This window comes from Delphinus delphis, chromosome 18 (assembly GCF_949987515.2).
Source record: "Delphinus delphis chromosome 18, mDelDel1.2, whole genome shotgun sequence".
Taxonomy (NCBI): domain Eukaryota; kingdom Metazoa; phylum Chordata; class Mammalia; order Artiodactyla; family Delphinidae; genus Delphinus; species Delphinus delphis.
The window spans coordinates 24,317,864-24,894,579 of NC_082700.1; the positions used below are offsets into that span (position 1 = coordinate 24,317,864).

Consider the following 576,716-nt stretch of genomic DNA (forward strand, 5'->3'; position numbering starts at 1 on the left):
ATGGGGAGAATGACACGGAATTTCTGACTTGCTCCAGTTTTAAAAACTGCATTCAAGACCTAACCACAGTCTGCGGCCTACTTCTGGTAATTGGGTCACAGATTTGATTTTCCATGTGGGAGTTTTGTCTTTTTTTTACCAGTACCCCAGTCCCTAAAGAGCAAAGACTCTGCTTTGCTCTTGTCTAGACTAAAACTGCCTGCAGAATTGAGGAGGCAGGAAGAAGAGAAAAAACCTCAAAGTTAAAAGTTATGAAAATCATGGACTAATTAGGTGAGACTGACCACACACACACACACACACACACACACACACACACACACACACACCCCTCTCTGGACCAAAAACAGGAGGAATTTACAAGCATCTCACTGAAACTTGTAGAGGGAAGAAATTCTTAAAAGTTTCTACTTAGCAAAAAGTGATAAATACAAAAAGCAGACTGCCAATTATTGCTAATATGATGTGTAGAATATCAACGTTATTGTATGTGGTACACTGCTTGCATTAAGTTAGGGAATATAAAAAATATCTATGAGGTTTTTAAACATTTATTCTCAAATTCAGTCCTCATCATCTTTTTTTCCATAAAATCGTGAAGTTGTTAACTGGAGTCAGTGGAGTTTTTCAGGGATCTCTCCAATTCCTACAGTCAGAAGGGACTAATACACGGTAAGTCTACCTGGGGAAGGTAGTGGCATTTTCTGGTGGCAGTTGTGCCTGAGATGTGTCTTGAGTGTGAAGAATAGAGTTTGTCCATCTGACCAGATAAGAGGGGATCTCTAGGCAAGGAAACATCGTGGACAAAAGTACGTAAGCCTAAAAGAGCAACCTGTGTTCAGGAACTGCAAGCAGATAAGCATTGTTGGAACATAAAATAGAAGGGGCAGTGTATTCGGTATCTATTGTGTAACAAACTACTCTAAGTTTAGTGGCGTAAAGCAACACCCATTTATCAGCTCACAGTTTCTGTTTTTTAAGAGTCTGGCGTGTTTCACCTGGGTCCTCCACCTGGGGTCTCCTGAGACTAAAATCAGGGTGTTGGCTGGCTGTAACTTCACCTGGAGGCTTGGCTAGGGAAAGATCTGTTTCCATGTTCCCTCAGGTTGTTGGCACTTGTAGGACTTGAGGTTATAGGACAAGGTCCCTGCTTTCTTGCTGGCTCTTGGCCGGGGACCGCTCTCAGCTCTTAGAGGCTACTGTCAGGTCCTTGCCATGTGGCCCTTCCATTTCAGCAGTAGAGAACCCCCCTCACAGTGGATCCCTCTCTTGCCTTGAATCTTTCTAACTACTACTTCTGCAAATAGAAGGAGAAAACTCATTGCTTTTAAAGGGTTTGTGTGATTAGGTTAGGCTAACTTGGATAATGTTACTTTCAACTTACTAGTGACCTTAATTCCAACTGCCATCTTAGAATTCCGCCTAGCACAGGCAGAATCTGGGGAAATGACGTTGAACAAGCCATAGTTCTGGATGTTTCATTTTGAATGGATATTGACCACCTAATGGATGTCTAAAGGAAAGCAAACTGGATGATAAAGGACTGGAAAACCACCTAAAATAAAGTCTCTTGCTTCAGCATAACTGAGGTGCTTTGCCTCAAGAGGAGGAGACCAAGTCAAATTTTGAAAGGCTGTTCAAAGAAGATGGCTTGGATTTATCTATGCAGCAGCTGACTGTGGGTGGAAATCACAGGTAGAACTAGTGCAGTGGAATACAAAGAAGAACTTGTATTCTCTGCATTCTTGTATTTTTTTAAGGCTCTTAAAAATATTGATCCTGGGACTCCATCCAAATCTGTGGATCCAGAAAATCTGAGAGTAGAGCAGATGATCTTTACCCAGAGTCAAAATTGCCTCTTTTTTTCATGCCTTTTCCTGTTTATTATATACTTAGCCCACCACCACCACTAACACTGTTTTGTTCCTTTGGGTTTCTCTTAAAGGGGGACTCAAATCATACCCCACGCAAACTTTCTGAAGCCCCTTTGAAGTAAAGTGATATGAAATGTTGTATAGACATGAAAAGTTTAAGTGAATGTGGCTGCCTTTTTTTCAGCTACCAAATGGGAGATTGTAGGCACATGTTATAGCATAGATAAACCTTGAAGACTTTATGCTAAGTGAAATAAGCTAGTCACAGAAGGACAGATACTGCATGACTTGACGTATAGGAAGTACCTAGAGTAGTCAAATTCATAGACAGAAGGGGATGGGGACTTGTTTAATGGCGACAGAGTTTCAGCTTTGCAAGATGAAGTGTTCTGTGGATGGATGGTGGTGTTGGTTGTACGACCATGTGAATGTACTTAATACCCCTGAACTGTACACTTAAACGTGGCTAAGATGGAAAATTCTATGTTACGCATATTTTACCACAATGTTAAAAAATTTTTTTTAAAAACAGAGATTGTATCAGTGAAAAGGTCGGAGAGTTCCTTAGTGAGTGTCTTTCCCTGGTGATTCCTACTGTATCCTCACAGAACTAAAGCATTTTCATGGAAAAAATTTTCCCAACTCAATGTAATGATTTTTTTTAAATTGAAGTATAGTTGATTAACAATGTTGTGGCAATCTCAATTTAATGATTTTTAAGAATGCTGAACTTCAGCCGTAGGCTGGCTACATATTGGAAAGGAGCATAGCTCTCTGAATACAGACGATTTTAATATATTTGATTTATTTTATTTGTCTGGTACATATTGTTAAACAACCACTTGACTAGATTGTGATATAGAGAGAAAACACAAACACCAGGACTTGTTTCCAACAGGCAAGTCTTCACAGAGTGATAATAGGTTATCTATAATAAGACCTCCTCTTCCTCTAAAATATGTGTACAAATAAGTAAATATTAGGGTTCCAAATTCCACCTACCTTCATATTCATGTCTAGTTGCTGAATATGCCTTGTTCTAAATATAGACCAGGCAAGAATCAAATGCTAAACATGATCAAGACCTGTCTAGAAATAAATGCTATTAGGAACATACAATGCTAACCATTATTTTTCCACTTCTAGGAGAGTTCCTATTTTACAGTCTATTTCTAAACTATAGATTAATCTCCCTCGTTGCAAATTCCTTCTTTCTTAAATTTTCATATATAATATTCGATTTTAAAATTTCTACCCCTGAAGGAATTTTTTAATTTGGCATTAGCATAGTATTTGAGGTTTCATTCTTTCAGAAGCCATCATATACGTAATTAAACATACTGAAATTCCCCATACCCTGCTTCCCATGCTGATTTTTACAACACTCAGAAAGGTTTTAAAGTAAAGAATCTCATCTCAATGGGTTACATATTTTCTATAGCAGCCTCTGTCTTTTATGATAGTGATGAAATAACACCAGCATTTTGTTGCAAACAATGAACAGATCTGAAAATGAGGAATATTTTGTACTCTTCCTTGGGGACTTAGATGTAAACTCCCCATTAAAAGGCAATTAAAAGTTTATGTAAAATTATACATTATTATATATATGTATACATATATAATTACATAAAATTGTTTATATATCATGGTAATGCTCAACACTCATTTGTTTATTTCTGAAGGCAGGGATTTGGAGTCACATAATTTCTAATTACTTAGGCTAATGTCTAACTCTGTTGTAGAGGCTACTGATTCTCCACCCGTGAGTCAGAGAGACTGGCGTCTAGGAGTTAAATATGACATAGGGTTAATTGCAAAATGCTTACAGCGCTACAGAAGGCACCCCCTTTTTGTGCCCAATCTGTCGACACCCACGGGCCCATGTTGTGGGGTTTGAGGCCACGGCCTCCACCGCTTCTCCAGTGTCATCATGACGCTAGCCATATTTGGCACTTATCTCTATTGGGTGTTTCATCACCATGACTCTGCATGCGAATGTGTGTACATGATACAAAATTAGTCCAGGCTGGAGGCACTTGAGAATGTTCTGTTCACTGACCACAAATTTTAATGAAGCATATAATCTGAACTTGGGCTCTGTTCAATTATTTGACTCCTTGAAATTGTTTACCTTTGTGGAAAATTGTCAGCAGTTACAATCCAATACTTTTTTCTTTTTTTTTTTCCCCCTTGGCTATAGACCTAAGCTACTGAATTTCTTTTCAGTTCACCATGGTGGCCATGCGATCACAGTCTAGCTTTTTTTTTTTTCCTGGTTGTGGCATTCTTTTAAAAAATTCTTCTCCTTTTTAATATATTCTATATACTACTAAATTTAACTTTTTTTCATTATATTATATTCTTTCCTTAAATATGTACACACTTGTCTTCCTCTTTTTAAATAAACCAAACTCTTCCTTATTCAAAAGCTCTGCCATGTATTAAAACTAAAACATTGTTTTTCTTCATTAATCTATATGAATAACAAATTGCATTATGGTTTTCTTGTTAAATGGAAATGGTTTGTATAAATAAATTTCAAAGAGGAAAGGTGAAAGGAATCACTTAGAGGCTCACTAAACTGCTAACACAGCATTATACTGTTTACATTTCACACTTAACTCAATCTGATAAGCTTGGTTAGATAACATAGCTAGAGTTTAACATAAGAAATAGAGTAGGTTAGCATTTTTCCAAGAGTGTTCCATAGACCCTGGCTCCATAACATGTTCATTGCCATTATGCCTGCAATGGTTTTTTTATCCAAAAAATTGGGGAAGCAATGGTTTAAATAAAGTCAAACAAGCTTATTTACTGAATAACTTTTAAGCACACAGCATAACCTTTAACATACCAATGTGCACTGTATAGCTGTAAGATTTGGATACAACAAGTAGCATTTCCAGCATGAGTGTCCCTGTTTAAGAACATCGATAAAACACACTCTGAGTAATACTGAAATACTGATGAATTCTTGGTGATTCGTGAATAGTCTGGTATGGTATATGGTTAGTTGAAGCAATGCTCTAAAATATTTTAGTAGTTTCTAAGAATCACATTGAAAAAACTGCATAAAAAGTCTTGAGGGCTTCCCTGGTGGCGCAGTGGTTGAGAGTCCGCCTGCCGATGCAGGGGACACGGGTTTGTGCCCCAGTCCGGGAGGATCCCACATGTCGTGGAGCGGCTGGGCCCATGAGCCATGGCTGCTGAGCCTGTGCTCCGCAATGGGAGAGGCCACAGCAGTGAGAGGCCCGCGTACCGCAAAAAAAAAAAAAAAAGTCTTTAGGTCCTCCACTGTCATTTAAGTAGTTAGCTTCATGTTATTATTTACACAGAGACAGGTGAGGCATGAGGTGTGTGGCTAGGACATGAAGTGAGTAGACAGCAGTCCACTAGAGCAGCTGCTGCCAGGGGAATGTCTAACAATCCCACTCCGGAGATGTCACTGTAACGCCTGATGGAGAATCTGTTTCCAGCTTGGACCAAATGGAAAGTTAAAATTACTTCCCCCCAACCTCCGCTAACACACACACACACCAGTGAACGCAGGAGGCACTGGTGGGAGGGAGCTCCGTGCAAGTTTGCAGGTGTGCCTTTTCTCCTTCTTCCTTTGCACACAATGCAGACCTGTGGCTGAGAAGTGCAGCAACCAGAAGGTGACTGTGGGATACCTGAGAATAGAAGCTGATGGGCTAAGGAGGGCAGGGCAAAAAGGAGGAGAGAGAGCCTCCTAGAACCAGTGCACAGGCCCTGGACTGTGGCGTCTGAGTGTTTTGTCACAAGACGCAAATGAAGTCCTATTTGTTTAAGCTACTGTTAGTCAGGCTTCATGTTATCTGTAGCTGGAACACCTTTGTAACCAAACCAATATTCTTTCTTGGCCGGGAAAGGACCGCTGTGGCTATAATACATCTGTAGAACAGGTAAACGGGAAGTCAGATGAGGCTGAGCATATCTGACAAAACAGTGGGATGAGCCTTCTGGAAGCACAGTTTCCTGAGCTCTGAAAGGCCTCTTGGGAGGAACTTGTCCTGTAGAAAGCAGATGCTAGACATTGTGAGACTGACTGGGTAAGAAAGCTTTGGTTGTTGGAGGAGGAGGGAGTATTATGGACACAGCACTGATATTCAATTATCGATCTCAGGTATCAAATACTGATGCTTAAATGTGTTTCCCGACCCAGGACTCACTGGACTTCTGTTGGGTTATTAGGAGGAGGGTATCCATAAAAGAAAACTTAAAGGAGACCCTTACCTCCATGGAACCTCAGCACAAGCTTGGCTCCCTTCTGCTTTAAGAGCGTAACACGGAAGAGACACCCTCCTCTGCTTTGGAACACAACACTGAGACGCTCTGACGCCTTAAAAGCTCTGATGCGTCATCAGCTGCTTCGGGAGATGCTGACGCTCCAGCAAGTGGGTAGACGCCAGGTGTGCTTTGGGGGTACCCAGTGAAGAGAGGAAATTTGTTTGCAGGGACATATAAGATATTGTCTGGGGACTCCCAGAAGTATCTGGAGGAGTGTTTGCAGGGGAGTTCCTCCTCCGGGTAAGCTGGATGGGGCAGAAGTCCATTTACCCAAAGGTAAATTCTAGTAACATAATCCCATCTATATCCATAGGCTGGTGAAACCTAAGGTGATTTACGTTACAGCAGCTGCAGAAGTGTTAAGCCACATACTTGGCTTCATCCCTTCCTTTCAGCCCCTCGGGGAAGACCTCTTCAGGGCTGAGGGCCATAACACCTAGCTGGAGGACTGACAGGATTATAAACCCATCTTTCCCTCTCCTTTCTCTGTGCTCTCTCTCTTGCAGAAGAAGGCATGGGCTGTATGTGTCAGCTTAGGCAACATCTTTTTTTTTTTTTTTTTTTGCGGTACGCGGGCCTCTCACTGTTGTGGCCTCTCCCGTTGCGGAGCACAGGCTCCGGACGCGCAGGCTCAGCGGCCATGGCTCACGGGCCCAGCCGCTCCGCGGCATGTGGGATCTTCCCGGACTGGGGCACGAACCCGTGTCCCCTGCATCGGCAGGCGGACTCTCAACCACTGCACCACCAGGGAAGCCCAGGCAACATCTTTGATTCTGGCATTTTAGGAGGAAACCAGGTGAGGCTAAAGAGAGGAGAATGTAGAAGTTGGCTGCTTAGTGTTGGCCACAGGCTTAGGAAGAGGACACACCGAAGGTTACAGTGTCTGTGCTCTCCAGCTCATTCAATAGGACAGAAAAGCAGACAAAGATGCAGAGAAGAAATTCTAGGAGAGTATGCATGTGGCTGGAATAATTCTCTGTATTTTATTTCTTATAAATCATAGCCCAGCAATAAGCAATAAGCAGGATTCAGGTACACCTAAGTGGAGAAACTCAGTAATACATACTTGGAGACTAAATGGGGGCAACACTGAAATGAGTTCATTTCTCCCTCCTTCTTAGTGAGCATGTGTAATCACACACACACACACACACACACACACACACACACACACACACACACACACGGCATCCCTGAGCATTCCTCTGCCCTACCCAGTAGTTGAACTTCTTCAAAAAGAGGGAGGGGACAGAATTTGGGAGGAAGGCAAAGAGATAGATACATAGAAAAGACCACAGACCTGATTCTTGGTTTTGCACTTGCTAACCATCAAATTGTGGGTAAGTCATATACTGTCTTGAATTCTTAGTTTCATCGCTTGTAAAATACTGTACTATCTACCTCAGAAGAGTATTGTCAGGAAAATAAAAGATATGTGTAATAAAGCACTTTGTAAGCAGTGAAGTGATATGTGGATGTTCCTTACTTGTGTCGTGTGTTCAGAATGTGGTGGCATCCGAACAGGGTGTGCAGAAGAGGCCAGAACTTGGAGTGCTGCAGGGTGATTCCAGCAGGGATCCTGATCAAAAAGGTCAGAGAAATATGCAAGATTGGAAAGATTATCTGGATAGTGAGAATCAGGAAAGCTAAACGTTGAGTACAGGGCAGGAATGTCCAGATGTATTTCAAAGATTTTCATTTGGCCGGAATCATTCACTCTTTTACCTCCCAAAATTGTATAGGTCCAACAAAAAGAGAAATACTGTACAATTCCACTTATACAAGGTACCTAGAATAGGCAAACCCATAGAGACAGAAAGTAGAATAGAGGTTACCAGGAGCTAGGGAGACAGGGAATGGAAAGTTATTGTTTAATGGGTACAGATTTCCTGTTTGGGTTGATGAAAAAGTTCTGGAGATGGCTAGTAATGATGTTTGCACAACATTGTGAATATAATTAATGACACTGAATTGTACATTTAACAATGATTTAAAATGGTAAATTTTAAGTTATGCATATTTTAACCACAGAAAAAGATATTGGTTCAGTCTCCAAGATTTCAAAGCGTTCTAACACAGAAGAGCAGTAACAGCATGCTAATTTCAAGCCAAGGCCATGGAAATACACACACTTGGGTTGAAAACCAGGCTTTTTCACCTAATAGCTACGTGAGGGGCCTTATCTGTAAAATGGGGATACTAACAGATCCTGCCTCACGATGTTGTTTGAGAGTTAGCAGAGACAATGTAGAAATGTACTTAGCAGAATGCTCAGAACATAATAGGTGCTCAATAAAGGTTCACGCGTGGCAGCAGTGGTAGTGAACAGGAGACCCTGCTCACACTTATGTGCTGTGTGTGAGCAGAAAAGACTCACAAGTCTGGGCTTGCCCCAGATGAACAGGAAGAGTTTAAAATACGCAAATGAATCCTCACTACAGAGGGAGCAGTGGGGATAGAATTCCTAAGATGCTCTTGGAGAAGGAAATGGAAAGAGGATGGTTGATGATTGGGGTTGGGAGTCAGGATAATAGTGATTTTATCCTAAGTAGGGGGGGATTTAAGTTGCTAAAAGACAAGGAGGGCATCTTGTCCCATTTCTTCTAGTCTTGTACTTCAGGCAATGTTGGATACCTTATGGAAGGAAGAGAGGGAGAGAGGGAGGGAGGGAGGGAGGGAGGGAGGAAGGAAGGAATTAAGTCATCTTGAGGCTTCCTTGCTTCGGCTTCCATTTGTTGACACATTCGTTGACACATGCTCACACATTTTCCCAACCCCGCTAAGACAGCAGCCCTGCCGGGAGTGTAGGCTCCACTCTCTTTGATTTTATTTTCTCTGAAAACACCTGTACACAGTACACAAAAACTTCTGCTGCAGGAGGGCAACTGGAGCTAATGTGGAGAACTTAGGCTGGGAATTGGAAATGAATTTAGTATTTTTAAATTTTTCCCCCCAGAAATAGAATGAAATCTGGGCTTTTGGTTCCCCTCTGATCTACTAAATAAAAGCTTTCCTTTTCCTTTAGCTGATTTCTATCTCTAGAACTCACATATGATCCCGGGATTTAGAAGATGCACTTGACTTGCTAAATAAAAAGAATTTGAAGAGCCACACTTCTCCCTACACCTTCCTGGGAGCTGCCGCTCTCACGTCTTGCTCAGTCAATGGAAGTGGCCTGTTTAACTTTTGAGAAATAGTCAAACTGTCTTCCAAAGTGGCTGTACCATTTTACATTTCTACCAGCAATGTACGAAAGTTCTAATTTCATGATATCCTTGCTAAGACTTGTTATGGTTGTCTTTTTTATTATAGCCATCCATGTGTGAAGTGGTATCTCATTCTGGTTTTGATTTACATTTCTCTAGTGACTAATTATGTTGATATGTTTTTTTTGTTTTTTGTTTTTTTTCAGTACGTGGGCCTCTCACTGTTGTGGCCTCTCCCGTTGCAGAGCACAGGCTCTGGACGCACAGGCTCAGCGGCCACGGCTCACGGGCCCAGCCTCTCCGCGGCATATGGGATCTTCCCGGACCAGGGCACGAACCCATGTCCCCTGCATCGGCAAGCGGACTCTCAACCACTGTGCTACCAGAGAAGCCTCTCTTTTCATGTTTTTACTGTACTTTAACATACCTTCTTTGGAAAAATGTCTCTTCAAATCCTTTGCCTATTTTTAAATTGTATTATTTGTTTGGTTTTTGTCCTTAAGTTGTAAGAATTCTTCATATGTTCTGGATACAAGTCTCATATCAGATATATGATCCGCAAATATATTATCCTTTCTGTGGGGTTGTCTTTTCACTTTCTGGAAAGTGTCCTTTGAAACAAGAATTGAGTATAAAAGCAAAAGAAACCATCGACAAAATGAGAAAAGGCAACCTAGGGAATGGGACAAAATATTTGAAAATCATCTATCTGATTAGAGGTCAATATCCAAAGTACATAAAGAATTCATAAAACTCAATAGCAAAAAAAAAAAACAAAACAAAACTGTTTAAAACAATGAGCAGAGACTCTGAATAGACACTTTTCCAGAGAAGACATACAGATAGCCATCAGGTACATGACAAGGTGTTCAACCTCACTATCATCAGGAAATTGCAAATCAACCCAATGAGATATCACTTCCTACATTTTAGAATGGCTATTATCAAAAAGACAAGAAATAAGAAGTGCTGGTAAGGATGTGGAGAAAGGGAATTCTTGTGCACTGTTGGTGGGCATGTAAATTGGTGCAGCCACTATGAAAAACACTATGGAAGCTTCCCCCCAAATTAAAAATAGAACTACCATATGATCCAGCAATTCCACTTCTGGGTATTTATCTGAAGGAAACAAAAACACTGACTTTAAAAGATATATATGCAACCATACTCAATGCAGCATTATTTAAATACCTAAGACATTAAGACAACCCAAGTGTCCATTGAGATGAATAATATCTATGTATTTGTATGTATATGTGTATACATACACACACACACAATGGAATATTATTCTGCCGTAAAAAGGAAGGAAATCTTGCCATTTGTACAGACAACACTGATGGATCTTGAGGGCGTTATGCTAAGTGAAATAAGCCAGACAGAGAAAGACAAATATCATATGATCTCACGTATATGTGGAATCTAAAAACAAAACAAAACTGGACTTCTAGATACAGAGAACAGATTGGTGGATACCAGAGGGAGTGAAGGTGGGCTGGGCACAATGTGTGAAGGTGGTCAAAATGTACGAACTTCCAGTTATAAAATAAGTATGTCCTGGGGATGTAATGCACAGCATGATGACTATAGTTAATAATACTGTATTGTATATTTAAAGTTGCTAAGAAAGAAGATCTTAAAAGTTCTGTCATAAGAAGAAAACAATTTGTAACTATGTGTGGTGATGGATGCTAACTAGACAGAATTTGGTGATCAGTTTGCAACATATACATATATTGAATCATAATGTACACCTGAAACTAATGTAATATTATATGTCAATTATATCTCAATAAAAGTAAATTTAAAAATGTTAAAACATAAAAAGAATTGAGTATAACTTTGCATGTCACGTGTAAGAGTATCATTCATGAATTAGGTGAGGTGGAGAAAGAATTGAAAACCAAGAATGGCTGAAGGAGGTGTCAGTGTTTAACCTGGAAAGGAGAACTATAAAGTGATGTTTGCTTCAAATCTTTAAGTGTATAAAGAGCTACCATATAGAATGAACAGCAGACCTGATACGAGTGACTCCAAAAGGGAAAACTGGTACCAAAGATGGAAGGAATAGAGCAGATTCAGATTCAAATTAAATGACTTCTTTAATCTCAGAGTTGTTTGGCTAAAATGAGCTTTCCTGGGAGCTGTCTATAATGGAGGCATTCATGCAACAATTAAATGGTCACATGTCAACAATGTGGCTGAAGAGAATTCCGCATTCTATGGGAAGTTAAGCTAGATAATCTGCTGGTTTTCCTCCAGCGTAAATTCTGTGATTCTACTAAGGTACACATTTTCAAATTATAAAAGATAATATTAGCTAACATAAAAGTTTTTCTTTTCACTTAATCAAGATCTGTGAGAATTTTGAATAGTCATGGTAAAGTGATATTAAAAAGTAGCCATTCCAAAAAAAAAAAAAAAGTAATTTGGTAAGAACCATTCTAGAAATACTGCTCAAAACTTTAGAAGTTTGGAGGTTTTAGCATCCTAGAAAAACAATGTTTTCCAATTAATAGAGAATTATTTCATAATATGATAGTTCCTGTCATGTGTTAATAAATAACCCAGACAAAAATAAACACGATTCTTGCCCATTTAAGTTCATTTTTTTTCTCTCAGTTGTAGGGATCAGATCCAAATATTTTCACAGAACAACATTACCCTACTCTCCTTCTGTGGGCATGACAGGTAGAAAAAAACTGCTAAATTGTTCACAGAGCATAACAGCCAGAGAATAAAAGTTCTAGAAAACATTGGTTAAAATATTTCCTGGCCCATGGTACAAAGAATAAAAGAAAAAATTCCTTTAGACACAGAGCTTAGTATAAAGAGCTTGAAGCACAAAAAAGGTCAGTAAAATCATTGTTCATTTCCCTTAGAAAAGTTACAAAGCCCAGAAATAAAGTCCAGGAGAAAATTGAGCGTGAAAAAGAAATCCAAGGATAATTATTTTTACTGCTATAAAGCAGGTTTAACAATAACCACTCAGACACTTGCCCAGGGCAGCTGAGAATTTGTACCAGATGAACGATTAATAAAGAATTTTGACTAGATTACTCTTATGGGAAGTGTTGACTGGTCAAAGCAGAATCACAAATTGGTAAATGTTTTAAATTTGTTTTCATTTTTGTTTAAGAAAGATGTGGGGAGAGGAAAAATAAAAGTCCCAGAAGGACTTAGGAAAGCAAAGAAAATACAACTTAAAAAAAAAGAAAAAACAGGGACTTCTCTGGCGGTCTAGTGTTTAGGACTCCACGCTTCCACTGCAGGGGGCAAGGGTTCAATCCCTGGTCAGGGAACTAAGAGTCCGCATGCTGCACCTGTGCGGCCAAAAAATAAAAAAATACAAAACGAAAAACAGAGCATGAGCTCCTAGAGTACAGACCATTTCCAGGGCTTAACCAAAGGAGGTTCACCATAAATGTTAAAATACGACAACAATAACAAAAATAGGGACGGTAAAACAAGGTAGCAAATTCACCAGAGGGAAAAGTATAAAGGATTACTTAGACGTAAGAAAATATTTGTTGAAAGAAATACTGATTCTGAGGGGGAAGCCCACACGGTAGGAGGACTTACATGCATCAAAGAGAAGCACAAACAACTGCGATCAAAAAGGTTAGAATTGGGGCTTCCCTGGTGGCGCAGTGGTTGAGAGTCCGCCTGCGGATGCAGGGGACGCGGGTTCGTGCCCTGGTCCGGGAGGATCCCACATGCCGTGGAGCGGCTGGTACCGTGAGCCACGGCCGCTCAGCGCCTGCGCGTCCGGAGCCCGTGCTCTGCAACAGGAGAGGCCACAACAGTGAGAGGCCTGCGTACCTCAAAAATAAATAAATAAAATAAAACAATGGTCCTTAAAAAAAAAAAAAAAGTTTAGAATTAGTAGGAAAAATGATTTTAACTTTAAATTTCTTTTAAATAATTAAGATATTAGAAAATACCTGCTCATGTAAGTTTTTCAACAAGTCCTATCATAAAATGGGTGAGAGTCAGATATAAAAACTAGAGGAAAATGTGTAGTTGTTTTGTTGTTGTTGTTTTTGTTTTTGTTTTTACTAATGCAGACTCTCATATCCCCTGTAAAACTCACTGTGGTCTCGTTTAAACAAACAAATGTGCTTCCTGGTAGCACTAGAGGCATCTAATGGTGAAAAAGTACTATGGTACTGCTCTTTGGAGGCCTGACTTCCACACCTAAAGCATTAAATTATTTCAGTCCCATAAGATGCCTTTCTACATTAGATTCAGTTATTTAATAGGAAATGGTGACCCAATGGCTGCAGTGTATTGCAAGACGGGGTGGGGGCGCAGTTGTGGAATAGTATAAAGAAAATCTAATTAACTTCTAGATTGGTGACTCCATTCTTCCATCTGTAAAATGGGTATAACAAAATCTACCTTTTGGGCTCTCATGGTGCAAACTCAGTAGACTGCAACCCACCATTGATGGCATAAGTTGCCTCTGGGCTTATTACCTAGGAACTAGGCCCCTCAGAGCAATTCTAACTGTTTTTGAGGGGCTCCAAGGGACTCCTAGGTGAGCTCAGGAATAGCCTCACTGGTCCTCGCTCCAGCCTCTTTGTCAAGCTGTCACGCTGCTACTACAAGGATCAAAGCTCTGCTGAGAGGTCCTCCTTCTACTCTCCCAAGCTTCCCATCTTTTCCCCCCTGCAACGTGGTGAATACAAACATGTGACTTTTAAAGGTGACTTTCTGACATTTAAGGGATATTAGAAAGGAATTATGACCGTGAGACTAACTGTAACTTCCACGCAGGTCCAGACCCATTCTAGGACCTCTCAGTGTGACCACCTCTAAACGCCTCCCCCATCCCCCCCTTCCTCGTGGCAGGGTGTGTCAGGCCCTTGGGGAAGCAGATGGGGGCATGGGGCTGGGAGTGCAAAAGGTTTACTGGGGAATAAGACCTGCGGGAAGAAAAGGGAGGCTCTGGGATTGGGTACATGAGCCATCAGATGAGATGCAGACCTGACAAAGATCCTTCGTCTCCAATGGGAACCCAGGAGCAGAGACTGTCTTTGCAGAGCTGGACCTGAAGGAGTTAACAGCTGGAGACTGTCACTGACCATACTCCTCACAGCTAGGCAAGAGTCTTTCTTGAAAGGTTCTCTGAGCAACACACATTCTCGTGTCTGCAACAAAGCTCAACACAAACCCCATTCCAAATCGTCAGAAATGCCTCAGCATCACTTTGCCCCCCATTCTAGCCGAACGGATCCCCAACCCCAAGAGGAGAGAAAGTCTGAGGCCTGATTTCCATAGCCTCATGTCCTACCCCAAGACAGACCTCTGTCCCACAGGACTGACAGTGGGAATGTCCATTCCACTCATAGAAAACCCTACTGCCACCCACAAGAGTGTGGCCTGGCCTATGGCCCTAATAAGATAAACACACCAAAGTCTAATATTAGTATATTCCCCAAATATGGATTATTCTATTTTGAAAAGTACCACATGTGTCACATCAAGAGCAAATCCAAATGACACTGTGCCAATCTCAGGAAAGATCCTTATCAGTCTCTTCTCTTCAACGGCACCATAATCTTGGAATCCAGTTGTATCAGGGACACCTTATTAAAAGAACAATATTATGTAGAAGTGTTCAGAGACACATTTTATATGTAAATGCAAGGAATTATCTATATAGTATCAAATATTTATGGGTGTATGAAAACATTCTTGACTGAATTTCTCACTTTCCTTCTAAATATAACTATCATGTACTTTCAAATAGTGAGTAATCAGCAAGAAAAAGCCAAAGTTTAAGAAGAGAGCATTTAAAGCATTTTCTGATTTTCCTCTTCATAGTATATACTTAATATGGTTAGTTTTGAGCTCAAGTACAGATATTTTCCAAGACCTAATTGCAAGACATTTGTTTGGAACTCAAAACTTACTGCCCATTGAAGCAATGCATTTCCTTTCCTGGGTGAACCCACAAAAGGCAAAGTATCTGGAACTGTAAGGACTTACTTTTTCTTCTATTACAAAATACACTTAGAGATATTTTTAAGCAGACAGATGATTCACTCCCTTTACAATACAATTCAACATGGCTACTCACCGGAAACGAAAACCCGAAAAATACGAACAGAAACTCCAAAAGGAGGAGGGACGAGGGGCTTGCAGGGTGGATGTGAGGAGAAAGGCTGAACTAATGTTCCCCTTCCTCTTTTCTGATTTCGATTTGTCTTGGCTTTCACCATCTCTTGATTTCTCCAGTCTCTCTCCATTTCCTTGCAAACACAAACCCATGCTGCTGGGAGTGATGGGAAGGGCAGTAATGGAAATTTCCTGTCCTTTCTCTCTCCTGCTTTTGCCTGTTCCTCCAGTGCCGTCTCTCATCTCCATTTCTCTCTCCCCAGTCTCCTCCATCTTCTCTCTTCTCTAGAAAGCCTTGTCTAGTGTCCTTCGTCCCTGAGCCACATGCCCCATGGTTCCTTATAATGTATTCTTTCCACCTTCCAATTCATCCCTTGTTTGTCTCTTTCTTGTGTCCTTGGCCACCGCTGAGGTCGGGCTCTCACCCTCTCTCCTCTGCAATTCACATGATTCTCCCTGCCTCTACTCTTCTGCTTTTCATCCACCCTCCATCCTGTAAGTAAGACACATTTCGTCATCTTGCTCTCTTACTTAAGGATCCTGGTACTCTCGGGATCAAATCTAAACTCCTTATATCTGGCTCCCGTCTACCTCCTGTCATGCCCTTGCCACTCCTCCACCCATTTCATCTGACTGATTCCTTCCTAGACCCTCAAGCAGGGTTGGGCAGGACTCCTTATGGCCCCTCAGTGTATTCTGCTAACTTAGCATTTCTAGTTGCATCCTTCTGTTTCTCCTACGAAACTGTGAGCGCCCTGAGGGTAGACACTAAGTCTTTTATCTATAGTAGAGTGTTGCAGGATTAAGTCCACCCTGCTCCCAGTTTTGGGCACAGTGACTAGTAAAGTGAGGTAGAGGAAAAAGGTGAGAAGTGATGAGAAGTGACAAGGTCTAAGGAAGAGCAGCACACATGAGAGACGTGTCATTCTGGGCATCAGAGGGTCTTTACTCGCATAAGGTAAAGGGATCCCCAATGAAGGAGGGAAGTTCTCAGCAGCTGATGTGAGAGAGTACCTCTTTCATAGCAGCCCGCTAGAGCACAGGCAAAGAACTTGGGCTAAATGGGCACAAGTAAGCCAGGAACTTCTCCTGTTGTAATATATTATACCATAAACAAAAGCAAATATTAAAAATCAGCATCACAGCTCTAATGCTTAAGTCTTATACGCTCCATTGAAAATGAATGCTAAAAATTCTTTGAAATGCAGTAATTCTTGTGAAAAAAACTTCCTCTATTTTTCTAAAACAAAAAGAAACAAATATCTACATGTATATATCCGTTTATCCATCTGCCTATCTATCGAGTAAATTCTGAAACAAACCCTGCTGAATGGTACTTAATAAGGAATATTAGTTAAGACTCCCTTTTGCGTTATGAAATCCTCCTTTATTTTACAAAGCCTTTTCCTCTCAGGCAAATCTTGTCCTAAAAATAACAATACTTTGAACAAAAACAACAAAACTAGACCCAGATTCCTAGTAACACAAACATTTGTCTTAGAGTGTAAAATTCTTAGGAGTTGGGGTGGCCATGTATTAACCATGTCAGGCCATAAGGGAAACACCACTTCGCTAATTCTGCAACAGAAATTCTTTTTCTTTTTTCTATCCAAATCTGCTGACACCCAGAAACAACAATAAAAATCAATCAAGGTCTACATAAATATGTAATTTAATATAGGTTTTAAAAAGATAAATAGAAAATGTTCCATTTCATACTTTAGTACAATGAATATTGAATATATACAGCAAATAAAAAATACTGTTGTTCTTTCTTTGGGTAATGGGGAAGGCAGAGAATAAGGGAAAATGAGGAAAGAAATAGAATTAGAAAGTGATAGAAAGATCCAGAGACAGAGACCCCAGAGAACTCAATATACAAGTGGAAAGATAGAGAAAGACAAAAAGCAGAGCCAGAAAGGTAGAAGGATTAAGCTTTGGTGGTTGATTGAATGTGAGGCGTGAGAAGAGAAAGATGTTGCAAAGGACATAGAGGTTTCAAATCTCAGTAGAAGGTGGTACCACTATCCCAGAGGAGGAACACCAAAGAGGAATGGGATAGGGAAAGGAGCTATCTTGATAGACATAGTTTATTTGAAGGAGCTGTAGATGAACCAGGTGAGGTTATACTTAAAGAGTTGAAAATACAAGACAGAGCTAGGGACTTACATTTTGAATTCATCCCTTTAGAGATGACAACTAAAACTGTGAGAGTGAAAGGAAGTGCTAGGTGGAGAGTGAAGAAAGAAAAGTGCAAAAGTAAACGTTTAAGAACGACCTCAGAGGAAGCATACAAACGGCCAACAGGTGTGTGAAAAGATGTTCAGCATCACTGATCATTAGGGAAAGGCAAATCAAAACCACTGTGAGACATCACTTCACACCCGTTAGAATGGCTATTATCAAAAAGACAAGAAATATCAAGTGCTGGCCAGGATATGGAGAGAAGGGAAGCCTTGTGCACTGCTGGTAGAAATGTAAATTAGGGCAGCCACTATGGAAAACCACTATGGAGGTTCCTCAAAAAATTAAAAATAGAACTGCTATATGACCCAGAAATTACACTTCCAGGTATTTATCTGAAGTAAATTAAAACACTAACTTGAAAAAATATATGCACCCCCTGTTCATTGCCGCATAATTTACAGTAGCCAAGGCATGGACACAACCTAAGTGTCCATATATTATAGTATGTGTATAAACATAATATTATTCATCCATAAAAAAGAATGAAATATTGCCATTTTCGACAGCATGGAAGGACCTTGAGGGTGTTTTGCTAAGTGAAATAAGTCAGAGAAAGACAAATACCATATGATCTCACACGTGGAATCTTTAAAAAAATAAAATGAGCTCATAGACACAGAGAAGAGTTTGGTGCTTTTCGGAGCACCGGAGGCAGGGATTGGGGGGTGGGCGAAACGGGTGAAGGTGGTCAAAAAGTACAAACTTCCAGTTATAAAATGACTGAGTCCTGGGATGTAATGTACAGCTTGGTGACTATAGTCAATACTGTATTGTATAGGGTAAGTTTCTAAGAGAGTAGATCTTAAAAATTCTCATCACAAGAAAAAAGTTTTTGTAATTATGTGTGGTGAAGGATGTTAACTAGACTTATCATGGTGATCATTGTGCAATATCTACAAGTATCGAACCATTATGTGTACACTTGTTATATGTCAATTGTATCTCAAAAAAAGTGAAAAAAGGAATGGCTTCATTAAAGTATTGTGACAACCTTTTTTTTTTTTTTTTTTTTTTTTTTTTTTTTGCGGTACGCGGGCCTCTCACTGCCGCGCCCTCTCCCATCGCGGAGCACAGGCTCCGGACTCGCAGGCCCAGCGGCCATGGCTCACGGGCCCAGCCGCTCCGCGGCATGTGGGATCTTCCCGGACCAGGGCACGAACCCGTGTCCCCTGCATGGGCAGGCGGACTCCCAACCACTGTGCCACCAGGGAAGCCCTGTGATAACTTTTTAAAGTGAAAGCAATGTGATTGAATATGCAGCATTATTTTGCAATATATTGGTTTGACATTTTGTGATAGATTGATCTAAATGCCTAGTTCTAATTTGATTTATGGTTATACTTTGCTTTAATGATAAAGTATCTTGCAAAGACACACAGAATCAAAGGGAAGAAGTGAATCATTGGCGCCACTTACTAAAAAAAGATGCTCATTCTTCTATTCTATACATTAATTATGCAAAAGTTTTTACTGAAATCCAGATGGTCAATTTCTGTCTTTCCTGGTATCAATTGGTTGTTCTCGCACATTAATTGGGAAGTGTTGTATTTTAAAATTTTTAACAAATAGGTTGAAGGCCCGCTGAAGCTCTTCATTTGGTAGATCTTTAAATTGGTTAGAAAATTATAGTTCCAAGTTTTCTCTCAAGTTTTTTAGGCGTGTAGATATGAAAGGTTTAGTAGGTGTCGTGTTTGCATTCATTAGGCAACAAAATCACTTCACAATGAAAACATCGCCGAAATTCAGTTTTCAAAATGCCCCTCTCTGTAATACAGGTTTGTTTTGAAAAGTAGTTAATTTCTCACTCTTTAGCTGACTTCGTTTCAGATCTGATTAGACCATTGCTGTTTCCTAATGTGGCTGACGGAAGCCACTTGCTAAAAGGTCATTTCTGCCATTTCCTGTTCCCTCACAATATCATCTTCAATTGTAGCTACTTTGCAGGGATTATTAAAACCATTTGTTCATTTTTTGAGGATTGGTTTGTTGAAAACTGGTTATTATAATCCATACATCCATGTAAACTGCAGTTTGTAGCAACATGCTGAAAGCAAGTGAATGGATGAGATCACAAAGGTCAAACTCATCATTGCCATCCCCAGTCTTCCCTGGGACATCTTGTGTACCTGACGTGACGCAGATGGAGTGGGGGCAACAATGCTATTCTGTACATAGATGTTAGTAAAGCCTTGAAAGTGGATTTCAAAACGTTAGGAAAGCATAATTTCCTACTCATCTTTAGATTTAAGAATATATATATAAATAGGATTCTATTATTTTCTCCCCATACCCCAGGGGTTGGTCTTCTAAAACCCAGAGGATGTGTGTCCCCACTTTGGAGACTACTGCTTCAGAGTAGTAGTTCTCAAACTTTAGAGTATCCAAGAATTTATTGGAGGTTATTTATTTATTTGTCAGATTTATTGAGGAATAACTTACATGTAGTAAAACTGAGCTTTATAAAAAATTTATTTATTTATTTATTTATTTATTTGGCTGTGTTGGGTTTTTGTTGCTGCGTGCGGGCTTTCTCTAGTTGCAGTGAGCGGGGGCTACTCTTGGTTGCGGTGCGCAGGCTTCTTATTGCGGTGGCTTCTCTTGTTGCAGAGCACGGGCTCTAGGCACACGGGTTTCCGTAGTTGTGGTTCGCAGGCTCTAGAACTCAGGCTCAGTAGTTGTGGTGCACGGGCTTAGTTGCTCCGCGGCATGTGGGATCTTCCCGGACCGGGGCTTGAACCCGTGTCCCCTGCATTGGCAGGCAGATTCTTAACCTCTGCGCCACCAGGGAAGCCCTAAAATTGACCTTTTTAGGTATATAGTTCTACAAGTTTGGGCTGCTGTGTGTATAACCACCACCACAATTAAGATATGGAAAATTTCTATCATCCCCACAAATTACCTTGTGATTCTCTGCAGTCCGTCCCTTCTCCCTACCATCAGCCCCTGGCAATCATTGATGTGATTTCTGTCCTTATAGTTTTTCTTAAAAATTGAGATAAAATTCACATTAACTTACAGTTAACCATTTTAAAGTGCACAATTCAGTGATTTGTAGTATAGTCACAATGTTGTCCAATCATCACCTCTATCTGATTCCAGGAGATTTTTCATCACCCACAAAAGAAACCCCATGCCCATTAAACAGTCTGGAAATATTTATTTTAAAAGCTAGTTAAACATGCAGATTCCCAAGTCCCAGAGATTCTGATTTAGCAAATATATGTTGGGGCCCTAGAATCTGCATCTTTAACAAGCGTCCTGGTGTTTCTGAAGCAGGTGGTCGCCAAACCACATTTTCAGTAACTCTCTTCTAAAGAGAAAGCTATTTCAATGTAGCACAATACAGTCTAATTTTAGAAGAGACATACAAGTAGTAATCAGACTGTTTCCTTAGAAGTATAACCTAGATCTCCCTGGGACCTCACCATTGTCTTCCAACAAATGAGGTCTCATTAGCAAGGACAATTAAATTTTTTTCTTTCATTAACCCCCTGCTCATTCAGGACCTCTATCTCCTCAGTAAAGACTCTTCAGATATTTCTGAGCATCTACAAGGGATGTTTCACATCTCTTCGTCCCTGTCCTCTAATCAAAGTCACTTAAAGACTCCCTCTAGTGTCACAATTCATGGTGGCCATGCCAAGAATGTCAAAGTCCATGGCAAAGATACTGTCTTCCAAGCCTCCCTATCTCAGGCTGGGTTCCCTGACTCTGAGATGGAGAACTGTGGGCAGAAAGTTTAGGCAGGAATGCTCTCAGGAGATACACCTGCAAAGAAGTAAGGAAGGCAGATTGAGCAGAGGGATAGGCCAAGAGCTCAGCTAGTGTTGTGGCCAAATCTGGAGAGAGGGTGGCATTTCAGTATTGTCCCATATTGAGGCAAGCCACCTGGACCTTTGTATTCCTATCCTGGTCTAGCTGGCTTGCCTAGTAAAATGATTCGTACTATCATTCCTGAGGAGTCTGAGCCCTTGTTACCATGATTCTGCAGCTTTTGTGATCTGTTAATTTACTATTAAAACAAGCAAGTGAGAGCCAAGAGATGCTCCTGTGGATTACTACAGCACCCTGCCGCCATTGTGTAGTGGCATCTCTTATCTCCTCCTGAAGATCAGGGTCTATTACCCGTCCGCCAAGCTCCAGCGAGAAGGGGATTTTGACAGAAAATATCATAATACTCCTGAAGTCCGTGGAGCTTTAAGAGACCGTACTGTGCCTTTAAGATGCTCTGATGTGTAACTTGTTTATTAAAAAAATACTCTAGGTGGAAAAAAATAATTTGGTGAAATATTTCTGAGCTGCTCTGTTCTGATACCACAAGAAACCAAAACTCGTTTTTCATCAAGAAATCAAAACGCTTCATTAATTCTGAATCCTTGTCTAGCTACTTCCCACCTCTTTCTTTTCTTTCAAGGACAAAATATTCAAAAGATAGTCTATACCAGCATTTTCCAAAGCATCTAAGAAATACTGGTTTCATAGTATTGAAAAGCAATTTTATGGTAAATGCATTTGGGAATCTTAGTTATTAGTAATAGCTAAGTTTTGCTGATGGCTTACTATAAATCAGGCACTATGCTAAGAGATTTCAAAGAATTATCTCATTTATTTTATTCAGGCTGTTACTCATTCAACAAATATTTATTGAGTTCCTACTATGTACCAGTCCCTGTAATAGATGCTGGGAATATAATGTAATATAGCAACTACAAAAGACATAGTTCTGGGCTTCCCTGGTGGTGCGGTGGTTGAGAGTCCGCCTGCCGATGCAGGGGATACGGGAAAATCCCACATGCCGCGGAGCGGCTGGGCCCGTGAGTCATGGCCACTGAGCCTGCGCGTCCGGAGCCTGCGCTCCGCAACGGGAGAGGCCATAGCAGTGAGAGGCCTGCGTACCGCAAAAAAAAAAAAAAAAAAAAAAGACATAGTTCCTACCCTCGAGGGGTTCACACTCTAGTGCGAAGAGAAATATTAACCGAAGAATCACAAACAAATGTAAAATTGCAGTGGTGCTTAATAATTTAAAGGAGAGATACATGGTATAGGAGAATATAGTTGAGAAATTGAATTAGAAAAGTTATGGGCAAGGGGGGAAGTGGGGAGGTGGTGGTGGGATGAATTGGGAAATTGGGATTGACATATATACACTAATATGTATAAAATAGATAACTAATAAGAACCTGCTGTATAAAAAATAAATTAATTTAATTTAATTTTAAAAAAAAAGTTATGGGACTTCACTAAGAAGCTAGAAACTGGGCTGGGATTGGAATAATGAATAGGATAAGTTCATTATGACATATATAATGAATATATATATAATATAATATAATATAATATATTCCAGAATGAGAGGAAAGAAAGAATGGAAAAGAAAAAATGTTTAAAATTATTGACCAAGAACATGGGATGTCTTTCCATTTCTTTGTATCATCTTCAATTTCCTTCACCAATGTCTTGTATTTTTCAGAGTATAGGTCTTTCACCTCTTTGGTTAAGTTTATTCTTAGGTATTTTATTCTTTTTGATGTGATTTTAAAAAGGATTGTTTTCTTGCTTTCTCTTTCTGATAGTTCATTATTAGTGTATAAAAAGCAACAGATTCCTGCATATTAATCTTGTATCCTGCAACATTACTGAATTCATTTATTAGTTATAATAGTTTTTTTGGAAGAGACTTTAGGGTTTTCTGCATATAGTATCATGTCATCTGCAAATAGTGACAGTTTTACCTCTTCCCTTCCAATTTGGATGCCTCTTTTTTTGGTCTGATTGCTGTGGCTAGCACTTCCAATACTATTCTAAGTAGAAGTGGTGAGAGTGGGCAGCCTTGTCTTGTTCTTGATTTTAAAGGAAAACTTTCAGCTTTTCACCATTGAGTATGGTGTTAGCTGTGGGTTTGTCATATATAGCCTTTATTATGTTGAGATATGTCTTCTCTATACCAAGATGAGAGTTTTTTTAATCATGAATGGATGTTGAATTTTGTCAAATGCTTTTTCTGCATCTATTGAAATGATCATGTGATTTTTATCCTTCCTTTTGTTAATGTGGTGCATCCCATTGATTGATTTGTGGGTATTGAACCATCCTTGCATACCTGGAATAAATCCCACCTGATCATGGTGTATGATTCTTTTTCTATACTGTTGAATACAGTTTGCTAATATAATATTGTAAATCAACTATACTTCAGTACAAAAATTATTGACCAACATTCTTCCATATTTGATTTTTTAAAAAAATCAACCCATAGATCCAGGAATCTTGGTAAACTCCAAGCAGGATAAATACAAAGAAAACCATACCTAGTCATACCATAGCCAAATTGCTGAAAACCAAAAATAAAGAAAAAAATCTCAAAAGCAACCAAAAGAAAAAAGACACCCCCCCACACCCACACCCACAAAAAGCATCAAGCTGCCTTTCTGGTCAGAAACAGTGGATTCTAGAAGACAGTAGGCTTTAAAGGACTGAAAGAAAAACAAAATTTCAACCAGAAATCTACATCCATTGAACATAACTTCCAGAAATGGAGAGATTACAACGTTTTCAGATAAAAATGGAGAGATTCATTGCCAGCAGACTTTCACTTCAAGAAATGCCAAACGAAATTCTTCACACTGAAGGGAAATATTACCAGGTGGAAGTTCAGATCTACAAGATGAAATGGAAGACACTGGAAATGGCAAACATGTGGGTAAACATATATGATCATTTTAATCTTTTCTTTAAATTTTAAAAATCAAGGGCACATGTGCTGAACTGCGTATGGTCAGGTTGGCACCACCACTCCCAACTGGGCTGCACTTCCTAGAATCCCTATGCCTGTGTGGTTCTAGGTAAGAGTTGACCAGAAAAGAACTTACCTGAGATCTGGAAAGCAGAAATAAAGCAGAGGCCATTACTCTGGAAAGGCTGTGATGGTCAGACACACCGATAGACATGTGCAGAGATAACTGGCTGATTTCAGTTTGTCCTCATTCTCCTCTGTTCTGTGTCCAGCTAACCTTGCCAACTACTGAACCTGCTCACCAAGAGTGATCCCCAGCTCAGCATCAAGTACTTGACTGCAGGCCTACAGAGCATTAGAATTACTTTGGTAAAAGTTGCCAACAACTACCATATTTTCTTTCTGATATGTGATACTATTTTTAGTCTTCAGCTTAACTGACTTCCCTTTATGGTATTTGACGATCTCACTTTCCTTAAAGCTATCTGCTCTACTCTTGGCTTTGTGGACACTATAATCTCCTGGTTCTACGTCACTGGTTGCTTTCCAGTCTCCTGATGTCATCTGCTGATCCTAAAACTGTGTGCCCTTCAGGGTTCTGTCCTAGGTGCTCTGTTCTTCTCACCCAGCACATTCTGTGAGAGTGATATTGTCCATTAAATCAGCAAACGGAAGTTGGAACTGTACTAGCTACTGGGAGACCAAAGATAAAAGATACTGATCCTGCCCTCAGGGTGCCCAAAGTCTATTGGGAGAAACAGAATATTAGTAGAAGCTTGTTTATAATATAGCAGAGTGAGTGGGGGGAGAAGGTTGGACCATGAAGGGCCTTATGTAATTATAAGGAGTTTTGAATTATTCTTGAAGGTAAAGGGAAATCAGTCAAAGATACCATGCAATGAAGTGACATAATTAGATTTTCATTTTAGAAGGATCATCCCCGAAATGATACGGAGAAGAGATGAGAGGGTAACAAGATTGGAGAGAGAAAAACAGGAGGTTTCTGCAGCCAACCAATAAGTTATGATTAAGGTCAGAACCAGGGCAATGGCAGGGAGATTAAGAAGAGGGGAGAGAATAGATGGCTATGAAAGAGGTAAATTTGACAGGATTTGGTTATCATTTGGATATAAAAAGTAAAGGTATGAAAGGTTTAAGGAGGACCTAAGGTTTCTAATTTGGTTAACAGATTAAGATGGGTTACTACTGAATAGGATAGGGACCGAAGAGGAGAACTTTTTTTTTTTTTTCTTGTGGTACGCGGGCCTCTCACCGATGCGGCCTCTCCCGTCGCGGAGCACAGGCTCGGGACGCGCAGGCTCAGCGGCCATGGCTCACGGGCCCAGCCGCTCCGTGCTATGTGGGATCTTCCCGGACTGGGGCATGAACCCGTGTCCCCTGCATCGGCAGGCGGACTCTCAACCACTTGCGCCACCAGGGAAGCCCTGAGAACAAGTTTTGAGGGAGGAAGGATGAGTTCAGTTTTGAGTCTAGGACACCTGCAAGTCCTTATATTAGGATTATTCAGTGTTGGCACTATTGACAATTTAGGCCGAATAATTCTGTGTTTTAAGCGGTTGTCCTGTTCATTGCAGGATCCTTAGCAGCGTCCCTGGCCTAACCTACTAGATGTTAGTACAGCCTTCTTCCTAGTTCTGAAAATCAAAAATGTCTCCAGACATTGCCAAATGTTCCTTGGGGGGCAAAATCATTCCCTGTCGAGAATCACAGATTTAGATGGAAGTTGTTCTCAGGGTTTCAACTGCCACGCATAAGCCAACATACTCACATTTGCATTTCAACCCACCTCTTCTTCCCAACTCTAGGCTCATGCAATAAACAGCTTACTAGAGGTTTCCAGCTTGGCTGGGCAGGAAGAAGGCCCAATGCAGTTCGGGATGATATTTAAGTTCCATCTGCACAAATTCTGTTCAAAATCCCATTCAAGGTTGTGTCAGTTCTTTAAAATGCATAAGGGGCATAAACTGTTGTCAAAGTCTTGTCTGTATAGAGTTTGTATATTTAGGAATGTATTTTTGAGAAAGAAAATTTAAATGAACTAAAGCAGTGTTAAGTTGCTGCTCTTCTTAAAATAAAATTGTTTAGATTTTTTTTTTTTTTTTTTTTTTGCTCCAGCTCTACCTTCTAGAGGTTTCACTGCAATAAGAAGTAATGTTTGGGGGACGGTAATCCTCACAGGACATCCTGCAGATGTCACAGCACAGCTGACCTTTCCTACTTAACATATTTTGTACAATAGTGAAAAAAAGAGTGAACGGGAACTGTTTGGGGGATTCTGAGGTGCACCCACGAATCTTCATGAGCTGTGAAGTGAGAAAGAAAAAATTTTATTTTTATTTTGGGGCTCTCTTTTCTCCTGGGAATAATGGGTCCTTAGTACTTAAAGAGGTAGATCTCTTAGGACCTTAGGGAAATCTGTGAATTCAGAAACAGACTGTTCACTTACCTGACATTGGCCGGATAATAGGGTTGTCCTAAATTCATGGATTTAAGTATGTCAAGGAGAACTCATTCTCTCAGTGTGGGAATACAGGCGACTTTTTGGCCTTCATTTTATTATCTTCTCCAATAACACAATGAGAATATGTTTATAGTAGAAAAGTTTTAAAACATAAAAAGGATAAAGAAACATGTTTACGAACTGGCTGCTCAGATATAACCTAGATTTTATAACCTTATTATGTGTTTTTTAAAAGTTGGAATCCTGTTGGATATATAGTTTTGTGTTCTAGCCTTTTAAACAATACATTGTGAAGATTTTATGACTCTACTATGATTTCGTTAGCCATTCCTAGTGAACAATTCGTTTTCAATATTATAAATAATGCTGTACAAGACATCCTTGGACCAAATCTCTGATACCATCTCTGTGTATTTCCTCAAGCTGGAGTCCTAGAGGGGTGTAAAATGTTTCCAGGCTCCTAATGCACACTGCATTGCATCCCAGGATAACCGTGCCACTTTACACACTCACCTAATGTGTAAGGTGAGCCACTTACCCCATTCTTATCTTTATTATCAAGTCTTTAAAAAAAATCTTTGCCTGTCTGATGTGCATAAGCATTTTTTTTCACCTTAGGATGGGCCATAAGATTTGTGTTATTAGTTGTTTTCTAAGGGGTCCAGTGCCCATTGTTACAGTGGGGAACGAAAAGCATTCAGGCTGATCTGCTGCTTGGGGAGCCTAGGCCCGGTCACCATGGGGAGGGCTGTGAAGTGGGTTTGCAGCCCCACACCCTTTTATGCTCAGATGCCTCCTCCAAAGTCCCCTGCCTTAGCGGCGTCCAGCATCTTTACGCTTCTCTCCCCTATTCAATCTTGCTCTCTAAAGGATTTAATAGATGTTGGTAAGGCTAAATTTCTTCACCAAGGATAGGCATCTAAATTTTGATTTTATTTGTTTTACTTACAAACACAATGGTAAGCTTCTTCTACCCTGCCGGGTCCTACAAGTCTTGGAGGGTTAAGAGACGACCCCTGTCCTGAAAGACTGAGCTGGTCCTGAGATCTTGTCCTGAGAAAGCGAGATCCATGCCTGTACGTTAAGTATCTACTCTTGAAACCTGAAGGACCAAGTGGCAGAACAAAGGGAGGGAGGAAATAAGGCTGCCTGTGGGAGCAGGCAGACCTGGGGATGAGAGAGTCCAGTTTGCTCTGTTGGTTAGTGCGTTGGCTTTGTGATGTGTCTGTGGTGGTATAAGATACTCTTTCCTCTCTTCCTCCTTCTCTCCCTTCCCTTCCTTCCTTCCTTCCTTTTTCACATTACAAAAACAACACATGCTCGTTTGAACCTGCATTTGTTCCAACAAGCGTGTGTTATTTTTGTAATTTAAAAGAATACCAAAGGAAATAAAAGGTTTTCCCTTAACCCATCATCCGCCCCTCTGAGGCAATCATGTTAACAGACTGGTATGTGACCCTCCACACCTCTCCCTGCACTTACACACTACGTACCACTATGGGCTTGGGGGGGAACTCTTCCCTTCTTTTCCTTTTCTTATTATGCCTATTATCAGTATTATTGCTATTGTTACGCCTATTACTATTATTATTATGCCCGTTACCCTGCAGCTTGCTTTGTTAACTTCATAATACATCACGTACATCATTTCAAGTCAATGTACATAGGCTAATTCCTCCTCCCTTTACAAAATAGACAGTTTTGGGCTTCCCTGGTGGTGCAGTGGTTGAGAGTTCGCCTGCCGATGCAGGGAACGCGGGTTCGTGCCCCCGTCCGGGAAGATCCCACATGCCGCGGAGCGGCTAGGCCCGTGAGCCATGGCCGCTGAGCCTGCGCTCCGCAACGGGAGAGGCCACAACAGTGAGAGGCCCGTGTATCGCAAAAAAAAAAAAAAAAAAAAAAAAAAAAAAAAAAAAGACAGTTTTTCACTAAAGAGGAGCAAAGTTCAGGCAGTACAAATGCACATGGCGAAATGTTTGTCTGCCTCCCATCCTAGACCCTCAGTCCTTGTCCCCAAAGGTGACAACGGTACATAATAACAGAATGTTAAGAAGGATTTTTCCTTTCTCCCCGGAACTGGCAAGTAGGTCCAGAGCTGAGGACAAAGAGGCAAAATGACTGTACATTCTAGAGTCCTGCCAATATTTGGAGCTGGACACCTTCCCCTGAGTTGACTTGAGTGGCCGAGAGGCGCCCTAATGCCATTAGCAGGCACCCTGCCTAATGCCCTAGTATTTAAGAAGAGGGCTGGTGAGGTGAGAGAGGAAACCGTTACGTGGGCCTTAAGCGGAGACAAAAGGCGGTTTTCTCGTGCATCTTACCCCTCGCACCCCCGAAGCCAGGTGAGCGGGGAAGGGTCCAAGGGGAAGACAGTGACTGGGGTTGGCCATGGCTCAGCCGCTTGCCCATGACTTTGCTCAACACGGATGCCAGAGTTTCCTGTGAGTCAGGAGCACAGTTTCATGGAAAGAAGTGAGAGCCACGTGGCTGCTCTACGCCAGAGGGCAACACCAGCCGCAAAGGCTGTGGGATGTGCCCCCAGGGCAGGAGCGGGGCAGGAAGAGGAAGGTTGGTGAGAGGTGGGTGGTCTCCTCAGGACACTACGGTGGAGGGGGGGACGCTGGGCCTGTTGCCCTTGAAGTGCCCCCTTTGGACAATGGCCACACAGAGGGCAAGATGACCACGGTTTAGCTAGAAACAGTGTCAGGCAACAAGGAGAGGATTATCATTGTCCCCACGTAAATGAAGAGACCTTCATTCTCTGCCCCAGATGTCTTCTCAATCTGGGAAGCTCTGGGCAGTCGCTCTCCACTGGAGTAGTGCCACCTTATAGGATGCAGTTTGGAAGTTTGTGGAGGTGGTTTTGGGAGCTGTCAGAATGACAGGGAACCATTCCCGGCACCCTTGTCGGGGACCAGGGATGGTAGATGACCTGTAGTGCACAAATGCCACCTTACTGTGAAATATGTCCCACACAATTATTCAGTGCTCTGCTCACTCACGTAAGTGAGAAACCTGTATATGATTATCTGAGCCTAGGACCAAACTATGTTTTAAGTGTAAATATCTTTATAATCTCATTTTAATATGTATTCAAGTGTGTAAATACTAAATATAAATACAAAAATTATTTGCAATGTTTTAATATATGCTGAATTTCATTATGCAGTGATTACGGGTTATGATTTGGCATGACCCTTCTCCAACAATCCTAAACTTTTATCTAGGGTCTACGGGACACACTGTGGTATTTCTGCTATAATCGCAGAATTTCATTGAGTTTGTAAAAGAGTCTTAATAAATAGTGTAGATTTTGAACAGGCTGAAATGCTTGCATTTCTGTTTTTTTTTTTTTTTTTTTTTTTGTGGTACGCGGGCCTCTCACCGTTGTGGCCTCTCCCGTTGCGGAGCACAGGCTCCGGACGCGCAGGCTCAGCGGCCATGGCTCACGGGCCCAGCCGCTCCGCGGCATGTGGGATCTTCCAAGACCGGGGCACGAACCCGTGTCCCCTGCATCGGCAGGTGGACTCTCAACCACTGCGCCACCAGGGAAGCCCTGCATTTCTGTTTTGGGTCACTTATCATATTTTCCTCCTGCTCTAACTGCACACGCTAAGGAGAAGGAAAGAGAATTACTGTCTGCTGAGAACCTGAAGTTTGCCAAGATACTGCTGTGGAATTAACTTGGAATCCTCAGGATCGTCAGTTCTCCATTTTATTCATGGGGAAAGTTAGGCATTCATTATGAGTAAAGTAACCTGCTTGAGTCATCCGTCTCTCCCTACTCCCTGCCCCCTCCCGCCCCTGGCCCTTTTCACTCACATTTTGAACTTCAGATGTCTTTGTTTGTCTTTTATGCAAAGTAACCACCTTTTCTCAAAGTGACATCCTTCTTCTTCGGTGGTCTGTTGATATCCCCAAACCCTGGTCTCCTTTGAGTCACAACCTAAATTGACTCTGGCTTCTTTCTCTTTTGATTTTCACAGATAGTTTTTCACATGTAACTTTTCTTCTACAGTGGCTCTTGAATTTCACCTTCTCTTCATAACCGTCAAGTCCCTTCATAACACTCAAGTCCCTTGAGGCTTCACATTTGTATACAGGTAGGTTATGTATCTTCTCTAAGGTTTTCCATTTGTGAAATAGAAATAACAGTGACTGCTGCTTAATAAGCACTCAGTAAAGGTTACCCAGGATGCCAGTAAGGAAAACAGAATTTACAAATAGTACTGAGCCTTGGCAGGCCCTGAAGGGGTTCTATTCAGACCCCAATCGGTGTACTGCGATCCAGTTCTGGCACTGACCATCTGGAGTGAGCCCAGATCCCACAGGTTAAAGGGCATAGTCTACGGCATGACTCCCCTCACTTCAGACCAACTGCCTACAAATCTGGGGCGTTCCCAAGCCCCCCTCAAGTGCGCTAATTCACTAGAATGACTTATCGAAATCAGGAAAATGCTAAGCTTATGATGACAGTTTTATCATAAAGGATACACATCAGGAAGAGCCAAGTGAAGAGACACATAGGGTGAGGTCTGGCAGAGTTCCAAACACAGATTTCATGCCCTCTCCCCATGGAATCAGGGTGCATCACCCTCCTAGCACACTAATGTGTTCACCAACCGGGAAGCTCCCCTGGGCTTTGGTGTCCAGAATTTTGATTGGAGTTTTGGCCATGTAATTAAGCTCAGTCTCTAGCATCCCTCTCGTCCCCAGAGGTCAGGAGGGTGGGCTGATATCACATGATTCAAGGCTCCAACCCTCTAATCACGAGGTTGGCTTTTCCAGCATGACTAGCCCCCACCAGGCTATTTTACCATGAGTCACCTCATCAGCATAAATTCAAGTGTGGCTCAAGGGGCTCAAGAGTAACAAAGACACTCCCATCCGTGCCCAGAATCTGAGACAAAGACCAAATTCTTTATAGGACAGTCTCCAAAGCACAGTGTGAAAACCATTGACCAACAGAACAAACTAAGCTTTTCAACATAATACAGCCTAAATAGATTATAAATTCCACGAGGGTAGGGACCTGACTTATTCACTGCTATTCCTCCAGAGAAGAGCGCTGCGCCTAGCATACAATGCGTGTTCAATAATGTGTATGGAAGGGTTTCCTTAAACTCAGTCATATGTTGTCTTAGGACTTTGTTTTCCTAGTTACTTCAAGCACCAGGATGTATTTTCCCTCCGCCACATCTAGTGTGTAAGCTCCTGGAGGCTAGAGGCCGTTGCACACTCTAAGTGTGTGATAAATGTGAAAATCCTCCACTGTGAACCGTCACAGTGCTGGATGCTCAGAGAATGATCTACATCAAATGGCACTGTAGCTTAACAGAAAACAGATACCATACACGATCTGGCCAGAACACAAATAATTCACAATGGCAATTTCAGAAAATCATTTACAATTAAATTCTGGTGTCTCTCGTTTCATTGAGAAAAGACTATAAAAGTTTAGGGTGTGTGGAATCACTTTAGAAAAAGGGTAAAGTGTCCTAAGAGATAGCTCTTTTTTTTCTTTTTTTTTCCGCTCTGTTGAGGTATGATTGACAAAACCGTAAGGTATTTAAAGTGTACATCACAGTGATTTGAGATACATATATGTACACACACACATTGTGAAAGGATTCCTTGCTTCCAATTAATTAATACATTCATCACCTCATCTTTTTTTTTCTAAGAACATTTAAGTTCTGCTCTCTCAACAAATTGCAATTATACAGCACAGTGTTATCAATTATAGTCACCATATTATATATTAGATCCTCACACCTTATTCATCTTATAATGAAAGTTTATATCCTTTTACCAAACTCTCCCTATCCCCCCAGCCCCCAGCCTCTGGCAACCGCTTTTTTACTAAGAGATAGTTTTTGAAGCTGTTAGTAGATTTACATTTTATTATTAGATATACTTGTTAACATTTCTCTCACTCCAGTGATGGTCAGTGTGCTTGGTATGAAGTCATTTTAGACGATGAGGAACTATACTCTCTTTTCCTCCTTCTTGCCTCCTGCTCCTACTATAAATATAAATGACTGTTTACTATAACCATTTGGTTCTGAGAAAAAAGATTTTTCCATAACCCACTGCCCACATCCATGCCTATTTCCTCTTTGCTAACTATTTTGATTGTTTTGCCCAGACCTAACCACTTCCTATTTCTTCTCTTGCCTCTATTTACAATTTTGTCCTTTGGAAATTACCACTAAATAGTACTGCTTGTCATCTACACCTGGACCTGCAGTCTTACAGGGGTATTGCCAAAGAATATAGTTAAAGTGACAAAAATGGACAGAAAGTGACTAAAATTTAAATATAAAAGAAACTAGTATCTACCTCATACCCATTAGGAAGGCTGCTGTCAGAAAACAAAATAACAAGTGTTGGTGAAGATGTGGAAAAATTAGAACTTTTGTACGCTGTTGGTAGGAATGTAAAATGGTGGAGCTGCTGTGGAAAACATCATGGTGTTTTCAAAAAATTAAAAATAGATTTACCATGTGATTCAGAAATTCTTCTTCTGGGTATATATACAAAAGAATGGAAAGCAGGGACTAGAAAAGATACTTGTACACTCATGTTCATAGCAACATTATTCACAAGAGCCAAAAGGTGAAAGCAACCCAAGTACCCATCAGTGGAAGAATGGATAAACAAAACGTGCTGTATACATACAAAAGGATATTTTTCAGCCTTCAAAAGGAAGGAAATTCTGACATATGCTACATGAACAAAGTTTGAGGACATTATGCTAAGTGAATTAAGACAGTCACAAAAGGGCAAATACTGTATGATTTCACTTATATGATGTGTAAAGGAAAAAATATGTTGCCTGCCATTCCGGTTCTACAAGGATCAAGCCATTAGCCACTGCAGTTGCCCACCGACAGTGTGCCTGAGGGGAATTCAGGATGGTGAAAAACAGGAAGCATTCTGGGCTTTGGACACCAGTCCCTAGATAGTTAAGATACATATCTAAGGAAAAATTTCAATGACCCCAGATTCCTGCATCTTCCCATACATAGAAAAGCACTAACATCATTGACTTGAGATGTCTGTTCTTTGTGATAAGTGGTAATCTTTTGATGTTTGACTACATGTTTTTTATTTATTTATTTTTGGCTGCTTTGGGTTTTCATTGCTGCACGCGGGCTTTCTCTAGGTGCGGCGAACAGAGGCTGCTCTTCGTTGCGGTGCACGGGCTCTAGGCGCGCGGGCTTCAGTAGTTGTGGCACACGGGCTCAGTAGTTGTGGCTTGCAGGCTCTAGAGCGCAGGCTCAGTAGTTGTGGTGCGTGGGCTTAGTTGTTCCGTGGCATGTGGGATCTTCCCGGACCAGGGCTTGAATCTGTGTCCCCTACACTGGCAGGTGGATTCTTAACCACTGCGCCATCAGGGAAGCCCATGTTTTTTTTTTCCCAGCAATAAAATTCATATATATCCTGGCTCCTCCTTTACTTCTTTGAAACAGTTTCTCAGAGCTATCTGAGAGGTTGTCTCCAAGGCTACAGTTCTCAGTAAGACACTGAATAAACTCAACTCACAGCTCTTATGTGGTGTGTGTGTCTCTGTGTGTGTGTTTATGTTGACAGATGTGATGATTAATTTTATGTGTCAACTTGACTGTGCCATGGGATGTCCAGTTATTTGTTCAAACATTCTGGGTGTGTCTGTGAGGATGTTTCTGGATGAGATTAATATTTGAATTGGCAGACTGAATAAAGCAGACTGTCTTCCCTAACGTGGGTGGCCCTCCTCCAATCAGCTGAAGGTTTTGAATAGAACAAAAAGGCTGACTCTCCTGTGATTAAGAAAGAATTCCTCCTGCTTGACTGCTTGAGCTGGGACTTCAGTCTTTTCCTGCCTTCAGACTGCAGCTGAAACATCAGCTTTTCTTGGGTGGCAAGCCTGCCAGATTTCAGACTGGAGCTACGCCCTCAGCTCTCCTAAGTCTCCAGCTTGCCAACCGAATACACCGATAATAAACAGACTTCTCAGCCTAGATAATTGTAGGAGCCAATTCCTTATAATACATCTCTTTGTTTCTCTATCGTTCTGTCTATATTTATATCTATACATCCCGTTAGTTCTGTTCCGCTAGAGAACACTGCCTATTACATACGAGATACCAACAGTAGTCAAATTCATAGACAGAGAAAGTAGAATAGTGGTTGGCAGGCGCTAGGAGCAGGGAGAATGGGGAGTTGTTGGTTAAGGAGTACAGAGTTTCAGTTTTGCAAGATGAAAAGAGTTCTGTGGATGGATGGTGGTGATGGTAGCACAACAATGTGAATGTGCTTGATGTCACTGAACTGTACGCTTGAAAATGGTTAAGGTGGTAAGTTTTATATTCTATGCATTTTGCCACAAGTTAAAAATTTTTTGTCTAAAAAAATGACTAATAGTCTTACTTATTAAACATACCAAAGTTAGCTGTGATGACAATAACCAAATGTGGCAGTGTAACTGTCATTGTGTAATTTACCAACCTCATTATCCATGGTTTGTGTCATGAAATCTGGTATTGGTGGGAGTAATGGCAGTCATCACCAGCCTTTGCCAATTTCTTGAGACGTGTTAGAATGTAGAATAAAAAGAACATTATCATTTACTCAAGAAATATTTAATGAGCACTTACTCTGCCAGGTCATGTGTTACACACTTGGGAGAAAACGCCCAACCAGATACTCCTCCTGAAGCTTAGAGTCCAGTGAAGGAGACAGGCAATAAAACGCAAATAGTACTTATAGACTGTGATGAGGGTAATGAGATAGAAATTAAAAAATAGAAAATAGGGAAATACTTTGATAAAGTGAATAGGGAAGCTTCTCTGAGAAGTAGAATATAAAACTGAGAACTGAAACTGAGAAAGAACCACTTGTGGAAATATTGGGGGAAGAGCATTACGGGAAGAGGGAACAGCAAGAGTAAAAGTACAATAATCCCTGAACTACTTAAGAAAGTCGTACTTACATGCAGTGGCGTGCCTGAAATGGTGCTGAATGAAGGGGACTTCTATAAGCTTACAGAGTAATGAAATAGGAGATGTGACAGTTTGGCTATAAAATAAGAGGGTAATTAATATTCTGTGATGACTAGATTCTTTTTAAGAAATATTTTGAGGATAAATGTTTGTATAAAACTTTTAAAAATCCCTAAAATAAACAGAATAGTTCTTAAAAATTTGAGCATTTGTTGATTTTTATCAATTAATTATATTCACTATGGGGAGACCATTTTTAAGAAATCTTGTAGATGATCCTTTTAAATAGAGAAAATTGGTCTCTAATTCAGCTTCTTGATAACTCATATATGATGAAATGGATTTGCAATTGTGGTCCTTAGACCAAACTCAGTACTAGAACAATTGACATAATAGGTATTAAATCAAAGAGTGGCTCTGGACGAACAGGTTTCTAGAACACTGGAAAGTATAGAGCAGGGACGCCTGGGTTCACCCTGCTCTCCCTTGCTGGCCTTTAGGGGTGCAGGAGTAAAGTCAAAGACAAAAAGAGCCTGACATCAATACTTCCTCAGTTATAAGTACAAAGGTTGATTACGTTTTTCCTGAATAGGCCCTGAGTGTGATGGAACTTATGGTGCTAGAAGGGTTGAGCTTTCCACACTTAACAAGACCTTACATTGAGTGGCCAGCTGTGCTGGAAGGATGTTCACCCATTTAGGAACTTTGAGGGCAAAGGGAAATACTCATGTGTGGCCAGCTTGCTTCCACCAAGATTTTCCTTTGCTAGTAAGTTAGGAGCTTAATGTGATTAATAATCTACAGCCCACCGTATTTCCACATAGGTAAGGAGGCTCTATAAAGTGGTGAATACCAAGGACAGCCATATCTCTCAGTCAAGCATCTCTGGCAAGACTTCAGGGGTAAAAACTCTTGAAATTATGAGTGACAGAAAGCTAAGTCAAACTTCATTAAATAAATATTATTTACTCACAGATATACAAAAGGACGGTTCAAATTTGGCCAGTTCAGGGTTCAAAGAATATTGCCAGGACACTGTTTCTTTTGTTTTAATCATTGGCGTTGCTTTGCTTTTCTCTGGCTCAGGCATGCTCTCCCTGAATTACAGCAAAGATGGCTCTGAGAGTGCTTGACTTACATGGGGGCTGTGAACAACCGTAATTTTAGTAAGCAAGAGTCCTTGCACCCGTAGCCAACTCTGATAAAGTTCTCTGGTGCTGAATCAAGCTCTGTGAGTCTGAGTCATATGCCCAACCCTCATGCCCGGTGAGGTGGGACTAGGTAACTGACGGCCTCACCAGGTCTGGGAGATGCAGGTACTGAATGGAAAAGGGCTTACTTCCATTAGAGGAAGTAGAGGAAGTGGTTTCTCTCTAGTGTAGAGAGAAACCTAGATATTGCTGCTGTGGGGGAAAAGGGATAGAAGAAAGTTGTGCCCTTTTATAAGTTTTCAAATGTAACCATAGTTACTTAGTAATTAAGACTTCTAGACTCTCCTCCAAACACTGAATTTACGTTACACTTAAAATCCTTTAAATTATCAAGTTGCCTAATTTCTGAAGATTGGTTACTCAAATTGTTAACATTTCCTGAAAACCTATAGTGTGATCTGCTAGACACTTTCCATGTATTATTAAGTCCTCACAACACCTTATTGAGCATTGTTATTTCTGTTTAAGATGAGGATATTGAAGGCCAGAAAGGTGGGTAATTTGCCCAATGACACACAACTAGGAGCGATGACGTGTAACTGGAGCCCAAATTCACCGAGTTCCAAAGCCCATAGTCTTCCTACTTCCTACTTCTTCCTTGGTCCAACTTATTTGCTCACAAGTATCTGAGGATTTGAGCTGCAAAAATGCAGAGGAGGGAAAAAGCAAGGGTGTTGACAATCTACTGAAAAAGTGTTCATATTCTTCATATGGAGAGAATTCTTTTTTTTTTGCGGTTCGCGGGCCTCTCACTACTGTGGCCTCTCCCGTTGCGGAGCACAGGCTCCGGACGCGCAGGCTCAGCGGCCATGGCTCACGGGCCCAGCCGCTCCGCGGCATGTGGGATCTTCCCGGACCGGGGCACGAACCCGTGTCCCCTGCATCGGCGGGCAGACTCTCAACCACTGTGCCACCAGGGAAGCCCCGGAGAGAATTCTTAAAATCAGAATAATATTTCAAAAACTACATGAAGGAGAATTAGACAATTAGTAACAGAAATACAAAAGACTTTTAAACTTATGAATAAATGTTCATCCTTACTGGTAATCAAAGGAATAAAAATTAAAATAGCAATGGATATTAGTTTCGGGGTACTACATAGACAATGATTTCCTTTCTTTTTCTTTTATCCCCCCCTTCCTCCCTCCCTCCCTCCTTCCCTTCCTTCCTTCCTTTCTTTATGATATCCTGCGTAGGCAAGGGATCATGGAAGCTGAAACTCTTGTACAAACTGATGGGAGTAAATATTGGTACAATCCCTTTATTTTACCCAAATTTAGTTTTCTTAAGATTGTTATGAGAAACCATCCATCCCCTGAGCCCCCCTTCCCGTCTCACAACTGTTTTCGAATATTTCAGGTGATTCTTGGTATTTATCTTAATATCTCTAACATCATGCTGGTATTGCTACTTCTTGAGTTCTCAGAACTATCTTGCTAATGCAGTCACGTCATAATTTTGGCTAGCTTAATAGTCAATGTTTACATCATTACGGCTATGTAAATGCCAGGTACAGCTGAGCCACATACTACACTATACCTTTCCAGCACATTCTACTTTCCTTGAAATTAATAATTTTTTGTTCTTTTAGCTTTTCATGTATTCATCAGTAACTCACTGCATTCAAACCCACTAGTGTTGTTTTCCATTTTCTTGACAATAACTAATGACTCTGACCTTCTTGAAGAAGTCTCTTTGAACCCTGACCTGACCTTATGGAGACTGGTGGCCTCCTGGCCTGTTGCACGGCTACCTCCTTTGGATCTCTCTTCACTGTCATTTGGGAATTCTCTTTTCCTATCTTGCATCACCATGTCTTTTCCCCAAGGTCTCTTCCTCTTTCTTGCCTTACTCCCTCTCTTCCTGTGAAAAGGTGCATAGGAAGTAAGTCGTTTTTGAGATTTTGCATGTCTGAAAATGTCTGTCTTCTGTCTTCACTCTTAATTGATAGTTTGGCTGGGTAGTAATTCTTGGCAAAAATTTTCTTTCAGAATTTTGAAGGCATTGCTTCATTGTCTTGTGGCTTCCATTACTGCTATAGCGAGGGCAAATTTCTCCCTGGGGGAAGTGTACTGTATAGCAAATATACTTCTTGCTATAATGTACTCGTAATTTAAAAATACACCACAAAAGCACCATTTCTGCATTCAATGTTTCTCTCTGGAAACTAGCAAACTCGTTTCTTTGTCCTCAGTTGACTGATATTTCACTTCCAAGGGCTTCCTTGGACTGAGCCCTTTTAATCTGGACACTTCCTTCATTTCTGGGAAATTTTCTTGAATTTTGATGATTCAGTGATTTCCTTCCTCATTAATTCTATTCTCACCTTCAGGAACTCCTGAACTCTGGACTTGTACATTGGACCTCCTGGATGGATCTTCTAAATTTGAAATATTTTCTTCGTCTTTTTGTTCTCCTTTCTGGAGGATTTAATCTAACGTTATCCTCTAAACTTTCTGCCGAGTTCATTTTATCTCTGCCATAAAAATTAGTCTTTACACATGACTAACTTTTGCCTTTGTTGATTCTTTTTCTTATCTTTGTTTTTCACTTCATTAATTTTTGTTTATGTCTTTATTATTCCTTCTTTCAACTTCCTTTGGATTTAATCTATTCCTTTTTTTTATATTTCTTAAGTTGACAATTAGCCTATTAATTTTTAGGCTCTAACCACAATATGGCTTTGCACCACATCACAGGATTTAATAGGAGGCATTTTCATTAATGTTCAGTTTCAAGTGTTTTCTAATTTTTTTTCTTTGACTCATGAGTATATAGAAGTATACCTATTATTTTAATTTTCCTAAAATTGATTTCTCATTTGATTGCATTAAGATCAGAAATAATGTCCTCTATTTTTAAATTTTTGTTGACACTGGCTTTGTAGCTTTTAATATAACCCATTTCTAATGTTTTACTAGTTCTTGCAAATAACAGGCACTCTCCAACTGATGCTTTTTGATTTTTTTGTATGTTCATCAAATAAAGCTTGTTAATTGTGCTGCTCAAATATCCTATATATCTACTGAGTTCACTTTACATTAAAATCATTGGCTTACATTTTTCTTCATAAAATGCAAATACTGTATCATGCCTTAAACCCGTCTGAGTTTCAAGTAAAAGCCACAATTCTTAGAGGGAAAAAAAATAGTTCTACCTAGAATCAGGAAGACAGATGTGATTTCTTGCTGTTTCCCTTTGCAAATTTTTTTTGTAGTCCACCATTTAGCTAACTGTGTAGCCCTTTGTCAGTTCTGGCTTTATGCAGTCTACTCCCTGCCCTGTTTCTGCCCCTATAGCTATGGGCACCAGGGACAGTAGATATCCCCAGGGCATCCGGCACCTTCAGTGAATCCTTACCTTCCCAGTCTCTTCTTCCAGCTTCACTCCTGGTTTTAGAGAATTTCCCCTACTTTCACATAAATTTACAAATTCATTTTAAATGAAAATTTAAAATAGTTTATCCAGCATTATTAGGTGTTTTGTAGTGGGAGAGTTTCTGCTAGTGTAACTTTCTTACTTTACTCATCTCTCCCCCTTGCTCTTTTCCTGCCAGTGTCCTAGTTTAAAAACATTTTATGGATGTAAAAGGGCCATCACCTGTTTTCTTCTTTCCTTTTTCCCCCAATTCCCTGCTCAGTTTTTATTTTATTTTATTCTATTGTATTTATTTATTTTTTATTCTGGTTACTTGCAGATGAAGGGAGAGCACTTAACAAAGTGTTGATGAGGATAAAGAGGTGAGACAGCCTTCGCAGCAAAACAGTAACAGAAAGAACTGTTGTCTAGCTTTATAACTGAAATATGTGGGATGTAGGTGATCTCCTATACTTATGGCTAAAGATGCATCTTCTTGGGCCCTTGCAGACCTACTGGATCAGAATCTCAAGGGTAGGGGTGGGGAATGAAGCCTGAGAGTGGACATTTTAACAAGTTGTCCAGATGGTCAGGAGGCACACTAATGTCTGGGAACCACTTGTATGGACCTTTGATTTCTCAGTAGGGTGGGCAGTAAGGAGGGATGAAGCAATTGGACATAGCATGGATGGATTACTAAGTGCACTTTCCATCCAGTTACTGTAATGTGGCAGGCAAGAAATATTCCTCCCAGACTCTGGAAAAAGTTTAACAGTAAATACCAGATTTTGGCAGTGTGTTTTATCAAAAGTACTAGTTATTTTAGGGAGAATTTGAGAGAGAAGTTACCTAGAGGTTATGATGGACATCTCTTAAAATAAAACACCTCTGGTTCATCTATTGAACATTCCTAAGGTCTACTCTTCTACTTTTTCTCATTCAGCGTCATAGCCACCAACTAGGGTCTCTTGTTTCAAGTTGTTTTTTTTTTGTTTTTACCACCACATAGCTAGAACTTGATGCTTCCTGTCTTACTCAATTCATGGTTCGTCACAGATTAAAATATTATGATCAAATTGATCAAATATGATCCATTGTATCATCTAGTGGTGACCCAATTTGCCTATAAGATGAGGTCCAACTTCTTCATTTGAGATTACCCAGCCATTCAAGATTCTTTAATCTATAATCTTTTCCTCTTTCTCTGACAATACCTTCCCACTCTCCAAAGACTATGTCTCTCTCATCTGGCTGGTTTCAATGTCTCTGTAAATTAATCAGGCTTGTCAGGACTCTAAGCCTCTACTCATGCTTTCTATCACTCTTCTTTGTTTATCCAAATCTAAACTAGCATTCAAAGTGAAGCTCAGATGCTACCTTTTCTCTGGCTGCATTTTCTTCTTCACATTGCAGATCTGTCAATCCAAAAACTCTTCACCATTTTTCCATTTCCCAGAGGTTAAGATGCAAACTCTTTCCCCTTGCATACAACATAGCCCCACTTCCTCTTTCTGGTCGCATCTCTACAAACTACTTTATGCACTTGACCTCCAGACACAGTGACTCACTTTCTGATTCTCAGTCTTGCCACACATTTTTAGTTTTCTGTACTTTGTATCTGTTCTCTCCTTTGCCAGATATGACTTGCCCTTTTCTCAGCCTGAAAAATTCTTGCATATCCTTCAAGAACCTCTTCAAACATCACCTTCTCTGTGAAATCTCCCTGACCTCTCCCAGGTGAAGCACTCCACCCCAGAGTAGTTTGAGTCTAAATATCCTAAACATGTGGCTCATTGTGTTGTAATTCTTTATTTGTGTATCTGTGTTCCATACTTGATGTGAGCCTATTGCTACACAGTACCTGGCAGAATACTGGTTATCTAATAGTTGCTCAGTAAACGTTGCCCAATGACTGAACACTGTAACCTGTATTGATCTCCCTAGTGCCGTAACTGCAAGGGCTCTTAGTGTTTATTCCAATCATTTTGCTAAATTGCCTTATATTATTCTTTCACTGTTTGAAGCATGTTCTAGATTCCAGTAAGATTAAATGGAGATGCCCTGGCCAAGGTACTTAACTCTCCCAGCCTCAGTTCCTTCAACTGTAAAAGGGGGGATAATAATAGCACCTCAATCAAAGTGTTGCGTGTAAAATGAGACAATGCATTAAAATATTCAGCCCAATGCCTGACACACTCAAAGTGGGAGAAGCATTTCATTAACTGTTACATTCTACATTTATGTCATTATCCCTTAGTATTCTCAGAGGGTTGTTGTGAAGATTATATGAGAACATATATGTGAAACCATGTTGTAATGCACTATGCAAACGTAGTTACCTTTATTTTCACTGTCTCCGCAACTAGGTTAGAAGCTCGTTTCAGCCTGAACACATTAAGTCCAATCCTCAGCAAGATGCACAAAGCCTTACCCAGCTCAGCTTCTTTCTTTTAAAGTCTCCCATTTTCTTCTCAGCACCTATCACAGGGTCATGCACATGTTAGGCACTCAAGGTAGATTTAAACATAGTAACAGCTCTAGAATTAGCAAGGCCTTTAGCTGAAAGTGAAGCCTGCTGCATTCTTTTTGTTTGATGTTTGTTTTGTATAACTTGATTGAAACATTTTTCCTTGGTCAATGTACTCCTGATATTTTGGAGATGCTGTATAATTGTATTAGGCTTAGTTAGCTTTGTGGTAGGACCGCTTCCCCTTTTGGCATGGATGCCAGGGAGGCAGCCTTAGCCAGGGTCCTACTTTTTTCTCTTACTAAAGACATAAATTATATAACTCTTGCATTGCAGAACGACTGAAAAAGTGCTTGATTTGGGTCCTTTCTGACATTTTGGAAACTTCTGTGTATCACTCCCGTTTAGAATTTATTAAGATGTGGTAGTAAAACATGTAGAAAAAATAAAAGGGTAAGGCTTTCAGGTACTGATTGGAAACACAGGTGTGGGTACAAGGAATCCAGATAGGTGAAAGTTCCCACAATCTTCAGAAAACGTCCTCAAGTTCTGGAAAGGGTTTGAAGCAGTGTACAGGGAAAGCGCAATATATTAAGACAAAGAGAGTCGAATGCTCCTTAAAGCCTTAAGCGACTCGCGAGCACAGGGGAACGACTAGAGGCCTGCCTGGGGAATCCACGGGGACCATCGCAGGTGAGGGCGAGGAGGGCGAGGCGCGCCCCGGAGCCACAGGCCTGCAGGTGCTCCGCCCTGCCTGCCCCGCGGTGGGGGCCGATTCCCTTCGCCCCGCTGGGCCAGGGCGGCCCGAGACGGCTGAGCCGGCCGCGCTGGGGGAAGGAGTTTCCGGCGGACTCGGCGCGGTGCCGCTTCCTGTCCCCCTCGTCGCGCCGTCTCACACCGCCCGTCCGGGACGCGGCTCGCACCGGACCCCCCTCCCCGTGCCCGGCGACGCCCCCGGCCCCATGCAATCCCGGCTCCTGCTCCTCGGGGCCCCGGGCGGCCGCGGAGGCCCAGCTGCGCGGCGCGTGAGGCTGCTCCTGGGGCAGGTGGTGCGGCGCCAGCCGGGCGGCGACGCGCGGCGCTCGGAGGTCAAGCTGCTGCACGCCGGGGCGGGGGCCGACACAGGTAACCCCGGGACGCCTCGCCGCCCAGCGCTCCGCGCGGGGCTCCTGCGCACCTCCGCGCCCCCCCCCCCCCCCCACCCCCGCAATCCCTACTGCTTCAACTGGGGAGGAGCGCTGCGCCGGGAGCTAGGAGATGGAGGTTCTAGTATCCACCTCGCCGCTAACTGCTGTGTAACGCGGGGCCAGGCGCATGCACTCTCTGAGCCTCATGTAACCCGTGGGAACTGGACTTAGGTTTCTGATGACCTGGAATAGTGCTTTCTCCTTCCCGCACTGCTTCTTTCACCCCCCCCCCCCTCGCCCCCCGGGATTCTGACTTAGATTATAGCATACGCAGAGCTTAATGCAGCAGCCCTCAGAGGGTGTTGAAAGCTGGACTTGACCTTGCTCTCTGAGTCCCAAGGGCCTGGAAGTCAGTCTGTGCCATGTTCCAGCCAGGGTTAGTGGCGGCTTAGAAGTGTACGTTCTCGCCAAAGAACCCCTCGTTAGGTTTTAAATGTATCCACGAGCCTTTCCAAGTTTTACTTGGAGTTTTCATTTCTCACAGGTTCACAAGTTCTTAGAACTGAAAACCACAATTTAATTTAGTTAAAACCCCTGACTCTATAATGGAGGTAATTGAGACCCAGAAAGGAAAAGTGACTTCCAGAAGATCACACAGCTAACCCTAGGCTGTGAAAGCGCAGAGTCCTAACCACTGGACCACCAGGGAATTCCCAGCTGATTTCTAAGCTCAGTATTTCTTGGCTCTATCTGAGATGGTTTTAGGGATGTGTGTGTGTGTGTGTGTGTGTGTGTGTGAGAGAGAGAGAGAGAGAGAGCGCGCTGGAGTTAGAGCATTTGTGCTGGTTAAGGGAGGGGATGTATGTTGTTGCTCCACGTGAATGGCTAAGTGATTCTAGGCAAGATTTTGTCAGTGTCATTGCTTAGAATAAAGGAGGTATTCACCTGAGATTGCTAGTTTCATGGTTCTTCTTGCACCCCCAGCCCAATAATTTTCCTTGTCAGAAGTGAGGGAGTTTAAGTCCCATCCATTTCATCATTCATTCATTAAACAAATTTTTTTTCTTTTTCCTGTATAGGGTTGTGATTTGAGATTTTGCCCCTTTATAAATTATTATGCTTCTAGGGTGTTTGTTTTTTAGTCTTTGAGTTTTTTATTTGTTAGTTTCTCCTTTGTCCTAGAAGGCAGAGGTCAATGGTAGAAGTGTAGCGTAATCCATAACTCGTGATTTGGAGTGAACAGTCTGAGTTGGAGGCCATTTCTGCACCGTCTAGGTATGGGGATTTGAGGGTAGGTTACTTAATTTTGTGTCCCAGTTTCCTTAACTGTAAAACGAGGATAAGGAAAGTATATTTGATAGGGTTGTTGTAAGGATTTAGTTTATACAATCCCTGGCACATATTAATGTTCAATAAAAATTAGCTTCTTTATTATTCTTAGTATATGTTATTTTCAGCTATGTGAGATTTATTGTTTCCTTGGCTTTAGAAGAAATGAAACCAGTTCCTTTTAGGTTTGAACTGTGAGAACTGTCTAGGTAGGCTGGTGGAGCAGGGTTAATTCATGGGAACTTTAAAAAGAAAAATGTTCTTTATACATGAATAATACATGTTGATTATAAAAACATTAGACACGGCCTCAAAATTTGTGGTATGTCCAGCAAATCAAAGTACAGGCTTTGCTTCAAATGTGAGAGTCATGTACACATTACAAACAACATATTAACTTCTTAGACTCAGTCACTTAGCGTGACACCACATGGAGTAAATTATGTTAACCCTACTTGCCTTGCCACTGCAAAGATTCTCAAGGTTGAAGGTATGAGGGCTGTGGATAAATGTACCTGAAAACTCACCAGAGATCTGGACTCAAGTAAGAACAGCTGTGAGCCAGGTAAACAGGAGGCAAGTTCTGGGCTTCCCTGGGACATAACATTGGCCATCAAGGTTGAAGTGTCCCATTTTGAACCAGATGTCACACACAGACAAATGTAAACCACAAATAGCATTATGCTGTAATGAATTACAATTTAGATTGGAAAGATGCTCTCAGCTGCACTCAGACATGTGACTAGTAGCTCACCGCTCTGCAAGTAATTGACCTTGCTTCCTAGTAGTTTGGAAAAAGAACAACACGGATACAAATTATATACTATTCTTATCTCTCCTGGGCTGTATGTATGTCTTATGTATCTTTATATTCCTTTTTGTGCATGTCAACTCTTTGTACCTAAGAAGTGTTCAGTGGCTTATTATCTTCCGGTTTGTACAGAGAGGGAGCAGGAGAGCCTGGAATTGCCTTGCTGGCTTTCAAGATAGGAGCTTTATAAAGCCTGAGAAGCAGAAGGAAGAGAGGGTCATTTTGTTTAAAAAAAAAAAAAAAATCCCCAAACCCACTGCTTTTTATCTTTTGCTATTAGGTAGTCTAAACATCCATAATTTGTAAATTCTTTATATCTCTTTACACTTCAATTGGTTGTATTGTCTCTTGGTTTTAGGAACAAAGCGGTTAACAAGGAGGTTAGCTACTGCAGAGTTGTTTTTTTTGTTTGTTTTTTGGACGGCTGCGCAGCTTGTAGGATCTTAGTTCCCCGACCAGGGATTGAACCCAGGCCCTTGGCAGTGAGAGTGCAGAGTCCTAACCACTGGACCGCCAGGGAATTCCCTGCAAAGAGTTTTCATAACGATTATTGTAGTGTTTTCACAGAAGGAGCCAAATTAGTTCAGTAGGATTCTGATGTCAAACAGGCTCAGATATACCATAGATGAAGATCAAATGATAAATCTGGAAACATAACTCGATAAATCCACTGTGACACATTGAGTGTCATCCTTTTACACCCTTATTATTAAAGGGGTTCACTATTTATCTTTCTGGCTTTTGTGTATAAGTTTGTTTATAGAAATATTTTAAAATATTGATACTTTTTGTACAAGAAATCTATGTTCATTGTAGTGAAAAATATAGACAAATCCCCTAAAATATCTTTCCATGCAAATTCATGATTGTCATTTTTTTGTGTTACTACTATCAGTTTTTGTAAAAAATATATATAATATGCATTTATATAAATACATATTTCTTTTTCTTTAAAAAATGGAATCATGTATGTTTTACAGTTTATTCTCACTTAGCCATTATTGTTAACGTACTAACATAGTGATAAATATTGTTATATATGGTCATTTTAAATAGGCGTAAGTTCATACATTTATCCATATAATTTATTTTACCAGTTTCCCATGCTTAGACATTCAGGTTGTCTATTTTTAAATATATAAACAGTGCAATAAACATCCATCCATATGTATTTTTGTAACTTTAAGATTATATCCTCAGGTTATAATAGAACTAATGACTTTGGGGAAAGGAAATATAGAACTCCTGCTTCAATTCAGAAATATGGTGTAAAGGGAAAAACTGTACTGTGTGTGTGCAGGTCTTAGCTCTGTATTTACTAGGTATTGAACTTTGGGGAAATTATTAACTACTTTGAACCTGCAGCAGGCTATTTTGACCCTGAGGACATTGTGACTTTTGTGTATTAAAGAATTTAGCAGTAAAATCCCAGAACAGTTGTAACCTAATAAATTGCTGGACAATTTATTGGGAACATGCAGACTGGCCTGGAAATTGCTGATATATTTGGTTTTCTCTTGGGTCTAAGTTTTGTATTAAAAAAAACCAATGGTGACACTTAAGGGTTCTTAACCAGGGGTGATTCCCTTTCCCCAGGGGACATTTGGCAGTGTCTGAAGGCATTTTTTGGTTGTCCTAACCAGGGGGAAGGGGGTGCTACTGGTATCTAGTGGGTGGAGGCCAGTGAATCCGCTGAACATTCTACAATGCACAGGACAGCCCCTAACAATAAAGAATCATTTGGCCCAAAATGTCAGTCGTGCTGGCTGTTGAGAAACCCTGAACTAAACCAACTTCTTTGGTTGGTTTAGTTCAAAGCTGCAAGTCATTGAATTGTGAGTCCATTTCAGAGTCGAATGTCCTAAGGTGTGTATATTCATTAACTTAATTTGTAGTTTACAGTTCAGAAGGCATTAAGCATTAAACATCTCCCATTTTAGGAGAAGGGCTACCACAGATGTGCCTGAAATACGTAACTAAGAAAAGCATTTTTGAGATTGGTAAAGATTTTGACAGTAGAACAGCTTTGAAATATCTGAGGAAAATACCCATATTTCTCCTGGGTTAGCCAAGAACTAAATAAAAATTATTAATCATATAAAAAATTTAAAGTCTTATTAGAAACTATCAATACAAAATAAAACTCTGACAAAGCTATATACTAAAAAATTTGTTATTGATTAAACGTTGAAGAAAGAGCAAAATCTTTTTGGTATTCAGTCCATGCTGATGGCCACAAAGGAAAACAGAGTTGCAGAAGATATAATTGGTGAAATTCTATATGGACAAAAAAAGTGATTGATAAATCCTCACTATAAAATAATTCTTTAAATAAAAGAAAAATAAAAATGTGCTCTATAAAAATTGATCAAGGAGTTCTTTTGGCTTAATTTTGCTCGAAAGTTAACTTTGATGAAAATTTATGAACGCTAGTATTATTCTGATTAAAATGTTTGTTTTCAGAATATCCTCAGGGTCAAAATGTTATATATTCCTCTCTGAGTATGTATCTTCTTTGTAAAATAGGGATAGCTACACTTGCTTTGCCTGCCTTTACCTTACAAAAATTGTTGTGTTAGTCAGCAGTCATTAGGTTTTAAGTGACAGAAATGTGCACAGAAAAGCATATGATTGGTTCACATAGGTGGAAGGTCCAATGGCTTCAGACTGGACTAGATGCAGGATATTAGAACATCTGTAGGGCTCGGGCTCTCTCTGTCTTTCCCCATGGTTCCCCCACTCTCCACTCTTCCTTTATTGGATCTACTTTTCGCAGTATTGGTTTCAATGTCTGGCAGGCTTTCTTCAGCTGGTAGCAGTGACAGCCTTACTGACAGCCCCAGACTTTGACTCTCCTTACAGTTCACAATGTGAGAAGAAGAGAGAACATCTTTTCCTGTGAGCTCTGAAAAATCCTGGCGAGAAATCTTACTGGCCAAGCCTGGATCACAGGCCCATCTCTAAAACAACCACTGTGGTCAGAGAGTGGAATGTTCTGGCAGGGCTTGTGCAGGGTACTCATTTCTGGGCACTTGGATGCAGGGGTAAAGGTTGGGAGGAGTGGTATAAACTACCTAAACCAAATTGGGTGGGTTCCTCACTGGAGAGAGGGATTCTGTTGTCAAAAGAGGAAAGAATATTGGGCATGTAAAACAAAACAGCTGTCCACTAAAAATCAAGTGAGTAGGGCTTCCCTGGTGGCGCAGTGGTTGAGAATCCGCCTGCCGATGCAGGGGACACGGGTTCGTGCCCCGGTCTGGGAGGATCCTACATGCCGCGGAGTCGCTGGGCCCGTGAGCCATGGCCACTGAGCCTGCGCGTCCGGAGCCTGTGCTCCGCAGCGGGAGAGGCCACAGCAGTGAGAGGCCCGCATACCGCAAAAAAAAAAAAAAAAAAATCAAGTGACTAATGTCCGAACAGGTTTGTACAAGAGTGTTATGTAAAAGATATTAATTTTTATCTTGAATATAGAAATTATTTGCCTGTAGACTTTTGGGAAATCCCTTTAACTTAAGATCATTGCAAGTGATAAAATCAAGCCTTGTTACTTTAAAAATGGCCTTAAATTTGATTTCGTTTGGAAACTCTTCGATTCTTTTCAGGGTTTTTAATTTTCAAGTCCATATTTTCCATGCTTGAATAAAATACATAATTTATTGGTAGTAGTAGTAGTTATGTGACAGTTTGTGTACTGTACACGGATTTAGGTTAATCCGTTATGAGTTATGTGTGCTTGCTTTTTTGCATTATTTGTAATAATAAATGTAATTAAATGTTAAGCAGCTTACTCTATAACAATTTGTACTTTTTGTTAACTCATTCTTAGTTATTCTAACAATTTCCATTATGAGTATCTTATATTATTAACTAAAATCTTTTTAAAAAATGATTGCACTTGACCAAAGTATTTATTTGGTTTATTTGAAGAGAGGCGTACGTTAGTTTCTTTTGCCTAAATTGTATTACCTGTGGTATAAGTATTGCCATTCTCCTTTAGATTAATACTTACACTATTTCACTTATATGAATCCTTTACAAATAAATGACTTGATTTCTTTTCTCTTTATTTTACATTTTTGGTTCAGTTTTTTTTTTTTTTTAAATAACTTGATTTCTGAGCATGTTGGAAGATGGGCTATTCTCAAAGAATACAGAAAACAGGGGGTTGAAACAATACTTAATTAAGAAAACAGTATCTAATTAAAGTGAACCAGGGCTTAAAACAATACTTAATTAAGAAAACAATATCTAATTAGAAACTGGAATCATTCATTCATATATTCACTATTGAATACCTGCTTGGTTTGAGGTATTATTTTTGGCACTGGGAATACAAAGGTGATTAAAACATAGACTTGACCAATAAAATGCTATAGTCTTATGGACTGAACAGTGGTCTTAAAACATTTTTCTCACTTATATCCTAAAAGGGTTTTGCAAATATATATCCCTTTATACATTTTTAGGTTGATATCTAGAAATTTCCCTAATAAGTATGAATAGTTGAAGAGCATGTTGTCTCTGTTGTAAATATTGACATTTGACACAAAAATTGTTACAATACTCTTTAAAATGTATCTTTTAAATGTGTCATCTGAAAAAAATGCACAACCTATAAGTTGAGAGAGTTATGTTTTATTTGGTGAACTTTCTGAGGACTTCAAGCCCAGGGCACATCATCTCAGATAACTCTGAGAGACTGCTCCAAAGAGGCAAGGGTGGGGGTGGGAGCCAGGATATGTGGGAGATTTTGCAATAAAGACCAGGTAGTTGGAACATCAAAAGATTACTGTTAATTAAAGAAAACCAGATTTATCTGGTTTAGCGCTTTTCTGTGTATGGGAATGTGCAAAGTCTGGGTTCATTGAAATCATTCCTTTGATATGCCTCTCAGGTATTTGGGGCCAGTATCCTGTGCTTTCTAATCCCAAGTCTCCTCAGGGTGCACTGTCAGGGGTGGCATTTTGTTTCCATCCTGAGCTCCCTCAGGGCTCACCTTAGGGGTGACTGTAATGTGGTGGCTTGATGGCTGCAACATCCTTTGTTTATTAATATGGCAGCCAGTAGTTTATTTTATTTTTTTTAACATCTTTATTGGGGTATAATTGCTTTACAATGGTGTGTTAGTTTCTGCTTTATAACAAAGTGAATCAGTTATACATATACATATGTTCCCATATCTCTTCCCTCTTGCATCTCCCTCCCTCCCACCCTCCCTATCCCACCCCTCCAGGCGGTCACAAAGCACCGAGCCGATATCCCTGTGCCATGCAGCTGCTTCCCACTAGCTATCTACCTTACGTTTGTTAGTGTATATATGTCCATGCCTCTCTCTCGCCCTGTCACAGCTCACCCTTCCCCCTCCCCATATCCTCAAGTCCGTTCTCCTGTAGGTCTGTGTCTTTATTCCTGTCTTACCCCTAGGTTCTTCATGACATTTTTTTCCTTAAATTCCATATATATATGTGTTAGCATACGGTATTTGTCTTTCTCTTTCTGACTTATTCACTCTGTATGACAGACTCTAGGTCCATCCACCTCATTACAAATAGCTCAATTTCGTTTCTTTTTATGGCTGAGTAATATTCCATTGTATATATGTGCCACCTCTTCTTTATCCATTCATCTGATGATGGGCACTTAGGTTGTTTCCATCTCCGGGCTATTGTAAATAGAGCTACAATGAACATTTTGGTACGTGACTCTTTTTGAATTTTGGTTTTCTCAGGATATATGCCCAGTAGTGGGATTGCTGGGTCATATGGTAGTTCTATTTGTAGATTTTTAAGGAACCTCCATACTGTTCTCCATAGTGGCTGAATCAATTCACAGTCCCACCAGCAGTGCAAGAGTGTCCCCTTTTCTCCACACCCTCTCCAGCATTTATTGTTTCTAGATTTTTTGATGATGGCCATTCTGACTGGTGTGAGATGATATCTCATTGTTGTTTTGATTTGCATTTCTCTAATGATTAATGATGTTGAGCATTCTTTCATGTGTTTGTTGACAGTCTGTATATCTTCTTTGGAGAAATGTCTATTTAGGTCTTCTGCTCATTTTTGGATTGGGTTGTTTGTTTTTTTGTTATTGAGCTGCATGAGCTGCTTGTAAACTGCTTCCACAGTTTACAAGAGAGCTGCTTCCACAGACTTTCTAAGTCAAAAATATGTTGATTTATTATCAGAAATGATATTTTTAATGATCTATAAACTGGCAACTTGATTATAGCCTTTTCATTTTGTTCATGGCAAAGAATTGGAAACCACTTAATTTTGGAAATTAATCCTTTGTCAGTTGCTTCATTTGCAAATATTTTTTCCCATTCTGAGGGTTGTCTTTTGGTCTTGTTTATGGTTTCCTTTGCTGTGCAAAAGCTTTGAAGTTTCATTAGGTCCCATTTGTTTATTTTTGTTTTTATTTCCATTTCTCTAGGAGGTGGGTCAAAAAGGATCTTGCTGTGATTTATGTCATAGAGTGTCCTGCCTATGTTTTCCTCTAAGAGTTTGATAGTTTCTGGCGTTACATTTAGGTCTTTAATCCATTTTGAGCTTATTTTTGTGTATGGTGTTAGGGAGTGATCTAATCTCATACTTTTACATGTACCTGTTCAGTTTTCCCAGCACCACTTATTGAAGAGGCTGTCCTTTCTCCACTGTACATTCCTGCCTCCTTTATCAAAGATAAGGTGACCATATGTGTATGGGTTTATCTTTGGGCTTTCTATCCTGTTCCATTGATCTATCTTTCTGTTTCTGTGCCAGTACCATACTGTCTTGATTACTGTAGCTTTGCAGTATAGTCTGAAGTCAGGGAGCCTGATTCCTCCAACTCCGTTTTTCATTCTCAAGATTGCTTTGGCTATTCGGGGTCTTTTGTGTTTCCATACAAATTGTGGCAGCCAGTATTTTAGTTCACGGTCTCTCTGGCCCAAATTTGACCAATGTTTGGAAGACGTTTCATGACCAGTTTTTTCCCATGTTGCTAGGAATTCTCATTCCTAGGTCAGGCAAAGATTCTTGTTGATGTGCAGCTCCAGGTGCTACTTTCTGGATTAGGCCCTGTTGATAATTTAAAATTCTCTGGATCCTCTGTCTTACTAGTCTGTTATGATCCAGGAGATATTTTCTCTTGTTGCTTCTTCACATACCTAGAATTACACTATTACAATTATTCTATGTAGAGTTATAAATGTGATCTAATTCCTCAAGATGTTTAGCCATTATCAATTTTGTTGGAGGCCTGGTTACACATTGGGTAATGTAAGAGACAAGAATCTTATAAAATAGACAGGATGTAGGTAATAGAGCTGGTAACGTTGGCAGTCATAGTGCAGCAGGAAGACACAAAGCATAAACAGTTTAGAAACAAAGAACAAATTAAAACAATGATTAGTGTAACTAGTTGTAATCTGGTTGCAATAAACCATCAAGAATTTGGAGAGAGAAAATTAAATCTAGTCTTGCACCAGCTTACTTTTAACAACAAAATTCACTTACTTAATTAACTTTAATCTAAACCTAGCCAATCCTGACCATCCACAAACCTTCCATTACTTTCTGTATCCATATTAGTTTGTCCCTTATTTTTTTCCATCCAGAAAGAACCAGCTCTAAGATAAGCTTACTTTCTTTTCCCTAAATAAAATGCAATTCCATTTCTAATATCTTCTTTACAGAAAAACACACATTCTACTTTCCTACTGTATACTGAAATGTTTACGTTATTATTTCAATTAGCTTTAATTACATGTTTAAATTTGATGGACATCTCAAAGACACGGGAAGAGAAATGCCAGTTCCCTCTACAAGGCTTTTGTTTAAGGTCAGAATTCTGAGAAGATATTTTGTCAAACTTTTTAACTTAACTGCATACACACACACGCACGCACACACACACACACACACACACAAATTAGCCCAACTTGGCCATTTAAGGTTGAGATCTCTTTTAGTATAATTTAGGTACTTGCAAGTGTGATCTGGCTGGCGTATTAGTTGGAGGTTGGCTTTCTGATGCCCCTTTAAAGATGTCAGGTCAGCCTCCTCCCCAACCTCTCAGCCCAGACTTCTTGGTTTCCTTTACTGAGCAAATCCCAGGTTCCCCTAATGTCTTCCAATTAGGGGGGTCTCCCAGTGTTTTTCAGCCAGGCTCCCCTAATGTTACTGAGTCCAAGCTCACTCTGCTCGCTGCATGACAGGCCAATAAATCGGAGACAGGTGTTGAGGCAAGGAATAACGACTTTATTCAGAAAGCCGGCAGACCGAGAAGATGGCAGACTAATGTCTCCGAAAAACCATCTTATCGGGGTTTGGATGCCAGTTTCTTTTATACAACAGAGAGGGGGAGGAGACGAGGAAATAATGTAAAAAGGCCATAAGATTTGCAGCTGTCCCCTGGAATGGCCAGCCTTGGGGAGGGGATGTGTTAATTTCTTCCTTCTTGCAGCCATCCGCAGGTGGACAGGGTCAGGATGTACAAAGGCACTTTGGGTTTAACATTCCGGCAGAGGGGCAGGGTTCCCTGAGGCAGTCCATTGCGTATAGACAGCATCCTTTTAGTGAACAAAAGCAGCGGAAAGCAAAGGTTAAAGTAAAAGCAATAGATTCAACATATAGTCAGATTTGGCTCTTCCCTGTTACCCTAATAGCTTTAGATTAGGGGGGTCACTCCCTAATGTCTTTCAGTTGGGAAGCCAGGTACCTGTTAGATACCGCCAAATGAAACTCAGGATCATCAGCTGTTAACAGGAGATCCTAGAGCCAGGGGAGACCCAGATTTGTCTGGACTCTGAGGAGGCGGATGGGCACAAGAGGCCTCTTCTGGTATCAAGGTTCTGGATCCTTGTAGAGTTTAGGCAAAGGAGAGAAGTATGCTCTGGGTCCCTTCGTAATTGGTTGCTAAAACTGTCAACTGAAAAAAATGTACAACCTAGAAGTTGAGTTATGTTTAATTCGGTGGACAGTTTGAAGACTTCAAGCCTGGAACACAGGATCTCAGATAACCCGGGACTGCTTCATCGAAGAGGCAAGGGGGGAACCAGGATATATAGGAGTTTTTTCAATAAAGACCAGGTAGTTGGAACATCAAAAGATTACTGTTAATTAAAGAAAATCAGATATCTCAAGTTAAGGAATTTAGCGCTTTTCTATGTATGAGAAGATACAAAGTCTGGGCTCATTGAAATCATTCCTTTGAAATGCACTTAGATATTTAGGGCCAGTACCCTGTGCTTTCTTATCCCAAGTCTCCTCAGGGTGCACTGTCCCGGAGGGCATTTTGTTTCCATCCTGAGCTCCCTCAGGGCTCACCTTCGGGGTGGCTGTAACGTGGTGGCTCGATGGCTGCAATGTCCTTTGTTTACTGATATGGCAGGCAGTATTGGTTCACAAATGGAATCAGAATATCCTAGTGATTGTTAGCTACCACCTCTTTTTGAAAATAGATAAAAACCTCATCCTTAACTGTCAGAAAGTGTATGTTATTTCTTTATTTCCTTGATTTGTATTGCGATTACACTCATAATTTTATCTTAATATATTCTTATTCTTGAAAGTTTTATCTTTATCATATTTTTCTGCAATGAAAAATGTCTAAATGTTAAAATGTTTCTATCATTATAATTATTAGAGCACAGTTGTTCAAAAGAAATCAATATGTTAAATATTTTCTTAGAAACTAAAATTTTGTGGAAACATACCTATTAATAACATGAGTAGCACTTTTTTCCAGTTGACTATAAATTACTGTAATGAATATTCCCTAGTTGTATTGCTGAAATATAAAGAATTTTGATATAGCAATATCACTCAATTTTTTGCAGACTTTCTAAGTCAAAAATATGTTGATTTATTATCAGAAATGATATTTTTAATGATCTATAAACTGGCAACTTGATTATAGCCTTTTCATTTTGTTCATGGCAAAGAATTGGAAACCACTTGACTTGCAAGTAAAGTCACTGACCCAGCCAATAGAATCATTCTGCCTGAATATCTGGGAAGTGCACTGAAAAGGCTTCACGAAAATTTATCAAATGGCTATGGTTATTTTCTCACGTAGAGGCTGCTTTTTTATTCTAATGTACTCAGAAAGAGTTGTTAAAATAAAACTTTCATTCGACATACCTTTGCCAGCACAATATTTTTTGGAGAAAACGCTTTTACTTTATCACATGTTTAAATACTTTCTGTCAAATTCTTAGTTTTCATAATTAACAAAGGTAGTCTGTCCTGTCAATCCGATCAGCCAAATTAGACTTTCTGACAGAAAAAGTATTTTTCCCTTTCAATTCAAATAAATGTGTTCATGTATATTTTAAGAAATGTTATAAAAACCACTGAAAAATAAATGGGACACATTTTGAAGGCTAGATTACTAAAGGCAGTAAAACCAAGAATAAAGGAATCTCGTGGTTACATATTTAAGTTGTTTATTTCATAATATATGATAATATAGTTTTGCTCTTTAATGTATAGTAAAGTAATATAATATGGTTAAAATTATTTATGTAAAGAGGACTGTGGCAGAAGTCATGTTTTTTTTTTTTTTTTTTTTTGGTACGCGGGCCTCTCACTGCTGTGGCCTCTCCCGCTGTGGAACACAGGCTCCGGACGCGCAAGCTCGGCGGCCATGGCTCACGGGCCCAGCCGCTCCGCGGCATGTGGGATCTTCCCGGGCCGGGGCACGAACCCATATCCCCTGCATCGGCAGGCGGACTCTCAACCACTGCGCCACCAGGGAAGCCCATGTTTTTTTTATTAAATGTGCAATGAACTTTGTTTATGGGCCTTAGAGAACAATTAAATAGAAATCATGTATAACAATCAGTAATAAATTCATCCGTTTCTTTAGACCTCATGATCAATCTTTGACTTTGTATTTAGTGGAACAGAACACTATTTGGTTCAGAAGCTAGTATATAACCTTTTCATTATAAGAGTTAGAAAATAGCATTTTATAAGATGAGGAATGACTATATTGGAATGAATATTTTATGATGATGTTTGAGAATAACTTTTTGTCTACCTTTATGAAAGATACACATCTGATCGGAAACATTTAAAAGTTTTCTCTGTTCTTTTTATCCAGTGTATTGTGAAAAATTTGGTAGTGCTGAAACCTATTTCAGTTACATTAAAATGAATCAGCATTAATAATGTGTACTGCTTCAGATGTTCAGAGGTGCCTTTTTTTTTTTTTTCTATGAATAGCATGTTCTCAAGATAAGAATTGAGAAAAGCTGAAAAAGTAGCTTACCTTTAAGGTTGTGAAAAGCCAGTTTTCGAAGCTTTCTTTGCTTTGCTCTCTGAGCTCTCCCATCTTGGATTATTTGACAATACTCACTCACACTTCCTCACTCTGCAATATACTGTATCTGACACAGGCCAACACAGGCCAAACTACTCTGGTCAGTTCTAAAGCTACTCTTCACTTTTAGTAGAGCTATATGAGACGGAAAGAGTATTCCTAGGCAGGTTTATGTTGATTTGAATACTTCTGAAAGCAGGCTTCTCCTCAGCCATAATTAAATATGCCCCTTTGTTTGGTTCCCTGGAGCAACGCACCGTTCACTGTAGTAGTAAACTAAGTGAGAGAAGGGCTCCTGAAAAGACCCGTGGGGATGGAGAGCCTGTAAGGCCATTCTCAGTCAGGTCAATGTTAGGGAAGAACACATGGAAGTGAAGATCTGAAAACGGATCCCCTTCAGACTGTTATGCTCTATCCCCTTGGAAAGTCCTTGTGTACCCTAATTTAAAGACTCGTAATATAAAGGAGCCATAATCAATAGTTGTACAGTGTGAGAAATGCTATTACAGAAGGATGAGCCAGATACTGTGCAGAAGGACAGGAATGGAGTGATCAGTTCTTGAGTGAGGTGGAGATGGTGCAAAAGGGAAAGTTAGGGTAGATTCAGTGGGGAGATGAAGATATCTGAGGAGTACTTGTGTGAAGGAAAAGTGTGAGAGATGTGGAAGGGCTTCTAGGTCAGGGAATAAAGCATCGGTTCCTGAGATAAGAATACAAGAGGTAGAGCTGGTTGGACAACACACACAGAGAATACAGAGTTCCGTGTTTCTCATGTTAAATTTGAGGTGCCTCTGGAATACCATAGTGTCCAACAGGCTACTGAGAGGTATTGAACTCGGGAGAGAGATCTGAGCCAAAGTAGACATAGAAGACTTTCATTGTACAGAGGTCAGATGTGGGCTATGGGTGTGGATTAGATGACTAGTCAAGTGTAGCATGGTAACCGCAGATGGCCAAGAACATGAGCATTTGAGGCAGGGAGGGCAAATGTCTAACCCCTATGAATGTCTTTTTCCTCTTTGCCTACAAATGGCTAATTGATCACTGCCCTGTTACTTAATGAGTCCAGTTTCCATTGTGATTTCTTCTTTGGGTTTTTTGGAAGCCTGTTTCTTGATTTCCAAATGTTTAGAGATTTGCCAGTTATCTATTTGGTGCTAAGTTCTAGTTGAATTCCATTTTGGTCAGAAAGCATACTTTGTATGATTTTAGTCCTTTGAAATTTATTAAGACTTGCATTATGGTGCAGCCAAAGATCTAGTTTGATGAATATTTCATGTGCATTTAAAAAGAATATGCATTCTACCATTGTTGGGTGTAGTGTTCTACAAAGGTCATTTAGGTTAAGTGGTTAATAAGGTTTTCAGATCTTTACTTCTATACTTGGTCTTAGCCAAAAGGCCAAGAACTGATTGTTTTTACTTCTATATCCTTCTTTTTTTTTTCTGCTCTTCCATCACTTACTGAGAGAGATATAGTAAAATATGCATATATGATTTTGAATTTTTCTCTTCCTCCTTTCAGTTCTGTCAGTTTTTGCTTCATGTTTATTCCCCAGCTCCCTCTTTGCCAGTCACCACCTTAGGTTTGCTGTCTTCCCCCACAAAGGGTCACAGCTCCTTTCAGGAGTTATTCTAAATACACTCACTCTCTCTCCTTGCTCTCCCCTGGCCCCTTCAGGCTTGTGTCAGTGGTGGTAATGGCTTTCTGTTATTGCTAGTCCCAGGGTACTGCACCGTCCTTGCTGGTTTTCCCAAACTCTGCCCATACCTTCATAAATGGTTCCTTTATTATTCTCTCCTCAGTTATTCATTTTGAATGGACTACCAGTTTCTTGCTGGGCTCCTGATGGATAATGGATATATTTAGGAAAAACATTTCAGCTAGTAGGAAAATCCAGTGCAAAAGCCTGAAATGAGTATATGTCTGACATGCTCAAGGAGTAGCGAAGAGACCCACGTGGCTGGAGTAGAATAAGTGAGGAGGACACTAGTAGGAGATGAGCTCAGAAGGGAAATGGGGTGCCAGATCAGAAATAGCCTTTTAGGCCACTGCAAAGATGGGGGTTGAGCAGAGGACTGGCATTACTGGATTCCTATTTTCTTATGATCACTGTGGCTGCTCTGTTGAGAATTAACTGTAGGGTGCCAGGGTTGAGACAGGAGATCTGTAAGGGAGTGAGAGGTAATGCTGTTTAAATGAGAAAATAAATTTAAGTAGTAAACCCCTACCTGGCTTGGGTCAGCATTGTGGTGGTAGAGGATGTAGAGAGAAGTGGGTAATACTACATATATATTAATGACAGAGTCGCTACAATTTTCTGATGGGTGGGAGAGAAAAGTTAAGAATGGCTGCAAGATTTCTGGTTTGAGAAGCTGGAAGGATTAAGTTGTCATTAGTAGAATTGGGGAATACCGTGGGTGGAACACACACAGTTCAGAAGTTCAGTTTTTTTTTTTTTTTTTGCTGTACGCGGGCCTCTAATTGTTGTGGCCTCTCCCGTTGCGGAGCACAGGGCTCCGGACGCGCAGGCTCAGCGGCCATGGCTCACGGGCCCAGCCGCTCCGCGACATGTGGGATCTTCCCGGACCGGGGCATGAACCCGTGTCCCCTGCATCGGCGGGCGGACTCGCAAACACTGCGCCGCCAGGGAAGCCCAGAAGTTCAGTTTTGAATATGTCAACTTGAAGCCGACTATTAGGCGCCTCAGAGTCTGTTGGTATCCATGCTTCGAGTTCTGTGGTCTGGATTAGAGATATAAATTTGGGAGCAAGCAACATATTGTTGCACTTAAGGGCATAAGGCTAGATGAGCTCATCAAGGAGGGGTTATAGATAGAAAAGAAAAGAGGCTAGAACCGGGCCTCCTCACCCAGTGATCGGAAGTTGAGGAGGAGAGGAAGAAAAGGCGAAGAAGACTTGAGTCATAATGAGGTAGGAGGAAAAGAGACGAGGTGAGAGGGCAAGGAGAGAGAGAGAGAGAGAGAGGTGGAATCCCTGTGGAGTGAGTCGTGATTGGACGCGGGGCTCTGACTCCACTCCAGATATCATGGTGGTTAACTCTTCCTGCTAACTGTACCCTGGCAGCCAAGCTGTGGCTAATGACATAGGCTTGGCCAGTTCAATGTTCCTGCCCATGACTTCGAGTCATGAGGGAGTTGTGCAAAAGCTGCAGGAACAGTTTATGTATGGCAGTGTCCTTTTTATTAGAAGATATATCTGAAGACTTTAAGGATGGAGAATCATGAGTTTTGCATCTTAAGGTAGTGTTTTTCCAACTTTCCTACAGGTTTGAGAAATATCACAATAAAATGGGGGAAAAAGTTGTCCTCTGACTGTGTTGTCCCACAGTATGGATCTAATGGTGCCTGGGGTGGTATCTCAGTGAGTGTATCCTGGGGTGTGACTTTGACTGTGCTTCCTGTTGCCTTCCCTAACATATTGTGGACTAGTTTCTGAGCCTAGGTCTCTTCATGATGGGTTCACGTTTCCTGTGAGGTATTTCATAGAACCGCTGTAACAAAAACCCCAATGTCCTCATACTAACCTAGTTTGAGATGGACTTTCTGTTACAGTAGTTCTGTGAAATAGCTCACAGGAACCATGGGTTACTTAGAGTCAAGATTAAATGAAATAACATAAGTAAATATGTCTATAATAGTATTTGCCAAATAGCTGGTACTCAGTAAGTATTAGCTGATGTCTAGACTAATTCAGAGGAAAATTCCTTTGATTCACACTCTAAATGTACGTGTATTCTGTATTAGAAATTATACCTGTGTTTTGCACAATGTTTCTACTTATCTCTTAATTTACCACATACCTGTAATATATTTCTTCATCTATAAAAACTTTTTTTTCCATAGATTTACAAATTTCCTCATTTATAAAGTCTCTGTCTCACATATTTGGGGAATGTGTAAAGGACTTAGAAGATAGTAATCACTCAGCAAGTGTTGGCTGTTGTTAGTACCATGATTTAAGGCCTTGTTCTCCAGGATACCTCACTAGCTCAAAACTGGCAGTGTTGAAAGATGTGTTTTACACAGCTACTTTTTCTAAGTGTTTTCGAGCCCTTTGCAAGTGAAGTTCCAGTTGCAGATGGGATCAATATGTCTATTTTGCTGTTGGAGAGAGCAAAGCAGAGATTGTTTGGTTCACTCCTGCACTTTAGAAGATCAACCAGAAATTAATGTTACTTTAAAAACTTAGAACCATGTAGAAGTGACTGAGAGCTTTTGCTCTGTTTTGCTTGTTTCATGTAGGAATTCTTGGCATATATGCCACTGGGGCTTTGCTCTTTTCATGTACCTAGAAATGTTGAATTTGGGAGTTATGTTGCTAGAGAACTTGAATTTGTATGTCGTAAAAATAAGAACCTATAAAGATGTAAAAAGGTTGCCAATACATGTTAAAGATAGCACCTTATGGGTGCTTTGGACGATCTTAAACAAAAATGCATCCTTCTGTATTGTTGACTTTATCAGTATTGCTATTAATGAGAAAATAGAGCTGGTTAATATATTTTATAGTATTTCACCTGTTTTGCTAAAATAGCATTCAAAAAGTGAATTTCACCGGCACTTCTTCTTTATCTATATAACTTATACTATGGATACTAGTTGTACAATACAGTGCCTGACATAGGCAGGTGTTTCTATGGATACCCAACACAGACAGATCTGTGGTACACACATCCCGCTCTGTAGGTCAGGAGAATCACTGTTGCAAAAGCCATAGTGTGTTGTTTTCTTGTCTCTTTTAATGGTTGTGTTTCTGTATTCTCTTTTTAGGTGACACAGTTAATATTGGAGATGTATCTTACAAGTTGAAAACGCCTAAGAGCCCGGAACTTGTGCCACAGAACTACTGTAAGAACTAATCATTTATTTTATGAATTTATCACTTTGTTTCACTTCATCCATGAATATTTCAGTAAAATATTTATTTTTCCACATATTGCTGTTTCTGCTTCAACTGAAATAAACTTTATACTTAATAAAATGCACAGACCTTAAGTATTCCTTTTGATTAATTTTGACAATTTTATACATGTGTATAACCACCAAGATTGCTTTCATCACCTCTGAATGTTCTCTTGTGCCCCCTTCCCTGCTCTGCTGCTCTCCTGCTCTGGAAGCCACTGTTCTATTTTCTACGATGGTAGATTAGTTTTGCTGATCTAATTCGTTCTTCAGCTTTCTATAAATAGAATCATATAGTATAGTTTTTTTTGTGTGTGTGTATTTGGTTTCTTTCCACCGAGAATAATTTTGAGGTTCATCCACATTCCTGTACCAATCAGCTTGCTTTTAACTGCTGAGTAATATTCCATTGTATAAATATACCATAATTTATTTGTTCTTTTGTTGATGGACAGTTGGATGGTTTCCATTTTTGGACTTTTATGAAAAAGGTACTGTGAACATTCCTGTAGAGGTCTTGTAGTCATAAGTTTTCACTTATCTTAAATAAATAACTAGGAGTTGATGTGTCATAGGGTGGATGCCTGTTTAACTTTACTAAACACTGCCAAAAAGTTCTCCAGAGTAGTTGTACTCTTTTACTCTTTGACCAACAGCAGTGTTCCACATCCTTGCCAACCTTGCCATCCTTGGTATTTCTAGTCTTTTAGATTTTACTCATTCTACAAGGTGTGAAATGGTCACTCATCATGGTTTTTGTTTTATAACAGCTCTATTGAAATACAATTCATATACCATAAAATTCACCTTTTTAAAGTGTACAACTCAGTGGTTTTTAGCATATTCACAGAGTTGTGTAACCGTGCCACTATCTAACTTTAGACCATTTTTCATCAAGTCAAAAAGAAACCTCACACTCATTAACAGTCACTCCCGGTTTCCTCCTCCTCCTCTTCCCCCTGCTGCCCCTCTAGCCTTTGACAATCATTAATATACTTTCTGTTTCTTTGGATTTGCCTATTCTTAACATTTCATATAAATGGGATAATATGTGGCCTTTGTGTTTGGCTTATTTCACTTATAATGTTTTCAAGGTTCATTCATGTTGTAGCATGTATCAATGCTTCATTCCTTTTTATGGCTGAGTAGTGTTCAGTTGTATGGATATACCACTTTTTGTTTATTCATTCATCGGTTTGGGGATATTATGAATAATGTTGCTATAAATGTTCATATACAAGTTTTTATACAGACATGTTTTCAGTTTTCTTGGATATGTGCCTAGGAGTAGAATTGCTAGGTTATATGGTAACTCTGTTTAACATTTCCAGGAATTATCAAACTGTTTTCCAAAGAGGCTGTACCATTTTACATTCCCACAAGCAATGTATGAGGGTTCCAGTTTCTCGATATCTTCAACACTTATTACTGTCTGTCCTTTTTATTGTAGCCATCTTCATGGGTATGCAGTGGTATCTCATTATTGTTTTGATTTGAATTTCTCTAATGACTCACAATCACTTCTTTGCTCAAAATCATGTCAATTCTTTTCTCAAAATTCCTTAAAGCACTCTAATACCTTAGGAACAAAGGTCAATCCTTACCTTTAATGATCTAGTCTCAGCCTCATCTCCTGTCACTGTACTTCCCCTGTTCTATGTTCCAGTCATTGGGCACAATATAAAATATTTTTTTGTTCACTCTTCAGATTCTTTCAGTAGACAATGCGCTCCTTGAGGGAGAATATCTCACTTTCATCCAATACAAATTTCCATTGACTCTACCTCCTAAATGGCTCTGCGATCTGTCCTCTCCACTCTGTCCCACTTTTCTTTTACTGTATTTTTTTTGAGGTTTTTTCTGTTGGCTTTTTTTTTTTTTTTTTTGGCCATGCCACGCTCATGCAGGATCTTAGTTCCCCGACCAGGAATTGAACCCATGCCCCCTGCAGTGGAAGTGCAGCGTCTTAACCACTGGACCGCCAGGGAAGTCCCCTGAGTTATTTTCTTAGTGGTAACTCTAGGGGTTATAATTAACAGTTTAACTTAAAACAAACTTGTTCATATTAATACTAACTTAATTTCAATAGTATATAAAAACTTTGTTCCAGTATAGCTCTGTTCCCTTCTACTTTCTTTGTACTATTATTGTCATACAAATTATAGCTTTGTATATTAAAAATCTAGTGACACAATTTTATAATTATCATTTTATGAAATTGTCTTTTAAATCAGATAGAAGAAAAGAGTTACAAACAAAAATATGTTTATATTGTTTTTACATTTACATATATTTTTTACATTTACATATATTCCAGTTACCTTTACTGGCATGCTATTGTGTGGGTTTTAGTTACTGTCTAGTGTGCTTTTATTTCGGCCTGAAAGAAGGACACTCTTTAGTATTTTTTATAGGGCAGATCTGCTAGAGATGAATTCTCAGTTTTTATTTGTCTGAAAATTTCTTAATTTCACCTTTATTGTTTGAAGAATTCTTGGTTGACAGTTTTTTCTTTTCTGCACTTTGAATATGTCATCTTACTGCCTCTGGCCTCCATAGTTTCTGATGAGAAGTTATTAATTTTACTAAGGATCCCCTCTACATGATGAATCACCTTTCTTTCTGCTATCAAGATACTTTCTCTTTGTCTTTGTCTTTTGATAATTTGACTATGACGTGTCTGAACGTGGTCTGTATGAGTTTTCCTACCTGATATTTGTTGAGCTATATATACTATACTTTCATTTACATCACATACCCTTTGTACTATTGTCAACATATATTTTAATTCCATATATGCTAAAACACTATGATATTTATTGTCATTTTTGCTAAAACAGTGATATTTATAGTTATTTTTGCTTTAAGCAATAAGAGAGTTTTAAATAAAATAAATATATAGATATAAAATGAAGATAGTTTTAGAAGCTTTTAATATTTATTCATATTTTAATGCTTTATACTGCTTTTTATTCCTTTCTGCAGATTCAGGCATACATCATCTGAAAGCATTTCCCTTTAGCAAGAAGAGTTTCTTTTAGCATTTCTTTTAGTATGTTTGCTAGATATGCATTCTCTCATCTGTTGTCTGTCTTAAATTGTGTTTATTTTGCTTTCATTTTCAAAGCATTATTTTTGTTATTGTTGGATATGGAATGCCATTTTTTTTTCTTTTAGTACTTTAAAGACATCATTTTATTGTCTTATGGTTTCTATTGTTTCTAATAAAATGTTAGCTATAATTTTTGTTTTTGCCTGTTTGTAATTTGTCTGTTTTCTGTATCTGCATTTAAGATTCTTTTTTTATTTTTTATTTTTCACCAGAAGTTTGGCTTGATGTACCAAGGTACAGTTTACTTTGAATTTATCTTTGTTGTGTTTCTCTACGCTTCTTGAATCTATGGGTTAATAACTGTCATCAGTTTTGTCATCAACTTCTTGTCCATAACTAAGTTAATTGATTCTCTCTTCTGTTTCGTATGTTGTCTTAGTCCCATCTGATGATTCATTCATTTTGGTTAATATATTTCATTTCTACCATGTCCATTTGGTTTTCCTTTTTTTTTCTAATTTTTTGGCCATGCTGCCCCGCATGCAGAATCTTAGTTCCTCCACTGGGGGTGGAACCCATGCCCACTGCAGTGAAAGCATGGAGTCTTAACTACCAGACTGCCAGGGAAGTCCCTAGTTTTCCTTTTTATTTTTCATCTCTCATGCTTGAATATGTGAATGGGAAAGAATTGGTGGTAGGTGCAGATTTTCTCTGTTGCTGGGACTTCTCATCATGCCAGCCCATGTATGGCCGTTATAGGTTTGTTAAAAGTTCAACTTGTTTACCCTGACACATCTATGGCAGATTCTTCCTCCTCTTGCCATTCTACCAGGGATGAAAGTTAGCTGTGGGTCTCCTCTCTCCTTGAAAGGGCTCATTACTTTCTATAATCTAGTTCATTTAGATTTCTTTGTATCCTTAGCTGTATGATGGATTTTAAGAAACTGTGATTTTTGTAGATTAACTGGTTTGTCCTGGTTGTTATGTTGGAAGTGAAATTCTCTTGCAGTTCTCGCCATGCTAACTAGAAGTGGGAGTCAGGAATATTTATTTTTGATGTTCATTATTTAATGGTTATGCCTAATCATATTATTTTAACAGACAGGTTTTCTTTTCTAGGGGTGAGACTAATGGCTTAATTCTTTAACAAGTTGTTATACTTGTCTAGAGAAAAATTAACAAAATAGATCTATAACATCTTACATGTCATAGGTACGTGATAATTGAAAAAAAAAAACCACTCATTTTTCCTGATTTCTGGGTCTTTTCTCATTATGAATGTAGCTAATTTTTATAATAAACTTCAGATGTGAAGAATAATATCTGCTCTTGATAGACAATAAGAAAAGTGCTGTATAGTTTGAGTTCTGTAGGGAAACAACTACTTGGGGGGGGAAATTATGTTTAAAATTTTGACTGTACTACTTTCTAGATGTATGAATTTCCTTCCTTCCTTCCTCCCTCCCTCCCTTTCTTTCTCCCTCTCTTCCTCCCTCCCTTCCTCCCTCCCTCCCTTCCTTCCTTCCTTCCTTCCTCTCTCTCTCTCTCTTCCTCCCTTCTTCCCTTCTCTCCTTCCCTCCTTCCTTCTTTCTTTTCAGATGTGTCAATTTCCGTAGTCATATAACTGTTCTGAGTCTCCTTGACTATATGGGGATGATCATTTTAACCTCACTGATACATTGTAAGGATTAAATCAAATAGCATATGTGAAATACATACGATAGTGCCTGGCACAAAGTGCTGAATACATATGAGTTCCAGATACAACCATTTCCCCAGTCTCCTGATTCTTGTTCCTTTTCATCTTCCATTATCGCATGCCTGTGACACTATTGAGTACGGGGATTACTAAAGGCTGCTGTGATTCTGCTTAAGAGATATGCTAAAAACAGTCATCTTCAGTCAGTCTTATCCCTAAAAAATGAATCTGGAATATATTTCAGCTAGATTTAATTTTGAATTTGCTCTCAGTTAGGTTGTTTGCAGATCACCAATGTTGGTAGGCTCTTCAAATACTTCAGTTTAAGAAGATCAAACTTAACATGTTTACAGTGTGGAAAGAATGTTGGCCTTTTCAGTCTCACCTAGACCTGAAGCATGGTCATTGCCTGATAGCTATCAACAAGGGATAGCACTACCCATCCCTTCTTTTAACAGCTAAGATGCCATAGTCTCTTGTCTGGGGTCTGCTGAAGTACTTTGTCATAATCACAGATACTTACTCATTTTGAGGATCTTCTTATTCAGTGAGAGAATTAACAAGACTGTCTGTACTAGCTTCAAGAATTCAAGGGATCCTAGCAATAATATCAATTTAAAAACTTACAAGCATGTGCTTTGAATGAATGTACTCTCATACTTTGCAAATGACTGAGGGACAATACAGTGGCTGGCTCAGACCAAGTCCCAGAGTGTAAAAGGTATCTGTTCCTAAATATAGCAAAACTCCCATAAATTGTCACGAAAACCCCCCAGAAAAACAAAGAAAAGCCCTCAACATTTTCTGGTTTACATACTTCCAATTTTTATTATTGTTTGCATGCATCTCTTATGTAATCAAAAGTTTTCTTTTGTGTTTCGTTATTAGTAGCTTACCCTTTGAAATATATCAGAAGAGAGTTTATACTGAAATCAGTTGGATGGCTTGTGCCTGCTATCCATTCATCATTGTTCCTACCATATATCAAGAGGATGATAGCATATGTTTTGCCCAACAGTAAATTGTTATATTGCCTCTGCTAGTCTTTCTTACGAGCAACTGTGCCATTTGTAAGAAAAAGACTGTTGGGCGTTTGTTAACTTGAAATAGGAAAAGTGGCCCAGCTAATTCAACCAAAATCTCACATATTCACATAAGTATTAGGTGTTGGTTGCTACACATTGATTAGACAGATATATTGTATTGCATAATATAACATGTTTTTATGCATCTGTTTACTGTATTATGTTCAAATACAGTTCTTTGAACGTTTTCTCCCTCTCTCAGGGACTGTTACCAGATTGGGGAAATTACAGTTCTTTGGCTTCATTCTTGCTATTACATGACTGATTAGGGATTATGGGTTTTGGCCATGAGAGAACTTTGGTGGATTTTTTCTCCCTAAGAGTTATTTTTTAAAATATGTTAAAATATTTTGGAAATGATGTTTTGTTGAAGTTTGATACCCTATTACTTTCCTTCCTGTATTTATGCTTCATTTTAGCTTTTTGCCTCTTGGATATTTAATATTTTGAAATGCAACATAAAATGGTAGACTTTTGTTAAGGAAAGGAACTTTAGCAATTATTATCCTCTCTGCAACTCATTTTATAGCCGGGAAAGTAGGATCACAAGAAAGAGGTCAGAAGACTAATTAATTAGTAGCAAAACCCAGATTTCCTGACTTCTGTTTGATTTTTCTTTTATAGTCTGCCACAGTGTCTCTGGCGGCTTTCTTTAGAATAAGTCCTGCGATGTTGGAAAACTCTTTTGGAATTTAAAAGTGTGAAGGATTACTGAAAAATATTGAAATAGTTGAAGCATGGCAGTTTTATTTTATCTCTATCTTAATTAAAGTTATTATTTAGAGCATTGAACATCACTGTTGTATTTTACTAATGAAGAAATAAAAGTCACAGTGTTGAACTATGATCCCTGATATTCATATTTAGCATCTATTTAATGGAATGGTAGAAATCCTGCTAACTGGCAGAAGCTATAGACTCGAGGTATTCTTAAGTAGAAGTCTAAAATTCAACTAAAAGCCACACAAAAGCAGTATTATCTCATCAAAGTAAAATTTAATTCACTGACCATTTGATTGAGATAATGAATGCTTATATTTTGTAGTCAGTTGTCAGCTTCTCATTTGAACTGTTTCTGTCTTCACAGCATTGGGCACAGCAGGACATCTTTTTAGCTCCAGTATCTAGCCCAGTGCCTGGCATATAATAGACATAAGAGTTGGACTGTTCTTTAGTTTTTTATTATCTAGGTCTTGTTACCTCCTGCCTTGACCATTATAACTTCCACTTATCATCTTAGTCCCTAGTCTCTTACCTGCAAGTGTTGAAGTGGATAATTGAAGCTTTTTTGCCTTTTTGTATGAAAACCAAACCTCAAGGCTTAGTTGAAATTGGCAGCTGTTGAAAAGGGGTTCCTTCATGTTTTTGTGCTTGAAGTTAAACGATATTGTATCAAAGCTGGTATTTCTTCCAAGGTTTGACTTATGAAGTGGTGCTCCAAGGTAGCAAGTTTTCAAGAGATGACTTTAAACCTGACCTCAGAATTATATTTCTGCTTCCTTACATAATCTTCTTGTTGCAGTCAGTGAACCAATTATATGTGAGGTCATTTAAGGTTTACTGGACACACTGAACTCTTAGGGCCCATAAAGATTTACTGCAAGAATTACAGCATTGTGCTCTTAAAATGGCGAGTTTGGGCATAATTAACAGAATGAGAGTTTTTTTAGGGGGGAAAGAACCTTTGTCTTTAGTTTGTAAATGATTTTAAGAGGTTTGAGAAATTCATCAATGTTATAAATGACAGAATAGCATGGAAAAGCTATGTCATTTTTGTGTCAGGGTAGATAATGTGGAACAATCATTGCAGCTACTTGTCAGTTTTAATAAATTTGTGACAGAGGTTACACAAAAGGCCTCCAGGGAGGTGTTACCTCAGATTCCCTTACTTAATCGTCAGTGCTTGCAAAACAATCTGAGAAGCAAAGCCTCCAATCCTTAAGACTTGCCTTAATTTTACTAGTGTCCTAATGAATTGCCTCTCATTACATGTACTTTGGAAAAGGATTTCATTTGAGATTCCTTTAGATATATTTTTAAGCATGGAGTCCTCAAAAGGAAGAGTCCCACCAACTTTTAAAGCTCCTGAACATGCCCTGAAGTTTCCTCTGGGGTCTCTATAGCAGTGTTTATTCAGTGCCTAGTTTTTCTTTAATTTTCTTTCTCCCAGGTACCATACTGAAGATGACTTAAAGTTTATTGATGTGTTTTTTTTGCTTTTTATTTTCTATTTAATGACTGTTGTTGCTTTCTGCAACTTTCATTGCAGATGTACAGTTTTTGAGCTAGGTAGTAGGCTTCTTTGTATTTACCTGGCAATTTAACCACCATTAATGACATTGTTTAAATGAATTCAAGTACTAAACCCCTAACTTAAAAATCACATTTTCAATGCATGTATAACATATATGATAGGCAGAGGTTTAATACCCTTTATTTACAAATATAGCATATAAATTGATGAGAAACATCATATGATCCAGTAGAAAATAGGCAAAGGGTTTAAATAGGCATACCACAGGACAGGAAATCCAGATGGCCAATATGTGCATATGTACATATGTTCTAACCCTGCTTAGTAGTTAGAAAGATGCAAATTATACAATAAGATAACAATATTCATACATCATCTGGGCCAAAATTAAAAGGTATTATATAATGTCCAGTACCTACAAGGTCGCAGGGAAATGGCATTTGGTACATTGCTGTGGAAGTGTGAGTTCATTTGACTTCTTTGGAAAGTAATATGGTAATAGCTATTAAAATAAAATACCTTCTGGATGTAGCAGTTTCTTTATTAGGTTCTGTCCATTAAGGGAAAAATCAGCACATAAAAAAGATATTTGTACACAATATATATTGAAGCATTTTGTTGTTTTTGATAGTGACAAAAACTAGAAGCAATCTGAGTGTGTCAGTAGAGGAATAGTTGAATAAATTGTTTTACAGATATATTATGGAAACTTCTGCAGCTGTTAAAAAAGAATAAATTAGATTTATATCTGTGGACCTAGAGGGTGTCCATATGATGTTGTTAAGCAAAAATGGAAGACTGCAGAGTAGTATATAAAGTATGATACAATTTTTGTTTTTGTTTTAAAAAACAAACAAACTTGGAACACCCTTTGCAGGTGTATTATATGTCTCCCTGTACACAGAGAAAAGTGTGGAAGGCCGAGCTCCAGGCTCTTTGACTTCTTTCTGGGGCATTGGGTTAGGAGTGGGGTTGGAAATGAAAGGGATCATTTAATTTTTCAGATTTTTTTCTTTGTTATAGTAAGTATATATTAGACTGTAACTTTAAAAAAGCTATTAAACTCCCATGTTTAAAGTGAAACTTTATTAAATTAGAGAATACATCCATTATAACTGCTTTTTCTGTGAACTGACTCATACAAATAAAAAGTTAATGCTTTGTGTTTAAAGAATTTGACAGGATCTAAAAATTCTTGCTTCTTCTGAGATGTGTTCATAACTGAAGGTCATGCCTTGATCTCATTTTATGTTTTTGATTATTGTTGTCTTGTCATGAATATGACTAGCTACATTAAGATCAACAAAGTTGTCTTTTGTAAATTTTCACAATTTAGCAATAGTTTATGGATAAGCATTTTAAGAGGCTGAATTGCAAATTGAATTTGGGGTATTAAATTGTGATCTATTGATTAGTCAAAATATTCTAATATATGTCACCCATCAAATTGCTACTTTCTCTGTGTATCACAATTATTTTCTACTTCCAGTATGGCTATGATTACTTTGCAATATGGTTTTTCAAAAGAAATATAACTGTTCCTATCACAAAAACAAAACATCAATACAAAAACTTGGGAAACACTGAAACAAAGGATAAAATGCAAATCATTTGTAAGCCTAATTATAAGCACTGTTAACATTTTAATTCTAATCTTTTAAAAAATAGTGTTACTAAGTGTAATTTACATACAACAAATTGTACATATTTAATGTACGACTCCATAAATTTTGACATATGTATGTAACCATGAAACATCACTAAAATCAAGATAGTAATCAAACTCATCACTCTGAAAAGTTTACTTGTGCCCCTTTATAATGCCCCCTGGTTCCTCCCTTTTTTGGGAATCACTGATCTACTTTGTAGATTTATTTGGATTTTCTAGAATTTTATGTAAATGTAATAATACAACATGTGTTCTATTTTTGTCTAGCTTTTATCTTCATGTCCTAATGGCCTCCCAAAGACCCCACCTGCGAATACTATCATATTGGCAGTTAGGATTTCAACATATGAATTTTGGAGGAACACAAACATTCAGTCCATAACTGTGGTGGACTGAATGATGTCTTTGTCATATTTTGGTATTTGGGTAACACCGATCTCATAGAATGAATTGGGAAGTATTTCCTCCTCTTCCTGTGTTTCCCTATGCAAATACAAGAAAATTTGCATAAATACTCTTATTCTAACACCTCTACACAAAAACTGTATAGCTTGATACTTAATGTATATGTATATGCTCTGATTTATTTAATGTATATTGAAGTATTTTTCCAATTTTAAGGAAAACTGAATACCTTTTCTATGCTCAGTACTATACTGGCCATTGTTATACTTCTCATTTAATTTCGATTACAGCTATCGGTATTAGATCAGTCCCGTCAGCCCACTTTATAGATGAGTGGCTTATATAAGCTAAGGCTTTATATATATGCATTTTTTTCCTTTGACACCTTCAAAGGATCTTATTGTACTTATCTTCGTGTTCTTGGCGCTAAGCATATAGAAGATCCTGAATAAATGTAACTGTGTGAATGATTTAATTTCTTAGTTCAGTTAGCACATGTGGTAAATAATGAGGACTTTGATTCTAAACATATTGTATTATGCCCCTTGCTCCCCTGTTTTTCCCCTTGATGTCTATTATATCCTAGTAGAGAGTGATACACGGTAGATAGGTCAGTTTAGTAAATGAGCGTGCACTTGCAGTGAGATTAGTTGTGATTCTTTTGAAATCTCTCTTGAGATGGTAATGCATGCAGGGAGTGTGATGAGCCTGGGTTCACATTCTTCTGAGCAATCTTATAGGATGACTCTGGTGAATAAAATGTTATGTCTTGGGAAAGCACCTCACACAGGCTGTACTAGTTAGGTAGGTTCCTTTCTCCCTTATTTTTTCCGGGTGGTCTCTAGGTGCAGGAGGTAATTTGAGTAAACCCAGAAGCTCATTCATGACCACTGAATCCATACCTTGCAGCCTGCTGTCCAGGGTGCACACCAGGTAGAGGACGGTGCAGGTGAGGATGGGCTTTTAATATCCTTCCACACCTAGTTCTCACCATCTGAGGGACTGGACAAGGTGCTTTACCTATAATCCTCCCAATAACTGTACTCAGTAAGTAGTATTACTGCTCTCTTGAAAATAAGAAAACTTAGGCCCGGGAGATTCAGAATACTTGTCCAAGGACACTGATAAAGGACAGGATGAGAAATCACAACTAGGTCTGTTTGGCTTCAGAGGCTTTTTCTTTCCATTGTATTATGTTGCCCCTTGGGATACTAAGAAAACATCACTAGTTTATATTTATTTATTTTAACGTCTTTATTAGAGTATAATTGCTTTACAATATTGTGTTAGTTTTTGCTATATATCAAAGTAAATCAGCTATATGCATATATATATCCCCATATCACGCCCTCTTGGGTCTCCCTCCCACCCTCCTTATTCCACACCTCTAGGTAGTCACAAAGCACCGAGCTGATCTCCCGGTGCTATGCAGCTGCTTCCCACTAGCTATCTGTTTTACATTTGGTAGTGTATATATGTCAATGTTACTCTCTCACTTCATCCCAGCTTACCCTTCCCCCTCCCCGTGTCCTCAGGTCCATTCTCTATGTCTGTGTCTTTATTCCTGTCCTGCCCCTAGGTTCTTCAGAACCATTTTTTGTTGTTGTTTTTTTAGATTCCATATATATGTTAGCATATGGTATTTGTTTTTCTCTTTCTGACGCACTTCACTCTGTATGACAGATTCTAGGTCCATCCATGTCACTACAAATAACTCAATTTCGTTTCTTTTTATGGCTGAGTAATATTCCATTGTATATATGTGCCACATCTTCTTTTTCCATTCATCTGTCGATGGACACTTAGGTTGCTTCCATGTCCTGGCTATTGTAAATAGTGCTGCAATGAACATTGTGGCACATGACTTGTTTTGAGTTATGGTTTTCTCAGGTTATATGCCCAGTAGTGGGATTGCTGGGTCATATGGTAGTTCTATTTTTAGTTTTTTAAGGAACATCCATACTGTTCTCCATACTGACTGTATCAATTTACATTCCCACCAACATTGCAAGATGATTCCCCTTTCTCTACACCCTCTCTGGCATTTATTGTTTCAACATTTTTTGATGATGGCCATTCTGACCAGTGTGAGATGATACTTCATTGTAGTTTTGAATTGCATTTTTCTAACGATTAGTGATGTTGAGCATCTTTTCATGTGTTTGTTGGCAGTCTGTATATCTTCTTTGGAGAGATGTCTATTTAGTCTTCTGCCCATTTTGGATTGGGTTGTTTGTTTTTTGATACTGAGCTGCATGAGCTGTTGTATATTTTGGAGATTAATCCTTTGTCAGTTGCTTCATTTGCAAATATTTTCTCCCATTCTGAGGGTTGTCTTTTGGTCTTGTTTATGGTTTCCTTTGCTGTGCAAAAGCTTTGAAGTTTCATTAGGTCCCATTTGTTTATTTTTGTTTTTATTTCCATTTCTCTGGGAGGTGGGTCAAGAAGGATCTTGCTGTGATTTATGTCATAGAGTGTTCTGCCTATGTTTTCCTCTAAGAGTTTGATAGTTTCTGGCCTTACATTTAGGTCTTTAATCCATTTTGAGTTTATTTTTGTGTATGGTGTTAGGGAGTGTTCTAATTTCATTCTTTTATATGTAGCTGTCCAGTTTTCCAAGCAGCACTTATTGAAGAGGCTGTCTTTTCTCCATTGTATATTCTTGCCTCCTTTGTCAAAGATAAGGTGACCATATGTGCGTGGGTTTATCTCTGGGCTTCCTATCCTGTTCCATTGACCTCTATTTCTGTTTCTTGTGGCAGTACCATACTGTCTTGATTACTCTAGCTTTGTAGTATAGTCTGAAGTCTGGGAGCCTGATTCCTCCAGCCCCGTTTTTCTTTCTCAAGATTGCTTTGGCTATTCGGGGTCTTTTGTGTTTCCATACAAATTGTGCAATTTTTTGTTCTAGTTCTGTGAAAAGTGCCATTGGTAGTTTGATAGGGATTGCATTGAATCTGTAGATTGCTTTGGGTAGTATGGTCATTTTCACAGTGTTGATTCTTCCAATCCAAGAACATGGTATATCTCTCCATCTGTTTGTATCATCTTTAAATTCTTTCATCAGTGTCTTACAGTTTTCTGCATACAGGTCTTTTGTCTCATTAGGTAGGTTTATTCTTAGGTATTTTATTCTTTTTGTTGCAATGGTAAATGGGAATGTTTCCTTAAATTCTCTTTCAGATTTTCATCATTTGTGCATTAATTTTTTGTCCTGCTACTTTACCAAATTCATTGATTAGCTCTAGTAGTTTTCTGGTAGTATCTTTATGATTCTCTATGTATAGTATCACATTATCTGCAAACAGTGACAGTTTTACTTCTTCTATTCTGATTTGGATTCCTTTTATTTCCTTTTCTTCTCTGATTGCTGTGGCTAAAACTTCCAAAACTATGTTGAAAAATAGTGGTGAGAGTGGGCAACCTTGTCTTGTTCCTGATCTTAGACGAAATGGTTTCAGTTTTTTACCATTGAGGACGATGTTGGCTGTGGGTTTGTCATATATGGCCTTGATTATGTTGAGTTAGGTTCCCTGTATGCCTACTTTCTGGAGCGTTTTTATCATAAATGGGTGTTGAATTTTGTCAAAAGCTTTTTCTGCATGTGTTGAGATTATCATATGGTTTTTATCCTTCAATTTGTTAATATGGTGTGTCACATTGATTGATTTGCATATATTGAAGAATCCTTGCATTCCTGGAATAAACCCCACTTGATCATGGTGTATGATCCTTTTAATGTGCTGTTGGATTCTGTTTGCTAGTATTTTGTTGAGGATTTTTACTTCTGTGTTCATCAGAGGTATTGGCTTATAGTTTTCTTTTTTTTGTGACATCTTTGTCTGGTTTTGGAATCAGGGTGATGGTGGCCTCGTAGAATGAGTTTGGGAGTGTTCCTCCCTCTGCTATATTTTGGAAGAGTTTGAGTAGGATAGGTATTAGCTCTTCTCTAAATGTTTGATAGATTCGGCTGTGAAGCCATCTGGTCCTGGGCTTTTGTTTGTTGGAAGATTTTAAATCACAGTCTCAATTCCAGTGCTTGTGATTGGTCTGTTTATATTGTCTCTTTCTTCCCGGTTCAGACTTGGAAGGTCGTACATTTCTAAGAATTTGTCCATTTCTTCCATATTGTCCATTTTATTGGCATATAGTTGCTTGTAGTAATCTCTCATGATCCTTTGTATTTCTGCTGTGTCAGTTTTTACTTCGTTTTCATTTCTAATTCTGTCGTTTTGATTTGAGTCTTCTCCCTTTTTTTCTTGATGAGTCTGGCTAATGGTTTATCAATTTTGTTTATCTTCTCAAAGAACCAGCTTTTAGTTTTATTTATATTTGCTATCATTTCCTTCCTTTTGTTTTCATTTATTTCTGATCTGATCTTTATGATTTCTTTCCTTCTGCTAACTTTGGGGTTTTTTTGTTCTTTCTCTAATTGCTTTAGGTGTAAGGTTAGGTTGTTTATTTGAGATTTTTCTTGTTTCTTGAGGTAGGATGCTATTGCTGTAAACTTCCCTCTTAGAACTGCTTCTGCTGCGTCCCATAAGTTTTGGGTCATCATGTTTTCATTGTCATTTGTTTCTAGGTATTTTTTGATTTCCTCTTTGATATCTTCAGTGATCTCTTGGTTAACTAGTAGTGTATTGTTTAGCCTCCATGTATTTGTACTTTTTACAGTTTTATTCCTGTAATTGATGTCTAGTCTCATAGTATTGTGGTCGGAAAAGATACTTGATACAATTTCAATTTTCTTAAATTTACCAGGCTTGATTTGTGACCCACAATATGGTCTATCCTGGAGAATGTTTCGTGAGCAGTTGAGAAGAAAGTGTATTCTGTTGGTTTTGGATGGAATGTCCTATAAGTATCAATTAAGTCCATCTTGTTTAATGTGTCATTTAAAGCTTGTGTTTCCTTATTTATTTTTATTTTGGATGATCTGTCCATTGGTGAAATTGGGGTGTTAAAGTCTCCTACCATGATTGTGTTACTGTCGATTTCCTCTTTTATGGCTGTTAGTATTTGCCTTATGTATTGAGGTGCTCCTATGTTGGGTGTATAAATATTTACAATTCTTATATCTATTTCTTGGATTGGTCACTTGATCACTATGTAGTGTCTTTTCTGTCTCTTATAATAGTCTTTATTTTAAAGTCTATTTTGTCTGATATGAGAATTGCTACTCCAGCTTTCTTTTGATTTCCATTTGCATGGAATATCTTTTTTCCATCCCTTCACTTTCAGTCTGTATGTGTCCCTAGGTCTGAAGTGGGTCTCTTGTAGACAACAAATATACAGGTTTTGTTTTTGTATCAATTCAGCCATTCTGTGTCTTTTGGTTGGAGCATTTAATCAATTTACATTTAAGGTAGTTATCGATATGTATGTTCCTATTACCATTTTCTTAATTGTTTTGGATTTGTTATTTTAGGTCTTTTCTCTTGTGTTTCCTGCCTAGAGAAGTTCCCTTAGCGTTTGTTGTAAAGCTGGTTTGGTGGTGCTGAATTCTCTTAGCTTTTGCTCGTCTGTAAAGGTTTTAATTTCTCCATCGAATCTGAATGAGATTTTTGCTGGGTAGAATAATCTTGGTTGTAGGTTTTTCCCTTTCATCACTTTAAATATGTCCTGCCACTCCCTTCTGGCTTGCAGTGTTTCTGCTGAAAAATCAGCTGTTAACCTTATGGGGATTCCCGTGTATGTTATTTGGTGCTTTTCCCTTGCTGCTTTTAATGTTTCTTTTTTGTATTTAATTTTTGATAGTTTGATTAATATGTGTCTTGGCATGTTTCTCTTTGGGTTTATCCTGTATGGTACTCTCTGTGCTTTCTGGACTTGATTGACTATTTCCTTTCCCATGTTAGGGAAGTTTAGGAGTATAATCTCTACAAATATTTTCTCAGATCCTTTTTTTTTTTTTTTTTGCGGTACACGGGCCTCTCACCGTGTGACCTCTCCCGTTGCAGAGCACAGGCTCTGGACGAGCAGGCTCACTGGCCATGGCTCACGGGCCCAGCTGCTCCACGGCATGTGGGATCTTCCCGGACCAGGGCACGAACCCGTGTCCCCTGCATCGGCAGGCAGACTCTCAACCACCGTGCCACCCGGGAAGCCCTCAGATCCTTTCTTTTTCTCTTCTTCTTCTGGGACACCTATAATTCACATGTTGTTGCGTTTCATGTTGTCCCAGAGGTCTCTGAGACTGTTCTCAATTCTTCTCATTCTTTTTTCTTTATTCTGCTCCCTGGTGGTTATTTTCACCATTTTATCTTCCAGCTCACTTATCCGTTCTTCTGACTCAGTTATTCTGCTATTGATTCCTACTAGAGTAATTGCATAATTGTTCAGTGTTCAGTAATTGTGGTGTTCATCACTGTTTGTTTGCTTTTTAGTTTTCTAGATCCTTGTTAAATGTTTCTTGTATTTTCTCCATTTTGTTTCGTGGATTTTGGATCAGTTTTACTATCATTACTCTGAATTCTTTTTCAGGTAGATTGCCTATTTTGGCTTCATTTATTTTGTCTTGTAGGTTTTTAACATATTTTTTTGTCGTTTCTTTTTTTTTTTTTTTTTTGGTGGGTGGTTCTGTATCCCTGTCCTACTGGTTGTTTGCCCTGAGACGTCCAGCAGTGGAGTTTGCAGGCAGTTGGATAGAGCCGTGTCTTGGTGCTGAGAACCTCTGGGAGCCCTCCCTCCAATTAATATACCCTGGGGTCTGAGGTTCTCTGGTAGTCCAGGGGTTTGGACTCAGAACTCCCACCACAGTAGCTTGGAGCTGACCTCCTGCAGGGAACCAAGATCCTGCAAACTTTGTGGCATGGTAAAAAAAAAAAAAAAAAAAAAAAAAAAAGAGAGAAACAAAGAAAGAAAAAAGAAGCAGTACAATATCAAGAATAAAAAACTAAATAAAGTTAGAAAGATAAAAAATATATTAGGAAAAATGAAATATAATTGAAACAACTGCAAAAAGGTAAAATAAAACCAACATAAAAAAGATAGAAAAAAAGGGATGGGGGGAATAAGCAAAAGGAGAGAACAATAACAAAGTATAAAGAATAACATAAGATTAGAAAAAAAAGATTTATTAGGAAAAATAAAAATATAAAAGAATCCACAACAATGAATCAACAAGGTAAAAGAGAAACCGAATCTAAAAGAGGAAAAAAAAAAAGTCTTGCTATGGGGGCAGAACTTAGGCAGGGGTGGAACTAAGGGAGGGATGGGGTTTAAGGTGGGGTGGGATCTAGGCGGGTGCCTTTTGAGCATAGGGCAGGGCATGGGCGGGGCCTAGGGGGGGTGATGGGCGGGGCCTAGGCGGGGGTGACGTTCTAGCGTGGGGCGGGGCCTCAGCTTAGGACCTGCGGGGAAGGGGAGAGGCAGCAAGTTGAATGGGGCAACTCTGGAGTGTGGCGTTCCAGAGTTTGGAGGTAAAGCTCTGGGTGAGTGTGTGTGGGTGGGACTTAGGCCCAGTGCCTTGGAGGGGGTCTCAGAGGGGGTCTCTGAGTGTAGAGGTGGGGCCCTGGGGGGGGTGTAGGGGCAGGGCTTGGGCTGTGCGCGGCAGGAGGGAGGCTCCGAGGGCAGAGGATTAAGCCTATGAGCCCAACAGGCTCCCCGGTACCTAAGTGGACAGGGAAAGCGCTGGCCCCCTTCCCTTCCATTCCTTCACGTCTGTCCCCCACTTTCTCCCCCAGGGTCTCCCCTGTTGCTGCTGGACCCCCATCTGTGGGTGAGTCCAGCTGGGTGTAAGAACTTCTCCCCTTCCCCAGCCACCCTTCAGGGGTGCCACTCCCAGAGGTCTAGACTTTACTTTTCCTCCCCCTTCCCTCCCTCCCACTCCCTCAGAACCCACGTGGCTGGAGGGGGCCTAGCTGGGCAGAGGATCAGGCCTGGGATTTCAGCAGGTTCCTGGGGGTCTACGTGGGCAGAGGAAACCTGGCCACAGTCCTTTTGATCCTCTGCCCTCCCAGTGGTTCCCCAATTTCCCCCTTTGGGCATTGGATCCCGTCCCCTCCCGCAGCTGCCCCTCAGGGATGCTAGTCCTGTCCAGCCTCCACTTCTCCCCCTTCACTCCCCCCATGCCCCATGTCATACCCGGTTGCTGGGGGCTTCCTCCTGTCCCCTTAGGTATCCATGGTCCCCCACCAGTGCCTGATAGGTGCCCTAGTTGTGAAGAGATGCAAATTCGGCCTCCTCCTAGTACGCCATCTTGACTCTGCACCCCCGTCACTCCTTTTTGAAGAATTTATTAAAGCTGAATTTGAGCTCTGCATAATTTTCTGAAATTTTAATCTTTACATATATGACAAATTTGAGTCTGTGGAGGGAGAACACTATAATTTACGTTCCTTTAATATAATTATTTTAAAGCCCTTGAATATGCCTGGCCAAAAAAATAGTACCTATTTTTTTGAAACAAGTATTGGCTAGGAATTGAATAAGGAATTTCGCCTAACTTGAACCCGATATTTTATTTTTACAAAGAGAAGGAAATCCTAGAATATGGGATCAAACTTGAACCCGATATTTTATTTTTACAAAGAGAAGGAAATCCTAGAATATAGGATCAAGCTCTCTGGTATTACTCTGACATCGGTTTGTCATTACGTGGACTCTTGAAAGGTAGCATCAAAACCACAATGAGGTATCACCTCACACCCGTCAGAATGGCCATCATCAAAAAATCTATAAACAGTTAGTACTGGAGAGGGTATGGAGAAAAGGAGACCCTCTTGCACTGTTGGTGGGAATGTAAATTGACACAGTCACTGTGGAGAGCTGTATGGAGGTTCCTTAAAGAACTAAAAATAGAATTACCATATGATCCAACAATCCCACTACTGGGCATATACCCTGAGAAAACTGTAATTCAAAAGGACATGTGTACCCCAATGTTCATTGCAGCACTATTTACAATAGCCAGGACATGGAAACAACCTGAGTGTCCAACGACAGATGAATGGGTAAAGATGATGTGGTACATATATACAATGGAATATTACTCAGCCATAAAAAGGAATGAAATTGGGTGTTTTGCAGAGATGTGGTTGGACCTAGAGTCTGTCATATAGAGTGAAGTGAGCCAGAAAGAGAAAAACAAATATCGTATATTAATGCATATATGTGGAATCTAGAAAAATGGTACAGATGAACCTATTTGCAGGGCAGGAATAGAGACGTAGACATAGAGAACGGACATGTGGACACAGCAGAGGAAGGGGAGGGTGGGACAAACTGGGAGATCAGGATTGACGTATATACACTACCATGCATAACATAGATAGCTAGTGTGAGCATTATAAAACACAGGAAGCTCAGCTCCGTGCTCTGTGACAACCTAGCTGGGTGGGATGGGGGGGGATCGGAGGGAGGTCCAAGAGGGAGGGGATATAGGTATACATATAGCTGATTCACTTCATTGTACAGCAGAAACTAACACAACATTTAAAGCAATTATACTCCAATTAAAAAAAAAAAAAGAAGGTAGCATCTTGTGCCTGGAAACTTTGAGTTCGGGAATTTCTCTTGTGCACTGGGCTATGTTTATATTAGGTTATGCACGGCAGTTTGCCAGTTTGTTTTGCAGATGTTTGTAATGTACAGTCTTACATCTTGTTTCTATTTCTGGAACACTTTTAAGTATGACTCATGTTTTCTTGAGGTCATCCTAAAAAAAAATACAGCTAGTTTCAAGCATTAATGTAAAATATACCACAGACACCACACAGTAGTACCTAACGCTTTCTCTCAGTAGTTTAATGCGACTTCCTGACAAATTAAACGTTTTCTTTGACAAAATACGATCTACTGAAATATGAATAAGTGAAAATGGGATTTTTTTTTTGAGAAGTGAGTTCTCTGATAACATAATGTAAACAACAAATTGAATTTGAAATTTTAATAAAAGGAGGTATCACTGGTATCACCAAAGCCCAAGAAATAGAATTAGTGTCCATAAGAGCAAGTCCACTAAATTTGATGGAGCCCTGTGAGGTTCATACTTGTAGGGAAAGTCTTGGACCTGAAGATAGAGCCTGTTAAAAAGATTTTAGAGGAGCAGTAGGACATGGTGGCTGGAGTGCAAGCTTTGGACTCAATTTAGGTCTCAATCCTGGTTTATGAACTTATCAACTGTGGACAAATGAGGCCACCATAAGAACTTTGATTTTTTTATTCACAAAATGGGGATAATGAATATTTAACAAATGCTTATACTACTATTGGACACTGTTCTAAGTGCCTAATTTAATCCTCATAACCACCTTATAAGTAAGTTCATTTATCATATCCATTATACAGATGGAGAAACTGAGCACAGAGAATTTAAGTAACTGATTAAGATTACACAGTAAACAGCTATACTAAAACAGTTGGGATTTAAACAGTTTGGGTTGAGTCTATATCCTTATATGCGGTAGTCTGCTACCTTCTAGGGTTGTTGTGAGATCTAAATGAGAGTAGGAAAAATCATTCGTATTTTTACCCAGCACATGACAGGAAGGCAATAAATTATGACTATCATTACGAGTTATTAAGGGAAGACAAAAGAAGGGAAAAGAAGAGGTCTTTATGAGGGTATAGCGTAGACTACAAGGCAAGCCACAGGGTTCAGAAGCTGCTTATCCATATTAAGAAACTTACGTAGAATTGAAATGTAGAGTCAGGCATTTCCAGATGCCTCTGGCAGGCATGGAGTAGTGGCAGTACTGCCACTGGTTGAGAACCACTGTTGAGTGGTAAGAGCAAAGGAAGGGATTGCTGCGAATTGCCAGATATGCCTTAGGGCCAGTGGTTCTCAGCACGTGAGGATCATGCTGAGTGGAAGACACTCCCATGAACATACTCAAAGTTCTACACAATTCCCAGGATCCGGCTTTAAATAACTCCATCTCCATGCCTTTCTCTCCCACTTAAGAAAGTACACTGGTGTACGAACTGCTCTTTTATTATAATTTTGATTCTTCCTTCAGTTTGCTAAGAAAAAGATAAATTATTCCTAAATGTCAGCACTTTGCTAACACTGACAACTTGTGAGGCGAAGACCTCACATTTGATTGGGAAATCCTACCTTCGATTTAAAAAAAAAAATCTTGAAAAGAAATATGAGTTCCAAGGTCAAGGCATTCAAAATGGAATGGAACTCTACTGAGACTCTGTCATTATGAATAGTTACAAATAGTTATAAATAATAAAAGGTGGAGGAAGCTGAAGAGACCAACTTGGCTTTACCTGATAGAACTTTGGAAATTTCATATTTTAAATAGTCAAGTCCAGGTAATGAAGGGTCAGGCACATTTCCAAAGGTGAATACAAAGAAGCAACATAAAACTTTAAGAATAGTGTAGAGAAGACCTGTGGCCAAAGTAAACTGAGATTTGTGAAAATGTAAAATAACCCAAAGTGTTTACGTTTTTAATTATATATTTGATATCAAAGTAAGAAGAGGTGGTAGATCTGCAGCATAGGGAACTTTGCGTAATTTTACTGATGGAGAAATTAGAGCTTCTTAACTCTTATTTTGTTTCATCCTTAAACAGCAAGCAGATGGACTTACCTTGAAATAAGAAAGAGTAGACCATATATGACAAAGATTTAAGCCTGGAGTAAGAAAGAAAAATAGTTAAGTGGACATCTGATAGTTAAGAATGAGGTACAGGTGAATTGCTTCCTAGCGTTGTGGAGCTCCTTGAGAGATTCTCAGAGGTATAGGTCTTGGGGCAATGTTTTTTATTCTGTTTTTCATCATTGGGCAATGTTTTTTATTCTGTTTTTCATTATTGTTCCTAAGAACATTTTCCCCCAATTGTCTCTCCCCAATTCCGTGGAATTCAATGCACAGATATATTGTATATCTGTTGATGCACAGCATCCCTTTAGTGGGCAACAGACCATTGTAATAGCTAAGAATTATTCTCAAGTCCCCCTCCAAGAACCAGTTTTTGCCCCCATGCATGGTGTAGAGGCTTCGTAGAGGACAGGAGAGAAGCCAAGTACCTCCACTTGGGTGATGAGTCTCCTGATTTTCAGACATAGAAGCATTGCTTTGGGGAAATTATAAAACGGTTTAATGTGTCCCCAGTGATGTGATGCACCAACCAGTCTGCCCAAAACCTTGTCCTTGATCTTCCCACCATGATTAAGAAAATCAGAAATTTATCTTTATTTTTTCCAATGATTCAATGTTAACTTTTTTCAGGGAGGGTAGGGGGAACCACCCTAGCAAGATTATGCTGTTGGTGGAGGGGGTGGGGGGAAGCACAGCTTTAGTCCAAGGCAAGCGTTCTTAGATTGATCTTTGAATTCTTTCATGACCTTCCTGGATGATTAAACAAAGATTAACAAGTATGGGTTATTCAACACATACAAAAGACTTTATGTTTTTTATATACATTTACACAATACATATATATATACATACACATATACATAACATCAGTATTGTATGTGTTTATGTATAAAATGCAACATAATAGTAAAAGAAACACTGTACCCACACCCAATTTAAGAAGTAGAATGTTACGAATACCGTTGAAGTTATCCATGAGAATCTCTCTGATTCCATGTCCAAGTATCCTGAATTTATCACTTTTGCATTTTTGCTTTTTCAAGCACTGTTTTATCACATATGTATGTATTTGTAAAGAATTCAATTTGCTAGTTTATTGAGCTTTATCAAAATAGTGATATTAATCATTAATGTATGACTTATTTTGTGACAAATTTTTTTCTTATTTAAGAGTTAAACATATTGTTGGAAGTGATGGTAGTTCATTCTGGGTTTTTTTGTTGTTGTTATATAATATTCCACTGCATGCTTTTTATCCATCTCCTGTCTCCAGTTTTATTTTGAGCCACACTGCTGTGAGTATTCTATACGTCTCAGTGTATAAGGGCAAGAGTTTTTCTTGTATACCTAAGGAAGCACTTGCTAGGTCACTGGGTGACTTATAAGTGAGCAAACACAAATTAATTGTATTAATACAAACATTTAAAAAAATGTTTAGGGAGAAGATGAGTGGATTGATGGGTGATTTAATAGTAGAGTTAGGGACTTCCCTGGTGGTCCGGTGGTTAAGACTCCACACTCCCAATGCAGGGGCCATGGGTTTGATCCCTGGTCGGGGAACTAAGATCCCGCATGCCACGTGGCAAAAAAAAAAAAATATATAGTAGACTTAGAAGGGCATTATACGGAGTAGTCTTCTATTCCCAAAAGAGTTGGTGTAGGATAGACTTAAATTCTAAAGAAGTCATTTAAGTCTACATCAGACTTCCTAACTGTGAAGTTTGAGAGATCTCACAACCCAGTGCCAACTTATTATAGCTTTAAAAAATTTTTCAAAACTGTGATAATTATTAATTGTCTGGGATGATTTGGTCATATCCCCTTTTTAGAACAAAAGAGATGGGCTTTAAAATTGTGACAAAGTAATGGTACTAACTGCTCATATCACCCTTGAAAATCACTTTCATTCCTTTGGTGACACATTGTTCAAGCATTCTTATAAGCTTTTTTTTTTTGGCCACACCATGTGGCTTGTGGGATCTTACTTCCCCGACCAGGGATCAAACCTGGGTCCACAGCAGTGAAAGCCCAAGTTTTAACCACTGGACCACCAGAGAATTCCTGTTTCTTAATAAGCTTTGAAGTATGGGATTATGTGGCTCTTTGTGATGTAATAAACTTTGTTCTGTTACAACATTAGATAATAATGGTTTTATTGTAAAACAGTGTGAAAATTCACCAGATGTATGTATGAATGTATATATGTGTATATGTATATATGCATGTGTGTGCATGTGTGTATATATGTGTATGTATATATAATATATATATATATTTTAACTTAATGTACTGTCTGCATTGGTTGCTTGAAGACTTATATGTAGTATTCTGATTTGCATTTCATTTTACCTTTTTTCCACCTTAAAGTTTCAGACTCTCTGGCTCAATCAGTAATTCAACATCTAAGATGGATAATGCAGAAGGATCTTTTGGGGCAAGATGTCTTTCTAATAGGACCTCCTGGGCCTCTTCGCCGCTCTATTGCTATGCAGTACCTGGTAAGCAATGAATTCTTGTGGATTCCTAAGGGTCTTAACTATGATAAGCTATTTTGTAAATAAATTAAGAATTTATAAAAATATCAGGATTAGTCATTGCTTTAAAAATGTTGATGTTGAAGGGTGATTTGTTTATAAAGCATTTGGAATAAGTTACTTGGGAAGTAAATGTACATTTGCCTTTCATAGCTTTAGCAAATGTTGTTGTAGGTAGAAAACCCTCCACTTCCAGTAGGAAAGAGATCTATCTAAATTCAGGCAATGAGTAGCAGATAGAATCAGCAACACTGAGATTACAAAACAAAGTGCAGTTTTATACTATTCAGGAAGCATTCTTTTATCTTCGGTCCACATTTTGAAAAGCCAGATAATTCTGACTTTTGATGTTATGTGGTCTTTAAAGGGAGCCTGAGGATTACAGAATCTCTCTTATGTGTTAACTTGCACTCTTTTTTTTTTTTTCTTAAATAGATGAGAAAATAAGTTCAGAGAAATTAAATAACTCACTCAAGCTTTATACGTAAATGATGGAGCTAGACTTCAGATCTCACATTGCTTCCCCTTTCTGACATGTTATCCCCTTAAATGTTCGTAGTTCTCTGAGTACGGTTGTGAAGCGAGTTGAAATATTCAAATCTCGACACAAATTTTAAAAAATTATAGGACTTGTTTTCTACTACTTTGTCAGCGTTAATAGGCATTGCTCTAATGATTCAAGGAAGAACACTATCAGATAAGTAGGTCTGTCCCAAAGATACTTTTCAGGATGAAGAGAAAAAGCTTACTTAAAGTTTCCTTTGTAACTTGATATTAAATAATTGATTTCTAAGCTATTGAAATGTACTTTGCGTACTCTTCTATTTCGGTGGTGAATTTATCTTGGTACTTTCAAAATCATGTAGGGCAGGAATGATAAAAATAGAATGAACATATCAGAAACTAACTCCCTCTAGCTCATAAATTTCATATTTTTATTTGTTCCTAGAACCAGTTTGTGAGGTACAACGTGCCATTGTAGTATTATCCTCACTTTATTAATATGCAAGGCAAAAGTGTCTTGTCTAAGAATGCAGAGTCAGCCACCGAAAATCCCAGGTCTAGAACCTCTTTAGTTTTAAGATGTGCACTCACCGCCTGGCTCATTTCAAAGGCCACAATATCTCACTTTGATTTTGTTTCTCGCAAGACTTTGAAGCTTGTGAGAAATGTGGAATGAGCCAGGCTAGGAGATTATAGGAGTCTTGTTGGCTCAAAAATGCAACTCAAGTTTATAAGTACAAAGCTTGTATCTTAAAAAGACAACAAGCACCAAACTTTAAATTGTGAATTAGAGCTGAGGCAGCTTTAGGATGTGGAAATACGTGGAAGAAAACTTAATAGCCTAAGCTGCCTTCCAAACTCTGCAATGGGTACTGCTGTCATTAGCTATAGGATTCTATGCATAGTAAGAGCCAGAGTAGATGACATCTTTAAAGGCAGAAATTTGGGGGCAAGCCTGTTGAACCAATGAGAAATTAAATAGAAATAATTTGATAGTTGTGTTTATTTCATATTTCACTCATATGAAATGAGTTTTGTAGATAGTTCAAAGAAACCTCAACAGACCTCTGCCACCTCTCCCATCTGCTGCTTCTGGTGCTGTTTGTCAACTTGCTGGTACCGCTTCTGTGAAGCTGCAGCTGAGGAGACCTTGGTGCTTGTCTTGGCTGGTGAAGAGTCCCAGGAAACTCAAGACTGAGGATAACATCCTCATTGTGGCAGTTCAGGGTGCTACCGTGGTACAATTTAACAGTAAGAGGCATACACCACTTTGTCAACCAGTGTGAATGACAGGGTTTTTCAGTGTGGGAGACCGTATTCAGACAATCAATTAAACAAGACAGGAAGGCGAAGTCAGAAGGAGGTATCTGCTAAAAGAAAACCTGCTACTTAACTCCAAAATTGTGCTCTCGTGGGCAATTCATTCTTATTTAGAGAAACATCATTTGGTATCACTACATCTTCACCACTATGGTGTATGTTTTCTCTATTTAAAACTTTTCCCTTCTTTCCACATATACTGAAATTTATGGGTGCATGGGACCCAGCACATTTTAAAAAACTAAATGACAATAATAATGTATTTTTATCAACATCACATGGTGGAGAAAAAAATCCCATTGTGTGGAAATATCCGCTTTCACCAGTAATGGCATGCTCATTCAACATTTTTCTTTATACTCGTCCAGTAAATTAATTTGTTCTTCCTGTTTAGTAAAAACATATTGTATGCCTTATTGGATTGGAGCACGTCATTGCTTTTAATTCAACATTGTAAAACCAAGGATAATGTTAAAAACTTTTTGTACATAGTTGCTACATATATGGCAAAATTAATTAGGGATAGATTAATTATTCTAAAAGAAATGGATTCTGGATGGTTTCTCCTTCAAATCAAATGACTTTTTGTGTGTGAAATAATAACCCCCTTACCCCCCTCCTCCTTCTCATCTCACTTCTTCTTTTCCTTCCTGAATAGTTATGTATGTGTCTCTCCTGACTATTGATATTTACCTTATTTTCACACTTGTTAAATACCTAACATATTGTATCAATATATAGTTGGTAAACATTGGCTCCTGGAATAAATTAATTTAAATCACCCTTTAAAAAAAAGATGAACACTACTTACAGAGATGACTATCGTTTGTCTGAAAATCAAGTAATAGCCAAATTATTACTCTTGATATTTGAAAAGAACTCTACAGGAGACATTAAGATTTATAAGATCTAATTTTGATTATTATTGCTTAAGTAGTAAGTAATTAAGTCATAAATTATTGTGTACAGTAAAAGTAGAGCTCTGAGGAGAGATATATACATATTTTGGTTAATGCTACATTTATTGCATTTTTCTTAAAGCTGAGGCTCAAAAGGCTTTAATCTAGAATTACATTTAAAATGCTCTTCTGTAGAGTGACATTGTCAGATAACTGGCTCCAAAGCATACGTTGGGAACTTGATTTTTATTTTGGGACATGCTCTGCTTTTCAGGAGTTGACCAAACGGGAGGTTGAATACATCGCCTTATCAAGAGACACCACCGAAACTGATCTCAAACAGCGTCGAGAGATCCGCGCAGGCACGGCTTTTTACATCGATCAGGCAAGTGCTTACCACACTCCAACACTTGGTTGTTTACTCCTGGTCTTTAAGAAATTGATTTTTGAAGTAGAAAAAGAGTAGCTCATGTAATAGTGAAAGATGGATGTACTGTGCTCTCTCAAGACAGATTTAATTTAGGTTTTTGGTTTTCCTGTTCTTGGAAACGCCTTCTTAGTTTAGTACTAAATAAGAAGCCATAGTTGGAATTAGTGGTTCTAAAATGTTAGCTAAAGATCAATATGCTGATTTCTTAATTTTCAGTTGCTTCCTATTAATTGCCTATAGAAATTTGTTTTGTTTTAAAAAAGAATTAAGGCGATTTTAATATAGGAAATTCTCTAGCACATTTATTAATGTATTCTCAATATAAAGGTCAAGTTTGTAAAGGTTTATTAAACATACTGAAATTAGATATATACTTCCAGGAACCGCAGCTTTTTGGAGAGAGTACTTAGGTGTAGGTTACCAATTAAAATAATATTTTTTGAAAATTATAATGAAGCTTGTTGTACATTTCTTTAAATATATTGCTTAAAATATTAAATATTGTTCTTTGTTAGGAATACCTAATAGAAAAAAGGACAGAGGCTTTAAACATTTCATAGAGAAAAGATTTCAAATATTCAATAAATTCGTGACAAGATGCTTGATCTTCTTGTTAAAAAAATAAAAATTAAAACACTAGTGAGCTGCTGTTTTTCCTTCACCTATCAGATTGGTAAAGATTAAATAATTTGCTAAGGTCCATTGTTGATGAGGAAGAAGGGATGAGGAATTAACATTGCTGTTAACGGGAGCGTAGACTGATGCAATTTTGAAAGAAAATTTGTGATTATCTATCAAAAGAAAAGAAATTAAACATATTTGTATCCAGCAGTAATATTTCTAGCAATTTTTCTTTCCAATGTTATTCACACAAAGCGTGTAAAGTTATATATACAAGGATGTTTATTGTAGCATTGTTTGATACCATATAAAACTGTAAGTGAAAATTATAATGATGTACATTTAGGAGACTAATTAAATAAATAATGGTAAATAGAATTCTCTGTCACCATTTAAAAAAATGAGATGAATCTATATGAGGTGATAGGAAAGAAGTCCGGGATATATTAACGGAAAAAAAAATGAAGTTGCAAGACAGTATATATAATATGGTCCCATTTGTGATTTAGAAAAAAAGAAGAAATGTGTAAATGTTTGTGTATACATTGAAAATTTCCAGAAGGAAACACAAGAATCAGTAAACAGGGCTGACCTCTGTGGAGGTATGACTGGGCATTTGGGGTGGGGCGAGGAAAGAACATTCATAGTTCTTTAAATTTGAAGCTTTTCCAGGAGTACACACTATTACTTATAATTAAAAGAGTGAAATTGTAAGAAGCACTGAGTGAAAGAATTTTTGGAGACCAGAATATTCACATTGTCACACAGATGACTAATTAATTACAAAAGGAAAAATGTACTTAAAGTGATTTGACAATAACTACCTTAAACAGTGGTGAGCAAACTTAGCATCATATGGTGGGAAAATCTGAGAAGTTCAGACTTCCAGCAATTAGAAAAGTAATGCTTTGTGGATGAAGCACAGAAGTGTATTTAAAGAAATCCATTTTATTCACATAATGCCAAATGTTCACTTTATTTCTAATTATAAATGGGAAAAAATGTACTTTTACAGTGCTTGCTTCTTTTCGGGACCCAATGAGGATGAAATGAAGGAGATGGGATTTGAGTTGAGATAGTGGGCAGCTGAGGAGAGAGATTAGAACATGAGACCACAGCCTGTGTAGAGGAGAGGGGATAGGAATATATTTAAGTGACGATGAAAGAACTGGTTTTGTCTGGTCGAGCATGGATTTAAAAACATATTTTTTGAGTGGATTTTATACCTAGATGATGGTTGCAATGCAAAGTAAGGAAGAGAAAGGGATTTTTGTACGTTGATTATTTTAAAGACAGCTTAAAACTTTGCCTATTCAGAAATCTCAGAAATGGAGTTATTTCAGGTAACTAAGTTTATTGATTAGCTAAAGATTTATTTCTTGAAGCATAAAATAAATCATTTAGATGAAACTCTGATATTATATTCTCCTTGCCATTCTAAAAAGCATATTTTCAGATGATACCTATTTTACCATTTATAAAATATTGGAAGTGCTATGTAAATGTATGGTAGTATTTTATACTTTCATGTTTTCTTGGTGAATCCTACTTATTGTGATAAACATCAGCTATTTAGGATGCTGTAATGCACTGACACCTTCAGAGCCTGTGATGGAGATATAGGCGTGTTAGTCCTTTCTCTAAGTTGCTTCAGGCTATTTATGAGATTGTATCTGATTTTCACATTTTTTTCTTCTCTCTTATTTGGCAGTTAATATTCCTTACTGTTTGCTCATAATCGGATCCTATCAGTTGCTTGTTTAAATCCATGCAATCCCATCACACCCAGAATAAAATCCAGACCCTTTAACAAGGCCACCACACTCTACAGGACCCAACCTTGTCAACCTCATCTCCTTTCTTCTTTCCCTTGCTTTCTAGACTCCAGCTACAGTGACCTTCTTGTTCTTTTAAAAATAGACCAAGTGCTTTCCAGCCTCAGAGGCTTTGTACCTGATATTTCCTCTGCTTGGAATGACCTTCTCCCAGATCTGTACATTCCTGCCTCCTCATCATTCAGCTTATAAATTCTCATAACATTCTATAATCACCGATCACGCCCATGCCCTTTCCACATGAACCCTGCTGTCATATACATAATGTAATCTTCAGAGCACCTATCACTCTCTGAATTTACCTAATTATTTGTTTTCATGTTGATTGTCTGTCTTCCCCACTAAAATGTAACTATTTTGCTTATCTCTGGCACCTAAAAACTGTTTGGAATGTAACTGACACTTACATTTTATGACAGGTTTCTCCTTTGGTTAATCAACCTTGTTAAAATTTTAAGTAAATTAAGAATAAATAGGCTCTGGATGGGACCAGGGGGCTTTCCAATGGAAAATACATCTGTCCTTTTGACATCTATTTTGAGTCATCAGAATGAATAATTACCATCTGAATTCTAAATATTTGAAGTTACCAATTGATTACCAGCTACTCATGTTTGTTAGAGTGAAAGATCTTTATTTTATTTAGAAATTTCTTTTATTTAATATTCTTAACCGTTGACTTTGATGTCTGGGATCAAGGGAAAGGCAGTATCCATATAACCATCAGGTGAGGTTTCCTAATGTAGGTGGGTCAACCTAGATGAGAAATACCTGTGGCCATCTAGTGGGTGCTAAGGAGAAAAAGTTTGGGGTTTTCAGTGTGGTTGACATTGTATGCACATATGACTGATGTCCAAGTAATTTCTAATTGACATTTCAGCTGGAAACCTTGACAAAACTCCCAAATCCGAGTTGGGGGTCATGGCCATAGACTGCTTTATTTCATGCAGGATTTTGGATAATTGATGATGAAATGAGAGGTTGAGCTCAATTACTACTCTTGAAGATCAGAATTAGGTTAATAATTCTGTAGTAGGGAATTTATATTTTCTTTCAAAATAATGTTTATTTCTTCTGATTAATAAAGTCATAAATGCTCATTTTATAGATATATATGTGTGTGTATACACATATCGTATTTATTAATTTTTTTTTTTTTTTTTTTTTTTGCGGTACCGGGCCTCTCACCGCTGCGGCCCCTCCCGCCTCAGAGCACAGGCTCCGGACGCGCAGGCTCAGCGGCCATGGCTCACGGGCCCAGCCGCTCCGCGGCATGTGGGATCCTCCCGGACCGGGGCACGAACCCGCGTCCCCTGCATTGGCAGGCAGACTCTCAACCACTGCGCCACCAGGGAAGCCCCCGTATTTATTAATTAATAAATATTTATTGAAATGACTGCTGTGTGTCTAGGTACAGTGAACAGAAGAAACAAATTCCTCCCATCATAGAGCTTATGTTTTAGTGGGGGAAACAAAATAAACATAGTAAAGAAGGATGGTATAATAGAGCAAGTGATAAAGAGCATAGGGAAGAATATAAAAATTATTTATCTTCCCCTTCAAGACCAACAGTGTGAATATTTTCTGTATTTCTTTCTATGATGCCTATATTCATATCTATTTAATCAAGTATAGTAATCTTTACCAAAATGGTATACCATGCATATAAGGTTTTACAGTCTGCTTTTTTTAAAACATGATATTTTTTTAGGAGCATTTTCCTGTGATATTAGATATTCCTCAAAAATATGACTTTTAGTGTCTGTACAGTATTTCATCAAATAGATGTGACATTATATATTTAATATTCCCATTTTATCTACCTTCCCATGTTGTTGGCCATTCAGGTTCCTTCTAAGTTTTCACTGTTATAAATAACTCTTTGGTGAATATCTCTGTACTTAGATCTTATTATTACCTTGGATGATTTTTTTAGACTTGAATGCTGGAAATATAATCAAAGGGTCTAGACATATTCAAGAGTTTCGATATACATATATCGCCAAATTGCTTTCCAGAAAGGGTGTTCCAACTCATACTCTCATCAGTGTGCACTGAGTGATTGCCTCATGGATTCTTGTCAATATTGAGTATTTCCATATATGTACTTTGCCAAACTGATAGACTTTAATTTGCTTTAAAAAGTACTAACCAGGTTGAATCATTACTGGTAGACTTTAATTTGCTTTAAAAAGTACTAACCAGGTTGAATCATTATTACGTTTATTGACTGTTGCTTCTGTAAGATGTCAATGAACTGAGTGGATATAGAAAAGGAGAGAGATACTGATGAAATAAATAAGTTACCATCTGTCAAGAAAATGTTGACATATACCCCATGTTTGTCTATGTAAATATTTACTGTAACTTATCCACTTGTTAATGTGAAGGTAACAAATATTTTTTATGCAATTGTTTTGCTAAATAGATTATAGGAACTTTTTGAAAAGAAAAATAGGTTAAAGAACAGAAATATGAAAATTTATATGACATATTATGTCACTTATGGAGAAATAAGGAGATTAAGATTCTTTGCTACCATATTAACTTTCATTTGTCTTTGAAGGTAAAATAACCGAAGAAAAGCCTAAATTGTTGATATTCTAACCCTTTAAAAATCTATTACTCTAATTTTTTTCCTTACCTTACTTGTTGACATTTTTATCATTAATTCTGTTTATTGTCCTGTGAGCCAAAGAGTCCTGTGTCCAAAGAGCCAGAGAGGAAGACTTTTAAGTCATTATACATTGCTTGCATTTCTCAAATATAAGCTGTTACAAATTAGCTAAGCTACAAATAAATTGTGATTAAGTTTTTATGTCTGGCTGACAGGAGACACTCTATATAGCGTTAATTTGGGGAGTAGAAAGCCAGGATGGGGAACTTCAAATGATTTTTTTCAACTTTTCTAAACCAGTAACTCCTTTCACACTAGAATCTTGTTAATTTGTTTGACATAATAATGTCAAGTTCCTTAATATACAATATACATATTTAATATTACATATAAAATGCACTTTAAACAATTACATAATATTTTAATGTATTCTCTGTTTCGGATAATTTTTTTTTTTTGCGGTACGCGGGCCTCTCACTGTTGTGGCCTCTCCCGTTGCGGAGCACAGGCTCCGGACGCGCAGGCTCAGCGGCCATGGCTCACGGGCCCAGCCGCTCCGTGGCATGTGGGATCTTCCCAGACCGGGTCACGAACCCGTGTCCCCTGCATCGGCAGGCGGACTCGCAACCACTGCACCACCAGGGAAGCCCTCGGATAATTCTTGATTCTCTTTTATTAGTAGAAAAATAAGGATTAACTTTTTTTTAATATGCTGCTTAAATGTTACAAGTCACTAAAAGCAACTCTTAATATATTGAATAACAGTGCTATTGATCAGAAGATGAGATTTTTATCTTGTATAAGTGCCGTTTCCTTATTTCAGCAAATAGGGAAAAACATTGACTTGTTTTTTGAGAATGATTGAATTCTAGTACCTGCACCAAATCCTCTGCAACCGTATTGTTACAATATGTCCCAGTTGTCACTAGGACAGTAGGAAAAGGTCTCTCTATGTTTACTCTGGCCTCTGTATTAGTCAGAACTCAGGCCGTGGCTCCTTACCATGTTGCCATCTTGCTCAGGCCAACTCTTATCTACTCATATGTTAAATGTTTGACAGACTTATATAATTCATTTAAAAAGAATCAAGGGAGATAAAAAATAACTTTCATTGAGGGGACCTCTGTTGTGCTAGGTGCTTTATATGACTGCATTTAATCCTCAAAACATCCTTAGGATGGAGGTGACTTCCACATCTTATAGGTGAAATAAGAGTCTTTAGGGGGCTATGGTCATACAACTGATAAATAGCAGTGGTAAGATTTGAACCAGGATCTGTCCAGTTCCAAAGTGTAGCTTCTTTCTGTCATATGCTACTTCCTTGAAAGAGCAGTGATGATGATGGTAATGACAACTACTACAAGGATAATAGTATTTGTAATAATAACAGGCAAGTGGTTTTCTTTTTAAGGTTTACTGTGTGCCAGAGGTTATCTTATTTAATCTTTACCATAATCTATGAGATAAGCACCATTACTAGAAAGAAATGGAGGCTTAGAGAGGAAAGTGACTTATCTAAGTCACCCATAGCAGGTGGTAGAGCAACCAAAAATCAATCTGATCCTATTCTGATATTTCAAAATAAAGAACTTGAAATATATATTTTTTTCATTTTTCTTTGGCTTCTTCAATGCTGTTACACTGTAACCATTTTGAGTATTTGAAGTTCTTTGGAATCTATTTTCATTAGATCATGACTGTATTAATAATAATTTATATTTTAATAGGTTTTACAGCTTTAAATATTTTTCTAGTACTGCGTTGATTCATGAATAGTGGCATTGTACAGTACCCCTTGAGGATATTCTCATTTAGTAAACGAGGACACAGACCTCCAGATGAATTGTTTGCCTAAGGTCTTTTATCAAATCAGAAGCAAATCTAGAACAGGGCTTAGACAGTTTATGATTTTAGGTCATGCAGCTGCTTTTATCTTGAACTACTTTGTATCCATGTGTTAGGTGGTTAAAGCTGCTCTATGGGGTGCTTTGTCCAGAAGGATCTTTCTGCATTTTTTCTGATTTCTATTTGAGAAATTAGGTCTCTGGAAGTTCTATAGCTTGAAGGGCAGGAAATGAGCCTTATGGTTGATCTAATTTCTACATTAAGGAATGATCACCAGTATTCATTCCACATAAAATATATATGCACTGCTCCCTTCTTTCTTTTTAAATTTCACAAGAAAAGTTATACCACAATTATTTTATTTAAAAATCTGTATAGAAAAGTTTTGAAATATGTAGGCTACATCTCTCATGCTGACAGTTAAACTTGTCAGTTCTGTTTTCATATCAAGTGTGGGCATAGATAAGTATTCTTCATAAAAAAATTCTTTCTAAACTTACATAACAGCGTCTTTTAACTGAATGGTTACATTTTCATTCCATAAACACTAAAAGTCTGCTGTGAGCCAGTTTTGCACCAATATGACATAAAAAAACAGGGTTCTCACTCCTTGAAGACCTAAGAATCCTGCTGGGAAGATTAAACAGGTATATGAGAGAACTAGGAAAACTTCAGTGTTGTGTTTCCACACTTTAAGTGCTGAGCAGACAGAGGGCAAAGGGGGCATTAATGCAAGGAGGTTAAGATGCTTGGGCCTCTGTTGGGCCCAAAACTTGTAACCATTTTTTCTCTCCAGCATCTCCTGTTAAGTCTGAGATTTATAGTCTGGTACAATATGTTGCTGATATATTAAAGTACTTAATGGATTTGCTATTCAGTTTTTAATATCCTTCTTTACAAATATGATCAGACTGCGTTAATAAAGTTTGACGGTACTGATTAAAGTATTTTAATCATTTTATAGACTATTTTAAGAAAGAATCAGGAAGCAAAGAGATCCTAAAATAGTAACGTTTTCTCCTTTTAGCCAATAATTTTGCTTACATTTAAAATTTTTAATTTGCATATGCTCTGGGTATATAACTACATAACCAAAGGGCAAGTTGGGAGGAAAGTTAAAAATCTTGGGTGATCTTTTGCACGTCGATTTTCTTTCATTTTTTTCTAAAAAATTATAGCACTCTTATAAGTTTATAATCCTCTTTTCATATTCTTATCTTTGAATGCAATTGCACTATAAAGCATCCATCCTCACTGCCAATTAAATGTTGTATAAAATAAATAAATAATTTAACATTGAATTAATAAGAAAAAAGTTTGGATTTTTTGAAATTAAATTTTATTTTTTTTATTGAAGTAGAGTTGATTTACAGTGCTGTGCCAATCTCTGCTGTACAGCAAAGTGACTCAGTTATACAGATACAGACATTCTTTTTTTATACTCTTTTCCATTATGGTTTATCACAGGATATTGAGTATAGTTCCCTGGACTATACAGTAGGACTTTTTTATTTATGGGAGGATTTTTTTTTTTTTTAATTTTAAAAAATTATTTATTTAATTTTTGGCTGCATTGGGTCTTTGTTGCTGCACGTGGGCGTTCTCTAGTTGTGGCGAGCAGGGGCTACTCTTTGTTGCAGTAAACAGGCTTCTCATTGCGGTGGCTTCTCTTGTTGCAGAGCATGGGCTCTAGGCATGTGGACTTCAGTAGTTGCAGCACGCGGGCCCTAGAGTGCACAGGCTTCAGTAGTTGTGGCTCACAGGCTCTAGAGGGCAGGCTCAGTAGTTGTAGTGCACGGGCTTAGTTGCTCCACAGCATGTGGAATGTTCTTCCTGGGTCAGGGATTGAACCGGTGTCCCCTGCATTGGCAGGTGGATTCTTAACCACTGTGCCACCAGGGAAGTCCCAGTGGGAGGATTTTTAAAATTATTCTTAATAAAGTTGCGGTAAACCACGTAATCATGTATCTTGCTGCTGAAATAGATGTTATAGATGGCATGATTCAGTCCCTCTTTTCCAGCAGGTAAAATTTCATCACCTTAAGGACGACTGAGGACTAGACGTATTGAGATATGGTGCCTGTTCCAATTAGCTCTTTTAGTAAAGAAGCAGGAAGTAATGAACGCTCCCATTGGAACGATGGCAGTGAGAATGAAGAGAGTTCATGGATGCATGAGATATTTAGAGGTTACACTTACATTGTTTGAGGAATCAGAAGTAATGAATACCGGATGGCAGGAGAATCAGTGAAACTTTAATTGAAATAGACATTAGGAGGAGGGCCTGGTTTAGGGAAGAAGTCATGAGCTCGATTTGATTAAGCATGTTGAGTTTGAACAGTCCTTATGGAGGTATTTTTAAAAGGTATTTGGAAATGTGAGCCTGGAGCTCAGGAGAAAGGCTAGGGTCACACAGTCTATTCCTCAAGAATAATGAAATAAAGAAAATGGAAAAGTCTTATCTATTGTTGTTGTTATACTTAACATAGCAGATAACAGAGCGCCTGCCATGTAATTAATACTCAGTGAATGAATAAGAATTTGTGGGTGTAGGTTTGATCTTTGCCAGTGGAATAACCAATGAGAAAGGCGGGGGGAAAGGTTAAGAATAAAATCTTGGGAAATGCTTGCCTTTTAGAGGACAGGAGGCAGAGGAAGGGCTGGGGAAAGCCAAGGGGAAACCAACCTGGTAAATGTTCATAGAAGATAAAGCACAAGAGAGGATCAACGGAAGAGGATTGAAGGACAGGAGAACACAAAGATCAAGAAAAGGCTTGATTTTTGGCAGTTTTATTTTTGGTACTTTCAAGTGAGCAATTTCAGTAAAATAAGGGCGATGGTTGCTTATTAGAGGCAGTTAGTATGTGGACTATTTTCAAGAGGCTTGAAAATAAAGGAGAGGAAAATGGGAGCATATTAAGAGGTATCAGAAGACTGTAGATTTTCTTAAAGTAGAGACATGTATGTAGAAGAAAAGGAATCTGAAAATGCAAATAAGATATGGTATAGTTGATGGAAGATTTTGGAGGAGGTGAGAGGGAATGCCATAAGCTCAGAGTACAGAGAGCTAGTCTTGGAAGGGTAGGAGTGATGCTTTGTCAAAGACAAAGTTCCTCCTCATCATCATTTGAATATGCTCAAGTCTTTGCATCATTAAAAAAAATGACTGCTGCTACACTGTCCCCAGCTCCATCTCCCTTTCTATCAACAGGTCCCTCCCTTCTTCTCTTCATGGCCAGTTATTTTGTAGAATGTTGCTCGGTATGGGTTTGTCTGGTGTTTCCTCATGATTTGGTTAAGATTATGCATTTTTTTCTTTTTTTAGCAATAATGTGAAATTGATACATTTCACTGCTGTATGTTAACTGATCACTTGGTTAAGGTGGTATCTACCAGGTTCCTTCACTGCCGTGTTATTTTTTCCCTTTGTTGCTTATAAACATCTTGTTGGGGGAGATTTTCTTGAGTCTTTGCAAATATCCTGTTTCTCGTCATACTCCTTTTTTTTTTTTTTACCTGATACGCGGGCCTCTCACTGTTGTGGCCTCTCCCGTTGCGGAGCACAGGCTCCGGACGCGCAGGCTCAGTGGCCATGGCTCACGGGCCCAGCTGCTACATGGCATGTGGGATCTTCCCGGAACGGGGCACGAACCCGTGTCCCCTGCATCAGCAGGCGGACTCTCAACCACTGTGCCACCAGGGAAGCCCTTTCATCATACTCTTACCCACTAATTTTACCATCCATTGATGATTGTTGCTTCCAACAGTTATTACTATGGTGTGTGCCAAATCGTGACTTTCTATTTCTATCCGTCATTCAGAGTAGAGGTTCTTGTTCTTAACTTGAGGTCTCTACTATAGACATATACCTGTATGCATTTTACTCTGGAGAAGAGGTGCAGCATTTATTTATCAGGTTTTCAAGAGGTCTTTTTCTATCCATCACTCCTTTTCAACTATATGATCACAGCACCTAACTCCATTAAGGTAGATGAAAGGAATCCTTTGTGTATTCGACTTCTGCTTCTGATCTCTCTCTGTAGCTTATTCCAGATTCCTCTGGAAAGGTGCAATGCATGATTGACCAAGGTCTCCTGGAGTAAATAAAAGTAGATGCAGTGTCTGTTGTTGTCCTATGTTGTCAAGATTTTGTCTTTCCTGGCCCACAGTTGGGAAACCACTAAATTTTGATATACATATCTCTAGTTTCATCTCAGAGAACATGTATTTTCATCTCTATGAAATGTTTAAAAATTAAATACAGGGCTTCCCTGGTGGCGCAGTGGTTGAGAGTCCGCCTGCCAATGCAGGGGACACGGGTTCGTGCCCTGGTCCGGGAAGATCCCACATGCCGCGGAGCGGCTATGCCCATGAGCCATGGCCGCTAAGCCTGCGTGTCTGGAGCCTGTGCTCCGCAACGGGAGAGGCCACAACAGTGAGAGGCCCGTATACCGCAAAAAAAAAAAAAAAAGTTAAATACACTATTTAGTCTGTTCTATAACTAAGATTGATAAAAATTTTAGTTTTTTAAATATAATATTGCCACAAGTTGTGATAACTTAGTTTTTTTTTTTAAATTGAGATATAGCTGAGTTTCTTTTTATTATGAGCTGTGTTTTCTTGGAGTAAATAGATTCTTGTGAAAGAAAGCTTAATTGAGACCTTATTTGAAACATGAATTTTTATAAGAAGTAGTTTATGTTTTATTTTTAATGTTCTGGAAGCCATTTCTATAAATTTGTCCTTTTCTCAACTAGCAAAAATGAGATTCTTATTTTTTTTGTTCTTTGGAGATACTAAGTCACTTCTATCCATGCATTTAAAAAAAATAAAGCTGCTACCACAAGATAGTCAGTTTTGTAGGTTTATTCATGAATTGATCTTATTTTTAAAATAGGATGATCATCTTGAGTCCAATTGTGGTTTTCATAAAAGTTTATTTTTTTATGATAGTACATAGACACTTGAAATGAATTCTGCAATATAGTGCAAAATTCAACAGCTTATTAAAAGGAGGCTTGATTAAGCAATGCCTGTGTTTTTTGCACAGTTGGAAAGTCAATGCTTTGCTATTTGAGAAATTTCTTTGTATATTTAGTCTCTAAAAAAAAATAGAGATCGTCTTTTTCCTCCCTTCAGATATTCAGATTTTTTGGGGGCGAATGACTATAGGGAAAATTAAATTTTAAGCAAAGGGGTCAATATAAAACAGACAGATTTTTCTAGTAAAGCAGTATGGTATATATAAGCATGGGGGAAATCTCAACCAGTTCACTGTTATAAAAATACCACGTGTGTGGCAACTAATATCAGAAAAAGTATTGGAATGATAAATGCCATACTGTGGTAGACATATATGTTAAGTTAAGGAGCTTGGACTTAGAAGGGAGGAGATCTGAGACTTAAGGAGGGCCTGAATTAGAGGAGTGGTAGAAGGAATGAGTTCCAGAAATATTGAAGAAGTCCAATCAGCAGGACATGGTGATAAATTGAATGTAGGAGATGAGATAGGAATCGAGGACCTGGCATGGGTGTATGGTGCTCCCACCTTAAACAGAAAGATAAGAGAAAGAGGAGGTTTTGGGGGAAATCTGATGTGTTCAGTGTTGTACAAGAGAGCCTGAGGTGCTTCTAGAGTCTGGTTGGAGGCATCCATGTGAGGGGACTATGTGGTGGGGCTCGCGGGGAGCCTGAGGCTGAGAGTCGTTAGCATAACAGTGGTGGTTGCAACTATGTGATTAAGTATGATTACTCAGGCCAGACCTTACAGAATAAGAAGAGTTTGGGGTTAAAGATGTAGTTCTGGCACCACCTACATGGAATGGGCAAGCAGAAAAGAAAGTTTTTTTTTAAGAGAATACAGTGCCATAAAGACCAAAAAAGGAGACTTTTAAGGAGAGAGTGATAACATAAGTTTAACAGCTTTAATCCTAGTCATGTTGTTAAGTACACAGGAGAAATGTCATTGAGGTTTTTTGTTTTTTTTTTTTTAATATTTATCTATTTGGCTGCACCAGCTCTTAGTTGCAGCACATGGGATCTTCATTGCCACATGCGGGATCTTTCAGTTGCAGCATGCGGGATCTTTATTTGTGGTATGCGGGATCTTTAGTTGCCGCATGCGGGATCTAGTTCCCTGACCAGGGATCGAACCCCGGGGCCCCTGCATTGGGAGCGTGGAGACTTAGCCACAGGACTACCAGGGAAGTCGCGAGATTTCCTTTTTTTTTTTTTTAAAGCAGATTTTCCAGCATTTTGACCAAAAGGTAGATTTTTCTATTTTGTTCAGCATCTATCAGTTAAAGAAAGATTTTTTTCACATCTTTAGTACTTTTTAAAAAATTATATTTTTCCTGCTTCTTACCATTTGGGGCCTACTTTATTTCCTATTTTTCTCTATTTCTACTTTTCTTAAACTTGGAAGACTTATAGGACTATGGTTATGATCAACCTGCCGTAGGCCAATGTAAAATCTTACTCTTTTCTGTTTTGGTAAGTTGTTAATGTTGTCAGCATCGAACATGACACTAAATCTGAATCCATTTTGATGGTGACTCATTTAAAACATCACAGTCTTTTTTTCCTTTTTTTAAAATTTTTATTGGAGTATAGTTGCTTTACAATGGTGGGTTAGTTTCTACTGTACAGCAAAGTGAATCAACTATATGTATACATATATCACCATATCCCCTCCCTCTCGTGTCTCCCTCACACCCTTCCTATCGCACCCCTCTAGGTGGTCACAAAGCACCTGAGCTGATCTCCCTGTGCTATGCAGCTGCTTCCCACTAGCTATCTATTTTACGTTTGGTAGTGTATATATGTCAGTGCCACTCTTTCACTTTGTCCTAGCTTACCCTTATCCCTCCCTTTGTCCTCAAGTCCATTCTCTACGTCTGTGTCTTTATTCCTTTCCAGCCCCTAGGTTCTTCATAACCATTTTTTTTTTTTAGATTCCATGTATATGTGTTAGCATACGGTATTTGTTTTTCTCTTTCTGACTTATTTCACTCTGTATGACAGACTATAGGTCCATCCACCTCATCACTACAAATAACTCAATTTCGTTTCTTTTTATGGCTGAGTAATATTCCATTGTATACATGTGCCACATCTTCTTTATCCATTCGTCTGTCGATGGACACTTAGGTTGCTTCCATGTCCTGGCTAAGGTAAATGGAACTGCAGTGAACATTGTGGTACATGACTCTTTTTGAATTATGGTTTTCTCAGGGTATATGCCCAGTAGTGGGATTGCTGGGTCATATGATAGTTCTCTTTTTAGTTTTTTAAGGAACCTCCATACTGTTTTCCATACTGGATATATCAATTTACATTCCCACAAACAGGGCAAGAGGGTTCCTATTCCTCCACACCGTCTGCAGTATTTATTGTTGATGATGGCCATTCTGACTGTTGTGAGGTGATACCTCATTGTAGTTTTGATTTGCATTTCTCTAATGATTAGTGATGTTGAGCATTCTTTCATGTGTTTGTTGGCAGTCTGTATTATCTTTTTGGAGAAATGTCTATTAAGGTCTTATGCCCATTTTTGGATTGGGTTGTTTGTTTTATTGATATTGAGCTGCGTTAGCTGCTTGTAAATTTTGGAGACTAATCCTTTGTCAGTTGCTTCATTTGCAAATATTTTCTCCCATTCTGAGGGCTGTCTTTTGGTCTAGTTTATGGTTTCCTTTGTTATTCAAAACGTTTTAAGTTTCGTTAGGTCCCATTTGTTCATTTTTGTTTTTATTTCCATTTCCCTAGGAGGTGGGTCAAAAAGGATCTTGCTGTGATTTATGTCTTAGAGTGTTCTGCCTGTGTTTTCCATGAAGAGTTTGATAGTGTCTGGCCTTACATTTAGGTCTTTAATCAATTTTGAGTTTCTTTTTGTGTATGGTGTTAGAGAGTGTTCTAATTCCATTCTTTTACATGTAGCTGTCCAGTTTTCCCAGCAGTACTTATTGAATAAGCTGTCTTTTCTCCATTGTATAGTCTTGCCTCCATTATCAAAGATAAGGTGACCATATGTGTGTGGGTTCATCTCTGGGCTTTCTATCCTGTTCCATTGATCTATATTTCTGTTTTTGTGCCAGTGCCATACTGTCTTGATTACTGTAGCTTTGTAGTATCGTCTGAAGTCCAGGAGTCTGATTGCTCCAGCTCTGTTTTTCTTTCTCAAGATTGCTTTGGCTATTCGGGGTCTTTTGTGTTTCCATACAAAGTGTGCAATTTTTTGTTCTAGTTCTGTGAAAAATGCCATTGGTAGTTTGATAGGGATTGCACTGAATCTGTAGATTGCTTTGGGTAGTGTAGTCATTTTCACAGTGTTGATTCTTCCAATCCAAGAACATGGTATATCTCTCCATCTGTTTGTATCATCTTTAATTACTTCCATCTGTGTCTTATAGTTTTCTGCATACAAGTCTTTTGTCTCCTTAGGTAGGTTTATTCCTAGGTATTTTATTCTTTTTATTGCAGTGGTAAATGGGAGTGTTTTCTTGATTTCACGTTCAGATTTTTCATCATTAGTGTGTAGTAATGCAAGAAATTTCTGTGCATTAATTTTGTATCCTGCTACTTTACCAAATTCATTGATTAGCTGTAGTAGTTTTCTGGTAGAATCTTTAGGAATCTCTTTGTATAGTACCATGTCATCTGAAAACAGTGACAGCTTTACTTCTTCTTTTCCCATTTGGATTCCTTTTATTTCTTTTTCTTCTCTGATTGCTATGGCTAAAACATCCAAAACTATGTTGAAAAATAGTGGTGAGAGTGGGCAACCTTGTCTTGTTCCTGATCTTAGTGGAAATGGTTTCAGTTTTTCACCATTGAGAATGAAGCTGGCTGTGGGTTTGTCATATATGGCCTTTATTATGTTGAGGTAGGTAGCCTCTATGCCTACTTTCTGGAGGGTTTTTTCACAAATGGGTGGTGAATTTTGTCAAAAGCATTTTCTGCATCTATTGAGATGATCATATGGTTTTTCTCCTTCAATTTGTTAATATGGTGTATCACATTGGTTGATTTGCAGATATTGAAGAATCCTTGCATTCCTGGGATTAACCCTACTTCATCATGGTGTATGATCCTTTTAATGTGCTGTTGGATTCTGTTTTCTAGTATTTTGTTGAGGATTTTTGCGTCTTTGTTCATCAGTGATATTGGCCCGTAGTTTTCTTTTCTTGTGACATCTTTGTCTGGTTTTGGTATCAGGGTGATGGTGGCCTTGTAGAATGTGTTTGACAGTGTTCCTCCCTCTGCTATATTTTGGAAGAGTTTGAGCAGGATAGGTGTTAGCTCTTCTCTAAATGATTGGTAGAATTCTCCTGTGAAGCCATCTGGTCCTGGGCTTTTGTTTGTTGGAGATTTTTAATCACAGTTTCAGTTTCAGTGCTTGTGATTGGTCTGTTTATATTGCCTATTTCTTCCTGGTTCAGTCTCAGATGGTTGTGCTTTTCTAAGAATTGGTCCATTTCTTCCAGGTTGTCCATTTTATTGGCATATAGTTGCTTGTAGTAATCTCTTATGATCCTTTGTATTTCTGCAGTGTCAGTTTTTACTTCTCCATTTTCATTTCTAATTTTGTTGATGTGAGTCTTGCTTTTTTTCTTGATGAGTCTGGCTAATTGTTGTTTATCTTCTCAAAGAACCAGCTTTTAGTTTTATTGATCTTTGCTATCATTTCCTTCATTTCTTTTTCATTTATTTCTGATGTGATCTTTATGATTTCTTTCCTTCTGTTAACTTTCTGGTTTTTCTTTTTGTTCTTTCTCTAATTGCTTTAGGTGTAAGGTGAGGTTATTTATTTGAGATTTTTCTTGTGTCGAGCTATGCTTGTATTGCTATAAACTTCCCTCTTAGAACTGCTTTTGCTGCATCCCATAGGTTTTGGGTCGTCATGTTTTGTCATTTGTTTCTAGGTATTTTTTGATTTCCTCTTTGATTTCTTCAGTGATCTCTTGGTTATTTAGTAGTGTATTGTTTAACCTCCATGTGTTTGTAGTTTTTACAGATCTTTTCGTGTAATTGATGTCTAGTCTCATAGCATTGTGGTCAGAAAGATACTTGATACAATTTCAATTTTCTTAAATTTACCAAGGCTTGATTTGTGACCCAAGATATGGTTTATCCTGGGGAATGTTCCATGAGCACTTGAGAAGAAAGTGTATTCTGTTGTTTTTGGATGGAATGTCCTATAAAAATCAATTAAGTCCATCTTATTTAATGTGTCATTTAAACCTTGTGTTTCCTTATTTATTTTCATTTTGGATGATCTGTCCATTGGTGAAAGTGGGGTGTTAAAGTCCCCTACTAGGATTGTGTTACTGTCGATTTCCCCTTTTATGGCTGTTAGCATTTGTCTTATGAATTGAGCTGCTTCTGTGTTGGGTGTTTAAATATTCACAATTGTTATATCTTCTTCTTGGATTGATCCCTTGATCATTATGTAGTGTCCTCTCTGTCTCTTGTACTTGTCTTTATTTTAAAGTCTATTTTGTCTGATATGAGAATTGCTACTCCAGCTTTCTTTTGATTCCCATTTGTATGGAATATCTTTTTCCATCCCCTCACTTTCAGTTTGTATGTGTCCCTAGGTCTGAAGTGGGTCTGTTGTAGAGCATATACGCGGGTCTTGTTTTTGTATCCATTCAGCCAGTCTGTGCCTTTTGGTTGGAGCATTTAATCCATTTACATTTAAGGTAATTATCGATATGTATGTTCCTATTACCATTTTCTTAATTGTTTTGGGTTTGTTATTGTATGTCTTTTCCTTCTCTTGTGTTTCCTGCCTAGAGAAGTTCCTTTAGCATTTGTTGTAAAGCTGGTTTGGTGGTGCTGAAGTCTGTTAGTTTTTGCTTGTCTGGAAAGGTTTTAATTTCTTCATCGAATCTGAATGAGATTCTTGCTGGATAGAGTAATCTTGGTTGTAGGTTTTTCCCTTTCATCACTTTAAATATGTCCTGCCACTCCCTTCTGGTTTGCAGAGTTTCTGCTGAAAGATCAGCTGTTAACCTTATGGGGTTTCCCCTGTATGTTATTTATTGCTTTTCCCTTGCTGCTTTTAATATTTTTTCATTGTATTTAATTTTTGATAGTTTGATTAACACGTGTCTTGGCATGTTTCTCCTTGGATTTATCCTGTATTGGCCTCTCTGTGCTTCCTCGACTTGATTGACTATTTCCTTTCCCATATTAGGAAGGTTTTCAACTATAATCCCTTCAAATATTTTCTTAGTCCCTTTCTTTTTCTCTTCTTCCTCTGGGACCCCTATACTTCAAATGTTGGTGTGTTTAATGTTTTTTCCAGAGGTTTCTGAGACTCTCCTCAATTCTTTTCATTCTTTTTTCTTTATTCAGCTCTGTGGTAGCTAAATTTCCAATATTTTATCTTCCCAGTCCCTTATCTGTTCTTCTGCCTCAGTTTTTCTGCTATTGATTCCTTCTAGAGAATTTTTAATTTCATTTGTTGTGCTGTTCATCACTGTTTCTTTGCTCTTTACTTCTTCTAGTTCCTTGTTAAACATTTCTTGTATTTTCTCCATTCTATTTTCATGATTTTGGATCATCTTTATTACCATTACTGTGAATTCTTTTTCAGGTAGACTGCCTATTTCCTCTCCATTTATTTGGTCTGGTGGGTTTTTACTTTGCTCCTTCATCTGCTGCATATTTCTCTGTCTTCTCATTTTGCTTAACTTACTGTGTTTTGGGGTCTCTGTTTCGCAGGCTGCAAGTTTGTAGTTCCCGTTTTTTTTGGTGTCTGCCCCCAGTGAGTAAGGTTGGTTCAGTGGGTTGTGTAGGCTTTCTGGTGGAGGGGACTAGTGCCTGTGTTCTGGTGGGTGAGGCTGGATCTTGTCTTTCTGGTGGGCAGGACCATGCCGGGTGGTGTGTTTTTGTGTGTGTGAACTTAGTATGATTTTAGGCAGCCTCTCTGCTAATGGGTGGGGTTGTGTTCCTGTCTTGCTAGTTGTTTGGCATGTGGTGTCCAGCACTGGAGCGTGCTGGTTATTGAGTGGAGCTGGGTCTTAGCATTGAGACGGAGATCTCTGGGAGAACTCTCGCCGATTGATATTATGTGTGGCTGGGAGGTCTCTGGTGGTCCAATGTCCTGAACTTGGCTCTCCCACCTCAGCGGCTCAGACCTGACACCAGGCCAGAGTACCAAGACCCTGTCAGCCACGCAGCTCAGAAGAAAAGAGAGGAAAAAAAGCAAGCAAGATATAAATAAAATAAAATATTTATTAAAGTAAAACATTTTTTTAATTATTAAAACAAAAAAAAGAAGAGATCAACCAAACAATAAACAAATCCACCAATGATAGCAAGCACTAAAACTAAGATAAACATAGAAATCATAAACTATTCAGTTGCATACAGCAAACCCCAAGTCTACACTTGCTCCCAAAGTCCACTTCCTCAATTTTGGGATGATTCATTTTCTGTTCAGGTGTTCCACAGATGCAGGGTACATCAAGTTGATTGTGAAGATTTTATCCTCTGCTCCTGGGTCTGCACTGAGAAATTTCCTTTTCTCTTCTTGTTCGCATAGCTCCTGGGGTTCAGGTTTGGATTTGGCCCTGCTTCTGCGTGTAGGTTGCCCTGTGGTGTCTGTTGTTCACTCAGAAAGGAGGGGGTTAAAGGAGCGGCTGATTAGGGGGCTCTGCCTCGCTCAAGGACGGGTACGGAACGCAGGGCCTGCCTGCGGAGGCAGAGCCCGGCATGACCTTGCAACAGCCTGAGGCGTGCTGTGTGTTCTCTCTGGGTACTTGTTGCTGGATCACGGGACCCTGGCAGTGGCAGACTGCACAGACTCCTGGGAGGGGAGGTGTGGACAGTGACCTGTGCTTGCACACAGGCTTCTTGGTCGCTGCAGCAGCAGTGTTAGCATTTCATGCCCGTCTCTGGTGTCCGCACGGATAGCTGTGGCTCGTGCCCTTCTCTGAAGCTCATTTAGGCAGTGTTCTGAATCCCCTCTTCTCACACACCCTGAAACAATGGTCTCTCGACTCTTAGGCAGCTCCAGAGTTTTTCCTGGACTCCCTCCCTGCTGGCTGTGGCGCACTAGCCCCCTTCAGGCTGTGTTCACGCAGCCAACCCCAGTCCTCTCCCTGGGATCCGACCTCCGAAGCCGAGCCTCAGCTCCCAGCCCCGCCCACCCTGGCGGGTGAGCAGACAAGCCTCTTGGGCTGGTGAGTGCTGGTCGGCACCGATCCTCTGTGCAGGAATCTCTCCGCTTTGCCCTCCGCACCCCTGTTGCTGTGCTCTCCTCCATGGCTCCGAAGCTTCCCCCCGACCCAGCCCCTGTCTCCGCCAGTGAAGGGGCTTCCTAGTGTGTAGAAACTTTTCCTCCTTCACAGCTCTCTCCCAGTGGTGCAGGTCCCGTCCCTATTCTTTTGTCTCTGTTTTTTCTTTTGCCCTACCCAGGTATGTGGGGAGTTTCTTTCTTGCCTTTTGGGAGGTCTGAGGTCTTCTGCCAGGATCACACGTAGATTTTTTTTTTTTTTTTTTTTTTTTTTGCAGTACGCGGGCCTCTCACCGCTGTGGCCTCTCCTGCCGTGGAGCACAGGCTCTGGACACGCAGGCCCAGCGGCCATGGCCCACGGGCCCAGCTGCCCCGCTGCACGCGGGATCCTCCCGGACCGGGGCACGAACCTGTGTCCCCTGCATCGGCAGGTGGACTCCCAACCACTGTGCCACCAGGGAAGCCCCGTAGATGTATTTTTGATGTATTTGTGGGGAGAAAGATGATCTCCATATCTTACTCCTCCGCCATCCTGGAGGTCCTCTGACCCATATCTTCTTTATCCATTCCTCTGTTGATGGACATTTAGGTGGTTTCCATGTCCTGGCTATTATAAATAGTGCTGCCATGAACATTGGGGTCCATGTGTCTCTTTGAATTATAGTTTTCTCTAGGTATATGCCCAGTAGTGGGATTGCTGGGTCACATGGTAGTTCTATTTTTAATTTTTTTTTTTTTAAATATCATTTATTTTATTTATTTATTTTTGCTGTGTTGTGTCTTCGTTTCTGTGCATGGGCTTTCTCTAGCTGTGGCGAGCGGGGGTCACTCTTCATCGCCGTGCGCGGGCCTCTATCGCGGCCTCTCCTGTTGCGGAGCACAGGCTCCAGACGCGCAGGCTCAGTAGTTGTGGCTCACGGGCCTAGTTGCTCCGCGGCATGTGGGATCCTCCCAGACCAGGGCTCGAACCCGTGTCCCCTGCATTAGCAGGCAGATTCTCAACCACTGCGCCACCAGGGAAGCCCTATTTTTAATTTTTTAGGGAACCTCCATACTGTTCTCCATAGTGGCTGTATCAATTTACATTTCCACCAACCGTGCAAGAGGGTTTCCTTTTCTCCACACCCTCTCCAGCATTTATTGTTTGTAGATGTTGTGATGGTATGGCCATTCTGACTGGTGTGAGGTGATATCTCATTGTAGTTTTGATTTGCATTTTTCTATTTAAAAAAAAGAAAAACAGATACCATATGATATCACTTATATATAAAATCTAAAACAGCCAAACTCACGAAAACAGAGACTAGAATGGTGGTTACCAGGGACTAGGGAATGGGGGATGTGGGGACATGTTGGTCAAAGGGTACAAACTTCCAGTTATTTGATGAATAAATTCTCGAGATCTAATGTACAGCATGAGGTTATAGTTAATGATGATAGTGTGTTATAATCAAATAACTTATAAATTTATACATCAATTATACCTCAGTAAAGCTGAAATTTAAAAAATATTAAAAGTAAATAAATAAAATAAAACCTCACAGTCTGCACGTGTTCTCACCTAGTTTATCTGATCTTCACAAAAATCTTGATAGGACAGATTGTAATCTTCATTTCTCGTTTCTATCAATAGTTAAGTAATCTGCTTCCTTAATTGCATTACTGATCCAAAGATAGCTCTTAGTTTTCTGTTTCATTGGGGATATATCTAAAATGTTACAGCTGAAATGGGAAGTAGCCACATGGCACGGGGAGATCAGCTGGGTGCTTTGTGACCACCTAGAGGGGTGGGATAGGGAGGGTGGGAGGGAGACGCAAGAGGGAGGAGATATGGGGATATATGTATACATATAGCTGATTCACTTTGTTATACAGCAGAAGCTAACACACCGTTGTAAAGCAGTTATACTCCAATACAGATGTTAAAAAAAATTTTTTTAAATAAAATTTACAGCTGAAAGGAGCCTTAGAGATCACCTCTTCTAATCACTTCATTTTACAAATGGGAAAGCAGGCCTAAAGAGAGAAAATTACTTGCTTAATACCGTATTGGCCGGAAAAGCAAAACTATGATCTAGAACCCAGCTTTCCTGACTCCCGGTCCCTATAATAAGAACCACAGTTTAATTTGCATTACAAGTAAAATCAGGCTGTGCTCCCCTGTGTTTGATAGTCTCATATTGCTTTTGTTTCTTGGAAATAGTGTGCAGTTCGTGCAGCCACAGAAGGTAGAACTCTCGTTTTGGAAGGCTTGGAGAAGGTGGAGAGGAATGTTCTTCCTGTTTTGAACAACTTGCTGGAAAATAGGGAGATGCAGCTTGAAGATGGACGCTTCCTGATGTCTGCTGAGCGTTACGACAAGCTTCTCCAAGTAAGAAAAGAAAAATTTGACTGCTTTGTCTTAGCTGTTGAGCTGTGGGTTGGCCATTTGTTGTATAAGACATGATTGTGTCAGAACGCGGACACATGTTTAGGTGGCGCATATCTTGGACAACCGCCTGAAGTCAGTCATGCGTTTGCAGTTTTGTATGGCTCTTCTGTTTTCCACATCACGTTAGGAGACCTCCCAGATTTTTACTTCTGTTTGCCTATCTAATAGCTATTCTTTCTTTCTCTTTTTCCTCCTTTTAATTCTTCTTCCCTTTCTCCCTCCTTTTCCATCTTCTTTTTCCCTTCTCTTCTTTCTCTCAACAAGCCTAATAGCTTCTAGACTGTGCTGGGCACCAGGAAGACAAAGCTGAATAAAGTCCACTTGTTGGGTTCAAGAAGCTCAAAGCCCAGTAGATATTGACAGAAATGAGTAAAATCTTTAAAGATACCCTGAAGGTCCCAGCTACCAGCATCGCCTGCCTGAGTTGTTTGTAAGAGCTTCGCAACTGGAACCCCTGCTTCCATCCTGGCTCCCCCAGGGCAGTTAGTGATCGCTTTAAACCACGAGGCAGAGCAGGTCGTTCCTCTGCTGTAAACCTCTGATGCCTTCCTGCTCTACTCAGAATATAATCTAAAATCCTCACAATGGAATACAGGGTCTTGGGTGATCTGGGCCATTACTGCCTCTTTGGCCTTATCTCCTTCTAGTCTCCTTTTTCATTCCACTGCAGCTGCTGGTATTCTTTTTATTGTACCATAAACTTCTGGATATGCATTATCCTATCTTATCAGTGCTTTGCACGGGCACTTTGCTCTTCTGGAATGGTTTTCTCCCAGATATCTGCCTGGCTCATTCCTCTATCCCTTCCAAGCCTTTGCTCAAATGTAATACAGGCATACCTTGTTACATTGCACTTCGCTCTACTGTGCTTTGCAGACATGGCGTTATTTACGAATTGAAGGTTTGTGGCAACCCTGCATCAAGCAAATCGATGGGCACCATTTGTTTACTTCATGTCTCTGTGTTGAATTTTGGTAATCGTAACAATATTTCAAACTTTTTCATTGTTATTATATTTGTTATGGTGATCTGTGATCACTGATCTTTGACGTTACTGTTGCAGTTGTTTTGGGGCTCCTCGAACCCCACCCAGGTAAGATGGTGAACTTCATCAATAAATGTGTGTTCTGACAGCTCCACTGATCAGCTGTTCGTTCCCCACTCTGTGTCCCTCTTCTTGGGCCTCCCTATTCCCTGAGACACAACAATATTGAAATTAGGGCAATTAATAATCCTACAGTGGCCTCTAAGTGTTCAAGTGAAAGGATAAGTCACTTGTCTCTCACTTTATATCAAAAGCTAGAAGTGGGGCTACCCTGGTGGCACAGTGGTTGAGAGTCCGCCTGCTGATGCAGGGGACACGGGTTTGTGTCCCGGTCCGGGAAGATCCCACATGCCGCGGAGCGGCTGGGCCCGTGAGCCATGGCCGCTAGGCCTGTGCGTCTGGAGCCTGTGCTTCGCGACGGGAGAGGCCACAACAGTGAGAGGCCCGTGTACCGCAAAAACAAACAAACAAACAAACAAAACAAAAAAAAAGCTAGAAGTGATTAAGCTTAATGAGGAAGGCATGTTGAAAGCTGAGACAGGCCAAAAGCTTGGCCTCTTGCGCCAGTTAGCCAAGTTGTGAATGCAAAGGAAAAGTTCATGCAGGAAAGTAAAAGTGTTACTCCGTGAACACACAAATGGTAAGAAAGAGAAACAGCCTTATTGCTGAAGAAAATTTTAGGGGTCTGAATAGAAGATCACACCAGCCACAACATTCTCTTAAGCCAAAGCCTAATCCAGAGGAAGGTCCTAACTCTCTTCAATTCTTTGAAGGCTGAGAGAGGTGAGGAAACTGCAGAAGAAAAATTTGAAGTTAGCAGAGGTTGGTTCATGAGGTTTAAGGAAAGAAGCTGTGTCCATAACATAAAACTGCAAAGTGAAGCAGCGAGTGCTTATGTAGAAGCTGTAGCAAGTTATCCATAAGATTTAGCTGAGATAATTCATGAAGGTGGCTACACCAAACATCAGAGATTCTGTGTAGATGAAACAGCCTTTCATTGGAAGAAGATGCCATCTAGGACTTTCATAGCTGGAGAGAAGTCGATGTCTGTCTTCAGAGCTTCAAAGGACAGGCTGACTCTCTTGTTAGGGGCTAAGGCAGCTGGTGACTTTTAAGTTGAAGCTAATGTTTATTTACCATTCTGAAAATCCTAGGGCCTTTAAGAATTATGTTACATCTACTCTGCCTGTGCTGTATAAATGGAACAACAAAGCCTGGATGACAGCACATCTGTTTACAGCATGGTTTATTGTTAAGCTCACTGTTGAGACCTACTGCTCAGAAAAAAAAATTCCTTTCAAAATATTACTGTTCATTGACAATGCATCTGGTCACCCAAGAGCTCTGATGGAGATGTACGATGAAGTTCACGTTGTTTTCATGCCTACTAACACAACATTCATTCTGCAGTCCATGGATCAAGGAGTAATTTCGACTTTCAAGTCTTATTATTTAAGCAATACATTTTGTAAGGGTATAGCTGCCATAGTAATTCCTCTGACATATCTGGGCAAACTAAATTGAAAACCTTCTGGAAAGGATTTGCTACTGTAGATGCCATTAAGGGCACTTATGATTCATAGGAAGAGATCAAAATATCAACGTTAGCAGGAGTTTGGAAGAAGTTGACTCCAACTCTCATAGATGACTTAGAGACATTCAAGAGTTCAGTGGAGGAGGTAACTGCAGAGGTGACAGAAATAGCAAGAAAACTAGAATTAGAAGTGGAGCCTAAAGATGTGACTGAACTGCTGCAATCTCAGGATAAAACTTTAACAGATGAGGAGCTGTTTGCTATGGATGAGCAAAGAAAATGGTTTCTTGAGTTGGAATCTGCTCCTGATGAAGATGCTGTGAAGGTTGTTAAAATGACAACATATAATTTAGAATTCAGAACATAAACTTAGTTGATAAAGCAGAAGCAGGGTTCGAGAGGATTGACTCTTTTTTTTTTTGCGGTACGTGGGCCTCTCACTGTTGTGGCCTCTTCTGTTGCGGAGCACAGGCTCCGGACGCGCGGGCTCAGCAGCCATGGCTCACGGGCCCAGCCGCTCCACAGCATGTGGGATCTTCCCGGACCGAGGCACGAACCCGTGTCCCCTGCATCGGCAGGCGGACTCTCAACCACTGCGCCACCAGGGAAGCCCAGATTGACTTCAATTTTGAAGGAAGTTCTACTGTAGGTCAAATACTATCAAACAGAAGTGTCTGCTACAGAGAGTCAATTGATGCAGCGAGCTTCACTGTGGCCTTATTTTAGGGAACTGCCATGGCCATCCCAGCCTTCAGCAGCCACCATCCTCATCAGTCAGCAGCCACCAACACCGAGGCAAGATCCTCTGCCAGCGCAAAGCTGGCTGTTCACTGAAGGCTTGGAAGATGGTTAGCATTTTTTAGCAATAAAATATTTTTTAATTAAGGTATGTGCATTTTTTAGACATAACACTACTGCATACTTCATACACTACAGTGTAGTGTAAACGTAACTTTTGTACGAACTGGAAAACCAAACAATTTTTGTGACTCACTTTATTGCGATATGTGTTTTATTGTGGTGGTCTGAAACCAAACCTGCAGTATCTCCGAGGTCTGCCTGTATTACCAATGAAGCCTGCCCTCACCCTTTTATTAAATACTTCAATGTGCCCTCTGCCCCCATACTCCTTTACTCTGCTCTATATTTTTCCACAGAGTCTTCTAATATCCCACATGATTTATTTACTTACGTTTGTAGCTCATTGTCTGCCTCCCTCTACTAGATCATACTTTCACTAGGCCAGGAATTTTGTCATTGTTGTTGTCTCAAACTTTAGAACAATGCCTGGCACATGGTAGATGCTCAATGACTATTTGTTGAATTAATGAATAAGTGCAATGAAGTCTTTAGATGGCGTGATATAAGAGGGTATAAAGAGGACAACAGCAAGGGACTGGGGGGCTCTTCAAAGGCTGAAGAACAGAGAAGAGACATTGGAAGGGTCAGGCAGAGAAGGAAGGTATGACATTTAACAGGTGACTGCTGTGGACCAGATACTTTCATTTTCACATGCATGATCACATTTAACTTTCGTAACAGCAATAGTAATATCGGTGGTATTATTTCCACTTTATAGATAAGAAAATTGAGGCTCAGAGGGTATGATAACAAGTTTTTGGTCACTTAGCTAGAATGTGCACCAAGCACTAGAGCCAGGATTTGTGACTCCGAAATCTACGCTGTTTCCGGTCTCAGCTCCACCATATAGTAGTTGCAGGAATGTGGGCAAGTTATGCAACTCCTTTGAACGTCAGTTTATTCATCCATGAAAAGGAATTAAATGTCTATTTGGATTGTGGTGAAAATTAAATGAGAAAAATTCATGGAAAGTGCTTATCATGTATTAAGTTTTCAAAGAATGTTACTTATTATTATTAATATACCTTGGTAGAAATATATCCATAAACATAGTTATTTATTGAAGGTCCCTGGGCAGTCTCTGCTCTGCTGGTGGTCCACCCCTCTAGAACTACCATTTTCTAGCTTGAACCAGTTTATTTTCCTTGCTCTTCCGACTGTTCCTTTGTGTTATTGACTAGGGTTTAGAGATCTGACCCACATCGCCTTTGTTCCTGGATGATTCTCCTTTCAAACACCAGTCTTCATTCTGTGAGCCTTCCCTGGTATCCTGTTCCTGATTCCACTTTGCTCCCTTCCTTGACAGTTTGGCTTCAAGAGCGTTCTCCAATACAGTTTACGCAGCAGTCAGGACATAAATTCCTTAGCCTGACTCTTGCAGTTGTGATCTCTATCATTATGCTGTAATTTTTGATTTCTTACTCTTTTAGAATCATACCAAAACAGAATTGGATGCTTGGAAGATTGTCCGAGTTAGTGAAGATTTCCGAGTGATCGCCTTGGGCTTGCCAGTACCTAGGTACTCTGGGAATCCATTAGATCCCCCGCTCCGATCTCGATTTCAAGCCAGAGATATTTATTATCTACCCTTCCAGGTAAGTAGGAACAAGGATAATTTATTTTATTTTTAGATTTTTATTTATTTTTAATTGAAGTATAGTTGATTTACAATATTAGTTTCAGGTGTTCAACATAGTGATTCGATATTTTCATAGATTATACTTCATTTAAAGTTATTCTAAAATATTGGCTACATTCCCTGTGCTTGTAGCTTATTTTATACATAGTAGCTTATATCTCTTAATCCCCTCGTCTATCTTGCCCCTCTTCCCTTAAGGATAATTTATTTTTTAAATAGTTTTCCTGTTTATAATAAATTCAGTTACTATAAAAACGTTACTGTGTTTGTAGATGTCCCCCTCAGTAGTTGATGGAAAGAAAAATGGATACAAAGGTAAAGAAAATCTCTGGAAACTAGAAAGAAAAGTTATTGTGGTATTATTTGTCTGAAAGATTTTTTTAAAAGACCAACTCTTCTTTTAGAAATGACATGTATCAAGAAATGATTTTTTGCTATTAATTACATAGTGTCTGCTTAATTAAAAGGTTGAATTATGTCTGTCAAACATTTGCATTTAATCTGTTACATTCCTTATTAATCAATTTGATATGTTTTATGTTATTTTAGGACCAACTTAAACTGTTGTATTCAGTTGGAGCCAATGTTTCTGCTGAGAAGTAAGTATTTCAGATATATATATGGACACTTAACATTGAATTTGTTTTGCCCATTCATTGATCCACTGATTCATTCATTCATTCAACAACTGTTTGAAGAATTTTTCAGTAGCTGTGGAACTAGCTAATGATAAAGTTAATAAGACATGGTCTTTGATACATGAAACTCAAGATCTAGTAGAGTTTACAGATATGTGTATAAATACCTTACTTTAACAGTGTGGCAAGGGTCATAATTTCAGAGTATTGGGGGATGTTGTGGTTGAGACTTTATAAGGGACATTTGAGATGGGTCCTAAAGAATGAGTAGGCTTTTGACTGATAGAGAATGGAATTAAGGAATTCTAAGAAAAAGTTTTTAAAGCATGTCATGAGAATATATGCCTTATTCTTGGGTCTATGAAAAGCTCCCGGAGGCTGGAGTTTGGATTTAGATGAGAAAGGTGGGAGGTGACACTGGCAGAGTAGTTTTGGGCCAGGTTATGAAAAACCTCACATATTGGGACAGATTTAAGAAATACATCTGTGAACCTAATCAGCTTGAGTTTGAAATGGAATATTATAATATGGAACTATTCCCTAAGAATTAAATAGTGGATGTCAACTTTTTCAATTAATTAAATTGGCCCAGCTATTTTATATTTAACAGATTTTATGTATTATAACTATTAGAATAAAATTTAGTATCACTTCTTGTTTTCCCCTAGAATTTCTCAACTCTTATCCTTTGCCACCACTCTCTGTTCCCAAGAATCTTCTGCTCTTGGACTTCCAGATTTTCCTTTAGATAGTTTACCAGCTGCAGTTCAAATCCTGGTATGTATAAAATAAATTAATGACTGGTGTACCCAAATGTGGCAAAGAAAACTTAAAAGTTAACCCTTGGAGATTAATCATTTCCCTTTGCCTTGTTATACTCCTCTATAAATATTGCAAGGCCTGAGATTAATTTGCTGTGCAGCCCAGGAAACTGTGCAGAGACCAGTGATGTATTCTGAGTCCTTAAAGAGCTTACAGCCTTGGACAGGGGAAGGTAGACATGCAGCTCAGGTGAAAGTTCCACAGAGGGAAGGAGGACTTCTACCTGATCATGCAGAGGTCTGCAGCAGTGTAAGTCATGCCTCAGACTCGCCCCAACCTGAGGCAGGGGAACTGGGACTTTCACACTTAGCACCATCAGTCTCACTGGTTAGTAATTGTCCCAGGGGGCACACATTCCCAGGCACTAGCTGCTCTCCCATTCTGGGAGCCAAGCTGGCTTCAGGAGCTCAAGGGCAGTTTTCTTGGAAAGACCTGCAGCAGCTGGCTGTTGGAAGGGAAAGCTGGGAGGCACATGAAGGAGGAAAATGGGTGAGGGGATTTGGTGGAAAACAGACGTTGTCCACCACAGTTTCACGAAGGTCATGACAGTAGTGTCTGGAGTGTTCCCTAGGCAGAGGGAACAGCATGGGCCAAAGGTGTTAAATCACAAAAGGGCCTGGTGTGTTTTTCGGAGCATGATAATAAATTGTATCACTGGAGCAAGCATGTGTACCACAATAGGACCTTATTGTGAAGTGTTTTGCATGGTGAGTGAAGTTGTCTGTATTTTCTGGTGTGGAAGAAGTGGCCCATTAGACATTATTAAGTAGATGGGATGTGTGGCAATCAGATATATGTTGGAGGAAGACACCTCTGCTGGCAGCGAGGTGAGGTGGGGGGAGCGTGGATGCACAGGGAACAGGTAGGAGACTCTGCTAAGGAAAGCATAATCCAAGGTAGTAGTGACACCACTTAGACAAGAGACTTATTTTTAATCTCTTGTTGCTTTTTATTTTACGTTTCCTGGGTCAGGGTGTTAGGTTTCCCAGGTATTGTTTACGCTGTTCTATACATCTGGAACAGCATTTTTCCTCCTATTTATCACATCTTCTACTTTTCATTCTTTTTGTTTTTTCCTTGGAACTTTTTACTTTGACAATTCTCAGATCTAAGAAGAAGTTCAAAAATAGCAAAACATAAATCCATAATCCCTTTAACTAGAATCACCAACTTTTAACATGTTGCCACTTTTGTTTGCACTTTCTCATTTTTTTCTAAACAATTCTGAAAGTAAATTGTAGTCAGTATTCTTAAGTACTTCAGTATGCAACTTCTAAGAATTAGAACATTCTTCTACATAACCAGAACACCGTTATCACACCCCTCAGCGTGTTAACAATAATTCTGTAATGTCATCTAATAAACAGTCCATATTGAAATTTCCCTAGTTGTCCTTGTTAGTAGACTTTTTAAAGTAGGATAAACCGAATTGGGAAAGCAATTTGGGGGGAAGGATTTGAGGATAATGAACACTTTCTAACTTTGTAGTTATAACAGTGAAGCTAGGAGTATGTGGATGAGATTAACTCAGTTTAGGAGTAGAGGAAAAAGAGAAGGTACTTTGGAATGAGTAGGATAGGGAAGTGTGTTCAGACATGCTGAATGGGAGTCTATGGGACATCCGTATAGTCACATCTAATGGGCAATTGAGAGTTTAGGTCTAGAGCTCAAGAAAAAGGTCAGGACTGGAGACAGAGACATGGGAGCCATCAACACATACACGGCAGCTGAAAGATGAGAGTGGGTGAGTTTACCAAGGCAAAGGGTGTGGAACAAGAAGAGGAAACAATGAATATTTGCCTTTGTAGACTTCTGGGAAACGGAGAAACTTATTGGGTATTGTTCATAATGCAATTTCAATGTCATATGTACATTTTGGTTAAATTTTCTGTGATTATTTTAGGTGTTCTTCATTCCTACGTATTTTTCCTCCTAAATAGGATTCCTTTCCTATGATGTCCATCGAACGTGCAATCCGGTGGCTTTACCCATATACTGTTTTACTAGGACATGAAGGGAAGATGGCTGTGGAAGTTGTTTTAAAAGTAAGTATCTGATGGGGATATATGTATGTGTATAGCTGATTCACTTTGTTACAAAGCAGAAACTAACACACCATTGTAGAGCAATTATACTCCAATAGCAGTGTTAAAAAAAAAAAGTATGTGTCTGCTTCACTTTCTTTCCTTACCTTTCCCATTTTCTCTTCTTGTCCCTTCTTCTCATCTCTCTCTTACCCTTCTTTCCCACTTTTCTTTCTCCATCTTTCTTTCTTGCCCTTGTCTTCTCTTCTTTTCCACCTGTGGAGGCATTGTCATGTCAGTAATGGGGCGTAAACATTCCTTCTGCATTTATTAGTAGGCATTCTACACTAAGGAAGAGCTTTTTCTTCTCCTCCGTGTATTAATTTATTCATTTATATCAATATGCACTTATGGATCCCTATTTTATTCAGTGGGTTATAACTGATTACTATCGTCATTTATTTTGATGCTAAAATTATCCCAGGTTTTGGCCAGTGGGAGCCACTTCAAGCGGACCCTTGGCGAGAGAGAGTCATTGACTCACCCCAAATAATTCCTTTTTATGAAAGACTGTTTTTGTTTTTCTTACACAGTTTGGGTCAAGGTGTATAGACTTCTAAGGAGTAGGTAGAATGTGAACACTAAGCTGTTGTGGTCTTGTGTGTAGGCCCTTCATTTTCTGGAGGCCAGAATTTGACATATGGAATGGTGTTAGTTTCTCCCTTATCCCAAAGAGTACACAGGGTCTTTGGGAGTACAGAAGTACTCTATGCAACTGATAATAGTGAGAAGGGCTCCGGAGAGTGGAACAATAGATTCTAGTTACTTCCGTGGGATTTTATTTCATATATCAGCCAACCCAAGAAACAGTATTTTCATTGATTGGTGATGTCAATCATAATAATAACAAAATAAAACTAACAAAAAGCCGTTCCTCATAAATGCTAAAAAGTATAGTTAGGGGCAGAATCTAAAAGAAAAGCATAAAGAAGCAAGGGGAAAGTAATGGTCAATAAAGAGGCAAAGGAAAGTAGAAGAGACAGCAAAGAATAGAAGCAGGGCTAGGGACGGTGAAATAGCAGCCACTGATGAAAGGGAAGAAAGGGATTTGCTGTGTGTGTGAGAAGGGGTGAGGGAGAGGGAGGGGAAAAAGGAGAAGGTGGAAGGGTGTTAGGGAGGTAATGAAGAACCAAATGGGGAAATTAATTCCTATGCTCAAGGAGTTAGGAAACTACCAGTCTGACTGTATAGTTCACTCTAAGATTCATTCCAGGCTCTGAAAAACAGAACTAGAACTCATCTTTGATTTAATTAACATCTGAGCTACTTTGACATTGGTCATTGAAATAGAGTACTTAGTGTTTAAGAAAAGAGGCTGTGATTACAGATGAGCTCCATAGATGCCCATCAGCACAAAGTCCACTGCCTTGGGAACAAGGGTACATAGGGTAGAAGAAAATGTCAGAGTTCTGATAAAATGAAGCAATGTAAAGTTTTGTGACACAACCAGGAGAAGGCATTCAGTGTCTAGATAAGTCCGTTATGAACAAAGGTCTTCATTTTTACTAAGAAAACACTTTGATGCGTTTCTGGTCTCTAATTTCAAAATTAGTCATACAAATTCTGTAGAGTTATAGAATACCTTTAAAGAGTTGAGTTTTCCAAAGAAAGTAGTCAGTACTGCTTCATTTTGTTTGGCCTTTATTTTGACCTTTATAATTAAGGGGAACATAGAGCACTGATTGAGGATCCATATTACAAACAGGAATTATTTCAAATCTGATGGTAGAGTTTTAAAAAAAAAAAGGAAAAAGGGGAATTTTGTTACTTATGTAAGAGGAGAAAAAGTGATTGTCTTTTCTTGCCTTAATTTTGTGAAGAATTATATATCTGCTTTACTCCTCAATTTCCTTTTTGATTAAGAGTCTTTAAATTCCCTATGCCAACACATGGTAACTCACCTTGCAACTTGAGTTCTTTTCCTATTTTAGTGTATTCTAGCCTACTATTTTTATTCTACTGAAATATTTTAGTTTGAATTATTTATAAGGACATAACCAGTACAGCAAGTGTGGTTCAAGGCATTAGTGTTCATTCCTGGAATATAAATGCTCTGACGTTAACCCTATATCAAGTTAAACTGACATTACTCTGGCTAGAGTGAAAACATACCCTTTAAGCTCATATATATATTTTCTTAGAATTTAATGGGACTAGGTTCTAAATTCCAGTGAATTTAATTACTTTGCTAAGGCTTCCTTTCCAAATTGAACCTCCTTGAAATACAGTGTACCCTTTTTTTTTTTTTTTTGGCATGAAATTATGGTGTCAATGATTGTTATTTGTCTACAGCATGGAAGCAATTCCTACCACATTGTGTGACACCATGGGAATCTGCATATATAAATTGTGCAAAGTATAAAACTTATGTTTTTTATGGTGGCACAAATAAACAATTTTTCTTAGGCTTGGGAAGAGGAATGAGTCTTGAGTACTTAAGACACAGCAATGAAAACATGATCTGGGCTGTTATGTTTACAGTGTTGAAGTTGAAAATAATTTTCTTCCCCAAAATATATTTTCTAGAGTTGAGTCATTCTGTTGAATAAGCAGTAATCTGTTCTTTCATTGAGTTTCAAGTCTTTCACTATAGTGATAATGTTCTAAAATGTATTGTAGGATTTGGGGAGAATAATTTCTGCCTGTTTAATACTAAAAATGAGTTAAGCTCTTCATAGTGAACATGCTGCTATTAGTAGGGCATAGGATTTAATTAATTTTCAATTAGTATCCTCATTTTTCATATACTTATTTGTGTTCTCTGTGTGCATTTTTTATATAACGAGCTGGGATTAGGGGGTGTAACCTAGTGTTAGAACATTGATCACTGGTCTACATGGAGAAAGAATCAATGGTCTGGGCCTTTTAAATCCTGTTGGACAAATATTGAGAACCTACACTGTAGAAGGCACTGTGCCAGATACTGTGGAAGATTGATTGTTATACTTTATTGTAATCAGTTAAACTAACCACACAAGCAATCAGCAGACTGGTGTCCAGGCAGCTATTAACTTCAGTTGATTTAAGAAATCAACTGATATAGGCCTTATTTTAATTTCCTTTAGCATGTTTTCAAGAGTCTCATCATCCTTTTCTAGGAAACTGGAACCTTCGATTATCAAGCATTGTAGGCTGCAAACTTCTACCAGATCAGAAACTCAGCGATTCCATTTCTTGGCATTTAGTAAATTTTAGGGACTATTTTCATATCACCTTAGTAATTAGCTTAAGTAGAATGAGTGGTATCTGTAAAAATAGGGGAAAAAATTCTCATTAATTTTTTTACCTTTATTTTTATAACATAGAGTGGGTTTCAGTTCTAATTAAGATGGAACCTTCCAGATATCCAACATTAATACTAAAATAAAAAGTAAATTACATGTCTTTCTGGTAATTTTACAGCGCTTTGAACTCCAAGATTCAAGAAGCTCTCTGCTTCCTGAAGAGGTTGTGAGAGTGGAGAAGATGACTGAAAACCATGTCTTCCAAGCTTCTGTGACCATCCGGATTGCAGAAAAAGAGGTGACCATTAAGGTAATGAATGAATCAAGGTTTGTACTTTCTAAGATGTGCCTTGTTCTGTCCATTTTTATGACCTAAATTGGGTTTATGATTCCCTTGTAAGTATTCTTTGGTTCCATAGCGTCACATCTATATACGTGTATCTGTATATCTATATATCCAGAGTCACGTATGTTTGTAAACTGGAAAAGTTCAGGAGAAACATAGGGATAGCTTTTCATCAAAAACCAAAGTCAGCCTCTGGGAAAATCAAATAAAGTGTTTATTAATGAAAGCATTTTGTGTTCTGAGTCCTTGGTAAGAAATAGTCATTGTTTTCAAACTTTTTTTTTTTTTTTTTTTTGCGGTACACGGGTCTCTCACTGTTGTGGCCTCTCCCATTGCAGAGCACAGGCTCCAGACGCGCAGGCTCAGCGGCCATGGCTCACGGGCGCAGCCGCTCTGCGGCGTGTGGGATCTTCCCGGACCGGGGCATGAACCCGTGCCCCCTGCATAGGCAGGTGGACTCTCAACCACTGTGCCACCAGGGAAGGCCCTGTTTTCAAACATATTTTAACAACTAGGGAATGCTCCTTTCAAATGAAATCTTTGTCAGCTACATGAAACAGTTAAAAGATGAGCTGTTGTAGTTTAACAGTTTTTAGAGGAGGGGAACGATATTTGCTCATAGAGCTCCAACTGCTTGCTCTGCCTCCCTTTTTCTAACCCTTCCCTTGAGGGTCCTAAGAACCCTAAGATGTGATAGGAAGCTAACACTAGGAAACACAGCCTGAAAAATGCTGACAATTAGATTGTAGGTGAATGTAGGAAAGAATAAATGCTTGCCTATCTTATGTTATGACAGAGCAAGCATTCATGATAGGCTTTTTTGTTTGTTTAAACGTGATATTAGTAATACTTATTCAGGTCACTGTATTTACTCAGTCATCAAACGAAACATTGATTATGTCTACCATGAGCCAGGCTCTGTATTAAAATCCACTCAGTGCCTGCAGTGTACTAGTTACTGTATTTTTCTCTTCACATATATTATGCCATTTAAATCCCCCAATAACCCCAGAGATAACTTTTATTATCTCCATTTTGTAGATTAGAAAACAGATGTGAAGAGTGTAATCAATTCACCCATGGTCACCAGCTACCAAATGGCACAGCTGGGCCTTCTAGACAGCACACTCCACACGACACTCTTCTGTCTCCTTCAGATGAGTGACCTCACAGCTGATGGTCTAGGATAGAGGCAGATGAGTAAGAACTGCATTGGAATGGCTACGGAGATGTAGAGACGGAAGTAACACCAGGAGTCAGGAGAAGGAGTAGAGAAAGTTTCAGAGAGGAGATGGGGCTTGAGCTAAGTCTTATGACACAGGAGTTTCCCAGTGGCCCAGGAGTGGAAAGGTGATAGGACATTTCAGGCGGTTTGAACAGAATGTCCAGGGACACGAGATGTGAGCGAGCTTTCATTATTTGCTTCCCTTTGGTAATGGCTTTCTAACATCATTGCCTCCCGGCCCTTCAAGTTAGCCTTCTATGTTACCACCATTTGTTTTCTTAAAAACAAATCTGATCTTGTCACTTCCAAACTTGTAATTCTTTAAGGTTTGTCTTGCCTACAGTATGATCAAGTCCGGAGTCCCCAGAAGGGCATGGAAATCCAGGAGACTTTAATAAGGAAGAGATAGGAAATAAAAGGAAGTAGGTGTGAAGGATGGGAGATTTTAAGAACAGATGCTTCTGAGTGGCAAACTAAAATAAGAGTGGAAAAAGATTTGTGGACAGTTTAAAAATCAGGGGATCTTTGGTGATTTTGGAGGGTCCCAGTAGACTGATTTTAAATTCTGTACTTATAACTGGAATTTGGGCAAAAACCTTCATTCTCAAGCAGTGACATTGTTATTATAAGTTATAAATGGTATGAAAATTACTTGATTCATATGAAAATGTCTGACAGCATAGGGCTTTAATTTTAGAGGGATGATTGATTTGGAAGTTTGATGAAAACGATGATCAGATGTGTGAATGAGAAAATAATTGTTGCTCTATTGAAATATCAAAAACAGTATAGAATTGAATTGAGCAGGAAATTAGTAGGGGCTTTCAAATGGCAGTTGTATGCTTTCATTTAACTATTATTTTGAGAAAAACATGTGCATATTATATTTACCTCTCTTTATAGGTGCCAGCTGGAACCAGGCCATTAAGTCAACCTTGCACATCAGACCGTTTTATACAAACTTTAAGCCATAAACAACTACTGGCTGAAATGATGCAGTCTCACATGGTTAAGGACATATGTTTAATTGGAGGAAAAGTAAGAACAGCAGCCTCACTACTAAGTTCTGTTTCCTGACTTCTGGTGGTTTTGACTTATCCCTTGAATGATTGTGTTTCCATTTGTAGGGTTGTGGAAAAACAGTCATCGCTAAGAACTTTGCAGATACCTTAGGATACAATATAGAACCTATCATGCTCTATCAGGTAAGAATTTCATTTTTAGCACTTGGACTATAAACATACTTTTGGACCGTCAGCAGAATTTGTGGGTATTCTTCCTTCAGTTGTACCTGTTAATTTTGAAGTAGATAAATAACTGAAACAGCTATCAAATTGGAGTGCAGCTATAATTATTTGGAATTTTTGAAAGTGTGCTCTAGGATATCTGATGTGCCCAACATACCAGGGTCTGTTTTTCAAGAGAGATCCATTTTACAAGCATGTGTACACACACACAGTACATTTAATAGTAATTTGGAAATCTAAACAGAATAGGTTTCAGTAGCAGTGGGAGATAATTAGGTATTCACCAAATAGATTATTATTTTTTTATTGTGGTAAAATGTACATAACATGAAATTTACCATTTTAACCATTTTTTTAATTTAATTTTTTTCTTTTACTGAATATTTATTCTTAATTGAAGTATAGTTGTTTTACAATATTGTGTTAACTTCTCTACAGCAAAGTGATTCAGTTATATGTATATATACATTCTTTTTAAAATTCTTATCCATTATGGTTTATCTCAGGATATTGAATATAGTTCCCTGTGCCATACAGTAGGACCTTGTTGTTTATCCATTCTATCATTTTAATCATTTTTTTTTTAGTGTACAACTCACTGGCATTAAGTACATTCACGATGTTGTGAAACCATCACCACTAGCTATTTCTAGAAAGCTTTATATTCCCAAATAGAAACTCTATAACCATTAAATAATAAATTCTCTGCCTCCCTCTAGACCCTGGTAACCTCTTTGTGACTTTCTGTCCCTAGGAATTTGTCTATTCTAGGTACCTCATGTAATGGAATCATGTACTTTTTTTTTTTAAACATCTTTATTGGAGTATAATTGCTTTACAATGGTGTGTTAGTTTCTGCTGTATAACAGAGTGAATCAGCTATACATATACATATATCCCCATATCTCCTCTCTCTTGCGTCTCCCTCCCACCCTCCCTATCCCACCCCTCTAGGTGGTCACAAGGAATCATACACTTTTTGTCCTTTTGTCTCTAGATTATTTTACTTAACATTATGTTTTCAAGGTTCATCCATGTTATAGCATATCTCACACGTTCATTCCTTTTTATGACTGAATAATATTTTTGTTTATCCATTCATATGTTGATGAACACTTGAGTTGTTTCTACCTTTTGGCTATTGTGAGTAATGCTACTATGAACACTGGAGTACAAGTATCTGTTTGAGTCCCTGCTTTCATTTCTTTTAGGTTTATATGTTGGAGTGGTATTGCTGAATCATATTGTAATTCTACCTTTAACTCTTTGAGGAGCTGCTAAACTGTTTTCCATAGCAGCCACACCATTTTACATTCCCACTAGCAGTGCATGAGGGTTCCAGTTCCTCCACATCCTTGTCAACACTTGTGATTTCCTGTTTTCTTGTTTTGTTTTGTTTCTGTGTTCATTTTGCTTTGCTTTTTATAACAGCCATCTTAATGGGTGTGAAGTAGTAACTCGTGGTTTTGATTTGCATTTCCCTAGTGACCAATGATATTGCATCTTTTCATGTGCTTATTACCATTTATATATCTTATTTGGAGAAATACCTTTTCAAGTTCCTTGCCTATGTTTTAATTGCATTGCCTTCTTGTTGCTGAACGGTAAGAGTTCTTCATATATTCTGCATATTAAGGCATTCTCAGATATATTATTTGCGAATGTTTTCTCCCATTCTGTGGGTTGTCTTCTCACTCTCTTTTTTTCTTTTTAACATCTTTATTGGAGTATAATTGCTTTACAATGGTGTGTTAGTTTCTGCTTTATAACAAAGTGAATCAGTTATACATATACATATGTCCCCATATCTCTTCCCTCTTGCATCTCCCTCCCTCCCAACCTCCGTATCCCACCCCTCTAGGTGGTCACAAAGCACCGAGCTGATCTCCCTGTGCTATGCGGCTGCTTCCCACTAGCTATCTGTTTTACGTTTGGTAGTGTATATATGTCCATGCCACTCTCTCACTTTGTCACAGCTTACCCTTCCCCCTCCTCATATCCTCAAGTCCATTCTCTAGTAGGTCTGTGTCTTTATTCCCATCTTACCCCTAGGTTCTTCATGACCTTTTTTTTTCTTCTTAGATTCCATATATATGTGTTAGCATACGGTATTTGTTTTTCTCTTTCTGACTTATTCACTGTGTATGACAGACTCTAGGTCCATCCACCTCACTACAAATAACTCAATTTCGTTTCTTTTTATGGCTGAGTAATATTCCATTGTATATATGGGCCACGTCTTCTTTATCCATTCATCTGTTGATGGACACTTAGGTTGCTTCCATGTCCTGGCTATTGTAAATAGAGCTGCAGTGAACATATTGGTACATGACTCTTTTTGAATTATGGTTTGCTCAGGGTATATGCCCTGCAGTGGGATTGCTGGGTTGTACGGTGGTTCTATTTTTAGTTTTTTAAGGAACCTCCATACTGTTCTCCATAGTGGCTGTATCAATTTACATTCCCACCAGCAGTGCAAGAGTGTTCCCTTTTCTCCACACCCTCTCCAGCATTTATTGTTTCTAGATTTTTGATGATGGCCATTCTGACCAGTGTGAGGTGATATCTCATTGTAGTTTTGATTTGCATTTCTCTAATGATTAATGATGTTGAGCGTTCTTTAACTCTCTTGATAGTATCCTTTGATGCACAAAATTTAATTTAATTTTGATGAAGTCTAATTTATCTTTTTGTTGTTGTTGCCTGTGTTTTTGGTGTTATATTCAATAAATCATTGCCAAGTCCAATGTCATGAATTTTCTCCTATGTTTTCTTCTAAGAGTTTTACAATTTTAGGTCTTACATTTAGGTCTCTCACCCATTGTGATGTAATTTTTGTATATGGTGTAAAGTAAGTGTCCAACTTCAATCTTTGCATGTGGATATCCAGTTTTCCCAGCACCATTTGTTGAAAAGACTGTCTTTTCTCCATAGGATGATCTTGGCAATCTTGTAAAAAATCAACTGACCATATATGTGATGGTTTGTGTCTGGGCTTTCTGTTCTACTCCATTGGTTTATATGTCTGTCCTTATGTCAGTATCACACTGTTTTAATTACCATAGGTTTATAGTAAGTTTTGAAATCAGGAAGTATGAGACCTCCAACTTTGTTTTCTTTTCCAGGATTGTGTTGGCTATTTAGGGTCCCTTGAGATACCAGATGAATCTTAGGATAGGTTTTTTTCTATTTATGAAAAAAAAAAAAAGTTGAGATTTTGATAGAAATCGCAATGAATCTGTAGATCATTTTGGGTAGTATTGTCATCTTAATATTAAATCATCTATTCTGTAAACATAGATGAATTTCTGTTTGTTTATGTCTTTTAAAATTTTTTTCAGCAATGTTTTATGATTTTCAGTGTACAAGTCTCATCTCCTTGGTTAAACTTATTCTTAAGTATTTTTGAATGGATTATTCTGGTGGACGTACATGCTGAATATAGTATTATAAAAAAGCAAACTTACAGCTGGTGTTTTTACAGAGTGAAATTTTCGGTCATGTATTTTTTTTTGTAATGATATCTCTAAGACATTTTTATCCTGCTAATTTACTGATTTCTACGTATTCGTGTTTGGCTGGTTATGGTATCTTTTTACCTCTAGCAGAGTCTGTTTCTTATTCTTGGAACAATTTTGGATAGTGGATGTGATATACTATTTACTTACATTTTAGGAAGCATTTTGTGTTTTTAGTTTATTCTTTTGTTTAACTTTTTAATTATTACTGACAATAAATATATTTATATTAAAATTGTTCTTATTTTTGAAAAATGATGTTTAAAGCAGTTTCTTGCTGTGAACCGATCATAGAAAATTTTGTTAACAGCTCATATTTCAAATGATTCTGTTGAGAGTTTTTTCATGCTGCTTTAAGTTACTTTGTGCCTATGGGTTGAATTGGCCAGAGTTAGAAGCAATTATAATCACATGGTACTGGTAACTTTTGGGCTATAAGCAGAAAAATCTATTGTAAAAGATATTTGAGAATTCTCCCTGAAATTAATTTTTTTCTTTCTTCTGGGTAACTTAACTCATTCAAAGCACTAAGGTATCATTTAGTATTTTGAGTTATTTTGAAAAGAATTTTGGAAATGAAAGAGAAAGCATCCTGCCTTGGTATAAAACTGTGGAAGATTTATACCTCCTACTATTTTGTACAGTTTTTGTTATCATATTTCTAGAAATACAGGTAAAGGTAGTTATATAAAAAAATAGGAAAAGATAATTAACTGATTAAGGACTTAAAAGATTCAAATATTTACTAAGAAATACTGCATGATTTTAAAAGATGAAATTTATGAAGAAGCATATGATCCAAGCTTATGAAATCATGAAGAATATGAATTAAGGTGAAGAGACTTAAACCAGTACTGCTATCCTGAGTCTTGAGCAATAAACATGTAGGGGAAAGAAAATAAATTTCTACATTACACAGCAGGTGACAAGTCTTAGAACCCACTGAAAAAATACATATTTATATATGTTTTTTCAAAAATATATTTTAAAGTGAGTCTTTATGAATTGATTCTAGGTCTACTGGATTATTTAAGGGAAGTAAGGAAATTGGCAGGAGAGGGGAGTATATTTTTTGCTTAATTCATGGTAGATGCAATGAAGAATACCCTGCCCTCTTAGAAAATCATCCTCTTGGTGATGGTTAGCTCAATATGCTAGTTCATCTGTCTATACCTTTCCATAGCTCAGGTTAGAAGTGATCTGAGGATGGCATTTTATCATCTCACCTACCTGTTAACCATCAACTTTCTAGTTTCCAATGAAAATACTTTTCTACCAAATAATGGAGAGAAAAAAATTCCAAATCATCAATATATTTTTAAAGCAAGTTAAATTTAATTATATCATATTCCACTTATAAGTCTAGGATAAATACAAGCATAACTTAACTTTTCCAGCTGCCATTGCTTTGAAATCATATGGAGAAGACCTTTTGAGGATAATATTTCTTTTCTCTTTGACTCCATCCCCATTTATAGTAATAGTATTTCTAAAGTTGTACACATTATTATTTTTTACATTAAAATAAAAACTCCCGGGGCTTCCCTGGTGGCGCAGTGGTTGAAACTCTACTTGCCGATGCAGGGGACACAGGTTCGTGCCCCGGTCTGGGAAGATCCCACATGCCGCGGAGCGGCTGGGCCCGTGAGCCATGGCCGCTGAGCCTGCGCGTCCGGAGCCTGTGCTCCGCAACGGGAGAGGCCACAACAGTGAGAGGCCTGTGTACCGCAAAACATAAATAAATAATAAAAACTCCCATTCTAATGAAAACTGGAAATAATTTATGCCTCATCAATTTTTTCCAGACAGTACTCTTTCTGTATCAGATTTCTGTAGTCAATTTATGGTGATTCTTACACTGTAGTGATAAATTATCCTATGAGCATATACTTGAACGGTGAAGATTGCCGTCACCTCAACCTGCTATCCATTAAAAGAACCAAACAAGAGATTATGTATATATCTATCAATTAAGCTCTCTCATCTCCACCGAAAAACTACCGAAAGTATCCTGCCATTGAGAATGTTATCTTTATGTATGAAAGAATTAGTTTAATAGGTTGAGAATAGATTTTCTTATATATTTTTGGAGAGTGACAATAAGTTCACGAAAATATTATTTTATTTTAATGTATTTTTTTAACTTTCCTGTTGTTTGTTGATTGATAAATAAACAAAGGTAGGAAAATTATACTATTCAATTTGATGGCAGACCATTCTATTACCTGATACTCTTCTGAGATATGAAGTCAGTCTCTTCTAATTTCTGCCACAGGATAAGGTCATTTAGTCATGTCTTACTAATCTTCTATCTGACAAACATGGGTGATGATATTCAAAAGGCACACAAGTTTTGCCATAAGAATATTTTGTCCATCCTCAGCATACACACTATCTACCTTATTGATGTCCTTCAAGGATTGGGAAAACTGGTACAGAGATAAGGAAGGTGATCACATATTCTGAAAACCCCTTTTCCAATTTTGCTTTTCTGCTCATTAATCTTTAGAGAAATGTCTGGGAGAAAAAAATGGTTTCTGAAGTATAGACTTCAGAAAGGGATAGAGAAGTGTAATAATGGAAACATGTTTTGTAGGTGAGTTTGTTTCTTTCTCTCTCCATATGGCTTCTTTCCAGGAACTGGATCAAAGCATATATTAGGCATTTTATTGACATTTGCAGTTTTGTAAGCTGTTAATTAGTTGGTTTTTATGATAGAAACCAAGCTGCTGAGATTAATTTGACTCTTTTTGCTTATAATTTCATACTTATTAGTAATGTTCATCTATTTCTTTGGGACAGAGGAACTAATTTAATAGGATTAAAGATTAGATTTTGGTTTTATAATAATATAGCCCATATTAACAAAAAATTTCCAGAAGTTTGACCCAACATAGAGAATTTAGTGGGAATAAGTAACTCAACATCTGTTTTCCTAGAAGATGTAGAGATTTCCCTGTTACTTGTACATGTATAAAGCTACACGTAATATGTGGGTTTTGCCTTATTTTTAGACTTGACTATTTTTAGAACTGGGTTTCATATGAAGGAAAAGAAAAACAGAGCCTTTACACAGATTTGTGGCAGTACATAAAATAAGTTTTATAATAGGTTATAAAAATCTTAAATCATTTGGCTCAAGTGTTAGGTCAGATTCTTTTAACTGGTTATTCTTTTTTTAGTGTTGAAGTCAGTGATTTCATAGTATTGGAGACATACAGGTTACTATTCTTCTCTTTCACAACCAGATAAGGGCATATTTCCAGATTTCTTTCTACACCATTGTAAACAGCACTAGATCTGAGATCTCGTTTTTCTGTTTAAGTACTACTTGGATTAAAAGCCGAGTCAACTCCGATCAAAAATTTAGGTCAAATAAGTTTAAGAGACTTAAAATGAACATAATCACTGTCTAAAACACGTTGAAGTCTTAGGATCATTTTTGACCCCTTAGCTAAGTTTTTCTTCCTATAGCTAAACTCAAACCAAATCCTTTTCTTCATCTTCCATCTAATCTACAATTCCTCCTTTTTCCTGTGTATCCTAATACAGTGGAAATATCTTGACCTTTTATTCTCTCTCATTTGTTTTCACTGACCTATGTCTTGGACTTCTTTTGTTTTTTTTTTTTTTGCGGTACACGGGCCTCTCACTGTTGTGGCCTCTCCCGTTGCGGAGCACAGGCTTCGGACGCACAGGCTCAGAGGCCATGGCTCACGGGCCCAGCCGCTCCGCGGCATGTGGGATCCTCCTGGACCGGGGCACGATCCCGTGTCCCCTGCATCGGCAGGCGGACTCTCAACCACTGTGCCACCAGGGAAGCCCTGTCTTGGACTTTTTTACTTGCTTCTTGACTTTGTCTTGAATTTGCACTTTTTCATGAAGATTTCAAGAGTCTGTATTCATTTAAGTGGTTTATATTCAACCGCAGAGACTAACTTTCTGTATGATTCTGTAGATCATTTTGTTTTCTTGATTTATTTTGCTGTAATCTGTCATCCTTTCTGTCTTCTTAGTATTTTTTCTTTTTCCCACAAAGAATAACCTTCATAAGGCTCTCTAGGAATTTACCTGCCTCAATTCCTTCAAATTTCTTTTATTATAAAATTTATTTTTAAAAAATGTATGTCATCATGCAAGTTCTACATCCTCTGAATTTTGAAATAGAAATTATAAACGAAGAGTAGTTGTCTTTTCATAGAGCTCTTCCTCATTCTTTTTCTTTTTTAGTTGCATATTATTCCATCATGTGGTTATACCAGAGTTTATTCAACCAGTCTCCTATATATGGACAGTTGGATTGTTTCCAATATTTTGTAATTACAAACTAAGTTGCAGTGAATAACCTTTGCATATGTATTTTCACATTGTTAGAAGTATATCTTCAGGATTAATTCCTAGAAGTGGAATTGTTAGGTCAATAGGTAAATATATGTGTAGTTTTGTTAGGTATTGCCAAATTTTCCTCTGTAAGGATTATACCATTTTGCATTCCCACCAACAATGCCAACAGAGAGGGCCACCAAGCTCTTTAATGTTTGCCAATTTGATAGTTAGAAATGGTATCTAAGGAGTAGTTTTGTTTGTTTGTTTGGTTTTTGTTTTTATTTATTTATTTAATTATGGCTGTGTTGGGTCTTCGTTTCTGTGCCAGGGCTTTCTCTAGTTGTGACAAGCGGGGGCCACTCTTCATTGCGGTGCGCGGGCCTCTCATTGTTGCGGCCTCTCTTGTTGCGGAGCACAAGCTCCAGACGCGCAGGCTCAGTAGTTGTGGCTCACAGGCCTAGTTGCTCCGCGGCATGTGGGATCTTCCCAGACCGGGGCTCGAACCCATGTCCCCTGCATTAGCAGGCAGATTCTCAACCACTGCGCCACCAGGGAAGCCCCTAAGTAGTTTTAATTTGCATTTCTTATATTAGGAAAGAAATTGAAAATCTTTCCTGTTTTTAAGGGCCATTATTATGGTCCTTAGTAAATTATCTGTTCATTTCTTTTGCCCATTTTTCTGCTAAGGTTTTGGTCTTCTTTCCTCTCAATATTTAAGTTTCTAATATTCGGCATATTTGCTTTTTATCAGTGATATATGCTGCATAAAGTTTGCTCTCAGTTTGTCAGTTATACTTTGATTTTCTTTATGAATAAATTAGTTTTTGCCTTGTAAATTAAAAAATTTGTAGTTAAATGTATTAATATTTTATTTTATTGCATTTAGATTTTGAGTCATGGCTAGAAAGCCTTTCCCTATACCCAGGTTAGGGAGGAATTCACTCATGCCTTTTTCATCTTCTACGTTGACCTCTGCCCAGTTCTTGCACATAACCCCTTATATTTTAGAACCAGCAGCGGAGAACTGGGTCTTGCTCAAGCTGCCATCTCTCTTTCTGACCACAGCTGAGAAACATCCTCCAATCTTAAGGACTCAAATTATAAGATTGGGCCCACACGGGTATTCCAGAATAATCTCCCCATCTCAAGGTCATTAACTTAACCACGTCTGCAGAGTTCCTTTTGCCATGTAAGGTAACATATTCACAGGTTCTGGAGGTTAGGATATGGATATCTTTGTGGAGGGTATTCTTCTGCCTACTACACTGACCATTCTGGAAGATCACACCACTGAGAACATTGCCACTGATGGTATTTGAGTTACAAATGTAGCACACCTCTTCCAGTGTATAGTTTTCATGTGCATAGTGATTCTACATGTAGCTGCAAGCATCCAACTTCATGATATTTTATGGTGTAGCTGTGCCCATACATTTGTTGAAGTGTGTATTACTTTTTAACAAGTTATTTTCCCTATAATAAAATGTCGGCATTATCCTGAATTTTTATTTGAAGTTATGTGTATAGGTATATTATATTACCTATGGAGTTTTTCAAGGCTATAAAGCAAAAATGACAAAATATTGTTTATAAAATGGGGGTGTTTATAAAACAGGGTTGGGTCTAACAGGATTGAGAATGCAGCAAGTTAGACCACAGCATAGGGCTTGGCATAAAGAGGATACTCAGTTGAATATGCACCATCCTAGAGGCTTGGGAAATCTTAAACTATTTTAAGTAGAATGACTTTTGTTTTTAAGTATGTAAGGGATAGATGTGATTATTCAAACATTGTTGTCATTCTCCCCATCAAACACATTTAAGAGCTTTTCCATTTATAGCGTTCTCTAATGCAGAAAAGCAATAGAATTATTTAGAGCAATTTCTGATTTTTGAGAACTAATTAGTTCTTACAGGATAAGGCAGGAGGCTGTTTTGAGACAAATTCATTTCAGTTTTAGAATTACAATCTTCTGTGTATTTCCTGTTTTTCAAACATAAAATTTTGTGACAATTTAATAATAGCTTTTTGCAGCCTCTTTGAAGTGATTCAAGTTATTTACTAAAATTTATAATTACTCTAAAATAGGCCAGTAAAGTGGTATTTCCTGGCTTTCAGAATTAAGGATGAGAAAGGTTAAGTGCCAGAGTTTATACCTCAAACAAAGCTTCTACAGCAGGTCCTAGCTTATTAATTTTCAAGTCATTTTCTTGCCTACTAGACTGTACATCTTTAAAAACAGTAAGTAACAGACAATGAGGCTCACTCTGAGATGAGAGGAAACTGGGTCGAGGCCCTAAAAGTATCATCTGTTTTTATTTGGAATGCTTTCCTTCACATTAGCTTGATTTGCTTTAGAATGCTAGGGTTCTTGTTACATCACAGTTTGTTTTTCAGTATTGGTCTGTTTTTCTACTTGCCAGCTTTTCAAAAACAACATAATAGAAAGGAGGAATGGAGGAGTTTGCAAAAATCAATGGTTGTTTTCAACTGATAGAAGTCCATCTCAACAGTGTATTATTTTTATAATTGAAACTTTGTGAAACGTTATCTTAGGCTCTTGTTTTGATGGAGAAATCATCTCAAAAGCTGAGTGTAATGACAGTTATAGTGTTTTATGTTAAGCTTGCAAGTAGAACTACTTGGAGTGTTTATATGATAGGACATAGTACAAAGTTACGTATTGAAAAGGTAGGTTATTTGCTGGTTCAACTTGATAACTTATTAAACTTATATATTCTAAAAACGCAAAGTGTATCGTAAAGTTTAACTGTGCAATATATGTTATTAAGGTTCATCTTGTTGTATTTGCATAAATTTGCCATTTAAAAGGCAGTAAGTTTTATGTTTGCTTTTTAAAAAACAGTATCCACACATGATATTGAAATCTTTTATAACTTTGCAAATATGTACTAGACTCCTTATTTAATTGAAACAGTGTACATTTTAAGTAACAGACAACATCTTTTGTGTTATGTTAACAAGTTAAGTTATCATGAAGTATTTATTAGATTTATAAAAGCACACCAGGAGGCCTTTGGGCATGTGTATAAAAATAAACATTACAGTAAGACCAAATCCATTCGCTCAAGGAAGAAAACAAAAGTAACCAAGGAATCCTACCAAATAAGGAATTTCAGCCTGAAAGGTATTTCATTTCCCATCCTTGGCGATCCAGAAACATAGGATCCATAAACTTGAAGAGGGAAAGAATTTCAAATTTGAGGATTCTCTGTAGAATAGCTCCAAACTTAAGGACACTGTGTGATGAAGTCGAAGTACTGTTGTTGAGAACAAATTGTTATGCTTGACCATCTCCATTAGTTAGGACTTTTGTTTTAAATGTACTTTACAGTAATTTTGATTGGGGGTCTTAGGGCAATCTTTTAAGGGTCTTCAGGAACTTATAGTCACCAGAGATCACTGTAAGAGTAAGGATTTGCTAAAGGTTAGTGAGATTAATGATGAAGTTTTGTATTTATATTCTTATGAGGAACATGTCAAGAAAGAAAAGAAAGAGGATATAACTTTGATTTGATTTTTTTATTTAATTAATTAATTTATTTTTGCCTGTGTTGGGTCTTCGTTGCTGTGCGCGGGCTGTCCCCAGCTGTGGCGAGCAGGGCCTCCTCTTCCTTGCTGTGCGCAGGCTTCTCATTGCGGTGACCTCTCTTGTTGCTGAGCATGGGCTCTAGGCGCGTGGGCTTCAGTTGTCACGGCATGTGGGCTCCGTAGTTGTGGCTCACGGTCTCTAGAGTGCAGGCTCAGTAGCTGTGGCGCACTGGCTTAGCTGCTCCACGGCATGTGGGATCTTCCCGGACCAGGGTTCGAACCTGTGTCCCCTGCATTGGCAGGTGGATTCCTAACCGCTGAGCCACCAGGGAGGCCCCATAACTTTGATTTGATTTTGACTTTCACAAATTTCTGTAAGTACAGTATGTTTTATAAATATATTTTATTCTTGGAAATAAAAAGTAAATATGTACTTCTCAGCTGTGTCATCTAGTTGCCTTTTATGATTTCTAAGTGCTTTGTTTTTCTATTCTTCCCCTATTAAAAAAACCCCCAATTACTCATGATCCAGCCCATTTTCTGAATATATTCAATTTTATTGCTGATTTACAAACCAGTCTCATAGAAACAGGGCTTTCTGAGGTGTTTGAACTGAAAACCATTTGGCAGAACCAGAGAGATAGTCAAAAAGAACAGCAAAGGGAAAGGCATTAGCAGGCAGAGTTCAACTAGTGCCTCTGGGAACTGAGTTGAAGTAGCTTGGGGTTTAAGCTAGTAAAAGCTGTGAAAATCCTGATTTTACAGTCTATTGACTACTGTTGAGAAATTAACAACCTGAAGAGGGACCTTGGCCAGCCCAGCTCCTGGGATGCTTCATGTTCATTTCCTGTGGTTCCCTGAAGCTCTCCCAGATTCAGGTAGCTGCTGGCTGGCAGCCTCTATGCAGGTGAGGAGTGGTGCCCATTATGCCCTCACATAGGTGGGAAGATGGACAGGGTGGGAGGGTTGCCCTGCTACCTTCAGCAGTCTGTTTCTTTAACCTTAGCAAACGTTTTTCAGTGCTGCTTCAAGCAGGAGACTCCACGTTTATCCTCAGTGATGCTCCCTGAATCCATTAACTCCTCCTTATCTCCCACATAGGGAAAGGCGTTTGCTGCACAGTATCTCCCATGGGGGAGCGATTCAGAGAGAACAGCTTTAGTTTTTTGAGGAAGGTTCCAAAAGGGACACATTAAGCCAATAGAAAGCGTTGTCGAGTATTGCAGCCATGGCACACTTCTTAGCTTTCTCCCCATCCACCATACCCACCCCACAGCCAATTGTTAGTCTAACATCATTTGCCTTTTGTAGGATCCGCTATAGCTATGGACATCTCCAGTAGCTCTAACCCACCAACCCTGGACCCATTTTTAAGAATTTGCTGGAAAACGCGTTTGGCATACGAAATTTTACTTTATAGAGGTTTTTTTTTTTTTTTTTTTTGCGGTACGCGGGCCTCTCACTGTTGTGGCCTCTCCCGTTGCGGAGCACAGGCTCCGGACGCACAGGCTTAGCGGCCATGGCTCACAGGCCCAGCCGCTCCGCGGCATGTGGGATCTTCCCGGACCGGGACACGAACCCGCGTCCCCTGCATCAGCAGGCGGACTCTCAACCACTGTGCCACCAGGGAAGCCCTACTTTATAGAGTTTTTAAGAACACATCAGTTATGTCAGTTGGACATTAACAGACACTTATTCCTCTCTCACGCATGCAAGCTCACTCTCAGGATAACATTGAAGTTCTATTTTCTTAGCCAATTTCAACGATGTGATACAGAGTTATCAACTATAGTCACCATGTTTTATATTATATACTCAGATCTTAATTCATCTTATACCTGAAACTTTGTACCCTTTTACCAACCTCTTCCTATTTCCCCTACCCCTCAGTCCCTGACAACCACTCTTCTATTTCTAAGAGTTTGACTTTTTTTTTTTAAGATTCCACGTACAAGTGATTGCATACAGTATTTTGCTTTTTCTGTCTGGCTTATTTCACTTAGCACAATGCCCTCAAGGTCCAGCAAACGGCAGAACTTCCTTCTTTTTCATGGCTGAATAATATTCCTCTGTGTGTGTGTGTGTGTGTGTGTGTGTGTGTGTGTGTATCACAATTTCTTATCCATTCATTCATTAATGGGCACTCTTGGCTATTGTGAATAATGCTGTAATGAACATGGGAGTGCAGATATCTCAATATTCTGTTTTTGTTTCTTTGGATATATACCCAGAAGTGGGATTACTGGATCATGTGATAGTTCTATTTTTAAGTTTTTGAGGTACCTCCATAATGTTTTCCATAGAGGTGGCACCAATGTACATTCTCACCAACAGTGCACAACGGTTCCCTTTTCTTCACATCCTCACCAACATTTGTCATCTCTTGTTTTTTTGTTTTTGTTTTATTTTGGATGATAGCCATTCTAACAGGTATGAGGTGATATCTCATTGTGGTTTTAATTTGTATTTCCTTGATGATGAGTGATGTTGAGCACCTTATGTATCTGTTGGCCATTTATATATCTTCTTCGGAAAAATATCTATTCAATTCCTCTGTCCATTTTTTTTTTTTTTTTTTTTTGCTGTACGCAGGCCTCTCACTGTTGTGGCCTCTCCCATTGTGGAGCACAGGCTCCGGATGCGCAGGCTCAGCGGCCATGGCTCATGGGCCCAGCCGCTCCGCGGCATGTGGGATCTTCCCGGACCGGGGCACGAACCCGTGTCCCCTGCATTGGCAGGCGGACTGTCAATCACTGCGCCACCAGGGAAGCCCCTCTGTCCATTTTTTAATCAGATTTTTTTTGCTATTGAGTTATATGAGTTCTTTATATATTTTAGATATTAACCTTTATCAGTTATATGATTTGGAAATAGCTTTTTCCATTCAGTAGGTTGCCTTTTCATTGTGTTGGTTTCTTTGCTGTGCAGAAACTTTTTCTTTTTAGTCTGATGTTGTCCCACTTGTTTATTTTGGCCTTTGTTGCTTTTGCTTTTGGTGTCAAATCCAAAAATTATCGCCAAGACCAAGGTCAAGGACCATACCACCTATATTTTCTGCTAGGAGTTTTATGGTTTCATGTCTTGACATTCAAGCCTTTAATGCATTTTTGAAGTGATTTTTGTGTATTGTGTAACTTAGGGTCCAGTTTCATTCTTTTGCATGTGGCTATACAGTTTTCTGGATACCATTTATTGACACCATTACTGAATATATATTCTTGGCTCCTTTGTCATGAACTTGTTCACCATATATGTGTGGGTTTATTTCTGGGCTGTCCATTCTATCGATCTATGTGTCTGTTTTTATGGAAATACCATAAAGTTTTGGTTAGTATAGCTTTGTCATATAATTTGAAATCAGGAAGTGTGATGTTTCCAACTTCGTTCTTCTTTCTCAAGATTGCTTTAGCTATACAGGGTCTTTTATGGTCCATACAAATTTTAGAATTGTTTATTTCTGTGAAAAATGCCATTGAAATTTTGATAGGGATGGCATTGAATCTGTAGATTTCTTTGGGTAGTATGGACATTTTAACTATATTAATTCTTCAGTCCTTGAGTGTAAATGTCTTTCCATTTATCTGTGTCTTCTTCAATTTCTTTCATCAATGTCTTATACTTTTCAGTTATGGTGGTTGAACATTTATAGATAGTTATTTTTAAATTTATCTCTTTTTGGTGAGAATATTTAAGTTCTAGTCTCTTTTGTAGACATTAAATATTTGTAACTATTTAATTAGAATATGTTACATTTCATAATCCATCCTCTAAAGAATAGTAGGAGTGACCTAAACCATATCATGCCATTTCTCTGTTTAGAATCTGTCAATGGCTTTCCATGATACTTAAAATAAGAACCCCTAGTCTTGACTTATGAGGCCTCCAACAGTGCTTTTCTACCTTGGCTGCCTATTAGAAACACCCAAGGAGCTTTGAAAATTTTCCATTGTCCAGCCCCCACCATTAGAGAATCTGAAGTAATTGGTTTGAGGTGTGACCCAGATTTCAGGATTTTTACAAAAGTTCCTCAGTGATTCTAACAGGGAGCCAGGGTTGAGAGACCCTACCTGATCTGACCCATGCCTGCCTCTCCAGCCATCTCTCTCCCTGATGGACCCTCTGCTGGTTATGTTTCAGCCTCAGCGGCTACTTTCAGTCCCTTCAATCCATCTAGCTTTTTTCTGCTTCAGGACTTTTGCACAGGATATTGCCTCAGCCTGGAACACTCTTCCCCTGATTTTCACTTGGCCTTTTATCATTTAAATCACCACAGTTTCAGTATACTTAGAGAAAGCATCCTTGACCCATGGAGCCATTTGCTATCACATTACCCGACATTTTCTGTGCAGCACTGACCACTACATGATCGTGATATACATATATATATACACACACACACACACACACACACACACATTTTTTTTTTTTTTTTTTTTTTTTGCTGCACTACGCGGCTTGTGGAATCTTAGTTCCCTGACCAGGGATTGAACCCACGCTCTCAGCAGTGAAAGCGTGGAGTCCTAACCACTGGACCGCCAGGGAATTCCCATGGTATATTTTTTTTATTTGCATCTCCTCCCTCCCTCCCTTCCTTCTCACCCTCTGTTCCCTTTGCTTTGTCTGTTTTCTCTTCACCCTGGAATGTAGGATCCATGTTTATCTTTTTCAGTGCTGTATCCTCAGCACTGGATCAGTGACTTGCGTGTAGTAGACAATCAGTGTATGAAGGAATGGATAAATACATTTTGAAAAATTTTCATTTTTAAAGGATCAGCTCTGTCAACTTTTCTTTACTAATTTTTATGTTTCAATATTACCTTTACTTTAAATTCTAAGACAAGAATTTCTTTTGTCATACAGCATTGTTATTATACTTTTATTAGTGTTCTGAACTGTTAACTTCGATTTATTGTTAGATTTAAATTTTAATGTATTAGGATTTTGATTCTTCAGTTGATTCAGATTCAGCTATTATTAAATACCCACTAGGTGCCAGACATTATCTCATTTAATTATAAAGATATTTTACTCACTTCACCCATTTATCATATTATAAGTCACAGAATTGGAATTGAAAACCCAGCTTTCCTTATACTGTACCCATTCTTTCAACTGTGCTACTTTCCATGTTGGCTGACTAGAAGGGATTTGAGTGTTGTTGAGTGAGGCCAAATGCTATAACTGCTCCATGTGTCTTTACTGAATACTGAACAGGTTATTAGCACATACCACAACTTTGATTTTATACTTTGTTACTATGGGGTTGGCCAGAACGTTTGTTTGGGGTTTTTCCGTAAGGTGTTAATGAACAAACAAACTTTTTGGTCAACCCAATAATTATTATAAGGCAAATATTATTTAAACTAGAATCGATTGCTACTTTCCCACCTGTTCTCCTAACAGTCAAACATATGTGATAAAATGTAGCAAAGTTTGCAGTACCATTTGAATAAAATGTGGTTCTTCAGTTTGTGTGTCCTGGGATTTTACTCTATAACATCTCCGCTTTTTGCCTTCCTTTTTGAAACTGTTCTTACCCTCTTTTACATATGTAGTTGTCCGTGAACGTTTCTCAACAAGCTTTCATAAAGTTGGTTTACTTGTAAAAAATTATTATCCTTAGGTTGTGATTTTCGTTGCGGACAATAGAATCCATTTTGGCTGTCTAAAACTGAGAGGGATTTATTACAGAGTATTACGTAGCTTACAGAATTTCTGGGAGAGATAGGGCACAGTGTTTAGATTTTACCCAGTTAGGAATGACAGAGCCTGGAGAACTTCAGCCGTAGCTTTCTAGAAGAGCGAGTTTCCTTGTGCTGGCTGGTACTTCACTCTCACTGCCAGTTTCTTCAGTTCCCAGTTTTGTGTATGTGAGAATGCTTGGTAGAACCTGAGTTGTGTACAGAACTTAGCTGCAAAAGCATCTAAGAAATGATGTTTTCAGTTTTCTAGCCGCTGTACTACAGCAAGGATAGTAGAAGGGATTTGATTGGGTGTCTTCTTGGAATACATATTACATTATTTGCACTTTCACCGAACTTGACTTTATATTTTATTGAATGACTGTATTAAGATGTCCTTTTGTTGGGTCAGTTGTGACATAGTAGGTTTGACTTCTAGTTAGCTTCAATCAGAAGAATTTTGTTCTATGTTCATGGAATAAATCTTTAGAGTAGATCATCTTGAGATAGATCCCACTGGTTACAGTAAAGAGAGCTATAAATGAATCAAAATCGGCTTCTTCCATTAATAGCAGAGTAACTGAAAACAATCATGGTAGTCTTGTAATGCCATCATTATATACATAAAGGAAGCATTTATTATATGTGTGACAGGTTAAAAATAGTTGCTTAAAAAAGAACTTTAGGAAGAAGCATGGAAGAGTTTACAAATAATTTTACAGTGTATGTAAAACGAGAGGCCTTTTTGTTTGAGATCAAACGTAAATGACACAGGAATGTTGGCAGCACGCCTTGCATTTTGTTCACTGAGCGTGCTTAGACTGTAAATAATGGCTTCATTTCTATTTTGGGACCTAAAAATTATTAACATTCTGTGTTTATGCAATATTTATGCAGTATTTTACACTAATAGTTATGGACATAATTAATCCCTTATTGTAAAGTTGGTGGCTTGCATCAGCTAGTCTTGGTGTATTCTTTTATTCCCTTAAATCCCAGATTTTCTTAGTATTTTATACTACTGGCAGGATATTTTCTGGTAGCTACTTTTTGCAGTTATTTATCAGACTAATTACTTATATCCAGGTTTCTCAAGGGAATCTCAGAAAAATTAATGTATACCATTCAAAGGTCCTAAAAACATTTAAGGTATATAATTGCTCTAGGGTTCAAATCTATATTCTCTGGTACATTTTGTGCAGTTATGCATCTTCTCATTTTAATAAGACATTTTTATTTTTAGTAGGGTTTCTCTGTTGCAAATCAAAAGAGCAAAATTCAAAATGACACAGAATCTTAATATACATATATGGATGTTTTCCAGGGATCTGAATGAGGAGGTGAAATGTTTAAGTTTAGACAATGGTGGCTCTAAAGGAACTAGTTTTCATGTCCTGTTATTTCTAAATTTTTTAAGGAAACAGAAAGAGGAAATGGTTCGGCCTCTATGATATCATTAGTGCTATTTTTATTCTCTTAAGTTCAAAGGTTTCAAGGATAAGAAAAATATATGCAAAACTGAGGGCATTCATCTTTCTTGATTTTTATTAGTGTGCTTTCAAAACGCTCGTATGGAATCAGCACATTTCTTCCTAAAATTTTGTCTTTTCACTTGCTTTAGGGATATGTGTGTAGGCAGGAAGAATAAGGAAATGATATATATATTTTTAACAGTTCCATGTTACAGTATATGTTAAAATAAGTAAGGATATTAAAACAACTTCATGGTACTAAAACCCAAAAATTCTATAGACAGAAACATTTGAAAAAGCTGTTACTCCATTTTAAAGATTAGCTTAATATTGAAATCATGTTACTTACCCATTTCAGACTGTTCTGAAAAAATTCTGTTAATTAAGTTTGACTAGGTTCAGTTCTGTGAAAGTTCAGTTTTACTTTGGTGTCCTTGCACTTTCACACAATGGAAAATAACTTTCAGACAATTGAAAATAATTTCTTATTATACCTAATATTATGGAAAGTGGGGGCAATTATCTTTTTAAGAAAAAGCTGGAATTTTCATCTTTTCTCCCAATACAGGATCTTAATTATGAAAACCAACTACTTTTATTAAAGAGGATACTTTTTTTTTCCCCGTAGGAGGGTTTTTATTTTAATGCACAGATATATTAGAAATGAAGAATGGCTCTTTTTCACATGATAGTATGCAGAGACTTGATATGATAAAACTGAACTGAGTTAGTCTTTTAATAAATGCCAGGTGTTTTCCATTTTTTACCCCTCTGAAGATTGAAAAAAGGGAAAATATTTCTGGTCTGTAGTTGTGGTTGGCATTAATAGATTTGAATTCTGTTGGTCTATTACTGCTTGTTGTGTAGCAGCAAATAATTATTTCAGTTTACTTCAGTCAGTAAAAGGGAGTCTCCAACTGCTAGGTTGGAAAAGGGGAGCCATACATACTGGTTGTCTTTCTCGTCATCTTTATTAGTAAATATTTACTTATTTGAATGAGGCAAGTATTGTAGACATTGTGTGAATTAACAAGATATGAATGTACTTTGGAATCATCCATCACTACAAAATGAAGTAGTGCTTTTTTATATCTTGTACAGAATGGTGATTCAGGATGTGTTGGTATGAGAGTGAGGAATTTTCTCTGTCAAAATAAAAAAAAAAAAAAAGAAATGTTACCAGTTGCTAGCCTCATCTCCTTAGGAGTTCGAACGTCTTATGCCAGAGACACAATCCTCATCTCCTCTTCTTGGGCCCACGCAAAAGGAGCTGAGTTGGGTTAGAAAACCATCTGTTTTCAGTCTGAAGCTGGGATTTTCAAAGTTAACCCCCAATCATTTCTTTAACAATATGGTTTCAGTGGGATACCTTCTTCATGTTACCTCCTTTCTGAATATCAATAGAAATGCTTAAAGGAAATAAGGCCTACTCTTCCCTTTTTTTTCCTTCTTTTTTTTCACCTTTTAATTTATACTACTTTGTTATACATTTTATTAATATATATCTTCCTGCAATCTCATAATTCCTATCAGAATAAGGAAGGAGTATAAATAAATGAGACAAAGTTTCACATTAAGTTAATGTCTCCTTTTTAAAGCTGCGCTTCCCACCTGGGAGTCATTTAAGATATCACCTATGTAATGTTTAATAAAAAATAGGTGGTAAGCCCCACCTTGGATCTGCTGAATCCAAATCTTCAGGATGATAAGGCCTAAGCTTCTATCAATATATTTTCCAGAATTTCCTCCAGCTGTTTCTGATACATATCTTTGACTTAGAACCACTGTGCTAAAGCATGTTTTCTGTTTGTTTTATGCTCTAGGACAATATGTAATGTAATATCCTGACTCTTTTTCTGGAATAATTAATACCAAGAGTTTTCTTTAAATTTACCTGTTTTTATATTAATTTTTTAAAGGTTTATATATGTATATATATATATATATTTGATTTTTTTCATAATTCAATTATGAAAATGAAACATTTATTTTGAGTTGTCCTATTTTTCTTGCAAGAGTGATCCGTTTCCAGTTCTGTAGCATAGCCATGAGTGTGAATAAGCTCATTTTCACCATGAACCATCTCAGTAAACACGGATGATGATGATAGATTTAGTCTTACATGCTCATATAAATTGCATAGAATTTAAAGTTCATAGTTGAAAAATGAGATACCATGAATGAGTGAAGCCAAATTTTGATAATGTGTCAAAGTCGGATCTTTAGGGCTATGTTGCTGGGTTTGTCAATGAAAAAAATGAATCAATAGTCAATCTAAGGAAGAAACGGAAAATTTTACTCGAGCCAACGTGAGGATTATAACCCAGGAGACAGTCTCTTAGAGAGCTCTGAGAACTGTTCCGAAGAGGTAAAGGGAGAGGTCAGTGTGTGTGTCATTTTTGCCGAACGGGACACTTGCAGTCAAGCACACATCTCAGTAGAAGGTCACTGCTAGTCATGAGGAACAGACATCTTAGTTAATAGTTTTAGTGTTTTTCTAAGTACGGAGAAATGCAAGAATCCAGGTTCATAAAAAATTTCTTCTGAAAATATCTAACCACCTGAAGGCCAGGTGTGTCAGTTTCCCCAGAGCACAAAGTGCCGTATCCTGACCTTCACCCTGTAGGTCAGCGGCTGCAGTGATTACTGACTTGATTCTTGTAGGACTGGATGGTGGGTATCCTGACCTTCACCCTGAATTCCTTTTAGGGTGTATTGTAGGTCAGCGGCTGCAGTGATTACTGACTTGATTCTTGTAGAACTGGATGGTGGGCAACATTCTTTATTTTACAATCCCTTCCCTTTTAGTCTTAATTTTGACCAAGGTTTGGGAGGCATTATGTGACCAGTTTGTCCCATGGCAATAGGAATACTCATTCTCAGGTCAGGAAAGGATTTCGTTCACAGGTCACTCAATGTGCTATAGCTGGACTAGGCCCTGTTAGCAGTTGCCAAAAGCCTCTGAACCACCTAGCTTGCTAGTCAGTTTTGGTCTAGGAAAAGGTCGTCCTTTTGTTACTTCTTCCCATACTAGAGTTACACTATTACAATCATTGATATATAGAACTGTATTGATAGAACTATATATTTGATCAATCATTTCAAGGCACCTAATCATCATTAATTTTATCTGAGGCTCAGTCACACCTTTGGTAATGCAGGAAACAGTAATCTTGTAAAATAGAATATAAGAAACATAGATAGTAACATTAATAAGTAAGTATTTAAGTTCTTAAACTTCCATTAGGTGCCGCCCAGTATCTCCCCAGTCATCTGATCAGTCTGTTCTGCACCAATCACTGTCTTTAAGGAAAATGATATATTGGCTTTGTACATGAAGTTCACCAGAGATGTTTGCACATACAAGGCGAGTGGTGGGTCATTGTGACCCCCTCACTGGATTTAGAAAGGAATGCTGTCTTCTAAGGAGTTACATGGTTGGCCCCAGAAGAAGAAAAATTGATCTTTATGATTAAGTAGGCCTTCCTGCCATTGGGGAGGTCTGGTTAATACATAAAGCAGATGCAAAATGCACACTAGAGGGGAGGGAGGAGGCCCAAACGGGCAGAGAAAAAAATTACGTTTAAATTTTTCTTGTCTTGTCTTAAAATGTGAATTTTTATTTTATTTTTAAAATTTATTTATTTATAATTTATTTATTTTTGGCTGCTTTGGGTCTTCGTTGCTGTGTGTGGGCTTTCTCTAGTTGCGGCGAGCGGGGGCTACTCTTCGTTGTGGTGTGCGGGCTTCTCATCGTGGTAACTTCTCTTGTTGCAGAGCATGGGCTCTAGGCTCATGGACTTCAGTAACTGTGGCACGCAGGCTCAGTAGTTGTGGCTCGCGGGCTCTAGAGCACAGGCTCAGTAGTTGTGGTGCATGGGCTTAGTAGCTCCGAGGCATGTGGGATCTTCCCGGACCAGGGCTTGAACCCATGTCCCCTGCATTGGCAGTGGGATTCTTAACCACTGCACCAACAGGGAAGTCCCTGAATTTTTATTTCATCAGTTTGAATATTATTGTTTCTCAAGTGTCATTATGATTCAATATAAGCCTATTTCTGCTTCCTAAGTCAGTACTTTTTTGATAGTGAGAAAATTGAAATGATCAAGACTTACATTTTAATCTTGATTTCAGTACAGATTTGTTGCCACTGTGGATATAAACAAATTCATTCACTTTCCATCTTCTTAAGACTGGAGTTCGGTATCAAAGAATTTACAAAAGCCTTTACATTTTTGGATAAAATTGACTAAATGTTTAACTTTTGTTTGATATAAGTTCTACAGAATTTATCTGAAGTTGATAACACAAAAGAAACTATTATCTTCAACATTAACACATGTAAGAAAAAGTTATTCATATTATTAGCACCAAAATTTTTTACAGTAAGTAGATGTTTATATGCTACTATTAATAGCTTGCTTAAACCTGTTACACTGTTTTAGCACTAGTACATTGTGTATGTGCTTTTAAAAATTGCACAACATTGTAAATCAACTGTACTCCAATAAAAATTAATTTAAAAAAACTGCTTGTAAGTGCTATTGTTTGTCAATTCCTGTACCTCATCTGATGGCTCTCCTCCTCAGTTTCCTCCATTTTGAAGCCTCTTTATTTTATTTTATTTTTTAATTTTTTTTAAAATTCTTTATTGGGGTATAATTGCTTTACAATGGTGTGTTAGTTTCTGCTTTATAACAAAGTGAATCAGTTATACATATACATATGTTCCCATATCTCTTCCCTCTTGCGTCTCCCTCCCTCCAACCCTCCCTATCCCACCCCTCCAGGCGGTCACAAAGCACGGAGCCAATATCCCTGTGCCATGCGGCTGCTTCCCACTAGCTATCTACCTTACGTTTGTTAGTGTATATATGTCCATGCCTCTCTCTCGCCCTGTCACAGCTCACCCTTCCCCCTCTCCATATCCTCAAGTCCGTTCTCCCGTAGGTCTGTGTCTTTATTCCTGTCTTACCCCTAGGTTCTTCATGACATTTTTTTTTCTTAAATTCCATATGTATGTGTTAGCATACGGTATTTGTCTTTCTCTTTCTGACTTACTTCACTCTGTATGACAGACTCTAGGTCTATCCACCTCATTACAAATAGCTCAATTTCGTTTCTTTTTAAGGCTGAGTAATATTCCATTGTATATATGTGCCACATCTTCTTTATCCATTCATCCGATGATGGGCACTTAGGTTGTTTCCAACTCCTGGCTATTGTAAATAGAGCTGCAATAAACATTTGGTACATGACTCTTTTTGAAATATGGTTTTCTCAGGGTATATGCCCAGTAGTGGGATTGCTGGGTCGTATGGTAGTTCTATTTGTGGTTTTTTAAGGAACTTCCGTACTGTTCTCCATAGTGGCTGTACCAATTCACATTCCCACCAGCAGTGCAAGAGTGTTCCCTTTTCTCCACACCCTCTCCAGCATTTATTGTTTCTAGATTTTTTGATGATGGCCATTCTGACTGGTGTGAGATGATATCTCATTGTAGTTTTGATTTGCATTTCTCTCATGATTAGTGATGTTGAGCATTCTTTCATGTGTTTGTTGGCAGTCTGTATATCTTCTTTGGAGAAATGCCTATTTAGGTCTTCTGCCCATTTTTGGATTGGGTTGTTTGTTTTTTTGTTATTGAACTGCATGAGCTGCTTGTAAATTTTGGAAATTAATCCTTTGTCAGTTGCTTCATTTGCAAATATTTTCTCCCATTCTGAGGGTTGTCTTTTGGTCTTGTTTATGGTTTCCTTTGCTGTGCAAAAGCTTTGAAGTTTCATTAGGTCCCATTTGTTTATTTTTATTTCCATTTCTCTAGGAGGTGGGTCAGAAAGGATCTTGCTGTGATTTATGTCATAGAGTGCTCTGCCTATGTTTTCCTCTAACAGTTTGATAGTTTCTGGCCTTACATTTAGGTCTTTAATCCATTTTGAGCTTATTTTTGTGTATGGTGTTAAGGAGTGATCTAATCTCATACTTTAACATGTACCTGTCCAGTTTTCCCAGCACCACTTATTGAAGAGGCTGTCCGTTCTCCACTGTACATTCCTGCCTCCTTTATCAAAGATAAGGTGACCATATGTGCGTGGGTTTATCTCTGGGCTTTCTATCCTGTTCCATTGATCTATCTTTCTGTTTTTGTGCCGGTACCATACTGTCTTGATTACTGTAGCTTTGTAGTATAGTCTGAAGTCTGGGATCCTGATTCCTCCAGCTCCGTTTTTCGTTCTCAAGATTGCTTTGGCTATTCGGGGTCTTTTGTGTTTCCATACAAATTGTGAAATTTTTTGTTCTAGTTCTGTGAAAAATGCCAGTGGTAGTTTGATAGGGATTGCATTGAATCTGTAGATTGCTTTGGGTAGTATCATCATTTTCACAATGTTGATTCTTCCAATCCAAGAACATGGTATATCTCTCCATCTATTTGTATCATCTTTAATTTCTTTCATCAGTGTCTTATAATTTTCTGCTTACAGGTCTTTTGTCTCCTTAGGTAGGTTTATTCCTAGGTATTTTATTCTTTTTGTTGCAGTGGTAAATGGAAGTGTTTTCTTGATTTTACTCTCCGATTTTTCATCATTAGTGTATAGGAATGCAAGAGATTTCTGTGCATTAATTTTGTATCCTGCAACTTCACCAAATTCATTGATTAGCTCTAGTAGTTTTCTGGTAGCATCTTTAGGATTCTCTATGTATAGTATCATGTCGTCTGAAAACAGTGACAGCTTTACTTCTTCTTTTCTGATTTGGATTCCTTTTATATCTTTTTATTCTCTGATTGCTGTGGCTAAAACTTCCAAAACTATATTGAATAAGAGTGGCGAGACTGAACATAGATGCAAAAATCCTCAACAAAATACTAGCAAACAGAATCCAACAGCACATTAAAAGGATCATACACCATGATCAAGTGGGGTTTATTTATTAATGCAAGGATTCTTCAATATACGCAAATCAATCAATGTGATAAACCATATTAACAAATTGAAGGAGAAAAACCATATGATCATCTCAATAGATGCAGAGAAAGCTTTTGACAAATTCAACACCCATTTATGATAAAAACCCTGCAGAAAGTAGGCATAGAGGGAACTTAACATAATAAAGGCCATATATGACAAACCCACAGCCACCATCATCCTCAATGGTGAAAAACTGAAAGCATTTCCACTAAGATCAGGAACAAGACAAGGTTGCCCACTCTCAAGCCTCTTTAAATGAATAACTGTGGTGATTCCTAGCATGGCTTTTCGGGAGAACTCAGCTGCAAGAAAATGCACATCATTGATAAGCATCTCCTCCCAGTGAGTTTGTATGGCCTCTAGTTCTTAAAAAGGAAGCCATATATTTTGGCCCTTTCAGGGGTAAAGCCGATTGAGTTAAATTCCATTGAAGTTGGGTAGAAATTACTGCTGTCATCTGTGTAGATACCAAGTGAACATTTTAAAAGAGGGGGAAAATACTAAATAAAATAGAGAAGAAAAACAAAACAAAACAAAACCCGGACTATATATATTGTGTGGCTGAGTAATAGGAAAAAAATTCAAATGACCAAGAAAAGCTTCTGAATATCTTTCTCTTTGGATTGGAGAAGATGACTCCCCAGTTGTTGTATGGAATGTTATATTCAGAGAGAGGTAACTCTATAGCTAAAGAAACTATCCTCCATGTCTTAAAAATTAATTCTGCATTTTCTTTGGTGGGTGTTGGGGATTGGTTTCAGGATATGACAGCGCGTGAGTTGCTACAGCAGAGATACACGCTTCCAAATGGAGACACTGCCTGGCGGTCCTCACCCCTTGTAAATGCCGCTCTGGAAGGGAAGCTGGTCCTCTTGGATGGCATTCACAGAGTCAATGCTGGTACATTCGCTGTATTACAAAGGTCTGTATGAGTCACACACACAAAAACACACCTCGTAAGCAGCAGACGTGGAACTTCCTCAATCTTCTAATTTAAACTGGGTTACATAGTCCCTGAGGAATTTATAATTCTATATCCAAGTAGAACAGCAGATATTTTTATTGTTTTAAGCACAGTAGAGTAAAACTTCAAATAATGAACATTTGGGGAAAAGCCACCACCATAGCAAAATTCTGTGTGTAAGAGCTGAAAAAAGAAAACTTTTAAGTAGTAATTTTGAAACTTTATATAGGTTGATGGATATATGCAATGTCATACAGCTGAAGTTTCTGCAGTATGTCAAAGCTTCACTGTTCACAAACTCCTTTTCAATCCTAAATCTAAATTATTGGTGATACTGTCAGCATTTTTCTTTTTTGAGAAAGAAAGTGTAGTTCCTTATATAAAATGTATAATAGCTCTTTGATTATATTTTCTATAGGCTAAAGTTCACTTTGTGTTTACAAACTTGAACATCTGTGTCACTGTTGTTTTCCTATTTCAGTTTAGGTGGGGCAAATATCCACACATTCCTAGCTAACTTCTCTTTAATGTTAAGACTTCCTGTGTAACTTTCATGGAAACTATTCGCATCTTGTGTCACTTCGGGAGATTAGTGATACCATTTTTGTTTGTTACATCTTGATTCTATCACTTGTAGACATTGTTTTTAACTTTTAAATCTAAATTTTAACTTATTGGGAAATTTCAAATAAGTGAAATAATCTAGTTCCCCAACTAACCATTCAAAAGTTTTTTGTGCTTGACAAGATGCAAATAGTGAGTGTAATTAAGGATTCTAAGAACACTGCATTAATCTCGATTCAATCTGAGAGCACTTAAAAGTAATAACCACAAACTTCCAGTGATTTACCATAAACATTCTATAGATTTACAGTATTTTTCTCCTCTAAACAGGCAAATACAAACACAAACAAAATAATACCTACTGCCTCCTTTTACTGGCTATCTCTTGCCTGTTAGGGCAAGTAGTGGTAATAGCAGCAGCAGCTACCATTAATTGAGTACTTTCTCTACACCAGGCATTGTGCTAAGCCAGTGTTTCTCAGATGCGCAACCGTGGAATCTCCTTGTGGGAATGAGGCTTAAAAATTACTGATGCCTGGGCTCCACCTCCTCAAATTCTGATGTAATTGATCCAGGATGAGGCCTGGACATTGGCATTTTTAACTGCGTTCCAGTAGATTCTAATCTGCAGCTAAGATCGAGAACAACTATGTTAAGCATGTGCCTTACATTAGCTGTTCAATTTTCACAGCAATACTGTGAGGTTGGTATTATTGCCCTAGTTTTATAAAAGATAAAATTTAAACAGGCGGGGGCTTCCCTTGTGGCACAGTGGTTGAGAGTCCGCCTGCTGATGCAGGGGACACGGGTTCGTGCCCTGGTCCGGGAAGATCCCACATGCTGCGGAGCCTGCGCGTCCGGAGCCTGTGCTCTGCAACGGGAGAGGCCACAACAGTGAGAGGCCCGCGTACCGCAAAAAAAAAAAAAAATTTAAACAGGCGGATTAGTTCTTCCCCTTCCCAGTCCATTCAGCTAATAAGATACGGGGCTGGAACTTGAACCCAGGTCTGAGTGACTCCACTGCCCATGCTCTTAGCCTCTGCATTATGCAGTCTCTCCTCTTCTCAGTGCTCACCGAGCGGAGGTCTGTGGGGCGACTGTACCATGGGCATCAGGAAACTTTAGTGGTTGGTTTAAGACCTAGAACAGCAGGTTTCAACCTCTGCAACATCTGGAAGACAATGCTGTTTGTGCTGTGGATGGCTAGGTCCCATCATAGTTGGTATATGAAATAGCATTAGTTATTTCATTGTAAAGATTATAGATATTTTAAATCCTGTAATTGTAAAGATAGAAATATTTTGATAATACTACGCCTTAAAGAGTTATGTTAGACTCAAGTGAATATGTACCAGCTGCCTTGTTCATTAATATTTACCTCATGGTTATCCTGAGTCAGTCATTCAGCTGTTTCTCTTTTTGTTTTTTTAGTTGTTTTACAATGTTGTGTTAGTTTTTTAATTTTTTTAAACATCTTTATTAGAGTATAATTGCTTTACAATGGTGTGTTAGTTTCTGCTTTATAACAGAGTAAATCAGCCATAGATATACATATATCCCCACATCTCCTCCCTCTTGTGTCTCCCTCCCACCCTCCCTATCCCACCCCTCTAGGTGGACACAAAGCACCAAGCTGATCTCCCTGTGCTATGCGGCTGCTTCCCACTAGCTATCTATTTTACGTTTGGTAGTGTATATATGTCCAGGCCACTCTCTCACTTCATCCCAGCTTACCCCTCCCCCTCCCTGTGTCCTTGAGCCCATTCTCTACGTCTCCGTCTTTATTCCTGTCTTGACCTTAGGTTCTTCATAACGTTTTTTTTGTTGTTTTTTTTAGATTCCATATATATGTGTTAGCGTACACTATTTGTTTTTCTCTTTCTGAATTACTTCACTCTGTATGACAGTCTCTGGGTCCATCCACCTCACTACAAATAACTCAATTTCGTTTCTTTTTATGGCTGAGGAATATTCCATTGTATATATGTGCCACATCTTCTTTATCCATTCATCTGTCGATGGACACTTAGGCTGCTTCCATGCCCTGGCTATTGTAAACAGAGCTGCAGTGAACATTGTGGTACATGACTCTTTTTGGATTATAGTTTTCTCAGGGTATATGCCCAGTAGTGGGATTGCTGGGTCGTATGGTAGTTCTCTTCGTAGTTTTTTAAGGAACCTCCGTAATGTTCTCCATAGTGGCTGTATCAATTTACATTCTCACCAACAGTGCAAGAGTGTTCCCTTTTCTCCACATCCTCTCCAGCATTTATTTTTTGTAGATTTTTTGATGATGGCCATTTGACTGGTGTGAGGTGATATCTCATTGTAGTTTTGTTTTGCATTTCTCTAATGATTAGTGATGTTGAGCATCCTTTCATGTGTTTGTATGACACATGAATCTGTATATCTTCTTTGGAGAAATGTCTATTTAGGTCTTCTGCCCATTTTTGGATTGGGTTATTTGATTTTTTGATATTGAGCTGTATGAGCTGCTTGTAAATTTTGGAGATTAATCCTTTGTCAATTGCTTCATTTGAAAATATTTTCTCCCATTCTGAGGGTTGTCTTTTCATCTTGGTTATGGTTTCCTTTGCTGTGCAAAAGTTTTTAAGTTTCATTAGGTCCCATTTGTTTACTTTTGTTTTTAGTTTCCATTTCTCTAGGAGGTGGGTCAAAAAGGATCTTGCTGTGATTTATGTCATATAGTGTTGTGCCTATGTTTTCCTCTATAAGGTTTATAGTGTCTGGACTTACATTTAGGTCTTTAATCCATTTTGAGTTTATTTTTGTGTATGGTGTTAGGGAGTGTTCTAATTTCATTCTTTTAAATGTAGCTGTCCAGTTTTCCCAGCACCACTTATTGAAGACGCTGTGTTTTCTCCATTGTATATTCTTACCTCCTTTATCAAAGATAAGATGACCATATGTGCGTGGGTTTATCTCTGGGCTTTCCATCCTGTTCCATTGACCTATATTTCTGTTTTTGTGCCAGTGCCATACTGTCTTGATTACTGTAGCTTTGTAGTATAGTCTGAAGTCCAGGCGCCTGATTCCTCCAGCTCTGTTTTTCTTTCTCAAGATTGCTTTGGCTATTTGGGGTCCTTTGTGTTTCCATGCAAATTGTGCAATTTTTTGTTCTAGTTCTGTGAAAAATGCCACTGGTAGTTTGATAGGGATTGCATTGAATCTGTAGACTGCTTTGGGTAGTATCGTCATTTTCACAATGTTGATTCTTCCAATCCAAGAACATGGTATATCTCTCCATGTGTTGGTATCAACTTTAATTTCTTTCATCAATATCTTGTAGTTTTCTGCGTACAGGTCTTTTGTCTCCTTAGGTAGGTTTATTCCTAGGTATTTTATTCTTTTTGTTGCAGTGGTAAATGGGAGTGTTTCCTTAATTTCTCTTTCAGATTTTTCATCATCAGTGTATAGGAATGCAAGATTTCTGTGCATTAATTTTGTATCCTGCTACTTTACCAATAAGCTGTTTCTTTTCATTTCCTTCCTTCTTCCCGTTTCTAGCTCCTCCTCCTCCTCCTCCCTATTCACATCTAGTAACCATGACTACTGTCCTCCAGTACAGAAACCAACAGTTTTTGCCAAGTATAACAGCACTAGCCAACTTAAAATTTCGAAAGGTGCATTTAACAAAATTGCTAGACTCAATTGCCAGTAATAATACATATGACTAAAATATTAACTGATGCTACCTCTAATAACTTCAGTGTTCAAAACTGATTAATTTGTTTGCTGACCTTTCCCTATCCCATTAGATTGATCCATGACCGAGAGCTAAGCCTCTATGATGGCTCTAGGCTGCTGAGAGAAGACCGGTATATGCGTTTAAAGGAGGAGCTGCAAATGTCTGATGAGCAGCTACAGAAGAGGTAATTTGGGGTATAGTACTCTTATTCTTATTGTCAAGTGTACCTTTTTAAAAATTATTCTTCTAAACCTAGGGTGAATCCAAGATATCTTTGAACAGCTTAATAATTTGATGTCCTAGACAAGATCATGTTGTGGCACTTTTTAATGCTTGAGTTTGCTATCCGAGATGTACTCTGTACTTTCAGCCTTACTTTTACATAAGGGGTTAAACATTTTATAAGAGCATTAGTTTTAAGAAGATAATCCCTCTTCTGCTGTCTGGACCAATTCAATTTTGGCCCTAAACTTTGTATCACTTCAGAAAAAAAAAAAGGGAGCCTCACAGTTAATTGGGCCTACCATCCTGGGAAGTGATCAGTGATTTCTGGGGTTTGTCACCTGTTGCAAGATTACCCTTTGTGCCTTATTTTAACATTCCTTCCGGAGCTGTAACAACCAAATTCAATGTATGAGATTGGATTGGATCCTGGATCAGGAGATGAAATGAAAACAGCTGTAAAAGACATTTTAGGACAATTGAGAAAGCGTAAATGATATTGAATTAATATTAATTTTCTTAGGTACCATAATGGTACTGTGTTTATGAGGGGGTTGACCTAAAACAAATAGACTCAACTTGTTTCTCCAGCAAAAATGTGTTTATTCAAGATCAACAAAGAACTGCAGTTTAGGATCGCTAACCATGGCAAGCCACGTGCAAGTCCTTATGCAACAAGAAGAGGAGGAAGGACTCTTCTAAAAGGGAAAACGGAAGTCAGGAGAGCTATAGTGAACAAAGAATCCATTGGAGGAATTGAGAGTTCAAAGTGTAGTGGCTTTACATTGGCTGAGTCCTGCTAGTCTCTCATTGGCTGAGCTCTTGCCAGGCAAGAAAAGGAAGTTTTTCTTCTTCCTGTTGGGCTCTGCTATTGTCACAGGGCGTGGGAGCTCCCACTTCTGGCCTTCCGACTACTTAATTGAGGTTTCTGTCTATTGATTTTTTTGCAAGGAGAATATTTCTATTCCTAGGAGCTGTATGCTGAAATATTTAACGGATAAAATGAAAAGATTTCTACAACTTACTTCCAAATGTTTCAGGGAAAAAAAAGACATGATGAATGGTAACAAATACACACACCACAAAGAGCAAGGGAGAGTGAGAACACAAAGTGGTAAAATCTTAACAACTGGTGAAATCTAGGTGAAGGATATATGGGTGTTCATATTCTATTCTTTCAAATTTTCTATGGGTTTGAAAAATTTCAAATTAAGAAGTTAAAAAGAAAGTATTTCTTTGAGCTGCACACTATACTTTCCTTTAGAGGAGGTTTAGCAATTATAAGTAATTTTCTGTCTCATCACATTTCCATGGATATTTTCATGTAATTAGAGATTGTTACTTTGGGGAATTCCTATTTACTTAATTGAATCTTATTTGATTGTAGCTCCCCCTTCCCCAAAAGGGCTTGCTGCCATATTTAAAACAATAAAATCCTACAAATGATAATTACATATATTTCTTATTGTGATTATGTTTTAAGGAGAATTTTTAAAACTTTCCTTGGAATTTTTTTCTAGAGTGGAAATATTAAATCTTACTATCTCTGTATAAGTTATTTAAAAATTCACTTGATTACACAGCTATTTATGCTTCTGAGGTGCCTATCATCAGATTCCTCTACCCCAGTAGGTGGTTTGGTTGAGTGTTTAGGGAAGCAAATAATAAGGATTCCTCTCATATCATACCTGGGAATTATAACATTCAGCTACTGCACATTATTTACATCACGCATCAGGGAACAGTTGTATTTTCAAGGAGATGAATCGAAGTAATTGGGCACTAACTATCAGCAAGACTGCCCATTGGTTTCCCTTAGGGCTTAGGGAGCGGTGTCTTCTAGCCAAATGTCCAGGAAATGATAACCATTTCCTATGAAAAGAACCCAAGTTCTCCCTAATGGTCATAAGCAGTTTTACAAATGAAAACACTTTCAGGAACAAAGTGGCCCTTAGCTTCACGTTCAGGATTTGGCTCAGACTGGTTAGTAGTCCTTCCTTCTCGAAGTGGCCTGTCTTCATCGCTACTGATTCTCATCACTCCCATGAATAGAAACCCAGCTCAGTTCTGTCTCAGAAGTCACTCTGAATAGGTGGAGACAGATCAGAGTGCTGCTTAGTTTCCTTCGCTTATTTTTAAATTTTTATTTGAGTTTTTGTTTTTTTAAACAATTGTTAAATATGCCTGAAATTTGATCCAGATAGTTTTCAAGGCTTTTAATGAAAGATGCCAGTTCTCTGTTATCTGTCCTGGGACACTTTCCTGTTTCCTGTTCCTCAGAGGCTACCACTTTCAACTCTGAGCTGTTTCTTTTGATATTTACCTCCATATCACTAAACAATATACTTTCATTGACATTTTTTGATTCACTTTTCAGTGTCAGGCATTGTCTATTGATTTCCTACTATGGAAAATTACAGTTTAGCTCTCTTTCACCATTCCTCTGCCCACTACACATACATACTTCCTATCTCCCATTTTTTCCTAAATATTAGGTAATCATTTTGTTTAGAACTTCATTCAGTATTTGCATTATTATCATGGCACAAGGACTGTACACAGCTGAACCATTCAGTAAACTACAGTTGTTTTTCTTTTCTTATATGCGTTTTGTTTTTCCTGAAGTTAATAATTGCCTGCATATGAAGAGAGGTAGATATAGAAATAAACAATTAAAATGCAACCTTTAAATGTTACAATAGAGATCTCTACATAATGTTGTGGGAACACAGATGAGGAAGTGACCCGCTTTTCTTTTTTTCTTGTTACCTCACAGAGATTTATAGTGAAGCCAGGTCCTTTAAAAAGTTGGCAAATGTAAACAGGTAGTTTATACTTTATTTGAACCAAAAAAACAAGCTTTACAAATTGGCTTGAATTTTTTTTTTTTTTTTACAGCTTTATTGGAGTATAATTGCTTTACAATGGTGTGTTAGTTTCTGCTTTAAACAAAGTGAATCAGTTATACATATACATATGTTCCCATATCTCTTCCCTCTTGCGTCTCCCTCCCTCCGACCCTCCCTATCCCATCCCTCTAGGTGGTCACAAAGCACCTAGCTGATCTCCCTGTGCTATGCGGGTGCTTCCCACTAGCTATCTATTTTACGTTTGGTAGTGTATATATGTCCATGCCACTCTCTCACTTTGTCACAGCTTACCCTTCCCCCTCCCCATATCCTCAAGTCCATTCTCTAGTAGATCTGTGTCTTTATTCCCGTCTTGCCCCTAGGTTCTTCATGACATATTTTTTCCTTAAATTCCATATATATGTGGTAGCGAACGGTATTTGTCTTTCTCTTTCTGACTTACTTCACTCTGTATGACAGACTCTAGGTCCATCCACCTCATTACAAATAGCTCAATTTCGTTTCTTTTTATGGCTGAGTAATATTCCATTGTATATATGTGTCACATCTTCTTTATCCATTCATCCGATGATGGACACTTAGGTTGTTTCCAACTCCTGGCTATTGTAAATAGAGCTGCAATAAACATTTTGGTACATGACTCTTTTTGAATTATGGTTTTCTCAGGGTATATGCCCAGTAGTGGGATTGCTGGGTCATATTTGTAGTTTTTTAAGGAACCTCCATACTGTTCTCCATAGTGGCTGTACCAATTCACATTCACATTCCCACCAGCAGTGCAAGAGTGTTCCCTTTTCTCCACACCCTCTCCAGCATTTATTGTTTCTAGATTTTTTGATGATGGCCATTCTGACTGGTGTGAGATGATATCTCATTGTAGTTTTGATTTGCATTTCTCTCATGATTAGTGATGTTGAGAATTCTTTCATGTGTTTGTTGGCACTCTGTATATCTTCTTTGGGGAAATGCCTATTTAGGTCTTCTGCCCATTTTTGGATTGGGTTGTTTGTTTTTTTGTTATTGAACTGCATGAGCTGCTTATAAATTTTGGAGATTAATCCTTTGTCAGTTGCTTCATTTGCAAATATTTTCTCCCATTCTGAGGGTTGTCTTTTGGTCTTGTTTATGGTTTCCTTTGCTGTGCAAAAGCTTTGAAGTTTCATTAGGTCCCATTTGTTTATTTTTGTTTTTATTTCCATTTCTCTAGGAGATGTGTCAAAAAGGAATTTGCTGTGATTTATGTCATAGAGTGTTCTGCCTATGTTTTCCTCTAAGAGTTTGATAGTTTCTGGCCTTACATTTAGGTCTTTAATCCATTTTGAGCTTATTTTTGTGTATGGTGTTAGGGAGTGATCTAATCTCATACTTTTACATGTACCTGTCCAGTTTCCCAGCACCACTTATTGAAGAGGCTGTCCTTTCTCCACTGTACATTCCTGCCTTCTTTATCAAAGATAAAGTGACCATATGTGCGTGTGTTTATCTCTGGGCTTTCTACACTGTTCCATTGATCTATCTTCCTGTTTTTGTGCCAGTACCATACTGTCTTGATTACTGTAGCTTTGTAATATAGTGTGAAGTCTGGGATCCTGATTCCTCCAGTTCCGTTTTTCGTTCTCAAGATTGCTTTGGCTATTCGGGGTCTTTTGTGTTTCCATACAAATTGTGCAATTTTTTGTTCTAGTTCTGTGAAAAATGCCACTGGTAGTTTGATAGGGATTGCATTGAATCTAGATTGCTTTGGGTAGTATTGTCATTTTCACAATGTTGATTCTTCCAATCCAAGAACATGGTATATCTCTCCATCTATTTGTATCATCTTTAATTTCTTTCATCAGTGTCTTATAATTTTCTGCATACATGTCTTTTGTCTCCTTAGGTAGGTTTATTCCTAGATATTTTATTCTTTTTGTTGCAATGGTAAGTGGGAGTGTTTTCTTGATTTCACTTTCAGATTTTTCATCATTAGTGTATAGGAATGCCAGAGATTTCTGTCCATTTACTTTGTATCCTGCTACTTTACCAAATTCATTGATGAGCTCTGGTATTTTTCTGGTAGCATCTTTAGGATTCTTTGTGTATAGTATCATGTCATCTGCAAACAGTGACAGCTTTACATCTTTTCCAATTTGGATTCCTTTTATTTCCTTTTCTTCTCTGATTGCTGTGGCTAAAACTTCCAAAATTATGTTGAATAAGAGTGGTGAGAGTGGGCAACCTTGTCTTGTTCCTGATCTTAGTGGAAATGGTTTCAGTTTTTCACCATTGAGGACAATGTTGGCTGTGGGTTTGTCATATATGATCTTTATTATATTGAGGAAAGTTCCCTCTATGCCTACTTTCTGGAGGGTTTTTTTCATAAATGCGTGTTGAACTTTGTCGAACACTTTCTCTGAAACTATTGAGATGACCATATGGTTTTTCTCCTTCAATTTGTTAAAATGGTGTATCACATTGATTGATTTGCGTATATTGAAAGAATCCTTGCATTCCTGAAATATACCCCACTTGATCATGGTGTATGATCCTTTTACTGTGCTGCTGGATTCTGTTTGCTAGTATTTTGTTGAGGATTTTTGCATCTATGTTCATCAGTGATATTGGCCTGTAGTTTTCTTACTTTGTGACATCTTTGTCCAGTTTTGTTATCAGGGTGATGGTGGCCTCGTAGAATGAGTTTGGCAGTGTTCCTCCCTCTTCTGTATTTTGGAAGAGTTTGAGAAGGATAGGTGTTAGCTCTTCTCTAAATGTTTGATAGAATTCGCCTGTGAAGCCATCTGGTTCTGGTCTTTTGTTTGTTGGAAGATTTTTATTCACCATTTCAATTTCAGTGCTTGTGATTGGTCTATTCATATTTTCTATTTCTTCCTGATTCAGTCTTGGCAGGTTGTGCATTTCTAAGAATTTGTCCATTTCTTCCAGGTTGTCCATTTTATTGGCATAGAGTTGCTTGTAGTAATCTCTCATGATCTTTTGTATATCTGCAGTGTCAGTTGTTACTTCTCCTTTTTCATTTCTAATTCTATTGATTTGAGTCTTCTCCCTTTTTTCTTGATGTGTCTGGCTAATGCTTTATCAATTTTACTTATCTTCTCAAAGAACCAGCTTTTAGCTTTATTGATCTTTGCTATCGTTTCCTTCATTTCTTTTTCATTTATTTCTGATCTGATCTTTATGATTTCTTTCCTACTGCTAACTTTGGGGTATTTTTTTCTTCTTTCTCTAGTTGTTTTAGGTGCAAGGTTAGGTTGTTTTTTCGAGATGTTTCCTGTTTCTTAAGGTAAGATTGTATTGCTATCAACTTCCTTCTTGGAACTGCTTTTGCTGCATCCCATAGGTTTTGGGTCGTCATGTTTTCATTGTCATTTGTTTCTAGGTATTTTTTGATTTCTTCTTTGATTTCTTCAGTGATCTCTTAGTTATTTAGTAGTGTGTTGTTTAGCCTCCATGTGTTTGTATTTTTTACAGATTTTTCATGTAATTGATGTCTAGTCTCATAGCCTTGTGGTCAGAAAGATACTTGATACAATTTCAATTTTCTGAAATTTACCAAGGCTTGATTTGTGACGCAAGATATGGTGTATCTTGGAGAATGTTCCATGAGCACTTGAGAAGAAAGTGTATTCTGTTGTTTTTGGATGGAATGTCCTATAAAAATCAATTAAGTCCATCTTGTTTAATGTGTCATTTAAACCCTTTGTTTCCTTATTTATTTTCATTTTGGATGATCTGTCCATGGGTGAAAGTGGGGTGTTAAAGTCCCCTACTATGAATGTGTTACTGTCGATTTCCCCTTTTATGGCTATTAGTATTTGCCTTATGTATTGAGGTGCTCCTATGTTGGGTTCATAAATACTTACAGTTGTTATATCTTCTTCTTGGATCGATCCCTTGATCATTATGTAGCTTCCATCTTTGTCTCTTCTAATAGTCTTTATTGTAAAGTCTATTTTGTCTGATATGAGAATTGCTACTCTGGCTTTCTTTTGGTTTCCATTTGCATGGAATATCTTTTTCCATCCCCTCACTTTCAGTCTGTATGTGTCTCTGGTCTGAAGTGGGTCTCTTGTAGACAGTGTATATATGGGTCTTGTTTCTGTATCCATTCAGCCATTCTGTGTCTTTTGGTGGGAGCATTTAATCCATTTACATTTAAGGTAACTATCGATATGTATGTTCCTATTCCCATTTTCTTAATTGTTTTGGGTTTGTTATTGTAGTTCTTTTCCTTCTCTTGTGTTTCTTGCCCAGAGAAGATCCTTTAGCATTTGTTGTAAAGCTGGTTTGGTGGTGCTGAACTCTCTCAGCTTTTGCTTGTCTGTAAAGATTTTAATTTCGCCATCAAATCTGAATGAGATTCTTGCTGGGTAGAGTAATCTTGGTTGTAGGGTTTTCTCCTTCATCACTTTAAATATGTCCTGCCAGTCCCTTCTGGCTTGCAGAGTTTCTGCTGAAAGATCAGCTGTTAACCTTATGGGGATTCCCTTGTGTGCTATTTGTTGTTTTTCTCTTGCTGCTTTTAATATGTTTTCTTTGTATTTAATTTTTGACAGTTTGATTAATATGTGTCTTGGAGTGTTTCTTGTTGGATTTATCCTGTATGGGACTCTCTGTGCTTCCTGGACTTGATTAACTATTTCCTTTCCCATATTAGGGAAGTTTTCAATTATAATCTCTTCAAATATTTTCTCAGTCCCTTTCTTTTTCTCTTCTTTTCTGGAACCCCTATAATTCAAATGTTGGTGCGTTTAATGTTGTCCCAGAGGTCTCTGAGACTGTCCTCAGTTCTTTTCATTCTTTTTTCTTTATTCTGCTCTGCAGTAGTTATTTCCACTATTTTATCTTCCAGGTCACTTATCCGTTCTTCTGCCTCAGTTATTCTGCTATTGATCCCTTCTAGAGTATTTTTAATTTCATTTTTGTGTTGTTCATCGTTGCTTGTTTCATCTTTAGTTCCTCTAGGTCCTTGTTAAATGTTTCTTGCATTTTCTCTATTCTATTTCCAGGATTTTGGATCATCTTTACTATCATTATTCTGAATTCTTTTTCAGGTAGACTGCCTATTTCCTCTTCATTTGTTAGGTCTGGTGGGTTTTTATCTTGCTCCTTTATCTGCTGTGTGTTTTTCTGTCTTCTCATTTTGCTTATCTTACTGTGTTTGGGGTCTCCTTTTTGCAGGCTGCACGTTTGTAGCTCCCGTTGTTTTTGGTGTCTGTCCCCAGTGTCTAAAGTTGCTTCAGAGGGTTGTGTAGGCTTCCTGGTGGAGGGGACTAGTGCCTGTGTTCTGGTGGATGAGGCTGGATCTTGTCTTTCTGGTGGGCAGGTCCACGTCTGGTGGTGTGTTTTGGGGTGTCTGTGGACTTATTATGATTTTAGGTAGCCTCTCTGCTAATGGGTGGGGTTGTGTTCCTGTCTTGCTAGTTGTTTGCCATAGGGTGTCCAGCACTGTAGCTTGCTGGTCATTGAGTGAAGCTGGGTGTTGGTGTGAGATGGAGATCTCTGGGAGATATTCGCTGTTTGATATTACGTGGAGCTGGGAGGTCTCTTGTGGACCAGTGTCCTGAAGTTGGCTCTCCCACCCCAGAGGCAAAGCACTGACTCCTGGCTGCAGCACCAAGAGCCTTTCATCCACATGGCTCAGAATAAAAGGGAGTAAAAGTAGAAAGAAAGAAAGAAAAAGGATAAAAGAAAATAAAATAAAGTAAGGTAAACTAAAATAGTTATTAAAAAAATAATTATTAAGAAAAAAAATTTCTTTTAAATAAAAAAAAAACAAAAACGGACAGATAGAACCCTAGGACAAATGGTGAAAGCAAAGCTATACAGACAAAATCTCACACAGAAGCATACAGATACACACTCACAAAAAGAGGAAAAGGGGACGAAAGTATAAATCTTGCTCTCAAAGTCCACCTCCTCAATTTGGGATGATTCATTGTCTATTCAGGTATTCCACAGATACAGGGTACATCAAGTTGATTGTGGAGATTTAATCCGCTGCTCCTGAGGCTGCTGGGAGAGATTTCCCTTTCTCTTCTTTGTTCATACAGCTCCTGGGGTTCAGCTTTGGATTTGGCCCCACCTCTGCGTGTAGGTCGCTGGAGGCCGTCTGTTTTTCGCTCAGACAGGACGGGGTTAAAGGAGCTGCTGATTCGGGGACTCCGGCTCAGTCAGGCCGGGGGGAGGGAGGGGCACGGAGTGCGGGGCGAGCCTGCGGCAGCAGAGGCCAACACGACGTTGCACCAGCCTGAGGCCCGCCGTGCGTTCTCCCGGGGAAGTTGTCCCTGGATCCCGGGACCCTGGCAGTGGCGGGCTGCACAGGCTCCCTGGAAGGGAGGTGTGGAGAGTGACCTGTGCGCGCACATAGCCTTCTTGGTGGCGGCAGCGGCAGCCTTAGTGTCTCATGCCTGTCTCTGGGGTCCGCGCTGTTAGCCGCGGCTCGCGCCCGTCTCTGGAGCTCCTTTAAGCAGCGCTCTTAATCCCCTCTCCTCACGCACCAGGAAACAAAGAGCTTGAATTTTTTTTTTTAAGACTACTAGTAAGTATTCAGCTATCGTACAGGTACTTTGTGTGTGTGTGTGTGTTTATTGAAATACAGTTGATTTACAATTTTAGTTTCAGGTGTACAGCATAGTAATTCAATATTTTTATAGATTATACTCCATTCCAAATTATTATAAATTGTTGGTTATATTGCCTGTGCTGTACAATATATCCTTATATTTTATTTTATACATAGTAGTTTGTACATCTTAATCTTCTATCCCCATCTTGCTCCTCCCCGCTACCTCTGCCCACTGGTAACCAATAGTTTCATCTCTGTCTGTGAGTCTGTTTTTGTTTATTTGTTTGGTTTTTTTATTTTGTATTTTTTTGGTTTTTTTAGATTCCATATATAAGTGAAAACATACAGTATTTGTCTTTCTTTGCCTGACTTATTTCACTTAGCATAATATTCTCTAGGTTCATTTACGTTGCTGCAAATGGCAGTATTTCATTCTTTTTTGTTGTTGTTGTTATAATTATGTATTATTGTTACCTTTCACCAACTTGTTTTGCAGACTAATTTTTTTTTAACATCTTTATTGGAGTATAATTGCTTTACAATGGTGTGTTAGTTTCTGTTTATAACAAAGTGAATCCGTTATACATATACATATGTCCCCATATCTCTCCCTCTTGCATCTCCCTCCCTCCCACCCTCCCTATCCCACCCCTCTAGGTGGTCACAAAGCACCGTGCTGATCTCCCTGTGCTGTGCGGCTGCTTCCCACTAGCTATCTACTTTACATTAGGTAGTGTATATATGTCCATGCCACTCTCTCACTTTGTCCCAGCTTACCCTTACCCCACCCCATATCACCGAGTCCATTCTCTAGTAGGTCTGTGTCTTTATTCCCGTCTTGCCCCTAGGTTCTTCATGACAATTTTTTTTTTTTTACATTCCATATATATGTGCTAGCATACGGTATTTGCTTTTCTCTTTCTGACTTACTTCACTGTGTATGACAGACTCTAGGTCCATCCACCTCATTATATATAACTCAATTTCGTTTCTTTTTATGGCTGAGTAATATTCCATTGTATATATGTGCCACATCTTCTTTATCCATTCATCTGTTGATGGACACTTAGGCTGCTTCCATGTCCTGGCTATTGTAAATAGAGCTGCAGTGAATATTGGGGAACATGACTCTTTTTGAAATATGGTTTTCTCAGGGTATATGCCCAGTAGTGGGATTGCTGGGACATACAGTAGTCCTATTTTTAGTTTTTTAAGGAACCTCCATACTGTTCTCCATAGTAGCTGTATCAATTTTTGTTCCCACCAACAGTGCAAGAGGGTTCCCTTTTATCCACACCCTCCCTCTCCAGCATTTATTGTTTGTAGATTTTTTTGATGATGGCCATTCTGACTGGTGTGAAGTGATACCTCACTGTAGTTTTTGTTGTTGTTGTTGTTTTTGCAGTACGTGGGCCTCCCACTGCTGTGGCCTCTCCCGCTGCGGAGCAACAGGCTCCAGACGCGCAGGCCCAGCGGCCATGGCTCACGGGCACAGCCGCTCCGCGGCATGCGGGATCCTCCCGGACCGGGGCACGAACCCCTGTCCCCTGCATCAGCAGGCAGACTCCCAACCACTGTGCCACCAGGGAAACCCCTCACTGTAGTTTTGATTTGCATTTCTCTAATGATAGTGATGTTGAGCATCCTTTCCTGTGTTCCTGGCAATCTATATCTTCTTTGGAGAAATGTCTTTTTAGGTCTTCTGCCCATTTTTGGATTGGGTTGTTTGTTTTTTGATATTGAGCTGCGTGAGCTGCTTGTAAATTTTGGAGATTAATCCTTTTTCAGTTGCTTCATTTGCAAGTATTTTCTGCCATTCTGAGGATTGTCTTTTCTTCTTGGTTATAGTTTCCTTTGCTGTGAAAAAGCTGTTATGTTTCATTAGGTCCCATTTGTTTATTTTTGTTTTTAGTTTCCATTTCTCTAGGAGGTGGGTCAAAAAGGATCTTGCTGTGATTTATGTCATAGAGTGTTCTGCCTATGTTTTCCTCTACAAGGTTAATAGTGTCTGGCCTTACATTTAGGTGTTTAATCCATTTTGAGTTTATTTTTGTGTATGGTGTTAGGGAGTGTTCTAATTTCATTCTTTTACATGTAGCTGTCCAGTTTTCCCAGCAGCACTTATTGAAGAGGCTGTCTTTTCTCCACTGTATATTCTTTCCTCCTCTATCAAAGATAAGGTGACCATATGTGCGTGGGTTTATCTCTGGGCTTTCTATCCTGTTCCATTGACCTATATTTCTGTTTTTGTGCTGGTACCATTCCGTCTTGATTACTGTAGCTTTGTAGTATAGTCTGAAGTCCAGGAGCCTGATTCCTCCAGCTGCATTTTTCTTTTTCAAGATTTCTTTGGCTATTTGGGGTCTTTTGTGTTTCCATACAAGTTGTCAAATTTATTGTTTTAGTTCTCTGAAAAATGCCACTGGTAGTTTGATAGGGATTGCATTGAATCTGTAGATTGCATTGGGTAGTATAGTCATTTTCACAATGTTGATTCTTCCAATCCAAGAAAATGGTATATCTCTTCATCTGTTTGTGTCATCTTTGATTTCTTTCATCAGTGTGATAGTTTTCTGAGTATGGGTGTTTTGTCTCAATAGGTAAGTTTATTCCTAGGTATTTTATTCTTTTTGTTGCAATGGTGAATGGGATTGTTTCCTTAATTTCTCTTTCAGATTTATCATCACTAGTGTATTGTAATGCAAGACATTTCTGTGCATTAATTTTGTATCCTGCTACTTTACCAAATTCATTGATTAGCTGTAGTTTTCTGGTAGCATCTTTAGGATTCCCTATGTATAGTATCATGTCGTCTGTAAACAGTGACAGCTTTACTTCTTGTTTGCTGATTTGGATTCTTTTTATTTCTTTTCCTTCTCTGATTGCTGTTGCTATAATTTCCAAAACTATGTTGAATGATAGTGGTGAGAGTAGACAACCTTGTCTTCTTCCTGATCTTAGAGGAAATGGTTTCAGTTTTTCACCATTGAGAATGATGTTGGCTGTGGGATTGTCATGTATCGCCTTCATTATGTTGAGGTTTCCACCCAGACAGACAGGGTTAAAGGAGTAGCTGATTAGGGTTCTCTGGCTCACTCAGGCCTTGGGGAGGTAGGGGTATAGCGCGCAGGGCGAGCCTGCGGCGGCAGAGGCCGGCTTGACATTGCACCAGCCTGAGGCGCCGTGCGTTCTCCTGGGGAAGTTGTTCCTGGATCACGGGACCCTGGCAGTGGTGGGCTGCACAGGCTCCCACGTGCTGAGGTGTGGACAGTGACCTGTGCTTGCACACAGGATTCTTGGTGGCTGCAGCAGCAGCATTAGCATCTCATGCCTGTCTCTGGTGTCTACGTTGATAGCCGTGGCTTGCGCCCATCTCTGGAGCTCGTTTATTAGGTGCTCTGAATCCCCTCTTCTCACGCACCCTGAAACAGTGGTCTCTTGCCTCTTAGGCAGTTCCAGACTTTTTCCCAGACTCCCTTCCGGCTAGCTGTGGTGCACTAGCTCCCTTCAGGCTGTGTTCACGCAGCCAACCCCAGTCCTCTTCCTGGGATCTGACTTCCGAAGCCCGAGCCTCAGCTCCCAGCCCCTTCCTGTCCCGGCGGGTGAGCAGAGAAACCTCTTGGGCTGGTGAGTGCTGGTCGCCACCGATCCTCTCTGCGGGAATCTCTCCGTTTTGCCCTCTGCACCCCTGTTGCTGTGCTCTCCTCCGTGGCTCCGAAGCTTCCCCCCCGCCACCCCTCCGTCTCCGCCAGTGAAGGGGCTTCCTAGTGTGTAGAAACCTTTCCTCCTTCACAGCTCCCTCCCAGAGGTGCAGGTCCTGTCCCTATTCTTTTGTCTCTCTCTCTTTTTTGTTTTTCTTTTGCCCTACACAGGTACATGGGAGAGTTTCTTGCCTTTTGGGAGGTCTGAGGTCTTCTGCCAGCGTTCAGTAGGTGTTCTGTAGGAGTTGTTCCACATGTAGCTGTATTTCTGATGTAATTGTGGGGAGGAAGATGATCTCCAAGTCTTACTCCTCTGCCATCTTGAAGGTCTCTCCTGCCACTCCCTTCTTGTCTGCAAAGTTTCTACAGAAAAATCTCGTGATAGCCGTAGGGGGGTTCCCTTATATGTGACTCTTTTTCTCTTGCTGAGTTTAGAATTCTGTCTTTAACTTTTGGAATTTTAATTATGATATGTCTGGATGTGAGTCTTTTGGGGTTCATCTTGTTTGGGACTCTCTAGGCTTCCTATACCTGGATGTCTGTTTCCTTCTTCAGGTTCAGGAATTTTTCAGCCATAATTTTATCAAATACATTTTTCACCCTTTTCTCTCCCTTCTTCTTCTGGGTTGCCCATAATATGAATATTAGTATACTTCATGTTGTCCAAGAGGTCCCTTAAATTATTCTTATTTAAATTTTTAAAAATTTTTGTTTCTCTGATTGGGTGATTTCTGTTATTCTGTCTTTAAGATCACTTATGCATTCTTCTGTATCACATAGTCTGCCATTAATTCCTTCTAGTGTATTTTTCATTTCAGCTATTGCATTCTTCAGCTCTGATTGGTTCTTTTTTATATTTTCCAATTCCTTACTAAAATCATTACTGTGTTCATCTATTCTTTTGCTTAGTTCAGTTAACATTCTTATTGCTAATGCTTTGAACTCTTTATATGGTAAATTTTAAATTTCTAGTTCATTAGTTGTTTTTTCAGGTTTTTTTCCTTATTCTTTCATTTGATACAAATTACTCTGTCTTCTCATTTTACTTAACTTTCTCTGTCACTATGAAATTAGGTAAAACAGTTACCTATCCCATTCTTGAAGGGGTGCCCTTGTGTGGGAGCATCCCTATGCAGTTCCCAGTGGATTTGGTGGGAGAGGTGAATAGGAAGTGAGCGTGGGTCACATCTTCTCCTAGCGTGTGCTGGCAGCCATCACCTTTTCAGGTGATGGGGCTGGAGATGGAGGGGCTAGAGCTGGAGCCAGGTGTGGCCCAGGACTTCTCCTGTTCTATGTGACTGTCATCGCCCTACTGGAGTCAGGGTTGGGTCCCAACGTGCTGGAGCAGAAGCCCTGAGGGTCTGGTCTGAGCTCGTTCCATTCCCTCTAAGTGTACTCCCTCCCCCACTCCCAGCAACAGCATCTTTGCCCTAGAGAGGAGCAGCGCCGGAGCAAGAGGGGCCAGAGCATACCCTTGGCGTGGGCTGGGACATGGGCTGGGGAGGTCCCAGCCCACCAGTCAGGTCTTTAGACTGCTCCTGATGTGGCACCTCCACGAACACCAGTAACGGCCACCCTCACCCCATTCAGATGTTGCACTGGATCTGAGCCAGCTCCATCCCCCGCAGCTAAGCACTCTGCTCTGCAAAGGCAGGCTTCTCCCTAGTGTGGAGCTAGAGCTAGAGGGACTGGAGTGGGTGCCTAGTGCTGGCTGGGCTGGGCTCTGGGCTGGTCTCTGGAAGCCAACTAGAACCCCAGGCAGTTTCAATCTGCTTCCTCCACCTTGCTTCCGGGAGTCAGCACATGAGTTTGCCTTCTTCACAAGCTGGTCTAGGTTTCTTAGAGCCCTCCTGTAAGTCCCACTGGTTTGCAAGCCAGCTAGGCGGACTTGTCTTCCCAGAGTCAGACCCCAGGACTGAGGTGCCTAATACATGTTTTGAACTGCTCACTCCCCAGGGAGGATCTCTGAGCCTGTGTTATCCCCCTCCTCTCTGTGTCCCCTCTCAGGGGCATAGGTCCCAAGCTGATCGCTTCTCTTCCCTTCCTACCCAACTCTGTGTGCATCTTTCCCTTGGGGGTACAAGAGTCTTTCTGCCTGTCTCCAGTTTGTTTTCAGTGAGAATTGCTCCACCAGTAGATTTTTTTTTTTTTTTTTTTTTTTTTTTTTGCGGTATGCGGGCCTCTCACTATTGTGGCCTCTCCCGTTGTGGAGCACAGGCTCTGGACGCGCAGGCTCAGTGGCCATGGCTCACGGGCCCAGCCGTTCCGCAGCATGTGGGATCTTCCCGGACCGGGGCATGAACCCATGTCCCCTGCATCGGCAGGCGGACTCTCAACCACTGCACCACCAGGGAAGCCCTGTAGATGTATTTTTGACGTGTTTGTGGGGGAGGTGAGCTCAGCTTCCTCCTACTCTGCCACCTTGATCTCCTCTTCCCAACCTTATTTTTTGTGTATCACTTTTTCATCCCAGACACTTCCTCTGTTGTCTAAATCTCGTCTCGGCACATTCAGGCACATCAGGTATTCTATCAGTTTCATCTTCCGTCCATTTCTTCTTTCTCCATGGTATGTTCTCACTAGCCCTAGTCTGGATTTGTTGCTCTCCATATGTGTAGCGTACATGTCATCCTAGATCTCTCTCCACTACCAGTCCTCCATTTCCTCTGGTCTTTCTTTCTGCAATTTTCATCAGTTAGATATTGAACCTCCTGGACTGACCTTCTTTTTTCTCTTACGTTCTGTCAATTTGTCAGGACTTTATTGACTTTTCAGAGGTGAGATGTCTAAAAATGGATTCTCCTCTCTGTCTGAAATCTCTCTCCCAGTTGAAAGCCTAATTGCTTTCCTTATCAGCACTCCCCCTTTTTTTAACCTGAGAAACACTATTTTCTTATGATGGTAAACAGTTTTTCTCTATTTTATTGTTACACAGTCATATGACAGAATCTGCCTCATTCCAATGATGCGGATTGTTAGTAAATTTCTTTACCTTTTCCTGGTTAACCTTGCTTTAATTTTGTTGCCCATTTTTGTCTTTCTGAGAATAAATATGTGCTCTTTTAGGGTTGAAAAGGTTACATTCTTCCTTTAAACCACTGGACTATATCTTTCAAGGCTGTGTTCTTTGGGTAGAGAGCAGGCAGCTTGACTAAAAGGACGTAGCATAGCATAAAAACTGGGAAATTTGTACCCTGTGAGAAAATTAATTTTTTTCATGAGTTGTTCTTATATGACCCATTACCTAGCTGAGTTGATCCTGTATTATGTCCATATCTAATATGTCACTCTTGGCATTAGTATTTGAAGTATAAATTAGAAACTCATAACCCAAGTCTCCTATCCTTTTATTCTGTACCTAAGCACAGAACTGAAGTTCAGCAAAGTGATTATTATTTGTCTTCATCTTTAAGTAAACTCAGCTATTAATGCTTTGTTTCTTTGTGGGGAATTTTGAGATAGAAAAAATATCAAAGGTAGAATGAAAGGAAATCAGAATTAAGCTTCTTTGCCTCTAGACCCAGTTTGATAAATTTAGAGACTTTTGGCTTTTAGATAGGAACAATTTTCATATTTGTGTTTGGCAGGAATCCTGTAGCTACAAGTAAGAGCAACAAAAGTAAAACTTTAAATTCTTGCAAAAAGGAATTTGGGGGTATCTCACATGTTCAAAGGAAGGGAAAGGATGCTCTTGGGCCTCAGGAAATAACTGGAACCTAGGACTTTAATGTTGTCCAGACTCTGTTTTGCTCTATACTTCACCTCGTTGTTTCGAGTGTCACAATACCTGATACGTAGTAGGTCACTTAGTAAATGTTTTTGAAAAATAAATAAATCTTAACCTAGAATAAATTCTAGAAAACTCAAGGTAAAGTAATTCTATTAATCCAGTTTTAGATAACTTTCTGAGCTAGCAATGTTTCCTTTTATGAACCTACTAATTAGTAATACTTTGGCTTTTAATGACAAATCTGATAACATGGGGTCTCATAATTAACATCTACTAGCAGTGAGCTACCAAGCCTTTCATCTTCATAGTATGAAACCCAGTTTCTATACAATTGTATTTGACTCCTTTGCTTACCTTCATTGGGGTCTAACCCTTCACCAAGATCATATACCTTGATCGTTTCCTTAGTATTCTTTGCAGGTAATGACATAGCTAATATTCCCTTAGAAATAGCTTAAGAAGGGCTTCCCTGGTGGCGCAGTGGTTGAGAGTCCGCCTGCCGATGCAGGGGACGCGGGTTCGTGCCTCGGTCCGGGAAGATCACATGCCGCGGAGCAACTAGGCCCGTGAGCCACAGCTACTGAGCCTGCGCATCTGGAGCCTGTGCTCCACAACGGGAGAGGCCGTGATAGTGAGAGGCCCGCGCACCGGCGATGAAGAGTGGCCCCCGCTCGCCGCAACTAGAGAAAGCCCTTGCACAGAAACGAAGACCCAACACAACCAAAATTAATAAATAAATAAATAAAAATTAAAAAAAAAAAGAAATAGCTTAAGAAATGTTAGAGACTTTCCTTCTTCTGCTGCAAGACACCAGGAATACTGTGGACGTGGTCGTTAGAAATAACATGATGGCCACGCACACCAGACACCATGCCTGCATTTCTCACAGGAAATAAGGACCGAAATAGAACTACTTACTTTGATGAGAAAACTTCTTTGGGGAAAGAGGGAGTACAATACTATAGGCTGCTAAATGTGTCCCTTCCTGCTGTTGGTCAGAGCCTAGATGAGGGGGGTGAGAGTTTCTATGAATTGCTAATGGTTTATTTTACCAAAAGTAAGGCCTCTGGTTATCTCACGGAAGAAATAAAGATTAGGGGCCTAGTCTCAGTTGTAATTATATATGCTCTAATGTTTTTGCATTTCTATTGAATATTTTTATTGATTGTGATTAAACATTGAAAACAGTTTATAATCTCCCAGTTTTTTTATTAATCAGTTGTGAACGGTAAGTGGACATTGGGCACAATCCTCAATCCGTTACATTCCCTGGACCCTTTTACTCTTACTCATGTTTGAAGATAGTTACGATTCAAGCATTCGAGGTAGGTACTCTCCTACCTCCCCCAGAAACCTCAGGATCTCTTTGCTAGAAAATTAGGCTGTATAAATTTTTAACAAAATTCAAGGTAGATCTAGGGTTTTATGCCCAAGTCTTTGTGTTTGATTTCAAAACAAAGCGCTGTATGCAAATTCTGATTTTGAAAAATAATGCTAAACATTTTACGGTCAAGGGAAAGTTCTAAGCTCTGTGCCTTTGAAGGATCTCATTACTTATTGTGTGTATTGCTTATGTCTTTTTTATACACAAATGTATAACATATTTGATACAAGAATGAACCTTCTCTCAAAAATTCATTCAAGACCAGATTTAGACTAGCTGCTCTGCTTTTGAAGGGGAAACCATTATTCTCAGTTCTTATCACTTATCTTTGTTTTGTCCTTGCCACCAAAGGTCTTCAAAAATTTTCTTGCAGTGGTGGTTATTAACAGCAGCAATACATTTATCTATCTATCTATCCATCCATCTATCTATCTCTCATCTGTCTTTCATCACACTAGACACTGTGTGGTATAAAGATGTGTTAGGTGTGTCCATGCAGTTTGCTACATTGCAAAAAAGGAGAAATATGGACTGTGTACAGGACTGCATAACCTCCAGGTTCTGAGTTGGAACATTAGTATTATAGTGTGGAAGGCCAGTTACAAAATCCTCTTCCAGTTCATGATTAATATCTTTATAAAAACCTTCTATATTATTATTTGAAGTTCCTTAATAAACACATTTGACAAAAATGTAGTATATAATTTCCTTCAAAATATAGAAATTTATTGAATTTTTTGTTTTATTAAAGCTCTGTTGAGGTATAATTGACATATTAAAAACTGCATATTTAAAGTATACAGTTTGATAATTTTTGGCTTTTTTATACACCTATGAAACCATCACCACAATCAATATAATGACTACATCTACGATCCCCAAAGTGTCCTTGGTCCCTTTTATAATCCCTCTCTCTCTCCCCTTCTCACCCTCCTCTTCTACCCCTAGGAATCTGCTTCCTGTTATTCTATATAACTTGTATTTTCTAGAGATTTATATAAATGGAATCATACACTTATTACTCTTTTGGACCTGCCTTCTTTCACTCAACATAATTATTTTGAGATATTCCATGTTGTTATGTATATCAGTAATTCATTCCTTTTTGTTGCTGAGAAGCATTGGAAAGTACTTTACTCTCTAAAAACCTATGCCCCCAAACAAACATATTGACCGCAGTATTTTAATTTTTTAAGTCTTTGTAAAAGATCTTTTGCTTTAAAATTTTTTAATCTTTATGAAATAATATCTGTTTATCTGAAGTTAATCCATATCTTTAGTTTCATTTGTTATTTGTTGTTAAATTCTAGTAAAATTGAAGTTAACCTTGATTTTAAATTTTCATAGTGCCTATTTCCTAATTCTCAGTTATTTACCACTGCTTCAGCCTTTGTGTTACCCACCAATATGTCAGATCACCTGAAAGTACATGGCTGATCCTCAGGCGTACTCTGCTCTCTAACTTTCAGGCTTGGAGAACCTAGCTTCATTAGGAAATGACTTTCCATATGACCTATTTATATGTAAGGAAGCCTTTGCGGCGATCCTAACAAACAAAAAGATCCTTCTCATCCTGTTATTCAGTACTTTGATGGCTGTTTTTATTGTCAGCATACACTTCTCTGCCTGTCAACATCAGCTGTCTAACAAACTGCCCCCTTTAATTTTTTTTTTTTTTTTTTTGGGGGTACGCGGGCCTCTCACTGTTGTGGCCTCTCCCGTTGCGGAGCACAGGCTCCGGACGCGCAGGCTCAGCGGCCGTGGCTCACAGGCCCAGCCGCTCTGCGGCATGTGGGATCTTCCTGGACCGGGGCACGAACCTGTGTCCCCTGCATCGGCAGGCGGACTCAACCACTGCGCCACCAGGGAAGCCCCTTTCCCCTTTAATTTTATCCAGCTCATTTGGGTACCCTCCTAGAGTCAGTACCAGAAAGCAAGCCACAGACAATGCATGTCATAAGCAATAACCATCCCCCTATATTAGTTAAAACCACCTAGCTTGCTTTCATGTTAATTGTTCTTCTAGGCCTGAATTTACAGCTCAGCTATGGTACCTTTTCCTGACCTATTGGTTTAAGGTGTAAATTGGACTTCCTCTTTTGGCTTGCTTATTGGATTTTGGCTTTGTTTATTCCCTAATTTAGTATCCCTCACTGTCTTGAGTTAAAAATTACATTTGCAGCTTTACTTTTGAACAAAGCACAAATAAGCAGACTCTGTCTCTGCCACCTTCTTTTGTCCCGGCTAGGAGACAGGAGGATCAAGGATGAATCCAACATCTGTTGCTGGGCCATGAAGCAGACTTTTCTGGATTATAGCAAATCACTTAGCAGAAGTGGAAAATGGAATAACCTTTCCTTTTAGCTTTCAGATCATAGAATTTTCTCTGTCCAGGTTCTGTTAGGTGACTGTCTAATTACTAGCAATCATGAGTGATCGTGTTATCCTCAGGACTTTCAGGCATTATCTGTGTCATTATCCTTTCCTCTTTTCCTAGAACAACTCCTTTGAACAGATCATCCCCGTGCCATGCTTGGGGAAGTCTTTTTTTTTTTTTTCCTACCCAGAGAAATGAAATGGCATTTGGTAGCTTTTAGGAATTCACCCAGACTTTTCATATGACCATTTCTAAAAATTGCTTTTCCCTGACTTACAAATTATGCTGTCACCCCCTAAGATTACAGATCATGCAGTCAGGGACTCAGTGGACCTACCTTTTCTATTGGGAGGACTTTTTCTTATCTGAAATCTTCAGAGTATTTATTTGATTCTTTCTACACATGTCCTATCTCCTGATATTTTCACTGCGCAATCACATAACTTGAGTTCTACCACGATAGTTAATGGCAATGAAGAAACGCCATTTAGGTCCCTTTATTTTGGTTTTTCTGAAGATCTTCGCAAGTGTTTGACTTTCACCTCTCCTTTCTCAGCAAGGATGATATAACCCTCAAAAAGTCTATTTGCCCTGCAATTTTGAAAATTGATAAGAACTGAGGATATTACTCATGATTAGATCATGATAAAGGATTTCTAGCTCCTTCTTCAAAAGCTACTCAAGTCATTTCACAAAGCATGGGAAGTCTTATTTTATTTCTCTGTGTGTCCTAGAATATTTACATCTTCAGATTCCCTAGCAGAGATTTATCAAAGATATTACTTTAAAAATCATATTGTTTCCTATAAAATGACAAACGAGTGAGTTATATAGAAGTTCACTTTTCTCTACCTTTTTAAGACCTAAGTATTCTTATTGCCAATCCAAAGTTTAATTTTAATCCAATCCCGTATGCTCCTTAAATTTTCTATATTATAAAAAGTCTTCTTATCCTGAATCATACTTCTTGGTATTTCTATGGTTGACATAGAGTGGGTTCCTTGGAAGACAGGAGATTTTGACTAAACACAGGGGACCTATGAAATGAATATGGACTGTTTGGGGTTATGTTTCAAGGGACTATGGAGAAAATTTATCGTAAGTATAACAACATATCCAAAACGGTGCTTTGTACCAGGGATGGAGTTTCATCAGTGGATGTGGTACATCATAAATATTAATGGTTGGTGATTCTTCTTTTGTTTTAATCTTAGGTTTTTAGAGTGTCCTGACTTGTTTTTTCAAAGCTTGTTCTTTGGATAATAGCTTTAACTGTAGTACAGCCTTATTATTGGCTAGGCTTTAGCTACTATGTCCTAATTTCTAACATAAAAGTTTATGTTTTGAAAATTTTTTTTTCCTTTTAGATCGATTTTTCCTGTCCACCCCTCCTTCAGAATCATTGCCTTAGCAGAACCCCCTGTTACTGGAAGCACGGCACAGCAGTGGCTGGGACCAGAATTCTTAACCATGTTCTTTTTCCATTACATGAAACCACTTGTCAAAAGTGAAGAAATCCAAGTGATTAAGGAAATGGTAAGAGTGAGGCCAGCTCTAGCCTGTTGCCTTCAGCTGTTCTCTTTTTAAGGACTTTGTGACACCTGCTTGAGACGAGTTGGATATTTTGGGCTTTTTCTCACTGTTAATTTCCAGATTTCCTCATAAAATGGTTCTCAGATGTCAACATTTTTCAAACTCATCTGGAGGGCTTGTTAAATGACAGATTGCCAAGTCGGTGGTTCTGGGATGGAACATGAGAATTTGCACTTCTAAAGGTGATGCTGACAGCTGCTGGTCTGGGGACCACACTTTGAGAACCATGAATGTTAGGCTATCTCTCCGTTTTCCTCATGTGGAAGCAGTTTGGGGATTCCTTTTCCTTTTATATTCAGCCGAAGGTGATTTTAAGTTCCTACTATTAGGAGAGGCCAAATATATTTTAGTTCCTTAGATTTTGTAGAAAATACTAAGTAGTGGTTCCCTCGGGATTGTAATGTATCCTATACTTAACTGATTAGTTGTCTAGTGGCTTGTCGTCTATGTAAACTATTATTGCAGTGTCTGCCTTAACCAAGCACTGTGTTTAGCACGTTTGGAGTTCTAGAGCTGCACTATTCAGTGTAGTAGCACTAGCCACATTAAATCAAATTCAAAAATTCAGTTTCTCAGTCTTATTTCAAGTGGCCGATAGCATAGATAAAGAACATTGCCATCATCATAGAGACTTCTATTGGACAGTACTATTCTAGATCACTAATAATTAACTTTTTACATAAATGCGCTCATCCCCTTTGAAATACCAGAATGAATGAATTAATTTTAGGTCTTATGAGCATGGTTGTGGATAAGGGCATAAGCTTTAAAGTCAAATAGCTTCCCTTTAAATGTCAAATCCACTACTGATGAGCTTCTAGATCGTGGGTAAATTACTCAACTGTAGGCTCTTCATCTGAAGATGGGGATGATACTACTTCTTACATCACAGGATTGATTTAAAGAATAAATGAGTATGTACTGAATAGAGCTTCAAATTTTAAAAGTTCCAATTACTTAAATGCCCAAAGAAACTCTGAGCAGTTTATTTCTGAAATAGTCACGTGATACCAGTCATTGTTGTAACAACTCCTGCTCTTTTTAAATTAAAATTTTAAACTTGTTATTATTTATGTAAAAATTTCTTATTATTCAATACAAATACATATTTAATTAGTTTAAAATTGGTGTACCTAAAAGCAATCAGTTTATGTTTTGGGGCAACTGTTCTTCAGCGTTCATTGATAAATAGATCATGCCCCTCAGGTATGTGGTTGGTTTTTATTTATTTATTTATCTTAATGAAGTATAGTTGATTTACAATGTTGTGTTAATTTCTACTGTACAGCAAAGTGATTCAGTAATGCATATATATACATTCTTTTTCGTATTCTTTTCCATTATGGTTTATCACAGGATATTGAATATAATTCCCTGTGCTATACAGTAGGACCTTGTTGTTTATCCATTTTCTGTATAATAGTTTGCATCTACTAATCCCAAACTCCCAATCCATCCTTTCCCCACCCACCAGGTATGTGGTTTTAAAGTCCTTGAAAAAATGGACAGCTTGAGCAACCGCCCTTTATACAAGGATACCTTACATCTCTTAGTAGACATAGATATAAGATTACTACTAAATGAAGGAGTTTGGTTTCAGTAAGAAAAGTGCCTAAATTAGAGTTGAAGCTAACAAAAAAGAATATAATATATGAAAAGTTTCTTATGGGTACACTCTGTGCCAGTTTTTAATTGGTTAGAGGCTCCTTTCAGTTTTGTCCTGGTGATGGAATTGTAAATGAAGAGTGGCCTGGTTTTGATTACCTGATTCTTTTTTTAATTGAAGTATAGTTGATTTATAATATTGTGTTAATTACTGCTGTACAGCAAGGTACTCAGTTATACATATATATACATTCTTTTTCACATTCTTTTTCATTATGGTTTATCACAGGATATTGAATATAGTTCCCTGTGCTATATAGAAGGACCTTGTTGTTTATCCATTCTATATATGCCAGTTTGCATCTGCTAATCCCAAACTCCCAATCCATCCCTTTCCCACCCTTCTCCCCTTTGGCAAGTCTATTCTCTATGTCTGTGATTCCGTTTCTGTTTCATAGATAGGTTCATTTGTGTCATATTTTAGATTCCACATATAAGTGATCTCATACAGTGTTTGTCTTTCTCTTTCTGACTTACTTCATTTAGTATGGTAATCTCTAGTTGCATCTATGTTGCTGCAAACGGCATTATTTCATTCTTTTTTGTGGCTGAGGAGTATTCAATTGTATATATGTACCACATCTTTTTTACATGATTCTTAAAGAGAAAGCAGAGGCAGATGTGTTTCCTGAGAAAATGAATAAGAAAATTTATCCACAGGTTAAACTTGATACCTATAATCAGAGATTTCAAAAATTATAATTCTAATATTGTTTGATAAGTAGCCATAATTTCTGGTTGATTGATCGTATATCCCAATTTATTCTTTCTTTCCTTAATTCTCTTATAAAATAGGTCCCAAATATGCCTCAGGAAGCTTTGGACAAATTGTTATCATTTACACACAAACTCAGAGAGACACAGGATCCAACAGTAAGTCTGGGTTATTTTCCATAGGCTTTTCTGTTGTTGACATGCTGCTTTATATTCTTAGAGTTTAGTGCTTTAAAATCTATTTTTTAAGCCGATATATTTATCCCTTATGCTATGCTTTCTCCTATGTATCTATCTTACTGTTTCAATGACTTTAACATTTCTTCCAGCTCCTCATGGCTGGTGTCATAGAAAACAACTTTTACCTTTAGGGGAGTACTTGGGTATTCCAGGAGGTTTGGGTCTACTTCTCTGTCTCCTGTGCCCAGCAATCTCATGTATTCTTATGGCTTCAAGTATCACCTCTGTGTTAATGCCTACAACTTTATCTTCAGTTTCTAACTTCTTCCTCACTGATTCTCTATTTCGGATTGTATTTACATTTTGGGATGTTATAGGGGCAGGAAACTTTTACCTTCTTTTGTTCTAGGTCCTTTGGCTAGCCTAATAATTAAATTGACATGAGACAGTTTAATAGGAGAAAAACAACAAATTTAATTTTGTACATGCAGAAGCCCCATAAAAATCTGAAACTCAAAAAGTGACCAAAGCAGGTAGCTTTTATACCTTTTAGTCAAAGAAACAATAAAATTCTGAAGAACTGACAACACAAAGAAGTTTGGGCTTGGGGTAGTAATTAAGTGAAGAAGAAACAAGATTTGTTTATATAGCCTTCTCAGTCCTAAATTTCCTATTTCTGGTGATAAGGATGCTTTCTACCCTCCTGGTACAGGGAGGGTATCTGTTTCATGGGAGATTCATTTCCTGCTTTCAGGGGGACAAAGGAGGGTCAGAGCGTCCTTGCACCAGCTAATTCCCATCCTGGTGCCTGGCACATACTAGAAAATTAACAAATGTTTGCTGAGTGCATGAATAAATTAATTAATTAGTTATTAATTTATTAGTAGATTTCCCTGGAGTTTTCTCTCCCAGAGAACATTACATTTTCATAAAAGAAATAAGAGGAAAAATAGAAAATTTATTTTTAATAATTTTTGAAAAGACCTTTCTTATTTTTAAGCTGAATTCCTATTGTTAATCATGTTAATCCAAAAAAAAACCCTTGAGGTGTGCTCTTAAACTGAATAACCATGGTAACTAAGGGAATGTGCTCACATCCTCACCCTTTTTTTGCAAGATAAAACTGCAGTTAGAAATTCGATATTATAAGTGCTAAGTACATTAGGATTTTTAAATTAAAAGTACATTCTCAATTTTCAGTTGGTAATAATGTGAGAACAGAAATAGCAAACCCTTTACTCAACACATAAGTGGCTAAACTTCTTTCTGATTTAGTCCTGGATGTTATTGCAAAGCATTTTGGTATTATCAACTGATGTGGTATTTTTTTTTCTTTTTTTTTTTTTTGCGGTATGCGGGCCTCTCACCGTTGTGGCCTCTCCCGTTGCGGAGCACAGGCTCCGGTCGTGCAGGCTCAGCAGCCATGGCTGGGGCACGAACCCGTGTCCCCTGCATTGGCAGGCGGACTCTCAACCACTGCGCCACCAGGGAAGCCCTGATGTGGTATTTTTTAAACTCATGAGAAGTCCTTACTGATCACTGGAATGAAATGTGAAGCCTGAATTCAGTGTCATGTTTGGAATTAGGTTAGAATTTTGTAACCTGGAAAGTTACTGTATGGTTTAATAGGACTCTTGTCATAAGAATCTTCTGGTTGGAGTCATTTGTCATACATTTTCCATGATTAAAATAGGAATTTTTCATGGTCTCAAATATTAAGATGAGAATTGCTATCATATTTAACTTCTAATACTTTCGATCATAGTGGCTGAAACAACCTTATCCTTAATTCTTCCTACTTTCTCACATCCATCCTCCTTTCTCATCTCCATCAGTTGCCGAGTCCTTTGAAACATTGGTCTGATCCCTTCTCCCCCTTCTTACTGCCAGTAACCTTACTGTAGGACTTTCTCTCTTTATAAGTAGGTAACTGAAGTAGCTTTCTGATTCCTGTCTCAGTTTTCTCTGTCCTTAAACTACTTTGTATATTCCTGCCGGTTTAGTCTTTCTAAAATCATGTTACTAAGTCCTATTGCCTTTAGAAGAAGGGCCAAACTCCTCAAAAAGTGATTTACGGGTCTTTGATATTAGGGAGCAAGCTTTCCAGCAGGACCCTCTAGTAAAGCTGGGCTGGTTTCCTCACATTCTGCTTGTATTTCTGTTCCTGTTGCTTTCGTGCCTTTGTTCATAGCATTTCTGCTACCCATTTGAACATTTTAAGCCCCTATAGCAGTTTTGTCAAGTGCTCCACTTATTTTTGCATTAAATTATATGCTATTTTGAATTGCAATTTATGCTTTCTTATATGTAAATATTGTCTCCACGTCTAGAACGCAAATTTGTTGAAGAGGTCTGAGTCAAATGTTTTGCTTTTGAGTTCTTTGTAACTTAGAACGTGTTTTTTAATAGAAAAAAGGATATGTCATAAATGGTGGTCATGCTCCTAATCTAGTCCCCAAAGGAGTGTTTAACTCATGTTGTAGCTGAAATATAATGCTAATAACAGCAGTCCAACATCTCATGGAGCTGTGAAATACACGAGAAAGGAGAAACCAATTCACTTTCTGCTTCCTTGGGATGTACAGAGATGGGCTTAAGCGAAGTGATAAAAGGAATAAACAACGTAGTATAGTTTTGGCATCCTCCTACCATCCATTCTGAATCCTCGGTTAATTTAATAGAGTCTCCTTCTCCATTTCCTCTGGTGCTCAGGGCCACTTTATTGCCCTTGTCAGACTCTGTGACATCTCACCCTGGTCTCTTCTGTGCCTCCCCACCACCACCACCAGTGGACCAGTTTACTTCAAAAGTTCTCCTCTTCTCTTGATTTTCAGTGAAAACCACTATCTTCTAATGCTGCTGATCTTAGTTAGACATTAGGCGAGTAATAATCTGATGCATTAGATTCCTACTAATGTGTAGGTCCCGTTCCCTTCCTCTGTTAGATTTTTTGCATTTTGAAGAGGCTGACTTTAAATAATAATTGCTGGACTTCCCTGGTTGCGCAGTGGTTAAGAATCCACCTGTCAGTGCAGGAGACACAGGTTCAATCCCTGGTCTGGGAAGATCCCACATGCTGTGGAGCAGCTAAGCCCGCAAGCCACAACTACTGAGCCCACGCGCCACCACTACTGAAGCCCGCGTACCCTAGAGCCTGCGTGCCGCAACTACTGAGCCCATGCGCCACAATTACTGACGCTTGCGTGCTCTAGAGCCCGCATGCTGCAACTACTGAGCCCATGTGCACCATGAGGAAACTGGGGCTTCAAGAGATTAAGAAACTTGCCAGAATCACACAGCTAATAAATGGAAGACCGATTTGTCTGACTCCAAAGCTTATAAACTTTACTATTACATTATGCTGCCTGCTAAGGTAATTTCAAATTCAAGTCAAAAAATATTCATTGGTACTTACCATGTCCTGAGTTCTATACTAGCAGCTCTATTAATGGGATTTGGGGAAGAGTAAGAACACAAAGGGAAATTATTCTGACAGTGTCAGAGAAGGATTCCAAACTGTAAGCTGCCCCCCAAGTGACAACTGGTTGACACCTCTATAATCAGAAGGCTAAATTGTCCACAACTCCTTTTTTCTATTTCAGAAGTCATAGATTTACTTAAAACTGTAAGCATTTCTGGCCATCTTAACAGTTTGGCTTTGTGTAAGCAGGAAAAAAAAATGAACAAATGGTTAATTGTACATAAGGGCTATTTGTAAGTCAGGTTCAATCTGTACAATGTAACATCTTTCCTCCATCCAGCCTCCCCCCCCCCAAAAAAAACATGTATGCACAGTACTTTAATTGAATTTAATTAATAAATAGTTTTTATGGAATTTTTTAAAAATGTCTTTAAGGATGTTTTAAGTGTCAATTGGTTTCTGTTTATTTTATTTGTAATTCATTAACGGTACATATTTATTTTAAGTTTGGCCTTGTCCTTAGGAATAATGAATTCTGCTATGATACCCATCCAAAGGGACTTTCAGTAAGTTGCAACAAGACTCTTAACAGCCTGTCTTTGCCTTTTGGTAGGCGCAGTCATTGGCAGCATCCCTTTCTACCAGACAGCTGTTGAGGATTTCTCGTCGGCTGTCACAGTACCCTAACGAAAATCTTCACAGTGCTGTCACCAAAGCCTGTCTTTCCAGGTAACCATATTCTCCTTTCTCACTGAATTCAACTTTCTGGGTCTTTGCTAAAACAGGGACGTAAGTTTCATAGTCTGTACTCACAGGTCTGGAAAAAGTATCAGTCTGAATATGTAGCTATTTCAGCCTTGTGTTCAGTTTTTACAACATATATTACCTTACTTAGGCATAGTAATAAATTAAAGAGATTTTTATAGATGAGAAAACTAAGTCACTTACTCAAATCAGACAGTAGTAAATAAGTAAAAGTAGGTTTGATATTGAACACTGGCTCATGTGTCTTCTGAGCGAGTGCTCTTATGTACTTAGCGCCTCCCAAATTTGCACTGGAACTTTCCATGCTTGGTAGTACTGTCCTGTCGCCCAAATTTGACAAAACTAACATCTTTTCAGTCTACACTAATATTTTTCATACTTGTTTGGAAATTATTAATAAAGCATCAGCTTATATAATTTCCTTACAGAACCATACTTGCATGAAACTATTTTAAAAGAATAATAAGAAAAGATTAATAGCAATGTCCAATAGACCTGGAGATTTCTTTTAGACTCTTTTCATATGATCTGGTAATTATTTTTATGGTGGTTATAACTGTTGTCCATTCATTCCTTGATATATTAAAGGAATTAAAAGAGAATCTATATTCAGCTTAGGAGGATCTCTAATTGCCCTCTATAAGTTTTCAGCTTAGTGGACAATTTTTCTTGTAGTTAAAGTAAGCTCCTTATGTTGCAACTTGAATTTGTTCTGTGGTGAAATGAGGCTACAATGAGGTTTGTTTCCAGTGTCTTTGGGGTACTTCTTTGAATAACTAATAATTATGAGAAATAATAAAGTTGATTCTCCTTTTCTTTTAAGTAGATTAATATTAGGCTTCCAAATGAAAATTAGAAAAAAACATGCTTCAATTGCCTACTTTTTAGGCTCATGAACTGAAGAAATTATTGGGTTGGCCAAAAAGTTCGTTCTTTTTGGGCAACCCAATATATACAGAAAGATTCATTATCTACCCAGTGTTTCCTCAGTCAGAACTTGGTTATAGATGTGTATTAATAGAAGTAAATAGTCAATGCCAAGTAATACAAACAGTTTCAGAGCCTAAGGGAAAATAATACTTTGGAATGAATGAAATAATCATACACAAAGCATTCTAGAGACCGTTCTAGAGAGCAAACAGTGAAAACAAAACAATTCACTCTGAGTCTAGCGTAATCTTGATGCGTAAACCAGACAGGAATAATGTATGAAAGGAAAATTATAAATCAAATTCATGGAATGTGTACAAAAATCCTAAATGAAATCCAACTGTAGCTAAATATATATCATATATATTTATATGATATATATAATTTATTTATATATATAAATAAATTATGAGCAATTTGGAGTTATCTCAAGAATGTGAAGATTTACTATTCTTTTTTAAAATTCACCATATTAACATATTACTGAGAAGAATATCATTTAAATAAATCAGTAAAAAGGATTGGATAAAACTCAACAGCCAAACTTAAAAACAAGCCAAAGCAAAAATAAGCCAAAAATATTCTTAGTTAACCATGAATGGACGGAAAATTCTTTAATCTGATAAAGGGTATCTACTAAAACTTTATAGCGAACATTCTTATGGTAAAATACTTGGCTCATTCCCTTTAGAGTTAGGAACAAAACAGGAATGTCACCTTTCTATACTTTTAGATTGGCTAAAGATTATATGATTGGCTACATAAAAAATTCAAAAGAAGCTACATATAAACTACATATTAGAACAAATAAAATATAATGAGATTACTTATGCACCCAAGTCAGTGATATTCCTATATTCCAGCAAAAATCAATAAGGAAGTCTAATTTTTAAAAATAATACCATTCAAAATAATAATAGAAAGCTTTGAGCATCTAAGAATAAATCTAATGAGTGACATATAATGCTTTTATGGAGAAGAACATAAATCTTTATTAAAAGCTATAAAAGATAGCTGTGGGAAATGGGAAACTGTACTATGTTCATGAAAGAGAATATTAAGTATTGTCAGGCTGTTTGTTTCCCCCCCAAGTTGATATGTAGATATAATTTGGTCAAATACAACCAAGGTTATATTGAATTAGACAAGCTGATCTCGAAATTAATATAAAGGGCCAATAATATCCAAAGAAATTTTAAGGAAGATTTAAGTGGTGTGCTTTCTCCATCAGATATCAAGATCCATTGTAAAGTTATATTTATTTATTTTTTAACATCTTTATTGGGGTATAATTGCTTTACAATGGTGTGTTAGTTTCTGCTTTATAACAAAGTGAATCAGTTATACATACACATATGTTCCCATATCTCTTCCCTCTTGCGTCTCCCTCCCTCCCACCCTCCCTATCCCACCCCTCCAGGCTGTCACAAAGCACCGAGCTGATCTCCCTGTGCCATGCGGCTGCTTCCCACTAGCTATCTACCTTACTACGTTTGTTAGTGTGTATATGTCCATGACTCTCTCTCGCCCTGTCACAGCTCACCCTTCCCCCTCCCCATATCCTCAAGTCCGTTCTCCAGTAGGTCTGCGTCTTTATTCCTGTCTTACCCCTAGGTTCTTCATGACATTTTTTTTTCCTTAAATTCCATATATATGTGTTAGCATACGGTATTTGTCTTTTTCTTTCTGACTTACTTCACTCTGTATGACAGACTCTAGGTCTATCCACCTCATTACAAATAGCTCAATTTCGTTTCTTTTTATGGCTGAGTAATATTCCATTGTATATATGTGCCACATCTTCTTTATCCATTCATCCGATGATGGGCACTTAGGTTGTTTCCATCTCCGGGCTATTGTAAATAGAGCTGCAATAAACATTTTGGTACATGACTCTTTTTGAATTTTGGTTTTCTCAGGGTATATGCCCAGTAGTGGGATTGCTGGGTCATATGGTAGTTCTATTTGTAGTTTTTTAAGGAACCTCCATACTGTTCTCCATAGTGGCTGAACCAATTCACATTCCCACCAGCAGTGCAAGAGTGTTCCTTTTTCTCCACACCCTCTCCAGCATTTATTGTTTCTAGATTTTTTGATGATGGCCATTCTGACTGGTGTGAGATGATATCTCATTGTAGTTTTGATTTGCATTTTAAGTGTGGTATCGGTGCTAGAAAAGACAAATAGACCATTATAATAGACTACAGAGCCCTGAAACAGCCCCACATATTTCTGGGAACTTAGTATATGTTAGAGGTAGCATTATGAATTAGTGTGGGAATGGATGGACTTGTCGATACATGGTTAAAAATAAAAAATATCCACTTTATTCCCATACAGAAATGTAAAATCCAGACATATGACAAAAGCACTGTAAGCCACTCTACAAGTTATAAGCCACAAACTAAGAGATGTTTCACAAGATTTCTAATCTCAAAAGGATTGCTATTCAGGAACTATAAAGTATACAAATTAATGAGATAAAAGCATCACCTCTAAATGGAAAGAGGATTAATAGATGTGCAGGAAAAGTTCAGATAACCAACAAACATTTGAAAAGATGCTCAACTTACTATTGATCAGGGAAAATGACATTTAAAACAATAATCCGCTATCATTTTATACTTTTACAAGTTTTGCCTGTAAAAAGAGCATTTTCCATGAGCAGAATGAAATGGAATTTCATGACTGCTGTTGGGATGGAAGTCTTGTCAGTTTGGGGGTGATCTTACAGTATCTTTATGCCTTAATATATTAATACTCTATGAATTGACAATTCTACTGCTTGATAATCACCTTACAGATAGATTTACATGTATGTATAAGGAAGCATGTAGAAGAATGTTCATTGCATCATTGTTTCTAAGAATGAAAAATGGGAAACAACCTATCAGTCCATCAGTAGGGAATGAATATATAAACTGACATATTCATATAATGAGGTACTATACAGCAGTTAAAATGAAATAGATCTACATGTATCAACAGATATGGATCATGACAACATCAAGTCAAAAGTTTGAAAGAGATTTCGTATATGATGCCATTTATATAAAAGTTTAAATACAATAAAAGTGCAATATATTTTTTACTTACACATATGCAGCAAAATAAAAATATGAACAAGAAAGGTATACACCAATTTCAGAGTAAGAGTTAGCTTCAGGGGTAGAGAGAGATGAATAGAATACTTAATATACTGTAATTTTCTGTATGCTTGAAGTAGTTCATGGTTAAAACTATTTAAAAACTAAAAAATACTTTCCATATTCATACACATATTTCACTGAATCAAATAATACATTTTTCCACTGTTATCAACTGAACACAGTAAAATTCTATTCTGTTACCACCCCATGACCCTTTGCAAATAGTAAAACAGCTATCTTGTTTATGTATCATATGTTGACTTTAGCAAGGCTACAGAGTCAAAAGCCTTTTTATTAACCTTCTCTTTAGGATAGCACAATGGCAGGAAGGAACAACAAAAAACATTTCATAGAAAATTTTAAAACAAAAATTTAATATGATTTATATTCATGAAGTCTATTATTAAGCAGACAAAATCAAAAGAAACTCTCTAGCCTAAATTTGTTAAACATTAAATTTATTAAAATATTAGCTTGGCTCTTTTATGTTGTTAATTTAATTTTAAAAATATTTTTCATTTATGTATTGTTTATGCCAGTTGAGTTCTGACTGGAACATTTCTTCATCTGAGGAAATGGCTCCCTAAGCACCTCTCATAGCCTATAATATGTGCATCAAGTCTTGGAGCTAGATGCGTAATTCATTTTAGATAGTTGAAAACCTAAGAGGCCAAAAGGAAGAAAACTTACAAGGTTAAGAAGATATCAGGTATTCTGTATTCCAAAAATTACTTTACTGTGGAAGAGTTAACTAGAAATCTCTATAAAAAGAGTTTTACTCCATTCAAGTATTTTGCATTACATTAAATTATTTACTTTTGGAAAATCATGGGGTGATGATCCCTTAGCATAGAAATTTGGGGCAGAGTTATAAGAATTTAATCAGAAATGAAGATTAACTACCTTTGACATTGAGGTTATGAGGAAATTTTCCATTCATCAAAAACTTAGTTTCTGTACAGTATTTTTCAAAATTCCCTTGTGACATAAAATGAATAACAACTATATAAAATTTCCACTGTTTAAGTTATTAGCTAATTAATTTTTTAAAGTTATAAGCCTGCTAGAACTAATACACAGTGTTAAATGAGTATAATGATTATTGTGGGTGTGAATTTTTTGTTTTCCTGAAGAATGATTTTATTTGCAGAAAAGACTGTTCAGGAATTTTTGGCTTAAAAACTGCTGTTCAGTTTTTTGTGTTTTTTTTTTTAACATTTTTATTGGAGTATAATTGACTTACAGTGGTGTGCTAGTTTCTGCTTTATAACAGAGTAAATCAGTTATAGATATACATATATCCCTATATCTCTTCTTTTTGTGTCTCCCTCCCGCTCACCCTCCCTATCCCACCCTTCTAGCTGGTCACAAAGAACCCAGCTGATCTCCCTGTGCTGTGCGACTGCTTCCCACTAGCTATCTATTTTACATTTGGTAGTGTATATATGTACATATATAGACTGCCACTCTCTCATTTTGTCGCAGCTTACCCTTCCCCCTCCCTGTGTCCTCAAGCCCATTCTCTAGGATGTCTGCATCTTTATTCCCGTCTTGCCCCTAGGTTCTTCATGACCACTTTTTTTTTTTTTTTTTTGGTTTCCATATATATGTGTTAGTATATGGTATTTGTTTTTCTCTTTCTGACTTACTTCACTCTGTGTGACAGACTCTAGGTCCATCCACCTCACTACAAATAACTCAATTTCGTTTCTTTTTATGGCTAATATTCCATTGTATATATGTGCCACATCTTCTTTATCCATTCATCTGTCGATGGACACTTAGGTTGCCTCCAGTCCTGGCTATTGTAAATAGAGCTGCAATGAACATTGTGGTACATGACTCTTTTTGAATTATGGTTTTCTCAGGGTATATGCCCAATAGTTGGATTGCTGGGTCGTATGATAGTTCTATTTTTAGTTTTTTAAGGAACCTCCATACTGTTCTCCATAGTGACTGTATCAATTTACATTCCCACCAACAGTGTATGAGAGTTCCCTTGTCTCCACACCCTGTCCAGCATTTATTATTTGTAGATTTTTTGATGATGGCCATTCTGACCAGTGTGAGATGGTATCGCATTGTAGTTTTGATTTGCATTTCTTGAATGATTAATGATGTTGAACATTTTTTCATGTGTTTGTTGGCAATCTGTATATCTTCTTTGGAGAAATGTCTATTTAGGTCTTCTGCCCAGTTTTGGATTGGGTTGTTTGTTTTATTGATATTGAGCTGCATGACCTACTTGTAAATTTGGAGATTAATCCTTTGTCAGTTGCTTCATTTGCAAATATTTTCTCCCATTCTGAAGGTTGTCTTTTGGTCTTGTTTATGGTTTCCTTTGCTGTGCAAAAGCTTTGAAGTTTCATTAGGTCTCATTTGTTTATTTTTGTTTTTATTTCCATTTCCCTAGGAGGTGGGTCAAATAGGATCTTGCTGTGATTTATGTCATAGAGTGTTCTGCCTATATTTTCCTCTAAGTGTTTGATAGTGTCTGGCCTTACATTTAGGTCTTTAATCCATTTTGAGTTTATTTTTGTGTATGGTGTTAGGGAGTGTTCTAATTTCATTCTTTTACATGTAGCTGTCCAACTTTCCCAGGAGCACTTATTGAAGAGGCTGTCTTTTCTCCATTGTATATTCTTACCTCCTTTATCGAAGTTAAGGTGATCATATGTGTGTGGGTTTATCTCTGGGCTTTCCATCCTGTTCCATTGACCTATATTTCTGTTTTTGTGCCAGTACCATACTGTCTTGATTACTGTACCTTTGTAGTATAGTCTGAAGTCCTGGAGCCTGATTCCTCCAGCTCCGTTTTTCTTTATCAGATTGCTTTGGCTATTCGGGGTGTTTTGTGTTTCCGTACAAATTGCGAAATTTTTTGCTCTAGTTCTGTGAAAAATGCCGTTGGTAGTTTGATAGGGATTGCATTGAATCTGTAGATTGCATTGGGTAGTATAGTCATTTTCACAGTGTTGATTCTTCCAATCCAAGAAAATGGTATATCTTTCCATCTATTTGTATCATCCTTAACTTCTATCATCAGTGACTTATAATTTTCTGCATACAGGTCTTTCGTCTCGTTAGGGAGGTTTATTCCTAGGTATTTTATTCTTTTTGTTGCAATGGTAAATGGGAGTGTTTTCTTAATTTCACTTTCATATTTTTCATCATTAGTATATAGGAATGCCAGAGATTTCTGTGCATTAATTTTGTATCCTGCTACTTTACCAAATTCATTGATTAGCTCTGGTAGTTTTCTGGTAGCATCTTTAGGATTCTCTATGTATAGTATCATGTCATCTGGAAACAGTGACAGCTTTACTTCTTTTCCGATTTAGATTCCTTTTATTTCTTTTACTTCTCTGATTGCTGTGGCTAAAACTTCTGAAACTATGTTGAATAGTAGTGGTGAGTGTGGGCCACCTTGTCTTGTTCGTGATCTTAGTGGAAATGGTTTCAGTTTTTCACCACTGAGGATGATGTTGGCTGTGGGTTTGTCATATATGGCCTTTATTATGTTGAGGTAAGTTTGCTCTATGCCTACTTTCTGGAGCGTTTTTATGATAAATGGGTGTTGAATTTTGTCAAAAGCTTTCTCTGCATCTGTTGAGATGATCGTATGGTTTTTCTCCTTCAATTTGTTAATATGGTGTATCACATTGACTTATTTGCATATACTGAAGCATCCTTGCATTCCTGGAATAAACCCCACTTGATCATTTTGTATGATCCTTTTAATGTGCTGTTGGATTCTGTTTGCTAGTATTTTGTTGAGGATTTTTACATCTATGTTCATCAGTGATATTGACCTGTAGTTTTTTTTCTTTGTGACATCGTTGTCTCGTTTTGGTACCAGGGTGATGGTGGCCTCGTAGAATGAGTTTGGGAGTGTTCCTCCATCTGCTATATTTTGGAAGAGTTTGAGAAGGATAGGTGTTAGCTCTTCTCTAAATGTTTGATAGAATTCGCCTGTGAAGCCATCTGGTCCTGGGCTTTTGTTTGTTGGAAGATTTTTAATCACAGTTTCAATATCAGTGCTTGTGATTAGTCTGCTCATATTTTCGATTTCTCCCTGGTTCAGTCTCGGAAGGTTGTGCATTTCTAAGAATTTTTCCATTTCTTCCAGGTTGTCCATTTTATTGGCATAGAGTTGCTTGTAGTAATCTCTCATGATCCTTTGTATTTCTACAGTGTCATTTGTTACCTCCCCTTTTTCATTTCTAATTCTATTGATTTGAGTCTTCTCCCTTTTTTTCTTGATGAGTCTGGCTAATGGTTTATCAATTTTGTTTATCTTCTCAAAGAACCAGCTTTTAGTTTTATTGATCTTTGCTATCATTTCCTTCATTTCATTTCATTTATTTCTGATCTGATCTTTATGATTTCTTTCCTTCTGCTAACTTTGGGGTTTTTTTGCTCTTCTTTCTCTAATTGCTTTAGGTGTAAGGTTAGGTTGTTTATTTGAGATGTTTCTTGTTTCTTAAAGTAGAATTGTATTGCTATAAACTTCCCTCTTAGAACTGCTTTTGCTGCATTCCATAGGTTTTGGGTCATCGTGTTTCCATTGTCATTCGTTTCTAGGTAGTTTTTGATTTCCTCTTTGATTTCTTCAGTGATCTCTTGGTTAATTAGTAGTGTATTGTTTAGCCTCCATGTGTTTGTAGTTTTTACAGACTTTTTCCTGTAATTGATATCTAGTCTCATAGCGTTGTGGTCGGAAAAGATACTTGATATGATTTCAATTTTCTTAATTTTACCAAGGCTTGTTTTGTGACCCAAGATATGATCTATCCTGAAGAATGTTCCATGAGCACTTGAGAAGAGAGTGTATTCTGTTGCTTTTGGATGGAACGTACTATAAGTATCAATTAAGTCCATCTTATTTAATGTCATTTAAAGCTTGCGTTTCCTTATTTGTTTTCATTTTGGATGATCTGTCCATTGGTGAAAGTGGGGTGTTAATGTCCCCTAATTTGATTGTGTTACTGTTGATTTTCCCTTTTATGGCTGTTATTATTTGCCTTATGTATTGAGGTGCTCCTGTGTTGGGTGCATAAATATTTACAATTGTTATATCTTCTTCTTGGATTGATCCCTTGATCATTATGTAGTGTCCTTCTTTGTCTCTTGTAATAGTCTTTGTTTTAAAGTCTGTTTTGTCTGATATGAGAATTGCTACTCCAGCTTTCTTCTGATTTCCAACATCTCTTTTATTAAAGCTTATACTCAAGGCTATGGGAACCACCAAAGATTTAGAGCTATGGAAAACCTAAATTAGAAGTGTATGTTTTTAGTATGTTTATTTGAAACATAGGGTTAGTTTATAGTAATATAGTACAGGCAACCATGGATTAAACACCAGTTTTGTGGGCTCACTTGTGATCATAAATTCCGGATATAACTTTATTTCTGTGTGAGGGAAACTGTTTTCATGTTCTAAGCCCGTCATATTCATACAATGGAATTGTAAATGAAGAATGCCTCTGTCACTCACAAGATAGTTGTTTTGACAACATACATATAGAAGAGATAAACAGGTATATTTTTTAAATGGAAGGAAAAATCAAGCTGAATAATCTTAAAGTCATCTAATAATTTTTATTAGAAAATAAAGAAAACCTCATTAATCCACCTCCACTAATCTGAATTTTTGATTGCCAATCTGAAGTAGGTTACATTGTGGTTGTTTTATCTATTTAAGAAAATTTGAATAGCCAGTTAAATAAGATGTATGAGGTATACTAAATCCATTTTAAAAAGCAAATTATTTTCATTCTTGTCCTGCAAAAGGTTGTATATAAACAAATACTGCTAATTACACATTAGTTTTCTTTATTAAAGGTGATTCAACAAACATACTTCATCTTCACACATACTTGAAGTTTATATTTATTCTGAAATATTTTATTATCTAGCTTTCACAGATCAAGACCATCCTTAATTCGTTATAATTAGTAAGAGAGAGAGTGAGTGAGTCTGTCTGTCTAAGTGTCAAAAGATATTTGGGAATCACAGAGAGCTTTGACTTTATCAATCCATCCTTCCCCACCAGGTTTTTACCAAGCCTTGCAAGGTCAGCATTAGAAAAAAATCTGGCAGATGCTAGAATAGAAATAAGTACTGACAATAACCTGGAGCCAGAATTGGAGGATTACAAATGTAAGTATTTGATTTGTTTCTTTTTTAAGTGAAATAATATTTGTTAAGCATTTGTATTGTGTATTATTTTAATTTCAATTAAAAATGTTTTTGGTTTCTACCCATCTTGTTTTACGTATTGCGTTGAAAAAATGAATCTTTTATTTTTAAAAAAATGTTTCCAGATACCAGATATAGTTCCTCCCCCAAGAGTTGCAATTGACATGAATATATTAAAGGCTCAGAGAATTCCTACTGTAAATAAACATGTAATTTTGTTTTACCTTTTATTCCAAATGTATATTTCACCACAGGTTCTAGCAATCTGTTTTCTTTGCACAAGATTGACATTTTGGGGACTACCAGTGTCCTACATGTCATGTTTTGGAAACTGTTCTAGGTTGATGTAGACTAAACTGATATTCAGAGTCCCATTTCATGCCTTCTTCCTCCTTTCATTTCCACCCGTATTGTCTTCTGTGGTACTTTTCTTCTTGATAGCCATAAGTGTAATTTAGAGTTTGGGGGAAGTTTAGATCTTCCTGTAAAAGTACCCTATTCTTCATTTAGAGCACAATGAAAGGTTCTCTGTTTTTTGAGGGTAATTACCTGTCTTATCAAAATGTCCAATGTGTGATCACTCTCTAAAGGGGGGACTTATTGTGGCTCTCTTTATAGATGTTTTTAATAGTCGGGGCTACATCGAGATAAGAATTTGATGTTAAGGAAATAGGTGACTCTTTTAGAGTAAAATTATAAATTCAACATACTGATGGATCTGGGTACAGATACACAGAGCCAACTCAAAGAGACAGAATAACTCTGGGATTTGGAGATTCAGAACATTACTTACTTGAATGGTTTAACGTATCCAAAGAAAGACTGCATCATTCAGACTATAGATTGTTTAGTCTTGGCAACAGGCCAGTGTTAGCAGTCCCCATCTAAGCCTTGCATAGGAGGTAAGGAGCCTAAGTTAAGCAACTTTTGATTCATCTGGTCCCATTCAGTTTAAATATCATCTCTGTTGTAGAGAATTCATGTAATTCGTTCTCCTTGTCAGAGGATAAGTTTCACCGAAAAACCTTCTGATGAGGATTTGGCTTTCCACGCAAGGCTCCGTCTATATCAAATGCTGATATGGCAACAAGTGTATCATATAGTCTCTATGAAATTTGCAGTTTTCATTGCAATGTAATATTGCAGTTCTGGTTTTATATATCAGAATTTATATATAGATCAAAATATATGTCTTTAATGTTCTCCTGAGAGTTAGGTTTGCCCTCAGTCATAATGATAAAATCAAGTTTTGAGCCTACCAGGCTGAAGGCCTTGACAAATGTACCAAAATAACGCCATCCTATGAGATTTCTTAGAAGATAGCTAGCCAGCTTTCTCCCAGGGAAGTACTAGCATCACGGTTCTCTGAGTTCATTTCCCTTTTCTAGCCTGAAATTTTAGCAATAAACATTAGTTGAGTGAATTAAATCATCCTAAAGCACTAAATGTACTGAATAGATATCCTCCATAAACTAAACTGTAGATGGTATCAAATGCTGTTTGAACCTGAAATCACGTGTGTCATCTCAACATACAAGTATGCAGTAAATTCACTGGCGCAATCCTGGTCTTTCCCTTTACAGTTTTATGTTGGGTCTATTTCAGAGACCTGAAAGTAGTCAATAAACAGTAACTTCTCAGCACAGCAGTTCATGCTTTCCTTCCCTATAGAACTTGTGAATAGAAGGAAAATGGCAAAGAAATATTGGAGGGAGAGGTCTACTGTGCTTTGGCAAACGTGTAGCACTCAGCAGTGATTAAACAGGGTGACAGTGTAATTATTTTTAGCTCAGAATTGTTCACGGTACTCCATAGATGCACATGTTGCTTTCTCTCCTTGTCTTTCAAAATGTTTTAGCACAAAAACAGCAATTTTCTTATTTGAAATAGGAGGAAAAAAAGATGGGTCAGTTGCTTAAGGCATTGTAATTGTCTGTCTGCTTGCTCGGGTATTTCCACAGGATGGAATATTAGTTATAGAGTCCACATTGCAGAAAGAATATCGGACTCTACTAAATTCTGTTTTTAGCTCTACCCGTACTAGCTGGGTGATTTTAAGCAAATTATTTAATTTACGTTCTTCTTAGCTTCCTCATAATTCTTGGCTTATTGTTAAGAGATTTCCATGAAATTATATGAGAAAACAGTGAGCTGAAGCTAAGGTCCTCAGTAAATGATAGCTTCTATTATGGTCAGTACTACTACAACAACTACCACTATTATGTTATTATTATTGACCTTGGAATATGTCAGGTAGTGAGCATGTGTATCTCCTTTCTGTAGGGAATACATGTGAGATATGTACCCTGACATAAATTTATTACTTAGTTCCCTGGCTTCAAGGAGCTCATATTCTATCCTAGACCAACTGTTTAAAGCAAATAGGGGACAATACAATAATGATTATCACAGAATAACTGTAGCACCTGTGGTGCATATTTGGAAGTACAGATCTCCTGGACCATTCCTAAAAATAGTAATTTGAGAGGTCTGGGGTCAGTTGGTTCATCTATATTTTTAGCTAGAGCTCTAGGGGACTCTCCTATGGGGTTTTTCAATGGGTGGGTCCTAAGAAAATTATATTCAAGGTACTTCAGAGCTTTCAAATGTATGTATTTTAGAGTTTCTGACCAAACAAGCTCATAAAGGTGGCTTGACTGAGTTCTGGGTTTTTTTTCCCCTTCTCTTTTTTATCTCTATGCTGTTTGCTACATATGTTGTTTTAAATAAAAGTTATTACATTTTGGAACATCTTAAGCCTTTTTGTAGAGCTTTTAAGCTTTTTATGTAGTGCTATGATGTTTTATTACCACCTTCAAGCTTATTTCTTTTAGATGTTAGATGAAAATTCCTTGATGAGCCCACAAGGTATTAAAGATGCAGTACTCATTCTATTTGGGCTGGACTTGGCTTCTCTGAGGACAGTGCTACCAGTAATTCTCTGTCCTGTGTGAAATGTTTAGGTGAAGTCACATCTGGATCTCTGAGGATTGGAGCTGTTAGTGCACCGATCTATAATGCCCATGAGAAAATGAAAGTGCCTGATGTTCTGTTCTATGACAACATCCAGGTAAGAGCAGGACTTTGCATTCGTGGATATATCCCTCTTACATTGTGGTAATTAACCCCAATTCAAGTGAAACTGATGTTTATGTTTGTAATTTGCTCAGTTCAATTCAGATGATGCAGAATGAGGTGACAGTCAAAACATCTTTTATTAAGTCGTTGTAAAATTATAAACTCTTCCCAGAGTTACTTGAGAATTGGAAGAGTTGCTGCAATGATTAGAGTAATAAATTTTAAATGCAGACATAACTATACTTTAATAAATAAAATATATTATTAAATTAAAAACAAAAGCACTAATATTGATCTTCTCTTTTGCGTTCCTGTTAAATCATTTCAAGTAATTCAAAAAGGGATGTGTCCTATGCATTCTTTTCCTCACGTTTCTTTCCTTTTCCCAAAAATTCCTAGTATTTTTCTAGTCTTTACTTTTTCTTATCTTTTTTTAAGAAAGGAGGATAGATAATTTTCCACTTGTAAACTAACCAATAATTATGAGCTTCCACTAAGACACAGAAATAAGTGTGTACCCAGAAAGCTAATTTATAGATGTTCGCTTTAATAAGAATTTTTTCCAGAGAAAATTACCCATAATATAAAAAGATTTTTTCTTTTCCAGATTTTCTGTGAAGTGCTTATGTATTTATTTTATAATAAAAACCATACTTAAAATTTTCTCTAATATTTGGTCACTATTCTGCATGTAAATAATAATCCTACATTTACAAATTATGTTTGAAGAACTTCTACTTACCATTTTCACTATATTAAGGAATTAGAGAATTAAAGTAAATTAAAGAATTTCTTTATCTGCTATTTCCCAATCCTATTTGTTGTTCAATGGGTAACAGAATGTATATCTCTACATTATGTTAACAGTAAAAGGCATCTCAGCAAATTCTTCTTTCTCAGGAAAAGTCTTGATTAAATGTTTTTGAAATCTGTCCAGATTATAATTATCTATGACCTAGCAAAAGGCATAACCTGAATTTGTTTTATATTCTTCATTCTATGGGCCATTAACTAATATTGGTTTTATTTTTCTTCCAGAGCATTAATGCTCTTATACAAGCAGTGGACAAATGAACAGAAAATAAGGTTACTTATAAGACACAAAGGAATAAAGAATCTTGCCTGTCAAAGACAAAAACATGACGGCAAGGAAAATATAATATTTTCAAGCATTTATGGTATCACACTCTGTTCATGTAGTAGAAAGGCATAAAGAAAAAAGAATCAGGGAGATTTCTCTGGTGGCACAGCGGTTAAGAATCCGCCTGCCAATGCAGGGGACACGGGTTCGATCTCTGGTCCGGGAAGGTCCCACATGCTGCGGAGCAACTAAGCCCGTGCACCACAACTACTGAGCCTGCACTCTAGAACCCGCAAACTACAACTACTGAAGCCCGCACACCTAAAGTCCCTGCTTCACAACAAGAGAAGCCACCGCAATGAGAAGCCTGCACACCACAACTCAGAGTAGCCCCCGCACGCAGCAACGAAGACCCAACGCAGCCATAAATAAATAAATAAATAAGAATCAGGAAACTTTGTCATAAGTGACAGTTTGAAAAACTCCATGGCAACAAAGGTTGAAAAGACTTCCCAGCATATAAAAATGTAGGAAATTCAGTAGCAGGGAGGGCCATTGTACCCTTGAACACAGTGTCTGTTGCCATGGTGTTTGTGACATACACGTTGAGGACCACAGGGCTGCTGTGAACTTTACACAGTGGCCCTGAGGGATTTTCTCCAGCCTGTCTCCAAACGTACCTTCTCTTCATAAAGCATTATAAATTAACCATTAATGAAAAATTGTAGCTGTACCAATTCTAGGAATGGTGGCTTGATTAAATTTGCTTTTGTTGCATATATTATTATTGCGTATTATTATTGTGTTTTATGTTGCACTTCACCTTTGAAACAGTGGTCTTCAGTGCCTCTTGAGTATTTAGGTGCTTCTATACCATCTTGTTCTATACCCTGTGGTCCCCTTGCCACACCGTGTTGTAATTGATTTTTTAAAACGTTTTCCACACTACTAAGATAAAGCCTTGTTGTTGTTGTTTTAATTTTAATTTTGTGTCTCTAGCAAATAGCACAGTGCCTGGCACATAGTGACTGTTGAATAAATATGTGTTGAGTGAATTCCTGAAAGAAGGAAAAAGATTTTGAATGTTCATAATTAGGAGTATTATTTTATTATATCTGTCATGAAGGAATTATAGATCGGTGCCCTAACAGCTCCAGTCCTCAGAGATCCAGATGTGACTTCACCTAAACATTTCACAGAGGACAGAGAATTACTGGTAGCACTGTCCTCAGAGAAACCAAGTCCAGCCCAAATAGAATGCAGTACTGCGTCTTTAATATCTTATGGGCTCATCAAGGAATTTTCATCTAACATCTAAAAGAAATAAGCTTGAAGGTGGTAATAAAACATCATAGCACTACGTAAAAAGCTTAAAAGCTCTACAAAAAGGCTTAAGATGTTCCAAAATGTAATAACTTTTATTTAAAACAACGTATGTAGCAAACAGCATAGAGATAAAAAAGAGAAGGGGAAAAAAACCCCAGAACTCAGTCAAGCCACCTTAACACTTGCAGTAGTAAGGAGGACAAATTGGAAGAAAGAGACATTAATAGCCTCTTAAGCCTAATGAGGTTTCTACCACGTGTCAAGCCTTTCTTAATACAGTAATTAACACACACACACACACGCACACGCACACGCACACACACACACACACACACACACACACACACAGAGAGTTCCAGGGCTAAAGTTGCCAGATTCTGTTACTATAGAGCGTGATGGAAGTACGCACAGGTTACCGTGGTAGCATTGATGAGGTGATGGTCCCAGATTGCAATGATCCTGGAAAATGAGTTCACTAGGCAACGTTGAGAGCAAGTCTCAGGCAGAGACACTAGCATTTGCAGAGACGTGGCTATGTGAGAGTGTAGATTATTCAGGGAGCTACATCTAATTAATTGTCATGGCCAGAGCTGAGATTCAAATGGAAGAGTGACAAGAGAGGAGGCTGATGAGTTCAAAGGTCAGATTATCTGGACCTTGCTAATTGAGGAATTTGGAAGCTATTCAGAAGTGAGGAAGCCGTTGAAAACTTGGAAGCACATTTCTACTTTTGTTAACTTTGCATTCATTCTTTAATGTTGTCTATGAGTTGGAACAAAGGCAGAGGGGGACTAGTTAGGAGGCTGTTTCGATAGTCCAGGTGAACCTTATGAAGGATCTGAACGAAGGCAGTGATAGTGGGGACAGAGTGGAGGGGACACATTGCAGGGCTATGTAGGAGGTAGGTAGAGTCCATGGAACTTTGTGTTGGATGAAAGTCAAAAAGACTTCCTCACGGAGCACATAGTCTGCTGGAAAAGTAAGCAGAAGAGTGAAGAGAAAAAGATTCTACATTGCGCCCGTGATTGGAACACACAGTAGGAGAGTGATGGGGGATGAGACTGAGACTACATCAAAAAAATAAGGAGTGACCCTTGTTCCGAAGGTATTAGGAGTCATTTAAGGAATTTGGGGGGGAAAAAAAAGTGACATGATTGTGAACAGAGAAGTGACTGTCAGTACTGTGGAGAGCACATTGACTCAAGGAGAGACTGAAGTCAGAGATGCCACATTGGCTGATAAAAATCTAGGCCAGACATGATAAAAACCTAGATGAAAGCTGAGGGGATGGAATAGAAATGGATAGATACAGTGGACTTTTAGGTGGCTGAATAGCTTAGACTTGGTGTTTAACTGACTTTTGATAAGGGCCAACTGAGATGGACAAGAAGATGATGACGATAGGGTCGGGTTGTAGAAGATGATGCTATTAATTGGGATAAGAAGCACAGGATAAAGAATGAAGCTGAGGAGAAAGGAATGAGTCAAGTTTTGGATGTGATGAGTTCGAGGAGACTGGGAAATAGCTAGCATAGTTCGATAGTTGCTCAGAAATACGGGGCTGGAGTCAAGAAGAAAAGTCTTGCTGTTGAAGATCAGTGTAAAGTTGGTGGTTGAAGCCATGGAGTGGATGAGAGGATTTAGGGAGAGCAGGGTCAGAAGTAACTCGTTGAGCGCTGATGTGTGGGTCCCCAACTCTGAACATAGCCCTCCCTCGCCCGGTGGGTGCCCACGTACAAGTAGGCAGAAACTGCTCTGCCCTATACTGTGACCCCCCAGGAAAGCATGTAACAAGGTAGTGAAAGAGAACAAAAGAAGGAAGAAAATCAATATTTAAGGAACTGCTACCTAAAGAAGATACAAAAGACCATAGAGAGAAAGCGTTAGAGAGGTAAGAGGGAATCAGGAGAGAGAGACAACTGGGAGAGAAGACTTTTTTTTTTTTTTTTTTTGCGGTACGCGGGCTTCACACTGTTGTGGCCTCTCCCATTGCGGAGCACAGGCTCCGGATGCGCAGGCTTAGCAGCCGTGGCTCACGGGCCTAGCCACTCGGCGGCACGTGGGATCTTCCTGGACCGGGGCACGAACCCACGTCCCCTGCATCGACAGGTGGACTTTCAACCACTGCGCCACCAGGGAAGCCCGGAGAGAAGACTTTTAAGAAATTGTCTATGGTACCAAGTGGGACAAGAGGTTAACGAAAGAATTATATAGGCCGTGACCTTAGGCTTAGCTAATGTTTGTTGACTTGAATAACTTAGGTGCAGTGAGGGCATGAAGTAGAAGGACATGAGAAAAAGTTAAGAAGACAACAAGTATAGTTTAGATTATTTTTCAGTGTTTACATTGCTTTTTTACCTGCTCTCTAGGTGCTTATTCCAACTTTCCTATCTGTTCTTCATGCATATTAGCCCAGATATTTCTGGAAGAACTTAATGTTGTCTGGAAATTGGCACTGATTTTTCATCTTACTTAGAAGGACGAGGTCTACAGACCACATTATCACTAGAACCCAGATTAAAAGAATGTTCTAGGGACTCCCCTGGTGGTGCAATGGTTGAGAATCTGCCTGCCAATGCAGGGGACACGGGTTTGATCCCTGGTCCGGGAAGATCCCACGTGCTGTGGAGCAACTAAGCCTGTGCGTCACAGCTGCTGAGGCCTGTGCACCTGGAGCCCGTGCTCCGTGGCAAGAGAAGCCACTGCAATGAGAAGCCCGTGCACGGCAACGAGGAGTAGTCCCCCGCTCACCGCAACTAGAGAAAGCCCGCACGCAGAGACGAAGACCCAACGCAGCCAAAAATAAATAAACAAATAAATAAGTAAATAAATTTATATTAAAAAAAAGAATGTTCCAGGGCTCCCCTTTAACTAGGATAACCATGTACCCTCCCTCATTTGCTTAAGATAGTCCCTGTTTACATTTGTCGTTCCAGCATATTAATAACACCTCTTTTTATTCTAAAAAGTATTCCAGAATGAACAAAATTGCTCACCCTACTTCAGACCTTGTTAAAACTCCAGTTCCATGGTTTATCTGCAAGCAGTTTTAAAAAATTAAAATTACCAAGATAAACGTTAAGGAATACTCATCTGTTCTTGAAGGAGGGAAAAAACTTTCTCAATTTTTCTAAAAAAGAAACTCTGAAGGGAAGCATTGCTTAATGTGGCAAGAAAAAGGAAAAGATTCTAGATGTCAAAAAATTCATAAGCCAAGTTAAAAAGAGAAAAGTGAGTGGCAAACTAGAAAAATATCTGCAGCATATGTGAGATAGAAAAGGTCAATTTGCCTTTTTTACAAATAGAGAACTACAGTAAGTACTTACGAGACCATTATTGTTTTGATACAGAAAACCAAGAGAAAATAATAGGGACATTAACTGTTCTGGGATATAGTTCTCCCTTCAACTCCCGGATGAGCCTTTGTGACCTACTTATGACTGTCCTATTTTTCAAGATACAAAAGAGCAACGTAATTTCCTCTGTGCCTGTTGTGAACAGCTTTAATCTTGTTCTTTGACTGTATTGTGTCATGATTTGAATTTAAAAATATGAAAGTGAATAATATACTTTTAATTCTAAAGCTATATATACTTTGAAGGTAATGGTTAAGAAGAAGTCAATGTAAAATGTTCCATGGAAATCTCCAGTTATTTTAGAAAGCCTTTGTATATTTGCATTAGTGTTAATTTAAATATTATATTAAATTATAAGCCAACACTGCATAGTACAATAGCTGAAAGATATTTGAGTTGAATCATAAAAACTCTTTGAAATACGTATTGGTCAGTGGTTGAGTCTTGCTAAGGGGGACCATTTCAGGTTTTCAATATCAGTGACCAAGTTGGTTATATAACTTATTTATAACCACAGCATTACTTTTAATTTTTTTACATAATCAAATTGAGTATTGTCTATTATAATAGATGTTTTACTTTCCATGAAGATATCTTTATAGTTAACTTTCTTATTTCACCTTGATTTTGCAAAACACAATTAACCTCTAGTTGTTTTTCCTCTAGCACATGATAGTGATGGAAGATATGCTCAAAGACTTTCTTCTTGGAGAACACCTATTATTGGTTGGGAACCAGGTGAGTTATGGCTGGAACTCAGGTACTAATGAATAAATGATAGTAGCAGTTTAAAAGTAGTAAGTTTCTTTTCCTTGTTGGAGTACGTTTTTAGAAATGATTTTTTCCCCAGTTAAATGACTAGTTGAATTAAACAACAAGGGTCTTCTACCTTCTAAACCTTAGAATTACCTTATACGTATCTGCTTTTCTTTCCCACGTCTGTCACCCTAGCCCAGCTCGTCATCACCTGTCGCCTGGATTATAGCCGTGTTTTCCTAATATAGCTTCACCCCAACCTTACTTCCACTGTGATCTACTCTCCACTCTGCAGCCAGATTGATGCTTGTGAAAATAAAATCTAAGTCTCTTTTGTTTTGCTTAAATTTGCTCCCCATCGCCCTTAGGTGTAGACTTGGCTCCCTCCTTTCTTGCATTTGGTGTTAGCTTGAGCCACTCAGAACTTCTTTCAGTTCTTTTTTTTTTTTGAGCACAGGCTCCGGACGCGCAGGCTCAGCAGCCATGGCTCTCGAGCCCAGCCGCTCCGCGGCATGTGGGATCTTCCCGGACCGGGGCATGAACCCGCGTCCGCTGCATCGGCAGGCGGACTCTCAACCACTGCGCCACCAGGGAAGCCCCCTCTTTCAGTTCTTATCTCCCCTCTGGTCCTTGGCGCATGCTCTTCTCTCTGCCTGGAGCACTCCCCGTTCCCTTCCCACACCCGTTTTCTCTAACTCCGGGACATGTTCCCTTGTCCATAGGTTTTAGGTTTTCCTGCTTCTACATAACTTCCTTCCATCTCTCCATCATCACACTCATCATGTGTTACTGTATTTACATGTAGAATGACTGTCTTCCCAACTTGTCTATATGCCCGTCAAGGGCAGGGACCATGGTTCTCTTGCTCATCTCTGTGTCCTCAGTTCCTGGCACAGTGCTTGCTGCTACATAGTAGATATTGAATGTGTTTATGGATGGAGTGGATGGACATTTTATATCTAGAGGCTTCTGATAATTTTCCTCAATGAAATTAACAGACTCATAATGAACAGCACCTTTGGTTTCTTAAATTAGTTTGAAATTAAGGATAACAAGCTTTCAGAAGAAGTTTGGTCTTTTTGTTTTTTAACTTATTAAAACAATACATATTCTTTATTTAGTCCCTCAAACTTACAAAACAAATTTTTTTTAAAAAAAATAAAAAAGGGCCAATTGAGTGGTTTACTGGTTGAGTTCACAGGCTTGGATGTTAGCTGGCTAGAGGTCCAATTGCAACTCTTTCATAGATGGCTGTGACTTTGGGCAAATTGCTAATCTTACTAAGACTCAGTCTCCTGATATCTAACCTAGGAATGCAAATCACGTGCACGCTGTCGGGCTAATGTATGGGTCACATGAAATAACGCATGGAAAGCACTTCACACAGTCCCTGGCTCATGATAGGTGCTCAGTTAGAATTAAATCTGTGGGTCACTGTTGTTAAAAAGGACTTTAATACTGTTTTATTTTTTTCTGAACAAGAATTAAAGGGTGAGCAATAAAGTATTCATGTCTTTTTTTTTTTTTAACAATTGTTTTAAGGTTGCTTATTGCTGATCCATGGTCGTTTTTCACTATTTAAAAAGTCCTGGTGAGTCTATGTACCAGAGTGGGAGGCTGAAGATCAGTTAACAGTCCAGTATTCAGTACTTGATATTGAAGCCCAGGAGGTCAAGTTCTCATCTGACTCTGAAAACTGATGACTCTCATCTCACTTTGCAAAATGATGGCTTCATAGCCCAGAGTACCTCACAAACTTTTTATAAGTCGTTAAACCCTGGTATACTCAGTGTGTCTTTTTCAGGTCTTCTGTTGTTATTTGAATTGCCTGAGACACAGTCTGCTGGCATCTCAACAGCTGCAGACCAGAGAGTAGACCAAGAGAGTAGGCAAAGAAAGGACCAAGAATACACAGAGCTGGGGCTTGAGGAATAATTTTTGCTGAGGAGCAGGCTTTCAAAAGGAAGGCTCCTAGGGGTCAAGTTATGATGTTCAAGCAGCTTTGAAATATCCTAGATGATACTGATGTCCTTGGGGTTTAGTGGGTGGGATACAGAAGGAGTTTCCTGGTAAAGGCAGGGTTTACATTTGAGTTAGATAATAGAGTCAGGGTTTCACAAGAGTTGTCTAGGTTGAAAGGTTAAAGTTAGAGCCTAGCCAGTAACCAGAGAGACAGGGAGAACATTCTAACCCCTGGGAGCTGGGGAGAGCTATACAGGATGAGGGCTGAGGTGGAGCAGAGGATTGCTTCTTCTTTATGATAAATTAAAAAGAGGCTATGAAAGTGCTTTGAAAGTACTCTAGAGTGCTATACAAATGTCGATGTGAAATCCAGTATGCTACCTCTAGTCTATTTCGAGTCCCAAAGAAGAGAACAAGACACTAGGACAAAGGGCTAGGCATTGGGTAGAGCGAAGAGCAGCTCCCTCTCTACACATACATGGGGGAACCCCAGCATCCGGTGAGGGTGGGAGATCCCACTGGTTTTCAGGCTTGTGTAGAGTTGCTTAAGGAACCTCTGGGTAGAGCCTGCAAAAGATGCTCAGGAGGTGCAAGGCAGGAGGCAGGGGCTTCACACAAACGTCGTCTGTCAGTCAATGCTGTCACAAACCCTGCCTGTCGTCAGCAGATCAGTGTCTTGCCTTCTTTTACCCCTAGTCTGACACCCTCCACTTTGGAGAAACAGAAAAATTGAAAAATGGAGATTGTATTCATTATAAATTTGCTACACTTAGCTGGCGTTTTTCATGGCAGAAAGCTTTTTATCCTTTCATTATAAACCTCTAAGACACTGATGGTCTTAGATTTTATAAGTAATTTCTGCTACCTGTGTCCATGAAACTAGCTAGTGAAAAAGTCTAAGTCTTTTAGGCTATCATTTGATGTCTTCCATTGTCTCATCCCACTCCGCTTGCAGCCTTGTGTCTCATTTCTCCCCTGGAATTCATGTCCTCAGATAAACACTCTGTTTTCCAGATACCTTCTTATCAGTGTTATATTTTAGCCTTTGATTGTCACCAGCGTGCTCTCTTCTTTCTCCCATCTTTGCCTATTGAAATCCTTCCAATCTCAGAGGGCAGTATGGTGTCGTGGAAAAGCAGAAAGCTGGGAACCCAGAGATCTATCTTCCTGTGCAGATTTTTCAACTCTGTATGTGATATTGGATAGATTGCTATTCCTCCTTAAAGGGCTTTGTCTTTTTTCTTTTCTTTCTGTTTCTTATCTCTAAAATGATAGGATTGGAATGGGTGTTTTCTAAGGTCCCCCTGGCTGTAATATTCCATAATATGCTTCTTTAATAAAGTCTTCCTGAACACTGCAGCCTGAAGGTTTGGCCTCATTCTCTGAACTCCTACAGCACGTCATTTCTAGATTTCTTTTGACTTCTGTCAAACTTATGCGTCCACCTGCCACCTCTCTACTGAAAAGAGAGAGCCCCTTGATAAGTCTTAGTTATTTTTGCAACCTCCCTGATGCCTTGCATACACTAGACATTCAACAAATATATTTTAGAGGACTGCCTAGAATAAATTTCTAATGAATAGCCAAAATGATTTAGAAGTAATATGAATTTAAAATTTAGGCTTACTTGATTTATTTTCAGGAGATTCTAAGACAAATTGACTCAATTTCTTATTCAGTAAATTTGCAACTGTTTGGTGAAGGAAACAGTGAATAAGACAGAATCTAGGGAGTAAGAGAAAATACTTCAGTGGCCCAGACAGCTGGGTATGATTATATTACTGATGGGATCTGATCAGAGACTGGCAGCATTATCACTAGGACAGAATAACGAAACACTAATTATTTAATTTTTCTAATAATAATTAAGTGCTAATTAGTATTTAGCTAATTAAATGAGATATAACTTTGCACATACTTACATTTACCAAGTCAGCGAGTGAAAATTGGATTTAAGGTGGCTGGTTAAAATCTAAATAGAAACTCTGAGTACTTTAGCCAACTTCAGTTCCTTTCAAACTTGTTTTCAAAAACGAACACCTGTGTTAAGATATGAACAAGATTCTGTGGTTAGACTTATATTTTTTCCCAGCTTTATTGAGGTAGAATTGACAAAAAAAATGTATTTAAAGTGTACAACGTGATGATTTGATATAACCGTACATTCTGAAAGGATTCCCCCCATCAAGTTAATTAATATATCCATCACCTCACATATTTACCTTTTTTGTGTGAGAACATTTAAGTTTTACTGTCTTAGCAAATTTCAGTTATACAATACAGTGTTATCAACTGTAGGCACCATATTATACTAATATATAATATATATTATGATATATATTACTAATATATATATTACATATTATATAACTTATATATATATATATATATATATATATATATATATATATATATGTAAAACTAATATATCCTCAGACCTCATTCACCTTATAAGTGAAAGTTTGTACCCTTTTACTAACCTCTCCCTATTTCCTCCACTGCTCAGATCCTGGCAATCACTTTTCTACTTTGTCTCTATGAGTTCAACCTTTTTTTTTCTTTTTAAGATTCCACATATAAATGATACCATGCAGTATTCGTCTTTCTCTATCTGGCTTATTTCACTTAGCATACGGGTCATTACGGTTAGACCCTTGATTTCTTCCATTTGGTTGTATGAGGGGGAAGGAGCCACCTGTAGTATTTGCTAGCAAATGCAGAGCAAGTGCCCCACAGGGATGTGTTTTTCTAAGGACTGGTATGCAGTTATATGTTCTCTTTCCCCGTGCTTTCCTCTGAGTCCTGATCATCTAGGAGATATCTTTTTCAGGAGTGTGTACTTTTGCAGTCATAGTAACTCAGGTCCTCTGTCGATACCTTTGAAAACACCCTACTTTATTTATCAGTGGTATTTCAGTACCTTAATATCTTACACACCTTCTCATCTTCACCCTTTATCCGTCTTGTGAACCAAAACAATGAAAAAAGAAAAAGACCAGGAAGTGAAGCTACAGCTGGTAAGTTAAGGTCTACTGATGCTCAGCTGTCCCCGGGTAGTGTCACTGGTGTTTTCCCTCAAATGAAAAGTGACAACCATCTGGAAAACACCTATTTCAATTACATGATTTAGTTTGAAACTAAGTAAACCATTTGTAGCAATTGATCAGGCTCCTTTTCTCTTTCTAAAACATTATATGATGACTACTCAAAAAAAAACCCCAAAACAAAAAAACAAGTCAGTTAGAATTGAAGCTTTGGGGATTAAATATTGGCAGAGAAGCCAGTAGTGGGTTGTTATAATTATACAATAAAGTGTAATGAATGCTGTTAATACAAACTGTCTATAGATGGATACAGTTTACCCATCCTTCTGTTTGCAAACTAAAAACTGGCTGAAGTTCATGAAAGAAACTTTTCAATAGGCAAAGTTGTCAATTTAGAGATGTTTTGAAAGATTGCTGTTACCAGTAGTAACTTTTACAATGAGGAAATAAAAGGGAGTAAGTGTTGATTTTGAGGTATCTCAAGGTTTATTATCTTTATTGAGCCAAATCCCATCTTTTCTTTCCATGTCATACTATCTTTTCTAAGAATCTTTGACGTTAGACAAGGTTTCATAACAGTTGGGAAGCTAAAAACAAGTCTATAAAATCACTTATCATAGCAAAATAAAGTAGGCCACATCTTCTTTTGGTGAAATAAAATTATTTCGTTTAATCTTTCCGATTTTCTTTGTGGGATGTTACGGCACAGCACATCGACCCTCCAGTAAATGAAGCAGAATTGCTGCCTGTCAGCCAAAAGGGATAGGGTGCCCTGAAATTACACGTTTGATGCTCCCTAAGTATACGATGCTTCCTGTCGTAGAACCACTTTAGTATGCTGCTACATGCGTTATATTCTACCTACTGTAATTATAACGTCACATGTACCTTTCATACAATTAGGAGTTTCATGCTGGCTTTTTAAAAGAATCATAGCATGACTTTCTATTTATTTCAGCTTTACTGACAGGGAAAAAAGAGAAATGGCTATTTACTTTCAAGCCAGTAATGCTTTTTTTTGTCACAGCTCTACTCAAGAATAAGCTTTCTTCCTCCCCATATCTTATTTTCTTTTGATTTGCAGAGCTATATTCTATTTGATATACAAAGTATTTGTTGTGAATATTTTGGGTTATAGATTGAGCTTATAGGTGCATAATGTTTTTATTGTTTAAAAACTTCTTAAGAGGGCTTCCCTGGTGGCGCAGTGGTTGAGAGTCCGCCTGCCGATGCAGGGGACACGGGTTCGTGCCCCGGTCCGGGAAGATCCCGCATGCTGCGGAGCGGCTGGGCCCGTGAGCCATGGCCGCTGAGCCTGCGCGTGCAGAGCCTGTGCTCCGCAACGGGAGAGGCCACAGCAGTGGGAGGCCCTCGTACCGCAAAAAAAAAAAAAAAACCCTTAAGAATAAACTTCTGTTTCTGAATAAGAATACTTAAGTTTTGAGAGGTTGAAGGAAGAAATACTTTAGTAATGTGGCGTTCTAAAATGCTCAGGTACCCCCCTTACGTAAGAATTATTTTTAAAATACATAGTATTTGTTTTAAGAAATGAAAATTTAATCATCTGCATATAATGTTTCCTGATTTCTGATGTTAGACAAATTGCAAAGCAAGTCATCAAAATTTAATTTATATTTAATGAGGCAAAACTAATAATTCACAATTACTTCTACATGAATATAGTCCAATAATTTGCCAGATTTGTCAACCTTTTGGTTTTTTTTTCCATTTTAAGCGAGTCCTTTGTATCATTTTGCCGGATAATAGCACTCTGGTGAAATATTTATACTTAAGCTGTCCTTGTATTCCACAGTCCATATTTTTTACCTTTACCAAAATTCTAATATATTTTGTCTTCCTTAAAAAATAAAGAGTCAGCTCTGGCTGATTTTCATAGGGGAGGCCTTCTCTGTCTGACTTTCATGTGCTTTATATTTCTAGAGTACTGATGCTTTAGGTACTCTTTCCAGTTCCATGGCACTTTCTGCTCTATCAGCAGTGAGATAAATCTTAGAAAGCAACTCTTAATTTTATGAATATTTTCCTGCTAAAAGTTGAAAGTGGCTCCCCCTTGCCTATCAGATAAAATCTCTTTCATAGGGAAACACTCAAAACAACCTATGACCTGGTTCCAAACTTCTTGTATAGTTCTAGTTCTTCCAGATCAGAGTTTCTTAGCCTCCCTAAGTGTACTATGCCCTTTTGTTCTCCCAGCCATTTTTTTTTTTTTTTTTTTTTTTTTTTTTTTTTGCGGTACGCGGGCCTCTCACTGTTGTGGCCTCTCCCGTTGCGGAGCACAGGCTCCGGACGCACAGGCTCAGCGGCCATGGCTCACGGGCCCAGCTGCTCCGCGGCATGTGGGATCTTCCCAGACCGGGGCACGAACCCGTGTCCCCTGCATCGGCAGGCGGACTCTCAACCACTGCGCCACCAGGGAAGCCCTCTCCCAGCCATTTTTCATATTGTTTGTTTCATATGGTGCTTCTTCCCCTCATCTTTGCCTATGAAAATCCTACAGTTTTCAAGAGCTCGGATTTTTTTCCTCTATGAAGCCTGTCTTAGACACCCCCAAATAGAAATAATCTTGTTTTCCTCTGAACGTGTATAGTATTTTATCACTATCTAATTCATCTTTCTCTTAAGGTTGTTGTGATTTTTTAATTTCATCTATAATTGAATTACAAATTTCTTATGAGCAAGGATTAAAAATAGTAATAATTGTTATGTTTTACAATTTCCAATATACTTTTAAAAATCATTTCATTTAGTTCTACAGCAATGCTTTGGGATAAATATTTTTATTTTCCATACTTCACAAATAAGCAGACTGAAACTCGAGGTTAAAATATTTCCTCAAGATCACATAGCTAGTTAATGATTGAGTTAGGACTCAGATCTCCAAAGCTCATGCACTTTTTTCACCATACCACACTAACTCTCATACTAGTAATACAACAACAACAATAATAGTGTATAATAGCTCACTTATGTTGAGTGCTTATAATAGGCCAGGAACTATGCTTTACATACAGAGTACAGGGCATTTTAAAATTTTCTATTATGAAATTTTTTAATATGTTCTATAAAAAGTAGGGTATATAATGAACTCCTTTGTACCCATAACTTAGTTTCAACAATTATCAGCATTTTGTTCATCTTGTTTTATCTGTATTGAACATACTATCTATATGTTATCTTTTAATACATCATTCTTTTACATAATGCATTTTTCTTACAGTAGCTCAGTTTTTATTTCTGATATGATCACAATCCCATTATTACTCCTAACAAGTTAATAATAACCCCTTAATATACTCTGATACCCTGTTTTCCTCAGTTATCTCCAAAGTGTCATTTTACAGTTGGTTTGTGTCAGTCAGCATACAGACAAAGCATGATCACTGCACGTAGTTGATGTACCTCCTGAGTCCCTTTGAAAGTTGAAAGATACATTCTCCTGTTCTCTTTATCCTTAGAGGTATTGACCCACTTTCATGAATATAAACATTTTATCAGAATTATACCAATATCAATGAACTTCCAACGAGGAAGTATCTTCTAAAGTAAATTTCATTAAGCCAATTTAACTTCTTGATTAATTTACATAATGAAATTAAACCATATTCATTTCTTCCAGGCTAGAAATTTCTTTTTTTTTTTTAACAAATTTATTTTATTTTTGGCTGCGTTGGGTCTTCGTTGCTGCGTGAGGGCTTTTCTCTAGTTGCGGTGAGCAGGGGCTACTCTTTGTTGCAGTGCGCGGGCTCTAGGCGCATGGGCTTCAGTAGTTGTGGCACAGGGGCTCAGTAGTTGTGGTTCGTGGGCCCTAGAGTGCAGGCTCAGTAGTTGTGGCGCACGGGCTTAGTTGCTATGCGGCATGTGGGATCTTTCCGGACCAGGGCCTGAACCCGTGTCCCCTGCATTGGCAGGTGGATTCTTAACCACTGCGCCACCAGGGAAGCCCTAGAAATTTCTTTCTGAATTTCTTCCCAGCCTTTTTTTCCTGAATTTTCATAGCATTTAATTTTGAAATCTTTTATACACTATGAAAATCGGTAAACATACATTTAATACTCACTAAGGAGGACTCTATACACATTGTTATTACATAATTCTATATAATCCTTTGTATCTCATACCATCTATTAATTAGAGGCTTGTAATTAATGGACTTAGTTTTCTCCTGGTATAGGCTTAGTAAATGTTTGTTGAATTATTTAGTATTGAAATGCTGTGAATATTTTATTGCCAAAATTAAAGAATGTGTGAATTTTGTTAATTAATCATTTGAACTGAGTCCTGGCGGATTGCTAATGTGTCACATCAGAAATATACCATGTTGCTATGCCAGAATAATTATCTAATATCTGTAGAGGGGCTGAACAGTGTGTCCAGAAATTTTCCCGCCTGTGTCCCCAGCAAGTAGTGGCAGCAGGGAATTTGATAACTAAATGTGCCCTGTTTCTAGTAGCTACAGCGGCCTAGGAGTCCTAAGGCTATGAAATATTTGGTTTCATCAAATATAATGACACTCATCTTTATTTTATATTACATTATTTGTATCCTTTCTCAAACCTCTTGCTATGAAGTTGCCTGAATTGCAATATGGAAATTCTTTGCCATGCTGCACATTCTCTCTAACATTCAGTTTATCTGTCCAGTGTTTCTTAGTGAATATTTTTCTTGCCTTTGTTCTGAATTTGTGTATTACTTTTGTAGACACACTGATTTTTTTTTGCCACAGTATTTGTTATGGATGCTTTGGTCATACCTAATGACCAAACTAGCAAAGAATATATCTTTGCCATTTATAGCAACACATTATTTCAAAGGGAAATTGCAGGGAGGTGGATTTTATTATTCCTGTTTGAAAAGGAGGTTTTGACTTTGCCAGGGAACTTTATAAGTATGTTTAAAGCCATGCAAACTGGTAATGCAATTGAAAAGCGTGTTGTTTTGTCTGACTTCCAGGTACCGTTTTTTGAATCTGTTACAGGGAACCCATTTATGGAAATGTTGGGATTGTGTACTATTTAGTTTTAATTTTTTTCTGATTACATAACTAATGCATGTTCACTGAGAGAATTTGGAAAACAAGAAACTTCCAGTGAGTCATAAAGCAGTGACCTCTCGTTTTGTTATTGGATTAAAGAATATTAGAGTAAGATAGTGTTTAGAGATCAGCTTATCTAGGCCCTCTTTATTCAAATGAATAAAGATGGTAGTAGAAACCTGCACCTGAGACAGATTAAGGAGGGATTATTGTCTGAGTCTCCCAACTGCTGGTATAGGGAGTATATTTTCAGGCACTTTGGACAAAGAATTAGAAGTTTCAACGTTTGATGGAAATTTTATGGTTATAGAAAAGCAGCCGCAATTTATTTCTCCTGATTTTGTTGTAATGTTAGTTTTCTCGTTGTTATTTTTGACTGCAGTAGGTATTTGTTGATGATATCCATACAGTAGCTTTTCTAAAAGGAAAATTAGGACCCTATGAAAAAAGTCTTTAAGTATTATACAAACTGAGCTATGAAAATTATTGAAGAATTAAGGGGAACTGGAAAGAAGGCCCAAACGTAAGAGGCTTCAGAGACCATGAGGGAAAGCTGAACACCGGCTGTGGCAAACACTCACTTGGTGTCCGTTTCAAAAGTTACTACAGAAGAAAAGTTCCAGCTTGACTTCCTCACCTTCTCCCTCCTGAACCTTGGATACCATACAGGGAGTTCCTGGACACATGTTTTAGACTATTTTATAATCTTGGAGTAACTGATCTTTGACTCCACGACATTAGCCTATAAACTCTCATGTAAAGCAATTCAGGGAGGCTACCTCCTGACATTCTGTTTTGCCATATAGTGAAACAGAAAACAGCCCAATCTTTCAAGTCAGAGTGGATTTGCCTTCAAAATCCCATTGTGTGCAGGGTCTTAATTGCTTAGAACTTAAGTTTGCTTTTCTCTAAAACAGGAGCATTACCTCCTACTGACATGGCTGGCTTGAGGATTTGAGTGGTAAAGCACTGAAAGGGTGTGTCTGTGTATAGCAGCGGGCTCCATAAATGCCAGCTTCCTCCTCTTTGTTGACACAAAGGGAGCAGAATGTTCTGGAAGGAGGTTTCTACCTCCTTTAGCAAGAGCACATCATACAACTGCCCTTTCCTTTGCATCCCGTCTTTCCTCAGATGTTAATAGTTATTATCTGCAGGTTACATGTGCGTGCCGGTGAGAGAGACACGGAAGAGGGCCGATCCCGGCCTCCAGGAGTGTGTCTTTCTGCCGAGGCACCTGACACATCACTAAGGTACAGTGTGGTGAGGCCTGTGAAAGACAGTTGTTTAGGGACGTGAAGAGGAAACCATGCTGGTGCTCTGAGTTGAAAGAGAGAAAGCATTGGGACAGTCAGGCAAAGCTTCAGAGAAGCTGGGACATTTCATCAGAACACTAAGGAGTGAGTGGAAGATGGCAGAGAGATGGGGAAAGGCAGCCTAAATGAGTCAGAAAAAACAACCTCCACAAAGAAGCAGCAGCACAAAGGTTCTGGAGACGGCTGGCTGCTCGTTGGGTGAGACTTGGCAGAGGGCCACCATGGCACGCTTGCAAGTTCATCCGCTGTGAGGGATCCTTCAACATTTCCGTCCCAGGACAATTACTCTTAGCCCAGATCCCACCCCGAGACCCATTTTCTCTTGTCTGCTCTCCGTTCCTCTTTAGCCCTTTTCTTTTACTCTGCTTCTTGCCCCCCTTGACAGATATGGATTGACTTTCCCAGTCCTGTATCTTCTAGTCCAGGAAGGCAAGCTCTTTTTCTTTACAGGATTTTGCTTATGATCTCTCTGAGGAAACAGGGTAACTGAAATAATGAGCCTGAGAACGTTGAAGGAGTCCCAAAATCTTTCAAAGTTCTTGAAGTCATGTCTCTGATCCTTCCTCTCACAGAAGCTGGTAGCAGGTTTACCTCCTGTCCTCGTGTCTGTGGGGCTGAATATAGCCCTTCTTCCTCCTAACCCTGTAAAGGGCCGTGTGACTCCTACCTCTGTGAAGGTCCTTCTTTCTAGTATGTTGTCACAAAGAACACAATGGGATGGAACGCTAATGATAACAGTAAGCATCATCCTTATGAGACAATTTGTAGTTTGTTGTGGTTTTTTTTTTTTGCGGTACGCGGGCCTCTCACTGTCGTGGCCTCTCCCGTTGAGGAGCACAGGCTCCAGACGCACAGGCGCAGTGGTCATAGCTCACGGGCCCAGCCACTCTGCGGCATGTGGGATCTTCCTGGACCAGGGCATGAACCCGTGTCCCCTGCATCAGCAGGCGGACTCTCAACCACTGCGCCACCAGGGAAGCCCGACAATTTGTAGTTTTTAAAATCTCTCATTCTACAGGTTGCTTCTCTCTTTTTAAATTTTCACTCACTAAATATTTTCCTCAGTAAGAGTCAATTATGATGTAAAAACTATTTATTTTGTGCTTTTTAAAATTAAACGATACAAATTGTATATACAGAATAATGACTAGTAAAGATAAACATGCACAGGAACAAAATGAAACAGATTTACTTTGGCAGCTGCACGTTGGGTAGTGTTTTGTTTTCGAAATTTCCAGTTAAGAAAAATGAACATGTGTAGTTTTTATAATGGAAGAATAAGATACTATTTATGTATTTATTCAATTAAAAGTAATCCTGAGGATTTTCTGTTCTAGGTGAAAATGATGACTGGAAAGAGCAAATTGCTTTAACTGTTTCTTTTTGCTCAGGATATTGACAGAAATTCCTTCCTAGGTCATGCTTTTAGCATTTCCTTGAAGGAATAATCAGAGCTTTTCAAATGAAGCCAGAAATGACCTTATGAGATCTCTGTTTTAGAAAAAGAGCTAAACAGAGTGTGGACTGGCCGGTTGTAAGTCCGGAGGCGAGACCAAAGAGGACCCTTTCTAGGAGTCAGAGCACGATGATGACGGGCTTCCCTGGAGTAGTGAGAGCGAATTAGACAGGAACGAGCAGATATGGGAAGCAGGCACTGCAAAGTGAACATGTTCACAGTTAAACTGCCTTTGTTTTTTTTTTTTTGCGGTACGCGGGCCTCTCACTGTTGCGGCCTCTCCCGTTGCGGAGCAACAGGCTCCGGACGTGCAGGCTCAGCGGCCACGGCTCACGGGCCCAGCCGCTCCACGGCATGTGGGATCTTCCCGGACCGGGGCACGATCCCGTGTCCCCTGCATCGGCAGGCGGACTCTCAAGCACTGTGCCACCAGGGAAGCCCATAAACTGCCTTTTTAAAAACTAGACTTTCCTCTCCCACCCAGCAAATGCACTTCCCCGCCCCTATTTCTTGTGTCGTAAGCAGCATCACCTTCCACCCTGTGGCCCAAGACAGAAAGGTTGATTTGTCCAGCTCCTCGTCCCCACATCCAATCCATCACCAAGTCCTGTTAGTTCTTTCCCTTAAATCTCTCTTAAATACATTCATTTCTCTCTGCTCCTTACTTTAAGCCACCTTCATCTCCTGCCTGAGCTTTCTGAGGAATTTCCAAATGGCTTTCCTTTGCTTTCAGTCTTGCTCTCTGCCAGATCATTTCACCAGAGTGATTTTCCAAAAATGAAAATCTGATCCTATTACTCCTCTGCTTCAGTGGCCTTTTGGTGCTTTCAGGAAGCGGTCCAAATGCTTTTACGTGGCTTCCAAGACTTCCAGAGCTAGACCCTGCCTCCTGCTCTAGCCTCCTTTCTCACCCTTCCTCATTCTTGCTGCTTGACATCCCTCAGACCTGTCCAGCTCTCCAGCTCACTAGTACCCACAAGTCTTTACACATATGGTTCTCCCTTCCTGGAACACTCCTCTTTCTGCTCCTTCCTTTACCTCTTTAATTCCTTGATATTTCAACTGAAATATCACTGTGCATAGTGGGGCTTCCTGAGCCCTTAGTTAAGTCTTCAAGCCTTTTGGATGTCCCACAGCAGCACACTTATCACATGTATATCTATTATGTTTGCTTAATTGTCTGTGTTTCCTACTAGATTGTAAGCTATGAGTGTGGCTCAGGGGCTGTAGCTATTTTATTTACCGTTGTATCCTACTCAGCTAGTGCAGTACCTATAACATTAGGTGCTAAAACAGTTGATAAATTAGACAAGGGAGATAAGAAAGGGAGGAAGGAGAGAAGAGAAAGAAAGAAAGAAAAGAAAGAAAAAGAAAGAAAGAAAGAAGAAAGAAAGAAAAAGAAAGAAGGAAAGAAAGAAAGAAAGAAAGGAGGGAGGGAGGAAGGAAGGAAAGAAAGAAAGAAAGGGAGAGAGAAAGAGTGAGAGAGAGTGGGAGGGAGGGAGGAAGGAAAGAAGAAAGAAAGAGTGAATGAAAGAAAGAAAAGGAGGGAAGGAGGAAAGAAGGAAGGAAGGAAAAAAGTTTTTCAAATAGAGACTACAAAGATTCTAGTGACAGTTTGAATGAGATCAGGGAAAAGATAGACAAAAACATTCCGAGATTCATTCATTGAGCAGCTGGGTACATGACAATACTGATATATTGGGGTTAAGAAAAAAGAAGAGTAAGTCTGGGTGGAAGCATAATGAGTTTAGTATGAACATCTGGTGCAGAAGTTCAGTTGACAATTAGGAATAGGGAATCTCATCTCAGCTAGAGCTTAGGAAAGAAGTGTGAGCCATACGTGATGACTGAAGTCAAGAGAGTGGGAGGGAGTGGGTGAGATTTCCAGAGACAGTATATGGAACTAGAAGATGTCTGAGGTTGGAGTTCTGAAGACCCTAACCTTTGTTAAAAACAAGACAACTGGCCCCAGATGGAGTCACCTATGCTAAATCCTACGTCACAAAACCCAGACTTAACTAGGTAACCGTTTCAGCCTCTCCCAGAAATGGAATTTTAAACCAGTCAATGAGGAATCACTGGTCAGCACTAGTGAGGTTATTTGCCTGATAGACCCCCTGCCTTCCCCTAAAGGAAAGTGACCTTGTCCCAACCTAGTATAACAATTTTGCTAGTATAACTTCCTTGTCCAGCTCCCTTCTGCCTATAAAAGTCTTTCATTTTGTACAGCTCCTCAGAGCTCCTTTCTATCTGCTAGATGGGATGCTGCCCAATACATGAATCACTGAATAAAGTCAATATGCTCTTTAGGGGCTCCCCTGGTGGTGCAGCGGTTAAGAATCTGCCTGCCAGTGTAGGGGACACAGGTTCGAGCCCTGGTCTGGGAAGATCCCACATGCCGCAGAGCAACTGAGCCCGCGCACCACAGCTACTGAGCCCACGAACCACAACTACTGAGCCTGCACGCCTAGAGCCTGTGCTCTGCAGCAAGAGAAACCCCCACTCGCCACAACTAGAGAAAGCCTGCGCACAGCAACGAAGACCCAACGCAGCCAAAAATAAATAAATAAATTTACTTAAAAAAAAAAGATCTTTAAAATTTACTCAGTTGAATTTTTTCTTTAAACGCATTTAAAGAAGACATAGCAAAAGAGCTTCTTAGTGGCAGCTTGGGACTTCACATTGCGTTGTCCTACCTTTGTGGGCCTTGTACGCTCCTAAAACAGTGCTCAGGAGGAGTTTGAAAAGGCATGGCTGATTCTGTAATCTTGCAAGTGGGGAGGGAGCAGGACCTCCCCATAGTAGTTTTTCATGACTTGTTTCTTTCAAGAAATCCTTTGTATTTCTGACATTACAATGCATTTATGATATATGTTTTTCTCTAGGTTTCTTGAACAGAGCTGATATAGCAACACACATTTTACTCAGCTGAATTTATTTACTTAAAATTTTACGTTGATTGCGACACGCCATTTAAAGCCCACATGGCTATTTTACCGTACGTTCGAATGTGAACATTATAAGAAATCAATGTGTTATTTATTGCTGGAACATATGTTACAGAACTCAGCTTTTTTAACTACTTCTACTCTTCCCACACAACCCACTTGTTAAAAGGTTTACATCCCATTAATAGAGTATTCCACCTCTAAGTGAAGACTTTAAAATGGAGCAGTAGCATGGGAATGGATTCCATTTCTAACAGTCTGTCCGCTACGAAAGGACAGCAACTCTCGCCATCAGTAAGTGGTAAGGAAATGAGGGCATTTCTAGGAAGAGCAGATACAGTTGAGACTTATTAATAAACCCTGGTTATAATTTTAGGTTTCCAAGGTTTTAAAGGACTAAAAAGTAGGATAAAAGGAGAAGAAATTAGTGTTTGATTAAAACAGAAGTACAGTATTGTATTTATCTTTATATAACTAAAACCACACTTCTGAAGAGCTGATTAGAAAAAATCATTGTTTTTACACTTATTTGATTTCCTTTAATGCCATTCTTCACATCTGAAATAGATAATATTCTGCTCTAATGTCTGCACTTCAGTGTAAAATTATAGAATAGAAAAAACAAGTCACAGAAGGTTAAAAATAATTATGAATATCCTTTTAAATAAGAACTTAGAGCTACTGTATTTAGAAGTAAAATTTTTTTTGAAAAAACCTTTATGTCATAGAAGGTGTGCTATATACGTTCACTCGTTTGGTTTTCATTAACAATAAGCTAAAACAGTAAGTAGGTTTTGGTAAGAGATTCTTCTGGTTTGTTTTACCTCCAGACAAAAGTTACTTTTAATGCTTCTTTGTGTAATTACAGGGCGTAGGAAAAAACAAGATTGTTGATAGATTCCTTCACCTGCTCAACAGACCTCGAGAATATATCCAGCTGCACAGGTAAGAGGATAAAACCTACAACCTCTTAAGATCTGGTTTAGTCATTTATTTTGCTCCCAGTACAATTTAAAAATACTTTCTTAAAGGCCCATTTTTAATACACCAGTTTAATTTCTGTTCCTCCTACTGTTATCTCTCCTCTCCTTAAAAGGTAATAAAACCATGCAAAATTTATTTTTAAAGTTACTAATGCTTTATAAACATGAATTAATAGATACTTTGTGGACAAAGAGTGATGAACATTACATTCAGGAAGCAGTTTTCATCAACATAAAGGCTTCTAAATTAGAAGAAAAATATGTAGAGACTAAGCCCACTCTCTAACAGGAAGCTCAAATAGCTCACAAGAAACATAAGCTATATGAATCTCAGGTGTGAGATAAGGAAGGCAAAACTATGAAGCAGTAAGTTATTAGTCTCCTTGCCTTCCTTGAGGTAGATTATTTAATTTTGCGTGGTTAGAATGCTGGTCCAGGGATAGCTTTTAATCAAATAGATTTTCTCAACATGGATTGTTTTTAGCTTTATCAATGAACCTGTTCTGAATATTTTAAAGATAAAATATAAGCAGCAGATCCACCAAAGGGGAGAGAGAAAAAAAAATAAATCAAGGAATATACCAAGTAATAAGCAACTTAAAAGTAGACTGAATTGTTATTGTTTTAATCCCAGGAAATTAACAAAAATATTGTGTAGTGGAAATAACACTGGATTGAGTTACAAGAATTGGTTTCTGGTTTGGATCCTTTCACTAAATAATGATGTGTTCTTGAGAGGAAAATGTAGGAGAAAAGAAGGTAGAGTTAGTGGACTAAAGGAGAAAGAGAAGAGGACCAAAGTGAAGCTGAGAGATGGTCAAAAACTCCTTCTTGGCATTTACACCTCTGGCTGTGATGGAGTAACTAATACCAGGTTAGTCCTACCACAGTAAAGAACTATAAAACTGGACAAGACTCACAAACACTGGGAAAGGAACAACCACTAGGGACTGGTGAGCTGAACAATTACCAGAGTTCCCACATGGTTAAGAGACTTCATTAAACTTACTCCTGGTATTCATAAGATATCCTGTAAAGTTTATGCATTAGAAGTAGGATCAATCTGCCCCTAGAGTAAAAGCTACTTTATGCCTACCCTTAATAAGTTTGAAAATAACACTTGAAAAAACAAGGATGTTTGCTATTTAACCCTATTTTGTAAGTTTTTCTCATACAAAATGATTTTAAAAGTTAAGGGGATGTATGTTGGGGGAAAATGTTTTGAAAAAAATCAAGCTGACGTGAATTAACTGCTTAGCTAAACAAACTTACCGAGCAATGAAAGAAGACTACAAAATCCAAACATTTAACAACAGAGCATTCACAATATGAAGCATTCAATAGAATATTACTAGGCATACAGATAAGCAGAAAATAGACCCAAATGGTCAATAGAAATAGACCCTAAAATGACAGATGATAGAATTAGCAGACAAGGACTGTAAAACAGTTGCCTTAAATATGTTCAAGCATATAAAGGGCATATAAAGGGGGAATAAACATAATGAGGGAATGATTAGGAATTCTCAGTACAGAAATAGCAACCTTAAAAAATCAGTCTCACATATGGGCAATTAGAGTTTCAAAAAAAAGGACAAAGAACGGGGCAGAGTAATATTTAAAGATGTAATGGTGAAAAAATTTCCAAATTTGATGAAAACATGAAGTCACCAATCCAGGAAGCTCAATGAACCTGTAGCAGGATAAGCAGGAAACCACAATAAAGTACATTATAATCAAATTGTTGAAAATTGAAAAGGAAATCTTTAAAGCTGCCAGTGAAAAAAAGACATATTACATATAGGAGGAAAATCATAAAAATGATGACTGACTTGTCATGAGAAATAAATACCACAAGTCAGTGAAATAGTTGTTTTTAAAGAGCCAAAAGAAGAAAAAAAAGTCAGTATACAATAGTATATCTGGCAAAACATTCTTTAGAAATGCAGACATTCTTGGATGAACAAAAACAGAGTATTTTTTACCAGCAAACCTGCATAATATAAGAAAATCACAGTTCAGTATTAACCATGAGCATAGATAACAAAAATCCTTAACAAGTATTAAATCAAATTCAACAATATATAAAAAGGATAATACATCATAACCAAGCTGGTTTTATCCCAGGAATATAAGGTTGTTTTAACATTTGAAATCAAATAATTTAATTCACTCTATTTACAGCATAAAGGAAAAGCCATATGATCATTTCAGTCATTGCCAAAAAACAAACAAACGAAAACACTTGATGAGATGCAGTGCTCATTCATGATAAAATGTTACAGCAAATTACAAATAGCAGGAAACTCCCTCAACCTGTTAAGATGCTTCTATGGAAAACCTATAACTAACTTATATTTAATGGTAAAAAAAAAAAAAAAACAACTAAATACTTTCCTCCTATGATTGAGGAAAAGGCAAGGATATTCACTTTTCATCATTATTCTAGCGGTCCTAGCCAGTGCAGTAAGGCAAGAAAAAGTAATAAATGGCACATATGTTTAAACAGAAGAAGTAAAATTGTCTAGAGACAACATGATTGTGTATATTAAAAACCCTAAGAAATCAAAAAAAAAGAAAAAAACTATCAGGACTAAAAAGTAAATTGAGCTAGGTCACAGGATACAAGGTCAACGTACAGAATCAGTTGCATTCCTATCTAATTGCAATGGACAATGGGAAAATTAAAATATTTAGATACCTTTTATAATAGCATAAAAACATGAAATACTTAGGAATAAATTTAACAAAATTTGTACAAATTTTAATTTACTAATCTTAATAGGGCATGGCAAGGTCATCTCAACTCCTAAACTTCTGTAGCTCACCTAATACATAGCTTCAGAAAATTTCTAGCCTATTCCCATATCATCTCACAGTTCTTTATATGAATTACGCCTTATGTAAACCTAGGAATTTCAACTTACCTTTTTTCTTTTTTTAAGAATTTACTATGTCAAGATTACAGGACTAGGTGTTTTAGGAGATATGGAAAGAAATAAGAAACATAATCTCTATCTTTAAGGAGCTGTAATACTGTTCTTGTTTGTGATTATTTCAGTCTTTCATGTTCCACTTAATCTAAAAAAATAACTCCTTTTTTTCCTCACCTTTAAGCCTTTCCACCAGTTTTTTTTCCTACGTGAACAAAGTTTGGGGGAAATAATGAAAGAATCAAAATGTTTGCTAGTTTCACCTGAATAACTTATTTGTAACATATCACAGTTCCAGTTTTTGAGCCACAAGACACGTGGCAAGACCTATATTTTATGTTTTAAGGATGATACAGTGAGCATTGCAGTTATTCATTCTTATTTGTGGCTATTTTATCTCTTTCATTTTGGTTTCATTGTGTTTAGTCTGTACTGTTTAGTGGTGCTCTTAAAAATACGTAATTACTTGAAAGTTTTAATGAAGCGTATACTAATGCCACTTATAAATTAGAGCCAAGACAAATGAATTTAAATTTTATATTTTACAATAATCAAGCAGAAAACCAACTTTTCTCTTAAGGATGACTTCAGAGGTTGAAATCAGCCCTCAAATTTATGCTCAGAAATATGGAAGTCACTTTATATGAGGGTCCCTTTGTATGGTGAGGCAGTTTTTAGATTTCTGTATATTGGACATTAGAATATTTTTAAAGAAAGATACATTAGGCTGAGCTAGCTCAATTAATTCTGATTGTAGATTATGAAGGTTAGTTAATACAAGCAGCAAGAAAGGAAGCAAAGAAATGTAACATGTACTTAGTAATTATTCTTGGGTCTGTGTCACCATCACATTCATTGTAAACAGGCCTTTTGCTTATAATTCATTATCTTTAATAGTTACAGCCCTCAGAATGGGAGAAAATATTTGCAAATGAAGCAACTGACAAAGGATTAATCTCCAAAATTTACAAGCAGCTCATGCAGCTCAATAAAAAAAAAGCAAACAACCCAATCCAAAAATGGACAAAAGACCTAAATAGACATTTCTCCAAGGAAGATATACAGATTGCCAACAAACACATGAAAGAATGCTCAACATCATTAATCATTAGAGAAATGCAAATCAAAACTACAATGAGATATCATCTCACACCAGTCAGAATGGCCATCATCAAAAAATCTAGAAACAATAAATGCTGGAGAGGGTGTGGAGAAAAGGGAACACTCTTGCACTGTTGGTGGGAATGTAAATTGATACAGCCACTATGGAGAACAGTATGGAGGTTCCTTTAAAAACTACAAATAGAACTACCATACGACCCAGCAATCCCACTACTGGGCATATACCCTGAGAAAACCATAATTCAAAAAGAGTCATGTACCAAAATGTTCATTCAGCTCTATTTACAATAGCATAGCACAGGGAGATCAGCTAGGTGGTTTGTGACCACCTAGAGAGGTGGGATAGGGAGGGTGGGAGGGAGGGAGATGCAAGAGGGAAGAGATATGGGAACATATGTATAACTGATTCACTTTGTTATAAAGCAGAAACTAACATACCATTGTAAAGCAATTATACTCCAATAAAGATGTTAAAAAAAAAGAAGTTTTAATAAATCTTATTTTTCTAGGAATTATTCCTTGTCTTCTAATTATTGGCATAAAGTTGTTTATAATACCACTTTACGATATTTCAATGTCCTTAGGCCCAGAAATGATATTATCATTTTTATTCGTGGTATTGGTTATTTGCCTTCTCTCTGTTTTTCATGATCGGTTTTGCCAGGAGTTATCAGTATTATTGGTCTGTTCAAGCAACCAACTTTTGGCACTGTTGAATGTCTCTTTTGTATGTTTCTTTTCTATTTCAATAATTTCTGATTTTATCTTTATTATGCCCTTTCTTTTATTTTCTTTGGATTTAAAATGCTGTTTATTTTTAAACTTTTTTATATGAATGATTAATGGATTTTCAACCTTTATATGTGTTTGAGGCTGTCTATATTTGAATCTCTTTTTGAGTCTTGGTTTTCTCATCTCTGAGTAATAGAAGTTGACAAGGTCATTTTTAATATCTCTTAGGTCTTTATTCTAATATCTTTGAATAGGCAAGAAGAAGACAGTATTCAATGTGCTTTAGAAAGTTTAGAAGATTAGAGATACAGTCATCCCTCATTATTTGTAGGGGATTGGTTCTAGGACCCCCATGGATGCTATAATCCACAGATGCTCAGGTCTCTTATATAAAATGGTGCAGTATTTGCATATAACCTGTGCACATCCCCCCATATACTTTAAATCATCTCTATATTACTTACAATACCTAATACAATGTAAATGTTATATAAATAGTTGTAAATAGAGTGTAAATGTAGTGTGAATATTTGCCACATGACAAATTCTAGTTTTGCTTTTTGGAACTTCTGGAAATTTTTGTTGTCCCAAATATTTTCAATTTGAGATTGATTGATGCATGATGCAGAAACTGTGAATACAAAGGGCCAACTGTACTATGCTTTACTTTCTACCTAGAATGTCCCTTATATCAATCTTTTGTTGAAAAGTAACAAATAATTCATAAATAGTAAAGAAGTACCTGCTGATTATATCCCATGGTAATTCTGATATTGGCTACATAAATATATTTTCTATGAAAAAACTTTCTAAATTCAAAATGTAATAAAATTTTCAAAGTTACAGATTTTTATTATTTTTGCTTATATCACTCATTGCTATATCATTGATTGATGATAGTATTACAAATAAAATATCTACTCATTTAGATACTGGGGTACCTCTGTCAGTATTTGATATTTAATTTGTTATGTAAAGTTGGAAGTAAAAAAATCTCCATTTGTGTTTAAAATATATATTATTAAAGGATTTTCATTAAATAGACTGACATTCCCACTAATTTCAATGTGGACGGTTTTTTTCTTTATTATGTACAACTTTATGACTATATTTGTCATAAAATTAAAGCTCATGAAATTGCCTTAAGAGAAACATATGTTTTAAAAGATCTAAAAATAGCAGTCAAAAAAAATGTTTGGAACTTCTCTGATCTGTGGGTGACCTATTTAATGTCATTAACTCTGTCAATTTCAGATTCCTTTTAATGGATTTGCAATGTTACCATCTAAGTAATCAGTCACACTGAATTTAGTTTATGGATGCATTCCAACAAAATTGGTTATGTGCCATTCAAAACATAATCTTGATAAGTAAAACCGTCACCAAACATACATGAAGAAAACATACAACCAACGTACTTCGGAGTCTGGCCGTCTTATGTTTTAATGATCAGATCTCATAAAATGAGCAAGCTAGGCAATTCATGTTTTTAGTTAAAATCAAGCTGTTGTCCTAAGAGTATGATTTAGATAATTTAAAAGATTAATGAGTATAATGACTTTTACGGTATATATTTCAAGCAGAGGAGACTACATGGCTCACATTTGTGAAGTGTATTTATTTACTTCTTTTCCCACAATAGTATGTTAATTTGACATTAAAGAAGACACTTGATATGTCAACTTCTGTAGCTATATTTCCTCTTTGGATAAAAATATACTTCTGTATTAAAATCAGAATTATCTTAGTTTTGAAATTCTTATGTTACCAGATTTTTTTCATCCGCTACCCTTCATATAAGAAGACGACGGCGCAGGTCCAGTCATTAGCATGACCCATATGCTTGTTTATTTTTCTAATACTGGTGCCCATTGTAAGTATAGAGTTTTCAGGTCCCCCAGCAAAGTCCCAACTTTCTCTTCAGTGAGATGTTCCCAATGTATGCTCAACTTATTCCAGACTGAACCATTCTCTGTCCTACTCACAAGTTTTGAAGTTATATGCATACCTGTCTTTATTCTTCCCTCTAAAATATACTCTGTTTCTCCCCGAATACTTCAAGATTTGGTCCACTGTTACTTCTGCATGGAACTTTTCTGATTTGTCATTCTGGGTGTATTTGTTCCCTCCTCTGAAACTCCACAGGACTGAATTTGTACCATTGTGATAGAAAGAACATGGATTTTAAAAGATAAAATTATGTCTCTACCATTAACTTTTTTTATGATTATTAAAAACTTTAATAATTTTTAAAAATTTAATCATTTAGATTTTTTTAAACATCTTTATTGGAGTGTAATTGCTTTACAATGGTGTGTTGGTTTCTGCTTTATAACAGTGAATCAGCTATACATATACGTATATCCCCTTATCTCCTCCCTCTTGCGTCTCCCTCCCACCCTCCCTATCCCACGCCTCTAGGTGGTCACAAAACACCGAGCTGATCCCCCTGTGCTATGCAGCTGCTTCCTGTTAGCTATCTATTTTACATTTGGTAGTGTATAAATGTCCATGCCACTCTCTCACTTCGTCCCAGCTTACCCTTCCCCCTTCCCATGTCCTCAAGTCCATTCTCTACATCTCCGTCTTTATTCCTGCCCCTAGGTTCTACCATTAACTTTTATGTGGCCTTGAACTCCTTGAGTCCTGATTTCTTTACCTACCAAATTGAAATAATAATACCCTTCAAGATGGTTGTGAAAATTAGGTGAAAATGTTTGCCAAGGACCAGCCACAATGTCTGGCACATTTTAGGTCCCTAAATACTCAGGCTAACTCATAAGTATTAGTTTCTTGCCACATGGCCCACTTCCTCTCACTCTGATTTGCATTATAATTTCTATATCTTATGTCTATACCCCCTTCCCCAGTCATGCCTCTCCAACTAAATAAGGAATTTTTTGAAGGCAGGAGTCAGGCTTATTCATTATATATTAATTCATTTCACCTAATTTGTATTTATTAGATTCCTGTTGTTTGCCCATAGCTGTTTGGGGGCACGGATGATGTACAGTCATTCCTAGTATCTGTAGGGGATTGATTCCAGGACCCCCACGAATACCCAAATCCAAGGATGCTCAGGTCCCTTATATAAAATGGCATAGTATTTGCATATAACCTACACATGTCCTCCCATATGCTTTAAATCATCTCTAGGTTACTTATAATACCTAATACAATGTAAATGCTATATAAATAGTTATAAATGCAATATAAATGCTATATAAATAGTGGCTGGCTCACAGCAAATTCAAGTTTTGCTTTCTGGAACTTTAAGATTTTTTTTTTCAAATGTTTTCAATCCACAGTTGGTTGAGTCCTTAGATGCAGAACCTGTGGGTGTGGAGGGCTGACTGTATAGATGATGATCTTGATTTTGACTAGATGTGCTTGCTTGCTTGTCAGTGGGTGAGAATACATCAACATTTATAATACAGTGTTGTATATAAGCCAAGAAAGAAACATGTGCAGGTTCTGTGGGACCCTTGAAGAGAGGTACCCAACCCTCTGAGTGTATGCATGTGATTTGGTGGAAGGGTCTGGAGAAGGTGGCACTCAAACTGAGTCTTTAGGGATAAGTAGGAGTTTTCTAAGTGCAGAACACAGAACAAGGCATTGCAGTTACTGAAAACAAGCTGTCTAGGGCTTCCCTGGTGGCGCAGTGGTTGAGAGTCCGCCTGCCGATGCAGGGGACACGGGTTCGTGCCCCGGTCCGGGAAGATCCCACATGCCGCGGAGCGGCTGGGCCCGTGAGCCATGCCGCTGAGCCTGTGCGTCTGGAGCCTGTGCTCCGCAGCGGGAGAGGCCGCAACAGTGAGAGGCCCGCGTACCGCAAAAAAAAAGAAAAAGAAAACAAACTGTCTAAAAGTAGGACGTGAAGGCAGCTTGGGTAGCATGGAATGTATGTGGGTAGATGCAAGAGCTGATGCCAAGAGGAAGATGTGGACCTTGTGGGGACTTCATGGGCCTTGCTGAGGTTGGATTTTATCCTGAGTGCAATGTGATGGCATTAAAGCAAGATCATTAGGACCATAGTCTGTGGGTAGATCAGGGTCAGATGAGACTTGAATCACAGAGAACACTAGGAGGTGATTGCAGTAATCCAGATAAAATTGTTGGAGCCAAACAAACATACTGGCAATGAAAACGGGAAGAAGGGAAGTGGTGAAGTGGGTTTAACTGGCTAATTTTAGGTTGATAACTGTATGGAGGCTGAGGAGAAAAGAAGAGAGAACAAGGGGAGGACGACTGCATTGCACTGTAGATGGTTATTGTTAAAACCCTTGTCTTTCCCCTGTCATATTTTTGTATACTTTTTCTTTATGAAATCAAATGAGATAAAAGGAAGTGTAAAACTGTAGCACTGACCTTCTCCATATCAAATATCCTGGAGCGAATGATGACATGCTTTCAAAAGCCCAGCATAATTCAGCATACAAGGCTTTCCTCAATCTGAAGAAAACTGAATGTGACTGTATAAATTTTGAAATTCACGAAGTCCCAAAGGGCAAATAGATGTATCGGTAAGAAATAGAAAAGCTAAAAGCTTTTTTGAAGTTTCATGGAAAAAAATATTATTGATCCATCAAGACATTCTGATAAGAGCAATAGAGAACTGGAGATGTGTCTGATGTCATAGGCTGCCGGGATACTCCTTCTGTCTCATCTTCCGCATTATGAACTTGGAAAGGCTATTTTAGAAACATTTTTATCAGCAGTTAGATGGTAGTTTTCCCACTAAGAATGCCTTCTACTGCCTTTTCTTACAGAATGAATTATGCCACTACCTCTAACTTTTCCATGTAGATATTTAGGTTTGTAATAATTTTTGACTCCAAATCCATTTAAATTTCTGTACTATTTTTGCTTTTTCATTTAACAAACATGTAACTAGCAGCTACTCTGTGCTAGGCACTGTTCTACACTGTTTTCAAATTGCAACTCGTTTTTGCACACAACTCTGAGTTCAGTACTGTTACCATCCCAGTTTTGCAGATGAGGACAGAGGCACAGAGAGGTTAGAAAACTTGTCTGAGGTCACACAGCTGTCTTCATACAGTCTGGCTTCAGCCTTATGTTCTAACCACTGCAGTGTGCTGCTTCTTGACTTTGTCATGCTGATCAAATAGTATTTTCGTGATAGTAGCACTTTAGTAAGTACCTCACTAAAGTACTAGCCATGTGTTAAGTTTGTTGGTCAACCAATTCTTAGATTTAATACTTCAATCTACATATAATAGCTTGATTTTTTAAATTCTTGCTTCATATTTCTAATCCTTGCCCAGCTTGATCCCAAAGCCTTTCCTTTGGCCAGTTATTCCATATTCCCTTTTTTTTCCAATAATAATATCCTTATTAAATTTCATTTTCTGTTTTCTTGACTACTTCTCCAGATTATTAAACTTCTTTTGTGTCTTAATGCACCTCTCCTGAGGTGTATCATCAGTGTACTTAACAGCTCTGTTTTCTGTTCTGTCACCCAGGTAATTCATAAAATTGTAAACCAAATCAATTCCTGTGATCTTTTATATGATGTTCCTCCCAGGCGGACACGGCTTCAGTTCTCGGTGCACTCACCAAATGGTTGTTGTAGGTTATAGAGGTGGGTGAGTCAGAGCTGCAGACAGACCCTGAAACTGGAGACCCCAGCCAGCAGGCTGCTCTAGACTGTCTTGGAAGAGAAGACTGGAAACAAGCAGGATTCTATGGGATTCTTTTTTATTTTTATTTCCTAAATCACAAGCTAAATAAGCTTGAGAACCACTGATACAGTGTGTGTTTTTTCTTAGTTTTGTTATATCCTTTGCCGCTAGAGAATAGCTACATTCTTTTCAAGTGTTATACACTTTTTTAGTTTGAGAAAAATTTCAAAAATCAAAAAAATGTAAATAAAAACATGTAGCACATACCCAAGTTTATCACTCATATTTAACAACTATTAATATTTTTCTCAAATTTGATTCTACTCTTCTTTTTGCAGAAGGGAAACACTAATTATAGCTAAAGTCCCCTTTACCACCACCTCCAATCTCATCTCCCCTTCTTCAAGTCAATCACTATTCTCAATTTAGTTTATAACCTTCCAGTCATTTGTATGCATGTTTTTTAAAATTGTAAAGCAAATTTTTGTTAAGAAAATAGTTATTTCACACTGACTTCCACTGTAAAATCAGTGATGCTCTGATGGCGGGGGCGGGGGGGAATTTTTTAAAACTTTTAGTCCTTAGTTGTAATAAAAAGTAAACTCAGTCTTACAATTGTTTCAATATCAGATTATCTTAACATGCTTAACCTTGCGCTCCAACCACTGAAACCTGCTCTCCTCTCTCTGGAGAGCTTCACCTGCAGGTTTCTTCCAGCAGCATCCTTAGTTAAGCTGCTAGAGTGAAGAAGTATCTTGGGCCAGTGTCATATACTTCCCAACCGTCTTTTAATTCATTAAGATCTAAAATGTTTTTTTGTTGAGCTTTATAAAGTGCCAATTCTTATAAGTGAGACAGATATTGCTGTAGCCAGACTCTTCAGATGACAGCAACAGTGACACCATGAGCTGAAGGAGACGGGGTGAGGTGCTTAAATTAAGCAGGTAGATTTGTGTCCTAATGCGATCACTTAGTTCACAACACCGTTATCTATTTCTCTTAATGGATATATATCTGTAATGTTTTGTGCAAGAATTAAGAGCACTACTGGAAAATCTAAGAATTTCTTCTTTATTTCATTTGACTTTATGCACCCAAATAGTCAACAGATATCTAGGTTAGGTACTCTAGAAGCAGAACCAGAGATGGAAATATCTGTATAAGTGATTTTAGAAGGAGAGGTTTTAGGTGAAACTTTCGGGGAAGTGAAGGAATCAGGATAAGACTGTGGAAAAGAAGTGGTTTTATTTATTTTTTAGTTTTTTAGTTTTGGCCGCCCCATGCAGCTTGTGGGATCTTAGTTCCCTGACCGGGGATCGAACCCTGGCCCCTGTCAGTGAGAGCACGGAGTCCTAACCACTGGACCGCCAGGGAACCCCCAAGAAGTGGTTTTAGGTGAAGTCTGGCCTCAGCCTCCTCACAGGAAGCTCTGGAGCACGAATGGCACTACTCAGTTATCCCACCTGGAAGTAAGAGAGCTAGGCTTCTTTGCTCCCACGTCAGTGAGGCATTAGTCAGGAGAGGGATCAGGGAGAACGTCTAACTTCCCAGGCATTTCTGGACAAGATACTCCCCAGTGATGGAAGGCAATTCTTTGGAGAGGGGTGCAGCTGTGAGCTTTTAGAAGTCAATGCTACAGTAGCTGTGGGATGGGTGCCTTTGGTAGCAAAGGAGATCTGGGTAGGACACCAACAACATATACTACCAGCCACCAACAATATACCCTACCAGAAAACTCAGCCTCCTGTTGAGTGCAGCCCCTAGCACTGTTCTAGGCCTTGAGAAATGCAGTGATGAACAAGATAGACAAGGTTGTTGCTGCCATGAAGCTTTCCTTCTAGTGGTAAAAAGGAGGCATGCAATGAACAAATAATTCAGTAAACTGGAAAATATCAATGCTATAATGGAAATGATATAAAAGGTTTTATAGGGTGATGTGATAAGGAGGAAATGAATAAGTTTGGCAGTAGTTACTATCTTCATAATTGTGCTGGGATTTACAGCAAGACGTTCTAGCATTTTAGCAGCTTTGTCTGTTCTGCAGATTCAGTGGTTGAATTGACCCTATGTACGATGGATCCATAAAAGATTACAGATTATAGTAACTAGAGACTTGTGAGAACTTGGACTAGTGATAGTTTGAAACAGGATTCCAGCCAACAGCTGAAGTTACCAGGCCTAGCTAGGGTCTGACCCAGGGGGAATAGGGTTTTCGGGACAAGGGTTACTAGGGATATTTGTACTAGTATCAGTACATCCCCAAATAGGAGATTTATAACCTCTCTGAGCAAAACCAATGAGTCATGTATCTCGTTCCCTGGTTAGAATAGGAAATCAGGAACTGAGCAGGGCTGAGCCTGCAGCAGCTGAGTGAAACTGAATAAAGTAGGGATAGCACTATAAGCTCAGCAATCTACTAACAAAGGTGTCTTTCATGTTATACACACCACATTCTGAATGTGATTTTTTTTTTTACCAACTCTTAGTGGTAGTGGTTTAAGTTGTATATAATTGAATATCTTTTTCCACCAAGGACTTAAATTCTGTTGCTGCATTATTTGAACACTTTTACTAATACATATTTACTGGTTTCTGCTGGCAGCTGATCAGATGACAGTAGTGCTACATAGTCAGCAGTGTTCATTTGTTTTAAGACATGGTTTTTAGGAATACATTGCATCAAAAAGTATAAACCATTTATTATAAAACTGGGCTAAAATAAAACAGAAGCCTCAAATTTTTAAAAGAAAAGCATGAGTTTGGGTAACCTCTTTGAGCCTGAATTTCATCATAGGATTGTTGGAGGTATTAAATGACATATGTCGCATGTGTCTAGGACAGTGCCTGGTGTGTGGTAGGTACCCAGTTAAAATTAAATCTCTTCTCTATAAATCTGTATTGTCCATATACCTCCTGCCCCTTCCTCTCTTCTTAGCTTTGAATCTGCAGTTTTCTTTTTAAAATATCCACATTGGTATCTCTGGAGCATTTCAAATCCCAAATGTCCATCTCTTCATACCAAATTTTCCTTTATAAATGTCCTCCAGCCCCTTTTCTATACCTCATTCATGGTGGGTATCAGTAAAGCAGTGCTTATGATTGGTAAAGGAAAGAATGGATGTTTCCTCTCTGAGCTTATGGAATCCTGTATCCAGTCACCTGGTCTGTAATCGATATACCTTTTTCCTTTCCCTGTCCTTTATCTTGACAGCCAGTTATTACAGAATCATGTCTACATTTTTCTAGGTCTCCCAAATATTTTCCTCTTTGCCTTTCCTACAGTCACTAGCCATACCTAGACTATTAAAATAGTTTCTTCTCCTTCAACCTAGAATTGTGACCAAGTCCTTTCAATTCCATCCTCTGGGCCATAGATCCATTCCTAATTTTCTCTTGCCTGGATTTTTACAGTAGCCTCCTGGTTAAAAACTCAGCCTTCAATCTGTCTTTCCCAAGCCTCGTACTGTTCCATCAGTAAAGTTGATCACTTATTGTCCTGCTCAGACCCTTCAATGATGCCCATTGCCAACAATATCAAGTCCATAGTCCTTAATCTGAGCCCCATCATTTTTCATGTCATTAGTCTTACTTCCAGCCTTTCTCTCCCACATACTCGGGCTTAATCCATATGAACAGCTTGTGGTTCCCAAGAATCACGTGCCTATTCACGACTCCCTCACTTGCCACTTGCAGCTTTTATAGCCTGGAATGCCCCACTCTATCAAGTCTATCTGGAAAGTTCTTACTTTTTCTTCAAAATGCAAATCAAAGTCTTTTCTTCTAGGAAAATTTCTTAGACCCTTCCTTCTCCTTTTCCTTCACAAGCAGATGTTTCCTTTCTTTGTGACAACATTAGTACAAAGCGCTTCTTAAAGTGGGGAGCATGTACCAAGAAGTTCAAGACCATCCACTGGAACATGGGAAGACATTAGAATTTATATTTACTTTGCTTTTAAAAATATGAAATAAGCATTACCAATATTTAGTATACTGACTGACACTGGCACCCTCATTTGTTCAGTTTGTCACATATGGGAAATGGGACGTATCCAGAGAGAATTGCGGGAGTTTGTATTATGGGAAGATGACAGTGGCGCTCTCAGGTATTCATCTGATTGCACAATATGACAACACATAACAGTTTACTGTGCCCAGTTTAGCAGATTTGTGGTTTACGTTACCCAGTGTTAACTAAGCCAGCCCTCATATAATGGATAGTGGTTTAAAAGATTCTTGAAGAAGCAACCCTGGGTTGAAAATATCGTTAATAATATAAACATAAACAAATGACATGGAATCGGCAGAAAATTATGTAAGTATAACTATTGATAGAGCATCTGATTTGATTGGATAGAGACAAGACTCTTAAATAAGGTTACAGAGGACATCACACATGAAATGTATTCACTCCATGATGATTCAAAACAAAACACTGCCACACAGATTGAAAGCAGACTTGCACCCAGTGCTACAGGATGTCACCAGTTAGATATGTCACATAAAAACAAGAGCTTTAAAGCAAAGCCAGAACTATTGCAATGTTTTGGAATAAGGTAGGAACTGACTGTGAAAATCTTTCATACTACACAGTCTCACTTATAATCTCATTGTAAAGTATTTAAAAGATCTGTCAAACCTGCCCATTTGTCTTTTACCAAGTCAAGAGTTCACAATTTGTTGATCTGTCTGTGTGTTAATGGCTGTTAGAGAGATGCTATGTAACAGATACTTTAAAAATTAAAAAAAAAAAAACACATTTAATTTGACCCTTCAAGCTACAGGTCATGTTTTAGCAGTAAAGTAGAAAATAACTCCTTAAAAAAAACTTCTCTGGAGAGAGTGTTTTTAAATCAGATGTTTATAACTTTCAGTTAGTTTTTTTGTGGCTGAAAATAATGTATGTCACTCTGTGATATTGTGATATAATAATTATATGTTTGGTCTTCATTCCCTTTCCCAGCACAAGAGCTTCTAAAACGCTTGTAATTTCCTGTGTTATAAGGGTATCTTTTGTTAAAATATTTGGTCTTCGCCTTCAGTTCTAAGACCCTTGGAATCTCCAGAATGATAAGAGAGTCTCATAAGATGACTCTAGGGTCTCTAGAGAATTGTCGGGTGTGGAAAACCCACATATTTGGTGTCAGAAGTAGAAATAGATCGTAGTACTCCTAAAATGTCTCATGTCTGCACACTAAAACAATTTAAAATACAATTTCCTACAAATGAAGAGTTTCAATGAGTTTTGAACCTATTCGTTCAAAATATATATAAAATGTGACACTGTGTGATTAGTTTGCAAAAACACTGACATCAGGAAAGATGGAAATTCCCAAGCCTAACTGTAACGAAAACCTTTGTTTTGATAGATGAGATTGAAAAATGCATGTTGAGCTATAGGGACTGCAGTCAATATTGCACTTCTGTTTGGAGCTACGAGTCTTTGTGAGCTCTTTTTCAGCTATAATAAGTATTGAAATAAACTCAATTTAGGACTGGACCTTTAAATCACACAAGTAATAAAATGTATTAATCACATTATTCTTTTTAAAATATCCTTCTTTAATTTTTAATGAGAACAAAAAGGGGTTCTTTTGTATTATTAACAAATAAAATTTTAAAGTGTTTTTAAGGTATTGTTTTTCATCTTTAGCTCAGTTGTTGTTTCTATTTTGGTGTACTTTAGAATGTATCTTCTTAAAAACATTTTATTAATGGTACATTTAGAGCCACTGACCTAGAGTAGGCTCTGCTATTATACACGTCATTCTTTATCACAATCACATGTTTCCACCTCTGTCTTCCCTGCTAGACAGTGTTCTCTCCCTATGGGCAGGGGCATTTCTTTGAACTGCCTCCTCCAGCATGATTTCTGGAATATGGAAGATGTTTGATAAGATTTGTTAAGCAAATGAATAAATGCAATGTCTGTTCCTTCCCATCCATCTTTGAGACATCCATTTAGAGAATCCTCTCTCTGAAATGGATAGATGATTGGTCCTCCATTCCCATGAGATGAAAGTCAGACTCTTAGCACACGATATTTAAGAAGAGTGTGCACTCCGACTCACCCCACCTATCCAGCTCTACTCCCCTCCATGCAGCTATGTTCTAGACATGCTCGGTTCTTCCCCAAACTACACTCGTATCTCCAAACTTCGACGTGTTTTCCTATTCCTCTATCTGGAAGCACCTTCCACCCATCTCTGCCAGTTAAAATCAAATTTAATCATCAAGATCCTGTTTTCTTCAGTCAGAATTAATTGCCTTCTCCTCTGTGTACACATTGAACTTTGTTTTAATTTCTATTATAGCCCTTATCACATTCTGATGTAAGTTATTTTCATTTTATATTTATTTATTTATTTTGGCCGTGCCGGGTGGCATGCAGGATCTTAGTTCCCTGACCAGGGATTGAACCCATGCCCCCTGCATCGGGAGCGTGGAGTCTCATGTGAGTTACATGTATCTTATATATCTCTTGTCATGTGAGTTTCTTGAGAGCAGGAGCTCTGGATTATTCATTTTATAACCCTTCATACCTAATAATCTGCTTTACAAATTGGTAATACATAATATGGTGTTAATACACTCACGGGTTTATTCATCCTTTATGCAAACATTTATTACATGCATAGAAGGTACAAGGCATGATGACAGGCTCTAGGTATATTAAAAAAATATATATATATGATATCCTCTTGTCTATAGATGGTATGCCTAGTGAGGGGACAGTCATAGAAATGTTACCGAGCAAGGGCTCTCTGCCCAATGCACATAGAAGCCAATACCAGGGCTCAAATCTGTCTCCCCAGTCTGGGGTTCAGTCAAACCTTCATGAGTTAGGTGAGGAGGGTTGGTATGCAGAATCACTGGCAGGGCACGTTCTGATTGGAGGGCTTTGGAAAGTGGCCATTTGTGGTAAGGTGTGGTAAAGGGGGCTTCAGCACTGGGTCTTCCTGGACGATGGACCCTTCGCCTCTGAAAGGGATCCCGTGTTCAGGTTCTGGTCATGTCCTCGTCCTTTGGTTCCATGGCCGGGGGAGGGGGTGGGTAGAAATGTTGGTTCTAGGTGTTACTTGAGGACAAAATTTTCTCCTCTGTGCATGCTTGGCCTGCATGACTTGCAGTTTTGTTCTGCTGTCTTTGAAAAGTAATTCAGTAACTTGTTAGAAACAGGATAGGGCCAGTTTGGGCTGGTTCTGCGGTTACCTGAACAACTAAAATGTTTCATGAGTGTAAAATGCCAGTAGTTCAACTGGGAGTATAGACGTGAGAAATACTTAATGCTTCAAAGAGGAGGCAGTATTTGAGTTGAGCCTTTAAGGAACGGGCCTTAACAGTTTGTCAGGCAAAGTGGGGAGAAGGGAAGAAAGAACTTCCCAGGAAAAGTGCACACAATTGGGCACAGTGCTTAAGGAATTACCAGCAACTCAGGGCAGCCTAGGGTACGTGACTGGAGTAGCTGACTGGAGTGCACCCATTTCAACAAACATTGTTGAACACCTAGTAGATGCTGCTCACTTTTCTAGCATGAGTGACTGCAGCAGGAACAAAAGAGCTAAAAACCCCAGGCTTCATATTTATATTCTAGTTGCTAGTGAGAGAGAACAAGATCATTAAAGTATGTAGTCTGTCCGGAGCCTGTGCTCCGCAACGGGAGAGGCCACAACAGTGAGAGGCCTGCGTACCGCAAAAGAAAAAAAAAAAAAAAAAAAACGTAGTCTGTCAGATGGTAGGTGCCATGGGGAAAATAAAGCAGGGAGGGGGGGCAGAGTGAGGTGTATAATTTTCATAGGTTGACCAGGGAAGGCCTCCCTGAGAAGTTGACTTTTGAGTAGCCCTGATGGATAGTAGCCTATTTCCAGCCTTTTGCGCCTATAAACATGCCTTTTATGTTTTAAGTTTTATCTGTGTATTAAGTACTCTTTTTCAGGTTTTCGAGATCCTCTGGCTAACCTTGAATCAATAGCAATAACACCTAAACTCAAGTGAGAGAACAGGACAAATGGACCACACCTTCATTTTCATCCTGAAAGAGTAGAAGAGATTTGCCCGGGAGACGGGAGAACTTTTCAAGTCCCAAGGTGACCTGAGCTGCTGCTATCTTGAAAAGGTGCAGTAGTTGAGATGCCCAGCAGCACCAGTCAGAAAATGCTGCCCGTAATGCCTCTTCAGCCTCACGTGGGAGGCTCTCCACAGTGATTATCCTGACACAGTTCATAACACAGTGAAAACAGCATTTGCCATTTCATACCCACTCATTTATTTCATTTGGGGTTCAAGGAGCGTGCTCGATACCGGAAGAGAAAAAGCGGCCAGAGACTGAACTGGCTGAGCAGTGTCAGCCGTCTTCCACTCACCCCAGTGTCCTAGACAGCAGCTCTTTGTTGCTGTCTTCCTAACGATGTCTTACACGCGTTTGTATTGGAACAGCTAGGTGTATTATGGAATGGCATTCAAAATCTCCATCAAATTTTAAGGAAAAAACGAGAGATAGCGAAGAAACGTGCTAGAGGACTGCTCTGTCCTCTGCCCTCTGATTCCTCAGAGGTGTTTGTTCCTTCTCCTCTGCCATTAAAATCACACTGGAAAATAGGCTGGGGTTGAAATGAACTCTTTAACTTCCGTTGCTAAAAGCAATATATATTATTTTTCTTACAATTCAGCAGTGTCTTCCTTTAAGAACACCTATCATAAAAACTTAGTAAAATAGGTATATTACAGAAAACTTACACATCGATTTTCTTTAAGTTAAGAGTTCTCCAAATAGAATGCTTATTTACATACTGTTTTCTATTTGACTCAAGTGGTTCAAGTGTGATAAATAAACCAGAGCACTGGGAATTGTTTCAAGTTGATGAACAACCAGAAATTAGGATAAAATAATTCATGGATTATAGTATGCCGAATACTATTATGGTAATACAAAATGCAATTTACATAGTAAATTTTAAGCTGTAAGTATCGCACAGGAGGTGTACTTTGGGTTATTAACCATCAGAGGCATGCCTGACCAGTTTCATGGAGAGCTGGTGGACTTAGGTCTTCTCTGACTTAAATAGTCGAAGGCTGGGCTTCCCTGGTGGCGCAGTGGTTGAGAGCCCGCCTGCCGATGCAGAGGACGCGAGTTCGTGCCCTGGTCTCGGAAAATCCCACATGCCGCGGAGTGGCAGGGCCCGTGAGCCATGGCCGCTGAGCCTGCGCGGCCGGAGCCTGTGCTCCGCAACGGGAGAGGCAAGAAGAGTGAGAGGCCCGCGTGCCGCAAAAAAAAAAAAAAAAAAAAAAAATAGTCGAAGGCTGTTTATCATTTGTCTTAGTGATCAAAAATACTTATTTTAACTTTATTTTGAATTGCCTGTGGTAAAATATCTTTTGATATTTAATTTCATGCAAGATCCAGTTTCTGCTGTGTCAAAGGTGGCACATTATTAGTATGGTAATATAAGTTTACTTAAATATATTACGAATTTAAGCTCAGCAAAGGAAGGAATGTTTACTTTCACAGATACTTATCCATCTTATCTAAAGCAGTGCCCATTAATAGATGTCCAGTAAATATTTATTGAATGAATAATTATGGTATATCCTGATATGAAAATGTATTCACTTAATTTTTCACTCTATCAAACTTTTATGTTGTTACCCAATTAACGAGGCATTTAAAAATATAAATTACTAGATACTATATTTTCTTTTTTTTTTGGCGGTACGCGGGCCTCTCACTGCTGTGGCCTCTCCCGTTGCGGAGCACAGGCTCTGGACACACAGACCCAGCGGCCATGGCTCACGGGCCCAGCTGCTCCGAGGCATGTGGGATACTCCCGGACCGGGGCACGAACCTGTGTCCCCTGCATCGGCAGGCGGACTCCTAACCACTGCGCCACCAGGGAAGCCCGATACTATATTTTCTGATAAAGATTTATCCAGTGGATACAATATTCACCCGCCTCACACTCTGGTTTCTTCTGTGTGTGCATCTTTGTACACTCATTTAGTTTTGTACTTTAATCTTCATCTCATTTTATTCCTTTTCAAAAACTGTTTAGAAAATGCCTTATTTAATGTCAGAGGAAAAGTTAAGTAAGAGGCATGCATATTGTTTTTCTTTTTTTGTCTGGTAAAGGGGAAATGAAGTTCCTACAAAGAAATTAGGTCATTTTGAGTCCCTAAAATTTACCAAGCCAGAAAGCTAGTTTTCAGAGTAAAGACAAAAGATCCTGTGTTTAATATTCTATCTTAGTATATTTATTTTTAAAGACTAGACAACTTATAAAATGTTCAGATTTTGTTAAAGTATTTGATTATCAGCGTGGCTTTGAATATTGGAGGAATTTCTTTTTTAATAAGTATTACTATATTGCTAGGAGACGTGGTAAGGAGGGTAAGTAGATTTTGAAAACTATTTTGAAAATTTTAGCTTCCATCAGATGACTGTTTTGCTGTGGCTATTTTCTACCTGCTGTTCCCAGAAGATTCTACCTCTGGAGAGCAAAGTGCTGCACCACAGTAGAATTCCTTCCATAAATACTATCCCCCTAATGTCTTCCTTCCTTTTCTGGTTTGTTAGCATTTTATGCATCTGGACATGATTGACAACTAAATAAACTATCTGTCCTCCAAAACAAGTATTTTAAGAGCCGGAGTCACTTTGGCAGAAAAAATATTTTGTTTATCTTACTAAAAGGACTTTTCCCTCACAGCATTCAAAGCACATATAATAATAATGTCTCTCTCACTTTTATCTTTCTTACTTTTTACTCTACTGTATTTCCTCATATGTTCTATTTTGATTCCCTCTGTAGAGATGAGTCATCTTGGGTTTCAAGAGTTTAAGTGATTGGGACTTCCCTGGCAGTTCAGTGGTTGAGACTTCACCTTCCAATGCAGGGGCTGTGGGTTCGATCCTTGGTCAGGGAGCTAAGATCCCACATGCCTCACGGCCAAAAAACCAAAACATGAAACAGAAGCAATATTGTAACAAACTCAATGAAGACTTTAAAAATGGTCTACATCAAAAAAAAAAAAAGAAAAGAAAATCTTAAAAAAAAAAGAACTTAAGTGATTGACCAAACTAGGAGGATTCACATTTAGGCCAGTGCTGGTTTTCAACTAACACTGCAATAATCGTAGTTAATTTTTGTCTTCCTTTTTTTGTAGTGTATGGCAATACTGCTTATATTAATGACTGTTTCCGTTTGAGGGCTCAGGGAAGTTTCTTCCCCAACATGGCAAAATAAATATGTCTTTCATAGGCAAGGTAGGAAGGGAGTGTTCAGAGAGCCCAGAATATTTGTAAACATTAATTTATTCTCAAATTTAATTAATTCTCAAATTTGTTTGCATCCCCTGTGTCTAAGTACCACTCTCTCTTTTATTAGTGATAATTATTAGTAATACATCTTATCTTTATTTCATTGCTTGCTTTAAAATAAGCCTTGTGGAAGTGATGTTCTTGTTTATTCCATGACTTCTTCACTTGAAAATATCCTTCAACAGCACTTCTCAAGTAATGGTATGGTTGTATCTTATTTGTGAAAATTACCGTTTAATTCTATTTTTATAGATGATTTTTATAATCATCCCACTTTTTAAAATATTGAGCAAATATTTGTTAAGTGCCTCCTAAGTGCCATATTCTATCTTTCCTTTCTCATGCTTGGCTTATAATAATGAGTGGACTGTTACTGTAGCCATCTCTATTTTAATGAACTACAAAGTTAGAGAAGATTTCTATTAGCTATTTAAAACTCTTGTGTGTCTTTTTTCTTCCGTCACCCTTGTGTTTAACTATTATTGTTTTTCTAAAAGACAGCTAACCATAAACCAATTTAAATGCAACTTACTAAAATATTATCCTCAGAGTAAACATTGCTATTTTGAGATCTTTTGCTCCTCAATAAATTCGAAGATATTAGCTTAATGTACCTTTATACGCAACGTTGCGAGAACGGATTGTGCTTGCTCTCCAGAGGCCAATTTTCTTTCCTTAGTTTAATAAAAACCTGGTCTTTATTCAATCTAATTACTTTTTATTGCATCTGGAATCATTTTAAATTACTATTGAAACATTAATAACTCCAACTTAAAAAAAAAACTTTAAAATCACAGAGTTAAAAGAAGACTAGAGTTTAGCACCATATTTCTTTGAGTAGCCCCTTTATTGACACAGGCTTTAATTGATGGACTGCTTTAGTTTGTAAGAGAGTAAGAAGTGAGAACAATTGGTGCTAACATAAATGTCAGCAATTAGCTGAACATTCTAATTAATTCCTCAAGCATTGCTGATAACTGTTATGTACTGGAAAGACATCCCTTTATTAAACTGTAGGCTAAGGAAATGTTACTAAGATGTGTTTTCTTCTCCTCAGTATTGTTGAAATTGTTGAGTCTATTTCAACTTTTATGAGTTTATGTTTCAAAGCTGTTATTGAGAGGAACAAATCATAATAGAATTGAAATTGTAACAAATAAAATATTCTCTTAGGGTCGTTGCTTATTTGTGTGGAGAATAAATATCTTTTGATCCAAGATGCTCCTAAATACAAAGCAATGATTTTAATCAAATATTTTCTGAAAAAGAATCATTATATTGTCTTTACGAGTCAATTCACATGCTACTGTGACAATAGCCATCTGATCATTTACTTTGTTGAAGTTTATAATATTGTAAGATACCTTGGAAAAGCAAGCTTTTTTCTTGTTGTATGAAGTACTAATCAGAAGATAGTGGGTTCTTTTTTTTTTTTTTTTTTTTTTTTTGTGAGGTATGCGGGCCTCTCACTGTTGTGGCCTCTCCCGTTGCAGAGCACAGGCTCCGGACGCACAGGCTCAGCGGCCATGGCTCACGGGCCCAGCCGCTCCGCGGCATGTGGCATCTTCCCGGACTGGGGCACAAACCCGTGTCCCCTGCATCGGCAGGCGGACTCTCAACCACTGTGCCACCAGGGAAGCCCAGTGGGTTATTTTCTACTCTTATATAATAAGGGACTTACATATAAGCCAATCCATTTTTTAAAAGTTGAATGTAATTTTACATATTTTGCTAGCCTTTGCAATCCTTTGATATATAAGACAAAGGACCAATAATAAGAATAGAACAAAGCCACTTTTTTCCTTTAAGCTCCTCTTTCTCATAGCCTACTCCACTGAAACCCATGATTCCCATTGGTATTTATCCTCATTTGTTGTCCTTTTTGGGAATCATCTGTTTTACGCTTGTTCTCTCAAACCTATGGTTTTTATTTCTAACACAAAAGTCTTTTGAGAAATCTAATTTGGCAAATTGTATGCTATCAGAATTCAAGTGTTATAGAACAATTTCATTTGCCTTTTTAAAATTGGAATTCAGCTTGAATTTCCTGTTCTTAATCTGCTATGAAGCACTCTAATTATTAGGGTAATGGCTGAATTTCCTTTCTACTGACAATGATACAAGAGTTCCTTTTTCCATTTCAGTTCTGGGAGGTGTCATGTTGTTGCCCATTAAATATATGACAGCTGAGGTGTGAAATTCACTATGTTGCTGTAAAAAATCTGTGTGAACATGTCTCTTTCTCTTCCTCACTTACCCCCTTCTGTATTGCCAGGATATTAACAGTGAATTTAAGTGATATTCATTAAACTCTGTTCTTATTTGTTTAAAACCCTAAAAAAAATTTAGCAGACTAGAGCATAAAGTATATCCTACAGTAAATTTATGAGACCCAGGGATACAAAAAATGGATGTGTGACTATATATCATTATATTGCATAAGAAACATTTTAGTCATACTAAAGTTGATAATCACCAATACATGTCACAATATATTTTCACTTTCCTTTAACATCCCTCAAGGCTTTATTTTAGATACATTTCAATTTGAAAGTTAGTGAAGATAAAAGAATAATGTTGAATTCTTTATAAAGTGTAGTGCTAAGGCTATAGCAAACAGTAGATCACCAGACAGGCACCAGGCCCATGAGAGCCGGTATGAGGCTGGGAGCTTGGAACAGAGGTCAGGAATGGCAATAGGCCAGACCTCCAGGGAATAAATTGAAGAAACCAATCACTGTTTAGTCAAGTTAGAGGGAGAAGCCTTTCAACCTAGGTGCAAAAAAAGTCAGGTAGTCTAGAAATTGTAAATGTCAATAATCGTACTGCCAACATACTTGCTCAAGCCCTGGTAAATGAGAACTCTGATGCAGAAGTTTCCTGCTACAGTAATAAGTGTAAATCCAACTCAATTTGAAATCCATGATGGATGTAGACCATCTCCCCCTCCGTCCCCTGACTAGTCAATCCCAAGTGTACGTCTCAACATGACTGTACCTTCTGATATACACTCATAAGTGAATTAGGAAGATTCCTTACCTTAGAGTCAGCCTTAGTCTAACCCAACGTTTATTAAAGTGGGTTCTGTAGTTCCAGATTCTCTGTTAAAAAAAAAAGAGTTCCATGATCCAATATATTTTGAAGTCCATATACTGTATGTTGCACTTTTAACTGTTAACATTTTTGTTCATTTCATTCATGGATTCATTTATTCAACAAAGATTTATTAAATTCATCCTGTGAGTCAGACATCCACTAGATGCTGGGGACAGGATGAGGAATAAGGTAGATATGGTCTACACTCTGAAATCTTAACAGTCTGAGTAGAACGACAGATAGTAAAAATAAGCAACTACGATATAGTGTGGTAAGGACTGAAATAGGGGTGACCCAGGACTCAAAGGGAACATACAGCAAAGCCACCTAGTTGGTCTAAAAAGGGTCCACAGGGGCTTTCTAAGAAGTATCATCTGTGCTAAAAACCTGAAGGTCAAGTAGAAGTTACACAGGAAAGGAACTTTTAGTCACAGCAGCAGCAGTAATGATCACAACAAATAGATAAAGCTGGCATGTCATTTTACTCTTTCTATCTGCCATATATTGTGCTAGATACTTTCCCAAGCGTTCTATCAGTGATATTTCTGGGTAGGTTTTATTATTTACTCAAAATCGTCTAGTTAATAAGTGGCAAGAACTAGAATTTGAATCCCGTATGGTCTGACCCCAAAGGGTTTTTTCCGCTCCTCCGCAAACTGCCTTTCAATGCAATTAACTGATTTTGATTAAATTTGTTTTGCTAAGGCAAAAAATGACTTGAGTGATATCTTAAGTTTGCTTTATTAGTGATTGTCATGTAGTATTTATTAGGTCTTTTTTTAATAGAATCACATTTTATATTTTAATAATTGTGATAAAATTTAGCATTTGGGTAGAAGTCTCAGAAGTATATTATGGCACTGAGGTCTGAAGTTCACATTCCAAATAGTATCTTACACAGAGAAGGTGCTCAAAACAACACGGTGGTGACTTCACATTTTACGTTGAATAAGTGGTAGCGTAGTTTGAAAAGATAAGTTTGAACTCTTGTAAAGAAAGATGCTACTCACATTTTGGAAGTAATTTAATTCTCTGTACGACATGGTCAGGATGGCCGTAGGATTTTTTATTTTTTAGATAGAGTATATGCAGAAGGTGAAGATATGAAATCGATCTCCTTAAAAAATGTCTGCACCTACCTATAACCAACAGCCTATATACACACATTTTTGGCAAGAATATTCATAGGTGATGTGAACTTCATATCTCATCATGTGTGGAGGTGCATAACATCAAGATAACTCACTATTAGTACTTTTGAAAATCCTGATCTAAAGGAGAGTCAGGTAAATAGTAGTAGGTAGAATTAAGAAAGTAAAATGGATTGCCCTAATCCTAGCAGAAATGTTCAAAATCCCATGGTTCCTGGAGTGAGGTGGGACAGTCTTGCTTTTGCACCTAGTGATGGCAGATTGGGCCAGAAAGTGTAATTCACAGACCTGCTATAATTGGCCACGCCAGCATGCCAGTCATCACCAAACTCACCATCAAAATTATTTTTAACGAATCTAAATATTGTATATAAAATACAAATATATTTTTTAAAATTTCTCCTTTTCACCTTCAGGGAGTTATATGAGGAGTGAAATGGTCACAAGGGAAATTACTGGAAGAAAAAAGAGAAGTAAAAAACCTGGATAATCTGTAAACTTGGATTAATTCCCAAACCGTTGTAATTTATATTGACATCAACAAAATACTATTGCTGACTGGAATTTCATTTGCTTTTTTATTCATCTTAGGGAAAGCTGGATGGGGGTGAAAAAAGAAATGCTCTTGTGTTATATTTTATTCGTGATCAAATGTCAGTTTATTTCCTTACACTATAAAATGTGTTGGTTTAACTTTAGGGACACCACGGTCCAGACCCTTACTCTTCAGCCTTCTGTTAAAGATGGACTTATTGTGTATGAAGACTCACCTTTGGTTAGTAATACAATTATATGAATATTCTCAAATGTATTTTTTTGAATGATAATTATATTTCAGCCTTTGAGGGTGAGAAATCTCCCATTGGTTCCAATATGTTTCAGTCTTAACTGGAAAACACTCATTCATATGTCATTAGGAGAATGGATATTTGAATGCAAATTACTGGGAAAATAACATGTTTTCTTATTCTGTTCTTCTCTCTCCAGAGTGAGAGATTTTGATATCCTCTAATGATTACTTTTCTATTCCAGAATTTTGAAAAAAGAAAGAAGTTTGCTGTTTTCAGATGTACAGACTTCGAAATTAGATAATGCTTCTAGAATGTTTTAAAAAATGATTTTAATTAATAAAATATTCACCCAATGTTTTAGGCAGCTGAGAAGATCATTCCTCAGCGTCTCACATAAGATGCAAAGAAATCTGGCCTGCCAGGCACACCTCTCTGTGTAGATAACTCCTCGGCAGCAATGGCACAAATAAGCCACCATGAGAACCTCTGTGGTCCAGACCCCAGCGATGGGAGTCTTTAGGACCTCCTGCCTGAATTCAGCCAGATTAGAACCGACTTTTCTGTGAACAAAGATGTGAAGGCTGGAGTTAGGAGTAGAAGCTACACGTTTTCTCTCTTTTTTTAAATTCAGCTTATTTTTACGCTAAAATTAAAAGGAAAAATCCTTATTCATTTATTAGAATATGTAATAAAATATTTGTGGTAGAGAGAATCATCTGTGTCTTGATCTATATTTCCTTAAAATTATTTGCCAAAATTATGTAATGATAAAAGTTTATGATATGGTCCATTTTATATTTCTTACTATGTAAAAAAATAATCTTTGGGTTTACATTGAAATTCATTGACTATCACCTCCTATGCACTCTTTATTTATTTTTTTTTAATTTTTGGCTATGCCGCTCAGCTTGCAGGATCTCAGTTCCGTGACCAGGGATTTAACCCGGGCCATGGCAATGAAAGTACCAGGTCCTAATCACGAGGCCACCGGGAAACTCCCTCCTATCCACTCTCTAAAAATGTTTTTAAGGATTTTTCCGAACTTTTACCTTTCTTCTAATAATGTCACCACTTAGTCATCTAAGACCTGGAACTCTTTCTTATTTTTCCTTTCACTTCTTCCCATCTGATCAGTAGCCAAGGCTATAGATTATCCCTCTGGAAAACTCTTCAGATCAACATAATGTTTTTTATTTCCATTTTTCTCCCATGCCTCCTTCCCTAAAATCAGGTCCTCACACCACTGTTTTACCAAATTGTTATGGTACTCCCCTTTTAGTCTATTCCGCATATTTCTACAGGATTAAATGTACTAACGTGTAGCTCCAAACTCCATTGTTATCATGTCTGAACTCATAAATCTTTAATTACATCCTATTATTTAGTGAGATCAAGCACGTATTTTTTGGTCTGGCAGGCAACCTTTTAGTAGTAGAGACCCAATCTACCCTTTCAGATCCTATTCTCTCTTTTCTTACATTTAACGTCTGCTTCAGCCAAGATAGATATTCATATTCACTCTTCCCTCAGTGGGCTGCAGGATTTCTTGAGTTTGGCCATTGATTTTCTTTGTCTTGACTACCCATCTCCTCACCATACATACTGATCTCATCTCTTAAAATCATACACTCTTTTAGAGCCATCACAAGTGCAATGTTCTGATATCCAGTATTGATTGTGATGTCTCACTCCTCTTAACCCCCATGGCACTTTAATTTCCCTATTCGTTATACTTGTTTTAATACTCCCCTACCCTGGGGTGTGAAATGTTGTGAATTCCGCCAGCATAGGGATAATTATGAAGCTGAAGGAAAGTAAAGTGCTTACTGCAGAGTTAGCCGTTTAGTAACTATGAGAAGCTTTTGGTAGAGATCCATAAATTTTGTTTCCGGCTCTGCTACAGACAGTTTTGTGATAGTGTATTTATAACTTACATAAAACCACCTATTATAAATCCAAATCAATGAGTGATGACATTTTTAAAACGTTTGCTTTCATTTTTTTGTTTATGGTAAATGTTCTGTCTTCAAAGGTTAAAGCAGTAAAATTGGGTCATGTTCTGGTAGTAGATGAAGCAGACAAAGCCCCAACAAATGTCACCTGTATTTTAAAAACTCTAGTAGAAAATGGAGAAATGATTCTAGCAGATGGAAGGCGCATTGTTGCAAGTGAGTATAAAAAAGCAACTTTTCTTTCAGTATATGCAATTTTTACATCTCTGGTATCAAATCACACACTTGGCTGGCTATTTATCTGCAAACAAGCACAAGTTAATATAAGTCAAGTTGTCTGTATTGATAGTTATTTGTAAAATTCAATATGTCTGAATCTAGCTTTGTCAGTTTCACTTTCGTATAGCCAGAGAGCATCTTTGAGCATTTCAATCGTAGTTTTAGGACAAATCGGCTTCATAGTTTTTCTACTCTGAGAATACAAACATATAATCCTTTGTATACTCATCTCAATTATTTGTGTGCAATTTATTTTCTTTCATTGTTATCTGGAATTTTTAAAGCTCTATCACATTTCTGTTACTCATAATATTAAAATTAATGTTATTAGCTCAGTATAATTAGAAAAAAATTGCTGGGCATTTTATATCTATCATATATATGTATGAATATATCGGTGTGTATACATATATTACACACACATACCAGCTTCAGGAAGAAGTTAGTTATTCTCTGTTTTGGAGTATCTTCCTCCTTTTATTTTATTTTTGTTGTTGTTGTTAGGGGAGATGTACATAGATAAATCTCATAAGTCTGTTTAAGCTACAAGGAAAAATTGTCTAATGCAATGTGAGAACATTTTCTGGTTTCTAATACAAAATTTTTGTGTCATGAAAAGACTTGAAGATCTATAACTAGCCATTAAAAATATACAGTCAATAGTAAGGAACCAAACAAGTTGAGACTAATAACTGAAATCTTCAATATTCAAAGAGAGTATAAACAGAAGACTCCATAAAAATGTACAAGTGCATCACCACAGAGACTTCTTCTTGGGCACTGTCATTGCAAGACTGCTGTTTCTAAGCCTAGGAAACTCAGCACTAATAAAAGTATTCTAACATTTCAGTGTCACAATGAATTTATGGGAAAAAATGAGAATTTGACTTAAACAGCCTGATTACTATCTTTTAGAAAGATCATTCAGACTCTTAAGATTAGAATGCTTCCTGCCCTTTTTAGAGGCATTACGAGGACAGTGAAATGGAAAGCAAGAAAGAATCGCTGAAACAAACTTATAGTTAAACAGTGACTATGTCCTGGTAACCCTTTACATTTTTTTAATATATTTTTGAAGGATAGTCTACAAGCAAAGGAGTCATCATAATTCTTAAATTCAAGTTTGATTGTAGATGACATTTTAAACACAAGAGCAACTGAAGCTCTTTCGAACATGGTTTCATAAAGCATCACTTCTACGGCTATGTTTCTCATTTTCTTTGCCTTTTAAAATTTTCATGTTTTATTGCTATTTTTATTTTAGTTAACTAATTAAGTAAATTTTGTGTGTGACCGCATACCCTTGTATTTACCACTACTGAAATTAGTGGAGATCAAACGTTAAAACTAATGGTGGTATTAGCATGTGAATATATGGCACATTGGAAGGTTACTTTTTGGTATCATAAAAAAATACAAGTATAAGTTCTCACAGACTCATCTCAGGTAAAACTCCAGGTGTTTCACAACTATCATTTCTTAAAGATGGACAGCCTAAGGCTAAGATTTAAATAAACCCAGATGACAGGTATTTCTTCTTAAAATAACCATAATAAAGTTTTTACTATCTTAAATTATTGTTTGGCCCAGCAGTTCTATCTGAAATGTACATCAGCAAGTAGTATATAATATTCACTTCCTTTAATACCTTAAACGTTTGCACGAAGAAAGTTCCAGTCAACTTGAAATTATGTATTTTAAGAACTATGGTAGAATCCCTTGAATGGAAATTAATCACCTTTGCTCTAATGAATTGACTAGGTGGTCAAGACCTTTATTCTATGTGGTTAAGTTTCAGGGTGCATAATCTAAACAGGAATTCCTCCTTAGCTACAGAATGAAGGCTTTATGCAAAGTGATGCAGCTGCTGATTGGATAACAACTAAAGGATGTTTGGATTATCCTTTGCGTATTCTTTGGATTATCTACTGTAATAGATTCTTTTTTTTAAAGGAATAATAGCATCTCAAGCCAAGTTTTAAGTACCATAAGACAACATTTAGACAAGTTTGCTTTTTAGACATGCATTTAATTTACATAAAAATGCAAGTTCCCGTATAGTTTAGTATACGCTTTATCAGTATTCTATTGCTAAGCAAACTTTCTCAAAAATGTTTTTGTTTTCTGCAGCCAAATTGTTACAGCCAGATTTCTTAGAGTTGTTTTACCATTGAACAGTATGACTACTTATGTGATTTTAAAGGCTGTAACTTGATACTCTTAAGAATTATTAAATATCTATAAAGAATAAATAGAAATTATGTTTTTCAGATTCTGCATTAGTCAATGGAAGAGAAAATGTTGTTGTGATCCATCCTGACTTTAGGATGATCGTTCTGGCCAACAGACCTGGATTTCCTTTCCTAGGCAATGATTTCTTCGGCACCTTAGGTAAAAAGAATATTGATAATAATAATAAAAACAATAGCAATAACAGTAAAAATATTGTCTTAGTAACAATACTGTAATGGCTATCACTGAATGCTATCATGTGCTGTCATCATCACAGCCACCTTGTGAGAGTATGTGTTATCCCCATTTTAGAGAAGGAGAGTATCATATTCAGAGAGATTTTTTTTTTTAACATCTTTATTGGGGTATAATTGCTTTACAATGGTGTGTTAGTTTCTGCTTTATAACAAAGTGAATCAGTTATACATATACATATGTTCCCATATGTCTTCCCTCTTGCGTCTCCCTCCCTCCCACCCTCCCTATTCCACCCCTCCAGGCTGTCACAAAGCACCGAGCCAGAGCCAATATCCCTGTGCCATGCGGCTGCTTCCCACTAGCTATCTACCTTACTACGTTTGTTAGTGTGTATATGTCCATGACAGAGAGATTCTTTTTTTAGGGTCACTCAGATAAGTATTAGAATGGCTTCATATCTATGTGTTTTCTTACACAACTAAACTATACTTTGTTATTTAGGACCTCTTAGAGTAAAACACAAAATAAGGAACGGTTTTTAGTGTTTGGTTTTCATCATATCCCCCTATGAAAAGGTTTGAGGCCAGCTCTGGGGAGACTGATTCTCATTGATTGGAGAGGCCCTGGGATAAACTGAAGCATCAGGAGCCTTTAAGAATAGCTTCGTTTCTCTGTGGCAAGTAGGTAATTCTGGATACTGGGCATTCCATACTCAACGTGAAGCGAGCTCAGTCTCCTAGTAGGATTTTTCTTTTTTTAAACATCTTTGTTGCAGTATAATTGCTTTACAATGGTGTGTTAGTTTCTGCTGTATAACAAAGTGAATCATCTATACATATACATATATCCCCATATCTCCTCCCTCTTGCATCTCCCTCCCACCCTCCCTATCCCACCCCTCTAGGTGGACACAAAGCTACGAGCTGATCTCCCTGTGCTATGCGGCTGCTTCCCACTAGCTATCTGTTTTACATTTGGTAGTGTATGTATGTCCATGGCACTTTTTGATCTAGCAATTCCACATAAGGAATTTAACTAGGGATATTCCCCGTGCAATGATAAAAGTACAAGGATAGGCAATATAGCATTGTTTATAGTAGCATAAAAAAGGAAAAAGAAGAAAACAACCCACATGTCTATCCAAATGGGACTGAATGAAGAAATTCTGTTATATCCACACAGTAGATTACTGTGCAGCTGTTACAAACAAATGGGATAACTTTGCTCATGCTGATACCAAACAAAATCCTGGAAATATATTAAGTGAAACAATAAGAACGGCGTGTGTAGTAGTCGACCATTGAATTAATAGAGACTAAAAGGCAAGGGGGATATGTTACATGAATATGCTCGACACGCGTAGAACTTCTCCAGAGGCACACTCGTCTCTTACATCCTCTTACCTCACTGACCTTGCTTCCTGCTCTGCTCTGTGCTGCTCTCCTCGGCACTCACCCTCTTCCAGCCGCTCTGCTCTCCTGCCTCCTGAACAGGCCAGCTGTGCTCGCCTTAGGGCCTTTGCGTTAGCTTTACCTGCCATGCTGTTCCCTCATATATCTGCATTTGCCCAATTGTCACCTTCTCAGTGAGGCCTACCCGACTGACTTCCCCCACCATCACCATTTCTGATGTCCTATAGTGTGCTTTTCCTTTTTTCCTTGAAACATACAGTTTCTAACATTTGTAATTATTGTTTATTGTCTCCCCATGCCAGACTATAGGCTGCATGAGGACAGGGGTTTTTGTGGTTTTGATCTCTGAGTTATATAAAGTACGTAGAGTATTACTTGGCACATAGAAGGCATTTCATACTTATTTGATGAATGAATGGATAAGGGTTCAAATATAGTTTTATATTAGTGTTACATTTGATTTTCAGCAAAAAAGACAAACGCTGTTCTTCACGTTTGTATTTGAATGGGTTTAGCTTATGAGATAGAAGCATGAAGGTGTCATGGTTGCATTTTATTCAGTTGCTTTCATGAATACATGATAACAATAAAATAATGATTTGAGTGGTTTCTAAGTCAAAGTAAGTTCTAAATATCCTTTCTTTCTAAAATGAACATACTGAATAATGCAAATCTATTTACTTTAACTTCCTTTGGCCCCTTGTCCTTTGGAGTATGAATCACAATTATGTGAACATTTATATGAGAAATTCATTTCTCTGGAGCATAGATTATATTTTCTAGTATGTTCTCAGTTTTCTAGATTATGGATGAAATATTTTGTGTTTCTACATTCCTTTTTCTTGATTTTAATTTAGACATTGTCTCTGCAGGTTTACTTTTCCAGAACCTACTTCTAAAGTATATTCTAGCAACCTGCACAAGATATCAATTGTTTAGAGAGTGATGATACTAATTCCCCCTTTTTTAGTATACATGAAGAGACATGCATATATGTATATAATTTCTGAAGATATTCATCATGTGTTAAAGTTAAAAATGCAGTCTCAGAACCATATGAGGAGTATTTTCCAATTAATGGAAAAAGAATAAATTATCAAAACTATATATGTTTGTATGTATGCATTTTAAAAACTACTAATATGTATGGAAAAATGAAGACACTGAACTATTAACACTGGGTGCCTGTGGGGGAAGGAGTGAGATTAGCAGAGACACGAGAGGACTTCTTTTTTGCTCTTTGTATTTGAATATCTCCCAGTGAAATTGTGTTCAAGTATTATACAATTTTTAACAAAAATAAATCTATGTAGAATAAACCACACATCAGTCAGTGTCATTTTCTTTTGCTTTAGTTATTTGCCTTTTTCTCTATACCTATTTTTGGACAGGCTTTCTGTGCAGTTTTACACACTTAAAAATAGAAGTGCTTTGGTGAGCAACCCATGGCTCTTTTAACGACCATTCTATATTTCCTATGGCATTATAATGGATTAGTTGCATGCTGAATGTGAATCTTTTTTCTCTCGTAGGTGATATTTTTAGCTGCCATGCAGTTGATAATCCCAAACCCCACTCGGAGCTCAAGATGCTCAGGCAGTATGGCCCCAATGTGCCCGAGCCCATCCTTCAGAAGCTCGTGGCTGCCTTTGGAGAGCTGAGGAGTTTAGCTGACCAGGGCATTATTAACTATCCTTATTCTACCAGAGAAGTTGTCAACATAGTCAAGCATTTACAGGTATGGCACACGCCTACGCTAAAAGTCTAAAAGAAGCCGTCAATCTTGTTTTTTTAGACTGCCTAATTTATACAAAGTCTTTCCATTTCTCTATATTCTGATTCAAGTGATATAATATGAAATGTCTATAATCTAAATGAACATTTTCTCTTTAACCTTTGAATTGACTTTGGCAAGGTTCTGTGCCACGGCCATCACCAAGGAGCTAGGAACTTTGGTGGAGGTTTTTTGCAGGGGTTGTGGCGGGGCGGGCGTGGGAAGACAGGAGAGTGAGACAGCAGGGAAACTTTACTACTGTTTGACTTTATACAGCAAGCATATGGTATCTGAGTGAAAAATATTTTCATTTTGAAAAAAAAGACTTGGAGATAAAAAACAGACTGGGAACTAACAGTATTGATTACATACCTGTAAATACTGTGAGAAAATTTTATAAGATGGAGTAAGTGGGCAGGAGAATGGAATTCCTTAGAGCCATTTGTGATGCATAGCCCACCTCGGTAAAGAAGACAAAAAGCCCATGTAGCTTCTACCTTTATAGCAAATAATGGTTTCCAAGCTAACAGTCACAACCTAATTGACTCTTGACCTCTGCTCCATCCCCATCCTCCAAGGAAAACATAGAAAGGAAAATAGAAAGCTTTGTTCTGCCTGTAAAACCATGATAAGTCCAGCTCAGATCCCAGCGCCTAAAGAAAATCAAGACAGAGGCAATAAAGGACCCAGACGACCCCACCAGTGTGAAGTTAGCTGTTGGTAGTACTTGTTTTCTTCCCTCTGCTCTTCCCTATTTCTCTATTCTCTGTACTTTTTACATTCTTCTTCCCTTCTTTTCTTGCTCCTTTATCTTTTTTTTTTCATTTAGTCATAACTTGTGACTTCTCTAAATACTTCTGTATAGATATTCAACACTCTGCTTTATTTATTTTTTTATTTTTATTTTTTTTTGCGGTTCGCGGGCCTCTTCCGTTGCGGAGCACAGGCTCCGGACGCGCAGGCTCAGCGGCCATGGGTCACGGGCCCAGCCGCTCCGCGGCATGTGGGATCTTCCCGGACCGGGGCACGAACCCGTGTCCCCTGCATCGGCAGGCGGACTCTCAACCACTGCGCCACCAGGGAAGCCCCACTCTGCTTTATTTAAGTAGCATTTTTAAGTTTGGTCAATCCAGTACTCATTTTAAAAGCAGGAGATTTCAGAAAGTGGTGGAAGTCACCGAACACCAGGATCTGAGTACCGATTTAACATTTGAGACAAAGAACTGTTCCCCCTCAAATTCTGATATTTATTTAAAAAGAAAAATATTAAGTCATCAGAGCAAACCTTCAAAGAGAAAAATATTCCTCCTGTCTATAAAATATTCCTCCTATCAGTATTTATTATCTGACAAGGCTAGTAAAGAAAGGTCTGGTAAAGTTCATTTGATCCTTATTGTTCTGTCAGTTTGGCAAATCTTTATAATACCGTGTATTTTATCACATGGTAATAAGGGAATTTTTTTTTTTTTTTTTGAATACAGAAATTTCCCGCTGAAGGTCTCTCCAGTGTGGTTAGGAATGTGTTTGACTTTGATTCCTACAACAACGACATGCGGGAGATTTTGATTAACACTTTACACAAATACGGGATACCTATTGGAGCAAAACCTACCAGTGTGCAGCTGGCAAAGGAGTAAGGCAAACTCACTACTGATAAAGTACTCTTGAGTGTTACTGTTCTGGTTCTCAAATACTGATTATTCTGAATCTACTGTCATACGCTACTAAACTGAGTTGGTGTGGAAATTACTTTCCATGAGTAAGCGCTTCAGATATATGTTGCTATTTGCTGGCTGGATTCAGTTAAATAGCATTATTTATAGGTCTGTAAATTGAGAACTTCAGTTATTTCGAATGTCCCATGAGTAGATGTAATGTAATCAAATAAAGGGAAATATTTGTTTCTTTACAGCCTCTGTCCTTTTGTTGAATTCCTATGACTCTCATTTTTTCCTAATCTTGTGCAAACTCATTGTACAAACATGAAAGCTACATGAAGAGATAATATGTATTTAGTTAAGATGTTCTTATTTATGTCACCATATATTTTTCTGTTATGATAGTTTTCTAAATTTATAATCATATTAACTTGAAATTTGGGGGTTACTTATTTCAGCCTGACAGATGAGAGAGGCAGGGAAAACAAGTGAGTTTTGTTTCATGCGGGCTAGTTGCCTGCCTTTTGTTTTGTAATAACAGGCTACGTGCTTAACAAAGAATCTTGCAAATATGATGTTGTTGACCAGAAAGGTAATTGACAGTATTTATTAGTAGGGAAATTAAGTCAGTGCAAATTCACTAGAAAACAGTTTTAAATATGCATAACTTACTGATAATGCATCTAATGCTGTTTTTGTCTATAAGAAAGTCAATTATCATAAATTCCCAAGGGACAAAAATTACCTTTAAGTTATTATATAACTGTCATCTCATATAGGAGGAACTCTCTACCTTTCTTAGGAAAAATTTGTTAAATATAAATTAATGATTAATCCAGCTATATATGTATATGTGTGTATATATATACACACATATACATATATATTCTAAGTGTTTACATCATCATTGTTTATTCTGTTAAGTTATTATAAAACTTGTTAGAATATATGCCAATAAAAATAGTTAAAGCTTTAACAATTTCTTCAAGGATGTCTTAAAGAGAAACAAATATTTCCCTTTAGTGGTAAAAGAGCAAGATGGAGTTATGTTAGAAATTATCAGTGAATTGGTTTATATTATTAATAAGTTAGTAAATTTTCTTTTAGAGAAGAGTGATTTGGTGTCAGTTGCTAATATATACACTTTTCTGTGAAATACTATTTTGCTGATTGATTACCAGTATTTATGGGCATTTTGAAACTAGTTTGGTAATTTAATGGGTATGGCTTATCTTCTATATTAGGGAGTTTAAGAAATGTCTTTGATATGCAAACTTCTATTAGTACTCATGTTTTTTACTTCCTTTTTATAAATTATATCTTTAGTTTCAATTGGAAATAAGATGATTTTTATTACCATGAACACATTTATATAGAGTTCTAACTTCATGGAAACCAGGCTTGTGATTTTAAAATAATTTTTTTGGTACTCTTGTACAACTTGAAATAAAAATTCAAATACATATTAGTTGGTAAGATCAATCAAAAGAAAATTGTTGGCAATTTAAGTTTTAAGGAAGACAGATAAAATGATTTAACTTATTCATTACTGTCTCCAGTTCTAAACTGAAAAATTCTTGCCATGGCTTATTCATTGTTGCCATGGCAAGTTAATTACAGCTCTAGTACTTACTTATGAGTGGAAGCAAAAGTACATTGAGCCTGGAAACAAGATGGTCATGCCTAAGACCAGGATGGAAAGAACTAGTTGTCCACCCACTGTGTATAGCTAAAAATAGACTTGTAGCCCATGTGGGGGATGTGTGAGTTTTCCTTCAGGGTGGAGATAGTACTAGACTACGATTTGCACATTCAAAGCATTTTTTCCTCACCTGTAAATTGCAATGACTGGAGCAGCTCAAAAGTAGTGATGTTTTATTACCCTTTAGTGAAATCCACAGGTTCCATATGTTTTATGTCTATCGAATTATCAGCCTTGTACTTTGAGAGGGTAGCATGGTAAAGTGAACAAAGCAATGTCCTGGGAATTCAGCAGTTAGTCACATGTTCAACCTGTATGTCTGGGTCAGACATGAAGAAACAGATTTTACCCTGTTTGTAAAATTGAGAGCATTTTATTCTAGATAGCATAACCATATACCTTTTCACCTAATTAATACATTTTTTAGAATGAAAGGGCACTATTAATAATAACTCTGTAAAAAGAGATGTACGATAAGACTGTCCTAGTGAGGCCAGAATATATTTTCATCTTTATGAGGTTAATAAGGTTCATTCCTATTCTGACATCCTTTGCATTTTAATATAATCTTAATTTTCTCTCATCTGCAAAAACAAAAACAAATTAAAAAGAAGTGGTACCAACACTTTCTGTTTCCCCCCTAGAGTAGCACGGTTAATAGTAATCACATAGACCTCTGAAGATTTAAAGTTGTCCTCATGCAGTCTTATGATTTGCTTTGACTTTTCCATACCTTTTGCTAAACCTTCTACTTCACTAGACCTTTTGCTAAATCAGTGCTTTGAGGGTGCTCCTGCCCATCTCTGGAGATCCTATGTTACTGAAGAAGATCCACATTGGATTTCTGTCCCCAAGGAAGAAGGACCAAATGTTTTCATTACTATTAATATCCTGTTGCCCTGAATGAAAAATTGTTGCTGTTAATTTTCTTGTTCTCTAATCCAATCTTTATTCGATAGGAGCAAAATTACATTGAATCCCGAATAAGATGGTCACATTCACACACAAGAGAGGGATGGAGAAGTAACTGACCATCCACTGCATATACGTAAAAAGAGATGTAAGACAGATGTTGTAGAAGAGGGAAGTTTTCATGTGTCTTCTGCAGCACCTTCCTCCTCAGCTGAAATCAGAATATACTTTGGCTGTTTGGTGATGTCCCGTTAGTGCTCTTTAGTGAAATTCCTAAGAAAGATCCTGTCACTTTCCCTTTTATTCTCCTAAATAGTGCAGTGATGCTACCTATCCCATAGGTCTCTGTACATTTTTTTTTAAGGCCTATTGTGATATTATGAGAGGAACAGGATTTATCTTATTTACTAAACCTTTGCTAAACCTGGTACTTGCAGGCTGCATCATACTGGGCTGTTATCTTACCTTACTGGATTGAGCCATAATGCAACTCTTCTTTCTGATCTGTTGAATAAATAGATTCCACATCTTAGTATTGGGATCAGAATTGGCTCCCTAGACACCCACATTGCATTTGCCCTTTTCCACTAGTACTTCCTGAGGTTTTTCTGTTGTTTCCTTTTAAGTTTCGAATACACAGGAAAGGATATGCCAGAGAGATGGCAAACATAATGAAAATAAGGAGGCACACTGGGAGAAATTTAGGCAGAAATAGGAGGATTTGGCTTAAACTCTGAGCTCTTAAAAAAATAATCCGAGCTTTTGAGTTTCAAATGTCATTATTGGGGAAAAAGATACACACACACATACACATACATATATATATATATGTATAATTAAGTGCAAACATCCAACCAAAGGCATATAGATTATCTGCTATAGTAGATACAGATCTACATTTCAAAGCAACGTTTGCTTGTTTTACCCTCAAATGAGCTTTTATTTTTTTAAAGTTTCTTTTATTTGGGAATAAACATACTGCTGGCACATTAGCACTTCCAAATTTAAAAGTGTGTTTCAGAGTAATTTATGAACTCTAACATGCTAGGGAAACATTTGTTTTAAAGGAAGAAAAAGTCCTTTATTTTGGTACATCCATTTTTAAGAGACTTACACAATATTTTATCTTAATAAATGTAATATTATTGTTGCATTTTATAGATAAGGAATTTGAGGAACAGAGAGGTTACATCACTTGCCTAAGGTTAGAAAGCTGATCGGGGCAGAGCTATAATATACATAATTTTAATTCCAATTCTAAGGACAGATATAAGCAGATCCATATGCAGATTGTAGGCAGTTTCTAAATCAGAGTTATTCTTTGGATACTGAAAATTACGAATAGCTTTGGTTTAAAAGGACCCTAGGATTTTCGATAATCAACTTGGAAGTCATCATTGACCAAGATGTCATACGTGTAATAGACATATGCTTATCCTTCAGAGAGTTGTGATAGATTCACATTTGGGGGGTTTAGCCATATTTCACAATGACAAGTAAGTCGAAAAGCAGGTTAATATAGACTTTTGGCATAACAAAAATCATTCTAAAGACTCTTCATCCCCAATTAAGCTTTCCTTTTATTTTTTTTTAAATAATGGAGGTTCATGAAGTAAAACACAAGGTAATTCATTTAGAAAAATAAAAACTCTAGAAAACTTTATTTGGCTACTATATATAAGAAGCATACTAGCCATCATTCCTTCCTGATTTGGAACACAAGAGGAATTTATTGAACCTTCTCAAACGTTGTAGTCATATTTACATAAATCAAACATACAGAGAAATTATCTCTACCCTCTGAATTTTAGCTTCATGTATTTTTCTCTCCCTGTCTTCCCGAGGAGACACACATAATCTATAAAATATTTAAATGATCATCCTTCTTGATCCACATTCTTTGTCCTCAACCCTATTGATTTTTTTTAATGCTGCTTAGTTGATTCTTTTTTTTTTTTAATAAATGTATTTATTTATTTATTTTTGGCTGCGTTGGGTCTTTGTTGCTGCACGCAGGCTTTTTCTAGTTGCAGAGAGTGGGAGCTGCTCTTCACTGCAGTGCACAGGCTTGTCATTGCGGTGGCTTCTCTTGTTGCAGAGCACGGGCTGTAGGTGCGCGGGTTTCAGTAGTTGTGGCACATGGGCTCAGTAGTTGTGGCTCACGGGCTCTAGAGTGCAGGCAGTAGTTGTGGTGCAAGGGCTTAGTTGCTCCGCAGCATATGGGATCTTCCTGGACCAGGGCTCAAACCCATGTCCCCTACATTGGCAGGCGGATTCTTAACCACTGCGCTACCAGGGAAGCCCTGCTTAGTTTATTCTTAAGCCAGTTTCTTTTTTTTTTTCCCAAAGCATTTATTGCCTGTTTGTCACTGGCAAAGTATCTACAGTCTACCAAACATTTATTTGTGTAAGACAAGTAGAATAAAAAATTTGAGGAAATTTAAAGGCTTTTATATGTAGGATTTCTCTATGATGCATATTTACTAAATGAAGAGTGATATCCCATTTATTTTTTAAATAAATTAGCAAAAAGAAAATTAAAACACTAATAATTCCACCATCCAGAGACAACCAGTGTTTAATCCTTCTAGATCTTTTCCTAGGATTCTATGTGTTATTTCAACTGAGAAATATTTCTTTCTAGTTTTTCTTTCCTGAGTTTTTCTTCTTAATAGGAGAGACATGTCCCTGAAAGGAGATCCTTTTATAAACACTTCATTCTCACTCTTCTTTGTTGAAAAGAAATATATCTATAATGGTTTAGATTCGAGTATGTATGACATTCCTCCCATTACCCCACTTTTGTCTCCTTCCCTCTTGTTAGTTGAGTTTTTAGACTTAAGATATTTATTCTAACGTAATGAACAGATCATATAGCATCTAAGGTGCTTTATGCCAGGCATTTCTCTGGCATTTCAACACAAAGTAAGGAATAAACACATTAATATCAACACTTTGTGTCTTTATGCATATGTTTCAATGTCATTATCCTTTACAGACTCATAGAAATGCTGTTGCTAGACAGACTGTACATCTAAAAATGACTGTTATATGTGACTGCTCTTTTAAAGTGTCCCATAGCTGGTGAAGAAGCCCTATGGAGTCTTGTAATTACTCCTCCAGTGTCCTCTTGATGTCTATATTCTCCCTCTGCTTTCAAATGCTTTATTAAAATTTTATTAACTTCATTTTTCAAGCAAAATAAGGTAACTTTAAGTGGTCTAAGACCATATTAGCCAATATTTTTATTAAATTTCTCTAATAGGTTCGCATTTTAAATAATTTTAAAACACAGTGGTAGCTGTTAATAGTAGTTGCCTTTGGGAGAGGCTCTGGAAAGGGGAAAGGGGGCCTCACTTTCTATTCTAACATGTGTATTATTTTCTATATTTTATTTTTTAAATGTCCATAGACTATCTGGGCCCTGGAATTTTTCATTCTGTTTTCTTATTTAAATAAAATTAAAATGTTAAAGTAAAGGTCTATTCTGAAATTGCTATTTCGTGGGACCTTTGCCTCCAGGACAGCAAAGCTTACACCGCTCTGCAATGCCTACTCTAAGGGTGTAACATTGGCACCCTTACCAATGACAAATGAGAAATCAAGTTAACCAGACATTGCTATGGCAGTTCAACACAATATAAGTAAGCTTTATGCATTGGTAGACATCAACATAAACGTATCAAGGGAGAGAAGACAACACATTTTTAAGGCAGCAAAAATTAAAATACTGATATTTATCAAATGCTTACTAAGGGCTCTAAGCACTTCACAAATACTAACTCAATCTATACAACAATTCTGTTTTTTCTATTGGGCAAGTAATTCCTTCCTATTTTATTATCTAGTAGGTGTAAGAGTGTGTGTGTGTATGTGTTACAGATGAAGAAACTGAGGCTCAAGAGACTCTAAGTAACTTAACAAATTATACAACTAATAAATGGCAGAATGGGAGATTCAAACACAGATCTGTCTGTTCCAGAGCCTTTTGTTCACTCACCATGCAGTCTCCACATTCTTGCATGAGAAAGCAATGTAATCAACACTGGACTGCAAGATTTTAAACATAATGTTTCTAAAGAAACTTCAGAGTTGTTTTCCAAATTTCATTTCCTACCCTTTTGGGACATGTATCATGCAAAATATACATTTAACTTTTATGTGGTGACTAGGCCCATCATTTTAATCACAGTGTCCTTTAAATTAATGCCATTTGTCATGGATTACAGAAGTAAATAAAAACATCTTTTTTATACAATGCAAGCAAATTTGCTTATATCTTTTCTCCTACAATAAGGATTTGATTTTTGAAAAGTCAAAATAGGTGACATTCACAAATTCTTCAAAATGAGCAGAACGATTCTTTTCTTTTTTCAGTTTATTCTGTATAGAATCCTTTACTTAGAACTACCATCCTCAAAATCACACTCATTATATAGTTAGCTTTGGCAGAATAATTATAAATCACTGTGCATTTTCTGTGCATCTGTGAGTTGCTTCTAAGTCATTACAAATTAGAGTTGGCCTCCATCGCGGGGCCAATAGCTCCTGTGTTCAAAGGTGGAATGGACTCCCCAAAGGAAAGGTAGGGTATACCTTCTTGTAGTCCGGGTTCAAAGAGATCAGGATGAATCTTGTTGGGGAGGTACTCAAGTGATTCAAACTTAGAATACCGGATTAAATAGCTTTTAATGTCCTTCAAACTCATAGATTCTATGGTTCACTGCCCCTAGATGAATTGGATACCTGAACAAGTTGTCACTCTTCTCCCTTATATCAGCAACCATTCATTACTTTATCAGCCAGTCTCACAGCATATTTTAACAGAACTCCCGATGAAGGTAACTAAGGTCATGCTTTCCTGTTGTAAGAGGTGTTGATATTTCATTGCAGTGTGTGGTACATGATCATGTTTAGTATTGATCTTTCTCTTTAGAGTAGTGCCAGGTGTGCACATTTGCAGATAGAATAGCTTCATCTATACTGAATGTGTCTTAAAAGGGTATCTGTCTAGAATCAGTTTTCTACATTAAGACTTATCCTGTGTAATTGGAACATCAACAGCAGCTGCTTCTTCTCTGACCAAGACCAACTACGGGGTCTTCCAAGTACCAGAGACATCAAAAACATCCCCAACCAGGGCATCCCTTAGGAGTAATTTCATAAGGTGTATCTTTCAATATAAGAATGATTATCAGTTTACTATTTATCCCATTAAATTAAAAGACGCACTTCTTAAAGTTTTGTGCTTCTCCTTCCATTTTCCAAACTATTATATGGTATAATTTCCTTTTTGAAGTCTGGTTTTTACAGATGAGTTCATTATATTGATCGTGAAGTTCTAAGGTCTGCAGTTCCACTCTGCATCATGATCTACTTGCACTTCGTAAAAGAGCTCTCAGTTTTCAAAAACAGTAAGATTTACATAATGACACTATTATAAGCAGAAGGGTGGTATTGGGCTTTACAGTTTCATAGTCCTTGCCCTTTATTCTCTCGGTATATTATGAAGTAGCTTCACAGCCATTTTATTTGCTTTCAGCTCCTTTATGGGGGTGCAGAGAAAAATTTAAAAATATCACCAATCTACATAGAAATTGTCAAGATCTATGAATCTTCTTCCATACTCATCTTCAGCAGTCTCACAGAATTATCCTTGATTCTTTAGGCGTTTGTAAGTGATATCTGTCACCTGGCTGAGTAGAAATCCCCAATCCCGACCGATAGGTAACTCTTCCAAATACACTTGCAGAGTAGATTGCATTGTTTGTTGAGAGTCATGTAGTCAGGATGCAGTGAGGAAGATCTGCCATGGTGGTTTGCAACTTGCCATCAAGATGAGAAACAAGTAGGTGAAGATGTTGTCAGTTGTAATGTAACCAAATATTCATTCATTTAACAAACACTATGGTACATTTATGTGGTAAACACTAAGTAGGGAGTCAGAAATATAAAGATGAAGAAGGCTCAGTACCTGCCTTCAAGGAGGTCATTATAATTGGGGAAGCACTGAAGTAGAGTGACTTGTGTTCTGTGAGAGCCACACAAGAGCGAGTGAAGAGGTGGGGTTGCTGCCTTCTGCCCTGGGGGAGATTCAGGGACAGTAACCAAGCTGAATCTTTATAGGATGACTAGGTGTTCTCCAGGCAAATAAAGGAGAAGAAAGCGCTTCACGCAGAGACAGTTTTAAGAGGTCATGGTGCCTTTTGGAAAATGCAAGTATTTTGGTGACTAAAACTAAAGATTAAATGAGGGCATGCTATGTGGTGAGACTAAAAGGGAGAGAAGAGTCGGGGGAACCCTAGAAGAATTTGAAGCCAGAAAGTAGCATGGTCTGATTCATAATTTAGGAAGACCCCTTTAAGTTTTCTAAAGATAAGAAACTGAAAGGCCGTGAAACTGAAGGCAGGAAGACCCACCTGCTGGGAAGCAACTGCAGTAATCCCGGTGATGAACAGTGAGAGCTTCCATTGTGGCAGTGGGAATGAAACAGAGGGACGCCGGTGAGAGAGGTTTCCTTAGCAGGGTCGATGGATTCTGAGTGCCAGAGATACAAGTGAGTAAGATGTCAGCCTTACCTTCAATGAATTAACAATCTTGGGAAAACATGTAAACTCCCAACCTTATTACGCAATTTTATGTTCAAAGTACTACATTCGCAGTAGGGTTTCTCATCCTGTGAGTCCTTTTTGTGGGAAATAACAGGACTCAAACAACCTTTTTTTTTTTTTTACTTGGGCCTCTTACTGTTGTGGCCTCTCCCGTTGCGGAGCACAGGCTCCGGACGCGCAGGCTCAGCGGCCATGGCTCACGGGCCCAGCCGCTCCGTGGCATGTGGGATCTTCCCGGACCGGGGCACGAACCCGTGTCCCCTGCATCGGCAGGTGGACTCTCAACCACTGCGCCACCAGGGAAGCCCCAAACAACTTTTGTTTGTTTGTTTGTTTTCTGGGAAAATTTCCAACTGGGAAAGTTTCAGTCCCAGTCATTATTGATGTGGATAATTAGAAACGGAAAGAATTTAAGATTGGAAAATACTAAGATGTAGTTGGTAAAGCAGATGGCAGAAAAAGAGAAGTTTTTGCAGTGAAATTTGAAGAGAGATGAGGGAAAGGAAACCCAAGCCCCAGAACGGTAGTTTCACATCTTCTATGAAGAAGAAGAAAGCCAGAGATATGTGGAGCAAGGTGACAACATCTGCTTTAGCACGGAGTGACCCTGGGCAGCAGCACAGACCCTGCGCAGTGTCACGCTGGATACCAGGGAGCAATTTGAGAAGTGTTAGCCAAGAATAACAAGTCTCCCTAAATCTTTTTCCATCCTATATCCAAATGAATCTTTATTTCTGTGACCACAGCAGGACCTTGGTGGCAGAGGTGCACAAGTCTAAGTTATAAAGTGAAAACCATAATGTCTAAATGCAGAGCCAGCCAGTGAAAGGGAAAGCACATGTACATACTCGTGTACATATCATTCGCAGCAAAGCAAAATTCATTTACCAGCAACATGTGTGACCGTAGGGAAGGGAAATTCAGAAGTTTCTAGCAAACAAGGGAGGGTAATTGGGGATAGTAGTACCCATTATTACTAATTTAAAGTGTTTAGAGTGACATTTCTGTTTTCTCTATGTAGTGTGTTGACTTTTTATTTTAGTGAGTATAAATATTTACAAGGGATTTCATAGATTCACTTCTGACCATGCTCTCTAAAACTGTTATTCTCTATCAGGTCTTAAATTTGAAAATGGCAAATTCTACAGAACTCTATCTTAAGAGTTTCTAAGAGTTCCATATGTACAAATTTCCGTGGAAACCCAGAAGAGCAAGAGATTCATTCTGCCCAGAAAGAAATATGGGAGAGGGATGCAAGGGGAAGTAATATTTGAATTGGGCCTTAAAGATGAGAAGGATTTCATCAAAGAGGCAATAGCAGAAAGGAATTCTGGGCTGAAGTAATAACCTCATGGAAGCATGAAAATGCATAGCGTGTTCAGGAACAGCAAGTAGCAATTTGAGGTAACTAAGGCATACATTAGCTGGAGAGTAAGAGGAAGGGGTGAGAACCAAAGGTGGAAATATTTGTCAGTGTTATTCTATTAAAGGTTCCAGTAAACTCAGTTAATTATTACCAGAGGTTAGATTTAAAACATTAGGAATGAGTGAGGCCTGCTAAAATTGGAGTTGTTCTTTTTCTTCTCAAAGATGGTAGTAATTGGTGAATTTTTGAGTGTCGGTGGAACTACCCAGAAGGGTTCCATTATTCCCATGAAAATTAGTAGTTCTTGTGGTAAGGAAATGTTTCAGGAATTGTTGATAATAGGTATATCAACAACTTTTGCAGAATGCCCCTAGAAAGATCCAAATCTTTTTCATGTGTTTCTTTCATACTCCAGAAATAGTATTGGCAAATGTTCAGAGAAGGCAGAAGTTTGCCAGAACATACTCTTTAAAACCCCAGCTCACCTCTATGGAACAATCTTAGACAAATCTCTTGTATGTCATTCAGACTCTATAACTCAACTTTGGTGTCCATGTGCACCGTGTTATGAAATGTATGCATGCTTAAAAAAAACTTTTTCCTTTCTGTAACTTGGCTAAGTGCTATAATTTGACCTGAGTCATAATTTTGAAAGTCACCTTTTTTTTTAGTTAAAAGTTTTTCTTCCAGATCTTTATTAATTCTTCCACAAGGGATTAAGAAACATCACAACATATGAATTGAAATACTTCATTGTTTTAAAAAACATAAATTCATGAATGACATGATAAAAAGTAGTACTATTAATAAGTCTTAAGTTCATCCTCTTCCCCTTTAAAATCAAATCCAGACATCATTCCAGCTAGGACTTTAACAGACTTAAACAATACAAGTGACAAGATCTTAAAACTATGGAAAATGGCATTGTTGTTTCAATCAGGTCAGGTATAACAACTTAAGTCTGGTTGGAGTTGAGTGACAGATTTCAGTAATGGAATGTAGGGCCTTTTGCTAACTGGTTAGTAGTTAGAATTACCCCCAAATTACTGTTGAATATGTCTCGAATTCCAAAGCTTATTCATACACTCAGTTATAATTCCCCTTCCCCCTAACTACTAACTTATTGAAGGGGAGAGAGTTAATAACCATCAAATTTTTCCACAACTTATTGGGAGGACTTAGTGGAAAATAAATGAGGGGCTTTGGTTTACCTCAGTTGGCCAGCCTGGAGCCCACAGGAAGTCTAGAAACAACTCCCTGTGTTACCAAGGATCTGACAGAGTCAGTTTGATTGTGCAACAGCAGAACACCCTGCGTATGTGACTTTCAGTTGCAATTGTTAACGCTAATAGCATCTTGTTATGTGGTTCTGGAATAGCTTCTATATGGGGCACCTGAAGGTCTTTCCCATACTCTGCCAACCAAACTGCTAGTACTATTTTTAAATGGAACCAGGCAACCTGTAATTTCCATGACTGTTACTTAGAATGAGTTGGCAAGTTCAAAGCAGCTTTCATGAATATCCCTGGGGGTTGTCAGTAAAAATTGGAAGTCAAGCAAAGTTACTTTTTCCCAAATGGATAAAGGTTTTTGGTTTTGTTTTGTTTTTAGCATCTGTATGATACTTTGTGGGATTATTAAAGGATATATTAGACATTTTTTTAGGCTAGATTTCAACCTATCAACCGAGCATCATTTTTATTAAGCAGTTCTCCACTTCTGATTAGATTTCCAGATGTGTAACTGTTTCTCTTGTCTTCAAAGAGCCAATTTAGGATGTATGTAGAGCTCCTTTTTTAAAAAAAAAAAACAGCAATTTTGTCTATCAGGCACCTATTCTATTGATAGGTATAGGTATAGATAGGTATAGATAATTTCATTCTGTTTATTTATTTTAACTCCAGAGCACTAAGGTAATGTAAGATCTACCACTGGTACTTCGCTCCACTCACTTTAGTGATCATCAGAGACCTCCCCCAGCTGTAAGAAACCAGAACCTTACAGATTATCCCTTTCATCTCACAAAGGAAGAAATTAACACTCAGAGAAATTGTCTAACTTTTCCCTTCACAAGTTTGCTAGTTAATAAAAGAACTAGCACTAGAACCTACTAAGTCTTCTACACTAGAGGGAACTTAGGTGTGTCTCCTTCCTTTGTTTTCTCCTCTGTATTTAGAGACTTAATTCTCCTTTGGTGAACTGCTGAAAGCAATGAAGAATCCTGTTCATTCCCTAAACAAGGACAGGGAGATTCCAGTCTATGAGATGTTTTCAAGATCTGCCCTTTTGACACGGAAATGTGTTTTTATAACATTTAAGAGAGAACACAGTAATAGTAAATCCTCTGACTCACTGCCTCTTCCACCTCATTACCGGTAGAAACATGGAAATAAGTGGATGACCGATCAGGATAATTGTCCACGTACTTAAAATGTATTTTAAATGACAGATACAAAAACACATACGTACTTCCGAATGATTTATGACTTAGAAAAATTTCAATGTAAATTTCTTTTAAATTTCTTTCCTTCTGTGTTAAACATTAACATTTCAAAGGACAAAAATCATATTCCACCAGAAAGCATGGTTTCATATTCTTTTTTTGTACAATTTAGCAAACCTTTTTTAAATTTAATTTTATTTATTTTTTATACAGCCGGTTCTTATTAGTTATCCATTTTATACATATTAGTGTATACCTGTCAATCCCAATCACCTAATTCATCACACCACCACCACCATCCCCTGCCACTTTCCCCCCTTGGTGTCCATATGTTTGTTGTCTACATCTGTGTCTCAATTTCTGCCCTGCAAGCCGGTTCATCTGTACCATTTTTCTAGGTTCCTCATATATGAGTTAATATGCGATATTTCTTTTTCTCTTTCTGACTTACTTCACTTTGTATGACAGTCTCTAGATTCATCCACATCTCTACAAATGACCCAATTTCATTCCTTTTTATGGCTGAGTAATATTCCATTGTATACATGTACCACATCTTCTTTATCCATTGGTCTGTCACTGGGCATTTAGGTTGCTTCCATGACCTGGCTATTGTACATACTGCTGCAATGAACATTGGGGTGCATATGTCTTTTTGAATTATAGTTTTCTCTGGTATATGCCCAGTAGTGGGATTGCTGGGTCATATGGTAATTCTGTTTTTAGTTTTTTAAGGAACCTCCATACTGTTCTCCATAGTGGCTGTATCAATTTACATTCCCACCAACAGTGCAAGAGGGTTCCGTTTTCTCCACACCCTCTCCAGCATTTGTTTGTAGATTTTCTGATGATGCCCATCCTAACTGGTGTGAGGTGATACCTCACTGTAGTTTGGATTTGCATTTCTCTAATAATTAGTGATGTTGAGCAGCTTTTCATGTGCTTCTTGGCCATCTGTATGTCTGCTTTGGAGAAATGTCTATTTAGGTCTTCTCCCCACTTTTTGATTGGCTTGTTTGCTTTTTTAATATTGAGCTGCATGAGCTGTTTATATATTTTGGAGATTAATTCTTTGTCCGTTGATTTGTTCGCAAATATTTTCTCCCATTATGAGGGCTGTCTTTTGGTCTTGTGTGTAGTTTCCTTTGCTTTGCAAAAGCGTTTAAGTTTCATTAGGTCCCATTTGTTTATTTTTGTTTTTATTTCCATGACTCTAGGAGGTGGATCAAAAAAGATCTTGCTGTGATTTATATCAAAGAGTGTTCTTCCTATGTTTTCCTCTAGGAGTTTTATAGTGTCTGGTCTTATATTTAGGTCTCTAATCCATTTTGAGTTTATTTTTGTGTATGGTGTTAGGGAGTTTTCTAATTTCATTCTTTTTGTTGTTGTTGTTTGTTTTGTTTTGGGTTTTTTTTGCGGTACACGGGCTTCTCACTGCTGTGGCCTCTCCCGCCATGGAGCACAGGCTCCGGACACGCAGGCCCAGTGGCCATCACTCATGGGCCCAGCCGCTCCGCAGCACGTGGGATCCTCCCGGACCGGGGCACGAACCCGTGTCCCCTGCATTGGCAGGCGGACTCTCAACCACTGCGCCACCAGGGAAGCCCTCTAATTTCATTCTTTTACATGGAGCTGTCCAGTTTTCCCAGCACCACTTATTGAAGAGGCTGTCTTTTCTCCATTTTATATGCTTGCCTCCTTTGTCATAGGTTAGTTGACCATAGGTGCGTGGGTTTATCTCTGGGCTTTCTATCCTGTTCCATTGATCTATATTTCTGTTTTTTTGTCAATACCATATTGTCTTGATTACTGTAGCTTTGTAGAATGGTCTGAAGTCAGGAAGTCTGATTCCTTCAGCTCCGTTTTTTTCCCTCAAGACTGTTTTGGCTATTCGGGGTCTTTTGTGTCTCCATACAAATTTTAAGACTTTTTTTTCTAGTTCTGTAAAAAATGCCATTGGTAATTTGATGGGGATTGCATTGAATCTGTAGATTGCTTTGGGTAGTATGGTCATTTTCACAGTGTTGATTCTTCCAATCCAAGAACATGGTATATCTCTCCATCTGTTTGTATCATCTTTAATTTCTTTCAACAGTGTCTTATAGTTTTCTGTCTACAGGTCTTTTGTCTCCCTAGGTAGGTTTATTCCTAGGTATTTTATTCTTTTTGTTGCGATGGTAAATGGGAGTGTTTCCTTAATTTCTCTTTCAGATTTTTCATCATTAGTGTATAGGAATGCAAGAGATTTCTGTGCATTAATTTTGTATCCTGCAACTTTACCAAATTCATTGATTAGCTCTAGTAGCTTTCTGGTGGCATCTTTAGGATTCTTTATGTATAGTATCATGTCATCTGCAAACAGTGACAATTTTACTTCTTTTCCAATTTGTATTCCTTTCATTTCTTTTTCTTCTCTGATTGCTGTGGTTAGGACTTCCAAAACTGTGTTGAAAAATAGTGGCAAAAGTGGACATCCTTGTCTTGTTCCTGGTCTTAGGGGAAATGTTTTCGGTTTTTCACCATTGAGAATGATGTTTGCTGTGGGTTTGTCATATATGGCCTTTGTTATGTTGAGGGAGGTTCCCTCTATGCCCACTTTCTAGAGAGTTTTTATCATAAATAGGTGTTGAATTTTTTCAAAAGCTTTTTCTGCATCTATTGAGATGATCATATGGTTTTTATTCAATTTGTTTATATGGTGTATCACATTGATGGATTTGCCTATATTGAAGGATCCTTACATCCCTGGGATAAATCCCACTTGATCATGGTGTACGATCCTTTTAATGTGTTGTTGGATTCTGTTTGCTAGTATTTTTTTTTTTTTGCTGTACGCAGACCTCTCACTGTTGTGGCCTCTCCCATTGCGGAGCACAGGCTCCGGACGCGCAGGCTCAGTGGCCATGGCTCATGGGTTCAGCCGCTCTGTGGCATGTTGGATCTTCTCGGACCAGGGCACGAACCCGTGTCCCCTGCATCGGCAGGCGGACTCTCAACCACTGCGCCACCAGGGAAGCCCGTGTTTGCTACTATTTTGTTGAGGCTTTTTGCATCTATATTTATCAGTGATATTGGTCTGTAATTTTCTTTTTTTGTAGTATCTTTATCTGGTTTTGGTATCAGGGTGATGGTGGCCTCATAGAGTGAGTTTGGGAGTGTTCATTCCTCTGCAGTTTTTTGGAAGAGTTTGAGATGGATGGGTGTTAGCTCTTCTCTAAATGTTTGAGAGAATTCACCTGTGAAGCCATCTGGTCCTGGACTTTTGTTTGTTGGAAGATTTTTAATCACAGTTTCAGTTTCATCACTTGTGATTGGTCTGTTCATATTTTCTGTTTCTTCCTGGTTCAGTCTTGGAAGGTTATACCTTTCTAAGAATTTTTCCCATTTCTTCCAGGTTGTCCATTTTATTATCATAGAGTTGCTTGTCGTAGTCTCTTTGGATGCTTTGTAGTTCTGCGGTGTCTGTTGTAACTTCTTTTTTGTTTCTAATTTCATTGAGTTGAGTCTTCTCCCTCTTTTTCTTGATGAGTCTGGCTAATGGTTTATCAATTTTGTTTATCTTCTCAAAGAACCAGCTTTTAGATTTATTGATCTTTGCTATTGTTTTCTTTGTTTTTATTTCATTTATTTCTGCTCTGATCTTTATGATTACTTTCCTTCTGCTAATTTTGGGTTTTGTTTGTTCTTCTTTCTCTTGTTCCTTTAGGGGTAAGTTTAGAATGTTTATTTGGGATTTTTCTTGTTTCTTGAGGTAGGCTTGTATAGCTACAAACTTCCCTCTTAGAACTGCTTTTGCTGCATCCCCTAGGTTTTGGATCATTGTGTTTTCATTATCATTTGTCTCTAGGTATTTTTTGATTTCCTCTTTGATTTCTTCAGTGATCTCTTGGTTATTTAGTAACGTCTTGTTTAGCCTCCATGTGTTTGTGTTTTTTTCCTGTAATTGATTTCTAATCTCATAGCGTTGTGGTCAGAAAAGATGCTTGATATGATTTCAGTTTTAAATTTACTGAGGCTTGATTTGTGACCCAAGATGTGATCTAACCTGGAGAATGTTCCATGCGCACTTGAGAAGAAAGTGTAATCTGCTGTTTTGGGATGGAATATCCTATAAATATCAATTAAATCTATCTGGTCTATTGTGTCATTTAAAGCTTGTGTTTCCTTATTAATTTTCTGTTTGGATGATCTGTCCATTGGTGTAAGTGAGGTGTTAAAGTCCCCTACTATTATTGTGTTACTGTCGACTTCCTCTTTTATAGCTGTTTGCAGTTGCCTTATGTATTGAGGTGCCCCTATGTTGGGGGCATATATATTTATAATTGTTATATTTCCTTCTTGGATTGATCCCTTGATCATTATGTAGTGTCCTTCCTTGTCTCTTTTAACATTCTTTATTTTAAAGTCTATTTTATCTGATATGAGTATTGCTTTCTTTTGATTTCCATTTGCATGGAATATCTTTTTCCATCCCCTCACTTTCAGTCTGAATGTGTCCCTAGGTCTGAAGTGGGTCTCTTGTAGACAGAATATATATGGGTCTTGTCTTTGTATCCATTCAGCAAGTCTGTGTCTTTTGGTTGGAGCATTTAATCCATTCCTGTTTAAGGTAATTATCGATATTTGTGTTCCTATTACCATTTTCTTAATTGTTTTGGGTTTGGCTTTGTAGGTCCTTTTCTTCTCTGGTGTTTTCCACTTAGAGAAGTTCCTTTAGCATTTGTTGTAAAGCTGGTTTGTTGGTGCTGAATTCTCTTAGCTTTTGCTTGTCTGTAAAGCTTTTGATTTCTCCATCGAATCTGAACGAGATCCTTGCTGGGTAGAGTAATCTTGGTTGTAGTTTCTTCCCTTTCACCACTTTAAGTATATGATGCCACTCCCTTCTGGCTTGTAGAGTTTGTGCTGAGAAATCAGCTTTTAACCTTATGGGAGTTCCCTTGTATGTTGTCATTTTTCCCTTGCTGCTTTCAATAACTTTTCTTTGTCTTTAATTTTTGCCGATTTGATTACTATGTGTCTCGGTGTGTTTCTCCTTGGGTTTATCCTGTATGGGACTCTCTGCACTTCCTGGACTTGGGTGGCTATTTCCTTTCCCATGTTAGGGAAGTTTTCAACTATAATCTCTTCAAATATTTTCTCGGGTCCTTTCTCTCTCTCTTCTCCTTCTGGGACCCCTATAATGCGAATGTTGTTGTGTTTAATGTTGTCCCAGAGGTCTCTTAGGCTGTTTTCATTTCTTTTCATTCTTTTTTCTTTATTCTGTTCCACAGCAGTGAATTCCACCATTCTGTCTTCCAGGTCACTTATCTGTTCTTCTGCCTCTGCTATTGATTCCTTCTAGTGTATTTTTCATTTCAGTTATTGTATTGTTCATCTCTGTTTGTTTGTTCTTTCGTTCTTCTAGATCTTTGTTAAACATTTCTTGCATCTTCTCAATCTTTGCCTCCATTCTTTTTCTGAGGTCCTGCACCATCTTCACTATCATTATTCTGAATTCTTTTTCTGGAAAGTTGCCTATCTCTACTTCATTTAGTTGTTTTTCTCGGGGTTTATTTTGTTCCTTCATCTGGTACATAGCCCTCTGCCTTTTCATTTTGTCTGTCTCTCTGTGAATGTGGTTTTTGTTCCACAGGCTACAGGATTGTAGTTTTTCTTGCTTCTGCTGTCTGCCCTCTGGTGCATTAGGCTATCTAAGAGGCTTGTGCAAGTTTCCTGATGGGAGGGACTGGTGGTGGGCAGAGCTGGCTGTTGCTTTGGTGGGCAGAGCTCAGTAAAACTTTAATCCTCTTGTCTGCTGATGGGTGGAGCTGAGTTTCCTCCCTGTTAATTGTTTGGCCTGAGGCGATCCGGGCTCTTTGGCGGGCCTAATGGCGGACTCTGGGAGGGCTCACACCAAGGAGTGCTTCCCAGAACTTCTGCTGCCAGTGTCCTTGTCCTCACGGTGAGACACAACCACCCCCTGCCTCTGCAGGAGACCCTCCAACACTAGCAGGTAGGTCTGGTTCAGTCTCCTGTGGGGTTACTGCTCCTTCCCCTGGGTCCCGGTGCACACACTACTTTGTGTGTGCCCTCCAAGAGTGGAGTCTCTGTTTCCCCCAGTCCTGTCGAAGTCCTGCATTCAAATCCAGCTAGCCTTCAAAGTCTGATTCTCTAGGAATTCCTCCTCCCATTGCTGGAACCTCAGATTGGGAAGCCTGACGTGGGCCTCAGAACCTTCACTCCAGTGGGTGGACTTCTGTGGTATAAGTGTTCTCCAGTTTGTGTCACCCACCCAGTAGCTATAGGATTTGATTTTTTTGTGATTGTGCCCCTCCTACCATCTCATTGTGGCTTCTCCTTTGTCTTCGGATGTGGAGTATCTTTTTTGGTGAGTTCCAGTGTCTTCCTGTCAATGATTGTTCAGCAGTTAGTTGTGATTCTGGTGTTCTTGCAAGAGAGAGTAAGAGCACATCCTTCTACTCCGCCATCTTGAACCAATCTTCTCTGGTTTCGTATTCTATGCAAAAAATATCTAAGCCTTGTGTGGTCTTATTAAGTATATGGAGATATTTTGTGAGATTACTCTTTCACTGAAAATAAAATGATTTTCTAAATATTAATATGTACTCTTTTAATGATCATCACGCTCATTTCAAGCATACATTTCAATTTATAGCCACATATACGTGCCTTATTTTTAAAGAACTTTTAACTCTGAATCATTTTTGGCCTTCACTTACCATGGAATAAGAAATTTATAATGAATTAAGTGACAAATTAATGGTTCCTCTTTTAAAGATTCAAAGAAAAGGTAGCATGATTAAAAAATAAAAACTTATTATAAAGAATTTGTCTGTGGGTTTGTACTTTAGCGTTGCTATATTTGTTTTCGCAAGTTATTTTGTTTAAATGTAATTTTAAATAAAATGGAATCTAAACACAGAATAATTCCATTAGAAGTCAGAATAGTAGCTCCCTTGGTAGGGGTAATGACTGAAGTGGTCCATGGGAGTTTCTGAGTGTTGGTGATGCTTGGGTGCTGGACGCACACGTGTGCTCAGGACTAAGTGGCACATTTATATGAACGTTTCTGCAGGTATATTATATGTCAAGTCAAAGTTAAAAAAAAAAATTAAAGTGCTAAGTTAGACCCTATGAAATTTGCCCTGTACAACTTACAAGCATGTGACTGGTAGTACTGTGTACTATTTATTATTTGATTTCAAATTTAGGAGAATAGAATGAAAAAATTGATGGATTGCTCCATTGTTTTTCCTAAATCCTTCCTATACTGTAATGGGAATTTGATATTAAATTGCTAAGTATTTACCAATTCAGGGAAAAAATATGTAAACCCTAATTATATTTGTCATTAAGGTAAAAACAGACTAGGACCTTACCTTCTGAGTTTCTGAAATGTGAAATCTTTTTCTTTTCAAAGTATGTTTTAAATATCATATTAAAGACTATCTTTTAATAAAATTAAATATAACTCACTTCTAAGTAAAGCATTCCTCAAATTTGCTTGTGTGGTCAGTAATATATGGCTCATTATTTTTTCCTATGACTTGGAAACAAGAAGAAATGTTTATTCTTCAAATTAATCCTTGACAGGTTGCCTTTGCCACAGCAGACCTTCATGGGCTATTGGACAATTGGTCAGTCAAGAAATGGAATGCAAAAACTATTGTGTCCAGCAGAAACTCATCGTATAGATGTAAAGGTTGATATCATTCTTTCTTCATTAGAATATTGAATGTTATCCATTTTTCTGTATCTTCCCTGGAGAAAATCCATTCAATCTCAGAAATGACTTGTTCTGATGTTATTGTAGAATAGATTAACTTCTGCTCTAATTCTTAAGCCAGTCTGGCCTCTGAGGGACTCAATGTAGGTAATGGCTAATGACCAGTAGAATTCCTAAGCGCTATCCTGTATTTCAGGAAAGTCAGATAGGATGGTTACTCCATTATATTTGTTTTCGTGAAAAAGGGCAAAGGAATATCAGTCACTAGTTGCAATAGAAACCCCTCTAGGTTTGACTGTGGGGAATTAGATGCTTATAAAATCATTAGAAAGGACAGGAGGAACAGAGTCAAGGGACCATCGCTGGACTTTTGGTTTCAAGATGAGTGTTTTTGCTTCTGCTACCACCCCTGTTGTTGGGAGCTGCACAGTAAGGCAGGCTCAGCAAACTTTTCCTGTAAAGGGCCAGATAGTAAATATGTTAGGCATTGTGACCATACAGATTCTGTCACAACTACTCAACTTTGCCATGGGAGCAAAAAAGCAGCCTCAGACAGTACATTAACTAGTATCAGTCACTAGTTGCAATAGGAGTGTGAGGAATGTCGTTTTTAATCTTCTAGCTCCTAAGATACAGCCTAGATAGAAGGGGTGAGAGCGCCCATGGATGGCAAAATAGTAAATATCTAACCCAAACATTTTTGATTAATTAAGGACTGTAAGGGCATGCAAATCAATGTTCAAGAGTCAACTGTATTTAAAAAATTATTCTGGTTTGGACAGCTCTGGGTCCCAATACTTGAAGTTCAAAACTTGCTTAGGAAAGAATGAAGGAATGAGAACTCCTATGGGATTTTACATCTGCTATATTTTGTGAGTAAAAAAAAAAAAGAAAGTGAGAAATTAAATAAGATAGCACATGTGAAAGCATTTATAAATGCAAGTATATGGTATTATGATTGTTATAAGTGTCATGCTAGTCAGTAAAATGAGAAGAGGCATATCAAGATGTGGAATATTTGAACTGAAAATCTGTATTTTGGAGGAACTTTAGCTTTTCTACTTTTTGCCAACTACACAAATGTCTTAACTCAGATAACTATTTTTTGTAGGGTCCAGCACTTATAAACATACAGGAGTATCCAATAGAAAGACATGAAGGAAGATCCCAAACCTTTACTGAAGAATGTGCCTCCTGGAAGTTACCATTGGATGAAATTAACTTAATCTGCGACATCGCTACATCACATGGTATGTCAGTTTATTCTTTTGATTTTTCCTTCCTGCAGTGATTTTTTTAAAAGCAGGATCAAAATAACCTGTAGACATCAAGAAGTCTATGATAGACTCAGTAACTGTGTCATTCTTGGATTGGATGGCAATTATATGTAATTTAGAACTAATTTCCTATAACAACCTAACAAAATACTATTGGGAAATCCACGTAAGCACTGCTGAGTTTATATGCATATGTCTGCTTCTCATTACCATTGTAGCACAAAGTTAAACACACCCAGGCGTGTGCTAAAAATAGAAGAGGGAAAGAAAAAGGAAAAACATTGGATTTTTTTTGGCTCGGATTCCAGTTTGGTGATTGCATGAACCCTGAAAGCAGGAGGATTTGCAGTCATTAAACCTCTCGTTGTAAAGAATGGCAAATAAAGGATGTGAATTTCTGGCATCTGCTTCTCTGGACTGTTGCCATTACCTACTGATTCATGCGGTGTGCCCTGGGTACTTTTTGGCAGAAGTTTTCAATTGATGGCAGTTACCAAGGTGATATAAACAGAAGTGATGGCAGGGGAAAGGGAGAAATTCTCTAACTTGTCTACAATGGAGGTTATTCAGGCAAAAATTCAGAAGCAAGTTTTTGTTCATGTAAGTTCTGTGGATGTTTTCTCCAACATCAGCTATGTTGAGTAAAAATATGTGCTTTTAAAATGTACAGGGTTTTTGTTGGTAACAGATTGGTGCCCCTATTAAGATATTTTACATTCACTAGTAGAGACTAAGTATGAATCTTACGGATAAAATTTGAACTTTGCCCTTGTCTCACATTTAGAGATTGTAAGTAAGTATGCTGTGATCCTCTGCCCCATGCCAGTGACACGTGTCATTAAACCTTGTCACAGCCTCACAATTCTCACAGGCAGCCACTGTGAGCCAGTCAGAATTGGTCCTTAAAAATGAACTCATTTGCTGTCCCTCACATAATTCAACCCTCTATTTTAGTGTTGTCCACATTTGCGAGCTAGGTTTTTGTGTTGTTTTTTATTTCTTTGTTTTTTTACCTATTCTATATTGGTGAGAGGAAAGAACATTTTCTTGGGTTAGCGTCAGGGTTAAATATACATATATGTGTGTGTGTGTGTGTGTGTGTGTGTGTGTGTGTGTGTGTGTGTGTGTATATATATATATATATATATATATATATTTGAGCCGAAGACCAAACAGCACTTAATGCCTGCAATAAGAGAGAGCAATTGTAAGTTCGTGAAGTATATTTCTATTTATTTTTTTCTTTTTACATTTCTATTAATACTGTTATTATATTCCCTGGTCCCTATACTGTGTACAAAGGTGCTCAATAAATGTTGAATTGAACTTATTTGTGCTGATAGTAGAAGCATTAAAAAGATTCTTAAATTATAAGTTGTGTGATTCTATCTGATATTTAGAACTGTAGCACACATCCACACACACACACACACACACACACACACACACACACAGAGTTCACATTGCCTCCTAAATCATATGTCTTCTTCTGCCCTTCCATTGATTTGTGTTTCTTATCAATGTTAGCTTATTTAAATTTACCATATCTTTATATATATTTATATATATTTGAGTTTTCTATATCTTTATATATATTTAGTCTTTATGTGTAGACATGACATATACATGCACACACACATACACTATATTTTTTTTCCAGATTTTCATATCTTGTGTCTTAGTTTTGGGTTCAGAAAATATGACCACTGTAAATAGATACCTGGATGATGAGTGATGTTAATAGCATTTATTATACAGAAGCAGCTTAATCCCTTGCTTCAAGGTTCCCAGAAATAGAGATTATGGGAAACATAGTCCAAAGTCTGGCTTCTCTAAGGGAAGCCCTCAAACCAACAGCAGTGACATCTCGTGGGAGCTTGTTGGAAAAGCAGAGTCTGAAACCCCACCTCGGACCCACTGAATCAGAATCTGCATTTTCATTAGATCCCCAGGTGATGCACATGCACTTGAAAGTTGAAGAAGCACTGAAATAGAATTCAAAAAATGGACCTAGTCAAGTACTAGTTTGAAAAGACAGAGACTTTGTAATAATAAATACACAAATATGAAAAAAGATAATTTGGAAAATAAGATCCATAGAGCTAAGAACAAAAAATGGGATTACTTATTTACTAGAAAAGCCTAAAGATCTAGTAACTAGCCGGGAAATGCCAGATTAGCAGATAGAAGATGTTGACCAGCTGTTGTCCATCTGAGCCAATAATAAAATAAGAGGGAACAGACTTTTACTGAGGCATAAAATACTTTCATGCAAGGAAGAATTTCCTGACATTGAGGAGTGTTAAATATTTAATGGTGTTAGCATGAGATGTTATAGATTCTTTGGGGACCAGATACTTAACTTCCAGGAATAGGTAGGTGTGACCCAATGTACATTTACAGCAGGTGTGAAATTGCTTCTGCAAGTGCTCTTCGACCTAATCAATCCATTTGCAAATCATCTGCTGAGTTCTGATTGTGTGCTGCCTCACGATTCAGTTTTCACTGGACCTTTTGACCAGTCAGAAAATCTATTGCAGACCATGGAATTAACACTTTTTTGTCATTTCAGAAAATGAGGAAAATACTCTCTATGTAGTTGCATGCAATCCCGTTTCCTTATACTTTATGAATATGACTGGGAAAAGCGGCTACTTTGTGGACCTTTTTGACATCTTCCCAAGAGCGGCCAGTGGAGTCTGGCACCCATTTGTGACAGTGGCGCCGCTGGGAAATCCCCTCAAGGGTCAAGTGATTCTCCATGAGCAGCAGGTAATGACATGGTCTAATGATGCCCAGGGTAACTGATGCAAAGGAGAAGGCAAGAGTGTTTTTCAACCTATAACTAAAAATATGTGCTTTCATAAAGATTGAGGTCAGGGACTGAAGGACGGGATCAGGAGTTGTATTTTATCAGTACCACAAGGCAGGCTAATATCTTCCTCTCTGCAGAGACTTCTCAACCTCATCACTAATGACATTTGAGGCTAGATAATTCTTTGTTGTGAAGCTTACATTCTCTTTGCGGGGATAGACAACAAACAAGTAAGCCAACAAATAAATACCAATTTCAAGTAGTGATAGGTGCTGTATAAAAATAAGGTAAGGTCCTAAGGAATGATGGGGGTAGGGTAGGAGGAGATGAAAGGGTAAACGGTACTCAAAAGAGTGCTGAGATATCTCCCCTTAGGAGATGACATTTTACCTGAAACCTGAATGGCATTCTTTATGTGGAGATAGCCATGTAAATATACTGAATGGAATTGTCTTAGTCTGTTTGGGCTGCTGTAACACAAGTACCATAGACTAGGTAGCTTATGAACAGAAGAAATTTATTTCTCACAGTTCTGCAGCCTAGGAAGTCCAAGATCAAGGCGCTTGCGTATTCAGCGTCTGGTGAGAACCCACTTCCTAGACAGCTGTCTTTTCATGGTAGCCTCACACGGCAGTAGGAGCAGGGATCTCTTTCGTGTCTCTTTTATAAGGGTGGTAATCCCATTCGTGAAGACTCCACCTTCATGACCTAATCATCTCCATAGGCCCCACTTCCTAATATATTGGGGCTTAGGACTTCAGCCTACAAATTTGGGGAGGGCATCAGGCCATTGCAGGAATACACTGAGATTCTTTAGTATCTAATGATGCTCAAGTTCCAACCATCACTACTATTGTAAGACAACACTAATGAAAAGTACAGATGCCCAGAGTCAGGCTAAAAGTAATTCCAAACAGAAGATATAGGTCAAAAGACAGTCTGTGTTTCAATTAATGAGAATTCTCCAGGTCCAAGTTAATCTGTACTATCCAATAGAAAGGAGTACAATGTTTTTGCAGACCTATTACCCACCTAGTATCTACCAAATAGTATACTAAGCATATTATTCATTCATCAGATATGTATCATGTGCCTACTATTAGGGATACTGCCATGAACAAAACAACAAAAATCCTTGTTCTCAAAAGCTTACGTTCTGGTGCAAAAGGTAGACAATAAGCAAAGTAAATAATTACATCTTAAGTCAGAAGATGAGAAGCAAGGGAGAGTAAAATAGAAGGCTGGGAGGAAGGTTGCCTTTAAAACAGGGTGGGCGGGCAGGGATTGCCTAACTGAGAAAGTGATATTTAAGCAAAGATCTGATAGAGGTGAGGGAGAGAAGAGATATCAGGAATAAGAGAGTTCTAGGCAAAGGAATTGTAAGTTCAAAGGCCCAGAGGCTGGAACATGGCTCTCCATCTTTAAAGAAGCGTGGTGGGGAAGACTGAATGAGGGGGAGGGTATAAGGAGGTGGGGTCAAAGAGGTCACTCAGTGGGTTGGGTCAGGGACGTGGTGGAAGGCTGGGGAAGCAGAGGTGTAGAGCCTTGTAAATCATTCTAACGTTCTGCGGCCTGACTGTGAGGAAAGGGGAAGGTCTTAGAGGGTTTCAAGCAGAGGAGAAGCAAGATCTGACTTATATTTTTAAAAGATTTCTCCAGTTCCTCTTAGGTGAATAGTCTGTAGGTACTAAAGCAGAGTGAAGGAGATTAATGAAGAGATTTTTACAATGGTCCAAGCAAGAGATCATTGCAGTTTGGAGGAGGATGGCGGTCATAAGTAATGATGGATTCTGGATATATTCTGAAGGTGGGACCAAGAAGATTTCTGAACAGATCAGATATATGAGGTGAAAGAGAGTAAACTAAGATCAACTTTAAGATGTAGGGCCTGAGCAACTGGAAGGATAGACCTGCCATGAACTGAGATGAGGAAGGAATTGATTTGGAGGGGAAGATTAGATGTATGATTAAATTCGAGATGCCTATAACATATCCAAGTAGGTGATCCTGGTGTTTAACGGAGAAGTCAGAACAGGAAACATACACTGGGCATCACTGGCATATAAATGTTATTTAAAGTCATGAAACTGAAAGAGATCACTAAGGGAATGAATGTGGGTGGAAAAGAGAAGTCTGAGGACTAAGCCCTGGGGCAATGAAATATTAAGAAATGAGAGAGGTGAGGATGAATCAACCCAGGGGAACTGAAAATGAGTGCCCAGTGAAGTAGATGGTTACACCAGGGTGTGGTATCCCAGACGGCAAGTGATGAATATCTCAAGGAGGAGGATCAATTATTAAATGCTGACAAATGTGTCAAGGAAAAGGTTACATACATTATTCCGTGTTATTCTTCCACAGGCCCAGCGAGGTAGCTTTAGCAATATTTACGTGTGAGAAAACTGAGTCTCAGTAAGTTTAAATAACTTGCCCAGTAAATACATAGTAGAACTGAGGTTCAAACCAAATTGGATTGACATCACCAGAATTAAACTTCATCCATGCTGTCGCTCACTGCAGAAACGTGGGGAAAAGAATGGTCTGAAAATTTTTTAAAGTATTCATAATAGGAAAATATGGAAAAAATGTAATGTTGTTACTTGTTAAGTATTTAAACACACTGTGAAAGTAAAGTGTTACCTAGAAACAGTACTTTTAGACTGTTTCTAATCAAGAATAAAAAGTTGCATAAGTAACACAGCAGTATTTCGTTGAGTAAATAAGTTAACTTTAGACTTTGCCTAAATAATTATCATAAATTCTGAGTTAATAAAATTTTTTCTGGTTTTCACAATTTTTTTCAATATGGCTTTCTCCTAGAAGCAGAATTTATCAATATCCAGCTATTGCTTATAAAGGTTTGTGTCCATCACATTGGAATAAGGGTTTTACTTTATAGATTTCCAACAAAATACCAATGCCATTGAATTGAATTCTATAGCCAGAAGAATCTGTCCTAAAAAGCACATGTCTTGGTGATTTTTGATTCAGGAAACCAATCAAATTTAAATAGGAGTCTGCATTTGGAGTATTTATTCAAACAATCTTGCCAGATTTTCAGCTGTCAGATAAACTGTCAAATTTACATATACCAATTCTTTAAAAGTACGAGATTTTCAGGTTCTCAGGAAGTATTTTATTTTCTCAAAAGATCCAGTTATTTGGCAACATTGCTGACCAATACCCTGCTCACTTATAAGGACTTTCATCAAAGAAAATCTTTTTTCAGTGTAAAGCTGTGCTTGACTTGCACAGCCCACACTTCCCCTCCTGGCATTCTTGCATGCTACCTGGCTTATCCCTTAGACCAGTTTCAACAGTTTTCCAGAAGGGTACCTCAATGCCCTGAGCAGGCACGCACAGCTTATCAGGATACTTTCGCTACCTGTACTCTGAACTGCCTCTTCTTTTCCTAGAGAGGATATATCAGCTGTCGGTTTTATATTATGTCCCTGCTAGGATCTAAGACCTCCTTAATTCCAGATGAACAGCATGTAACTGTAAAAGTTAACAAATGATAAATAATTGTAATCGAATAAAAAATGTGTGCACTGCCATCAGTTCGTTCTCCCCCATTCTGCCCTGACAAAGGAGCTAAAATATTGTAGAGAAGTACTTCCATTAATTCATCTCTCCCTTGTCTTTATACAGCTTGGCAACAGATACATTTCCCTGGTTAGTTTAAGAAGTTGTTCAAAAATTCCTGGCTAAAATAAAATCTTAAGTGAGGAAAGGGAAATTTTGCCATGACTAAAAATAAAGCCTCCTCCCCCCACCCACCCCATGAGATTACTTATTACATCTGTACAAAGTTTAGAACTTCAGACTTTAGGACATTGAGGTCATCCAGAGGTTACTTTTCTCCCAGTCAAATACAAACATAATAAAATTGCTCACTCGCTTCTCCTCCCTGCCCCCCTTAAAAGAGAGCCAAAACCACAGTTACATGTACTCATATGTGATGCAGAATTCTATTTTTGAACTCAGACAGAATATATCATTATTCATTTACAGAAGGAAACCATTAACATCTAAAAGGATGGAGCAGCAGAACTCCTTCATGTTGCCAATTGCTTCTAGAACTAATTCTAAATACAGCAGTGGCTGGAAACATATATATGTGTGTGTATATAAACATATATATATATATATCTGTATGTTTTCTGTTACTTAGAAAGATGCAGTTTTTCAGTTCACTTATGCAAAGTTATGAGTATATAAGTATTAGACCCTAAAAAGGAAGAAAAATGCAAAACTGTACTAATTTTTCTGCATAATCATATCTGTTTAATCATCTGCTTATTCTTCTACTTAATCATATTTTGGGATCAAACATTATTTTTAGAACTTTATGTTGCTTAGAAAAGTTAATATTACCCCAAATTGCTTAAGTGCTAACAATTCATGTTAATATTGTACATATTTATCATAAGAGAGAGTTTCTCCTTTAAAAAATACTTACTCAAAAAAGATTTAATCTAGAATAGAGACTGTAAATTTTTAACTTATTAATACATTTTCTTAAGGAAAACTTTAAGAGTTTTCCTTAAGGTTTTCCTCATTTTCAAACTTTCAAATGCCAGGAACGGTGCTTCTTATATGACATGTTGATTTTAAAAAGAATATTACTAACACACATTCTTAATGGAGAATTACATATTATACAGAATGATGCATTCTAAGAGTGTTTATGGAAAAATTTAAGCGTTGTCAACATGCTTGGTAGAATTTTTTAATACAGCCAAGATTCAGAGTATATGGAATAAAGGAGACTTTGGAACAAATACTACTTTAATTCTTGAGCACTTCGGTAAAATTGACTAGTAAAATAAATTGAAACCACACTATGAGGTCTCAGATTTGCAGATGAATCATTACTCTACTTACATTTCTTTTTATTTCCCTCTAACTGGATTAAGTAATAAAGGGCAAGGGTCATGGTTAATTCATCATTGTATTCTCCTTTGTGCTTTAAATATAAGCTGCTCGATAAATGTTATGGAACAAATGAACAGACTTTTCATGTTTTGTATATATTTTGCAAAATATATATTAATTCTTCGGGTGCTTTGTGATTTTATTTTCCCCAAAGAAAGTTCTTGAAATGAAAAGTTCATAAGGGTTAAGATAACTGAAGGGGCCCCAAATTTAAAACAAAACAAAATAAGACAAAATAAACAAAAACAAGAAAGAAAGAAAAGACAGTTCCTGACAAAAAACTTTCTGGTGCCTTTTGTAAACCTGTTAGTATAATCTTCAAATGTCTTTAAATTTTAATGAAAAAAGCCCACTTCTTTGCATGTCTTTAAAATATTTAATCTTTTCTGGCTTTCTCAATTTTAAATTCTTATTTCATGTGTTTCTGTTCACTTATTTTAATGCCTAAGGTTAATTTTTTTTTTAATTTTTTTCTTGAAAAAGTCCTCCTAATTACTGAGAGATTATTACTTCATTTGCATAACTGTGATAATGCTGCTGGAGCAATCTCTTGTCTGTACGTTATTACAGCACCAGCTATGAAAGTTCTCAAGCTTAGTGAATGTCAAGATGAAACACTCATTACTAGCTAGGTTCTTGGGGTCCTTGATATTTTCTTGCTAACCCATCTTTATAACATGTACATATTTTCTGAGTTGAACCTGGATTTGTGAAAAGAATAAATGAGATTCAATTATGCACAGCGTAAGAGAGTTTTCAACAGAACCTTCTTTAAGTGTAATTTTGATAAAAGTAAATGGGCTTTTAAAATTATCAATTCTCTTACTTTCCTCATTTGTATGTAATAAAACAGCAATTATGGTTAAGCTAGCCTATATTTACAAGGCGGTGGTTTTAAGATAAAATCTTCAAAGAGAAGATTCTGCATTACATAATTAGAAATATCTTCATTAAACCATCTAATACTTTAAATTCTGTATTAGGGAAAAACATTTAGTGTCTTCATGGTGTCTCTTAAATATTTCAATATTGTCGTCTTCCCTTTGGTTTATTTATCACTATTCCCTTTATTCCCAGGCTGCCAAGAGGCTGCTGCTAAATTAATTAATTAAATAAATAAATAAATAAACAGGCAAACAAACAAACTGTTCTCTTTATTTCCAGAGCAATGTCATCCTGTTGTTGGATACCACTAGCCAAGCCCTTCATCGTCTCATCTTACCTTCAGAAGAGTTTACACTTAAGAAAACTTTCTGGTGGAACAAGGAGGAAGCTGTAAGAAATACCCAACTTGTCCAGCAAATTGCCAAGGATTTTCCATAGCTTTCTAACCGTAAAAATGCATGCCTGCCCATCCCTTGCGGTGCCTTTTGTTTGCTATAATGCACAAGAGAATTCTCTTATTACTTGTAAATTTTAATATGATACAAATAGGTAGAATACATACATATATAATTCAATATCAGTAGCTTCTTTTTGTATCCATCATAGTCACATGAAGACTTGTCAGGACGCAACTCACAATAATAGGACATCATGAGCCATTTGAGTGTGGTATTCATGACAAATCCCTAACATGCACTTTAATAGTCACTTTAATAGTTTTCCAGTTACGAGTTTATGTTTGGATTTATGTAATGAACCTATGAGTGCAACAGCTGATTACATTTACTAGATAAATAAACGTTTTAGCTTATTAACTAAATTAAACTAGTAAACATTTTGGCTAACCAACGAGAATTTTTTCTGCCATTTAGAAAAAGATAATGGATATAAAATAAGGCTTACCCTCTGCCCTGCACGACAGCATACTTAGGTCTTAAAAGACCACGAAGAAAAGAGATATTTTAAATGTCATAAATATATCCAAATCTAAGAAACAAAATATTTCCTATGTATTTATGCTATGGTACAAATTCCACAGTTAATCACCAGATAGCATGTTTATTTCTAACCAGTATTTGGCATTTTTTTTAATATTCTTTTTTAAAAATATTTATTTATTTATTTGGTTGGACCACCAAGGAAGTCCCCTAAAACATTATTCTAAAGATGTTTTAGTATGCAGTTCACAATTAATTTTGAAATATATTTTAATCTATGTTACCGTAAGAGTCTTGGAGTGGATAAAGAGGTAGCTTCTCAGAGAATTACATGTTGAAGAACTTTATTTAAGGAAAAGCAGCTGAATAGACATGAATGCATCTGACACATTTAAAGTGAATATTTTGTTTTGTTTTGTCTCTAGGAAACTTACAAAATGTGTAAAGAATTTGCACACAAAAACTGGCTAGTATTCTACAAAGAAAAAGGGTGAGCTCTTTGTTGGAGATTTAATCTGGGATCCTTATTGTGTCCATTCTATTTCCTCCTTTAATTATGCTTGTTTATTGTAAAACTAATGTAATAAAATTAGAAATATTTTATTCTAAAAGTATCTTATCCCACATTGCAGAACATTGAAAAACAGACATAAGAAAAGACACTGCCCATAATTCCGTCTACAACCACTACTAGCATGGCCGCTCTCACTTCTTATTTTTAATTCTTATGCATACCTTTATATAGTTTAGAGTTTTATACATCTATTTTCTCAATTAACATTTTTCTATGTTATTATCTAGTCTTAAAAACATTGTTTTTAGGGTTGTATAATATATCATGAAATGACTGTGCCATGGTTACTCAACCAATATCCTCACCATTTCCTTTCAGACAGTTTTCTTTTTTGTTGTTTTCAGGAACACCCTGGCTGTGCTGGATGTTCTAGAAGGGCGAACTCACACCATCTCACTTCCCATCAACCTCCAGACAGTTTTTCTCGTAGCAGAAGACAAATGGCTTCTGGTGGAGAGCAAAACACATCAGTGGGTAGATCTACATAGCACCTCATGGAGTGTGCTCAGTTAGCCAGCATCCTGTCTCAGTTAGCCAGCTCTGTCTTCCTGTGTCTGTCTTTTAACAATTTCTGTATTTGGCAGCATCTCTATAGGTGAAACTTCGAAGAAGAGGGGACGGGAAAATTTAAATAAATTAAATGTAACTTTGCAGAGTAATTATAAAAGTGTTTCAGAAGATGACCTTGAAATTAACAGTGAAAACATAATGACTTTTACAACTGATCTGTATTTCTTTAGGATTTTTCCTGTTAGCACACTGAGAATTCACTGTATTCTTGCCAAACTAGAGATACTTCAAAATAGATTTTTAGTTTATCCTCTCTTCAAAGGGCCACAGTCTCCATCCAAATGCTGTTGCTTTTTTGTAACTTCACTGAATCCACCCCTTAGAAGCTTCTTCTTCATTTTATCTCGTGTGCTCTTATTTGGTTATGTTTATGTTTGTGTTGCCTCTTCCATTGGACCGTATACTTCTTGATGAAAAGGACATTATGTACACTCGGCATAAGTGGGGTGCACAGTAAATTTTGAGTCACCCTCCCTCATGCATTACACCTACTGGATTCATGCAGATTCTCTGGCCCTCTGCTGACAAGCAGAAGTGACCTGCTGCAAAAGATTCCTGGCTATTTATATATTCCTATATTAGAAATCTTACAGACAAGTAGATCAAGGGGATTACAGCAGTGAGGGCTTCTGTCCCTTAGCTGGTCACAAATCAGAGGTTGGGCTCCCCCTTACTTGCTGATCAGTCATATTAACAGCAGGCTCCATGATAGTACGGATGTGTCTCTTTAGAGTCGCTTTTCTTTTTTTTTTTAATGGCCCTTCCTCTTACAGGAAGTATTGGATTTTCAGTTCACATTTATTACTGCGTTGTTATTATGCACTGCTCTTATACAGTGTTAAGAAGTTATTTTTTTAATTCATGATGAAACTCTGAAACTGCAAATTATACTCAGAATATAAAAAGGAGGCTTTGGGGCTTCCCTGGTGGCGCAGTGGTTGAGAGTGCGCCTGCCGATGCCGGGGACACAGCTTCGTGCCCCGATCCGGGAAGATCCCACATGCCGCGGAGCGGCTGAGCTCGTGAGCCCTGGCCGCTGAGCCTGCGCGTCCGGAGCCTATGCTCCACAACGGGAGAGGCCACAACAGTGAGAGGCCCGCGTACCGGAAAAAAAAAAAAAAAAAAAGAAGGAGGCTTTGGCGGGGGCGGGCAGGATATGGGAACTCTGATTTTTCCTAGTCTGGCCTCGTAGTTATTAGAAAAAGAAAGACTTTTCACTTAGATGTTTTGTCTGTTTACAGGAAATATCTTTTAACTAAGCCTGCACACATCGAATCTGAGGACAGTAGGGTTTGCCAGTTGTATGTGCTGAAAGAGGAGCTGCCTAGCACAGGGTTTGGAGTCACACAAGGTAAATACTGTGTTCTGTGTGTTTGTGGCTGTATAGGTACATGCCTGCATACACACTGTCCTCTAGAATCATTTAAGGACAACAATATCAACATGTTAACTTTATACCAAAAAAGAAATCTTAGTCACTACACTAGAAACAGTAAGCAAGAATCTATCGTCTTTTAAATTCTGTCTTTGAATTTTTTAAACTAACAAGTCAGAATGTTTACATATATGTAGGTTCCAAGTCTATTTTAGGATTGCATCATTTCTTTTTTACACAGCCCATCAGTATTTCTACTTTATTCATCACAGTTTTGGGGGGATGAAAAGTAATTATGAAAAAAATTCTAAAATATACCATTGCTAAGACTGGTTTGGGCCCGTTTCACCTCTTTCTGCAGAGTGCTATTATATTAATCTTGATTGCTAATAAAAATTTGAATTCTTGAATAAATACTTGAAATCACTTTGAGAAGATGCCATGATTGCGAAAACTGAGTTTTCTCAGACAAAAAGCCATGAGTGTAATTGAAAGCGTTTTCTCTTTTTTGATTTGTGCTTTTCTGTTTGAGTTGGTGAGAATGAATCTTGCAAAAATTAATTCCTGGAGCATTTTAGGGGCATATGGTGTTTAACGTTTCTCTGACACTTTTTAGAAACAGACTTCAGCATACCTCATAAAATTTCAAGTCATCAACTATCATCTGAAAATCTGAGTTCAGCTGTGGGACAAAAGATTGCCTCTCCTAACCGAATTCTCGCAGATGAGAATAGTTATGCTACAGTCGTTGTTGGTTTCCCAGATCTCATGGTAAGCATAAATTTCTTAAATGATTGAATAACTATTTCTTCCCCCCGTTTTGGTCTATACTCTATAAGCCTATTTGAGGGGTAATTAAAAACGTAATAATTTTCTGGTAAGTATTTCAGATCAACCTTCTGTTTTCCAGACCAGTCATTAAAAAAATTCCTTCTATATGGTTTCATTGCTTGTTAAAAATTAACATATACATTGTAGTGCAATTATATAATTTAGTAAAGGAAAACCAGTATTCTCCATACATGGGAGCTCATGTGACAGGTAAATAGTTAACCTACTGACAGTGATTTTATATCATGCTGTCTTAATGTGTGCTCATGTCATCTGTCAAGAGGGACAATTTGAGACTAACAAAATAATATTTCTTCTAGAATTTTTTAAAGTGAAATATGTTGGAGTCTCATAACTGTAGGTTAAATTTTTCAACACTCATGAACACCAGTCCACTTTCCACTGAGTTTTGCTCTGATTTATATCTTTGCTGCGTCCAGATTATACTATAAATGCTGGTGGTCTCAATTTAATTTGCTTTTAAATGGCTCCTTCTGCTGTTCTTTACTATTATCTGTAAAGAAGAGGCTATTCATAATTGACTTGAGGTGAAACTAGGTACCATCTTCCCCTGATGGAAATGTGAGAACATGAAATATAAAGGTTATTTCAGCCCAAGTTGCCATCTCATAACCTTAGATGTAACTCCATGTGTTTTGATTAAACATTTAATTTTCATAATTTCCTTTGTAGCTTTTAGGTGGGATGATAGAGTCACTTAAAGATAAAAATATTGGCTCTGCTTAATAGTACCCCAGTCTCACATGCCTCAAAATTTTCATGTAATTAATGAATGATGAGTACTTCAGGGTATAAGACTTCTGAAATCCAAAACCCGGTGGATAATGTGTGGCTTAGGACTTTGCCATATGTCTTCTTAATTATCAAGTAAAAAACATTTGCTGTGGATTATATATCTGAAAATGAAACATGTTGTTGGAATACGGCATCTACGGCAGCCTTGATTAAATGAAAGAGTTATGTTTAATGTGCTTTCTACAATGTTTGCTGCTATCAGTAGAGAAAATACTGGAGCTACTTTTCTGAAGGTGGAACTGTTTTAAAAATTGATCTTTTGATTGAAGAAATGAGTATAGAAATATAATGTCACTATGAAAAGGTAAGAAAGCTGAGTATAAGGTAATGTTTATATTGACCCTCTAGAAATGCTTTGTAGACTGTAGGACTAGGGACCTTGTTAAATTAAAAGCTGCATCTCCGTATTTATTACCCACCATATCGGAGATGTTCATGAATTTTTGTTTAATGATAGATTAGATCATTCAGTTAGACAGCCTTTCAGCATTTTATGAGAGCAGTCATATTTTTTAGACCCCAACACAAGTCAGGCACTCTACTATTCTAAACCATTTCATACATGATAATTAATTTTTACAACAATTGCACAAGGTTTTATAGAGAAAGAAACAAAAACAGAGAGGATATATCCCCCAGGCCACAAAGATATAGAATAAGGGATCTGGGATTTGTGCTCAAGGGTGACTGACCCTCAAACGCATATCCTTCCTACTATATACTACAGTGCCTTTCTGACTTGATGTGAATTTCTTTTGATTCTTCACAAAACTATTAACAAAAGGGCATGTCATCTCTTATTAACTTTTTATAGCATTATCAAAGGCACCTAAATTATTATGAACTTATTATAACTCTCTTAACCTACTACCAGATGGCTACAAAAACCGACAGCAAGTATCATAGTGAATCCTCAATAGTGAAACGTTAAAAGCATTTGTTTCGATATCAAGAGTAAGACAAGGATACGCACTACCACCACTTCTACTAAACATTGTTCTGAGCGTCTTAGACATGATCCATTAGAAATTTTTTTTACTACCGTGACTTTCCTCAAAATTAAAAACCTCCATTCTGTAAAAAAGAAACTGTTAAGAGAATGAAAGGGCAGTCTACAGGCTGGGAGAAAATATTGGCAAATCACATGTCCAACAAAGGACTTGTATCCAAAATATATAAAGATTTCTTAAAACTCAAGAGTAAGAAAATAATCCAGTATAAAAAATGGGCAGAGTGGCCCATTATGAGGTGTCAGAGGTCAGAGGCTGAGCAGATGAGCAAGATATCTGTGGTGTGGGAGGGAGTAACAACTGGCGATTGGGAATCAAGTCCAGCCAGGATGAAGATGGTACCCCATGAAGGGGCAGCCTGGTGTGGGATGTGGGAGCCCGAGTAAGGTGAAGAGCTTGTTGATACATGCGCGTAGCTCAGTGTGGGCTATCAGGCCAAGCAGAGTGAGGAGGGCATTGGCCTGGAAGGGAAAGTTAGTGGTGGAGATGGGAGATGAGTCATATACAGTGGAACTGAGCCAAAAAGTAAGTATATGAAGGGTAATGACGTCTAGGTTTCTCACTGTTAAAGAAGGGAGTTACAGATACAGAAGGAAAGAAAACTAGAGTGAGTCCTATAGTGGTTGGATTGGAATTGTGTGTATCTGGATGAACTCATGGTTTTCAATGTATTTAAGTAGATATAGAAATAAAATCGGAGGTAAATGTATAAAAAAAAAATGGGCAAAAAACTTGAACAGACTCTTTACCAAAGAGGATATATGGATGGTAATTAAGTACATGAAAAGATGTTCAACATCATTAGTTAATAGGGAAATGCAAAATAAAACCACGATGAGATACTACTATTGCCTATTAGAATGACTTAAAAAAATAAATAAATAAATACTGACAATACCAAGTACTGACAAGGATGCAATGCAAATGCAACTCTCACAAATGTTTATGGAAGAGCAAGGGCAAACAATAACCAAGACATTTCTGAAGAAGAACCAAGAATAAAAAGCAGAGGTAGGGCTTCCCTGGTGGCGCAGTGGTTGAGAGTCCGCCTGCCGATTCAGGGGACACGGGTTCGTGCCCCGGTCTGGGAAGATCCCACATGCCGCGGAGCGGCTGGGCCCGTGAGGCATGGCCACTGAGCCTGCGCGTCCGGAGCCTGTTGCTCCGCAACGGGAGAGGCCACAGCAGTGAGAGGCCCGCGTACCGCAAAAAAAAAAAAAAAAAAAAAAAAAAAGCAGAGGTACTTGCCCTACTAAATTTCAAGGCTTATTATAAAGCTTTAGTAACTAAGACCACATGGTATTGGCCTAGGGGTAGAAAAATATACAGTAGAACAGAATGGAATGCCCAGAAACAGCTGCCTACATGCATGAAACTTTTCCAATAACAGTGCTGATCAGTGGGCAAAGGTTAATGATATTTGAACAATTAGCTATCCATGTGAAAAAAAGATAAGCATGGAGCCCTGCCTCATACCACTCACAGAAATAAACTCCTGAGGGGTTAAGGAACTAAATGTGAAAGGCAAAACTTCAAAATGTTTAACAAATACATAGGAGAATATCTGTGATCTTGGAGTAGAGAAGGATAAATAGATATGTGGTAAAAATTTTAAGTAAAGCAAGAGAAAATAACACAAAATTTCAGAAGAATTGAAATCTAGGGAATATGAAAGAGAGGTGATTGAAAAGGGGCCTTCCAGGGGCTTGAGAAATACTGGTAATACTATTCCTTATGCCAGATAGTGGATGCTATAGTATATTTATTTATAGTTACTTAAATTACCTGTATTATTATATTCCCTCTTTTTAGCTATAATTCAAGATAAAAAATGTGTTGCATATTTCACACTTGTCTGAAAATTATGATTATTGATGAAGCAGCTCTCTTCTGTACCAAATTCAAAAAGGTTAAGGAATAATTTGATTTTCTTATATTTGTGAAATACAAGTTTACCACTGGTATCTGCTTAAAGGACTGCATTGTAAAAGTTGTGAATGTACTTTATAATACTTCAGTGCTTGAATTTCTCTCCTTTTTTTTTTTAGTCACCTAGTGAAGTTTATTCTTGGAAAAGGCCAACGTCTTTGCATAAATCGAGGGTCACTGATACATTCTATGGAGGGAAGAAGAAAATTGGAACTCCAAAGCAGCGCAATTGTGTGACGCTTTTGGATACTAATCAGATAGTCAGGATTTTGCCCCCAGGAGAAGTCCCTCTAAAAGATATCTACCCAAAAGGTAAGAAACTTACCAATTCCTATTTTATCAAGCTAGTCAAAGGTAGTTTGGTTTTGGTAGGGATATTTAACTTATCATTATCATTTTATATTTATGAATATGAATAATTTTAACAGGGTTTAGTAGCTAAAAAGACCTATATGTGCTCAGAAGGGTTTCACTAAACTTCTCATAGGAGTTTAAGACTTTTGCCTTAAACTCCTGTGTCTAAAGGCCAGGGACTTATGCAGCCTGATTCACTTACCAGTGCCCTGAAAGTCAACTTATGTTTATTACTGCATATCTTATGCCAGGTCCTGTGCTGATCACTTTTCCTTGTATAAATTCGTTTAATCGTCAAATTCCCATTCTATCATTAATGTACTCTCAAGTTTATATGCAGGGAAACTGACAGAGAGGTAAAGTAACTTGCTGGGGTTCTCCCCAGCAGTGGTCAGCAGAGCCCAGATTTGCACCAAAGTCTTCCAACCCAAGGCCACAGCTACGCTTACTGAACCACACTGGCTTTCATCATAAAGGATAATTATGAAAATTTTTGATCATCGAACCACTGATTGTTATTTGCATCATAGTGGTAGTAATATTGTCCTGTGTTTACATTCATTATATTAGTGTGGACTTCATAAATATAATACTAAACACATTATAATAATCTGTTACTGGGTTTGAAAAGTCCTGGTTATATGATAATGTTAGAATTAGTTCCTTTCAAATAAATCACCATTTCCTTAGAATGTTTTTTATGGTAGAAGAGGCAGGTGAATACACTGACAATTGCAGTGCAGTGCTATAGGCATATTCACAAGGTGATATATAAACACAAAGGAGAAGCTTACAACCCAGGCTTGTGATTCCGAGCTGACTTGAAAGATGAATGGGAGGGAATCGGATGAAGGAATTGTTCCAGGAAGAGAAAACCCCATGAGAAAGGTACAGAGGCATTACAGAGCACTCCAGGAGTTACAAGAAATTCTATACCAGAATTCAGTGCACCTTCATCCACCCAGAAACCAGTGGGTCAGCCCTGATACTTCTCCCTCATCCTCCACATCATCATCAATCAACATGTCCTTTTGATACAACCTTAATATACCTTACGTCCACCCACTTGTCTACAGTTGAGCTGCCAACATCCAAATCACCACCATCTTGAACTGGAACGCTGCAGTAGCCCTCTGACAGAGTTCCCTCTTCCATTTTTCCCCCACCCCCCATTCTCCACACATCAGACAGAGTGTTGTTGTTTAAGTATTTTATTGTTCTCATTTGTTCTTATTAGGGACCAGTTACACAGAGTAAAATTCATCCTTTTTAGTGTGTGGTGCTGTGAGTTTGACAAATACATACAGTTGTGTAACCATCACCATAACTGACAGAGAACAGTTCCATCTCCCCAAAAACCTCCCCTGTGCCACTCTGCCATCAAGCCTTCTGCCTTCCCCCAGACCCCCGCTGATCTGACTTCTGTCCTTATTGATTTGCCTTTTCCAGAATGTCATATAAATGGAATCACACAGTATGTGGTCTTTTGAGTCTGGTGTCTTTCACTTACTATTATGTATTTGAGAATCATGTATGTTGTGTGTACCAGTTGTTTGTTCCTTTTTATTGCTGAGTAGTAGTCCATTGCATGGATATACCACAGTTTGCTTATCCATTCACAAGTTGATAGATATTTGTATAGTTTCCAGTTCTGGGCAATAATTAATGAGGCAGCTACGAACATGTTTGCACAGATTTTTAAGTGAACATAAGTTTTTGCTTCACTTGGGTAAATATGTAGGAATGGCATTTTTATGTCTTATGATAAAACTGCCCAACTGGTTTCCAGAAGAGCAATACCATTTTGCATTCCTGTCAGCAATGGTGAAAGTTCCAGTTGCTCTGCCACCTTTTCAGTGCTTGGTATTGTCAGTTTTTCAGCATTCTAGCAGGTGTGTAGTGATAGCTCATTATGATTTTAATTTGCATTTTCCCTAGTGCCAAATGATGTTGAGCATCTTTTCATATCTATCTTCTTTAGTGAAACGTCTCTTCAAATCTTTTCCCACTTTCTGAATTGGATTACTTTTCTTTTTAATGATTTTTGAGTGTTCTTTATATATTCTAGATATAAGTCCAGTATCGGATACATGCTTTCCAAACATTTTCTCCCATTTTGGTGAAGGGCCAAATCTCTTATGTTTTCTTCTAGAAATATCATATTTCTAGATTTTACACTTAGGTTTGTACTCCACTTTGAGTTAATTTTCTTATATGGCGCAAGGTGTGGATTGAGACTCATTATTTTGCGTGGGGATAGTCAATTGTTCCAGTACCATTTGCTGAAAAGATTGTCCTTTTTCTATTCAGTTGTCTTTGGACCTCTTCAGAAAATCAACTGACCACATATGTGAGTCTGTTTATGGATTTTTGTTTGTGTTCCATTCATCTGTATTGTGTTGGCCAAAAAGTTCGTTCGGGCTTTTCCATAACACCTTCCATAAGATGATACGGAAAAACCCAAACGAACTTTTTGGCCAACACAATATGTGTCTATCCTTTCACTAATACCAGACTCTCTAGATAAAGCAGAGAATCTTTGTCATCATCCACACTTCATTCATTTTCACTGCTGTACATACAGCACAGTCAGTTTATTCATCTGTTCTCTATTGGTACATGTTTACGTTCTTTACAATTTTTTGCTATTACAAGTATTCTTGTACCAGTCTCCTTGTGTATATGTGGGGAGTCTTTAGGGTATATATCTAAGAGTGAAATTACCAAATTGTTACCCTAAGTTATTGTTCCAGCAGCATAAAAGATGAGGCTACTCTCCATCCCCATCTTCTCTTGCAAAGGTCAGACCTTTTATTGTGCACATCCTTGATTTCTAGTAAGTTTGAGTATCTTTTTATATGTTGTGATTTACTCTTCTGAAAATTGCCTGTTTATATATTTTTGCCATTTTTCTCTTGGTTGCTAGGAGTTTTATTTATCCTCATTTTTTAAGGTAATGTTCCTTAAATATTCCAAATGTATAGAAAGTGCTTAGGTTAGTGTCTGACACAAAGGAATAATTTTTTTTAATACATTTATTTATTTATTTTTGACTGCACTGGGTATTCGTTGCTGTGCACAGGCTTTCTCTAGTTGCGGCGAGCAGGGGCTACTCTTCGTTGCGGTGCGTGGGCTTCTTATTGCGGTGGCTTCTCTTGTTGCAGAGCACGGGCTCTAGGTGTATGGGCTTAGTTGCTCCGCAGCATGGGGAATCTTCCTGGACCAGGGCTCGAACCTGTGTTCCCTGCATTGGCAGGCAGATTCTTAACCACTGCACCATCATGGAAACCCAGGAATAATTTTTTAAATGTGGGCTGTAAAAAAAAAAAAAAAAAAAAATCCTAAGAGAATGGTAAAGGGAGATCTCAGGATGCTAGCTGTGCACAGGCCTAGGAATCAACCAGATTCCTAGGATTAGAAAAGTTGAGAAGATTTCAGGAGAGATGCCTCCAAGAAAGTGAAGTTGATAAACCCAACTATTTGAACACATTAAGAAATTTTGACATAGGGAAAACTTCGAGGATGAATTTGTGCTAGGTACGTAAAAAAGTAAACCAACAACAAAGCATGATTATTAACTCCATGAAAAGAAAAAGCAATAATGCTATGATAAGACATAGCTCAGCTGTAAAGAGCATTTATATAATCATAACAACATAAGTGCTGGATGTTAATCTAATGAAAAATTTTCATATAAATGTACTGGGGGATGGGAAAAATGAGGTGGTAGGCAGGGGGAGGGGTATGTGAAGAGTTAAACTCTCATCTTACATGGTGAGAAGTCAATAAATAATGCCTAAAACTAAAACATGAAGACAGCACCATAAGGATGAAGGTGAATACCAAAGAAACAGCTTTAAGAAGTTGAAAGCATCTCGGGGAGCAGAACATGAGGGGTGAGAGGAGGAAAGTCAAGGCTGATGATTTTTTCCTTCCGTCTGTTTGACTCTTTAATCTATGTGCCTATAGATCTCTAATGATAATTCAAGCTAAATTAATCTTTTTAAAGTAAATAGAATCCCACCACCTGATTAGTCAGGAACTAATGCACATCAGCCTTTTATTAAAGAAGTCAATAGCAATTGTAAAGGCTGCTCTCCTGGTGGCTTTTACAGAGATGGTATAAATTGTGGTCAATGCAGATGGGGAGTGATTTACTTCTTTCTTCCAATCATTTTCCTTCTAGTTAAACATTAGGTTTTTTTTTTTTACTTTAAATCATAGGCCTCAGCTCTTTAAATACAAAATAATGACTCTTGATTGAAAGCAGTGTACTGTTTTCTGAACTTTGAGTCAATTCAAAGATTTGGTATCAGCACAATCTCAGGGCACACATCACTCTTTTAATCTGTGAATACAGAAGTGCATTTAACCTAGTAGTTAACAGAAGTACATCAATTTACATTGCTTGAAGGAGTGAATTTTTTTATATAATTTCATCTTCCCTCTGAAAATGCTCTTGGTTACCTTGTCTGACGGTTTTTATACCCCCTCCTAACCTTCGCACTGTGCGTCTAAGCTGTCCCCACTCTATATGGGAACCGCACACTAAATGCTGCAGCAGTGACTTCCCTTTAATCATTAGTGAACTAATCCTGAGATATTTATACCTCTCTTCGAAATCCACCTGGATTATAAATGTAATGGAAATTTCCTGAACCTCCATCCTCTCTACAGTTTTGAAACATTTAAAATGGATAGACAAGGATTTGGCTAAGTTTGGAGGGAAATCTGGCCACAGTTTTCACTTCCTTAATTCAATCATGTATTCTGAGCTGATTTATTTTCAAATCCGGAAACATCCATTCTGATTATTTTTCAAGCCTTGCCATTACCACCATCACTACCACCACCCTTAAAGTGCTTTATAGCCACAAATTGCCTTTTCTGATACGTGAAAATATGTTTTAGCGCAAGGAATAAAATTCTTGCTTTCTCCTTCCTGAAATAGACACAGCCATTATTGCATTTTCTCATCCTCTTTATGCCATGGAATTAACTTTGCACACTGAAAAAAAAAGAAAGAAAGAAAGAAAGCTGTAGAAAGAAAGATACTTAAAATGTGTTGGCTTACTTTGCTTTCTCAGGCAGTCTAAAAGCACTGGCGGCGGTAGCTCAGTCTAATACTACTACTTGTGAAGAGGAGAATGCGTCTAAGTGGCAGGCCAGATGCAGCTGGCTAGCTAGGCAGCGCTAGTGATCCCAACCGCTTCAGTAACTCATCATTTTTGGCAAAGAACCAGGGTCTATAAGTAATTCAACCCACTTCAGTTAGGTGCTAGCCGCAGGAACTGTCAAAAATGATATATGGTGCAAAACTTTGTCCAAGACTGACCTTATATCCCAGGCAACGTTTCCAATGCAGGCGGTGCATGACTTACGATAAGCATGTTGGCTTTGTACAAATGGCTATCTGAGGATGGCCAATTCAGCTGGGTGGTCGGGTTACCATAGTAACTCTCCTTCCTTACTCTCTGCTGTCCGTGGACATCACTTTCCCTTCCTCCTGCCCCCTTTTGCCCTCTGGGACCACTCCGTGCCTAGCTCTGCAGCTCATACCTGGCCCCAGGGCTGTGATTCCCACCCTAGAATCCTTTCGAAGTCCCTAAAGGCTCACAATGATTTAAAAAAATAAAAGGAGCTTTCCTCTTTATGCTGTGGGCTCCTCAGACAAGGCAGGAACCACACACATCTCTTTCCTGTGTATCCCCAATGCTTCGTATAGTGTCTGGTGCAAAGTAAGCTCGATCACGTTTGTTGAATAAATAAGAGATATATTGAGGTTTTCAGATGGCCTACTCAAAAAACTTCAGCTGCAAACATGAAATTAAAATGCCAAGTTTCTTATTTTTTGTAAACTACATTGGATAAATTCAATGTGGACATTCCAGATATCTCATTCTAATCAGAAATTATAATAAGAGGTAGACAACAGACAAAATTCTTTAAGAGTATGGGTTCTTTGTAGGGGGATTTTTTTTTTTAAAGAGACATTGGTGGCCAAGATTTTGTAAAATAAGGCATTTTTAAATTGCTGCCCTACGGTCAGCTCAGGTAGGATCTTTGTGGAACGGTGGGCAGAGCAGAGATCTTAAAGCCAGAAGAAAGGCCTGGTTTTGAAAGCCTTCTCTATCTATCACTCTCCAGGCAAGTCCCATTATTACACCACCTCTGTTAAGTCTCTACTTCCTCATCTCTCAAACAGGAATCCAAGGTCTTTGTTGTTGTCAGTGTTAAAAACACTATCTACAAAGACTAAGCAGTGTTCCTGATGCAGTGTTCCTGACACAGTGGTGGCAGCTGGTGATGATGAGCATGGTGGTGGTACTCAGGGCTTTGGGGAAAAAGTCAATAAATGCCTGGAATTTGCTGGGAAACAACTCTAGAATTGGAGTTGAGGACTCTGTCCCCCCATATCTCATCACCCTCTCCTTCCCCGCCTTTTCATATTCTTCATGACCCAGAGTCCTCGCCCCACTGCTCAGTCCTCACCTCACCTTTTCTTGTCTTGAAGGGTCCTAATAATAACAGCCACTGTGGGTGGAGCAACTACTAATTGGGTGCAAATAATGTTTATGATGCTCAGATGCTGTCGTTATCCCCATTTTACAAATGGTGAAGGCAGGTCTCAGAGAACTAACTTGGCCAGCGTAAAACATAGTTAGGAAATATCAGAGCCAGGATTTTCTACCAGGCCAGTCCAGTTTCAAAGTAGGTGCTGATTCCACTGTGTTACACCGTCGTCGTTGTGATTTCCTGGGAAGGAAAAAGAGAATTCAAATGATGAAATATTTTCAAATAAACTGTAAGTGCTAAAATAAAACATTGACCCATTTGGGGAAGCTATCAAAGAAAATGAAAGGAATTTAGGTAATGCTCTTGACAGTAAAGAATCACTAACATGCATCCATTTCACAGTCTCTGTAGTTCCCTGACAAAAACATAATTCTGAGAGTCTAGCCTCAAGGCTGGAATTGGCCAGCGCAGGACCTTGTCAAGTGGGTCCCAGAGTTCTGCTCTACGCTCTAAACTTCATTCCACTTTTAGCAGCATCCATGCTTTCTTTAGGTCCTATTTTTGTATCATGCAGTAATTTAACCCTCGGCTCATGTCTTGACTTGTTTGCAGATGTTATCCCTCCACAAACAGCTGGTTATATAGAAGTCACTGATCTCCAATCAAAGAGACTCCGATACATCCCTATTCCTGGGTAATCTGTTTTCACCTTTGTTCTTAGCTTGTGTGTCAGATTAAAAAAATGAGTGAATTCTTATCGTGTACTCTGAATAAATGTGTGCTTTTTGCTTCCTTAAATAGCAAGCTCTTTTTTGGTTTTTTCAATTACAGTTGGTTTATATCTTGCTGTCCTGCATTCCTTTTTTTTTTTTTTTTTTTTTTGGGCCATGCCGCATGGCATGCGGGATCTTAGTTCCCTGACCAGGGATCAAACCCATGCCCCCTGCAGTGGAAGCACAGTGTCTTAACCACTGGACTGCCAGGGAAGTCCCTGTTCTGCATTCTTTACTGCCATTTTTATTTTCATTCTGGAAAAATGTTCAAATGTTACCTAGGTATAAGTCTAACAGCCTTCAAGCCTTCATTTTTCCTTTTTGATCTGTCCTAATGATAAATTTTTTTGAAACAGCATTTTTTAGTACAGCTAAACTCTTCATATTTATTAACTCCGTATATTAGTTTTCTGAGGTAAATGTATTCAAGATGTCAAAGGAATTTAAATAGCATTGGTTTAATATTGTTTTTAAATATGTAACTGAGCATCTACCATTGTGAAGGCTGTACGGTAGCCAAAGGATTCCAGAGATTTGGCATGGAGCTCGTTACCACTGGCTGCCTTTATTACTGTTCAGCAGTGGAAGCAAAGCATTCGAACTAACTAGACTAAGGGTATAAAAGGAGAAGCAATGATGCTCCATCTCTCCCTTGACAGACACATGTGTCCTCACCTGTAGCCCATCCCTTTCTGGATGCATCCATGCCCGATCTCCCTTTCTCATCCTAAGCGTGTGCCTGCTTTTGTATAGACTGATGTACATCCCCTCCTAACATGTACTCCCTCACAGGCAACTGAGGCCTCACAACACAGTGGTTAAAGGCTCACCCAAAATCCTGGGGAAAGGAGCCTGGAGAGGCTTCCAATGTCAGAGGAAGGCCAGCTACCCCTGTCAGTCACCCAGACGTCACCAGACCTCCTGTTGACCCACGCCTCCAACTCCCAGGAGAAAATTGCTCAGCGTGACAGTACAAAATAACTCAGAAACACAGTTTCATTTCTTAGGACCTTTTAGGCAGGTCCGAGAAATATGAAGAATAAAAGTATTATCCAAAGAAATAGATTTACTTGTTCCAACATATATAAGAATGTCTTCCTGGAACATCTTAATGTGTCAGTTTAATGAAAAATAGCTTTTCGTCATTTGGGGGAATTTCTTATTCCATTGTATGTTCATTAAAACATACTATTAGGGCTTCCCTGGTGGCGCAGTGGTTGAGAGCCCGCCTGCCGATGCAGGGGGTGCGGGTTCATGCCCCGGTCCGGGAAGATCCCACATGCCGCGGAGCGGCTGGGCCCGTGAGCCATGGCCGCTGAGCCTGCGCGTCCGGAGCCTGTGCTCTGCAACGGGAGGGGCCGCAACAGTGAGAGACCCGCGTATCGCAGAAAAAAAAACACATACTATTAGTTCAAGTAGCAAAAGAAAAGAACACCTTTTTTTTTTACATTTCTCAAGCATGATGATTTTTTTCAATATTTCTCTTAATTTCTCCCTAATTGACCCTAGCTTTTTATTTCAGTGCTTTTCTCTGTTAACTTTCTGTATGAACCATATGTTATACCTGCCATAGAAGTAACATCTGGAAGGGCAGCTATATATATTCAGCCAGTGCCAGCTGATCACCATACTTCATTCATTTAGTGCTGTGCTGTCCAATAGAAATAGAATGTCAGCCATATATGTAATTTTATGTTCTTAGTAGTCACATTAGAAAAGTAAAAAGAGAAACAGGTGAAATTACCTTTAATAGTGTTTTATTTAACCCATTATATTTAAAGTATTACTGTTTTGAAATGTATTTAATATAAACATTTTAATAATACTTGACATTCCTTTTTTCTTCTGCATCTTTGAAACCCAGTATGTATTTTACATTTACAGAACATCTCAATTTGGACTTGCCATATTTCAAATGCCATGTGGTTTAGAGTCTGTTCATTATCAGTATATCCTGAGTTTCTCTTGAGATTAACTATTGCCGTTTTTGGCATATATGTAATCCAAGGGAACAACCCATCTGGATTTCAGTTTTGTTGCTGGTTGCTTAAATTTAGTATTTTGCTAGATAGCAGGAATTTTCCATTTGATGGCTAACTTCCAATAATAGAAAACACAGTAAAACTATATGTGACTGCAGGGCCAAAATGAATACATCACTTTCACTCTCAGTAAAATGTGAGTATTATTCCTCAAATTTTTGTATTATTTGCATTTGTAAAATGATACTACTTAGCTCTGATATACAGGAGTATATAAATCTGGGCTTCACTCTACTATAATTCTATGTATTCCTTAAAGACTTTGTTATTATATATAAAGGGAATGTGCATTTTTTTAAAAAAGGTGAAGAAGAGATTCTAGACCTGGCGTGCAAGTTGTAGCAAATATGTGATATCTTCAAGCACATTTTTGACATACTGAAGAAATTGCCCCTGTAAATTTAAAGTTTCATGGTGGAGAGTTAAATAAGCAACCAGTAGGTACTGTGCTCAATAGAATCATTCATCTTGAGCACTTGTGGCAGAGTTTTAAACATCGTAGGTGGAGAAATTTCATTACTCTGAGTACCCTTTTACTTCACCATCTGTACCTACTAATTCTTTTCCTAAGGCAAATATTTTTTGAGAGAGCACCATGAGATGAATCCTGTATTATATCAAATGTTATCTTCGTTGAGTCCTTCTAGTAGTTCTGAAACACTTCTTCCATCCTACTGTTTTTGTTCTCTTCATATAAACATTTTCTAAGACTTCCATGTTCTGCAACGGCTGGCTTTGTCACTCTGTGTTTAGTATCTACTAAGGCAGACTGATAAAAAGGCTAAAGTCGCCTTGATTTATTCTTTAGTATATTATAAGAATTTACCCACTATGTAGTAGTTTTGTGGTTTTAACAAATCTACATTGATAGTGTATTATGTTTTTATTATCTGTTAGATCATCCCTTTAGACCATTTATTTCATACAGAAAATATCAGATGTATTTAGAGAGCCAACACTGGTAATTAGAATTTATAATCTGTGTTTCTTTTGTGTAGTGAAAGCTATACTGAGGTAAAGGAAGTGTACAGTTGACTCTTATAGGTGAAAGTTGCATTCCTAGAAATGACTATTTCTGATATATAATATCAGAAATAGGTATATGTATGAAATATATAATACAAGAAATATATAAATTCTTTATTATAAATCCTTATAACTTTCTAAGTTAGAAAAGGCAAAATATTAAATATAAATGCAATTAAAGCACATAAACAAGACATTAGTTTCAGCACTGACCTTAGAACCCTAAGGAGTGTGTCCAGCGCTGAGGGTATGTGAGGTGTCAGTTGGTGTAGAGTTTCTTTCTTCCTGACAGTGAAGGCTAATGTCATCCAGGATCTACAAATACAGGAATATGTAAATAACCAGTAAATAACTATGTATTTTTTCCTTACATGTGGATCTGTTGGTATCTTATCTTTTAATTATGCTTACTATTAGAATGTTTTTTTAAAGCATTACTTTTCTTACTGAAGTATAGTTAATTTACAGTGTTACGTTAGTTTCAAGTGTAAGCAAAGTGATTCACGTATACATATATATATATTCTTTTTCAGATTCTTTTCCATTATAGGTTATTACAAGATATTGAGCATAGTTCCCTGTGCTGTACAGTAGGTCCGTGTTGTTTAACTATGAGAATTCTTTGTAGGAAGTTTAATGAACCTAAATCAGGTTAAACTAACTTCATTACCTGGACTTCACTGGTTGAACACTGATTTCTTTTGCAGATCAGACTCTCTCTCACCATATACCACGTGGCTATCTACTATCTCGGACACAGATGCACTGCTGGCTGAGTGGGGCAAAGGTGGCGTTGTCACTGTTGACATGGGAGGTCGCATCCGGCTTTGGGAAACTGGACTGGAACATCTGCAGCGGTCACTCATGGAATGGAGAAACATGATTGGACAAGAAGGTGACAGACTTATGCAGGTACCATTTGAATTGACCTTACCTCTTAAGGGTACACATTCAGTTATAAATTCATTCATTTAGTCGCAAATGCCACAGTCGTGGAAACTCCCGGCCCAGTGACTCAAATGTAGTTTACTTAAATAGCTAAAATAATTTTGGGACTCATAACAGAAAAAGACAGATCTATCCTTCTAGATAGTTAAAAAGTAAAAATGTGCCTTTTTTGTCTGTCAGTGCTTAAATATATAGGTTCCTCACCTCACAACATGCAAATACAATTATCAACTTTTATTTTTTAACCTTAAGCATTAATCAGTTTCCAGCACCACCTTTGCATCTGTTCTCACTTCTGCCATTGTCGTCAGCATCGCCCCATGCTACCAAGGAAACAGAAATACTGAGCATCTAAAACGCAGCGCATTAGTATAAGGCCAAAACGTTTAGACTAGAGAAGATAAGAAGAATTATGCATCCAATAGAGATGTGTTTTTACCAACCTCCTTATTTCCAGAGAATGGAAGTTTAGCAGTCATAATAAGTAGACCCAACCCTGCACTAGCAAGAAATATGGGAACAGGTCACCACAGAGGGAGGAAGCTCCACAGCTCCAGAAATGGCTCAGTCACCAGCTAATCTAGTTGCTGTCTGGAACTAATGTGAGCAGTGAGGAACGCTGTGTACCCATAAATGCTAAACGGAATTGTAAAAGGATTTATTTTATTTGTAATTTATTTATTTTAACCTTCAGAAGAAAACTTCTTTGTTTACATTTCATTTTTATCCAGCAAAAAGAAAGGTAGGTTCCTGCCAACTGTGTTGCTCTTGTAAAGAACCAGTTAACAAGATAAGAAATTTCTACAAACTACTCCATTGATATCTGATTAATAGTTACTATTTTCTGTGGTTATTTTTGTGATATTCCTTACAGGAGAAATATATGTGTGTGTGTGTGTGTGTGTGTGTGTGTGTGTGTGTGTGTATTTGTAAATGAGTAATACATATTCCTAGATTATAGGAACATCTTGAAAATCGCAAACCAATATAGGCCAGCAGCCCCAAATCCTTTTCAAAGGGTATGAGTATATTAATTTAATTAAGCTAAAACAAATGTATTACTCTAAAATAAACATGTCATTAAGTGCAGTGGATCTATCATAGTAACAGACTGAATGTTGGTCACTATCCATGACAGTAATTAGAAAATTAATTAACTGTGGTTCTGTTTCTTTCATTATTCTGAAGATTACTTTCTTCTCCCTTTGAATTAAGCTCCTCTTTTCATTACAGTAATTGATGCCTAATAGTAAATACTATTGTGTTTGAATTTCTTATATTTTATTTCAATTTCTCATGTGTTATAACAAGGTTATAACAATTAAGTTTATCTTTCACAACAGAACTTTTAAAAGGAGTGTCACTCATGATTTTGATAACGGGTCTTCACTGGTACAAAAATTAACCCCTGTTTGTGTTTTAACCATGTAACTCTCCTCTTCCCAGTGACTTTCCTGCCTCTGTTGTACATCGCTGTATCTCCAGCCCTTAGCATGATGATTGGTACACAGTAGACAGATATGCTTGTTTATACTCATATATACGAAATTGAAGCTTTTTGACAACAAATGGATTCTTTTAACTGTCTCAGTTTATCAGTTGTAACTGAATAAGTATTGAATGAATATATATAGTTTCTAAGTTAGAAATGAACAGAAATATAGTATCTAACATCTCAAAAATAATCAAAATACTCTGCTATATTATACAAGGCAGTATCTGATCCTTCTACAAACCAAACATTTTCTAGGAAATGTGTAACTTTATGTCTCCAGTTCAAAGTGCAGCTATAATAGAAATAACTTATTCAGTAATAAAGTTACATAATTCAGAATTGAATGATAGTTCCATTTGTAAAATTAGAACGTTAGAATGTTATCTAACATTCTCCTTCCATCTCTGATGTTTCTTGATCCATTTTGTTGATATTGAAAATATACACTTACACACATACTCAAACTTTGGAGCAAATTATGAGCATATATCTTTATGTCTAAACAGACAGAATTCATTGTCCACATAATCTGCCATTGTTGTAATTTTTGGTCACATCTCTCCTCTTCCTTCTCACTGCTTGGTAAATAATGAGACAGCATACTTAATTGCTTTTATTTAGACCAGCTTATGTTACTATTTACAAGTAGCTTGTACAACCAAATCTAAATATGAGTCATTCCAGGAGCAATGGTAATAACAAGCAAAAATGTGTCTTTTACAGCTACCTTCCTAATCAATCCCTCAACCTACTCCTCATTTATGGACCCTTTATTCAACATTGGTTTGCTCCTGATCTGGGCTCTTGGAAAATACCTTCCATAGAAGTACTGAGAAAAGAGAATAGGTTCTCAGTACCATACTTATCACTTGCTGACTGCCAGCAGCTTCCCTGTCAATGGCAGAGTAACCTGATCTCCATCTAGTGGCCAAATGGACTTACTTTACATCATAGAAATTAAAAGGCCTGGTTTACACTCCAGTAGTTTGAGGCAGCCTCAGACCTGCTGTTAGGGGAGGTTTATACAAGCCTCTTCAGCGGTTCCTATTGGTTGTGAGATGATCCTTTAGGTCAACAGTGAAGGCCATGCAGAAAGTCTGCCATGCCATTCACCACTTACTGACCCCCATCTTTCCCTGATCCCTTTGCCTGCTGTCAAAAGAACTGTTTTATCTTTAGATAAACTCTGTCAGTTACATGTTTTATCCCTATCCTTTATGACTTTGCTACATTTCAGCCTTCTTCAGGTATTAGCTTTGAAGCCATTGTTGCTTTGAATTTTTGTTTTTGTTTAATGTATTCATTGATAGTTTTCTTTAATGAGTACAGCTTGCAAGAGAGTTTTGTTGTTGTTGATGTTGTTGTTGTTTTTTGGTACGCGGGCCTCTCACTGTTGCGGCCTCTCCCATTGCGGAGCGCAGGCCCAGCAGCCATGGCTTACGGGCCCAGCTGCTCCGCGGCATGTGGGATCCTCCCGGACCTGGGCACGAACTCGAGTCCCCTGCATCGGCAGGCGGACTCTCAACCACTGCGCCACCAGGGAAGCCCAAGAGAGTATTTTTTGAGCTTCATATAAAATGTGTTCATTAATTTTACATGCTTTGATAGGAACATGTGTTTTTCTTATAGTAAACAACTGTAATAACAAACTCAAAGTATCACTGTAACTGTAGTCTAAGAACCCATTATTAAGAATTCATATTTTCTACTTTTAGACTCGATATTTTCAGAAGCACAGGTTAATTATAGGCAAAATTTTTCTGACTAGGTTTTATAGTGTTCTCTATAAAGCATAGTTTTCATATTTTTATTTAGTTACATTTGGATTCCTCCCAAGAAGGCTACACCACAGTTTTCCTCAGAAATCAAATCATCTTCTCTAAAAAGCTCCTGGTGACTCTTCTTGTGGGAGCAAAAAGGCTAAAAGGTTACAGTTTTCAAATGTTATTGTCTAATTACAATAAACTAATCAGAAACTAAATCCTTCATATATTACTTGTAGAATCTCTTCGAGGCCTTTGAATAATACTTCCTTAACTATATACTTTAAAACTTGACAGAATCTTTGAAACAATGTGGGACTGGAACTTATTGATCCTTATAATTAAGATAGTGCCTGGTACACAGTAGATACGGTAAATATTGAAAATAGAGAGAGGCATAGACAAAAATACATAGAAAAGATAACCAGTTTATACTAAGCACCTCTAATCTTTCAAAGACGATATTCTAGGAATATGAGTAAATGTCATTTGCTGTACTTTGGTAACTAGGCCTAGCCTTTTCTTTAACTACACATCCAACGCTTACGATTTTTTAAGAATGTTAAGGCCCGCTTCCAGTTTTGGAAACCACAAGATTATTTAATTGGTACTCTATTAGTAAATTCAGTTTTTGACTCCACAAGCTACATTATCTCCAGATCTTCTGTGAAAGTTTGCAATTCTTTGTTCTTCTTAAGGAGCACAGTTCACTCTTGTACTTCACTCTTAGCTTTGCTCAGCAATTCTGAAAACACTTAACAGTCTGATTAAGTGGCTCATTGTTGTAGAGTGATACACATTTTATAGGACTCTTGCATGTACATATATCTTTGGGAATCTTCTTGGCCCAGAAAGGCAATACTTCTTAAAATTTATGTTTATAATTTCCCACCATATCTCTTAGTGATATATCGGTAGAAGTGGTCTTCATCAAGATGGTCTAGCTATTTGCCTACGTGGTAACACTTGGGCAATGCCTCTAATGATTTTTTCCTTTGTTTATTGCTGTTAGAGAAATCCCAACCATAGAAATTCATTGTGAATCTAGACTTTGAATAAGGTTTTCAGGCTTACCTAATGAAAATGCAAGATCCCCTGGAGAGTGTACTACCCAGTAGTGTGCTGACAGCCCAGCTCTCTGGCAGGTGGGGGGCAGTTTACAATGTTTGCCAGTTTTCAAGATGTAAATACTCCCTCCATGGCTGATTTAAAGCTACCAGAGGTTAACAATCTACTCACAAAGTCTCTGAATATTTAGCAAGCATCTCTCGCAAACTAGTACAATCCGCTTCCAGCATGCCCCTGGCTTGATTAAGCCTTTAACTAACTCCCCAAGGAGAATTATGACAGTTACCAGACTGCACGGTCCTTCAGAAATAAGACAATGGAAATGTGGTTAAGAAGAGAGAAAGGCAAAAGAAAAGGGAAAGAGGTACTGAGAACACAGATAAGATGGTGTCATGATATCTCTGGGAGATGTGGAAGCCTACGGTTGTCCCAGTTACAGATTAGCAATGCTCTTCTTGAACAAAGAATTCAGTTTGAGCAAAGAATTGGAGAGAAGTCTATACTCAAGTGGGATAACACTCATGGGTACGTGCATAAGGGCCTTCTTTCCTATAAACTCTTTCAGAAGGAAATTGCCAGTCGATTTTTACATTCCTCCAGAAGTAATGCTTCCGTTGGATCACAAATTTGTCAGTAATTGCTAAATGTCACTAAAATTAAATCAGCAACCACCTTCCCAAGACAAGCAAATCAACAAGTTTATGAGTTTAAAGAGGCCATGAGTTTTCATTAAACTTTTGTGCATATCCAACAAAAAAGATAACCATAAAAATTATGAAAATCATGGGTATTAGAGTTTTAAAGTAATATTAAAAATAGAAATATCATTTAGCTTTTACATTTTAGAAAAGGCCTAAACTTAGGTAATTGCTTTTCAAATCATCAGCGGCAGAAATATTTCAACTCTTTTCTCTCATGACAGACCTTAAGATCATTATTTTATATACTATATCCTCATTGCGTACTGCTTGACAATATAATCAGCAAGTAAAGAAGTAATCTTAGTAATATTTATTTAAAGTATAAGGAAAACAAATTAATTCTGTAATATATCAGTTATAAATTGAGATATCAAATGCAACGAATATGTTGACAGTCAATGGCTCTAGAATTTTTGTGGTTCTAAGCTCATTATGTATATAGTTATGTATAATCAACACATTACAATGGCTATAGAAATAAAACCTTGCTGTTATATTTATAGAGAAAATTGTAATTTTATTTATAAGTGGTATAGCCTATTGTTTAAGAGCATGAAATTTTAAGTGGTCAAACCTAGGTTCAAATCCACGTACCACTTTTTAAGTGATCTTCGGCAAATTACTCATTCTTTCTAATTTTCACTTTCCAGTCGTAATATAAAGACAATGCCATTGTACTTTACAAGTTGTCATAAGAATGAAATGCATTCATACTTGGCACAAAGTATTTAGTAAGCAAATAAAAATTAGAAACTCAGAAGTTAGGTAATATTGGGCTACAGAATTCTTTAACACTTACATGGAAACAAAACCAAATTAAAAGGAAGCAGTGTTACCCAAACACCTAATATTACATCATGACCCAGTGAGTTACATAATTCATCATCTGTCTTAGTGTTGAAAGTGAGCTTTGCTTATAATCCTGTTTAGGAAAAGTTTTGTCAGGCCCAAAAAAGGAATTGAAAAAATGGTCTGGGCCTAAACTTGTCAGCTTGAAGAAAAGCAGGAACTCAATGATAGGACAATTGTCAGCCGAGGATTATAGTGTTTAGCCTTATTCCAAAGACAAATGAGAACAGGACCAAAAAACACACAGTGAAATATGCATCATCTCTAGCCTGAGTCCTGAGAACGGTAAAGAGCAAGCCAAACTTGGAGCTGTCTTTCCTAGTTTTTCTGTATACCGTGTTCTTTTGTCTCTATAACATTCTACAAATGTCTCTCTTTTTATTTTCTGTTTCCTTACAAGGTCAGGCCACAAGTGCCATCTCTAACCTCTCCCTTTTAATAGTTCCACCCATTCTTACATTTATTTATTTAATTAACATTCGTTGATCACCTAGACTCACTAGGATAAAGAAATAAATAAGAGACAGATACAGACCCAGGGAACTTACAGTCAAGGAGCACTATAACCAAATAAACTACGGTGCAGTGTGGTGAAGAAAGTGATGGAAGCGTGATTAAGGGACCGGAGGACAGCAGAGAATACTTAACTCTATCTTTGGAAGTGGTTTTAAGATAAAATAATACCTGAATCTGGTTTTTACGGAAGGGGAAAGGGACTCCTGACAAATCGAATACAGGTTTAGTTTTGCCTCTTACCAAAATCCCAGTAAGAAAACAATAAAGGATCAAAAAAGGTACAAAACCACAAGGACAAAGAGAATTAGAGATGCAACAACACTTTGGAGGATTAAAAAATACATGTGTAGGTGATGACCGAGTTAGTGACTGGAGAGAACTAAAACCCTAAAATTCCTCCGGGGGGGAGACGCAAGCTTTACTCTGTGGAAGCCCATAAAGCATCAGGACTTGAAGACACCATGTTCCAAAGAAGGTTAGAGTACAGGGCAGCACTGAAAATTGGCAGATTAGTTGAAAGCCCCTATAGAGGCCATTTAGAAATACAGATTTTCTCCTCCATCTTATGCAGCTGGTCAGCCAGCTCTCCTCTGCCCTTGCAAGAGACGGGAGCCACAATGGAGATCTGCACAGTTTAAGACAGGAGTGAGACCATATAGCCAACAAGAAGATAAAGTGAAAGTCTCCTTTCCTTATTTAGATTGCATGAAGCTGGCATCCATATTTATATCCCTTAAGCAGGAGATTGGGAAAAATCCTTTCTGGAAACTGACATGCCCAAGAGAAAAGCCTTTCTTTTTTTCACTTTTTTTTTTTAAGGAAAATATTTTTTTATTTGTTTCCTTATCATTTTGAGTCAATATACACAAATAATACAGTCTGTAGGATGAAACAATCATTTTTGAGATACATTAAGTTTATAAGGAGATAAGTAAAAATGTACTAACATACAAAATTACATTAAAATTAGTACATTGCTTATCCATAGGAAAGCTTGTATCCTATCAAGTGATTTTTTTAAAATTTTTATTTGAGTATAGTTGATTTACAATGTTGTGTTAGTTTCAGGTGTACAGCAAAGTGAATCATTTATAAATACACATATATCAGGCTTCCCTGCTGGCGCAGTGGTTGAGAGTCTGCCTGCCGATGCAGGGGACACGGGTTTGTGCCCCGGTCCGGGAAGATCCCACATGCCGCGGAGCGGCTGGGCCTGTGAGCCATGGCCGCTGAGCCTGCATGTCCAGAGCCTGTGCTCCGCAACGGGAGAGGCCACAACAGTGAGAGGCCCATGTACCGCAAAAAAACAAAAACAACAACAAAAAAAAACCAAAATAAATACACATATATCCACTCTTTTTTAGATTCTTTTCCCATATAAGCCATTACAGAGTACTGAGTAGAGTTCCCTGTGCTATACAGTAGGTCCTTATTAGTTATCTATATAGTAGTGTGTATATGTCAATCCCAATCTCCCAATTTATTCCTACCTCCCCCTACCCCCAGTAACCATAAGTTTGTTTTCTACATCTGTGACTCTAGAGAAAAGCCTTTCTGATGCTGACATTTGGAAATTTCTCCCTACTAGTCTTACAAGAAGACCCACTTGTTGGCAAGCCCTACTTTATGCAAAAACAAAAAACAAAAATTTCAATCTACTTTTTAATGCCTTATTCTTAAATATTAATGGATAGCCTCTTATATAAAAGATGGAAATCAAAACAAATGAACAGAGAAATAGAGATGATACAGAAAGCAGAAAAGCATTTCACAAAGTGATAATTGATATTCTCAGAGAGGTAAGAGAAAATATTATAAAACAGAAACATAGTGCTATTTTAACATAGTAACCTTCAAAGATTAAGAAAGATCTCTTGGAAATTAAAAAGTAGTAGCAGAAATAAATTAATAAAAGGGATTGGACATTAGGGAACTCTCCCAAAAGACAAAGAAATTGAAAATAGAAGAGAGAAGATAAGTCTTATCTGACTAATAAGAATTCCAGAAAGAGAAGATGAAAGGGCAGGAAATGACCCAAAAAGTAATTTAAGAAAATTTCACTAAACTACAGGACAGATGTTCTATTTAATAACTGGAAAACACACACCCTCACACATACACCCCAAAGTATATTCACTTGAAATTTTAGAACCCTGTGGGTAAAGAGACAAAGCTGAAAACTTCTAAGTTGAGGGAAATGGGAAACAGGTTATATAAAATGTACTATAAATCTTAATAGCATTAGGCTTCTCCACAGCAGCATTGGAAGCTAAAGGGAAAATTATTTCCAACCGAGAATTTTATACCCAGCCAAGCTATTAATCAAATGTGACGGTAGACTAAAAACATTATTAAACATGCAAATCTCAAAAAACTTTCATTATACAAAAGGAGGGAATAAATCAAGAAAGAAGAAGAAAGGGTGGAAAGAGTGGTCTTAGCCAGGGAAGAGGCAGAGGTAATTCCCAGCATGATCATTAAAGGATGTTCTAGAATAACAGCTGTGCCTGAAAACAACTATTCCAAAGCGAAGTGGGAAAACAGGGTTCCAGAAAGAATAGATGTCTTCAGGGGAAAAAAAGGAGCTGGTAATGTGATAGAATAACTATATTGAGAGAATTTTACAGCTCTGCTGGAGAATTTGGGGAACAATTAGTGAGAGATAAATAAAGTAAAGCTAAGAATTAGTAAAGAGTACATATTAGTGGGAAAAATGAAAAATTATATACAATAATAGTATGTGATAGTATATATAACTATATAGTAATATGTATTATTATAATTAGAAATATATAGTAATATATAGTAACATATATTATTGCATATAGTAATATAGTACCATATAATAGTAATAATAAAGTAAACAATTAATATTGATTTAACTCAAGTTTATGATGGCACTCTATTAGGATGATAAGGAGAGGGAACATGAGTCATGTATGTTCTAGGTAAGATGGGTGAAATAATCCTTACCCTTCATAGTAGGAAGTCAGTAGATAATGTCTGAAACTTAAATATAAAGAGAATGTAAGAATATTATTTAGAAATATGAAGGTAAGTAGCAGGAGACATAGTAAGCAGAGTTGAAGTGGCTGGCTACCTTTGGGGAGTGGGAATTGGGGGGTGAAGATGGTGGAGCTCGAGGTTGCTGTTTTTGTTATACATCTTGTAGTACTCTTTGGCGTATTAAACTATTTACATTTATTACTTTGATAAAAATTAAAAATTGGTTTAGAATAATAACAAGTGGGAATTCACCAGGTAAATAAGAGGAATAAGAGTAGCTATGAAACAAAGATATCATTTAACTCATCTTTGGATCCTAGACACTTTAAAAAATACATATTTTTTAATAGAACTGAAGAAACTGGTTAATTTTCCTTATTTCACTTTGAAATGACTCAAGAGTACTAGTTATGAATAAGATGGAGTAAACACACACTTACCCTGTCTTTTCCACTGAATTCAGCAATAAAATCCGGACAGGATACATTGAGCAACTATTTGAGGTCTCTGAAAAAGAAGTGATAGCACATGGATTGAGGAAGACCAGAATTTGAACTACCATTGAACTGGATGTGTTTCTCTTTTTCCTCCAGAGTCTCCTGGTCTTGACTCAAGGCCATCTGAAAAGGAAGTGGGTACTCTCAGCAAACTAGAAATAGAAGAGAACTTCTTCAGCCTAACAAAAGGCATCTGCAAAAGCCCTATAGCTAGCAATATATTTAATGGTGAAAGACAGTGCTTACCCCCTAAGATTGGGAATAAGGCAGGAACAACCACACCCATACACCCATCACTCCTTTTCAACGTCAGACTGAAAGTCCTAGCCAGTGCAACAACAAGAAAAATAAGTAAAAGTATACAGATTGGAAAGGAAGAAATAAAACTGTCACTATTTGTAGACAACATAATTGCCTACCTAGAATATCCCACAGAATGTACCAAAAAAAAGCAAATGACGCCCAAAATAAACCAAGTCTTTCAACTAATAAGTGAGTTTAACAAGGTCCAAAATTAATCATATTTCTATATCCTAGCAATTAATAATTAAAAACCAAAATTTTAAAATATTTATACCATTTACAAACAGTTCCACCTAAAAATGAAATACTTAGGTATAAATTTAACACGGCATGTATAGGATATGTATGCTGAATACTACAAAACACTAGTGAAAGAAACCAAAGATTTAAGTAAAAGGAGAGTTCACAGATTAGAATTCTCAACATAATAAAGATGTCGATTCTCTCCAAATTGATTTGGAGAGTTCCAACCAGAATCCCAGTAGGATTTTTCTTATAGTGATAACAAGCTGACTCTAAAATGTATATGGAACAAAAATACTCAAAACAATTTTTTAAAAGAATAAAGTTAGAGGAATCATACTACACAATTTTAAGATTTACCATAAAACTACAATAATCAGGATGGTATGATGTTAGCAAAAGGACAAACACATAAATCAATGGAATGGACTAGAGTATTCAGAAAGTGACCCAGAGACATATGGCCGGTTGATTTTCAACAAAGGTGCCGAAGCAGTTTAATGAAAGGATAACCTTTTCAACAAATGGTGCTGGAACAATTGGACATCCATTGGCAACATGAAAAAAAACTGTTCATTTTATTTTATTTTTTTATTTATTTTTTTTTCGGTACGCGGGCCTCTCACTGTTGTGGCCCCTCCCGTTGCGGAGCGCAGGCTCAGCGGCCATGGCTCACGGGCGCAGCCACTCCGCGGCATGTGGGATCTTCCCGGACCGCGGCACGAACCCGTGTCCCCTGCATCGGCAGGCGGACTCTCAACCACTGCGCCACCAGGGAGGCCAAAACTGTTAATTTTAAAAATAAAAATAAATAAAATGACTCAGTGGCTGCCAAACCAGGAATAATAGTAGTTGACTACGGTAAATGGCACCTGCCATGTCATCTTTCATTGTTGCATTAAGTGGAGAATGTAAAGCTAATTCCAAATCTCAAAAACTCCGAAGGTAAAGAAAGCTGATTTGTTTAGAGAGTTTTAAAAAAAAGTCTTAACCTTTGGTATATTTGGGGGGTAAGAGAATGCTCCAGGGATGTAATTCACAGATGGAGAAACTCAAGCTCAAAGACATTAAGCAAGTTGACCAAGGTCACAGGGGTAAGTGGCAGAGTCAGTGGTTCTGTAATGTGTGCTCTTTAACCACCATGCACTCCGGCCCTGGCAGCTTTATCAACTTCCACCCTTTAGTCAGGTATCCAGGGTGCCCTCCCCCTGCCAAAACCTGAAAATGCCAGTGGCATTAAAACTAGGCATTTGGCTCTGTATAATCCCATCAGATCATGTTGGTTCCCATCGAAGTCAGGAGTCAAGGAATATTATACAGCTCTGTGGCAAACAGTAATAAGAGTCCTTCTTGGGTGCTTTTTAATGTTAATGATAGAAGACAGAATTCTGAGTGATTCTTACACCATTTCTCAAATCCCTGACACTCTTTCTTTTGATAAATAAATAAAATAGGTTAAAATGTTGCAAAATTTCCATGTTGTTCAAGTGAACAAGGCAGCAGGATCTGAACTTGGTTTCTAGAAGAGCAAGCCTGGAGAGGGGTAATGACAATCACAGGTGTGGGGTGGGAGGGTATGATTCAATGAGGAGAAGAGTGGATTGACTGGGTATCCATCATCACCACGAAACAACCTTACCATTGTGTAGCAATGATCTCATCAACCTTTCCTTCCCCAGCGCTAATGATTAACTCCGGGGAATCTTTCATCTCTGTTTTAATAATGGGACGTCGGGCTTCCCTGATGGCGCAGTGGTTGAGAGTCCGCCTGCCGATGCAGGGGACACGGGTTCGTGCCCCGGTCCGGGAAGATCCCACATGCCGCGGAGCGGCTGGGCCCGTGAGCCATGGCCGCTGAGCCTGCGCGTCTGGAGCCCGTGCTCCACAACGGGAGAGGCCATAACAGTGAGAGGCCTGCGTACCGCAAAAAAAAAAAAATATATATATATATATATATACATATATATTGAAAAATGGGACGTCGAAAGACAGGACCGACACATAAATACAGCTTATCCTCAAGGATGTAGGTGAATCACTGTGGAATGTTTAGAGGAAAACTGATGTCTCTCAAATTTAAGAAGGGTGCTCATCAGTTCCAGTCACCAGTGAAAACAGTAATGCTGTGATTGTGAGAAGGCACAATTCCCAAGTGTTTACCTATCTCAATATCATTTTTAAAAAGTGTTTGTGATAAGATATAGAGAACAAACTAGTGGTTACCAGTGGTGAGGAGGGGCAAGAGAGGGCTGGAGGCGTGAGAGGTACAAACTATGGGGTTTAAGATAGGCTCAAGGATGTATTGTACAACACAGGAACATAGCCAATGTTTTGTAATAACTGTAAATGGAAAGTAATCTTTAAAAATTATATAAAATTAAAAGTTAATAAAATTTTAAAGTGTTTGTGATAAAGCAAAAGAACATCAAAGAAAGCAGAGGTCAGGTGGCACAGAGAAAAATAAAGAAACTCCATCATTCCTTTTTTTTTTTTTGCGGTACGCAGGCCTCGCACTGCTGTGGCCTCTCCCGTTGCGGAGCACAGGATCCGGACACGCAGGCTCAGCGGCCATGGCTCACGGGACCAGCCGCTCCGCGGCATGTGGGGTCTTCCCAGACCGGGGCACGAACCCACGTCCCCTGCATTGGCAGGCGGACTCTCAACCACTGCGCCACCAGGGAAGCCCCATCATTCCTTTTGTGACAGATAGGTTATGTTAAATCTGTGATCATTTCACTTGCTAGTACTTTGCTTAACCACGTCAGCTTTTAGAACAGCATTGGTTCAGTGTGCTATCTCATCTAAAAGTTTAAGCACATTGAAAAGCACAAGGCCTGACAGGGGTTAAAATGATTTTCTAGAACTGGTTTCACTTGAACCTCTTAGGATATGCTGTGGGAAGATAGAGATGTGAGAATAGGTCTTCTATATAATTACTGCTCACGGGCTTCCCTGGTGGCGCAGTGGTTGAGAGTCCGCCTGCCGATGCAGGGGACACGGGTTCGGGAGGATCCCACATGCCGCGGAGCGGCTGGGCCCGTGAGCCGTGGCCACTGAGCCTGCGCATCCGGAGCCTGTGCTCCGCAATGGGAGAGGCCACAACAGTGAGAGGCCCGCGTACCGCAAAAAAAAAAAAAAATTTACTGCTCACTTTCCAGGCAGAGCACAGCCCTTATATTTCCTCCATGATTGCCTCATAACTAAACCATCAATGTTCTCTGCTTCCATTAAAAAAAAAACACTGAAACCACTGGATCCCAGAGAGAAGAGTGTACTATTGCTAGGGTGGGAGTGCGAAGCCCACAAGCTGCAGGGCAGAGCAGAAGCCTGGCTGGGACACAAAAGCTAGAGGAAATGGACTAGCTGGTCTGTCCCAGACAAAGCTGGCATTTTATTCACTTAGAAGTTGCTTTTTTTTTACAAACCGCTGCGTTTGCATGATTTTATTTAACTGTCGAGTATCGATCCTATTTCAGCCATGTTTGTATACCCACCAAATAACTGTCACTGCATTTTTTAGTGAATTGATTTACCAGTAATTGTCTGCATGTGAATAAAGTGAAAACTTTTAAGTATAATCTCAGTCTGTACTAATAAGAGCCTTCCAGCATTCCCAAGTTTCAAGCAGCAATTGATACCTATAGATCCAAATATAATTACATATTTGTCATCATAAATACCTTTTTCGTTGGGGAAGTTTTCCTGTCATGTCATTATGTCTACAGTCTAATGGCTCTATTAGTTGAATCTCAGTTCCTTAAGAACTCTGTCTTCCTGCTCCCGTATTTCTAGTTGATTCTCACATAACAACAGTGTTTATACTCTAGACCTGGCTTTAGGAAAGTCAACAAACCATAATTTCCCAGAGAGATGATGGTGATCCAAGCTGGAGAGTTTCTTTGTGGCATTGGCAGGTTGTCATCTATTGAATTAAGGAAGTTACGGACCAGCAATAGATATTTGAGTCACTTGACAATCAGCCAGCCAAGTGTTCCCGTGGAGCATTACTCTGTAGCACCAGCATAGGCCCTGTGGAGGGTCAGGGAATACTGAAGTATGAAGCATGGTTTTTACCTTCAGGAAGTTTATATTATATAACTGGGGAGGTGAGACTGATAGTCATGAAACAGCAGCCAGTGGTACAAAAGAATGTGTAGTTGAATGTTAACTTGTGGAGTTTGAGCCCTGTGCTGCAGAGGCACCAATGCAGATGAGAGGCACCAATGCAGATGAAATTCATAAGCAGAGGAAATGGGGCTTTGGTTGAACTTTTTTTCTATTTATGTATTTGGATAGTTGAAAAGGAGAGGAAAGGGCGTTCCAGACAATCCAAAAAAACAAAATGACCACAGGCACAGATACGAATGAGCCCTGTGTGTTTCCTTAATAAGAGGAAGAATTGTGCCGTAGGCTCGGATCACCGCAAATCCCTGAGTGACGTGGACGCAGATACCAGAGGAACAGTGAGCAGACATCACGGCCGATTTGATGCAAGCACGAAGCCCAGAGGGCAAATCCAGGTTCAACAACAACTATCCCAAGAAAACAGGGGAGTGTACACCAGACCGGAGGCAGGAGTCCGAGCTGGGTCTGGGACCACCAGAAACGTACAGGCTGGGAGGTTTTCAGAAGACAGCGTGTGATTTACTTTCAGCACAGCCTTGCTGGCGTGGGACTTTTTAAAAGCAGTTGAAAGAAAGCTCACCTTCTTGGCAACCCTTGGTCTGTCTTAAGCGTATCTGTAGCATATTGTAAGACAAGCTTAAGGGAAGCAAATGGTGTTTGGGGGGGAGTAATGCAATAAGGAGTCACCTGAATAGGGGGAAGCAGGCCGTGTGAAGGCCCAGTGAGATTTTTTAGGTTCCCTGTGCCCAGGAGCTGCTGAAGGTCATTGAATAAGGAAAGTGTATGGAGTAGTGAAGGATGTATTAGGAGGATGGACTTGGTAGTGATGTGAGGTCTGGAAAAGAGCCCTGAGTGGAGCAGCCAACCGGGAGGCTGAGGTATGGCCAGATGTGAGCCGATGGCGAAAGGCCAAATAGGGACCTGGATGTAGGCGTTCTGCATGTCTCTAGTGTGGGTGTCTGGCAGACCATTGAAGGAGTCAGGAGAGCAGAGAGGAGAGAGGGTTAGGGCATTTTAAGTGTGCTGAGTTTGAAGTAATGGTGAGATATTCCATTGACATTGCACAGTCAGTAATTGGAAAATAACAATTGGACTCGAACTTCAAGCTAGCAAGAGTTCCAGTGATCCTTAGCATGGACGTTTTCACTGAAACCATGAAAATGGTTAGCTGCTAAGGAGAGTAGAGAGATCAAGCAAAATGATCAGGACAAATAAGCTTTTTAGAAATACGTAGAGTCAGATGTTCCTGAAAGCATATTCTCAGAACCCTTTTTAGTCAGGAATCCGTGTCCACACTGTTGGAAAATACTGTATAACCTAGAAGACGCTTAGAGGTGAAGTTACAATTAGTAAATATCTGGCTTTGAGAAGTCCCAGTAAAGAAACCTCTTTAATTTGTTTAACCCAATAGTCCCTAAATGTGTTCAAAATCTTTTTAATACTTTAGCAAGTTGCGGGTCTCTATATTCCTGGTTTTCTTTGCTCCAGTTCACCATGGACCCTCTATAGTAGGTCTCTTAGGACAAGAGCCTTATGCTAATTCTAATCCTGACTCATGATACAGCCTTGTTGCATGGCATTTATGACTAAAGAGAATATATTTGGAAGGATAGGGTTAAGTTGACAGTTAAAAGAATAGTTTCCCTCCATACCTTTGAAGAGAGGACCTATTATTTCATGTGATTCCATATTCATTATGGAAAAAGAAAAGGTACGGAAAGTGACAAAAATTCAGCTCACACTAACTTAAACTACAAAAGGGGGTTTATTGGCTTATATAACCAGGAAGTCCCCAGGCTTTAGGCACAGCTCAAACCAAAGGCTCAACGTGTGTCACGGGACACAGACTCTGTCCTCTTCTTTATGCTTTTTCTGAGGTGGCTTTATTCTTACAGTCTTTCTCCATCTGGTGGCAAAGATGGCCCTGGTAGCATTAGGTTCTGCATGGTTTTCATAGCTGGTAATCCCAACCAAAAGGGAGTGTCTTTGCCAGTAATTTCATCAGAAGTCCTCAGAAGTGCTCCAGCTGGTCTTTGAGATCTCATGCCCATCTCTGAACCGATCACTGTGACCAAAATGATGGGATACTCTTAAGTGGTCAGACCTAGGTCGTGTCTCCACTTCTAGAGTTTGGGATGAGAGAGAACTGTATCAGTCCCATCTGAACCACGTGTTAGGAATAAAGGAAATACCCCAGGAGAAATACTGACTAAGCAAAAAACATGACTGTGTGATTTTTTTTTTTTTTTTTTGTAATTTTGACGGCTACCTTCCAAGTGACAGCTGATGACCTTCCAGTTTAGTGTTTCCTGGAGGCCAAGACTATTGTCAGGTTTATTTTGTTTTGCACTCGGGATGACATTCATGAAACATGACCCTTATCAAATGCAAAATGATGATAATTAAGCCAGTGATGATTATATAGCATCCATTAAATTTATCTTCTGTTTAATTCCTAGACTGAATACCTCAAAAATATGTGCTTGGTTTTCTAAGTACATGTAGGGCAGAAATAAATATTCTAGTTACAGTTTTCTTATGAGATTTTCCAGTTGCCAGGGTTATGAATGAAATTGTCAAGTCTTTCTTGACAGTGCTCTGATGATATTCCAGTGGGTTCCCCCGCCCCCCATGAAAAGAATTCACTAATATTGAATAATTTTCATTATTTTTTCCTTTTATATACATCTGTTGTAAATGCTATTAAAGCCCTATATTTCACATTGCTGGTATGGGTTGAATAATCCTTTCCGTAAAGAACAACGACATCTATAGAGCTCTAGTAGGGAAATCTAAAACTTAAATATGTTTTGTGCTAGCTGAAGGGGAAAATGCTGCATTTGATTGGGAGTCATCATGACCTCAACCACTCTGCCATCATATTTACATAAGAGTCATTGCCCAGAAGGAGAAAACCCTGACATAATGTCAGAAACAAATTCATGTGTTCTGAGTCTGATTTGAGTTAACCCATAGAACCCCCAACAAATACATAAGGCTATTTCACAGCAATAAATAATAGCTATTTTTGTTACTCTGGCTCTCTTAATACTAAAATATGATTTTTTTCCTATCCTGTAGTCCATAATTCCTTAGAAGTGTAAAAATAGGCTGCATGTCTCTCTGGTAAGGATAAGCTTCTGACTGCTCTCAGGAGTAAATAGCAACAGACCTGATGATTCTGAATATAACTCTTCCTCTCACCGAAACTCAGGTTGAGAAATATTTAGATAGATTTATAGACAGACATATATTTATATTTACTTATTTCTATTTTTATATTATTTTATTTTATATTTACTATTTATATATTATATGAATATGTTATATATTACATTAATTATAAATTATATTTATAAATAAAACCACCTCTGGGTTTTTCACTCTATCTTCTAATCTTTGGTGAGTTTGACAGGAGCATATGTTCACCAAAGGCAGCTGATAATAAAAACAACAGAAAGAAAAAGCACTCCCCCTCAGAGCCTTAAATCCAGGCTCTATTTAAAATTTCTCTTCTCAGGTATAGACAAATAATTTACCCTTTTGTTTTTCTTCAAATCTAATTACATCTTTTAAAACTTTACAAATCAAATCTAATTACATCTTTTAAAACTGTTTGCTTATTTTACCTTTCTCTCTCTACATTTTTTTCCATGAACCACTTTAAAGTAAGTTGTAGACACGATTCCCTGTTACCTCCAAACACTTCGATGAGTATTTCCTTAAAACAAAAGCACTCTCCTATGTAACCACAATACAGACCTTAAAATCAGGAAGTTAACGTTGATACTACATTAATGTCTAAAACGTATACAAATTTCAAATAAAGATGTTTAAAAAAAAAAGCTCTTTTAGAAGATGAAGGAAGGGAAAATGCCTCCTAATTTGCTTTATTGAGGTCAGAATAAGCTAGTTTCCAAAATCTGACAAAGGCACTACAAGAACAGAAAATAACAAAGTAGTGTTCTTCATGAATACAGACCAAAAATAAAATAAAACTTATACAAATTCCAAATGTCCCAATAACATCCTTTGTAGCAAAAGGAAACAATCCAGACCATGTGTTACAATTCAGTTAACACATCTCTGTTATCTTTCAGTCCAAAACAGGTCCTCATCTTTCTTTGACTTTCATGACCTTGACATTTTTGAAACGTATAGGCCAGTTATTTTGTAGAACATCCCTGGGTTTGGGCTTATCTGCTTCAGTTTATGCATCTTTGGTTGGAATATCCCAGAAATGATGCTGTGTTTTTCTCAATGTGTCCTATTAGGTGACACACAGGATGTCGATTTGTCCCATTACTGGTGATGTTAACTTTAAACATTTGGTCAAGTTATTATCTCCGCTGTATTTCTCCACTGTGAAGTTACTGTTTCTCCCCTTTATAATTAATGCATGTGTCTCATGAGCAAACATTTCAAGACTAGGCAAATATTTTATTTCTCATCAAACTTTCATCCATTAACTTTATCATCCATTGGTGATTCTTGCTCGAATCAATTATTACTACTATGGTTGCCAAGTGGTGATTTCGTCTGATTCTGTCATTCCTTCTGCATTTATTGCTGGCATTCTGAGCTAAGGAAGTGCTCTCCCTTCTCCCTTTGTTCGTTTGTTTTTTATTAGTATGGCTTCGTGGATTTCTGTCTTACTTAATAGCTTATAGTCTATTGCCATTCTTATTTATTTTAACGCTCAAATTGTTCTAGACTTATCCATTGGGAACCCCTTCAAGCCAGTTCCCTTGTCCTTTTGATATGCCTCAATCATTGTTTTGAGTGCATCCTTATTTTGTGACACAAAAAGTAAATCCAATTGCCTTTGTCACTGATTTTCTGTACTGGGACAAATACTGTTTCTTTGAGCAGTTTTGGGGGGCGCTGCCTGTTCATTTAGGTCAACCTGTTAATACAAAAGAAGCATTCTAACCTACTTCTGTTTAACCAACTCACCAATGAACCTACCGTCTTGAGTGGATGTTGAGAGCACCCAGAACATTTGCAGCTCATCAGCTTCTCTCCAATACACCCTCATGCGTCTGCTCCCACCCATTGAGTTGTAATTAACATTTGACAGAAGGTATTTCAGCAGAGCCCTCAGGTTTAACTACCTTACACATAGCAATCCCCTATGCCAGGGGTCTCCAACCCCGGGCCATGGACAGGTATCGGTCCACGGCCTGTTAGGAACCGGGCCACACAGCAGGACGTCACTGGCGGGTTAGTGAGCGAAGCTTCCTCTGCCGCTCCCCACTGCTCCCCATCGCTCCCCATCGCTCCGCATCACTCCTCACCGCTCCCCACCACTGCCCACTGCTCCCCATTGCTCCCCATCACTCCCCACCACTCCCCATTGCTCCCCATCGCTCGCATTACCACCTGGACCATCCCCCCAGCCCCGTGGAAAAATTGTCTTCCCCAAAACCAGTCCCCGGTGCCAAAAAGGTTGGGGACCGTTGCCCTACACGTAGCAATTGCACTCAGAGTCCCAGAATGCGCTGTCATTCAGAATCACTGATAGGGGAGGAAAATCTACAAAGATCTGAGACAATATAGCCACCACATATGTTGAATATTTTTCTTCATTATAACAGAGTCATATTGTGATCAAGCCCTAAGTAATCATCCATTATAATCTCTGTCTCCTTAAAGATTTGGTCTGAGATAGATAACTTTTCCCCAGGCCATTGGCCAGGGCCTAAAATAATATAATTATAATGACTTTTTATTATTATGTTATTTAACACTTATCTACCAATCCTGCCATACTTCATCATTAACTTTAAATAGCTCCAGATTTTTCTTGATCCTTTGGCTGGAATTGTTATTTCTAGTGACCACACGAGGGTGTCTGTGAGCTTGGAACAGGAGTATTTCAGCTAACTTCAACAACTAATAACACTTCAACAACTAATAACTGTCGTCATTTCACTATATTTGGAAGATATAATTTAAAAGTGTAGCCAGATTAGCCAGAAGACTTGAGTCAATGTTCCTTCCGTTAGAAGATCTCTAGACTCTGAAATGAAAGGCTTTTATAAAAAGAATTCAGAACGTTTAGTTCTGTCATGGGGTACAGAGGAATTTCCTGAGGTCAAGAACTAAAACTTCCATATCCTCTTCCTGGTTCCATCACTGATGAGTGGCTTTGGGCAGTCATCTCTCTCTGGGCCTTAATTTCTTTATCTAATATAAAATGAGATAGATTGTAAACTGATCCTTTAGGCCTTTCCACAAAAGGCAACAATGAAGACGGTGTCTAAAATTAAGATATACATCAAAGAACTTCTCCATCCTAGTGATTCATTTTTTATTGACTGATTAGAATGTGCTAGCTGCTTTCAATACACTCTCTGATATATCATTACAACCACCATTTCAGGTTATGTATTATGGTTCTCATTCTGAGACTGGGGTAAGCAATTTGCCCCAGGTCACTCTTCTAACAGTGAACAAAGCTGAGATTTCAGCCTAGGTGTCTCTAACTCAGATGCACATATTTTTATTCCTGTTCACCACATAGCTTCCCTAGAGCCAAAAGACTAGTTTCAGTGGAGATCATTCTCTGCACAGTGGAGTTTAGACCAAATGCTCACAGGTACTGGATGGGGGTGGGACACAGGCCAGGAGGGTCTGAGGTGAACAGGAAGTCATGCCCCAACTAGGAAGGCAGTCTCTACTTAGCTGTTGCCATGTGAAATGCGGGCTTGTTTTCTAGAGAAGACCAAAATTCATATTTTCAAATGAAATCTCATTAATTTGGAATTAGGGCAACAAAATTCGATTTTGGGGGGTTAGGAGGATGGCAAAACACTTTGGGACCCACAGATCTCTCTCCCATCTCACCAGGGTGCAGGTGGCCTCAAGAAGGGAAGCCTCATTCTCTTCCAAGTTTTTCTAAGTAATTAGACTATGTTGGTAAATTTCCTTACTTGCTCCACAAAACTCTTAAATTCTCCTAATGGCATTAAGCGTTTAAAACAGGGATTGGCAAATTATACCAACTGTTTTTGTATGGCTCACAAGCTAAGAATGGTTTTTACATTTTTAATGGTTGAAAAAAGTCAAACGAAGAACATCATGTGACACATGAAAATTATATGAAATTCAAATTTCAGTGTCCATAAGTAAAGTTTTATTGGAACACAGCCCCATTCATTTATCTATGTATTATCTGTGACTCCTTTTGCACTCCAAGGGCAGAATTGGGTAGTTGCAACATAGATCATATAGCCCACAAAGCCTAAAATATTTACTACTTGACTCTTTACAGAAAATATTTGCCAATCCCTGGTTTCAAATACAAGAGCTAAAAAGATACAGTCTACCTCTGCTTTCTGCCCTGTTACATACCTACCCTGAGATAATTTTTTTTAATGGCATCTTCTTAAATCAGAGGGAAGGAAGAAAAATAAACATCTCAAAATATTATCTAGGTATAAATTGATAAAAATTACATTTCTTCTCCAAAGTTATATACACGTCCTCTAACAAATCTCAAAGTATATCAAATATATATTTAGTTTTGCATGAGGTTTAAGTCACAATAATAAACAATATAACAGTATTAATTGTCAGGGGAAAACATCTAATCTGATGAATGGATAAAGAAGGTGTGGCACATATATACAATGGAATATTACTCAGCCATAAAAAGAAATGAAATTGAGTTATTTGTAGTGAGGTGGATGGACCTAGAGTCTGTCATACAGAGTGAAGTAAGTCAGAAAGAAAAAAACAAATACCGTATGCTAACACATATATATATGGAATCTAAAAAAAGGGTTTTGAAGAACCTAGGGGCAGGACAGGAATAAAGACACAGACGTAGAGAATGGACTTGAGGACACGGGGAGTGGGAAGGGTAAGCTGGGACGAAGTGAGAGAGTGGCATGGACATATATACACTACCAAATGTAAAATAGATAGCTAGTGGGAAGCAGCCACATAGCACAGGGAGATCAGCTCGGTGCTTTGTGACCACCTAGAGGGGTGGGTTAGGGAGGGTGAGAGGGAGATGCAAGAGGGAGGAGATATGGGGATATATGTATGCATATAGCTGATCACTTTGTTATACAGCAGAAACTAACACACCATTGTAAGGCAATTATACTCCAATAAAAATGTTAAAAAAAAAATCTAATCTGGCCCGGAGTGTTTTTATTGTTTATGCATCTTACGAGTGACAAAGCAAATTCTCCAGTCATAGAAGAATGAGAAGAATGAAGCTAGAACACTTTCTACCCAGCTCTTAAACATGCATTTCCATGCCCTGTGCCTTCCCTCATGTTGGCCTCTCTGGTTGCACTGCCCGCCACCCACTTCTGTGTGTCGTCCTTCAGGGCTGAGCAGTTGACTCCAGCCCGCCCACCCCCAGCAAATTCACCCCTCCCTCCGTGGCGTCCGCATGCCCTGGCCACACTGCAATCTCTTGCTTTGATGTGTGTCAGGAAGGCAAGCTTCCCAAGAGCAGAATTCGTGTCCCATTTCGGCATCTGCTGGAGAGCCTGACACCTGGTCAGAGCTCAGTAAATTCTTGATGAATCAGTGAATCTGTACATGAATGTATAATTAATTTGGTTATTTAAAGCTTTTATGAGGTCCCTCAGAGGGATGGCAAAAGACCGCAAACTCCTTTGGTGATTTCTAGAAGGCTGAGTCTTTTGTTTCTGTGAGTTCACTGTTCACTAGCTGACTGTTGCCTAGGTTGGCAAAGAACCAAATGGTGATAAATCTCCCACCCCCTAGTTTTTCCTACACTGGTTAGTTTGTGGCTCCAGAATGAACACCTGTGAACCAGGTAGCTAGAACTGAGTTTGATTTCCAGTTGTAGCCAGTGACCGTAGGCATGTCACTTAACCCCTCTGAAGCTGCATCTCTGCATCTGTGAAATGAAGCTAACCATAGCAGCCACGGCACAGAATTGTAAAAACCAAAGGAGATAGCATATGTTCAAGTGCTCCACAAGCTGCCAAGTAGTATATGAATGGGAGATGTTATTATTTACTATCGTAGATCTGTATAATAAATGGAGGAATGATGATAGAGCATGGGGAACTAATTTTAAAATTCATAAGGAGCTATTGAATTAAATTTGAAAATTTTAGGAATCATGTTGAGTATGTGCAGTAGCCTATTTTATTGGAGGAGGGGTTAACACTTTGATCATAACTTACATAGATTAGGATGAACAGTCCAAGGAATTGGATTCTTTCCTGTCCCAACCAGTTTTGTGGAGGCGTGATGTTTGTTGCAGGATGATTCTAATTTTATTTCTAACTTGTGCAAGCAACCGCTCATGGTAGAATGTCTTCCTTCTGAGATAGGGGGCTTAGTACATGCAGAAAGCATTCTGGTGTACTGTATTTCCTTCAGCTCTAAAAATTCTGTGGTTTGATATAAGGCTGGTTACTGGAAATGAATTCTGTTTTGCCACTAATAGACATTATAAAGTTGGAAATGCATTTCAACAGAAAAAAAAAAAAGCACCCCCCCTCTTAACAAACCTTTGGAAGTTATAGGACGAAAGAAAACACAATAACCTTGTGATTAAATACTAACAGTACTTTAAAAATTAGCAGTGCTCAAAATAGCAATCAAAAAAATTTGCTCTACTCAAAATTACTCACAAAGAAACACATACAAAGTAAAAGTATTCCACCAGAAATACAGATAATATGATTATCCACCTGACTATAACTCATAGACTGTTCATCTAATTCAATTATTCCTCCTGATTCCCTAGCATTTCCTTATAGTATTCTTGAGTAATTGAAGATAAAAGTAAGTTACCCTAAACATTACAATATCTAATCTTCACCTAAAAATGGAAGTTTGCTTGAGGTCCAGAGTCTTCTTACTCTGATCCCTTCTACATAGACTGCTGAGTTAAATTTTCTTAAATAACAGCTCTGAACATGTCACTCTAGACCAGAAATCTTCAGAAATTGTGCCATTGTCAATCTGAAATACAACCGACTCTTCCTGGCACCCAGGGCCTCCACAGCATGCCCCAGCCTGCGAGCACCCAGTTTACACTCTAGCCAAGCTAAACTACTCCCAGGACACAGCCCATTCTTGCTGTCCCCTGCACTTTTGTTAGTGGTTGCTTGCCATCTGCAACCCATTCCTTTCTACCACTCCCTCTTTCCTGTTTCTGTAGGTCACAGCCATCCAATCTCACAAGTCCATCCCAAACGCTTCCTCCTCCAGTCTACCCCACCCCCAAGGTGGATGTGACCTCTGACTCCACCCACTAGGCTTATACCTTTTGTGTGGTACTTACACAACCTGCCTTGAATTACTTGTGAAATTGTCTTACCCTCCTTTAGAAGGTTTTTAAGTGGTTAGAGCCAGGGACTGTGTTTTCCTCATACTTATTTTTCCTAGGTCCTGGTATGTATTATACTTAACAAATTATCAATAATTTCTCAAAATTAAAGCATTTAATCCAGCAATGATTGGTGTTAGGGGTTCAAGCTGGTGAAGGCCCTCTTCCTGGTTCATAGCCAGTGACTGTACGCTCATACAGTGGAAGGGTCATGCTCTCTGGGGCAAGCTCTCTGGGGTCTCTCTTATAAATGCTCTAATCCCATTCATGAGGGCTCCACTCTCATGACCTAAGCACCTCCCAAAGGCCCTACCTCCTAAAACCATCACATCAGGCATTAGGATTTCAACATATGAACTGGGGGGGACAGAAACATTCAGAACATAGAACAAATCAAACAGTAAGGCTTCTGATCCATGAGCATGGATGTCCTATTTGTTTAGGTCTTCTTTAACTTTTTTCAAGAATATTTCATAGCTTTTAGGGTGTGAGTTTTGCACTGTTTTATTCTTTTTGATGCTATTTAATTGGAATTGTTTTCTTAATTTCATTTTCAGATTGTTCATGGCTAATGTATAGAAATGCAATTGACTTTTATTATGGATCTTGTATCCTGCAACCTTGCTGAACTTACTAGTTCTTATAGCTTTTAGTGGATTCTTTAGAATTTTCTATATATATAAGATTATGTTCTCTGCAAATAATGGTAGTTTTACTTCTTTCCAATCTGGATGCCTTTTGTTTCAGTTTCTTACCTAGTTAGTCTGATTGGCTAGACTCTCCAGTACAATGTTAAACTGGTATGGCATGGACATCCTTGTCTTGTTACTCATCAAGGAAGAAAGCACTCAGTCTTTGACCATTAAGTGTGATGTTAGCTGTGGTTGTGGGTTTTTTGTAGATACCCTTTATCAGTTTGAGGAAGTTCCCTCACATTCTTAGTTTATTGAGTGTTCTTATCATGAAAGTGTTGAATTTTGTCAAATGCTTTTTATGCAGCTATTAAGATGATCACGTGGTTTTTTTCCCTTCATTCTATTAATGTGGTGTATTATATTAATTGAATTTCATGTGAAACTTGCATGATAATATGCAAACTTGCATCCCTGGGATAAAGCCCACTTGGTCATAGTGTGTAATCTTTTCTTAATATATTGCTGGATTTAGGTTCACTATCATTTTGTTGAGGATTTTTGCATCTATTTTCATAAAAGATATTGATCTGTAGTGTTCTTTTCTTGTGATGTCTTTTTCTGGGTTTGGTATCAGTATGATACTGGCCTCAGAATCAGTTGAAAACTGTTCCTTGTGAACAATTCTAACAATTCTTGCAAAGAGCTTCTATTAATTCTTCTATAAACGTCCAGTAGAATCCAGTGGTGAAGCCATATGGGCCTGGACTTTCCTTTGTGGGTAGTTTTTAAGTCACTAACTCAGTCTCTGTACTTGTTATAGGCAACCTGAGATCTTAAGGGTATTAGGTTATATGAGGCTAGGACTTAGGAATGTCTTACCTATTGCTTACACCTTCCCTCCACAGGATTCCAAACCAAGGGAGCTATAAACACAAGAAAACTAGCCAAAAGGGACACAAAGTACATAATATATATATATATATATATATACACACACTAATTTATGAGTAAATGGACCAGTACCCAGCTACCCTTGATGCAGGAGTAGCAAAAATGAAGAAAGCAAGACCTGGGCCTGGCAGCTGAAGCAGGTCTTCTTGCTTGCTTCCCTTAGACTCTAGGCCATATTTGCAGAAGCCCCAGCCTTAACTCCCCTCTCAGGTGCAGGCACAGGAGAGGTAGAGCAGAAAGAAACAGACCAGCTGGATTTCCCTAAAGGACATAAGTCATAAACTGGTCAGCTCACTTCACCAAAGTGGGAACTACCAGGGAGCCCATTACACATTTAATGCACAATGACAGCACACTTGGAAAATGTAGCCCAGTGGGTGACCTTTGCCAAGTCAGATTGGCAATTCCTCCGTGCCAGATGCTAGGAAGGGAGATATAACAGACAAAGGCTGGAGGAAGGAGCCAAACTTCCTCTCCTACAAGGAGCAAAGCTGTGGATTATATCCAGTTCATTCTTCCGGTCCCAAACTAATGGTTCCTCTTTTTTAACAAATGACTCACACCTGTTTATTATGGTGAGAATCACAGAATGGAGGAAATCTGGCATAACTCATAAAAGAACCAACTCTAAAACTGGACAGACTAGCCTTTGTATCCTGGCTCCACTCTGTACTAGCTTTGTGATTATGAACAACTCACTGTCCGTCTCCAAGCCTCTGTCTCTTCACATTAAATGGAAATGATAATACTTGAAAGGGGAGCTGTAAAGATAATGAGATAACCCATGCGTAGGGCAAGTATTAATATATGATTCCATGCATATTTCAGCATGTGGCAAATATTAGCGCTCGGTAAATGTTTGGTATCGTTAATACCTTTAGGTACCTCAGAGATCGCAAGGCATCCCGATGAGTAAACTGAGTCCCAGAAAGATTAAGTGACTTATCTGAGATTATACGTTTACTTCATGGCAGAAGTTGAAAAGGCTGTTCTATATTTTTAGGACTCTTCCTTTCCTTAGGAAAGGAGAACTGAGGAAGAGGGAATTGGGGGAATCATTCTTTCTTACTAGTTTTACAGCATGAACCTTATGATTCCTCTGCCCACCTCAGTCCCCTCCGGGAATGTGGAATCTCATGCTCCTTCCCCAGGAGAAGCGCTGGACCCATTCCAGCCAGGCGTGGCCTCTAGGAGATGCCATCACCCTCTCTCAGTGTTATACCCCCTTTCCTCCACATGGGATAAATCCTTCAGGAGCTGCTCGGTGCCCTCCACTCTTGCAGAAACTCTGGGGAAGCAAGAAGCTCCTTTTTCAATTTGACCAAATGACACATTCCTTCCGTGATACTGGAAAGAACCAACATTGCCCAGATCCGTGGAAGTGGAGGTACAGAGGAATGTCACACAGATGCTGATCTCTGAGGCACACTAGCCCTGCCACTGCCTCCACTCTCTCCCCACACCCCGCGGGGTCCTGGAGAACATCTCATTCTCATTTTATATTCATCATTTGAAAACAGAAAACCCAAAAGGAAATCTCAACATCCTCTGACCCTGAGTTGTACTCCTTATAGATCATATCCTAGAAATTGTGCGATCCTTCCATAGTGATGGGAGAAAGAACCCTAGCAGCTGGCTGCAGTGGGATTTGGGCTGATGATGGTAATCATAGGATGTCTGCAAAATCTGCAGCTGGGAAAGGAAAGATCTGTGGCATTTCATAATAATTATATAATTTGGTTATAGCATATAACTCTATTAAATATTACAAACATAATTACCAGCATCAATTTTAAATTTATTATAACTAGGTTTATAAAGAATAAGACTTTAAAGTAGGAAAAATTTAATGTTTTAGCTAACTGACATCTCATAATTCCTGTCAGTTTGAAATATTAATAGTCTTCTATGATCATAAAATCTGTTTTTACTACTGTATAGCAGAGGGTAGTATACTCAATATTTTGTAATAACCTATAAGGGAAAATAATGTGAAAAAGAGTAGATGTGGGGGCTTCCCTGGTGGCGCGGTGGTTGAGAGTCCGCCTGCCGATGCAGGGGACACGGGTTCGTGCCCCGGTCCGGGAAGATCCCACATGCCGCGGAGCGGCTGGGCCCGTGAGCCGTGGCCGCTGAGCCTGCGCGTCCCGAGCCTGTGTTCCGCAACGGGAGAGGCCACAACAGTGAGAGGCCCGCGTACCGCAAAAAAAAAAAAAAAAAAAAAAAGAATAGATGTGTGTGTGTGTAACTGAATCACTGTGCTGTACACCTGAAACTAATACAACATTGTAAATCAACTATACTTCAATTTTTTAAAAATCTGTTTTTAAACTCCAGTGCCCTGTAACTTTTAAACTCTTACGCTAAATGGAAAGCATCAGCCTAACATTTTATACTTTCTCATAAAGCATTTCTTTATTCCTGAAGTCTCTAGGCATAAATGATGTCACTCGTAATTTATGACATGACTTGCTTTTAGCAGTACTCTGATCTGTGTGTTATTATTGCTATTATGAAAGTAATTATAATTGTATCACTCCTGAGATGATAAAAAAAAAGTTTTTGTAGGTCTGTATGCAAAGTATTTGAAGGAAAAGATTATTTTACTGCCTACCAAATGTAGCTTCAAGCAAGAACTATTGTGCAGGACCTTTTATAGACATAGATGAAATTCCTTTTGCCATTTGAACAGTGTTTACATTCAGGAAAGTTCACAGTTAAGTCTTTGACATACTGTGAAAGGATCTTTTGTTCTCTAGAAAAACATACTTCCTCATCCTTTGAGTCACCTTGTTTTTATTCCCTTGTTTACTTTTCAGGGGAAATAATGCCCCCTCCAACCTCCCCCCCCCCCCCCACACCCAGTAATGTCAAGGGAAGAACTGTTTCAGAAATCAAGATTGTTCTCCAAGAGGGAAAGGGCTTGGTTATTGGCAGAAAAAAAATCAGAAATATTTTTAAAACCTGAACGACATAAGTAATGTAATCTCAAGCTTCAGAAAAATTACTTGGGTAGGATTTTTTTCCAAGGCTAAAAAAAAGGGAATCTTTTTTTATCATCATAATTAACAGCAATCAGTCTCAGGAAATCTGAGACACTCTACTTGGGGCTGCAGACAGAGTCCAGAGGCACACTTTTCTATTGTGTTAGTAAAGAGCTCCTCTGCTAACCTGTGTAGATTCTCTAAGACATGCATCACTTAATGTTTCCTCCTGGTTGGTGGGATCCAGAACTAGTTTTATGATAAACTCAGACTAAGGCCACTCCTATCTAGAGTTTCTTAGTGATATTTATTTATCAACAGAAAATGTGACTAATTCCATGTGTGACTTCAAAACTGATTTTGAAAGGAGGAAACATTGCTCTTTTTTTTTTTTTTTTTTTTTTTTTTTGCGGTACGCGGGCCTCTCACTGTTGTGGCCTCTCCCGTTGCAGAGCACAGGCTGCGGACGTGCAGGCTCAGCGGTCATGGCTCACGGGCCCAGCTGCTCCGCGGCACGTGGGATCTTCCCAGACCGGGGCACGAACCTGCGTCCCCTGCATCGGCAGGCGGACTCTCAACCACTGCACCACCAGGGAAGCCCAAAACGTTGCTCTTTTTTTCATCACCATATGCCCAGTGCTGGCACAGTGCTCTGAACTTACTGGACACCCAGTAAACATTTGTTAATTGAATGAATGAAATAAATACATGCACTTTCAGGAGGACAATTTCAAATAACAGTCTTTTGAATGAACACATGTGCTTGCTTTTTTTTCAATCTTATTAGTCTGTAGATATACTCTATGTGTTTGTGTGGTTATATATCCTTACCTAATTTGCATAAGTGAAAGATTACTTGAGGTTTAGGGATTATCTATCCAAACCCTTCTTCAGTCACCCTATACCTGAGTCATCCAGAAAAATGAGAAAAATGTATCCTGAAAGCTTCTATTCCTCATTTACATCCTAGCTTGTACCACTAGCAGGGCATCAAAGGCAGTAATCTTCATGCTCTAGGACATTTCCATCAGAGGTATTTTTGGTCTGTAAATGCTAAACAGAGATATGCTTTACTACGGTTAGAGAAGCTGGTGTGTCATTTGTGGGACAAAGGGAAGGGACTGAAGCCTGCCCATCACTGTTAAGCCTTCTATACTGTCCTCCATTTACTCTTTGTAGCGCTCCATGTGACAGGCGATGATATCCCCATTTGACAGATGAAGAAACAGGATCTCATTGTGTAATATGGCGAGACCTAATGTCCCATGGCCAGTAAGTGACACTGTCAGCTTCGTATCACAGAGCAGGCCTTGAGTCTGCAGGTCTTGTTCAAGATGAGCTGGTATAAAACTGATTCAGACCATATATAAATACTATATTTTACTAACCTTCTGGAAGAGATGCTAGCCCTTTGAACCAATGTCCAAATAACTGGTATTCATTACTTTCTATAAATCTGACATATATTAAGAAGGAAAAAGTGATTGTTTTTCAGAAATATTCCTCACTTTCTTAAACCATGATACGCTTTATAAAACATTGAATTCTGTAACTCTCAAGAACACACGTATTATTTAAAGACCATGTGATGATAGAATAAAAAAGAATCTAATAGACCTGGCTTTTGGAATGAGATAGACTGGGATTTGAATCCCAGCACCACCAGTTAATTGCTGTGTGACAATAAGTGGCTTAACTTCTCTAGGCCTTGGATTTCTGGCCTGTGAAGTAGAAATAACCATGCCTAATATGGAGAATTGTGAGTATTAGAAACAATATATATGAAGTACCTGGATTGTAGGGCCGGGGTCATGAATGTGTTGTTCACAGTCTCTCCCCAATGCCTGGAACAGGCACATGGGAGACACTCATCATCAGTATACATTGAGTGAATGAATGAATGAATTCCTCTCAGCAGCAAGATTAGGTTCCATTGTTCAACTCTGCACATATAAATCAGGAACATTCTTTCAGACGCTTTAAAGAAAGAAAAACGTAGTACACGTTTTCTTCTTTGCATTCTTGGAAATGCCTTTCTTCTTCCAGATGAATATCACTTTAACAAGTGAACAGTAAAAGTAATTGAAGAGCAAAGCCTAAGTTGGAATTTTTAGGCAATGAACTGCCTTTTCCTTGGCATATTTTATTCTCATCTTTTAAGGTACCCATCTCTCTCAGATCACTTGGAGCTGCCGTACGGCTAGAAATGTTTTGAGTCTCCTTCATGCCACATCTTTTGCAACTCAGAGCAAACGTGTTTTCAAGAGCTCAGAAGTCATCAAGTTCTCATTCCAGCTGCCAGAGCCATAAAGGGGCTGCAGCATTCTGGGCAGAGAGAGCATAACGTTAGGAACATCAGTTTGGGATTTGTAATACTTGCAGTACCATTGGACTTCCTGTGTGAGGTCGTGAATGAACAGCAAATCATGAGCGTTAGTATAAGAATGGGACATAAGTGTTATTGTAAGAGTTATTATAAGAAAATGGAGTGTTATTTGAGTGTAGAATTCTCATTCAGCCTAAATTTCAGAAAATATCCTTGATTAAAATCCTGAGTTACTTTTTCCCAATGCTGATATTAATCTGATATATATCTGGTACATCTCTACTGAAAAATGAATGTTTTGTACTAACCAGTACCTTTTTCACACTCAGAAAATAAAACAATAGTAATAATAGCTAACACATACAGCACTTAGTGCGGCCAGGCACAGTTCTCGGTGAGGATGTGTCTTAACTCTTTTTAACCCCACAGCATCCCTATGACGTAGGTACCATTATTATCCTCATTTAATAGATGGGGTACCTTACACAGCTAATAAGTGTCAAGAGCCAGGATTTGAATCCAAGCCAACTGGTTCCAGTGTCTGTGCACTTAGCCACTACGTTAGAGGACATTTTCGAGTAGCAGGAATACAGGTCTCTGTTAAGACTGAACAAAATATATATTCGATCATCCAAGTGCCTATAGGCAAGGCAGACCCCCCCCCCCTACACTCCTTGACCAGGGATCGAACCCATGCCCCTTGAGTCTTAACCACTGGACCGCCAGGGAAGTCCCGACACTCTGTTTTCTTCACATGCAACATACCTAAGTATCACTTGTAGATTGAAGGCTGATAGGAGGAAATCCTCTGAAAGAGCCTTCCAAGGATTCTCCCAAAACTAACAACATTCACCTCACTTCCCTGGGGGAAAAAATGCTGTAATATAATAGCACAATACAAAACATCCGAGCTAGTCAGCTCCCATGCTAAAGTTCTTATCTTCAGATTCTGATGATGTCTGTCTTTATGAACTGCCAAGCAGAATTATTCGGTTTTACGTATAATAGGAAACAAGAAAGGAGATAGCAGATTCACTCCGTCACAGGGGCTTTTCCTTAAGAGCTGCACTTACCCAAACTCGCTAAAACATTTCCTTGTGGGAGCGATCATCCCCCTAGGGCCTCTTCTGGCACATGGGCCACCATGCAGAACTAGAGAAAGGCTCTCCTGGGGGGAGGACGGATTGCCAAAGGGCCCTCTCTGGATAAGCCAGTTAGGAAAAGATAGCCACTCCCTCCAGGCTGCTCACCCCAGAGCCTAGCGCCGGTGATGGGAGCACAGTGGGAATTTCAGCCCCAGTCACGTGGCCTCAACGTAGGCTCACCCTGTACAGCCCCAGGCAGCTGCCCCATTTAGGGACACACCAACTACCCAGGCCCCTGGATTCTTTAAACTCTGTGCCTGTGTTAACTCATCCCAAAGCCATATACATGACCCTTAGCTCCCTGAACCCTGTTAACAATGGAAAGAGCCAGGTGGAAGTGGCACTTGGAAGGAAACCCAGCTCCAGGCAATGAGAAGGAAGCTTTGCGTTCATTCATCACTCAACTGCCTGTTGAGAATCTCCTGTGCGCCAGGCATCTTACTGGATGCTGTTCAAAGACGAGAAGTCCTGAATGTCTGTCCTTACTGTCAGGAACACAGGCAAAATAGAGAATCAGGAGTGTGTTGGCTGACAGCGGCTGGGAGTCCAGGTAGAAGAGGTTCCGGATCAGGCAAAGGGATCCTTGAAGCTCCAGAGAAAGGACAAGGCAGGGAACCAGAGCAGAGATGCATGCGATAGGGAAGCATATTGGGACCTGGTTGCCAGAAGAGGGATCCAAGGTAGGGGCTTGTTCCCGAGGGAAAAGGCAAGGGATCAGATAAGACGAAGTGCGGAGAGAGTGGGACCAGCAGCGGGACAGGCTTGAGACTGAGTGGGATTTGGGGCTAAGGCCATAGCTGGCAGGACCACCTTAGCCTGGGGCCTATAGAAGTACCTGAAAAAGCTGAAATGTGTCTATCATGCTGTAAGTTTTCATAAAGAGTTGTAAGAAACAGATACCAGAAAATTTATTGGTGAATTGTGCAGACAATATTCAAGTTTCCAATTTTTTTATTTCAAAATTTAAAAAAATTCTGCTCTCAAAAAATTGTTAGTATGGGCTTGGAACAAACAGATCTTTATAGACAAATATAAACAAACATGTACGGAACCTTCTGTCAGATGGTGAGATGTGTATAACCCAATATTGCCTGAGGCAATTGCTGCCCAGAAACAGAGTTTAACTCAATACGCAAATGGCGTAATAAACTCCTCCAAAGGGTTGGGTTCTATCTACCTGCTTGGTTAATATAGGATGATCATATAATTCCATGTATAAGACTGAAAGGGGTGCTATTAATAATTACATTGGGACAACAGGCATTAAGAGGGACTGTCCCAGCCCAGCAGGACATACGATAAACTGGTTATTAGTCATTTCATTTCTATTTGTCTTATTTTATGTAGAATGCAGTTTTGTAGGATCCCTCTGATATTTTGGAAATATAAATTCAGAATATATGATCATATAAAACATTTGCATACCAGGAAAGGGTTTTCCCACTCTTCCCACTTACTGTTTTTTTTGTTGTTTTTTGTGGGTTTTTTTTTTACGGTACGCGGGCCTCTCACTGTTGTGGCCTCTCCCGTTGCGAAGCACGGGCTCCGGACGCACAGGCTCAGCGGCCATGGCTCACGGGCCCAGCTGCTCCGCGGCATGTGGGATCCTCCCGGACTGGGGCACGAACTCGTGTTGCCTGCATCGGCAGGCAGACTCTCAACCACTGCGCCACCAGGGAAGCCCCCCCACTTACTGTTTTTTAATAAAAGTCTTCTTTGCATTATAAACCCATAATGCATTCTAGAACACCACACAGTATGAATTCCAGTTAGCATGGCTAGCTCGCTACCTGAGATCTTGGGGTTGCCATGGGAGACGTTATTCTCATGGTCAGAATCTCCCAAGATTGACGGAAATTGCTTTCTTTTAATAAATAGGAGGAACATAGCAGCCACCTTAAAACTAATCATCGACGCCACAGCAGAAACGGCTCCTCCCTGGTAAATACATGTTATAACACTTTACAGAAAAGCTGAGCCAGGACACCTAAGAAGATTTAGAATTCCAAACGAACTTGGCCTGCTGTACATGACCCTAACTGAGCAGGTCCCCCAGACATCAAATTTCTAAAGCGATTGCAAAGTGAAATAATCTATCTGACTTAGACTAGCACTGTAATTTTTCTCAAAACCAGTGATCTCTAAGTGCTTTGAAAACGAATTATTCTTTATAGAGTTAATCTTTTAGCTGTAATTTGGTTTGTTTTATTAATACTTAAGGTTACCTTTTCTCTGAAAGAACTGTTACTCTTACTCGAAGTGCTTATTCTAGTACACTCCTTGCCCCAGAAAATGCCTCCAACCCTTTTATCCAGTTCTTGCCCACAAACAGCGTAACTCCCCTGCTCTTCTTGTTTGTCTTCATCCAAGTAGGTACTTGAAGATTTTTTTACAATGTACATATATATCTTGGAAGAAGAAAACAAGGATTCTTTGGAACAGAAAGTGTGCTGTTCTGTGTAAGCGTGTCGTCGATAAACCTGGTGGTTATCAGAAATCAGGACTGGATAGGAGAACTTCTCAGACTGATTCCCTGTTTCCCTCTAACCTGTTTTTGTTTATCTTGTCCTCTGTTATTGTGGGTTTGTTTTTTTTTTTAAGCAGAATAAAGCAATTGTTTGGATACTTTACTTCAATAAACTGGAAATATCACTTTCCAAAAGTAATCTAACGTTTCATCATCACCAGAATAATCCACTGGCTTGACTTATTATCTGGTGATAATTGCCACCAAACAAAAGCTAAATCGGTAAGAAGCCTCCGACTTTGAAATTTATTCTCCCTGCTGTTTTCAATATAAACAAACCAGATATGGGACAGAAGCTCCAGTTTTAGCGTTAAGTAGCCCGGTCACTAGATAAAACTCATCCAGTGTGTTTAAAACTAGGCCCAAAAGCTAGAAATGGAGATTTTTCACTAGCAAGCGTATGATTTTTAAATCACTAAATTGGTTCTCCTATATGTTTCAGTTAATCTACCAACACTTTGAATGATTACTGTTTTTGCCAGATTGATTTATTTTCCCTCTTAGTCTAGCCATCTTTCAGGTTTAGAACTTTCAGGTTTACTGAGCAAAGGGAATAGCCTAAAAAAATTCATTGCAGGGCTTCCCTGGTGGCGCAGTGGTTGAGAGTCCGCCTGCCGATGCAGGGGACACGGGTTCGTGCCCCGGTCCGGGAAGATCCTACATGCCGCGGAGCGGCTGGGCCCGTGAGCCATGGCCGCTGAGCCTGCGCGTCCGGAGCCTGTGCTCCGCGACGGGGGAGGCCACAGCAGTTAGAAGCCCGTGTACCGCAAACAAAACAAAACAGAACAAAAACAAACAAACAAAACAAAACAAAATTCATTGCATCTTGGTTTGTGTAAGTGTACCAGCAGGAGAATTTTATCACTCCCTCGGGGTGACTCAGAGCCCTTCAGGTCTGGCTGCCTGTTAAACTATTTCTCTTTATTTATGGTCTGTGTAATGTGTGGGAGAGCGAAAGTTGGCCCTCGTGAGCGTTCTCTAAGCCTGCACATTGCTTTGCTTTTGCTCCAAACACTGACGTGAGTAGACTACCACAGACCAAAAGGTCACTTTGCCATTTTGTTCAGATTGAGAAATACTTTAGATAATTATCTGTCTTTTGTATCTAAAAAGAATAGGAGCAGGGGGAGGGAGTTGTTTCATTTCCTTTGCTAGACTGCGCGGGGGCTCTCGTGAAATTGTGAAACAGAGTGGAGATGCCGCCCACCTCAAGAGCATGTTGCTTCCAAGCGTGGCCCACCCATTTGCTGATAGGTTGCTGTTTCTGGAAATCCTTTGTTCTTACAAAGATAGCTTACTTTATGCCCTGAGAGTCTACCTCAACGTGTATGAGGGCAATCTGTATAAATCAGATAATATTTCCTCCTCAACTATTTCAAAGGTTGCAAACATTTACTGAAAGGCACACCATGTGGTTCAGCTATGGGCTATGGGCTGGTGCCTTTAAGTTGCCTAGAGAATGGAAGAGGGAAAGCCACACGTGGGTGAATAAGACTGTTGTGTCACAAAGGACAGTAAGGAAAAGGCTAGAGTGCAATGAGAGCCCAGGGAAATGAAAGCAGCTTTTGTTTGGGAAATTTAGGAACGACTTCTAGAAGGTGTCATTTTCAGGATTACACTCCTCATGTCCAGATACCTGCAATTTGTCCAAATTATAGCTTTGGATTTCATTAATCTACCTTCCTTATCGTTTTTTTCACAACCAGCCTCTCTCTCTCATACTTAATCATCTCCAGGCAGATGGCTATATTCCACAAAACTTCTATTTAAAGGAACGTGTTTGGAAATTTTAAAATTCTGTTGACTTTTTTAAAAAGTCTTTTAAGCCTGATCTCCATGACTCTCATACAGTCCCTACTTTCTTCAAACTTCAAGCTACACTCCCCCATATTCTCAGACAATATTTCAGTCTTGTGCTTCTGAAAGAAAATAGAAGCGACCAAACTGCAGCTCCTCCAACTTCCCAGGCTCAGATGTACAAGCCCGCCCGCCTGCCCTGTGCCAGGACCCCCTCCCGCTCCATCAAAGGCCGGTCTCTCCTCCCACCTTCACAGGCATTTTGCTCCATCCTTTGTCTCCTTCGTTCTCTCTCCTTTCTGGATCCTTCCCATCAGTATTTAAACACGCTCTAGTGTTGTTCTAGACACCACAGATCTCATTTGCTATCATGCTAATTCATGTGACTCTAATCCCTTTCACAGCAAAGCCTCTTAAGAGAACTTTCTACACACACAGACCTCCAGTCACTCACCTCTCCATCTAATGACTCCTGTCCCCTTCCCCCGCCTTCTACAGAATTGCCCTTGCTGGAGTACCAGCTAACCTCCACATTGTTGAATTCCATGGGTACCTTTCCAGTCACCATCTCTTTGGCCCTCACAAGCATTGAACTCTGCACACTCTCTCTGTGTTGAAGCCCAGTCTTGCGTTGGCTTCCTTGATAACCACAGCCTCTTACTGACTACCCTTTGCCTCTCTTGCCTGCCCTTCTCAGTCTCTTTTGCTGATTTGTTCCTCTCCTGGGCCACTACCCTTTTCATTCTGAACGCTTTTTTCAGGAAACTTCATTCACTTCCATGACTTCAGGTGGCTGTGCTTGTAAAATATGCTATAACAAATAAATTGAAAAATGGTGGGAATTTATAAAACTGTAAAAAAAAAATAGAGTTCTCCCTTTTCTTCTGTTTTTTAATAATTAATAATATGTCTCTACTGCATCATATATTTGAACAATACTTTATGTGTTTTGAAAGCATCTTTGCATAGATATAAACATGTTTCAAACTGGAAACGACACATGGGGGCCTCGCTGAGTACAGCCCCCTTCGTTCTGTAGATGCAGAAACTGAAATACAGAGAGATTAAGTACTTTTTTCTAGAGTCACACAGCTGCTTTGTGTCTTATTTGAACCTCCATGAGGGCATGTGCACTTCTTAACTATTTGAGAGATGAGAAAGCTGAGGTTCTGAGAGTTTGAATTTTTCCCATTTGCATAGCTAGAACTGGAACTCAGGTAACCTAGTTTCCAGGCTGCTGGCATGCTCCGTACTGCTTCTCTGCGTTCCTAGGATTGGTACAATTAAATTATATCCAAAATTAATTAAATTATATTTAAAAACTGAGATTGTCTTTAAAAAGAGAGAGGCAAACACACAACAACAGCTGCAGCGTGGACCATTACAGCACGGCCTGATTATGAGGAAGAGTAAGAAGTTAGGAGGAATTTCACATGATAAAAATTCTAAGTGTTTATCTAAAGACTGAGGTAGATAGGTAGGGAGGTAGGCAGGTAGGTTGGTTTTTTAAATGTACCTGCTGATTACTGGTGAACTGATACCACAGTGATCGATGCATTTCTCCCTGATGTTCTTCAATAAGGGAGAATAAGTTTAGGAGTGATGACCCCTAACTTCTCCTTTGGTTATTGGGGTTTCCACATAAACCTCAGTGTGCTCTGATTAGCTAATTCTACTTTGACTTGGCAGAATGGGTGGGTTAAGGGATGAGGCGTTTCATAAACCTCAATGAATATGCCTTTATGCAGGTAGATTGTACGGGGTGCTGTAGCAAGAGCTGTTTGAGCACAGACGAAGGTCTCTCCGTGTCAGCTATCACCTAATCCCCTTGTCTCCAGCTCAGCACCCCTCCTGCTGTTCCTTCTGCCTGAAATCCCCAGCCACATGGACTGCCCACCTCTTTCTCTTCCTTCAAGATTCTTCTTGGGCATTGCCTCTTCCAGGAAGCTTTCCCTGATACTTGCCCCCAGAAACTAAGACAACATTGTAAATCAACTCTACTTCTATATATATCTATATAAAAGATTTAGCTCACTTTCACTTTCCCATCCCTACTGTATGATACACAGTTAACATCTCCCTCCCCCCGCTATATGATTTACACATCCTCTCAATAAATTTGTCCTGGGATTTTGGTTAAACCAGCGTTCGTATTGTGATGAGTATCAACCAGAAGAATCACGTAGTGTACTTAAATTCCATTTTTGCCAGTCATGCCCCTTGATTTTCAGGTAAAGAAAGCTAAGAGGAGATAAGTAACTTTGGCCAAAACCATTTCACCAGTTAGTACCAGAACCAAGATCAAAAGCCAGTCTTCTAATTTCCAGTAAAATGCTTTTTTCCATGACATCGAGCTGCCTCTCCAAAAAATTTTTTTAAGTTTAGTCTTAGTGAATCAATTTGAAGAAAAACCAAACTTTTACATGATTATATCAAAATATTCTTTACACTTCTCTTTTATTTTACTCAAATTGATTTCCATGACAGCTCGTATTTCCTATAAACTAGGATCAAAGTAAATGTAGATAAGGATCCCTGTGTAAAGAATTTAGAACTAGAAAGAACTTAGTCTGGTTTTCCACTTTGAAAATGAGTAAAACTGAGGCCCAGAAAGGTTGAATGATTTGCTCAGCATCACACAGCAAGGGAGGGGCCACACCGGGCTGAAATCCGGCTTCAGCCGGCAGGCCAGTCCTCAGTCTGCTGCGTACCACCCTCCTCTGAAACACTACTTAATTCCTCTCAGGCGCTTTCTTTCATTTAAAATCTGTCTCTTACAGATGCCTGATCTCATTCTCTATCTACATTAAACTTACTCATCCCTAACAATGACATTAAGGAGTCAAAATAAGTCGGAAGTGGGATATAAAGCGTGTCTCTTAAAACCAGGGTTCTGAGAAGCTACCGTGCTCGGCTGCACAACTAGAACACTACACTGTGTTAGCAACTGGGCTACGTGATGTCAGTGGAAGGGGACAGGGTGAAAACGTTCCTAAGCGTCATACAGCATTAGAGTCACACCACAGAAGTCAGCACAGACACTGGGAGGACGCAGGGGACGTCTGGCTGCCACTCGCTCACCCCAGTTCAGCCCCAGGGCCCCAGGTTAATTTAGGGTCTCTGTACTTTGTCTTACGTTCTCTCCTCTTCCCTCCGATGACCCGTTTCATTGCCAGGTGGCCAGGTCACGGCCACACATACACAGCTTCACATCTGGAGTCCTCAGATGGGGGCACAGAGCGAGACGAGTGGGGTTGGGGCCCAGGGAGAGGGGGCGAGCCACGCGAGACAAAATGCGGAGGGAACTCGCTGGGAGGGCAGCCGGGGCTCCGTCCTGTAAGGAGTGTGAGTTCCAGGGTGTAAACAGGAAACAGGCAGAGTCACACTGTCGAAGAAACTGGAGAACTCACACAAAAGAGAAAAATGACAAACTCACTTATGTTTGATTATATAAACCCCTCACCAATTACAATCATTCTAGGAATCGTTTGTGTCTAATTACCATGTAGCTCAATATCAACGATACATAACATAATTTGTGTCATAACTATGGCCTACATTTCATTAAAAAGCTTTACCCTCTGGTATTTAGTGTTCTAAGTTTGTTGCTCACAAAGAGCCTTCACAATCTAAAATTAAAAGAATATCTTGCAAAGCAAAACCCAATGGTATTCTTTTCTCCTCTCCCAAATGTCCTGCTTTCCAGTTTGCCTCCTTCGGTTCCAGGAAAGCAGTTGTCAGGCTTCCGTATACTCTTGGTGACATATACCCCGCTGGAGCCATTCTGCAGCTTTGGAATGGCCACAGAGGCAGTGCCTGTCGTGCAGCCGTTCACTTATTCACCACACATTTACTGAGCTTCTGCGATACGCAAAGACCAGGTGCTAAAACTGATACGAAGAATAAGACCCAGTCCTGCCCTCACAGTATAGAACTGATGCCACTTTATATATGTGGCCACATTTTCCAGTGCACAGCCCGTAGCACTGATTTTTATCACTTAAAGAAATATCTTCTTTAAAAATGTATGTGCATGCATGCATACAATAAATGCATACATTCCAGCTATTCAGTGTATGTATGTTGCCCACACGCTAAGTGGCGTTTTACACTCTCAGTCCATTGGAGCTAGTTCAGCAGCCTGGAAGGGTCCCTCACCCAGTGAGCTTAGAACAGAACCATAATTGCTCTCAGCCGGTGACTGACATACCACATTCTCCTGAGCTCTGTGTATGTGCAGTGCATATGGCTTATTTCTCTACGGCCTCTCTTTATGCCAGTGTTTTGTATTCTGGTTAATAGTTTTGACTCATCATGGTTGTCAAAAAGTGTGGGAGACCAGGGGATAACGGGGGGAGGGATAAATGGAGAGATTGGGATTGACATATACACACTACTATATATGAAATAGATAACTAATAAGAACCTGCCGTATAGTGCAGGGAACTCTACTCAATACTCTATCATGGCTTATATGGGAAAAGAATCAAAAACAAAAAAAGGAATGGATATATGTTTATGTGTAACTGTTTCACTTTGCTGTACACCTGAAACTAACACAATATTGTAAATCCACTATACTCCAATAAAAATTGGGGAAAAAAAGTGTGGGAGAATGCTGGGCCTCCTGGAAGCAAAGGAAGACTGTCTCGCTCGATGTGAAAACACAGGTTTTACAAGAACTCCATGTGCCTTGAGGAAATGGTTGAGGAAACTCAGGGTAAACATCAGTAGACAATGACTTCATAAACATTTAGAGTCTGAGATGATGAACCAGCAATGGTATGAAGAATAGCTGGAAGAAATGATGGCTGGTGACATAACCTGACTTTAGCATAAACAAAACAGAAAACCATTTGCCAGTGTTTGATGATGGAAATACCTCTCCATGGGGAGGACGCTATGATAACTTGTCCAGCACTGATTCAGTTAGCATTCCTATTTTCAGAAAAGAATTCCTCCACGCTAAATGTGTTTGCATGGAGTTGTACTCAGTGCTTTCAAGAATTTTTAGAACCTGGGTCTTATTAAAACCCCCTTTCGCTTCTCCCCACCCTAGTGGTAGGATGGCTTTTCTACCCACGCTTCCTTTTCCTAGCTACACTTAGCACCTCAGAGAATTCTGTTGACAGGGGAAACACAATAGTTTTAAAAACTGCCAAGTATGGGCTTCCCTGGTGGCGCAGTGGTTGAGAGTCCGCCTGCTGATGCAGGGGACACGGGTTCGTGCCCCGGTCTGGGAAGATCCCACATGCCGCGGAGTGGCTGGCCCCGTGAGCCGTGGCCGCTGAGCCTGCGCGTCCGGAGCCTGTGCTCCGCAACGGGAGAGGCCACAACAGTGAGAGGCCCGCGTACCGCAAAAAAAAAAAAAAAAAAGAAACTATAAACACGGATAGAGAAATAACATAGGATGCACATAGGGTTGTATTCCAGAACATCACATCAGATAGAAGAAGGAGGGTGTTTGCGGTCACGGTTTCAAATATTTTAAATTATTTACCAAGCACATCACTTGTACCAGAAAACAAAGTATGCATCGTCTCTAGGAGTGTTCACGCAGAAAGGGGGAGAGTAGACAGAATTAGGTTGAGTCTGGGGAGGTGGGCAAAAGGTCCCCTAAGTCAGGAGGGAGGGCTGCTGGTCGACTTGAAGAAGCCTGTGAGAAAGAACAGGAGTCCTTTCTGAACCAGAGGCTCCACCCACTCCATCAGAGCAAGAGCTGCTCTGGGACAAGCCACAGACCGTCCCTTCTGCCTCTCACCTGTAACACCACAATCGCCTCATAAGCATTTGTTTTCAGGGCCAGGGAACAGGCCTAGCGTGCCCCCCCGCCAACCCACTACCCTGTCCCCCACCTCAGACAAAGGAAAGAGGACTTTATTTCCCAATCAAGGGCACTTACAGTGTGAATGCCCTTTGGGTTAATTATTTAGTGCAAATGAATATCAGCTACAGCATAATTGTTTAATATTAATGATCGAAAATCAGATCATCCCCTGCTTTCTTTTTTTTTTTGCGGTACGCGGGGCTCTCACTGTTATGGCCTCTCCCGTTGCGGAGCACAGGCTCCAGACGCACAGGCTCAGCGGCCATGGCTCATGGGCGCAGCCGCTCTGCGGCATGTGGGATCCTCCCGGACCAGGTCACAAACCCGTGTCCCCTGCATTGGCAGGTGGACTCCCAACCACTGCGCCACCAGGGAAGCCCCATCCCCTGCTTTTTAAGAACTAGGAGGGATTAAAGAGGGCAGGAAGTCATTGAATATTTGAAAGCGAATGTTGCCACCAGCCAGGGAAAAACTGGAGATAAATTACATACTTGATGGCTTTGCCAGAGATTGAAATTGGGACACATAGAAACTGCCTATGGACAACGGTACTTTTGTCATGCGTTATCGTTGTAGAAGCTGCATGTTGTTTATGAAAACTGGGTAAGGTTTTTTGTTTTGTTTTGTTTTTTAACAAGCTGTCTTCATATGAAAGACCATCATTCCTAGGGTCACGTTATGTGACTTTCATTGTATCTATGATAGAAATTTCTAACTTTCTAGTGTAGAATAAGAATAACCTCAGACAATAATCTTTTAGGCAGATGTATTCAGTACCTTATTATGGTCTGTATTACCCTGTGCTGTGACTTTGTTCCACTTTATAAAACATCCTCCTGGAAGCAAAGATCCTGTTTCTTGTTATCGCCGTTATCTCAGTGAGTAGTAAATGTGCCATAAACATACACAGAAATGTTTGAATAAGAAAATGAATGAGTGAATGCATTGAATTGCCTGCTAATCATCACATTGTAGGCAACTGTACTGATATTATTATGACAGTTTTCGATGTCAGAAAATTTAAAGCACATCTTCTGGAAGTAGGACATCCTCCAAAGATCAAGACCGTGGCTTCTGCCCTGCTGCCTCTCATTCATCCTGTAATGAATGAATCAATCAGTTTGCATGCAGTAGACCCCAAGTAGCAGAAAACCCAACTCACAGTACCTTAAACTAAGGACATTTCTTATTTGCTGATGTAGAAGACCAGAAGCAAGTGACTCCGTGGCTGGTTCAGCAGCTCAGCGGTGTCATCAGGGACATAGCCTCCTCCATCCTCCCCTCTGCCACCTTCTTCTCATTGCCACATGGTCACCAGATGGAGACCACAGCACTAAGCATCACATTCTCACGCCGTGTGCCAAGGCAGCAAGCGCATGTATGTTGCAGGGGAGGGGAGGGCGGTCCATCCAGGGCAATGAAAGAGCTCTTGACATGAGAGGAAAATCTTCCCCGGAAACCTCCTGATTTTCTTACATCTCGGGTCGCCTACCTTCCCCTAGATCAATCAGTGGCAGAGGGGAATGGGGTGGCCGGGCTTCATCCCAGCTAACCGTGGTGCATCTGACTTCTGTTTAAAAGGGAGAAAGAGGGAGTGGACGTTGGGGAGGCAGCTAGAAGCATCTGCTGTGCCACACCTAGTCTCCAGCTGGAAAATAAGAATAAGCTGTGTTGTCCAGTCAGTCCTCCAAGAAGTAACTTTCCCTCCAAGATTGTATTCTGGCTATTTATGTCATTTTACTGATGGTTTTTAAAAATCATGAGTTTGAGGAGGAGCCTGAAATATATGGGCCTTGCCTAGAAGGGCTTTCATGAGTCATGTCCCATCCCTGCTCTGGCTTTGGGTTGCTTTACTCTGGGACATTTTTATGAGTTATAATTTACAAGCTCCATGTTTTTTCCATTTTGATTCATCTGAAAGAGGATAACAGTTCTTATGATTATAGCACGCTTATCTAAAAGGAAGTAGGTTGTGTCAGCTGTGAGTGAGAAACACGTCAAAGGCCTTAGCACGTGTATCCATTTGCATCAACAGTTGGTAAGAGTCCACAATACTTTGTGGTTTGGGAAAAATTTTGATCCGTTTAAGTGAATACATTAAAGTCTATTTCAGTAACGGGATTGACTCACTTGAGCTCTTTCTAGATGAAACCAACCCTCGAAGGAAATGCATTCCAAGTCCTTCCAAAACACATCCTTCAAAGAATTCAGCAGTTTATCAACTTGAATGGCCAGAGGCTCTATAGCATCCTCTGTCCCTAGGAAACAAGCTTCCTCAAATAATAGGCCTTCCCTAGTATCTGTTCTAGTTTCTGTCCTGCGTTGGACTTTCCTAGACTTCCTGCCTTGTAACTTTTATGAGTCATTGTCAGTTCACGTAAGAGACTCCCTAAAATGCTTTGGAAACCGCTTGTCAGGTGAGTTCCTCCCATCCACCTAGAGAAATAGACTCGTGTGAGTATAATGGCATTCATAAAATGACACAGAATTAGATAAACTCCCCAAATGCCTCACTTTTAAGTATTTCTGTGGAATAAATCAGGTTTGGGCCGATGATTGTTTTTGTCAAGCATTTGTCAATTTTGGAACATGTCTAGACTCCCATTCGGGGTTGGTGTGGGGCTGACTTGTTGTGAGCCACGCCATTCCCCAACAGGTGGCCTGGAAGACACACAGGTGGCAAAGAGCACACCAGTTCCTTTCTGCCCAGAAAGTTCATAGCGAATTTTCTGCCTCCCTGAAGGCCCATTAGAGGTGTCTTTGCAATTTTAAGAGTGTGATTTTGGAGGTAGCTGAGGGGGGCTATTTGACAGGCTTTTTCTTTTGCCTTGTGCCGTCATTTTTAGTACTTCTTAAAAGGCTATTCTCTTACAGCAGAATAACTGAATTGTGAAATGTCTGAAGGAGATTGATTTTTGATGAAAGTAAAGTTACTAGACACATAGGACTTTGCTTTCTATACCTCTTCTGAGGTTCTTTTATTTATTTATTTGTTTATTCATTTATTTATTTTTTATTGATTTACAATGTGTTAATTTCTGCTGTATAGCAAAGTGTCTCATTTATACATATATATACATTGTTTTTTATGTTCTTTTCCATTATGGTTTATCTCAGGATATTGAATATAGTTCTTTGTGCTATACAGTAGGACCTTGTTGTTTATCCATTCTTCTATTTATTTTTAATAAATAGTATACACACACACATACCCTAAAGTGAGGAAAGGTGTTCAGAACAGTTATTCCAATAATGCTGTCATTGCCCAGACCATTTTTGGAACTTCATCTTTAAGAATTGGCTTGTAGAAGTATCTCAACTCTTATAAAGCAAACTAGTCTCATTATTCTATAATTGTGCCTGGTTTTGACTAACATCCCTTATTTACCACATTTTGAATCGTTGAATCAGCTAGAGCATGTCAATGGTAGGTGGAATGGAAGAAATTATTTAGTTGAACCCACTTAGTTTCTGATGAGAAGGTTGAGGCCCAGAGAAGTTAATTTACTTTCCAAACGGTACAAAGCAAATTAGCAAATAGTTCATACCAGAAATCGGCTCCAAGTATCCTTTAGCTATTTATTAAAAATCAAATCTATTTTTAAAGAATACAAAATGGCCACCATTAAAGATATTCAAATAGAATCTGCTGTGGATTCTGCAGATCCTTCCAGAAACAGTCCAGAAGTGTTTTGAGCAGCATTATTGTAATAAATGTGTCTTTATGTATGAAAAGTAAGCTTACCATCTTATTATAATAAACGTATTTCCATATGTAAGTTCCATATGTTTGTTTAAAAAAAATCAGACCGTAGTCGTAACTTTTCTATAGATTTCTTAAAATGACAACAGAATAAAACTCTATCGCAATTTTGAAATGTTTCTTGTTTTTCTCATTTCTCACGGGAAACATCTATAAGATACCGCTAAGATAACCAAACATTATCTCCCGGGCTGAGGCAAGCTTGTCCTTGTGCTGTGCTGTCTGATGAGATACCCGCTGGCTACATGTAATTTAAACTTAAATTTTAGTTAATTAAGTAAAACTTAAAAATCACATCCTCGAGTGCTCAATAGCCACATTGGGCTAAAAGCGACCATGTTAGACATCTCAGTTATATATATTTCCATCAACACAGAAAATGTTCTTGGTTAGCGCTGGTCTAGAATTCGCATAGTCAGTATACTTATTTTAATTTACTGATTATCTCTTACACTGCCTCTAGAAAAGCTGGAAAGTGGTGGCAAGTTTGGGGGACAGTATTTTAAATGCTTATTTGTTCTCTAAATGTTGCTATCTATGCTGCATAGTTTAATTTTTAAAAAGAAGAAAAAAATTATTTTCACCCATTTTTTCGAGCATGATTATATGTGTGGAATTCATATCAATTGTCATGTCCTGGCTGCAAAATTTTAAAGTATGCTGAAGTTATGTCAAAAACTCTGTTAATGATGCCAAAGCTAAGGGTAGAAAGATCTGGTTAATTAAAATCTCTTTATGCTGTCATAACATTTGAAATGAACTAGTCCGGACATAAGACCATGGAAGTTAAGTTGAATGCGTTCTTAATAGCCATTTTATTTGCAAAGGCCTTAAATTATCTACCTATCTTCGTTAATTCTAACCTCCAGAATGAAAAGTCCAGTTACTAACAAGGATTGGGTCAGCTCTCAAGACTGACCTGGCATCATGCTACAGGTCTATTTGCAGGCTCTCCTGTTCCACTGTAAGCAATTTGAGGGCAGTGACCAATCCTCCATGGCTTTCGTTGGCCCCATGGTAGTTCAAATGAAGTCTTGCCAATACATTTCCCGTTAAGTGTTATTTGAACAAATAAATAAATGTTGGATCTGGTCTGCCTTGAAAATCATTATATTTGGGAGCAGGCTCATAGAGCACATGGATATATGGCTGCTTCAAGTTCTTTTCACTGTGGAGTAATATCTACTGAGCTGACTGCTAGGATGGAATTCCTGCGTGGTTATCAGTCCTTTTGGTGAATCTGTGCCGAATTAAATTAAGGACCAATGAATGAGCCACAGGCTCTCTAAGAGGAAAGCTAGTGCTGCGTATTCTGTTGGATTTGCAGGAATAGTAAATCCAGTTTCAAAATCGAGATGAACTAGGAGAGCTATAAATACCGTAATAAAATCAGAGTGGGTCCAGGAAATAAGCAGTTTTCAGTGTCGGTGTGTATAACATATATCACTGAAGCACACAAAGATACATTTTCTGTTTTTCTTTTCCACATATTTTATATAAAGTGGCATTTCTCTGAGGAATGGGATTTCTTGGAAAATTAAATAGGTAAATGTATATCTGCTGTGACTTGGCTGGACCAGCTGGGCAGTGATCCTTTTAAACCATTGAGAGCTCTCTCAGTCAGTCTCTGGAGAGATCCATTTCCCCTGCTTCCGGTGGGTCTTGTTCTTTATGTAAATGCTCAAGGCATACTCTGCGCTAGAAGAATTCTGAAGCTGTAACCCAGTCCAGCACCTTTTCTTTAAAGAATATTTTTTAAAATTAAACTTGTCTCCTTCCCAACTAAATGGTTGTAAAATCCGGTGAAACTTTTGCCAGACGTTAACAGCATCTGTTGTGTCCTGTGGCCTGAGGTTACGCCATACCTTAAGGACTTGGGGGGAAACAATTCTTTCTGTCCTGCAGCTCCTGGTGTTGGTCACGGAGAATGATAATGTCTTATTTCTTCATTTTTAGATAACAATCAACAGAGAGAGCGGTGAAGACGTGAGTTCCCCCAAACACGGCGAGGAGGACCCAGACAACATGCCGCATGTGGGCGGCAACACTTGGGCTGGCGGCACAGGTTCGTAGCGCGGCATTCTCCTGGGTCAGGCTTCCAGAGACTTCGCAAGCCCGTGTGGACATCACAGCAGCCCCAAGAAGGCTCAGGAATCGGCCTGCCTTCTCTGTCTCCCCCGTTAGTCGGCTGGAGTGTGCCTTTGCCCTCTGTCCCAGCGTGACATCAAGACACGGAAAAACCTAAACCGATGCCTGGGGTCCACTCCTTCCTCTTGGCTGCCCAAAGAGAGCATTGTTCCCACAGCTGCTGCTTTCCTCTTTCCTCTGCGGCAGCTGGAGCAGACGCATCTGCAGAGCCGCAGGAATAGGGCCAGACTGTGTGCGCACTGTCTGATCTTATCACGGCCATGAGCGGTGCTGGCATGAGCTCTGTTCTTCGCCTTCCCTGAGGTTGGTCTGTGCCTCTTGGCCTTGACAGCCTCGGGAGGAAATGGGTTTCTGTGTTCGGACAATGTGCTATCAAATCGGCCTGTGGACTCCTTGCCTGCTCTGTTTATTCATCAAGCATAAGCTTGAAAGAAAGGATATTTTGAGAAATGTCCTTTGATCTGGAAGTTAGTGTCAAGCCAGCAAGATTTAATCCATATGGAATGCATTGTGGGACGAGCTGACCAGATGCAGGTTTCCCAGCAGCAGGCTCTTCTGCAGCAGACATTCTCGCTTGTTATTCAGCTTGTGTCGACTAGCTCACGTATCTGTCCAGGCTGAAGACCCTGCTTTTGCTTCCCCCAGCCTTTACTTTTCAATTTATCAAGGCTCTTTTGCTGCAATTTTTTTTTTCTCTTTGTCACTCTCTTCCCTCAGAATTCTCTATATTGAACTGAGCTCTGACCCAACAACTCATTTGATTCCTTCTTTGTCATCAGAACCCGTCCATTGCCTCTCTCCCCCTTATCTTAACAGATTTAGGATGTTCAAGGTTAGCTTCAAGATTATACCTTGAAGTCTGGACTCTCTGGCAAGCATTTTCATTTAAGAAGTTTAAATTAAAGGCTCTTGGAAGTGGAGGACGTGAAGAACTCTGTCCTCACGCCCTCTCCAACCCCGTATGACTTTGCCAAGGGACCGTGCTTTCCCGTGCTGTCCATCACTCACACCAGCCTCTAAACGGTTGTGGGTCCTTTCCTCATTTCACCAAAAACGATGTCATCTCAGCGCCCTTGAACTTTCAAGCTCTAATTCATGACCCACCCATACCTCCAGGAGGAAAGGAGTCAGGTCCCAGAAACCTGACTCTGTATCTCAACATCATCGTCCAATTACCAGTCCCCTCCACCTATAGGCCGTCCACAAGTGACAGCCAGGAATCACACACATCCAAGATGGAATTTTCCACAAGCAATTTCTAAATAAAAATGAAATAAGATGTGCTGGAATCAGAGGATAAATATACTATAATTAATAGGCTGTTCTCATGGTATTTCCCAAAAGGAAATGACCTACCTGGACTTTGATAAGGGAAGCAGAGTATGCGAGTTCTTGCTTTTAACTTATTACACCACTTAAGCCTTCAAGGGAGGCTTCTTCTCTTGCCAGAGAGCCTTCAAGGGAGAAAATGTAGCATAATTTAACCAACGCCTAAAAACTTTCAAAATTTCCACTTTATGAAAGTTAGAAATGACCTCATTCTATGTGACTGTTAGTTGTGTAAATAATAGTAAGAGCAGTCACTTAGAGAGTTCTTATTTTGTGCCACATACTGTTCTGAGCATTTTAGCCTCATGACAATCCCATGAAGTAAATAATATTAGTATCCCCATTTTACAGGTGATGAGACTGAGCTACAGAGAAGCTAAGGAACTTCTGTCAAGGACCCATGACTAGAGCATTGGAACCAGGATTCGAACTCAGGCAGTCCGACTTAACTATAGAATAGAGTACTGTACTATATAATACTAGTATACTATACTATACTATATAGTACTATAGAATACTGTACTATATAATACTAGTACTATATAATAGAATACTGTACTATATAATAGAATACTGTACTATATAATACTAGTATACTATACTATACTATGATATAATATTCAATATTATGCTGTCCCTCCAATATTGGATTCTCTTCTGAGTTCCCAAGTTATTTGTGAATGAACAAAAGAAACTGATTACTAGTATTTTAATCATTATAAAGCAGGGGTAATAAACTGGTAGCCCAGGGGCCAAATATGTAGCCAACCTAGCCAATATATGTATTTTGGGGGTCAATGCAGTGTTTTAAAATAATATGAATTTGAATGTATTTAGACAAGGCAAGTCTTCTCTAGTTAGCCAAATTCTCACCACTTCTTATAATAGTACCTACCTAATCTTCTAGGCGTTTAATTTTAATTAAAAGTTATACAATATTACATAATGCTCATTTTCAAGCATGTAAGCTTGGGTTTATATTTAAAAACTGTCCTGAAGCTGGCAGTGTTTATCTGTTGTCTATTATTCTAAGCTAAAAGTCAAAGTTAGTATAATAATTGGCTTCTAATCTTGGCTCATCCACGGATACGAGGTCATGAGTAGGTGACTTAACCTCTCTGTGCATTATTTTTATCATTTGCAAAACAGAGGAAACAGGATCGATAGCCTGGTCATCTTTCTTTTATTTTAAGGAAAAATGAGGTTACATGTGAGGGAAGAGGAGTGTCGTTCACCGAATTAACAAATATATACTAAGTATTTATGATGTTCAAGCCTCTTATAGGTACAGAGCTACAAAGATATGTAAAATATAATCCCATTCACACTATAGGTGACAAGAAAAGAAAAATAAATTTTAAAGAATAACAAATAGTGCATAGGAGTATTGACCCCTGTGAGGTAGAGTCATCAGGTGAGGAGTCATGGAATTTGGACTGAGCCCTGAAATCTGTGTGGGATTGGCTGGATGGAGAAGAAGAAAGCGTCCTTGATAGGGGGATGCCCTGTGTTTCCAGAAGAAAGTCATTTGAATGTTTAATTACTAGTTAAGTACAATTAATATACTGCGCAGGACTGCCTTAAAGCCATGATCTGACTTCTGTTTTGTGATCTGGATCAGACTAATCACCTGGACTTTCTGGTTTCCTCCCAGGGGGAAGAGACACTGCAGGTCTGGGCGGCAAAGGAGGTCCTTACCGGCTGGATGCAGGCCATGCAGTGTACCAGGTCTCTGAGGCTGAGAAAGATGCAGTTCCTGAGGAAGTGAAGAGAGCTGCGAGAGAGATGGGCCAGAGAGCGTTTCAACAGAGGTGAGTGGACCCCACTGCATCCGGAGCAGTGTCGGCCACCGTGGTGAAATGTCAGTGGACCCTGAAGTAGACCCCAAATTTGTGTGATTCTATTCCTCATGCAGCAACTTGGACCCACAAACTGAAATCCGTAGCCACCCCCCCTCCCAGTGGAGACAGCCGAGTGAACATAATCTCCCACCCTTTCTACTCAGGCCCTTTTACATGTATTAATTACATATGGTCATACAGAGGAAGGGCTTGAGCATGTTAGAAAGTAAAACTAAAGATACTTCTCTTCGGAGAAACTAAAGGTCAAATCATTCCATCCTCATCTGTTCCCAGGCCACATAGGGAATTCAGATAATGCTGCATGCTGGTCCCTTCCTGCCCTCAGGAATCTTGTGGATTCACGTGGAGACAGGACTAGTGTACACACACGCGCTCACACTCACACACCCCCTGGTTAAGTGCTGAAGTCCTGTGGTACGGCAGTGCAGAGAAGGGTAAGGTCCGTGGGCTGATGTGAGGTAAGACCTGAGCTCAGCCAGTATTTGGACATTCCAGGAAGGGTAAACTAAGGGACCAGAGGCGCCAGGGTAGGATGAGCAGAGTGACTATGGCAGAGAGAGCCAGCTCGCCTATGCAGAATAAAGGGTACCAGCTGGGGGCAGTGGGGAGTGAGGTTGACTGTGGAGGCCCTGTCAGTGGGTGGAGGGCTTGAAATCCAGGCCAACCAGCCTGTAGCTTTCAGATGTTCTGGAACCATCCGGAGCCACTTGATTGGAACCATCTAAAAAATGAGAAGAATCCGCATGATGCTTTCACTAGACATCCACATGTGTTCATCAGCTAAAAGTGAAAAATACCCCAGGAGCAGCAAGATCTCCTTCAGGAGCGAGGGCATAGACAGTGGTCCGGGAGGCAGATTTATACTGCTGTGCTCGGTGAAAGGAGCTGGGTGCAGTTCAGGAAAAGCACACTCCAGGGTATGTGAGTTCCGAAATTCCTCCCACGCAGGACATCTGGTTTTACATTAGGTGCTGTGCTTACACATCCTGCAAGTAAACAGTCCAGAACAATGGGGACACAAAAATGCAGGTCCCTCCTGCCACACCCTCAGGAAAGCCTGCAAGGCTTAGGACCCTCACGTACTCAGCAGGTAGATAAGATGAGAGTGTCACTCCCAGCCCTTCTGCTGGCTTCCCCGGAGACCTCAAACAATTAATTTATCGTCACTGGGCGTCAATTTGTTCTTCTGATGGTGACTCCCCTCTCCCTTCCTCTCAGAGAGGCTATGAAGACAAATCACTATGTTAGGAATGAAAGCAGTTTAAACTTCTCAAAAAAAAGATGGGAGGGATCCTATAATACAAGGTCTTGTTAGAATTAAAATATGGCTCTACGTTTCATATAAACAATAAATATTTATTTAGGAAAAGAACCACATAATTAGATACACATCATCATCTCCTCCCCAAATGATGAGTTCCTATTGTTTCCACGCTGAAAACCTCACACGTCCTGTCTCAATTTTTGTGTAAGCAGACAAATGGATAGAGGAGTTCACAGGGAGAGAAAAGGACCTGTAAGTAGTGATGGGGTAGAAGTACAGGAGCCCTTCTCTGATTTCCATGATAAGGGTGAGGAATCTGGTTCTATTAAGGACCATCGCGCCACCAGGGAAAGAAAGTAAGGAGCATCTGTAATAATAAGGCAGCTAAATTTAGTGGCTATAAGGGAGGAAAGAGAAAAAGTGGAGAAGGGAATGAGAAAACCAGACACCTCTACTAAGCGCTGCAGAGAAGAATCTAAGTCCGCGTGAAAGAATACTGGAAGGTGGTTGAAATACAGAGGAGATGGACAAGGGGATGAGAAAGGAGAAGATGAAATAAAAGCACATGGAGACCCTGAGAAAGACAGAAAACACACAGAAGAATGTTGCTTTCTACTTTCGTGTAGTAACAGTCCTATTTGATGGGTATTCAATTTAGTACCTGCTAAAGAGTTTTCTTAAACTTTTTATTACGAAACTTTTTAAACGTAAACAAAAGTAGAGAGTAACGTATAATGAACCCTGTGGACCTGTTCCCTCAACCTCAGGAAGAGAAATCTGATTCCATTCCGAGTCCTTGAAGCTAATTCAAGATTTTCTACCTTTTCATCGTAAATATTTCAGTGTGTCTCTGAAATATTTTACTTAAAAAAAATAAAAAGACAAAACTATTATCAGGTCTTTAAAAAGTAGTCATTCTTCACTGTCATCCAATAGTTTTGGATGCTTTAGTTTTAAAGCTATTTTGCAATTTTAGGTATATGCAGAATGAGGTCAAGTCCCTGCATTTGTGCTTTTGTAACACCCTGTACCTTTTCTCCATGGCTCTTAGCACTTTTTCCCATAGTGTTATTATTTGTGTGAATAGCTTATTTCTTCTCCACTGACTTCAAGTTCGTTGAGGGCAGGATATTTTGCCCTCTAGTATATCCCCAGTACCTACGCCCAGAACCTGGTACCTGGCAAGCACATACGTATTTGTGGCATGACTAATACACACGTGCATACAAGTAATGGTATCACCCTTTCACACTTAATTCAAAGACTGGCTAAAACCAGACTGACAGCCAGGCCTATCCATCAGCCTAGAGGTCTACCATATTGCCTCAAAGAGCCTAATTCTACTGATGGGTTCTTGATATTGTCAACATAATATTTACTTAGCGTTCATTTGTATCCGGATTTCAGCTAGATAGTGGTTCCTACATATCAAGAATTGCTTAACTCAGGAAGAGTAGCAGGTGGACAAGGGTAAGACATGTATAAAGCAGAACAGAGATAGTAAACCAAGAAAACAAGAATGAAATAGATGGCGAGGTACTTTTACATACTTGGAAAAGCGTTTAAGGTGGACACCAACCGTGGAAACTGTACCCACTACCATTTGCAAAACTAATCAGCCCTACACACTAGATTTCAGCTTGTGTTTGTTTTCCTCATAATTGATCCAAAAATGACCTATACGAAAAAGTAAAATGAGAACTAAAATTCCCAGACTCTTACGTAACAATAAATATACCCTTTAAGAATATACTGTGCCAACAGAGTGCAGTCAGTCCGCATAGATTACTAGGATGTGAAGCAGCTGTGCCCTGAAGTTTTGATCAGGGTTAAAGCAGCAGAAAGACCTATTTTCAGCTAGCTTTGTGGGTTTGAGAGTATTTGCACTGGGAGTCTTGTCTCAAACAGAGGCTAAAATGTCCTATTTTCTTTCACTGCTCCCTGCTTCAGTCTTCATCTTTCAGAATGTTATCAGCTTTGAACACCTTGTAGGTGATTTTTGTGAAAGCTGACACAGCTTGGAATATGATTTCCAGATCTCTTCTTAATTAGAGCAGCATGTGGTGTGTTCTGGGTGCAACACAATCGTGCCAGAGGTATCCCTATAACTGGAGTTAATTCTGATCTCTCTACAATGACCAGTCTGCCGGAGGTGACTTACTAACTGCCTGGCTCCTTCCTTGATGTGTGTGTGTGTGTGTGTGTGTGTGTGTGTGTGTGTGCACGTGCGCACGCGCACGTGTGTGTTTCCCCTGCTAAGCACAAGCTATGCCTACATTTTTTTTCTAATCTCCCTTCTTTGGAAAAGTACTAATCTCCCTTCTTTGGGAGAGAGAGCACATTAGCCTCCCAGGTATGAAGGGGTTGGTAGCATGTCCTGCAGTGTCATTGTGCCCAGCTTCTGTCAGGCTTGATACTTGAGACATACCTTAATCTAATGAAAATTTATAGAGAGGTTTAAGAGATTGCCAAAACTAAACATAAGAGGCATTGTTAGGAGGGCAAGTCCTATACACATATTCCTTTTCGTCCTTCAGAGCAGAGAGTAAATTAGACTTAGAAGGACACCTTGGCATGTCACCTCAGGAAACAGCCATGCAGATATTATTTACCTTTCAGGTATTTACCTTTTGATAGCCAGTGTTTTCAAAAGTGCTATCCAACAGCATTTATTGAATGCCACTGGGTGCCAGGGTTCGTGCTGGTACTGGAGATTCTAAGAAAAAATAAGACATGTTCCTTACCCCAGAGGATTAGAAGAGAAAAAATGAGAGTACATCACATGTAGTAAAGGTATTTTTCATTAAATGTTTGGCTCAGGTATACACGCACGTGTGTGTACATGCATTTTCGTTTACTGGATCTCAATATAAAGTTTATTTCCTACTGTGGAAAATAAAGTTTGAAAAACACTATGATAGGGCAGAATAGACATATGTATTAAAAGCAATGAAGTTTATAGGTTCCATAGCAGATAGCTGTGGAAGATAATGTGAAAGAGAATGATCGTGAAGGGATTGAGCCAGACTTCATAGGATGTAAACTTTGAGCCGGGTCTTGACACCTGAGGTAGCATTAGCTAACCCAGCCGGGTGGTAGGGCGGGAATTGCATATCTGCCCTCATGGTCTAAGCCTAACATTATGTGATTCTAATAAGCCTTTAGTGCTCTGCCCTGTGGTGGATGGATTCTTCCCAGCGCTTGGGCAGACAGGGAGGAATAGAGACCATTCATCCTCATGGGGTATTTGGGGGTTCTGTTCCAGCTCAAGGCAATAAAAGTATACTCCTGATAAGAGTTTCAGCTCTGCACCTAGGAACCATATCTCCAACATCGTGTACATGCACACCCACACACCCACACACACACACACACACACACACACAGAGCAGCTTAGAATACTGTGCTGTGGTTAGGCTTTTGAGATATGCATTCATCATTCCCTGTCCTACTATTAGTACCCTTTACATTTATAGAAATTTGTAGAAATGTGTATTATGGATAGAACACTGTAAAACCTTCTACTTATAATTAGTTTAAGATGCTGCATTTTAAATAATTGAGTCTTATTTGTATTTCAGTCACTCATATCAATTTATTTTGAGCATCTGTTATGCTAGGGATCATGGTAGGCACCGTGCAGATAAAGATGAGAAAGACTAAAGGAGCAAAGAGTTCAGTCGGGGAGACAGGAAGCAGACAACTATAGCATAGGTAGCAATGCTCTGACAGAGAAAAGCATGAAGTGATTTGAGAGCACAGAAGACAAATCTGAAGATCAGAGCAGGCTTCCTGGAGGAGGTGACCATTGATATGAGCCTTGAAGAGTTCATGGAAGTTAGTAGGCAAAGAAGCAAGGAGAGGCACTCTGGCTGGGAGAGAAGCCCATGCAGGGGCTCAGGGACAAGGGCACACAGTGGGTTGAGGAAACTGCAAGTGGGCTGGCAGGGCTGCAGCAGAAGCAAAGAATGAAAAATGGTAAAAAGGAGCACTGTCCTGGGAGGACAGAATTTCAATGCCACAATAATATTCAAACACAATTATCCTCTTAAAAGTACACAGTCAATTTCAGAAAACTCCTGTATTTTACATAGCAACACAATTTATTTACATTCTCTGGGCCTGAACTGTTATCATGATCAACCAAATATATGTCCTTGGTCTTAAAAAGCAACCCATGGGATCTCTCTAGGAATCTGCCACACGAACTGACCATCTGCCAGCATCACGACACGTGTTTGGGATACAGCAGCAGTGTGCTACAGAGCTGAGTCATACTGGCTCATATGAGCCAACTGCACATTTCTTCCTAACTCAGTGCTCAGGGGCCTCACTATTGATAGCTTAACATCAACCACCACAGAAATCAACAAACACTACAAATCAGGGCTGCTTTTTCCTCTGCAGGGCGACTTAACCATTTCCTAGGGCATCACTGCACACACATTCCTCTCTTTTGAAACATGAGCTGGAGACATCACTTCTTGCTTTTTTTCCTCAAAGGCCTCCTGAGTTACCGAGGAGTTTGCTACAGTTCTTAGCAGTAGATGAATGGAAGTAAAAGAGGCACAGGTACAGGCTTTCAGGTGTTGTCTTTTTTGCCCTCTGATTTTAGGTTAAAGGAGATCCAAATGAGTGAATATGATGCTGCAACCTATGAAAGGTTTTCAGGGGCTGTTCGACGGCAGGTGCACTCCCTCCGAATTATCCTGGATAATTTACAGGTAATCAACATGTATGGGCCAAGAAAATAATCTGGGCCCCAAACTAGACCCACCCCAAAGCTATTGGAGAAAGTTATCTGAACCCTGATCAGCCAGTCCAAAAATATTAGTCAATGCCAAAATGTTTGCATAAAACTGTGGGTCACTCTATGGCTTTCTTAGTTCAATTTGTCAGGTAAAAATATTTGACCTCACCTTTCCTCCTGTCCAGGAAGCAGTAATTTAACCAGTGACTCTAAAAGGCGTCAGACTTCCTGATTCTCCTCATCTAGATCTATGAGTGTCCCATCTCTACTAGAAATCCACAGATAGAATTCTCTCCCTACACATCATTTTGTTGTGAATGACTCTCCCAGGCAATGACAGGAACATTTTGGATCATCCAAGCTGTGCATCCCCTATGCACCCTGACCCCTCCTCCCCTGGTCCCCACATTGCCAGCCTCTTTGCAGTTTCATAGGCTAGTCGTCTCAGAACTAGTTCATGTTGCTATTGCCCCTAAAAATATTAAGATGCTTCAGTATTTCTTTTTTTTTAATATTAAGTTGTTTTTGCATTTGATTTATAAGATAAACACCTCATGACAGAGTCTGTAAAAAGCATGTCTGTATTATCTGTGATAACAGAGACTAGTAAGACATTTAGCATTATTAATAAGATTTCAGAGGATAAATTTTAAGTGAACAAACTGCTTTCGAATCCATTAGAAGCATAAGATGCTTCAATATTTCTTAAGCAAAGATTTGTTATTTGGAGATTTTACACTTCAGATTGTGTTCTGACCAATTTGCACACATAATTAAGGAAGGGCTAAGTATTCTGAAAAGTCACAAACTATGTAAGATTGTTTTGCCTGAAGAGAGAGAGAAGCCACATTTCAGGGGAGAAGGGGCAGGGTTAGGAGCCAGGCTGTGGTGTGCTTCTCCGTTCTACTCTGGAATCTTCTGTCCTTTCCTTTGAAGTTCATGGCCTTCAGTTATGCCCTTTCCCTCTTTGGTTCTTTTGGGGGGAAGTTTTATTATTATTTGCTAGTTATTGGAGGTAAGAAGTTTTCATTATGCACTTTTAATCTACCATTTCAACCTCAAACTCTGAGAAAGCCTCATTTCTAAATAGATCTAAACTACATCAGGAGATTAGGAAAAGTTACATCACTTCCAAAGGGTAAGGAAGGAGAAAGGTCTTTATAATGATTAATTAGATGCCTAATTTCAAAATCTAGGGAGTGTAAGACTTAAGTCGTTTGCTTTAAAAAAAATCCACATACAGTTATTTAAGATAAAACAGCATAAGATTTTGTATAAATTATGTGAACAACATAACATTGAATGATTGGATTTTCTTCCATAATCACTCACTTAAAAAGTACTCATTTCCCTGAACACTGAGGGCAACTTCTGGGTGAGCTCTGAGCTCAGGGCAAGACAGTAGGCAAATAAGACCCAAAATGAGTGGTTCACAGGAGATGAGGGTTATGGGAGGTATGGTGCTGGTACTAAGACTGAAGAGTGAATATAGTCCCATCATTAGTTCATTTCTTAAGTTCTTGATGGGATAGAAAAATAAAATGCAGAGCTCCCCTGGTGACGCTGTGGTTAAGGATCTGCCTGCCAATGCAGGGGACACGGGTTCGAGCCCTGGTCCGGGAAGATTCCCACATGCTGCAGAGCAACTAAGCCCGTGCACCACAACTACTGAAGCCCAGGCGCCTAGAGCCTGTGCTCCGCAACAAGAGAAGCCACCGCAATGAGAAGCCCGCACACCGCAACGAAGAGTAGCCCCCGCTCGCACAACCAGAGAGAGCCCGCACGCATCAACAAAGACCCAGTGCAGCCATAAATAAATAAATTTATTAAAAAAAGAAAAGAAAAAGAAAATGCAGTCCCTGCTCTCAAAGAAGGAACTTAAAGAAGACAAGCAAACAGTTTCCTAAGGTCTGTAGAGAAGTATGTGCATGATTCTATGGGATAAATGAGAAGAGCCTTCACCGAGGATGCAATGCTTGAGCTCACTCTTAAAAGATGCTGAGGAATTTTCCAGGTGGTTGAGGAGTGAGGGCATTCCAGACACAGGACACGGCACATACAAGTGCACAGAGGCATGAGAGAGGACAGTGAGTTCAGAGAATAGCACGTTATGAGTTCAGAGAATAGCACGTTATGCAGTGTGACTGAGAAGACCGTGTATGTGGTGGGGGACAAATGGCAAGGGAGAAGGCTGGCACAGTTGTAAGGACCAGATGGTGATCTGGCCCTGGATGCCATGCGAACTTGCACACAACATTGGGTTTGACCCGGTGGACAAACAGGCCGTTGGAGGATTCACAGTACTAGGAAGAGATACAAGAATACATTTTTAACTGAAGGAATCAAAATCCTCATCTGGTATTAGTTAATACCTTGATTGATATTCATTGGGCACCATGCTATAGTTACTTTTACAAACATCAATGCATTTAATCCTCACATCAACCCTTTAAGATAAATGATACTATGTTTACAAGATCAGTCAAAGGAAGAAGAGTCAGGCCCAGTGCTGGGACTTCTTAAAATAGGACACCAGTTAAGCCTGGGTTAGGATTAGGGTCAACATTAAGGAATGACTCTTCTGGGAAACACCACAGCAATGAGACCAGTATCAGAAAACCATGTTTAGTTTTGCTTCCAGCTTGCAAAGAGAGAAATGCAAGAAAATTGTGAAGGACTCAAAGAAAGGCAGCAGATAAGACTAAATAGATGGAAAAGATTTTTTTTTTTTGGAACCAAAAAAAAAAATCTGTAAACGTATTAGGGTTAATAACTTTCTAAATACCCTCAAATATAGTAAATAATTGTCTCAGGGAAGTTTTCATTCTTTTCTCCCCTGGAAATCTGAAAAAGAGAAAACAGGCTTAAATAATGGCAAGGAAGAGCTTTAAGATATAAGAAAAGGAAAAAAAAAAAAAAAAAAAAAAAAAAGATATAAGAAAAGGAATAGAAGTAATTTAATCCTTAAATGAGTACCTAAAATGGATATGGAACTTCCATCTCTAGAAATCTTTACAGATAACACCAGCATTTTCATAACAGCAAGCATTTATTGAGCAATTACCACGTGCCAGCTATTCTACTAGGTGCCTTACGTTAGCAGCAGCATCATCAAGATCTCTTCCATCATCATCAACACCAACAACATCATCGTCATCATCATCCTCCGTAGTGGCTAATAATGCCAGCTCTGGAGCCAGACAGCCTGGGTTCTGTAAAATGGGAAAAACAGATAGAAGGCAGTTATTAAGATTAACTAGGATGATTTGTCTTTTTTTTTTTTTTTTTTTTGCGGTACGCGGGCCCCTCAATGTTGCGGCCTCTCCCGTTGTGGAGCACAGGCTCCAGACACGCAGGCTCAGCGGCCATGGCTCACGGGCCCAGCCACTCCGCGGCACGTGGGATCTTCCCAGCGGGGCTCGAACCCGCGTCCCCTGCATCGGCAGGCGGACTCTCAACCACTGCACCACCAGGGAAGCCCCGGATGATTTGTCTTGTAGGAGCAGATATCAATGGTGCCATAACAGGCTCAAGGGCAGTCAGAGCAAAGACAGCATTGTGGGACCCCCGCCATGCCCTCCAGTTTCCTTCTTTTATGTTTTCTTCTTCCTTAAAAGAAAAATTAAATTTATTTGTGATTTAAAAAAAAAGATGAAGATGATATGCATAAACCCCTTAAAACAGTGCCTAGCATATAGCATTCTCTATAGAAGAATTAGCTTCATCATTTCCTTCATTGCACTTGCTAATAGTCATCAACCTGGACTGCAGGCCCCCAGTCAAGTACTTTACATTCATTGTGCTATTTAGTCCTTACAATAACCAGTTAGTATTATTTTCTACATTCGATCGATAAAGAGACTGAGTCACATAAATCATCTCAATTCTCAACAATCTTACGAAATACAGATATTTTGTTCCCACTTTCTAGTGAGGGAACTGAAGATTAGGAAGATGACGGAGGCTTGTCCTGGGTCCCTGTGGCTAGCGAAGCAGGTGTCTGAGCCCAAAGCCCACGTTCCTATGATCTCTTAAGCCTGTTACCTTCTTCCAACTCTACAACTCTGTGAAAAGTATAACTTTCACATATACTCTTAAAACATTTTGCATCGTTATCCAAATGCCAACACAGGATCCTCATCTGGTATTAGTTAATGTCTTGGTTTAGTATCCACTGGGCACCAAGCTATAGTTACTTTTACAAACATCATTGCATTTAATCTTCACATCAACCCTTTAATATAAATGATGTTTTATTTACAAGATCAGCCAAAGGAAGAAAAGTCAGACCCGCTGCTGTGACTTCTTAAGTATTTTCAAGTGTTTCCCTTATCGAATCTTCTTTTTTTTTTTTTTTTTTAAATCCAGGGTGTTATTCTCAAGTGGGGCTTCTGAAGTCCTCAATTTGGAAAGATAGTGCCAGTTGCAAACAGCCGCTGGCCAAGGATAGACAGGACCTCATGTGGAATGTGAATCCTTAGATTGCAACAAAAACAGGAAGGCCTGGATTTGGTCACCTTTTGGCCATCTCCTGCCAGTCCTGTGTGGTTCTGATTGACTAATAACATCCAGCTGTCTTGAGGTTATTGTGTAATCCCAGTAACAATGGGTGTTTCCTCAGTGATCAGCACGAAGTCAGGCCAGGAACTGGCAAATCATCCTTCGGGGTGACTTTGAAAGCACAGCTTCAAGCCCATGCATTGAGAGGCTGGGCTGAGATCCGAGGAGAGGGAACATCTTGCCGCCCGTGTCAGCGCTGCTTCCGCATGTGCCTCTGTTGCATCACGGGTCACTCTTCTCAATTAAGATAGCTGTCATCAGTGACCTTCCTTTGCTTCTGGACTGGATTCTTCATGGGATATCATAGAGTCCCGGTGATTGGACCTTTTATGAATCAGTAGCAAGAGTTTTCTCATTAGAATAGTAGGGTCTATAATAACTTCAATTATACTCGGTTCAGAATCTGAATCTCTGATTCCAGCTTTCCCTAACAATAGAAAATATCCATTTCTACAAAAAGCCACTGATTTTAATCATATCTTCTCTCCATTGTTTTTTCTAATCTACAATCAGTAATTTCATTCTCAGGCTAAACTAAACTAGCCTTTTTCTGATTGCTTTGCCTAGCGTGATATCTCCATGAACCAACAACTACGTTCCTTTTTTTTTCCTTTAGTGGTTCAAAATGAGCTTGTGTTCAGATAAGTGATGTTTGTGAACACTGATGTGTGACGTGCACTGTGCTTGGCACTGAGGGCACAAAGATTAATAAGATATTGTCTCTGTACTCACAAAGGTATTAACTTCAAGAGGTGGGGAAGACAGGCACCTGCACAGATCATTTCTGTTTAATATGTAAGCGTCTAGGTAGAGGAATGAACGGTATGCAGTGGATGCCCAGAGGAAGGGGATTCTAGGATAGATTTTGAAGGAAAGAATCCATGACCTGAGTCTTGCAGGACACACGAATATTAACCAGACAAAGAAGGGTGAAAACAATGCCTAGCAGAGGGCACAGCACAGACAAAGGCCTGACATTGTGATCTCAGGTGTGAGCTGAGGTCCGGCCAAGGGCAGGATACCACTCAGTGTGAGATGCAAAAGGCTTTGAGGCTGGGAGGCAGGTTGGTGCCAGGTAAGGAATTTTATTCTGAGCCCCTACTTTGCTGTATGTAAAGAATGGAAAGCGTTTCCCCATTCGCTTTGTTTAATCTGCAGTAACAGTGTTTCACCCAGTGGACATTTACTGAATATCTATTTTGCCTAAGAGTTCTTGCCTTCAATAGCTAACCTTCTAGTGAAGAAGACACGTTTAGTTGTAAGAGAAGACACAGCATGGTAGATGCCACAGAATGGTTTTTAACAGAGCGCTATGGTTATGTAGACAGATGTGCGAGCAACTTCTAGGTTGGGCAGTTAGGGAAAGACTCACAGAGGAAATGTCGTTTGAGCTGGACCAAGAAGGATGAGTATGGTTTCAATTGGCAACTCTTCTAAGGATGCAGATGGGAAGATGGTCTTGACCAGAGCTTCTCAAACCTTCTATGGAGAGGGGCCAGGTTTTTTTTTCAACTGATCACAGACGAATTTTTCTTTTTTTAACCTTTTTTTTTTAAGGTCAGTCCTTCAAACACATTGTTAATTGGGAAAATAATGCCTTCACGTTTGTGTTTCTGTAACGTTCAAGTAACAAATTTAGTGGCTCCTAAGGAAGCTTATTTCTATAGCAGCTCAGTAGATTGTTCCCAGTAACTCTTTACAAAGACTACCTTGTTCTTCAACTCTCTTTTCCTTTTCACGGACTAATACTTTTATAAAATAAAATAGAAATGAATTACTGAAAAAAAATGATATAAAAAATAACATACGAAATACAAGCCCATATTATTTAATATTAGATTCAACAAACATAAAATTACTTTGTCAAATTGCTGTATAAGTTTCTAAATGATTACTGTCAACTTCTGTGACCTGTTTCATCACAGACCAGTAACAAGTGTTCACACACCAAAGGCAATCTGGGTAGCTCTAGTCAAGACAGAAGAAACCTATGAGCAGGGGGCAAACACTACAAAGAATACAAGGCTGTTTAGAGAATGGCAAACAGTCCAACGTGACTAGAGTTCAGAGTTTGGGGATGGGCTTGTGGGCAGGGAGTAATAGGAGAGAAAACTAGAGAGAAGGTGAATCCATGCTGACTGTCTTTTGTAATCAGTGAGGAGCATGGATGTGACTGAGAAAGGGAGTGGTGTGGTTTGATCTTCTTTAAGAAGTTTCATAATCATGGAGTTAGTAAGTCTTAGAGGAGAGAGAGGTGGAAGAAGCCAGGAAATTATAACATTACTTCAGTTATTCAGTTAAGAAGTGATAGGAACCCAAACCAGGGTAATTGAAGTGAAAATGCAAAGGATGGGACAGTTGGGAGGTATGACCAGAAGACAGTGACTGATGGAACGTGAAGTGAAGGGGATGGTGAGGTCTTCAAGCCCTAGGGGACAGAAATAAGGAACACAGGAAGAGGAGAGGCTTGTGGAGAAAGCAGATGTTTGGTTTGACTGTTATTATGTTTTCTCACTACTGGGACACCTATGGAAAAATGTCAAGCAAGCATGGTATTTGAAGATTTTAAGCTATGACTCGAGTTCAAGAGCAAGGTTAGGACCAGATAGGCTTACATATCTGTATAGATATGTCTGTATTTTTATGGTCATCTGTGTAGAGAAATGGCCCAAACCAAGAGGGAAGATGTGTTGATGACGGTGAGGGTATAGAGCAAAGAGGGGGAAAGGTGAGGATGGGCCTGTCAAGGAACATCCGCATTTCTGGGGAGAGGAGTAAAATGCTAGTTACTCTTTCTTAGCACACGAATGGCTCGTCACTTAGCATGTGGCATCAGTGGCCATGAGAGGACAGCGTCAGCCGAGCACAGCCTAGAAGTACAGTCCTGACTTCCAGGCTGTGTGAGCAAAGGCATCGAGTGACCATTAAAAGGATTAAAATACTAAAAAGCTGTAAACAGCACAAAAAGTAGCATTCCTAGCAAGTAAGTACAGGAGACCACAAATCACATTAACATCTCTTGCTTGGAGAGGCAGGGAGTAGAAGAGAGAACCCTAGAGCTGGTGAGAAGCAGATCACTTGACCTCCATGTTGTCACCGCCAAGCAGCAGCATTTGAAAGCAGCAGCTCTGAGGAGCAGTGGAGGGGTAGAGCGGTCTAGACCTTACGCAGTGGCATAAAGCGACAAGCTGGAAAGGCAGTAACTCTGGGAAAGGGGCCAGGCCAGCCTCAACTTATACTTGGCTTGAAGACCAGATCCAACAAATGCCAAATGGCCCCGTTGCAATGGCTTTTCCAAAGAAAATAAGAAATGATGTGGAGATGAAGTTCTCATGCTGTGACTGTCCATAGTTCCAACTCCTTCCCTGCAGAGCTCTTGAGCTAGTAGTATAGCTTTGCTTCAAATACCAACACCAGTCTAAAATCTTCAAGGAGAATTCTAATAATAACAAAGTGGAGAATCCATCCAATCTGTTGCTGAACAGTTTTGAACAGCCATCCTATCATCCAAGAATGAGGACACAAAAACATAAGATGAGCTCTATGAAATACTTCTGCAGTGAGGCAGAATAATAGAAATTCAAGATGTAGAAGAAGACGATGCTGATAGGCTAGAATATTTTCTTCAGAAAACATCACATTTTTAGAAAACATCTGCTTTGTGTTCTCAAAATTCAAAGAAACCTGAAGTATGTGAAATAAGGAAAGACTAGAAGAAGACTACAAGTGCAATGCCAAAGCTGAAACCTACATTAAAAGTAGAAAGGACAGACTCAATCCAGTCTTAAGTACTAACGTGAAAGGAAAACTTGAATTGTTATTCCATACTGAAGAAGTAAAAACTATGTGAAAGCTGGTCAGCAAAAACAGAGCAGAGAGCTAACACATAGAGCATGAGCCATCCCAACATGTAGAACAGTACTTGGCCCATGGTAAGTGCTCAGTAAATATATGTTGTACCAACGATATTCCCGAAGAAGCCACCAAAAAGCATGCATAAACAATAATTCAAGTAATAGTAAAAGAAAACTGTGCTGAGCCAAAGACAGGCTTAAGTCAATGGATCAAAAGACCTTTACTGAGTACCAGGCAAAGTTAATGAGAAGAGATAAGCACCTCGCCACAGCCTCATGGAATTTTAACATTTCAAAAACAAAGAAAATAAGAATGTAAAAAAAAAGAAAAAGTGAAAGAAAATATCCTAAAAGCATACAGGCAGACAAAAACTAAGCTATTGGGCTTCCCTGGTGGCGCAGTGGTTGAGAGTCCGCCTGCCAATGCAGGGGACATGGGTTCGTGCCCCGGTCCAGGAAGATCCCACATGCCGCAGAGTGGCTGGGCCCGTGAGCCATGGCCACTAAGCCTGCACGTCCGGAGCCTGTGCTCCGCAACGGGAGAGGCCACAGCAGTGAGAGGCCCACGTACCGTAAAAACAAACAAACAAACAAACAAACAAAAAACAGCTAATCTATTGTCCAAGAAAGAAAAATTCATCTTACATTAATTGTCCCTGAAACATTGAACACCAGAGATCGTGAAACAACATCTGCAGGATCTGGGGGGAGAAAAGTTGTGACCCAAGAATTCTCTACTCAGCCGAAGTACAAAGGTGACAGAAAGACATTTTCAGATATTCAGAGATTTAAAATATATGTCACTTAAGTATCCTTTTGAAAATAATTTTGAAGTAAATATGTATACACACATGTGTACACACACATCTATACATACATATGTGTAAATATTCCAGCCAGTTAAGAGAGGAATCAGATTCCTTAAGAATGAGAAACCTGTGGTATAAAAGGACCAGCAATGAGTATTGGAAGCAGTTAAACACAGAATCAGATCTAAATAATTGTGGTAAATATGTTTAAAAGAAAACTCAAATATCAAGAATAATGTTTTTAAAGATACACAATATAAAAATAGTACATTTAAAAATAATAAACAGGGCCTAAATTCCCGTATTGTCTCAAAAATTAAACAAAAATCAGAGGTTGATATCAAGAAACAGAAGGTTTGTAATGAGGTGGATGGACCTAGAGTCTGTCCTACAGAGTGAAGTAAGTCAGAAAGAGAAAAACAAATACCGTATGCTAACACATATATATGGAATCTAAGAAGAAAAAAAAAAAAAGGTCATGAAGAACCTAGGGGCAAGACGGGAATAAAGACACAGACCTACTAGAGAATGGACTTGAGGATATGGGGAGGGGGAAGGGTAAGCTGTGACAAAGAGAGAGAGTGGCATGGACATATATACACTACCACATGTAAAATAGATAGCTAGTGGGAAGCAGTGGCATAGCACAGGGAGATCAGCTCGGTGCTTTGTGATCACCTAGAGGGGTGGGATAGGGAGGGTGGGAGGGAGGGAGACGCAAGAGGGAAGAGATATGGGAACATATGTATATGTATAACTGATTCACTTTGTTATAAAGCAGAAACTAACACACCATTGTAAAGCAATTATACTCCAATAAAGATGTTAAAAAATAATAATAAATAAATATTAAAAAAAACAAACAAAAGAAACAGAAGGAAGCAAAAAGTGGGATAATGAGAGCGACATATGAGAGCGACAAATACTATTTCAGTCCTGAAGATGATTAGAGAAATTGAAGTTAAGCCAGGCTTTTTACTGAATGCTATGTATTACTGAAGTAATGCCAGCAACATTAAGACATTTTTTAAATAAATTTATTTTATTTTATTTATTTATTTTTGGCTGCGTTGGGTCTTCGTTGCTGTGCGCGGGCTTTGCCTAGTTGTGGCGAGCAGGGGCTACTCTTCGTTTTGGTGCACGGGCTTCTCATTGCGGTGGCTTCTCTTGTTGCGGAGCACGGGCTCTAGATCGCAGGCTCAGTAGTTGTGGCTCGCGGGCTTAGTTGCTCCACATAAGCCAGGCTTTTTAAAAACTTAATTATGCTGATATTTTTTAAAAACTTAATTATGCTGATATTTTATTTTTCTTGCAAGTTATGACATGTTTTTATAAATATTCCTGATTATTTTGTGGAGAGGGGACTGAAGGGGGCAAGAGTAGAAGCAGGGGGACCACTGCAGTGGTCCAGGTGGGAGGAAATGACAATTGACCTAGGGATGACTTGGACACAGTAACATATGGTCGGAAACCACCGGAAGTTGAGAGGCTTTGCCAGTGGTCCAGATGCGAGATGTGAGGGAAAGAGCAGTCAAAGATGATCCCCAGGTATGTGGCCTGAACAGCTGAAAGAATGGGGTTGCCCTGTTGCCTTTCGTTGAGAGAACTTGGGGAGAGTGGGCGACGGGCTCTAAGGCTCAGTTTTGAACTGTTAAGTTTAAAATGCCTGTTATACATGCTCACTGATATGTGTAGTTCCCACCTCCTTTGAAGTACAAAATATCTAATTCTTGAAGGAAAGATGTGAAATTGCTCACAAAAACTCCTTGTAAAATGACAGTAAGTTGTCACCCAAAGTAATAGTTTAGTTCCACGTCACCATCCAAGAGTACAAACTCTTCTAACAAGAATCGTCTTTGTTAAGTACATGAATCACCTTTTTTTTTTTTCTAGCAATGAGATGTCACTTCAAGAAACAGAGAATTCCCTAAAATAGGAAGGTCTGTATCTGCTCTTTTTTTTTTGGCATTTCACCGTTTAGAGTAGCTGGCAACCTAACAGGTATTTAGTAGAATATTTTTTTACTATGTCAAAACATCGAGAATCAGGGACTTCCCTGGTGGTCCAGTGGTTAAGACTCCACGCTCCCAATGCAGGGGGCCCGGGTTCGATCCCTGGTCAGGGAACTGAATTCCACATGCCACAACTAAGAGCCCGCATGCGGCAACTAAAAGATCCTGCACGCCGCATCGAAGATCTTGCATGTGGCAATGAGGATCCTGCGTGCCGCAACTAAGACCTGGCACAGCCAAATAAATAAACAGATATTTTTTAAATATATTGAGAATCACAAAGAAAAATTTTTTATTGTTTCCACTGATTTATAATTTGTGATTTTACAAATACTGTACAAAGTTTACCTTAATTCTTTTTCGTTTGAATGGCGCAAATTAATAGCAAAAAGTATTATGTTGTTTGAACACGGAGAAATGTTAAAATAATGGGAGCTATTGTTTAATGAAAGAATCACTGCTCCCAGGTATCCTCAATATCCGTTTACATGTGTTTGTTCACAAAAAGTATTTAGTGATGGTCATCGCTATGTTTTACTCTGTAGAATGGATGTGATTTCTACAAAAATTGCTACTTAAACCTTTCTAATCTTTTCATGAAATAATTCTAAAGGAATAATAGAAGATTGGCTTGCTTGTAGAGTTGATAGATAAAAGAAGTCTTGCTTAACCATAACCCAAATAAGTGAAGACTTAAGACTTGTCAGAATATTTTCAGGGCTGAAATCACAAGACAAAGTTCACAAACCGCAAGATAATTGGTTTTTGTCAAGTTTATTCCTCCTAAATGTCCTCACTGCTATAGATGTGTGTGTGTGTGTGTGTGTGTGTGTGTACGTGTGCTCATGCTTTCTGGTAACCAAATTATTTCTCAGAAAATGGATTAACCAGAATATGTTATCCTCTGAGCATTTCATTTAATCTAAGTGTTCTTTACATGAAAGTAATAAAACTGTATTTCTTTTTTAAGAAAGTCTGTAACATAGACTTTTTACTAGTGAAACCTATCTTTATATATAATGAATTCTCATTAGTATGAATTTGTTACATAATACAAAACAGATGGACATATTTATAAGAATACTTTTCTTCATGCAGTAAGAATATACAATAAAGAACATGTCTGGCCCTTTGTTATAAATAAATGCATTTATTTAAATACAGTAGGAACTTACTATTTAAAGAAGTATTTCAATGAGTCCCATGAAATACACAGACCAAAATAATCAATATTTCTATTCCAGCCCTCAGTAAATTTTTAAAGAACCCCCCTTCCAGCCCATGGCCTTTAAGAGCACCCATCCTGACGGGCCTCTTCCTGTTTTGAGTTTCCAAGTATTGGTGGGCTGGCTAGATGATAGATAATAAATTATCTGTCCATATTTATCTGCAAGTTATATACTTGAAAATGAATGAATAGTGCTACTATATAAAAATGTCTTTGTGCCCATAGTTCTGGATCAAAAGGCTGGTACATACTTTCACTTCTGAAAAACAAAAACTACTGATTCATTGATAAAAATGTCAATAACAAGCAGAATCAAAAGTAATTCATTTCAGGACTTCCCTGGTGGTCCAGTGGTTAAGACTCCACGCTCCCGGTGCAGGGGGCCTGGGTTCAATCCCTGGTTGGGGAAATAAGATCCTGCATGCTGCATGGCATGACCTAAAAAAAAAAAAAAAAAGTAATTCATTTAGCCACAAATAAAAATTTTAAAGAATTTTAGCCACCAGAATGGCTAAAACTAAAAGAAAAAAAGAAGCTGTCAATGTCAAGCGTTGGTGGGGATGCAAGCAAAGGGAACCCTCATACACTGTTCCTGGGAACGTAAATTGGAAAAACTACTTTGGAAACCTGTTTCACAGTATCTCCTAAAGCTGAGCATATCTAGGATTTCCACCCAACAGAAATACACACGGACCTGCTGCAAAAGACATGTTCAGGGATGCTCATGGCGGCATTACTCGTAATACCCCCAAACTGGAAACAACACAGTTGTAGATGAGAAATAAATTGTGATGCATGATCAAAATCACATGATTGGACATCGTTACAGCAGAGACAGAGAATAAAGTGCTGCTGAGCACAACAGCGTCGGTGCCTGTCCTGGGAATGATGTTGAACCAAAGTAGCCAGACACAGAAGAGTACATACTGTATGATTCCACTTTATGAAGTTCAAAAACAGGCAAACCTAATCTGTGACGATAGAAGTCAGGTGGGGGGTTTCCTTTGGCAGGGGCCAGGTCAAGTCCAGAAGAAGAGGCCCAGAGAGGCTGGGAAGGTGCAGGTGTTACACTGACTCTGCACGTAAGATTTATGCACTTTATTACAAGTAGGTTACACTTAAATTTTAAAAGCTGACCCAAAAAAGGGGGTAGCAGATTTATTGGAAAAAGCATATCCCTTCTTTACTCTCACCCCAAATTTTATTGAGTCTTTTTCTTTTATTGGTATACAAAACAGAAACAAAGTCTTCAAGCTAGAGAGGACCTTAAAAGATGATAATCATGTATAGGAAAAGAAGCAGACCAGCACAAGAAAATTAAGACCTAAAGTCCCTAGGTTCTTACATAATGGTGAGTCCAGAGACAGCAGACAAACATAATATTCTAAGGGAAAAATAAGTATTTCGTAATTCGATAATCCCCTTACCAAGAGCAATAATAGGTCCCCTAGAAAGGACCCCCCTTTTATTATCATTTTTACTAATTATTAGCATGTACACCAAAAGAAGAATTCTGCAGTGCTGTTGCGCTGGTTGTTTGACATACATTCCCTGGGCCGTGGCCCTATTGCTCTTAAGTTGGACCTTTTCCCCAAATTCACACCACCTGTAATTCCCTTCTTGTGCCTTTAGTCTGTGACAGAAGCCTCTATGCTCTAACTCTGATCTGGAATTGACATCAGTAACGCAGGATTTTGCAAACCTCTCATAAGGAGTCAACATTTGTTCACTTATAGTCTTGAAGAGCTGACTCATAATAAATTAGCTTTGGTAGTTAGCTTAGCTGGCTGGTGAGATTTCTACCTCACAAGCCTGCTAAAGAAAACTGAAGACAAAGTTCTTCTGGTAAATGATAAATGTACTAGTATACTTCAGTCAAATATAGGAATATCTGAAATAGCAAACCATTATTATTCCACGTAGCTTCATTACAGTGAGATCTTTATAAATATATTTAGAAGATAACCCACTAAATAATTATATTTAGATAATAATACTCCTATCTGATTGTCATAAAGCATGCAGTTGTCTGTGGTATTCTTTGGCAATCTTAAATTTAAATCTCAGGAGTATAAACTAGCATAATGGAATGCTTTCCTGGGTGTGACATTCAGTAAATCTCATCACTTTTGTTGTGGTGATAAGGTCATTTGTTTGTTATGTGGTTTTACTTAATTATGTCTGTATGCTTATTAGTATAGTTTTTAGATATTATTCAAAAATATATATCCAGGGACTTCCCTGGTAGTGCAGTGGTTAAGAATCCACCTGCCAACGCAGGGGACATGGGTTCGAGCCCTGGTCCGGGAAGATCCCACATGCCGTAGAGCAGCTAAGCCCATGCACCACAACTACGGACCCTGCGCTCTAGAGCCCGCGAGCTACAACTACTGAGGCCGCATGCCACAACTACTGAAGCCCTTGCACCTAGAGCCTGTGCTCCGCAACAAGAGAAGCCACCGCAATGAGAAGCCCGCACACCGCAACAAAGAGTAGCCCCTGCTCGCCGCAACTAGAGAAAGCCCGCATGCAGCAACGAAGACCCAACGCAGCCAAAAATAAATAAAATAAAAACAAAAATTTATTAAAATATATATATATATGCCATAGCATAGGCATTCATGTGTTGATATAAATAATGAACCTTATTAACAGTTCTGATGTCCTGTTTCTAGTATAATTGTTCTTAATATTTCTTAGATCTGACTCTATCCCAACTTAGAGAACAAGCAATTGCTGAGAGGCTTAGACAGTTATTTAGGAGAGTTTTAGTATCCCTAGAACTCTAGATAATGAAATGAAAGATTTTCATCAAGTTGTAAATCTGCTAGGTTTTAGCCGTTTTGTGCTTTCTTTTGAGTGCTGATGTTGGGGCAGAAAGATGAAGTTTGGAAAACAAAGTATGTTTCCTATAATTAATTATCCACCCAAGTCACAAAATGCTTTATTATCAATAGCAAACTAGCTTAAAATAAATACATCGAAGCTAATGTCAAAATAGACATGGAATGAACTAATTTCCTAAGCAGCTATTTTCTCTATAATTCGTTGCACTTAGCAGGCAATTCAGCTATTTCTATTATTGAAGAATAGATTTACTAGTGAAAAAAACACATTCCTTCAAAGTCACTTTTTAGACTTTGATTAACACTCAGAAGCTTACAAATTAGGGACAATTCCCAGTTATTTGAGAAAATATTATTGTCTGACTTCCCTGGTGGCGCAGTGGTTAAGAATCCGCCTGCCAGTGCAGGGGACACGGGTTTGAGCCCTGGTCCTGGAAGATCCCACATGCCGCCCTGATCAACTAAGCCCGTGCACCACAACTACTGAGCCTGCGCTCTAGAGCCCGCGAGTTACAACTACTGAGCCCGCGTGCCACAACTACTGAAGGCTGCGCACCTAGAGCCTGTGCTTCACAGCAAGAGAAGCCACCGCAATGAGAAGCACGCACACCACAATGAAGAGTAGTCCCTGCTCGCCACAACTAGAGAAAGCCCTCGCACAGCAATGAAGACCCGACACAGCCAAAAATAAAATAAATAAAATAAATTTATAAAAAAGAAAAAAGAAATACAGAGTATCAGGCCCCAGCCTGGACCTACTGAATCAGAAATTGCTTTTTAACAAGATCCGTAAGTTATTTATATGCCCATTAATGTTGGAGAAGCCCTGTTCTCCGTAACCTGCAAGCTGGTCCCAAAAGTATATCTCATAAAATTATAAAAGGATATTTTTAAATCCTTTTGAGGAAAAAAAAAGGAGCATTTATTTTTTTAATTATAAAAGTCACAAACTCATTATATGAAGACTGGAAAATACAGGAATTTAAAGAAAATAATATCACCCATAATTCCACAACACAAAAATAACCATGACTATTAATATTTTTGTTTTTTCCTGTATACTTTCTTTGCATATATATATATAAAATATACATGCATATACATTGAGAGAATACTATATATGCATGCTTTTACATCATACTTTTATCACTTAACATTTTTTTTTTTTTTTGCGGTACGCAGGCCTCTCACTGTTGTGGCCTCTCACTGTTGTGGCCTCTCCCATTGCAGCACGCAGGCTCCAGACATGCAGGCCCAGTGGCCATGGCTCAGGGGCCCAGCCACTCTGCGGCATGTGGGATCTTCCCGGACCGGGGCACGAACCCGTGTCCCCTGCATCGGGAGGCGGACTCTCAACCACTGCGCCACCAGGGAAGCCCTATCACTTAACATTTTATAGTAAGCAATCAACTTTTGTTCAATAATTTTTATTGAACACCAGCTAGGTATCAGGCACTGTTCTAGAAGCTGAAGTTATATAAGGGCTCTTATCCCCATCAACCTTACTTTCTAGCAGAGCAAGCAGATAAGACAAAGAGATAAACAATACATTTGTAAATAGTGATAAGTACGAAGGAAGTAAAACAGAGTAATAAGCTACACAGAGACACAGTGCTTTTTTTCTTTTTTAATAACCCATGCTCATGATCTGGCCCTCTTCAGTTCCTTTAAGATTGACAGTATAATTTCTAGTCTTACAAAAAACTGTGATATTCTCTACACTTACTATTTGGATAAACTGAGAGTTACATGTTTTACTTAATTGAATTACATAACACTGGAAATTTAACAGCTTCCCTTGAACTTTTATTTATTTATTTATTTATTTATTTATTTATTTATTTATGGCTGTGTTGGGTCTTCTTTGCTGCGCGCGGGCTTTCTCTAGTTGTGGCGAGCGGGGGCTGCTCTTCATTGTGATGCACGGCCTTCTCACTGCAGTGGCTTCTCTTGTTGCTGGGCACAGGCTCTAGGCACGTGGGCATCAGTAGTTGTGGCACGTAGGCTCAGTAGTTGTGACTCGCGGGCTCTAGAACGCAGGCTCAGTAGTTGTGGCGCACGGGCTTAGCTGCTCCACGGCATGTGGGATCTTCCTGGACCAGGGCTCGAATCTGTGTCCCCTGCATTGGCAGGTGGATTCTTAACCACTGTGCCACCAGGGAAGCCCCTCCCTTGAACTTTTAGACGGGTGTGCAGTGTGTGAGAGATAGTTCTTCTTGGTCCGTGAATCAGTCACTCCAACTTCTGCTAGCTCTAAGCATGCTGTGATCTGTTTTACAAAGCCTAGGGGTTTCTCCTCTCTTTAACTGCAAGATCTGTCCTGTGAAATGTAGCCCTCTGTGCATATGTTCTCCTAACAAATTTAAACCCAGATTCCTCCTCTCAGGGAGTCTAACCTTCATAGGTCTTGTTGTAAGTGTTGTCATTTCTGCAGCAAAGAATCTTGCTTCACTTATAGTATATTTGCATCCCACGACTTTATCTATTTGCTCATTATTCTTATGCTCTACTGTAGTGTAATGTTTTTTTAATCCATTTAAATAATAATTGGGAATTTTAGTTCAAGTTAAAAGTCAATTGCCTATGCTGCCAATGGAAATAATTAAGTAGAATGATACCTGCTGTGCCCAGCCAGGATCATATGTTTGTCCTCCAGATATGACAACCGGGTCACAATTAACCCCTTTGCCTTTTACCTTGGCAAGTTTCTTTTGCCATCAACTATAAGATATATTCTGTTTTCAGACACACCAAAATCTGGGGAGGGTAGTAGACTTATTAGTTAGAATTCATTGAGCTATGCTCCAGTGAGTCCCATTGTCCTATAAGATCATGGGGCTCTTACCAAGATTACACATCAGGAAAGAACATATTTCCAAGGGGCACATAGCTGGTAGTTCCTGAAATTAACTACTCACCGAATTTAATATCTTTATGCCGATACCTTAGGAGTTTCTCTCTCTTTATTTCATGTACACGTGAATATATATCTGTATTCAAATGTGGTGTTTTGCGCCTGGTTGCAGCAAGGGTATCAGGAACAGGAAAACAATACATAGAGTACTACCCAGAGTTATACCGTGTGGAGCTTCTTTGTGTAGTGGTTGATTTGCCCCTAAAATAGAGACTGGCTGCCTAAAGCTTGACTTTTTCAATGACAGTGCTGTCATACAGCCACCTCCAATGAAACCACGATGAAAGTGTGCCTAAAGTAATGTGGACTTAATTGTCCATAATGTATCTCATCATCATCATCATCATCATCATCATCATCAACATCATCATCACCATACCAGCTAACACAGATTGCCCAGGCTCTTTCTCAGCTAATTCCATGTAGTATCTCATTTAATCTTTACAATAACTCATTAAGTAGAAACTAGTGTTGTCTTCACTTTTAAGATGAGGGTGCTGCAATGCAGACAGGTTCAATAACTTGCTTGAGGTCAGATACCTGATCATGGTGAAGGAAGGACTGGAGTCAGGCTGTCTGACTCCAGAGCACATGATCTTAACTACAGCTCTAGTTTGTACACATAAAAGTATTTTAACTTTTCTTCCCACTTCTTACTGTAAATATCAGCTGTGATAAACCTGTACCTGGATTGGGATATTGTAACTCTTTATCATGTATGGCATAGTTTTAAGCATTATGTGCGAATATCTTTAGAAAAGTAATTCAGGAGGTTTCTGAATAGAGATGATCAGAGCGAAGGTGTTCACGTACTATTGTTCTCAGCTGTTCCCGTTTGCACTGTAAGTCACAGAGAACTGGCATAACAACTTCTCCAAAAGGAAGAGTCTGAGGATCACGTTTTCTCTGTGCTTGCAGACAGTGTTAACAAGTTCAAGCTGATTATTGTGTTACCTAATAAATTCTCTAAGAGTACCGTGACAGAAAATCCATAAGAAATGCATCACCATTACATTTCCAGATATTGCATGTTTCTCCAGAGGTTCATCTTCGTACCGTTTTCCTGTTCATGTGTGTTGTGAGTTCATTTTGTCATTCCATATGTTAAAACACTTATAATGAACAAAATCTACACAAAGGGCATTTCTTTGTCAGCAGAGCAGAAACCGGTCCGTTTATGAAACTGTGTCCATGCAGAACCATCACATATTGAAAAGATCCCTGGTGTGTTTCCTGTTACTCTTGCATAAAATGTGTCAGGGACCCTGCAGAACTAATTAAAGTAAGGATTTGTGTGTATGTCATTGTAGGCTAAAGGTAAAGAAAGACAGTGGCTAAGACACCAAGCTACTGGGGAACTAGATGATGCCAAGATCATTGATGGGCTGACTGGAGAAAAAGCCATCTACAAACGCCGGGGTGAGCTGGAGCCACAAGTGAGTACTGGTGCGCTAGGCGCCTCAGATCTGCAGTTTGGTCTTCTTTACAGGCAGGTGCTTCCTTGCGTTGCTGTCTTTGTCAAAACACCATAAACCCTGAATATGGCAATCAAGGAAAGCATTACACTTTTTAAAATTAGAAAAAAACAGAAATATTTTACTGTTTATTATATGAGTCAAGATCCCAGCCTGAGTCAAGAAACACCAGGCACACTCAAACTGAGCAATTTAAGGAACAGTTAATGTTTACAAAAGTAAGGGTGGCGTTTACGAAATCCAAAAAGAGATGGTGTGGTCTCCCAACAGCAAGGATCTGACCCATCCCTCAGTCTAAAAGGACAGAGGAGAGAGCACTTACTGGAGCTTAGAAAAGGTGATTTATGGAGAGAGCTGCCCACCAGGGGCTGTGGCCTTCAGCAGAAGGAGAACCCACCCACGGGCCACAGCAGAGAAGGGGCTGAGGGAGTAAATATTTCACCCTCACCCTCTGATCTCCTGCCAGCACCTTCCATCAGCAGAACCCACCGGAAGCCAGCAGCCAGGAGAGAGGCCAGTGCCATTTGGAAAACAGATCAGCTCCCAGGACACAGGGCAGGGTGCCCTGGAGGGGGAACTGAAGACACTTGGTGCAAATGAATCCCAGAGGGTGATGCAAATGAAAGCACGAGAGCAATCTTGGTGGTTTTCCACTGTTCTGTTCCTTTAAAGATCTGTGTGTATCTTATAACGGAAGAAATTTCCAGAAAATAAGGAATTCTCCCTTAAATAACTCTAATGATAGTGTGTAAAGTTTTCGACAGCCATAATATTAAAATATTTGCAATAATACAATGGCCAAAAAATAGCAATGAGGTGAGTCTCTTAGAGGGTTCTGTGACTTCCAGTATCTCCAAGTAACCAGAATTGCTGAGTAGCCACTGAGAGCTGGGGGTGCGGTGACAGGTGGGGGGAAGGGAGCCACTTACTCCATCTAAATGTTGATTCAGAGAGGTTCCTGGAGTCACTGGGAGAGTTCTTGCCTCTGTGTCCTTGGTATGCGTCAACAACTGCTTTCTTCACTGACTCACTGTGGTCCACAAATGTGTTTAGATTCATCTGAAATTGTGAGTCACCGTGGAAGTGGATGGGGCGCTGTTTTTAATTCTGGCAGACTCAACAATCTTTCAAGACATATATTGAATTTGTCTCCAACCATTACACTCCAATACCCACAGTATTTTCTTGAAATGACTACCTCTGTTCATTAGTTTGCATACATGTCAGCGAGTGTATAGTAACAGAATCATCTGGAATTTTTCTTCTTTTTTCCTGTAAGTAAAAACTGACAAGCATACTTCTGTTTTTCGTTCTGCAAATTGGCAGGCCCGGGTTCAAAATCAAACTGAAACTCATAAGAGTTTCACATTTTAATTGACAGTTGTTGCTAAACTGCGGTTCCACGCCGCTTTCGTGCTGTTAACTGCCAGGAAAAGTAAAGAGTAGTAGTAATTCAGGAACTGGAAGGAGGAGAAAACTGAAAGCTTCCTAAAGACAAAAGACACGGAAGAGATATTTTCCTTTACTTCTTTGCTGGAACCCCCTGCCCTTCACATCGCCTGGTTTTAGGAATCTGACATTTCTTGCAGGCTGTGTGGAAGTGATTTTTAGCTCACTACACAACAGGTACTGGTAAAATTGCTGTGGGCTTCCAAAGGAGCTCTATCTTGCTAGAGAAACTGATGTGAAAATGAAATGCTAGGGTTTATATTCTTCCAGATAATTGTTTTTAAGATGACATCAGCCTCACTAAGGGAGTCTTACTAGACTAGGTTTGTCCTTGAAAGGACCATATTCCAAAGGAAAATCTTTCCCACGTGGCCCCAACTACCAGCACAAGTCAGAAGCTCCATTTACTGAAATGTAATCCATAGGTGCCTCCCCACCCGCCAGGACAGCCTTGTGCTGGGCCTAGCCTACAGCTGATCTGCCTGCCTGGCGGCTGGGACATGCATGAGGGCCCCAGAACAGCAGCCAGTGACAGTTTTCTGGTTCACAAGGCTTTTCTGTTGTCTCTCCCTCAGCTGGGCAGCCCCCAACAGAAACCCAAGCGCCTGCGTCTGGTGGTGGACGTGTCCGGCAGCATGTACCGCTTTAATGGGGTGGATGGCCGGCTTGAGCGCTCGATGGAAGCCGTGTGTATGGTCATGGAGGCCTTTGAGAGCTATAAGGAGAAGTTCAAGGTAATGGCGTGAACTGAGGAGGAAAAGAGGCATCCCCAGACCCTCCCCTGTCTCTGCTCAGGAGTAAGCCCCGAGTCAGGGCGTGAGGCTGGCTAGGGGATGTGCACCCAGAGTGGACAAGAATCTGCATCTTCTCGTCAACTCATCTGTCGGTGTAGAGAAAGTGAACCTTTTGTTTCATCTGCTCTAATAATCAAAGAATGATAAGACCATAATTTAAAGACCAGTTGCTACAGAAGAAAGCACTGCACTTTACAAGTTGTGTGATATTATCCATGAGGGCAGGGCGAGGGGGGGGGGGAAACAGACAGATAGAAGCACCACAAGTCTCTCCCCAGATTTCTCAAGGCCACCATCCCCATCCCAGTACCCCTCCACCCACCCACCTATTCTTTCTCCATCGCCAGCCAGGTATCCTCTCAAGGTTCTCAGTGTTCGCGCATGAGCGAGCGCTACACAGTAACAGTCGTGCCCCCAGGTGACAATGAAGGTTCTTACCCCTGGGAGAAATGCAGCTTCTCATTTAAACAGTTTCCATTTTGTTATCGCCAAGTTTGCTCTGGAGTCAAGCAAAGGAGTCATATACCTCCTCCTTCGGAGACCTGAGCATTGAAGAGGGATCTCCTGCCGCCATGTTACTGCCCGAGACGAGCCCATCAGTCAGCTCTTAATCAGCCACAGGGGCACCCGCACTCCTGGCTTTGTTCAGAACAAATAACCTGAACACTGTGCTGGGTAATTATTGTCAGAAATTCAGTTGAGAGGAGCGGTATATGTGCAGACATAGGTAACGGGTGCTCAGTCTATCCATAGATAATTCTCAAGTGTGTTAAGAATCAGACAGGTCCTTCAGAAATAGCCCATCTTAGATGATGATTTAGCTTGACATCCTGCCCACACCTTGGGATTGCCGTACTGAGCCGTGTCCGTGTGCCGTGATGGATACAGAAAGAAACAGACTGAAACCCATCCCTTCATTGACTTCAGGCCCACTTTTTTGGCTCCGAGGCTCCCAGAGTCCCTTGTGTGAAGCTCTACATGAGAGATTCCTTTTAGAGTGAAGGGGTAGGGAAAAGGCAGCTTGAGTCAATGAGCGCTGTGGTTGCCAGGCTCTGCCTAAGTACAGGATACAAAGACAAGTAGGACCTGGACTTTCACGATGGGAAGCAGCTCTGTTTCCCTGAAGAGCTGGAATGTGCTTCCCCTTGTGATCAGTGAAAACGATGGAGCTATTCCAGACTCCCTCTTGGTTTTAGCTGCCAGGAAGCTCCAAGCTAAAGTCCAAGACCGGCCAAGCCAAATTTGTTATGTCTTATGGCTCTCAGACTAGTTAGTGTTCAGCATTTTCCTTCCCTTGACCCTCCCGGCCTTCAGATAAGTTTTTCTTGATTTTTTTTTTTTAATTTTTTATTGAAGTATAGTTGATTTACAATATCATGTTAGTTTCAGGTATACAGCAAAGTGATTCAGTTGTGTGTGTGTGTGTATATATGTATATATATATATACACACACACGTATATATATTCTTTTTCATATTCTTTTCCATTCTAGGTTATTAAATGATATAGAGTATAGTTCCCTGTGCTACACAGTAGGTCCTTGTTGGTTATCTATTTTATATATAGTAGTATGTATATGTTATGCATCCTTCTAATTCATCCCTCCCCCCCCCCCCACTTTCCCCTTTGGTAACCATAAGTTTGTTTTCTATGTGTGTAAGTCTCTTTCTGTTTTGGAAATAAGTTCATTTGTTTTTTTGGTTTTTTTTTTTAGATTCCACATATAAGTGATATCATATAATATTTGTCTTTCTCTGTCTGACTTACTTCACTTAGTATGATAATCTCTAGTCCATCCATGTTGCTGCAAATGGCATTAATTCATTCTTTTTATAACTGAGTAATATTCCATCGTATATGTACTTTTTATTTTTTATGGGCTTAATATTTTTTAATGTTTTACGTCCTTTCTAGTATAAGGTGGAGTATAATTCTTAAATCACTTGGACCATTGATCACCAGTGAATGGTTAGACATCCATTGCATCAGCATAAATCCCACCTGTGTTTTAAAACCTTGGGTTCTGCCAATAGTTGGATCAGCCCATTCGCCTCTCTTGTGGATCCTGAAGGCCAGAGTACCTCACCTCTCTTTGAGTTACATGAAGAGTTTAACCCCTTATAGACCACAGCAAACATACCACTATTAAAACTGGCATATTCCTAGTTATCTAGAAAAAAAATTTACAGTTAGAAAGGATTTCTATATCTCTGAAAGCAGAATTGCTCCGTTATGTGAAGCTACTTCTTCCAGGTTTTTAGAAAGGTTCAGTAGAAGTTCACCAAGAAATTGATTGACAGAGCTCCCCAGGACTGGGTCAAGGATGACAGAAGGCCAGAAGTGGCAAAGCTAACAGGGAGTGTGTGGCATGTTCCACTGCATCTCACACTCGGGGTGTATGGAGAGATTCATATTTGTCTAATTCTCACCATTAAAAGTCTGTAATCGGGGCTTCCCTGGTGGCGCAGTGGTTGAGAGTCCACCTGCCGATGTGGAGGACACGGGTTCGTGCCCAGGTCTGGGAGGATCCCACATGCCGCGGAGCAGCTGGGCCTGTGAGCCATGGCCGCTGAGCGTGCGCGTCCGGAGCCTGTGCTCTGCAACGGGAGAGGCCACAACAGTGAGAGGCCCGCGTACTGCAAAAAAAAAAAAAAAAAAAAGTCTGTAATCTGGAAGAATGATTAGTAAAACTGGACATGTTGCATAAAAAAGAAATAATGTCAAGGAAATAGCATTTCACAAATTGTTATTTTGTATTGTTTTTGACAATTAGAAACAAAACTGTTGCCATATGACCTACTGAATTTCAACTAAATTCAACAAAATTACAAACATAGAGCACTTGCTAAGAGCAGAGTACTCTGCTAGGTACAGAGTTCCCTGCCATCCCTGAGCTTGTAGCCTTGTGAGGGAGACCTATAAAAACTAATTCTGGAGACTTTCCTGGTGGTCCAGTGGTTAAGACTTCGCCTTCCAATGCAGGGGGTGCGGTTCGGTCCCTGGTTGGCGAGCTAAGATCCCACGTGCCTCGCTGCCAAAAAAACCAAAACAGAAACAATGTTGTAACAAATTCAGTAAAGGCTTAAAAAAAAAAAAAAAGGAATTCTGATAGGACATTCAATGAGAGGCACTGAGTACAAAAGGCACAGAAAAGCATGCCTCTCTAGACACTCCCCTTCGGGGCACCATCCTCGAAGCAGTATTTTGCTGACAGCCTCTTCCATTGCCACAACACTGTAAAGAATTTCCTCGGTTTTCATCTGTAAAACCACAGAAATATTGAGAAGATACCATACTAATATATGACTTTTTTAAAAAAAATCTATTGAAGTATAGTTGATTTACTGACAAATCCAGGGGAAATTCTAGTAAGACACCACGATAAAATGAACTTTTTTCAAGGCTTGAAGAAGCTTCATCATGTTTCCTGCTATTTGATTTTTAACAGGAAGTACTTTAACGGTTTTGGTTTTGTGCATTTTCGTATACTTATAAACATACCCCCTCACATTTACTACATAAGTCCCTTCAGAACGTTTTTTAAGAGCATAGAAAGTCTGATGAAACTAGAGCATTAAAATCTTTCCAACAAAAGGAGAAAACTCTGAAGATTTCACAAAACAGGCTCTTTGAGGAAAAGTGGTACTTAGATGGGTATCTGGAGGGATCAGAATGGGAAGACAGGACGAGAGAGGACTGCAAGTCCTGTGCCTGCAAATTCCTCATTATGACCATGGCACTTAGAGCTGAGGTCACCTCTCAGGTCATTCCCTCCAGTTTCCTCATTCCTCAGACAGGAAACTGAGACCCAGAAACATCAAGGGCTTTGCCCAAAGTCAGAAGGCTAGTTGGAGACAGAATAGGATAGAGCCCAGGTCTCTTCTCCTTGTTTTCCCTTTTTTGTTTTGTTTTTAAACATTCTCCTTTATTTCTATTTTTTTTAATTTGAAAAAATTTTAATCTACAAAAATGTTGAAAAAACTGTAAAATGAACACCCATATGCCTTTACTTAGATTCACCAAGTGATCATTTTCTCCCCTCGTTTGCTTTATGTTTCTCTCTAAATACACAGTCTTTTTCTTCTCTCTGATCCATTTGAAAGTAAGTTATAACTATCATAATACTTAACCTCTAAATATTTCATTATGCTTCTGCCAAGAGTAAGGACATTCCCTAAATGATCTCAATACCATTATCACGTCTAAGAAAATCATCAATAATTTTATAATATCTTATAAAATCGAATCCATGTTCACTTTTCCCGACTATTCCAATGGTTGCCATCCTGAGCTATAGAATATAAACCATCCCAATAGTGTCTAATTATTTTTCCCCCTACAATCTGGGATCCAGTCAAAGTCCTCACCTCATTTTTGATTATAATGTCTTGTTAGCCTCTTTTTTTTTTTTTTTTTTGCGGTACACGGGCCTCTCACTGTTGTGGCCTCTCCCGCTGCGGAGCACAGGCTCCGGACGCGCAGGCTCAGCGGCCATGGCTCACGGGCCCAGCCGCTCCGTGGCACGTGGGATCTTCCCGGACCGAGGCACGAACCCGTGTCCCCTGCATCGGCAGGCGGACTCTCAACCACTGCGCCACCAGGGAAGCCCTTGTTAGCCTCTTTTAACCTGTAGCAGCTGCCTTTCCTACCACTACCATTCTGCTTTTCATGATGGTCACTCTCTTGAGGGTGTAGATCATTTGTCTTGTAGAAGAATATCCCTCATCCTGGATTTATCTAGCTGTTTTCTCATGGTACCATTTACCTTGTCTCTATATTTCCAGAACTCCTAACAGGCTTTCTCTCACAGCAGCTACCCTGGAGACTTTGTAAAATCTTCCCACCATCCCTGCCAACATAACTAAGATTTTGAGTGGCCACAGGCTATCCAGGCTCTGCTGGGGCTCGCCAGACCTCCTTCGTATGGGGTGAGCAGGTGGTGGGATGGAACCTACTTGCATTCTGTGAGAACTTTGCCTGTTATAATGAAGTATTTTGAGGTATAAGTAATGGGTACACATAGTACAAAGTGTAAAAGGCACAAAAGGAGTCAGAGTGAAGAGTCAGCCTCTGCTTCCCTCTCTCAGTTCCCAGTTACCCTCCCTGCTGGTGACCACTGTTGATACTTTCTTGGTGTCTTCTCAGAGACATTTGATGCACATTTATCAAGTGACAGAGTACCGTTCACTCTGTTCTGTGTCTTTACACTATATGATCTTATCCAATTCGTTTAATCTCTCTGTACTTCAATTTTCTCTTTTTTTTTTTTTTTTGCGGTACGCGGGCCTCTCACTGTTGTGGCCTCTCCCGTTGCGGAGCACAGGCTCCGGACGCGCAGGCTCAGCGGCCATGGCTCACGGGCCCAGCCGCTCCGCGGCATGTGGGATCTTCCCAGACCGGGGCACAAACCCTTATCCCCTGCATCAGCAGGCGGACTCTCAACCACTGCGCCACCAGGGAAGCCCAATTTTCTCATTTTTGAAGGAAGCATAAGGGCAACAAATAACTAATGAAAGCACGTCATTTACTTAGCAAATATAAAATGAGGCATGAGCAAATGACAATTTTAGGAGCTCCCAGTGAAAAATGTATATTCCATAGCCCAGGATGGCATCACATGTTAGGAATTCAGCAGTGTATGCTGAGACTCCCCACTCCCCAGTTCCAGAAGTTCTTCATGTGGTCTTCCTGTAGTTATCCCTCCATTGTAAAGCTGTCTAGTCTGTATTTGCTTTGAAGCATTCAGAAGCCAGTGGCCTGGCCTGCAGATCTGGACTCTTCCCCCACAGCCTCTCTCTTGGCATCTGCTTCGCATTCTCTTTGGCTTGGGCTCAGCTCCTGGGCTCTGGGTCATTAGAGTCCAAGTCCAGGAGGCTCATTTGGAGTCAGCCTCCACTTTTATTCCACCTTAGCATGACCCATGAGCAAGAATGACTGAGAAGGAAAGGAGCCTTGAGCGAGAATGACTGAGAAAGAAAGGAGCCTTGAGCGAGAATGACTGAGAAGGAAAGGAGCCTTGAGCGAGAATGACTGAGAAGGAAAGGAGCCTTGAGCGAGAATGACTGAGAATGAAAGGTAATTCAATGGCAGGACACATTTCAAAGGCATCTGGAGTTTTTTAAGTTTTTCATAATTGTTCTACCCACTGAATTCAATTATTCTCAAGAACAGCATTTACAGTAGGCTTAAGACAGGAGCAACATTATTTGCTAATAATCAGCATAAAGTCCTCTAATCTTATGATCTGCAGAATTTTTGATGGTCACATAGCACTTAAACGCTGGTATGAAAAGTGGAATGGTAACGGTTACGGGAACCATGTCATTTAAGTCAGGAAGCATTTTGTTCCTTACCTTCATTCCAGTTTGTTCCTCTTGATGTCTCCAAGCCCTTGGAAATGTTTTCACTGTAACCTTAAAGTAGACCTCCTTTGCAAAAGCTCTTAATGCCTTACTTATTTTTTCTTCAAAGTATTTAATAACTTTGAACACCAAGACTTAGGTGTTTCTTCACTGAGCACTCAAATAGTGACACTGGAAAATTTATTGAGTTATTGAGAAGTTGGACTTTGAAAAACAACTTCAAATGTATTGTTTCTCTGGAAACATATAAACCACTTCTAAGGTCATGGTTTCCTAACAGAATTTTTTTTTTTTTCTTTTTTTTCGGCTGTGTGGCTTGCGGGATCTTAGTTCCCCTACCAGGGATTGAACCCTGGCCCTCGGCAGTGAACGCGCCAAATCCTAACCACTGGACCACCAGGGCATTCCCCCTAACAGAGTAAAAGGATCCCTTGAAGGATGTTGGAGGGCAGAGGTGTGTGGGCAGCACTTTTTACCCCTTCCCCCTCCATCCTCAATTCAACCAAAATAATTCCACTTATATTGATATTGCATGACATTTCACAATCTGCACTTTTGTGCAATATTTCATTTGGAGAAAGAGTTCCACTGCTTAAAAAATTTTCAGAGTTAGAAATTTGCTATTCTAGGACCAATACTGGATTGTTATTTCTTACAGACTCTGGGGGCTTTCTTTTTGGAAAAGCCTTCATCAATCCTCACTTAGATTTGAATGATTCACTCCCTTGACAGAAGAGAACAAGGCACAGGTGTTCCTACAATTAAGTGAAGCAGACTTTTTCGTTCCATTTCTTGGATGTGCCTGTTGAATTTTCATAGAGCCTGGGGAGCAGAAATGATCTTGGAAATTATTTTCACCAACCTGTTTGTTTTAAGATGAGGAAATCAAGATGCAGATCCCAAGGTCACACAGCTAAACTGTAAACAGCCAGGATGTCAGACATCTCCCACTTCAGGGCCTTCCCTTTGTTCACGTTTTATCCCTTTGTTCTTGCAGCCATCTTATTTCTGCCCAATCAGTATATTTACAAAGCTGTAATTTAGGAGTAAATAGACCATTTACATAAAGTATTCTGTCTTCTCCTCCCCTTAGCACTCCATCCTCCAAAAGAGGTATACTAGACATACTTTTCTCAAAGATATCTTGGTCGGAAAGATGTGGAAAGATGTGACTCACAAACTAGCACCGCTGGGAAAAATTCCTTCTATCGAAAATGGAGTTCAGCATCTGTAATTCACCTTTCCCCGATGTCTCGGGCATGTTTCAAATGTTTAGAAATGGAAATCAATCATCTTACCAGGCTCAGGCTTTGAATAAATTTTTTAATTTATTTTTTTTGGCCGTGCCACACGGCTTGTGGGATCTTAGTTCCCCGACCAGGGATTGAACCCAGGCCCATGGCAGTGAAAGCTCTTGAGTCCCAACCACTGGACCACCAGGGAATTCCCTGAATAAATTCTTATTGCTGCTTGAATGTAGGACCAAAGAAGGGTGTACAGACTTCTCTGAATCCATTCAAAGTTGAACACGAGTTCAGAATTGACTCAGTTGTAGATGTGGAAGTATTGGCCAATCTAACTATTCAAAAAGCCTAAACAGAGATTGGGAGAGGGCGGAGGGGCAGGGGAGCAGTTAGGGAACGGTTACTTCTCTATAGTAAAAGCATTGGCCTTAGAGTCAGAGCACCTGGGTTTGAATTCCACCTCTGCCAGCACTAGATCTCTGACCTTAAGAAAGTCTGTTAATCTCCGAGCATCGATTTTTTTTTATTTGGGAAAAGATGTTAATAACACCCACCCCAAAGGTGTGGAGAGACTCAGAACGAAATGAGATATCCAGAAGCACTTTGTAAACCATAAAGGATGGTACGAATGTTGACATTATACTCATTAAATGTATAGTCCTATCCTTTCAATGACCCCATGAGGTTAGGTGAAACAGAGATTATCCCTACTTGTCACAGAGGTTAAGTGATTTACAAGCATACAATGTTAGAGGTCATCTAAACCAGCATTATTTATAAGGTAGAAACAAGATTTGGAGGGGTTAGGTGACTTGCCTGAGGTCGAAACCTTGTTAAAGTCACAGCTAAGTCTAGAATCTTTGACCTTCAGAACATTGTTCTCTTTACATTAACTTCCATAAGAAGAAAGGTTAGCTAACGAGTACTGTAGGTTATTGACCATACCCTAGAGTTCTGTTAGCACATCTCTTGACCTTTTAAATTATATTTATCTTCTAATCCTTTGCTGCCGGCTGTCAGCAGTGCCACCTAAGAATGGTGGGTTTGTATGTCTAGAAGGAGATTCGAATTTCACACATCATCAGGCTTCCGAAATAGCCTCAAAGGATTCTCTTACCTACTTAAACTATAGATAAGTAATCAAACATAACTTCTCCTAAAGTTAGCAAATGATTATCCTTCCCAGTAAAAATTTAAACACAAATCTTATTCATAAAAATGCTAGTAGCTCTTTGTTTGAAGCAAAGTTTTCTTTGTCATCTAAGTATTATAAATCATCCTCATCTGGTGATAAATCTTTGTGTCTTGCACTGAAACTCAGCATTTGTTTTCATTTTTCATACCTTTCTCTAAACAAATGAGATTTTCAAAAGAAAATATAGCAAAAGGGCATTTAAACAAGTTTCTAAATCAAAAAAAGTATTAAAATTGTTCCTCTCTAGTTGAGGCTTTTCTTTACTGCTGTGGTTTAATGTTTATGTTGGATGTTAAATACGAGACTCCACGGAGATTTAAGGGATGCTCTGAAGAGCGCAGAAATCATGATCATAAAAATTTTGAGCTACCCAGAAAAAGTTATGATCTAAATGTTAGGTGGTTGATAACAACGTAATGTTCTTGTTTAGTGACTCCTGTGATTCCTGCTTGGAAGCAAGCTTGAGACCCTATCAGGTCTGATTTGACAGTGGTCACGGCAGAAGCAGACTGGGTGAATGGCAGAAGCAGGCGTTAGAAATACTAACTACTGATAAGTATAGTTCATATACTTTTTCCTTTAACCCAGGCAATTTTGAGGATTAGCTCTCTGTAAAACGTGTTGGGATCCTTGGAGAGCAGATACTAGATAATTATGACAGAGAAGGATTGTTTTTCATGGAAGCTTAAAATGATCTACGGTAACACCAGGGAATGCTCCACATTTGGATGTACTTTGAATTCTTCTCAAGCAGTTTATTTACTTTGGGCACAGAAGAATCCCCAAGCCCATCTGGAAGATGAGAACCAGAGCCTGCAAACCATTTTATAAGCCCCATCCTGTCCTTTAGGTGTGTCTTCTCAGCCTTTGCAATACTAACGAGGCCCAGACAAAGGCAGATCCTTCTGCAAATTGCACTTTCCTTACTGCAAATAAAGGAAGGAAAAAAAGGAGGGAAAGAAAAGGAAGGAAGAAAGGAGGGAGGAAGAAAGGAAGGTCTGCAGCTCACCTATCTCATTTGCCTGAAAAAGTATAGGATGCTTTTTTTCTCCTGGGCAGATAATTAAATGGTAGATGATAGACAGATCAATCAACTGGTAGATGGATTTGTGACTGAAATATTTCTGGAGTGTTCAATCAGTCTGTTTTTGATAAAGAGCATCTAACAATTCATTTGACTGCTATTTGTTTAATAATTAACTAGCAACATTTTTCCTTGCAGTAACCAGTTATGTCAACCCTGTAAGCAGACCACATGGTCAAATCTTTATATAGTGTCACCCATGGTCATCGGGTTAGTAAGAACTTGAACCATCAGTTAAAGGGAAAGAAAAAGTCTAATATATATATATATATGTATATATATTTCAAGGAACTGATCTAACCCCCTTACGTGTAAGATTCCCGTTTAACAGATTACTTCACCAGCCCCCTAATGAGAGCAGCCTGCCCGGCACCTTCTCAGGAGAACCTTATTCTTGGCTTAAAACGTTCCTGCCATGACTATTGTCAGATCAGTCTGGACGGGGCCTGGCACATGTTTCCATGGAGGAATCGTGCAGGTTTTCTCCACATCCGTGCCAATCCTCGCACTGAGCCCGTGGTGACCTTGATCAGGCATGTACTGTAGCCAGCACTCCCCTATAGTAATCCATCGTCCAGAGCTGTGCCGCCTTTAGGTTTCAAGTTTTGCTACCTCTTCACTACGTGGACAGCAAACTATACATAGAGTTTCTTTTCGTATATGGAATTTGTTCCATCCCTGGAAAGCATTTACTGCCGAGCTTTTTTAATGTATTGGTAAATTTCCCTCACAATTCTTTTGTATCATCCTTTGTGTTTTTAAAAAAACACCCTAAAACCAGGCATGGAATAATGTCCCTGGCCCCTGCCCAAGGCCCCTCTCTGGCTCTTCTCTGGCCATGCCCCTACCATCGGGGGAGGAATCTATGGGGCCAAAGGGACAAGCCCACTTAGAGCTTTTTCTCTAGATAATGCTCCCAGTTCCTGGGATCCCCAGCTATCCTGCTCGGGTGACCCCAAGTCTGCTCGTTGGGCCTCTTTGTTAGGTCCATCTTTCTGGGGCAGACTGGCCAATTGTGTGAGCACCCAGAGCTGAGGATGACTGAAGGCTGTGATGGCATGTGGACGTGAGGACTGGGTGTCCACACACGTGCATGTGAGGCACCTCGTGGTGGGGGACAGAGCCAGCTACAGAAAGAGAAGGGCGTGGGCTGCAAGCCAGGGTCCAGGACTACCCACACAGCCACGTTCTAGCACAGAGCTTCGAGAATCCAAGTATTCGAAATTTGACCCTGGCTCTCCAAGTCATTATAATGTATGTTTATCAAAGTTGGAGGACAGAACGTATTTTATTTAACAATTTGTAGCCTGATTTATAGCTTTCAAATATTTAGACATCCTATATGGGCCTTCATTTGTCCACTTACTTCTTCAGTTATACACTTGTCTCTATCCACTCTCATTCTCTCTGCCTTCCTTTTAGTCTCAGAAAAAGGAGTGTCCTCCCTCCCGCTCCAAACTTGACCCTCTGACTGTGACCCTGATCTCCTTCCCCACTGCCTCCGCTCTGCTGCCTATAAAACGCAGACGCCTCTCCCCCAATACCCATCTAGCTGCTGTTCTATTTCTCTTTCTTATACCACAAACCTTTCACTGAAATTATCCCCACAAAGGTCACCATGGATTCTGATGCCCAGAAGTCATCAGTCACCATTCTCCTTGATGGTTATCGTTAGTGTAAGTCAGCACAGTTGCACAGCTGCTTCCGAAACGCTACACACTGATTTCCAGGGCCATCCCGGTTACCCGCATCTGCCATTGCCCTTCTTCCCTCTGCCCTGTGTCTTTCTTCCACCCCAACAAGGATACTCCCCAAGGCTCGGTTGAGGGGGTCCTTTGCTCTTGTCTCTCTATGCATTTCCCCTTGACAGCTGCACCTCTCCCTCCTAGGGATGACAGCCAAGTTTCAGACAGCAAGAAATAAGTTTCTTCTCTGACATCTCCCTGAACGCACGATACCAGCGTGTCTAGAATGGAACTCATCTTCCCCAAGTAACCCAACTGCCTTCTGACTTCTTATTTTTACATAAAAATTATTTCAGCAGAAATGTTTCTACTTTTCATTTTTCATACAACGGTTTCAGTTATGTTATGGGTTGGTTTTTTTTCTTCAGCTAGCTTGGGCTAACCACCATTTATCACGTGAGTGCTGGGAGAAAAAAAATGCATTCCAGCTTCCAAAGAGCTTATTTGTAAAAGAATGTAGCCCACATGGGAAAGGAAAGCTTCTTAATGCCCCAACTTGATTGCAAACTCTCTCAAAATATTTCAGCAATTAACAGACCAGCCCCACTCATAGATACTAAAATGCATTAAGATGAATAAGATACAGGCTTGCCTTCAAAAACCTCACCAGTTAAAAAAGAATAGACATGAAAATGAATCATTGCATTGCCCTCAACACCTTAAGTAGTGTTTTGCACATGGTAGGTGTTCAAAAGACAGCTGTTTATTGATGGTCAGATGGTGAATAGACAGTAGTAATTCTTAAGCATTTTGACCCATAACACTCCAAGTAATCCCTAAAATATTTTGCCCCAGACCCATACCCAGAATTTTCTTTGCAGATCCCCCAGTTGCTCAGATACCCTAAGGTCTATTCCAGTCTTTATATCAGCATCACAAAAATTCTTAGAGGGAGGACTTCCCTGGTGGCGCAGTGGTTGAGAGTCCGCCTGCCAATGCAGGGGACACGGGTTCAAGCCCTGGTCCGGGAAGATCCCACATAACGCGGAGCGGCTGGGCCCGTGAGCCATGCCGCTGAGCCTGGACGTCCGGAGCCTGTGCTCCGCAACGGGAGAGGCCACAACAGTGAGAGGCCCGCGTACCACAAAAAAAAAAAAAAAATTCTTAGAGGGAGATGGGAGGAGAAGAGGGAATTTGGGGGCAAACCCCATGATTGGAGAGAATCACCTTGCCCCAATTATAGTTGCCTCAGATCCCAAATTTCTTTCCAGATTCTGTAAAAATGCTGCACCTTTCTCTCAGCTCCAGCCTTTTCTCAACAGACAGGACGTTCTCTTGTGTATTGTGAGAGAGGGAATTTAAAAGGTATTTCCTAAACTGAAAAATCTGTGTCATGCACTATTAAATAGAAAAGCAAATTATAAAATCACATGGTCAACATTATCCATTAGTTAAAAATAATGTTGATGCAGACAAGCATGTGTGTGAATGTGCAACCCCTTACACATATATTGAAAGGAAATTCAAGCTTAAGAACTTATACAAGGAAACATTAACAGAGGTTATCTTTGAGTAATGGGATCATGGATAATTTTTACTTTCTTTTGTTGTGTTTTTCTATCATTTCTGCAGTGAATGTTTCACTTTTGTGTTCAGGAAAAAAGTATGTGTATTAGTTTTCTATTGCTGTGTAACGTATTACCATAAACATAGCTTCTTAAGCAATACCTTCTTATTAAGTCACAGTTCTGTAGTTCAGAAGTCCGGCCAGGCTCAGCTGAGTTCTCTGCTTATGGTCTCATAAGGCTGAAATCAGGATGTCAGCCAGGCTGGGCTCTCACCTGAAGGCTCTGGGGAGAATCTGCTTCCAAGCCCATTCAGATTGTTGGCAGAATTTTGTTCTTTGCAGTTGTAGAACTGAGGTCCCTGTTTCTGTACTGGCCCTCAGGCAGGATTGTTCCTAGATGTGATGCTTGGGGTCTTGCTCTGTGGTCCCCATCATCTCAGCCACAGATAACTCCCACATGTCAAATCCCCCACACACTTCAAATCTCCCTGTCTTTCCCTCCTACTAATAGCCAGAAAAATCTCTTACTTTTTAAGGGCTCATGTGATTAAATTAGGCGTACCCAGATAATCTGTTTTGATCAACTCAGAGCCAACTGACTAGCAACCTTAATCACATCCACAGAATGTTACATAACATAATCATGAGTGATATCATATTCACAGGTCCTGCCCACACTTAAGGGGAGAGGATTGTATAGGCGGTGTATACCAGGGGGCAGGAATCTTGGAGACCACCTTAGAATTCTGCCTACTACTCTATGTGTGTGTGTGTGTGTGTGTGTGTGTGTGTGTAATTTTTTTTAACTCTCCCCTAAAAGTTAAGAATGGAATTCTTGGTAGCCCCTGTAGCCCTCATCATACTTTCTACCTCCTGCTGGAAAGCAGAGATCACACAAGGACTGACCAGAAGTGAAGGAGCCTGGAATTGTTTTGCCTTGTTGATAAACACACATCCATCGCTCTGCTTTTCTCCACGGCCATATGTTGAGCAATTCTGGGCAATAACAAACCAAGGAGTTGGAGGCTTATAGGTCTAATGACAGTTCTTTAGGGGAACAGAGGCTTCTAACTCTCTGATTCTCTTGCCTGTAGTATGACATCGCTGGACACTCTGGAGATGGCTACAACATTGCTCTAGTTCCAATTAACAAAATCCCCAAGGACGATAAGCAAAGACTGGAAATTCTCAGGGTAAGTACATTCAGTTACCTCTATATCATGAAAACTTCCACCAGATTCAGTAAAGTATCTTCTGGGCACTGAAAAGATTCACTGAAGAAGCAGCAGTTACAGGAAAGAAGACGACTTTCTGTTTCACAAACATTTAAGCGTTAAACTGAGAAAGCACCGATCATGCCTAAATTCCTTTTTTACACCATACAAAACTTAAACTTTGTTCCCTACATATTTTTAGGGTACTCAGGATTGTATTGGGATTCTATTCAGCCCCCTATATTTCAGAAGAAAAAGAATGACTCCTTCTAGAGTACTCTCTAACCCAAATTTTATGTATTTCTTAGTATTTTCTAACAATAAATTCAGTTTCACATACTTAGATATACAATAGAAACACACTCACCGTGATTCTCAAGTAAATTTCCTCCCTTGCTATTGATGTAAGTACAGTGTTTAGTGTTGTAACTTTGTTTATTGGAAACTCAACCCATTCCTTATTTTTCTTCTGTGTCATCTCCATTCTCCAGTGTGATACCAAGTTTCATATTTTCTTACATTTTCTCACTTTAAATGGCAGCTTGAGCCTTAAAAATCAGTGCCAAATGGGATAGTTTTGGAACATTTCCTGTGTTTAATGAAAGTCTTAACCACATTCAAATATCACTGTGTATTGTTGTCACACTAAGGTGCCAATTAAATAGAACTCGCTCAGAATATTTGTGCTTTCTCATTGTCAATAGAAAAATCATCACGTTTGTTAAAAAAAAGGAGCTTCTCGTTCATGGCCTTTGTACGATGTCTCTTCCCCCCAGACGATGCACGCCCACGCTCAGTTCTGCATGAGTGGGGACCACACATTAGAGGGGACGGAACACGCCATCAAGGAAATCGTCAAAGAAGAAGCTGACGAGTACTTTGTCATTGTCTTAAGTGATGCCAACCTGTCACGCTATGGAATACATCCTGCCAAGTTTGCCCAGATCCTGACAAGCAACCCTCAAGTAAATGCTTTTGCCATTTTTATTGGATCTTTAGGTGATCAAGCAGCCAGGTAAGTGTCATCCCAGGATGCAGCAGGGGGCAGGGATGGAAATACTCGAGTACCTGACACATGCCATTTCATGGGCTTCCCATCGTGAGGGGCAGTGGCGGGGGAGGATGGGAATGGAGGAGAAACAGAAACCAGAGTTGCTGCCCTCAAGCAGCTGAGAGTCTAGGTGAGGGGATGGGACGTTCTAGCTTATAATTGGATGAGCAATAATACTTCAAGTTATTTATTTTTCAGTTTATATTTAAACTAACCAACAATAAAATAAATAGCAGATTGATTTGTCCACCAGTAAATTAAACAGTACTTTATACATTTTGCCTTTTACATGAAGGTGCTAAGCTCAGTTCTATTCAGTTCATGCTCAAATCATATTCAAAGTAGCAAACATTTGCTGTTTTCCTAGCATCAGAGATTGGGTGTCTGTGTCTACATTGTATGTAGACAGACACACACATATATGTAAATAATACGTAATATGTGTGTCTACATATTTATAGACAGAGATCATCTTCACTCTTATATTTCTCCTTCATGCATGTCTGTAATTATAGTAAGATGCCGCACTGAATATGCTGATTATTCAGTAGAGAAATTTATGGTCAGATAATAAATACCATTGTGGATAGTCTGAAAGGAGAGATCTGGAAACACTTTTGTTTCTTAAACACACTAACATTTATCTTCTTGAATTATAAACAGGAAGACTCATGGTTTTTCTCTGCTTAAAGTACTTGTAAGAAGCAGAAAACGCAATTGCAAGTATACCTCCTCAAAAAAAAAAAAAAAATCCAGCCTCCACACAAAAGGCCACATACCCTTTTGTTACTCCACCCCTTTTACCTGTCACCCCCTGTGGTACAGAGTCCTACAGACTAGGAGATGTTTTAGTGTCCAAAGTGCTGACATATTTTTCTCTTCCCTTCGCCTCGCTGCAGGATTGCAGAGTACGGCTAAGAACAGACTTAATATCACGTAATTACAGTCACTTTATTACAACTGAATTTGCATTTTTTTCTCAGTTGTACGTGTAAGCCTCTTCAAGGACTTCCGTGTCCTCAAACGTAAACCATGCCTTTCCACTCAGGTTGTCTTCAGGACGAGCCCAGGATGAATCAAACGGCAAGCTCAACAAATATTGGTTGAGCTGAAAGAGCTGTTTTGTCTTTCTAGTGAACAGATCCTGTTTGAATACTTAAGAAAACACAATAATACCCTTGTGGTTTCCTAGGGAAATGATCCAACATCCACTGGCAAAAGATATGTTGCAGAATTAGCTGGTCTACTGGGCATGCCAAATGTATGATACTACACAGGATGGTGGACTTTTATTAAATGTCATTCCAAAACCAAACTTTGTTGGCACAGTGAAAGGAGGCGTTCTTTTGGGTAGAACTGTGTCTTGTACTTATATTGCCTCCAAAAATGTCCCTTTGTTCCAAATGATAAATTGGCATTTTAAAAAATTATCATAAGCCTGTATAACCTCAGTGTCATCAAAACAGCAATTGCATAAGTCAGATTACATTTCACATTGTATGATGTGGGGCAAAAAAGAGAGAGAGAGAGAACGTGTGAGAGAGAGGAAGAGAGAAAGAACCACTTGGGGTTTGGCTGGGCAACGTTTTTCAAGACCTGTTTTCTAAGGCAGGAAAAGCAGTTAAAGTACAGGGTGAGGCCAACACGTTCAGTGGATCCAGGTGAGCTAGTCCCAGATTGGTCCCTAGGGCTCCGTTCTGTCCAGGGAACATAAAAATACCAGGAAACTACAGTAATAAAAAAGGAGAGAATTTTTTCTTTGCAAATTCGCTGATTTTGTCACTGAAAAGACCTTTCTTTCGGTTCAGTGCTTTCAGTGTGCCTCTCCCTGGAGCTGTTGTTGCCTAGTGACAGCGGGTTCCACTGCAGGCAGGGGCAAGGTATTAAAGAGTGAAAACTTCCCTTCCTAAGAAACCATTCGGATGCTGAGGTTTGCAGGGGCAGGAGGTGGAAGGGGAGCCCTGATTTGCAATGGTAATTTTCTTTCCCCATCCATCCTGACAGGCTTCAGAGAACTCTACCAGCTGGCCGGTCTTTCGTTGCCATGGATACCAAGGACATCCCTCAGATTCTACAACAGATTTTCACCTCCACCATGCTGTCCAGTGTTTAAGAAGTGGCCTTTATCATCCCGATGACCCTGGGATTTGAAATAAGCTAGGAAGAAAGAGTATTCTGAAGAAAAGAAGAGGTCTATAAAGTGCCCCTGAGTGATGACTGGCTAATTCTGGCATTCCCGGGCTTTCCTGCGCTTGCTAAGTAATCAGAGTTCAGCGAAGCAACCAGAGCGAGGCCTGTGCGTGGAAATCTACAACCATTGATGGGTTTACAAATCATTAGAGGAAGCGAGTTGACCTGCATTATACAAAAGGTCAGGGTTAAGGGAAGGTGGTTTGAGAACTATGGTGCGTGGTCTATTTCCAAAAACCTGACGGAAAGAGTACCTTACTTTTGCCTTAACACAGCACCTGGTCACCTAGGATAACAAAAGTGACCCCAGCAAACTAAGTCTTTGATGCCACATTCGGACACTGGAATACAAGTCTGTGCAAACTCACCCAACCAGCTTCTCTTCAATAATTATTTTTATTTTCTCCTCCACCCTGTACTGTCCAACAAACAATGACTTTACAGTATTTAACCCACTGAAAAGTCCTTTCAACGGCAATATTCTATAAAAGGTTGGGTTTTCTCAATAATTTCATTTTCTTAGCCAAAACCGAAAGGAATCAAAAGATCCTTGGATTGCTTCCTTTCCCACGTGACTTTTAAAAGGCTTTTTAAATAATAAGGAGCAAATGTCCTATTCTCCGTGCTGCTGGGATTGGAGGGATGTCTTGCCTTAAGTTTCCTGTTTCTTCTCCTTCTTTAATGCTCCTCAGAAGTTTCACACTCCTCCGTTTTGGTGTCCAAAATGTAATGCTCAAAATAACAAATGCTTATGTTTTTACATAAAGCAAAGTGAAAACAAGGCAGTATGTTTGAACTGAATGGTAATGAGATTTCTTTAGCTATAAATATATATATATATTTAAGCCTCATTCTTTTTTTTTATTCCCATTCTCTCTTGGGCTGACCTTTACTTATCAATAGACTCAATGTCAGTTTTTTTTTTAATCAAATGCTCCAGCAGAAGTCAGTCTCTTTCCAACCATATAATAAAAGTTTCTCTTCACCTTTGATGGTAAAGTCCGAAATGCTAAGGGCACCATTGTGTCTGTGCTTTCATAAGACAAGTTGGAAAAATTAGTCTTGTTAATAATGGTAAGTTATTCACCCATACATAGTGGGAATTGTACGATTCATTTTACTTTCATTATAGGAAAGAAAAATAGATGACACGCATTTGTTTCACCAATCCATCTCCCTATCAAAGAAATAAAAGCAATCAGATTTCCAGTGCAGTATTGCCCAGCAAGTTTGCGTGGCTTGTCTTGTTTCTCTAGACAGACGCTTGCTTTGTGTACTGAATCATCCAATGATGCAAACAATTTCAATCCAAGAAGTATCTTTAAAAATGCAATAGCAGGGCTTCCCTGGTGGCGCAGTGGTTAAGAATCCGCCTGCCAACGCAGGGGACATGGGTTCGAGCCCTGTTCCGGGAAGATCCCACATGCCGCGGAGCAACTAAGCCCGTGCGCCACAGCTACTGAGCCTGCGCTCTAGAGCCCGCGAGCCACAGCTACTGAAGCCCACGCGCCTAGAGCCTGTGCTCTGCAACAAGAGAAGCCACCGCAATGAGAAGCCCCTGCACCGCAGCGAAGAGTAGCGCCCACTCGCCCCAACTAGAGAAAGCCCATGCGCAGCAACAAAGACCCAGCTCAGCCAAAAATAAATAAAATAAAAATTAATTTTAAAAAAACGCAGTTGCATTAATAACAACAATAATGATAAGAACGGCAGCTAGCATTTACTGATTACTATGTACCAGGTATGCTAAGTGATTTCATACATTATTCCATTCAATCCTCACAACAGTGCATGTAAAATAGGTATTTTTTAGCCTCATTTACAGATAAGGAAAGTGAGGCTCAGAGAACTTAAATCACTTTCCCAAGATTCCCATTTCTAGACTATTGACTAACTACTCATTGTACTATTAACATCCTCATTTTACAAAGAGGGAAACTGAGGCTTAGGGAATTTCAAGAAAATAGGGGAAGGGGCAGAGCTGTGACCCTGGACTGTCCCCTCTCATGCTTTATTCTTGCAAACCTAGATGTCGAGCTTTTGGTGCCTTTTTCTCCTTTCTCCCAGTGCAGTTTCTCTTCTTGCAAAACGACCACATTTCCTAGAGCTCCCTCTCCGCGGTGCTCAGAAACTATCTGCACGATTTGAGCACTTAGAGGAGGGAGTGGGGACCAAGGACATGGGACACTGCTGGAGGGACACTTCCAACTGCTCCTTCTTGGGCCCACAGAGAATTGAGGAAGTGTCCATCCAAGGGGCAGCTTAACCCCTACGGGGTGCCCCTCTGCTAGAGGGTCACAGCCCCTGAAAGCCTTTGGAAGTTGAATCCAAGAGTGACTGACGGAACAGCTTTTTAATGAATCCTCCCTATGGGTAACTACCTGGGTAAGCAGAAACCTTTTTTTTTTTTTATAACATGGAAAGAATGTTCTCAAGTAATTTAATTTCCCTTTCCCCACCGGCCAGACATCCTTTGCAAAAGTTATTTTTTAAAAATATGTAACTCCTGGCTTTTCTGATTTGTAAGAGGGAAGGATGATGGGGGAGGGGAGTAGAGAGTGAGAAAATGAAGGGCTTCTTTTCACTTCTTGCAATACCTAAGAAGTTGTGCCTTTATTATTAAATGCACTTAATTATAGGCCACTCCAAGCTATTCCCAGGCCCTTCTTATGTCCAGGCCGTTATAATAAACGCATTGTGTGCCTCAGGGGGGGGTTCCAGAGAAAGGCAGCTAAATCCGTCCTCAGGGAGCCCGTGTAATGCTGAGAGGGTTCATTGTGATCCCCGGCAGCCAGGAGGAGTGAATGCCATGAATCGTCTCAGTAGAGGATGCGTTTTCCCCCTGGAGTTCTTTGTGTGCTCCAGCAGAATGACCTCATCACATACAGGCAGCTCAAGCGCAGCCACAAGAAGAGGGTGAGAGCAGGCATACCACAGCCCAGCACATGTTTGGAATGAATCATTTAATTCTTTACATTACACCCTTTCCTGTGAGCCATCAGGAGGAGAAATCCATCAATGCCAGAAAGGTTTACTCTAAACAAACTTCCAGGCTTTGAGAGCCATGTAGAAGTGGTTTTCCGTGGGGAGCATTGCCAGCGTCCCTGGAGGCAGCTCCGGAGGCTCCAAACCCTCCCTCCACCTGGTGCCTTCTCACGCCTGTCAGATCAGCCAAAACGAAATTCCTCAGGGAACAGAGGAAAGACATATGGGACCAGGGAGCAAGAGGCATCCTCGCTTATTTGTTGTGTTTCTATTTGTTTCCTCCCATCGCAATTATAAGAGATATTTCACAAGTCTAAGCTGATACCTCATGTGCCTAGACAGACATTTTTTTCTGGAATTGCATCTAAGGAATAGTCGAACGTCCATTCGTATTTAGTAAACTGTACGTCACTTCTTCAAGTTATTAAGAAATAAAATGTCCCCTTTTTAAAAATCATTCCAACCACTAACATAGATGGCTTTTTAAAATACTAATTGAAGGGTCTAATTCACTACCAATTTCTGGTCAGGGTTATATCATAAAGCTCTTACCTGTTGCTTTTCCTTTACCTTTTTTCTAAGACTTGCTGTGGCCAAAGTACTACACGTAATGGAAAGGAATTCCGAAGTTCCATCTTGTAGTGGGAGGATTTCCAAACTCTGGGTAGAATTAGTCAGTAGGAAGGAAGTTCTCAATGCTGCTCGGCTGTTAACTACCTGTGCAGACTTGGGCTAGTCACTCGTGGGCCTCAATTGCTTCATCTCTGAATTAAAAGACTTGGACAAAATGATCTCTAACACTGAAGTCCCACGTTCCTTTAACTCCTACAGAACTGACTTTGTCCCTTGTATGTCTTAGAGAGTCACATCATCTCAGTGTATTTTTGTCCCAACCTCACACGCATTTTAGCCCCTACTGTACAGAGAATTTTGGCACGTATATCAATCGCCCTAACAAAGTGTGTTATTGAATGAATATGCATTCTAAAAGCTACATAAGCTTCATTAGAATTGGTCAAGAGGGCTTTTTCCCCCCAGCAGTTGGACAGATATTTCTGTTGGATCATGATTCACAAGATTTCTGCCCATTGTCTCTTGCTTTGCATTTTGCAGCCATAAAATAAAATTCCATGTCTGCTGATCTGCACAGTGGGATCAAAAAGGATCAGGAATTGGAAAACTACTGTGTGCTGAGAGCTGACCTTTGTGCCACAGCTGAACAATGTGCAATTGTGTATGTGGTTTTTTTTTTAAATTGTTAGATCCTGTAAACAAAAATCTCCTCCAGAGGAGAAAAAAAATGCTTGCCAAGCAAACTCTCAAGATGAGAGCGATTTGACACTCTTTTTTTTTTTGAGACTAAACGCTATCTGGGGCTTTCACCTTCAAACAGAGACAGCGTCTCTTCTGGCCCAGCCGTGCACATTTGCTTTAGAATGCCAGGGTTACATAATTTTAAAATTGAGTGGCACTTGTGGTATTTGGCCACTCAGAGCAAAGTATAACACTCTTTTAAGGTGGCTTGGGTCCTTAAAAGGTGGCGAGAACATCGTGTTCTGCTCTAAGAAATCTCAGCAAGGGACCTGTCAGCTCTAAAAAGCATGACCACCACGCATGGTCCCCCCATCCCGCCCTCTGCAGGCACCAAAGGCACCCTGACCCTTCGTTCTTCTCACGGGCTTCAGTGAAAGGGTTTGGAGCTGCCAGCTCTTCCCCTATAGGAACAACTGAACGATTTGTCAATAAACCCTGACTCCAAAGATGGTAGGTATGACCCCAGAGGAGTTCCAGAATATAAGGATTTATTGAAATTATGTGCAGCTCTGAAGCATTAGTAACAGTAACTGGAGCTTGACCTGGAAATGGAAGGAAACTGTCTGTCTGAATTTCCCAAAGCGAGTGTGTCTGTCATGCCGGCCGGAATGTGGAGAGAGAGTAATGAACCTGTCAAGAGTCCTTTGTGTAATTGGTCTCATGATACCATACTTGAAGCCTTATTCGTTGAAACTTGAAGAAAAATAAAGTGTATTTACTCAGACCTGACATTCAAGTTGGACTTTCAAATGTAACATTTATATTAATAAATACCAATGCTAATTTATTGAGACTGACCATTTCTTCATTTTGGAACTAATAATTAAGAAATCGTCCATCCTCAGGCTCCAGGAATAGAGTGAGTATCAACAAAGCTAGGTGGTCCGTTTCCTTTTACAAAAGATTTTCTGGCCCATATGAAATTCAGCGCTGAAAACGCTGGCCCAGAAAGGAGCGCTTAGGGACCAGTGGAAATAAGTGGCAACACTGGGGAAGTGGCCTGTTGACCACCGTTGGCCTTGCCTCCCGGCATGTGGGATGGGGGATGGGGGTGTCCCCATAGATCCCAGAGCCGGTAAGGAATCCAAGGGTCTCTGTAACAGGCCAGGATGCCCAGATTCCAGGGTGTATGCACACACAATTAAAAGGACAGATGATGGACTACCTGGGAAGGCCTAAGGCTTAGTTAATGGACACAGACACTGGGGAAATACAGCTGTTTGTTTTGCAGTGAACAAAGAAATGGTCTGTTATCTGAAAAGCATCCCTTAGGACCCAGATGCTTTTGAACAACTATTTTCCAGGCGGATAGAATATGCATGTCCATACATGGCAGGCTTGAGTACAAAGATGTGATATTCAATGTGTGGTGCCTGAACTAAAGCATCTCTTCTTCTCTCTCTGACCTTTCCTACAAACTGGAGGGAACTCTCTGCAGAGGTGGAAGATTGTCACAGCTCCACAAAACCTCCTGAAAGCAGACATTCAGTCACTTGGCAGGAATACAGGCCTGCACAGCTGGCCTGGCACCTTGCCCCCTCACATCTGAAGTCTATCTTTAGAGAGGGGTTTCTCAGCGAGAGGGGCTCCCCTCTTTTAAAATGCAAACAGCTCTGGGAGGCCATCCATCACACACACCTTGGTTTGAATCCCTCATTCACAGGCTTTCCTCCTAGCCCAGCTGAGATGAAGGTCCTCAGACAGGACTGCGACTGGGGGGGAGGAGAAGAAGGGGGTGAGGGACGTTTGCCACTTGGAGCAGGACTCAAGCAGAGGAATGGGCCTGGGACACAGCAGGAGGGCATGAGACATGGGCACATGGCGGGCTGTGTATTTGGTCCTCCTGAGAGCACTCACTGAAGGCTTCCATGGGTGTGCATTGGTGGTGGCTTGGTTCTCTTCCATCTTGTTTTTAATTTTTTAATTTTTTTAAGGAGTTTAAGTCCTTTTTTTAAATTAATTTTTATTAGAGTATAGTTGATTTACAATGTTGTGTTACTTTCTGCTGTACAGCAAAGTGAATCAGTTATACATATACGTCTCTCCACTCTTTTTTTGGATTCTTTCCCATATAGGTCATTACAGAGTACTGAGTAGAGTTCCCTGTGCCATACAGTAGGTCCTTATTAGTTATCTATTTTATATATACTAGTGTGTATATGTCAATCCCAATCTCCCAGTTAATCCCCACCCCTTGCCCCCTTAGTAACCGTAAGTTTGTTTTCTACATCTGTGACTTTATTTCTGTTATATGTGGAATCTAAAAAATAGGTACAAATTGAACTCATCTTGCTTTTTTAGAGACATCAGATTTCCACCTGTATTTTGCCCTCCATCTTATGGAGGCGCTACCTTTCTGACATCTGGGTTACAGAAGCAGGCGCAGCAGACATATCTGGGAGGGAATACCCTAGCCATGATTAAGGGCCTTCAGCCCAAGGGCAAGGCCTTTCAACTTTGGAAACCTACTCCACAGCCCCTGAACCATGTCTCTGGTGAAGTGAACAAATCGGATTCCTTTTTATGCCCTGTTCAGTTTGCTAAGAGAAGAACTCTTGCCCTGAGCTGGGGACCTTTCAAAAGAGAACTTGCACCTCTGAAAGGCTGCAGCATTTATTGGAAGCCACTTTCCTCCTTGCAGAGGCAGAGCTGGTCTGCGCCCCACAGGACAGCCCAGCAAGCCATGGGGAAGTTCTAGTGCTAAGAGCTGTGGAATTCCCAAGCTCCACCCTGGTGAGGCCTGAAATGAGATCAACGTGAGTCTCTTCAACTCAGAACATTCCTTTTGTGGAATGAGTTCTGAGCACACTTCTACTAGAAAGTTTTCTGAAGTGTCTGTAATTCAGCCTTTAGGAAGAAGATGTTATGTAACAGTTTCTAAAAGCCCTTAAGGATGTCCTGACTGCTGTCTGCTGTATACGGTGGGGTGTTACTCCAGGACCTTGCTTCAGACAGGTCTGGACTCAAAGAGGGCTAAAAATCCTCAACAGAAACTCTCCAGTAATTAAGCAGCACCCAGCAACAAATGAGCACAGCCGTGTGGCTGACAGGGTCTTTGTGCTTCGGCTGGGAGTCAGGCCTGTGCCTCTAAGTTGAGAGAGTCAAGTTCAGGACATTGGTCCACCAGAGACCTCCTGGCTCCACATAATATTAAATGGCAAAAGCTCTCCCAGAGATCTCCATCTCAACGCTAAAACCCAGTTCCACTCAATGACCAGCAAGCTACAGTGCTGGACACCCTAAGCCAAACAACTAGCAAGACAGGAACACAACCCCACCCATTAGCAGAGAGGCTGCCTAAAATAATAAGGTCACAGACACCCCAAAACACACCACTGGACGTGGTCCTGTCCACCAGAAACACAAGATCCAGCCTCATCCACCAGAACACAGGCACCAGTTCCCTCCACCAGGAAACCTACACAAACCACTGAACCAACTTTAGCCATTGGGAGCAGACACAAAAAACAACAGGAACTACGAACCTCTAGCCTGTGAAAAGGAGACCCCAAACACAGTAACTTAAGCAAAATGAGAAGACAGAAAAACACACAGCAGATGAAGGAGCAAGGTAAAAACCCAACAGACCAAACAAATGAAGAGGAAATAGGCAATCTACCTGAAAAAGAATTCAGAGTAATGATAGTAAAGATATCCAAAATCATAGAAACACAATGGAGAAAATACAAGAAATGTTTAACAAGGACCTAGAAGAACTAAAGAGCAAACAAACAATAATGAACAACACAATAAATGAAATTAAAAATTTTCTAGAAGGAATCAATAGCAGAATAACTGAGGCAGAAGAACAGATAAGGGACCTGGAAGATAAAATAGTGGAAATAACTACTGCAGAGCAGAAAAAAGAATGAAAAGAATTGAGGACAGTCTCAGAGACCTCTGGGACAACATTAAACACACCAACATTCTATTTATACGGGTCCCAGAAGAAGAAGAGCAAAAGAAAAGGACTGAGAAAATATTTGAAGAGATTATAGTTGAAAACTTCCCTAATATGGGAAAGGAAAGAGTCAGTCACGTCCAGGAAGCGCAGAGAGTCCCATACAGGATAAATCCAAGGAGAAACACTCCAACAGACATATTAATCAAACTATCAAAAATTAAATACAAAGAAAAAAATATTAAAAACAGCAAGGGAAAAACAACAAATAACATACAAGGGAATCCCCATAAGATTAACAGCTGATCTTTCAGCAGAAACTCTGCAAGCCAGAAGGGAGTGGCAGGACATATTTAAAGTGATGAAAGGGAAAAACCTACAACCAAGATTACTCTACCCAGCAAGGATCTCATTCAGATTTGATGGAGAAATTAAAACCTTTACAGACAAGCAAAAACTAAGAGAATTCAGCACCACCAAACCAACTTTACAACAAATGCTAAAGGAACTTCTCTAGGCAGGAAACACAAGAGAAGGAAAAGACCTACAATAACAAACCCCAAACAATTAAGAACATGGTAATAGGAACATACATATGGATAATTACCTTAAAGGTAAATGGATTAAATGCTCCAACCCAAAGACATAGACTGGCTGAATGGATACAAAAACAAGACCTGTATATATGCTGTCTATAGGAGACCTACTTCAGACCTAGGGACACATACAGACTGAAAGTGAGGGGATGGAAAAAGATATTCCATGGAAATGGAAATCAAATGAAAGCTGGAATAGCAGCTCTCATATCAGACAAAATAGACTGTAAAATAAAGACTATTACAAGAGCCAAAGAAAGACACTACATAATGATCAAGGGATCAATCCAAGAAGAAGATATAACAATTGTAAACATTTATGCACCCAACATAGGAACACCTCAATACATAAGACAAATGCTAACAGCCATAAAAGGGGAAATCGACAGTAACACAATAGTAGGGGACTTTAACACCCCACTTTCACCAATGGACAGATCATCCAAAATGAAAATAAATAAGGAAACACAAGCTTTAAATGATACATTAAACAAGATGGACTTAATTGATATTTATAAGACATTCCATCCGAAAACAACAGAATACACTTTCTTCTCAAGTGCTCATGGAACATTCTCCAGGATAGATCATATCTTGGGTCACAAATCAAGCCTTGGAAAATTTAAGAAAATTGGAATTGTATCAAGTATCTCTTTGGACCACAACACTATGAGACTAGATATTAATTACAGAAAAAAAATCTGTAAAAAATACAAATACATGGAAGTTAAACAATACACTACTAAATAACCAAGAGATCACTGAAGAAATCAAAGAGGAAATCAAAAACTACCTAGAAACAATTGACAATGAAAACACGACCCAAAACCTATGGGATGCAGCAAAAGCAGTTCTAAGAGGGAAGTTTATAGCAATACAATCCTACCTCAAGAAACAAGAAACATCTCTAATAAACAACCTAACCTTACACCTAAAGCAATTAGAGAAAGAAGAACCAAAAAAACCCCAAAGTTAGTAGAAGGAAAGAAATCATAAAGATCAGATCAGAAATAAATGACAAAGAAATAAAGGAAACAATAGCAAAGATCAATAAAACTAAAAGCTGATTCTTTGAGAAGATGAACAAAAGTAATAAACCATTAGCCAGACTCATCAAGAAAAGATGCAGAAGACTCAAATCAATAGAATTAGAAATGAAAAAGAAGTAACAACTGAAACTGCAGAAATAAAAAGGATCATGAGAGATTACTACAAGCAACTATATGCCAATAAAATGGACAACCTGGAAGAAATGGACAAATTCTTGGAAAAATACAACCTTCTGAGACTGAACTAGGAAGAAACAGAAAATATAAACAGACCAATCACAAGCACTGAAATTGAGACTGTGATTAAAACTCTTCCAACAAACAAAAGCCCAGGACCAGATGGCTTCACAAGTGAATTCTATCAAACATTTAGAGAAGGGCTAACACCTCTCCTTCTCAAACTCTTCTAAAATATAGCAGAGGAAGGAACACTCCCAAACCCATTCTATGAGGCCACCATGACCCTGATGCCAAAACCAGACAAAGATGGCACAAAAAAAGAATATCACTGATAAACATAGATGCAAAAATCCTCAACAAAACACTAGCAAACAGAATCCAACAGCACATTAAAAGAATCATACACCATGATCAAGTGGGGTTTATCCCAGGAATGCAAGGATTCTTCAATATATGCAAATCTATCAATGTGATAAACCATATTAACAAATTGAAGGAGAAAAACCATACGATCATCTCAATAGATGCAGAAAAAGCTTTCAACAAAATTCAACACCCATTTATGATAAACACCCTCCATAAAGTAGGCACAGAGGGAACTTACCTCAACATAGTAAACACCATATATGACAAACCCACAGCCAACATCGTTCTCCATGGTGAAAAACTGAAAGCATTTCCTCTAAGATCAGGAGCAAGACAAGGTTGTCCACTCTCACCACTATTATTGAACATAGTTTTGGAAGTTTTAGCCACAGCAATCGGAGAAGAAAAAGAAATAAAAGGAATCCAAATTGCAAAAGAAGAAGTAAAGCTGTCACTGTTTACAGATGACATGATATTATACACAGGGAATCCTAAAGATTCTACCAGAAAACTACTAGAGCTAATCAATGAATTGGTGAAGTAGCAGGATACAAAATTAATGCACAGAAATCTCTTGCATTCCTATACACTAATGAAGAAAAATCTGAAAGAGAAATTAAGGAAACACTCCCATGTACCATTGCAACAAAAAGAATAAAATACCTAAGAATAAACCTACCTAAGGAGACAAAAGACCTGTATGCAGAAAACTATAAGACACTGATGAAAGAAATTAAAGAAGATACAAACAGATGGAGAGATATACCATGTTCTTGTATTGGAAGAATCAACATTGTGAAAATGACTATACTACTCAAAGCAATCTACAGATTCAATGCAATTCCCTATCAAAATACCAATGGCATTTTTCACAGAACTAGAACAAAAAATTTCACAATTTGTATGGAAAAACAAAAGACCCCGAATAGCCAAAGCAATCTTGAGAAAGAAAAACAGAGCTGGAGGAATCAGGGTCCCGGACTTTAGACTATACTACAAAGCTACAGTAGCAAGACAGTATTGTACTGGCACAAAAACAGAAATATAGATCAATGGAGCAGGATAGAAAGCCCAGAGATAAACCCACATACATATGGTCACCTTATTTTTGATAAAGGAGGCAAGAATATACAATGGAGAAAAGACAGCCTCTTCAATAAGTGGTGCTGGGAAAACTGGACAGCTACATGTAAAAGAATGAAATTAGAACACTCCCTAATACCATACACAAAAATAAAGTCAAAATGGATTAGAGACCTAAATGTAAGGCCAGAAACTATCAAACTCTTAGAGGAAAACATAGGCGGAACACTCTATGACATAAATCACAGCAAGATCCTTTTTGACCCACCTCCTAGAGAAATGGAAATCAACACAAATTAAACAAATGGGACCTAATGAAACTTAAAAACTTTTGCACAGCCAAGGAAACCATAAACAAGATGAAAAGACAACCCTCAGAATGGGAGAAGATATTTGCAAATGAAGCAACTGACAAAGGATTAATCTCCAAAATTGACAAGCACCTCATGCAGCTCAATATCAAGAAAACAAACAACCGAATCCAAAAATGGGCAGAAGACCTAAATAGACATTTCTCCAAAGAAGATATACAGATTGCCAACAAACACATGAGAAGACGCTCAACATCACTAATCATTAGAGAAATGCAAATCAAAGCTACAATGAGAGGCTTCCCTGGTGGCGCAGTGGTTGAGAGTCCAACTGCCTATGCAGGGGATACGGGTTCGTGCCCCGGTCCGGGAAGATCACACATGCCGCGGAGCTGCTGGGCCCGTGAGCCATGGCCGCTGAGCCTGCACGTCCGGAGCCTGTGCTCCACAACGGGAGAGGCCACAGCAGTGAGAGGCCCACGTACCGCGAAAAAAAAAAAGCTACAATGAGGTATCACCTCACACCAGTCAGAATGGCCATCATCAAAAAATCTAGAAACAATAAATGCTGGAGAGGGTGTGGAGAAAAGGGAACCCTCTTGCACTGTTGGTGGGAATGTAAATTGATACAGCCACTATGGAGAACAGTATGGAGGTTCCTTAAAAAACTAAAAATAGAGGGCTTCCCTGATGGTGCAGTGGTTGAGTCCGCCTGCCGATGCAGGGGACGCGGGTTCATGCCCGGGTCCGGGAAGATCCCACATGCCGCAGAGAGGCTGGGCCCGTGAGCCATGGCCGCTGAGCCTGCGCGTCCGGAGCCTGTGCTCCGCAACAGGAGAGGCCACAACAGTGAGAAGCCTGCATACCGCAAAAAAAAAAACGAAAAATAGAACTACCCTATGACTCAGCAATAGTCATCAACTATGACTGGGCATCAACCCTGAGAAACCGTAATTCAAGAATAGTCATGTACCACAATATTCATTGCAGCTCTATTTACAATATCCAGGATATGGAAGCAGCCTAAGCGTCCATCAACAGATGAATGGATAAAGAAGATGTGGCACATATGTACAATGGAATATTACTCAGCTATAAAAAGGAATGAAACTGAGTTATTTGTAGTGAGGTGGATGGACCTAGAGTCTGTCATACAGAGGGAAGTAAGTCAGAAAGAGAAAAACAAATACTGTATGCTAACACATATATATGGAATCTAAAGAAAAAAAAAAGAAATGGTTTTGAAGAACCTAGGGGCAGGACAGGAAGAAACACGCAGACATAGAGAATGGACTTGAGGACACGGGGAGGGGGAAGGGTAAGCTGGGACACAGAGAAAGAGTGGCACTGACATATATACACTACCAAATGTAAAATAGATAGCTAGTGGGAAGCAACTGCATAGCACAGGGAGATCAGCTTGGTGCTTTGTGACCACTTAGAGGGGTGGCATAGGGAGGGTGGGAGGGAGACACAAGAGGGGGGAGATATGGAAATATATGCATATGTATAGCTGATTCACTTTGTTATAAGGCAGAAAGTAACACACCATTGTAAAGCAATTATACTCCAATAAAGATGTTAAATTAATTAGTTAATTAAAATAAAAGCCCTTAAGTATTATTGCCTCAGCACAAAAAAATCTAGTGCCTCTGAAAAAGGAATGTGATCCCTTGAAAAATAGCTCTTTTTTCCTCTTCTAAGGAAGATCAGGGGTTCTTTGTTTGTTTTTTTAGGTATAATTGACATATATCATTATATTAGTTTCAGGTGCACCACATAACGATTCAATATATGTATATATTGCAAAATGATCACCATTATAAGTCTAGTTAACATCCATCGTATAAGGAGGACCTGCTGTGCATTTCCTGATCCTTGCTCTGCCAACGACCTCCCTCCCCTTCATCACTGCCTCCCCAAAGTGCTTACAAATAAAGACCATGACCTCAATTTCCCTCTTAAAACCACTTCAGCTCCGCCCTATGATGATCTCATTTGTCCCGATGTTGGGACATCACTGAATCAGCCTGCCCCACCCAGGTCTCCTGTGAAGAGGCCACATGGCTGGCACCCTGAAAATATTATATGAGTCAGGACAGGGACAAGCACAGAAGGCAGGGAGAGGTTGATGTTTGTTATGAGAAGAGTCACCCTGCTTTCTGTAGCCAGACCCATCCCCGCCACGCCGTAGCACCCGAGAAACCCACACTCAGCTCTGTGTGGCGCAGACTCAGCATCTGTGAGTTCACGGTGGATTTCTGGACCCGCCCCTATCAGCTCTGTGACTTTAGGCAAGTTTCCTGGTCTCTCTGAGCATCACTTTTCTGACTTCTGAGATGAGGACGATAATTCCGTATCTCAGGGTTCATGTGAAGATGAAAGTAAAGAAATGAAAGCACCTCATAAACAGAAAGTGAGTCCAGATCAACAGGCGTTTGGTTTAGGCCCATAGAGGGACGTGGCCCCTTGGAAGGTGAGGGTTTCTTTGACTAATTTTGTTTGGGGACCTCAGGCCTGGTCAGACAGTTCAGAATGGATGCAGGACCTAGAGTGGCCCGTCCCTCAGGAGGAATGAAGTGGGGACCAAATAGAGGAAAATGGAGGGCAGAGCAGCTGGGGGTGCAGGGCAGATGATGGGCAGCCACTCAGCCCTAGGGCTCTGATCCCCCCCATGCTCTCTGCCTTACTTACACTTACTTACACTTACAGACGCGGTTGCGATCATGACGTGTTTCCTGGTCAGAACTTTGTTTCTGTCTCTGGCTGAGGGGAGTTGAAATGGCCTTTCTCAGGAGGGCCCCCCAGTAGTTTGCAAGGCAGCCACAGGCTCCCCTTTGGGAGCTGTTAGCACTGGAACTGTTTTTAAAATAAAGACGATAATAGAGGCCATCTGGGATGTCTTCCTGGCCTGTGCCCCTTCCTCAAACCCATGGGAGAAGACCTGACTCAGCCAGGTATTCAGATATTCCTTGAAAGAATTGGTCCCTTTAGTGAGTCCCTTGAGGGGGAGGCAACTGAGGAGCCTTAGAAGGTTAATTCTGGGCTGCCGTGTTCTATATGCTGGGAGAATAATAAAAATTATTATTATTAAACAAAATAATAATATGTCCCACGTGCCAGGCACTTCCTAAGCACTTTACATAGATAAACTCATTAAATCCTTACAACAATTTCATGAGACAGCTAACTGTTCTTACTCCCATTTTATTTAAAAAGCAAAGACAACCATCTAAAAAATACAACAAACGAGTGAATAAAACAAAAAAAGACGCAGACTCACAGATACAGAGAACAAAGTAGTGGTTACCAGTGGGGAGAGGAAAGGTAGAAGGAGCAATATAGGGGTAGGCGGGGCAAAGGGTTATTATGGGATTATATGAAGTCATGTGTGTGCAACTTTTTTTGAAAATTATAAAGCACTGTAAGATTTAAAGAATCACTCAATTAAAAAATTTTGTTTTCATTAAAAAAAAAAAAAAGCAAAGACAACCAGTCTACTCCAAAAGAGAAAAGAAAAAGCCAACTTGCAGACTGAGGGAGAGAGAGGTACACGCGGCAGGCACCGTCATCACAGTGAGAACAGTCTCAGGAACTGAGTGCGTCGTGTCGTCACTGTTCCCAGGTCTGACTTCCCTGTCGCGGGGAAGAACAGGTATCAAGACTCGTTTGCCTTCAGCCTGGCCTCGAAAAAGCAATCAGGAAACTTGAATAAGGAGCTGTGGGCTGCAGGGGCACCGTGGTCCCGGGAAGCGGGATGTGGGCTGCCTCTCAAGGGTGAGCAGTCAGGGAGGCCTGCGGGGAGGCGGGGGCCAGAGTGGTCCAAGCCAAAGCCTGAAGCTGGGATGTCCCAGGGGCAGTGGAGGTGACAGCCCTCACAGGACTGCTCTCCGTGCTTAGCTGCCACCGTCCCGCCCTGAGAAGCAGCCTCCTCCTCAGAGCCTCCAGGGTGGCCTTCTGGGCTGCCCAGCTGCCAGTTCCAGCCTCGACTGGCCAGGGGGGCGGGGGGAGGCCAGTGGGCAGCCCAGGCCCTCCGGGAGCCCAGAGTCATGACAGCACCACAGAGCACGCCTCCTTCCATGGAAGGACTTCGTGATGTGGCTGTTCTGTTTTGCTTCGCATGTTTGTTTCTCCTTGAAAATGAGCTGAGAACCTTTTACCCAAGATTACAAGTTGGGCGGGTGATGAAAGGTCTGTGCGGTGCCCAAGGAGCCCTTGGGGAAGAGCGTTCACATTTGCAAGCGCTTTTGTTGAAAATAGTTTGCTCTGTGGAAAAAAAAGGGAAATTCGCTGGGAGGATCCGAATCATCTTGGCCTCTGTGAGGCGGCCTGAGATCCCTGGCTCATCATCATGGCTGCCAAACATTTCAGTCCTACACACAACCCAGTAAGACCTCTAGATTCATAAAACTCTAGAAGGCTTCGGAAAAAATCAGTCGGCCCATGTTCCCAAACCCAGGCAAAACCATGCTTCAGCAAGTCGTTTTGCAAAGGGCCTGACAAAATATGGATTAGTCAATGAGATGGATGGATGGATGGATGAATTAGTGGGGTAACTCAGTGGGTAGATGAGGGGGTGGATGGATTGAAGGGGAGAAAGTCTACCCTACTGAAAATACCTCAGAGAAAGGAGATTCCCAGGTCTCTTGTTAGTACCCACAATAGTACTAGTGTAGCAGAGGTAGAGAGTCAGCTTCAGCCTAAGCTGGAATTCCGTCACATCTGCCAGCATGGCAACATAGGACCACTTCTAATCCCCTTATATGAAAGATGAGGGACCTCGTGAAAAGGATTTCATCCCAAGAAAATAGCAAATCAGACACGTAAGCTTGACCCTATAACAAAATCTTAGTAGTGGGAAGGACAAGGATGCAGGGGGGTATTGAGCATGAATTTCTGTCCAGGTTAGCCCCTAGTGACAAGGAGACATCCAGGCAGCTGTGTGCAGAAGACACAGTGACATCCAGCAGAGACCATTCTTTATGGGCACCTGAGAAAGCTCCAAGGGACCACATACTGCTTAGCAAGGCACAGAGGCCTTGACAAAAAAAATGTCCTCAAGCTCATGGGCATCAGATTCGAATCATGACTCCTGTACTAACCAGCTTTCTGTCCTAGGGAACTTTTTAAAAGTTTATTTCTGGGACTTCCCTGGTGGCGCAGTGGTTAAGAATCTGCCTGCCAATGCAGGGGACACGGGTTCGAGCCCTGGTCTGGGAAGATCCCACATGCTGCGGAGCAACTAAGCCTGTGCACCACAACTACTGAGCCCGTGTGCCACAACTACTGAAGCCCGTGTGCCACAACTACTGAAGCCCGTGCACCTAGAGCCCATGCTCCTCAACAGGAGAAGCCACCGCAATGAGAGGCCTGTGCACGGCAACAAAGAGTAGCCCCTGCTTGCCACAACTAGAGAAAGCCCACGTGCAGCAACAAAGACCCAATGCAGCCAAAAATAAATAAAATAAAATAAATTTATAAAAAATATATTTCTATTAAGATATAATTCACATACCATAAAATTCACCCTTTTTTTTTTTTTTTTGCGGTACGCAGGCCTCTCACTGCTGTGGCCTCTCCCGTTGGGGAGCACAGGCCCCGGACGCGCAGGCTCAGCGGCCATGGCTCACGGGCCCAGCCGCTCCGCGGCATGTGGGATCCTCCCGGACCGGGGCACGAACCCGTGTCCTCTGCATCGGCAGGCAGACTCTCAACCACTGCGCCACCAGGGAAGCCCAAAATTCACCCTTTTAAGGCATGCACTTCTGTGGTTTGGAGTATATTCAGACGGGGGGCAAACATCATCACTAGCTAATTCCAGAATATTCTCATCACCCCAGAAGGAAATCCCATGCTCATTAGTAGTCATTCCGCAGTGTTCTCCCTAGTCCCTAGCACCGCTAATCTATACTTTCTGTCTCAGTGGAGTCTCCTACTGGACATTTCCTACAAACGGATTCATACAATACGGCACTTTTTTTTGCTTCTTTCACTTATCACAGTGTTTTTAAGACTTATCAACGTTGCATCATGGATCACTACTTCACTCCCATTTTATGCCCAAATAGTATTCAGCTGTACAAATATACCATATTTTGTCTATCCGTCACCAGTTGATGGACATTTTGGCTGTTCCAGTTTTGGGCCAATATGAATAATACTGCTGTGAACATTCCTGTACAACCTTTTGTGTGGACATATGTTTTCAGTTCTCTTAGATATGTAACTAAGAGTGGAATTCCTAGGTCATACAGTAACTCTACGTTTAACTTTTGAGAAGTTGTCCAACTGTTTTCCGGAGCAGCTGTACCTACCATTTCATATTCTCACCAGCAAGATGAGGGCTCCAATTTCTCCACATCCTTTCCAACACTTGCTATTTTCGGTCTTTTTAACTATTGCCATCCTAGTGCATGTGAAGTGGTATCTCATTGTGGTTTTGATTTGCATTTTCCTAGCGACTAATGATATTGAGGACATTTTCATGTGCTTATTGGCCATTTGTGTATCTTCTTTGGAGAAATATCTATTCAAATCCTTTTCCTATTTTTTAACTGGCTACTTGTCTATTGTTGAGTTGTAAGAATTCTTTAAAAATTCTGGATACTGGACCATTATCAGAGGAATATGATTTGCAATTATTTCCCTCATTCTGTGGGTCATCTGCACTTTCTTAATAGTGTTGTTTGAAGCAAAACAAGTTTTTTAATTTTGATGAAGTCCAATTTATCTAATTTTTTCTTTAGTTATTTGTCCTTTGGGTGTCATATCTAAGAAACCATTGCTTTATCCAAGGTTGTGAAGATTTATGCTTATGTTGTCTTCTAAGGGTTTTACAGTTTTAGCTCTTACATTTAGATCTTTGATCCATTTTGAGTTAAATTTTGAGTAGGATGTGAGGTGGACATACAACTTCACTCTTTTACACGTGGATATTCAGTTTTCCCGGCACTGCTTGTTGAAATGAGAATTCTTTCCCAATTGAATTGTCTTGGCATCCTTGTCAAAAAGTAATTGACCATAAATGTATGGGTTTGTTTCTGGACTATCAATCCTATTCCAATGATCCATACATGACTATCCTTGTGCTACTACCACATAGTTTTGATTACTATAGCTTTGTAGTAAGTCTTGAAAATGAAAAATATGAGTGCTCCAACTTTGTTCTTCTTTTTTAGATTATTTTTGCTGTTCTACATCCCTTACATTTCCCTCTGAATTTTAGGATCCGCTTGTTGTCATTTCTAGAACAAAGAAAAGGCCATCTGGGATTTTGGTAGGGATTGCAGTAAATCTGTACATCACTTTGGGGAGTACTGCCATCTAATAAAATTAGGTCTTCGTGAACAAAAGATGCGTTTGTATCCGTTTAGGACTTCTTTCATTTCTTTCAGCAATGTTTTGTAGTCTTCAGTGTATAAGACTTGCGCTTCCTTTTTTTTTTTTTTTTTTTTTTTTTGCGGTACGCGGACCTCTCACTGTTGTGGCCTCTCCCGTGGCGGAGCACAGGCTCCGGATGCACAGGCTCAGCGGCCATGGCTCACGGGCCCAGCTGCTCCGCAGCATGTGGGATCTTCCCGGACCGGGGCACGAACCCGTGTCCCCTGCATCGGCAGGCGGACTCTCAACCACTGCGCCACCAGGGAAGCCCGCGCTTCTTTTTTTATTCCTAAGTATTTTATTCTTCTGGACGCTATTGTATGTGAAATTATTTTCTTAATTTTATTTTCAGATTGTTCATCGCTCATGTACAGAAATACAACTGAGTTTTGTATATTGATCTTGTATATGGCAACCTTGCTGAACTTGTTCTGATGCAAGTGAAAAGACCACGAAGCTCACTGTTCTTACTAAGCTCCAGCCATTTTTCTTAATAAATGCTCCCAATTCTTGCAGGCCTTTGGTTAATTTCCAGAGTTCTGAAAAGTTGATTCTGACCATTTTTCCAGTGTTCTCGTCACTTTTATGGAGGAGAGGATTTTTCCGAGGTCCTTACCCACCAGCTTTACTGACATCACCCCTCTTAAGGAAGCGTTTTATACCTCCATTTCCTCAACTGTAAAATGTTTTGTTATTGTTTCACAGTTTGGGGGAAATGATCAATAAGACAATGTGGTCACAACATTCTCAATCAAATATACTTCAACTTAAGAAAAATAAGATAATGTGGTAAAGCACATACCACCTGGCACTAGCAAGTACTCAGGAAGGCTCCTATCGCTGGAGAAAGAGGAAGGAAGTGGCTGTGAAGATGCAGCGGCCGCCCAGCCTTGTTCACCATCGCACAGCGGTGCAATCCTCAAACCACCACGCTTATACCCAAATAACCCTCCCCCTAACCCCAGCCTGGGCTTATACTCAATTCCTCGCATAGCAAACCCTCCCTTTCATTCCTGTCTCCCTGTCAAAGCCTACCTTTCCCAAGCTGTGCGACGTCAGTGTCTGATCTCTGCCAGGCGGTGACATGCCAATGACTCATAAGCCAGCCAGCCAGGTAACTGAGGGTCTGAACCGAGCTATGCTCACAGGTCTGAGTGAGGTTCACCAAGCCTGACAGCAGCCACGGCCAGCTTGGGAGAGGCAGAAAGAGGCAGATTTCAAACCACACCAGCTCCATCCACCTTGACCTCAGGCCCAACCTAGAGGGGAGGACTTCCGTGGTTTATGAGTGATACTAAGAAGCCTAAACCTGGAGGTTTTCAACCAGAGAGAGCAGCTGAGTGCTCACGATAAACCTCGAAGCCCTGCAGGCCTTCCTTGCATCTCAGCCCCCTCAGCCTCACGACAGCCCTGAGGATTAGTCAGTTAGTCGGGCGCCCAGCCCCCAGAGGATGTGATGCTCCCCCAGCCCCGTCTCCAGGCCACCACAGCCTCTGACTGACCTCACATCTGCTGCCCCTTTGCTGGACCTGCCCTCCCACCCCCTCCCCCATCTACTTGCCCCTAGTCCTTCAAGGCCTAACTCACGTGACCTTCTGAGAGAAGAATTTCCAGAGAATCTTCTCGCTACTGCTCTGCCTTATAAATTTATCCAGCACATATTTACTGAGCAGCTGCTATGTTTCAGGCACTCTCCTGGGCTGGGGATACAACAGTGAACTTGCTCTTGTGGAACATACATTCTAGTGGCAAAAGCCAAAAAATAAACAGGAAATATGTAGGCAGTGATAAGCTCTGAGAATAAAAATAAGAGGGTAAGGGTTGTATTGGGGGCACTATTTTAAATAAGGTGCACAGGGAAGCCTCTCTGATAAGATAACAATTGAGCAGAAACCTGAAGGAAGTAAGGTAGTGGGCTGCTCAAATATCAAAGAGAAAAGCATTTTAGCCAGAGGGAACAGCAAGTGCAAAGGCCCTGAGGTGGAAGCGTGTTTTACAAGCTTGAAGAACAGCAGGGAGGCCAGTGTGGCTGGACTGGAGTTAACAAGGGGGAGAGTGTCAGACAATGAGGTCAGAGAGATAGCCACCCCTAAACTATGCGGGACCCTACAGTTCACGGTAAAAAGTTTGGATTTTACATGATGTAAGTCTGGTAGTCAATGAGGGTTCTGAGCAGAACAGTGACATACTCTGAATTGCATTTTGAAAGGATCACTTAGGCTGCCATATTGAGAATAGATGGTGGAGGGTCAAGGGTGGAATAAGAGAGACTGGTTAGGAGGTCATGGCAATGATTCACACATGGCACGATGGTGGCAGGGCCCCAGGGGAACAATGGAGGTGGTGAGCGGTGATCAGAATCTGGATATATTCTGATGGTGGAGCCAGCAGGATTTGCTGATGGGTTAGATGTGGAATGTGAGAGAGAGAGAGGAATCTAAGATGATATTAAGGCTTTGGGTCTGCAGAACTGAAAGCAGAAAGTTGCCACTTACTGAGATAAGGAAGCCAAGCAGATGAAGTAGAAGGGGTGAAGCTGGAGTCGCCGCCTTCTGCCTCCAAGGCCGGGCTCCTCCCTCAGAGCACAAAGACCCAGCTGTGGCGAGACATCCCTTCTGCGGGGGGTTCCTGAGCCATCTACAGACATCGGCAAGTTTTATCTTTCCGCTTTCCATGGCTGTGGACTGGAGGCGCTTTGGACATCTCCAGCTAAGCTCCTCTTTCCTCGGGTCACATCGTCTGAATACGCTGGGAACCAACAGAGTTTGTCCGGGTGCCAGTAGCTGACAAGAGGCAACGCCCTGGACTCCCACATGGGCAGACCCTGAGCTGAGACTCCACAAGGCTGGCAGGGGAGGAAGACAGGACCTCAGAACAGCAGTTCTCTGCCTGGTCTGCATACGGGTGTCACACGGGGCAGGCCACACCCCAGGCCAGTTCATCACAAAGTCTGCCGGGCCGGGGCGGGGGGCCATGAGGTGGAACCTGGCGTCTATGAGTCTCAGTTTCCCACATGATCCCAATATTCAACCAAGGTTGAGCACCACCACCTTGGATCAACAAGTACTTCTCCAGGGCCTCCTGGTGTTTCCTGACCCAGCTGTGCTGGGCCAGGGACGAGCTCTGTGGGGGGATGGAAGCACCCCTGTCCTTACAAAGTCAGGGGAACCAGGCAGGGGCTGCCCAACTCCCTTTTGCTCAGAACTAAAACCAAATCCATCTCTATAGGAAAACACTGAGGCTCACCCAACCCCACTCCACATCTCCACCTCCAGCCCTGCTGTGAAAGTCAGCATATTTCTTTCCTTGTCTCTTTTTTTAAGGCAGTCTGGCCAAGTTCTGCCCGGGAATGTCTCCCAGCCAAGCCCACCTGTATGTGGAATGTGGCTGAGAGGCGAGAGAGCTCAAGGTTGAGCCGGGCGTTGGGTGTTCATTCCCACCTGGGCGCTGGGACAGAAGGGGTGATGGCAGGGAATGGATGGAAACAGGTCAGATTTCAGTTGCAGACCCAGGAGCCCGGAGACCTGCTCCCCTGCAAAGCCCAGGGTCAGCCGTTCCACAGTCAGCAGACAGAAGAGCCATTCATCCCACAGAAGCTCCCCCCAGGCCTGCGGGCAACTGGGACCCCGTGCCCGGTCATCTGGCTCCCCAGACACTTTTGTGGACAGAACTCAAATAACTTGATTAAGGTAAGATGAAACGAGAAACGTTTGCTCCTTGAAAATTGCTAACATCTGGCCTGGCCAGCACACCAGAGCAAAGGCTCTTTGTAACTAAGGGAAGGGGTCCCCAAGGAGCTTGGGAGGGGGATCGCGGCTGCTCCCTCCACACCCACCTCCCAGCCCGCCCACGGGAGCCGTGAACTGTGATGCAGGGCCGGCGGGGAGAGAAGAGGGTCCCCATCAGCCCAGCTGGGCTTGAACCTCGACGCCGCCGTGACTGTGCATGCGCTCTTGAGATGCCGTTTCCTCCCAGTCCTGTCCAGAGCGTCCAGCGGATTCTGTGAGCGGAGCTGACACGGGAACGTCTTCCGTTCCCTTAAGTCTCCCTCCAGGCTCCTCTCACCTGCCCGTGGACCCATTGTTTGATAGACTCACTTATAGCTGAGTCAGGCTCTCATTCCCACACCCCAAAGACCTCCTTTCTGTGGGTCCAGAAAGAGGAGAGTGAAAGGACCTGGTTGTAATCGGAATATTTGAGTCCCCCCAAAATTCATATATTGAAATTCTATCCCCAGTGTGATGGTATTTGGTGGTGGGGACTTTAGGAAGTGATCAGGTGATTAGTATCTTTATAAAACAGCACTCTCTCTACGCCTCCGCCAGGTGAGGACACAAGGAGAAGACGGCCGACAGTGAACCAGGAAGAGGGCTCTCACCAGACATCGAATCCGCTGGCACCTTGGCCTTGGACTCCCAGGCTCCGGAACTGAGGGAAATAAATGCTTTTTGTCTAAGCACCCAGTCTATGGTATCATCGTTATAGGAGCCCCCAAAGACAAAGATAGGCCAGGATGGGGCCAAAGCCTGACCTCATAGAGGACACGTGGGGACAGGTGTGGCTTCAGAGGCAGGTCAGGTGCATGACTAAAGAATGGCACACAGTGAGGTGACTGACGACTGGTCCCAGAAAGATCCCTGTGTTGCCATTCACAGGCAATGACAGGAGGTCTGGAGAAGCATCTAAGGACGTTACCATCACCCTTGACCTGTCCAAGGCAGTGAAGACAGGGAAGGAGCAAGGGACGCAGTTCCGGATGTCCCACGTCTACGAGATGGCATCACTTAATATGGCTGCAGCTCCCTCCTTCTTCCAAGCTGACTCCAGGTAGGAGCCCTGTAGTGGATTAAATGGCCCCAATTCTTTGCTGTTCTCTAATCGGGAGGTGGAGTTTATCTCGCTCCGCCTTGAGCCTGAGCTGGCTGGTGACCGCCTAACCGTAGGAAGGTGGTAGAAGTGATGCTGGGCCAGCCGCCTGCTAGGCGCTGGAAGGACTCCTGCTGCGGCACTTTGGGGAGCCCTGAGCCTTCATGTAGAAAGCCTGGCTCCTCTGCCAGGAAATTGCATGGAGACAGCGTGCAGGGAAGGCCACGTGGGAAGCGGGGCCTTGAGACAACCCGGAGAAGCCACCTGTCCTCAGGCCCCAGGAGACCCCAGCTGACTCCAGCCCCAGGCGGCATCTCATCACAACTGCATGGGAAACCCCAGGTGAGACCAGCACGAGAACTGCCCAGCTGAGCCTAGGTAACCCGCAGGAGGCAACAAAATGGTCGCTGTTTAAAGCCATCAAGTCCGAGGGTGGTTTGTTCTGCAGCAACAGATGACTCTGCAAAAGTCCCCCTGCCGCCCCACGTAAGAGTCAGATCCTACAGTCAGAATCACCCCCTTCCCCCATCCACAGAGCCCCTCGCTGCACGTGCTCCTTTAGCTCACCTCAGCCTTGCTCTGTGCCACACAGTGTGTAAGTGCAGAGGCCTCCAGGATGGGACACACACGGAGCTGCGAGACTGTAGTCTTTGCAGACAGGTTTAAACCACTAGCAAACTTTCCACTCCCCTTCTGCCCTCCTCCACCCAGCTGAGTCGTCCCCCAATTCAGAGCCTCACACCCAGCATCCATCCTTCCCACTCGCTGCCCTTCACCTGGTCCGCACTCCCCCGCCTCTCAGGGCCCACCTCCAGGTCGGGCAGCGTTCTCCCAGCCCTGAGCCCGGGCTCTGCCTCGTGGGTTCCCCCCACAGCCTCCCACTTCAGGACAGCTCTAAGGGGTGGACTCAGCAACCTCCTCCCCAGAGCATTCCAGACCCTCCTCCCCCACCTCTCCCACCGGCTCTCCCCGCGCACCCACCTGACAGGAGGCCCAGTCTTCCAGATAAACAGGAGGATATTTAAAACCCTCATTCCGGGCTTCCCTGGTGGCGCAGTGGTTGAGAGTCCGCCTGCCGATGCAGGGGACACGGGTTCGTGCTCCGGTCCGGGAAGATTCCACATGCCGCGAAGCAGCTGGGCCCGTGAGCCATGGCCGCTGAGCCTGCGCGTCCGGAGCCTGCGTGTCCGGAGCCTGTGCTCCGCAACGGGAGAGGCCGCAACAGCGAGGGGCGCGCGTACCGCAAAAACAAACAAACAAAAACAAACAAAAAAACCCTCATTCCGCACCTGGGCCTGCACTCAGAAATGAAATCAAATAACGCTCCCCAGTAGGAAACTAGGAGGCCCCTTCACTCGACTTAGTACCTGCCCTGTGCCCTACTCTGCTTTTTTTGTGTGTGTGTGTGTGATACGCGGGCCTCTCACTGCTGCGGCCTCTCCCGCTGTGGAGCACAGGCTCCGGACGCGCAGGCTCAGCGGCCATGGCTCACGGGCCCAGCTGCTCCGCGGTATGTGGGATCTTCCCGGACCGGGGTTGGCGCACGAACCCGTGTCCCCTGCATCGGCAGGCGGACTCTCAACCACTGCGCCACCAGGGAAGCCTCCCTACTCTGCTTTGAGGGCCAAGCGTGATTTATGGATATTTTATGGAAAATTCCAAACATAAACATAAGCAGAAAAAGAGTGGATCCTCAATGTCCTCAACACACACAAGGTAACCATGTAAGGTGATGACTATGTTAATAAACTTGATCGTGGTAAGAATTTTACGATGTATATCAAAGACCATGCTGTACACCTTAAATATATACTATTTTTATTTGTCAGTTACACCTCAATAAACCTGGGGAAAAACAACATAAGCAGAGAGAGAACCAGAATAAACACCCACGGACCATCCCCGGGGCGCACAGCAGATCTTGTTTTCTATCACCTCACCCGCTCTCCCCCAATACCCACCCTCCAGGTTGTTCTGAAGCCAATCCCAGACATCACATTCTTTCGTCTCTAAATATTGCAGCATGTATCTCTAGAAGCAAGGACTATCCTTTGCAACCACAATACCATAGTTCATAGGTTTTGAGAAATCTCATCTGGGCCAGGCCCTGCCCGGACTGCCAGGTAAGGCCCACGTGTGGAATGTGGCACAGCGATGAGAGCGCCAGGCGGGCTTAGTCCCTACCAGTTCTGGGCGCCGGATGGGACACGGTGGGGTGGGGAGCCAAAACACAGTGAAAACCACAGACAGACAGGAAGGAGACTCCCAGAGCTCACTGGACTTGCAGTCATTCCCCCTCTTGTCACCGTCCTCCACCAGAGCCACCTGTGAGGCCCAGGCCACCTCGGGTGGTCTCAGAACTGTGGACGACCTGGAGGTAAAAGTGGGTCTAGGGGTCCACCATCACCCTGAGAATAGTGCAGAGTCCAGTGATTAGGCACCCATGGCAAGGGCCACAGCCCATGGCCTCAGACCCCCACCCTCACCCCCATTCTGCCCTTCCAGCCCCTCCCAGAATGCCTAGCCCAGGAGCATGGCGGGACTCCTCTTTTCCATAAGTCTGAAGCCTGGGCCAGAACAGGGAAAAGAGGTGTGGAAGATTCAGTGCTGTTTCCGTTAGGTAGCGTTTTGAACATTTGAATCTTGCAAGTTCCTAAAAGACTGTAACTGTGCTTTATGCCTCTTTGTATTCACTTATTGTTTCCATACCAGGGTTTCCCAACCTCAGCGCTATTGAATTTTAAACCAGAGCATTTTGGGGTGTGGAGGAGGGGGCCTACTGAGCATCGAAGGACACTGAACAGCACCCTTAGCCTCTACCCCCCCACTCCGGGGGCCGGTAGCAGCCTTTCTCCTCCAAGTTGTGACAACCAGAACCATCTACAGATGTTGCCAAATGTCCCCTGGGAAGCAAAACTACCCTCAGGTTGCGAGCCACTGATCTGTACTCAACTATTAGTATCTTTATTTATTTATTCTTCTAATCTGTCTTAAATTCCTTCTGAAAGACATGGTGATTTACTGTGTTAGATAAATTAGAAACGAAGGACTGATTGGGGAAATTCTCCTCAAAAACCTCAATTTGTCTGTCTTAAGGGTTTTGATCAAATTTTCCAGCAGTTTTGCAATCATAATTGTTATTAAGTGTTCAAATACGTAGATTAAATTTAAACCAGAAGCAGCTCAAGTAAATAAAAACTAAGCCATCAAAGCAAATAATTGTGGTATGTTGAGTGACTGGGTTCTGTGTAAATTTTTTTTCTGTTTTTCAAATTTTTATTTTTGCAGTTAAAAAACAAGAGACTGTCCTGAGTTGGGGATAGGAATAAGCCTACATGTCGTGACATTTTTCCCGTGGAGTCTCTGAGAACTGAGGTCTGTTTTGCAGACCTTGACTAGAGATTCCAAACACCTTCTTATTCCATTATTTTTTATTTATTTATTTACTTTTTTTTTTGCGGTACGCGGGCCTCTCACTGTTGTGGCCTCTCCCGTTGCGGAGCACAGGCTCCGGACGCACAGGCTCAGCGTCCATGGCTCACGGGCCCAGCCGCTCCGTGGCATGTGGGATCTTCCCGGATGGGGCCACGAACCCGTGTCCCCTGCATCGGCAGGTGGACTCTCAACCACTGCGCCACCAGGGAAGCCCAATTATTTTTCCTTTTTTAGCATTCCCAGAAGAGGCAAAACACCCTTCAGGATGTCCACATTGCAGCAAAAACTGTAACAGCTGTGGAATGATTTACAACCAGGCCGTGGAGCCTTTCCTGGAGCTACCAGTCTTGCTCGTGTCTCACTTCTGCTGCTGATTCCAGTTGATCACGATTTCACTCCAATCTACCATCAGAAATGTAAAATGTCTTATTTGAACCCACAGACACTGGCGCCGGAGAAGGTCCCCAGGGTAACGGTGGTCGGCCAAAGGCCGGCTGGCCTGGGTCGCTATAGAAACGCCCTGCCGAAGGTTCCATCCCACTCACTTTCCCCAGCCCCTGAAGGCCTCGTGCCCTGAGGGGCAGCTCAGCCGCTGTAGGGCTGGCATCCACTTGCAAGTAGCTATTCCAGAACCCCGGGCTCACGTCAAAACAGGTGTCACAGAGGCCCTGTGAGAAGCCTCTTAATCCGAAAAATTAAAGGAAGGAAAATCTGATCTGAGGATCCTGCTTGGAGGAAGGTCCTTGTTTCCCAAGGAATCCAGAGTGAGTGAGAAGCACATGGCCGGGGGTTTCCGGGACTCTGGGGGTGGCCTCCTCAACGCCTGGGAGGCCGCAGAGCCTTGTAGGGTAAAGGTCTTGGACCCCAGCACGTCCCCAGCTGCAGGGCAAGGGTTCCTTCATAAATGAGCTGTCGCTTTAGAAAGCAGAGAGCAGGGCCATTAGGTAATTGACTGAGAACAGGCCGGGCTGCTGAAGAAACAGAACGAGGGACCGTGAATGTCTGTGGCCCCTGCAGGGAGGCAGGGAGGCCAGGACAGGGATGCCCTTCAGCTCGGAGGCTAAGCTGCCTTCGGGTCTGTGCCCGAGACCAAGCCTCTCTCGGCCCCCGGGCCCAGGGCTGCCCGTCCCCATGGCCACATGGGGTGGAGGTGGCTGAATGGCCTTCTCCAGGGGCACAGCCAAACTGCCCGCACACTGTCAGCCTCTCTGCTCTGAGGCTCCAGCCCAAACCCCGCCCAGGAAGGGGGAAAAAAAGACTCTTGTCAGAGACTGAGTCACAGCAGGAATCTCCTTAAGACAGAAGATGGAAATTTCAACCTTTTCTACTTCCTGAGCAGGGCGGTGAAAAGGGAGACTGTTCAAAGGATGGGGACTCCGGGCACACACTGGGCTTCGGGACTCGAGTGCCCTTGGCCAGGGCTCACAGGGCAGGGGGTGGGAAGCACTGACCCTCTGGCACAGAGGATGCATTCAGGCCCCCGGGGTCCCAAGCACCTCAATGGGCGCCGCAGCCTGGCCGGGGGCTGCCTCTCTCCCACAGTGGGAAACAAGGCCAGCCTTGGGGGGCTGCCCAGACTGTCCAGTAAACCCGCTTGCTGAGCCCAGCTCATTCCATTGCCACCGCGGGGGCCCTGGGGACTTGTACAGAAGCCCATGCTGCCAACAGAGGGGGCTTTGTTTCCTGGACTGGGCTGGGCTTTTTGCTCTTCCCCCTTCATGGGGGGACAGGGCTACTGAAGGGAGTTTATATTATTGTTATTTTCAGCTTGGCAAAACTGTAAACGTGAGAGTTCACGCCGACAGAAAATAGATGGCGTTTTCTCTGCGGGCCATCACACGCTGCTCAGACCAGGCGGGCATCTCCCCGCAGAGGGTCCGAGGTGCCAGGAAGACGGTATGGTGGACTCTGTTCTTCTCGGAGGAGGAGACCTGGGAGACCCACGCAGAGCAGCGGCAGAAACCGCACCCTGAGGTCAGGAGTGAGCTGCGCCCTGGTTCTGGAAGCAACAGGAGACTTTGCCGCAGCATCACCTGGGCTCTCCCTCCCGCTGGGCCCCGATGCTCAGACCAGGGCCTCAGCCCACCCAGGGCCTCCCCCAGCCCGAGCTGCTGACCGCCGTCCCTTCCCTCCCCAGAGGAGGAGTCTCTGTTCCTGGGGCTTTCACAGTATCTCAGTTAATCTTCATGACAACAAGTTCATTCATTCATTGAGTCATGCATTCATTCATTCATCCAACAATACTTATCGATGGCCAGGCTCTGGGGTCAGAGAAGAAAACAGGACAGATGTGGAGTAAGGAGCTGCTGGGGAAGGCAGAAAGTAAACAAATAATGACAAAAGCGTTGGGTAAGTGGTAGCAGCCACAATGATAACCACTAATTATTAAGAACCCGTGGTGTGCTGGGCATATATAAGCTCACTTAATCCTCCCGATTCCTAATTTTACAGAGAGGACTAAGGAACTTGGCCAAGACCACTCAGGGGGTAAGTGGTAGAGCTGAGGTGACAGCATCAGAGATGCCCAAAGCCTGCTCCCCCAGAGGCAGCCCTCAGCTTGCAGAGGCCCCGGGTGGCCCATCAGGAGCCTGTGGTAGAGACCCAGGAGCCCCTCTGGGGATCGGGCTGTTTGCAGAGCCCCGGCCTGATCTGCACAATCAGAGGCCGATCCTTTCAGGAGTTTAAGCCGTGCCTTCGGGAGAGGCAAACACTGCTGACTCGGTTTCCGCCCTCCCGCTGCCCCAGACACGCTGGGGTTGTCTAAGCCCATCCTGCCGGGCTGGGTCCTGAGGATCCAGAAAGTCACGTTGCCAGAAAGACCAGTCCTGACCAGATGCTTCCAAAATCGACTTAAGCAGGACTGTAACATGTGTATAGCCAGTGCCCCAGGCCGTGGCCTTAGAGGAATGGAGGAAAGAGCTTGGACAGGGAGTCGAACAGCCCAACCCTAGACCCCTCTCACCATCTGCGTGAAGTTGATTAAGACACTTGCTGGGGCTTCACTGGTGACGCAGTGGTTGAGAGCCCGCCTGCCGATGCAGGGGACACGGGTTCATGCCCCGGTCCGGGAAGATCCCACATAACGCGGAGCGGCTGGGCCTGTGAGCCATGGCCGCTGGGCCTGCGCGTCCGGAGCCTGTGCTCCGCGACAGGCCACAACAGTGAGAGACCTGCGTACCGCAAAAAAACAAACAAACAAAAAAAGACACTTGCTGTCACTGGTCAAATGTTAGGGCTTGGGGGGACCCAAGGTCAGCTCCAAGGTTTCCAGCCTGGAGCACGTGCACTGTGAGCGCGACCAGGGACCCGGGGCGGGAGACTGAGTCAGAGGAAGTGCTAGTTGGATGCAGGTGGAGCTCTCCCAGCGAGAGCGTCTGCCCAGCCTGTGAGATGAGTGTGACTTGGGTGTACACGGGTGGAGTGAATGTTGAACAGAAGCTCCATCTGAACCCAAAAGGAGAAGGTCATCATTTGGTTTTGCTTATTAGACCAGTGAGATTAGGAGACAGTGACCCAACATCTCAAAAGAGCAACAATCCAGGGGTGAAACCGGAAAACAAAGTGCAACATATTAACCCAGGTCAGCAGCTGTAATGGGTCAGCAAAAGGGCAGGGGCGCTACCACCGTCAACAATCCCCGGACCCCGCGCCCCTCCCCGGGGAGAGCCAGGTAGCACCCGAGAACCTGTGGCTTGTGGTGCCGCCCCTCCTCCACTTCAAGATGGGGCTCAGAGGGGGGCCTTGGTTCATCGGAGACACTGGTGAGAACTTTTTTAAATTTCTCATCGTCTCCCGTTTTGCTTGACAGAAAAAACCAAACTGTAAACCATGACTTTCTCGCTCGTGAAGCCCCACATGAGTCATCCCCGCAAACCACCTGAGAACCCAAGCGCTGGGAGGATAGTCCCGTGGGCAGGAAGAGCTTCTCAATAATGAGAAAATCCAGAGGAAAAATATCCCCAGCTACTGGGCTCCATTGAGCAACCAGCCACTCTGGAGAGGCCAGCTGAGCACGATGCTCCCGGACCTGGGCTGGAGACAAGTGTCCAGGTCCCCCTCCACCACCCGCAGGGCCTGGAGCTCCAGCCGCTAGCGCTCTTCGGCCGACTCCCTAGTTCTGTCCTCCCACCGCTCCCTTTGTTCCCTAGAGCAGCCACCCTCGGTCACCCCCTAGATCCTGGGGACGCACCATAATGAGGATCCCTCCCAGGAGACTGACCCAGGAAAACCAGAGCCCAGGAGGGAGGCCAAGGCACGTCCTGGAAGCAGGCCAGCTGGGCAGGGTATCTCAGGGCCCCAGTCCCCGGAATGCAGCCTAGGAGGGCGGGCTCGCTTTCCAAGGAGCAAGGCTCCTTAGCCCTCCAGTTTTTCCTCCTGTGGGTCAGAGTGCAGCTGGAGGAGAGTCAGAGAAGCTTTCTCTAAAGCGGAACCCACGCAGGGTGGCCCGACTCTAATGGAAATGCCATATGTGTGGAAAGTGTGTGTGTATCCACTTCTTTCCCTCCCTCTCCCTCCCTCCCTCCCTTCCTCTCTCTCTCTCTCTCCCTCCCCCCCCCACACATACACACACACACACACACACACACACACACACACACACCCCACACACACACACAGAGAAAAACCAGTTAAGAAACAAACAAGTCCTCATTCAACAGGCCTTTACTTAGGCAAAAACTACGCTGCGGCAGGAGGGGTTTTCTGTCCTTTCAAGGTTTTCTTCTGAAGACTCACCTCTGGTGGGCAAGGGGACATTTTAAAATTATGTTACATCAAAGTTGGGCCAAGAAAGAGTCACGTTCGCGAGAGAGAGTGCGTTGGCCTGCCCGATCTCCGCTATGATGATGTAACCACCATCACCTTCCAGGCTGGGGGGCGGGGAACAGGTGGTCCAAGGTAGGACACTAGGCAGGAGTGGGTCACCCAGCACCTTGGGGGGTGGAGGGAGAGACAGAAAGGGACACCTCAGGAGAACAGGTATGGACCCAAGGACAACAATGAAAAAATGTTCTTCAACCTCTTTGTTCTGTGTTATTTGGGTGACGGTCAGTCAGGTTCAGTCACAAGAGGAGACATGGGGAGGTCCAGTGGTTAAGACTCCACGCTTCCAATGCAGGGGACGCCGGATCGATCCCTGGTCGGGGAACTAAGATCCCACATGCCACACAGCGTGGCAAAGAAAACAATAACAACAGCAACAGGAGACACGGAAGAGGCTCGAGAAAACTATGTGCCCAGAGAGGGGGTCGTGGGGAAGCAGCAGTACCAGTCAGGAGGCAGCCAGGAGACAACAGGGCGAAGGGAGAGCTTAGGTTGTGGCCTTTACTGGGGTTTCTACAGGGAAGGCAAAGCAGGGCAGAATGAACAGCTGAGGACTGGCTAGTTGGAATCATGTCAGCAGGCTTGCATATAAACAATACAATCCCCTTGACTCTGAGTGTCTTTGTGATTAGCTCCAATAAAGAGTGGGCTCTTTCTGGAAGTGGGCGGCCCCCGAGGGGTAATGAGCTTGGCAGGGATAATGACCTTGGGCTGACCCACCTGAAATCACTGGTGGAACTCAAAACTGAACCAACACTGAACCAAGGCACCTGACCCAAAGTCCTCCCTCCCACCTGTGCCTCATGTCTGGTGTTGGAGCCTTTATGAGGCTGGCTCAGTTACTCCAGACTGCGTCAAAATGTTATTTCAGGATCGTTGCTCTCCTCAGAGAGTGTGGCCAAGACATCGGTACCACCCCGCCCAAGGCTGGCCACATCTCACATTTCTGCGAGATTAGGAGAAGCTGGAGGAAGCCCTGACAGCGTGGAGAAGCCACCAATGCATCTGGTCTCCAGACCGTGGGAGAGGACCCAGTCCAACAACAGTAATAAGGCAACAAGCCTGGAACTAAAAGCAAACAAGTGGGGGCCAGCAGGGCAGCACCCAGAGTGAACTCATTGATTCAATGCGTTCTCACCACAACCAGATAGGCACGGTCAAAGCTAGTCTGAGCCATCACCCAGGATGACCTTCAGAGGAACTGAGCTGCGTTGGATGGAAAGCTGCCTGGTGACAAACCAGCCTCTCTTGCTGGTTGTCTCTGGGCCATCTTCACAACCACACCTGCCACCTGCCCGCTCACCTTAAGAGTGAGGAGGCCCCAAGGTGAAAGCCGAGGAATGTGCCCGCAGTGACAAACCTGCTCTACTGGACTCCGGAGCAGATCGTTTTTAACATCCCTCCATACGATGAAATTACTTGCCTTATAATAATGAAATGAATAAAAATGGCCAGAGAAAAAACAGCAGACAGTATTGAACTTTGCATATGTCATTTTGCCATTCTTAAATGAAAAGCGACTCACTGAATAGGAGAAAATATTTGCAAATCATATGTCTGATAAGGAGGTAATATCCGAAATATGTAAAGAACTCATACAACTCAATAGCAAAAAAAAAAAAAACAATTCCAATTGGGGCAGAGGATCCGAATAGACATGTTTTCCAGAGAGAAGACATACAGATGGCCAACAGGTAATGAAAAACTGGTCGACATCACTAATCATCAGGGAAATGCAAATCAAAACCACAATGAGATATCACCTCACACCTGTTAGAATGTCAGTCATCAAAAGGACAAGAGATAAGTGTTGGTGAATGTGTAGAGAAAAGGGAACTCTTGTGCACTGTTGGTAGGAATGTAAATTGGTACAGGCATTATGGGAAACAGTATGGAGTTTCTTCAAAAAAATTAAAAATAGAGCTACCATATGATCCAGCAATTCCACTTCTGGATATTTATCCAAAGGAAACAAAAACACTAACTCAAAAAGCTATATGCACCCCTATGTTCACTGCAGCATAATTTACAATAGCTAAGACATGGAAACAACCTCAGTGTCCACCAACAGATGAATGGATAAAGAAAATGTGGTGTATATACATATATATATATATATATCTACAGTAGAATATTGTTCATCCATTAAAAAGAATGAAATCTTTCCATTTGTGACAACATGGTTGGACCTCGAGGAGGACATTATGCTAAGTGAAATAAGTCAGACAGAGAAAGACAAAAACCATATGATCTCACTTTTATGTGGAATCTAAAAACAAAAACAAAAACACCCACCAAACACAAAGGTTCAAAGAACAGATTGGTGGTTACCAGAGGTGGAGCCTGGGGTGTGAGCAAAATGAGTGAAGGTGGTCAAAAAGTACAAATTTCTGGTTAGAAAATAAGTCATGGGGAGGAATGGTTGACTATGGTTATAATACTGTATTGCATATTTGAAAGTTGCTAAGGGTAAATCTTAAAGGTTCTCATCACAAGAGAAAAAAATGTTTTAACCATGTGTGGTGACGGATGTTAACTAAACTTATTGTGGTGATCGTTTCCCAATATATACAAATATTGAATCGTTACATTGTACACCTGAAACATATAATGTTTTATGTCAATTATACATCAATAACAATAAATTAATAAGTAAATTTTTAAACAATTTTTAATAAAAAGTAAAGCAAGTATTATAGTACAAAAATTTAAAGTCCTGGATTAACACTTTTAATTACACTAATGTATTTTTTAAGGTAGGGGCATGCATGAAGAAACACGTCTAAAAGAGTTCAGAAAATGACTCAAATCTGGACAGACAGAATTGAAGCAAATCAAGTTCACGTGCTATTGTTGTTTATTTCCAACCTCCTGTTTCAGCGCAAGGAGATGTAGTACCACAGGTGTTGAAATGGAATGCACCGAAAGCAAACTCCAACAATTCTGAATTGTCACGCTTACAAACTGACTTGAAACAAATCATGTGACTGACTCTGCAGGTATCCAGGGTGCCTGTGTCACTGGAGGGTTTCCAAATTAACTTCCATGTAGAACGCAATGTCTATTAAATTTAAGAAATAAAAATGTGTACACTTGAAGCTTAGTTATGTATCATTCAAAGGCACCACTGACAGCCACAGTCGTTTAGAACTTAGACCAATAAACAATTTGTAGGAGAAAGAGTGCTTTATCATGGACATTGTTTAGAATTCTGGTGTATAATGATTAAAAAAAGAGGTTAACCCAGTAGACAAATAGATCAATGGAACAGAATAGAAAACCCGTAAATAAACCCGTGAATATAGTCAGTGGATCTTTGACAAAGGAGCAAAGGAAATTCAATGGAGCAAAGGTAGTCTTTTCAACAAATGGTGCTGGAACAACTGGACATCCACATGTTAAAAAAAAAAAAGAATCTAGATGCAAACATTATACTCTTTACAAAAATTAAATCAAAATGGATCATAGAGCTAAATGTAAAATGCAAAACTATAAAACTCTTAGAAGATAACATACAAGAAAACCTAGATGACCTTAGGTGTGGCAATGACTTTTTAGATATATTACCAAAGTACAATCCATGAAAGAAAGAATTGATAAGCTAGACTTCTTTAAAATGAAAAACTTCTGCTCTTTGAAAGACAATGTCAAGAGAATAAGAAGACAAGCCACAGGCTGGGAGAAAATATTGCATAAGACACATATGATAAATGACCGTTATTCCAAACATACAAAGAACACTTAAAACTCAACAATAGGAAAACAAACAACCTAATTGAAAAACAGGCCAAAGACTTTAACAGAAACCTCATTAACTATTACAAATGGCAAATATGCATGTGAAAAGATGCTCTGCATCATATGTCATCAGGGAAATTCAAATTAAAATGAGATACCACTACATACCAATTAGAATGGCCAAAATCCAGAATACTGACAATGCCAAATGCTGGTGAGGATGTGGAACAAACAAGAACTCTCATTCATTGTGGGTGGGAATTAAAAATGGTACAGCCATTCTGGAAGACAGTTTTGCTATTTCTTACAAAACTAAACACTCTTACTATACAATCCAGCAATTGTGGTCCCTGGTATTTCAAAGGAGTTGAAAACTGTGTCCACAAAAATGCCTGCACAAAGGTGTTTATAGCAACATTACTGGTAATCACCAAGATTTGGAAGCAACCAAGATGTCCTTCAGTAGGTAAATGGATACACTGTAGTACAACCAGATATCCAGACAATGGAATATTATTCAGCACTAAAAAAAAAAAAAAAAAAGAAAGCGCTATTAAGACAAAAAAGACATGGAGGAAACTTAAAAGCATATTACTAAGTGAAAAAATGCCCATCTGAAAAGGCAACATAGTGTATGATTCCAACTATAACTATATGACATTTTGGAAAAGGCACAACTATGGAGACAGTAAAAACTCAGTTGTTGCCAGGGGCTGGGGGATAAATAAGTGGAACACAGAGGATTTTCAGGGCAGTGAAAATACTTTGTATGATAACGTGATGGTGGATACAAGTCATTATACATTTGTCCAAATCCATAGAATGTACAACACGAAGAGTGAACCCTAATGCAAACTATGGACTTTGGGTGATTATGATGTGTCAGTGTAGGTTCATCAGTCATGACGAATATACCACTCTGGTGGGCGATGATGCGGGAGGCTGTGTAGGTTGGGGATGTGGGGTAAATGGAAAATCCATACTTTCCTCTCAATTTGGCTGTGAACTTAAAACTATTCTAAAAATAAGAAAGTCAAGGAAGGAAGGGAGGGAGGGAGAGAGGGAGGAAAAGGGAAGGGAAGGGAAGAGAAGGGAAGGGATGGGAAGGGATGGGAGAGGAGGGCTCTTACTTATAGCAGAGTGTCAAGAGTTGGCCAGTCAATATGTAGGGGGCACTGGAGTTGGAAAAGCATCATTTTCCAACCATCCTAGTAAACGTTAGATCAGGCAAGAGTCGTCAATATATACTAAAGTAAATTTTGATGAGGAACAAGATATTTGCGTGGTCTTAGTCCGTCTCCCCACAAACCCTGTGTTAGTTACAAGGAAAAGAAAAAAGAGGAAACAGTAACTCTATAGTGGAGAAATCAGACAGCACTTTAACAAAGGGATCAAAATTAACATCACCAGTGAGGGACACTGTGTGTTTCCGGATGTGGTACTCTGAGGATGGTACCTAACCGAGGTTGTAGTCCAGTAGAGTATAAATAACCTGGATCTAATCATGAGAAAGCAGCAAATAAACCCCAAATGAGAAATGTGCTATATTTTTTAAAAAAGGAGGAGGGGACAGTATTCTTCAAAAATATCAATGTCATAAAACACAAAGGAAGGCTACAGAAATGTTTTAGATTAAAGGAGGCCAAAGAGACCTGACAATCAAATGTAATGTGACCCTAGACTAGATCTTGTACTGAAGGTAAAAAAAAAAAATGCTGTAAAGAACACTTTTCAAGCGACAAAATTGAAATGTGAATGGTGGTATTGTAGCAATGTTAAACTTACTGAGATTGATAAGTGTGCTGTGGTTTTGTAAGAGAATACACTTCACCCCTTAAAAACATCGAAGGGGCCATGACGTACTAACTTTCCATCAAATGATTCAGAAAAAAAAATGTGTGTGTTTATGTGACCCACACACACGCAGGTACATACATACAAATGATGTAACATGTTCACATTAGTGAATCTGGGTAAAGGAAATACAAGTGTTTTGATGCTATTTTTATTTTTGCAACCTTCCTATAAATTTGAAATTATCTCCAAATAAGAAGGTTTGTTTTTTTAAGAAATTGCAATTGAGTATACAGGTCTGTAGTTCCAAGGAGAGAATGGGACTAGAGACAAATACAGGAGCCATCAGGACATAGGTGGTGTTTAAAGGCATGAAAACAGATGAGAGCTACTGGAGGAGAACGTCAAAGAGGAAGAGAAGGGCCAGGACCATGACCAGGAAACACTGGTGTTCAGGAATCAGACAGAGAAAAAGCAGAGGAAGAAGTGGGTGAAAGGAAACCAGAGGGGTGAGGTGTCATGGAAACCAAGAAAAGACAGTATTTCAAGAGGAAAGAGTGACTAACTGTGACAATTGTTGCTAAGAGGTTGTCTAAGATGTAAACAGAGATATGACCACTGGATTCAGCAAGATGGAGGTCACGGGAGACATTAACAAGAACAGTTTCAATGAAATCACGGTGAATGAGACCAGATTATAATGTTTCCAGGGTCAGTGCAAGGTAAAGAAATAGAGCAGCGTCAGAAGCTGTTGTAGTCAGTTCCTATCACTTCATGCCTTATAGGGGACAGTTGTCATCTGTCTGGTCACTAAGGATCTGTATCTTCTATGCTTGTGCCCTGCACCCACCTTGTGAGGCAGAGTCCACTTCTCACTATAGAAACCCGAAGTCCCAGAGGCTGGCTACTCCAGCTCCCTGGCAGGTAGACCAGGTAAGCGACCTGGGCTCTGTCACTTACAAGAAGAAGCTTGGAGAGCTCAGAATGTATCCTGGCAAAGGGCAATGGTGATCAAGCTGGTAAGACCTCCCGTTCCTACAGGCAACAGGGGCTCTGTTTCCAGTCAGCACCCAGAGGCCAGTATTGAGGTGGCAGTGAGCCCTACAGCAGAGCAAATGTGTCTACACCATTCGAGTCCTATGGAAGGAGTTGGGGTGTTCTACCTGGCCGTGAAGCTTTCAAACCAGGTGCCCCAATGCTGTTGGAATGCTACAAGCTGCCCCATGTCTTAATAAACTCTCTCTCTCTGCGTAATCAGCCCGGGCCAGTTTCTTTCGCTTGCCACTATGAACCACTGAAAGAGGATGTTGCATTTTCTTGGCGAAGGAGGGGATTCCGTTACGCTGTCTTGCCCAAATTCTGCCTCTCGAGGATATCTCAAGTATCCAGTGTCCTTGGCCAACAGTCACTGTGGACAGAATGGCCTCCCAGTGGTTCCCCTCTGAAGATATTCCTCAGCCCTGATACCTAAGACCTCCAGTGTCTCAAGACCTCATTACCACTGGAGTGAAATGCCCCAGTGTGGATGTGTGTGCCTACCCCCCACTTTATCTTGGCTTTCTAAACACTCAGCTCTCGCCACCACCATCTCTTCTCCAGGGACTCCTCGGAGCCTGTGGTTTTCTAGCTACTTCCCTGTTGAGTGTGGGAAAGGAGATAAGGGAAGAACACAAGGCTGAAATGCTTCCAGAAGCATCTCGTAGGTTTGTCTCTTATTAAGACTGGCTTGCTGTTCTCTGCCTGAAATCAGACCATGCCTGTCATCACCCTGGGCTGACGCAGGATGAATCAGACCCTGTAGATCTAGGGAATCCTCAGTGGTCTCCCCAGCCACACATGGCACAGAACCCAAAGCAACTGAACAGAGCAGCCAGGATGGATTTCTAACCACGACACTGACAAATGCCAAAACCATGCACTGGCGCCACCTCCTCGGTCCACTGATTCTCCATATGGTGGGTCTTTTCCTTCACATATGACTGTGTCTGAGAAGCCCGACACCTTCCCAGAAGCCTCCCCACACTAATTGCACGTGTGGTCTCTGAGGGAGTCTCATGCTGCCTTTGGAGCTTGGGGGCAGTCAGCACCAGATGGCAGAAGACTCTGTGCTTGCCCTGCTCCTGTGGGCATAGGATTCCCGGGGCAACATTCTCATCTTTTCCAAAGAACTTTTTTGTCACGTGCCTTATCCCATTGATATACTGCAACTTCCCTTGAGGTGGAGAGGGTATCGATTTTGTCATCCAGCTGGGAAAGGTGGGGCATAGAGAGAGCGGGAGGGACTTTCAGTGTGGCAGAACCATGCCCGATGCCAGTTCTGGTCTGTCCACATCCACTCTTGATGGCATCATCCACTGTGCCTAGCCTTTGGTGGATAAAGTTTCCCATTTCCTCCCTTTCTTATTCCTCTTGCAGCCATTAAATGAAGCATTCTTTGGAAGCACATCATTCCCTAGGGATTCACCAAAGCTAAGTTATGATTCCTAAAATCTAGACCAACAAAAAGATGGTGTAGCTTTGCCCCCAAGGAAAAGGGGCTTATTCTCTTTTTTTCAACCCCAAACTCCCAGTCCATCCCTCCCCCACACACCCTCCCCCTTGGCAACCACTAGTCTGTTCTCTTATGTCTGTGAGTCTGTTTCTGTTTCGTAGATAAGTTACATTCCACATATAAGTGATATCATATGGTATTTGTCGTTCTCTTTCTGACTTACTTCTCTTAGTATGATCATCTCTAGTTGCATCCAAAAGTGACTTATTCTTCAAACCAGATTTGTGTTGCTCGGTTCATCATCTCCTGGGCCACTGATCTGCTTCCCCTGGTGGGACTGGTCTACTCCAAAGCCGGGACATCTTCCTACCCATGGGGCTGCCCTAAAGGAGGCTAGACAGAGGGTAGGGCTTGGGGAGTAGGGGTATGCTGGAGTCACCCATGAGGACAGAAAAACACTACCCAGGTGGAGCTGTGGGAGATGGTCACCCCAGACTCCCTCCACCTCCTCTCCTGGGGTTGGAGGTAAAGATGGGAGGTTCTGGAATGCTCTGGCCTCATTGTTTCTGACTCCACAAACGTCTCTTCCATGTCCCTTTCCCAATCACAAGCCATGGCATGTCAAAGCTGTAGGGCTCTGAGACTGTCCCCAATGCCTCATTTGGCGGTCAAGGTGACCTTGCTTCAGACATGTTGCAAAGACAGAGGCAGAAGGTCAAGCAGAGGCGTGTTCTGGGGTGTGACATGGAGAACATGCTTGGGATTCATACATGGGGCTCTTTGGCCCAGCCTGAAGCCCAGCATGTAGCATAAAGGAGAAAAATGGCTGGAAAACTCCCGAAAGCTGACTCTGCAATTCTTCTGTATTCTCCCCACCACAAACATAGCCAAGTGTCCGGAATGGATGAGAAACAGAGCAGCGGCCTCTTGGTTTTGGAGTCCAGCCGGGCACCTCAGTCTAAGAAATGGGTCTGCGTCCCGCTGCCTGCTGCCTGCTGAGAACCCAGGTCCTCGGTGATGCAATCACCTTGTTTAAATCAGAGCCCAGTCATGTGAGGAAAGACAGAGCCATGCTTTTGCAGATGAGGAGACTGAGGCCCAGAGAGATGGAGTCGTTTGCTCAGGCTCACCTGTGGCTACTGATGAGCCTGTGCCTTACTCGCCTGTCCGATTTCCTCCAATACCAACCAGCTCCCGGAGGACGCTCGTGCTGGGGCCTTCGTACCTTCATCGCCTGGTTCACCCTCCCCATCCTGCAGTCCCCTGCTCTGTCCAGGGCCAGTACTCGCTGTAACTTTGTGGCTTTGCTGACGGCCAGCTGCCCCCTACCTTGTCCTTCCTGTTTCCACAGCCGTGGCTGGATTTGCTGCCCACGGTCGGGCCCCCCTGGCTGCAGTTCACCTGCCGTCTCCCAAACCCCAGCCCAGATGAGAAGGAGGGGAAGGCGGGAGGAGTGGGATGGGCGGGGAAGAAGCAGAAGGAAGGGTCGCTTCCATGTCAGACGTCTGTGATGGGTCTAGCAGAGAGTGAAAGGACGTTGAGGACCCAGTGCGGGTCCTGGCGTCCCCAGCCCCAGTGACCTGCCTACCTTGTCACTGGGAACTGTCACAGGCATGGGGTGTTCACTATACCTGGCCACTGAACCTTCCTTACTTGCTGCTCCCATTCAAGTGACCCAGCTGCTAACTAGGGGTCCTGGCAGAACCCTGTCCTGCAGATTTCAAAGCTCAGGGAGCTCGTGAGCACAGACCCAGGGTGACACTCTACAGCCTGTGAGCCAGTGGCATTGGTCTCAAAGAAATGAGACCAATTGGTCTCTGAAATGCTTTTCCGCTCCACGGGTTTACTTTGCAAAGGAAGGTCCCAGGCAAAGACACTGACCTTTCTCTGCCACTTACTTTGAATTGCATTAAAATTGGGATATTTTCCCATTTTATTCACAGCCCATCTCAGAACGATAAACACCTCAAGAAAAACCAGTAGCTTTGGGAGCTTAACAGCAGGAACATTATAATTCAAAACATATGATTCTTTGTTCCCAAGGGAATCTGTTTTCAAGGATAAGTAGTAACTGATTTAATGTTAAAATAAATGCAAAATGAGTAACCGCACTGAAAGTCTGACATCACTGAACAAATGGGGAAAAGATTTTGTAAAATGTATTTATTTATTAAACATTAAACTCTAAGACTGCTACAACTTTGGGGTGGCCGCCCAGGTGTCTAAGGAATAAAAACTTGGATGAAATGACTCCCAAGGTAATTCACCTCACAGCATCTAGTGAGTCAAGGCAGAGCCCTCAGACTGCAGACTTGCTGAATGGCAGGTGCTGAGTGCTTGCCTTAATTGATTACGGACAGCCACTCCCCTAGAGCTCATTCATCCGTCATCCATTCAGAGATCACTTACTGTACTCTCCTCTGTCACATTTCCCTGTTTTAATTTTTTTTCATAGCACTTGTCACTCTTTGAAATTATTTTTTGTCTATTTGTTCCTTTTTTTTTTTTTTTTGGTCTGTCTCCCCCCTCGAATGTGAGCCCCACGAGAGCAGGGACTCTGTGGGCTCTTGTTAGCTGCAGACCCTCCAGAACCTGGAACAACGCCCGGCGTGAGTGGGAACAAAACACATGTGTTGTAGGTTAATGCCATCGTCATTAGCTTCCATCCTCACTGAAAGGCGGGTTGTGCTGGAGAGCTTGAGTTCAAACTCCAGCTCTGCTGCAAACTAGCTGCCTGGTAGGCAAGTGATTTAACCCTCCTGTGCCTCAGTTTCCCCATGTAACCACCAGAGTCTGATAATGGACCCTCTCTCCTCCCATCCATTGAGTTAACATATGTGAAGTACTCAGGATAGATTCTAGCATATAAATTGCTCAAGAAGCAGTAGTTATAATTATTGAGTCAGGGCCAAGCCCAGGCAAAACTGTTTGTCTCCAAATCCCATCCTCACCCTCAATGTTGCTGGTCTGGTCTCTTCTCATTTTCAGCCCCATCTGATGGAGGTGCCTGGCGTTCTTAAATCCCCCCAGCTTCTGAGAGCCTCCCACTGCACACGAGCCCGGAGCACCTTCCAGGGCCATGCACCATGCTCTAGAATGAGCCTCCAGCTCCAACACTTCATTTCTCCACCTAACACTCTCCAACCCATTGCCTGGGAACCAAAAGATCTGGGCAACCAAGCTGCATCAAAGTGTGCTTACAAACCTGCTATCTCCCCTGACAAATAGTTCCTGGACAGATGGTAACTAGAATTACCGTGATGATCATTTTGTACCATATAAACATATTGAATCATTGGACTTCCCTGGTGGCACAGTGGTTAAGAATCCGCCTGTCTATGCAGGGGACACAGGTTCGAGCCCTGGTCTGGGAAGATCCCGCATGCCGCAGAGCAGCTAAGCCTGTGCGCCACAACTACTGAGCCCACGTGGTGCAACTACTGAAGCCCGCACACCTAGAGCCTGTGCTCCACAAGAGAAGCCACGGCAATGAGAAGCCTGTGCACCACAACGAAGAGTAGCCCCCGCTAGGCACAACTAGAGAAAGCCCGTGCTCAGCAATGAAGACCCAACACAGCCAAAAATAAATTAAAAAAAAAATTGAATCATTATGTTGTACACCTGAAACCAATATAATACTAAGTTAATTATACTTCAATTAAAAATGAAAAAACCAAGCTCACAGTTAGAGTGGTAGCCAGAGGCAGGGGGTGGGCAGTGAGAGAAATGGGTGAAGGGGGTCAAATGTACCAACTTCCAGTTATGAAATACATAAGTCCTGGGGAAGTCACGTACAGCATGATGACATATAGTTAATAATATTGTATTGCATGTTTGAAAGTTGCTAAGAGAGTAGATCTTAAAAGTTTTCATCTCACGAAAAAGAATTTTCTGGTAACTGTGTAGTGACGGATGTTAACTAAACTTATTGTGATGATCATTTCAAAATGTGTACAACCATCAAATCATGTTGTACACCTGAAATGGATATAATGTTATATGTCAATTATATCTTAATTAAAATAGAGAGAAAGATAGATAATTTTTAAGAAAAAAAATAGTCCCTGGACCCTCCCAAGTGGGCAGTGGAGTGAAAAGCTCAGCATAAGTAGGGTCAGCTGAAGGCCCAGCCCCATGTCCTCAAGAGCTCCGTCCCCTGGAGACCTCTCCATAATGACCTCTGTCATCACACATGGCCTCAGAGGGGCTGGCTCAAGTGCAGGCACAGGACTGTCCCTGTTTCCCTACAAGACAGCGGAGGAAGGTTAGAACATCTATTGACTTTCCTAAGACTCCAGGATGATTAGAGGACTTCCCTGGCGGTCCAGTGGTTAAGACTCTGCGCTTCCAGTGCTGTGGGCTTGGGTTTGATCCCTGGTCGGGGAACTAAGATCCCGCATATCACATGCTGCATAACGCGGCCAAAAAAAAGAAGCAGCTACCTCATACAGTGGTTGTGAGGATTAATTAAAAAAAAAAAAAAAGACAATTAGTGTCTCCTTTCCTTCGTGCCACTGTAATGCTGCATCCTCAGCTGGGTAGGGGGATAAAGACCTTCCCTCCACCCTCTTACGTTCTGTACCTGGGCCTGAGAATTAAACCGACATAAGACAGATTGACAGGAGAAAAGCATACACATTTGATTTAATATTTTCACATGTACCTGGGAGTCTTCAAAAGGAAATTAAAGACCTGAAGAAGACATTCATCCCAAAAGCTTATATACCTTTTTACACAAAGAATGATAAATTGTGGGGTTGTGACGACATAGGAGCTTGGGTTTGGGGCAGTAAATTGTGGGACAGTGACTAGGAAATATAAGGGGGAAAACTAATGAAAGATGAGTTGTTTTAGTGGGCTGGTTCGTACAGATCCATTTAGGCATTACCTCCTGGTCTCCAGTGGTAAGAATGTTCTCTGGTAAGGGGAGGGCACCTTTCTCAGGGGAAATTTTATGACCTGCTTATAGGTGAAAGAGGAACCCTTCCTGCATCTGCTATTTCTCAAGTGTCCTCAGCTCAAAATAATCAAGATGCCAAAGCAGTATATTTGTGGTGACATGTTCTGATTCCCTTCAGCTGGAACACTCCTCCCTCTCTCCTTCTCCTGCCTATGTTCACTCACAGTCTGTGTCTTCAAATCTGTATAGATCCACTTCCTCCAGGAAGCCCTCCCTGACAGGACAAGTCTGGGCAGGATCCCCTTCTTATGCCTCCTGCCCAGGCTCCTACTCACGCAGCATCCTAGTCACCTGGTTCCCTGTCTGAACCCCCGAGAGCGGGGCCACAGCATCTTACCCATGTAAGATGCTCTCTCCATCACCAAGCACAGGGCCCAGCAGGGATCGAGTTTTTGGTTACTAAGTGTTGAGCTGTTAACCTAAAATGTATTTAAATACTCAGATGATGTGTTTCTTTGCTTCTGGTTGGAAATTCAGCCGCTAAATATTGCTTTAAAAATTGATTTCCGTGAAACATGAGAAAGTGAAGAACTTAAGGGGAAAACAGGAGGAATTTCCCCTCTGTCATGCTACCTGCAGCTCCCAGGCTCTGCCCACAGACTCTCCTCCACAGCCAGCTGCCGCCTGAGAGACTTCTAGGCGGTGGAAATAATCCACAGTGGGTTGGGCTGAACTGTTCCGGCTGGGGCAGGCGGCAACCACGTCCTCACACACTTGTCAGGCTGCGGTTTGGTGGGATGGTTCCTAGCCTTAAATTAAATATCTTCTTGGACGATGTGGGGATGAAGTACGGGTCCTCTCAGAGGACTTCCCCGCATCTCACTTGGCCACACGTGGCGTACCGGGATGCCAACCATTGGTAAACAGCTCGAGAAGGCCTTGCACTGTGTGGATACATGACAGATCCTGCCTCATGCAGGGGTTGTCCTCACTTACTCTACTGGGGAGAAGCCAGCAACGTTCCCTGAAGAGAAAAGGAGAGAGAGAAGAGCTCCTTGAACTGTAGCCGTGAGAAGCCAGCATGTCTGAGTTAAACGTAGTCTGTCTGAGACCAGACAGAAAAAAAGTTAAATATATATATATTTTTTAACATCTTTATTGGGGTGTAATTGCTTTACAATGGTGTGTTAGTTTCTGCTTTATAACAAAGTGAATCAGTTATACATATACATATGTTCCCATATCTCTTCCCTCTTGCGTCTCCCTCCCTCCCACCCTCCCTATCCCACCCCTCCAGGCGGTCACAAAGCACCGAGCTGATAAAATATCTTTTTAATATATATTTTTAAAGGTGATCCATGCACACTGTGAAAAAAAAAATCAAGTAGTACAAAATTTAGTGAGAAGAAATCTCTTCCCACATGGGATCTTCCAAGACTCTAGCCCCCTCTCGTTCCAGGCTCTTTCAAATATGTCATCTCGTTTCATCTTCATTTTATATATTTTTAAATTTTTAAATGGACTTAAAAATTTTTTTTTCCTTTCAGTATTACTGAGATACAATTGGCATACAGCACTGAATAGGTTTAAGGTGTACAGCATCATGACTTGACTTAACATACATCGTGAAATGATTATCACAGTAAGTTTAATGAACGTCCATCACCTCATATAGATATAAAATGAAAGAACTAGAAAAAAACCTCTTTTTTTCTTGGGATGAGAATTCTTAGGATTTACTCTCTTAACTTTCATGTATAATATACAGCAGTGTTAATTACGTTTCTCATTTGGACCTTACATCCCTCATACTTATTTATCTTATAATTGGAGGTTTGTACCTTTTGATTGTCTTCATCCAATTCCCCTTCCCCCACCCCTCACCTTTGGTAACCACAAATCTGATCTATTTTTGTATGGGCTTGTTTGTTTTTGAAGTATTATTGACCATGTAAGTTCCTGTTACACAACTTAGTTTCAAATGAAATAGTTTCATCATTTCAAAAAATAGTTTCATCATTTCAAAATGATCACCACGAGTCCGGTTACAATATGTCACCATACAAAGATATTACATAGTTATTGACTGGACTGTTTTTACTAAATGCTAATTTTATTTTATTTACATATTTAAAAATGAGTTAATTAATTAAACAAATGATAAATAATAACAATGTTCATTCTCCTTGAAAAATATTAAAACATGATAAAGGTTTTAAAAATAAGACTGACAAAAGATTGAAATAAAATAGAAAACTAGCAAAATGCTAACAGTCAATGATGGGGCTCTAGGTGATTTTTTTTTAAATTTCATACCTTTCTATTGTTACTAAAAATTCTACCATAAATAATATTGTTATATCATTTTAAAAATCACTTAAAAAAAAGACTTGGGATATTTTTGACATACAATAAACTGCACACATTTATGTGTACAATTTGATACATGTTGGCATGTATATACACCTGTGAAACCATCACCATAATCAAGATAAACAATATATCTTCTCTACCTCACACCATACACAAAAATTTACTCAAAATGTATCAAAGGCCTAAATGTAAAGCTAAAATTATAAAAACACTTAGAAGAAAGAATAGATGTAAATCTTCATGACCTTGGATTAGGCAATTGTTTCCTAGATACAACACCAAAAACACAAGCAACAAAAGAAAAAAATAAATAAATTTCACCAAACTTTAAAGGTTTTGCACTTCAAAGAACACTATAAGAAAGTGAAAAGACCCACACAATGAGAGAAAATATTTGCAAATCATACATCTTAAGAGGAAATTGTATCCAGAATATACCAAGACCTTTCATATTTAAACAATAAAACAACCACCCAAATTTAAAATGAGCAAATTTGAAAAGACATTTCTCCAAAGAAGATACATAGATGGCCAATAAGCACATAAAAGTATGTTTTATATTATTAGTGAATAGGGAAATAAGATATCACTTTAGACCCACTAGGATGGCTATAAGAAAAAAAGACAATAACACCTGTTGGCAAGGATGTGGAGAAAATGGATAGTAAGTTGTAGCCACTTTTTTACCATGAAACAAAGCTGGTATGAACATTTGTATACAAATCTCTCCTAGCAGTGTCTTTCAAAGAGTAAACGTTTTTAATTTTGAAGGGGTCTGATTTATCCATTTTTTTTTTCTTTTAAGGATCTTGCTTTCAGTACTTTTTCTAAAAAATCTTTGATTTATCATGGAAATCTAAGAAATCAAAGATTAAAAAACCCTATGTTGGGACTTCCCTGGTGGTGCAGTGGTTAAGAATCCACCTGCAAAAAAAAAGAATCCACCTGCCAATGCAGGGGACACAGGTTCAATCCCTGGTCCGGGAAGATCCCACATGCCGCGGAGCAACTAATCCCGTGCGCCACAACTACTGAATCTGCACTCCAGAGCCCGCAAGCCACAACTACTGAGCCCATGTGCCACAACTACTGAAGCCTGTGCACCCAGAGCCCGTGCTCCACAACAAAAGAAGCCACTGCAATGAGAAGCCCGCGCACCGCAATGAAGAGTAGCACTGGTTCACTAGCAGCTCTGGCTCAACTAGAGAAAGCCCACATGCAGCAACGAAGACCCAACGCAGCCAAACATAAATCAATAAATAAATTTATTTTTAAAAAAACAAAAAACCCTATGTTTTCTTCTAGGAGTTTTATAGTTTTACATTCAGGTCTTACTTTGTACACGTGGCTATCCAATTGTTCCCACACCATTTGTTGGAAAGACTGTCTCTCTAATACTTTCAGCTGGCTCTTTTCCCACCCTCAGCTAGTTTCCTCACATACATGCTTCTGTATTCAATACTTCAGTACTCAGTGAAAGAACTAGAATTCTTTTTCTTTTCTTGCAACTAGACTTCTTTTTCCTTTTTTTTTTTTTTTAACTTTTTGTTTTATATTGGAGGATAGTTGATTAACAATGTTGTGTTAGTTTCAGGTATACAGCAGAGTGATTCAGTTATACATATGCATGTATCTATTGTTTTTCAAAAGGTTGTTACAGAATGTTGAGCAAAGTTCCCAGTGCTATACAGTAGGTTCTTGCTGGTTATTCATTTTAAATAGAATTCTTCTTCTGTGCATTCTTCTCTCCTCTTGGTCTCCCCAAACTCTCAGATCCAGCTCGTCAACTCAGGGAGACCAGCAGGCTCTGCCTCAATTCCCCTCCCTATGCTGCAGCCTGGAAACTCTCTTGAAACAATAAACTGGAGCAATCGTAGGGCTCACCTTATTTATTTGCCACATCTCAGGGATCACCCGTACTTCCTTGCCTGATCTGATTGCCAATATCTTAAACACCACTGTTTCATGTAATTTGTCTGTTTTCTGTTATTTCAGGCTCAAAAGAGAGTAATTCCTGTTGCTGTTACTGCATTTTGGCTAGAAGTGGCAGTTCAAGTCAGTTTTTTAAATTGACTGCTAGATTTTGAGAGTAAGTATAAGGAGGCCAATCTCCTCTGCAAGATCAATTTTCTAGTTAAGTTCCAAGTCTAGAAAGTTGGAGGGAAATAGTCACTATAAGCGTTGAAATTCACGTCACTCTCGCTTTCCAGGAACGTGGTACCATTTTGCAGAGAGAAGTTGTCCACGCTGGTGTATCTAAAGAATGTGGTAAAATTGCCTTCTCTGGAGGTTCTAAAACCTTCTAATGGTTCCTTTCCTTTCCCTTATCAAAACTCTATTCAAATTCCAAGGGAGAGTCATAGCTGTTAAGAGGACTAGCCGCTATAACCAAACCTCAGCCTAGCACCTGCAGTGTTTCCCTACGGGAATATAAATCTAAACTAAATAAATAACCAAATAATATACACACATAGAATAAATATGGATAAAATATACATTTTAAATAGTGCATCCTGAGGCGATATCAGTGCCTGTTACAATTCCATATCAGATATATTTTGCATTTGGTTTTTCAGTTCTTATTCTGTTTCCTCATGCTCCCTTCTGCTCCTCGCTGGTCTCCTCTGCTTTCTTCCTGGTTCTTTCTTCTCTCCTGCCTAATCCTCAGAGAACCCTGGGTGCACTCACAGGAACGGACACACTCAACCTCAGCTCAGAGTTGCCAGACAGCTTTGGACTCCACCTTACCAGCCAAAACAAAACCCAAAGAAAATTAAAACTCACCTTTAATTAGATTGCTGGTGTTTTTACTTTTAATATACTAGCACATTCGCTGCTTATTTTAGCTCAGGTTGAAAAATCAACCTCTAGCAGAGAGAAGAAAGGTTAATAGCCATTGTGGATGGCATATTGTGTGCCTGGTGTTACATAGAATGAGCAAGCGTCATGGAACGAAATCATAAACCGACCTCCCTTCATAACCATCCTATTGGGCTAGCTTTTTTCCTGTCCTGGCTGAAAACTCAGGCAGGTCTCAGGATTCTTCTGGCCATCCAGTGAGAAATTAGAATGCCCAGTACCTTATAATAGTCAAAGCCCAACTTTTTTTAAAAGCCCAATGACTAGCCTTCCCCCACAGCTCAACCTTACTGTAGGCAGAAAGCCTATAGCACAGAAGGGAGATATAATTACCTTTCCTTTTTTCCTCATCTTTTTTCCAATTTTACTCCACTTACTCATCCTTACCATTTTGCTAACCATCATTTCTGAGCCCTCCTGGGTCAGTGGGTGGGGAGACAGGGAGGAGGGAGAAGTGGGGCTTTAGAAGAAGGAAAGTTCCTCCTTGTCGGGTCCTATCATGAGCTGACTTTGCTCCCTCTGGAAGGAGAAGGTGTTGAAAGCTGTCTTTGTCTCATGGGGTAGGCGTGGGTTCTTAGTACATGCCCCCTATCAGCGGGACTCTCTTGCAGTCCCCTTGACAAGAACATGTACATGTACATCTAGTTGATCTAGATGAAGAAAACACCCCAGATGGAGGGAACGGTGAGCACAAACGTCCTGAAATGGGCGCACACGGTTCACGTCCAAGGAACAGAAGAGGCCCATTTGACTGAAGCACAGGGAGTAGGGGCATAAGCGGGAGGAGATAAGGGCAGAGGAGCGCGTGGGGCCTCCTAGACCAGGACCCTGATGGTACTCTGGATGGGGTGAAGGGGAAGTCATGAGTGTTGACGGGAGGAGTGACATGATCTACCTCTGGCTTTGAAAGGATCACTCAGCCCCTGTGTGGAGGATAGTTTTGGGAGAAAGGGAAAGTGGGAAAGACTGAACATTCGGAGATTAACTGGGAGGATTTGCAATAATCCAAGTGAGAGAAGATGATGACCTGGACCAGAGTGGAAGTGCTGGAGGTAGTGGGAGGTGAATGGGGCATATTTTGAAGACTGAGTCAATATCGTCCATGAAGATTGGATCAGGAATGTGAAAGAAAGAATAGAATCAAAGCTGACTCCAAAGTTTGGGCGTTAACAAGTGCAAGGAGGGGTTTGCCTGAGCAAGATGGCATATTTGAGATAAAGATGGAATCAGGAGTTTGTTTGGACAGATTAATTTGGAGATAATGTTAGATAGCCAATTGGCAAAGTCAAGCAGGCAGCTAGGGGCATGACTCTGGGATCCGCCTAGAGACATAAATCTTGGAATCATCAGCATATTAGATGTCATTTAAAGTCATGCAACTGAGTTGATAAAATGGGAATGAAAGTGAATAAAGAGGAGAAGTCCAAGGACTAAGCCGCAGGGCCTCCAACCTTCAGATACGGAGATACAGAGAAACAGCAAAGAGACTGAGAACAGCCATTAGGAGGAGAACCAGCAGTGTCCCAGAAGCCAGGATGAAGTAAGCCTTCAGGAATGGCCAATTGTTTCAAATGCTACTGAGATCAAGAATTTGCGTTGACCACTGGCAACATGGGGGTCATTTGTGACCTTGGCAATGACAATTTTGGCAAAACAGTGAAGACTGATTTAAGTGTGGCCAAGAGAGAATGGGAGGAGAGGAAGCAGAGACAGTGAGTGAGACAAATCTTTTGAGGACCTTTGCTCTAAAGGAGAAAAGAGAGGTGGTAGCTGGAGGAAAACGTGGAGTGAATGGAGGTTTGGAGTTTGGTTGTGTTTGTTTTTCAGGTAGGAGACATTAGAGCGTGTTTGTGCATGCTAATCGGAATAATGCAGGACAGAGTGGAGAGAATTGCCAGCATGAAGTGCTTAGGTGGTCAAGAAAGGAGTAGATCTAGTGTACCTCAAAGGGGCTGGTCCCATGATGGTCTAATTACAAGAAGGAGGGCAGAGTAAGCGGGCACCTATACAAGCAGGATGGTGGAGGGAGCATGTGGAAGTTCTATTGATTTTCCCAATGAAATACAGAGTGAGGTCACCAGCGGAGAGGGAGGAGGGAGGAAGAAAGAAGAGAAGGTGTGAAATAGCAGTTTAGGAGAAAGGAAAATAGAGTCAGATTGCGGGGCAAACCAAGGGCCCACTTGAGTTAGGGCGTTAAGTGAAACCAGGCAGCAAGGGTGTGCGCGCTTCTCCAGTCTCTTCGGCGACCCCAGGGCAGACATGGAGTAGAGACATTGACTTCAAAGAAACGCAAATTAAGATCAAATGCCATTTTTTCCCTTTTTTGGCCATGCTGCACGCGGCGTGGCATGTGGGATCTTAGTTCCCCCACCAGGGATTGAACCCACGCCTCCTGTATTGGAAGCGCAGAGTCTTAACCACTGGACTGCCAGGGAAATCCCAAGACAAAATGCCATTTTTCAAAAATTCACTTTAACAGCCAAGATGTTTAAAGTATCCTCAAAGCATACTAGGGAAGAGTGAAATAAAAACTCTCACACATATCTGGTAAGAGTATAAATTGGTACAATTAACTTCAGAAATTATTCCCTGACTCTTAAAAATACTCATTTTGCACTTCTAGGAATCTATTTTAAGAAGACAATAAAAACTAAAAACAAATGCGCACAAGGATATTTATGTAAGTATTATTTATACTTGGGAAAAATTGGAAATAATTAAATTACTAACATTAGGGGAGGAGTAACAAAAATAACAGGATAACCATCTATGAAATAGCAACATTCATTGAAACTGATGTTTACCAAGAGTCTTTAACAACATGAAAAAATCCTTAAGATATAAAGTTATGGCACTAAAAATAGTCAAGATAAAATGCATTTTTATGATTTTTTTTTTTTTTTTTTTTGCGGTATGCGGGCCTCTCACTGTTGTGGCCTCTCCCGTTGCGGAGCACAGGCTCCGGACGCGCAGGCTCAGCAGCCATGGCTCACGGGCCCAGCTTCTCCGCGGCATGTGGGATCTTCCCAGACCGGGGCACAAACCTGTGTCCCCTGCATTGGCAGGCGGACTCTCAACCACTGCGCCACCAGGGAAGCCCCTAAAATGCATTTTTAAAAGTCACTGGGAAAACACCAAAATGTTCATTGTAATCATCTCTGAGTAGTAGGATTATAGCTGACTTTCATTTTCTTCATTATTGCTTTCTGCATTTTCCAAAATGGGTATTTCTGTCATAATCAGAACAAACATGCTATGTTTAAAAATATGGTCCATCCTTAAAGGATTGGATGGATTTGAAGGCATTGGGGTTCTTTCTAGTCACGTGGTGTCCTCACAGTCTCACATTTCAAACTGTGCAAATTCCAGGTACATCCAAAGATTCCCTCCCAAGCAGTGTCAGTTTACCTCATCAGAGTTGAACATTCTAAAGCTTTAACCTGAAGATAAAATGTAATAATTCATTTACAATGAACTATTTATTCAAGATATAATAACAGATTCTTGTTCTAGAATGATTAGTGTCTCCTAACTCTTTTTTCTCTAGACTTGCCTCAGCCCTTCTCAGAATTTGGAGATGGCCTTCTGGACTCAGGAACTTTAGACTCCAGCAGATATCCTAACTAAGGTTTGTAAAATTCTTTTCTTTTTAATTGAAATATAGTTGACTTACAATATTGCTTTAGTTTCAGGTGTACAGCAAAGTGATTCAGTTATATATTTTATCATATTATTTTCTATTATAGGTTATTCAAATATATTGAATATAGTTCCCCGTGCCATACAGTAAATCCTTTTTGCTTATCTATTTTATATATATAGTAATTAGAACACTCCCTCACACCAGATAAAAAAATAAACTCAAAATGGTTTAAAGGAGACTTCCCTTGTGGTGCAGTGGTTAAGAATCCTCCTGCCAATGCAGGGGACACAGGTTCGATCCCTGGTCCAGGAAGTTCCCACATGCCACGGAGAAGCTAAACCTGTGAGCCACAACTACTGAGCCTGCACTTTAGAGCCCACAACCCACAACTACTGAGCCTTCATGCCACAACTACTGAAGCCCGCACGCCTAGAGCCCGTGCTCTGCAACAGGAGAAGCCACCACAATGAGAAGCCCATGCACTGCAACAAGGAGTAACCCCAAGTCAACGTAACTAGAGAAAGCCTGCACACAGCAACAAAGACCCAACATAGCCCCCCGCAAAAAAAGATATATATTAAAAAAATTGGTTTAAAGACCTAAATACAAGACATGACACCATAAAACTACAAGAAAACATAGACAAAATATTTTCTGACATAAATCCTAGCAATATTTTCTTAGGTCAATCTCCCAAGGCAAAAGAAATACAATTCTTTTACTTATGAATATAACAAAGAAGTGCCTCAAAAGGAACTTCTACTCATGTATCAGTCAGCTATCACTACATAACAAACAACCGCAGAATTTCAACGGCATACAATAATAAGCATGCATTGCACTCATGCACTTGTGTGTATTGGCTGAAGCCAATATGATACCGGCTGAGCTTACTGGGCAGCTCTAAACCACAGGTTGAGACCAAATCTGCTCCATGTGGCTCTTATCCTCCTAGGACTAGTGGGCTAGCTTGGCATGTTCTCATGACAATGGCAAATGCATGAAAAAATAAGCCCAACCATGCAAGTACATGCCAAGTCCTTGCTTGTATGTCTGTTAACAAGCCATTGGCTAAAACAAGTCACTTGGCAAGCACAAAGACAAGAACAAATAAACTCTGCCTCTCTAGTGGAAGGAACCACAGAATCACACAGAAAAGGGTGTGAAATCAGGGAGAAGTGAAGAATGAGCCAATAAATCAATCTACTATAACCAGGAAAGAAAGAAAAACAGAGAAAATGCAAACATGGAAGGTGGAAACTAATTTAAAAAGAGTAAATTCTTCAGTCAAAATCTAATCATGGACTATTCCTAGTTACTTTTTCAACACCTCTGTTGAAACCCAACCCCCAAAGCCCCGATATTCAGTCCTTGAGCATTTCTCATCCCCATCTCCTCCAGAGGAGAGATGGGAGCCAGAGATACAGCCTCAGTGGGTCAGCGGGTTAATGGACACCATCCTAGAGAAGAAATGCAAACCTTGGCTTTTCTCTATCCCAGGAGTATCAGACATTAAACCCTCTTCCAGCCCTGTAAGCCAGCCTCAAGGCCATCCAGTCTGCCCTGCACCCCAAAGCCCCATCACAGTGATGAGGAAACAGGTCTAGAGGATCATTTCTTCAATCTTTCCTTGAGGCTAAAGGCTGAAGCCCGAGCTACGTGCTATTAGGCTCCTTCTAAATGGGAGCTTTGGGGATTCTCTCATTACAAGGGGACAACCATTTATCTAAAACAGAAAAAGGAGCATACCTTAATGCCATTAGAATATGCTTAATGAAAATTTCTCCTTCTCCCTCTCCCCCTCTCTCTCCCCTTCCCTCCTCCTCTCTTTCTCTTTCTTCCTTTCAAGCCCACTTCCAAGCTGACCTGAATCTCCAGCAAAGGCTCTGAACCAATCCAACCACACAGCTTGGGGCCCAGAGAGGCACCATAGTAATGATTTGCATTCCCACGTTATACTCGCATCGCTCACAACAGTCAGCAGTTCTACATGCTGCTCTGAAACATGGTTGTTAAGACGATTTGACTCCAGGTTCAGACAGACCTGCACGGACACCTGTCTCCTCTTCTCACCTACCATGTGACCTTAGGCAAATTGCTTAACCCCCACAGGTTCCTCATGGGTAGAACGGGGCCAATAACAGTGGCAAACTCATAGGACTATCGTGGATATGGTGAGATAAAATATGAAAGTGCTTAGAACAGTGCCTGCCACGTGGTCCACGCTCAGTCAAGTGCAGCTGTAATAACTTGATGTGGAAACCATAACCCTCCAGTGGGAAGACACTCAACCCTGGTGAACTCTGAGGTACAGGAACCCCAAACCGTGACTCTTGTGTCTACAGTATTTGGAACACTTAAAATACTGGTTCCCATTGCGGAGGTAAAAGGACAGCGTTTGGACCAATTTGGAGTTAACCACTCCTGGGTACTCAAATGTTACAACGGGGATTTTTGTGGTCTGAGCAATACATGCAAAAATGCAGGTGTCTGTGGCCAGTGAACTTAAACATGAAGCAACAGTCACCCAGCAATAAGCCAGGAACACCTGTTGGTGTCTGTTAGCTGCCACCGCAGGGCACAAACCAGCTCTTTCCTCCTGCATCACTGGGTGGATCGACAAACCTTTTCATGTGACTGATTAAGACACTGGTTGTCATCACAACTTCACTTTTTTTTGTTGTTTGTTTTTGTGGGTTCTTTTTTTTTTTGGTTTGGTTTGGCTGGTTTTTTTAAATTGAAATATAGTTGATTTACAATGTTGTGTTAGTTTCTGGTGTACAGCAAAGTGACTCAGTTTTACACACACACACACACACACACACACACATATACACACATATATATATATCCTTTTTCAGATTCTTTGCCCTTATAGGTTATTATAAAATATTGAGTATAGTTTTCTGTGCTATACAGTAGGACCTTGTTGTTTTTCTGTTGTATATATAGTAGTGTGTATATGTTAATCCCAAACTCCTAATTTATTCCTCCACAACTTTACTTTCTAAATAAACTGTGCCTCCTTTTGGTAAATTCAGTGTATTTCCTAGCACCCTTGATTCAATTTGATAAAGATGTGTGGAGTGTTTGCACTGTGGCAGAGGCTGTGGGTATCTGAAATGGAGAAAGAATGAAAGTAGGCTTTTTTCGAGTTCTTGCTATGATTAAACAACCTTGTGGGTGTTTATGAATCCCCTGCTCTACTTCGTTTAAGGAGGGTAGATTCAGAGAAAGATCATTTGTGTGACGAGGAGTAAGAAGGTAAAACGGGAAATACTAATGCTTCGTGTAAGAAAAATGAAGCCATTTCCATGACCTAAAAAAACACAGGTGGATTCCTCACTCCCAGTGCGATGTCCCTGGTCAGCCTATGGCTTCCTTCAATGCAGTGATTCAGGCACCCAGGCTCCTTCCTTCTCGTGGACCTGTCATTCCTTATGGTCTCAAAGTCCCCTGCACCCTAACTGCAGAGGGAAAAGATCATGGAGAAAACCCACCCACTTCTTTTTTTTTTTTTTTTTCTGGTAGGCGGGCCTCTCACTGTTGTGGCCTCTCCCGTTGAGGAACACAGGCTCCGGACGCGCAGGCTCAGCAGCCATGGCTCACGGGCCCACTTCTTAAACACTCCCTCCCAGAAGCGACAGATTCATCCTATTCACATTCCACTGGCAAGAATTAATCACGTGGCCACTCCTGGGTAGGGAATCCTACCACACGGAATCCTCTTTCCTGTTGGGACAGCAATGATTCCCCAAAGCATAAACTTTTGGTAAGGAGCCAGCTACCTATGTGTATGCAGGTTCATACATTGCTATATTATTTGGCCTCTTCCCCCACTCTGACGTGAGCTCCATAAGAGCAGGGATTTGTCTTTGTTCACTGGAGAATCCCCAGCTGGTGGTGATGCCGAAACTGAAACCTGGAGGAGTTGCCCAGGTGGAGAGGTCAGAGAAAGGCCATCCAAGGAGTGGATGGCACGTGAAAAGGCAGGAAGCATGAGGGCGTGGTGTGTTAGGAGAGCTGGATCTGCCTACCCTGGCCAGAGAGAAGAGTGAGGTCTGGGCCAGGGCATAGCAGGAGCCTGAGTGCAGGGCCCGGAATGGGCAGGGCCCTGGCCTCAGGCTAAGGAGTTGAAATGTATCCTTAAGTACCACACAACTCAGAAATTCCACTCCTAGGTATAGACTCCCCCAAAAGAGGAAAGAAAAAAGAAAATTATGTCCACACAGAATGTTCATAATAGCCAAAAAGTAGACACGACCAAAATGTCCCCCAATAAATGAATGGATAAACAAGATGTGGTAAATCAATACAATGAAATAGTACTCAGCCATAAAAAGGAATGAAGGACTGATTTGTGCTACAACTTGGATGAACCTTGAAAACATTACCTAAGTGAAAGAAGCCAGACACAAAAGACCACATATTGTATGAGTCCATTTATATGAAATATGCAGAAAAGACAAATCCAAAAAGACAGAAATAGACTAGTGGTTGCCAGGGATTCAAAGGAAAGGGGAACGGGGCGTGAGGACTAATGGGTACAGGATTCCTTTGGGGGGAGATGACAGTGTTCTGGAATTAGATAGTGGTAATGGTTGCCCAACTCTGTGAATAGACTAAAGACGACAGAATCGTACTCTTTAAAAGGGTGGCCTCTATAGTACGTGAATTATATCTTAATGAAGCTGTTATTTTTAAAATCTATCCTTAGGACAATAAGAAGCCATGAAAGTTTCAAGCAGGTGATGATCACGTGGTCAAGGTATGACACTGGTGGTTATGTCGACAATGGATTGAAGAGGATGGAGAACAGAGCATGGAGCCTGGTCCTCCCAGTGAAATGTAACAAGCAACTGAACTAAGGCCCCAGAATTAACAGCCCCCAGGTGAGTTAACACTGGGTCAAAGGACAGAAAAAATGGAACAGAACCAGCTTTGCGGCTCTCCCTGTAAAACCACATCTTCTAAGTTGCGCCGGCAAGACATGCAGAGAGACTCCCCTGGCAGTCCAGTGGTCAGGACTCAGCGCTTTCACTGCCGTGAGCCTGGATTTGATCCCTGGTCGAGGAACTAAGATCCCCCAAGCTGCACACTGAGCGGCCAAAACAAAAAATGCTCAGAGCCCAAGAAGTACCAGGCATGCTTCTACGCCTTACATCTGAGGAGCTACTGGATCGCTATGCCACTCATGCTGCTGGCACAGGAATTCACCCCCCAGGCTGTTTGTCTTTTCAGCACCAAAACATGGAGCAAGTTTCCAAGGTTCTCACCCCTGACAATCTGTGTTGTGCAACTCTGGCTGCTGGCTCTGTGGTTGACATCGGTCATTTCTCTTTTAAAGTATTAATAAGTAAATGCACATATCGGAAAGCCATTTGCATATCCTTGGAATAGCAGGGAGTCATGTTTTGCAAATTGGTAGGTAAGTGATGCAGGCAACAAATTCAGTACCTGCCACATTTAATGCCCTGCCTCACACCAAACTCTACAACTCAGTTGGGTTTCACAAACACCTACTGTGTGCCAGGGACCAAGTGATACAGAGTGGATAGGAAAATGATCTGTGTTCTTAGGAAGCTCATAGGCTGGTGGGAGAGAATGACTCTGAGGCAGATGGCTGTGAGTTTATGGAAGTGCGCTGATGGAGGGATGTGCGTGCATCTAGCCCGCGGGGTGGGGAGAAGTCATGGGAGGCTTCCTAGAGGAACACTTCCAGTCTTGGAGGACTCCACAGTCTGTGGGCCCTGGGGCTGGCCTTGCATCCGTCAACTCATGGGGTAACTTCCTGGGTGGGAAAACTCAATGGGCACACAGAATAAAGGCGGTGGTGGGGGAGTGGGGGCGGGTGTTTCTGGGATTGTAAAGACAGACCAAACATGAAGACTTTTCAGGTAATATTCCAAGACTAGAGAACAGGAAAATCCAATCTATAGTTGCCTTTGGGAGTTTGTTGACTATGAAGGGCCCCAAGAGAGTGTCTTAGGCTGCTGAAAACGTTCTATATTTTGATTTGGGTGATGACTGGAGGAGACAGAGAGAAAGAGAGTCTTTAAGAATACACTGGGGCTTCCCTGGTGGCGCAGAGGTTGAGAGTCCACCTGCCAATGCAGGGGACACGGGTTCGTGCCCCGGTCCGGGAAGATCCCATATGCCACGGAGCAGCTGGGCCCGTGAGCCATGGCCGCTGGGCCTGCGTGTCCGGAGCCTGTGCTCCACAAGGGGAGAGGCCACAACAGTGAGAGGCCCGCGTACTGTAAAAAAAAAAAAAAAAAAAAAAAAAATACACTGAAGAACAAAATGAAACCTTTGACTACTACAATAACTAGACTTATTCATTATATTTTTTAATAGCACAAAAATTATTTACCATGTAGTTACTATTTACAAGTGTTTTTTTTAATTGAAGTATAGTTGATTTACAATGTTGTGTTAGTTTCAGGTATATAGCAATATAGCAAAGTGATTCGGTTTTATATATATATATATATATATATGTGTGTATAAAATATATATTCTTTTTCAGATGCTTTTCCATTATAGGTTATTACAAGATATTGAATATACTTCCCTGTGCTACACAGTAGGACCTTGTTGTTTATCTATTTTATATATAATAGTGTGTATCTCTTAATCCCAAACTCCTAATTTATCCGTCCGCCGACCTCCGTGTGTTTTCATCTCTGTGATCTCATTTATTTCTCTGAATAAGCCTCAGCTTATTCAGGACACATATTTTATGCCAGAAACTTAAACTCCAACGCATTAAATAACTTGCTCAAAATCATCCAACCAGGAAGTAGCAGAGCCAGGATTTGAATTAATTCTCCTAGCTCGTAATTCAGCTCTACTCCTGTTACCCAAGCTAGTTTAAAAACTGGGAGCTATTAATGTCATGTTCTAACCACAGGTCGTGCCAAGAAGGTCCAAGAAACATCTCTTAGCTGCTTCTGACACGAACTCCTTTCAACTCAGTCCAGCCAAGCCTTGGTCCAGCCTGTACCAGGCACAAACCAGCACCTGGGGGACCTGGAGTGGGGGGCATCACCTACACCTTCCAACAGCTCATGGGCTAGTGGAGGAGACAGGTCGTGCACACCTGGTTATGGCCGAAGCAGAGTATGAAACAGGGGCTACGCTAGACACACAAAGGACCACGGGACGGCAAATGAGGCTGCCACGGTTTTCAGTTGGCATTAATTTCATACCCAGTAAATTTGACTGTCTTGGGAACCAAGCTGGGCAGTTGCCAAGCTGGCTCCTGGAGAAGCTGGTTCTATGTACTTCTCCAGGTAATTCCTGTCCCCTCTTTTCCACATATTCTCTGGGCCTGGCCTGGGAAGCAAGGGGAGCCTGGAACTTCACTCATCAGCCCCTCCTCTGGAAGCCGCATGTTACCATAGCAACACTGACCTCGGTTCTGACATTGTCAGGCACCAGCTGGAAGGTTGGTGCAAACACTGGGTTTCACTGACAAGAGGCAAAGTCTCTGAAATCACTGCCTGATCAAAGTCCCAAGAAGGCCAACCTCTGACCCTTGAGGGGCAGGAGGCCAACTAACCCAGATTTTTCCCGAGGGCCAGCTGGTGTGATAGGAAGAACACGAGCTTAACCCAGGTGAACCTAGAAGTGGTCCAACTCTGCCGCTCTGTGCTGCCAGGACTTAAGCCTCAGTCCCTCATCTGCAGCCGGCCTCACGGAGCTGCCCTGAGAGTGTGATGAGAGCACCTTTGTCAAATGCCTCACGCGTGGTGCTCTTATAACTGGCACTGAATTCGAGCCATGAGGAGAAATTTCAGAGCATCTCTTTAAAAGTTCTGGCCAGGATTCACGCAATATCTCATTCACATAGACATCCCTCTTTGAAGATTACTTCACACTCCTTAAATGCTAGACTTATCTATTTAAATCCCAGAACAGGATGTCTTCAACTTCGGAAACGCCAGGGTGACCTCAGAGGCCATTGTGCATCCCTGGAAAGGGTGCAGTTCATGTGACAGTCACCTCACTCCGTGGCACAGATGAGATGCAGCTGAAATGGTAACTTTAGGTGGGGCCTGCCCTGCAGGCTCTGTGGACAGCCCAGCCACGCAAGTGGAATTCAGTTCCCTAAAGTAGAACAGCTCAGGAGGCCCGCAGGGAGGACCAGAGACCTGGGAGGGACAGACATGGGACAGGACAGAAAAGACTTAAGAGGTCAAGGACCCACCTTCATCCTTCACAAAGGGTCTTCCCTATACCCTTCAGACAAATGATACTCTATCCTTTAAAAATGAAAAAGTGTCAACCCCCCTGCCCACTCACTATCAGATTAGTGTGTCCAACTTAGCCAGGATCCCTGTCCATCCTGGTGATATGGAAAGAGGTGACAGCTTCCATTGCCATTCAGTCTTTTAGGGAAGCAGGACAATGGAAATGAGAGCTTGTGTTTCCCGACCCCTCCACCTCCCCTCAGACCATCCCCAGGTTCCCTGTGTCTCTCTTGGATCGTGGAGCCAACGAGAGATTCAGAAAACAACCATCTCGACTCAGCAAAGAAACCTGGACCAGGTGCCCATCATCTTAAGAGAGGTAAAGTAGTGATTGTCTAGTGCAGAGTCTTAATGATCAGGAGAAAAAGCTAATCCAACCTTTCGGATATGTTAGTGTATCTATCTCTTTCTCTTCCTTGCGGGGAGGGCGAGGGGGGACAGTTTTACCTTTAAAAATGGGACTTAATACAACATGAAAATAATCCTGGATATCAGGATGTGGCAGGATTGAAAGGCAGAATTCACACAAAGGAAGAGTGACTACTGTGGTATCTCAGATCACAAATTACAAACAGTTGTGTGCAGTCTAAAAACACCATTCAGCAGCTGGTCAAGGAGAAGCAATCTTTTCCCTTTCTCAAACGAGATTAAAAATTAGAGGAATCTAAAATATGGCACAGATGAACTTTTATGAAACAGAAACAGACTCACAGACATAGAGAATAGACTTGTGGTTGCCAAGGGGGAGAGGGGATGGGAAAGGGATGGATTGGGAATTTGGGGTTAGCAGATGCAAACTATTATGTACAGAATGGATAAACAACAAGGTCCTACTGTAGAGCACAGAGAACTATATTCAACATTCTATGATAAACCATAATGGAAAAGAATTTATGTATATATATATATATATATATATATATATGTCTAACTGAATCACTTTGCTGTACAGCATAAGTTAACACAACATTGTAAATCAACTATATTTCAATTAAAAAAATACAGGGACTTCCCTGGTGGCTCAGTGGTTAAGAATCCACCTGCCAATGCGGGGGACATGGGTTCGATCTCAGGTCCAGGAAGCTCCCACATGCCACGGAGCAACTAAGCCCGTGTGCCACAACTACTGAGCCTGCGCTCTAGAGCCTGTGAGCCACAACTACTGAGCCCATGTGCCACAACTACTGAAGCCGGCACCCCCTAGAGCCCATGCTCCGCAACGAGAGAAGCCACCACAATGAGAAGCCTGCGCACTGCAAGGAAGAGTAGCCCCCACTCGTCGCAACTAGAGAAAACCCACGCACAGCAACGAAGACCCAATGCAGCCTAAATAAATAAATACATAAATGAAATATAAATAGATTTTAAAAAAATACAAAAGGATCCAGATGTCATTTTGCCATGTGCCCTGGTACCCATGGGGCCGTGGCGCTAACCTGTTTCATAACTTCTCTGAGGACCAGCTCCAAGCACAATGGGCTTCCTCAGATCAAGGTGACCTCTCTCCCAAATGTTTTCCTCAGCTGCTGCTTGCTGTCTCCCTTGCCTGCTAGCGTTACGCAACTTCTCTTATCTGCACGCGAGCAATTGATAAGTGAATGTCCTTCTGGACACAGCTAATCTCCCCATCAGCCCTCAATCACTTGAGATTATAATGGTTAATTATACTTCGGGTTTGGGGAGCTCATTTTCCACCTGGTACATTCATGTCTCTGATTTCACCTTCCTGAAACTTTTTTGTCGGAGACACAATGTTTGGTCACTTAAAGCTTCAGCCACAGCATCAGTTTCCTTGTGTCTAAAATGAGGCAGCTAGGGACTTCTCTGGCGGTCCAGTGGTTAAGACTTCCCCTTCCAATGAGGGGGTGTGGGTTCCATTCGTGGTCAGGGAGCTAAGATCCCTCTATGCCTGGCGGCCAAAACACGGAAACATAAAAACAGAAGCAATATTGTAACAAATTCAATAAAGACTTTAAAAATGGTCCACATCAAAAAATCTTTAAAAAAAATAAAAAATAAAATGAGGCACCTGGATTGGATGAGCTTTTTGTGTTTCAGCCCAAGGAAATGCTGCCCATCGGGGCAGAGCTGGGACAGGGCATCAGAGGCAGACCCCTCTTCTGTTTGGGAGACGTGCAGCCAACCCTCCTTCCAGAATGATCCTGAACTCTGCGTCCTTTTAAGTTTCCTTTCCTTTGAGTCTACACACCTACCGAAAACCTCACTGCATAATTTATCCTGTTTCCCAAGTTCCTCTCTGTCTACCCGAGTTCTCCCAAGGACGTACTCCATACTCCTGTTTCCCTAGACAGGTAGCCCCTCACTCAGAATCCTTCCATAAGCCCAGTGACTCTGCTGCTCTCTTCACCACGCCGTGCCCTCCAGTTACCCTTGACAAGCGAGAGGTCACACTCTGGTCCTGCCCCTCCCAGACCTGTTCTTGGCTGGACAGGGGCTTCCTTTGGCGTAGACTCCACAACCAAGCCATGACTCTTTTGGTTCCAAAACAGTCTCTGGCCCTGAGCCCAGGACAGTAGGTCACAAGCCTCCTGGGAGCACGTGGAAATGGTCCCTTCCCATGCGATGCATGAAAACTCAATTACAGAGGTAATCCTGTTTTGAAATGTTGACAAGCAAGGACAAGCCCAGCGGAAGAAGGGCCACTCCAGCCCAACAGACAGACCAGGCTGTTACCAGCTCTACACCAGACCCTCTTGTGGCTCTGCCCCCTCCTCCAGGTCTCCAAAACCAGGGCCCACATCTTTGTCTCCTTCCGTCTGATTCATAACACACACATATGCATACACAGGCACACATATACATACAAGTGCACACACACAAGCACACATGCATACATCTACTCAAACACACCCATGGTGTGCTGACACCATGTTCTGTCACCAGGGGGCTCAGAAGACTTCTCTGACTTTAGAAGCCTTGAGTTCTAGGAAAAGGTAAATATTGTGTCAGGATCAGCCTAGCATCAGACATCTCCCTGGAGTGACAAGGAAGTCCACCTCTTCCCCTTACTGCCAGTCATGGCGACTGAAGTTCCACCATTAGAGATTCATTTCTTTTGACCTCAAAGGTCTCTCAGTCTTCAGAGCTCTCTTCTCCCCCAGTAAACTATAAGTAGCTGGGGAAAGGATTATTATGGGCCCCCAGCACCAGTCTTGGCCCTGGATTCATTTTTCAGTTGCTTTGGCAGGATGGGAGCAAGGCCCTAGAGAAGGGAAAGCAAAAAGACCTGCGAGAGGATGGTAGCCCAACGAGGGAGCAGAGGGAACCAGGTGAACGAGCACCCCAGACACAGTGTCATGCCCAGCCTGCCTGGGCTGTGGAAGAAGTGAGCCGTTTCAGTCATTCCGTCAACAAATATGAACTGAGAGCTTACTATGTGCCGGGCACCATGGCCAGCACTGGGGATACATGGCAAGCCAAACTAGAGATGGTCCTTGCGTTCGTGGAGCTTATGGTCCACTTGCAAGAGAGTGGGGAGAAATTAACCCAAAAAAATCACCCAAATGAACATGTCATTGCAAACCAAGATGAGTGCACTTAAAGAAGGTGCTACAAGAATAGCGCCAAGGACCAACCTAGACTGGGGACCAGGAAGGCTTTCTGAGGAAGTGATGCTTGAGCTGCTCCTAAAGAAGCAGAATTAACCAGAAAAACAGAGAAGAGCAGGCAGTCCAGGGAGAGGGAATTGTGTGTGCAAAGGCCCTGTGGTGGAAAGGAACCACCCAATCCTGCCATTGTGCGTAGTCCTTACCCTTCAGTAAACTTTGAACTTGAAGGAAAATATTCCTTTCTAAAAATGTGTTTCCCTTTCCCCTTCCCCTTCCACTTACCCCTGCCCTTCAATCCATACAGAGTGACACAGAGAAAGGTGAGCTGGGCAGGAGAAAGCCTTAAAAAAACAAAAGCTGCAGACAGCAGCTATGACAGCTATTTCCCGTTTGGTGTCTCTCACCACAAACCTCCTTAGCCAAATAAATTAGCACAGGAAAACATTTTGGAGAAGGGTGTGGAAGAAACACATACTGAAAAGCCAAACATACTCCATCTGCTTTTCTGAGAAGAGCTGCAAGTCTGAGGTAGAGGTCAGAGCCCACTCAACTGTAGGGGCCAAAGAGACTCGTGGACATTTAGTCCTAGGTCTGTGTTTAACCTGGAGGAAGCTGAGGCCCAGAGAGGGGCCGGGATTCACTCACCGGCAGGGCTGAAGCTTGAAGTCCATCTCCCGGCCCTTTGTCCTGTGTTCTCTCCCTGCCTTACTCCCTCTGGGCCCATCAGACCAAACCTGTTGGTTTTCTTCACTCAGACAAGGAATAGTGGGGTTGGAACTGCCCTCTGTGACCACCGTAGGTGATGCTTAATTTTGCCTTGGGTGCAGGAGCCCAATGTCCTTGTGTTATGAGGTGGAGGAGGAAGAGGGTTAGATGCTTTACATCTATATTCGGTTTTCACAATGACCCTGGGAGATAAGGACTCACCTCCCCATTTTATAAATGAGGAAACAGAACGTCTGTGCCCAAGATCAGCCAGATACAGGGCGGCAAGGTGGGATTTTTTTTTTTTTTTCTTTGCGGTACGCGGGCCTCTCACTGCTGTGGCCTCTCCCGTTGCGGAGCACAGGTTCCGGACACGCAGGCTCAGCGGCCATGGCTCACGGGCCCAGCCGCTCCGCGGCATGTGGGATCTTCCCGGACCGGGGCACGAACCCATGTCCCCTGCACCGGCAGGCGGACTCTCAACCACTGCACCACCAGGGAAGCCCAAGGTGGGATTTTAACCTGGTCTGGTTTGAAAGCCCATACTTTCATCCCATCCCAGAGGGGTATTTCTGTGGAGAATCCTCCTCAGGGTCCCCAAGCTCAGCTGGTTGTCAGTAAAGCCCCCATCACCACCTACTGCCCCTCAGCACAGATGTGCCTTCTCACACTTGGGGCCGAGGTGCCGATACGGCCCGCCTCGGTCATAATTCCTCAAGAAGACATGCCGTTGGTTCCTCCGGCCCAGCCCAGAGGCTGGCTGGGGTGTGGATGTGTGGGTTGGCACTTGAACCTCTCATTTTGGGTGTGTGTCATATTTTTGCTTTGTTTTGCTTTAGCTCTCCCTCCCAGGAGTTTGAACAGAAAATTCCCAACTCAACAACATACTATTCACATCCTACCAGCCCTGCATGCTCAGAATCTGGTCTTGTTCTGTTCCAGAAAAGCCCACTGGCTGACACTCTCCAAGGAACAATCAAGCAATTTGCAAAGGCCATGTTGTGGGCACTCAGGTCTTGGAGGAGGTGGAGTTCAGTAGACCTCACTGGGGTGAGATTACCTACAAAGGCATTTCCCAAGGTGCGTTCCAAGGAAGACTAATACGCTGTGGATTACCGGTATTTTTTCCAACCAAAAAAAAAAAAAAGGCAGGATTTTTGGCTACAGGATTTCTCAAAGCCTTCAACATTCTGTGGCAGAGATGACTAGTTATCCTCCAATACCCATTCTCTTTGTCTTTCTTTAATAAGAGAAACCTCAAATTTTATTATTATTTTTTTTTTAAACTTTATTTTTTATCTATTTATTTTTTTGGCTGTGCCACGCAGCTTGTGGAATCTTAGTTCCCTGACTAGGGATTGAACCCAGGCCCTCGGCAGTGAGAGCATGGAGTCCTAACCATTGGACTGCCAGGGAGTTCCCAGAACCATCAAATTTTGGTTGAGCACTTATCTGCCCAGCAAGAGACTTTTTCTCCCAGCCTCTCTTGCAGCTGGGAATGACCATCTGACTAAGATCTGGACAAGGGAATGTGAGCAGAAGTAATTTGTGTCCCCTCTAGTCATGTTGCTGAAAGAAATAAGCCTGTGCTTGACTTGCTTTTTCTCCTTTGTGTTGGCTGGGATGAAATGTGATGACAGGAGCAGGAGCAGCCACTTTGCACCAGAGAGTCACTCAGCCATCCTTGTACCGCTCACCTCTGGGCTGTTAGTGAGAAAGAAACTCCCATCTTGTTTAAGCCACTATATTTGGGGTTCTCTGATCCATCACCTTAGACTGAACCCTACGTAATTTATGTACTAATGTGCACAATAAATCTCTAAGTGAAGTATATGCAGCACTTTTCAAGTACCTATGACCTTAATACCTAGTCTTCAAAACAGCTTAGGAATGTGCTCTTGAAATGCATCTTGGGAAACATGGAAAACACTCTTTTCAACATTCCCAGAACCCCAAGCTCTGACTCAGCCCACAGCCTGCTTGTCCCCTGTTACTCATCCAACAGAGGTTAGAGCACAAACTACCCTCCTCCCAACACTCTTCTAAAGGAATCCACTTCTTTTCTCCAAACCATTGACCTTCTCCTCACAACAGACCACAAAGCTCCCTACCCTGCACATCTAACTTTGGGAGTCCAGGTTCCAGGAGACCATAAAGAAAGAGCTGGCAAATGAGGTAGATCCTCAAATCCTAAAAAGGCTACTAATAAAAAGGTATAGTGTCCCAGTGGAAAAAAAGGTTTATCCAAAGCAGATAAATGTTCCCAAGCATGAACAAAAAACAGTTCCAGGTAATGGGAAAATTATGTTTAGAAAACAAGTCAAGGGCTTATTTGATGAAAAAAGATAATATTCCCACATCGTACTTAGTGGTGAAAGACTGATAGCTTTTCCTCTAAGATCAGAAATAAGCCTAGGATGTGCCCTCTCACCACTTCTTTTCAGTATTGTACTGGAAGTTCTAGCCAGGGCAATGACGCAACAAAAAGAATTTAAAGGCATTCAGATTGGGAAGGTAGAAGTAAAACTATTTCCATTTGCAAACGGCATGATTCTGTATATAGAATTGGCCCCCACCACACACACACGCGCAAAACCCTATTAGAACTAATAAATAAGTATAGGAAGGTTGCAGGATACAAAATCAATATACAAAAATCAAATGTACTTCTCTGTACACTAGCAAGGAACAATCTGAAAATAAAATTAAGAAAACAATTCCTTTTACAATAGTATCAAAAAGAATGCTTAGAAATAAATTTGACAAAGGAAGTGCAAGATTTATACACTGAAAACTACAAAACATAGTTGAAAGAAATTAAGAAGATATAAATAAACTGAAGGACATTTCATGTTCATGAATTGGAAAGAAGACATAATGCTGCTAAGATGGCAATACTTCCCAAACTGATACACAGATTTGACACAATTTCTATGAAAATCCCACTGCCTTTATTGCAGAAATTGGCAAACTCATCCTAAAATTTATCTGAAAATGTACGGAATTCAGAACAGCCAATATAATTGTGCAGAAAACAAAGGTGAAAGACTCACACTTTCTGATTTCAAAACTTACTGCAAAGCTATAGTTATCAAGACTGTGTGGTACAGGAATAAGGATAGACATATAAATCCCTGCAACAGAATTAAGAGTCCAGAAATAAACCCGTACACATAGGGTCAACTGATTTTCAACAAAGGTGTCAATACAATTCAATGGGGAAAAAAATAGTCTTTTCAACAAATACTGATATGACAACTGGATATTAACATGCAAAAGAATGGAGTTGGACCCCTACTTCACATCATACACAAAAATTCATTCAAAGTTGACGAAACACCTAAATGTAAGATTTGTATAATCTTATAGAACTCTTAAAAGAAAATATACAAGTAACTCTTCGTGACCTTTAATTAGGCAATGGTTAGATATGACACCAAAAGCACAGGTGGCAAAAGAGAAATAGATAAATTGGACTTCATCAAAAGTTAGTGCTTCAAAGGACGCTAACAAAAAAGTGAAAAGACAACCGACAAAATAGAAGAAAAATTTTCAAATCAGATGTCTGGTAAAGAACTTGTATACAGAATATATAGAAAACTCCTGCAACTCAACAATAATAAAGACAACTTATTTAAAAATGGGCACAGGCTGCGAATAGACATTTCTCCAAAGAAGCTACACAAATGGCCGGTAAACACATAAATAGATGTTCAACATCATTAGTCATCAGGAAAATGCAAATCAAAACTGCAATAAGATACCACGTTACACCCACTAGGATGGTTATATTCAAAAAGATGAACAACAGCAAGTGTTACCAAGGGTGTGGAGAACTTGGAGCCCTCGTACATTGCTGGTGGGAACGTAAAATGGCGCAGCTGCTATGGAAAAGTTTGACAATTCCTCAAAAAAGTTAAACATAGGGTTATCGTATGGCCTAGAAATTCCACTCCTAGTTATATACCAAGGGAAATTAAAACATATATCCACACAAAAATGTATACATGAATATTCATAAGAGCAATATTTGCTGGCCAAAAAGTAGAAACAACCCAAATGTCCCTCAACCAAGGAAAGGATAAACCGAATATGGTAGAGCCATACAGTGACTATTCAGTCATAAAAAGGAATGAAGTAAAAAGGAATGAATACAGTGGTTATTCAGTCATAAAAAGGAATGAAGTAACGATTCACATACAACATGGATGAACCTTGAAAACAGTATGCAAAGGGGAAGGATCCAGACACAAAAGACCACATGTTGTATGATTCCATTTATAAGAAATACTCAGAATAGACAAAACCATAGAGGCAGAGAATTAGATAGTGATGGTTGCACAACTCTGTGAATATAGGTACTCAGAACTACTGAATGGGGAATTCCCTGGCAGTCCAGTGGTTAGGACTCCACACTTTCACTGCCAAGGGTGCGGGTTCAATCCCTGGTTCAGGGAACCAAGATCCTGTAAGCCACGTGGCATGGCCAAAAAAATTTTTTAAATTTTTTTAATTAAAACTGCTGAAATGTACACTTCAAAATGATGAACGTTTGGGTATGTGAATTACATCTCAATAAAGAAAATATTTGGGTTCAACCCAAAAGCTTTCCCAGAAATTTGGGGAAAAGAAAAAGGCTAAAGAAAAGGTACTTTATTGAATAGTTGCACAATGCCCTGAAAAACAGATCAAATTAGTAGTTAGCTTTTGAAAATATAAATAAAATTATAAGTACTTATGCTTTGGATTTGTGTTCTACAGGAACATAAGGATTGGAGTTTTTTAATAACTTGATTCTGATTATCAAAGTAATGCCTGGTTATTTTAGATGTTTTAAGGATAGAAAAGCATAGCTAAGAAAAGTATGGACTCTCCTGTTTTTTATGCCTCTCCCCGTCCTCCACAGAAGGCAGGTGCAGGGTTGGGGGGGTGGTCACTGGCCTCTACAGGCGAAGCCCACTTTATGGGAGACCTTGCATCTGGACCCTCCGGCTCCACTGAAGCCACCTGGACGTTAGCATAGAGGCCAGCACATCAAATCTTCCTCAGCACACGGATTTTATGAGAGCACCATCATTTATAAGTCCTCCAGCTGCCCCAACTTGCCCTGGATTTTGAGTACACCTGGTATTTCCCCTAATTGAAGGAAAGAACCCGTGGCACCTAAGAAAGGAGGAGAATGGAGATAGAAGAGAAACCCAACTTTCATTAAAACTGCAACCCTCAAATTAAAATTTCCCACCAATCGTATGCCAGTGTTTCCCTTTAGAGCCCCGAATGAACTGCAAAGTAACACTTCCTCTCGTTTACCATCCTAGTGCCTAGTGCAATGCGGCAGCGCCCAGGGTCCATGTTAGAAGTCAAGCGGCGTGTTATTTCCACTTGAATACTAGCTGGATGGACATATATTGAAAGAAATCAAGAGAAAAAAAAAAAGGAAAGCTTACAAAAGACAGACTTCCAGTTCAAACTTTATTTGCATACAAAAATATATTATAATGGGAAAAGCATAGTACTGTCTCCAACTATATATAATTAATTACAAATATTTTCATAAAAGCACTTTAAATTACAGAAAAGCTATGTTTTAAGAGGAAATACAACATTAGCATGAGTCATCTGTTCTAATACGCTGCAAGCGGGTAAACAAAGTCAATTTCTAACTTGCCCAGAGATGAGCCCAAAGGCATTTTTAGGACAAGAATGAGAATGGCCTGGTGGTAGATGAGCAGCATCTCTGGGCCCTCCAGCAGCAAATTCTGTGGCTGATTTTATCAGGTCCTCAGAGCTCTCTGAAGCTTCTCCCTTACGATGAAAGGCCCCAGAGCTTCTCGCTTCACATACCTGTCAACAGGAGACAGAGAAGGTGATCCACTCACAAAAGCCAACAATTCCTATGCTTAGCCAGAGTACACCTCTCAGACAGGCATCAAAGCACCAAACTTAACGGCAGGCTTCCCACGTAGTATATGTCTGATTAACTGGTATGACTGGTAGCCTGCTGCAATTTCCATGAAGTCCACAGGCAGGTCACGTGGGTCTAATATAAACTGTGCTGCAATTACAATCATCTCTGTCAAAACAGTCTTCTGATGGAGGATGGTACAGCACATAAGAAAACGGGCAACAAAATCTTCCAGTAAACAGAAACGGCACAAGAACTTTCCACCTAATACTTAGGTCTGTCTGAAACCATGTTTAAGAACAGAGTTCTTTTTAAATAACCGGCTTTGGATCTATTTTTTCAGATTCTACCCAGCTATTTAGCAGAGTATAGCGTAAAATATTTCTTAAGGAAAATCAACTCTTTCACTGTAAAATGAAAGGGGCTAGGATGCAATTCTCCAGGCCTGTTCTGTGACCGAACAAGGCCCCCCAAGGGTAGAGTTGCTGAAACTGTCATCCGGGAAACTCTAGCTGATCCTTCTGGCTCTTGCAATCCTGTTCTTTGGAAATAGACTGGGTGGACTGGTTCTCAGGGTCCCTTCTTCTAGGCGCCCCTGTAGCAGTGATGATCCAACATCCTCAGGTCTCAAAATTTTTGGTCACGGAAAATGGGGTGCCGTTAGTGTAACTGCCAGTGGGAAACAAGGTACTGCGTACTTAATCCAGGTCTTTTAGTAACTGGCGTGGGTCTTTGGTTTCAGGATCGCCCCAAGCCAATTCTCTCTTTGGGGACCCAACCCTCTAGAAGTCAGACCTCACCAGACCCCTGACGTAACTTGTGAAAGTTTCTCTGGCCCCTGAGATGGAACCCCCTGGCTTGTCAGTGTAATGCTTGACGGTCAACAGGCTGATTCTTTTTTTCTGAAAAGCCTGGCAGGCCACCATGCTCGTAAGGCTCCGATCTTGCTCTAACTACTAGTTTACTCTCCATTTCTCAGACAAAATGCCATTGTTTGCTGGTGGTCAGTTCTCACTGTTTGGAAAGGCACACGGTCTACTTCAATGTAAGCTTACCCTCAGAATTTCTTTCTGAGCCACTAGGGTCCTGTTTCTGAGCCTAACGAAGCCTTATGATGTAACTTCCTGCCCCAGGCAAGCTGGTAAACATTACAGCACTTTATCAGAGGTGCTGGTTGGGTTTTCTGTTTGATTTTTTTTTTTTTTTTTTTTTACTACCAGGCATGTACTCACTTGCTAAGGTTCTGTCGAGATCAGCAATAAAGTCTTCTAGCTCTTTCGTGTCTCCTAGTTTGGCTGAAAAACAAGAGTTGGGGCTCAGTTTCCATATCCAAGACAGCTGATGACTCCGACTTTTCCAGAATTATGCGACCCCATCTCTTTGTCTTCAGAGACTTTATTAAAGAGTGTCCTGTACCAACCCTAAGTGGCTGCTCCAGGGTTTACTTATAGTCAACTCGGAAACTTATTCTGAAGATTAGCCTAAATGTTTCTTTCTGGTTTTTGTAGTTCATCACCCACCCCCATACCCCACCCCTATCCCAGCAACCTGGAAGAAGTATCTCCCTTCGCTACCTTAAAAGTTGGGAGATGCGGGGAGACAGGGACAGGGAAGGAAGATTAAAAGTTTGAACTTTTTGATTGTGTAGGATTTGAGTTAGTCAAAATATTCGGGGAGCACGGCACTGTGTGGAATGGACACCCAGATTTCCTAATTCCTGCTAAACTTCTCCCCTGATGCAATTTTGTTCATGCTATCACTCCAGGGCAATGCTTCAGCCCTCATGGTACCTCCAGGATGGAATGAACTAAGCACTACAGTTCCGTGTCAAAATGGTACAGAGAAGGCGACAGGAAGCTCCTGGGTCTAGACAGCCTCATCCCATCCAGGTGCCAGCATAGAGTAACAAGTCCTCATTATGATTTTGTTCCCTCTATATCCTGAGACATGTACTTCTTTCTGTGTATCTTACTTTTTTCTCTAGAGTTCATCATTCATGCCCTCTCTGAATGCACTACTGGATATTTTTATTAATTAGCCCCCGCTGGCCACAAATAGCTCATTGTTCTTAGCTCTTAAAGTCAATTTGCCACTAGGGCTTTCTTCTCCTCTTTAATTTCTACCTCTTGAGGATCAGGTAACAAATCAGGGCACATTTTAAGCCACTTTCTAGACTGTTCTGTCTCTCTCAATTCAATAGATCCATTACAGATGAAGGGCTGGACAACGGCAGAGTCCCCTGTGGCTGCTAACATTGTTATGTTGAGAAGAGAATTTTAAAATGTCCTTTTGAAAAAGGGGGAAATTCTGTCTTCATGCCAGAGGGAGAAAATGATGGAATCTTCATATTTCTTTTTAACTATGTTCCACTTTTATTGCATTCTGCAACTATTTTCAGCAAGTATAATGTTTCTTAAGGGAAAAAAACTGCTTTTGTTTTCAAAAGGGCAGTTGCCCAATATAAAAGAACATTCAGCTCTCTGGCTGGAGACACTTTACTAGTTCCAAAATATAAGAAACTGCTCATGCGTCTTTAAAAACCTTCTCGGCCTATTAATATCACAGTAGAGGCAGGATGGAGCTGCCATTCTGAATTATGTTAGATCATTACTTGTTTCTTAATGATGACCCCATTTAATTGCTAAATTGGTCATCTGAAAGCATTAGTTAAAGAGTTAATGCAAGAAAAAGAACCCAACTTTCTGCAAAGCCTAACTGCTGAGTTTCACATTCTAGAACCAGGCACTGTCATTTGACACTGTCTTGATGACACCACAAGACAGAAAGCAAAGTCCAGAGTCTAAACGTCTTTTCTCCCTGTGACTTTGGTTTCCTGCCCCCCAGTTATCTGATTTCACTTTCACGCTGATCAAAATCCTGAGAAATAACAAAGTCCATTCCATGCTGTACTATACTAAGATACTGGTCTTCTCTATTTGTTTTGCACATTTGGGAAAGATCGGTTAGGGGGAAGGGGGAAGAAAGAAGAGGCTGAGAAGCAGGAGGAGGGAGGAAGGAAGCAAAAACACTCACAATCCAACTAATGAACTTACCTTTCCGAGGAGGGACAGCGGGAGAGAGCAGAGCTGGAGTGCTGTCTGTTGGAGAATTCAGTTTTTCATCACTGAAGCTGAAGCTGTTCCTATAAAGTGAATCTGCACCTTTCAGGAAAGAGAACGTAACTCATTAGAAACGATTTTCAGTCTTATGGTCTATTGCCAACCAACAGTTTATCTCCCAAAGGAGCAAAGTTATAAAGAAAATAGGCTGGTTTCCAGATTTTATATTTATGCCCCCAAATGAGTTGAGGCAGGAGAGTGTGCCTGTATATGTGTGTATGTGTCTTCAATCAGGCACACCAAAGGCCCTTGCTTCCCTAAAAAAAAGAAGCGGGTGACAGGATCATCATGACCAAACCAGCCTCCTTTGTGACAAACCGGAGCCCACTGCCCAGTGGGTGTCTAACTGACAGCTAAGCCAATGCTTGGCCAATGAGGGCGAGGGGCTTCCCTTGGGATTTGAGACATAAGGAACCATCTTTCCTGAAAAATGTCCCTTCTGCCCTCTGAACCCCCTAAAATACAAAGACAAGGTTGGATCCCATGACTTGATAATCCTCCCTGCCTGCTCATGAGAGAGTCTTTGTCATGGTTTTCCTGAGCTCCTACATTCTGGGGATAAGCTAGAGGGTCAAAGATAAAGATTTCTTCTCCCACAGGTTGTCTATTACAGTTTGGGTGATTTGCTGCCTACATTGTCATACCCTCAAAGACCAGAGCAAGAGCAAGGCAAGGTCCCAGAAGCAGGGCTGAGCTGAGTTAAGGAAACCAGCCCAGCTACTAAGTATTCAGATGCCCTTGAGAAGATAATGTCTCTGGGCCTCAGTTTACCCAACCATAAAATGGGAAGCTGGACTAAATAATCCTTAAAGTCCCTTCCAGCTCTGAAGTTCTGAGATTCTATTTCTCTAAGTTCTGCCAAGGGGGAGGAAACCAACCCACGGCCAGCCAGCTGTGTGGCTGTGACAGAGAAAGGAACTGCTGGCTGAGCTGCACTAACTCAAAGGCTCAAAGGAAGACCCAGCGGCGGAAGCAGGATGTGGCCTCTGAGGTCACAAAGGAACAGCCTTCCCAGTTAAAACAAAACACAAAGCTAGGCACGGCTGTAGCAGAGATGAGTTCTGGGAAGGCTGTTCGGGTGAGAGAGGGTGGCTGAACCATGAGGACCTGGTCAGGCTCCCTGTCCTCCTTGGGATTCGCTCAGTTTCATCCAATCACCTCCAGCTCAGGAAGATGCAAAACCACCTTTCTTTGGTCCCCTTAACTCAAAATGAACAGGACTAAGTTACAAAAGACATGCCCAGGGCTTCCCTGGTGGCGCAGTGGTTGAGAGTCCGCCTGCCAATGCAGGGGACACGGGTTCGTGCCCCGGTCCGGGAGGATCCCACATGCCACGGAGCGGCTGGGCCCGTGAGCCATGGCCGCTGAGCCTGCGCGTCCGGAGCCTGTGCTCCGCATCGCGAGAGGCCGCAACAGTGAGAGGCCCGCATACCGCAAAAAAAAAAAAAAAAAAAAGACATGCCCAGAATAAAAAAGGGTTTTCAGAAGCAGAGGTTTCTGGTCCTAGGAGAATTCCTCTTCATCCCTAAAGACTGCTCCAAGTTCCTGGAGCAGTTCCTGAGGCCTCCTTCCTCGTCCTCCCACCCTCCCCTGACCAGGTGGCCCCAGGGCCATCTTGTCTTCCTGGCCGACACACCCATCGCATTCAGTTTTCCAAACATGCCCAGCCCTCACAGTCGATTCTTCCTTCTTAGGTCCAGCCCGGGTCACCTAAAAGGACAACAACCCTTTTTCAAGGCTTTGATGATGAACACCTACTGAGATCTGAAACACCAAACCTTACCCTTACATTTCCCCAGAAATTACTTCCCAGAATAGTGGTCCTTTGAGAAGAACTTTGTGATCAACGAACTCTAAGAAACACCAAGCACCCCTGGAGAGTCCTCTGATGTAACCCCACTTTAATGTGCCAGAGGCATCTTGTGATAAAGAAACAGACTCAGGGACTTCCCTGGCGGTCCAGTGGTTAAGAATCCGCCTTCCAATGCAGGGGACGCAGGTTCGATCCCTGGTCGGGGAACTAAGATCCCACATGATATGGGACAACTAAACCTGTGCGCTCTAGAGCCCGCGAGCCACAACGAAGAGACCAGGCGCCGCAACAAAAGATCCAGCATGCCGCAACTAAGACCCAACTCAGCCAAACAAATGAATAAATAAATATTAAAAAAAAAAAAAAAGAAAGAAAAGAAACCAGCTCAGCCCTATTTCCCCTGGTTTACTTGCCCTTGGGACACTTTTTCGGTGGCACCTCTATTGATATTTCTCAAGACGCTTGTACTCAGTGGAACTGAACATGGGAAGCCCTTCTGCTTGCTTGTCAGCTGGGCCGCCCTCTGCAGCAGTCTGGATTTTCTCAAGGGGAGGCCTTTTCCCTACGCACAGGAAAGTGGTCACGCCCAACGCAGACCTACCGCGTCTCGTTACTGCTTGTCGCCACGTCAGAGTCAGGAGAATCGCCCCCAAATAGAACCCGAGAGACTTGCGGGGAAAAGATGAGGTAAGACTGAGGGGGCAGGAAAACCACAGAGGGCCCTGGGGAAGCAGGCCTCGTGCCCGGACTCGTGAGCCAGGAGAAAGGAGTATGAGGCCTCTGGAACGTCATCCTTGGCTCCAAAGGACACCTGAGAGCATCACCCCCAACCCTGGCCCAGAGTGCTGAACCCAGGACTCGCTGGCAGCACCCCTGGTCTCAGTCTCACCACCACACCCTGAACCGCAGGCCCTTCTCCTGACTTGGGACTTCACCTCTGTTCTGCCCCGACTCTCCATCAATTTTACGTCCATGTACACTCATCCCTTGGGAGGGGGCAAACACACACACCCACACACCCACACACACACACAATCTCAGCACCAGTTCACTGCTACACTTTGACGTCTCTCTATTCCCATGAGTTCCAGTGCACAGTCTGGGCCCAACCTGACTCCAGGCTCCAGAGTGTTCAACCATCAAAAGGAAATGAACCCCAGCACCCCTGAGCCAAACTTCCCCACAGTTGAGTTCCACCCTGTGTTCATAACTGCTCTACACGTCATTCCCAAAAACAACGACCAGGACAACCGCAGGAGCTCCAGAAGCTGCCACCCTGGAGATGGGTGGCACCGAGGCCGTGTGAAAGCTGTGTGACCCTGTGCAAGTCACTTCATCTCTGAGCCTTAGTTTCTTCTCTTGCGAAAGGGGAATCAGTAAGCCAGGCGCTCCATGTGATACCTATGGTTTTCATTGCTTTTATTCTGTTTTCCCAACAAAATGGAGGAGGACACACTCAGGAGAAGAAAGGTCACCACAGAGAGTAAGAAGACTCAAGATTCTGGGGCCAGGCTTCTTCCACTTCTTCCGATAAATTCCTAAGAGAAAATTTATCTTCAGAGGTGTCCTAGAACAAACCTTCCAAGAACAAACCCACAGACACGGAAGTACCCCAAGCTCTAGACTTCTCTTTACCCTTTATCCAATAAAATTTCAGTCCACGGACTTACAGTGAACAAGATTTCATGCTAGGTGTATATTAAAAGGGAAGCAAAGCCTGACTTCCTGTTCTTTTCATTCCCCTAGAACTCTATTTCTTGAGTTCTAGAAATAACAGCTCATTAGTCTGATAAAGGACAGGAATGTGTCACAGGCTGATAGCATACTAATGTATTGCTGCCCCACCCAATATTAGGTGCTGCCATTAACAGGGGTTCAAGGGACACATAACACTGATGATTTGGGGAACCGCGGCAGGTGGCAAGACCAGATATTTTAGGGCCTTACAACATCTACTGCTATCAGCTCTAAAGCCCCATCAGAAATGTCCTCGGCCAGTCAAGTTGGTGCGCTGAAGCCAGGAACCGCGAATTCAGGGACCAAGTTTTCTAAGACATCATCAAAAGCAATGTGAACATATTAAATATGCAAACATCTAACTGCAGGAGCGCCAGCAGAGCTTGGGAAACTCAGCTACAAAAACAGAGGCTTGTTTAAAAGGTAGACGTGCTTTTTTCGTTTGGGGGTGGAGAGAAAGGTAATTTGGGGTTGGCACCAGCGTGTGCTACTCCAGAGGAAAGGGAAACCACAGACAGTAACCCTGGCCCAGAGCTCCTGTAAATATAGAACAATCCCACACATTTCAGGCAAGCAAACCACAGTAATTAACCGAGAAAAAGAAAGCCTTGGACCTGTTTCCCTTTTGCCACAGGGAATGGTATGCGGGTGTTGGGGGCGGTGGGTTGAATCTCCCCCTCAAAATCTAAATTCCAACAGCCTCCCTGAAAGTGGGATGAAATAAGAAAACGTTTCTCAGTTTCAGCACTATCGCCCCCGCTTCCCTTCTGAGACTGCTCAGTCCCTCTAGATACCCCTCCAGGTGTCAGCCAGTGACACCTGTCACCTGCCTGGAATTCCTAACACACACGGGGACACCCTGAGGGCTCCTAACTCCTCAGTCTCTCCCGCCTTGAACAAGTTCAAGTTCTGGTCTCAGTGGCTCTTAGGCCAGATCAGCCAATAGGCTACCTCTCATGCATGCCCCCCGCCAGGGGCCATACAGTCCCCTCTCCCAGGGCCAAGCTAGAATAGTCGAGGCAAAGAAATACAGACATTCTAGGTCCTGCACATGCTAAAGAAGCCAGTTCCTCATTCCCTACAATGGCCCTGCAAAATCATAATAGCCCCAGCATACGGAGTAGACTTCAGACATTTTCTGTTAAGTAGCAAAACACTTCCCCGCTCAAAGGAAAAAGGAAACTCCAATCCGTCAAAGATAGAAGTTTGCATCACCTTTTAAAGTTCCAGTTAATATTAGAAACTTCTTATAAAATCAATCGGTGGAATCATAAATTAACACATTGGTTAAAATTTAGTATCTGATGAGTTAAAATGTCATTAAACACATTTCAGAAGTCATGCTGTGCGCTTACGGTTTTGAAAATACTGAAAAAACAACAGATTTTTCAAAATACGTTCAAACCAAAGATGTGCACAATGCCTGAAGCACGTCTGAGTATCGCGTTTGAACCTCGCTGCCGTCCTAACTGTGCAGTCCTTTTACGCCAAAGTTGAAACTGCTCTCATGAAAGTGCCTGGTGTTACCTGTTGGAACCGAGATCTAGAAGAAAGAAACAAAAGGAACTATTTTCATCAACCCCCATTTGAATGCCACCCCTAATGTGAAGTTGTCTTGCCACTGTTATTTTGGTCCTCTTCACGTCTTAGAAGGATTCCCAGTACGTGGAAACAGGAAAGAGTATTTCCTTATTAAATATCCGTTCTTCTCTCCTATCTAAGTAACTTGCTTCTCTGGGTGAAAGAAGGAATGTCTACTTTTTCTCCTTTGGATGCAAGCAAGCGAAATATTTTTTAATTGAAGTGCAGTTGATTTACAATATTGTATTAGTTTCAGGTATACAGCAAAGTGATTCATATATATATATATACACATACATACATATATTCTTTTTTTATTCTTTTCCATTATAGATTATTACAAGATACTGAATATAGCTCCCTGTGTTATATAATAAATCCTTGTTGTTTATCTATTTTATATATAGTAGTATGTATCTGTTAATCCCATACTCCTAATTTATCCCTCTCCCCACTTCCCCTTTGGTAAGCATAAGTTTGTTTTCTATGTCTGTGAGTCTGTTTCTGTTTTGTAAATAAGTTCGTTTGTACTACTTTTTAGATTCCACATATAAGTGATATCATATAATATTTGTCTTTCTCATCTTTTTTTGTTTTGTTTTGAGAGAAAAGGAAGGGTTCTTCAAAAACCAGGAATGCAGTAGGTACATCTTCAGAGTGATGGAGCTGTAAAAGGTAGAGTGAAAACCAAGGTCCCAAGGGTTTAGAGCTTCATACATAACATTTTCACACAAGACGCTGGCTCAAATGTCTCTGACCTATGTGACATAGCGTGACATGTGCATTTTATTATTTTCTTAAAAGCATCAAACAGAACAAATATTTTCTTCCTCCTCATGAGCTTATGGATGTTTCTAACATCATCATTAAATAGCATTCTTTCCATTTCACAGCTAGAGAAAATGAGGCCCACTCCTCATGCAGGGCCCTAACAGAGCTCAGCCTGGGCTCCACAGACCCGGCCAGGTGACCACTGCCTTGAAGAGACACCTTCAAACACAACCACCATTGATAAGCAGGCACATGATCCCTGTCCAGTGAGACATCAAGTCTATCCCGGAGGACCTGGTTCACATACCAGCCAACCATCCATGGTGACAGAGCAAGGCCTTAGAGAGAGAGACAGCCCAACTGGTTCCACTATTTTATCAGAAAAAAGGAGACAACAGTGCCTACGTTCCAGGACTGTAGCAGAGATCATATGAGATAACACATTTAAAGCAAAGCAAAGAGACCATTAATGGTTAGAGGTAATAAACAATAATAGTAATCATAGAAAGAGCCTGGCAAAAGAGAGCTGCTCTTCCACGCACCACAACTACTGAAAACCACGCGCTGTAGGGCCCGCGTGCCGCGACTACTAAGCCTGTGCGCCTAGAGCTCGCGCTATGCAATAAGAGAAGCCACCGCAATGAGAAGCCCACGCACCGCAAGGAAGAGCAGACCCCGCTCGCCGCAACTAGAGAAAGCCTGCGTGCAGCGACGAAGACCCAATGCAGCCAAAAAATAAATTAAAAAAAAAAAGAGAGAGAGCTGCTCTTATTATGATCATCCTGGTGTGTCTCCCCTTTGGTGGGCTAAATTTCAGTAGGATCCACGTCTCTCAAATATTCTCTTCCACAGAAAAGCATTAAACAGACAAATGAGTACAACAAATGTCTGTGATCCATTCTTAGTGGCAATTAAGACACATCTTATGCGTCCTTAAGAAATCACTATCTAGATACACACTGCTTCTGCCAGGACTATTTCTAACCTGCCTCGTGGAGGCCAAACGTCATCTGAGCCTTCTTTACACTCTCCCATTTACCTCTCTAACCACCAAACTAAGGGTTAGTTTAACAGTTAACAACAAAAGCAGAAAACAAAGTACACACACATACCCTAAGAAAAACTACAGACTATTCCAAATATCTCCCCCCAAACTGTTAAGAATGTGTTTCGAGTGCCTTTTCTTTGAGGCCTCTGAAAACAGATCCCAGATCTGAAACCCTACCCAGAGGGAGTTGCAATCACCCATGAATGGGTGAGCTCAGACCGTATTCTAGCCAAATGCAGCTGTGGTTTAGAAAGGAGCTGTTCTTTGCAAGGCAGCGGCACCGGACAGACTGTGCCAGCTTTCTTTCCCACGGGGGAGAGAATTTGTACTTGATGAATAACTTGCTCCATGCCCCAGTAGAAGGAGACATATTTAAGTTTGGCTACAGATATGGAGACAAATTTCAAAATTTTTTAGACTTCTCTTTGAAATTGAAAATAAGCGGTCTGGTCATTAGCAACAAAGTCCAAACATACTGAACGGAAAATTAACAGCATACGATTCCATTCCCTTTCACCTCAAAAGCTGCAATTATTTCTAACGCTTGGGCAGGGCTGCCAAGAAAAGTCAAGCTGGAACTCAAGTTTCTGACTCAAAGCCTGAACTGGGTGGCGAGTGTCCTTTATTCCTTTTCAGAAGGACAGCTCATGTGTAAGCCTAGGACTGTATCTTTGCCCTGTAACAAGGGGGAGCTTCGGATTTCAAAAGAAGGGAATCACAAGGAAAGGTCATTGTTTTTATTTCCAGAGTCAAGGACAACAAAGGGAGTGACATTCACACTTGTATCCCATCTAGGGAATGAAGCCTTAAGAATTACCCAGAAATGTTTAAAATTCACTTTGAAAAATAGGAAGTAATCCAGGTTGGGTAAAACACCAGTCACATAATACTGAAAAGTCACCCGATTTACCATTTGACGCCTGAAAAGGTATCCAAAATCCTATCGGGACATTCGAGTTCCTGGAAAAAAATGGTCTCTCTTTGTAACAAGGTTGTTTAGGACAGAGAGACGCGGGGGGTAGTCTTCACTATGAGCAAAGTCACCAGAAAGCAGCTCTGGGCCCATCTGCTCTCTGCCCACCCCCAACTGGGTGGGGAGTCAGAGACAGCCGTCCACGTGATGGACCTGCTTGAAGGATGAGGGACACTTTTTAATACTTGAACTCAGCAGTGCCAGGGATTCTTTCAAAACTTCGGGCAGTGTAGCAACAAGTCTGGGAGCTCAGGGCCAGAAGAAAGTGCAAGAAGTGTTTCAAAAATCTAAGAACGGGACCTTATGAAATCTTTCCTGGTTTCACAAATATGTCCATATTGTGCCCTCCCAGGCGCCCCGACCCCATGCCTGTAGCACTTGCTCCACAGCCTCTGAAGATACTGCTGAGAGGGGAAAGAAGGGGAAAGGAGAGGAGGTCGGGGAGCCGCGGGAAGGCCTGGCTGGGGTCCCAGGAGTCCTACCGCTTCGACCCTCCTGCGTCCTGACACCTGCCGGAGGCAGGTAGACCAGCCTGCCCTCCAAGAGCCTTCCCGAGACCATCCTCAGAGGTCTTGCCCCCGCCGGGCCTGCAACCCCGGAGACGCCTAGAGTCTTAGAGACCGCGCTGAGCTTTGGGGCTATAACCCCGCCCGGCCCCGATAAGCAAACTGAGTCCCGAGCCCAGAGCGCTCCTCCGCGGGCCGGGTACGGGGAGTCCCCAGGGCTCCGGCACCTTCCCCGGCGGGGCCACACTTACTCTCCGAGTCGCTGAAGCCGCTGCTGTCGCTGACGCTGGCGCTGCTCCGCCGCTTCATGCGCTCCAGGTGCTCTTCGTAGTGGAAGTGGCGCTCGTGGAAGGGCGACGCGAAGTCGGCCAGCACCGCATCAAACTCGCACAGCGCGTCGCTCAGGTCCCCCGCGTCGGCCGAGTCCAAGGCCGGGGCTGGGGAGGGACGGCAGGCTCAGGTGAGGGTGGGGTGGGGCGGCCGTCCCACCCCGGGCCCGGCAGGGGCCGCACGGTTCCCAAGGATCGCTAACTAACGCTGACCGCGCGCTGGCCCGGGGACAGCCCGGCTGTCGCTGCCCGTTGCTCGCTGTTATCTTTTAATACTCACCACCACCCCCTGAAGTGCGCCTTGGTGTCGCGCCCGTTTTCGAGATAAAGAAAGTGAGCCTCGACCCGGGGAAGTTGCAGGCCAAAGGTCACGCATCTTAGTGACACAGCCGAACTCTTTCCCACGCGCTGTCGGGGACTCTTCCCCGCGTTCGCTCCCCGGGGGCGCGTGTGAACCGGGTGGCGGTGGGAGGACTGAGTCAGGATGCGCCCGTGACGTGTCGGGCTCGGACCCCCAGCCCCGCGTGGGGAGGAGGCTGAACCCGCCCCGGGGCAGAGTCCCGACGGTGAGGCTGGGGGAGGGATGAAACGAGACGACGCGGGATTCCGCTTCTTTCGCGCAAGGCCCCGGCTTTAAGGAGACCCCCACTCACTTGCGGCCGCGGCGGCCGCGGGGCTGCCCTGCACGGCTGGCGGCTTCATGGGCGGGCTAGGCCCGGCGCGCGTCGGGGGGTCCTGCGAGGTCTGGGCGCGGGATCGTGCAGGCGCTCCCGCTGAGGCCGTCCGTCCCCTCTCCTCGTCCCGCTCTGCCTGTCCCCTAGTCCGGCTGCGCTCCCGCCGCGCAGCTGCCTGCGCCGTCCGCCCGCCAGATCTTTCCCGGGCCGCAGCCACCAGCAGTCCCAAGGTCTTATAGCCGCGGGCGGGGGCGGGCCGGGGCGGGGCCACGGGAGCCTGGCCGCCGGGTCTGTCCCTGTCGCTGCGCCAGAGACGCCCCTGTCCCCCAGGCACCGCCCTCGCCACGCGCCCGCTGGGGAACCGCAGTGACGCGGAGTCGCCGGAGCCCAGGTTACAGCCCCAAATATTTACCCGCCGCCTTCCCCGCGCGCCCTGACAACGCGCCCCACGAAAGTAGCTTTGGCGACACCAAGGCCCCAAAGGGTTTAGGGCTGGTGTTCGGCTGATTCCCGCCCTGTGCCCTGAAGCTCCACGAACCTCAGTTTCCTCATCTGTGAAATGGAAATGCTGAGCCTCCTGGGTTTGTTGCGAAGAATAAAGTAGGCGAAAGCCGTGGAAGACCCAGACCCATATGGGAGCCGCAGAGGGAGTCTCCCGCGCGTCTCCTCCCCATTGCCCCCAAGGGACTTGAGGGTTGCAGGCGGACAGAGTAGAGAGGGTAGGGGGCCAGAGGGACAGAAGTCGGTGGAGTCCAGGAGTTGACGAACCTTCATTGTTCCCATCCCCGAGCCCCAGAGCCTGACTACGGTCCTGGGTGTTCACTGCAGCCCCGACTTTGTTCAGGAGAAGTTTAAGAGAACAAATTACTGCGTAGAGGGAGAGCCGCCTGGCAGGGGACGAGTCCTGACCGTGAAAGCCTTGCACGTTGCGCTGCCCGATGAGGTAGCCACTTGCCACGGGTGGCTTCTTAAATGCAAAGCAACTAAAATAGAATAAAATGACAGTTTCAGTCCCTCAGTTGCACTAGACACATATCGAGTGCTCAACAACCATCCTCGCTCAGAGTGCTATTGGACGGCGCTCCCAGTGTCTCTGACCCACAAACCGGTCTCAGAGGGAAAGGAGGCATCTTACTGCGGTTATCAAGGGCCTCCTAGGGCAGGTCTTGCCATGCACCATTTCCAGGCCCACAGCAACCCTGAGAGGTAGAACTACTGCTTCTGTTCTACACAGGAGGAAACTGAGGCACAGAGAGGTTAGGTGATAAGCTAGTCACATAGTGATGGAAAGTCAGGTCTGACGGAAGCAACCTCAGTGCCCATCAACAGATGAATGGATAAAGAAGATGTGGCACATATATACAATGGAATACGACTCAGCCATCAAAAGGAACGAAACTGAGTTATTTGTAGTGAGGTGGATGCACCTAGAGTCTGTCATACAGAGTGAAGTAAGTCAGAAAGAGAAAAACAAATACCATATGCGAACACACATATATGGAATCTAAAAATAAAATGGTTCTGATGAACCTAGGGGCAGGACAGGAATGAAGACGCAGACGTACAGAATGGACTTGAGGACATGGGGAGGGGGAAGGGTAAGCTGGGACGAAGTGAGAGAGTGTCATGGACATATATACACTACCAAATGTAAAATAGATAGCTAGTGGGAAGCAGCCGCATAGCACAGGGAGATCAGCTCAGTGCTTTGTGACCACCTAGAGGGGTGGGATAGGGAGGGTGGGAAGGAGATGCAGGAGGGAGGAGATATGGGGATGTATGTATATGTATAACTGATTCACATTGTTATACAGCAGAAACTAACACAATATTGTAAAGCAATTATACTCTAATAAAAATGTTAAAAAAAAAAAAAAAGGCAAGTCTGTATGGTTTCAGAGCCATTTTGGGCTTCACCACATCCTCCCTTTCTCCACAGTGTAAGGTGGAGAACTGAGCAGACAGGAGGAAGAGGTTCCAAATAAGAGTGCAGATAACCCAGGTCCTTGAAGCAACAGTCAAGGCACGCGCATCTTTTTACTTCCTTTTCCCACCTCCCTTATTAAATTCTTTTTTCTCTCCTCGTGCTCTTTGACTTGCTGTGGTACCCACTGGGGATGCCCTGGGATAACGGAGCAGTAGCCGGTCTGGGAGCTGAGGCCAGGAGGCTACCTTCCAAATGAAGCTCTCCCTCTTTGGTCAGGCTGGGATGTAGGGTGGCGGACACCCCAGCCCAGCTCTTGCATGATGGCTCAGGGGCCCTCTCAGCTAAAGAATCAGTTAAGCTGATCTTCAAAAGAGCCTACAGAACAGCCCCACTTTTTAACAGCCATGCCAATTTACTAAGAGAGTGACAGTGAAGATCACCTATTTCTACCAGGAGAAGTTGGTTGGTTGATGTCTTCTGCACCCCATTGTAAGGGAACTCCCTTGCCCAAGCGCTGGGGAGATGAATGGGCAGGGGCCTCAACTCAAAGTGTCACCACCTCTAGGACGGTGTCACTTCCATTATGGAGAACTACTGCTCCCTCTCTTTCCTAATTATAATATGAACGTACAGGAAAATATAGAGAATTCAGTAATAGCACTCTGTGTACCCACCAATGAGAACTAACACATGTTAATATTTTGTCATTTTTGCTTCAGATTTTTTTGAGATGTAACTTATATATGATATAGTATGCAAATCTTGAGTGCAGTTTGGTAAATTCCTACCTATATATACACCTGTGTAATTACTATCCAGATCAAGATGTAGTATTTTGTCATCACCCCAGAAGGGCTCTCTATGCCATTTTGCAGTCAATAGCACCCCATAAGTAACCCCTATGGTAACCCCTGTTCTGAATTCTGTCACCAGGAATTATTTTTGCCGACTAAAACTCCTTTAAAGCATACTGTATGTATTCTTTTCTATCTGGCTGCCTTTGCTTAACATAATGTCCAGGAGGTTCATCCACGTTGTTGCGGTATGAATCCGTCCTCCTGTTGGTGGAGATTTGAGTTGTGTTGCTGCCGTTGCTACCGTAATGTAGTGCAGCAAGGAGTATTCTTGCACATGTCTCCCAGTGTATAAGAGTAAGAGTCTCTAGGGTATATATCTAGAAGTAGAATAACCAAATGGTATGAGTATCTCTAGTCATTGGCTAGTATGAATAAAGCTGCCGTGTACAGCATGGGCATTTCTTTTGGTGCACATAAATACTCACTTCTCTTGGGTTTATACCTAGAAGTGAATTTCGGAATCACAGGATAGGCATCTGTTTAGCTTTTGAAGATACTGCCAAAGAGTTTTCTGAAGTGGTTGAATGAATCTACATTCCCGCCAGCAATGTAGAGGAACCCCAGTTGTTCCATATTTGTGTCAACACATGATACTGTTAGACTCACTCATTTTAGCCATACTGGTAACTGTGTACTAACATCTTACTGTGGGTTCTTTTTTCTTCTTCCTGTAGCTTTAATTCACATTTCCCTAATAAGTAATTAAATTGACCACCTTTTCATATGCTTCAAACATTTCTTAAGAGAAATAGGACAATGCAGAAAAAGTTGAAATCCCCTTTTTCATCCTTCCAAGTCCTATCCGCTCCCTCCCCAGAGAGGAGCATTACCATGAATTTGGTAAGTACCCTCCCAGTCCACGTTTTTGTAACTAAACTATATTTATATGTTCATATTAAGAAATATAGTATTACTTTGTATGGTTTTTAAATTTACATAACTAATGTGAACATGCTCTGTTTTCATTCAACTTTGTTTTTACATACGTTGGTACATACAGATCTAGTTTATTCAACTAGATCTAGTTTATTTATTTTTATCTGCCAAATAGAATTGTATTGAATGACTACAGAGTAATTTATTTATCCACTCTCAAGTTGATGGACACTTGGCTTGTTTTCAATCTTTCTCTCTCACAAACAATACTTAGCTAACATGCTCTTACCTATCTCTTAGTGTACACATGTGAGTCTACTTCTCTGTTCATCTTGAATCCTTTCCTAGAACCAGACGAAAGGCAAAAGTTAAACCCTCTGTCCCTTGAGCCTTCTGGCTGGGTTCCATTTTCTATTCCAGGGCTTCCTGTTGTCCCCAGTCACCTGATCATAGTGATGACGATGGTAAGTCACCTCATCATTCAGATGTGACCTTTTCCCTCACTGAGGAGGGCTGGGGAGCCTTGTCTTTCATGAACCCTGAACCTACATTAACCATAAAATCTTTACACTACAGTTTATACATATTTCAAGTTACAGAGGTCATTCATTCACACAGGTCTCCTTTGAGAAAAAAACTTGAGGTAGCTATAATTTTGAAACAGGAAATCAGAACTTCTTATATTTTTAAAGACCAGTTCTTTATCTTAATTGGCATCTCTTCCCCTTGTACACTCTTAACCACTGTCTCCTTAAAGTTTTTCTTGAATATCCATCTAATCACCTCACCATTTCTTCTCAGGGCCCTGTTGAATCCTCCTTTTTTTTTTTTTGCAGTACGCGGGCCTCTCACTGTTGTGGCCTCTCCCGTTGCGGAGCACAGGCTCCGGACGCGCAGGCTCAGCGGCCATGGCTCACGGGCCCAGCCGCTCTGCGGCATGTGGGATCTTCCCGGACCGGGGCACGAACCCGTGTCCCCTGCATCGGCAGGTGGACTCTCAACCACTGCGCCACCAGGGAAGCCCCTGAATCCTTCTCTTCATAATTAAAGTCTGAGTCCCCTACAGGTCTCTCCTTGATCTTTTCTTCTCATCTATACTTTTGCCAGGCTATCTCATCCCTTCTCAAGATTGTAACTAACATTTATAAGTTTTCAAATTTTTATTTCCCGATGAGATTTTTTTTTTCTCCTTAAGTCTCCTATAGCCAATCATCAAAAACTCCTAGCATTACTTTACAGACACTGTGTGGAAGAAACTTCTGTTTCCTAATATCAGCTCTCCCCTTCAGACCCATGGATTCCTGAAATAAAGACTGTATTTCCCAACCTCCTTTGCAATTGGGAGTGGTCATGTGACTTGATTCTGGACCACAGGCTTTGAGCAGAGATAGTCTATGCAAACCTCTAGAATGTAATCTCAAGGGAAGGGGGCAGGCACCCTCGTCCTTGCTTCTCCCTGACGGATAGAAGACAGACTTGCAGCTGGATTTCACAGCATGAGGTGGAAGCCATATATTGAGGACGGTGGCAAAAGGATAGAAGAATCCCAGATCCTGATGTCTTGATGCCTCCATACCAACTGAACCCTGGTGAGAGACCTACATGAGAGAAAAATAAAAGACAATGTCTGGGATAGGGAGGGTGGGAGGGAGATGCAAGAGGGAGGAGATACGGGGATATATGTATATGTATAGCTGATTCACTTTGATATACAGCAGAAACTAACACACCATTGTAAAGCAATTATACTCCAATAAAGATGTTAGAAAAAAAAAGTCAATGTCCATCTTGTGTAAGCCAGTATTGTGGGGATTTCTGACCCTTATAATTGAACCTCATCCTAACACCTAATACTTCACATGAATCTCACCAGAAATCCCTCAACTCTGGAGGTGTAAGAGATAGTCATTTCCTTATTGCTTAAGCAAGTTTGAGTTGTGTTTCATTAACTGTATTAGTTTTCTAGGTCAGCCGTAACAAAGTACCACAGACTGGGTGGTCAAAACAAAAGAAATTTATTCTCTCACAGTTCTGGAGGCTAGAAGTCCACAATCAAGGTGTCAGCAGGGTTGGTTCCTTCTGAAGACTGTGAGGGAGAATCTGTTCCATGCCTCTCCCCTAGCTTCTGGTGGTTTGCTGGCAATATTTGGCTTTCTTTGGCTTGTAGGTACATCACCCTGATCTCTGTCTCCATCTTCACATGGCCTTTCCCCTGTATGTTTTTGTCTGTGTCTCTTCCCGTCTTCTGAGGACACCAGTCATATTAGATTAGGGGCCACCCTAATTCAGTATGACCTCATCTTAACTTGATTACATCTGTAAAGACCCTTTTTCCAAATAAGGTCACATTCACAGGTACAAGGGGTGAAGACTTAAACATATCGTTGGGGGAAGGGGGTGACCATTCAACTCACAACAGTGATATAAGCCAAAAATTGACCTATAGTAGTGAAAGTCATCTTAAAGAAGAGAGTAACGTTACACTACCTGATTTCAAGACTTCCTGTACCACTACATTTATTAAAACGGTGGTATTGGCCAAGGATTGGCAAATAGACCAATGGGACAGACAAGAGTTCAGAAATACATACACACATATTTGGTTAATTGATTTATGAGAAAGGTGTCAATGCAATTCAATGAGGAAATAAAAATCTTTTCAACAAGTGGTGCTGGAAGAACTAGATATCTGTACAGAAAAAAATTTACAATAACACCTACTATACACCCTACACAAAAAATTAACTTGCAATGGATCATAGACCTAAACATAAAAGCTAAATTTTCAAAGTTTCTAGAAGAAAACATAAGAGAATATCCTCAAGACTTGGATGTAGGGAAAGATTTTTGGATGGTATATAAGAAGCACTAATCATTTTTTAACTGAGAAATCAGACTTCATCAAAATTTAAAATTTTTGTTCATCAGATGTTATTACAAAAAGAAAACTGCAAGCCCCAGACTGAAAGAAAATGTGGAAATCCATATAATAGACACAGGATTTGTTTTTAGGACATAGAAAGATTATCTACAAACTAATAATAAAAAAACAACCAACCTAGGAAAAACAAAACATGGTCAAAACACTTGAACACACACCTCACAAAAGAAGATATAGGAATGACTAATAAACACATGAAAAATCAAACATGCAATTATCCTGTGATCTAGCGATTCTTCTACGTTTTTATCCAAGAAAAGTGAAAAACAATATAAGAATGAATTTTTATTCATAATAGCCAAACACTGGTAACAACCCAAATGTCCATAAACAGAAGAATAGACACACAACTGTGGTACAGTCATATACCAGAATACTGCTCAGCAAAGAAGCAACAAACTACTGACACAAGACAACATGGACGAATCTTAGGAATACGATGCTCGCCAAAGGATGCTGCAGCGGGTTGAATAACAGCCTCTCAAAGACATTCAACTCTAATCCCCGCAGCAACATTGCAGAAGGGAATGTTGATAATGAGGGAGGCTGTGTTTGTGTGAGGGCAGGAGGTATATGGAAAATCTCTGTACTTTCCACACAATTTTGCTGTGAACCTAAAACTGCTCTTCAAAGTAAAGTCTATTAAAAAAAAAAAAACTGTAAATGAAGTCATGGCATAGAAAACAAGTGACCTTTCAAAGAAAGAAAAATACCTCCACGTGATTTTTTTTTTTACAGAGTTATCTCAATATAATCAACATACAATAAACTTCACAAATTTTGAATATACAATTTGAAAAGTTTTGACATCTGTTCATAAGATAGTGAATGTAGCCACCACCCACAAAGGTTTCCTCCTGCCCCACTGTCACCCCTCCAGCCCCATTCTCAGGCAACCACTAATCTGCTGTCTGTCACTATAGATTAGTTTGCATTTACTAGAATTTTAAATAAATGGAATCATACAGTATATACTCTCTTTCTGTAATTATTTTGAGATTCATCCATGTTGTTGTGGGTATCAATAGCTCACTCATTTTTACTGGTAAATAATATTCCATTGTATGGATATACCACAATTAGTTCATCTATTCACCAGTTGATGGACATTTGGGTCGGTTCTAGTTTTGACTATTACAAATAAAGCTGGTACACAAGTACGGGCAGATGGTTTTGTTTCTCTTGGATAAATACCTAAGAGTAGAAAGACTGGATCATATGGTAGGTGTGCTTTTAACTTTTAACTCCTGAAGAAAGAAAACACTTTAATGTGATTTTAAACCAAAACAACCCACTGTGAGTCTCAGGCAGAATCAAGACAGGAGTTTCCCTAGTGCCAGGTTCTAAGACTTTCTGCTGCCACCATCTGGGGAGCAAAAAGAGGAGAGAGCTGTCCCCAGAAGTCCACTCCCAGCACTAGGATCTTGTCCTGTTTTCTCTGCTCTCACCTGCAATGTTGCCTCCACCCCATCATACCCACAGCCCCCAGCCATTCAAAAGCCATTCGCCTAACTTGATTATGGGTGAAGAATTGGAGTGGTTCAAGCCACAAATATAACTCAGTGGGAAAGAAGAACATGGGCTTAAAGCTACTCTCCAGCCCTTTGTAGCATCTTAATGTCACAGAGGAAAAAAGAACTTCTAATTCTGGAAATGAGCTAGCACTCTTTTTGCACCCCAAACCACCTTGGCAAGTGGCAGAGGTGCTTTTTATTCCAGCGCCAGGCACAAGGTAAGTACTTAATTTTCATTTGAATGAATGAATGTCTACCACACACATTCCTCTAATTAGTCACAAAAGATACAGTTGGAGAGAAAAACAAGTATCGTATTTGTTCCACATAACGCATGTATGTGGAACCTAGAAAAATGGTACAGATGAACCGGTTTGCAGGGCAGAAGTTCAGACACAGATGTAGAGAACAAAGGCATGGACAGCAAGGGGGGAAAGCCGCGGGGGGGTGGGCATGGTGGTGTGCTGAATTGGGCGATTGGGATTGACATGTATACACTGATGTGTATAAAATGGATGACTAATAACAACCTGCAGTATAAAAAAACAAACAAACTAAACTTTCTTTGGGTTATTTGTATGGAAATATGTTAATATAAATGTTTCAGACATTACATGAAATTTCTAAAAATCTTATATGTTCTGGTATAATGTTATAAGTCATAATTCTAGTTATTACTTTAAAATGTATATCTCAGAAATAACTAAATTTCCTTGTCAATTGCATTATTATGAACTTTCATCAAATCTTTAACTGTGTCATTTTTAAGTCTTTTGTCATTTACAGACAGTTCTGGGTGTACTCTGATGCTTTTGCCAAAATGTTCCTATAAAAGGGTTTCATCTTCAAGGAATTCATGGAAACGACTCTGACAAGTACAGGTTTCTGGTAACTGACTATACGGCTGAACTGAATGAATAAGCATTTTCAGAACTCTAATGGAAAACTGGTGAATTCATAAAAGTGTTAACAAAAGATCAAGATGAAAAAAAAATTAATTACGTGGGACTGAGTGAACTGATGAGGATGATTATAATTTTTGTGACTTTCTGTTTGAATAATAATAAAAAAAAAGATACAGTTGGTTTCAGGCAAGAGCATGTAGTGAACTAGCGGTCAGAAGGCCTGGACTCTGGTGCTTGCCTTGACATTAATCTACCTGTGTAGTAGGGGGAGGACATGGAACTTTTCTGAGCTTCGATTTCCTTAAATGTAAGATAAGAAAACCACCTGACTTCTTTAGCTTTGGGGACATTTAAATAAGACGACACGTGCAAAAATCCTTTATAAAATGTCTACAGTTACAAATTTATCTACAGATGTATTAGCAAATAAAAACAGTTATACAATATAACTTTTTTTTACATTGTCTTCCAAAATCTCAAAGCTGCCTCATACGTTTAGCTCTACTTTGTTAGGAAGTTAAGGAAGAACAGATTTTTGCCAAGCCTGGTACACCAAGCAGTTGAGCCACAAAGAGTTGAATTGACTTCCCGAAGATCACCCAGGGAGTCATTTTCCCGGCAAACTCGAATCTGGCACTCCTTTCTGAGGACAAGTTCATCTCTTAATCTCCGGCTTTCCATCAGCACTTCTCTGTACTGCTGTAAACCTCTGACACTGCTAAATGTGGAGCTGGCTTAGTCAGTCTACCTGAAAGCAAATGCTAATTTCTCCATTGCACTATAGAGAATAATTAACTTGATTATTTTATAAGTGGTGTTAGTTAATCTTCTCAGATGAAGACCACCTAGCTCAGGACTCCCCTGGTGGTGCAGTGGTTAAGAATCCACCTGCCAATGCAGGGGACACGGGTTTGATCCCTGGTCCAGGAAGCTCCCACACGCCGTGGAGCAACTAAGCCCGTGCGCTACAACTACTGAGCTGTGCTCTGGGGCCCGCGAGCCACAACTACTGAACCCATGTGCCACAACTACTGAAGCCCGCGCGCCTAGAGCCCATGCTCCGCAACAAGAGAAGCCACCGCAATGAGAAGCCCACACACCGCAACAAAGCGTAGCCCCCGCTCGCCGCAACTAGAGAAAGCCCGCCGCAGCAGTGAAGACCCAATGCGGCCAAAAATAAATTTAAAAAAAAAACCACCTAGCTCAAATACATAGTCCAATATTTTAAAATTACAGTAAAACTAACAGTCTATTAATGCAAGAGATTATTTCCACCATTGTTAGGGAGAAATAAAAAAGACATACAGAGATCTAAAATTCAGAATGGGCCAAATCTTCATTTGACCTTTATTTGCCTCCAGCTTTACATTGCCCATCTCCACTACCCAGGGTTTAATTTGGATGAACATCTGATTTGGGTTGGGGTTAGGGGACATGACTGTACATGTGAAGTGGTAAATCATGGCCATCTGAGGTCCTGACGGTGGATTCTCCATCTTCTACGTTCCACGACACTGTTTTGTGCATTCCAGTTGGATCACTTGACTTTTTCCTATGTTCTAACACAGATGCCCACATGAGTAGAAATGAATAAATGAAGAAACACAAACTTAGCAGACACACCACCAGCATTGTACGTATGGAAAGAAGTAGAGAGAAGAACGCAAAATTCCCTTCTGAATAACACCTTTTACCAGACTCTCCTGGTAGAGAAAACTTTGAGATGACAATACTAATTGCAATGAAATATAAATAAGACAACGATAGGTTTTCAATAATAAAAAATAGACCAGCTATAGGGGTTCCCAGGGCGGTGAACGTAACATACCTCGTGACCCCATCCTGTGGAGAGGAACTTACTATAAAGCTATCCTCTTCTCTCCCTGGATGATACTTTCATCCTCTTGAAATATTCTTCAAAAGGATGACCTTTTGAGAAGGAAATGAAGTCTAATTTTTTAAAAATTAAGAGTTTGGGTAACTTTGCATGAAAAAGAAACAAAGAAAGTAGGTTCTATGTTGTCAATTTTAGTGTCGTTGAAAATTTTAGTGTTCAATAAAACCTCATACTGTAAGTAAAGTAGAATCCAGTAACTTAATATGTTCAATGGGAAAAAACCATCAATGCGTGTACAGAACTTTTAAGCTCTCTCATTGAATGTGTCCCAACATCAGCAGCTGTTCTTTGGTTCATCCCCAAAACGTGAACATCACTAACAGTAGGAATTTGTTCTGTAATTTCACTAAATGGAAAAAGGACTCCTTGGAGAGAAGCTTATTGAATATCTTAGGGAAGGGGAAAAAAAATCAGTCTGAATCTGGATGATCTTGTTTCCAGAGAGCAAAGATGCTTTTCAAAAACAGCTGCTGTCGAGTAACTCAGAGTGAGCTCCCACTTGGCATGTAATGACAATTTAAGTGTCATCATCTTCATATACAGTGTAAATCAGTGGTTCTCAAACTTGAGAGAGCATCAGAACCATCTGGAGGTGTTCAAACCCACATGGCTGGGCCCACCCCCAGAAGTCTGTAACAGGGCCCAAGAATCTGCATTTCTAACAGATTTCCACGTGAAACTGCTGCTGGTGGTCCAGAGACCACACTTTGAGAACCATTGGTATAAATTATCTTAGTTGAACTGGGTGATTCTGTGAGCATATATGAGTTCATTATGATCCTCAAAAGAAAAAGTCAGTATTGGGCTTCCCTGGTGGCGCAGTGGTTGAGGGTCCGCCTGCCGATGCGGGGGACGCGGGTTCGTGCCCCGGTCCGGGAAGATCCCACATGCCGCGGAGCGGCTGGGCCCGTGAGCCATGGCCGCTGAGCCTGCGCGTCCGGAGCCTGTGCTCTGCAACGGGAGAGGCCACAGCAGTGAGAGGCCTGCGTAACGCAAAAAAAAAAAAAAAGAAAGAAAAAGTCAATATAAAATGTACAGATAGGCAATTGTAAAAAAAATTAAATTTCTTAATATACATGGATATTTGTATCTTCCTTTTAAGTACATGTTGGTTTATAAAGCATAGTTCTTTTAAAATCTGTGAAGCAATGAATAGACATCCACAGGTACCAAAAGCAGGAAAAACTAAATAACATGATAGAAAGGAATCCAGTCCTCAGTCAGCACCACTAGAACACAATAACTAATCAAAATTCTTGTGTTCAAAGATGACAAGCTAGCCAAATGGCCCAAAGAAGAGAATTAACTTGGTCCCTCATCATCTAGGGGGAAAAACCCTCTACATGCTCATTGTAATGAGATGTTCACACACTCATAGCTCAGTGATATATTTTCAATTAATATATCAAAGGAGGTTAATATTTAATAATGGCAAGACAATGAGTTTGGCAATGTCAGCCTTGTGGAACCCAAACCGACAACCTTTCCAAGGAAGATGTAAGTTTCATAAACTAAAATCTATGAGAAAGTAATAGACTTAAAATTCCCACTGATAAAACCAGGTGCAACTGAAGTATAAAAGGTATTTAAGTAAAGACTCAGGTTTATATTACCGTGGACTATAAAACCAAATTGTGGTATCCACCAAGAACCAATCAGTGGACAATACACAAGGCCTAATACTGTCTTGCTTTGTTTTTATCTTTAGAATCTGGTAAGGTTACTACAACCACAGAAAAATGCAGAAATAGAATCAGGTCAAATTACTGTTAACTCCAAGGGGATGTCCCTGAGGAGATATAAGAATAAAAGTAAGAATAAGAACAAAATAAGGATAAAATTCTATAAACTGCACAAAGGCTGACATGTGAAGGCTAGTAGCAGTTTTAGTCATAATAGCCAAAATTTGGAAACTACCCAAATCCCCATTAGTAAGTGAATCAATAAGCAAATTGCAGCACATCCATACTATGAAATACTGCTCAGCAAAAAAAAAGGAACGAAGTATTGATACATATTACAACACAAATGAATCTCAAAAATATCATAAGCCAAAGAGGTACAGTATGATCTTTTAATTTTTTTTTAATGGCATGATCTTTGTGTTAGTGTATGTGGAGTAATTCTTTAGGTGTTTAAAACACTTATAAGGAGTTAGTTTATTGGACTGGTGACTGCATCAAATGTTTAGAAAATTTTGTTAAGACAGTTTTCAGTCAATGTTGAAATGCATGGGGGAATTTAATTTGTCAAATTTCAATGTTTTAATTTATTGGTTGTGGAAGTCATGTAAATACTCAAAAGGATATACATTTCAATGATTAAAGGAATGTTAATTGTTCAAAATATGCATAAAAAGAATACATTGTTACATTAAATAAGGCATAATAGAAGGAAGTGGTCTTCGCTTGCACAAAAGCCTCTTACACATTCAATAATGCACCAGCATGCATCGTACAAACACCTCCAGTCTTGGTCAGCACGAGCACATGCATTTGGCAGAGTTCTCATCAGTGTGCGTAGATGATCCTGGGTTCTGTTTTTTCCACTTAATGACATTTCATATGTACGATATTAGCTATAGAAATAGCCCACAGGACTTCCCTGGTGGTGCAGTGGTTAAAAATCTGCCTGCCAATGCAGGACACGGGTTCGAGCCCTGGTCCAGGAAGATCCCACATGCCGTGGAGCAACTAAGCCAGTGCACCACAACTACCGAGCTTGCACTGTAGGGACTACCGAGCCCTCGTGCTGCAACTACTGAAGCCCGCGCGCCTAGATGCCGTGCTCCGCAACAAGAGAAGCCACTGCAATGAGAAGCCCGCGCACCGCAACGAAGAGCAGCCCCCGTTCACCGCAACTAGAGAAAGTCCGCTCACAGCAACGAAGGTCCAACGCAGCCAAAAAAAAAAGAAAAAGAAAAGAAATAGTCCACAACGTTGTTGTTTTTGAGATTCTGATAAGGCATCTGTGATATACCATAGTTTGCTGATCTTTTCCTCCATTGTTGGGGCTTAAGTTCAAAATCATTAAAAATTATAGTTACCAATCGTTTCTTTCTCGCCATGGTACGCTAGCAATACCCAGACCTGGCTCAGAATCCCAGCTCCACCTTATCAGCCATGTGACCTTGAGCAGACCACCTGACCTTTCTGATCCTTACTTATCCCAGGGTTTCCAAAAAGGATACAATAAGGCACACCTGCAGTTCCTGGCACATAGTATGTGCTCAGAAATGTTGAGCCCTGCAGGGGGCGACGGTTCTATCCCTGGTAGGGAAACTGAGATCAAAAAAGAGAAGAAAGAAAGAAAGAAAAGGAAAAGAAATGTTGAGCCCTAGATCTAACACATATTTTCCTGATGTACATACACTTCAGAGTATCCAAGCCTTTCAATTTTAGTGTTAACAATTATACCACTTTGGACCTGATATTCTTCATATTCTAGACATAATCTTCACTGTTTTTCTGGGGTTTTTTTGCGGTACGCGGACCTCCCCTGTCACGGAGCACAGGCTCCGGACGCGCAGGCTCAGTGGCCATGGCTCACGGGCCCAGCTGCTCCGCGACACGCGGGATCCTCCCGGACCGGGGCATGAGCCCGTGTCCCCCGCATCGGCAGGCGGACTCTCAACCACTGTGCCACCAGGGGAGCCCGCTTTTCTTTTTTGAGAGTTGATTTACACTTCCAGTTTTCATTCCTTCAATCCATTATATTCCTAAGTTTTGTTTGTTGTGTTTGTGTTTTTGCTCCTAGTTTTTCCATCTGCTACTCTGTCTGTAATCCATGGCCTTCAAATCATTTGTGCTGCATTTTCTCTTCTCCTGTTTGGTGTCTATCTTTTCAGTCTGTTTTCCTTAGGCATACATTGGTGTATATATTTTAAATAAGATCATACGTTATACCCTGTTTGTTACCAGTAATCGTATGATCAGTTTCCATGTCAAATATGTTTTCTCATTATTTTAACAGATGTGTTGGTAAATTGCAATTTAATCAATTCCTCATTTTTAACATTTATATTGTTTTTACTTTTTCACTTTTATAGGGGATGCTTTGATGAATATTCTAGTAGCTATATCTTTAGGCTCATCCGTGATTGCTTCCTTAGAATTAATTCATACATGTTAAATTGCTGGGTCAAAAAACACATAGAATTCTAGGTCTTTTAGTATGTATTTTCACATTATCTAGATAAAGATTATACACAATAAGGTTATAGCTTCCTGCAGAAAATCCAAGGCAATTTTATCACATCGATTTCCTTTAGATACTTCCCTACAGATCAATCTTCAGAAATATCAATATTTTGAGCCATTTTCCTGAATAAAAAATTATAAATAAAGTATCATGAGCTCACATTTTTACAATCTGATACAAAAGAAGTAACTACTCTCTGGAATGTCACCTTTACTAAACCAGTGCTCTCTGAGAGCACCTTACAATGTAGTGCCTGTTTCATAAAAGCACATTCATTTGATTTTGAGATCAGTATGTGAGGGGGCCTGGGGGCATTCCCATACTCTTTTGCACTCTCATTCGCCCTAGCAGTGCCGACTGAACACTTTGCTTTCAACCACAGGGTCTGGGCGCTCCATAGCTATACCATGCCTTTTAGATTAAATCTGATTTCTTCCTTCAAGTGGATGCTTTATTCTCATAGCCAACAGGTCACAGAGTTCAGAGAAAGAAGATCATGTTCTATAATGTTTATTAATGTCTTAAAACTATGTGCCCATCTATTCTGAGTCTGAAAGAAATCAACGTTATTCTTACAGAAAATCAGGTGCAGTGAATCAACCAACTAATTAATCATTGCTGAGTGCCAACAATGTGCAAGGCAGCAGAAGTCCTCCAACTCAGAGAATAAGCTTAAAATACATTGGTAAATATTCTTCTTTCATTTTGGTTGCTTTTTCTGGAATATTGGATGAATGTGTAAGTTTGCATTTTGTTTTTCTATATGTTATTTTTTCTTAGCCTGGAGGAAGACCATAGTAGCTAAGTTTTTAAAGTATCATGTTTTTCCTCAAAAGATGCTTTTTAAATTGAGGAAATGGAGTGTCTTGCAATATGAATATTGGCTTTATATGTTTCCTCTTCTGTAAAATGTCCATTTATGTCTTTTGCCTATTTTTCTATTGGGTTATTGTCCTTTGCTTATTGATTTGTAGAAGTTCTTAAAATATTCCTTTTTTTTTTTTTTTTTTTGCGGTACGCGGGCCTCTCACTGTTGTGGCCTCTCCCGTTGCCGAGCACAGGCTCTGGACGCGCAGGCTCAGTGGCCATGGCTCACGGGCCCAGTCACTCCGCAGCATGTGGGATCTTCCTGGACCGGGGCACGAACCCGTGTCCTCTGCATCGGCAGGTGGACTCTCAACCGCTGTGCCACCAGGGAAGTCCCTTAAAATATTCTTGATAGAGATTCTTTGTTATATATGATACATCTTCTCTATTTGTAGTTTACCTTTTCACCTTCTCTAACATGTCTTTTAATTAATACTAGTTTTTAATTTCAATATAGTCAAAGTCATCACACTTACTTGATAATGGGCTTTTTTGGGTCCAGTGTTTAAGAAATCCTTCCCTACCCTCCAGATCTAAAGATATTCACTCATATTTTTTTCCTGAAAGTTTTAAAGTTTTGCTTTTGATATTTGAATCCTTAATCCATCTGGAGTTGATTTGCATGTCTGATGTGAGATAGGAATCTGATTTATTTTTCATATGGATAATAATTTTTTTCCTGTTCCATTTATTGAATTCCTTATAAATAATCCAGGAAACGCAAATCAAGACCATAAAGAGAGATACCAATTTACATACATTTAGTTGGCAAAACTTGAGAAGTCTGACAGTACCAAGTGCTGAAGAGGATAGATCAATAGGATGGTGAGAGTATAAACTGTTACAACTGCTTTGGAAAACAGTCTGGCTTTATACTGCAAAGTTGAACATTCATACGTCCTACAATGGACCCACATTCCATTCATAGGTATAAACCGAGGACGACTCCAGCAGGTATGCACTGGGAGAGAAAACCACTTATGAGAATGCTCGTTAGAGCAAGAAATGTGAAAGCCTAAACTCCTTTATCCAGGAGGCCAGATAAATAAATGCTGGTATAGTCAAACAATGAAATACTATACCGCAGTGAAGACGAATGAATCACTGCAAACCACAACTCTTAGTAATAGAAAACTAAATGGGAAAAAAGTCCCAGAAGACTATATACAGCATAATATCCTTTTCATAAAAGTCAAGAAGAGTTGAAACTAATCACTAACTTCTTTGCGTGCATCTACATGTGATAAAAAATAATTTAAATCGAGAATGAATAAAAATACAAAATTCAGAATTGTGGCTATACACGTGGAAGAGGCAGGGGGATGGGCCAGGACAGGGCACGGAGGAGGTGGAAGTTTTTGTCAGTGTGTTGGTTCGCTGACTGCATAGTGAGATCATGGGTGGTCGTTATATTATTTTATTTTATTTTTTTAAAGGTAACTTTCTAAAATTATTTATTTATGGCCTTGTTGGGTCTTCGTTGCTGCCCGAGGGTTTTCTCTAGTTGCAGCGAGCGGGGGCTACTCTTCGTGGCAGAGCCCGGGTGGGCTCTAGGCTCATGGGCTTCAGTAGTTGTGGCACACAGGCTCAGTAGTTGTGGCACATGAGCTTAGTTGCTCCGCGACATGTGGGATCTTCCCAGACCAGGGATCAAACCCGTGTCCCCTGCATTGGCAGGCGGATTCTTAACCACTGTGCCACCAGAGAAGTCCCGGTCGTTATATTATTAACAAATAAACACACAAGTAGATAAAATAAAAGAGGGCCAAGCATGGACCAGTGATGAGAGTAGGAGAGAAAAACCAGCACAGAACCTTTGAGGAATGAGCTGGCCTAAGGTGTGAAGTGATGACACTCAAAACGAAGGTCTAAAAGCTGTTTGAGGGAATTCTCTGGTGGTCCAGTGGTTAGGACTCTGCCTTTCACTGCCAAGGGCCTGGGTTCAATCCCTGTTCGGCGAACCAGGATCCCACAAGCCGTGCTGCGCAGCCAGGAAAAAAAAAAGGTATTTGATGTAAGTAACAGTTAAGTATTACTAAATCAAAACTCCTCACCTTAGTAATTTTTTCACTAGATCCTGATTAGGTATTAGTTTATATATGCAGACTGCCTAAATTCCATGTCATTTCAGGTCTGTTTGGATCACAGTGAAAAAAATAAATTCTCTAGGGAGAGACTGGATAGAAAGAGAAGGAAGTTGACTAAGAAAACCTTCAGTTCTTCCAAGCACTCCCTGAGAACTTACAAAATCAGATGTTGGTGACAAGAAATAATAACCATACAAATAAAACGGAGTGCTGGGGTTATTTCAAAGCTGAGTCTCTGTAGATAAGAGCTTAGTAAAGACAAATCAGAAAATGGGACATCAATTTATCAGCAGGATCTTTTTGTGCTTCAATTTCTTTAAATCTTAGTCTAAACGGGAGGTTACCCTACTGTTGTTCTAAAACTCCAACTCAACAAATATTCGTCGAGTTCCTGAAATATGTAGGCACTGTGCTTGGATCTAGGAATAAAACAATGAACAAAGAAGACAATAGCCATGGAGCTATTGATAAACAATGTTTAGCAAAATAAATATATTTCTGTTTTTATTTAAAGAACTGGATCATACATGATATCTTTCATGAAGCTTTACTTGTCTTTATCCAAAACATATCCAGTAGAATTGATGACCCCTCCTCTGTCCCCACTAGACCTCACAGCGCTTCCTTTATAGTATTCGTCATGCCGACTTACAATCATTTGCATACATGTCTGCAGTAGATGTCTGTTACTTGTATTCTGTCCAGGACCTTTTCGTCTCAGGAACTCCTTTCTCCACTTTCTAAGGCTGTCAGTTACATGCCTCCGCATCCCCAATCCATGGGGAAGTACAAGATGCAGGCTGGCCACAGAGAGAAGGTGGGTCTGTGACCCAAGTAGAACCTTTTCTTGAGGCTTTGGATCCTGGAAGAGAAGAATCTGTTTCTCCTCCTAAAATCACTAGTACTAATATGGATGCCTAGAGCTTTGCCTCCATGGGAAAATCTAAGAACACAGAGGAGAACAGAATTGTGAGATGGAGAGAGAGACTGAATCCTGATGACACTTTTTTAAAAATATTTATTTATTTATTTGGTTGTGCCGGGTCTTAGTTGCAGCAGGCGGGCTCCTTAGTTGCGGCTCGCAGGCTCCTTAGTTGCGGCTTGGGGACTCCTTAGTTGCGGCATGCATGCAGGATCTAGTTCCCTGGCCAGGGATTGAACCCAGGCCCCCTGCATTGGGAGCATGGAGTCTTAACCACTGGACCACCAGGGAAGCCCCCTGATGATATTCTTTAAGCCTGAACCAGCAGTACCTGCAACCCATTATCCCAGTTAAAAGAACCAATATATTGGGCTTCCCTGGTGGCGCAGTGGTTGAGAATCCGCCTGCCGATGCAGGGGACACGGGTTCGTTCCCCAGTCTGCGAAGATCCCACATGCCGCGGAGCGGCTGGGCCCGTGAGCCATGGCCGCTGAGCCTGCGCATCCGGAGCGTGTGCTCCGCAACGGGAGAGGCCACAACAGTGAGAGGCCCGTGTACCGCAAAACAAAACAAAACAGAAAGAACCAATATATTGACTTTTAACTTAAGCTCGTTAGGTTCGTTTTTTGTCACTTAAAACTAGGAAATCCCAACCAATAATGTGTATGTCTCCTCCCAGACTGTCAGCTTCTAGGAGTACCTATGAGCAAGGGCCTAATTGGCACCTAAACTGACCTGGTGGCAATGGCTGACAGGCTGACACGGCAGGCAAATGCCTGGATAAAATTGTTCAGCGTCTAGAGCAGGTGTGTGTAACCCTAGGCCCATGAACTCCTAATTGGATCCCTGAGTGGATGTGTATATGTGGATTTTTCAGGTAAGAAAGTTAATACTGGTCATCCATCAGATGCTCAAAAGAATCCCAAACCCAGAAAGTTCAGGAACTCGCACTGGTTTAAAGGCTGTGCCTCGCAAACTCAGCCTGGTTTCAGTGACAGCAGTCACCACATCTGGATACACGCAGCCAAGGGGAGAGAGAGCTTTGCTCGAACTTTCCTTCGAGTCTAGAGAATGCAAAAGCTTGCTGTATTCCAAGTGCAGTCATGCCATGTTTGTGTCGTTTGTACCTTTTTGTGTGTGAGGATGCTTTCTGGTCTGCTCTTCTAGATCCACTGAGGGATATAGCTGGGAAATGTAAGGTAAGAAGAGAAATCCAACCCCCTTTGACCACAGCCCTCACTTCATATCACATAACTGACAGAACCCCTCCTGCACTCCTTCCCAATCCCGGGGATCCCTTGAGCACTGACCACACCTAATCCTGTTATTAATCTCTAGATCCATTCTTTTTCTTTTTATTGTGGGAAAATACACATAACATACAATTTACCATCCTAACCATGTTTAAGTGTACTGTTCAGCGGCGTTAAGTCCACTCACATTGCTGTGCTACCATCACTACCATCCATCCCCAGAACTTTTTCATCATCCCAAACTGAAACTCTGTGCCCATTAAACACTAACTCCCCAATCACCTCTCCCCCCAGCCCTAGGAAGCTCTAGTCCACTTTCTGTCTCTATGAACTTGACTAATTTAGGTACCTCATATAAGTAAAATCATACAATATTTGTCCTTTTATGTCTGGCTTTCTTCACTTCACAGAATGTCCTCAAGGTTCAGCCATGGGGTAGCATCTAGCTTACATCCTGAGTCACCTGTGAACCACAGTGACTTAGCTTCCCGAACCTGCCTCTTCACGGCTGACACACAGGCTGGCTCTCAGAGAGCCGGACCGAACGCTGAGCCAGATGCTGTGAATCTTCACTTCCCCGGCACAAACGAGCCTCTCTCAGGGGCTTCCTGGGGAAAACAGATGGGAGAGATTATTATCCCAGGCCCATGAGGTCTCCAAGCATTGCCATAATCATTCATATGGATTTTCTTGATGTTTTTCTTTTTTTAGTGAGGTATAATTGGTCTATAACATTATATTAGTTTGTACAACATAATGTACAAACTCACAATTGTACAACATAATGATTCAACATGTGTATATATTGCAAAATGATCACCACGATAAGTCTAGTTAACATCTGCTACCATACAACGTTACAGATTTTTTTTTCTTGTGATGAAAACTTTTAAGATCTACTCTCTTCACAGTTTTCATTGATGTTTTTCAAAGATAAAAGACTGTCTTTGTGGGGAATTCCCTGGCGGTCCAGTGGTTAGGACTCCAAGCTTCCAATGCAGGGGGCACGGGTTCAGGGAACTAAGATCCCGTGGGCGCAGCCAAAAAAAAAAAAAAAGACTGTCTTTGTGCACCAAATATGCACATGAATAGAAAAGGCTATCAGATCTTTCACTAGGGGAGGTTGGAGGAAGTTCTGGAGAATCTCTAGTGAGGAAGAGAGGGGATGCTAAGGAAGAATCAACCAGGACTGGTAGATAGTCCCAAAGCATCAGGTTTCTTCATGGGAAAGCTGGGCTGGAGAACACAGTGGGACCTCCTACTCCAAGCCCGCTTGACTGAGAGCAATCATGCCTGTGGCTGTAGTGAGGATGTGACTCTCCTCCCGGAGGCCCTACAACAAACATGAAGGTTGGAAGCACAAGACCGGCTCCACCTGAATACAGGCAGGGAGCTCCAAGAGGGGACAGTCAACTGCTCATGCTGCATGAGTGACTTTGACTGGTCAACCCACCCTACTGAGGATCCTAATCGAACTTAGCCATCAATAAATCACTCTCCTATTAAGAAGCAGCCAGAAAAGGGATGAAGGGGGAGGCAGGAAGTGAAAGTATTGGGGATGGTCATTCCTCTCTGGGCTGAGGCAGGGATGAGGGGATAAGAGGAAAATAAATCCACCTTGCAAATTCCGGAAAAGCCAGCCTCACTGTGCCCGACAGCAACGGCCTTCAAACTGGACGTAGCAAAGTGAGTTGCTAGTTGATGAGCTCTCAGCAACTTTTAGGGAATTAATATTCAGATCCTCAACTTGAGTTTGTCTTCTTTCTTAAAATTGTTCTGCCAGGGCTTCCCTGGTGGCGCAGTGGTTGAGAGTCCGCCTGCCGATGCAGCGGACACGGGTTCGTGCCCCGGTCCGGGAAGATCCCACATGCCGCGGACCGGCTGGGCCCGTGAGCCGTGGCCGCTGAGCCTGCGCGTCCGGAGCCTGTGCTCCACAACGGGAGAGGCCACAACAGTGAGAGACCCGCGTACCGCAAAAAAAAAAAATGTTCTGCCAGAGAAGCAGTGTGGTCAAACTATTACACTGGTGCTGTATTTCTACCTCCCTGTTCTCAATAGTGCTTCTCCCACTTAGGAAAAGTGTTAGGGTTAGGGTTAGGGTTAGGGTTAGGGTTGGGGTTAGGGCTGGGAACTCGATCTCTCGCTCATCTGAATCTTCCAATGGTGCATTGCCACTCGGTATAAAAATCTCCAGGCACCCAACAAAGGGCAATTTAAAGTAGTGGTGTTGATGAGAAAATGAGTAACTCTAAAGGAACGTCTTAGGTTGGTGTATTAGTTTCCCATGGTTGCCATAACAAGCATTTCCACAAACTTGGTGGCTTTTGCAAAAATAGAAATTTATTTGCTTACAGTTCTGGAGGCCAGATGTCCAAATTCAAGATGTCAGCTGGGACCAGCTCCCTCCTAAGGAAAAATAATCCTTCCTTGCCTCTTCCAGCTTTTGGTGGCTCCAGGCATTCCTTGGCTTGTGGCTGCATCACTCAATCTCTGCCTCTGTCTTCATGTGGCCTTCTCCGTCTTTGTGTCTCCTCGTCTTTCTCTTATAAGGACACTTGTCTTCGGATTTAAGGCCCCTCTTCTGGGGTAGTCCAGCATGATCTCATTTTACAATTCTTAATTATATTTGCAAAGACTATTTTTCCAAATAAGGCCATATTCACAGGTTACAGGAGTTAGGATGTATCCATATCCGTATCTTTTCAGGGGCCACAATTCAACCTACTGCAGCTGGGTTACCCCAGAAGCATTGCCAAGATCAAGACCTGAGCGCAAATTCTTTTTTAGGGAGGTGATCCCAGGAAGCCTCAGCAGGAGAGTGGGAAATGATTGACGGGGAAGAGAAGGAAGCCAATACAGAGTACCTTAATGAGTTACCATTGTGAGAAACAGGGGTTCACTTCCATAGAGAGCCCTGGGGAGACGGTGTAGAACACACCTCAGCGTTCTGAGTCAGGGAAGCTGTAGTATGTTTGTCATTGACTGAAGGCTGTCCCCAAGGGTATTAACTCCCTGATGCTTATCTCCTTGAACACTCAGGCAAAGTGAAAGCTTTCAAAGGATTATTCATATATGTATTTGAATGCTTAGTGCATGTACTGAAATGCTAAGTGCCTCGGGGATGTGGGTGGGGTATTGATAGCATCTGCTACTGGGCAAGTCAGGTAGTTTTTATTTCATTGCTTCTATCAAAATTGAAGAAGGAGCTACTAGAGTTGTCCACCGACAGGTCATTTAAAATAATATTTAATGGAAGATCACTGAGTGATTTTTGGCATAAAACCTAGAAGAATTTCAAAAAATTGACTGACATTAGTATACAAATTACTTCCAGACTCCTCTGCACATTTATTTGAACAAAGTTAGTTACTATATATGGGGATTAAGTAGGAATATGTGATATTCATCAATATATAATATTTATCACATCAATTTATAATATTTATCACAATATATGTGATAAATAAATATATTTATCACATATATATTAATATATAATATTTAACACATGAATTAAAAGTTTAAAAGGCCAATAAAATTTTACTTTATGTTGTATACTTATGAAATTACATAGCGTACTTAACTTGTTTTTAATACACTTAAAACCCTATGGTCACTGCATATTTTAACATTTCAATTTACATAGGTATTTTTGTTCTGGAGAATTAAGATGCTGTGATCAATAAAAAATGGACAATTTGGAATGGAAACATAGGTTTAAAGGGAAAAAAGAATGATGGAAAATGTCCTGCTGTTAATATAGTGCTTGTTCTTTTTTTTTTAATGGATGATGGATGGATACATTTAAGGGATGAATTTAGATACTGCTGGATACGGGTAAAAGAGTGACATGATGATTTTATTCTAAAATGTAAGTATTGGGCTTCCCTGGTGGCTCAGTGGTTAAGAATCCGCCTGCCAATTCAGGGGACATGGGTTCGAGCCCTGGTCCGGGAAGATCCCACATGCCGCCCTGAGCAACTAAGCCCGTGCGCCACAACTACTAAGCCTGCACTCTAAAGCGCGCGAGCCACAACTACTGAGCCCGCGCACCACAACTACTGAAGCCAGCGCGCCTAGAGCCTGTGCTCCGCAACAAGAAAAGCCACCGCAATGAGAAGCCCGCGCACTGCAACGAAGAGCAGTCCCCGCTCACCGCAACTAGAGGAAGCCCACACGCGGCAAGGAAGACCCAACACAGCCATAAATAAATAAATAAAATAAATAATAATAAAGTAAAATGTAAGTATTTATGGAACCCAGGAAATAACATCCTTTGCAGTTCCATATGCTTACAATGAAAAATTTTAGAAGTCACTCTAAACTTCCTTTAGGAAACATTAACTAATCTCTAAATCTGAATCACAGATTCCTTGAAAAGAGGGTCTGATTGGCCCAATGTGTATCAGATACCTACCCCTGGTAGAATCAGTTGTGGTCAGTGAGGTGGGGTCACACAGACTTTCTGTCCACTCGGTAGGGGCTGTGAGGGGTTGGGTAGCATGTAGCTAGATGGTTCTCGGAGAAGAGGGTGGCACCCAAGAAAGCTTGACTACTTAATAAAGGTTTTTACTTAATATGCAAGTGAACCCCAGCAAACTGATTTTTACGCTGAATCCATTTTTTAAAATATATCTTTTGAGGGAATAGACGGTGGTCACTCAGAAATACATTGGCACCAACTCTCCAGAAAATCTCTAGGCACTGATTTTCAGAGACAGTTGAGGGTGCTGTCCATGCAGCCAGGCCCTACTAGCTCTGTTTGTCTCCATTGTAGGATGAGAAGTAGATCAGGCTCTTTGTTCATGGATGGAAACACTCAGAACATGAAATATCACATAAACCTCCCTCGTAACATAAATTTCCTTCCTTCTTCCAGGCAGTGGTCCAACATGTATTTTAGGTTCCTTCTTTAGCATCTGTCAGTGTCTCTACCTCTTATTTCATAAGCCAACCTATATTTTGCCCTTATATTTTTAATCAGGTTGAGTAATGCAGCTACTAGTTTAGACCAAAATTGGATTGATTTGCTTGTGACTATGAATAACACAACAGGGAATAAAAAGGAAACATGTACAGACAGTGTGTCTCTGGAGAGGTACATGAGATTCTCTGAGGAACCAGAGGCTCCAGGTCAGTGTTTCCCAGCATTGTGGACATTTCTAAACTCTCTTCATGAACTTCACTCTATCGCTTACTTGTACTTTTTTTAAAAAAATAGCTGTATTGAATTGCACACTCACCATTTAGAGTATACAATTCAGTGTTTTTTAGTATATTCACAGAGTTGTGCAACCATCACCATCGACTAATTTTAGAACATTTTCATCCTCCACAGAAGAAAGTCCAGACCCACTAGCATTATCTCCCCATTCCTCCCCCTCTACCGGCCCCTACCTGCAAGCACACTTCCCAGCCCTAAGAAACCATGAATTGATATGGCTCTATGGACCTGCCTATTCTGGACATTTCATGTATATGGAATCATATAATTTGTGGCTGGCTTTTTTCACTCATATAATGTTTTCAAGATTCATCCATGTTTTAGCATGAATTAGTACTTCAATCCTTTTTATTGTCAAATAATATTCCATTATATAGATATATCTCTGTATTAGTCAGGGTTCTCCAGAGAAACAGAATCAACAGGATGTGTGTATATGTATATAGAGAGATTTTAAACAATTTTTATTTTATATTGGACTATAATTGATTTACAATGGTGTGTTAGTTTCCGTATGTATACATACATCTATTCTTTTTCAAGTTCTTTTCCCATTTAGGTTATTACAGAATTTTGAGCAGAGTTCCCTGTGCTATAGAGTAGGTCCCTGTTCGTTATCTATTTTATATATAGTAGTGTGTATATGTCAATCCCAAACTCCCAATTTATCCCCGCCCCCCCCACCTTTCCCCTTTGGTAACCATAAGTTTTTTTCTAAGTCTGTGAGTCTGTTTCTGTTTTGTAAATAAGTTCATTTGTATTATTTTTTTAGATTCCACATATAAGCGATATCACATGATATTTGTCTTTCTCTGTCTGACTTACTTCACTTAGTATGGTAATCTCCACGTCCATCCATGTTGCTGCAAATGGCATTATTTCATTCTTTTAATGGCTAAGTAATATTCTATTGTATATATGCACCATATCCTCTTTACCCATTCATCTGTCGATGGACATTTAGGTTGCTTCCATGTCTTGGCTATTGTAAACAGTGCTGCAATGATCATTGGGGTGCATTCAACCCTTTTGAACCATGGTTTTCTCCAAATACATGCCCAGGAGTGGGATTGCTGGATCATATGGTAGCTCTATATTTAGTTTTTTAAGGAACCTCCATACTGTTCTCCATAGTGGCTGCACCAATTTACATTCCCACCAACAGTGAAGGAGGGTTCTCTTTTCTCCACACCTGAGAGAGATTTATTTTCAAGCAGTTGGCTCATATGATTCTGGAAGCTTGGCAAGTCCAAAATCTCATGGAGTAGGCTAACAGGCTGTAGCCCCAGGAAAGAGCTGCAGTTCAAGTCCAAAGGCAGGCTGTGGGCAGAATTCCTTCTTGCTCAGGGGAGGTCAGTCTTTTATCCTCTTTGGGCTTTCAATGGATTGGATGAGGCCCACCCTCATTATGGAGTATAATCTGCTTTACCCAAAGTCTATAAATTTAATGTTAATCTCATCCCCAAAATACCTACACAGAAACATCCAGAATAATCTTTGATCAAATATCTGGGTACAATGGCCCGGCCACATAACCATATCAAATCAACCATCACAACTACGTTTTATTTATACGTGCACTGGGTGATGGAAATTTGTGCTGATTTCATTTTTTAGTTATCATGATGCTGTTATGAACATTCATATACAAATTTTTGTGTGGACACATGTTTTCATTTATCTAGGAGTGAAATTACTGAACTAAACGACAACTCTATGTTTTACATTTTGAGGAACTGCCAAAACGTTTTCCGAAGCAGCTATACCATTTTATAGTCTAACCAGCAATGTATGAGGGTTCCAGTTTCTCCATAACTTTGCTAATACTTGTCATTGTCTGTCTTTTTCAATATAGCCTTTCTAGCAGTTGTGAAGTAGTATCTCATTTCCATTTTCCTGATGACTGATGATATCAGACCTCTTTTCATATGCTTGTTGATTGGTCTTTTGTATATATTCCTTGGAGAAATATTTATTCAGATCCTTTGCTCATTTGTTAACTGGGTTATTTCTCTTTTTATTATTAAGTTATGAGTTCTCTATATATTTGGAATACAGGTCCCATATTTGATATATAATTTACAAATATTGTCTCCCATTCTGTGGGTTGTCTCTTCATTTTCTTGATGGTGTCATTTGTAGCACAAAACTTTTTACTTTTGCTGAAGTCTAATTTATTCGTTATTTTTCTTTTATTGCTTATGTTTTTGGCTTCAGATCTAAAAAAACATCGCCTAATCTAAGGTTTCAAAATTTACTTCTATGTTTTCTTCTAAGAGTTTCATAATTTTAGCTCAAATAGATGTGTCTAATTTTGATTTAATTTTTGTGTGTGGTGTGAGGAAGGGATTTAACATCATTCTTTTGCATGTGGCTACCTAGTTGACCCAGCACTTGAACTTTTGCTTTTATTACCTAACTTTTCCTGAAATCAATTCATTTTTTGATGAATTGATTTCAGGAAAATAAACAAATTATTTTAAAAGAAAACGTTATAGCACTACCGTAAGTGTAAAGCTACTATTATTTGCCATATAAAGAGGGGAACATAAATATAAATACTAAGAAAACAAAACAACCCTATAAAATGTTAGAGATACAGATAACTGCTAAAGGCCTCCTTTCTTTGTTATCAATAAAAAGGGAAATCAGTGAGTATTAGAGAGTTATTAGGGATATACCAGCACCAAATGGAGATGTTCCAAGTTAGAAGGATAAAAAGAAGGAATTAAAAAGGAAACATGTGTCTCACTGAGTGATTTGGGGTGAATCGGGGCGTCCTGATGAGTGAACAAATAGGGAATTCCCTATGCCCCCTAAGTGTGGGTCCCGCCCGGTGGGAAACCCTTCTCTGTATCACTAGCATCAACAGTAATGGAAAGAACCTGGGCTGACGGGGGAGCCCACTGTGGATTTGATGGCAGGCTCATCACTTATCACCTGATTCTGGGCAAGTTACTCAGCCTTTCAGAACACCGTTTGCTCAGCTGTCCCTTCCGAAAGGGTGGTCTGAGTATTTAATATTGAGGTATATGGAAGGCAGTCCAACAGGGGGTAGGCACAAAGAAATGTGAGTGCCCTCTCGCCACTTCCAGAAAAACAGAGAATCCAATACCCAAGCAGGGTTTCCCAAAATGTGGGATGCTAGTGACATGGGAATCTCTCTGGAGAGGAGATTCCATTGCACACAGTTGGGGGACTGCTCTCATAGACCTGCCTTGGGTCTCTATGGCTTCTGTCACTTCTGTTTTGACAGACTGGCCTTGGTGAATTTTCCAATCCTGAAGACACATCCTCTGACAACCGCTCCCAAGGTCCTCTCAAGGCTCGGGGAATTTGGTTTTATGAATGACAGGAGAAAAAAGCTAAAAACATGGAGAATCCAAACACACTGCCAACAGAAACTATTTAGCTTTGAAATGGCAAACTCCTTAATTAACGTTAAAAGTCCATTCTAGAGGCTGGCCAGTGAAGGTAATTACAAACGAACGTATGAATAAAAGTCTTCGGAGTGTAATCCTCCAGGTTACAAATATCAAGTATTTAGTCAGATTTTGTTAACTGACTTTCATGTTGTGAAAAAAGTCTAAATATATGATGGCATTTAACAAGACAGTAAAAAAGAGAATGTTCTATATCTTGACCTGACTGGTGGTTAGACACACACACACACACACACACACACACACACACACACACACGTGTGTATGTATGTATATGTGTGTGTGCATGTGTATCCATCATATCGCACCCTTAAAATTTGTGTTCTCTCTCAATAAAAAATAAATATAAGAAATTACTATAAAAAAAAACACACTGCCAAAAATTCAACCTTCCTAAAGACAGTAGCAGCATCCACGGTCTGTGCCACTCGCATCCTCTTCCCAAACGCTGGTGACAAATACTAAGAAGCAGAAACAAGGTACCCAGGCTACCTGTGGGCTGCAGAAAGGAGGGCTGGAAAATCCCAGCTGAGAATAACCAGTTCCTGAAAAACCACAAGCTCTTTCCTGCCATGAAGAGTTACTGAGCCCTTCCCTCTGGACTGCGCCAGGCAAGGTGGGGTACAGATGAGACAGGGGATACAGGATCCCATACCTAGAACCTCTCTGCCCAGGTGGGGAGATGAACCACACAGGAGGGGGTCCCAAGGTGTGACATCTAATCTGAGTCCAGGGGAAGGATGGAGAAATAGTGGCCGGAGAAGGAAAGAAAGCATATATTCCAGAAGACCAATGGGTGGAGAGGCTGGAGAGCTAAGATGCACAGTGGGGTGGAGGGTGGGCCTGAGGGGGAGAAGGCAGAATGGAAACAGATATCAGAAACTTGGTGTTCTTTCTTTAAAACAATCAATTCCATCCCACCCCCCATCAGGTCCTGTATTTCCGATTCAGGTTGGCAGATGAAATCCTGACCCTAGCCTTGAGCCTATATACTCTCCTAGTTGGCAGTTGTTAATTAAGAAAGGTACCGACAGACCAGAGAAGCTGTTGATGGAGGTAGACGACATGCTCACCAGAGCGGTTTAAAACTGGTCAGAAAAACCTGGGGGCTGAGAACACTCAGGAGAAACTCCTCCCTGCTCATCTTTCTGGAGCCTTGACTGGAAAGTGTACAGTCGTAACCGTTCTGTTGTACAGTTTACATCCATGAAGGTAGGTACCCTTACAAGATTGCCTCTGACAAATCCCTTTGGAAGCATGTGGCCTTTTAAAGTTTACTGTTCTCTCTTGTATTGTGTAAGCGTTTTGCTTTTTGGTTTTTTTTGAGCTATTGTTGATTTACAATGTTGTGTTAGTTTCAGGTGTACAGCAAAGTGATTTAGTTACATATATCTAGTCTAAGTTCAGGGGAAGGAGATATATATATATATTTTTCAGATTCTTTTCCACTAGAGGTTATTACAAGCTATTGAATATAGTTCCCTGTGCTATACAGTTTTTGTTGTTTATCTATTTTATATATAATGTATCTGTTAATCCCAAACTCCTAATTTATCCCTCCCCCTCCACCTCCCCTTTGGTAACCATGAGACTGTTATCTATGTCTGTGAGTCTGTTTTGTAAATAAGTTCATTTGTATTATTTTTTTAGATTCCATAAATAAGTGATATGATATTTGTCTTTGTCTGACTTACTTCCCTTAGTATGATAATCTCTAGGTCCATCCATGTTGCTGCAAATGACATTATCTCATCCTTTCCTGTGTTGTAGAAACTTTAATCTCAAAACATTTCATGTGAGGTGGTAATGGTATGGTGGTTATAGAGGAGAGAAAAACCAGAGAAAGGACGGCATTACTAGAATCATACTGTTCCATAAATGGGTTGGGGGAGATAGAGGAACAGATGAAATCATAATGGCAGCCGCTGGGGCCAAGTCAAGTGGACATGGACCCCTTTTCTCAACCCTTCCCCAATTCATTTCACTCAGTTGAACCTGGGTGATGGGTACATGGGTTTTTTTTTATCCTATTCTCTCTACTTTTTTGTATATTTGAAAATTTCCATAATAAAGAATTTTTAAATTGCCTAATTGATTATCATGTAGCCGGATGTACCAAATTATATTTAAAATGTATTTAAGAGGTATTTGTTGCTCCCAAAGTATTTCAAGTTTAAATTACTTTGTTCAACTGAAGACCCTGATTGGATGATGAATAGATAGATTAATAAACAGATGGAGGGATGCATGGTCAAACTGCTGCTAAAATAAAGACTTGGTCTCCAGAGCCCTGGCCACAGCATCAGAGTGCACTTACCCGCCCAGTTCTAACGTACTAACCCTTGCTGATTCCCTCTTTGATTTTCCTTCTAAAGCCAGATCTCTGTATCAAGACAGATAGACAAGATCCTTTTCTCTCCCCCTTCAATTTCACTTAGGCTCCTTCTGGGTCACTGACATCCCTGAAAAATGTGAAGTGGTGACCTCAAGATGAATGGCTCCAGGGCCTGTTACCAAATCCCCCAACAACCTATTTTCAAACAACAGGCTTAAATTATATCCTAAATGTGGGTGTTTGCTGTTATTTTTTAATTTTTCTTTATTTTATTTACCTTTGGCTGCGTTGGGTCTTCGTTGCTGCACACGGGCTTTCTCTAATTGTGGTGAGCGGGGGCTACTCTTTGTTGCCATGCGCGGGCTTCTCACTGTGGTGGCTTCTCTTGTTGCAGAGCACGGGCTCTAGACATGCGGGCTTCAGTAGTTGTGGCATGTGGGCTCAGTAGTTGTGGCTCGCGGGCTCTAGAGCACAGGCTCAGTAGTTGTGGCGCACAGGCTTAGTTGCTCCGTGGCATGTGGGATCTTCCCAGATCAGGGATTGAACCCGTGTTCTCTGCATTGGCAGGCGGATTCTTAACCACTGCACAGGCAGGGAAGTCCCGTTGCTTTTGCCATTATTAAGATTTCCTGCTCTTCTTCCCCATCCTGACTGCTTTTCCTTTGGGAAATTAATAGAGGTCTTGCATGCACTCAATCACTGGTTGACCCCCCATTTGCTGAACTCCTATTGTGTGCTACTAAAAATTAGCAACACGGAACCTGCCATGGATTTTTTTGTGGTTCTATGAGGATTTACTGTTAACACAATTGCTTATATGATAGTGGGGTTTTCAAACTCTTTGGGGTACACTTTCCAGTGGCGTGCTGGAGCTGGCTCATCCAGGCTCCAAAGAGCCTACTGTGGCTTCTCTTCCCAACTTCCCAACTCTGTATTCAGGGACGCTAAACGGGCAGCTTGAAAACAGCCATAAGAGGAGTATTTGCACCACAACACCAGCACATTCTCCAAATCAGGGCTTTCTCCCCATTCCCCCTCAACCTCAGAGCCATTTATTAAGCATCTTCCAGGACCCAACAGACTTTTTGCATGTATTACTCCATTTTCTCTCTACACTAGTCCTTAATGTAAACAATTTACTCACGAGAAAAGCCAAACAAAACCACTAACTGCAGGACAAGACTGAGTGAAAGCTGCAGCCCAGTTCTTATGACTCCAAAGCAGGGGCTCTTCCCCCGACACCCCACACTCCCCCCTGCCACCTCCTCCCCAGCCACTCTCCCAACTGTAATTGGCTCTCCTTCTCTACTTCTCATCTTTTCCCTTCACTTTTGCCAACCAGATTTTAAGGACAAGAAATAACAAAACAGAAGATGAAGTGGAAACAAGACAGGCTATGGCTTTCTAAAAATATAATTTTTTTAAAGTAAATAACAAAAGTAGCATATAACCTAGAGAGTAGCACTTGTTATAGGCTCCATTATTCATAAGGACCCTCACAGGCTAGCCTGGGGGGTTTCATAATATGTATTGAAAAGGGTGGATATGGGCAGTGGTAATAGTTACTCGAAAGACCAGTAGGGGTCTTCTCTGGTGGCACAGTGGTTAATAATCCACCTGCCAATGCAGGGGACACGGGTTCGAGCCCCGGTCCGGGAAGATCCTACATCCCACGGAGCAGCTAAGCCCGTGTGCCACAACTTCTGAGCCTGTGCTCTAGAGCCCACGAGCCACAACTACTGAGCCCGTGCACAACTACTGAGCCTGCACGCCACAACTACTGAAGCCCACGCGCCTAGAGCCTGTGCTGCGCAACGAGAGAAGCCACAGCAATGAGAAGCCCATGCACCGCAAGAGTAGCCCCTGCTCACCGCAACTAGAGAAAGCCCGTGCACAGCAACGAAGACTCAACGCAGCCAAAAAAATTTTAAAAATAAATAAATAAATAAGACCAGTAGGATATTAGAAATGAAAAAAAGAATTATTAGCAATAGATTATTTATATTCCAAACAACAGAGACCATAGATAAAGGAGACCGGAAACTCAGAGCCTTGGGATTTTTAATCTCTCTCCATATATCTCTGAATTTGGTTTCTTTCTCTTTTTTCATTATCTGAGTACCCAGGTGCTGTGAAAAATATGAAGATGACCTGTTAGAACCCGCAAGTTGAATTTTCCAGGCTGGTTCCAATTTTAAATAATTACGTATTGTATCAAATTTGTTACCTAAATTTGTTACCTAAAGTCATTGAATATTTATCTTTTCATAATCCTTTTCCTATAACCATTCACAATTTTTAATATGATTTATGAGGTATAGCCTGGGTCTTTGGTTCAGGAAACACAGCCACTGTATTGGGGACAGTCCTGATCCAGGGCATTTGTGGACTGTTGGAAGAGCTGGCTGTAGTTTCCGATTCAAGTTGGGTGAGCTTTGAAGAAGCAATTTCTTCTTTGGGCTCAGAAGGCTCCAACAAACTACCTTGCAGAGGAATAAAAAAGAGATTCAAACATTTACTGAACTAAAGCAAACAGCTCCCATTTACAGACTGCTGCACAGCAGAGGCAGGCTATTACCAACAAAGTACGGTGGGGAAATGACTTGCCCAAAGTCATCCAGCTTGAAGAGCATCAACAACCAACTTGAAAGGCAATGCCCGTCTTCCTCCAAAACCTGTGTTCTTTCCTCAATGCCCTGGTCTCAGATCTTGTGCTGGGAAGAGATCTGTGAAGAACTAGGAAGATGTTCCTAAATAAAGCAATGAATGGTCTCCCTGATCCTCCTGCTACTTCCCTCCAGCACAGCCACCCCACGGTCTACAAACCCCTCACCTCCTATCTTATCAGCTCCCAGGACAGAGCGTCTCAACATCAAAATTAGTTCCTTAAAGGAAGCTTTAAAAAAATGTCCGACGGGCTTCCCTGGTGGCACAGTGGTTGAGAGTCCGTCTGCCAATGCAGGGGACACGGGTTCGAGCCCTGGTCTGGGAAGACCCCACATGCCGCGGAGCAACTAGGCCCGTGAGCCACAACTACTGAGCCTGCGCATCTGGAGCTTGTGCTCTGCAACAAGAGAGGCCACGATAGTGAGAGACCCGCGCACCACGATGAAGAGTGGCCCTGGCTTGCCGCAACTAGAGAAAGCCCTCGCACAGAAACGAAGACCCAACACAGCCAAAAATAAATAAATAAATAATAATAATGAAAATAAAGGAATTCCTTAAAAAAATATTTTGATAGTGTGAAACAACACAAACACAAATAAGCAAATGTGTACAAAATAATTTATTATAGCATTACATAGGTTGGCATTATTTTACAGTAAGTTTTTTTCTCTCAACAATTATGAATCTAAATATTAGCTCAGAGTGAAGGAAAACCATTTTAATTAATTGTTTCTCTAAATAAAATCTCCCCTTTTGAATTTATATTTGCCTTTAAAAGGAAGTATTAATGTTACAGACATTTATACAGTTCTGAAAGAAACATATTCAATGATTCTATTACTGTTTTCTGTACAAGATAGAACAAAAGCTACTACCCCCCCCAAAAAATATTGCTCAACAATACTATATTTTAATAGTTAAACTAGCTGATAGTTTAAATTCTCATTTTGCTGATATAAAAATGTATTTAATAGTCAATGCATGGCTATAAGAGTAAGAATATCTCATTGTAATTTGTATTTTACCCTATTATGCTCCCTTGAAGCACTCGTGTACAAACTACTTGGTAACGCAAAGCAATTTAGCCAAGAAAGCATAACTCTTGCCTGGGGGTCTTTGAGACTGATCTAGATACGCAACCAATTTACCAGTGAACTTCCATGATTAAGAGGCAAACAGATCCCCATATTCTGAATCATCAATATAAAACTGGAGTACCCCTGTTCAACAGAAAATAGCATTTTCACGGCTATTAAAAAGGAAAACGGTAAATCACACAAAAAGTAAGGTGGACAAAAGCTCAAACTGAAGTAAATTTTAAATAAATATCTGTCAAAAGGAGTTCCATATCACTTCTGACATATAGTTAACACTTTAATATTGATATGCTTTAATAAAAAGCAAACAAACAATAACAAAACAAACCAATAAGGGATCAAAACATAAGATTCTGAAACGAAACCCAGATCTAAAAAAAATAATACAGCAGAGCTGTATGCAACTTAGGTTAATTAAGAAATTATAGTTATGATACGAAGTGACAGCACCAATCACAATGCTGATAATTCCAAAGTTTAAGAAAGCTGTACAAGTATATAACAGGCAATTTTAAGAGCTTTTAATGTAAATTGGCATAGATGGATAAAGAATAAAATAAGCTTACAGCATACTCCATTTAAAAATTCTATCCAATACAGTTGATCTTTGAACAAAAGCAAGAGTTAGGTGCACTGACCCTCCCTCCAAGCAGTCAAAAATCCACACTTAACATACAGGTGGCCCTCTGTATAAGCAGTCCTTCCCTATCTGAGGTTCTGCATCCCTGGATTCAACCAACTGAAGATCGCATAGTACTGTAGTATCTCCTATTGAAAAAATCCACATATAAGTGGACCCTCGAAATTCAAACGCATGTTGTTCAAGGGTCAACTGTACTTCATTTCATATCTATGTTAACATACAAGCTGGAAAAGAAACCCTGATCTGAATTCAACTTTGAGTTTTACAGAAGTCAACTTTCTACGGGATTTCAAATTTCACTTGCCAAGACATCACAGTTAGCTGTGTGGTTTAGAGCTGCGCTATGACCGCCGACTTCGCTCCCAGCAGGCAGGAAAGCAGAAGTAAAAGGAAGCAGGTTATGACAGGCCATCCTGTATTCTTCATACTGAGAATTACAGTTCCCAAAGCTGCCATCAAGCAGTGCCTCAGAAACCTTTATTAAAGTCTATTTAAACAAGGGAAAAATAAAAATTATTTTTTTAAAAAACTCTGGTTAATAACTACTTTAATCAAAAGATGCAATTTGTTAATTAAGCAAGAGAAAACCAACAATGCCACACTCTAAAATAACTTCTTGCTATCTATAATAAGTAATCACCACAAAAAAAATAATATTTAAAAAATCAATTCTACAAAACCTTAAAAAAGCAATAAGGAACTTGCCTGCTGGTGCAGTGGTTAAGAATCCACCTGCCAATGCAGGGGACACAGGTTTGATCCCTGGTCCGGGAAGATCCCACATGCTGCAGAGCAACTAAGCCCATGCACCACAACTACTGAGCCCAAGCACCACAACTACTGAAGCCTGCGTGCTCTAGGGCCCATGCTCCGCAACAAGAGAAGCCACTGCAATGAGAAGCCTGCACACCACAATGAAGAGCAGCCCGCGCCCAGCAATGAAGACCCAACAGTCAAAAAAAAAAAAAAAAGGGGGGGGAGGGTGATAGAATTCTAATACTTAAAAAAAGTGAGTCTCTGAAACTGTGACCACTGAAAGTGTCCTTTATTAATAACAATAGTTCCCATTTACTGAGTGCTTATTATATGCCAAGCACTTCACAGTTTACTATTTCAGTTAACACCAACTCTGAGATAGACAGTATTTTCATCCTCACTTTATAAATGAGGAAAAGGAAGCTAAGAAAGGTAACTTGCCTAACATGACACAGCTCATAATTGGTAGAAGAGCTGAGATCCAAATCTACACATAACTCCGAAGGGCCACTCAAGAATTATGTTGTAAAGATATGTTTTGTTAGATCACTCAGTATCCACAATCTCTGGGAATCAGTGTGTGAAAACTCTTACCTTTACATTTTTATCTTTTATGGTTTCATCCAGTCTAGTGGCAATAGCAATTGCTTTCTCTTGCCTTGACTTGTCCAGAAAATACATCATTTTAGCACCTGAAATACCAAGACATTACAAAATGAGTGCATTCCTATGTCTTACATTTGAGTTGATTTATACTTATCAGTGACTTAAAACATGGTTCCAGAGACTTCCCTGGGGGCAAGGTGGTTAAGAATCCACCTGCCAATGCAGGGGAGACGGGTTCGATCTCTGGTCCGGGAAGATCCCACATGCCGCGGAGCAACTAAGCCTGTGCGTCACAGCTACCGAGCCTGCGCTCTAGAGCCCACGAGCCACAACTACTGAGCCCACGTGCCACAACTACTGAAGCCCGCACACCTAGAGCCCGTACTCCACAACAAGAGAAGCCACCGCAATGAGAAGCCCGTGCACTGCAACGAAGAGTAGCCCCCGCTCGCCGCAACTAGAGAAAGCCCACGCGCAGCAGTGAAGACCCAACACAGCAAAAATAAATAAATTAATTAATTTTTTTAAAAAAGAGAGCAGTGTGACAGACGGACAACAGGAAAATGTTTGCATATTCACGAAGAAAATAATTTTTAAAGCTGTTTTAAAGTAAAATCCAGTTTATATTCCCCCTATAAATTACATGGTCCATGTTCTATGCTCATTTTTCTATTGGGCTTTTATTAATTTATATTTCTATTGTTAATTTATAAGAGTAGTATGTATATTATCAGCTTTTAGTTACATATCTAATGTATTTTTCCCACTTGGCCTTCTGACTTTATGGCTTTTTTTTTTTTAATGTGGCAAAAATTATCTTTTCCTTAGAATTTCATATGATGTTTAGAAAGGCATGTCCCATTATTATAATAAAGAAATGTCTCCCTCCATTATTCTGTGTTCTTGAAGAGAAATTCTTATTTGCCCTTACTACTAAGAAGTGCTGTAGTTTTTCACAGGAATTAACTTTTTTTCCATAGATATCACAACCAAGCGGTATCCCTTTACAACAAGAAAGCTCAGGTTAAAATATTTAAAGTAGGAGCATAGTTAATTATATTATGTACTCCATTCATTTTGTCCCCAACTGCTTTTCCGCGATCTTTTTCCAGTTTCCATTTTGCCATCTTGTCATTTTATGAATTTGTATGTGCTGCCTAAAATCCTTCCTGTAACAAGACAGGATACAGTAAATCCTCAAAACACAGAATACGGGGACTTCCCTGGCGGTCCAGTGGTTAAGACTCCACGCTTCCACTGCAGGGGGCGCGGGGAACTAAGATCCCACATGCATGCCATGAGGTGCGGCCAAAAAGTGAAAAAGAAAACAAACAAACACAAAATGCATACAGTAATAAAAAATACAAGAAAAAATAAGTGTCACATAACCTCAACATCCAAAGTCAACCATTAAAGCTTTGATGCTTCTTTTCAGCTTTTATGCCATGTGTATTTTTACATAGCTGAGATTATATGTTAATTCTGCATATATATTACAAAAGTACCCCTGTTATTACAAATCTTTTGAATAAATATTACTTTATATGACTACCTGTCATTTTATATGAACCTACCTACTACTGTTTTCCCTATTACTGGACATCATTAAATATGTTTCCAGTCTTTTCCCCATCCTTACACAGAGCATTCCAGTTAATATCTTTGCCCTTAAAGCTCTTTCTTTGCTTTGGATTATTTCTTCAAAATTATTTACACAAATATGTGTGACTACAGCAAAAGGCACAGTTGTAATGAAGCTCTTGGTAAGAATGACAAATTGTTTTCCTACATGGCCAGGGCAATTCACACCTGCAGCAGTAAAATACAAGAGTGCTTATATACCACATCTTTCCCATACTTTAGTCTCCTTTTCCCACACAAAAATAATCTTTCCTTTTAGGTGGTAGGTTAGGTTGTTTATTTGAGACTTTTCTTGTTTCTTTTGAGGAAGGCCTGTATCACTATGAACTTCCCTCTAAGAACTAAGCTTTTGCTGCATCCCACAGATTTTGTATGGTTGTGTTTAAAAATAATCTTTCCTAATTTGAAAGATCAAAATGGTATTGTGTTCATTTCTTTTTCTCTGTTAGTGAGGTTGATAATCTTTCCAAACTTTTCTTTTTTCGTCACATTCTAACTTTTTCCCATAAACATTTTAACCCTGGGAACTAAATACGAACCTGAAAGTAGATGCTGAAGAGAGGTAGCATTATGTTTGAGAAAATCCTCATTAAAACTTTCCAAATCCTTGTTAACAAATATTTTCTGCATTTCTTGAGACAGAACTTTGCTCACAACGTCTGGAAGATTACTATGATTAGACACTATAAAAAGAGAACATGTGAAGTTTATAAAATTTTTGGTCTGTACTTTGAAACAAAATCAATTGAAATACATTTATATTTATTATTAAACTTGATATATTTTACATAATAAAAATAGTATTATTCCTTTGGAATATAAATACATTCTAGCTTAAAATGCACTAATTTCTAACATATCTTTGCTAGCATGTTCATTTTATAGATAAATCTCCATTTAAATACTATAAACATTATACTTTTTTTGCTTTACATTGTTACAAATCTCTTTAATGTCCAGCTTAACGGAAGACAGCTGAACTGTTATATTTACTTTTACATAAATATTACCTTTTTTATACTTACCAGATTTAGAAAATTTAATTAAACATTCATGTAACCATGGGTTATTCCTGTTGATGGCAAAAGCTCGTTTGACAGACTGCAGCATTAACAGAAACTTTCCTATGTCAGAAAAAATTACAAAAGTAACAGCATCAATATTTATGTATGTTTTTTCTTCACTTTATTTTAGCCTCACTTAAAATCCAGTAACAAAGTGTTACCTTTCCTGTAACATTCAAAAGCAAAATTCAAAGCTGCCTTTGGTTATCAAAGATAATATTATTTTCTAAAGAAATGCTTGAAAAATCATGAAGGATTGATTCAGGTAAACAACTTGTATGACTATTCAAATTATTCATTTGATCATAATATTCTAATTTATTACTCAGTAAAGTTTTGAGTAGCAAAGGAAAAAGGAATTAAGAGCCTTTGTGGAAGGCTGAAATGAAACTCTAAGAAACAAAAATAGATCTAATTCACAAAGATTCTATTGAATATGGCCACCAATAAAATCAAGGATTAAAATCTGAATTCAAACTATTACCTTTTCTAAAATATATTTCAAATGCTAATAGATGAGTGTCAATGTTATCAGCAACAAGGTTCTTAAGAGGTATAAGAAACTTGATAGCTTCTTCTAATGGATTTTCTATCTATTTTGAAACAGAAAGAAAAATTATTGTATTTAAAAAGCAGTTACACAAGTCAAATTTCCCCCAAAATTTTATATTAATACATAGCTGAAGTAAGTTAGACAGTTCTCTTCATATAACCAAGTAAGCAAGAAAAAATTTTAAAACTATCAACTATAAACAAATAGTCAATACTTTTCAAAAACAGAAATAGTTCTATTGCTTTTCTGATTATAAAATCAAGATAATTTTATAAAAATCAAAAAAAATACAGGAAATTATTCCACAGACTTGATGAAATGGTACTACAAGTACCATTATACTACAAGTACCATTATGCTACCAAGCCCCTTAAACTACAAACATTTAAAGGAGGCAAATATAATTGCACTACATAGTTGAAAAAAAGGACAAGTTTAAAATACTTATACTAGATTCATAGTGAATAAACCAGAAAGCTATTTCCCTAAATAGGAAATATTTCCCTAAATCTGGTTCCTAAGTAACTATTAACACTTTGAGAAAATCCTGGAGATAAGATGCTATTCTCTTTGCAGCTAAAACATTATCTAGCAAGGTATATGAAATGCTTCCATATTTAATTGTATTGCTGCTCTAACAAATTACCAAAAATTTACTGTATTAACACAAATTTATTATCCTGTAGTTCTGTAGGTTAAAAGTCCAACATGGGTCTCACTGGGCTTAAAATCAAAGTGTCAACAGGACTGCATTTCCTTTTGGAGGCTTTAAGGGAGAGTATGTTTCAATGCCTTTTTCCAGCTTCTCAAGGATGCCCACACCCTCTGGCTTGTGGCTCCCACCCCACCCCCTTCAAAGCAACAACAGAGGATTGAGTCCTTTTCCCACCACTCAGCCCTCCTCTCCTGCTTCCCTCCCCCACGTTTAAGGCTCCTCGTGATTAATTACATTGGGCTCTTAGCTGGATAATCTAGGCTACTCTCCCTATTTAAAGGCCAGCTAAGTTCAACCTTAAATTCCATCTGCCACCTTAATTCCCTTTGCCATGAAATATAACATGTTCACAGTTTCCAGGGATTAGAACACAGACACCTTTGGAGGGCCATTATTCTGCCTACCACAACTACAATTCTATCTATAATTTGCATTAGCCAAAATGTGCATATTATTACTCAAAAACAATTGATGACTATCATAATGATCTTGGCTAATACTACAAATAGCTTCTGATTTACAGATTTAAATAAATTATGTTTACGGTCAGAACAGAACGAAAAAACAAAATTTTACCAAGTAAAGACAGTAAGTTCATCTCACCCTTTCTAATTTTTCAGGTATAAGTTCTTCTCTGAGACCACTGGTTTCTTCTTCTTCTTCATCCCGTTTTTTCTTTTGATTTTTTTGTTGACGTTCCCTTTCCACATGTTTTTTCTCTTCTTCTAATTTAGCCTTTTTTTGAGCTCTTCTCTGCTTGCTAAGCATTTTCTTCAATTCTTTGGCTGACAGGTTTTCTATAAATATCCAAATGAATGAAAATTCTGAGTCAATGTTTCCAATTTCCTCATATTCTTATTCAATACATACTATTAGTATAGTTTTTTGGGGGGCAACTATATAGAAGTTTTTAGAAAGTGTACTCCTAATGACTAGCTCAAACCTGGCACACAAAATGCAATAGCAAATGCTGCATCAACTAAAATTAACCAATTCTAGCCTGGTTCTGCTTCCTACACAATACATGGGTTTAGGCAAATCATCTTCTCTCAGGCTCAAGTCCCAAACTGTATAAAGTGGGGCTGATGACTATCCTCTTGGAATATGAATATATCAAGGATAAGTGCACATAAACACCTGTGATCTGATCAGAAATTTGCCTCCATGCTATTTCTCAAATATTCTTAGATATTAACATTTTAGTGAATAAAAGGCTCTATACAGATATTCTCATTGGTATTATTATTTTCAATCAAGTAGGTATTCGAAGTTGTACAAATATATATTTTTTCCCCTAAAAAGCTCAAAACTATCTTCAATTCCTATTTAAGAAAAAAAAAACAGCCCATAAACATTTCTATTTTTCCTGAATGGGCCCTACCAACGATAAAAATTAGAATGACTACAGGTCATTCCATTAGGGTAATTTAGAAGCATCAGTTACAGGACATCATCCTGTCGACTTTTTCTAAGTCTTCCCCCCACTTTTTGGGGTATTATCAGTTATCTAATGTTGTCTTCACATCCATCTGATAATATACTTTTTCATCGTTATGTTAATGATGTTCTGAAATTTTGTGTTCTTTTCAAATCTCTTTAAGCAAGTCCCTTTTCAGTTACCTGAATTTATTTCTTGTTGTTTGCTTTCATTGGTCAAGGGATTATCATACAATTTCAAATATATTTCAATAGCTGATCTAGCGGCCTTGAAATAGAAGGCATGTCTCCTGAGTATATCTTCTAATCTCAAAAGGTCAACGTAGGCACGAAGGGTCATCTTTCTCATGCAATAAGTATGGAAGTCAAATTGATCGTCGGTTATCTCAAAAAAATGCTTAAAAACAAAACCACAAAATTATCCCTTATGTTTATGTCAATAATGTCTACTTTTGAAAAGAAAATCATAAAAAGCCCGAAAGATAATGTAAGCAGTCACAATTTCACTTAGTTGCCCTCTCCAGTGTTTAACATATGAAGGACCTCAAGGTGTTCTTTGCATTAAACTTAAGTTTCTCTTCCTATGATCCATGCCCATTCTCTATACATTATGTTTTATTATGATACTCAATTTCTATGAAATAAGTCAGATGAAGGGAATTCCCTGTTGGTCCAGTTGTTAGAACTCAGCGCTTTCACTGCCAGTCCCGAATTCAACCCTGGTCAGGGAACTAAAGTCAGATGATCAGGTTATTTTTTAAACCTGGAAATTACAACATACTGATATTTTCGTTTTAATGAAATACTTCTCCTCAGTATTCCCCCCAAAATCAGCAACGCAGAATTAAACTGAGCTGAACGGAGACTAAATATATATAGGTTCACACTGAATGTCTACAAATTAGATGGTTCTACTCAACCAAGAGCTCTTCAAGGACAAGCCTATCATATCCATCCCCACTACCTGGCACAGGGCCTAGCACAGTAGACATTCAATAAGCACAATATCTGCCAACTCAGGAGAGAAGCTGCTTATCATTCGTGTGACTTGTTAATTTCCTAGAGCCTCAATTATTTAACCTAAGTTAGGAATAAAGAAATATCAATATATACAGCTAATTTCATAAGGTTGCTAAGGGATCAAATAATTATTTTAAAGTTCATTCTGAACAGCAAACTGCTTTACAAAGGCAGAACATTATGGTTTTCTCTCACTCATTAAACTCCCATTTATCTACTTACATTCCATTTTAGCAAAAGTTCTTAATCTGGAGTCTACTTATAAACAAGCATAATAACATTTTCCTAAGGAGAGAGCTTGAGGCTTTCATCCAATTCTCAAAGGGTCCGTGGCCCAAAAAGGGTTAAGAACTAATCCCCTACACGGAAAAAAGACAACTAACCCTCTGACAAAACAATTTATACTTTTATTTTCTTCCCTACATGCATCTCTACCTCCATCTTCTTTCTTTTCCCCTATTTTAACTTCGCCAAAAATATATAGGAAAATGAATGATTCACTACACAAACACAGATCAAACTCTGCTACTACTTCATTTTCCCTCTGTCCTGGAGGCCTAGTAACTCACTGTGCAGAGAACACATTAGTAATTGTCCATATCATTTGATAATTTTAGTTATCTTGGTAATTAGAAATACACTATACACAGAATTACTGTAAGTACCTGAGACTTTAAGGGAAGAATACTAAGAGAAAAAGAATAAAAGTATACATTGTGAAGGAAAGAAATGGGGAAGAAAAAAAATGAACATTTTAAATTAGTTTATATTTCCTAGTTCAAGAATCATGCTTTAATGTTATATTTGAAAGTTGCATTCCTCCCATTAATAAGACAAATAATAACATAAACTTTTTTTAAATCAAGGAATTACATAGTTGTTCACGGCTAATATAAATCAAGTTATATCTAGCACTATAATATCTTAAAATTCAATACAACTGACTGAGGACAAATGGCAGTGCCCAAAATCATGGCACACATAATGAGATGAAAGCATCTGAGAGATTACAGGACCTTTTTTTAAGGGTGAGAAACATTTATGTGTAAAAAGGCAGACACAAGTTTCAAGAGATATTCCTATAGCATTAGTAGACGTAGATTTAAGTCAAGTCTTAGAGGGAGCCATATGGAACCACAAACATTTAAGCCGCCTCTGTATCAGTAACAGCCCATAGGCCGCCTCTCTCCAGTTAATGTCTTCCATAAATAGGGTAACCAACTTAATCCCAGTTTGTCTGAGGCCTTCTCAGTTTTTCCACTGAAAGCCTGTGTCTCAGGAACCTGCTCAGGAATGGCATATTCCTACTTAAAAACAATTAAATAATCCTAGGTTGATTTTCTTTTTTAACTTTAATTTTGGAATAATTATAGGTAAAGGAAGTTGCAAAGATAGTGCAGAGATGTCCCATATACTCTTCCCTCAGTTTCCCCACAAGGTTATATCCTATAGTAACTATCAAAACAAAAACCTGACATTGGCTTAATGTGTGTGTATAGTTCCATGTGATTTTATCGTGTGTAGATTTGTGTAACCACCACCACAATCAAGATAAAGAACTAGTCCATTACCACAAAGATCTCCCTAGAACTACCCTGGGGTGATGTTTAAGTCTCCAAATTTATAAAACATAAAAATATACTAGATAACAAAAACAGGCAAATAGGTAAAGTTACCTTCCCTGCACTTCAGCCAAACATGAACATGATATGGTCACTTAGGTCACGCAGAAATTAGGCACCCTAATTTTAACATACACCTATGCCCTTAACTCACTTTCCCCCTCATCATGAACACTAGTTCTCTCTTTTGGGGGTGAGGGAAAATGCGGCGGGAATGCTGACAGGAATTGCTTAAGTTGTCAAAATTAGGCTTGTATCGAAGTAAGACAAGTCATCAAAAAATTAAGAAATGCTATTCACAGCTTAAAAGTATGGTTTTCTTTAGGAATTTCCTATTAGGCCTTCTCTTCTGACCCAGATTCTCCCACCCAGTACTTCTCAGAGTTGCTGCAGGAGACTAATAGGAGCTCATACATGGAAAGGCTACAAAAATCTCTGGACTTAAGAAATAATAATAACTAGACCAACTAGGGCAATAAGCAACTCTATTTTCTTTATAGAAAATCAGTTGTTATAAAAGCATGTGTCAGGACTTCCCTGGTGGCACAGTGGTTAGGAATCCACCGGCCAATGCAAGGAACATGACTGACTTCGATCTCCGGTCTGGGAAGATCCCACATGCCATGGAGCAACTAAGCCTGTGCGCCACAAGTACTGAGCCTGTGCTCTAGGGCCTGTGAGCCACAGCTACTGAGCCCACGCACCACAACTACTGAAGCCTGCGTGCCTAAAGCCTGTGCTCTGCAACAAGAGAAGACACCGCAATGAGAAGCCCACGCATGGCAAACAAGAGTAGCCCCCATTCGCCACAATTAGAGAAAGTCCGCATGGAGCAACGAAGACTCAATGCAGCCAAAAATAAATTAATTAAAATAAATAAATTTTTTAAAATAAATAAAAGCACATGTCAATTTGATAAAGATTAAGATGCACTAGAAGATAAATTTATGAACTTCCTATGGTTTTGATCTATCAGAAATCTTAGATCTTATCAAAAAGTTTTAGAAATATACATTGTTCCTATTTCAGATATAAATCAATACACTAAAATAATGAGAAACTAATCACCTGAAAAAAAAAGGAAAAGAAAGCTCAATTCTTGAAAGATAAAATAGTTAAAAATATTATTATGAACACAAGTTTACAGCCAATACTTTGAAGGTGGTCATTTTGTCTTGTCTTTAATAAAACAAGTTCTAAACATCAGATTGGGTCGGACTACATAATCTTTATATATAATCCTAAAATCCTATAAGTGGGGCAAGATGAAGGCAGAAGAGGTACTACAGTGGGCCATTCTAGAAATCTAATGTTTCAAATCCAATTAGTAAGAGCATACAGCAGTATGTCCTAAGCTGAAACTGCCTTCAGTGAAAGAACTCTTGAATGAGTTCTTGAAGGGAGAAGGACTTAGCCCTTCTTGGAACTTATTTCTCTATTCAATGACCTTCTATTTAGAAGGTCAACTGCGAAATTTTATATCTGAAAGGTGCTCATTTCTTTACTAAAATAGTTAAAACCTAGGCACAAAAGTAACTCAAACAGATACCTATTATATCTTTGATTTCTGTAATTACTTGTAAATCCTTACAATTATATCAAGAATTTTCTTTTAGATTATATTAATTTTATTAGAAATTAATTTCAGAAGCATTAATCAGCAAACATTTAATCACCCTATTTGTACTATACACTAATGTTTTTACACATAACCACTAGAAGAGCTAAGTCTTATAATATTTACTTTTTAGTATAAATTATTCACCATAAAGACTAGCTTACAAGTGGAATATGAAGGACCTTTTCTTACTTATCTGCTCCTGGTTATATTTTCAAGCACCAACAGCAAACCCTGAAGACACTTTGTAAAGTTTCTAGCAATAACAGTTATATAACATGACCAGAGGGTGACGATTTCTACCATGTTTTAATCTCTGATAACCAATGGTTTCCTCTAATTTTTTTTCCTTCAAAAATGCTTTCTACCAGTCAAAACATATTTCTTGAACTGGAAGTACAGCTGACCCTTGAACACCACCACGTGGGCCCACCAATATGTGAATTGTTTTCAACAGTAAATACTACAGGACTACACAATCCACGGTTGGCTGCATCCACGGATACAGAACCACGGATACGCAGGCACCGCACATACAAAGAGGCAACGAGAAGGCACAGAGGGATTCTCAACCTCACACAGCACTGGCACCCTAACGCCCACTCTGGTCAAGGGTTCAACTGCAGTAGTTCAAAATCACTGAAAACTCAGGGGAATGAAACTTAGTAATGGAATAGCTAGCAATCATAGTCTAACAATCTTCAAAAAATATTAAAAAGAGTAAAGTAGTACAGTTACTAATGTTAGGAGGAATGGGACTAGAGCTGGAAAAGTTCAGGATGACCCCCAGGTGTTCAAATTTGACTTTCACAGAAAATCTGATAAATTTCTAATTATGGTCTCGCTGGAATTACTGGTCCATACGTGCCGAGTAGGCTGTTCACTCAGGAAACAATCTACCGCTCCCTGAGAATGTCCTGGTTAATAAAAATGTCTTTCCTTAGTAACAAGCAGAATGCTTTTAGAGTGACCATCGTCTAGGAGTGTCGAAGCACGCTAGTGATCTAGGTTTTGTCACAGAAGTAAGAGCCTGATTTAAACTTAGAATGCTTGGATACTGCCTGAAAATATCATCCAAAGGCTTTATATTTTCCAAGAAGATGAGAAGGATTTTCCCCAGCAATCCAGCCATCAAGCCCAGGCTTAAAAAGGAAAAAAACAAAACAAAACAAAGCAAAGCAAAAACTAAGCTATTTCTAAAAGGGCTCAGGTAGAATCCTAGTTCCAGTTCCCAACCAAAGCCACCCCCTAAGATTTAGCCTTCCTTTTGGGCAACCTCAGAAGTTTCACGTGGGAAAAAGGCCAAAGTGACTGCCAGAGTGCAGACATCAGGCTCACCTGACTACGACGCCTGTGGCTCTATACTGCGTCAGCTTGGGACAGTGCTGCCGAGTGACCCCCAGCTGAGGGCTGCTGAGGGCTGCCTCAGGGGTGCATTTGTGGCTCTTTTCCTCCTGTGGTCCATTTGGAAGGAGAGTGCTTCAGAGATGACAAAGAACAGGAAAACAAAAATTCACACACAAGGAAAAGAAAAGTCCCCTTACTAAGGCACATCACACACATAATCCTAGCAAGTAATAAAATAAGCTTGCAAACCAGCCACACATTGTGTACAAAGTGCTGAATGTGAGAACAAATATCCTGGGAAGACAAACTGGAGAGAGGCTGACTATAGAGCAGATCCTGACATAAAGAGGAGAGAGGTGGCCATCAGCTTGTACACCTTTCTAGGCTAGAGGTGAAAATCAATAATGGCCCGATTAGGGAACAGGAATTTTGAGTATATGTTAATCATAGCAACAATAACTTACTAATCTTTTCCTTCTTCCTTCAGGCAAAAGTATGCAGACATGTCGAAATCATAACCATTTGAGGATCAAAAGAAAGCAATCATTTATTCACAACTTCTGAATGTCTGAAAGGCTAAAGATCAAGAATTTTTTCACAATGAAGTTTCCAAAGTAGTTATAAGAGGTAGATGATCCCATGCAGAAATCTACCTGCTTTTTTGGTCACCTTACAGGAGAAAAATAAAGCCAAAACTCTATTAACTTACCCTTTCTACTTCGTGGCATTTTTTCAAAGCATCCCCATATCTTCCCAAACGCTGATAAGCTGAAATGCATTCTGTTTGAAACCACATACATTGCATTTCGTTTAGATTTTCCATGGCAGATGTTCCTTCCTGAAATGGAAGCAGTCATAAATAAAGGAAGGAAACAAATAGAAGAGATCCTACAAATCCCATTTTCTCTTTTACAACTATGTCTACAAGGATTATTACGACAATAAATAGTATTAACAAATTGTATAACAAATATATCAATGTGCTTCCAAAAGGCTCCTATCAACTTAAAATTACATGTCTTATTTTCCAGCTCTGTTGAGATATTCAACAACCTACATAGAAAAGACTGCAGATTACTGAAGCTAAGTTTTAAACACCAAAGCTTTTACTCAATCTATTTAAGACAGTAATCCTAAGAAGCACTGCCTATCTTTTGTCTATTAAGCAAAAGCTACTTAATCTTTCCTTGCCAACTTAGGATCACTACTATTTACAACATCATTTTCAAATTGCTTACTAGTAGTTCCAAGCCTGCTTTTCAGTTTCCCAAGTCTCCTCCCTCCACGTCAGGCTATCAGTTGTCACTTCCTTTGTACCCATGTGTCTGCTTCTAACAGCATGCCAACTCTTTGCAGTGGGCTGACAAAACCAAATAATGGAATTTATTAAGAATATTTGTGGGGCTTCCCTGGTGGCGCAGTGGTTGAGAGTCCGCCTGCTGATGCAGGGGACACGAGTTCGTGCCCAGGTCTGGGAACATCCCACATGCCGCGGAGCGGCTGGGCCTGTGAGCCATGGCCGCTGAGCCTGCACGTCCAGAGCCTGTGCTCCGCAACGGGAGAGGCCACAACAGTGAGAGGCCCGCATACCGCAAAAAAAAAAAAAAGAATATTTGTTAACTCAGGCTCAGTGTGTATTCTAGAAGAGTGTAAGACATAGAGTACCTAGTTTCAGTGCAGGGGCACTGGAGCTTTGTCACAATTTAGAACAGTTATTTAAAATATACTTTATGTGACCCCAGTAAAGACAGTAAAAATATGGGTACATTTATATAAGTTTAATATTCACTTCTCTTTCACACCCATTGTGAGTTATCGGTTCAATTTTCAGAATTCAAGTATAAAAACTAGTTATCTCTGGGTAAAGGAAATTATGGTGGTATTTTATGTCATCTTTAGGGCTGCATATATATTCCATTTTTTGATGACTACATATGTTTATAAGAAATCTACATCATTTTTCATTTCAAAACTTTACTAACTAGAACTTTCCAACTTGCCTCAGCAACTCTACAAACATTCTAAACTGTGAAAAATCTGCAAGACGGAAATATGAGCACTTTACTCACTTATTACCAAGCAGATATAAACTGATTATCAGAGTCATTAGCAATTCTCCTCCCCCAGTTCACTGTTATCCACCACACGTTAGGGACACGCCTGGCCAGTGAAGCAGTATGGATACACTAACAGGCTCTCCACACGGCACAGCAACTTGTCAAGAGTGGATGATCGGACATGATTACGAGGAGCAAGCTGAGCCCCCGACTTTGAGGACTACTCTCCTCGAACAGCCAACCTTTCCCCTTCTTTCTTCCCCTTCATTCTTCTGGGCCTTTTCAGACATATCCGAGCTGGCTGTGGTTTGCTGTGTGGGTGTTTTCTGTTTTTTATTTTTTTTAAACCACTGAATTTATTTAACTTAAGAAGTTTTATATACTCATTTCTAATTGTACTTTATTTCTAATCTAGCGTGGCCTTCCAGGTGGTACTTTTCTCTACAAGCATCACTGCTTTTACATCTACTCTTGGACTTTCTTCTAATTTCTAATCTTCAAAATTGTGACACAGTGGAAAGGGCATTGAGGAGTTTGAGCCCCGGTACTACTGACTATGTGACCAAAGATGATTCAAGTAACCTCTTCAGAGCCTTAATTACCTTGCTGTAAAATGTCATGTGATTTTACATGGGATTAGGTGCTATATGAACATAAACAGTACTACTATTTTCCTAATTTTTTCTCTAATACCCATCATCCTTTTTTTATTGATATAGCTAATGTACAATAATTTGTTATAGGTGTATAACAGTAATTCACAATTTTTAAAGGTTATACTCCATTTATACAGTTATAAAATATTAGCTACATTCCCTGTGTTGTACAATATATTCTTGTAGCTTATTTATTCTATACACAATAGTTTGTATCTCTTAATCCCTTACCCCCATCTTGCCCCTGTCCCCTTCTTTCCCGGCCCACTGGTAACCATTAATTTGTTCTCTATATCTGAGAGTCTGTTTCCTCTTTGTTATATTCGCTAGCTCTATTTTTTAGATTCCATATATAAGTGGTATCATACAGTATTTGTGTTTCTGTCTGACTTACTTCACTTAGCATAATACCCTCCAAGTCCATCCATGTTGTTGCAAATGGCAAAATTTCATTCTTTCTTATGGCTGAGTAGTATTCCATTGTATATACATATATACTGCATCTGCTTTGTCCATTCTTCTGTTGATGGACACTGGTTGCTTCCATATATTGGCAACTGTAAATAATGCTATGAACATTAGGGTGCATATATCTTTTCGAATCAGTGTTTTCATTTGTTTCTGGATTTATACCCAGGAGTGGAACTGCTGGGTCATATGGTATTTCTATTTTTTCTGAGAAACCTCCATACTGTTTTCCACACTGGCTGCACCAGTTTAGATTCCCACCAACAGTGTTCCCTTTTCTCCACATCCTCACCAACATTTATTTGTGGTCTCTTTGAGGGCAGCCATTATGACAGGTGTGAGGTGACACCTGACTGTGGTTTTAATTTGCGTTTCTCTGATGATTAACAACATTGAGCATCTCTTCATATGCCTGCTGGCCATCTGTACGTCTTCTTTGGAAAATGTCTATTCAAGTCTTCTGCCCATTTTTTCATCATGTTGTTTGTTTTTCTGACGTTGAGTTGTATGAGCTGTTTATTTTGGATATTAACCCCTTATGAGTCACATCATTAGCAAATCTTTCTTCCCATTCAGTAGGTTGCTTTTTCATTTTGTCGATGGTCTCCTTTGCTGTGAAAAAGCTTTTAAGTCTAATTAGGTACCATTTGTTTATTTTTGCTTTTATTTCCTTTGCTTTAGGAAACAGATTCAAAAAAATTGCTATGATTTATGTCAAAGAGTGCTCTGCCTATGTTTTCTTCTAGGAGTTTATTTTTGTATACGGTGTTAGAGAATGTTCCAATTTCATTCTTTTACATGTAGTTGTCCAGTTTCCCCAGCACTACTTACTGAAGAGACTGTCTTTTCTCCACTGTATATTATTGCCTCCTTTGTTGTAGATTAATTGACCGTAAGCGTGTGGGATTTCTTTCTGGGCTTTATTCTGTTCCACGATCTATGTGTCTGTTTTTGTGCCAATACCATTCTGTTTTGATGACTGTAGCTTTGTAGTACAGTCTGAAGTCAGGGAGCTTGTTTTGGCTATTCAGGGTCTTTTGAGTTTCCATAAAAATTTTGGCTATTCAGGGTCTTTTGAGTTTCCATAAAAATTTTAAATTATCTGTTCTAGTTCTGTGAAAAAAATACCCTTGGTATTTTAATACCAAGGAACTGCACTGAATCTATAGATTGCCTTCAGTAGTATGGTCATTTTAACAATATTAATTCTTCCAATCCATGAACACAATATATCTTTCCATCTGTTTATGACCTCTTCAATTTCTTTCATCAGTGTCTTACAGTTTTCTGAGTACAAGTCTTTTACCTCCTTGGATAGGTTTATTCCTAAGTATTTTATTCTTTTTGATGTTATGGTAAATGGGATTGTTTCCTTAATTTCTCTTTCTGATAGTTTGTTGTTAGTGTATAGAAATGCAACAAATTTCTGTATATTAATTTTGTATCCAGCAACTCAATTCATTAATGAGCTTTAGCAGTTTTCTGGTGGTACACTTAGGATTTTCTATATATAGTTATCATGTCATCTGCAAACAGTTACAGTTTACTTTCTTTCTAAATTGGATTCCTTTTATTTCTTTTTCTTGTCTGATTGTTGTGGCTAGAACTTCCAATACTATGCTGAATAAAGGTGGCATCAGTGGGCATCCTTGTCTTGTTCCTGACCTTAGAGGAAATGCTTTCAGCTTTAGAAAGCATTCAGAAATGATTTAGAACATTACTGATGTTCTGTCTGGATGATCTGTCCATTGATATAAGTGGGGTATTAAAGTCCCCTACTATTACTGTGTTACTGTCATTTCTCCCTTTATGTCTATTAATATTTGCTTTATGTATTTAGGTGCTCCTATGTTGGGTACATGTATGTTTACGATTGTTATATCTTCTTCTTGGATTGACCCCTTGATCATTACCATCGTTCTTGCTAATACTCTGCACCACCACTACATCTGCCACTTTACAATTACTGTTGATCCTATGCCATATGAGTTTTAGAAATACTAGTTTGTATCCTACTACACAATTCTAAAACATGGGTTTTAAAGAGTCTACCTAGGGCTTCCCTGGTGGCGCAGTGGTTAAGAATCCACCTGCCAATGCAGGGGACATGGGTTTGATCCCTGGTTCAGGAAGATCTCACATGCCACTGAGCAACTAAGCCCATGCGCCACAACTACTGGGCCTGCGCTCTAGAGTCCGTGCGCCACAGCTACTAAAGCCCACATGGCTAGAACCCGTCGCTCCACAACAAGAGAATCCACTGCAATGAGAAGCCCGCGCACTGCGACAAAGAGTAGCCCCTGCTCACCACAACCTGAGAAAGCCCACGTGCAGCAATGAAGACCCAACACAGCCAAAAATAAATTAAAAATTAAAAAAAAACAGCTCTTTTACGGTAAGAAACAACAAATGGTCCATAAGTAGTAGCTTTTAATGAAAAATTAAACCTATATGTGTACATGTACATCACATGCATAGACCATATGTTGTTTCTTTCTCATCATAAATATATACACAATACAGATACATGGTATGCGTATGTGAGATGTGTGTGCATGTGTGTGTTTGTGTGTGTATGAATGACATACCATTTGTCAATACCAAGTAATGTCAGTCTTAAATTTCTGGGTAATTTCATGGGTAAAAAATGATATATTGTTTTTTTCCCTGATTATTAATGAAGGTATCTTTTGGCCATTCCATATTCTACTTCTGTGAACTAATTATTCATCCCCTTTGCCCATATTTGTATTGTCTCATCTTTTTCTTATTGAGTATTGTGTGTGTATGTGTATTTAATGTTTCTATGACATCATTCTTGCAAGTAGTTAAATTTTCACAATAAAACTTCAAGCTAGGGCTTCCCTGGTGGCGCAGCGGTTGAGAATCTGCCTGCTAACGCAGGGGACACCGATTCGAGCCCTGGTCCGGGAGGATCCCACATGCCGCGGAGCAGCTGGGCCCGTGAGCCACAACTACTGAGCCTGCGCTTCGCAACAAGAGGCCGCGATAGTGAGAGGTCCGCACACCGCGATGAAAGGTGGCCCCCGCTTGCCACAACTAGAGAGAGCCCTCGCACAGAAACGAAGATCCAACACAGCAAAAATAAAAATAAATAAAAAAGGCTGTGCTGAACTGTATGGAGGAGTTCAGGTTTTCTGAGCGTTAGCTGTCCTGGACTCCTTGTATGGTGCAAAAAAAAAAAAAAAAAAAGTTCAAGCTATTCTGTGGCTTCTAAATTATAAGGGGTTTCCCTTGACACACAGACACAACTAGACTCTAGTTAACATTTAAACAAGGTGGTACATTGGTGCTGTATCAGTGATACATTAACATCACAGAGCACAGTGGTAACTTATTTTCATCCTCAACAACTTACTTACAAATACCAGCACTAAAGCCCCCTAGTTTGTATGTAATGCACTAGGAGATATAAATTATTTATTTTGAAGTATCTTAATTAAAACTTGGAAATCAAACTTGAAACATGGTTTTCTCATAATGCCTCTATGTTACATTCAATGTGTAACTATTTCAGCGAATTCTTTGGCTTTCTTTATAAATTCTTCTTATATGAGTTGGAAATATCTTCTCCAGTTCTATGGTTTGCCTTGTCATTTTGCTTATAATTATTTTTTGCTATACATTATCTTTAATTTTGATATAATCAAGTGTATCAATTTTACTCTTGTACCTTTATGTGTTTGGTGTCTTAAGAAATGTTTCCTACCTTGAGCCCTAAACATAAACTTCTATACTTTCTTCCAGAAGTGTGAAAGGTTTGCTTTTAGATCTTTAATCCACCTGTAACTGATCTGTGTGCAGTGTAAGATAAGGATGTCATTTTATTTTTTTCAACACAAATAAATAATTATCCAAACAGTATCTTTTCATCTCTGATTTTTAAAGCACCTCTGATACATACCAAGTTTCCAAATATGTGTGAATAGTTTTCTATTCTGTTCCATTAGCCTCCTTATATTTTTAACCATAAACGTGTACTGTTTTTACAATATAACAGAAAGTCTGTGTAGAAAAGGATATGAAAGGATGGTGAAAGATGAAACAAAGGAATAAATGTTTAGCCTAACAATTTGAAAGAACTTAAATTCTTAATGTCACAGAGACCAGTAGTCCTCAGAAGTTAGTTCTACAGAGAAAGAACTCTATGAGCTATTACGAAGTTAAGACACTGTAACTGAGAAATTAAACAGCAGTGAAACTACTAGTGAAACAAAAGAACAATAAATCAAATCTTGCATATGAGCACTGAAGTATGGCATAATGCTTATTTCTGTATAAAGGTATTTTGCTCCTGTTATTGCTTTTTAATCATCTCCCACCAGAAGCACACGCACATACATCAACCACAGTAAGAAAGCATACTTAGGATGTGAGCTAAACAAGATTAAAAAATAATAATAACAAAAGTGAATTCTTAGGAACTTCAGCAGTAAACTTCACACATCACCACAGAACTTAACTTTAATTTTACTAACTCAGACAATTACACGCTATGTCCTACCCTTGTGAACTTGGAGCACATTTCCTCTGCTTCTTTTATCATATTTGCTCGAAGCATATACTTTGCACATTTGGAGTTGATGAATCTATCGGCTGTGTCTAAAGACTGAGCTTCATCCATCCACTTGGCAGCTTCTCTGAGATTACCTATATGCTTTAAGAAATGAAAGTATTAAAGAAATCACTGTTTATGATTAAGAGACTATGGGTACAATATAATGGAAAAAGTTCTTAAAGACAAATTAGAAATCTGTTACATTTCTGTCAAGTTTATCTAGAAGTCTTTAGATACATTACAATTCATATTTACTAAGAGCTGAATGAAACTATTCATACTGACTATACAACTATATAACATAAAACTCCTTAGGATTATTAGAATATTAGGAATAGATTACCAGGGTGTCCTAAAAGTTATCTCTACACAGAAAGAACTCCAAGCGTTCTTAAAATGGCCAAATTCTTCAACTACTCAAAAAACATGACAAAGATTTTACCTTGTAAATTTTTGCTTTCATATAGAATAATTCTATTAGAGTTGGAGTACTAGCAATTGCAGCATTAATATAATCCAAAGCCAAAGAATACTGCCCAAGTTTATCAAAGTGCTGTGCCAGGAAATACTGAACCCAGAGTAGTGTCGTTGGGGGTTCTGTCTCCCCATTCTCTGCAATCAAACAAATATACATCATTACAGGGAATGAGGCAAAGTAGAGCAACTCACATACTTTCTTTCTCCCAATGCATACTGAAATTGACTATTACGATAAGCAGTACAAATCCAGCAAAAATGACCAAGTTCAACAGAAAGAGATATGACTTCGTGTCGTAAAGTTCAAAAAGCAGCAGCCAAACAGAGAAACAAGATGCTGGTTTCATAGGCTTCTACCCATACCTCACTCCAAAGAAATAGTTTGGGGAAAAGAGGTAAATCAATCTAACTCTACGAATTCTCAGGCTGAGAGCATAAGGCAGCAGGTCCAGGAAAAGTCAAGGAAAATAGCTTGAAGAAAAGATGTCCCTAACTACCACTGCAAAATTTCCACAAAGGCAAGAATGGCCAGGGCTTACTTAGCATCGTAAGTAGGCCTCGACACTACATCAGGGAAACCCAAAATTGAAGGGTATTAGGAGGACACATTCCTGACAAGATGGTCACACAGAATCAGCGGAGCTCCATCTGGTTCCCCATTCTGTACACTCAAGCTACAGAAGAGTAGATAAAGAAATACCAAGCACTCAAAATGGATTTCAGAAGGGAAGACACACAGGTATAAAATGAGGTAGAAAGAGCAGAAAGGAGAATTTACTCATGCCACCTCAGAAAACACAGAAGGTCTCCTGGACTAGATGACCAAATGAAATGACAACAATAAAAACACACAGATTAGCATAAAATTAAAACACAAATAATAAACATAGGCAAAGAGCCAAGCATTTATCTTGCTCCTCTCATATAAACTATATTTCAGGGGAACCAAATATTTGATGAAGAAAAGTTCTTTACTTGGGATTGACAATATATACACTAATATGTATAAAATAGATAACTAATAAAAAAAACACTTCTCTATAAGAATTCCAGCTAATAAATGCAGAAGGAATGATGATTAGAATGAAATAAGGGATGAAGGCAACGATTCTCAGTGGCTGCAAAAATCATTAGGCCAATGAAGAACTTTTAATGGGCAGATTAGGCTGACAAACATCAAAATCCTGATCAATCTTAATATCACAAAAAGAGAGACAACCAGAATGTTTTCTGCCTTCAGATGTGATATAACAGGAAGTACAAAGTGTCACGTATGAAGTATTCATACGGAACCTGAATCTAATCAAGCCTGTAAATCTAGGGGAATTGCCTGGCGGTCCAGGGGTTAGGACTCCACGTTTCCACTGCAGGGGGCATGGGTTCAATCCCTGGTTGGGGAACTAAGATCTCACTTGCCACACGGCAAGGCCAAAAAAAAAAAAAAAAGTAGGTAAATCTAACTCGAACTTTGTAAGAAATATGGATGACAGCAAAATGTATTAAATGATACCATGAGAAGACAATCAGCCAACTTCAAAACATGGCACGTCCCACAAGACACGTGGCCTTTCAACAAACAAAAAAAAAGGGAAAGGAGTGGACAGTACTGCTCAAGATCAAAAGAATATCAGAGACATAACAATCAAATGTAAAGTGTGGACCTTAGCTGGATCCATATTCGAATAAACCAGTTATACAGTTTTTTAAATAATTGGGAAAATTTGCATGCGGACTGGGTGTTAGATACTGTGGTATGAGAGTTAATTTTGTGTAAGACAGCACTGTGGCTACATCTTGTGTTTAAGTGTTTTAAACAGTTAGAGATGCATACTAAGGTACTGACAGGGGAAACAGTATGTTTGCTTTAAAAATACTCCAGGAAAAAGAAGTCGACAGAAGATACTTCAAATAATACTGGTGAAACACTGATAAAAGAAGGTAGGTGATGGGGACACGAGGGTTCATTATTTACTTCTGTGTCTGTTATTTTATTGTGAAATTTGTTTCAAACTAACAAGAACAAAAGGATGATAACAAATAAAAGATGCAAGAAGAAACCAAAGGTACCATTTGCATGACTGAAAGCATTCTAGAGTGTTTTCTAAATAAAGCTGCCTTGATTTACATATGCCCCTACAAACAGAAAAACAAAGAAGCAAATTATACAGGATTTAAAGTAATATAAGAGTAGAAAGAACAAAGAAGTAGGAATTCCCGAAAAATACATTTCAACATAAACTAACTACTTGATCTTGGTCAAGCTGCTCAACCTCTCAATTCTGTTTATTCATATAAAAATGGAGTTAACTCTCCCCTGACAAGATTAGGACATTTTTAATTACTTAAGATTGCAAGTGTTCTTCTCATTTCATTCACTAATTCAAAAACTATTTAGGGAACAGCTATCATGTAGCACATACATAATAAACATAAGATAGTGTTAGTGACTGAAAATGGATTGAAATGAGTAATCAAATTTCAACTCAATCTAATTTAAACTTACCATAAGGGCTAAAAAAGTCACACGTTTTCAGAGAGGCTTCATAATTAGTAACAAGCTCCTGGATTATAGAAATCTGTTAAAGAAACATAGTTTTAAAATTTAAAAATATTTTATGAAGGTATTTTTATTTACTATGGATTAATTTAGATTTGGAAGCAATGTACAGCTTACTTCAGTACAATAAATTAACTATAAATTGGGGTGTCTGCTTTTCCCTACTCCCTGTGTTGGGAGAAAATTAGAAAAACAGAAAACGTACTGCTCTCTTTATTAATAGTAAAACAGAATCTCATTAATTTCTCATCTCAATAAATATCAATAGTTTCAGGTTTTGATGGACAAATCATCACTAGTTACCACACACTCTTCTTCTTTTTGGCCAAAGAACACACCTGTATAATATATTATTATTAACAATTTATTTGCCTTTTGCTTCCCATTGTTACAGGGTGAAGTTGTAAGCCATTATATATTCAGATTTTCTAAAATGTCACTCATTACAAAAAAGTCAAGTGAAATCATCTAAATTATACAGTGAGTTGATGGAAGAAGTTAAGTAAACTAACTAGATGTTTAAACTACCTTTGTTTTTAGTGATCATTTTGACAGATTTTCATTCCAATGCTGCACTTAGGTAGGACTGAAATATTATACACTACACTGTAAACATGCTATGCCCTGAAAGTGCAAAAGAAAAGTGGCATGAGTTAGAAGTGGCAGGGGAAAAAAGTAGCTTCTATGCATGGCTTGTTTTAAATGTCTGTTGATGTTACCTGTTCAAAATGAGTTAGAAAATATAACCACCTTATTTGTGAACTTCAGAAAAACAAAGGTCAAAAGTGAAGAGAAACCATTAAAACTTATAATAGTATGTGACCAATACAGTATTATTTTAAAACCATCCCACTGACAGCAGTCAAAAAAACCAAAAAGATCAAATTAAAACACTTCTCAGGCTTACATGATCTCTTTCTGACAAGAATGTTGCATTGTAGGGCATAATTCTCTTAGATAGAAGGGCAATAAGGAATAGGTGGGACAGCACACATTAAAAGTGGGGGAAAATATGTAAGTAACATATAAAAAACAGAACGTGAAAAGAAGTTACGCACATTATGACTTCACTAAAACATATATGTATAGATACATACTCATTGGAAATATGACCAAATGGATTAGGGTAGTAGAATATGAGGACACTCTTTTAAAACACAATAATGCTGTATTATTTTAATAAGATTTTTAAAGCAAAGGACTGTTTAAAAAGAATGGTTATTAAAATGTGAATAGACCTATAACTAGTAAGGAGATTCAACCAGAAATCAAAAACCTACCAGAGAACAAACATACGGATACCAAGGGGGGAAGGGGAAGTGGGATGAATTGGGAAACTGGGATTGACATATATACACTGCTATGTATAAAACAGATTAACTAAAGAGAACCTACTGTATAGCACAGGGAACTCTACTCAATGCTCTGTGGTGACCTAAATGGGAAGGAAATCCAAAAAAGAGGGGATAATGTATACATATAGCTGATTCACTTCACTGTACAGCAGAAACTAACACAACATTGTAAAGCAACTATACTCCAATAAAAATTAATTTAAAAAACAAACAAACAAAAAACCTACCAACAAAGAACAGCCCTAGGCCCAATGGCTTCAAAGGTGAATTCTACCCAACATTTTAAAAACTAATACCAAACTCTGCCAAAAAACCAAACAGAAGGGTACACTTCCAAACTCATTCTGAGGCCAGCATTACTCTCATACCAAAGCCAGACAAAAGCCAGACAAAAGCACCACAAGAAAAATACTGACCAACACCCCTAATGAATATGGATGCAAAATCCTCAACAAAATACTAGCAAACATGCCTCAGCAGCGTATTAAAAGGATTATACACCATGACCAAGAGGAATTTATTCCTGGAATGCAAGGATGGTTTAACATAAAAATTGATCAATATAACTTGCCACATCAACAAAATGAAGGAAAAATACCCACGTGATTATCTCAATTGCTGCAGAAAAAGTATGTGACAAAATTCACCACCCTTTCCTTATAAAAACATTCACCAAACTATGAATAGAAGGAAACTATCTCAATATAATGAATGCCAAATATGAAAAACCCACAATGAACATCATACTTAATGGTGAGAGACTGAAAACATTTCCACTATGATCAAGAACAAGGCAAGGATGACTGCTTTCATCACATCTATCATCACAGTACTGGAAGTTCTACTGCTGGAAGGCAAGAAAAAGAAATAAAAGGTATTCAAATAGTAAAGAAAGAAATAAAATTATCTCTGCAGATGATATGATCTTACTAGTAGAAAACCCTAATGATTTCACAGAAAAACCTGTTAGAATAAATGAACTCAGCAAAGCAGCAAGATACAAAAAGTCAGTACACAGAAATCAGCTTCACTTTTACACACACGAACAATCTGAAAAGGAAATTACTAAAGCAATTTCATTCACAACAGCATCAAAAAGAATAAAATACTTAGAAATTAACTTAACCAAGGAAGTGAAAAACTTGTAAAATGAAAACTATAAAACATTGCTGAAAAAAATTCAAGATGACACAAATAAATGGAAACACATCCCATATTCATGAATTGGAAAATTTAATATTATTAAAATATCAATACTACCCAAAGAGATCTATAAATTCAACATTCTCTCCATCAAAATCCAAATGCCTTTTTTTTTTTTGCAGAAAAAGAAAAGCCCACCCTAAAATTAACATGGAATCTCAAAGAACCCCAAAGAGCCAAAACAATCTTAAAAAAGAACAAAACCAAGAGGACTCACTCCTGACTTCAAAACTTACTACAAAGTTACTGTAATCAAAACAGTGTGGTACTGGCTTAAAGACAGATGTAGAGACTAATGGAATAGAACAGAGAGTCCAGAAATAAACCCTCGCATATAAGGTCAAATGATTTTTGACAAGGGTGTCAAGACCAATCACTGGAGAAACAGACGTCTTTTCAACAAATGGTATTGGGAAAACTGCATATCCACATGCAAAAGAATGCAGGTGAACCCCTACCTAATACCATGTACAAAAACTAACTCAAAATGAATCAAGGATCTAAATGTAAGACCTAAAACAATAAAACTCTTAAAAGAAAACATAGGACAAAAACTTCACAATATTAGATTTGGCAATGATTTCTTGGATGTGACACCAAAGGCACAGATAACAAAAGAAAAAACTGACAAATTGGACTTCATAAAAATTTAAAAATTTGTACACCAAGATGCCATCCATAAAGAGGCAACCCACGGAATAGGAGAAAATATTTGCAAATCATGTATCTGATACGAGGTTAATACCCAAAATATATGGAGAACTAAAATTCAACAACAAAAATCTAATTCAAAAATGTTTGATAAAACACTTGAATAAATATTTCTCCAAAGATATACAAATAGCCAGTAAGCACATGAAAAGATGTGCAACATCACTAGTCATTAAGGAAATGCAAATCAAAACTACAATGAGATGCCACCTCACACCCAGGAGGATGGCTACTTTAAAACAAAACGAAACAGAAAACAACTGTAGACAAGGACGTGAAAAAAATTGCAACCCTTGTGCACTGCTGGTGGAAAATGGTACAGCTGCTGTGGAAAACAATACAGCAGTTCCTCAAAAAGTTAAAAATACAACTACCAAATGATCCAGCAATTCCACTTCTGGCTATATATCCAAAAGAACTGAAAGCAGATCTCTAAGAAATATTTGTACATCCATGTTCATATCATTGTTCATAATAGTCAAAACGTGGAAGCAACCCAAGTGTCCATGGACGGAAGAATGGATGAGCAAATGTGGTATAGCCATACAATGGGATATTATTAAACTTTGAAACGGAAATTCTGAAATGTGCTACAACATGGACGTTACGCTAAGGGAAATAACCTAGTCACAGAAAGACAATTACTGTATGATTCCATATCAGCCTACTTAGAGTTGTCAAAATCATAAAGACATAAAGTATAATGGTTGTTGCCGGGGGCTAGAGGGAGGGAAAAACAGAAAGTTGTTGTTTAAAGGGTACAGAATTTCAGTTATACAAGATGAAAAGAGTTATGGGGATGGATGGTGGTGATGGGTGCACAAAAATGTGAATGTAGTTAATACCACTAAACCGTACACTTAAAAATGGTCAACATGGTAAACCTTATGTTAAATGTATTTTGCTGTAATAAAACAACAACAACAAAAAGGTGGTTCTAAAAGTGCAATCCTCACCATCAATATCATAAATGTCAGCATTAGCATCATTAGTAGTTTGTTAGAGATGCAAATTTTTGACCAAACTCCAAATTTATAGAATCAGAAACTCTGAGTCTAGCAATGCTTTTAGCAAGCCGCCAGATAATTCTGACATACCCTAGAGTTTGAGAACTGATTTTTAAAAGTGCTGCAATAAGACTATTACTACAAAGCAAAATAAAAACCAATAGGCATTTTTAGGGACTTGCCTGGTGGTGCAGTGGTTAAGAATCCACCTCCCAATGCAGGGGACACAGGTTCGATCCCTGGTCCAGGAAGATCCCACATGCTGCGGAGCAACTACTGAGCCTGCGCTCTAAAGCCCACGAGCCACAACTACTGAGCCTGCGTGCCACAACTACTGAAGCCCACACACCTAGACCCCGTGCTCCGCAACAAGAGAAGCCACCGCAATGAGAAGCCCACGCACCGCAACGAAGAGTAGCCCCCACTCGCCGCAACTAGAGAACGCCTGTGTGCAGCAACGAAGACCCAACACAACCAAAAATAAATAAATATTTTTTAAAAAGTAATAGGCATTTTTAACCCACCAGGATCAATCTCACTGAGAGTATGTGTAACTTAAAAAACGTTCAGTACTCAATTTATGGAAGGATATAGTTTTCCATGAACTTACACTGCCATCTACTGGCAGTTACTAAACCCACAGCTAGAGCTTTAAATAAGGGTGTACCTTTCCATCTCTAGGGTGAAATAAATTTTTAAAATCAGTTTTAATCATTTTAAAAAGTACAACAAAATATATACTGAAGTTACACATAATTCTTCATAAAGGAGTATAAAATACTACTGAATAAAATAGAATCTCCAGCTTCAGAACTTCAAAACAAGATTTAATTGGGGAAATAAATCAAGGTAATGGAAAGTTCACATGAAATGTCCTAAATAAAAAAACTGCAGAGAACACTGTCCTTCCTGGTTTATTAGGCATATTTATTGAATCTAAAAAATGTATATTATAGTCATTCACTCAGTAATTAAGTGAACAATTCAATTTTCCAAACTTGTCTATGAAAGTTAGTCTAAGGAGTTTTACTAAGGTATAAAGGACCCATTTTACTTCAACTTTACTTACCATTTATATTTCAATAATACTGTATAACTGTATATTCAATTATATAATTGTATACTGTATAACTATATTCAATTATACAATATAACTGTATATTCAACTCCTTTCTTGCAAAACAACATGTAATGGCTATTCTTGTTGAAAATAGCTATCTGCCGCTGCCAATTAAAATCAAGAAAGCCAATCCACTTGTTAGGTATCTAAGATCACAATAAAACTTTAAGCCTCAAAATAGCTTAAATTATACAGTCAAAATTTTTTATGAACTGAAAAAATTTCCAAGTTCAACCACCTTCTCCTGATTTAAATATTTTCTTCTAACAGTTGTAATTTGACCAGGATTGAAAAAGCTTTGTTTCTGCTAATAAAATCTAACCTGGGCAAATGTTGTGACTATTGTAGATAATTTCCTAAATTACTGCCCTTATCCAGCTTTTCTTATGTATGAGTTAAAAGAATTCTTTACTACCCTTAAAGACAAAGCCCTACAAACCATATCTGATACACAATTTTTCACAATATGAATACAGATCCCATTTAAAATGTTACTGTAACATGAAAGGCACTGAAACTGTCTTTTCAGACTTTTTTTTTAAACCCAAATGAGAAAACTAAGCACAACAGTTTATCAACAAGGACCAAAATTGTTGGATTAATTTCTAATAAATGTACAATTAACAGTGACAATTTTGGTTCCAAAGGAGCTAGCTAGAGATAAGTTGTCCAAGATCATGACACTAAAATGAAACTAGGTAACTTCTTGCAGAGATGAGGTGTGATGGGTGGGGATGGTGAGAGAACGACCAGTTCTTGAAAACCCTCTCTGAACCAAGCACTTTACAAACTTTATCATTTAATTAAAGAACACAGCAACTCCTTAAGTATTATCTTCCCCAACTTTATGATCCAGAAACAGATTCAGGTAGTTGCTCAAGCAAATGTGTGATGGAGTCAGGATTCCAAACCAGGCCTGATTCCAAAGCAATGCTCCTTTCCCTATACCAGTATTTCCCAAAGAGTGGTGCCCACGCTGGAACAAGAGATGATTACAGCTAATTCACCAACTGAAACTTTTTAAGTTAGATTTTAATTTTATGTGTTTTATAAAAATGATACTAGCACAAATCTGTGGTTTTTACGAAAAACAAAAAAGTAATCAAATTTACTGAAAAATATTTTTTAAATAACACTATAGGTGTTATGTAGATTTGGCAAAAATTGTGAAGGGGATTAATAAATGTCAGCAGACATTATAGTATACTGTGATACCTTCCTAGGTATTGGAATACCTAGGAAAAGTATTGGGTTGGCCAAAAAGTTTGTTCGGGTTTTTCTGTAAGATGTTATGGAAAAACCGAAAGAACTTTCTGGCCAAGCCAATACTTGCTTTTATTTTCTTCTCCCAAAATTTAACTGTTTTTAAACAAACAAAAAATGAATTCATGATCATTACAATTACCATTAACTGTTGATCAGCATGTCTGAAAAATACTAACTCTGATACTGTTACCACTGCAAATAATGCCTTCTGGAATTTTTAAAGATAGAACTGTTATTGACTCATTTTTTCCCTTTTCGTGAGAAATCCAGGATTCTCACAAAGAAACATTCTTAATGTAGTCCTTCTATTATTTAGAGCATCTAAGAAAAAAATTCCTTATATTGCCCTGAAATACAAATCAAACTCTTGCTTTCCTTGCCAATTATTCCCCTGTATCACCTTCTGAAACGCCTAGTTTTCCAAAAGTATATATGAAATGAAGCATTTTTAGAATCATTTTGCTTTACTAGTAACTGTGAAGCCATTTTTACAATGATAACAGAATTCTAACATTTTTATAATGCTGTTTAGCTTCATTTTTTTCCTAACTTACCTTCACAATTACAGTTAGGTAGTAAACAGATACAAAACTCAAATTTTATACCTGCCTGAGTTAATTAAAAATAAAGAAAGAATCAAAGATACCTTACAGATAATATATTCCAGGATCAAAATCTAGTTTACCCACCACCTCCACCAACAAATTATAGTTGTTTCCCACTAACAACAGCCAAACAATTTAGTACTTCCCATAGAAATACTCCAATGAAGTTCATGATGATTCTCTTTCTCCACTGAACAGGCCAAGTTTTTTGTAACTCTTTGGGTCTACAGTCACCATTTTCTAAAGGGCACACAAACCTCTACATGTTCTTTAACTGAATGAGGATCTTGGAATATTTTCATAGTATGGGCAGATTTAACACAAAAAAAATGTCCTCTGGGAAACAGCCTACCTCCCCTTCCTGTGTATGGACAGCCATACACTTTTTGTTGAGACATCTATGCTTCATCCAGTCAGTCTCGTCAAGTACTCAATTTCCATGTTCTTACTCATATTCACTGCACCTGTGCACTGATGTCCAGCTTCAATGGAATCAAATGCACCTGTAACAACCCAGCAAACCTTGATGATTCACTGCCTTCACTCAATAGTCTGACATAGTGAATAGCTACAGAACAAAACTGCAAAGTCCTTTCCATTATAGGTGAAAATGGAAGTCCAGAATTAATTTCCACCTCTTATTTAGGGTCATTCTGGTTTCTTTTAAAACACTAAAACAATTTTTTTCAATGTATATACTGTAGCCTTGACAGTTGAACTAAAATTAAATAAAAACTGATTTTACTCAGTATCTTTCCGTGCAAATAGAGATCTTTATCCTTAGAAAAAACATTTTTCTCATCGATTAAAACTGCAAAGTAAAAAACAAAAATACAGAACACTAAGCACATATTAGGGAAAAAAAATGGAAAAAGATGAGCAAATTAAACCTAAAACCAGCATAAGTAAGGGTATAATAAAGATTCGATTTGGGAACCAATAAAATAGAAAAGAGGGGCGGGGAAATCAACAAATCCAAAACTTGGTCTTCGGAAAAGATTGACAAAAGTGCCAAACCTTTAGCTAGACTGACCAAGAAAAAAAGAAGACTCAAGTTATTAAAATTAAAAATTAAAGAAGAGACATTACTTACTACTGACTGGAAATAAAATGATTATAAAGGAATATGATGAACATATATGCCAATACTGGATAACTTAAATGGACAAATTTCTAGAAACACAAATTTCAGAAACCAAATAAGAAGAAATAGAAGATATAAATAAACCAATAACAAGTAAAGAGTTTCAACAGGTAATCGAAAACTACCCACAAAGAAAAGTCCAGGCCCAGATAGTTTCACTGGTAAATCCTACCAAATATTTAATACCAATACCAATCTTCACAAACTTTTCAAAAAAAAAAAAAAAAAACAGGAGAGAACACTTCCCAACTCATTATAAGGCCATTATTACCCTGATATCAAAACCAGACAAAGACATCACAAGAAAACTACAGTCCAGTATCTGTTAGAAATATAGATGCAAAAATCCTTAATAAAATACCAGCAAATTGAACCTAGCAACATATATAAAGAATTATACAGCACAACCAAGTGGGTTTTATCCCACTAATGCAAGGTTGTTTAACATCTGAAAATCAATTAATGTAATATACAGTATCAACAGAATAAAAACAATAAACACATGATCATCTCAATAGACAAAAACCATTTGACTCAATCCAACACCCTTTCACAATAAAAATGCTCAACAAACTAGGAGTAGGAGGGAACTTCCTCAACATTATAAAGGGCATATACAAAAAAATCCATAGTTAACACAATATTTAATGGAGAAAGACTAGATGCTTTCCCACTGAGATCAAGAACAAAACAAAAATGTCAATGCTCATCATTTCTATTCAACACTGACTGGAGGTTCTAGACAGGGTAATTAGTCAAGAAAATGAATAAAAAGGATACAAACTGGAAAGGAAGAAATAAAACTTTCTATTTGCAGATGACAGAAATTCATTACACCAACTATAACAACTAATAAACAAGTTCATCAAGGTTACAGAATATAAGAACAATATACAAAAATCTACCGTATTTTATATACTAGCAATAAAAAAACCTGAAAACTAAATTTAAGAAAAATTCCAATCCAAAAAACACAAAAACACTAATCCAAAAAGATAGATGCACCCCTATGTTCACTGCAGGATTATTTACAATAGCCAAAATATGGAAACAACTTAGATGTCCATCAATGGATGAATGGATAAAGATGTGATGTATATATACAATGGACTATTTACTCAGCCATAATGAAGTCCTGCCATTTGCAACAACATGGATGGACCTCGACATTATGCTAAGTGAAATAAATCAGACAGAGACAAATGTCACATGATTGCACTCATATGTGGAATCTTAAAAAAAATTAAAAAAAAAAAAAAAAAACTCAAACACAAAAAACAGATTAGTGGTTACCAGAGGGGAAGGCGGTTACGGGGTGGGTGTGAAATGGATGAAGGCGGGGTGGGGGGGTCAACTGTATGGTGATGGATGGTAACTAGGCTTGTAGTGGTGAACAACTTATAGTGTACACAGATGTCAAATTATAATTGGCCCTATATAAGTTTCAGGATGTACATCTAAAACTATATAATAAAAAAAGAGAAAATACTTCCATCTAGCATAGCATAAAAAAATAAAATACTTAGGAATAAATCTAACAAAAGATGTATAAGACTTATAAACTGAAAACTACAAAAAATTGTTGAAAGAAATTAAAGACAATCTAAATAAATGGAAAATTTCCAATGTTCATAGACTGAAAGACTTAATAGTGTTAAGATGGAAATACTTCCCAAAGTGATCTACAGATTCAATGCAATCCCTATAAAATCCCAGCTGGCTTCTTTGTAGAAGCTGAAAAATTGATCGTAAAATTCATATGGAAATAAAATAAATCTTTAATGGCCAAAAGAATATTAAAAAAAAAAAACTAGGAAGATTCACACTTCCTAATTTCAAAATTTACCCCAAAGCTACAGTAATCAAGACAGCATGATACTAGCCTCAGGACAGACATACAGATCAATGGAACAGAAATGAGAGTCCAGAAGTGAACCCTCACATTTATGATCAATTTACTTTCAACAAGGCTATCAAGACTTTCAATGGAAAAAAAAAAACAAATGGTGCTGGGAAACTGGACAAACACATGCAAAAGAATGAAGCTGGGCTCCCACCTCACACCATATACAAAAATGAACGCAAAATGAATCAAAGACTTTAATATAAGAACCAAAAGTATAAAACTCTTAGAAGTAAATACGTGTAAATCTTCATGACCCCGAATTTGGAAATAGGTTTCTTATATACAACACAAAAGCACAAGCAACACAAGGGAAAAAAGATAAAATGGGCTTCATCAAGACACTTTTAAGAAAGTGGAAAGACAATCCACAAAAGGTAGAAAATATTTTCAAATCATATACCTGATAAGAAACTTGTACCTAGAATATATTTAAAAACTTACAACTAATAATGAAGAGACAAATAACCCAATTAAAAACTGGGAGAAGAACCTGAACTGACGTTTCTCCAGGGAAGATATACAAATGGCCAACAAGCACTTGAAATAATGCTCAAAATAATCAGTCATAAAGGAAATGCAAACGAAAACCACAAGGAGATAGACCACTTCACACCCTCTAGGATGGCCATAATCAAATATCATATAATAACAAGTGGATTGTTGGTGAGGATGTATAGAAATCAGAATCCTTATACACTACTTGTGGGAATGTAAAATGGTGAAGGTACTTTGGAAAAGAGTCTTGACAAGTTTTTGAAAAGTTTAAACATGGAGTTACCATTTGACCCAGCAATTCCATCCCGGGTATACGCACCCAAGAGAAATGAAAACATGTACATGCAAAAACTTGTACACAAATGTTCACAGCATTATTCATACCAAAAGGTACAAACAACCAAAATGTCCATCAACTGATAGATAAAATGTAGTATAGCCATACGACTGGACATTATTTGGACATAAAAGGCGATGAAGTACTCATGCTACCACACAGGTCAAAATATTTATGCTGAGAATAAGAAGCTAGAGAAAAAAAGGCCACATATTGTTTGATTCTGTTTGTATTAAATACCCAGAACAGGCAAATCCAGAAACAGAAAGTAGACTAGTGGCTGCCTGACTGGGCGAGTGCAGCGGGCAGATATGAATGGGGTTTCTTTTTCGGGTGATGAAAATTTTCTAAAATTACTGTGGTGATGGTTGCAAAACTCTGAATATACTAAAAATCAGTGAATTTGTAAACTTCAAATAGGTCAATTTTATTGTATGTGAACTGCATCTCAATAAAGCTATTAAGAAAACAACAAAGATACTGGGGGTAAGCGGCTGACGCTAAGTGGTAGAGGCCAAGGACACTGCCAAATATCCTGTGATGCACAGGACAGGCCCTAGAATTACGCAGCCCAACATGTTGGTGACGCAGTTCTTTGCTGTGGGGGGCTGTCCTGTGCACTGAAGAGTGTTCAGCAGCGTCCCCGGGCTCCACCCACATTAGGTATCAGTAGCACACCCACCAGGCTGACAACCAAAACATCTCCAGACATTGCAGAATGTCCCCTGGGGGACAAAATTCCCTCCCCCGCCCCACCTTGAGAAGCACTGCTCAAGAGGAAGAGGACTTTCCAAACTGCTTGTGAAACAATAGGTGAACTTCCACAATAGAAGTAAAGATCAGCAAATCTGGTTACATTAAAATTTAGCTTCTTTATGTTTTAAAATAAAATCTCATTAGAAAAGCAAACATAAGAAAAGAAAATATTTAACACTGCCTAATGCTGGTGAGGGCACAGTGAGCCTTTCACACACTTTGGTAATGGCAATACAAATTGATGTTTAACAAGAATAACAAAATGTTCTTACCTTTTACCCATTAATTTATTCTGAGAATTTATGAGACAAAAATCCTAAGTAAAGCTATGTGTACAAAGATATACTTTTTTAACTGCAAAAACTTTGAAAATCAAAGTTCAGTTGGAGGTATGATTTTGATAAAAGATTATGCTGTCGTTAAAAAGAAGATATTGAAGACTACACAATAACACATTAATTGATTGTGAAATTGCTGGGGGGAAAAAAACCAAAATATTTATGGTCAAAATTCACAATTTAAAATGCTGGAGACATTTTTTAAATACTTTTTGACACTTGTACTATATCCTAAGCTAACTTCAAAAGATAATTTTATTTTCATGGTCCCTGACATGGATTATTTTTTAAGACTTGGAAGCTTACAAAACTATAATTGTTTATCAGCCTTAACCTCTTTGAAATCCTTCAAGAGTTAAAATGCAGCCCTTAGCTAAAAACAGGACTCACTGCTGATTAGAAATATGCAAATTTTAAAACGCCCTCTAGAGTAATCACAAATATGTGACCAAAATGATTTGAGAAGCATTTCCCATACTTGTACATTTCTTCTCACTATACTAAGTTCTGACAACTTAAACTCAATTTTCTGCAGCTTAATTCAATTCTCAAAAACACATGGTAAACATTCCTGTTGCATGCTCAAAGATTAACACTAAAGAGATGTCAAAGGTTCACATATAGATGAATGTATTCTCACTGCCTTCTTTAAAACTGCAATTTCCAAGCTTTATAAAATAAAATACCAACAAGTGCTTAACACCTTTAAGATGGTAATTTTGGATCAATATTGGAGAGATTTTTTTTTTAAGTCTATGCCTCTTATGAAAACTGAGAAAGCCAGTGAAAGCCCAGTGATACCTTAAGGGGAACAAATTCTGTAAGGAATTCTGTAAGGAACAAATTCTGTCTTCAGTACTTGCTGTAAGACAGTGTTACAAAAGCACTACTCTATTCTCATTCACATACATGTTCTTTATTATTTCCGACATTTTATCTCATCTTTCTTCTCTGTCACCCTTGCCTAAATGAGTAAGAGAAGAATTTTGGCAAATGCTAATTTAAATAACCTACAAAAATTACTGGTAGGCACTGCTACATGTTTTCATATGAATCAATCACTATCAAAAAAAATCAATAGAAAAAAATCAACTGCAGAAAAAAATTGATAACAGTACCATTGCAATCAAATAAAGCATACTACAGACATCAAATAATTGTTAAGTTTTGTTTGTTTGTTTGTTTGTTTTAATGTAAATGACACTTTTTACTATTCGGGTACTATAGGTCTCTTTCCCGAAGTGGGGATCTGCCCAATTGGCATGGAGACTGGGTGCACCAATGGTAGGAACAGAGTACAGAAGTTCTGTTAGCCATCCTCAGCCACTCCCCTCTAGATATTATCAGTTGTCCCTTTTAGTTTATGAAACCTGCTGCCAAAGGAAGAAAGTGTCAGTTATACCTAACACTGACTTTTTTCAATATTTTATTATTCACAATTATTACTAATTTACAAATAATTATGGGTCAAAACTAAATAAACATAAAGTGATATAGGTTTAACTAAAAATATTTTAGCATTTTTAATAAAATCTTTTCCTTATCCACTAGTAACTTTCAAAAACTGATTACAGAAATGAACACAAGATTTTAGACCTTAAGAAATAAGAAGCAATGCTTGGAAATAGAAGTATAATTATTTTCTATTAACTTTTAATTTTCTAATTAGCTCTCTAATATAAAACCAAGTCTATTTCCTAATTTTAAAAAGCAGAAAGTGATTCTCTTCATTTGAAAACTAGCTAAAACTACATTAAAATGTAGCCTATTAGTTAAAACTAACAGTGCCAAATGACATGTTACTGTTGCAGTAACAATTTTCCATGCTCTAACTTTATTTTATTTTATTTATTTTTTTGTGTGTGTGATACGCGGGCCTCTCACTGTTGTGGCCTCTCCCGTTGCGAAGCACAGGCTCCGGACGCTCAGGCTCAGCGGCCACGGCTCACGGGCCCAGCCGCTCCGCGGCATGTGGGATCTTCCCGGACCGGGGCACGAACCCGTGTCCCCTGCATCGGCAGGCGGACTCTCAACCACTGCGCCACCAGGGAAGCCCCAAGCTCTAACTTTTAAAGCAAGCATAACGAATTTAAAAATCCGCAGTCATACCATAAAATAACAGATAATCATCAAATAGTTAGATATAGACCTCTGGTGACAATAGGTCAAACTTAAAATCCCACTACAAAAGTATACCCATTAAAAACAACAACCTTTATTTTAGTGCTTTTATAAACCCTTTACTCAGTAAATTTCAGATTGACATTTCCTTTGATACTACTTATAGTACATGCATACAATTTCAGTTCATCTATTATTAGACTAAGGTGCACACTATTATTAGAATAGAGAAAATGATTGAATCATAGCATATTATTTACATGGAAATCCTTCTGTAATAATTAAGTTAGTAAAAAAGACTACAGCAAATTGAATAAAGACCAAATTTTACCTTTTCTGTATTGTAATATAAAGATTTCAAAGTAGTAAACAAAGGTGGGCAGCCTTTACTGAAGTTAACCCTCAGGAACTTATCCATTAGTTCTCTAAATTTTTCACCTAGAAACAAAAGTGTACTTTGTTATACTTCGACTGATGCAAACAGTTCGCAAAATTATTTCATAAATAAAAATAAAACTCCTTCAGAAACAATGATTCCCCTAGCCAATGTTTACACCCCAAAAGTCAGTCAGCATTATTTGTTACCGCCAAAAAGCATAACACCAAATATCTCGGTTTGGTTGGCAAGTGTATTTTCCCTAGATGCAGATTCAAAGTATCTTCAAGGAACACTTCAAAAGATAGATAAACAAAATGACTGTGCAGCTTTGAGGAAAAGTAACGTACTATCTATTCTGAATACAGTCCCCATAGGAAGTACCTTTCCTAATCTCACTGACCAGCAGAGGCTCAATGCTACTATCTCAATCCTACATCTCAGAAGGCACTCTGCAAACTATATAAGGATTCTACTGTAACCAGCACTATATTTAAGTAGCAGTCAAAATATCTTTTTAAACGCTAACACGGTATTTACAAATGTTTTCCGAATCAACTAGTGATTTATTTCAACAGTCATTCATTCCACAATCATCTACCAAGCACCTACTATGTGCCAGGCATTGTTCCAGGTATCCAGGATATAGCCGTGATTAAAACAAAAAAATTGTTTTTAATTCTGCCCTCATGGAAATTATTAACATTCTAGTGGGTGAGACAGACAGTAAGTAAAATAACATCCGTAAGACATCAGACAGAGCCCTGAGGCATGCTAACATTAGAATTAAATAAATACCCTATTTGTAACATCAAGTAAATAAATCTCCTATTATTGCTAAACCCTTACCAAAAAGTTTGTGTCACTTTTTAAAAGCAGAAAAAATTGAAAAAATTAATTTTAAATACAAAAGCTCTAACTTTTTGACAATAAGGGTTAATATGTAAGGACATGGATTTGCCCACTCAAAAGAAAAAAAAAAGATACATATATGTCATGAATGTTTTAAGCTAAAGTAAGACTACTGAAATGACCTTTCTTAAGGTTTCTTTATGAATCACATTTCACCAAAATACTCAACAACCCAAGTGGTTATTTTTATTTGTTGTGACTGACACTACTGAACAAAACATGCATACTCAACACATTACAGATATCATAAATATTAAGAGGAGAAATTTAAATTTTATTGAGTGAAAATTTTATCTACTATAAAAACAGGATCAACATTTGTTACCTCAACTTACTACGAAGACTGTTTTCAGATGATCTCTAATCTTGATAACAGAGGAAGTGCTGGAAAGATTTGATCTCTAAAACTACTTTTGAATTTTAAGGAAGTAATCATGTATATTCAACCCAGTGTGGTATTTTGTGTTCCTTCGGTATACTTTGTATATAATCTTTTGAAAATCACAGATTATCAGGACTGCACAAAATTTCACTCTGGGTTAAATATACATCATTACTTCCTTAAAAATTAAAAAGTTTCAGAGATCAAATCCTTCCAGCACTTTCTCTGATATAAAGCAAAGGTTAACAGTATTGTGGCAGGCAGTCAGGGATGTGACACTGTCCACTAAAAGCCTCAATTTCTCCACTGTAAGATGACGGTAACACCACCAGCCTCAAGAGTACTCTTTCATGACTCACACAAGATGAAAAGTAAACAGCATAAGCACACAGTAACCACTCAATAAATGTCTATTATTTACACCTTGACATCTGATAGCTACTGCATTTCTATAGTTAAGAAAGTTTTCCACATTTGCTATCATCATCTACTGAGAAAACATGCATTTTATCTTCATGTCAGAGGCTACTCTGAACTCCTCTTCAACTTTCTCAATCTATTTAGATCATACTGGCAATTCTACTTAAAAGACAATGTACTCAGCTCTCAAGTATCCACTATATTACAAGCCTCTTCTCCCATTAAACTTTTATTTCAACTGTGCAGCTAGCTATGATAAAGAATGAGGAAGGTCTTCCATACCGATATAGGACTGAATTCCAGATACACAGTTAAGTGAAAAGGAAAACAAGGTGCAGAACAATCTATGTCACTTTTGTACAAAAGGTGGAGGAAAAAGGAAAACTATACATAAACCCTCAAACACATACTTTTGCTTGTATATGCACAATGTATTTCTGGAAGAGTTAAACCATCTACTAGTAGCAATGGCTGTCTCTGGGGAAGTAAACTTGGTGGCCAGAGGACAGAGACACAGAAAAGACTTTTCAGTTAAAACCTGTTTTGCACCCTTTTATTCAGAACTGTATGAATGCACTGTCTAAACCAGAAGCCTACACAGCTACTCAACTGCTCAGTCACACACTATATCCCCAAATTACTTACTATTTACCCATCTCATAATTTTTTTCTTTACATATAAGAAAAACTGTTTCACAAAAATAAATAACCTCCCTTCTTCCTAACTATTTTAAAATAATTCTTTAGTACCCCCATAGTCTTTCCTTTAGGGGGAAAAAAAAGCTATCAATCATTATGTGCCTGACTCAGCCATAAAAAGGAACAAAATTGGGTCATTTGTAGAGACATGGATGGATCTAGAGACTGTCATACAGAGTGAAGTAAGTCAGAAAGGGAAAAACAAATATCATATATTAATGCATATATGTGGAACCTAGAAAAATGGTACAGATGAACCGGTTTGCAGGGCAGAAATAGAGACACAGATGTAGAGAACAAACATATGGACACCAAAGGGGGAAAGTGGGGAAGGGCTGGTGGTGGTGGGATGAACTGGGAGATTGGGATTGACATATATACACTAATATGTATAAAATGCATAACTGATAAGAACCTGCTGTATAAAAAAATAAAATTCTAAAATTTAAAAAAAAATCATTATGTGCCTGTTTAGCACTGCAGCTTGTAAAACAAGTTATCTGACTACAGAGATGCTATGCTAATTCTTCACTAGATGTAGTACAGATTCACCTAAAAACTGATATCCCAAAAAACACCGCTAAAATAATGAACATAAATAGCAAGATCAGACTGTATCTGATAGCCTGGGAATTTACTCTAAATAATGGTGCATGTTTTCACTACAAAAAAGAAATGATAATCATGTGACCTAATGGAGGTGTTAGCTAACACTACAGTGATAATAATATTGGAATATATAAATGTATCAATCAATACATCATACACCTTAAACTTACACATTGTATGTCAACTATATCTCAATAAAAAATAAAAACAATCCAATGAAACAAAAATAAAATAGGAGCAAAATGGGATTAGCATTCTCGTTTAATACTCTGGATTATCTCCTTCCCTCTTTCTCCCTCCTTGGCCAGTGAAGACTAATAGATCACGATGAATTAAACTAGCTATTTTGAAAAGTACTGTTTTCACAGCACTTAATATTTCAGGCTGTTGGAGAATCTCCCCAGGACTTTGGCTGTTCACTAATCTGTAGGTAATAAACATTTTTATCTAAAAACCAGTAAGCCTTTTTCAAAACTTGCATTCTCAAGTTCCATCATGTTTCTCGAGAAAGATCTTATTGCCTTTGATAAAGCTAAGATACCTTTCTTATTACACATAAAAATATTTCTAAACACGCGAAAACACTTCATGAAGTATTCAGCTGTTGCACAGGTACAATTAAGTAGTTGCACAATTTTATATATGGTCCCCAGAGCTTTGTAAATACATGTATGTTAGAACCTCAAATGACGCTGACCTTGAAGCCCAAGCCGTCAATACCCCTCAACTGAGGCCTAGCTTGTACAAAGATCCTTTTAGCGTTTCAAAGACAATGTCCTAGAGGGTCCAGAATGATCCCACTTTTACCCAAATCACACTTTACATTCAAAAACTGGCTCCAGGTTATCTTTCAGTAAAAATATACTTCCTACCTTATACACAAAAGGCCACCTATGGTATGATTCCAATTATACAAAATGTCCAAAACCAGCAAGTCCACAGGTACAGAAAGTTAGGTTAGTGGTTGCCTGGTGCAGGGGTTGGGGGCTGGGAGTGACTGCTAATGGACATGAGTTTTCTTTTCGGAGTGACAAAAATTTCCTGAAACCAGGGAGTGATGATGGTTGTGCAACTCCCTGAGCACATTAAAACACTGAGTTGCACACTTTAAAAAGTGCATTTTATGGTATGTGAGTTATATTTCAACAGGCTGCTATTTTTTTTAAAAAGGAGATACAGAAATGTGAGCTCGAGCATCTTCCAGAAAACGCTTTTACTAGGGAAATGCTCCCCTCTGCACAGTACATCCCACCTTGCAAATTCACAACTCATATACTGAAAGTTCTAGGAAGTCCTGCAGAAGCCTGATTGTTGTATTTAACCAAAAGTTTCCCAAACTCATTTGAATGAAGAATATCTCAGTACACAGGCATCCTCCCCACCAAGCCTATTAACATCCACTGGGACTTAATGTTCCCTGGAAAACATTAGGAAATCTGCCTACTTCACAAAGCTGAAACAAAACAGGGAGGATCAGAATACTATTCATCATTTACATAAATGAAAGGCACTATTTATTTTTAAATAAATTTGTATCTACTGTCTAACCCAGTACACTTCTAAGAGGTATTTCATGTATTTTTAAAGTCAGTCAAATAAAAAGCTTTTAATTTCCATTCATCTTTTGATAAAAAGAAAATAACACAATTATTTAAACAACATATACATAACAAATAAATAACTGATCACTCCCACCCCCAAGACTGGTGTAGATGTAAACTCTATTCCAGAAACAAGTTTTTAAAATGTGAATGGTGTTGAGTAATTTCAACAAGTATTATTAGTGTTACAAAAGATATCCTAATATTACCTGGGACAAGATTCAAAGGTAATCTTCTAGGTGAAATTGCTCTGGGGTGCTGCTTACTAATTTCTTCATAAATTTGAAGCCTTTCTTCTAAAGTGCCTATTATCAGTAAATATGCGTCAGATTCAAAGCATCAAAACTTTTATCTATGATAAAATGCTAATAAACTTTAAAAATTATGTTATAAATTAAAAATCACATTATCAATATTAAAGCTGCTCTCAATTTTTGTAAGAATGACATTAAAAACTCTGTGGCAATGAAATAATCATTAAATCACCATTTTAAACCCAAAGTCCAGAGAAAACCAAAATGTCACCACTCAAATCATATACACACAAGACAGACTCAAGATACACTGCACTTCTCTGATATTCCTGCATGCACAACCCATGAAAAAGAAAATGTTCCTTTATAACGTATCTTACATAAATCCTCTAACCCAATATAGCCCACATAAACCCAACAAAAGTCTATAATGCCTATAGATAGGCTTAAAGAAGCAATAGTTTTAGGGTCATGAATGCAATATTTTAAAAGATGAACTCAGTTTCTAAGGAGGCTTGACACTTAAAATCTTCAATGAAACTCTATTACAAAGAACTCCATTAGTTCATGTCCCTGGCCAGGTGCCAAAAAAAAGAACCCCATTAGAACAGACTTTTAAAGTGTCAATTACTTCTCCCAAATACTATGATATAAAATATACTTATAACAGAAAGTTATATCTTCCCTGTCAAGACCAACCTAATTTTATAGTACTAAATACAGGATCTATATGTAAACTACATTAACAATCTGCAGAACCGGATCTGGGTCTAGTTTATTATTCTAAAATAATATCCAGCATAATTTACAAAGAGAAATTACATGCATTATTTTACATAAGCAATAAGATAACTTACAGCAGAATTTTTAAGAAAAAGCAAACCCATTTTTAAACTATAAGGTTCTAGGTGGATTTTAATTCGAACCACAGAAATATAATTATTATAAAAATAACCCTTGGTGCTAGCAGTCAAGCCACCGTGAATGTAGTGTTCAGTATCGAGATTATAAACAAGCGCTTTAAAAAGTAAAGTCCGATTTTGTTTAGACTCCTTCCTTCCCCCAGTAATACACTTTGGAGCTCCAATGTGGTTGAATTTTAAAAACTGGGATATGTGAAAAATTATTTTCACGTTCTGTTAATGATTTGGAGACTTCATGAACTATTAAGGACCCTTATACTAAAATCTACAAGAAGCCTATTGCATATTTTTAAAAAGCAGTTCTCATATTTATACCTAATCTTAGAGAATGAGACGAACTATGAGTATAAAAAACATTTTCCCACTAACCCAGATAAAACAAGTCTTATAAATGTAGTTACATTAAGACAAAAACCAAACCATTTCAATGCCCTATTTGAAGTCACAAGTTGGAGCTCCAGAACCTACCATGGGGGAGAAAAGGTCCTAAGGAACCTAAAAAAATAGTTTTATGATCAATATATTTTATAGTAAGCATGGATCCTGATATATGGAACATATTACGTTCATTTTACTAAAGCAGTTAAGTGATTAACATGCCAGTAACTGGTAGTTTAAAGAAAAATCAGTTATCTCACATTTCCAACCTTCAGACACAATGACTTTTGTCCTGTTTTTTTTTTAAAGACAGACTATTGATCTAATCAATATTTTAATTTTCATTACTTTCTTAAAAACAATTATTTAAGGAACTTTTTTTAATAATTTGTGATATAAAAATTTAAATACACACCGAAAACCTGGATTCACGTATACAAGTAATTAAGATACAACAAATAAATTTTTCTCATAGCTCTTCCTACTATAAATGAATATGGGTAGCTACCTACTTACCATACTTTTTAAATTTAAAAATTCTGCTGTTTCAACACCTTCGAGTTTCATAATTATTTCATATAAGTTTCATAATTATTTCAGCCATATATTTACTTACCCATGACTAAATATGATTTTAGCAATATTAAAGATATTTATTTATGAGAATATTAGGGAAAATTTAGAATAATATTCTAGATTTCTGAAAAGGGTCAAGGTTATCAAATTTCAAAAGACGATGTATACAACTTATTCTACACAAATTAGCCTAGTTTGAAAGTAAAAGAATAGTTTTTATGCCGATGCTATATACAACGTACTCTCAGCAACATTTCTTTGGCCCAATTCTTATTCTTAGAGATTGACAGTAACAGTCCTCTAATTCTTTAAAAATACTAAATAATTATGACATTTCCCAGAAAGGGAATGCCCATTTTCTTCCCCACCACTCTAGTTAGTGTAAATTGGTAACATTTTAATGGATCAAGAAACCTAAAATAATCTGTAAGCATTTATCACTTAAATATAAATATCTGAATTCATTTTCACTCCCATGTTTAACCTGTAATCTTCCTAAATGGAAACATGAATGCTAAAACTAAAAATATGCATCCTCAAATATTCTTACAACTTTATATTTTACTATACTTCAAACAGTAGCTAAGGGCTTCCCTGGTGGCACAGTGGTTGAGAATCCACCTGCCAACGCAAGGGAGACGGGTTCGATCTCTGGTCCGGGAAGATCCCACATGTCGCGGAGCAACTAAGCCCGCGAGCCACAACTACTGAAGCCCGCACGCCTAGAGTCCGTGCTGCGCAACAAGAGAAGCCCCTGCTCACCGCAACTAGAGAAAAAGCCCACGCGCAGCAACGAAGACCCATCGCAGCCAAAAATAAATAATTAAAAAAAAAAAGAACACTAGCTAAGAGAAGGTAGGAGAAAAATCATTACATACTAAGTTGTAGAGCTTTTTCCAAGCCTTCATAGTAACACCAATTTTCTGCATTCCGATCAATCAAGTTTTTGAATACTTCGCTCGCTTCTTTTAATCGTCCCAATTTCAACAGCATTTCCCCTAAAATTAAGTTTAAATGTCACATTCATTTTGCTTAAACATTAAATACCTTTCTAATTCCAGAGATTTCACTAAGCATTATTAGTATAATAGATGTTTATGAAAGACAACGGTATGGTGCTTCCCTTTAGGGCTTGTTGCAGTTTAAATAACTAAACAGATTAATTCACAGCTTGTCTTCAGAAATGAACCTTCACTTACACATTCTATTATACTAACATTCATTTTTGGCTCCCTCCCACACTGTATATATGATACTAACTTGTTAGTAAAAAATCTTTGCATTACGCACATTTTTGTACACCGTTTAAAGTAACTAAAGTTACCTTAGATATAGATTGGTAAATAATTCTAATGAAATATCCCTGCCTTCCTACTGCAAGATTTTTAATGTACTTTTCCTAATCAATTCTTATGTTAAACAATTCTCCATTCAATTCTCTTACTGTCCTTTCCAGGTCACTAAAACTGGAGAAGTTTAACTCACAAAACAATAACACTAAATACCACTTCGCAGCAAGAAGCTACACAAACCATGTTCACAGGGGGGTCACCTCTAAGACTCAATTTCTTTTACTAAGCCATACAAATTGCAAGTGGGTATGGGAAATGAGAATCTAAATTTCTCAGATAGGGACTTCCCTGGCGGTCCAGTGGTTAAGACTCCACACTTCCACTGCAGGGGGTGCGGGTTCAATCCCTTGTGGGGGAACTAAGATCCTGCAAGCTGCACGGCGCAGCCAAAATAAATAAATAACAAACTTTTCAGATAAAATGGAAAGCACACCTAATCAAGATAAAAGGGAGCATCTCAAAAAATATATCTCGACTTTCTATCCCTAAGCTTTCCCATTCCCTACAGAATCTGTTTCAAACAACCCTTTGAAATGTCTTCAGTCATACATACTATTTCAGCTTTCATCATCATCATATTACAGTGATTATTATATATATCATTTTACTATTTATTTTATTATACTGTATATTACTCAAGCTCTACAGTAAGACTAACTAGGTGTAACTACCAGTTTTACCACTTTCTAGCTTTGTGACTGAATAACTTACAAAACTTCCAATTTCCATTTCCTTACCTGCAAAGTATCAACTACATCAGTCTGTTTTTATGATAATCAACTGAAATAATGTACTTAAAACGGTCAGCACACTACTTGGTACAAAGTGAACACACATATACATTTACTAGTTAAAACCATAAACAGTACATTAAACTTAAACTATACTTGAATTCAAAAAATAATAAAAGGAGAAAAAAAGAACTATGATCGTGCCCCATTCCTCCACAAGAGTAGAGGATAGCAGTTAAAAGGATTCATGAAAAGACATGAAAGAACCTTAAATGCATATTGCTAAGTGAAAGAAGCCAATCTGAAAAGGCTACATACTGTATGCTTCCACCTCTAATACATTCTGTAAAAGGCACAACTATGGAGATAGTAAAAGGATTACTGGTTGCCAAGGGTTGGGGGCAAGGAGAAACAGGCAGAGCAGAGGATTTTCAGGGCAGTGAAACTACTCTGTATGATACTATAATGGTAGTATGTAAAATGTCATTATACATTTTTTAAAACCTAGAGGGTATACAACACCAAGAATGAACCCAAATATAAACTACAGGCTTGGGGGGATGGGGGGTGAGGGTAGGAGGAACTGTGCATGTGCAGGGACAGAGGGTATATAGGAAATCTTTGTACCTTCCACTCAGTTTTGCTGTGAACCTAGAACTGCTCTAAAAAATAAAGTCTATTTAAATTTAAAAAAAAAAAAAGTAAAGGCCCTGAAGTCAGAAAGATATTTTTAGAAATTAACTCTACCTCCTGAAAGGCTGGGCAACTTGGGCAAGTCCTTAACCTCTCTTAGTTTCTTCAAATATAAAAAGGGACAATCAGTAATACCCATGTTAGAGGTGCTAAAAATTAAGTGAAATTAAGCAGTTTAAGCAGTTACCATACTGTGAAACACAGAAGAGTAAATAAACCTTAGCTAGTATTTTTAAGCTTTAGAAGTCCTGCAACTACATGAGATTTTAGTTTTAAACTAATTATTTATTTGGATGGACATTCTATTTAATATGGTATTGCTCAGGAAATGGGTAATTGATGAGCAAAGCTATGTATAAAAAAGAAAATTTGTTTGACTTTGTTGAAAAACATTCTTAACAAACT

General features: G+C 39.7%; 3 protein-coding genes across 14 annotated transcripts in view; 1 reads left to right on the forward strand and 2 right to left on the reverse strand.

Annotated features, from left to right (window-relative positions):
• Positions 1–43,826: 43,826 nt before the first annotated feature.
• Positions 43,827–413,216, forward strand: VWA8 (von Willebrand factor A domain containing 8). 3 transcript variants are annotated; one of them, XM_059995512.1, is made up of 45 exons: positions 43,827–44,123; positions 62,365–62,442; positions 86,585–86,715; positions 89,749–89,859; positions 112,272–112,439; positions 117,370–117,534; positions 118,128–118,177; positions 118,885–118,993; positions 120,979–121,083; positions 124,525–124,656; positions 126,821–126,955; positions 127,045–127,122; positions 153,444–153,604; positions 157,990–158,103; positions 180,136–180,304; positions 182,822–182,899; positions 186,955–187,070; positions 197,241–197,347; positions 200,350–200,456; positions 206,894–206,965; positions 223,628–223,704; positions 250,429–250,504; positions 252,553–252,688; positions 255,023–255,142; positions 258,126–258,331; positions 259,849–260,000; positions 280,653–280,761; positions 281,897–282,035; positions 284,635–284,834; positions 290,980–291,090; positions 292,064–292,128; positions 292,557–292,682; positions 294,024–294,133; positions 294,774–294,928; positions 298,863–299,055; positions 306,226–306,307; positions 310,162–310,366; positions 359,213–359,321; positions 362,388–362,544; positions 368,475–368,583; positions 388,143–388,268; positions 390,332–390,490; positions 404,783–404,881; positions 405,679–405,917; positions 407,958–413,216. In XM_059995512.1, exons 1-45 carry the CDS (start codon positions 43,961–43,963, stop codon positions 408,064–408,066), a joined length of 5,718 nt encoding a protein of 1,905 aa, XP_059851495.1. In that variant the 5' UTR covers positions 43,827–43,960; the 3' UTR covers positions 408,067–413,216. The 3 variants fall into 3 exon arrangements, with proteins under 3 accessions (XP_059851495.1, XP_059851496.1, XP_059851497.1); XM_059995514.1 differs by lacking the exons at positions 43,827–44,123; positions 62,365–62,442; positions 86,585–86,715; ... (1 more) ...; positions 112,272–112,439; positions 118,885–118,993 and having other exon boundaries at positions 117,474–117,534; XM_059995513.1 differs by lacking the exons at positions 359,213–359,321; positions 362,388–362,544; positions 368,475–368,583; ... (3 more) ...; positions 405,679–405,917; positions 407,958–413,216 and adding an exon at positions 340,324–344,536 and having other exon boundaries at positions 43,828–44,123.
• Positions 413,217–480,210: 66,994 nt separating this feature from the next.
• RGCC (regulator of cell cycle) lies at positions 480,211–493,414 on the reverse strand. 2 transcript variants are annotated; one of them, XM_059995516.1, is made up of 5 exons: positions 493,193–493,414; positions 492,462–492,647; positions 483,716–483,817; positions 481,895–481,957; positions 480,211–480,601 (listed from the first exon to the last, which is right to left on the reverse strand). In XM_059995516.1, exons 1-5 carry the CDS (start codon positions 493,239–493,241, stop codon positions 480,594–480,596), a joined length of 408 nt encoding a protein of 135 aa, XP_059851499.1. In that variant the 5' UTR covers positions 493,242–493,414; the 3' UTR covers positions 480,211–480,593. The 2 variants fall into 2 exon arrangements, with proteins under 2 accessions (XP_059851499.1, XP_059851498.1); XM_059995515.1 differs by having other exon boundaries at positions 483,716–483,823.
• A 20,168-nt stretch (positions 493,415–513,582) lies between these two features.
• Positions 513,583–576,716, reverse strand: part of NAA16 (N-alpha-acetyltransferase 16, NatA auxiliary subunit) — a 79,639-nt gene continuing 16,505 nt past the window's right edge. Inside the window, exons 7-20 of one of the 9 annotated variants that reach the window (XM_059995524.1) lie at positions 574,414–574,533; positions 571,614–571,709; positions 566,737–566,843; positions 551,988–552,060; positions 549,450–549,619; positions 548,954–549,106; positions 541,957–542,085; positions 535,824–536,037; positions 534,807–535,000; positions 533,420–533,528; positions 532,897–532,995; positions 532,411–532,554; positions 530,219–530,316; positions 513,583–514,067 (exon numbers count right to left, since the gene is read on the reverse strand). In XM_059995524.1, coding sequence (XP_059851507.1) covers positions 514,029–514,067; positions 530,219–530,316; positions 532,411–532,554; positions 532,897–532,995; positions 533,420–533,528; positions 534,807–535,000; positions 535,824–536,037; positions 541,957–542,085; positions 548,954–549,106; positions 549,450–549,619; positions 551,988–552,060; positions 566,737–566,843; positions 571,614–571,709; positions 574,414–574,533 — 1,745 coding nt within the window. In that variant the 3' untranslated portion in view covers positions 513,583–514,028. Of the gene's footprint in view, positions 514,068–528,018; positions 529,356–530,218; positions 530,317–532,410; positions 532,555–532,896; positions 532,996–533,419; positions 533,529–534,806; positions 535,001–535,823; positions 536,038–541,238; positions 541,824–541,956; positions 542,086–544,246; positions 544,518–548,353; positions 549,107–549,449; positions 549,620–551,987; positions 552,061–566,736; positions 566,844–571,613; positions 571,710–574,413; positions 574,534–576,716 lie in introns of those variants that run through there. The other 8 variants (XM_059995523.1, XM_059995521.1, XM_059995522.1 and 5 more) reach the window with 8 other exon arrangements.

Excerpts from the sequence above, each read along its gene's own strand:
- RGCC (XM_059995515.1), bottom strand. The coding sequence starts at position 493,241 with ATGAAGCCGCCAGCCGTGCAGGGCAGCCCCGCGGCCGCCGCGGCCGCA. Across the intron at positions 492,648-493,192 it reads CGCGGCCGCCGCGGCCGCAA|CCCCGGCCTTGGACTCGGCC; the intron begins GTGAGTGGGGGT and ends GTCCCTCCCCAG. Across the intron at positions 481,958-483,715 it reads CGCTGTCCCTCCTCGGAAAG|CCAAACTAGGAGACACGAAA; the intron begins GTAAGTTCATTA and ends CTTGTTTTTCAG.
- VWA8 (XM_059995512.1), top strand. The coding sequence starts at position 43,961 with ATGCAATCCCGGCTCCTGCTCCTCGGGGCCCCGGGCGGCCGCGGAGGC. Across the intron at positions 126,956-127,044 it reads TATGTTTAATTGGAGGAAAA|GGTTGTGGAAAAACAGTCAT; the intron begins GTAAGAACAGCA and ends TTCCATTTGTAG. Across the intron at positions 292,129-292,556 it reads GTATTCTACAAAGAAAAAGG|GAACACCCTGGCTGTGCTGG; the intron begins GTGAGCTCTTTG and ends TGTTGTTTTCAG.